The sequence below is a fragment of the Taudactylus pleione genome, unplaced genomic scaffold (assembly GCF_031769625.1).
Source record: "Taudactylus pleione unplaced genomic scaffold, aTauple2 ptg000259l, whole genome shotgun sequence".
NCBI lineage: Eukaryota > Metazoa > Chordata > Amphibia > Anura > Myobatrachidae > Taudactylus > Taudactylus pleione.
The window spans coordinates 4,246,799-4,823,514 of NW_028284661.1; the positions used below are offsets into that span (position 1 = coordinate 4,246,799).

Sequence of the window (576,716 nt, forward strand, 5' to 3'; positions counted from 1 at the left end):
TAGCTATCTGAATAGTTACACACTGCTTACATGTAATGAGGGTCAGATTAAGAACAGTAATAGGGTTATATCAAAGTTTTTTTTACATACTTTCTTGTAGTGACAGGATACTGTATCATGCAATTCACAAGTGCTTCTCTTATCACATTCACTAACACTCCTTACCCTCTCTGAGATCAGATCATAGCCTTATCACCTGCACACTCTCATCCATTACTGTACTGTACAATACTTCAAGCTCAGTGAGACTAAACCTATTTGTACAGTACTGTACATTCACTTTTCCTGAGATTGTTTTATAGCACAGTTTCTCAAACTCGGTCCTCTGGGACCCAAACTGTGCATGTTTTCCAGGTCTCTTCACAGAATCACAAGTGAAATTATTAGCTCCATCTGTGGATCTTTTAAAATGTGTCAGTGAATAATGAATAAACCTGTGACCTGGAAAATGTGAACTGTAAGGGGTCCTGAGGACAGAGTTTGAGAACCACTGTTTTATAGCATTACACCTTTTTCTACAGTATTTTGCAAGGTGTAAGAACAATGGGCCAGATTCACAGGTGGATGCTATGCAAATGTTAGCGCAGTTGAGCAATTATTTTTGTACAGTCCTGCACATTTGGCCTGTAGTATTATGTAATACTGTAGTTACAGTAGCACCTAAATGATGTATGCACTGTACAGTAAAAACTGTAACTGATAAAGTACGTTAGTAAGCATTACTGTACCTCGCTGATAATAACATCCATAGTTTGCCTGTGACCCCTTCCATTGGAGATGCGGACAGAATATAACTGTTTTGGGTAAAAATAAAATAATTACAATAATAATGTAATACAGTACTGATCTGTGTTCTCTAACTCTCTCTCCACTACATTACCTAATTTCCTCACCTCCATCTCATGAGGGGGGGAGAATGTGTTTGTTTTTAAAGTAAAATACTTTATTATAAATTGCTTTAATTTTTTGATTTTACTATAGTGAGTTGAAAATAGTACTAAGCAATACCGCCATTGCCGGCCTCTTCCTCCGTCTTAAGCTCTGGCTGTGAAGTTACTGTGAAAAAACAAAATGGTACTGTAAGATGCGTAAACCACATTTGAAAAATAAAAATGAACCCCTACTTTACTTCCCTTTAGCTAAAACATCAATAACACAAATACTGTATTACACGTCCCAATACTAAACTGTACTGTAGTAGTACTGTAGAAGAATAACACTGGGCAAAAGTAAAAAAATGCTACCTTCACTTTTAATTTCCCAATTTTTTATGATATACAGTACTAGGGGTATTTTGGGGTCTGTAAAATATACAGTAAATAATACTATAAGTTGGTTCGCAAACCTGAATACTCAGTGTGCTTTACAAAAAAGTTACAACTACTGTACAGTATACTGTAGTGCAAAAGGCCAAAAAAAATAGCCTTGTGCACATGTAGAGCCGATACGAACTTTAGAGCATGACTTTTTGTTCTGCCTTGGCGATTCAAATAGGCCACCACAACTATGTTCTCTGAGAATATTCTTAGATGCTTTCCTTCTAATTGATCCTGGAAGCACCTTATTGCCTTCCAGACTGCTTTCATCTCTCTTTGATTTGAAGAAGCCTTCCTTTCTTGAGGAGTCCAATATCCCTGTTGTCCTTGTTGCAACAGATGTGCACGCCAGCCTGTCGAGCTTGTGTCTGTGGTTAGCACCAGAAATATTGGCTCTTACAGTGAAGTTCCCCAGTCATTTAAGTCTATGCTTATCCACCTGGAAAGAGACTCCTTTGTTGCTCATTCCAGTTTTATTCGATAATACAAAGGGAACCCCTTTCTGCTGTGTTTCAGTACACTCCATTGTAATGTCCTCATTCTCCACCTTGCCCATGGGACTATACTGTACCTATTGTTGAGGACATCATCCCAAAAAGTCTGAGCGCCAAACAGAGAAATTTTGTTGCATCCTTTCACCAATATGGCCTATTGTCAAATTTTCCTGCTTCTTCTGAAAGCGTAATCGTATATTGACAAGTAACTATTTGCACTCCCAAGAATTGTATGTTTTGTATAGGTTTTCAGTGACTCTTCTCCCAATTGATTATCCAACCCTGAAACTGAATGAATTATATTGTTTCGTACAGAGCTTGTTTCACATCATCTTCCGGCTTCCCTGAAATTAGTATGTCATCCAATTATGGCCAGATTGCTATTCCTCATCCTCAGATGGGCTCTAAGAGTTACTAGAACCTTTGTAAACATTCTTGGAGATGTTACCAAACCAAATGGCAGACAGGTAAATTGGAAATGTCTTACTTTGACACAGAATCTCAAATACCTTCTGTATTTGTTGTTGACTGGTACGTGAAAATATGTGTCCTTCAGGTCTATCAAGACCAGGAAGTCTCCTCTTCTTATTCCTGCCAAAATAGCTTTCAATGTTTCCATATGAAACTTCTTTACTTTCAAGAGCTTATTTAATTCTCTGAGATCCAGAATTGTTCGGAAGCCCCCTAAGGACTTTCCTACCAGGAATAGGTGAAAGTAATCCCCTTCCATATCTGTGTAGATGGGACAACCTCTACTGTTCCTGAGATAATAATATTTTTAAAACTTTCTTCTAATGCTGTGACTTCCAAAGCCACAACCGGAAACTTTGATTCCACAAATTTGTTAATTCTTGCAATCTGTGCAAATTCCATCTGGTATCCTTGTGATACTACAACCAGTATCCCCTTGTCTTGAACAAAATCTCTCCATCGTCTGGCAAATCTCAGAATTCTACCCCCTACCAATACTGATGTGAGGGGCTTGCAGAAGTCATAGCTTCTGATTGCCTCTCCTATAGGATTGGCGAAAGGACTGAGGTGTCGTCCCTGTGGAATATCTTTCACTGTATTGACATCCTGGCCTATAACTATTAGCCTCTCTAAACTGTTGCTTAGGAGATGGCCCAGGATACCCGCTTCATTTATCTTGAGGTAGTTGTCACGGTTGATGTCACAGAGTTACCTGTCTCAGGTGTTTGGGTAGGTTCAGCAGCAGATGATCGCAGCAGGAACCATGGAGGCAATATATAGCTCTTTCTCATAAAGATTGGATAGCAGTGAGAACTGCATTTTGTGATAAATAACAGCAATGGATAGCTGAGACGCAGCCAGGAGGGACCCAGCTGGTCTGACTGGAGTTACGTGTAGAACCAGACTGGAACCAGCAGGAGAACTTGCAGAGCTGGACTGGGACAGGCAGGAGCCTATAATAGTAACTTGCACACTGGGACAATTCAACAGCATAACCTGTTACACCGCAGGAAGTAACTATTGTTCAGGCACTGAATGCTTTCAGTGCAGGATACTTATACCCTGAGTCTGCCAGGGATCGGATGATGCAGTCAGGTGGTCTGGTAGCAGTGCTCTGAGTGGGGGAGTAAAGTCAGGTGACTATATCCAACATGGCTGCACCCATACTGAGTTTAGGAGGGAATTGTGACTTGCAGCATGCTGTGGACATGTAGGGGGAACAGCATGCACAAAATGCAATTGTATCTACAATCTCTGCAGTCCAAAGCCTGCACTACTGTTTGGCCTACACCTGACATAAGGAGGCACAGGTAAGTAATCAACTTGGAAGTATTAGCAGAGTCTAAATGCACATGCTGGGAGTGTTGCAGCCTGCACGTTTGAGCAGATCTCTTTAAGTGACCCTACAACCACCCCCAGCACTTTACTCCATGGTCGGGCAAGAACACAGATCGCCAGCAGCGCCAGTGCTGTGTCCTGGCAGTAGCTTTACAGACTTACCACAATCTCTGGTAATAAGCTGAAAGCAATAATTCAAACGAGAGAACCCTCATATGGTAATGAAACCAGTCTATTCTTTGAATGCCTATCCGCAGCCCAAGGTCACAACTATAACGCTCTTCTTGCCATAATGCCTGCAGTCATGGTTTTTGCTGAAAATTTCAGTAAATCAAGAGAAGCTTCACACAAATATTCTATAGCCTTCTGCATTATTCCAAGGCTCCTCTGCACATATTGTCTCGAGATTTTCTCCTGCAAATCTGACTGCATAACGGAACCCCATAGCCTCAAGTTCTGGGAAATTGAAGCCACAGCAACACCAGATTTCAAAGACGCAGCCAAAGAAATAAGCAACTTTTTCGAGAGCTTCCTATCTTCTTATCCATAGCATCTCTTAGTACAGCTCCATCTTCTAAAGGGATAGTCATTATCAATGTTATTTTCACTGCAGCATCTATTCTAGGTACATTACACCAGAGAAACTGCTCATCATTAATCGGATACATACGACCAAATTCTTTTCAAATTACCCAGTCGCTTATCAAAATTTTGCCATCCTTACACATGATTTCTTTCATCACTTTATGCACTGGGAAAACTCTACCTCTGTTGGACCTTTCTTCAAATAGTAAATCTTGATCACTAGACTGTTGCAGAGTTTCCTTATAATTCATGGACTCTTAGATAGTTTTTCAACATGTTATCCACAATTTCCATATTAAACATTCTAGTATACTCTTGGATTTCTCTTGACTCTGTACTAGAGACATTTTCTCTGGCGACATAGCCCCATAGTCATAATCCAGACTAGTCTGTGACCTAGTTATTTTAGTTATTTGTAATTCCATACATTTCTCTTTAGACACAAAGGACTTCTTCATCCTCTCCATTAATTTTGCAGTTGATTAGGCCGACTAAGTAACAGGTGTGGTTTCCTTAACACATTCATCTCATAACATTGCATCCTGCATTCCTGAGAAAAGTTTATCACAAGCTACGCAAACATTGAGGTGCTTTTTCTTGCCTGATTTCTTCCTCGCTCCCAAAGCTCACTGCAGAATTGATAATTGTATTCCATCACTAAATACCCTAACTGACCCTAATAGGAAAATATGTGCCCTCTATGAGAACTTACCTTGTCTAAGCACTTGCTGGCTTTTGGGGAGAAGGCTCCTTTTCATTGATGAATCCGGATGAATAATACAGCAAAAAGAACAGCAATCCTTATGCTGAGTGGAAGGCAAAAGCAGCTCCATATGTTCTGGTGTCCCAGTCCATGGCATCATCTTTATTCAGCCCTTTGACCCGAGCAGGCACATGTGCAGACCATCCTGCACTGCTAGCTTGGACGGCCACGTCATCACAGCTTCCTGTTGGCTCCAGCCTCATACAGAAACTGCTTTAGACATGCAATGGGCAGAACTCAAGCGGTGAACTGTAAGGCAACTGACTGCCAGCTGATCCACCCGTCGCTTCCTGGCAAAAATTGTTGCACACCTGCCTCTTTCCGGAGTGCCACCCCAACCACATAACGTGGCTTACACAGAGGCACATATGTTGGGTTCAGAAAATGAGGTATGCCCTAGAAATTAAAAAATACTTCTCTACTCTGCCTGACTAGGAGACAGGAAAAAGACAGGGAGGAGTAAGGATATATACACTAGGTGGGTGGTCCTTTGGGAAAAACTTCCTGTCTAGGCTGGGGGAATGAGATATAATCCCGTAGTAATGGATGCCATGAAGTTGCGAATAAGGAAAATGTGTTACTGTAAGTTTGTCTCAAATGTATTGAAAAAAATGAAACCCCTACTGCACTACAGTACAAGTCTAGCTGAAACCTCAATAACACACACACAGTACACAGAAATACTGTATTACACATGAATACCAATACAGAACTGTAGAAGAATAACACGGGGCAACAGTCAAAATACTGTACTGCAGTTACTTTTAATTGATTCCTCAATTTTTGATGATGTACAGTACTATGGGTATTTTTGGATCTATAAAATATGCAGTACTGAATATAGTACTGTAGGTTGGTTGGCAAACCTGAACACAATATGCTGAGCCCGTTGGTTTACTAAAAAGTACAGTACTGTACACTGTAAGCAGAGTCACATTAGACTTTAGTAAGGCTTTTGAACCATCCCCACATCGAAGACTGGCCAGAGAAGATTAGGTGGGACATAAAAGTAACTTAAATACATTCAGGGCTAGTGCAAGGTTTCTCTGCGCCCTAGGCAAAGCTTAAGCTTACCACCTATTCTCCCCTCAAGACCATCTTCACTACTTTCCTCATATGTTAAAATTCTATATCAACTGTAACCTGTTCAGGATATAATTTTCCATATATTTTTGAATATCTTATTTACCACTTTTCACACTTTATACAGAGTCCATATACACTGCACCTTCTATACAGAGACCTCACTTTCAGCCTGTATACTATACCCTGTCCATATACAGCCCTGCATCTTCTATACAGACACCCATCTTCAGCCTGTACACTACAACCTGTCCATATCCAGCACTGCTAAATGTATACTGACACTTCAGCATCTGCAATGCAATAGGAACACTCCCCCCAAGCCCCGCTACCATCCATCTCCAGCCCACAGTGGATGTGCCACAGTGTTAGAGAGGGGTACAGGCATAACTTATGTGGGTGGATATATGAAGGGTGCTGGGTGGGTTATATTTAGGAATTAGGGAGTGCAGGAGTACTCACCCACCCTAGCATGGTGGTGCTAGTTGTAGCCTGGCTGGTCAGCTCTGTAAAGTCACCATATAGGATGTTTGCAGGATACAGGATGCAGGTATGTGTGATCAGAGGGAGGGGTGGAGTAGAGGTAGGTGGAATGCTCCTGGCAGATAGTGAGGGTTGCTTGTGATAAGCTAGAACATAGCATATTTCACTGTGTTACAGTGGGCTGGAGATGGATGGTACTGTAGTGCGGCTGTGTATGGTGGGTAGTGGGTAGGCTGAGGTTTCAGGCGTGGGCTGTAGTGAATAGTGTCACACTGTCCCCTCGTCGATCACCAGTTAATGGGAAGTGTCAGCAACCACACCGTGAGTGATCATTAGACAGCCTGTCTGTGAGACTCAGAGAGCACAGGGAACTTACTGCAGAGAGTGCCCACGCAGCTCACCATTCTGTATCCTGCCTACACCACGCAACCTACAGGAGGCACATACGTAGCCTACATTCCCCTCTCACAGCGGGGCTCCCCAGCAACTGGTGGAGCATCCAGTCATTGACAGCTCCCTCCCACTGACCTGTCCCATTACTGTGTCGCTGCCACATGGCCTGGATCAGCAGCCCTCTCAGGGGCCACTGGGAAGGGGATTAGCTACCACACTTGGATGCACTTCTAGGTGGTCCTGGATTGAGTGGTAACACAGTGGGCATAGCAATGGCTAATAAGACCTGAGGCAGCAGTTATTGTCCTCTAGTAGAAGAATGTCCAGAGACATCCTTCTTTTTTTCCTGCAGATTTAGGCCCTTATTCAGACCCACTCACAGGTCTGAAGGGCGTTTTTTTTGGGGGGGGGGATCTGGCCTTCTGGCCGCTCGCTAAGGTGTGGGTGACCAGGTGATGGTCATGACCATCGGCCTTGCGATGAGACCCTTGTGGTAGGGTCTCATCTTCCACAAGCCCCAGTGAGCTTCCAGCTCAAATAGAGCTGGTAGCTCACTACTGACATCTCTGGTGATGTCAGTGGTGCCGCCCCCAACATCAACATCGACAGCCGCCCCATTTGTAGCGAGCCCCGGAGCGAGTGAATTTCTCACTCGCTCCGGGGCTCGCGCACGCCACGCATGCGCACTACCCGGCCATCGGCTTGCTTGTGAGCGCAATACGCTTGTGAGCGGGTCTGAATCAGGCCCTTAGTTCCATCCTCCAAGTGCCAGCACCCTTAGGCACTTTGACATCCTGAGTAATGGAGGGCCACCAGACTGAATAGAAAAACTGAAAAGTCATTGAATTACCAGAATGTCAGGACACTTTACTGGCATGGAATTCTGACAAAATTGCACCCCTCAAATATTCAGGTACATACAAACATACTTCTGGAGTTTCTGCTGGAGATTGTGCTTGTATGGTTTGAAGTTGAGAGGAAAGTTCTTGGGTTAAGCCAGCATAAATAGAGGTTGCAGGAATAATCATCATCTTGGACATCACTGTCTCATGTTCACGAATGAAGCTGAGTGACAAGGCGTCTGCTTTGACAGTTTTAGACCCGGGTCTATAGGTGATGACAATATTGAATCAAGTAAAGAATAAAGCCCAACATGCCTCTCTGGAGATCAATCTCTTAGCAGATTCAATGTATAGCAGATTTTTGGGGTCAGCGATCACCATGATGGTATGTTTAGCCCCCTAGCCAGTGTCTCCAATCTACGATGGGGCTTTTGACAACCAAAAGCTCTCAATTGCCTACATCATAATTCATCTCTGCAGAAGAAACTTTTGGGACAGAAATGCACATGGATGTAATTGACTATCCACAGGATCCTTTTAGGACCACACCGACTTCTAAGGCATCTACCTCAACCACGAAAGGTAATTCAGGATTTGGAAGGCAAAAAACCGGGGCTGAGACAAAGGGTTGTTTTAAGGTTTCAAAGGCATGTATAGCTTGCCAGTATCCCTTGCCAGCTCCCTTTTTCATAAAAGCGGTGATTAGAGCAGCCAGCACGGAAAAAGAACTGATGAACCTCCTATAGTAATTCTCAAAGCCTAGAAACATTTGAATGGATTTCAGACTCGTGGGCTGTACCCAGTTTATAATGAATTGAAGTTTACTCGGATCCATAGAAAATCCCTTTGGGATGATGACATAACCCAGGAAAGACTTCTTTCACTTCAAATTCTCATTTTTCAAGTTTGGCATACAGCTGGTGTTCACAAAGCTTCAACAGGACTTGCTTAATATTACTTTTATTTTGCTCCAAACTCCTGAGAGTAAATTAGAATTATCATCCAGATAAACTACTATGAATACTCCCGGAAATTCACATAGAACATCATTGATTAAGTCCTGAAAAAATGCAGGTGCACTAGAAAAGCCGAAGGGCATGACCAAGTAATCATAATGTCCAGATTGAGTATTAAATGCCGTTTTCCACTCACTGCCTTCCTTAATGCGGATGAGATTGTAGCCACCTCGCAGATCAATTTTAGAGAAGATGGTGGCTTCTCTGAGTTGGTCAAATAACACAGAGATCAAAGGTAGTGGATTAGTGTTCTTCACCATGATCTTGTTTAGGCCCCTAGAAACAATGCAGGGTCTTAGACTGCCATCCTTTTTTTCTACAAAGAAAAACCCTGCACCTACTGGGGATTTTGAGGGTCTAATGAACCCCTTGCTCAGATTCTTCTTTATGTAGTCATCCATGGCTTTGGTCTCTGGAATGGACAACGCATACAGTATTCCTTTCGGTAGATGAGTACCTGTCATGAATTTAATAGCACAATCATAATTGCTACGAGGTGGTAAAATATCCGCTTTGTTTTTTGAGAACACATCTGCAAATTCTTGGTATTGAAGAGGCAGGCCTTCAAACATTTGTTGCACAACCCGAACTGGCAAGGACAGACATTTGGCAGAATACTTAGTACACCATTGGACGATCTCTTCTGTCTCCCAGTTAATGACTGGATTGGGATCTTTTAGCCAAGGGTGTCCCAAAATTACAGGGACCATAGGACAATGTACTAATTAGAAGATCAAGTTTTCAGTGTGCAGAGCACCAATGGCTACATGAAGAGGAGGAGTCTCAAACTGGATCTTTCTGTTCAGGAGAGCATTACCATCGAGGACACAATTTGTAATTGCAGGAGCGAGTTCCAGAAATGGTATTTGTAGAGAGTACACAAGCTCAATGTCCAGAAAATGTCCTGCTGCTCTGCTATCCACAAAAGTGGAGATATCCACTGCATGTTGCATGATTGATAACTGAGCAGGTACTAATGCTGGACATACAATATACAATTATATGTCAGATATCTGTCCAATCTGGCTGGTTAAAATGAAAACCTGGTAATGTATGGGAGCAAATGACAATCGACCATTTGCTCACAAACACTGGAAAACAGACAAAAATGGTCATTCAGACACATTGGTTAAAACTAGGGATGTGCAGGCTCGGATAGGTTTGAATTTGCACGGCGAGCCTGCACATCCCTAGTTAAAACATATGAATTGAAACAATTTGAACAATTGTTTTTTGGCCGTTTTCCAGTGTTTAAAACCATATGATCGACTGTCATTTGCTCCATGTTTAGACAACTATCATCGAGCAAACATGCTGGACATTCTGACGATAACATCAGGTTCAGCATGTTTGCAGAAAATTTATGAGTCTGCACTAAATGACTGCTAGTTCAGTGTAGGCACATCACAGACAAACAACTGCACGATTACAGTGTCATAATAAGTCAGTCTTTTTCATGTCTAGTAGTGGATGGGCACCTTAAGGGGAGTAAAACAGATCCATCACTATAAAGGCATCCTGTATCAAGTATCCGGGAACCTCCATTACTATATTTACAAGCCCATAAGTAGATATGATGATAACAGCAATGGGACAGCCATTTATTAGATAAAATTAAATACATACTGCCATTTTTTGAGCAAACCCAGTATGCTTATATGCAGATAGGCCAGCGGTACAGTAGCTGTCCGACTCCTTTGTAAAGAGAGCTGGGCGCCGCGACCGCACTGAGGCGACTGCCCAACGCCGCCAGCAGATAGAATGAGGAGGGCGGCCGGTGTTCTGCCCCCAGCGCTGTTCCGCTCTGTGCGGTGGCATCGACCGCACCACCCTAGCTACGGCCCTGATCTGCTAGCTACGCACCACCCTAGCTACGGCCATGTCGCACGTTTCATATATTGATCATTGATGCTATCCGTTGGGTGCACTACATGTCGCACTACATGTTGCACCTTCAGTGTGGCCTAAAATTATGGGCTTTTCATGCTGGGAGTTATAGTTCCACCTGGTTGTCAATTTAGGAGCAAAAAAAACAAAACACAAAAACTCTCTTACAGTGTCTCCTTGAACCCATATTCATTGTATGATGCAGTAGTAAAGCAAGGCGCATGCACACCCACTGATCATTGACACTATTCCCCAGGTGTACTACATGTTGCACCTTTAGTATATTGATATTGTAATTGACACTATCTACCGAGCATTGATGCTATCCACCAGGTGCTCTAAGTGTCACACATTCAGTGTTGCCTAAAAGGATGGGCTTTTCATGCTGGAACTTATAGTTCCACCTGGTTGTCACTTCTGGAGTAAAAAAAAAATAATAAAGTGTTTAATAACATTAGGTGTTATTTTGCTGAAACTTGAAAATTTAAAAAAATATATCCAGCATCTGTTGAACCCCAGTTGGACAATGTGTTAAGTATTGACCATGCCAGTAGCCCAAGGTAGCCAAATAGTCTGGTACTAAACACCTGCAGTGACATACAGTAGTGATGTCAATGATTGTCACTGAATATAGTGAATATTTTTTCTTTATTTTGAATGACTGTCAGCTGTTAGAGGATATGGCAGGATTTATTTATTGAAGACTGAGGGTCTCATTCAGACCCACTCGCTAGCACCTATGCGCTCGCAAGCGGGTCGATGTTGAGGCCCTGTGCATGCACAGCGGCCGCACTGCGCGTGCGCAATCCCCGGAGCGAGAGAGAAATTCTCTCGCTCCGGGGCTCACTACAAAAGGGGCGGCTATCGATGGTGATCGACAGCTCACACCGTTTTGTAGACGGGGTGGGGGGTGGCTGGCCAAACGGAGGCGTTCCCAATGGAACGCCTGCCATTTGGGGGCGGCCCCACTGACATCACTCGTGCAGTGTGCCGCTGCCCGTCCAAACACCCTCCCGCCCGCATGTGCCGGGAGCTGTCCCATTACAGAAGGACTCTGCAGCATCAAAGCTGCAGAGTCCAGCCTTGTGTCCTGGAACCGCTGCCCGCCCATCCTCTCACGTGTGCCGAATGCCTGGCCGCCACTCGGTGTCAGGTGAGGGAGGGATGCTGGAGGTTTCAGGTGAGGGAGGGGGCTGGAGGTGTCAGGTGAGGGAGGGGGCTAGAGGTGTCAAGTGAGGGAGAGGAGGGGAGGGATCAGTGGAGAGAGTGGGGAGTCAGGAAATCATGGTGAGAGGAGCCAGATAATGGAGGCTGTTTGATCTGTCAGGTTTTGGAGGGAGATGAAAGGAGACAGGTGGTGGAGGGGAATGAGAGGACTCAGATAATGGAAAAGATAGGAGGAATTAGATAATGTGTTGGGGTGTATAGGTCGGGTAAATGAAGATGAGCAGAATCAGATAATGGAACCACCGCCTGGCCTCTCACGTGTGTCAGGTGCCCGCCTGCCCATGCAGGGAGCTTGGTGCCTGTCCCCCGCCAGTAGGTCTCTGCAGCATCCATTACACACTGCAGAGTCCGGAATTGTACCTCTGCCGCCTGCCAGTGTGTGCTTGTCCTGCGCTTTTAGTACAACTAATGGATTTATGCTCTCACCCTCCTGATCGTGCGAGAAAAAAATCCAACTAAAGTGCTGGACGCGATACTGTTTTTCAGTTTATCGCGGCACTTCAGTTGGAAAATGCCAGTTAGCATGTCTAATCACCTGGCTCAATGCGCACTAACCGGCATTTCCCAACTAAGAGCTGTATTCAATTTGAGCTGACCTGCGATACATTTCCGCTTCCCGGACTTTTCGCCTGTTTTGTAGGCAGAAAAGTATCGCGCGCGTGCCCGCGTATCCCCGTATTCAATTTGAAAGTACGCGAAAACGGGACCCGGTGAAACTTGAACAGGTGGAAAGTCCTGTCAGATTTGGGGAAATCAGCCTGATACCCCCCAAAATATGCTCTGACATGGGGTTCGCTATGGTTACCCCCGATTTGGCTCGCTGAAGGTCTTTGGTGTTTTTAAATGGGTTCAATAGCTACTAAATAGCGTTTTTGTACAAGTGGTGCAGGATACTATTCTGGAGTTATGTTTGCAGAAAATAACTTATCCCAGCAAATTTGGGGTACTTGAAAATGTGGAACAGCATATTTAAAAGTTGCTAAAGTTAAGTTTACAAAATTTGAAAAATCCACCTGCCTTAAGCACCTGCAATGAAAAAAAAATACATGGAGCATACTTGGGGACCCCCCCTTTAGTCTAGTTCGCTAGTTTTAAATTTGTCCCCCAACAGTTTTTGCCCCCAAAATGAAAGTGATTTTTTTTGGGTGTTCTTTTTCTTTTTTTTTGACGCAGTTTACCTTTTGGAGAATGTCTGAAGGCTGCACGGGTGTTCCTGCAACGTTGCACCCCAAAACCCCAATTCTGCACTTTTTTCCGCCTGCTACTCATAGGCGAAACTTTTCCGCCTATTACATTGCATTGACTTTCTGCCTAGGCGGAAAGTCTTGCAAATTGAATACGGTGATACTTTTCCGCCTAGCGAAATTACGTCAAAAGTTTCACCAATTCTGGATTTTCGCTCCAAATTGAATACGGGCCTAAGTGCCGGGCGCAGGGGAAACAATTGAATAGCTCGGGGAACTTCTTTTTTGAGTGGCCACACCCCTCATCACACATAGCCATGCTCCTAATGTATTGTGACCACGCACATTTTTGGCGTGCACGCGCATTGTCTCCATACCCCCACTTCAAAATCTCCACTTCGACCACTGCGCCCACTGCTATTGTATTCAGTTCTGTACTGTTTTAATCAGTGGAGCACTAGTCACCAGGCACTGAAGCTTCTGTATTGCATGCCGTGGATACATCACACTGCGCCTCACTGTGATGCCCGTGAGGAGTGACTTGAGCCACAAGAGGACACATCTGTAGCAGTTAGGACCAGCAGCAAAACATCTCACACAAAATTTTTTATTTCTTAGTGGTTTTATTTCTCCTCTACCTATCAACACGGTGATTAAACAGTGTTACACTTTCCTAGCCGTATTCTTCTTGCCAGCAGGGAACCACAACAAAGGGTGTGAGAAATACAACATGACAACGGCAGACCATAACATCTACATTCTTTTATTATAATACATATATTTTTATTTAATTCCATATACATTTTGTCGTTTCTATGTATTTTTCGTTTTATACGTAATATATGTAAGTTGTTCACAGGACCTTCAAGAGCCGATTGGGCCCCTTCTGGAATGTTTTTTAAAAAAAATACTATTCATGGCGCAATGAAGCAGCATTTGTCCCTTTTAGAAGCATAGGAAAGGCCACTCCATCAAGCGCGGGCCTGGGTAATCAGTGCCCGACACCTCCCATGGTTGTTTACTTACATAGAAGGCACCTATCCGGCTTCTGTGGGAGCTGCTATGGGTAACATCTCCACTTCTAAAAACCTGCACTTTAATAAATATACCCCATAGCATCATTCTTCTTTTCTTTGTGTTAATGTGTTATTTACTTCTTTGTCCATAGCTGTGCTGCTCTGCTTCACGGTGGTTAGTGTGTTTTCCATGGATAGTAGATAGGTCAAGGGTGCCCCATGCCGCAGAACTTGCAGCCAGTATAGATTGTACACTATTTGTACAGTGCCCTGTTCCATACTGGGGTGCATTGAGAAAGCCGATGGTCAAAATGCTGACTGCTGGCTTCCCGACTGTCAAATACTGGCAGGGTACAAATGGCGCCTATCATTATACCTACGTCGGACGCCCGGCATACCGAACAAAGGTAAGCCGGGTGGCGGGCGCAGACAGCCGCATGGGAGAGGGTTAGGCTAGAGGCTCCCGGGCGGGGACTTAGGGTTAGGCTAGGGGAAGGGGGGTTAGGCACCCCCGGTGGGAGGCTAGGCATCCCCCGGGAGACTTACAGTAGGTTTAGGCTGCGGGGATGGGGGGGTAGGTTTAGGCACTTAGGGTGGGGTTAGGGTTAGGCACTAGGGGTGCAGGTTAGGGTTCGGCACCCCTAAGGGAGGGTTAGGACTAGGGGGGAGGGGAGGGTTAGTTATACTTACATAAATCCCCAGTCGGGATTTTCACAGCTGTCGGTGTGCTGGTGTCGGGATTTGAACTTCCGGCCGGCAGTCATTCATACTGATTCCTCCATACTTGCTGGCGATAGCGCCATCTTTTGAACAATGTCTTCGGAAACATGGGACAGGAGATAACAAAGACTCTGGCAGTGTATAGGTGAAAACCAGAGGCTCTTTTTATAGGTTTACACAAATACTGGGTGCAGTCATTGCACACAACTTATTAAAAAGTGACATCTACTGTTCCACCACTACGCAACTGAGGCTTTGTAATATTCAACGTTCCCATCTGTGTGACTCTCTGATAGGACCAGTAACTTTAATCAGAGGTTCTTTGATGCTGTCAATCCAGTTTGACTTTGCTTATCCCAGGGTGCAGAATCTAATGCAGTGCAGGTATTCACCAGTGACTCTTGCAAGGGGATATGGGATTTGCTGCTATGCTAAGCAGGTCACGGCCCCCGGGTAAGTATCATGGCTCAGAGCCTGACAGTCACTTACCTGACCTGGCAGAAGGACCTGCCAATTACATCAGCTTGGTGCCAAGTTTAGAAAGCCCTGTCTATTTAAACTCCTTCTGTGCATCATTATGGTGTCAGAGTATCAGGTCTAAAGTTTGTGCTCCAGCATTCCCTCCTGTATTTGTTGTCGGATAGATTTTCTGTGTACCGACCCCATCTACGCCTATCTCATATTGCTTCTCCACCTGTGACCCTAATCTCGACATGTTGTTTGTATTGGTCCTCTGCCTATGACCTCAGCTCTGTCCCATGTATTGCACCCATGCCTGTAACCCTAACCTTGGCTTGCCTAATCTGCTATTGACTGCTCAATCTGTAACATGCCTGCTTTCCCATTCAGTCACCTCTGGGGTTAGTGAAAGGGCCTCAACCTGTGGATCCCAGCAGCAAAGTCCATCCCACCTTGCAGCAGTTCTCTGTGAATACCAGGAGTTTGCTAGACTACCTTTATGCTTTGTCCAGACTGGGTCTGCATCCTATATCTCCATAGAGCAACAGTATACATCGGGCATGACTGGAAGCTGTTGAGCTGGACACTAATAGACAGAGGCGCTAAGGGTGGGTGAGTACCACTTACCTGGGCTAGTTGGAGGGGCTTGGCATGGACCCAAGTCAGTGACCACCTCACTGCTCTGGCCACTACTGCTGGCTGCGACTGTATAGCAGCGCACTGCAGCCAGCACATGGAGCAGTGAGAGAGTGGAGACTACTGCTTCAGCAGTTTCCTTTCATAATCCGATGTGCCACTGCAGCTGCACTGCTATAAAGGCGCGACCAGTGGTAATGGGCAGGGGTGTTACAGGTTGGGGCAGGTTGCACTGATAGCCCCCATCCCCTGGAGCCGCCCCTCCCGGGTTTGGCCTTGCCCCCTCCCAGTACCCAAGTCTATCAGAGCTCTCAACGACCCTGCCAGTAGACTGATGGAATGATGTGCAGAAAGAGTCAGAGACAGGCAAGCTGCGGGCAAGAATGGCCACAGTCTGGTCTGAGGTCAGTGTTGGAGAATGATAGGCAATCTGAGGTTGTGGCAGGCCAATAACATAGAGGAGGTCAATCAAGACCATGGTCAGGGTTGGAATAGTCAGAACAAATATGGAACAATCTGGGTCAGGGGCAGGCGGTATATGATGACAAATCCAGAAACAGGCTGAGGTCAAACGAGTAGTCAAAATAGTTCAGGTCAATAACAGGAATCTTTGAATAAGCAGTAGCAGGTTCAAGCACAATTCCAAGGACTGGCAATATCACCAGCACTGAATGTGTTCACTTCCTGCCTTATATACTCATAACCTGCAGGAGATTGGCTGTGTCCGGGCAGTGGGCAAAGATCAGGGATTGTTCCAAAAGCTCAAACATACTAAGAGCAAGACAAAACTGTGGGCCTGATTCAGAGCCGCTCGTAAGCGGTCACTCGTTCGCTCCGAGCGATGTTCGCACATCTGCGCATGCGTATGGGTCGTAATGCGCATGCGCCAACCAGTCATTGCGGTCGGAAATCGAGCGCTCGCAAAATAGCGAGTGCCTGCTAATTTGAGTCACAGGATGAGGCGTTTGTGGGTGGTAACAGGGGAAGGTGCTTGAAAACGGGGAGTAGAGATCCGAACGCAGGCATGCCAAACGGTCAAAACGGGCCTTTTAAGGGTGTGCATAATTAACAAAGCAGCGTCATCGACCACGTCACTTGGTTGTTTCTTAGCCTGAACTGTTCGCATGATTGCGGTAGGAAAATCCAGTTCAGACGCCTTTCGATGTACTCGATTAATCAAATAAATAGCGGAGATGACGTAGGATGCGAGCGGCCAGGGGGCGTCTTTACAAAATAGCGAGCGCATGTTTTGTTCGCTCGCTCAGACATAGAGGCGTCAACAGACCGCAAAGAGTGAGCGCTCAATTTAAATAGCCGGCCCCTTTTTTTAAACGAGCGAGCGCAAATAGCGTCCGGCTCTGAATCAGGCCCTGTATCTTCTGTGGCTCAATTGGCCGGTGCACTGGTCTCAAGTGGTTTACCATTGTTTTCTCTTGCTTACTACATTCTCTGTTCTTGACTATGTGCTCTAATCCATGAGGTCCGACGTTACGTTGAACTCAATCATTTTTTAGAAAATGTATTTTTGGTCTCTTTAAGGGGCCTATCCATTAGGCAACCTGAAAAACTGATCGTCATTCAGTGCAGGAGACCGACCTCCTATCTGGGAACATGTGGAACCTGACGATCATTGTCAGGTTGATGAGCATGTTCCACAAATAGTCGGGGTCGGCAAGGACCCAGCGTGGAAGCGCATTGCTGATCCTTGCCGGCTATCCATTAGACAACTTTGTGAACGTTCCGATCGTTCAAAAAGTCGTCTAATGGATAGGCCCATTTTTAGTGTTTTGATTTCGCCTCTGTATCTAACTCTAGTGAGGCCATTGCATCATCCATTAGGTCTTCAATGAAAGTTATACAGTGTTGCTAACTTGCCGCCTTCTATGTTCCTTTATCCAGTATTGTGTATTCTTTGGAACTGTGGGCCTGATTCAGAGCCGCTCGTAATCGGTCGCTCGTTCGCTCCGAGCGATGTTCGCACAACTGCGCATGCGTATGGGTTGTAATACGCATGCGCGAACCAGTCATTGCGGTCGGAAATTGTGTGCTCGCAAAATAGTGAATGCCTGCTATTTTGAGTGACAGAATGAGGCATTTGTGGGTAGTAACAGGGGAAGGTGCTTGGAAACGGGGAGTGGAGATCCAAACGCAGGCGTGCCAACCGGTCAAAACGGGCGTTTTAAGGGTGTGCATAATTAACAAAGCAGCGTCATCGACCACGTCACTTGGTTGTCTTTTAGCCTGAACTGCTCGCATGATTGCGGTAGGAAAATGCTACCACAAGCACTGCGAGCAGTTCAGACGCCTTTCGATGTACTCGATTAATCTAATATATAGCGGAGATGACATAGGATGCGAGTGGCCAGGGGGCGTTTTTTTAAAAATAGCGAGCGCATGTTTTGTTCGCTCGTTCAGGCATAGAGGCGTCAACAGACCGCAAAGAGCGAGCGCTCAATTTAAATAGCCGGACCCTTTTTCTGAACGAGCGAGCGCAAATAGCATCCGGCCCTGAATCAGGCCCTGTATCCAACACGAATCCTTTTCGCTGCTCTGTTTTATAGAACTGTTTTGTAGCTTGCTTTATTTTTATTCAGTAACAAGCTGTTAAATATAAAATAAGTCTCCTCGAGGCAAGAAATGGAGCAGCAAATAGGAAAATCATGTTATCTGATCCAGAAAAGACAAAGTCAATATATAGGATAAGAAATTCCACACTCTACTGTAAGGGTCAGTTCTCATATCTATCAACATTCAATAAATCTGCATTACATCAACAGTCTTTGGTATTTTTTGGATCCTCTTTATCCTCCTCATAGGTCTCAAGATATTTCCTCCATATATAATCATAAAAGGAACAAAGGAGGTAACAGTATAAGTGGATATTGACTCACCAATTGTATCACACAAATTCACCTGAAGAGATTGAAATGAACTGGGACTCAAATCGTATAATCAAGTAGTGCATACACATATGCTATTGCTTCATAGATGTATAAAGGTATCTTTCAGGCCTCTTTCCACTCCCATGTATTGGAAAACCGGCTAAAATGTACCACAGTCACCACAAGTGTTAAATGTAGGAAAGATGCTTACACGAATGCTTACATGTGCTTTTCTTTTTGAAGAATATAAAGCTTTCTTTGTTTTTCTTAAACGTCGTCAGACAGGGTGCCATTCACTCTGTATCACTCCACCAATGTGTTACAACATAAACAATGTATTTTTCAAGGTAACCTCATGGACACACACACACACACTACTGTGTATGAGATGAGTGGTCTTGAGGATCTGTCTTACTAATATTAGGATTTGTTGCTCTTGTGCATTTATACAACAATTATGCCTTATAAAGGACCTGATTCCAAGATGCACACAATATTGATGTACTGTAGGAGGCAGTAGAGCGATTTGTTGCCACTGTGAATGCGTCATAGCCACATTGAGCAGGTGCGGCGATGGACTAGTGACGACGGTCACAGAGAGGATTTATTTGCAAAGTGACAGGTAGTCAGCACCTGGGGAATGTAACAGGAGGTGGTTAGAAAAATATAGGCATGTCGTGACCACTTTCTGGGTGTGCTCTAGTAAGCCTCTGTGAATTTGTTTGCAGATTCGATCCCTCGTTCCGTCCTTCATTACCTTGCACGGCACCGCATGCGATATGGTCCGGTTGGTCATGCAGCACGACCGACCGGAAGATATCGCTAACAACCACGGGAGCGCACAGATTGGCCATACACACTGAATGATAGAGCCGATATGTCATTCCGATTTGGCCGGACAGAAAACATATCGGCCCGATATCGCTCCAGTGTGTACCCAGCTTTGGATAGACCATGTCTTTTTTCTGAAGGTAAATTTCTGTGATGACGTTTTAAATAACTTGTCATGTTACTTATTGCTCACAAATCTATACACCAGCAAGCAGGGGTGTAACTAGGTATTTGAAGACCCCCAAAACACATGTAGCTTTAACAAGGAAGATGGGCTTCCCTCAGCTCTGGGCCCCATAGCAGCTGCACCCCTTGCATCTATGGTAGTTACGCCCATGCCAGCAAGAGTACAAAATACCTTCTGTTATTGTAAAAGTTCCATAGCACTTTATTGTGTATGCGTCATTGAGTTTAGTTTTACATTTAATCTAAATGACCTTCCACAAGTAAATAAAAGCACTTACATTTGGACAGTTGATAATTCTCATTGATCAGCTGCCGACCAAATTCTTTCCTTTTCTTATACAGTGTTGCATTACTCATAATTACTCATACTATGCAGATATCACTGGAAGATTGCTTGTATACTTACGTTGTACTTTGTGTTGTAGGCTATGCTTGTGTGTTCAAGCATCAACATGCAGTGAAGACTGTAGGATAAACTTTACCGTGATCAGTACATGTAAACCTTTATAACATAACCAAACAGCTTCTACAGCAGAGTACTGTACTGTACAGGTACACGGTCACAACTTATGAAACAGCACCATGTACTGTGTCTCCAGTATAACTTTCTATGTCATAGGCAGCCGGCAGCTGTTACCATACTAAAACATACATTACTTGGGCAAAGGTATTTGGACACGGGAACATCACACCGCCATGTTGAATATCTCATGGACATTAATATGTATTTGGCTCCCACTTTGTTACCAAAATAGTCTCCACTCTTCAGGAAAAAGATTGGGCATTGATGTTGGGCTTTAGGGGCTTAGCTTGCAATTCTTCCCAAAGTTCAATGGGGTTGAGTTCATGGGTCTGTGCAGGCCAAGCACGTTCTGCCACACCAAATTTGACAGAACATTTTTTGACTTTGAGAAATAAGTACCAGTTTCCACCATTATCCATAACCATTACAGGAAGAAAATATCACCCACATTACATTTCCTGTATTGGGAGCTGTTCCTTTTGATATAAATATAGCAGTCGCATCCGCCTTGGCCAGCGGCATTTCCAGGAAATAAAGCAGGAACTTCCAGTTTCTGGTGGTGACTATACTTTGGCTGAATAAATGTATTTTGGGGAAAAAAAGCACTTTTTTCTGGTATCCTGCTTTCTGTTAAAGGATTAGAAGTATTTATTTGTATTAGATTTAGATGTTGTTTATTGTATTATATTGTTGATTATTAACACCCACCTGGAATAAGATTCACAATAACAGTATTTTCAGTTGATCAGGACACCTCTAGAAGGGCAGAAATTTGTCTTACTTGTTGGAAATGTGGCCTCCTATGACAGTGTAATGTTGGAAATCACTGAGCTCTCCATTATGAACCATTCTACAACTACTGTTTCACTATGGAAATTGCAAAGCTTTATGGTTGATTTTATTGGTGTAACTGAAATGTCCATACTTATTAGACAGGATGTCCATATTCTTTTGGCCATGTGGTGCATGTATAATGTACCAACAGCAGCGTCCCTCCACTGGGTGACACAGTCAGCAGAGTAGTACGCGTGTGGCCCGAACCCGGGAGTCCAGAAGATGTGGACTGACCCTGGGGACCAGTCTATTTACAGTGCAGTGCTACAGTGCAGCACCCGGCTCCTGTCACTGAGGGGGAGTCAGCACTTTGGTGTCACCCCTTGGCAGGTGACACCTTGGTGCGGGCTGCACTCCCCTTGTGATGCCACTGTGTAAAAAAAACTAATTTTTATCAAAAATATCAGACATCAAGATGGTGAGGTATACAGTACATGATAGCTGCATTTTATATCCACTTCTTTACTGCAACTGGAATCATTCTCCATCCTTCACTTTCCTGTGGTGAAATATTGCTGCAAGCTCTATATGCCAATGCAGAAAAGTGTTTGGAACACAACCAAACCACTATTTTGTACAGTACCTTGAGTGCTAATTTTATGACTCAGGAGTCTGGGCCTAACATTGGACTAACAAGGGAGAGATCTCCTCACCAGAACTAACAAGGAAAGCAGAGTGTGCAACTGGCAAACACGAACCTTCAACTGGGAAGTGGCCTCCAGTGGACCTCCATTCCGGATCAAGGTTGGAATGTGAATTTACAGACTCATTAGCGGATCATACCACTGGCAACCCAGTTCTAGTTCCTGGTGGCACATACCACCTCGGGCTTCCTGCTACTGGCTCTCTTACCTCAACCAAAGCAGGATTATATTGGAGGAGCGATCAGCCCTTCAGGATAAGAACAGACACTGACTAGTGCAATGGGTAAGCTTTAGGGATAGATTCACATTGCTATTTCACCTGCTATTTTGGGTGCTTTAGGGCTCTATCCGGGGACTACATTTAATAGCTGTTGTTTCTAGTGCGATGAGTGATCTTTAGAGAGTGTTTTTAGCTGCTGCATGATAACACACCAGATTGTACTGACCACCTTTTATTCTTCAGTGGAGTATAATTTTCTTTTTCAGTTCCTTTTGCTAATGGAAGTTATTCAGTATGCACATTTCTTGATAGAATTTATAGTATAATTGGTTAATAATCTTAGGCTAAAACAATTTCCTCTTTCGATCTTTCTGTAATTTGTGTTTTGTTTTCTATGGGGAAATAAAGTTTGTGTAGGGAATGAACTGTAATTGACAGCCTGCACTGAGTTAACTCTATTAAATAAAAGTATAGATACATACTGTATGCATAGAAATCAATTGTCAGGATTTGTATTTGTTTTCATTCTGAACTTGTAACCGTGTCCAAGAGGAGTATACGGAGAACACTAGGAGGTCTGAACAAGTTCCTCTTCAAAGAAAATAATATTTGTATTAATTACAGGATAAATGGTATAGCACAATCAGCACAACAGGAGAAGTCGAGAATGCATACAAAATTGCAGGCAGATGATGTTAGCAACAACAGGTGCAGAAGTGAGACAAGGGGGTAAATTTACTAAGATTCGAGTCTGATTGAGTTTTTTTGTTTTAAAACTCGATTTGAATCGCCGAAAATGATTTTCCCGTTTTTAAACTCGCAAATTAAGAAGTGAGTTTAGCGGAAAGTTAGTTGGCCGATGGTGAAGCAGATCGAGATTTCTCCCCAGAGTAGCAGGTTTAGATGATATTACTCACCCGAGATTGCAGTGTTTCCCCTCTGCAAAACTCTCCCGAGTGAGCAGCCTGCACATATCAGTGAGATATGTGAAGGCTGCTTGTGTGGTCTACATGTTAAACAAGAGTTACATTTTTTTTTTAAATGACATAGGGTCCCCCCCAAAAGCATAACCAGCCCCTAACTGCTCTGCCAGTCCTGGTTCCAAAAATGATAGGGAAAAAAAATATGTAGGGTTCCACTGTAATTTAGGAGCCAGCACCTGGCTGCAGGGCCAGTGCTGGTTTTAAATATGGGGGGGGGGGGAATGCATAGGGGTTCCCCTATATCTAAAACCAGCACCAGACCCAAACCGAGTGGGGTGTAATGCCACAGCCAGGAGACCCTATAACTGTGTCTCCATGGCAAAAGCTTTAACACCCCAAGTCGGTCAGCCCAAGTCAGGGATCTCAGGGGAGGTGGGGACCCCCAAGAAGGGGTCCCCCCCTCTTCTGAAAACCCCAGGCTTACGCTGAAGCCCAGGGCTCTTCCTCACACCTCTGGAACGGTGGGTACAGAGGTAATAATGTGTTAAATAGTTCTAAACTATTGTAATTTTCAGTGGAACTACAGGTGCCAGCATGCCTACCCTTTAGCACTTGTGGAACTACAAGTGCTAGCAGGTGGCCGGCACCCGTACCTCCACTGTAAAAGAAATAGTTTAAAAAACACAGTACACACACACCGTCTAAAGCAGGGGTTCCCAACCACGTTCCTCAAGGCACACTAACAGTCCAGGTTTCAAGGATAGCCATACTTGAGCACGGGTGTCTTAATTAGTACCTCAGTTATTTTTATTTAACCATCGGTGCTGAGGCATGGATATCACTAAAATCTGGACTGTTGGTGTGCCTTGAGGACCGAGGTTGGGAAACACTAGTCTAAAGTAAAAAACTTTATTACACACCTACCTACCTCACTCACACATACTTACCTGCAGCCAGCTAGTCGGTACCCTTCTCTAGTGGAATCGGTTTGGATATGTGCTATGACAACAGCAGTTCTTGCAACTGTACACAGGAATAGCAGCCATGTTTATGACAATAACATACCTCCCAACTGTCCCGCATTCAGCAGGACAGTCCCGTTTTTCTGGTACTGTCCTGCTGTCCCACCCACGGGCCACAGTGTCCCGCAGTGGGGGGGAGCACAAATCAGAGCAGCGGGCAAGAAGAGGTAGAATAGATGCCATGCGCATGGCATCTATTCACTTGTGCAGGGAGATCCTGGGGGCTGCCCAGCATCTCGGAGAGTGGGTGTCCCATGAGGCTCCACCCCCTTTTCATTGTGGCTCCGCACCCTTTTCAGGCGCGCAAAGTGTCCCGGATCCTTACCATTAAAAGTTGGGAGGTATGCAATAAGAGTATTGGAGCTGTACAAAGGAATAGCAGATGTGCTTATGTCAGCAGGAGTCTTTGTAGCATTTCACATGGAAGCAGCAGGACATGCTGCAGCTAAAGTAGTTACTAACAACAATAACTGGAACAGCTGAAGAGACTGAGGGACTGATTCAGAGCCGCTCGCTCTGAATCAGGGCCGGGGGTTTTTTTTTTGGAGCGGCCTCGTGGCCGCTCACATAGCTGTGGGTGACCACCCACAGCTATATCGAGCAGCCATGATGATGGTCGTGATGGTCAAGACCATCGCGACCATCGGGCTTGCGACGAGACCCTTGTGGGAGGGTCTCGTTCATCGCAAGCCCCAGAGAGCTTTCGGCTCTAACAGAGCCGGAAGCTCTCCACTGACATCACTCGTGATGTCAGTGGGGCCGCCCCCAAACGGCAAGCGTTCCTTCGGGAATGCCTCCGTTTGGGCAGCCACCCCCCTGGCCCGCCCACCAAACGGGGCGAGCTGTCACTCAACATCGACAGCTCGCCCCCTTTGGTGCGAGACCCGGAGCGATGGATTGCCCGTCGCTAGCCGGGTCTCGCGCATGCGCACGACGGAACTCTGAATCAGGCCCAATATGTACTAAGGGGGTCATTCAGACCCACTCGCAAGCGGCAGTATGCTCACAAGTGGGTCGATGTTCCCCACTGCGCATGCGCACGACGGAGGGAGCTCCGTTGTGCGCATGCGCGAGACCCGGACTGCGACAGCCAAGCTGTCGCTCCGGGTCTCGCACCAAAGGGGGCATGCTGTCGATGTTGATTGACAGCATGCCCCCTTTGGTGGGCGTGCCTGCCAGACGGAGGCGTTCCCATGGGAACGCCTACCGTCTGAAGCCAGCCCCACTGACATCACTAGTGATATCAGTGGGAGTGATTTTGGCTCTGATAGAGCCAAAATCACTCCAGGGCTTGTGGCAGGGAGACCCTACCGCAGGATCTCCGTCGCAAGTCTGATGGTGACCATCGCGACCATCTTTTTGGATGCTCGTATATGCTGTGGGTGGTGACCCACAGCTATACGAGCGTCCAGGAGGGCGCTCCATTTTAATGGAGAAGGGCCCTGATTCAGAGCGAGCGCTCTGGTCAGAGCGTCCGGCTCTGAATCAGGCCCTAAGACCGGAGAAATGCTTTAACTCAAAATCTAGAAGCAGCAGGATATGCTGCAACTAGTGGAGTTATTTGCAGCAATCGCTGGAACAGCTGAAGAGGCTGATGCGGACAAGTAAGTTGCAGGACTTCAGACAGGTATCACATTATATGCTGTGACTGGAGGAATGCTTGAACACTATGGGGGAATGCAACTGCTGGTGAAGGGGACAATCTCGCACCCTTCGTCTGGCCGGCCAGATGCCCGATTCGCACAAAAGTGATCGCTACCCTATGGGTATAACAGTGGAGCCAAACTGAGTATGACAGAGGTGACATACTGTACAGGAACATCAGAAGTTGCACTGGCAATGAGTCATAGCCAGGGAGAGAGTTACGTAAAGAGTCCTGGCTATGGATTGGATACAGGAGTCATGTGCTACCAGACTGGCTGACTAGCAATCACCAGCCTTGACACAAGATAGTGGCGTCCCCCCGCTACCGCTAAGTCTCCTCTGACCTCTTCCAGCGGCGTAGAGTGACGTTGTGAAGTCACGCGCGCCGACTCCAAAGGGGGAAAAAAAAATTTTATTGAACAAGGGCAGGGGCAAACACAGGATCTTTTTTTTTTGTGGGGTGTTTCTAATATATATATATATATATATATATATATATATGTGTGTGTTACTGTGTGTATATATGTGCATACCTGTGTGTTATATATAATATATACATGTTTGCGATATACTATATATATTATATACATGTTTGTGTTTAATAAACATATGTATATATACAGTACCAGTCAAAAGTTTGGACACACCTTCTCATTCAATGGTTTTTGTTTATTTAAATTATTTTCAACATAGTAGTTTAATACTGAAGACGTCAAAACTATGAAAGAACACACATGGAATTATGTTGTAAACAAAAAAGTGTTAAACATATCAAAATATGTTTTATATTTTTGATTCCTCAAAGTAGCCCCCTTTTGCTTGGATTACAACTTTGCACACTCTTGACATTCTCTCAATCAGCTTCATGATGTCTTTAGTATTAATCTACTATGTTGAAAATAATTTAAATAAACAAAAACCATTGAAGGTGTGTAGAAAACTTTTGACTGGTACTATATATAAATATATATATATATATATATGCGTGTGTGTTTATTAAACACACACATGTATATAGTATATAGCAAACATGTATATATTATATATAACACACATGTATACACATACACATATATATACACAGTAACACATATACAGTACACACACTAACACATATATACACACTAACATACATACACATATATCCACACTAACATACATACACATATATACACACTAACATACATACACATATATCCACACTAACAAATACATACACAACATATACTGTACACACTAACATACAAACACATATATACACTCTGACATATACAGACATAATAAAACACATACATTCTTACACTTCCGATGAAACAGCAGGTTGCTAATGGGGGCAGACACCTTGTATCATTAGGCCCCGCCCCCTCCAAAATGCAGCAATTCGCCCCCATTGCGATCATAGATTGGAGGGGGAATCGTCCATCAGCGGGGGTTCCCAGGTTGGAGGAGGAGGCCTTCGAGTAGTGCGGGCCCCCTCTCAGTCTGCCAGTGTCCGGGCCCGGGACTCTAGGCCCAGCAGTCCCCCCCTGATGGCGGCTCTGGTGGTAATATCGCAATTAAGGAGACTGTTACACTTCTCCCAAGATCATATGATTTGTAACACCACTTGTTACTATGGGCTGTTACATGGTGATATTTTTCTGGATATAAGGATGAGACTTTCTATCAAAGGCTATTGAACTTTATTTTGTCTAAGGACATAAATTGGCTGTCCCCAAAACTGGGCTTTTATTAGGTTCTTTTTTGATCAGCACATTACTAAAGCTGGGCATACACGTCCAGATAAAATGTCTGTCAGACCGACAGACATTTTATCTGGCAGCCTGTCAGATGCAGATGTCCGCGTCATACACTGAGCTTACTCACAGTGTATCACCCCGATATCTGCGCTCCGCCCCTGAGGGGAGGAGATATTTCCCTTACTTCCATGGGAACACAGGAAATGCCAGTCTATCGGCCACAGCTGGGCATTCACTGCCCGATGCGGCTGACAGTTTACCCCCTAAATATCGCATCGCGCAGGCATGCTGGACAGTCCGGTAAGCCCGACCGAGCAATATTTAACACTCGGTCACCCACACACACGCTACAATTATCAGTGCGATCCGCGGATATTGGGCAGATCGCCCCAATAATTGTAGCATGTATGGCCAGCTTTACTGAAGATTATAATACATTTCAGACTGTGTATCAGTGTATATTGTGCAATATTGTTTTTATTTATGTGTATATGGATGTATTTTTTATATTAAATATGGTTTTATATTTGATATTTCTATGTGCTCCTTGTTATTGAAAGATAGCAGTTAATGTATATGTGTTTGGAGTATATAAGATTTACTCTGTAGGAGTAGCAGAAAATTCAAAATACAAAAGTTGCTTAACCCCAATATATTTTTATAAATTGTAATATATGCACCTGAATTTTATTTGTTTGTAGGTATATAGCCACATCATTCTTATAAATCACAATAGATTCCGTAGACCAACAATCACACGTGCGGATTAATAAAATATAACCTGTTTGTAAACTTCAATAGTATGTGTACTTCCAATGTACACCCACTTCCCCGTACTTTGGCATCAAGTCAGTAAAACAAATTGAAAAAGCCAAATCTGGATAATACTTTGTGGAATTAATTACGTATATCAGGAAATTATGTCTCAATTATTTAATAAAATTAACTACCTGGTGTCTGCATGTTATCCACCCATGTTTGGTGAAACTTTTGAATCAAAAAGCTTAGCTACTTTGTTTTTAGTTTATCCAGACTATTAGGGGTATTCAATATGGGAGCGATAAGTCAGTTTTTGCGTTAATATCGCACCTATGACGTCATTATCGCAGGTTTTAGTTTTACACCGTATTCAATTTCAAAGACTTTTCGCAGGTTCAAAAAGTCTTTGGCAAAAAACGGGGATAACTTTTCACCACTGAATAGGTGTCGAAAAAAGGTGCAGAATTGGAGTTTTTCAGAATGACCCCATGAAACGATCTGTGTCAAAAAAAAAAAATCAGGACATCCCAAAAAAAGCACTTTGAATTTGGGGGCCCAAAAAAAAAATGTTGGGGAACAAAGTTAAAAAATAGCAAACTTGACTCTGGGGGGGGGGGTCCCCAAGTATGTCCCAGGTGTTTTTCCATGGCAGCTCTTTGCGCAAGTGGGTTTTTCACGATTTTTTTCAAATCTCTTTAGAACTTTAAAATATGCTGAGCCCCATTTTCAAGTACCCCAAATTTACTGGGCATAGTTATTTTCCCCCCCAAAAAATCTAAATGCTCTTCTGCACCACTTTCTTCAAAGTCGCATTTATGCACTTGCCGCGGCTATTAGAAACCCCGATTTCCTTCAGGAGTTAAAAATGGGGGTACCCATAGTGATCCCCCATGTCTATACATCATGAGGGGGGTCCCTAGAATATTTCCCGAAAATTCCCGTTTTTGTTAACCTGTAAAAAAAATTTGTAAAAATTTAGAAAAAAAATGACATAAGGTCCCCTCCCCAATAGCCAAACCAGCCAGTGGTGGTTTCTAAAAATACGGGGAACAAAATGTGTAGGGTTCCACCATATTTTAGAAACCAACACCAGGCTGCAGGGACTAGTGCTGGTTTTAAATATAGGGGGCAAAAACGACGTGGGGTACCCCCTATATTTAAGACCAGCACCAGACCCAACCGGAGACCAGCGCTGGATGTAGGTATGAAATCTTTCTTGCAGAGCCATGTTTTTTGGAAATCCTACTGGAGAAGGGGACAGAAACTTCTGGTATAGGTAAGTATGTGTGAATGGGTAGGTGTATGTAATAAACTTATACTGGGCACGGTGTGTGTGTTTTGTCTTTTTTTAACTATTTATTTTACAGTGAAATTACAGGTGCAGCATGTCTGCTGGCACTTGTAGTTCCACAAGTGCAAAATGGCAGGCATGCTGGCACTTGTAGTTTCACTGTAAAGTACAATAGTGTTACATTATTTGGCCCCCCTATTACCCCCATACCCACCGCTCCAGGGGTATGGGGATGAGCCCCAGGCTTCAGCGTAAGCCTGTGGTGCTCGGGAGAGGGAGGACCCTTTTTTGGTGGGTCCCCGACTCCCCCGAGATCACCGGCTTGCGCTGACCGACTTGGGGTGTAATGCTTTGGACCTGGAGCCCCGGTGATTGGGTCTCCGGACTGTGGCATTACACCCCGGTCGGTTGGGTCTGGTGCTGGTCTTAAATATAGCCACGTCATTTTTGCCCCCTATATTTAAAACCAGCACTAGTCCCTGCAGCCTGGTGTTGGTTTCTAAAATACGGTGGAACCCTACACATTTGGTTCCCTGTATTTTTAGAAACCACCACTGGCTGGCAAGCCTGGGGCTGGTTTGGCTTTTGGGGGGGGGGGACCTTATGTCATTTTTTTTGTAATTTTTTACAAATTATTTTTACAGGTTAACTAAAACGGGATTTTTCAGGAAATATTCTAGTGACCCCCCTAAAGATGTCTAGACATGGGGGATCACTATGGGTACCCCCATTTTTAACTCCTGAAGGAAGTCGGGGTTTCTAATAGCCGCGGCAGGAAAAAACACCTTGCAAAGCTATTTAAAAACCTGACTTTCTTTTGCAGCCAAAAACAGGGTTACTCATAGTGATCCTCCATGTCTGGACATCTTTAGGGGGGTCCCAAGTATATTTCCTGAAAATTCCCATTTTTTTCCTTAAATGGGGTCAAGGGTCATTTTTTAAAAAACAGGGATTTTTCTAAGCACTATAGCAAGTGAAAAAAAATGCAGAATAGGGGTTTGGGGGTGTAGGCTTATAAAAAATAGCCTGTAGTTTTGGGAATGTCCCCTTAAAAGGAAATGTTCAAAAAAAATGTCCTAAAAAAAATCGGGACACCCTTAAAAAAAAAATAAAAAAAATTTTGGTTTTAAAAAAAAAAAAAGGTAAAAAATAAAACAAGTTAACGAAATTATTTCTGGTGGGGTCCCCAAGTATGGGGTGGGTGTTTTTTTCATTGCGCAAAGTAGCGGCAGGTGTATTTTTGCAGAATTTTTTAAAATTACCTTTAGGGACTTAAAAATATGCTAGTACCCATTTTCATGTACCCCAAATTTGATGAGACCACTTAAAAAAACGAAAAAAAGAACCTAAGTGCTCTTCTGCATCACTTCTTCAATGTCGGGGAAAAAAAACACCTGCACAGCTATTTAAAAACCCTGACTTTCTTCTGCAGGCAAAAATGGGGGTACCCATAGTGATCCCCGAGGTCTGGACATCTTTAGGGGGCTCCTACAATTAATTCCTGAAAGTTTAAGGTTTTTTTCACCGATCCAAGTATCGCCGGTTCCCGTTTTCGACAATTTCAAATTGAATACGGGGATACGCGGGAGCGCGCGATACTTTTTCGCTGGCAAAACCTCCGATGTGTGGCGAAAACCTCGCTGGCGAGGTTAACGTTTCATATTGAATACCCCTCTTTGTGAGCTGTTATTATTTGGATTCATTGGCAGATGGAAAGAGACATCATCAGCACTCAGAAAACTATCGGTGCGCGCACGTGGGGGGAACTTGCCTACTCTTCCGGGGGGGGGGGGGGGCAGGGAGTGCCACTCGATTTTCGGGAGGCTCCCGACCATCCTGGGAGAGTGGGTAAGTATGAGTTGGATGCAGTGATGATATTTATGTAGCTGAACAATGTTTTGCTACTGCGCTTGCACGAACTCTCAAAAGCCTTTAATGCACACACATGAACCAATGTGAGCAATGCCGTTCGCAATTGTGTATGGGATTGCTAACACTTGAGAAGGGGTCTGCGATCTTTAGTGTGTCATGGTGGAGACTGTTAGGTGACCTAAAATGATCGCAAGGAGCTGTTTCATGACTGTTCTGGGAGTGTCACAGGAGTGTCTGGGAATGCTGCTGCGTAGTGTAGACCCTAGGCTACCACAAATGTCCATGAAACGACCGATATTGCATTGATGTTGGAGTGTTTACAATCTCCATCGCAAATGCATAGACCACTCAGCCTGAAAGTGGGCGTCTCACCACTCGTACACTTCCTTGCACCATCCCGCACAAAAGGAAAGCTGAGATTAGCATTTGCTGTTGTGGCTACATTACCAACCATCTCTGAATCAGGCCAAATATGCATACATTTGTACAAGCAGATAGGAGCAATGCATTGAACTACTATGGTGAATCTAAGGGAGTATGCTGAGTACCTTACAAGTGGCTTGCTATTTAGCTGCGAACTATGACAGAAGGCACTTCTACAATGGTGAGCTGCAATGCCAGCAGTCAGATCAAAAGACAGCCTAATGGTGCATACACACGGTCAGATTTCTTATCAGATATGAATGATAACGATTGTAAAAATCGTTCAATTGTTCATATCTTTGACATGTAGGGCATGCATCGACCAACTATGCGTGTGCCCGCATGTCAGATAGCGATATTTGACATCGACTGTGTTTGCAGACATATTTGAAGGATTTCATTAATTTTAATACTGTCAGAAATTGTTCAATCGTTCATCGTTGATGAAATCGTTCAATCACTCATCGTTATCGATGAACTGACAAATCTGACCATGTGTATGCACCATTATATTTTGGCATCTAATCTGGGTTTCTGCCAAGTTAATATTTGTGTTTTAAAGTAAGAGTGAGAAAATAAATTATAAATAATTGTCTCAATAAGCCATATAACATACATTTAGACATAAAAATAATACACTCCCTAAATTGTGAATTGGTTGATCATTCCTAGTTCACAAGATGGTAGTCTAGTTAAAAGATCTGTACATCAGTCCTCTAATACACCAGATGAACAGACAGATACAAGTTTATCAGATAAGCTGTTTTATATAGATATATTTTAGGTACGCATAATAATAGCACCTTATATTATGAGGGTGATTCAATACCTCTCATTGCATGAATGTATTCAACTACATATACTTATAATTAATAGTATGGTTTTGGTACAGATTATTTTCCACAACATCCCCATACTTGTCTAAGCATTTGTTCCAACGTTACACCAAGGCATCTGTCCCTGCATAGAAGAAATCTATGTTAAGCGCCTGAAGCAAGGATATAACGGCTTGCTGAACTTCACCGCCAGTTGTGCACAGTACATCAGCAATGTTCTCCTGAATCAGACCTTCAGTGCGGTACAATTGTCATGTGTGGTGGATGTGCTTGGCTGGCCGGATTTTTTAAAAGGCAGTGCACCAAACCCAAACCTGTTTCTGTGACATGATGTTATCACACCTGGCCAAGTTGGCAATGAATATCACTTGCTGGTAAGCATTGGAGACTCAGAAATCCGATCACACTCCTTGATGTTTGACCATGTTTTCACCAGCCCTGTCATCTTACAACTGATGTTGGGACAGTATGACTGATATGAGGCACAGTCTAATGGTCGTGAGGGAAGCAGTGGTCTAACTGCTCTGGCCTGGTGGGAAATCAGAATGAAATAGAGAACATTACACACGTGAGAGATCTTGTTACCTTACTTATTGAATCACCCTCATATTATATACTGATGATTATTTTATTGGCCTGTTTTGCAGTAAAAGAAAAACCCAGCGCTAGACAGGCAGGAGGGTCAAGTACTAATCCAGCAGTAAAGAAAAGAGGGGATTGTCAACCTCACTTGAAAAGACAGAACAATAAAATACTACGCTCTAATACTTATGTTGGGACATTAGTAAACACAAATTATAGCAAGAAAATATTTAATAATGAGCAAATAGTAAATCATACATTGATTGAATAATAATAGAAAATATAAAATATAAAAAATAATAAGCAGAATAAAAAGTTATAAATAATGATAAAATACATACATCTACTGTCATAAAAAAAAACCTAGCCAATTGTACAATAAAGATACATGGCCCTTTAAAAAGGGATTGAGTATTAATAACCAACAGTGAAAAAGAAAGTTGACCAGGCTCTCTATAAATTGTAAAAAGTAGAAATATAAGTCCCGTACACAGCAGCTATAACTGAGCTGATGTAGCTAATAACTGTGGATAATTCCATATAGCTACTAATGTTGCAATTGACTCAGTATTATTGCCTTTGAGATTCTCTCTGCACACATATGCACACACCAGCTCTCCTTTGAATTGTCATTCCTGATACTGGAGAGTAGCCCGTCACAAATAAAAATGAAACAGGTTTATTAATTGACCAGGCTAAATAGCCGGACATGTAATTGGGCTTCCTTTCAGCCTATCTGAAGTATAAAGTCCCGTCTATGTGCAGTCTCTGGCAGCCTGTATTATAAGCTGTACCTGTAATAGCGGCCTGGACACTGTAAGGATAACACAAATCACCGTATGAGACAGGCAGCTCCCATACCTTGACGCTTGCAGCAGCGTGGATGATGGATCAGCGGTCAGCGCTCACTGGTATCAGCGCTGGTATCACAATCGGCTCCTGTCTCCACACTGACCTGGCAGCATAAGGACTGCGGTGGGTGAGGGCTTTGTAATAGTCACTTGCCAATTGCCGGGAGAGCTGGAGTGTGCATATGTGTGCACATGTATTCATATTATACAATCGGCTAGGTTTTTTATGACAGTAGATGTATGTATTGTACCATTATTTATTACTTTCTATTCTGCTTATTATTTTTTATATTTTCTATCATTATTCAGTCAATGTATGATTTACTATTTGCTCATTATACAATATTTTCTTGCGATAATTTGTGATTACTAATGTCCCAACATAAGTAATAGAGCGCAGCATTTTATTGTTCTAATTTGCAGTAAAACAACATACTGTACAGTGTATTACCGCAGAAAGAACAGGATCATATATGACTCTGCACTTTATACAGACAACAAACGGCACTGCTGCCAATGCTGTCTTAATCCTTATTAAATTAAGTTCTTTGAACACCATTGATTATGTAATTTGGTCAATGAATTTTGATATGGCAAAATATGTGAGGAAAACAACTTTTGTGATAAAGTGCTCCCCCCCTAGTGCAGGCTTTTATTCACAATGAGTGACCTATAAGCCTCTCAACAATAAGCATATAAACAAAAGTGAAAAAGATAACACTTCAAGTTTGCATTGATGATAAAAGTAAAAAAATATATAATAATGTGTCTTTTTCTTGTATTTTTTTTTGTTTTTTAATGTGTTCTTTTATATAGATGTAGCAAACTAGGAGGTTCTTTCAATGGTGACAGTATCTACAAAAAATATTAACACAAAATCAACAAAAAGTACTTGTTTCCTTAATACAGCAAAAATAAATGTATAGTGTTAATCTTCAACACCCAGTGAAAAATAAAGTTGGCAGCTTTCCCTACACCCAGTGGTACACCAGTACTTACGCCATAGGTTTTATGTTCTTCCTTCAGATATCGGATATGGAACATAAAAAGAGAAAAAGATATATAGTGTAACACATTCCTTAATGTAAAAAGAGGGGATGAATTGAACAGGGATCTCATTCATACTTCATGAGGAATAGATTCTTGCATATAAAGGTATCTTTAGGTTCATCTCAATCAAAGTGACTCTCCACATGGAATATATCTTTCAAATATGTCTCCAAGTTATTATCCTCAAATAGAAACAAACAAGGAATATCCCCATAGTGTCATTATTAATGGTACAGAATGCCCACTAAAATGTATAATATCCTGGATAAAATCATATGGTATGAAGTTAGGAACACCATAAGGTGCACACGTAGAAAATCCAGTTGATTGCAGAACTTAGTTGGTCTTTATTCCAATAAAATTGGTTCCCCGAAGCCTCCTATTTGCTACAGGAACATAAAAGAAGAATTGGATGTAGAGATATATAGATATGACTGAGGAATTGGAATGGATTTTGTATGTCATGTAGAGTTGAATGTATGTGGTTTTGTTTGCCTAAAATATGCATTTTCTTAATGTGCACGTAACTATGTTTATGTCCATAATCAGATTCAATTTCATCTTTCTCTCACAACTCCATACACTAAGAGAAGTGCAATGGAGTAGGGAAGGGATAGACAAGTGTAGGCCGACTATAGTAAGCCTGGGTACATACCTGAACGATTTTACTAACAATGCGACGGTCCTTCCAATTTCACTAAAGCTAGGTACACACAGGAGTGACGGGCATCCACACTGGATGACTTCCAACATCACTCCAGTGTGTACATAGCTTAACAATGATACAATCCCAGCAGGGGCGTAACAATAGCCCCCGCAGACCCCATGGTGGCTTGGGGGCGCGGTGGTTTGGGGGCTGCAGACCCCATACAAACTAGCTGTCCGCATGGAGCCTGTGTGTTGTAGCTTTTGTGTGGATGAAGCCTATTTGTCATGCTGGTAACATCTGCTAGATAGTACTTTGTGGTCTATAATAATAAGCTCCTCTGAAAAGTACTGAAACCTCTCCGAAGTGCCAAGTCTTCCTTTGTTCCTTCAAATACGCTTTTCCAATCTTGTTTCATAATACTTCTCAGGACACAGTTGGAAATATCCCCTTACCAAAATCAGCCTTCACCTACTTTCTGATTTCCTTTCTACTCCCAAACATTTCAAAATTACAATTCTGGTTTTCAGTTCTGTTCTGGACAATTCGTCTTCCAGTATATCTGCCTGTAGAGGCGGAAACAATTCACATTTACCTTTCACGATAGAGGTAATTTGTTGTCATATATCTTACATTGCTCTGTAAATAGGAGACAAGGCATAGGATGTCTGCAATCCTGGGAAATAAGTAAAACTTATTATTTATTCATTTTTTAAAGATTGCACTAAAGGTGCCCACACACATAGCGACATTTTACACGATTTGGCCGATTTCGACGAATCGTGACGACGAATCGGGTAAAAAAAGTACAAATCGTGAGTTTATACTCACGAGCACTATGCCGATGCGCGTCCCCGCTCGTCGTACATCGCATCTTCTGATCTACCGTGCTGTAGGGCAGATTAGCCAATCTGGGATACAATGCATTGGCTGCAAGATAGATCTTTAGTCAGATTGGACATTTTTAACTCCAAATCGTGATCACGACGGCAAGAGAGCTCCCGTGAAAGTTCATGAGGAAATTGGCCATAAAATCGTATTGTGAGGACATCGGTATGTGTGTGGGCACCTTAAGTGTTTCTGGTTTGAAGAGGAACCCCCACATCTGTTACTGTAATGCCCCATAACTGGCTATTAAAAGGCAATTCTGTTGAGCTCGGTCATGAGACCTTTACTGTGTATCCAGTGTATGTTTCTGAACAATGGTCTACATCAGTAACCAAGGCACGCTGAGGGGGATGTGGTTAATATCCCGACGATCAGGATGCCGACTGGCGGAATCCCGATTACCCAGAGAACACCAGTGCCGGAATCCCGACATGACTGGGGAATGTTTTGAATCCCGGCAGCTGGCATCCCGATCGTAAGGAGACCGGGGCAAGGTAAGTATTAGCCACGGAAGGGGGAGGGGATGGGCTTAGGTTTAGGCTCCCCGTGGGGAGGAGTTAGTGTTAGGCTGCCACAGGGGGGGAGGTTAAGGTTAGGCTCCAGACAGGGGGGCACCACCGGGAGGAGGTTAGGGTTAGGCACTAAGGGGAGAGGGTTAGGTACTAAGGGGGGAGGGTTAGACACTAAGGGGGAAGGGTTAGGGTGTGGGGTAGGGAGGGTTAGTATGAGGGTACAAAAAAGGAGGGTTGGGGGGGTAAATAGGACAGGGGAACAGTATTGACTGTTCCCGTGTCAGGATTCCAACCATCGGGATGCCGCTGTCACTGTACTGAAAGCCGGCATCTCCTTCGTTGGTATATCATACCGATTCCCGCTGAGGTACAGTAATCCAAATAAGCTAAATGAAATGAAGACACAACATTTTACAATAACAATAACAAACATTAATTTTATAAGAAAAAATATTTTTTTTATATCATAAAAGTGACTTCCATAGGAAATAACACACTGGGGTTTAGGGATTGATGTTGTTACAATAGGAATACAGTTGCCATACATAGTATATACATACCAATCAGAAGCTGAGAATCTGACTCCAGGCACATATAGTTTGACACCAAAAATAACAATGAAGCATTGTTAACTGAATCTATTATGGTCTTTGCTAGAATTGTTTGCCTTATGGCATTTGAATAACATCAGTGCAGTGTGATGTGGATCGTTCCAGCACTGGATTACTAAAATGGTGAATTATGCTGGCAAAAAACAACAACAAAAAAATAGAAATCTAAAAAAAGAAAGAAAATAATAATGTGGGGTAAGGAGGTAGCACAGTTATTCTACAAAGTTGTTGTTTTTTGTTGGAAAATGTTAATGAGGTTTACACTAACATAAAAAAAAGCAAACACAGAGTGTTATTCAACAGTGCATTTCCAATTGGAGACAAACACTCTCGCTCACAGTGTTTAACAAACAGTATTAACGCAAAGCTTAGTCACATAAGGATTTGTCAAAGTCATGCTCCTATAAACAGTCCACATCAAAGCTGTGCCACAATAGAAATAGATAGACGTTATCAAATACAGTCTCTTAGAAAGTGAAGTACCGGGCAAACCATTCCTGGCGTTGTGGGTCTGGAGATGCCTCCGGTGAAGTATCAGTCTGGGGAGGGCTACATCCCAGAGAGAAAGAGAGACAAATTACAAAGCATACATGTTTCATACATATCATACAAGAGCTAGTAGGCAAACACAAAGCAAATCCATATTGCTTCTTGTCCTTGTCCGTGTGTGACACCTCTGTACATCCACTACATTGTAATACATCAGCAGCCCAGGCTACCTACCATATGTTGGGAAAAGCATGTATACTTTGTGAAGTGGCTTATTTATCCCATATGTCTTTGGTCTGTTTGTAGCCCCTCTTTTAGCCTCCTTTTTAATCAAAACAATAGTTAAACTTTATTACCAGGGTCACGTTCCATGTATACTTCAGATCTGCTAAGCACAACACACAATTTCCAGACCAGGGACATTCAATTCACTAATGTTACTCTGTCATGCATTTATTAGATTTATAACACAATTCAAACAACAAATATACTAATATATGGGTCAAATGAAGTGCTAATTTACACGTCCAAATATACTGTGAGATTATGCTTTATAAACAAGGGAAAGGGTTTTATTTCAGTGCTGAGTTGAAGGTACAATAAACACAAACTATACAATGTGTCATTGTATAAAAGAAGCACACAGGGACAATTCATTAGTGGGATATATTTATACATGCAGAACATTTATTCATGCTCACAACATATGCAATAAAATATAACAATGATACATAGTTTGGTAAATTCAGTGTATAGTCTTTCCTGATTGTTTCAGACATACAGTTCAAGTCAGTAAGATGCCGTAGCTGTCACTAGAGGGCACTCTAGCATTTAGGTTATGTATTATATTCTCGCAGATTCAGCTACTGTTCTTTTGCAGGATATAGTAGAAAAGCTGATATTTTGGGGTTTAAGGAGAATAAAATTCTTGTTTGAACAACTTTGGTTTTGTGCCAATTCTCTGAGAGTCCTAAGTAACACCAAGGGGTATATTTACTAAAGTGCGGGTTTTTAGAAATGGAGATGTTGCCCATAGCAACCAATCAGATTCTAGCTATTATCTTCTAGAAGGTGCTAGATAAATAAGTAGAATCTGATTGGTTGCTATGGGCAGCATCTCCACTTCTAAAACTCTCACTTTAGTAAACATATCCCCTAGTGTGATAGGTATTTAATATAGAAAGACAATCTACATAGATTTGGAAAGAAAACACTAAACACCAAATGTATGTAATGCAGGTATACAATCTTTCAAATAAATACATTCAAAAACATGCATGGACATTGTGGGCCTGCTGCAGAGTTGAATGTATGCTTATGCTCCGGAAACAAGTGTACGCAAGCATGGGCAATGCTGAGCTGTCAGCCTTTCAATCCTATCTCCACTTGTGACTGAAGGGGTGTAATTGCGCAGTAACGGGCGTTCTCATGTAAGCAATGTTTAGTGAGGGCATGTTGGCAGAAATGAGGACCATGCAGAGTTGGACGTAAGGACAAATACACCTGTTTCCAGGGGTATCATTTGCACCATACAGTATATAGGCCGCTGCAGATACTGTATATCCAGAAGATGATGACGAGTTTCAAACCATGTGTACAGATAAGGAAGGGTGCACCTGCTACGTACAACTGTGCATACAGGCGAATGTGCACATTTATTTGCTTGCATGCAATGCAGGAGCACTTTCTGCTAATTCACGTTCAACTCAGCATAAGGCCCTGTAGGTGCATTAAAAGAAGGGAAGCAAAAAACAAAAAATAAACAAAAATATAAGTGCAGAGATTTGCAAAAGCTGAAATGGGATTTTAACAAATACATGTGCAAAAAGGAGCTCTATAAAGAGGTTGTAGATGCCATAAAAGTAATTTGAGGCTTTCTCTGTAATTCAGCACTTTCATTACCAGTGGCAAAGACTGGCGAGGTAGTGCTCACCTCAAAAAGGTCTTGGCCTCTTTGGGTGGTACAGTCTGTGGGAGAGGCTTGCTGCTGTTGAACTCAATATCGTGGATGGGTGAGTTTGGAATGGGATCCAGGCGGGTAGGATGTCCATTTCCCATTCCACTAGTCTCCACAGCACTTAGGTTAGGGGCACTCACAAACCTGTTTGTGGATTTATCATTCTTCTTCTTTTGCTGTTTTGAAAACAACACAAGTGAGGCATACTCAATTTACATTGTCCTTGTAATGCATCACAGTTGTGTATAAGTTGTAGTAAGAATACTGTATATATATATATATATATATACATATACATATACACAGTATATATATATATATATATATATATATATATATATATATATATATATATACACATTTTGAATTCTTAAAGCACTGTGGTCCTCGGTGAAAGCCTGTCACCTCTAATTTAACACTATGTACACTATGTACCACATGGACATCAGTGGCAAAGACCGCTGTCCCTGCGAGCTACTTTCCCGGCATATTGGAGGAGGCTTTCACATTTGTGAAAGACTCCTCCAGGGGAATTTGAACACTGGCCGGAACCAGCCAGAAGCTGCAGAATAGGTATCGGAAAATCTCTCTCTTGCGAGTAAAGCCTCCATAAGTTTAAAGTGATTTACACCATACACTGCCCGATGCGGCCGAAATTTAATTTACAAAATACCGCATCGGACGGGCATGCTGGACAATCTGGCATGCCCGACCGATCGATATTTAACCCTCAATCGCCCACAAAAACACTACAATTATCGGGGTGATCCTCGGATATCGGGCGGATCGCCCCCATAATTGTATAGTGTATGCCTAGCATTATTGACATATTCTACAGATCCATAGGTGGTCTGGAAAACATGAACTTTTAGGAGTCCTTGAGGACCGATTTAGTCACCCCTGATGTAAACTAACAGGGCCAAACTCTGAAAAGCTTTGCTTGAGCTTGGTACAAACAGGTCAGATCGTAGTCCCCATTGATAAAATGGGGACTACGATATGCATTGCTAAATTGCATCTATCTAACATTGGTCCAAAAATTACAATTTACGAACATTGATGCAATTTACGAACATTGGTACAAAAAGTAATGAGTACATATAGAGATGTAACTTGCAATTTTTGGGCTCATAGCAAAATGTTCTAGAGATCTATCAATCCCTTACTTCCCCTTCTCTCATTTACAGTAATACATTCACTCTGAGCAGAATCTTATTTTAGAGCCCTATAATACTGGCTCATGAGCTCAATATTCTGAGGCTTCCAATCCCTTGTGGTGTCATCTGTCACATGGCAGCCTTGCACAGAGAAGATGCCAGAGGGATCAGGGTCAAAAGTAGGCACTGTTGGCAGCTACCAGCCTCTGCTACACTGGTAGTTACCACCCAAAAGAACATGCAAAGTCTGCCAGAAGATGTCACCTATTTGGAATAGTGTAACTTTGTGTATATGGGAGAAAATTCTTCTTTTAATGTAAGAAAATAGTTTGTATTCACTTATCTTGTGTAAATATATATATACAATGTATTATGATACATGTATATTCACTTATCTTGTGTGAATATATATACAATGTATACACACCTAGTTACAATTGTTACAAGATGGCTTGTTATATTGGATCAACTTGCATTTTAGGTTTAGGGACGTGCAGCTATTATAAAGAGCTAAATTACTACAACATGGCTTAAACGGTTAGATGAATATATAGTGGCACATGTTAGAAAGGTACCATGGGTGACATTTTTATGTTTATTTAAATAGAATATCATATTTTGTAGTGTTGATGCTGTCACCAGCTGTGTAACTTACACATAATTGAAACTTAATATTTAACAAAAAAGAAACATTTAGGGTTTATCATCATATTCTTTGGACATACTTTCATAGTACTTACAAAACCTTACACCTGCTTATTAACCATAGCTTATATTTACAGAAAGCTATTTCCTGTTGAGAAGTATCATTGCTTACATAATTTGAGGTTACAGAATCCACCCATGTTGATGTTTAAAGTGAATGTTAAAATTGCAACTTATATGAGCACATTTAGCTGTAATAAACAAACAATGCATGGCCAAAAGGTAAGAGCCAAAATAAATGGCTTTACATGAAAGTGGCCATCTTTTGAAACAGGCTGTAACAAATAACAGGGCTGGCTCTGTAGTAGAAGAGAATGGTAAAACCAATCGTCCTGAGAACGGGAGTGAGTACTCTGGTGCATCGAAGTCTGTTGGTGCATAAGGCTATAGTGTGGCATACAAGTATATGCATATTTATAGTGGGTGCAAACCGGGTATGCGCTGCACACGGGCCCCCTCGGGTGTTGATACACCCCTGCATACAAGGCTATAAGTTGGCATTATAGGGCTTTATTTTGGTGTTATACGGTTAGACATAGTGATGTACTATAACATGCACATTAAATATTTACATTATTGCCATTCTATATACCATAAAAAGGTTTTTAAAATTGTGCATATTCTTAGCATTCACATTTTTTCTGCAACAAGTACAAATATAGGATCTGAATACCAAAAGCTTGCACGTTTTGTAAAATTCTAGAATATAGTAGTATTTACCTTATATATTATCCCTGCACATTGATCACAGTATTTCCTCTCCTTATTAAAGTATATAGCGGTGCTCCTGACAGTGACTGTAGGAGGGGTACACGACTATGATTTTGATTTTAACTCCTGCCATTGGATTTTATGGGTCTGATTCTGTGTTGCACACAAGTTGTAATGTGCAGAGATCTTGTGGACTTCAGCATACTGTGCATGCACCACAGAAATAAATCAGATTCTGCGCATATGCCAATCAAGTCTTCACTGATAGCCATGATGGCTACTTTCACAAGCAGATGGTTGGGAGCTGTGCAGTCATATGTATGCGGTCAATCCTGAATGCAGTTAGAAATGGGCATGTATTTCCGGGCCAGGAATGTGGCAGCAGCCAGAATATGTGCGACTCTAAATCAGGGCCAAAACATGGGATGTAGTTTTGTGAATGGCGGTCTTCCCGACGCCGGAATGCCGGCTAGGGATTTATGACAGGCATCAAGATACCGACGCCTGTCATAATCCCGACGCCGGAATACAGAATACCGCGGGATCGAACAAGGTGAGTACGGCCTGCATGTCCTCTTAGCAGCGGGGGACTAAGGGTTAGGCACCCCCCTGGGAGGGTTAGGGACAGGCTACGGGAAGGGGGGGTTAGGTTTAGGCACTAATGGAGGGAGGTTATGGTTAGGCACTAGGGGGGAGGATAGGGTTAGGCACCCCTAAAGGAGGGTTAGGGTTAGGGGGTGGAAGGGGAAGGTTAGATGTGCTTACCTACGCTGTCGGGATTTTCAGCCTTCGGCCAGCCGCTGTCGGGATTTGAACCGGCAGCTATAGCCGCCGGCATTACAGTCCCATTCCCCATGACATGTATTGTACAAGAACCAATATTATGTGGAAAAAAACAATGTATGTTCAAGTGGCTTTACAAAAAAAGGCATTTTCTTTTATAAATTAATTTTCAAACAATATTTCCTATATAAGCCATCTTAATGTTATTTGACATCCACGACTCCCAAATCTACCAGCATGTGAATAGTTAGGAGCCCCTGGCTTAAAAACACTGTTGGAGCTGTTTTGAAACATTATGATATATATATATATATAGTCTTGAGAAAGGGGATACGGTCCCTGAAACGTCGACCTGTATGTTCCAATAAAGTTACCCCGAAGTGGGTCTTTTTTCACTTTATACTGAATACTATACTCTGAGTGCCGCCTCTCTATATCACTGTAGATTATCTGTGGGGGAGCAATACCCCTTAGGAGGGCACTGGAGCCTGTTGAAGTTTATGGACTGGTGAGTGCCGGGTCTTCTCTGGATGTATAAATATATATATATATATATATATATATATATATTATATAATTTAAACAGTCTGACATTGCACTCACAGCATCCAATGTGATAATTGTTTTGGTGCCTTCACAATGAGACCTTAATCCCTTTGCATACAAACAAATCCGGTGCGGCACTCAGGTACCTTCAAACAGGTATGTTCAATCGACGTTGCAATATCTATTCAAATTTCATCAGGATATAAACACATAGTAAAAACATCTTACATTTTATCCCCCCAACACCACGAGTGAGCGCAAATGCCGGCTTCCAGGCACGATTGGATTATACCATCAACAATAGATAAGTGCTCCCACCACCGTCATAACAATGGGCAAAAGTAAGCTGACCATCAATGTACGACATATAACAACACATCTCAAATAACTACATTGTCACATTACAACAAAAGTATAATCTCTTATCAATTAATGCATTTTTAAAGCACTGCAATCTATTTAGAAACTATCAATACCACAATAATTTGCTTTGTAAAACATTACAATACTGAAATGCATAACTAATACTCTCATACTTATAAAAGAATTCCACGTAAATAACTATATGTATAGATAAATAAAAAAATACCATTACTGACAAGGAGCTCATAATGGATTGAATGAAACATTGTAGCCCCAAAGTGGATAAATTATGGGGGGCTTGAAAGAAGTGGCAATTAAACCATTTGATCACTTTTGCCCTGAAGGAGTTAGCCACCAATCAAAATATAATTATACTCAGAGCAGACAAATGGAGCTCTATAGTCCTTCAAAACTTTATAAACCCCAATAATATCGGTGCAATGATCTTTGGGCCTGATTCAGAGCCGTTCGTAAGCGGCCGCTCGTTCGTTCCGAGCGATGTTTGCACAACTGGCGCATGCGTACGGATCGTAATACGCATGCGCAAACCAGTCAGTGCGGCCGAAAATCGTTTGTTCGCTAAGTAGCGAATGCCTGCTATTTTGAGTGACAGGAGGAGGCGTATGTGGGTGGTAACAGGGGAAGGTGCTTGAAAACGGGGAGTGGAGATCCGAACGCAGGCGTGCTTAAAGGTCAAAACGGGCGTTTTATGGGTGTGCATAATTAATACAGCAGCGTCATTGACCACGTCACTGGGTTATTTTATAGTCAGAACTGCTCGCAAGATTGTGGTAGGAAAAACCAACCACAAGAATAGCGAGCAGTTCATACGCTGGTCGATGTACTCGATTAATCTAATAAATAGCGGACATGACGTAGGATGCGAGCGGCCAGGGGGCGTAGTTTCCAAAAAAACGACCGCAAGTTTTGTTCGCTCGTTCAGACCTAGAGGCGTGAACAGACCGCAAAGAGCGAATGGTTCATTTGAATAGCCACCCCTTTTTTCTGAACGAGCGAGTGCAAATAACGTCCGGCTCTGAATCAGGCCCATTGTTCAAAGCAGTTTCGGTTTACCTGGACTCTATATTACAACCGCATGTCCAAGTACATAAAAATTTCTATTTGATACAATGGATTTGTTAATTAAACTGCAGGAATTGAGTAATATTTCTGAAAAATGTTGGCTCTGTTATGTTGTTGACGTAATTTATATCCAATAATCCCTCACGCTGAAGGACTGGCAGTGACTAGTTTATTTATTGAAGATAATATTAATTACAAAGGACTGGATTGAAATTTATTTATGAGCTTGTTGGAATTAATTTTGAAGAAAAAATTATTTTATTATGATGGCAAATTGTATTTGCAAGTGTGTCGATGTGTGATGAGGTCAAAATGTGGCCCCATGGTACACTAATTATTTTATGTTCTCAATAGAGCACCTAAAATAGTTTTTTACACCTGGTTTATATATGACTTGCTTACTTATTGGGGTGGACATAAAGATGAATTTGAGTCTATCATATCTAGACATAATGATAATGATAGCCCTATGAAATTTACATTTAATATGAGCACGAACACTGTAAGTTTCATTGTAAAAATTACAAAAAAAAGAGTCTAGGATAGTTAGTTCTAAACCCACGGATAGAAGTAGTCATGTCCCCTCCTAGTTGTCATCCCACACCATTGATAAAAGGGTTACCCTTTTCACAATTTTGTTGCATAAAAAGGGTTAACAACACAGAACTGTAAAATTTAAGGTATTGAAAACTTTTTTAATAATACTTTTTATATTCTTAATTATACTCCAGTGTACATCAATAAATAGTATATTTAAAAAAATTCCCATTTACCTATAAGGGGGTTACATACATTTTAAAGAAAAAACAAAAGGTTTAATTGTTTTTGACATATTTATTGTGAAATACGAAGAAGTGTAGATGATATCACTGTGTTTTTGTCTTAATTACATAATAAAATAACAATAAAATCAAACAATAATATAAACAAAACCATAATTAATTTTTTTCGCTTATAAGCTTTTTCTGTGTTATCTCTGTGTATCATCCAGCAGTAGTCAGCCATCATACTGACGTCCAAATTACCCTGATATCTTCTTTCTACATCTTTAACGTCTTGGTGGAACCGTTCACCCTGTTCTTCACTGTAGTGTAGTGTGTGTGTAGTGTGTACTGTGTGTGTGTATGTGGTGGTAGGCAGGGGTTAAAATGAGCCGGCACAGGGTAAAACTGTGTTGCATCTGTTGTATTTGGTTCCACCTTCGCCAGCTCACCTTGTAGTTGTTGTGTGTGTGCAATATTCCTTTAGACAGTATGGGGTTTAGGCCCTTTGTAAATTTCAGCTCCAGGCCCATGTGGACCTTAATCTGGAACTATACGGGGGGAGGTTTTATGACGAGAACTGAATTGCAACGTTCTATACTACCGACTGAATTCATTTAAGACAATGTTTTATAATAAATGTAGGCAGAATACATTTATTACTTCAAAGAAACTGTAAAAAATACACATTTTGCAGAAAAACGTGATGTGATAAGCAAAATCGGGAGTCATTTTCGTGTTCAGAAGCCAAAAATCGATAAATATAACATAAATTTGTTAAAAAAGCTTTTTCATCGCAGACCTGTGTAATCCGTTAGAGGCAGAAAGGCAAATAGAAGATCTATTGGTAAAATTTGCATTTGCATTATTAAAACTTTAAAGATGGTGACACATAAAGTGTCAGAACCTTATTATTTAAGTGTCACTATTTCATTTATCAAAGGAATTCCTACCGCACACGGTGATGAGGAGCCGCAGGTGTAAATGAAACATGCAGAGGCACCGGTTCCCTGCACGTGGCTCCTTGAAGGCTAGCCTTGAAGAAGAGACCAGTTAGTGTCTCAAAACGCGTTGGCCTCACCGTCGTGCTACCCGGACACTGGTCATCACTGGAAAGACACCCTACTACTGGTAAAGCTTAGGAGCCACGTGCAGGGAACCGGTGCCTCTGCATGTTTCATTTACACCTGCGGCTCCTCATCACTGTATGTGGTAGGAATTCCTTTGATAAAGTGTCAGAACCTTATTATTTAAGTGTCACTATTTCATTTATGTGTTACCATCTTTAAAGTTTTAATAACACTACTATTGGTTCTGGAGAACCCAGCCTTCTCCATCAGAGGCCTTTTTTTATTCTGCTTGTCTGGACATTTTTTGCCCCAATACATATGTCCATTATTGTTTGTCAACTTTTACTTCATTGCACATCTTTATGTTTTTGATGTATCTATCTCAGTATTGGATCCGATTGATTGTTTGAATCCTGTTTTACATTGTATTACCTTTGTATCTTTATGTGACATCCACGGATAAAACCTAGTTGTTTTAACTATACACCTGTTTCCAGTTCATTGGGATTAGCGCCTTTAATTTACGACATCATTCTTTGCATATCTATTAATCCTTGGGTGAGTACAAACTAAGGGACTCACAGTCATTCTGTTAGGCCTGCTTTGATCCCAGAAGCGCCCACACCAGCCCACTCCATTCCATTATATATGGGTAAAGGAAGAGCTACACATGTTTTATCTCAAAGGGTGGGATATGTTAAATGCCCTCACGGTACCACAGCATTCTTGCTCACTTGTGGAGATGGGGGGATAAAATGTAAGATGTTTTTACTATGTGCTAATATCCTGATAAAAATTTCAATAAATATTGAAACGGCAATTGAACATACCTGCTGCCCTAACCTGTTTGAAGTTTCCTGAGTGCCGCACTGGATTTATATATATATATATATATATATAATCCATGTCTCCTGCTCAATGAAGCAAGAATAAGCGGCACTCATCCGGACTTGATAACAAAGTAAAAATATTTAATCCAGCGTGAACCGACGTTTCAAGGCCTGAACGGCCTTTTTCTCAAGGTGTATATGAATACAAAAGTCCCGGCACTCCATAAGCCCCAAGCTGGGCAAATACCTTTGTCCAGGTGCCCTCAATGAAGCGGAGATCACTCCCCTCTATGCAGTCCAAAATAGATAAAGCGGCACTCAGGAGACTTTGCGATGGGGTGAAACAACGTGGTTTAATTCGACGTTTCGGGATACGGAGACCCCGTCTTCAGGAACACACAGATGACCTTTGTATCTTTATGTGACATCCACGGATAAAACCTAGTTGTTTTAACTATACACCTGTTTCCTGTTCATTGGGAATGGTCAAGGTGGGCACTCCAAGCTTGTTTGAAAAAGCGCTCAGACGGCAGGTATATAGTCAACGTTTCAATGCCTTTTAATATATTGCCATTTTCATCAGGACATAAATATAAATACCTGAGGTAAGACATTTTCTATTTGTATTTATATCCTGATGAAAATGCCAATATAATAAAAGGCATTGAAACGTTGACTATATACCTGCCGTCTAAGCGCTTTTTCAAACATATTTGGAGTGCTGCACCTTGATCATACTCTGTTTATCCTACTCGTGGGGGCAACCAGCTATGTTACTTTTGAATTATATGGAGCGCCGGACATTGTGTCTATATGTGTGTATATATATATATATATAAATATACACACATACGTATATACTGTGTATATATATATATAAATATATATATATATATATTATATATTTTCTTGATAATAGTCCCAGGGGTAACTAAGACTGCTGATGTAATGGGCTGATGGCTTTTTTGAGAATAGAATCCTTGCTGCTAATAATGCAAGACTGGTGAGTGCACCATTTTTTGGACATATGCTGGAGCCTTTGTGCTCGAATTGGTCACTACCCCAGCACTTTAGCTACATAGATGTGTGTGTGTGAAACTATATATGTACATACATGTACAGCAGATACTGTAGTACATCACTACATATAGAACAGACAGAGAATAAAAGGTAGTACAGCACATATGCATTGATTACTAAATATTAACAACCCTTGGCTAGCCTACTTGGGTTGCAATGCAACATGAATCAGTAAAGTAAAAACCTAACAAAGACCTCTAAGGACTCAATGCTATCTGTAAGAAGGGTGAGAGAGCAAACTGCTGTTTTTTTCTAGATACAAAGAAGAGGACACATTAACAATGGAAGTCTACTCCCATTATGGGATTAGTAATTGAAGTGGCATGGGTTGTGGAGATAGGGAAACAAAAAGGGGAAAAAAAGAGGGGACTTCTGGTCTTCTGGTAACTTCAGGGTTCTACAATAACATTCAGCATATTAAGTAGCAAAAACGAACAGAAGGTAGCTTGGTATGGTAAATAGCTGGGGTTCTGAATAGGTTAACAAGTACCTGGGAAGTGCTGCTATTAGATTAGTACCAAGGATGCAAGTTTTGTGAAACATTCTTACTGTATCATACCAGAGTCTAGTTAAAGACTTTATAGAGACTGCATACCATATTCTATCTATACCCGCATACAAAGAGTGTTGTGCGGGTTTTTCGAATCACAAGCAATCTGGAATTTGGCTGTATTACAAATGTGCTAAATTAGTTGATCTGAGGATAGTTGAGTGATCTGATGATGTAGGACAGAAGTATGTTTAAGGGGTACTTGGGTACCACTATATTGGTGGTACAGTTGGATCTAATCCCGGGCACTCTTGCCATATATGTAGAAAGGAACCTCTATGACCGCAGTTTCTCTAAAACACATTGTAAGTCTGAGTATATAATAAAGTGTGGTAGGGAACATATACCATTTACTGTATATCTTATATGTATTTTCCTTCACCATAGTATTAATTGAAGATTTAGTAATCCCCTGGCATATAAGTGACCATCCTTCCCGATCCAATGAGATCCTCAAATCACACTCCAATGTTTGTTCAGAAAGTTCTGCCTCCATTTGTGAAGGTATGAAAATGGTATTATATAATCAGGGTCGTCAAAAGCAGTGACAGGCCCGGATACTGGGAGGGGATGTGGCCAAATTGAAGAGGCGCTACGTACCTTCCCAATTTTTTGATATGAGGGGTCACCATTGAAAATCAAAGTTTAGCTTTATCTTGAGGAGGAAGGTGAAGGGCAACCTCTTGCAATTTGGAATTAGAAATGTTTAGACCTGCCAGGAGACCAAATTGCTGAAGTTCCGCAAATAAGTTAGGGAGGGAGGTTTGAGGTGATGATAGAGTCAGAAGTACATTGTCAGCAAACAATGAAATTTGTTACTGTGTGTCTATTACATCTGGATACTGTCTAACCTTGGCTGCCAGACTTTCTATGCAAAGAGCATAGATCTATAAGGAAAGCAAACATCCCTGCCTAGCGTCATTATTATCAAGGCAAAATACTGAGGCCTACAAGCCATTCATTGAAACTGTGCATGACTGATTACTCTGAATGTATTTTTAGTAGACTGTTAGTATCTACAATACTGGATGACTCAATAAACTACTTTACAGCACAATTGAAGTAATTGGTGGAAAATAAATACATACATAAATAAATAAATAAATAAATAAAGAAACAAATAAATAAATAATGAGGAGAAGGTATGGCATGGACAGTGTATTTAGTATATCTTAAACAATTGAAAAAACACCTCATAAGGTCCTGTCATATTTGTCATCATTGCATACCTTTACTAGAGGATTGATAACGCCAACATTCGGACTTGCATTAAATACTTTGTTGAAATTGGTTTCTCGATTCACTAGTTCCAGTTGGTAGAACTTTTTGTCTTCCTGTAAAAAAAAACAAACGTGTCACTGACTGTGCTTCTTTCACGCAGCTTTGCATGACCAGATAATTGCTTTCAAACACTTCACCTATTAATATTTCAAGCATAAATTGTTCATTTGTAAATGCCGTTTGATTTAATAATTTATTGAAACAGCTATAATTTATGAAGTTTGGGGTATTTAAAGATCACTGAATCTTTAATGGCAATGGCTCTCAGAGGTAAACACTTTCAATTTGTTTTATTAAAGGAAAAAAAACATCAAACTGTCTCACAATCAATTTCTTGATAAGTTGGTCACGTTCTGCTACCATGTCCTTTAACTCAGAGATGACCTGCAGGTCCTCTGGTCTTGATTCTCTGTTCTGATATTTTTCCTCCATTTCTGATAACCTTGAATATATAATAAGAACATGGTTATACACCATTCAATTTGACATGAACTAAAGAGATAATGTATTCAGTATATACAGATATTATTGCAGAATATGCATATTGCTGCACTTTTCAGAGAAGGAAATATGTGACGAAATTTAATTTCACCAGTTTAATTCTTTCATTTTTGCTACTGTACCTACTACTTAGGCACAACTTGCAAACAAAATTTTGAAAAAAAAATCCACTACTTATTTTTGTTGCATACTCATAAGTCTACATGGATACTACAAAGGATAGGAATTAGTGGTCTTCACTTCTTAACCATCAATTAATAAATGTTTCAGTGTTATGTCATAGAATATGTGGAAGAGAAAAAATAAAAAATAGTGCTCACTGTGGTGTAAATAATAAGGCATCGCAAAGTTGTGTATAAACTCACTCTCTGACGGATGTAGGCAGGTGTTGGACAGTTACTTTATCACACCAATATCCTACGATGCTACATAACCAACAAGAGGTGATGAACCTGGATTTCTTATCCCCAATCATCCGTGGTTCAGTTCTGGATATACTGTCCAGGATATTTGAAGATAGAAAACAATAAGCAGTAGAAAAAGAAGTTAGAGAACTAATGCATAAATACAACAAGATAGTATAAAACCAAAAAACAATGCATTTTGCGGAATATCCATCCGCTTCACCAGCCTGATGGATATTCTGTGAAACGAGTAGCTTTTTATTTTTACTATCTTATTATATTTACCCATTAGTTCTCTAAATTCTTTTACTACTGCTTATTGTGTTTATTTTTATAGTGTACTGTTGAATGTATGATTTTTATAGCAGATACTGGAATAAAACATAATTTTCTAGTGCTAACATCACAGTAGCTTTTTATTTTTAGTTTTATATACAAGGCTGATTGAAAAGTAATGAGACTGATTTTTTTATTCAGAATCAGATGACTCCACAGAATCTGAACATATTTATTTTTCAAAGTAACGTCCTTCACATTCATTAAATTTTTTGCAACGTTTCAACCAAGATTCAAAGACCTGCAGTAGACTGTTTTGTGACATCACTTTTAGTGTTGCAGCTGTGGCATTTTTCACTTCATCATCTGTTTAGAACTTCTTTCCACGCAGTTGTTTTTTCAGGGTTGTGAATGCCCAGAAATCACAGGGTGGTAAGTCCGGGCTATATGGAGGGTGTTCCAGTGCTGTCCCATTAATTTCAGTCAGTGCTGCCAATGCAACAGCAGCATGTGGTCGGGCATTGTCATGGAGCAAAAACCACTGTTTCTTCCACAAATCTGGTCTTTTCTTCCTTATGGCTCCATGCAAATAAGTTTTCAGGACGTTTGCATAATAGTCACCATTAATTGTCTGTCCACGGGGAACCCAGTATAGTAGGATCATACTGTACGCATCAAAGAACAGCAGAAGTATGACTTTACATGCCGAAGGAGTCACACAGAATTATTTGGGGGGAGGCAAATTTGCGTGTTTCCATACACTGGACTGTTGTTTGGATTCCGGATCATAATGACGAATCCATGGTTCGTCACGTCACAATCAATTTCAGTAAATCGGGTATCCTCTCCGACATTCAAACTGTGTTCTTGCACGATTCAACTGCTCGTCGCATCTGCTCTTCTGTGAGATTTCTGGGTACCCACCTGGCACACACACGATGCATTTTCAGTTCCTTTGTCACAATATATTGAATCCGGTCGAATGAGATGTCAAGTAAAGCCGAAGGTTTGCGTAAAGCTAACCTTCTGTCATTTTGCAACATTTCTGTAGCTTTTGCAATGTTGGCATCTGTAATCACGGTGGATGGTCTCCCAGAACGCGCTTCATCAGTCACTCACGTATTACCCTCTTTGTGATGTGCTTCCACCACCGAAATACTGCAGCCTGGTTAAATGTTTCACAACCGTACGCTTGCCGCAACATTCCAGGAGGTTTGTTTCCGCTTTTCGCAAGTTTAACACAAAATTCAATCACACGTCTCACAGACACGTCTTCCTCATCTGCCATGATGAAACGTACGAAGATCTTCCACTCGCTGTGACCAAACAAAGACTACGGCAGTCCAACCGCAGGTTCAGACACATCAATGTATGAGCTTCACAATAACCAGCATAGCGTTGCCACGTCTACCTATGGGACAGAAAAACAAAGGCAGTCTCATTACTTTTCCATTAGCCCTCGTACAGTATATCTTTATGATATCTCATACCGACGGACATTGGGTTATTTAAATGAATGTCCAAAGCAGACTGAAATTTTTCAAGGGTGAGTATGATATATGTGTTATCCAAACACTTTCCAAATAATTGCTCTGCATTGTGTTAGATAATCCTGTCCTCCTATGTGTGATTGAACACCATCAGAAGACAACATATATCTTCAAATATCCTGGCCAGAAAATCCAGAACTGACCCACGGACGATTGGGAATAAGAAATCCAGGTTCATCACCTCTTGTTGCTTATGCATCCACCATAGGACATTGTGTGATAACTGTCCAACGCCTGTCTACATCCTTCAGAGAGCGAGTTTATACACAATTTTTCAACTCCCTATTTTTTATACCACGGTGTGCACTATTTATTATTTTTTCTCTTCCACATATTCCATGATATATCACTAGAGAATTCATTGACGGTTTAGAAGCGCCAGAACCACTCACTGCATTCCATATATGTCTTCTGGGAAACCCCATTGAAAAGCTCCTGCTGTTCTTGTCTGTACAGTTACACTGTCATCCTTAAGCGATCGCTTCACTTCATGCACATCACAGGGACAGGCTCCGATATGTCCATGCATGTGTTTAATGGTACATTCGGGCGATCCATAATTTCTTATTGCCGCGATAAGCCATAAGTCGTTGCTGGATACCTCTGGCTATTTAACAAAGACAGCAGAAAAACATGTACCGCTGGCTGTATTCATCGCAATTGCTTCAAGATAGCAGAGGCAATACACCAGATTAATTGCTTTGTTATTTAAATAAAACATTTTTTACTTTGCTAATTATATTATAGTAATACTTATACATTCCTAACTGATAAGGCAGACAGGAAGAAATTCAAAAGCCACATTTATTCTGGATACTCAACGAGTAAAGAATCTGAATAAGAGTGATCAAAATATGTGAAGACATGTGACCGGATTCACAGTAATTACAAATGGGCCCGATTCAGAGATTTCGCAAATATTTTGGCAGATAGAGCGATTGTTTGCTATTTTGCATGCGCCAAAGCCTCACTATGCACGCACAGCGATTGCATCGCGATTACATAAGAACCACTTGCAAAGTGAGTGACAAGTAGTCAGAAAGTCAGAATTTGGGGGTGGTAATGAGGGGTTAGAAATATGCGGGCAACTCTGATCATTTACAAACCATTTCATGGGCGTGCATAAATTAGCCATTGCAGTCTTCTTCACAGCATGAGAGCTCTCTGCGTGCCAGGAGACAGCTGGTCAGACTCGCCTTACATGCTGCGTGACTGCCCGATATTTACGCTGTTGCATGTCGTCGGACAGATATGAGAAGGCATTAGCATATTTTAGCAACTGCGATCCATGAGATGATGCAGCTGTGATTGCATTAGCGTACACCTCTGAATCAGGCTCAAAGTGTGAACAGAGCAGTGGAAGTCTAATGAGCTGAAAGCAAATGAGATTGTAAACGGTCCAAAAAAGTACTGAAGTTATTTACTGGTGTAAATAAACATGGGGACATGTTAAGAATTACAGAGTGCCATGGCATGATTGCCAATAGAGAAGGGATTCTGAACATATAAATAAAAAGCAGTGAGTGAGAGGTTTCTGGTGACAAGATTCTGAGGACTCAAAGACTAAGCCATGCACGTGTAAGTATACACAGCCCCGGGTACAGTGGAACTGCAAATGGCTCATTAACTCAGTGCAACAGTGAAATTGCAAATGGCTCATTAAATCAGTTACGGTTCCTTGGTAATGTTGACATTGATGAAGGCCAAAAGAGGACATTAGGTCATCAACTTGGACAATACCCTTATGAAAATTTGGTTTACATTATTAACAGGGGCGTTTCTAGAGAGGAGGGGGCCCGTGCGCAGTCTCAGACACGGCCCCCTCCTCTCTGTCCGGCGGCCGGCAGCACACTGATCTGTGCGCGGCCAACGCCGGAGTTATAGACTCTGGGCACTAGAGCGCACCCAGAGTCTGTAGAGCATGCGCAGGTCACTGGGAAAATGGCCGCGGCAGCCATTTTCCCTGTACTGCACATGTGCAAACGACGGGAAAATGGCCGCAGCGGCCATTTTCCAGTTGTTTTTACAGCGCTGGACCCCCACGCCGATGTGGGACTTCGGAGAGGTAAGTAATACTACGGGTGCAGGGTGTGCAGTGCGGGGCCCCACTGGGCCTAGGGGCCAGTGTGCCCCGCACACCCTGCACCCATAATAAATAGTAACGCCCCTGATCATTAACTATATCTCACCAAGCCATGAAACCAATCTTGCAAACTTCTTTGAATTTACTATAAATCTCATGATGTTTACATTAGGAGCCAGGAGGACTTGCAAGAGCTCATCTGCAAAGAATACTTCTGAATAGAAAACAGTCCCAAAAAATTAGGTATATTTATCCTAAATTTATACACAGTCTCTTTATGGATTTTATTCCTTTTTCATTTTCTTGCAAAGCACGGCTAACTGTAACTGAGAGTCCAGTCTTGTCGTTTTCTAAACCCACTTTCACCAAATTGTATACAGAATATTCTCTTCTTTATTTACAGAATGTTCTCTTCTTTATTTGGCTGTGGAATTTTGAAAGTTTCCATGGTGGACTTAGGGCTTGATTCAGAGATGTAGGCAATGCTGATATTGACGCAGTTGAGCGATTATCGGTGACTCATGATCACACTGCGCACGCGTCAAAGTACCTTACCGATGCCTCTCATGGTTAGGATTTCTTTGCAAAGTAATTGACAGTCAGGGACCATTTGGTGATGGTTACGGGGAGTGGCAGCAAGAAAGCAAGTGTGTCCTGACTGTATTGGGGCGTGTCTCAGCCTACAACTGCGATCGCGCATGCAGAAAACATGACGCAAGTGTCTCGGTTACTGCAGCTATTCTGGGCGGCCATAGGGTTACTCAAATGGTTGATATTTGAAGGATCTGTGACCACCACTTCGAATTTGGACGTCTCAATATATTTCCAGGATGTATATCATTAGCATATTTTCGCACAGCAGCGAAATGAATGAATGAATTAGTGTACATCTCTGAATCAGGCCCTTAGATCTTAATTGTTTTGTGTGGAATTTCGCCTATTATCATTTTTTTGCCTAGAATTCACAGTCCCACCTCAACCAGAGCACATTTCAGAATGAACTAGCTCTCATCGTCCCAGCATTGTGAAATGGCCAAAAGTGGAACCCAGAGATTGTATAGCTGGAATTTCACACTTGTGCGGACAAAGGGCTGTTTGGCAGCAGTATTATATTTCTAGCTTTCACATACTGTAATAATGCATTTAGCTGCAGTTGTTGTTGCTTCTGATTGTTGTTACAGTCATGATTCTCAATCTTTTTTCTATTATATACATTAATTATGTAATAATTTGAAAGCACTGCTGAAGCTTTTGGAGCTTTACAAATAAATAACAGAAATCATATTACCAATATGTTATTGTTTTTACAGTAATTGTCCATTTTACATTTATTTAATTATGTGATTGCAAAATTGGTTAGTAATGTTAGTTTGAAGAAGTTAGTCAGAAGGAAAATAGGTGAAGATTATTCTTTAGGCACCTTCTAAATATACATCTTGGTTCACACAAACTTACGAAACTTGTAATGCAGATATTTTTTCCATGAGCAATGCTTGTGTCTTTGCAAACTCTGTCATTATAAGTTGCTTCTCTCTGATGTTTGCTGCTGTTAAGTCATTCATGTCTTCCTCGTGTTTCTCGTTTAATTCTTGCTCATGTACCCTTTTTTTAAAATAAAAATTTAAATATATATGCTTAAAACTGTTTAAAACTGTTATTACCTTACCGGTATGCACATATTTTGAATGCCTTATATAGAATATAATCACAGATGTCAACCTAATCACTCAGAGTCTTGTCTAGAACAGAGAACCACTTTTGTGGTCTGCATGCTTGATGAGATTCACAGTATTTGTTTCTAATCATTGAGCTATACACCCATCAGCCATAACAATAAAAAAAATCAGCCTAATATTGTGTAGGTCCTCCTTGTGCCATCAAACCAGCTCTGAACCATCGAGGCATGAACTCCACATGACCTCTGAAGGTGTCCTGTGGTATCTAGCACCAATATGTTAGCATCACATCCTTTAAGTCCTGTAAGTTGCATGTTGGGGCCTTCATAGCTCAGACTTGTCTTTCCAGCACATCTCACAGATGCTCGATCGGATTGAGATCTGGGGAATTTTCAGGCCAAGTCAACAGCTTGAACTCTTTGTCATGTTTCTCAAACAATTATTGAACAATTTTTGAAAGTGTGGCAGGGTGCATTATCCTGCTGAAAGAGGCCACTTCTATCAGTAGGTGGTACGTGTCAAAGTAACATCCACCTGAGTGCCGGGACCCAAGTTTTCCCAGCAGTAAATTGCCCAGAGCATCTCACTACATCCGTAGGCTTACCTCCTTCCTTTAGTGCATCCTGGCTCCATCTCTTCCCCAGGTAAACTATCCACATGAAGTAAAATACTTTCTTCAATTGCTCCATGGTCCAGTTCTGATGCTCACGTACCCATCATAGGTGCTTTCGATGGTGGACAGTGGTCAGCATTGTATTTTTTACTGGACTATAGTTACGCAGCTCCATATGCAGCAAGCTGCGATGCGCTGTGGGTTCTGACACCTTTCTATTATAGCCAGCTTTAACATTTTCAGTAATTTGTGCAACAGTAGCTCTTTTGTGGGATAGGGCCAGCAGAGCTAGCCTTCGCTCCCCATGTGCATCAGAGAGCCTTGGGCAACCATGTCCCTGTCGCTGCTTCACTGGTTGTCCTTCGTTGGACCACTTTTGGTAGATACTAACAGTATCCACTTCATACCGGGAACACCCCACAAGACCTGAAATTTTGTAGATACTCTGACCCAGTTGTCTAGCCATCACTATTTGGGCCTTGTCAAAGTAACTCAGATCCTTACATTTGCCCACTTGCTGCCTAATATATCCCACCTCTTGACAGGTGCCATTGTAACAAGATGATCAAAGTTATTCACTTCACATGTCAGTTGTTTTAAAGTTATGGCTGATGGGTTTATTACGTACCATTTATTTAAGAGGAGTATCCGAAATACAACAGACTTTCCAATACTAATTTCAAAGTGGGCCACTGAATCATGAGTAAATATACATTTGGTATTATTTATTATGATCTTTTTACTTGGGATAATCTACTATATATTACTTAGCTCCCAACCATACCGATTTATGCTGGACAGTCCCGAATTTGAGGACTCTGTCCAGCCGTCACGAGCAGGACTGCATTGGCCCAGCATTTGGGAGGTATGATCCATTTATTGGTGCTCTGCACAGCAGAACAGTGAGGAGTTAGCATCATCTGCACCTGGCAGTGGTGTGTGTGGCAGTGAAAACTCAATTGTGGGAAACAGGAGATAGAGATGGGGCAGCTTACTGCTTTTCACCTCTTGACATGTCCCGGGGCATGACCACACCTCCCTCCAATACCCAGGCATGCCCCCTTAACCATACTCACAATGTGTTAGGAAAAAGGAAATTGTCATGTTATAATCAGAACCGTGGAATATTACGAATGTGTCTTATTGACTTGTGCCTTAATTAGTGAATGTCTTGCTATGCAACTCATTTGCTTCTATCTTTATATTCTAGCATATTTGATCTACTACCCAGAAAAATAAACATGTAACTTAACACACACAGTACAGACACGGGTTTAGGTTGACCACTGTTGGTTTCACAAGTGAAGTATGTAATACCAGATTACAGGTTACAATTCATAAGCAGGAGATCACTTGTAGGACACTGCACAAGTGGATGAAGACAGGCAAATCCATACCTCCGGCTGAATCTGATGGAATAACCCTGTGTTATATACATGGTTTGGATAACAAAGACTTTTTTAATTTCAAATTTGTAAAGTTAGTATGAATGACAGCTTACAGTGACCAAACTTACTGACAGCTGGGAGCCAGGACCTTACTGTAAGCACAATCCTGTCTTTTGGTTCCCAAGCACTATGTAATATAAATATACAGTAGTTGTACCATCTGTGGAGGAATCCTTCTCTATACAACTTATGTAAGAAAATCAGCCTGTACCTAATTTGCTGATTGGCTTCACTGCGTACTCGGAGAATTTCTTTTCCTTTAAACTCCAGTTCCTTAGTTAAAGTGTTTATGCTCTCATGTAGTATCAGAAGCTCCTTATTAAGATTAGACACGTGTTGTTCTTGATGCCTGAGCTGCTTCTCAAGATCCGCTATCCGCCCTAAATACTCAGACTCCTATATACAAAAAAAGCAGAAAAAGCATAGAGTACATCAGTGATTGAATATCACATGCTCTTGCACATTTGCATGTCACATAACTTCATATAATAAAATGATGCTGAATGTTCTGTAGACATTCAGATTTGCACACATGTAAAGCATACTTGCCTACTTTTGAAAAAGCATTTCAGGGAGATTGTGAAAGTCATGGTGCATACACACGGTCAGATCTGAACAATAACTATTTTATAAATCGTTCAATCGTTCATATCTGAAAGAAAATCTGAAATGTGGGCCTGCAACGATGAACAACGCGCGTTCCAGCTTGTCATCTAACGATATCTGACATCTGATGTGTTTGCAGTCAGATTTGGATGATTCCATTTATTTTAATACTGTCTGATATCGTTCAATCGTTCAAATTGTTGGTTAAATCGTTGAAATTGTTCATAGTTCATCTGACATATCTGACTGTCTGTATGCACCTTAACACCTATAAGCGGGCTTTAAAGTGGACGTGTTCTGCTACATCTGAGAGGCGTGTCATAAAATTGATTTACATCCTCATGTAAACCAACCAAAAAGCAGTTAGTATGATCTATCTGTTGATGAAAGCACACTAATACTTTTCAGAAAATGCATGTAGCCATAGGGATCATTTTGCCTTATTACCAATGAAGGGAAATGATACTAATGACCCCATTTGAATGTATATATCTCTGTTTAGTTTACTATAACAGCTTCATAATGGGGGTAAGGTGCAATCAGAGAGATTGCTAGGCTCTTCAGGGAGACAGGGAGTTTGCTACTATTTCAGGGAGTCTCCCTGACTATGGGGCATATTCAATTAGACACGAAAAGTCCCGTACTTTTCGCATGCCAGACTTTTCGCCGACATCGCTGGTTTTCCATGCAATAAAGTATCGCGCGCCTCCCCGCTGATAACCCGTACTCAATTAGGAATCAGTGAAAACAAGATCCGGCGAAACTGTAACATGCACCTGGGGAATACTTGGGGGAACCCTGGAGCTTATTTTGCTAGTTTTTAAGTTTGTCCCCCAACTTTGGAATGAAAGTTCTTTTTTGGGGTGATCTAAAGTATTTTTAAAACTTATTTTGACGCAGTTTACCTTTGGAGAACTGTCCTAAGGGTGCAGGGTGGTTTTCTGAGGTTTGCACCCGAAAACCCCAATTCTGCACTTTTTTTCGACACCAATTCATAGGCGTAACTTTTCGCAGGTCCCATTGCACTGTGCAATAGGAAATGAAATGCAGAAATATTGATGTGGGGGATGCTATCCCATTTCTTTACCCAAGTAAACTAATCCTATTTGTCTACATTCTTCCACCTCTTTTCTTCCTTACCCTTGCCACATCGGGATGTGATAAGTGTGGATGTGCAGTGTTCAAAGTGATTTTATTTTCTCTTTTTAGCTTGGAGCAGTTCTGTCCAGTGGCGGAACTTGTGAGTGATGGACCCAGGTGCAAATATTTGCTTTGGGCCCCCCTCCTCAGCCCTAGTCCAAGTTCAAAGTGCAGTGGGTGACAGAGAGAGTTAGAGGGTAACAGGGAGAGGCAAGAGGTAGACAAAGAGAGGCAAGAAGGTGACAAGGAGAGGGTGACAGGGAGAAGCATTGGGTGACAGGGAGAGATACAAGTAGTGGGTGACAGGGAGAGGGAAGAGGCAGTGGGTGACAGGGGGAGGGTGATAAGGAGAGGTGACAGGCTGTGGGTTACAGGGAGAAGCAATTGGTGTCAGGGAGAGGTGACAGGCAGTGGGTGACAGGGGATAGGAAAAAGGCAGTGGATGACAGGGGAGAGGGTGAGAGGTGACAGGGAGAAGCAGTGGGTGACAGAGAGGGTGACCGGGATAGTTGACAGGCAATGGGTGAAAGGGAGAGGGGATAGGCAGTGGGTGACAGGGAGAGAGTGATAGGTAGAGGTTACAGGCAGTAGTTACAGGGAAAAGCAGTGGGTGATAGGGAGAGGTGACAGATACAATGAGTCACACCCATGACGCTGCGCTGCTGCTGGGTCAGAGGAGCATGTGATGGGCTCCTCCAATCAGAGCTCAGCACATGCTCCTCTGACCCCACTGCAGAGACTACTGGGATTTATTACCCAGTAGTGCACTGCAGTGCTGAGCCTGACTCTACCATGCTCCGGTCCCCTGCGCATAGCTGTCAGTCACAGCCTTGATGACTGCCCGGCAAACAGCTGCACTGCAGCCTGCCATACAGGCAGTGTGGACCCCTATATTGCGGCGGGCCCCAGTGCAGTGCACTGCCTGTAGTTCCGCCCCTGGTTCTGTCACTCATGGTGTCTTAAATTAGAGCCTATTACTGAAATACTCAAAAAATATACTGGTAGGTTAATTGGCTCCGCAAAAAATTGACCATAGTGTGTATGTTTGTGAGCATGTGGTAGGGAATATAGATTGTAAGCTCCACTGGGGCAGGGACAGATGTGAATGGTAAGATATTCTCTGTACAGCGCTGCGGAATATTTGTGCGCTATATAAATAACTGGTAATAATAATAATAATAATAATAATAATAATAAATTTCAAATGCAGTGTACTGTATAAAGGATTTTGCTTATAGGACATCTTCTGAAGGTTATTTACTATTTACTAAAATCATAGGCACCCAGGGCAAAATCTTTTTTTTATATTAGACACTTATTTTTGTGCAAATGAGCCTAGATTTGCACAGAAGGTCAAAGGTTTGTGCACTTCATTGGAGATGTGCATTTCAAGACGCACTTTGACAATGAGAAAAAAATAAGCTTAAAAACACACAAAAGTGCTACAGGTAATAAAGACAGTTTCCAGGGGCATAGCCACAACATTATGGGCACCATAGCAACATTTTGAAGAGGCCCCAGATACAATGCTTCTAGGAGACACTTCTCACTGCAGCAGGTAAATACTATGCCAGATACAGGAATAGTGTCCTAGTTAATGTTATGCCCCTTGGTAGTGTACTTGTAAATATTATGCCCCACACAGGGGCGTATCTATAATGGGTGCAGGGCATACTTGCCTGCTTTCGAAAATGACTTTGAGGGAGATTGCAGATGGCTGCAGAATGCGTCGCGAACAGCGCGGTGCACCGTTGTGGGGGCATGGTCTGCTCCACCCAAAGGGCGTGTCTAACACCACCTATGTGCGTATATATTCCTATAAGCTGACGCCCTAGCTCCCCCACTGACATTAATACATCTCTACCCTGCCATATTGACATTAATAGATTCCCCCATCCACACACACATTCATTTATGAATAGATTCACACACACACACAGTCTCACACACACATCCCATGAATAGATTCACACAGTCTCACACACACATCCCATGAATAGATTAAAACACAGTCACACACACACACACATCCCATGAATAGATTTACACACACAGTCTCCTACACATCCCATGAATAAATTCATACACAGTCACACACACAGACACACACACACACGCACACACATCCCATGAATAGATTCATACACACAGTCACACACAGTCTCACACACACAGTCGCACACACACATCCCATGAATAGATTCACACACACAGTCACACACACACATCCCATGTATAGATTCACACACAGTCACACACACATCCCATGAATAGAGTCACACACACAGTCTCACACACACATCCCATGAATAAATTCACACACAGTCACACACACACATCCCATGAATAGATTCACACAGTCTCACACACGCATCACGTGAATAGATTCATACACACAGTCACACACACACAGTCACACACACACATCCCATGAATAGATTCACACACACAGTCACACACACACATCCCATGTATAGATTCACACACAGTCACACACACATCCCATGAAGAGTCACACACACAGTCTCACACACACATCCCATGAATAGATTCACACACAGTCACACACACACATCCCATGAATAGATTCACACAGTCTCACACACGCATCACGTGAATAGATTCATACACACAGTCACACACACAGTCACACACACACATCCCATGAATAGATTCACACACACAGTCACACACACACATCCCATGTATAGATTCACACACACACATCCCATGAATAGATTCACACACACACAGTCTCACACACACATCCCATGAATAGATTCACACACAGTCACACACACAGTCTCACACACACATCCCATGAATAGATTCACAGTCACACACACAGTCTCACACACATCCCGTGAATAGATTCATACACACAGTCACACACACACAGTCTCACACACACATCCCATGAATAGATTCACACACAGTCTCACACACACAGTCTCATACACAGTCTCATACACACAGTCTCATACACACAGTCACATACATACAGTCTCACACAGTCTTATACACACAGTCTCACACAGTCACACACACACAATCTCTCACACACAGACACACAGTCAGTCACACACATCACATGGAGATTTCACCCCCCCCACACACACACACACATAGTCACACACACATCACACTACTACACACACACAAACACACAGTAATAGATCTCCCTCCCCCATGGCACTGACATGAGTTATACATTTGGCAGGAGCTACAGTGAGCTCTACACTCACAGTCTCAGGATCAAGCAGCTCCTGTGTCTTCAGTGTCCTCCTGCGTCGGCTCCTCCCCCCTTTGTCCTCTGTCATCACAGGCTGGCCAGGAAATGCTGGGAGCAGCAGTGTGTGAGCAGGGGAAGGCGTGCCCAGGAGACCTCCGGGCCAGCAGCAGCCACACTCCTGCCTCCCTGCACCGGTGAGTACGCCCCTGCGTCTTAAGCTCAGGCCCTGCCCCCTTTACCTCCGGACTCGCGCATGCGCAGTCTGGATTTTTAGACAGGGCAGAGGGAATGCGGGGGATTCAACCTACTTTGCGGGGCAGCGGGAGCTCCCTCCATTATTCGGGAGACTCCCGCGAAATTCGGGAGGGTAGGCAACTCTGGTGCACTGCACACCCTGCACCCATACTTTGTATTACTTACTTCTCTGAAGTCCCGCGTCGGGTTTCCCAGCGCTGTTCAAATGCTGGAAAATGGCCGCCGCGGCCATTTTTCCGGCGTTTTGCGCATGCGCTGTGAGGAGATCACCGGGAAAATCTATTGATTCTGCGGTGGCTGGCCAGCTGCGTCAGTCGGCTGCAGGCCATCGGAGTGAGAGGAGGGGGCCTGTGTCGGGGGATGCACACAGGCCTCCTCCTATCTAAAGATGCCCCTGGCCCCACGGTAGTGTTCTAGTCAATGTTATGCGCCTCAGTAGTTTCCTAGTAAAAGTTATGCCTCATAGTAGTGCCCAAGTTAATGTATGCCCCTCAGTAGTGCTCTAGTTAATGTTATGCCCATCAGTAGTGTCCTAGTTAATGTTATGCCCCATAGTAGTGCCCTAGTTGATGTTATACTCTATATTAATGTCATAGTTAATGTTATGTCCCACAGTAGTGTCCTAGTTAATGTTATGCCTCACAGTAGTGCTGTAGTTAATGTTATGCGCCTCAGTAGTACCCTAGGTAATGTTATGCTCCTCAGTAGTGCTCTAGGTAGTGTTATGCCCATCAGTAGTACCCTAGTTAATGTTATGCTCCTTAGTGCCGTAGTTAATGTTATGCTCCTCAGTAGTGCTCTAGTTAATGTTATGCCATATAAAAGTGTCCTAATTAATGTTATGCCCCATAATAGTGTCCTAGTTAATGTTATGTCCCATAGTAGTGTTCTAGCTAATGTTATTTCCCATAGTAGTGCCCTTGTTAATATTATGCCCCGCAGTAGTGTCCTAGTTAATTTTATGCGCGTAAGTAGTTTCCTAGTAAAAGTTATGCCCCATAGTAGTGCCCTAGTTAATGTTATACCCATCACCCATCAGTAGTGCCCTAATGTTATGCCCCATTGTAGTGTCCTAGTTAATGTTACGAGCCACAGTAGTGCCCTAGTTAATATTATGCCCCTCAGTAGTGCTCTAGTTAATGTTATGCCCCTCAATAGTGCTCTAGTTAATGTTATGCCATAGAAAAGTGCCCCAATTAATGTTATGTTCCATAGCAGTGTCCTAGTTAAAGTTATGCCCCACTGTAGTGCCCTAGTTAATGTTATGACCCACAGTAGTGCTCTAGTTAGTGTTATGCCATATAAAAGTGTCCTAATTAATGTTATGCGTCATAGTAGTGTCCTAGTTAATGTTATGTCCCATAGTAGTGTTCTAGCTAATGTTATTTCTCATAGTAGTGCCCTAGATAATGTTATCCCCAAAGTAGTGTCCTAGTTATTGTTATGCCCATCAGTAGTGCCCTAATTAATGTTATGTCCCATAGTAGTGTCCTAGTTAATGTTATGTCCCATATTAGTGTTCTAGCTAATGTTATTTCTCATAGTAGTGCCCTAGATAATGTTATGCCCCAAAGTAGTGTCCTAGTTATTGTTATGCCCATCAGTAGTGCCTTAGTTAATGTTATGTCCCATAGTAGTGCCCTAGTTAATGTTATGCCCTATAGCAGTGTGGGTGTGGTATGATATGTCAACAGTCATAATGTTGACATTGACCATGTCAATATTCATCATGTAAACACTGATGAAATGTTGACATGTTAAAATGACAACATATCACCCCTAGTGGCCCAGTGGTAACTTACCTGCTCCTGACAGCTGGAGAAGGTAAGTTGCACATCTCACATGTCGATAGTCAGAGAATTTAAACAGTTTGCCTGACAGCATTTTACCAATTTCAACATCATAACCATTGACATTGTGTTTGTAAATGTCAACCTAATGACTACATCCCTAGCAGTGCCCTAGTCAATTTTATGCCCCATTCTAGTGCCCTAATTAATGTTATCTCCCATAGTAGTGTCCTAGTTCATTTTTTGTCTTTTAATTTCCAACTTTAATTTGCGATGACGATGCTTCAAGTGCTCCATCCCTATTGGCAGCTTTTCAATCTTACACGACAGCCTCACATCTGCAGAGCTTCAGGGCTCAGAAAAAATAGCAATTTATAGTGAGTGTAAAGAAAGGGGAGGAGGGTGGGGGGGACCAGTCAGCTCCTACCTTCCTAATGCAGGAAATTCCACTTTGTGTGGATATCTTCTTAATTTCAGCACCATGTCCCTGGGACAGTCCTAATCTTGGAAATCAATTCCCACCCTCAACTCACTTTACAAATGATGTAATCAAGGAGAAGCCTACTGATAATGCCGGCACACTGATTAACACAGCTGTGCCTGTGGGGGTTAAACGGGAGTGCGGGAGATGGATCATATCAGTGTGGGGCATTACCGAGAGCAGAGACAGAGCCCTCCATGTATAAGAGTGATGACAGGTCCCGGAACAGGCTGAACTCAATTGTTTAGTAGCTAATTCCAGGAACTTGGTAGACAACTATATGACCCGGGTCTAGACCCCCCTAAGCCTCTGGTACCCATAGCAAAGGCACCCCCTACACCCTCTATAGCTACGCCCATGCAGTTTCCCTGTCCCCTCACTCTATAAGTTAGATTAAACCAAGTACTATTTTTGGAGAATGTAATGAAAGGTATGGTTCTGAAGTGCTATGAGACTGATGTGATGCTATACTATGCACACTATACAGTAGTGTGATGGGTGGACCATTTCAGTGCACCCTGAGGTTTATGCAGATTTGGGCGTATGCCCATATTTTTAGTGTAAATTAAGTGTACACCTACGTTGTATGCTTCCTTAAGCTTGGAGAGGCAAAACGGAAGAAGGAAGAACAGGTAAACACAATCCGAGTACAATAAGGGTACGTATGTGTAATTGTGTACTAAGGCAGACCCGCATGGAGCTATAAATACACCTGGCTGGTGCAAATGCACATGCTGATGATGACGGTTGCCAGCACTAGCTTATTTCTCCAAATAGGCTGATTGCAGACTGATTGGAGCTGGTAGTGCTTTCTTCTGGTTGTGCCTATATTGTATGATTTTGGGAGTATAAATTAGAGTTTATTTTTTGCTACTATATATGCCTTCTATATTAAAGAGGGCTTTTTATTTAAATCAAACCTACAGTACTATGAATGCATCTTTCACTATCAAAACAATTGTTAAAAAACTTTCCTTGTGCTTATAAATTGGTTATTGTAAAGGTGTCTGATGTACAGTGCATCCGGAAAGTATTCACAACGCTTCACTTTTTCCACATTTTGTTATGTTACAGCCTTACTCCAATATGGAATAAATTCATTTTTGTCCTCAAAATTCTTCACACAATACCACATAATGACAACGTGTAAAAAAGTTTTTTTAGATTTTTGCAATTTTAATTAAAAAAAAACACACATGTACATAAATATTCACAGCCTTTGCCATGAAGCACAAAATTGAGGTCAGGTGCATCCTGTTTCCACTGATCATCCTTAAGATGTTCCTACAGCTTAATTGGAGTTTACCTGTGGTAAATTCAGTTGTTTGGATATGATTTTAAAAGGCATACACCTGTCTGTATAAGGTCCCACACTTGACAGTGCATGTTAGAGCACAAACCAAGCATGAAATCCAAGGAATTGTCTGTACCCCTTCGAGACAGGATTGTCTCGAGGCACAAATCTGGAGAAGGGTACAGAAAAATATCTGCTGCTTTGAAGATTCCATTGAGCACAGTGGCTTCCATCATCCGTAAATGGAAGAAGTTCAGAACCACCTCTTCCTAGAGTTGGCCGGCTGTCTAACCTGAGCGATCGTGGGAGAAGTTCCCTAGTCAGGGAGGTGACCAAGAACCCGATTTCAGAGCTACAGCATTCCGCATTCCTCTGTAGAGAGAGGAGAACCTTCCAGAAGGACAACCATCTCTGCAGCAATCCACCAATCAGGCCTGTATGGTAGAGTGGCCAGACGGAAGCCACTCCTTAGTAGAAAGCACATGGCAGCCCGCCTGGAGTTTGCCAAAATGCACCTGAAGGACTCTCAGACCATGAGAAACAAAATTCTCTGCTCTGATGAGACAAAGATTGAACTCTTTGGCATCAATGCCATGCGTTATGTTTAGAGGAAACCAGGCACCACTCATCACCAGGCCAATACCATCCCTATAGTGAAGCTTGGTGGTGGCAGCATCATGCAGTGGAGATGTTTTTCAGCGGCAGGAACTGGGCGACTAGGCAGGATAGAGGGAAAGATGAATGCAGCAATGTACAGAGACATCCTGGATGAAAACCTGCTCCAGAGTGCTCTTGACCTCAGACTGGTGTGACGGTTCATGACCCTAAGCACACAGCCAAGATATCAAAGGAGTGGCTTCAGGACAACTCTAATGTCCTTGAGTGGCCCAGCCAGAGCCCAGACTTGAATCCGATTGAACATCTCCCAGGAGAGATCTGAAAATGGCTGTGCACAGACGCTTCCCATCCAACCAGATGGAGCTTGAGAGGTGCTGCAAAGAGGAATGGGCGAAACTGCCCATAGATAGGTGTGTCAAGCTTGTGGCATCATATTCAAAAAGACTTGAGGCTGTAATTGCTGCCAAAAGTACATCCACAAAGTATTGAGCAAAGGCTGTGAATACTTATGTACATGTGATTTCTTAGGGTTTTTTTAAATTCAATTTGTGTGTAGAATTTTGAGGCCAAAAATGAATTTATTCCATTTTGGAATAAGGCTGTAACATAACAAAATGTGGAAAAAGTGAAGCACTGTGAATACTTTCCGGATGCGCTGTACGTCTGACAACAGCCTATCACGTATGCTGCTGGTGCAGAGCACCATGGAATGCCGCAGAATCAGCCAATGGATGCATTTTTTATGTGCGTTTGACTTCAGCATTTTTTTTTAAAACGCAAATGATGCATCTGCTGTAACTCAGCATCAACCTCAGTGCGCTTCGTAAATTAGGTCATCTTGTAAATGCCTTTTTCATTCTGCAAATACATTTTAATGGAAGCCTGTTAATAAATGGAATATTAATAAATAATGGTTTTATAAGTAGAAAGTCCCTGTAACCTTGCTTCTCTATATCCTTTATGGCTGTCTAAGCACAAAGAATTAAAATGAAGGTAACATCACAGGCAAGTAGGAGCACACTATCTGTAAGAAACTGATCTGATTTCAACATTTAATTGACAGATCGGTCTCTAATGTTTAATGAATATCTTCATTATTTAAACATTTTTAATTTCTTAAAATGACTTAGGACCTCATTCAGACCCGCTCGCTAGCACTGTGCGCTCGCAAGATGTCCGATGGTTTGTGTACGTGCATGTGCATGTTTCGTTCAGTGTGTGCGTGAACTAGTCTGTGCGATCGCAGGCCGCTCGCTCGCCCAGCAAGACAGCCCAGTGAAATGAGTGACAGCAGAGGCCGTTTGTGGGTGGTAACAGGCACAGGACACTAATAATGGGGGTGTCGAGGTGCGAACGCAGGCGTGCCTGGGTGTTTCAACGCCGTTTTTAATGCGTGCATAATACACGTGTCATAGTACACGTCACATGCCTGTTTTTTACACTGCAGTCCTCACAGTGCTTACGGTAGGGTAAGGCAACCACAAGCGCTGCGCTAGCTTCCGATGGTGATCGATGTACCAATGTTTTAATACACTTCCTGGAGATGATGTGCGCTAGTGGGCATCTCAACATACGCTAATGGGTGTCTGCATGCACAGAGCGATTGCTCGCACAGCCAAAGTGGGTGTGCTTATGCCTTGGCGAGCGATTGCTTTCCATGTTGTTACTTTGAAAAATTTGCATACGCTTGATGTGAGCGATCGCATCCAGCGAGCGGGTCTGAATCAGGCCATTAATCCACAGGTGCAGAATGTAGTCACAATTTAAAAGGGAATTGTGGCTTCAGAGATAGACATAGAGATTTACTGTAGCTTTATCAGAAACACCATACACATACAGATCTGTCCACATACATCTAGCCTCCATGCGTGTTAAACAGCCCTTCTAGTCGAGTCATGCCGTAGCGTGACTCGGTAGCGCAGATAATTTTGTCACTTTTTACCTTTACCTTGTGTCTTATTCGCACAATGGTATTGATAGAACGTACAAACAGCTTCTGCTGATTAAAATGATATGCAGCATGCCTATGTTCTCTGGCACATTGGCTCTATGAATGACACAAGCCTGCCCAATGTCAGGAGGAATGGAGCTATGCCATAATTCTGGATAAGTTAGTGTCTTCCTCACATGTGGCAAAAGCTCACACTATAACAAGTCTGCATCTACCCAGTGGGACCAGCTGAGGGAGAAAAAAAATCAGCAATGAGGTGAAGGCAGCCCAGACAATAATAACTGGTAAAAGATTAGAGCTGAGGTGCCAACTATCACCTTGTCAAACAAGAATAAACATGGAGTGCAACCACCTCTGAGGGGAATAATAAGTTGCAACAACAAAATTCAGCCCTTCAAATGATCCATTAGACCTTAACCATACATTTCACATCAATGTACTCCCAGGATAGAATTTTGGTCTAAATAAAACTACCTCCTCAAAGTCCTAACAAAGTACAACTACAAATCACATATCAGATACATTTGTAGGAGAACAAACTGTTGGTTGAAGTATAGGATCATCCGCATGTTTTCTAGATGAGAAATCCCATCCTGCTGGAGAACAATTAGCAGATTCTGAATCTGTTTGATCATAAATTCTGTGCCTGCTGTAGTTCCTCTTGTTGTATGTGCTGGTTTTAGAACTCTGGAGCAAAATAAACTGTAGAGGTAATAACTGGGGGGGGGTTTGAGCGGGTCACGTGCCCTTGGCGCCGTGGCAGGCCCAGCAGAGGGGGCATGGCCGGCCATCGCATCGTACCCACACCACCTGACTCCCCTGCCACCTTTGCGCCCGGACCCTCTAATATTGTAATGATCAGGCAACTGTGCCAGCTGATGCTGACTGTAGGGGGAGCTGCAGCAGAAGCACGCAGCCCCTCCCAGGCAGTCATTCCTATCCTGAGAGATGCCGGGTGACAGTGACACTTCTTTCCCTGGCGCTCTCTCTGCTGTCTCAGTCAGGTATGTATTCGATTTTTTTTGCCGCAGGGAGGGGGTGGACTTCCGTGGGGGGGGGGGGGGATGGGGGGTGTCGGGGGAATGGACTATAAAAACAATATATGCCAACGTTGTATGTATTTGGCCGGTTGCATTTGGGCTCCGAACACCCTAGTTAAGCCACTGAACTGTAGTGCAAGGGCCTAATTGATGGATATCGTGGTCCTAACAGTAAGGAATTGACTTCATTCCACTTATAACACTCTGGCACACCAATTTGTGGAGGGCAGGGTTTGAGTCAGGCCTCTAGAAACAAGCATACAATTCAACAGCTGCTGTATTAATCAAAGTAATTGTACGAACAGCAAACACAGCAACACAAGAAACATTATTAACACCATTAGAGGATAGCACAGAGTGAGCCAACATACTACATTCTTCCTTAGTAATAATCTATCTGTGTCTGTCTGTCTGTCTATCTATCTAGTGTGGTATGTTAGGTCGACAGATCTCATGTCAGCATGCATAAGGCCGACATGAGAATGTCAACATGTTTAAATTTTCGATATGCTCAGTATGTTGACAGTGACCATGTCAACATTCATCATGTCTACACTGATGTCTAGCGTCTAATTCTACCCCCCCTCCGCCCCAGCCTAAACCTAACCCTTCCACCTCCAGCCTAACCTTAACCCTCTAGCCCACAGCCTAACCCTAATGTCGACATTTAAATGTCAACCTATTGACTACATCCCTTAGGCAATGCTTAAGTAGAAGTACAGAGAGCGCAATACTGTGTAAACATACTGTGTATGACTAAAAATCGTGCTCATAAATGTACCATATATGTGTTATTAAAATGAAGAAAAGGAGATCACTAGTTTAACTTGTGTGAGCTCATATAACTAACAATAATTGGATAATTATTCATCATAAATAATTATGGCAGATATAGCATACCATAAGTATTTCTTCCTGTGGTGACAGCCTAAGTTACCTGGCGTCTGCTGAGCTCCTTCTGTCTCTCCAGTTCTTCTGTAGCAGCATCCATTTCCTGCTGGTGATGATATCTCAACTGGTCAATGGCTGCGGCATGTTGGTGATTGAGTTCAGAGCGCAGGGATGCTGCAATGCAAACAAAACAAACAGCACTGGATTGCTATACTATATCACAATGGAGAAGATAACATTATTTTTATACATCACAGAGCACCCATGTTCCACATTTATTTTTTTAAAATACCTCTCTATTAGTTCAACATTGCCAAATTATTTTTAAGATAGCCAAGTGTGTATTAGTCAATTAGCAGTAAACGCTATTCTTCCCTACAATACTTTTGTTGATAGGCATGTGTACAGGGAATCATATAATCCAACAAACAGGGAAATATTGTCTTAAACAAGTTTAGAGAACACAGCTAAAAAAGAAACAAAATCCAGAAAAGATGTCTGTCAGGTGACAAGAGACAGACTTCCATCCAAACCTTTTATTAAGGGTAGCATGGCATAAACCTGTTTTTTGCAGAAGAAAAGCAGCTAGGAGAAGCTGTTTCCCTGCTGTCAGAAAAAGCACTGCCTGAAAGATCTACACAGTATACAGGAGGCTTTTGATCAGCTAGTTAATTGCTTGTGTGACAGGGCTAAGGAAAAATAACACACTTCTATGAAGCACTTCTCAGTCTGAGCTGTTTCTCAGCTAGCCCCAGGCATTTCTTCCAGCTTTTTATCAGCTATCAGAGCAGGAAATCTGCTCAGCGTGACTTCTTCCAGGTATAATTCATTCATTTCAGTAGGACAGGTTGGACGAAAAAAATGGCAGCACAAACCATACCTGTACGGCATCACCCTAATGGCTTAATTTAGAGGTGCACACAAAATTTACGCCGCACGCTAGTGGCCGATGCTTTCGATCTGCACATGCGTCCGAGTCACACGGCGTATGCTGAAAACGGCAAAGAGAGGGAATTTCAGGGGGCATTTCTGGTGGTAACAGTTGTGTGGCTAGCCATACTCAGGCCTGCCGCGGTCACCGACTGTGGCTTTTGCCGCAGTTGCACTGATTTTGCTGGCCATGTTCAGATGGATAATCTACGCCTCATAGGGCAGGTGCAATTTTCAATAGTGCAACCGATATAGAGCCAATGGTGCGTCTTAATACGCAAAGAGTGACTCAGCACAGCAGCCGGTGGGTGTCTCTGGGGTGCATTAGCATAAGATGCAGAGTTGCACTGCGGAAAAAGACGCAGTTGCGCCTGCATTAGCATGCACATCTAAATCAGGTCCTAGTCATCAAATTTGTGAACTATGGTCCTGATTCAGGACAGTACATGTGCAGTACAGGTCCTGTGTGATCGCACGCAGAGCGGCAGCAGACTGTCGGCGATTGACAGTCTGCTGCCATTTGTGGGTAGGGAGTGGGTGGCGACAGCATGTCGTCGCTGTTGGGGGGAAAGAGTCCAAGATCTCCATTGGCTGACAGCGACTGGTTTGCATGACCCCATGGGTCACTCAGCCGGCCAATGTGATCGCAGCATGTGGACACAGCTTGGATATGTAATGCCTCCTGCTGCATTACTATATTACAGCTATCTCAGCTGCGATAGCTCCTGTGTGCTCTACTGATTCACCCCCTATATTAGGTAACAATTGAAATGTCATGCATAGCTGTTAAATGTACACATTTTAGTGCCTGTGCATGCTGCAATACTGATTGGTGCGTCTTTATACGCCACCATCAGTCACACCATGGATACTTGCCCCAGCCCTGTGGCAGGTGCAGTTTTTATGTTTGGCCAAGGCCTTCTGTGCTTGTGGAACGCAGCCACTTGCATTAATTTGCCCGAAACACTCCCATAATACGCCAGTGCATTTCTAGCCACCTCCCAGTCACCACCCAGGAACGCATATCACTTTCCTGCCACAGTTCTGATACTGTCTGAATGAATCACAACGGCACCTTTGTGTAATGCATGCGTTGTAGGGGATTGCACACATGCGCAGTTGCCAATAATCGCTCGGTACCGTATTGCATGTGAATCAGAATCAGGCCCTCTTAACATTCCAGATTTGGAAACAAGGGTATTTATGTCATGCCCTACAAACACCCATGCCATAGTCCAATTCATCCAACCGGTGTCTCCTTCTCCAAGTCTGTAAATCTGGCCCATTTTGCTGAAGAATCAGGTTTATCCTGCCACAATTAACATGGATAGAGGGTTATGCAATAACAAAACTGTCATGGCATCTTTTGTCTACAGCAGTCTCTTTATCAAAGTTTCATTACAGATCAGATCTTTTCCAAGTCTGTGTGGTACGCTGATTTATCCGGAATATATTCATGATTAGATCTGAGACAAAAATGCTGCAATCATAGACGCTACACTGCCTTCACTACAGTATAAGTAATAAAAGATGAATTACAAGCTGTGGTATTAACAGGAAATTAAAATTATACCTCTTCACAAGCCATAAAAAGACATACACACCTAGCATGGCCTTCCCCTCGTCTTCTAACTCAAAGCGCAGAGTCTGAAGCTCCTGCTCCATTTCCACTCGCAGCATGTCCATGACCTGCTTGTGAGCATCTTTTACAGCCTGTAATTCTTCTGAGTATTTCTGATGCAAGTGATCTTCCAGGTCCTGTGCAGCAGAACAAGCAGATATACAGCAGGAGAAGATTACCAGCATGTAGTACTTATTATGAGCCGAGAGATAAATTGCACATAATAAGAGAAGACAAGAAAATTGGACAAATTACATTAAAGAACTGAGTCTGAGTGCTTTACCACCAGGAGTACAATTGTGGATCATGTCGGCTTTCATGAGTTTTTTTTTCTTTAATGTAATTGCATACTGCTTAGATATAGAGGGTATAATGGCCCTTTATACATGATGTAGTACAAATGTGCACATCCAGGGCAGCGAGTAGACTTTTTAGCTGCTTAATAATTATGCTTTTTACCAAACATATTATTAAATCGTCTTATATAGGTTGACAAGGCGTATAAAATGAATTTTACGTGTAATTGCCTATAATTTTGTTCTTTGTGCAAATTATAATCATAATACTAAACCTGGACTCCCTGTTAGAATACCACACATTTAATAAAAACACATGATTAACCTATTTGAAGTGTACAATGAAAGTAGAAGAACATAACAAGATAACATAAACCTTTAATAAACATAACAAAAGAAATAATGGTAAAGAAAAGCACTTGCTTTCTGTTTTTGATCCTTTGCCTCCTCCATACTTTGAAACGCTATCATGTGGGCTTCTTGCAGTGACTTCTGCCTCTGCTGGTGCTCCTCCTCCAACTCTTGAAGCTCTCGGGTGAGACGCTGTCGCTCTTGACCAAACTGTGCCTGCAGCTGCTGCAAAGCACCCTGGGACTGGCACAGCTGCATCTCTAGATTCTGTTTCAGCAATGAAATCTAACACACAGCCAAATAAATTGAGAAAAAAAAATAGGAATGATAGAATAAATAGAGAAAAATATCCCGATTGCAGCTGCACATTTCAATCTAAATGAACCATACTTTTTGTTTTCTAATCTTGTCGTCTGTCAATAACCACTAGATTAACTACATTAAATTCCATAATAAAAGTTCCATCGCTGCTATTTTGCAGAATTTTGTGCTATATAAGGTGTTATTATTAAACGTAACAATTCAACAATGAACCACTTTTGGTTAGATTTCATCCATCTAGTATAAAATCCTGTTTCATTATGATTCACCTATTGATATACTAAAGAGATCAGCAATCTAATGCAGAAAAATACTTCCCAGAGATTTCAGGAACCCACAACTGTTCCATATAATGAAGGTACATTCTTGGGTACAGAATTAAATAAGAAAATGTTTGTTTTGGAGCTCTCCCTTCCTGACCATAAATAGGCACCAAAACCTCCTATTCCTGCCCTCTCTCTTCCCCATATTACCTCTTGCTCTCCCCCCTACCTCTGGTGACCGTTCAGCGATCTCCGCGGCACCATCAGCAGCCGCCACCCGGTGAGGCCTACTTCCCGCCCTACAGCCGCGGGCTAAATTTCCTGCCGGCGTGCAGCGACAGTCTGGCCGACATCTCCACGCGGGCATATTTGGACCGGACCTCCGTCCCAGCCTTGCATCCTTTTCCTCTCTCCCTGCCTCCGGAGACTGCTCTCCCCCCTACCTCTGGTGACCGTTCAGCGATCTCCGCGGCACCATCAGCAGCCGCCACCCGGTGAGGATTACTTCCCGCCCTACAGCCGCGGGCTAAATTTCCGGCCGGCGTGCCGCGATAATCGGGCCGGCATCTCCACACGGGCATACCTGGACCAGACCTCCGTCCCAGCCTCGCATCCTTTGCCTCTCTCTCTACCTCCGGAGACTGTCCCGCGGACCCCGCGGCTCCTTCACCCGCCGCCGATCACCTGGGACTGCAGCCGTAAACTACGCTTCCGGCCGGCGTGCCGCGATAGCTCGGCCAACACCTTTATGTAGCTGGACCTGCTCTGCACCACACAATCCTGCCCCCCCCTACCTTTCCTCTGCCGCAGGGAGACTGCTGCGCGGCTTCCTCACCTGCCAACGGCCATCAGGAGAGGCCTACCTCCTGCCCTGCAACCACAGGCTAAGTTTACAGTTGCAGGTGTGTGCACCTGGCGCTCCCAGACCGGACCTCTCACCCCCACCTACCCCTGCTGGATTCTGTCCTGTGGCTAATACAGCCTCATTAGCCACCGAGATTTGAACCGAGGTGCGGTGGCCGCAGACTGGACTCTCGGCGCCATTGTTTATTGATTATTGGCAGACACATCTACACCCGCTACCGACCGTGTCTCTCTCTACCCCACATCACCCAAGGTGAGCTATCCCCCAGCATCACCCGACCCCTGCAGCTCCTGCAGAACACTATCACAAGTCACAACTAGACCCTGGCTGAGTCGCCTAAGGTCACCCAGTGAGCTGCATAACCACCGTACTCACTTACCTGCATTCTTCACTTATCTACTACTTTACACTGAAAGTACCTAGATCTGCCATCATTTCTGGATCCTCCTTGTTCTTCCCCTGCACACTTGAGTTCATACATTTGATATTCTTTCTGCTGAGACCATTGTGACTTTGGTGCTCTTGATCCCCCTGAAAGCAGACGCCATGGCTCAGATGTCTCCCTTCTAACTTCAATTTACCTGCCCCTCTTGATCCGGAGATACACCTGCGGAACACTGCCTTCTCCTCTCCCTCATACTTCTCATCCGCCCTCCACATCTTCTCTCTAACATGCCTAGAGCTGGGAAGAAATCCTCTGGAGGTGACCTCCTTCCATACCTCTCTCAGCAGAAAACTTCATCTAAACCCAAACATAATAAACCTGCATCCTCTCACGGATGCTCTGACTCTGACGATGATGACCTTGGCCCCCTTACACGTCGAGACTTTCTTTCCCTCCTAAAGGAAATGAAAGATGTCAAAGCCTCTGTCCAAGCCCTTCACTCACTAAAAACTGATGTCGCGGAGATCGGGGACAGAACCGATCAGCTGGAACATCGCATGGAAGAAGTAGTCTCATTCCAACAAACCATGGATATGAACTTCCGTCATATACGTCAGGACATCACTCAATTACAAGAAGCGCAGGAAGATCAAGATAACAGAGCACAAAGAAATAACCTTATAATCCGGGGAATCCCGGAGGAGGTTGAACCTGCCCATCTTGAACTCTATCTCAAAAAACTTTTCACACAGCTCTCCCCGGAGACCCCTTAAGATCATCTTCTTCTTGACCGAGCTCACCGTGCGTTACGTCCCCGCCCACAAGATCAATCTCAACCTAGGGATGTAATTCTTAGGATGCACTATTTCACCGCCAAAGAAGCGGTCATGAAAGAAGTCCGTAAACTTCCTACAGTAACCTACGACAACTCTACCTTACAAATTTTCCAAGACCTCTCTCCGATTACCTTGGCTAAACGCAAAGACTTCAGGCCCTTCACTACCATGCTTTGTCAAAAAGATATCAAATATCGTTAGGGATTTCCATTTCGTTTAATGGTCTGGCACCAAGGTAAACTACTCACAGCTAAATCGCTTTCTGAAGCTCAGCTCTTGCTCTCTACTTTGGGCATCACCCCAGATGGAACTGTGGGTGCGACCCTGTCTCCGTTACCACAGAGACTGGATTCTCGTCAGCCTCCACGTTCTGAATGGACAACCGTCCCCGCTTCATCCTCACCAGGTTTATTTACTGTTTTTCTATTTTTTGTATTGGACCCATCTTGGTCTTGCTCCCTCTACTGAGGGATTATCCCTGTTTTCTCTTTTTTTTTCTTACGAAAACTAAGAATTTTTATTATTCTGTAATCCTGGTATATCAGTTTGTTTCTATATCAACATATATTTTTCTGTTGCATTACTGTTTTATTGATTATGCTACCGTTAATTAATATTTATTTATTTTAATTTATTTTTATCGTTATCTGATTTGGATGCTATTTTATATGTTTTTTGTTTTTGTTTTAATTTATTTTTCTACTTCCCCTTCTTCATACATCTGTTCCGCATACTTTGCATTAATGTTCAATATGTTTTTTATTATCTCGGGCCTTTCAAGAGGGGCCTTAGCCCATCCCAAATACTTATGTTGACTTTCCATGTTGTTCGGCCCACGCCTCCCTAGGGTTTATAACCCTTTCGCTGACCTATGTGCTTTATTGTCACATAGCATCCCTTTCCACTGTCAGCACTATCGGTCCTGGCCTATTTTGCCAAGTGACCACTCACCCTGCCCTTCCCTTTCAGTTTTTTCCTTGCCCCCATCCCTCTCTTCCACTGACCACATACTACTCTCTCTTATACACTACATTTCCATTTTCTCCTGTGTTTCTAATGCTCTCTTATTATGCTTTCTACTTCTGGTTTGCCACCCATGGGTCTCCGCGTCTTATCTTTTAATGTGAAGGGGCTCAATAGCCCCCAGAAGCGAGGAAAACTTTTTGCTTCTCTTAAACTGCATCAAGGTGATTTAGTTTTTCTGCAGGAAACTCATTTTCTGCATAATTCCCACCCAGAACTCCGTTCCAGGGCATATTCTGATACATACCACGCCTGTGACCATACTAATAAAAAGCGTGGGGTCGCAATCCTTTTTGCTCGTCATCTCACCTTTGAACTTTCTGATTCATTTGCGGACAAAGAAGGCCGCTTTCTTGTTCTGGTGGGTAAGCTTAACCTAAGACTGTGCACTCTAGTAAATGTTTATGCCCCTAATCAGGGTCAACATACGTTTTTTTCCAAATTAGACTCTATTATTTCTAGGCTCCGTCAAGGTGAGCTTATTGTTGCTGGGGATTTCAACACAGTTCTGGATAATACCCTAGACCGTTCTGCTCCTGTGGCCGCATCTTCTCCCCCTTCAGACTCTCAACATTCACGATCTCTCCACAACCTTATGCGATCTCAGCTTCTTTATGATTCCTGGAGAATCAAAGAACCTTCTGCTCGCGAATGTACGTTCTATTCCCACCCACACAAATCATACTCCCGTATTGATATGATCCTGCTCAGCCATGAGTTCACCTTACATCTCCAGTCAGTTCAGGTTCACCCTCTCGTTTGGTCTGACCATACTCCCATTTCCATCGATATCTCTGGTCTATTGCCCCATCCTCGTCCCATGACCTGGCGTTTTAATGATTCTCTACTTCATAACCCAGAAACAGTTTCTTCTAGTAAATCTCATATTAAAGATTACTTTGAATTTAATGATCACCCAGATGTTTCTAGAGCTACTCTCTGGACAGCACATAAAGCAGTGCTACGGGGGCACCTGATCAGTATGGCATCACGAAAAAAAAAAGAATCCCTTACTCGGATCAATGAACTCTCTCTTCAATTGCACACTTTGGAATCTACGCACAAATCCACCCCCACTCCTGCTAACTTAGTTGCCCTCCAGGAGATCAGATCTAAACTTGATCTCCTTCTTTCTGAACAGGTGGCCAAGCGCCTTCGATGGCTTCGTCAGACTTTTTATGAAAAAGGTGACAAAGCAGATAAAATCCTTGCTGCTCGTCTTCGTTCGACTAGAACCCACAAAAATATTATCTCTATGCGTAATTCTCATGGCCAACTGATTCATGACCCAGTAAGCATTCGAACTGCCTTCCAGTCTTAGTACTCTAATCTCTACAACCACACGGCCCCCTCAGATCCACCGCCAATTATTTCTACTTCCCAGTTAATCTCCGACTTTCTTGCCAAATCCCAATTACCACGTCTGTCCACTAGTGCTCTCGAACATCTTAATGCTGAGATCTCGTCCGATGAAATTGAGCAAGCCATACGTTCCCAAAAGTCCGGTAAATCCCCCGGCCCTGATGGGTTCACGGCAACATATTATAAGAAGTTCTTGGACCTACTTGCCCCCCACCTGCACATCCTCTTTAATAATGCATTTCGAGGTACCTATTTCCCCGCTGAAATGTTGGAAGCCAGAATCATTGTGATCCCTAAGGAGGGTGAAGATCCGCTTAATTGCGCCAGCTATAGGCCTATCTCCCTCCTTAATTTAGATCTAAAGATATATGCTAAGATTCTGGCAAACCGACTGAATGCCCTCCTTCCCTCCCTGATCCACTATGACCAGGTTGGGTTTGTCCCAGGCCGTCAAGCTAGGGACAACACTAGACGGGCCATTGACCTTATTCATATAACAAACTCCAGGAGATCCCCTACTATCATGCTCTCTCTTGATGATGAAAAAGCATTTGATAGGATCTCCTGGGGTTTCATGAGGGCTGCCCTTGAGGCATTTGGCTTCACGGGTGACTTTCTCACGGGAATATTAGCATTATACTCAGCCCCCTCTGCTAAAGTTCTTATTAATGGTGTCCCCTCTAATTCGTTCTCCATTACTAATGGTACCCGACAGGGCTGCCTCCTATCCCCTCTCATATTTGCTCTCGTGATAGAACCACTTGCCTCTCAGTTCAGATCTCACCCAGATATATGGGGTGTGTAGGTGGGGCGCACTCACTCCAAGATTTCTCTCTTTGCGGACGATATCTTGCTTTCCTTAACCCAACCACAGATTTCCCTTCCCAACCTTTTCTCCGTTCTGCGATCCTATAGTGCTATCTCTAATTATAAAATTAATTACTCTAAATCAGAGGCCATGCTGCTCCACGTGCCCTCTCCAATTACTGAGACTCTCCAGGCTGCCTTTAAGTTCAAATGGCAACCCAAACGGATTCGATACTTGGGGATTTATCTCACCTCTCGCTATGATCTTCTCTATCATGAGAACTTTCCACCTCTTTTTTCCAAAATGCAAGCCGATCTCAACTCTTGGAGTCGTCTTATTATTTCCTGGCTGGGCAGGATCATATCGGTTAAAATGAACATCATACCCAAAATGGCTTTATTTGTTCCAAACACTCCCTGTTGCTGTACCGGCCACCCTTCTCTGAGATATTCAGAAAGCTCTGGTCCATTTTATCTGGAACCACAGACCCCCCTGAATATCGGCCAACGTTTTGAAGAGACTGGTAGATGCTGGTGGCAGAGGCCTTCCAGATATTAAACTCTATTACCTAGCCTCCCACTTCTCGCAAATTGTTACCTCTTTTTCGCCCCCAGGATCCACTTCCTGGTTAGACCTAGAAGCTGCCTATATTACCCTTCCTGACCTTACCTCCATTTGGGGCCTTTCCCCTTTGCAGCGCCCTGTCACTATTAAACAACTTCCTGCCCTTAAATTTAATATTTCCCTCTGGGACCGACATTCACTCAAATTGAATCTTACCTCCTCCATTTCTCCCCTAACTCCTATTTGGTTCAATCCCTTGTTTTCCCCTGGGTCTTCTGTTAAAAAAGCATACTTATGGTCCAAAGCGGGCTTTAAATTTCCTATAGATTTCTCCACACAGGGCCAATGGTTGTCCCTGCCAGAACAAACACAGTGTCCAGCCCAAACATTAAGCCCCTTTGAATTTTTTCAAATTAGTCATTTTCTGCGTTCTCTACCTTCTGCATCGGTACTCAGAGAACTTACGCCCTTTGAACGCCTTTGTAAATATTGTCCCCTTACCAAAGGCCTGATTTCACAACTTTACTCTATTTTTCTTGACATAACTTTTCCTTCCTCAAGATCTCATGAGGTTGCGTGGGAGACAGATTTAGGCCCTCCTCCAGAGGAGGAAACCTGGGAGGAAATCCGACTTAATATTGCTAAATGCTCCATCTCCACTAAAATTAAGGAAACCTCATACAAAATATACTACCGTTGGTATTATACCCCTGTATGACTCCATCAGATGTTTCCCTCCTCATCACCTGACTGTTGGCGAGGTTGCGGCCATAGAGGCACTATGTTACATATTTGGTGGACATGCCCAAATATTATCCCCTTCTGGGATTTGGTTACTGACCTTTTGAACTCTTTGTTGGAATCCCCAGTTACAAAGGATCCCTGGGTATTTTTGTTATGCTGCTCACCACCAAATCTTCATAGTTTCTCAAAGAAATTTCTTATGCATGTTCTTTCGGCGGCCAAATCTCTGATAGCTCTTAATTGGAAAAATACCTCCCCACCATCTCTTTCTGCGCTTAAATGCCAGATTTGGCATATAGCTGCTATGGAAGAGATAACTTATTACCTCCATGATAGAGGACACATGTTTGCTCAAGTATGGGCTCCCTGGCTTTCTGTTGAGCATAGACATCTACCCCCGTCTTTCTCTGGGAGGTGACGTATATGGAGACCCATGGAGGGAAAACACATTTTCTTCTTTAGTTTAAGCTGAAATTTTTTTTTTATTCCATTTATTTTTGCGGTCATTTTCCCCTTCCCTTTCCTTCCCCAACCCTTTCCTCTCCCCCAATGGTTTCTGACCTATGACTGTTGTCTCATATATAAGTACTTATTTGTATTGATAATTTGGTTATCAATTTATTTCTGTTGTCACCATTAATAGACTGATATCTATTTTGTTTTTCTTTTTTTTTTTGCTTTAACCGATTCAATTTTATTGTTGATTGTGTAAAGCTGTTTGATATTGGCATTGTTTATCGTTTTGCGGCCGGTGACACGGTTTTGATGTTTATTTTTCTGTTTTTCTTGTTATGATTGACCATCCAAAATAAAGAATTTGAAAATACAAAAAAAAAAAAAAAAAAGAAAGAAAATGTTTGTTTCATGTTCAGTACAATTTTGAAGTTAGCTATTTCCTTTTTACTTAACTGCTAATGAAGCATATGATTGAAGTTAAAAATTGCAGCTCATTGACAGCTTGTCATAATAGTAGTACAGGACGCTATAAGTCCCCAGCACAGTGACATGGATATTACAGCAAATGACTAAAAAAAGTAACTAAAATACCCCAAATACAGTTTTACAGGGAAGCTTATTTACCAACATTGCTGGAAGATTCATATCTACACTAAAACCATAGCAACAAATCAGACATTTGCTTTCACTGCCTGACATCCCTTAGAATCGCTAATTGCTGGCTGCTATGGTTTTAGTTCACATTTGCACCTTTGAGCAATGTCTATAAATAATTCTCAGAAACTTGTACATTTTTCTGTATGGTTCATAAAATTGCATTTTCTCAGTAATATAAACCTCTAGATTAAAATTAAATAATGGACTGTAAAAGAACCAACAGATCATTCTAAATACACTGACATATTCTTACCTTACTCATTTGATAACAGTGGCTCATTATTTAGAAAAGTATGTTAAACATATCACAAATTATATTTCAACATGATTATATTCATGCTTTTATTTTCCAACACGAATCTACAGTTTATGTGCCCCTATCTTTTCTTTTTTTGCAAAGCTGCATTTAATGATACAGAACTGCTGTCTGGTGGAAAATATACGGGAACATTTCTAGTAATATAGTGACTGGGATGAATGAGCATTTGGGGTCTGGCTATTTATCAACGCCTACTCTCTACTGGCTGCCAATGCTACAGTACAGATTTGTCACGGAAATGAAATCCCATTAAAAGCAAATATTTTCCCTAGACAACATATTTTGGTTTTCATATGTCCAAATGTTTGATGGCTTGCAACTTTCTCTATAACAAGACTGCACATTTTAAGATATATTAAAACAGCTGCTAAATGTACCCTAATTGGTTGTCTGCTAGTGTCTGTCAAATTCATCAGTTTTATTCATTTTAATATATTATAATATAAAAAGGAAGATATAGTAATTACTGAAAAAACCTCTATACTGTACCAAGCTCAAACAATACTTACTAATGTTATTCTCAGATTAGCTTTAGACTCATCGATTATTTTTTTACATACAAATATTTAATAACATCATAAATACATCCTAAAATAATATATTCTCTCATATTCCCTTGTGTACCTGTCACTCTTCTGCCCATCTTTATTGCTTAGTCCAAACAACACAACATAACTATTCACATGTCACACTGGATTTACACAGCAGAGACATGAATTTGGTAATGCTAGAACATTTATCATGCTTCAAAGGGTATTTGGCTTGTCGACAATACAGTGATGGTTGTATTATGTACGTACTTTATCTCATAGAATACTTATGTCATTATTGATGTATTCAATATATGCTTACATTTTATTGATCATGTTATAACAGAACCCGTTAAAGTGCCATTCAAGTCATGCTTTCCAGCAGGCTGTGAGAACAGCTAGCCAGCCTTCTGGAACATCACAAAGCAAATGCTGAATTTACAACTGCCAAAGCAGGATAATGGGAACCTAATGCCTAATGTATGCTGTGTACAATCAATACATTCCTCTGCTGCTGATCCACTTTCAGTGAGATTGATTTTTAAAAATTCAATGGATACAGATTAAAGACAGTGCTGTACATGTAGCAAGTAAACATGTGTATCTAAATACTGAACAGCGGCAAGCAATCTGTGGATGAGCTGCAGTGCCAATGATAATGCAGGCATGCCTCTATGACAATGCTGTATTATATGCAGCTGACTTACATTACTGATGGATTTATGTAATGCTTCACCCAGAGAGTGTCGCTATGAAAAGAAGATCACAAGAATAAAGGGAAACATTCAGAAATCAACAATGTAAAAAAAAAAGACATAAGACTTGGACAACATAGAATATTAATTACAGCTAGGAAACACACACATGATCTATGTAAATCAGACAGAGAAAAAAATTAGTTAAAGTGCATACACACACAATGATTTTTTGTACGATTATCGTTAACTATATAGTTTATCGTTCAATCGTTGTAAAAATCGTGAGTTAAAACTATGAACGATTATCTTTCATGCGCGTTCACGTTTGTAGTTTGTAGTTCAGTCAGACTGACCAAATGAACGATTTTCATTAAGGGAATATGCAAAAATAGTTTGTAGTTCAAAAAAATCGTTCATTACACTTTAAAAAATCTGACAGATAATCTGACAGAAAATCGTTCATAAAATCGTTGGTAACAAAATCGTTGTGTGTGTATGCAGCTTAAGTGGTGATACTGGTACATATCACTACATTGCTGTGACACCAGTACATGCCAGTAATTCATCCATAACAGCCTGGCTGTTAATAATGGGTTTCTTTGCCATTGTTATTATTGACAACCCTCGTGTTTTCTCCTTGGATATATGAAACACTATACTTTTATGAAGTATTCTCACTCCAGGGGAGGCCTGTGGGGTGCACATGAAAACATGAACTGTCACCATGGACTCAGTGGTGTGCATACGGTGGGTGAATGATATGGGCAGCATAGGAGGCACTGTACAGATGTGTCCTCATGCACTGTGGGTCTAGCCGCGGTAAATAGTCCCTCTCGGTGCACCAGGTCCAGTGTTTTAGCTCAAAATATGCATCTTATTTGCATAAATAAAAGAAATGGCAACGACAAAACTACATTGCTAGCTTACACTGATCAATCTGATGTGCGACATTTGTAAATCTGCGTGTGACGAAGTCTGAATCTGTTTATGAAGTGCTACGTGGCAGGCGCCGCTGCCTTTCTTCACGCCAAAATTCCGTTGAGCTTCATCTGTGATTTTGTACGTGTTTAAAACCACATCCTGTGCGGTCACAGCGGCAGCCCAGCGTCTGCAGTACACTGAGCGGTGTTTTTTTTTAAAGAAAAAGATGATAAGCTACTCCTCTCGTAGCGGCTCAATGGCGCCATATTACATATGGATGCTAGGTGTATGAGGACACATCTGTTATGTTTGTTCCTGAGATATCGCAAGGTAAATTATGAGGGGTTTTACAGGAAGTCTATATATGACAATGTGCCCCCCCCTTCTTCCCTCTGACATAGGAAGATCTAATGAGCTGACAGTAGTTTTCCAGTCGAAAACAAAACATAGAAAGTTTTATTGAGGGTAAAGTCATCATTACTATACACATTCCCCTTCATTACTATCAGTCGGTTCCTGTTGTTTTACTATGGAAGCAGGTAGACTCAATGGCTCCTACACAACAGAGGCTAGGTACTAAACAAGGATAAGATCTCTACAGTTCCCTCACAGCCCTCTTGGGGACTTAGCCACTCACAGTTACAGGGTATATGATAATGGGGTACTGGCCCATGAGTAGGAATAAAGAAATATGTTCCTGCGAGAACTGGGAGTTGCTGTGACTGACATCTGTCAGAACTGGGTGTGGAGTGCTGTCTGCCCCAGAAACACTTCGTGGGTAAGATCTGTCCTAGGGGTTTCAGGGATTAACCTGACGATTACTTGTTACCATTCAGTGTGGTATTGGTGTATTGTATTGTATTGCTACCTTAAAATATAATTGCATTTCCCTCTTGTCTTGTCTGTGCGATGCAGAAACCTATGGGTTTTTTTAGGATACTGAATCAAGAAATGATAACTAGTGCAGAGGATCAACCAAACCTCTAGTAATAGAATCGATCCTGAAACCTAAAACATATCATGAGTTATCTTTAGAGCTCTGGTACCACCTCTAACACTCAGGCACTTGACAGGGAAGCTGGCATTTTATTGTAGGAATGTTCACATACATCTATCCTACGTGCGCTACAAGTAACGCGTGAGTGCCATGTGACTCAGTAGCTCCAAGCGTCTTTTCGTGTAATATTTTCAATGATGTCTTATTTGCACAATTGTATGAACAGAACGCACAAGCAGCTTCTGCTGATTAAATTGACATAAGGCATGCCTATGTTCTGTGTGCAACTGCAGGTGTATCTGCATGCGAAACGCTACGCTACAGTGTTACAGCCGCTGACACTGTAATGTAGTGTTTTGCATGCAGATACACCTGCAGTTGCACACAGAACATAGGCATGCTGCATATCATTTTAATCAGCAGAAGCTGCTTGTGCTAATTATTCGCATCACTGTCCAAATTAGACGCATTTGAAGGTAAAGAGTCGCATGAAAAGACGCTCAGCGCTACCGAGTCATGCCATGGCATGGCGCAACTAGAATGGTTTAACGCGCAAGAAGGCTAGACGTGTGTGGACACATCTGTAGCAAATGTAGTTAAGACACACAACTCCATAGCAGTGGTGACTGATAATGTGTCCATGATACGTTTTTGGCTATTCTAATTAAATACTGTTTTGAAAATGTGTTATTGAAATACACTGCAATTTTCTTTAAAAAAAATAATAATTTAGGGGTGAATTTAATAGCCTGTGCGACTAATGGGGCACATCCACTAGATGATCTACTGCCTGTCCAATCTCTAAACGATTTTCCCTTGATTTTCTCCCTTGAAATTTTATCTTTCAGTCTGAACGATTTGCAAACGATTTGCAAACTATCTTTAATAGATCAAGTGAAATTGACCTGCATGTTCAGTCGACTGAAGAGACGATCAAACGACCAGCGGGAGCGCACATCGTTGATCGTTAACGACCAAACACTGCACGATTTATAAACGATTTATAAACGATTGAACGATAACAACGTCGTTATCATTCAATCGCCTGCTAAAATCGTGTAGTGGATGCCCCCCTTTAGGCATCAGCAAATTTCTGGTGAGTGTCTGCCTGATGTTTTAAAGGAGCAATCATTTAGAAGGCAAAACCAAACCTATTAGCACATGGCAAAGATACACTTACATTTCTTCACTCAGCTATGTTACAGGAAGTTAATTTAAAGACTCCAGCTCAGCAAAAGCATATGGTTGCTGGATAGACTGGTCAGTGTTTGAAGTGTAGACTTCAAGTTGCCTATTTCTATCAAAATCTATTGGAGTGTGGCAAGATGAAAACATTTGGGAACAAATTTATGATGTTTATAAATAACGTATTTTCACTACAGGTAAAGATGGACCCAATTACATTTCTGTGTGCTAATTATGAGGTATGGGACTCAGACCCGCTCGCTATATGCGTTCGCTCGCACACTGTGTATACAAATCTAGCGCACGCCCAGCAAGGCAGGCGATCGCACGGCAAGGCATTAGCACACCCACTATGTCTTGGCGTGCAATCACTTTGTGTATGCAAACGCCCACCAGCCATTCATAAGATGCCCACTTGCTCACGTCATCTCCTGGAGGTGCATGAAACCATTGGTACATCGAGCACCATCGGATGCGATCGCAGCACTTGAGGTTGACTATACCCTGCCGCAAGCACTGCTATCACTTCAGTGTGAAATACAACTAAGTGACGTGTACAATGACGCTGCCTGTTAATTATGCACACCTCTGAAATGGCGTTGAGACACTCAGGCATGCCTGCGTTCGCACCTCCACTCCCCCGTTTCTAGTGGACTGCCCCTGTTACCACCCACAAACAGCATCTCCTGTCATTCATCTGGGCTGTCTATGCTGGGCGAGCAAATGCTTCCCGATATTCGCAGTAGTTCGCACACGCGCATTGCGATGCATGCGCAGATTGCAATTATCGGCGAGCTACGAGCGTTCATATCCTAGCGAGCGGGTCTGAATCAGCTCCTTAGGTCCACAACTCAACAAGATTATCCCCATACCCACCGTTATTGTTACAGTAGCGAAAAAAATAATCTTAATCAATTAGACAAGTTGCTCACCACCATTATCTGCAATTAAAAATATCCTTGTGAGAATCCTTTACTTTGAAAGGCGAGCTACATTACCAGACATTGAGATGGGGGTTCTTCCTTTCTACAAAAAATTGGGCATTTATATTGCACAACTAGAAGAGGATACCCAGTCTCATATCCAACACATTTTTGAATCCACTAACTTGTATCTAAACCGACAGCTACTCGCATCCGCCTAAGGATGTGTCCACTCGTAGCTATATAAATGAGCGATTTGAACGATAACTATATCGTTATCGTTTAAATCGTAAGTTTTTAGGTCCCTACAAACTCACCGACGATCAGCGATGCGCGGCCATGTATGGACGATAGCGATATCGTCCATCGGCCGTGCATGCAGGCAGGGCCGGCCCTAGCCCAAATTTTTTGGTAAGCGAGTATATTTTTTGGCGGCCCCAGGCATATTGTTGCGCGTGCCCAAACAAATTAAGGGGCCGTGGTCTCATGGAAAAAGCCATAACCATGACACACACCCCTTTCTCGTCACTCTGGGAACAGTGCTTTCCATTCCATATGCACCTTAATGCAGCCCCCCACAGTAGTGCCCCTTATACAGTACCCCCAATATGAAATGTCCCCCAGTAATGGTCCTCTTATGCAGGCCCTAAGTAGACCCCCTTATACATTGCCCCCAGTAGTGTTCGTCCTTATGCAGGCACCCAGTAGTGATCCCCCTATGCAGTTCCCCTTATACAGTGCCCCCAGTAGTTGTTCCCCCTGTGCAGTACCCCTTGTGCCCCAGGAGTGGTCCCCCTTATGCAGACCCCCAGTAGTGCCCCTTATATAGTGCCCCCAGAAGTAGTCCTCTCTATGCAGTGCCAGCTGTAGTGGTCCTCCTTGTGCCCCAGGAGAGGTCCCCCTTATGAAGGACTCCAGTAGTGCCCTCAGCAGTGATCCCCTCTATACAGTGCCCCCAGTAGTTGTTTCCCCTGTTCAGTACCCCTTGTGCCCCAGGAGTGGTCCCCCTTATGCAGTCCCCCAGTAGTGCCCCAAGTAGTAGTCCCCCCTATGCAGTGCCCCTTGTGCCCCAGGAGAGGTCCCCTTTATGCTGGACTCCGGTAGTGCCCCCAGTAGTGATCCCCCCTATGCAGTGCTTCCAGTAGTGGTCCCCCCTGTGCAGTGCCCCTTATATAGTGCCCCCAGTACAGTCCCCCCCATGCAGTGCCCCCAATAGTGGTACCCTTTATGCAGTACCCTTTAAATAGTGGCCCCAGTTGTAGTTCCCCCCTATGCAGTACTCCCAGTATTGCCCTTTATATAGTGCCCCCAATAGTGGACCCCTGTAAGTGTGCCCCCAGTAGTAATGCCCCCTGTAAGTGTGCCCCCAGTGGTAATGCCCCCTGTTAGTGTGCCCCCTGTTAGTGTGCCCCCAGTAGTAATGCCCCGTTAGTGTGCCCCCAGTAGTAATGCCCCCTGTTAGTGTGCCCCTTGTTAGTGTGCCCCCAGTAGTAATGCCCCGTTAGTGTGCCCCCAGTAGTAATGCCCCGTCAGTGTGCCCCCAGTAGTAATGCCCCGTTAGTGTGCCCCCAGTAGTAATGCCCTGTTAGTGTGCCACGCCCACACACACAAAAAGAAAAAAACACAATACTTACCTTTAGCCCTTATCCTGCGTCCGCTGCCGTCCGCCGCTCCTCGGAACTATGGGAGAGATGTCATGACGTCTCTCCCATAGTGCCCGCGGGGGGAGCCGGGCGCAGGAGCTCAGGTGTGAGCTCCGGTATCCGCCGCTCATCGGAACTATGGGAGAGATGTCATGACGTCTCTCCCATAGTGCCCATGGGGGGAAGCCAGAGCTCAAGAATGAGCTCCGGCTGTCTCTGCCGAGGGTGTGGGGGTATGTGGCGGTGACAGGGGGGTGGGGAGAAGATGAGGAGTGTGGCGGCGGCCTTAGAGTGCGGGAAGCACTGTGGCACTGGGGACCGCCGCCCACAGCGCCCTCTGCTGGCTGGTGCTCTACGCAGCTGCATAGTTCACGTAACGGGCAGGCCGGCCCTGCATGCAGGTCAACTTACTCAATATCGAGCAAGTTACTATAAGGACCTGTGATCATTGATTGCGGCTCGCTATAGTCGTCGGTGAGTAGGTGGTGTGCTGGATGATCGATATCGATCATCCAGCACACCAGGGAGGGTGCATGATGATCACTCAGTGATATCGTATCGCTGTCTGATCGATACGTGTGTACGCACCATAAGTCTTTGCCCACTCCAGTTTCATAAGTGTCATATTATCAAGGCGTTGCGCCCACTTCGGAATAGTACAATTAGTTATTTAATTGCTATTCTTATGAAGAATTGTGTGATATATATTGCCATGTCTTGTGACTCCCCCTCTTCTCTTATGTGTCTCCCCTTCTATAATAATTTTAATGCATATACACTACTGTGCAAAAGTTTTAGGCAGGTGTATAAGAAATGCTGCAAAGTAAGAATGCTTTCAAAAATGGAAGTATTAATAGTGTATTTTTTATCAATTAACAAAATGCAAAGTGATTGAACAGAAGAGAAATCTAAATCAAATCAATATTTGGTGTGACCACCCTTTGCCTTCAAAACAGCATAAATTCTTCAATTTTTCTAGGTACACTTGCACACAGTTTTTGAAGGAATTCGGCAGGGGGTTTGTTACACACATATTGGAGAACTAATAACAGATATTTTCTGTGGATGTAGGCTTGCTCAAATCCTTCTGTGTCTTCATGTAATCCCATACAGACTCGACGATGTTGTGATCAGGGATCTCTGGGGGCCAAATCATCACTTCCAGGACTCCTTGTTCTTCTTTACACTGAAGATAGTTCCTAATGACATTGACTGTATGCTTGGGGTCATTGTCCTGTTTCAGAATAAATTTGGAGCCAATCATACACCTCCCTGATGGTATTGCATGATGGACAAGTACTTCTCAGCCTTGAGGACACTATTAATCCTGACCAAATCCAGAACTCCATTTGCTTAATTGCAGCCCCAAACTTGCAAGGAACCTCCACCATGCTTAACTGTTGCCTGCAGCCACTCATTATTGTACCACTCTCCAGCTTTTCCAGAATTGGCAGAAACAATGTGAGACCCAGGTACACCCATCTACTGTTCAGAGAAGTCTGGCCAGAAGTGCTCTTCATGGAAGATTGTGGCCAAAAGCCACACCTTTGACGTGGGAACAAGGTCAAGCAACTCAACTATGCACAGAAACATAGGAACTTAGATGCAGAAAAATGGCAGCTGGAGCTTGGCTGTAACAAAAGGCAGTTTGTTTGCGAAGAGCTGGAGAGCGGTACAATAATGAGTGTCTGCAGGGCATTTGGTCAGGATTAATGGTGTCCTCAATGCCGAGAAATACAGGCATGCACTTATCCATCATGCAATACCATCAGGGAGGTGTCTGATTGGCTCCAAATTTAACCTACAGCAGGACAACAACCCCAAACATACAGCAAAATGTCATTAACTATCTTCAGCATAAAGAAGAACAAGGAGTCCTAGCAGAGGCGGGCTGGGCCGGGGGGCAGGGGGCCATGTGCCCCCCGGGCCGATGCACTATTGAATGATTTGGGCCGGCATCAGTGGCCACATTCACTGTCAGGGAAGCTTGAAAGCACGCAGGCAGGCAGAAGCTGTCGATCACCAAACAGTGCAGGAGGTAGGACCCTGCAGCTGCTTAACCCGGAGATCAGAAGCACAGGAGATTGGACCAATGGGAGACTGTTCTCTCCGAATGTGAGGGAAAACAGACTGCAGGAGTGTAAGGTAAGTGTGTGTGTGGTGTGACAGTATTGCAGAAAGAGTGTCAGTAAGGTAAGTGTGTGTGTGGTGTGACAGTATTGCAGAAAGAGTGTCAGTAAGGTAAGTGTGTGTGTGGTGTGACAGTATTGCAGAAAGAGTGTCAGTAAGGTAAGTGTGTGTGTGGGGTGACAGTATTGCAGAAAGAGTGTCAGTAAAGTCAGTGTGTGTGGTGTGACAGGATTGCCAAAACAGTTTCAGTAAGGTCAGTGTGGTGTGTGTGTGGTGTGACAGGATTGCCAAAACAGTTTCAGAAAGGTCAGTGTGGTGTGTGTGTGGTGTGACAGGACTGCAGATAGAGTGTCAGTAAGGTCAGTGTGGTGTGTGTGTGTGGTGTGACAGGACTGCAGATATAGTGTCAGTAAGGTCAGTGTGGTGTGTGTGTGTGGTGTGACAGGACTGCAGATAGAGTGTCAGTAAGGTCAGTGTGGTGTGTGTGTGGTGTGACAGGACTGCAGAAAGAGTGTCAGTAAGGTAAGTCTGTGTGTGGTGTGACAGTATTGCAGAAAGAGTGTCAGTAAAGTCATTGTGTGTGTGGTGTGACAGGATTGCAAAACGTTTCTGTAAGGTCAGTGTGGTGTGTGGTGTGACAGGACTGCCAAAACAGTTTCAGTAAGGTCAGTGTGTATGTGTGGTGTGACAGGACTGCCAAAACAGTTTCAGTAAGGTCAGTGTGGTGTGACAGGACTGCAGAAAGAGTGTCAGTAAGGTCAGTGTGTATGTGTGGTGTGACAGGACTGCAGAAAGAGTGTCAGTGTGGTGTGTGTGTGGTGTGACAGGACTGCAGAAAGAGTGTCAGTGTGGTGTGTGTGTGGTGTGACAGGACTGCAGAAAGAGTGTCAGTAAGGTAAGTGTGTGTGTGGTGTGACAGGACTGCAGAAAGAGTGTCAGTAAGGTAAGTGTGTGTGTGGTGTGACAGGACTGCCAAAACAGTTTCAGTAAGGTCAGTGTGGTGTGACAGGACTGCAGAAAGAGTGTCAGTAAGGTCAGTGTGTATGTGTGGTGTGACAGGACTGCAGAAAGAGTGTCAGTAAGGTCAGTGTGTGTGTGGTGTGACAGGACTGCAGAAAGAGTGTCAGTAAGGTCAGTGTGTGTGTGTATGTGTGGTGTGACAGGACTGCAGAAAGAGTGTCAGTAAGGTCAGTGTGTATGTGTGGTGTGACAGGACTGCAGAAAGAGTGTCAGTAAGGTCAGTGTGTATGTGTGGTGTGACAGGACTGCCAAAACAGTTTCAGTAAGGTCAGTGTGGTGTGACAGGACTGCAGAAAGAGTGTCAGTGTGGTGTGTGTGTGGTGTGACAGGACTGCAGAAAGAGTGTCAGTAAGGTAAGTGTGTGTGTGGTGTGACAGGACTGCAGAAAGAGTGTCAGTAAGGTCAGTGTGTGTGTGTATGTGTGGTGTGACAGGACTGCAGAAAGAGTGCCAGTAAGGTCAGTGTGTATGTGTGGTGTGACAGGACTGCAGAAAGAGTGTCAGTAAGGTCAGTGTGTATGTGTGGTGTGACAGGACTGCCAAAACAGTTTCAGTAAGGTCAGTGTGGTGTGACATGACTGCAGAAAGAGTGTCAGTAAGGTCAGTGTGGTGTGTGTGGTGTGACAGGACTGCAGAAAGAGTGTCAGTAAAGTCAGTGTGTGTGGTGTGACAGGATTGCCAAAACAGTTTCAGTAAGGTCAGTGTGGTGTGTGTGTGGTGTGACAGGATTGCCAAAACAGTTTCAGTAAGGTCAGTGTGGCGTGTGTGTGGTGTGACAGGACTGCAGATAGAGTGTCAGTAAGGTCAGTGTGGTGTGTGTGTGTGTGGTGTGACAGGACTGCAGATAGAGTGTCAGTAAGGTCAGTGTGGTGTGTGTGTGTGGTGTGACAGGACTGCAGAAAGAGTGTCAGTAAGGTAAGTCTGTGTGTGGTGTGACAGTATTGCAGAAAGAGTGTCAGTAAAGTCATTGTGTGTGTGGTGTGACAGGATTGCAAAACGTTTCTGTAAGGTCAGTGTGGTGTGTGGTGTGACAGGACTGCCAAAACAGTTTCAGTAAGGTCAGTGTGTATGTGTGGTGTGACAGGACTGCAGAAAGAGTGTCAGTAAGGTCAGTGTGTATGTGTGGTGTGACAGGACTGCAGAAAGAGTGTCAGTGTGGTGTGTGTGTGGTGTGACAGGACTGCAGAAAGAGTGTCAGTAAGGTAAGTGTGTGTGTGGTGTGACAGGACTGCAGAAAGAGTGTCAGTAAGGTAAGTGTGTGTGTGGTGTGACAGGACTGCCAAAACAGTTTCAGTAAGGTCAGTGTGGTGTGACAGGACTGCAGAAAGAGTGTCAGTAAGGTCAGTGTGTATGTGTGGTGTGACAGGACTGCAGAAAGAGTGTCAGTAAGGTCAGTGTGTGTGTGTATGTGTGGTGTGACAGGACTGCAGAAAGAGTGTCAGTAAGGTCAGTGTGTATGTGTGGTGTGACAGGACTGCAGAAAGAGTGTCAGTAAGGTCAGTGTGTATGTGTGGTGTGACAGGACTGCCAAAACAGTTTCAGTAAGGTCAGTGTGGTGTGACAGGACTGCAGAAAGAGTGTCAGTAAGGTCAGTGTGTATGTGTGGTGTGACAGGACTGCCAAAACAGTTTCAGTAAGGTCAGTGTGGTGTGACAGGACTGCAGAAAGAGTGTCAGTAAGGTCAGTGTGTATGTGTGGTGTGACAGGACTGCAGAAAGAGTGTCAGTAAGGTCAGTGTGGTGTGTGTGGTGTGACAGGACTGCAGAAAGAGTGTCAGTAAGGTAAGTGTGTGTGTGGTGTGACAGGACTGCAGAAAGAGTGTCAGTAAGGTCAGTGTGTGTGTGTATGTGTGGTGTGACAGGACTGCAGAAAGAGTGTCAGTAAGGTCAGTGTGTATGTGTGGTGTGACAGGACTGCAGAAAGAGTGTCAGTAAGGTCAGTGTGTATGTGTGGTGTGACAGGACTGCCAAAACAGTTTCAGTAAGGTCAGTGTGGTGTGACAGGACTGCAGAAAGAGTGTCAGTAAGGTCAGTGTGTATGTGTGGTGTGACAGGACTGCAGAAAGAGTGTCAGTAAGGTCAGTGTGGTGTGTGTGGTGTGACAGGACTGCAGAAAGAGTGTCAGTAAGGTAAGTGTGTGTGTGGTGTGACAGTATTGCAGAAAGAGTGTCAGTAAAGTCATTGTGTGTGTGGTGTGACAGGATTGCAAAACGTTTCTGTAAGGTCAGTGTGGTGTGACAGGACTGTAGAAAGAGTGTCAGTAAGGTCAGTGTGGTGTGTGTGGTGTGACAGGACTGCAGAAAGAGTTTCAGTAAGGTCAGTGTGTATGTGTGGTGTGACAGGACTGCAGAAAGAGTGTCAGTAAGGTCAGTGTGGTGTGACAGGACTGCAGAAAGAGTGTCAGTAAGGTCAGTGTGTATGTGTGGTGTGACAGGACTGCAGAAAGAGTGTCAGTAAGGTCAGTGTGTATGTGTGGTGTGACAGGACTGCAGAAAGAGTGTCAGTAAGGTCAGTGTGTATGTGTGGTGTGACAGGACTGCAGAAAGAGTGTCAGTAAGGTCAGTGTGTATGTGTGGTGTGACAGGACTGCAGAAAGAGTGTCAGTAAGGTCAGTGTGTATGTGTGGTGTGACAGGACTGCAGAAAGAGTGTCAGTAAGGTCAGTGTGTATGTGTGGTGTGACAGGACTGCAGAAAGAGTGTCAGTAAGGTCAGTGTGTATGTGTGGTGTGACAGGACTGCAGAAAGAGTGTCAGTAAGGTCAGTGTGTATGTGTGGTGTGACAGGACTGCAGATAGAGTGTCAGTAAGGTCAGTGTGTTGTGTGTGTGTATGTGTGGTGTGACAGGACTGCAGAAAGAGTGTCAGTAAGGTCAGTGTGTATGTGTGGTGTGACAGGACTGCAGATAGAGTGTCAGTAAGGTCAGTGTGTTGTGTGTGTGTATGTGTGGTGTGACAGGGCTGCAGAAAGTGTGTCAGTAAGGTCAGTGTGTGTGTGTATGTGTGGTGTGACAGGACTGCAGAAAGAGTGTCAGTAAGGTCAGTGTGGTGTGACAGGACTGCAGAAAGAGTGTCTGTAAGGTAAGTGTGTGTGTGGTGTGACAGGACTGCAGAAAGAGTGTTGGTAAGGTCAGTGTGTGTGTGGTGTGACAGGACTGCAGAAAGAGTGTCAGTAAGGTCAGTGTGTGTGTGTATGTGTGGTGTGACAGGACTGCAGATAGAGTGTCCGTAAGGTCAGTGTGTTGTGTGTGTGTGTGTGTGTGGTGTGACAGGGCTGCAGAAAGAGTGTCAGTAAGGTCAGTGTGTGTGTGTGTGTATGTGTGGTGTGACAGGGCTGCAGAAAGTGTCAGTAAGGTCAGTGTGTGTGTGTGTGGTGTGACAGGGCTGCAGAAAGAGTGTCAGTAAGGTCAGTGTGTGTGTGTGGTGTGACAGGACTGCAGAAAGAGTGTCAGTAAGGTCAGTGTGTGTGACTGGACTGCAGAGAGTGTGTGTGTCAGAGTATGTATGCTGCAGCTACTGTACATGTGACTGTAGACTCTGGTCTTTAAAAGCCTCAGTCTCACAATGAAAGCACCACACATAGGGGTAGATGTATGATAGCGGCACTTAACGTGCTGCTATAACGCTTCCCGCTTTGCCTCTTTACCGAGGCGAAGCAGGAAGCACTACCGATGAGATGTAAGAACATCTCATCGGCCGGAGAGGGGGAGCGTTAACTCCCCCCTCCGGCGCTACCCGCAAGAGACCACAGCGCATCAGCCTAGTGCCGATGCGCTCTGTCTCAGTCCCGGCCGGCTCCACTGAGCATGCGTGGGATCTCACAAGTATCGCGAGATCCCAGCGTGCAGCCGGCAGCCGCCGCAGCAGGGACAGCGCTGTCCCTGCTGTGGGGATAGGACAGCGCTAGGCTGTAGCTGTCGATAACGAGAGCTACAGCGGGACAAACGGTCAGGCGATCTGACCGTTCGTACATGGCCCAGGCTATCGGCGCTGCTATCTTGTAGATAGCAGCGCCGATAATGACAGGGGGGCATAGCGCCTCTGTCATTTACCGCCCCGACCCCCGATCATACATCGTGGATAAGCGGTATCAGCGCACCTAACGTGCGCTTATACCGCTTCTGGGCTTCATACATCTCCCCCATAGCTAGCTAGGAGGACAGATCAAATGCCTTGTGTCTTGTGAACTATTTTTTTTATGTATTACAGTGTATAGTATACTGAGGCATCATTAGCGTGTGCATCCATGCTCCAAATGTGGAGGGGAGGAACCAGTGTGGGTGCCCGAGAAAGTAGTCTGGGAGGAAAAAAACATACTCCCCTGAGTCCCCTCCTAGCGCAGTTGATAAGGCAGGCTGGAGGCAACTTGGCATAACATGTAGTACCGCTGCACACTTTACTCGGGAATTGTACCTTTCTTCAAATTTCCCTTGCCTCCACTTCCCTGTGTCCCCACCTCCAGCTTCTGTATGGCTGGAGTGTGGGTGCAGATAGCCAGCTTCTGCAGCCAGCAGCAGTGCAACCTATTCTGAAAGCAGCAGAGCAATTGTTAGATGCCAGCGCCTGGTGGTGCCTGTATTGTGTAAAGGTTTCCTGAGTTCAGCTACGCTGTTCTGGGTATGTCCAACTCTGCACCACACCACTGTGGGGGACCTTCCCCTCCATACAACATGTCCCACCTGTAGTCCCGCATATCCTAATGTGTTGAATAACATAATATTTATGCAGTAGATAGTGTAGGCTATTACTATGTAGGTTCCTGATAGGCCCAAATTGTGGGTGTACAGTATCTGGCACTATCAGCTCTCCAATCACCAGTGCATCGCTTAGTCTGGGGATGAAGTTTGGACTGACAGCATGACAGTGAGTGTAGCAGTGGGTAGGGGGTGGATGAAGTCACTGTGTGGATGGGGGGGGCGACAGATAGCACTGCATCTGGGCACTGAGGGTGGTAGGCTGCTCATGGGCCAGTGTTGTGTGCTTGCCCCCCAGGCTAAAAGTTGCCAGCCAGCCCCTGAGTCCTAGTAGTGATGATATGGCCCCCACAGAGCCCTGATTTCAACATCATCGAGTCTGTTTGGGATTACATGAACAAAAGTATTTGAGCAAGCCTAAATCCACAGAAGACCTGTGGTTAGTTCTCCAGGATGTTTGGAACAACCTCCCTGCCGACCTCAAAAACTGTGTGCAAGTGTACCTAGAAGAATTGATGCTATTTTGAAGACAAAGGGTGGTCACACCAAATATTAATTTGATTTAGATTTCTCTTCTGCTCATTCACTACTATTTTTTAAAGCATTCTTACTTTGCAGCATTTTTTTCTACACCTGCCTAAAACTATTGCACAGTACTGTATGTCTAGATATTAATATGTTTCTTGTACTTTTCTTGTATATTGTATGCACTTTGCCAACAGTTGTTTGTTGCAAAAAATGGTTTCGTCGTTAGTGCACTTGATTACTTTCTTGTAATATGATCATATATAAGGCCATAAGCTTGGTCCAGATCTCTTATTGGATTTTCTACTTTTTGTACAGATAACATTGATCTACTTCATGTGCTATTTTTATTTGTCATTTGTATTGATAGTCTACTATTTGTCTATAAACAACAATAAAAAGTGTTAAAAATAAAAAAAGGCAAAACAAGATTGGTCTTGCTTTTAAATGATTGTCCCTTAAAACGGGATGCAGTGATATTGCCGGCAGGCGGAATGCCGGTCGTCGATATACTGACACCGGAATCCTGCCGCCCGGCATAATGCAGATGCCGATATCCCGAATAAGATCAGGATACCGGTGTCGGCATCCCAAACTGCCGGAATCCCGAATGTCCATGTCCAGGCAAGTATTCTCATGTGCCCAGGAAAGGGGGGGTTAGGTTTAGGCACCCCTGGGGGGGGGAAAATCGGGTTAGGCAACCACTTGGGAGTGTTAGGGTTAGGCTGCGGTGAGGGGGGTTAGTTTTAGGCAACCCCCTGGGGGTTGTTAGGGTTAGGCACCCCCATGGGTTGGTTAGGGTTTGGCACAACTAAGGGAGCGTTAGGGTTAAGTGGGGGGTAGAGGGGAGGGTTAGGGTACTTACCTTATTTCATTGGGATCTCCTCCTGTCGAGCTTCCGCAGTCGAAATTTGATCCATTCCCTTTAAAACATCGGCAGACTTGCCAGTAATTTGCCAACGCGCAGGCTATGACATTTACCCTTTAGAATCTGACTTGTTGCTGTGGAATATAGTGTTCTCCAATGCTCCACAGTGTTCTCCCATGACATAATTCATTTTTCCTACAAATCTTGATTATTTATCATGGAAGAGTAGGTGACATTTTCATAACTCCCAGACTTCCACTTTTCATTGAGGAATAAAAATACAGTGCTGAGTGAAAGGAAGCAAAGTACACACTAAATAAGCAGAACACATAAGAAATACAGTACAAACTGGAGAATATCGCCACTGTTAAATTATATTCAGGAAATGTTTGAAATATTTATAGCATTATGCCCTAGCAACCACTATATATTAATTTTGGAGTCATTGGGTGGAAGAAGCCAGAGGAGGTGGGACGGGTAGAAAGAGGAGAGCAATCTGAAAGAGGAATGCCCATATAACAGCTATTAATCATACGATAAAACAATAATCCCTATAGATTGTAAACTTGCAAGCAGGGCCCTCTTACCTCTATGTCTGTCTGTTATTACCCTGTTTTGTTCTATCAATGTTTCCAATTGTAAAGCGCAATGGAATATGCTGCGCTATATAAGAAACTGTTAATAAATAAAATAAATAAAATACTGGACTTCATGAAAAGTAGAGGAAGTGAATGATAGAAGAGGAGAAGGAAAAGGGGAAAGGCGATATATGAACCCAAGATCAGAAAGCTGGTAGACAAAAAGAAACTAAATTCTTAACCGATCCTACATACTGTAACATGGGAGATAGAAAAAGCTTCCATGTCAATGATAAAAATGTAGTCAGAAAAAAAAGTCAATAAAGCATAATTAGTGTAAGTAACATAAGAAAGAAAACACTATAAATGTATCTGACCAAGCGAAAGAACCATATAGAACAAAGAACCAAAGCCTGGCTTCGGAGTAGGTGGAATGGTGTCATGAGTGTACAGCTCAGGAGTCCAAGCTCCATCTTATGTAGCAGGAAGCATAGCTGGTGGTTATGCAGGAGAACTGCATGCAGCGAGCAGTGTAAGGAAGGAACAGATAGTGTTTAGTGCTGGCGTTGTAGGAACCAGATGAGATCAATTGGTCCAAGACAGATACGTCCAATGAGTTCCTGTTCAAACTCCTTTGCGGGTGTCTCATGCAAAGATGCAGTTTCATGCACATTATTAGGAAAAAGAGTAATCCCAATCTCAGATAGTTGTAGTTGATGTCCGGAGATCAGCCGAGACACGTCTGATAATTCTGATAATATTTGAGATACCTCTGCAAAATTTTGTGTCTCCTAGCGCTAACCATGTCTAATCACGAGTATTTGTCAGCAATTATAACCGGATTGTTTTGGGCCGTGGGATACAGTTAATTATATATGTCTTGAGAACCTGTGGGTGAATACCTGTATTGTAAGAATCCTTGGAGAGATACAATATAACTTAGCATTGTTACAATAATGTAAGACTAGGAGAATTGCAATGTGTCTGAAAGTTATTGCAGTGATGAGAGAGTAGAACATTATAGATTCAAATTAGAATATGCATTTTATTTTGTTTAAAACCTCAATCTATGTTTCGCAAATGCATAAGCCGGCTTAATAAATTAAATGCACTGAAAACATAGAGCACATACAGATAACATTATAGGTACGAAGACATATGTGTAGAGTGAGGGGACGGAATGGGATAGGGGGGAAGGTTTTGGGATCTAAGGGGGGTCAAAAAAAGGACGTAGCAACACTTACACTTATATGCATAGTTTTAACCAATTTTGCTTAAAAATGAACATTCCCTATTAGTTTTCAATAATATACAGAAAACTCCTCTAATGTATGATATACAACTCTCCATATCATGCTAGAAAAAAAACTTGCACCGGTGCCATAACTAGCCGGCACTGAGCCCTGTGCCGGCCATGCCCCCTGACCGGATGATGACATGACATCACAATGAGGGGGTGGTCCGGGTCTTTGCATTTCTGGCATTGCAGCAACGAGCCTGGCAAAATGGTACCACTATAGGCACCCTGCCAGCCAGAAGCAAGGTCCGTGGAGCAGCGACGGTGCCGCCAACAGAGCCCTGTGCCCTTTGTGACTGCACCGCTTGCACACCCCAGTTACGGCCCTGTAATGCATACAAAAACATAAATAATACACAAGCATTGAACAAAGGCACCTATCAGTGTTAGCAAGGCATTCGCAATCACCAAATAACAAATGGTTCCCTAATGCTGGCGACCATCATCTATTTGCACCTACCCTAAAGCAAGCACAAATAATACGGCTTTGACCAGCGCCGTAACAGGGCTAAGATTCACCCTGTGACAGCCCGTTCCTTGAGCGCACAACGTCACGTCATTATGTCGTGCAGAGGGGGTGTGGCCAACAGCAATGAGGAAGTGCAGCGCTGAACAGAACGTCCTGAGGACACTCAATTTGTCTGCACAGACTGCAGGGTGTCCAACTGGAACATCTACATATGTGTCCTCACTTGTCTTTCCTGCAGTCGCGCCAATCAGCCAATCTCGACCCGCCTGGTCCTGTGAGACTCTGTTAGTTCAAGGCATATTTTTTGCGTCTTTGTTTACCGAAAAAGCGTCTAAGTTGCAATGCGATGTGACTAGGATGCACAAGGAGACTGTGCTGATTAATTTGATATATGGGGCCCTCTAACCCTCTTGTGCTTCTCCCTACTTTAGTTTCATCTACTTCTTACTCACCACTAGGGCACCTAACACTTGGTTGCTTATGCTCTGTTGCTTATCTGGGTGTTATGGTCGCTAATGTAGCAATATATATTATCCATGTCCATGTCCCGGTCCTGTATTGTATTGTTCTTTGAGTCGCTTATCTACAACTTGTTTATGTACTGTGTAAGGCTCTGCGGAACACTTGTGGCACCATATAAATAAATGATAATAATAATAATATATGACATTTGTAAATCTGTGTGCGAGTCATTCTATCAGCATGTGAAGTGGTAGAAGCAGTGGCCGCAGCTTTTTTCCACGTCAAGTTCCATTTACAGTCTCAGTCGCTCACAGATATACAAGTGTCGCATATCTAATCAATCAGCATAGGCTCCTGGTGCGTCCTAGTCGCATTGCACCTGAAGCTGGGTATACTTCTGTAAAGGACACTCTGGTGGTACTGCAGTAGCGGTCCTGGTTCCAGGCACCCTGCTAGCCAGAAGGGCCGTGGGGCGGTGACGGAGCTGCCCACAAAGTCCTGCACTCTGTGAGGCGGCACAGGTTGTACACTCCTAGTTACGGCCCTGTCTGTGACAGGCAAATATCTTTACTGCCCTCTGCCTTTGTTGACCGCCCCTTCCCTCTCCAGAAGCATGTTAGATTCAGGCAAACTTGTACAGCTTGTTTTCTGGGCCTGTGCTTCTTACACTATGCAATCTGCCATAGGCTCACTCTGCACAGCTTCTAAATGTGTAAATAATATAACATCTGAAGCTCTATCAAAACATGGGGACTGTTACATATATATTTAGTTTACTTTCCACACTTTGGGATATCAAGCCAAATTTTTATATTTTTAGCCTAAGTGTGATAAGATAACTTTAAATTGGGTTAATCTATTCAAAAGTTGCTATGACTGCAAAATACTTTCTCTAATCTACAAAACAAGTGAGAATGTTTTCAGTTCACTCAGAACATTGGACAGCACAAATCAATTAAGAGCCCATTCTGTATGATTCTGAAGGGTGTAAATGAAACAATATCAGTTAATTCCCTTAATCCCTCAAGCATAGGGTTCAATCCAATTAGCCGCGAAGGGTGCGAGTTGCCGTTGCTACGGTGTTAAACACTGGCAACTGCACCGCATCTCGCAACCCTCGCGGCCGTCTCTGAGCCCGAATTGGCCCAATTTTGCCTGGAGCCTTATGGGGCTGCGAGCACTTTTATGCTGCCATAAAGTGCGGCTGTTGCCGCAATGACTGACTTGCACCCACGAGATCATCGCGGCTAATTGAATTGACCCAATAGATGTAAAGAGGTATATTATTAGTTTCTTTTTTTATTTATGAAGAAAAATAAAAACATGATTATCTCTAGCTGTGCCTTTTCTTGGACAGAGCTGATCTGTCATTTACTATGTATAGCCAGCTACATGAATCAGGAGATTACTAAAGTCACTTACACCACATAAAGGGCTCAATCCTATTAGGTGCGAATTGCAAGTAGTGAGTTTGTTACTTGAAACTCGCACACATCGCAGCGAAGCGCGCTCCAGAGAATTCTCCAAACCAATTAAAAATACCTATCTGCACTACTCGCAGCGGAGGGGTGCGAATTGACTGCCAAATGAGATTTCCAAGAAATGCTTGAAAATGTGGGGAGACCATGCTGAACCCTCCAAAATGGATAATTTCGTTAGCAGGACCGCACAGAAGGCTGTTTGTGGTCATTAGGAAGGTACTGTAGGTTATGAAATGGTGTCAAATGGCTGATTTGTGGGGGGGGGGGTTAAATGCAAGAAAATGATAAACAACAAACTTTTGTTGTTTAATCTCAAACGAATTAAACGAAAAAGCAAAAAAAAGTAGGAAAAAAAGGTGATTTTGGGGTACTTTGAGGGCACCTTGAAAAATACAAAAAAAGTATAAAAACAATTATTTGTGGTGCCTAAACTAACGAAAATGTTGATTTTGGGGTAATTTGAGGAAATATTTTTTTTACCCCAAAAAATGACATGTATGGGACTAATTTAGCTAATTTGAAACTTCCAATTGCCTAATTGGTCATTAGGGGGGTGTAAAATGGGTTTAGCACAGTGTCCCGACATTTCCATCTCTCCACCTCAGGGAGGTGCGAGTGGAAAGTTGCGGTCGGTCTGACTGATTCAGTGTGAGTTGCTAATTGAATTGCAAAATGAATTTGCTATGCAAAGTCGAAGTGAAAATAGCTACTCGCACCTCGCTATTCGCACCTAATAGGATTGACCCCATAGAATCCACATTTATTTATTTATTATTATTATTATTATTATTATTATTATTATGTGAACCCTGTGCACTAAACATATACCCCAATGAGTAAGTAATGTGCCCCAAGGTCTCCACCATTCACCAAAGAGCATGTCTGTAAAACAATGCAGACATTAGGTTAATTACATAAATTGGCTTTCCAGATGAGATTCTAAAACAGCCTAGCGGGAGCACTATATACAAGTCTAATACACCCATACCTCCCAACTGTCATGATCTTGGCGGGACAATCCCTATTTGAATGCTATTTCCCGCTGTCACAATCTGAAATACATAGTCCCATTTGCCCGGCAGTTGGGCGGCATGACCCAATCATGCTGCTCTGCATATCAGACCAGCTGTTAATGGCTGCCGTAGGCATGTGCCAGTGGTGTCTGCAGCAATATAAAGGTGATTGCAAAAAAAGGAGGGGGCGAATAGACAGCCTACCCCTGTTCAGCACTTGGAATGCATCCATGCCCCCACAGTAATGCAGACACGCTCCATTAATGTTATGGCATGCACCCCCTCCCCCCTGTTCCATTTTGGATTGCCAATAGTTTGGGAGGTATAACCACACCCCTTAGAGGTGTCTGATTATGACTTCCACTTAGGGCTAAATATATCATGCCACTCTTTTCACCCACTGGATTTAAAAACAAGTACATTCAATACAAAACCAGGTGTGTTTTATATTTACTATAACTGTCCATTTAAATCCAAAGGCTAAAACCAACAAAGACACATCAGTTTTGAAATATGCTACACAGTAAATGTAGCCCTTATTCTTTTAGGATGTGTATCTTTGCACTTCCCATAGATCAGGTGTCATTTTCTGTATTGATAACTAAGGTGATGGTATCTTCGTGATCGATAAACAAATTCAGTACAATAGATTTTAACGAATGTGCAACTTAAAATACAACTGTAGAACTAAAGTGTGTAGACACATTTTTGCAAGTAAGCAACAGAAACATTTTGAACTCTAAATCAAGCACTTAGGGGTATATTTACTAAAGTTCTATTTTTAATCAATTTTGATCGATTTAAAAATCAATCAAAATCGATCAACATCGATGTTGTGTTACTGGGGCTAAATCACACATTTACTAACAGACAACATTGAAGTATTAGTAAATGTGTGATTTAGCCTCAGAAACACAACATTGTTGTTGAATTGATCAAAATCGATTTAAATCGACCTTTATCAAATATAGCCTATAGTATCTAAATAGTTGCTATGTGCAACACCTCTTTTTTTTGCACTAGTTTTTTTTTCTTTATTTTACCCGAATGAGGAGGTTTCTGAACACAGACATGAATTTATATGTATTTTCATTTTACTTGTCAATTATATTATTGTAAGCCTACGTGATAGTTCAGAATTTTATAGTATTACTTTGACATTTCATGTTAATCATGCCTAATTCTGAACCACATCTTATTTTTGCTACAGAGCTCTCTGATGTGTAATCCAGTTTAATCTATATTCTTGGCATCTAAACTAAGATTATTTTATATGAACAGACACTTTAATGTGATGAACTGCAGTTTTTATGATTAAATTGATGTTCATGCATCATTATGAATCTCAAAAGAAAAGAACAATGAAAAGAACTATTACATACTAATGTAAGAGAAAGACTTAGGGCCTGATTCAGACCCACTCGCGAGCGGCTGTCCGCTCGCAAGTGGGTCGATGTTATGCACTGAGCATGCGCACGACGGAGGGAGCTCCGTCGTGCGCATGCGCTAGACGCGACGAGCGAAGGAAAGTCCTTCGCTCGTTGTGTCCGATCAAAGGGGGCGTGCTGTCAATGTTGATTGACAGCACGCCCCCTTTGGTGGGCGTGCCTCCCTGACGGGGGCGTTCCCACGGGAACGCCTCCCGTCAGAAGCCGGCCCACTGACATCACTAGTGATGTCAGTGGGAGTGATTTTGGCTCTGATAGAGCCAAAATCACTCCGGAGCTTGCGGTTGAAAACCTCAACCGCAGGCTCCGGCTCGCAAATTCGATGGTCGCGATGGTCTCGACCATCGCGGCCATCACAAAGCACGCTCGTATAGCCTGTGGGTGGTGACCCACAGCTATACGAGCGTCCAGGAGGACGCTCCATGAAAATGGAGCCCGGCCCTCATTCAGAGCGTGCGCTCTGCTCAGAGCGTACGGCTCTGAATGAGGGCCTTAATTTATCTAATCTGGTCATTGGGAGAGCTATAGTAATGTTATGGAAATTATTGAAGGTTCATCTGTATTACACTAATATATAAAAAATAACATGAAAATCAAAAGTTTTATGTCAGAAGTAAACATTGCTGATGCTTTACCATATAAGAACTTTTAGACAAAATTTCCAATGTTATGGGGTAAATTTACTAAAGTGAGAGTTTTTAGAAGTGAGTTTTAGAAGAGATGTTGCCCATAGCAGCCAATCAGATTCTAGCTACTATCTTCTAGAAAGTGCTAGTTTAAAGTTAAGAAGAATCTGATTGGTTGCCATGGGCAACATCTCTTCTAAAACTCACTTCTAAAAACTCACACTTTAGTAAATTTACCCCTTACACTTGATACTCATTACCTAAAGGTGAGTAAATCTTAAATATAACACTAGTTCTTAAGGTGCAAAAAGATGTACCTGGAAATGTCTGTTTCTTTTGAGATGTCACCCTGTATGTCTACTTTGCTTCAATAAAATAATGAGCATGTTTTGATTCAAGAATCTATTAGCATGTAACATGTTTTTTTACTGAATGTACGTATTGCATTTGGGTTTGAAGAGGTGCACTGCTCATCCTCAAGGCAGGTTTTGACTGGGAGATTCTACACCCACACTTTCTCTCTTTGGATCAATAAACCAACAGACATATTGACAGTATTGCAATGTAGTATTTTTAAAGACCTAGAACAAATCTGTGTATACAATATCCTTCAGAGATGTAATTGATACAATGCTGTAGCAATAGTAACAATATCTGTACCTGGTCAAGAAGATCCTCTACTTTCTTTTGCCAGCTATCCTTTGCTGTGTTCATTTCCCGTTCCTTGAGCTGAAGGAGCTGAGCCAGGGCAAACTTCTTGTCCTCCTCATATTGTCTCCTCAACTCTTCTCGTAACTTGCTACATTCTTGCCTACATTGTGCAATAAAATAATAAAAACATCTGGTAATAATAAAAACATCTCATTGGTCAATTGATTTTTTTATTCCTGAGAATCTTAGATAAGCTTGAATATATTTACTTTATGTATGGGCAACCTCTGTCCTTCATGTGAAGGAGGGAGGGGGTTGCCCATAAAGGTTGGAGGGGATCTGGTCAAAGAGTAGGAGGAGGATGGGGGGGGTGCAAAAAAATAGGATTTTTACAGGGGAGGGTGGTGTTTTATAAAACAAGGATTTTTTTTTACTATTAAGGGGTTGTGAGGGAGTAGTGTTATTAGGATTTATGACCACCAGGGGGTCAATTGGCAATGCAGAAGTTATTTTATAATGGGGGCCTATGGACACGTGGGGATGAGGGAGGAAAAACACCCCCTAGATATATATCTTTAAATAAAATATTTACATATATTATTAAAAATACTTTTAAAACTTTATTAAATAAAAAAAACCTGACATTCCTGAGCGGTTTTGTAGAAAAAAAATTGTCAGTTAAGTGGTACATTTTTATAAATTCCCATATCATCCCACATGTCCAAAATTGGATTGCACCTTATAGGAGAATACAAAGGAAACATCATTATGGTACACACATAAGAAATATTTACCTTTATTATATTATTCTTCCTTTTACTTTTAATGCACTATGGGACTGATTCAGCAATGCACGCTAGTGCACTGCTACTCGTAGATTCCCAATTACCAGAAAAATCTGTGCATGCACAGAACCCGATCTGCGCATGTGCAGAATGGATCTGTGATCCCGCACGCAGTCTGGCAGAAAACTGTCAGTAAATGATAGTCCGTTGACATTTCTGGGCGGGGAGGGAGCAGCAACTGCCTCATTTTCCCAAAACAGAGGTGTGTTGCCGCCGTTGGGGGGAAGTGAAGAGGTAAGGATCTGCTGATAGAGATTTCTGGGCCTCTTTTGTGCATCTGCGGTGGCTGGCTTGCGTGACCCTATGGGTCACTTAGTTAGCCGATGGGATCGCAAATGATCCGATGCTGCGTATATCAGGAGCAGACTTACAGAACAGAAATTAGTATAGCTTCCCAAATCACTTGAGTTTCAGAAATCACTGCAGAACAAAGGGGGTGATTCCGCTACGGACGGATATGCTATTGCAGCTGCTAACATGTAAGCATCGGCGATAATTGTAATATGGTAATTCACCAGGAGGCGTCAGGCCTCCAGCATGCATTACTGATCCAGCTGCATCCAAGAATGCAGCATCAGATCATATGCGATCCCTTCGGCTGGTTGAGTGACCATGGGGTCACGCAAGCCAGCCGCCGCAGATGAGTAAAAGAGGCCAGGAAATCTCCATCAGCCGACGGAGCTCCTGGCCTCTCCACTCCCCCCCAACAGTGATGACACTCATTCATTTTGGAAATCGGAGGCCGTCGCCTCCCCCTACCCACCCAGAAACAGCAGCAGACTGTCAATCACTGACAATCTGCTGCCGGACTGTGTTCGGGATCGCAGAATCGTACCGCACATGTGCAGTATGAGTCAGGTGCATGTGCAGATTCCCGATAATCGGGAATCTGCATGATCCCTGTCACTGCATCCACAGCTGAATTACCCCCTGAAATCACACTGCAGACCAACATTGTCTAGCAGGGCTGCCATCAGGGGGGAATGCCAGGACTAAAGTGTCATTCCCAGACAGAAGGGGGCTTGCCCACAGTGGCACTGTGTGGCTGCGATCAATCTCCCCTGCTGTTTGTAATCTCCATATGCTAAGCTTTGCCAGGATCAAAGACTGTGGATTGATTATGCTGTCTGCCACAGTCTGAATGTATCGAGTGCTGAGCTGCTCATGAGCCTGCCAGGCACTCTGCTATGACCTTTGGGGCGGTTGTTGTAAGATAAGACAGTGAGTGAAATACTAATAATGCACACTGTGTAATGTCAAACACAGAGGGCTGACTAACTCCGTATTTCATGTATGCTGCTGTTGGAAAAGTAATATAACACAGCACTTTGGAACAGATGACAGTGTGACAGTGTGTGTATTAAGCCAGCCCCAGAACCTGTGTAATTTAAGTGCCCCGGTTGTATGGGATTAGGTGACAGTGTGTGGCCCTGACGAAGTTCAAACCTAGGCAAAAAACTAATCCTGGTCAAAGTACACCACCATGCCAAATTCGGTGGGACCTAGGTACAAAACTCTGGCTGTGCATAAAGGACAAAGATACAGACAGACACAGACCCTTTCTCGCTTATTATATAGATATATACTGTATACTAGATATTTAGATATTCATGTATAGATATAAATGCATAAAGATTAACATTCAGCTTTGCTTATATTTGTAACAATACCTGAGAGTTTCAGTCCATTTCAGTTCCAAATCACGTGCAACTTTGTCAATTTTCAGTCTTTCTTCTTCCCGCATGGCAGAAATCACTGTATCATGATGCTGTTTTTCCTTTTCTAGCTCTCCCTGCAGAAATAAATGTAACATTTTACATGAATAGGGTGTTGCTAGGACATGGGTCAGCGTCTAATTCCTAAGTGCCACCTCCTAGATAACTTTAAAACATACTTTTTTTTAATCTATCTTTGTTATTGACCTACGCTGGGTACACACTGGCCGATATATAGTTAGTACAGCCAACAAATGATATATTGTCCCAGCAATCGACCAGTGTGTAAACCCGATATATCTGTGAACAACGTTGTACACAGAAATATTGTGTCGGCCATGCAGCACAGTAGATGCAATATATCTTTCAGATATATCGTGCACATCTGCTTGTGTGCAACAGCGACCCACCAATATTCTGGCTGCAGGAACCGCCAACAATGATGTCACTATCAGTTCCTGTGGCCAGACATATTGGTCAGTCAGTCAGTAAGTGTGTATACACAACTTTACAGCAACTTATTGGTATGCTTAACTGCTAATGATTGGCACCAGTATAGCTACAGTATATATATATATAAAAAAAAATATTAATATAATTTGTGTCTTAATACTGTAGCTCAGAGAAGTGCTATCAAGGTGGTGAGCTTGGCTGTGGCTAATATTGTGACTTTTATTTATTCCATGTTCATAAAACTCAAGCAGATGACTAGTATAATGCCAACAGAAGGATTCTATCAACTTGTTAGCAAAATGTTTCTCATTCATAGGGACAAATAACAAACAGGATCTAATGAACAAGCCAATACAACACTAATGATGCAGTCAGTTCGGTATTTCTGGTTTTTCTTATTAGTACTCACAGAGATTTTTGCAATGCTGACTATTGGGAACAATAGGTGTTGTTTCGCCTCAAACCCGCAGCTTTTAAGTGTTGGGCAAAATTTACTAAGTGGTGGGTACTAAACCCCGGAGGTTTAGTGGCGGTTTGACGGCAGTTTCTAATTGACACCAGAACCGCTGACTAGTAATTTTAGCCCTGTTCTATTCTATTCTAAAATGTGTTTTGACAGCGGTTTTGCAGCGGTTTTGATCTTAGTAAATCTGCAGATAGCAAAACCGCTGCCAAACCATCGGGGTTTAGAACCTGCCGCTTAGTAAATTTTGCCCTAATTGTTTATATATAGTATTTGCACATTCACCAATTTAAGCGCCAAGTTGTCACAAATTTTTGTTTGAATTTTGCAATGTGTATGCGCTTTCTATAACATGGGGTGGCCAAAAATGCATTGACACGATTTGTTCAATCTATGAACTATAAAAAAAAAATAGTTATATCAAAGACCTAGATAGAAGTAGATCTATCGGGAGTTATGTGGGGTGCACACTCTCCCACTAGCACTCCCCGAGGCCCTCTTGCATTGCTCTGAAAAAAAACAAGTTCTACACAGTAACAGGGACCCGGGAGGTTACAGTAGCATCACCAAAGTTATAAGCAACAGGTAACTTTGGATTGTTACGATTGATTTCTCTCTCCTTGCACCTTGTTTTTACCCTTGTGATCAAATGATTTGTGTGTTTTCTGGGGACTGCCCAAGGCTGCTTTCTCAATGGATCCAGCTACTAGGTACTAGTGTACTACCCGGCGCTGGCAGCTATGTGTTTGTTACTGTGTAGTGCGGTCCGCACTACACTGACTTGAAACCAGTGTCCTGGATCGTGGCCGGCGGCGCCCAGGACACGTGTCCTGCTCAACCCCCCCTAGATACGCCACTGCTGATGTCACATCGCGCATAGCGCACCCATGCTTTCTCTGTGTGTGGTGTGCTGTGACAATGAAGAGGAGTAATGGAGGTGCTGCCTCAGCTGCGCAATGCAACGCCAGTAAGAGGTCAGTGAGTGAGGAAGAGAAAGACAGCTGGCAGTTACCACTCCCAAGTGCTGATTACTTGTTACTCATTTTGTAAGTGGTTCCTGTGTACAAGAGTAATCACAATGCAATCACTGCGCGTACGCAGTATGGTTTTCGCACATGAGCAATAGAAAGCAACTTCTCATTCTGCAAAAATATCGGCATTGCGTAACTCTTTGAATCAGGCCCAGTGTAGAGTGTAGAATTGGGGTCACAAAGCAAAAGGTGCAATCAATGTAGAAATAAAGTCACAAGAAAAGGATCATAATTCTAAAGACTAGCATTTAAATACTATAACAGACAAGGTACTCCTTTAATGCCAATCATAGCCCAGAATGAGACCAGCTCCCAGATGAGCGGTAAACACATAAAAGGTAAGGGGTAAATTTACTAAGCTCCTTGTCTGGTTTGAGATTGCAATCACGGGTGTGTGTAGCCATTTTTTTCAACTCGGAAATTTACTAAAGGCATACTCAGGTGAGAAATCATGAAACTCTCTTTGAAACATTGTTGAAAACACAAATAGAAATAAATACAAAACTCGGCCAAACTCGCAGGTACTTTTCATAGCCAGGAATACAACATGGGAATTTACCAAGAATCGTGATTATACTCACGGGTGTAATTTTAGCAAACTCGGTCCTAAATAGAAGTTTTAAATAGACTACCTCCTGAGCTGCGTGCGTGTTTGGCAGAAACATATACAGATCAGTGTGATCTGTGTATGTTTCTGCCTGTAATTAGGAAAAAAAGGGTTAAATTAAAAAAAAAAACAATGTGGGGTTCCCCCCACAAAGCATAACCAGCCCGGGCTACTGAGCCAGTCCAGGTACTAAAAATACAGGGGACAAAACATGTAGGGTTCCCCCGTATTTTGTGACCCAGCACTAGGCTCTGTGAGCCGGTCCTGGTTTTCAAAATACGGGGAAAAAATGGCATGGGGTGTAATGCCACAGCCAGGGGACCCTTTCACCGGGTCACCCCAGCCAAAGCATTAATACACCAAGCTAGTCAGCCAAGGCTGGGGATCTCAGGGGAGATGGGGACCCCCCAATAAAGGGGTCCACCCTCTCCTAAGCACCCCAATTCCAGGCTGAAGCCCGGGGCTCTTCCCTGCACCGCTGGCTGGTGGGTGCAGGGGTAATAGTAGGAATAATAGATGTATACTATTGTTTTTTAGAGTGGGACTACAGGTGCCAGTGTGCCTGCCTTTTGCACTTGTGGAACTACAAGTGCCAGAAGGCGGACGGCACCTGTACCCCCACTGTAAAAAAAATTGTAAAACAATGACAGTACACACACATAGATAGTAAACTTGTATTACTTACAAAATACACTCACACATACTTACCTTCTCCCCTGTGATCGTCCCCTTGTCCAGTAGAAATCCCAGGATTTTCCTAAACAAAAAAAAACAAAACCTCCTGGCGCAGGTTGGTCCTCTTTTCCAGTAGTTTCCTGGCCTTGGCAAAATAACAAACCAAATAGCGCGGACCCTTCGTTTCCAAATACATCTCTAACCCGGTAAATGACGGAGACCGGTGGTTTCCGTCATTTGCCGGGCCGTCAGCCAATCAAAGGCCACTCTACAGTAAGTGGCCACTGATTGGCTGTAAATCAACAGCCACATGGGTCACAGTCAATCAGCAGCCGCAAACTCTAGAGCAGCCTATTATTGGCTGACAGCCCGGCAAATGCATAACCCACATGGGCTCTATCATTTACTGGAGTAGAGATGTATGTGGAAACACATACATCTCTACAGTGTCCAAGGCGTCCGCGCTATTTGGTTTGTTGTTTTGCTAAGGCTGGGACTCTACTGGAGAAGAGGACTGATCTGCGCAAGGAGGTAGATGACAGGGGCGTATCTATAATAGGTGTGGGGTGTGCAGTGCACACAGGCCCCTGGGTCCAGGGGGGCCCACACTGCACATCGTGCACCCATATACTTGTATATGAATATATTAAGGGCCTGATTCATTACTGATCGCAACTGCGATTACGCACACAGACGGCTGACTGTTGCATTCTGTGCATGCGCATGCTTTGCAGTGTACCTGTCCGTTGTCTCCAGAGTGCTGCCTAAAACATTTGCCCAGTACTGTATATAGGTATATATATATATATATATATAAAACCACATAAATCCGCACTCGCATCTTCATGATACAGTCAAGCAATGGGGTGCTCCCCACTGGAACCAATCCCGGGTCCAGATAGACACAGACAATGGTAGAAAGGGGCACTCACCAGAGCAGGTTTTCGGCAACAAAGTATTTTAATGCTTACATATCCAACATGTCGACGTTTCGGTCACAAATTACATTTATCAAGACAAGCATCCATGCATCAAAGTAACAGCCTTAGCAAAACTGTCTAAAGAACAGCATCAAAAGATTACCTTACCTGAGTCTACCTAAATAGCCACCATTCCCACATGTAGGATCATGGTGCACATCCGGACCAGAAGTCTCTTGCGTTCCACCACTTGGAATGCAAGGTCGGGAACCAGAAGTACCCCTGCGATCTCCTAACCTGATCAATAGTACAATTGGGGAATGTACTTAGGGGTACATTTACTAAGAATCGAGTCTGGGAGAGTTTGCTTTTTTTTCAACTCGATTAGCTTCACCGAAACTCGGGTGATTTGAGGCTCCTGAGACTCTCAAATTTACCAAGAAGGGAGTTTAGCTTAGAGTGAGATGTCCGATGGTGAAGCAGGACGAGATTTCTCTCCCGAATAGCAGGTTTTGCAGGAGATTACTCACTGTAACTGTCCAATGGATCATGTTATCTACCTACTTACATGTCCATGTGGCCTGGCATATGTAGGCTTAACTACCCATGCATTCCGGGAGTGGATGGCAAACCATCGCTGCTCAATCAGACAAGCAATTACCTCAGGCAAATCGGACAAGCCTGTTGCTGTTCATTTTTTACAGGCAGGACACCAAGTGGCGGCTTTAAAATGCCGTATTATTGATTGGGTCCCTAAACCTCTAAGAGGCGAAGACCGTGAGTTGAGCCTCCATAAATTGGAGGCGAAGTGGATCTTTGCTTTGGACACTGTAGCCCCAAGGGGCCTAAATGAATATAACCCCTTAGATGTGTCTTTGAGATAGGGTAGCTGCCTTGGGCACACAGATTTAAGTAGGAACCTTTCTCTTTTTATTAAAAATTTTTCGATATGCATTTTTGATATTAATAAAACCTTACAAAAATTTCTAAAGATTATATAATACAAACATTTTTTTATAATATAAAATTTCTAAAAACAATAATTAATGTTTCTATATGTGATTGAATAATGTATATGTGTTTGAATAGCTCCCTTTCCCTATTACTAGTGCTAGGCTGTACATTACTGTGCAGCCTTAAGCTGGGTACACACGTAAAGATTTTCTGTCTTTCCTATATCAGAATTTTATAAGGCAGAGTGGACACTTAATTTTTATATTCAGCCATTTTTATTGGATTATGTACAATGTATGTGTTATAATCATGTTATATTAAATTAATTCATAACAATTGTAGCGCTCCCTTCTGTGTTTTTATATGTTTGCTAATTAATGAGTTTCTCCAGGACTCATTGGGAGCTGCCATATTGATCGCAATTAATTTTAATTATTTTTTATTTATATATTATTTTCTTCTACTAAATGTTTTATTGCGCCTGATATAGATATAATTTGTTATATCTGTCTTTATATTATAACCAAAGAAGTAACCTGGTCACGAAGGTTGCTTTGGTGCTCGCAAATGCAGCAAGGAGGTGTCTGACACCTCCTTCTGTATTTGCATTAAGATGGACGGAATTGCTAAGCTGCTTGTGTGTGGCACTGCAATTCTGTCCATCTCTGAATCAGGCCCAATGTGTATGTTCTTCAATGTCATTTATATAAGTTTTTGTTTTACTCTAAGTGTATACAATATGCAAAAAAGGGTAGCTGTAACTTGAGCACCATCAGCCTCCACGTAGTGAAATCACCACAGTTTCACAAACTAATACCGCTTTCAGAACGCAAATGGCAGGTCGCACCTGGGATTTGTGCACGAGTCCATCCCGGGTGCGACCCACCTGAGACCCCTTTCAGACTTGCGGCCCGACCCAGCAATAATGCCGGTCGATGACATCACCACCATTGCTACTGAGCCGGCGCTTGGAGATGTTATCATCTTCCAGGTGCCAGCTCTCCCTATGCAGTGAACGGTACCAGGGTCGCCTCGACCAGATTTACCCCTCACACCGCATCACGAGCCGGGTGCTTGTTACCCAGGTTGAAATGCCAGGATATTTCAACTGGGCCCTTTCACACTGCACAGTAATGCTGCGCGTTCATGTGTAATAACCTGGGTTACTTGATGGCAGTGTGAAAGGGGTATTAGATGATCACTGGGAGGGGTGTGTGCATGCTATGTATGGAAGTGGGTTATATAAATATATGCAATACTAATGAAAGAACAAATAAAACAAACAAAAAAAAAGAGGGTATATGAGCATGAGGACCTATCACAAGCCAAGGCAAGGATTTTATAAGGTGGCAGTGAACATTAAAACTAGGGATGTGCAGGCTCGGATAGGTTCGAGTTTGCACGTGGAGTTCGGATTTTTCCCTCCAAAAAAACGGAACTCAGAACGAGGCAAAACGTCATCTTACATGGACGAACATCATCATTCCTGGACAAAAGACCAGGAATGATGATGTTCGTCCATGTAAGATGACGTTTTGCCTCGTTCTGAGTTCCGTTTTTTTGGAGGGAAAAATCCGAACTCCACGTGCAAACTCGAACCTATCCGAGCCTGCACATCCCTAATTAAAACACAGGTTGATACCCTGGCACATTAAATCTAGTTCCTCCCCTCCATGTAATAAATGATCTCATATTTACCTGAACAGCAAACAAAGAATCACTGGTCTCCCTCAGTCGCTCTCTTGTTACATCCAGCTCATTTTGAAGTCTCTCCTGGGCATCTTTGAGACTTGTGATATGGCACTCAGCTGAGCCAAGACCTTGCTCACTTTTTTTCACCAAGTCTTGAAGGCGGCAAACCTGATTCAATGTATAAAGCACATTTTACATGTTATTTTGTTTAACAGTGTTATAAACAATAAAAGCACCGCATTGATTATCTTTTGTACACATATATATTTCCCTATATAAGCAGATGAGTTTAACTCAATTAGGCAAGAGATTTGCTTTCAAAATCTTAAAACAGTCACGTGGTGTAGCATTTTCTTTTACAGTAGTAGCTAAAGTCTCTAATATTCTAAATGTAACAATACTGGATTTTATTTACTGTTGCTATGAAACTTATTTTAGCTCTTATTTTGACAACTTTGTATGTTGTATAATAATCCCAGAAGCCACTTCTTCATGGATTAAATACATGTAAAATAAAATAATGAAACATGAAATAATAAAACTGAATGTAATAAATGAAGTTTATATTGAATAATAGTATAGTTGAATACATACTGAGAATGAAATTTACATTTTCTCTACATAAGCAGTAATAACTGCTGTAACAGTAACCAATCCAAGCGTTGGCAAATGCAGTCCTATTGTGTATTTGCAAGCATCACAATATTGTACAATTGCCAAAATCCAACCAAATATACTTTATATATGTAACACCCCCTAGGGAAAGGTATCTGTAAATACACCCCTCTCAGTGTTAAAGCTTGCTTCCTGTTGTAGATATTACATTCCTGAGACCCTGGGATCAGTTTTCAGGTAAAGGAGGAGCTGGAGAGATAGACACGCATGGGTAGGGAGACTGGGTGTATAACATGCAGATAAGAGAAAGGAGGGGGGAGGAAGAACAAAAGGATTGAGAAGAAGAATTTGGGAGAGAGGAGACATCTTTGGGGAGAGCCAGAGCTGGAAGTAGAAATGTAGAGATTGGCGGGGCCGTGGTGGCTGCCACGATGCCCATCTAACGCCAAAGGAGAGAGAGGTCTGGAGTGAGACCACTGAGATAAAGTATGTGAGAGACCACAGAGAAAGAGCAGGAATGTTGCAGTGTGAGCCGCCCAGTGAAGTGTTCAGCGCCCATGAGAGGGATAAGAGATGTCAGTATATGTGTTGGAGAGATGGGGAAGAGGAATTTCCCAGAAGCTTTATTGTTAGGGGACAAGAGGAGTCCCTTATGCATAAAAGCCCCCCAGCAGCCATTAAAGGGGGGGGGGGTCACTGTGGTAGCAGTGTGGCTATAGGAGCCATCCCTGTAAGAGAGGGATGGGCTACTGCTGAGAGTCTGATAGCTGCAATAGGAAAGTCTGTATATTGCTGTCCCATGTGAAAGAGGAGGGAAGCAGAGAGAGGCAGACTGTGTATTAGGCACTCTGTATATTGTCTAAGAAGAGACGAAGAGGCAGAGTGCAAAAGTTATGTGAGATGTGTGTGAAGCTGTGAGACTACAGGCACCAGCCAGCGAAGGGCCAGGTGGACCTGCATGTATGAAGTGGAGAACTACAGGCACCAGCCAGCGAAGGGCTAGGTGGACCTGCACGTATGAAGTGAGTAACTACAGGCACCAGCCAGCATAGGGCTAGGTGGACCTGCACGTATGAAGTGGAGAACTACAGGCACCAGCCAGCAAAGGGCAAGGTGGACCAGTATGTGCAAAATGCAAAGCATTCATTGTGACTGCGCTTAAAGATTGTGCTGGTGAAGAAGAGTGTGATGTAATGTAACCATATCCATAAGATTGTCCTACACCATCTGACATGCCAAGTATATGAGCTGGAAGGAGAGGAGAAGCTGCTGTAACCATATTCTTGTCCTGTAAAGTCATGTGCAGGAGGAGAGAAATAAAGTGGTATAATTTTATAAGAGAAGGTCTGGCGCCCAAGTTATTCAAAAGAACTGTAGCTGCATAATGTCTATACCTGTATCTATATGTGTGACTGTTATAAAGCCTGCATGGTCAGGGACCCCCTTCTCAGGTATTGCCCACACCCTGGAGAGCTAGCCTGAGGCAATAGGAGGTGTATCACTCCAAATGCACCTATGTACCACACCGCACACTGAAGGGGGGTTACATATACAGTTATAGGAATCATTATTAGTCATGTATTATATTCTTGACAGTGTACCCCTGAATAAAAATACTGCACAAGAACTGAAGAAGACTGTTATTCCAATATAAGGCACTCAGGACCCGCTCGCTAAGATGCATACTCTCGCTGCCGCCGATGGTATGCATTGTGCGCATGCGTATGCATCGCAGTACGCATGCGCATATCTTAGCTAAAGTTCACAATGCATTCACTCGCTGTGCAGAGACAGCCCAGCAGAGTGAGTGACAGGGGAAGCCATTTGTAGGTGATAACTGGGCCTGGCCAGTAAAAAACGGGGGAGTGGAGGTGCAAACGCAGGCATGCCTGAGCATCTCAACGGTGTTTTAGAGGTGTGCATAATTATAGGACAGCATCATAGTACACGTCACCTGGCTTGTTTTTACACTGAAGTGCTCGCAGTTCTTGCGACATGGTATGGTCAACTTCAAGCGCTGCGATAGCATCCGATGTACCGATGGCTGCATACACTTCCTGGACATAACGTGCACAAGTGGGCGTCTTAAAACAGGCTGGTGGGTGTCTGCATACACCATGTGATGCTAATGCATTGCTGTGCGGTAGCACTGCCTAGGCAATTTGCATACACATCGTGTGAGGGATCACATCTAGCGAGCGGCTCTGAATCAGGCACTCAGAGTTTGAGATATTAAAATTTCCATGTATTGGTGTGTAATAAAATTCATCTCCACTATTTCTGAGGTGACATACTAAAACCGTTAGTACTGTAAGTGAAGTTGGTCATGTGTGAATAAAGTGAATACAATTTTAAAACTCATACAGTATGTTTAGTCAACAGTGTTGGATCATTTTATAGATAATTATCTATAAAAAATAATAATAATCCGGAAAACATGCAGGCAATAGCCACTTTTACATAAGAGCATACTTGTGTACACTATACTCCTGGAAGCTGCGGGAAGCCCCCCACACCCCTGTGAGTTTAGTGAAGCGGGCAGGTTGGGGATATTTAATGGGGAAATCGCGGGTCCGCGAGGAGGGTGCGGGGCTAAACACCACGATTAGCGTAATTTAGCCCCGTCCCCTCATTTTGGACCCGCAGACTTTTCCGAGAAAGGGGCGGTGTCTAACTACGTCATCAGTCCGGTCCCGCCCCCCGAACTCCCGAACCGGCCTGCAGGAGGGCTGCTCCCGGAATGCATTTATAGGAAGTCGGTAAGTATGCATAAGAGATAAAATGGATATCTTTTGCATTAATTAAGCATTAACAGCATATAGCTCTTACCATTTTCCTCTATGGGAATGGCGATTCCCATAGAGGAAATTTACCAAGCTCCAAATAAAGGTTTTTTTTGTCATTAGCATGCAGTATTGCAGAGACTGTATGGGGGAAAAGGATCCTTTCAGATCCCTCTGCTGTGGTCTGTAGCTTCTCCTCTACTTCCCTCTCGTTCCTGGGAGTAGAGCAGTGAGACAGCACTGGACTTCTGCACTTCCAAAAGGTACAAATATATATTTTGGGTAAGAAGCCACAAAGACAATTTGTATTCTGCAATGCAAAGTTATTCCAATTAAAATGTATTTGCGCTCAGAAAGTTTTGTAATGTCATTATAACAGCATAAAAACAAATAAGAGAAAAAGGTAGTAATGATGAGCATTTCAATTTACTGAGTGATTCGGCACATATGCAAATTGAGGGGCACTTGGGAAATCTTTGCATCAGTGACAAATGGCAGCAATACACTTTGCATGGAACTCAGAATCAGCCCATGTTCCAGAGACCCGACCCCTGTGTCTGTGTCTTCTGCTGGTTGCAAGTCTGTGACTTTATGCCAATGCCACTACAAGTCCTTCCCTGTACGCCCACTTTGAGTGTATTTAGACGCTGAAATAATGCATTGCACCATCAAAGCTTGCACAAGCCCTTACGTTAGGTGCAGATTGTCCTTTGGAATATGGCCTCCAATGTGAGCGATTATGCGTCTGGGTTTGCAACCACTTCAGTAACACACCTGTGACACTCCCATATGCCTATAAGAAGGACCATCTCCATGCTTCCACATAGCAACCTCCCAGTTACTGACCAGGAACGTGCCACACATTTTGAAGACATTTCTGAGATTGTGCGTCTTAATCGCAACTGTGAATCTGTGCATACGGACTCTGGACACATGAGCAGTGTATATTAGACGCATGCACAGAAGAAAAAAAGTTGCTCAACTGCGTCTGACATCGGCAGTGCATCCAGCTCAGAATCAGCCCTAAGGGATTTCCTTGGTTTTCGGAAGCGCTGTCCCAGCTCAGACTGATTGACAAATAGTTTCAGCAATTATCTTATTCTCGATGCAGATTTGTATGGACTTTATCAGGGGGCATCTCATGGTTGTTGATAAATAGGCCCCTTAATGTTCTGTAAATCAATTTGTTATAGTGCATTATAGGGGAGTCAGACGCAGGGGAAAGCATTAGTCCGAGGTGCACTGTGCATGTGTCCCGATGGCTACCACTGGGGGGCGCTGATTGAAATTACTTGGAGAGCCACGCATTTCGACGGGCATTTCTGGGTGGTAACTGGGGGATTAACAGACGGGGAGTGATGCAGGCATGTAGGTGTCAGCGACTGCATCTAAAGACACAGTTTAACTGACACCATTGTCACTCGGACATACTGCATCTGCCATATACAGGTACACTGTCCAATGATGCGGCTGATGGGCCATACATAGTGCGTCTTTTTAAACACATCGGCGGATTTGCACCGCTGTCAGTGGGCATCTCAATATGATGCCCATTGGCCAAGACACTAACAAAAGTTGCAGCCTATAATGCAACTGCGACAACCTTTGAATAACCCCCTATATGTACTGTATGTCTCTCAGCATGAAGGATAATGATTTATTATTATCCCAATGGGCCTATACACATATATGAATATATCAAACCCTATGAAGGCCTCATATTGGAATTACTCTCATCTTTAGTTCTTCAAGCATCAAAATATTGTACATGTTAAAGGGTTAGCAGATGTATGAGCAAAGGGAAAAAAATAATACTAAAAAATAATACTGTATCACTGCTCAAAAGTCACTCTAAAAATGAATAAATGGGTAAGACGGAAATCTATCACAGACAGACAAATTGGGTAAAAGCTGCATAGTGTACTACAATCCTGTAATCAGGGCTACAGTTATCACAGCTAATGTATGGATGGATATTGGCCTATCATTTCATTTTTCGTTTTCCCAGGAAGGTACTGACATAACATAGTAGCAATATTTTTGAATAGATCTACTTTAGAAAGTGTGAACATAATATAGTATAAAACAAAAATATTATTAATATTTATGTGAAGGCAGTGTCCTTCAACAGACTGTATATTCCTACGATATGGGATAAATGTTCTCTCTTTAGGGAACAATGTTGTGGATTTTCCCACTAAATGTATTCGTTGATCATGGTATAATTAAAATCTTACATAAGATAGGTCTTTACTGATGTCCTAGCTCAGTGGTTCCCAAACTCACTTGAATAACGGTGTCCAAGAGTATCTTTTTCACGGAGCCCCCAGGCCAAATGTTTTTTATAGAGAAATTCAGCAAAATGATAAAGAATTTTACGATTGGCAACCACGAGTACTAGTTTTGTCTATCATTTTGACTATAAATACATTTATTTGGTGCTGGACCACCAGCTTGTGGCACCCCTGCAAAGGCCTCACAGCACCCAGTTTGGACACCACTGTTAAACTGATAACTATTGTTATTCAGACTGTCTGGAAAATATTACTTATGTACCATTCTTAGATATACTGTAATCGTAGCAGCACAGGGAAAGCAGTGAATCATAGCATAGTCACAAAGCTAACAGCCTAGCATTATGGTAGATTTATACATGCTGAGGACAAAAGTGACTTTTTCCAAGGCAATGCATTCTGTAACGAAAATACCTTCTGTCTGCTTACACGAAAATAGGAGGTAATAAAAAAAATAAAAAAGAGCACCAGTAACGAGTACTGACCTAAATAAATGACTTTGGATTGTGAAAGTGCAATAAAAGTCATCACTGGTCTACAGTAAATACTGTATTGCAGATCTAATTTTGTTCTGGATTTTCATTACAAGAAGTGTAAACTTGTGAGACATATTCTGTTTTATTTTCCATACAGTTACAAGTGCATTCCAAAAACACTGTATCAGGTAACAGACAACACAATATATTATTGAATGTAGATGGCAGCCAGGGTAAACTGCACATTAACTCAGCTCTATACTCAACCTCCCACTTTTTCTTATACACACAAATAGAATGCATTGGATATTTGTGTATACTGTTGGTAAACAACACAAAAGTGCTGAGGCGCGACATCATAGCAAAAGCAAAACGGATTTAGGATCTACTGAACTACCATCTCAATTCAACTGCAGGTCCACTAAACTTAGCTGTCATTGCTGTTGCAATCAATGTTTGGCTGCCCAACTGTCAACAGTCTTGGACCACATGTCAAACCTGCAGAGGGCCTACTCTATTAACCCCAGCCCCAGGTGGTAAAGTAGTTTCCACCTCCTTCAGTGTCTTGCACAAATTAGATTATTGATCTTCTCTAGTCTCTCATTACCTACCCTAGCTAATCCACATTTCATTCACATCTCTCACGACACTCCACCATGAACTTACTCAAATTACCTTCTCTCTTCTGACTGTTTCACCAACTTCTCTCCAAACTCCTTTTCGCTCCTATCTTTCTCTCTTTCCCCAGATTCAACCAAAATACTTATTAACTATCATCATCATCTTCAGCCATGCAACCTTCTCCAATCTGGCATTCCCTTCATTAATATGTCCTGCCTTCAATCCATCTTTAATGCTACAGTAATACTTATCTTAGTCTTGCTCTGTCTTTAGAGAGGTTCTACCTCTGTAAAGGGCTGGGACCCCATCATGAGAATCCTGCAGAGTCGGGTTTCCTCTACATCTGATTCACTAAAGCACTTTTTACCTAGGCTGCTTGGAGGTTTCATTAGCAACAGAGCAGCCAGAGACATGACACAATGAAGTACATCTACACCCACCGCCCCTTACAATAAGATTTGTAGTAGTTTACTCATTTTTATTCCTTCCTCTCTGAACATTGCAGGCATGGTAAAAAGGTACAAGAAAAATATCTTTCTTGGTTATACAAGACAGTTTTGCTACGGATCCCATCAAGGTTGGATTCTGAAGGATTTAGTCCTCTTCTGACACTACAGTCCTGCTGGCCCTTTTTTAGAGAGTTACACTCACAGTCATCTATCTTTGAGAGTTCTTACTTTCCTACATGGGATCGGGTTAAAATCCCAACAGTCAGGATGCTGGCGCTTAGAATACCGGTGCTGGAATCCCGACACCTGTCAGAATCCCGGCACCGGCATCCCGACGGTAAGTAGCAGGGTTAGGGGGAGGGTAAAGCTAGGTACACTTGGTACAATGTGTACCCACCGATGCCACCGACGATCCAAGGGTCGACATATCGGGCGGTCCCTACACACGGGGTGATCCGGTGCCTGACCGCCCGATATGTCGCCCTACCCCATAGCGCTGCATGGAATCATCAGTTGATTTACCTGATCTTTTGAACATGCATCAGGAGAAGCGACGGATGGCCCCAACGGAGCACGCAACGATCAATATCATTCATACACACGGAATAATATTGCTGAATTATCGTTCCAATCCATCGGATCATGTGCAATATCGTTCTGTGTGTAGGGCTTTAGAGCTAGGGGTTAGGGATAAGCAGTAGGGGGAGCGTTAGGTACCCCCCTAGATGTATGGTGCAACTGCTCTCCCTGTTTTCTATGTTGTAGTACTTTGTCTCAGCTAGGTAGTACATCAAATTAGAAAGAGCTAGGGTGTGCAGTCCAGGCCCCCTTTCCCTAAAATATGCAATCAGAGAGATTACTAGACTATTTCAGGGAGTCTCCCTGACAATCGGGGAAAGTTTGCAAGTATGATGCAAATGGTATTGCACTCTGGCCTAATAGTGAATCTGGAAGACAAAAGTTAGATACTCAGGGCCTATTCATCATTGGAGGCCGCATGGCCTCCGATGATGAAGTATTGAACTTGCTGCGAGGGATACTTAAGTATCCAACTCGCAGTGGGGGAAACGTGACACCAGAGCAATTCATCATTGCTCCGGTGCTCCGAAAAGCAGCTGTCCCCTCTGTTAGTATCGCAGCTACAGAAGCAGCTGTGTTACTTACCTCCTCCCCGTCATCCCGGCTACGCATGCGTGACCTCGGGTCACGCACGCGCACATCCGCCGGGGAGGTAGTGAGGTGGCGGCGAGGGATCTGCTCGGATCCTTCTTCACATCCGCGGAACTCCTTCCCATAGAACGGAGCGGGGATCTGAGAACAAGCGTCATCTGAAGATGGTGCTTGTTCTCGGCAGCAAATTCTGAAAACTTTCAGTTTTCTGAGTTTTCTGAATATCAGGGGGTCCATTTGGGACCCCTGATGATGAATAGCCCAGTAATCTAAATATGTGTAAACTACGTTTCTGCATGGTTACCGGGCCATTTATCAGTTAATGAATAAGCCCCTCATATCTGTGAGTCCTTGACTAAAAGGTGGTAGATATGAAAACAAAGTAAAAAATTTGTTGTAAACAATAATATAATCTCCGTTTTTTCTTTGTTTTAAACAATTAACTGACATGGACTTATGGGATGCGAATGCAGCCATCAGTGCTTCAGCTGACTAGATGCAACCACACCGCCCCGCTGTGTTTTTGAAGAGGAAATTTGTTCTACACATGTGCAGAACGGATCTCCTCTGACTCACCGGACTCTCCTGTGGACCCAGCAATTTCTGACCGGTTCTGCCGGAAAGATTGTCAGTTAATGATATACTTACTAATATGTACAGCAGAAAATTGTTCTATGTCTGTACTGCTATTTGTGAAATGCATTATGTACAGTAACATGCATATATACTGCATGCACATTTCTTACTATCCTTGAGGAGGCTATAGCCAATAATGATTCAGGAGAACAATTCTGGCACCCGTGCCCATAAGAAATTACTTTGCTATTAAATATAGGGTTGCAGCAAACTAAAACAAACTCTGTGTGTATTTACAATGAGAAAACAAACAAAAAAAAACAATAGTTCGCACCACCTCTATATAAGAACTCAATCTAAACCAAATGAAAAGATATAAATAAATAATGATTGCACATAAATTCTAAAAAAGTATTAGTTTATTAACCAGTATATAAAAAAGAAAAGACCCCAAAAAAGGAAAAAATTACATAAAAATGGAGTGGCATTCCATTTTCAGTGATAGTTGTGTGTACTGGATGTTATATTGCTAAGGTTGTACTGTAATGTGGCATAATCCGAACTGGGCACTGCAATATGGTCTAATATGAACTGGAGGGTACTATAATGTTAAATAAAATGTACTAGGGCACTGTCTTGTGGCACTGTAATGTGGCACAATATGAAGTGGAGGCACTATATTGTGGCATAATATGAATTAGGAGCACTGTAATGTGGTATAATTTGAAATGGAGGACATCGTAATGTGGTACGATCTAAACTGGAGGAACTATAGTGTCGCTTAATGTGATCTGGGGGTACTGAAATGTGGAATAATGTGAACTGGGGACAATATGTCATAATGTGAATTGGGGGTACTGTATGGCATAATGTGTACTGGCAGCCCTACAATGTGACATAATGTAAACTAGGGCACTACTATGGGGTATAACATTAACTAGAGCACTACTATGGTTCATAAAATAATCTAGGGCACCACTATGGGGCATAACGTAAACTAGTGTACTACTATGCGTCAGAAAATTAACTAATGGTGTGTACACACGGTACAATTAAAATGGACGATATGAACGATAATAATTTTGATCATATGGTTAGCATTCATATCGTGCATTTTTCGGTGGCCAACGACCTGTGATGTGCGGGCACGTATGGACGATAACGATATCGTCTATCGCCCGTGTATGCAGGCCAACCTGGTCGATATCGATCAGGTTACTATAGGGACCATTGGCCATCTTTGGTGGGTTTGTGGTGTGCTGGATGATCAATATCGATCATCCAGCACACCTGGGACATTGTTCAATGATATCTATTTGTTATGCAGGCTGCCAGGAGTAGGGCAAGAGAGGATAGGGAGGTGGAGGCGAGGAATCCAGTTGGTGAGGATAGTGATCCAGTTGTTGAGGATACTGTTATGGAGAAGGCAGAGGGCCAGGTCTCCGATTCGGAGATTCTTTGAGCTGTTCAGGTGCGGAAATCCGAGGCAGCCAGCAGGAGAGATCAGTTGGCTGAAGCAGCAACAGGGATCTCACACAGACAGGAAGTGTTTTTAGTTTCACTTTCACTTTCTGCCTGTGAGGCTGACGCGAGCTACTGCAGAGTGCAGAGGAGAAGCCAGGCAACACCCGCGGAGCTGCTGACAGACCCGGCTCCACTACACAGGAAAAAGGTAAGAGCTAGAATAGGGGAGGCAGATACATTTGGGGAGTGGGGGCTGATGGCACTACTATGGGAGGGGGAAACAAAGACATATGGGGAGTAGGGGCTCGGGAGCCGATGACACTGCTATGGGGGAGGGAAGATATATACATATGGGGAGTGGGGGCTGATGGCACTGCTGTGGGAGGGTGAGACAAATACATGTGGAGTAGGGGCCCAGGGAGCTGATGAAACCTCTGTGGGAGAGGGGGAGGCAGATACATATGGGGAGTGGGGACTCAGGGAGCTGTTGATACTGCTATGGGGGAGGGAAGATATATACATATGGGGAGTGGGGCCTGATGGCACTGCTGTGGGAGGGTGAAACAAATAAATGGGGAGTAGGGGCTCAGGGAGCTGATGATACTGCTATAGGGGAGGGGGAGGCATATACATATGGGGAGTGGGGGCTGATGGCACTGCTATTGGCGAGTAAGACATGGGAAGTAGGGACTCAGGGAGCTGATGATACCGCTATGTGGGGGAGGAGGAAGCAGATATATGTGGGGATGTGGGGGCTGATGACCTGTTATGGGGGGGAGGTAAAGACAAGGGTGTGTGGGAGCTCAGGGCTGAGAATACTGCTATTGGGAGGAGGGCAGAAGGCAGAAACACATGGGGAGTGGGGGCTCAGAGTGTTTATGACACTGCTTTGGGGGGAAAGGGGGAGAGATATTGGGAGTGGGGCCCAGGGCAGTAGGACACTGCTCAGGTGGACTCCATCATCCACATTGATAAGCCATAGGGCCAGCGGTCATTCATACTAATTCCCAATACGGGCAGCAGGATTCCGATGTCGGTACATGACTACATCCCCTCTAAAGCCATGGGTGGGGATAATTGGGTGAGATTGTGTTGTGGACACTAATTTTTCCTGCTTTGGTCAGAATGTACAATAGCTGTGTCCATCACTATAGTAGCACAATGCAAAACTATGTGAGTCATGGTACTCTCCATAACTGAACAGTGCTTAAATGAGATTATGCTTTTTAAAACAAGTATTTTCTCAGCATTGTGACTATTTAGATATTTTATCTACAATTTAAAAGATATGAAGAAAGGAGAATAATTTGATATGTCCATAATATTTAACAAATCTACAATGGTCCTTCAAAGACAACATTGAGAGGTTTGACAGACATACTGATTGTCTTGTTGAGTGTCAGACATTCCTAAGCATTGCCAGAGACATCCTTCCTCTCAGATTAAGAATTCCACGTTCAGCTATGAAATAAAACAATGTAGGGCTTGTGCAAAGGTTCTGAGTAAACCTAAGGGAAAGGCAATCATTTGTTTTCTGCCATCACACAATGCAATCTGACCACTGCTTCAGAACCAATCAGTACATTGACCACACACGTGCATGATCAAATAACAATGATGATTTTTGATGACCATGAGAAAGATAAAGCTTTTCATGGGTAACTGCACAACACACATACCGTTTGACCCATTTTTCCTCCATACCTGTTCAAATCCGATTCAGTGATATTGGATATTGATCATATTCAGCGACTACTTTGAAACATAGAAACATAGAATTTGACGGCATATAAGAACCACTTGGCCCATCTAGTCTGCCCCATTTAGTTTGTGGACTTTGGGGTCCACGTATGATACAATGGATGGTAAATTAAGCCAAACTGACCAACCACAATTACACAACGGGCCTGATGCAGAGTGCTAACAAGATGGACATAAACTACGCAAAAAAATAGTGCATGCAAAAAATGCATATTTCCTTGCATATCCATACACATCTGAGAGGCATACAGATCCCATGGGTAGCATATGCACCTATTTTGCTACAAGTCACCATCATCGTGTATTTGCACCTGCTGAAAGGATAAGCCTAACAGCTAGTCTGAATAAGACGCATTTGCATGAACATGCCCTTACTGAACTTTGCCTATATGAATGCCTCTTCGGTCATAAAAATCAATCACATTTATAATGCGTCACTCTGCTATTGGGCATTTGCGTGGATTCACTTTCTGGACGTGTGTTCACTTTCTGGGCAGTGTGAAAATACAGTAAGTCACACCAAATGGTATTGTGCTCACTCATAAACCGCATGGGGTATATTTACTAAAGTTCAATTTTGATTTTTGAGTGATTTGACTGTCAATTTACATTCGATTTTGCATTTGGAGATTTACTAAAGGCAAAATCGAATGTCGAATCGAACCTAAATCCGAATTTCACTCAAATCCCACTCAAAATCGAACATCGGAAAAACATTGTACCTTTTACATAGACCAACACACAAGTCACCTATTTACGAATATTTGATTTGAAATTGAACACCAAATCGAACTTCAAATCTCCAATAAATTGAACTGCTTCATGTTTTTTATTTTAGCATGAGCAGGTCTGACTGACACAGATGCATGCACAGACCAGTGAGATCCATGCATGCATCTGTGAGTAAAATGCTTGTAGAGTGTTAATTTTAAAAAAATTATGTGGGGTCCCCACTAAAAGCACAACCAGCCCCAGCCTTTTCATAGCCAGTCCTGGTTGTGAAAATGCAGGGGACAAAGACATAGGCATCCCCTGTATTTAGCACAATCAGCCCTGGGCTAAGCGAGCCAGTCCTGGTTTTGGAAATACAGGGGACAAAATGAGAAGGTATTTGCCATAACCAGCACTGGACTCATTCTAGCGGGGGGGGTAATGCCACAGCCAGGGGAACCCTTTCACCGGGTCCCCTGGCCAAAGCATTACCCCTGACTGCTACTCAGCCCAGGTCGGGGATCCCTGGGGAGGTTGGACGTCCCAATAAAGGGGTCCCCCTCTCCAGGGCACCCCAGACTAGCGGTCAGGTTTAATGCTTTGGCCGGGGGACCCGGTGAAAGGGTTCCCCTTGCTGTGGCATTATTCCCCCACTAGAAAAAGTCCAGTGCTGGTTATGGAAAATACAGGGGACCGCTACTCATTTTGTCCCCTGTATTTCCACAGCCAGAATCGGCTCTGCAAAGCCTTGTGCTGGTTCTTAAAATACAGGGGACCCCTATGCATTTTATCCCCTGTATTTTCAGAACCAGGACAAGCTGTACAGAACCCAGGGCTGGTTATGCTTCTGGGGGGATGCACATAATTTTATTAAGTTTTTAATGTTATTTTTTAAATATACAGACAGAATCATGCACGCACAGTATCTCATGGATATATGCATGTTTCTGTGTTACTCTGACCTGCTCAGGATAAACTCGCTATCCTGAAGCTGGTCTATTGTTTTTGCGATTTCTCAAGCAATAATATGTGTGGGTGAAGCACTCGCACTCTATTACATTGCCCAAGTTCCATCTTGAGAATGGTAAAACATCTGGATGCGAGATGCTTTTTAGCAAGTTATAGTAAATCCCGAAAAATTTGAGTTTTACTATAGTCGCACCCTATTACATTTGTGAGTGTGTAATAAAAGCGAGTTTAGCGCTAAACTTGCATTTTTTACAAATTCGCACTCTATTACATTTGGAGCATTGTCTTTACCAGTAGAACTACAGGTCCCAGCAAGCCTCCCCCGCATGCTGGTACTTGGAGAACCACAAGTACCAGCATGTGGGGCATTAAAGGCCCGCTGGTACCTCTAGTTCACCTGTAAAGAAATGTTAAAATAAAGACAAGACACAATCACTGTGACAGTATAAGCTTATTACACACATACACACTCACACATACTCACCTACAATACCTGGACGGTACTCTTCTCCAAGTAGGCATCCATGGTTTTCTGAAAACAAGAAAACACGGAGCACAAACCACGAACTGTTCCGTCCTCTAAGGACGGTACTTCCTGAATGACAGAGCAGCCGCAGCATTTCTCTTCGAAATGCTGGGGCTGAGCGTTCATTGGTTGAGAGAGGTGAGCCTCCGCCTCTCTCAGCCAATTAACAGTTCCCATCATTGACTTCAATGGTGAGGACCGCAAGGTTACTAAAGGTTAGCTAGCGGCTCTCACCATTGAAGTCAATGGTGGGAGATGTTCATTGGCTGAGAGAGACGGAGGCATTTTACACAAAGATGCATGCATGGATCTCACTGATCTATGCATGCATCTGTGTCAATTAGACCTGCTCATGCTAAAAATGAAAGCATGAAGCAGGTTTATTACTTTGAGGATTTGAGGTTCGATTTTGAGTGGGATTTGATGTTCGATTTGCACATGAGCATGCAAAATCGAACATCAAATCACTGTTCAAAATGGAACCAAATCGAATTTGATTTAGAAAGGCCTTTTAAAACCGAATTTTAGAAAATGTGGGATTTGATGAGGGATTTGTACATTCGATTTGATTCAATTTGAGGTGAGCTAAATCGAACATTAGATCGAATGTAAAATCAAACTTTGATAAATATACCCCCATGTATGTTGTTTACATTACTGACATTATTGAACACTGTTGTGGATCAGAGTTAAACTCATTATATGATTAGGAACTGAGTGCCTTACCTCTTGATTGGCTGTTGTCAGCTTGTTGGTCAGTTCTTCCTTGAGATTTTCAAATTGTTGCATCAATTGATTCTTCTCTTCTTCCAAACCCAGTTTCTCCTTTTCATATTGGTGCTGAAGTTCCTGTGTAGAGTCACATATGTGAGCAAAATACTATTTACAGATCAGACTCTTCTTTTTGTCATTTTAGCAAATGTCGTGGCACAATGCTGTGGTTAACCAAAGTACAGTATGAATGAAAGGAAAGACTATAGAATAGTGATGTCAGCTTTCTCATGCCTGATATATTGGAAATGTTGTAAAGTAACAATGTATCACCTTAATGCTTTGCTTAGAAATATATGTATAAAAGGTAATTCAATCAGAATTACATATGTGTTTTATGAATTATTTCAATAATACATGCTTAATGAAAAGGCAATGCAGACCTCTTGGTCAGTCAATGTATTTCTCTGCATCTGGTATATCATTGAAAATTGGAGCATACTAAATGGATAAAATCCAATGTGATCACTGTTTACCTGAAACTAGGGATGAGTGGGTTCGGTTCTCAGAGAACCGAAACCACTAGAATTTCGGATCTCCCCGCTTGCCCCGGATCCCTCACCCGAGACAAAATCTCACAATCCCGCTGTCGGGTCGTGAGGTTTTGTATTGAGCAGGCTTAATGCTGATTGGCTGAGAGTCACGGCTCTCAGCCAATCAGCGTTAAGCAAAATGTGCACACAGTCAGGAAGCAAAAGAAGATGGCGCCTGCCATCCCACGCTGCCTGACACCGCCGGCACCCCCCACTGGCAGCATTCCCCACTGCCGACACCACCGCTGCCGACACTGCCGGCACCCCAGCACTAGTGCCCCACGTGCTGAGGACACCGTCAGCGACCCCAACACTGACGACACTGTTAGCACACATGCACTGAGGACACCGCTGGCACCCCTGCTCTGCCGACACTGCTGTCAAAGTAAGTGCACTATTGGTGTATCCAAGCCACACTGTATAACACACTGTATCTGTGTTTGAAATTGGAAGCTGAACTGCCACATGTTAGTGTTGCCCACTGTGTCCCTTAGCTTAGTCAGCCAGCTAGCTGGATGCAACCCTTTAGCCTTAACTAGATGAAAAAAATTATAATGTGAGGTGGTCAAAATTGATTGGAAATGACTGGAAATAAATGTTGTTGAGGTTATTAATACTGTTGGAACAAAAAAAGGCCCATTTTATGTGATTTTAGCTGTTTTTTTTGATTTTTTAAGAACAAGTCCAGATCCAAAACCAAAACCCGAAAGCAAAACACGGAGGTGAGGTTTTGGCAAAACCAATCCAGAGCCAAAACCAGGGGAGATCCAGATCCAAAACCAAAACATGGGGGTCGGCGCACATCCCTAGTTTAAACCCATTTGCTGTAATGGTGACATTTACATCATGATATCACACAGAAATTCAGGCTCTGTGGGTTTATTTATAATAAATTATTTGATTTTCAAAGGGGAAGTAAGATTTTTTTTTATTTGATCAATAGTTGTTGAAATCTCTACTTTGACATGTTATTATTTTGATGCCACTTTATTACCTTGTGCCTAAAACCAGCAATAATTGTCTGCAGACTACACAACAAGAACCAGGGGGGGGGGGGGGGGGGTCAGAATCTATTGAATCTTTTATTATGAGTTTGACTTTTACAGATTACAGCCAATAAGATAACATTTAGGAATTCTGCTGCAACCAATTTGTCCATGAATTATGAATGAAACCATTTAGAGGCTGTAAAATAAACATTTCACTGTTAGCTTAGAAGCAGCGGCATTGAATTAAGTGTTGTGTCTGTCTTCACTATGACTCACCATCTGTAGCCTCTTCTTCTCCTTATTTGCAGAGCAGTGTGTTGCCTCCAGCACTGCTTGATGTTTCCATGACATCTCCTCTAACGTCTTTGCATGAACCTCTTTTAGCTGTACCGTCTCCTCCTCAAATTTGATGCGCAGGTTAATCAGCTCTTTCTCGTAGCATTCGCGTTGGGTCTGCTTTGCTTCATTGATTTTCTGCAAAGAATGAGACAAGACAAAAACATTATAATATTGCTCTTCCATACATCAATCTTTAGACTCATCAATCAGCCTTGAAAAAGTTACATATATTATTTTTCATAGTTATTTACTTGAATTCATAGATCTATCATTTAAACTTCTTTTCTATGACTTGCCATACATGATTTATTACCAGAAATACACAGAAAACAGAGCTGTGGGTATATGAAACCAATTGTTAAACTATTATTAGAAGTGTGCCAATATATATGTAAAATTGAAGGCATTTGTTTATGTCTAAAAATAGAATAGAAGTCTAGACAGCCAACAAAGAAAAGTGTTTGCTGCTGGAATGTACATTGTGTAAATGCACAATGATTAAAGTTCAAAGAAGATAAATCAATACACTGTTAAAAACAATCACTGTAACAGCAAGTGTTCAGATCTTTTTCAGAGAAAAAATGTATATAGGTTTCCATTATAGCGTTCATAAAATATATAAGTGTAAGCAGCCCTGGCTCACGCTTGGAGTCCTGAAGCAGTAAAACAAATAGATTTTTGTACATGCACACTTTGTAGGTCAAGTAGGGGCACATCCAATTAGCTGCATTAACCCTATTTGTTAGTTAGCACAGTCAGGCGCAAGGTTTTCGGTATTCAATTAAAAGTGCAGATTTAGCTGCAGTAATTTTCAACAGGATTTAACACAGCTTTTTACTTGCAGCCCCAGAGCAGGTGCAAAGCCGGGGAAAATCCATATTTTAAGGTAGAAATGCAGGTACTTGGGGCCTGATTCATCACGGATCGCAACTGCAGCAGCGTACGCAGATCGCCTGATGGTGCGTACTGCGCATGCATCGCAGTGTGCGTACACCGGGCAGTATTGCGATTGCAGATTCAAAGCCATCGCAGAGTGAGGGACGGGACTTCAGCATTTGGAGGTGGTGATCAGGGAGTGATTGGAGAAACGCAGGCGTGCCTGTCCGTTTGAACGCAATTTCCTAAGCGTGCAAAAATTAGCCACTGTGACGGCATTCATAACTTGAGTACTCTCTGCGTTCGATGAGTTGCAATTTCTGAGACGGGTCAGACCTGCTGTAATTCTGCGTGAGGGTCCGATGTTACTCAATGTTACCGATGTATACGCAGGACTGTGAGGTCTTACAGATGTGAGAAAGCGGTAGTGGGCGTCTCTATGCTGGGTGAGCAGTTGCAAACATTAGCATATTTTCACAGCAGAATTGCGTGCATAATCGCAGCTGCGATTGCAATAGCGATCCGTAAAGAATCAGGCCCTTGGTTCAGAACCACTGGGACACCGCCTCTAATGATTAATTAGGCAATTAGAAGTTTTTAAGAAGTTTAATGTGGCTAATAATTACAATTATATTTGGGGTGATATTCTGTATAGTGCAGAATAGTGGGTTAAAAGTTGTGGGACAGGTACATGGTGTGTTGTATGGATGGGACATGGATATATGGTGTGTTGTAAGGGTGGGACAGGTATATGGTGTGTTGTATGGATGGGACAGGTATATGGTGTGTTGTATGGATGGGACAGGTATATGGTATGTAGCATGTATGGGACAGGTATATGGTGTGTTGTATGGATGGGAGAGGCATATGGTGTGTTGTATGGATGGGACAGGTATATGGTGTATTGTATGGATGGGACAGGTTTATGGTGTGTTGTATGGATGGGACAGGTTTATGGTGTGTTGTATGGATGGGACAAGTACATGGTGTGTTGTATGGATGGGACAGGTTTATGGTGTGTTGTATGGATAGGACAGGTATATGGTGTGTTGTATGGATGGGACAGGTTTATGGTGTGTTGTATGGATTGGACAGGTACATGGTGTGTTGTATGGATGGGACAGGTACATGGTGTGTGGTATGGATGGGACAGGTACATGGTGTGTAGCATGGATGGGACAGGTATATGGTGTGTTGTATGGATGGGACAGGTATATGGTGTGTTGTATGGATGGGACAGGTATATGGTGTGTTGTGTGGATGGGACAGGTTTATGGTGTGCTGTATGGATGGGACAGGTATATGGTGTATTGTATGGATGGGACAGGTATATGGTGTGTTGTATGGATGGGACAGGTATATGGTGTGTTGTATGGATGGGACAGGTATATGGTGTGTTGTATGGATGGGACAGGTATATGGTGTGTTGTATGGATGGGACAGGTATATGGTGTGTTGTATGGATGGGACAGGTATATGGTGTGTTGTATGGATGGGACAGGTATATGGTGTGTTGTATGGATGGGACAGGTAACTGCAGGAGTGAGTAACAGGTATCTTTTAACCAATTTTTAAAGTGGCTTAAAATGACTCAAAAATCACCTTACATGCATTTCTATGCACTCCAAATTTAACTATAGCATTTACGTGCTAAAAAAAAACACATGCTTTCTATTATTCTTTCACCGTTGTTAACAATGGGAACATCAACCATTTGAAACCTTTTAAGAGCGCCAAATATTTTGATTTTGCCCAGTAATAGATCTATAATGTTATCCAATATTTGTTTGCAGTTTTTTAGGGTACAGGCTGATTTCCTCATTTTTTTTACATAATTAACGCTGCTAGTAACATAAAAAATGACAGCGCAAGTTATTCTTTAAATTGGATGGTGCGCTAATCGGAAATTGGATACGATAGGCACGTTAATTTCAGCCACAAAAATCTTGCAGCTAATTGGACATGCCCCATAGAGTTGGTTGCAAACAGAGTCGTAACTAGACTTTTTGGTGCCCTGTGCCAGAAAGAGCATTGGCGCCCCCCTAATTTTTCAAAGGGATATTTAGCACCCAAAAAAGGGCCATGGCCTCATGGGGAAGGGCCAGGGAAGAGATAGGAGAGACCAGGAGATGCTGGGGATGAAATAAGAGGAAGCTACAAGCAAGAATGATAATAAACAGAAATTTGACAGGCCCAAACAACGCCCCCTGACCTGTGGTGCCCTGTGCGATGGCACCGGCCACACTACCCTAGCTACGGCCCTGGTTGCAAACCCTGTTTTTAAGCTTAAGATCGGCTTTTTCATACTACGTATACGCATGTGCCTTAAGATGCAGAACTGTGGATTGAAGTGGCCTGTAAATGTAGACCAGACACAGTAAACCTGCTTTTTATTCAGAGGTAAAGACAGCCACAAATATGCCTGCACGTGATATTTCTTTTGCAGTTTCTCTATCCCAGAAGCAAACACCTTTGCAACCAACTCCAAAAAACAAAAAGTGATGCCATCCCCAGCACTCATACTTTGGGTTGGATAGGGCAGGATGAACAGCATGGAGTTTTCTTTGGGGATTGGCGTGCAAAAAAAAAAAAGGACCCGCCCCCTTTCCCTAGGGAAAGTGTTATAACAATTAGGCGCTTCCCAACACTCGCGCTGCTTCTCTTTGATTGTTTAAAGTGTGAAAATGCTTCCATGATATTTTTTGTGAGATTTTCATATATAGAATCATACATGGAATTTAACCACAATTAACTATATTGATGAAAAATATGAATGAACTACAGCCTAACCTAGTGCTGGTTGTAGCCTTTGCAGGGGGACACCATGCCTTTTAGCCTATACTGTAAGTGCTTTGGGGTGGAGGCAAATGTTTTTTTTTTTAATTATAAAAACACTATTTATCATCATTAGGCTGATGATTATGATTGCTGTAAACAATGATACTTTTAAATGTATAAAAATTTGGCACTTCTACAGTCATTGGTATCTAGTTGTACTGTTCTATAAGCTTGGATTTTATTTTCCTGAAATACATAAAAATAGAGAAGGAAATCATGGAGAAGTTTAAGCTAAGGCAATCTATATATTGACAATCACTTACAGGGCAAAGCGGAGACATAATCAAGATTTCACAATTTGCTTTTGCATATGTCACCCAGATAACTACTTTGCCAGCAAAAACAAAGGGGCATATGTAATAATTAAAAATACAGGAATTCTCCCCGGAATTACGCCAGTTCCTGCATCTCAAAGGCTATTACATAAGCTCAGTAGCTCTTAATTCAAACCAGCAGCAAATATGAAGTTCATGAGGAAGGGGGATCAAAAGCCACTTTGGAGTAGATTTAATAAAGCTTCCAAAAATGAAATTGGTGAAGTTTCCAATCAGATTCTCTCTTTATTGCATCCTAGAAAATGATAGACATATTCTGATTGGTTGCTATGGGTAACACCTCCACTTTTCATTTTAAGAAGCTTTAAAAAAAATCTACCACAGTGTATTTAAAAAAAAAAGAAGGTATTTTAGTAGGAGAGAGAGTGTCTATTTGAGTGCTGGATGATTGGAGACCTAGGGATCTGCCCACTGAAGGTATGTAAAACTGTGTGGTTTATTACATTTTCAGTAACCATCCAAAACCCAGGTTTGAGGTTCGCAGTGTTATAGGGGATTAACAGCAATAGGACCTACCTTGTTAACTACTGTGGCTGGTGAAATACATTGACATTATACAAGACTTTAAACAAAAGTGTTCTACCGAATAATACAGAAAATGCCATGGAGACTCCTGTGTGTATGGAGAAGGTGATAGTGACAGATGATGGTGGTGAATAAAATCGAAAAAGGGAGCTTGAAAATAGTAGTATAAATATAGGTTGGCACTCCCACTGTGACTACATCTCTGTGGTTATATACCAGAGATTATTTAGTTTGCCGGCAGACGGGATGCCGGCTGTTGAAATCTCGGCGTCAGAAGCTCGACCCGGGACTAAACATAGGCATTGAAATCCAGACGCCAGTTTAGATCCTGACACCGGAATCCCAACAGCTGCCATCACGATCGGAAGTACACCGGGGTGTCTTAGCTGTTAGCCGCGCGGGGGGGGGGGAGCGGGTTACGGTAAGACACCACTGGCGGGGTTATGTACCACTGGCTGGGGGGTTAGGCACTAAGGGGGGAAGGTTAGGTTTAGGCACCAAGGGATGAGTGTTAGGTTTAGGCACTAACGGGGAGGGTTTGGGTGCGGGGTGGGGAGGGTTATTAGTGTGGAAGAAGGGAGGGTTAGGGGGAGAAGGGGGGAGGGTTAGTATATTTAAGCAACCCCTGTCACGATACTGAGCATCGGGATGCCGCTGTCGGCATTTTGACAGCTGGCTCTGGCTCCCGCAGATGTTGCCTCACTCTGACTGGATCTAACTAGATCCAGCAGGTGTGCAGGGCAGGCTCCTCACATCATGACGTCACCCGGGCAATGCATCACTGGGATCGCTGCAGAGACCAGCGATCCCAGTTCCAGGGGGGTAGCTGTATTTTACAAACAAAGGAGCCGCATGCGGCTCGAGAGCCACAGGTTGGCCACCGCTGCCCTAGAAGCCATGTAGGGCTGCTCGAAAGGCAGAGCAGTGGCTTCCACAGTAAGTCGCTCTATGCTAATGGCAGCCCAGACTGGCAGTACCAGGGGGTGAAAGCACCTCCCCCCGGGATTTGCCTGCCCTGTGCGTGACTGGCAGGTTGCGCTTCCGATGGGAAGATACTGCCGGTCACAGTGTAGACAGTACAGTTACGGCTGCAACTGGCTCAATGAAATAGCAAGTTTTACTGGGGAAGGGGGGGCTGGAGACAGATAAAAGACTCATGTTACCATAACAGATTAGATCAATGTACTATTTCCCAAAACAGAAGGGCTTCAGACTGGGACATCGCCAATAGACGTGGGCAAAGATACTATTTGGGTCCATTGATGCCAACATAAATTTGAGCAGATTAGAGAAAAAACATGTATCCTGGATAGGACCATGTACCATCTAAAGTACAGTTTACATGCATTTTCCTGGGTGCAGATGCATATCAAACGCTTCAAAGATGTTGCAGGATTATGTCTTTTCATCAAGGTCAATTGGCTCCCGACAATAATTTCTCAGGGAAGGAGAATGTATTCAAATGCTTGTAAACTGTCAAAATTAGCATTTTGAAAGGGGATGAAATGCTTCCAATGTTGAGATCTAGAGGAACTATGTTGGCTTCTAGAGTGATAGAAATGTTCAAATAAATTGCTAATTTACAATAGATTGTAAATCAAAAAGTCAGGCAAGTTTCCAAGCAATGTGAAGTCTTCCAAGAATCTAATTTTGTCTTTGAGCAAGGCGAAGGTGATAGATCTTGTAGCCATACATGTGCATATTGCAGATTGTTTATTTTTAAGAATGCAGAACCTAAAATCTTAGTGGTACATATCATACGTAATTAGAGGTTAAAAACACATTCAAGTCAGCAAATTGTATTTGGACCCAGAATCAGTCCCCACAGAGAGAATGCATTCGGACACACTGGGGCTAATGCAGAATTTAACAGCTTGTTCATGTAGTCTATCTTGTGTGACTTCAATGCTCACAAAATTAACACATGCAAATGTGGCTATACAGAGTTATATTCAATTGTGGTGCATCGATTCTTATGACAGAAGAGGTGGAACTACTGTAGGTTTGGAAGAACGTTTCTCGTATAGTCAAAGTCCAGAGAGAGCGTTTTCTCACAATTGGGGGTATGCAGGCCTTGAATGTAAGTGAAAATACTCCTTTTTTGGAAGCAAATCTTTTGCATCTAGTAAGGAAGATGTATGTTATAATGATGACTATGGGCTCTATTTACTACAATCCTCATTTAAAATGCGGTTGTAGTGTAATATTACCGACAGAATTCACATTGCGAATTCAGGCAATATCACAGGGATTTATTAAAAATCCCTTGCAGGGACAGAGCTTGCGATTAAGCTCTGTCCCTGCGAATCCCCTCTGCAGCCTTATCACTATTTTTCAGAAAAAATACAGTAACAAGCTGCTGCGCATGCCAACTGGCCACCGCTGACCAAGCCCCCTCTCGTGCCCCACCCCCCAGCGACGCCCCCCGAACTTCTGCCTCCCTCGGTCCAGTCATCGGTGCTCCGGTGATGTCCTCCTGAGCTCCGGTCAGCTGGTCTCCCATCCTGCACTGTGACCCGGTCAGCATACCGGGTCACAGTGCAGGATGAGTGAATCAGCTGACCGGAGCCCAGGAGGACATCGCCGGAGCCACGATCACTCAAGTTTTTCTTTTACTTTTTTTTAATTAGCTCTGCTCTGCTCTGCCTGTTAGAGCAGAGCAGGAGTCCGGTAACTGGGGGAGACCCTGGATAACGCCATCTCCAGGTGGCGTTATTATCACAGGGCTTCCCCCGGGTATTTTTTCACATTTTATTTTTAGTAACTTTGGCCAGATCACATTTCCCATTATAATTATGGGAAATGTAATCGGATTACTAAAAATATGTGATAATTAGGGTTTGGAGTAGAATTTTACGAATTATACTCCAATTGCCCTTTAGTAAATGTAGGTGTGAAAACACCCTTTTTGACTTTATTTTAGTAAAAATAATGTTAATAAATAGAGCCCTATAACTTGTAACAAAGCAGGCACATACACTACAGGTGCAGATGTGGTCCCATCCCGAGATGTCTACAGCCCACTGGTGTATCCACACCACACAACTTGAATACATGTACTTACTTCTCCAGAGTCCTGCATCGTCAGTGCTGCAAAATCACTGGGAAAAATGACATAGCAGTCATTTTCCTGGCAATTTGCTCATGGAAAATGGGCGGCACTATATTCTTGAAGACCTCCGCATGTGCAGTAGACTCTGGCAGAGCGTTAGAGTCTACTTCTTGCAATGGCGGCTAGAAAGGAGGAGGCCAGGACAGAGACTGCACACGGGCCCCCTCCTCTCTTGATACGCCTCTGTTACAACCACGCATATAAGTGAATACATGCCTCTTTTCCTTGCATGGTTATATTGAGAAATGTACGACCTATTTGTTTTCAACTGCACATTGGCCCCTGTCACAAACCGCCGCTGCGTCTTGTCTGACAACAGTGCTCCGGGCAGCTCTCTCAGACCTGTTGCTATGAGACAAGGATGCTGGCCTGCTTCTCGTGAGGTCCTCCTACCTGGCCACTCCGTCATCTCCGCTCTGCTCAGATTGGATCCTTCTCCTTTTTCTTCCTTGCTAGTTCTCGGCTTGGATGTCGGTGATAGCGTTCAGTACGTGCCTTCCGGTTCCTGTGTGTGGAGACCTTCCTCGTGTTGTGTTCCAGTTCCTCCTGTCCAGCGTGTATGTCAGTGTTCTCAGCCGCACTGCAGTGTCTGAGTGGACTATTAGTTATTTACTTCACAACAGTCTCAGCCGCACTGCTGCATCTGAAGTGGACTTTTATTTTTTATATTTCAGCAGTCTCAATCGCACTGCAGCGTTTGAGTGAACTTTTGTTATGAACTTCATTTCATTTCATTTCAGTCTCAACCGTACAACAGAGTCTGAGTGCCACAGTTTGGCAAAAGACTCTCACGACTGTCTCAGTAGCAACTCGGCCGCACCTCTGCCAAGTACACGTCAGCCCTCAAGGCTGCAACTTGGTCTCAAGGCTGCACCTCAGCCAACTACACATCAGTTCCCAAAGCTGCAACTTGGCCACAAGGCCGCACCTCAGCCAAGTACACATCAGCCCTCAAGGTTGCAACTCGGCCCCAAGGCCGCACTTCAGCCAAGTACACATCAGCTCTCAAGGCCACACCTCAACCAAGTATACATCCGCTCTCAAAGCTGCAACTTGGCCACAAGGCCGCATCTCAGCCAAGTGCACATCAACCCTCAAGGCTGCAGATCGATCACAAGGCTGCACCTCAGCCAAGATTACATCAGCTCTCAAAGCTGCAACTTGGCCACAAGGCCACACTTCAGCCAAGTACACATCAGTCCTCAAGGCTGCAGCTCGGCCCCAAGGCCATACCTCAGCCAAATACACATCAGCTCTCAAGGCTGCAACTCTGCCCCAAGTCCGCACCTCAGTCAAGTACACGTCGGCCCTCAAAGCTACTCCAGATTCTGATAAACCACTGTCGCAACTCCTGGTCTCTAACGACTATATCTATCTTGTAGCAGAAAGAGTTACTCTGGGGATCATAACAGCCCCACTGCGTCAAAAGGGCAAACAAGTAGTATCTTTTAAACCAGGAACACTTTCCCCACTGCCTCTTCTATAGTGATGCAAAGTCCTCAATCTCACCTTTGACCTCTTTCCCACACATAAAGGACAAGATCATATAAAAATAGTATTTAAAAATGTGTTCTTGTTCTAGAACCCTTTGCTTTAAATAGTTATGTATTCATATCATAATAAACTTTGCATGTAAAGACTAAAAGAACATTGATGCAGTTCTTTTACAGTAGGCCTAGATTTCTCTCCTTTTGTGTTTTGTTATAAGCCCCTCAGGCCATTTTTTCACACAGTAGTGCCCGCAATTAACATTATGCCACACAGTTGTACCGGTAATCCACATTTTTTCACACAGTACCGCCTGTAATTGACATAATGCCATACAGTAGTGCCTGTAATACCCCTTTCACACTATAGTCAACACCCACAAACGGCACTTCCTGTCAATCACTCTGCGATGGGTCCTAGTAGTCACTGCAGTCCCATCACAGTGGCTAGTTTGTGCACGCGCACTGTAATGCATTCGCATGCGCAGTATGCAACAATCGGCCAATTATGTACATATTAGCAACTGCGATCCTTGCTGAATCAGGCCCATAGTGGAAAAGTATTAGCAAAATTACTATACAATGTGTCTGATACAGCACAATTAGCAAAAATATACCCAGATCAGCCGATTGTTGCGTACCGCACATACAGCACACTGCACGTGAGCGCAATCGCACTGTGATTCCGCACGAAGACAGGAATCCATCACAGAGTGAGTGACAGGCCTTGAGCGTTTGGGCGGTGGTGACGGGGGAGTGGTTGGGGAAACGCAGGCGTGCCTGTCCGTTGCATGGGCGTGCATAAATTAACCACTGCGATTGTATACGCAGCTGCGTGTGACGAGACTTGCAGTTTCTGAGACGGGTCAGATCTACTGTAATTGTGCGTGACGGGCCGATGTTCTCTGATAGTAACAATGCATACCCAGGACTGTAAGGTATTACAGATGTGAGAAAGCAGCAGTGGGCGTCTCTATGCTGGCTGAGTACTGGCAGACATTAGCATATTTTAGCAGGTGCACTGTGTGCGATTACAGAGCTGCGATCGCAATTGCGGTCTATGCTGAATCAGGCCCAGTATCCACTGTAGGTAGCACAAAAAGCCAGCTGCATACTGAGTTATATAGGAAGGGACACCAGCAGTAGACAAAGAGAGGTGATGATTTGAAATTCAGAGTTCTATTTATGCCACACAGACTATACTCATACCCCCCCCCCCCCCCCCGTGGCCGCTGACTCATCCGGCACCCCCCACAGTTACACTTGAAACCCCTGCAGCGTGGGAGGGCCGTGGCGTGATTCGCGCTGGGTCGTGTCATCATGGCCCTGCCCCCTGCTTCATAATGCTGTTAATTTCGGCACTGTGAAGAAGGGGCAGTGCCACGATGACGTGATCGTGTTGTGACGACCCATGCTCCGCCCCCAATGGAGCATCATGGCCGCGTCATGCCCCCTTTCAGATGCGACATGCCCCCCCGCCGTGGAAGCCTGACAGCTCCCTCCCGTAAGGAGGGAGAAAAAGTAGGCAAGTGTGACCATACTGTGTTTAGTTCTGGAGGCAGGAGCATACAAATTAAGCAAAATGTAATAAAGTGCTGTAATGGCTTTTTTTTATTATTATTTATTAATTGATGATTATTGTAGACTTAAGGATCTTACTATTTATAGCTTAAGATGAAAATGAGATAAAATAGACATGTGAGAATCGTTCAGTGGAAGAGAATTGCTAGAGCAAGAAGCAATGCAGCAAAGCTCGGAAAGTAATCTCTACTGTTTTGAGAAAACAGATTGTTTTAGGGGTAAATTTATTAAAGTGAGAGTTTCTAGAAGTGAATATGTTGCCTATAGCAACCAATCAGATTCTAGCTATTATCTTCTGAAAGGTACAAGTTAAATGTTAAGTAGAATTTGATAGGTTGCTAAGAACAACATCTTCACTTCTAAATAACTCTCACTTTAGTAAATTTACCCCTTAGTGTAGTTTCTGGGGAAATTGACATAAAGGGAAATGGAAAACTTTTTTGCTTCTCAAAAACAGACAGTGGGCCTGATTCAGCAAGGAACGCAGTTGCTAATACGCACGCAATCAACTGATTGGTGCGTACTGCTCATGCGAATGCATCGCAGTGCGCATTCCCGAACTAGCCATTGCGATCGGGACTGCGATTGCAGCAGCTACCCAGACCCATCACAGAGTGATTGACAGGAAGTGCCATTTATAGGTGGTAACGGGGGAGGTGGTTGGCCAAACGCCAGCGTGCCAGTGCGTTTGAATGCCGTGGCATGGGCGAGCATAAATTATCCACTGCGATGCCCTGGAAGTTAGCAATTTCTGAGTAAGGTCAGGGCTTGTGTAAGTTTGTGTGAGGCTGCAATGGTACTTGATCGTACCGATGGTTTTGAAGTCTTGCTAAACATTAAGGATGTGTGTAAGGTAAAGTGGGCATCCTTACGTAGTACAGTGGCGGCATTGCGATCGCAAAGGATTAGCATACTATCGCAGTTGAACCGTGTGCATAATTGCTATTGCATTAGCAGATGTGTTCCGTAGTGAATTAGGCCCTATGTCCTTATTTTAAAGAACACAGGACCTTGGGGGTCATTCAGAGTCGGTCATAAGCGCTGAGCGCTCGCAACCGACTCGATGTTGCCCCACTGGGCATGCGCACGACGGAGCCCGCACCAAAGGGGGCGAGCTGTCGATGGTGAGTGACAGCTTGCCCCGTTTGGGAGGCGGGCAGGGGGCGTGCCTGCCCAAATGGAGGCGTTCCCGCCGGAACGCTTGCCGTTTGGGGGCGGCCCCACTGACATCATTGCTGATGTCAGTGGGGAGCTTCCTGCTCGATCAGAGCATGAAGCTCCCTGGGGCTTACAAGTGCCCAGACCCAACCTTAGGGTCTGGTCGTAACCCCATGTCGGTCGCTAGAGCTGTGGGTGTTAACCCACAGCTTAGCGATCGACAAGGAGGCGGTCGTTCAGGATGCAAGCGGCCGTCCTGATTCAGTGCGACCACTTGCACCTAACGACCGCCTCTGAATGAGGTCCCTTATGCTGTATAAGGACTATGCCAGTTTGTATAGTATAAATAGATACATGCCTAAGAGGCCGTATTACTGTATTTGCATATGTTCAAAAATGCAGATTTGTCATCACCATTTTATGGGTTTCTCCTAGTGAGCCACTGCAAATAATTTGTTGGCAGTTGACCCCGGCGTCTTATACTGGCCATACACTAGTACGACCAGCATAAGATGTGATTCATCATACGTTTTACCTTGATCTCCCCGGCAGCTCCCTGCAGTCCTGGTGCTGCACGATCTGGTGCTTTTTTCACACACGATGAACATACAATCTGACGTACGACCACTCGCCCCCTATACGACTGGCCGTGATACGATCGATCGTGTGCCTCACCAAAAACGTGATCATAATAGATTTGAATGTCACCGCTCAGACAGTCGGACACACGATGCATCGCATGCGCAAGAACACGACACGATCTGCTAAGGTCACGACGGATAATATGGGCTGCACGTCTGATCATAAGATACGATAGAACAGCGGGGGGAGCGCGCATCGTATTATGGCCCTCATTCAGAGCCGTACGCTCTGAACAGAGCGCACGCTCTGCATGAGGGCCGGGCTCCTTTTTCATGGAGCGTCCTCCTGGACGCTCGTATAGCTGTGGGTCACCACCCACAGGCTATACGAGCGTGCATTTTGATGGCCGCGATGGTCGTGACCATCGCGACCATCGAAATTGCGAGCCGGAGCCTGCGGTTGAGGTTTTCAACCGCAAGCTCCGGAGTGATTTTGGCTCTATCAGAGCCAAAATCACTCCCACTGACATCACTAGTGATGTCAGTGGGCCGGCTTCTGACGGGAGGCGTTCCCGTGGGAACGCCCCCGTCAGGGAGGCACGCCCCCGGCACGCCCACCAAAGGGGGCGTGCTGTCAATCAACATTGACAGCACGCCCCCTTTGATCGGACACAACGAGCGAAGGAAAGTCCTTCGCTCGTCGTGTCTGGCGCATGCGCACGACGGAGCTCCCTCCGTCGTGTGCATGCTCAGTGCAGACCATCGACCCACTTGCGAGCGTACAGCCGCTCGCGAGTGGGTCTGAATCAGGCCCTATATTCCTACCTAAATAGTACACGATTTTCACACAATTCATCGTATGATGCATCTAAAATCGTGTAATCGCGCTAGTGTATGGCCAGCATTAGTTGAGACCGATATTCTGAGACACCATAGGGTTGCTCAGAAGTTCGATGGTTTAGTTGATGTGTGACTGATGTTCCCGATGCTGCATCTTTTGTATGTAAGTAGTGGATCTGAGATTCCACCAGTGGGTATTTCTGTACACTGGGCCTGATTCAGACTCGCTCGCGAGCGCTGAGCGCTCGCACGCGGGTCGATGTTGGCCCAGTGCGCATGCGCACGACAGACCCAGCTCCGTCGTGCGCATGCGCGAGACCCGGATAGCGACAGGCAAGCCGTCGCTATGGGTCTCGCTACAAAGGGTGGGAACGCCTACCGACATTCAGTACCTGTCAACATTCTGGTGTCAACATTCTGAATGTCGACTTTCATACTACACTAGGTCCACAACCAACAGGTCATCTTTTGTAGATATTTTCAATCATGCACAGCTGAGTTAATCTATTTTGCTGGGTCAGTCATTATCCAACCTGTATCTACAGACAGAAATTCTAAAATCATGACCTGTTGAGAAAACTTGAGGATTGAGGTTGAGAACCACTGCTCTAAAGCTGGGTACACATTAGGGCAGCGGCGGATTGGGTCAACATATAGTCGCCTCCTGTGCTCTCCTGCGGGGTCGTTCATCGCAGCGACAGATCTGCAGTACATGTTGGTCAATCTGTCAATGTGATGAATGACCCCATTCATTTGGATGCGGCTAGTGAACGAAATATCGTGCGGTTGTTCACCAGATTGTGTGGCGTGTATAGACTGCACAATGTGTCGTCCATCGCATTGTGGGTCGGCTGGGTCATCCGTCGCATTGTGGGTTGTCTGATGTTTACCCACCAACATTCGGAAGCTCTCATTAGCAGTGTCGTAACTTTGGGGGGTCGACCAGGCCGTGTGCCCTGGGTGCCATCGGACCAGTGGTGTGAGGGGCGTTGAGAGGGGGACTACTGCTGGGGGCCCTGCATTGGGGGGGACCACTACTGGGGAGGGACTACTACTGGGGGCACTGCATCGGGGGGGGCACTACTGGGGGCACGGCATTGGGGGACCACCACTGGGGGCAATACTGGGGGGGACTACTACTGGGGGAACTGCATCGGGGGACCACTACTGGGGGCAATACTGGGGGGGGACTACTACTGGGGGAACTGCATCTGGGGACCACTACTGGGGGCACTGCATCGGGGGACCACTACTGGGGACAATACTGGGGTGGACTACTACTGGGGCCACTGCATCGGGGGACCACTACTCGGGGCAATACTGGGGTGGACTACTACTTGGGCCACTGCATCGAGGGACCACTACTGGGGGCACTGCATCGGGGGAACACTACTGGGAGCAAGCACTGCATAGGGGGGACTACTACTGGGGGCACTATATAAAGGGCACTACGTAAAGGGGGGCACTGCATAGGGGGGTTACTACTGGGGGCACTATATAAGGGGCACTGCATAGGGGGGGCCACTACTAGGGGCACTGCATAGGGGGGACTACTACTGGGGGCACTATATAAGGGGCTTACTACTGGGGGCACAAGGAGCACTGCATAAGGGGCACTGCATAGGGGGGATCACTACTGGGGACCTGCAGAAGGGCGAAGACTACTGGGGGCACTGTATAAGGGGTACTACTGGGGGCCTGCATAGAGGGGACCACAACTGGGGGCACTGAATAGAGGGGACCACTACTGGGGGCACTGCATCGGGGGAAAACTACTGGGAGCAAGCACTGCATAGGGGGGACTACTACTGGGGGCACTATATAAAGGGCACTACATAGGGGGGGCACTGCATAGGGGGGACTACTACTGGGGGCACTATATAAGGGGCTTACTACTGGGGCACCAGGAGCACAGGGGGGCTACTACTGAGGGCACTGCATAGGGGGGATCACTACTGGGGGCCTGCAGAAGGGCGACGACTACTGGGGGCACTGTATAAGGGGCACTACTGGGGGCCTGCATAGAGGGGACCACAACTGGGGGCACTGCATCGGGGCAAAACTACTGGGAGCAAGCACTGCATAGGGGGGGTTACTACTGGGGGCACTATATAAGGGGCTTACTACTGGGGGCATAAGGAGCACTGCACAGGGGGGCTACTACTGGGGGCACTGCATAAGGGGCACTGCATAGGGGAGATCACTACTGGGGGCCTGCAGAAGGGCAACGACTACTGGGGGCCTGCATAGAAGGGACCACTACTGGGGGCACTGCATCGGGGGAAAACTACTGGGAGCAAGCACTGCATAGGGGGGACCACTACAGGGGGCACTGTATAAGGGGCACTGCATAGGGGGGGTCACTACTGGGGGCCTGCATGAGGGGGACCACTACTGTGGGCACTGTATAAAGGGCACTACTGGGGGCCTGCATAAGGGCGACCACTCCGGGGGGGGCACTGCATAGGGGGTATCACTACTGGAACCTGCATAAGGGGGACCACTACTGGGGGCACTGTTTAACGGGCACTACTGGGGGCCTGCATAAGGGGGACCACTACTGGGGGCACTGCATGGGGGAATCACTACTGGGAGCCTGGATAAGGGGGACCACTACTGGGGGCACTGTATAAAGGGCACTACAGGGGGCCTGCATAAGGGGGACCACTACTGGGGGGCACTGCATAGGGGGGATCACTACAGAGGGCCTGCATAAGGGGACCACTACTGGGGGCATTGCATAAGGGACACTAATGGGGGCCTGCGTAAGGGGGACCATTACTGAGGGGCTGCTTAAGGGGGACCACTACTGGGGATTCTGTATTATTTTGTAAGTGTCTTGGATTTTCTTTTTACTTTTTCATGTTTTGTTTGCACTACTTCTGTTTATGTTCTATGGGTCTGATTCAGCAAGGAACACAAAGGAGAGACCGCACGTACTTGGCCAATGTTTTTGATCTGCGCATGTGTATGCATCGCACTGCGCGTGCGCGAACTAGCCAGTGCGATCGGGTTATGGTACGCAGACTACACACAGTGTGCACGCAGACCCTTCCGATATTGATTGACAGGAAGTGCTGCTTGTGGGTGGTGACGGGGGGTTGGTCAGGTGAACGCAGGCGTTATAACGCTGTTATAGGGGCGTGCATAATTAAGGCAATGCGGCAGCATACGCAGCCCTACCGTAAGCTGTATACAGGAAGCGGCCAAAATCCTACGGCAGGTCATGTCAACCACTATTGTGCGTATGAGTCCGATGGTTCTCGATGTTACCGATGTTTACGCTATCCTGCTTACTGATCAGGCTATGAGTAAAGGGAGATGGGCAGCTTAATATGGGCTGGGCATCTGCATCTTGTGCTGCGGTCTCCGTGTGTATGCACTGATTAGCATATTCTCTCAGCGGACGGGTGCGTGCATCTGCTAGCGTGCGTTCCTTGCTGAATCAGGCCCTATGTAAGACACTGCAGACCCCTCAGCTAAAATCAAATAATTTGGGCCTATATTTGATCCTACAGTATTATTAACCACAATAATATTAATAATATACAGTCATTTCCAATCAATTTTGACCACCTCTTTAGTTCTATAAATGCCCCTTCATATCTCTGTATTTGCCACCCCCATATGTTTTCCTTACAGTGCCCTCTCATCTGCATGTTCTTTTCTGAACTTGCTCTCTCTCTTCACCCGTATGTTCCTTACTGAGTTTCATACACCCCTCCCTCTGTGGTTTTAATTTTATTGGGCACTCACCCCTCTGCCCCCCAACCCCCATCTGTATTTTCTTTAATTTATTCAATGTGCTCTGGATTCCGACAACACACTCCCCATCTGTAATCACAATAAAGTACCAGCCCGTGCAGTACCTGCCCCCCTCATCTGTATGTTCATTACTGAACTCAAATGACCCCCCCCTAATGTTTTTTATTGTGTTCACTCTGGTTTTTTCTGATTATTATTTTCTGACACTCACCCACTCCCGGACTGTATGTTCCCTGTGCTAACCCCCCAGTCCCAGGCTGCATGTCTTCTGTGACACCCCCCAATCCCTGGCTGCATGTTCCCTGTGCCCCTCCCAATCCAAGGCTGCAAGTTCTCCATGCCCCCACCCCCATTCCAAGCTGCATGTTCTCTCTGCCCCCCCCCCCCAATCTATCTTAACAGGCCACTGGTTGGCTGAGAGACAGCCACCCTCAGGCAACCAGCAGCCCGTTACCAATGGTAACGGCAACTAATTGCATCCTACAAACAGAGTAAGAGAAACCAAAACACAGAGAACAGACGCCGTTAAGAGGAGGAAGACCTGTACCGGGACTCGGAGCCACTTGGAACCCCTAAGTACGGGTCCAGGAAACCGAACCCGCTCATCTCTAATAATAACTGCATACAATGGTATAATGTGTGAGCAGAATATGTTTTTGCCAGCTTCCATACTCCAAGTTAAAATCATTTTCAGAGTGACAGCCATATTTGTGGGAACGACAGTTTAATAAAGCAATTTAGTTACTATTGAGGTTCTCAACTGCAGCCCTCCAGTACCCCTTGCAGATCATTGTTTCAGGATTTCTGTCTGTGGTAGCAAATAGGATACCAGCATCATAGATTAACTCACCTGTGCATGATTAAAGAAATTAAAAAACATGACCTGTTGGGGGTACTTGGGGACTGGAGTTCGGAACCACTGCGGTAAAGAAACATACTGTATCAATACTTCTATGATAGAATAAATTATGCAAGTGTCACCAACACATTTTGTTATACAGATGTGTCCTTATACATCTTTGTTGCAGTCGCGCTAAAAAGCCCCTTCTCTGTGCGGCAGGTACCGTGAGAGACTGCTAGCGCCGGGTGTCCATTTTACCTCTTTTTTGACAAAAATGCATCTAAGATGCAATTCGATATGACTAGGAAACACAAGCAGACTGTGCTGATTCATTTAATATGCAACACTTGTTGTATACAAAGTGCTACAGTGTAGCGGTGGCAGCTTTTTTCATTCCAAGTTCCGTTGTGATCATATACAGACTCAGTCGCACACAGATATACAAGTATCGCATATCAAAGTAATCAGCACAATCTGCTGGTGCGTCATAGTCGCATCACAATGCATCTTAGACACATTTTTGGTTTTGGCAAAAAAGATATCCAACGCTAGCAGAGTAGCACGGGGTGGCTCACTCACGCCAGGCAAGTCGCGCTGCGTGACATATTGAGGCTAGATGTTTGAGTACAAAAGAGTAATGATTTAATATATATATAACATGTCAATTAATAACATGCTAGATAGCTGTAACCAACACAAATACTTGTTTATTAATATGTAATGCATGCAATCTTAACCTTCTCCAGCGCGAGGATCTGTTGCCTTTGGCGCTCATCAAGGTTTTGATTTTTGCTTTGCAATATAGCCCGTTCTTCCTCCAGCCTTATGATTTTTTCTTTTATCCTAATTTTCTCCGATTCCAGATCTTGTATGGTGGCTTCCTGTGTCATCTGTGTAGCTTGTAGCATACCAATATGACCTTTAAAAAAACATTGGTTTCCATTATGAAGTTATTATTGTATTATTATGATTTTTATTAACAACAATAACAACAACAACAACAACAACAACGGGTATTTTTTATATAGCATCTTAACATTCTGCAAAAGTATAAAATGTTGAGGGTGGAAGGTAGAATGGGACAAAATTGAAGTAACCAATCTGTTGATCCGTAAGTTTCTAATTATTTGGGTAATAAATAACATTTTGAGAATGCTAACAAGCATTTACTAACTGAGTCCTAATAATAAAATGTGATTTATAGCACACTGTATTGAAAATGTTATAATGTTAATGGTGGGCATTTAAAAGTTATCTTATATATAAAATTCATTGGTCTGTTTGTTTGCCTGTCCGGTTATGCATTCGGACACCCCTGCACCGATTGGGGTGAAATCAACGCAAGGTGGTCCAGTTGGATCCTGGCAAGGTTTTAGGGGAGTTAGGGTCCCGGTCGGACCTCCTATTGGTGCACGCTGGGCAGAACCTTGAACCGGGGAGCCTGTTCTGGGCCTTCCAGTGGATGGATTTGGATGAAAACTTCACAGAGGGTGGCAATTGGTCTGGGATGCCTAACTTAATAACTTGAAGATTTAAACCCGGGCACCGCCGTGTACTTCAGATAGTTTAACAATACATTAGTTGCACAGCGGGCCTGATACCGATCCGGAAGCAATTGCATTTGCTAATTTACTAGCTCCGCAATTGCTAATATATGACATAGGGACGCCTATTGCTGCCTTCTCATATCCATCTGACGAAGTGCAATAACGTAAACATTGACGCAGATTGGGAGCCCATCGACTTGACCTGTCTCTCTCGTGACCCCCATAAGACTCTCCAGCTGCAAGCAAGATCACAGTGGCTAATATTTGCACGCACAGAAAACAGTGTTTAAACGGTCCCGACATGTCTGCATTCCTGTAGCCACCCCCAATTACTTTCCCCAAATTCCGACTACCTGTCAATCACTTTGTGAGCAAAACCTCTCTGACAGAAATCGCAATTCAATCGCTGAGTATGCTCAGTGCAACTTATACGTATGCGTAATGGCAGACAATCGCTCAATCTGTGTAAGACATCAACTTTATTTCCGGATCGGAATCAGACCCAGTGTACTGAAAGGGGATCCAGCATTTCGAAATAATAATATTGTCTTTCATTATTCCCTCTTCTTTATAATATCTTCTTCCATTATTTCCATATGGAAAAATTAGTGGTTTGAAGTTCAAGCAATTATGAATAATTTGTTTCAGTTTTCTTGGAATAATTACACTAATCAACAATTTCTAATTTTTTTCTGTCTACATGAAGGAAATAGGGTGATTATGACTAAATCACAAATTTGGAAGCAAAAAGTTAGTAACACCAGTTGCAGAACTAGCGGCAGTGCAGACGGTGCCTTGCATCAGGGCCCACTGTGGTGCAGGGGCCCATAGCCGCCTGCATCAAACAGCGCCGCTGCACCCGCCGCCAGTGTCCCCTGCAGTGTCGCCAGTGTAGTGCAGACTGCAGTGAGAGCGGCCCTCACTATACGGTAACAAACACACCGACTGTCACTGGCTGCTGCGTCCACGGAGAGAGCCGAGCTGGAGCTCACTCATGAGCTCCGCCTTGCGGCTCCCACAATGGGTGATGGGAGAAACGTCATGACGTCTCTCCCATTGTACAGAGCGGGAGGACAAAGGAGCTGATGGTGGCGGGCGCATGAGCGGAGATTCAGGTAAGTGTATTTTTGTGTGTGTGTGTGTGTGTGTGATTGTCTTATATATGTACTGGGGGGCCACTACTGGGGGCACTGCATAGGGGGACCACTATGGGGGACACTGTATATGGGGCACTACTGGGGGCACTGCATAGGGGGACCACTACTGGGGGCACAGTATAAGGGGCACTATTGGGGGCACAGTATAAGGGGCACTACTGGGGGCACTGTATATGGGGCACTACTGGGGGCACTGCATAGGGGGACCACTACTAGGGGAACTGCATAGGGGGGACTACTACTGGGGGCACTGTATAAGGGGCACTACCGGGGGCACTGCATAGGGGGACCACTACTGGGGGCACTGTATAAGGGGCACTACTGGGAGCACTGCATATGGGGGACCACTACTGGGGGCACTGCATAGAGGGGCTACTACTGGGAGCACTGCATATGGGGATTACTACTGGGGGCACTGTATAAGTGGTACTACTGGGAGCACTGCCTAGGGAGGACAACTACTGGGGGGCACTGCATAGAGGGGACTACTACTGGGGGGCACTGTATAAGGGGCACTACTACTGGGGGCACTGTATAAGGGGCAATACTGGGGGCACTGCATAGGGGGGACTACTACTGGGGGCACTGTATAAGGGGCACGTCTGGGGCACTGCATAGGGGGACCACTACTGGGGGCACTGTATAAGGGACACTACTGGGAGCACTGCATAGGGGGGACCACTACTGGGGGCACTGGATAGAGGGGCTACTACTGGGGGCACTCTATAAAGGGCACTACTGGGGGCACTGCATAGGGGGGACTACTACTGAGGGCACTGTATAAGGGGCACTGCATAGGGAGGACTACTACTGGGGGCAATGCATAAGGGGAGGTACACACACATAATAAAAAATCCCCTCTAAGGTGGCTACATAAATTCTACTTATTTTTTGCGCTTATGAGTTGTATAGTCCTCTCTTAAAAACCAGCAATTAGTCTCTTTTTTATTATTATTATTGTTATTATTGTCTTTTATTTATATGGTGCCACAATGGGTCCGCAGAACCTTACAGAGTACATAAACAGAACAGTTTGAACAAAACAAGAAAAAAGTGACTTACAGTACAGAACAATGCAGGACATGGACATGTTTTATAAACAGTGTTGCATCAGCAGTCATAATACTGTTACGATTCTCACACAAAGATGAGATAGCAGGACTGATGACCTAGGACTAGACAGGGTAATGATGTGGCAGTCCTTCCACTACGGGGACTAGCTGGAGTGATGCTGCAGAAAGATGGCACTACCGTAGATAATACACTGTGCACTAATAGCGGCAGGTCACTATGGTCTGAGGAATGTCTTGGGACTATAATGCAACTGGGTCACCAGACAAGTAGAGGCTGGACAGTGACTATAGCTGCAGGGCAGGCCAGGACTGTGGTATGCAGAATTTCAGATAAGACAGGCAATACTAGATAACGGACAAGACTGGACTGGCAAGAACAAGACAGGCAAGACACTGACAGGTACAAGACGGACAAGACAAGATACACACAGGACTGGACAGACTGGATACTGACAAGGACTAGACAGGATGCACAATATGTGCATCAGGAATACAGGCTGAGGGAGCAGACAAAGTTCAAGATAACAAGGCAATGCAGCCTTGAGTGCCGCGGTGAGACAAGAACCAGACAGGGCAGCCTTGAGGGCTGAGATACGACTAAGAATAAGGTGATGTGGCCTTGAGGGCCGTGGTGAGACAGGAACTAGATGGTGCAGCCTGGAGGGCTGAGGTGCGACTTGGAACAAGATTATGCGGCCTGGAGGGCCATGGTCAGACAGGAACAAGGCGAGATGGCCTTGAGGGCCGTGGCGAAACAAAAACTAGATGGTGCAGCCTTTAGGGCTGAGGTGCGACTTGAAACAGGATGGAGCGGCCTTCAGGGCCTTGGTGAGACAGGAACTAGACGGTGCGGCCTTGAGGGCTGGGGTGCAACTTGAAACAGGACTGAGCAGCCTTGATGGCCATAACATGACTGGTACTAGGTGATGCGGCCTGAGGGCCGAGGTGCGACTGGTACAGGATGGTACCAGATGGTGGCCTTGAGGGCCGTGGCATGACTGGAACTCGGTGATGCGGCCTTGAGGGCCGATGTGCGACTGGAACAGGACGGTGCGGGCTTGAAGGTCGTGGTGTGACTGGAACTAGGTGATGCGGCCTTGCGGCCGAGGTGCATCTGGAACAATACGGTAAACAGGTGAACTTAGACATGGCAGGAACACTGGTTGGAAGCAGCGAGGATGAGAATACCGCAAACTTGAATCCAGTGGACACAAACTGACACGGCCTGACAGGACTGAGGTATGAATCTGCCACAGGCAGCGGCAAGGTAAGATACACAGGTGCCTTCTGAACAAATAAACAGGTACTGGACACTGGAGGAATGACTCCATAACATGAACTGTGGAACAAGGTAGGACCGGGTAAGACTCAGACCTCTGGGCACAGACACACATTCTCTCTGGACTTCAGACAGTATAACCGGCATGGAGTAACTGGCAGTAACTTATAGATGCAGGGTCCAATCAGAGCAATTCCCTGCAGGGAGCCTTCCCTAATGACAGGCTAGTGTGCAGCTGAGTTCAGCACACAGGCAGACAATTAACTAGTGTGCAGCTGAGGTCTGCACACAGACAGGCAATAATACAGCTTAGAGCTGTACACAGACTAGACAGGAATCCAGCTGCCTGCAACAGCCGGAACATGGACAAGACATGATGCAGTGTTCCAGTCGCAACTGTAAATGGGAACTGCCACCAAGATGATCCGCTACCGCGGATCCTAACAAATACTCAAATAAGTAGGAGGGCGGCAGACCCAAGGGTTAGGTGCCGTTGTAAGCAGTGGTGAAGAGATTATGGTATAAGCGAGGAAAGGAAAAGCACATGAGGGAAGAGGGCCCTGCTCGTGAGAGCTTACAGTCTAAAGCAATAATCACCTCTCATCGCTGGATCCCATCTCCCTTGATACCGTTCCTCTGTACAAAATATTGTATATCTTAATGGAATTGTTCCCAAGCTCATAACTCACAACTCACAAATCGTCCATAAAGAAGTCCAGATGCAAATGTAAAAAAAGTATCTTCAATAACATACAGCATCCTAACTTTTTGTAATTATTTAGTAATTTAGCAATCAATTACCAACCACAGATCCGAAAGATTTGCATGCACTTAATTCTGCCGCATTAAGTTTACCTTCAATGGTTTTGTCTTTTAAAAGTAGTCTACAAATATACTTTGCTTCAACTTGGCATGACTCAAGTTTGGAAACTGACCTTTTATTAAACAAACACCTATCTGATGGTCCAGTCCTTCACAATGTAATGCTACTATGTTGCTTGACTGTCCCATAAGCACAGAAAACAACAATACTTATAATAAAACCACTCTGCAATCCAAACAACAAAGCAATAACTTTCAAATCAGTCCAGATTTGCCAGCAAAATATATTATAGTTGATGGCATTTAACAAGATTGACATGGTGTTAAGGTGCCCAGGCACATAGCGACATTTTAAACGACTTGGCCGATTTCGACGAATCGTGACGACGAATCGGGTAAAAAAAGTACAAATCGTGAGTTTATACTCACGAGCATGATGCCGATGCGCGTCCCCGCTCGTTGTACATCGCATCTTCTGATCTGCCGTGCTGTAGGGCAGATTAGCCAATCTGGGATACAATGCATTGGCTGCAAGATAGATCTTTAGTCAGATTGGACATTTTTAACTCCAAATCGTGATCACGACGGCAAGGGAGCTCCCGTGAAAGTTCATGAGGAAATTGACCATAAAATCGTATCGTGAGGACATCGGTATGTGTGTGGGCACCTTTAGGGACATCAGTAAGTATCACTGACTGCACTCTATAGCCAGAGCACAGTAATTTGAATATCTAGACACAACACTTAAGGTGCAGATTTTCTGTCCAACCATCAAACTAGTTGTTTGGTTGGAATGAAAATCTGGTAACGTATGGGAGTAAATGATGATCAGCAATTTGCTCCTAAATGCCAGAAAACAGATGATGGTCGTCAGACAAGTTTGTTAAATGTTTGATCTAAACAATTTGTTCAAACAACAGTTTGTGTCCATTTTCCGGCGTTTGAGAGTAAATTGCTGAATGTCATTTGCTTTCATACCTTACCAGATTTTCATTCCAACCAATCAACTAGTTGGATGGTTGGGCAGAAAATCTTTAGGTGTGTACGCACCATTATTGTTACTGTCACCACCTCTGATAATTAAAGGGACCACAGGTCCCCTTACTCTTCTAAAACAATTGTGTAGGCTCGGCGACACAATTCCCACTCAGTTAATCGGTCGCCCCCTGCTTCTTGCATTTGTTAACAGTTTACAGCATAAATCTCTATCACAATTGAACAGGCTCAGCAACATAATTCCCACTCAGATAACTGGTCACCCTCGGCTTCTAGAATTATTAACAGTTTATGCAGGGGTCTTCAAACTTGGCCCTCCAGATGCTGTGGAACTACACATCCCAGCATGCACTGCACATAGTTTTAGCATGCTGTTATATCAAAAAGGTGGCAGTGCATGCTGGGATGTGTAGTTCCACAGCAGCTGGAGGGCCAAGTTTGAAGACCCCTGGTTTATAGCATAGCCCTAGCAGTCTAATAGTCTCCTCAAAGACTGGGCTTTGGAGCATATATGAATTAAAGAATTCTTATTAACAGAAAGAATACAATGCTTAGGTATAAAAAATGTTACAAGGAAACGGTTACATTTATGTGTTGCAATTTTAAATAAAATAAGGTTTAAACACAGATTAACACGCAGTTAAATCCATGCTGGGGGCACAGCAGAAGTCATGGTACAGTCCCTCAATCAGAATGAATCTCAGAGTCTAAACCCAGAGCAACAGCTGCACATACAGTTTATCAGCAAGGCATCACCCCAAGGATGATGTAATCCAGTTCTCTGCTGACTGGTTGATTATTTAAATTAGATCTGGGACCCTTCCCGAACTGCTCCAGTCACATTTAGCTTAAATCCAAATAATTCTTCAGAAATCCCCCTGCGGAATGATTACCTAAAATATGGGGTGTTCATATTAATCTCTGCTATTTTAGCTGTAATATGACTGTAAATATGAAGCCATGTGATGTGGTATTGGGAAATTATAGGTCTGAGTGATTTCTAAATCACACCTAGCCTGAGTCTATATTTCACATATATTTCTATGATTTTGTACTATCCTAGCTACCATAGACATATCCATTTATGTCATAAACTATATCAAATTTGATGTCTTTGATCTGATGTAGACACATACAGTCAGGTCCATAAATATTGGGACATTGACAAAATTTTCAGATTTTGGCCTCTATTCACCACCACAATGGTTTTGAAATGATACAAACAAGATGTGCTTTAACTGCAGACTTTCAGATTTAATTTGAGGGTAATTACATCCAAATCGGGTGAACGGTGTAGGAATTACAACAGTTTCAATATGTGCCTCCCACTTTTTAAGGGGCCAAAAGTAATTTCATTATCAATTAAGCAGGTAAAAGGTCTGGAGTTGATCCTAGGTGTGACATTTGCATTTGGAATCAGTTGCTGTCAACTCTCAATATGAGATCCAAAGAGCTGTCACTATCAGTGAAGCAAGCCATCATTAGGCTGAAAAATCAAAACAAACCCATCAGAGAGATAGCAAAAACATTAGGTGTGGCCAAATCAACTGTTTGGAACATTCTTAAAAAGAAAGAATGCACCGGAGAGCTCAGCAACACCAAAAGACCCTGAAGACCACGGAAAACAACTGTGGTGGATGACAAAAGAATTATTTCCCTGGTGAAGAAAAACCCCTTCACAACAGTTGGCCAAATCAAGAACACTCTCCAGGAGGTAGATGTATATGTGTCAAAGTCAACAATCAAGAGAAGACTTCACAAGAGTGAATATAGAGGGTTCACCACAAGATGCAAACCATTGGTGAGCCACAAAAACAGGAAGACCAGATTAGAGTTTGCCAAACAACATCTAAAAAAGCCATCACAGTTCTGGAACAACATCCTATTGACAGATGAGACAAAGATCAACTTGTACCAGAGTGATGGGAAGAGAAGAGAAGGAAAGGAACTGCTCATGATCCAAAACATACCACCTCATCAGTGAAGCATCCTGGCGTGGGCATGTATGGCTGCCAATGGAACTGGTTCCCTTTTATTTATTGATGATGTGACTGCTGACAAAAGCAGCAGAATGAATTCTGAAGTGTTTCGGGCAATATTATATGCTCATATTCAGTCAAATGCTTCAGAACTCATTGGACAGCGCTTCACAGTGCAAATGGACAATGACCCGAAGCATACTAGTAAAAGCAACCAAAGAGTTTTTTAAGGCTAAAAAGTGGAATGTTATGCAATGGCCAAGTCAATCCCCTGACCTGAATCCAATTGAGCATGCATTTCACTTGATGAAGACAAAACTGAAGGGAAAATGCCCCAAAAACAAGCAGGAACTGAAGACATTTGCAGTAGAGGCCTGGCAGAGCATCACCAGGGATGAAACCCAGCGTCTGGTGTTGTCTATACGTTCCAGACTTCAGGCTGTAATGGCCTGCAAAGGATTTGCAACAAAGTATTAAAAAGTGAAAGTTAGATTTAGGATTGTTTAGTTTGTCCCATTACTTTTGGCCCCTTAAAAAGTGGGAGGCACATATAGAAACCGTTGTAATTCCTACACCGTTCACCTGATTTGGATGTAATTACCCTCAAAGTAAATCTGAAAGTCTGCAGTTAAACCACATCTTGTTTGTTTCATTTCAAAGCCATTGTGGTGCTGAATAGAGGACAAAATATGAAAATTCTGTCAATGTCCCAATATTTATGGACCTGACTGTATATGTGAGGCTGAATTCACATTGTGGTTTGATTACCCCCATACTATGCTGGCTTCTTCTGGCTGCCAATGGACAAAGGCTGTGTGTGTCCTGATCTCTTGTCAAGTAATCGCACTGTCTGCTGCCAACAGATGTCAACCTGGTTCTAGGATGTCCACAGTGATGCATTTTAATGACCTATACCATTTTCCTCTCCTGAGTGGAATTAACATATTAATGACTAACCTTCCATGGGCTAACAAAGGCTTTCCTGTACTATGATTCTCTGACTGTTAATAAACAAAACTAGTATTCTAGTTGTCATAGGGCTTACTACTCTATTAACAAGTGTGCAGCAGATTTATAACTCATACATCAACAAGAAACCTAAATCACAAGGCCTTACAATATTTCTTACACCTCCCCCTAGAAGAAGAGGCAGAGGGATAATGGCCCATTAGGTCTTTCCACCAGCATCTCTCCAGAACTTCCCTGATGAGATAACCCATCAGCAACTTCAAGTTCACTGCCCTTGGCAAAAGGTTCCTGTTCAGATAAATGAATGACTTTTTCAGAAAGCAGGTTCTGACACTGACAACCAGCCATGCCTGATCCCTTATTCCTGTCGGCAGGAGGACATACCATCGATATCTCCAGCACATGTGGGATCCTGATTCTGTTCTAGAACTTTCCCCTGCTCACGCTGGATCTGTCCTTTACTCGACAATTCTCTGTCCGTATGGCACATGGTATATCCTTAAAAGGGCTTTGCTAATAAAATATTTTCTTTCCCCCTATACTCAGTTATATGAGACTCTACCAGTTCTGGCACATAATTATTCTAGCTCAACACATGCGGACACAGCATCTACAGATCCTAACTCTAGTTGTGAGCTATGCAAAGCTACAGGGTTAGATTCTAGCATTGTGGGTTTAAATGCTGCAGTCCTTTCACCATGTCTAACTATCACACTAAGGGGTCTAGTTACTAAGCAGTGTTAGGAGACAGAGTGAAAAGTGATAAGGTGCCAGACAATCAGCTCCCAACTGTCATCTCACAGGCTGTGTTTCAAAAATGACAGTTGAGAGCTGATTGGCTGGCACCTTATCACTTTTCACTCTGTCTCCTAACACTGCTTAGTAAATAGACCCCTAACTACATTAGTTTCAAGCACAGAGGTAGTTGATTTAACAGTGCAGGACACAGAATGGATGGCCCCCTCATTTGTATACACAATCGCTTCAAAACATTGCTCAGTAATATCAGATCACTCTTCTGCACGGTCATGTAATTTAACTTTATGGCAATTTTCAAATACATCACCAATTATATCAGTTTTATCACTCAATTCTATAAAACTACAGGGGTACAGAATTACCCCATCCTGTCTCAGCCTTACTACAGAATCCTACATTATTAACAGTCCTCTTTATTCTAGGGCTGTCCTGTGGGCAGAAGGATGGTCTAGACCAAGGGTTCTCAAACTCGGTCCTCAGGACCCCACACAGGTCACGTTTTCCAGGTCACCCAGCAGATGCACAGGTGTATTCATTACTCACTGACACATTTTAAAAGATCCACAGGTGGAGCTAATTATTTCACTAGCTGTTCTGTGAGGAGACCTGGAAAACATGCACTGTTTGGGGTCCTGAGGACCAAGTTTGAGAGCCTGTGGTCTAGACTAAGGTCTGAGCCCTCTGACTGCATAGGCTACTTACACATGGTATAAAGTATCTTCCCCACAATTTACAGAAGGTTATAAACACATTTCCTCATTCTTCTTTACATTATCCTCATCACATAGATTATCAGTTTTACAGTTGCAGAGTCTATACACAAAGTCATGTCATGGCACAATTCATCATTAACACATACGACCTGTGATGCGTCTGACAATTTTACCAGATCTGATGACACAGAAGCAACATTAGCAGAAACCTACTGTGACCTCATCTGTCCCAGGTCCATTCCCGATAAACCGTTCATGGTAATATGTTCCGATACATCCACTCCCTCATCCCTTTTCCAGACCCTCAATCCAAAAAAATTCAGGCCATAGGGATAGCTGGGTTCACAGAAACAGACAAATCTCAGGTGCACAACTCCAAATAGCTGATAATATATAAATGCAATAAAATTTTGCAATCAATAGAGGTTTTTAGCATAATCATGGCCAAGGTTATGGGCCTACCCCCATATCCAGGTAACCTCTTTATATGCAGCTGTGGCTGCTCTTAACTATCTCTTTTACACTGCACTTTTCTTACTATGGCGGTGCCCTGGAGCGGTTTAGCTGGGCCAGTTTGGGGGGGTCCTGCACTCTGGATTTGAACCCTAGTATGTTAGGGACCTACCCTAAATAGGTTACCTGGATATGGGGGTAGGCCCATAACCTTGGCCATGATTATGCTAAAAACCTCTATTGATTGCAAAATGTGATTGCATTTATATATTATCAGTCATTTGGAGTTGTGCACCTGAGATTTGTCTGTTTCTGTGCCTGCAATTAGTCTCATCAGATAGCACCTCCCATTATATATATTCAGTGTGTGCAGTCCAGGAATCTTTACTATAGCTGGGTTCACTCCTCTGATTCCAGAAGTCCTGGCAATCTACAAGTTCAGGTCGCACCAGGGTCAGTTCAGGGCCAATGTCTCAAGTCCAATAACAACCTTATTACCCATGGTGACAGATTGTAGATTGTCTGAGGGAAGCTTGTAAGTCTCGGTCACACACAGTTGCAGGGGGAGCAAGTGGCATCGGTGCAGGATCCACTTTCTTTCAGGCAATTGTAACTCTTGTGCCCCACCTTGTAGCACACAAAGCATGTTGCAGGTTACCCAGAAGCATTGGGAGAGGATCCATCAGGGGGACAGCTGGCAGTGCTAAAGTCCTTCCCTGCAGACTTATCTCCTCTCCAACTGGCGGCATCAGGTTTCCTAGCCACAAGCTCATGGTGAGGAGCATATGTACTGTATGTGCAATCTCCACAGCCTTAACCACATTTGCAGACTGATCCAGAACAAACAGCCTCACTTCAGCAAGGCAAACATGCAGAAATTGGTGTTTGATCATAAAGTCTGTTACACCTTCAAATGTACTTGCAGATAGTAACATTAGCCAGGGCCAGCGCAATGCGGTAAGCTGGTCCTGCACAGCAGGGAGGCACCGGGCTGGAGAGGTGCCACCGCCTTCTCAATTTGCTGGGTGTCCATTGAGATTTTGTTACCATCGGGTGCCTGGCAGCTCCTTTCCTGCAGCCGGAGACTGGAGGTGAACTCTCTCCACATATGGGTTCCGTCTGAACTACGTGCATTTACAGCTTAGTACATAGCGTACTACAGGTAGCTACAGGTAGCTACAGATAGCTACAGGTGGCTACAGGTGGAACGACAGTGCATTTTGTTTTCACAAATTGTCGAATGCAGCCAAGGCTGAAGGTAGGCACAGGACATCGCACGAGTGCTAACACTCATTTACCTGCTTCATATAGTGGTATGTATAATGTTGTGTGTTGTCAAGTAGCTTTAGCTTTCTCTGCATTACAAACCTGCATTTGTACAAATATATTAAGGTGTGTTTTATGATATATTAATTTTCTTTGTTTTGAATTTCTAAATATAATATTTAGATTTATATTGATTCGTTGTTAGACAATAATTTGAAAGTACTTGTGCCAATGGTACACACTGTCAGTTCACATAGGTATGGTCTCATAGTAGCCCGCCTACCCCTTCTGCACAATAAAAACCAGAAGGGGACCTCTTCTGCACATCTGACAAATAGGCCTATTGCACAAGCACCGCCCAGAAAAGGACTCTGCTCTACTTTTTGAGAGCACAGCAGGGAGATTTGAAAAGTGACGGGACTGTCTTCGGGGGATTCTCTTCAGCCTCCAGACCTCGAAGCAGCTGAACCCACCATACTGTAATTATGCCCCTGTGCAGAACACCACAGTGAGATTTTCCTCACTATCACATTTATTTTAAAAATGTATTTGGATGTATATTAGAAATCTTTTATTTGTGCCCCAAAATTAAAACTTGAGGAAGAAAATACAAAGTTCTATAAGAATATGAAGCTGCATGCGCCCTAAGAAAATATGTCATAAGATGTTCCCTCTCCATTGTCGGAACAATGTTGGCTGCTGCATTTATCTGTTTAACCTGAGACTCTTCCTTTTCTCTCACATCCTTGGATGAAGACATCAGTGGGGTTGGAGGGAGGATGAGAGGTTTGTGATTGGTTCTCCCACTGACAAAACTCTGCTACCATTTAAATAGTGAGCTTTATTAATTTGCCAGTAGTGTATTACAGATTTGGCAGAGCCCCAGCAGAACGGCTGTGTGAAGCACAGAATACAGGGGCAGGGAAGTAAAGAGGTGTGCTATCACATACAACACAATATGAAGAAATCATTTTACTTGTAACACTTGTCTTCAGACCTGTCTAAAAGGGAAGTGAATTAGAATATAACAGTGCCAGTGATGAATGTCTGTAATTGGTAAATATGAATGGGTAAAACTTGCATAAAATAAGAGGGCATAAAATAAGAGAAGTATGGTTCCAGAAGCCTTTTAAGGAAAATGATATCTTATCTCTTGCATAATTACTGCTCAATGTAGGTAATGTTCTTTAATAATAAATAATTACACTTTACATGTTCAGTAGTCTACTAGGTTTCGGCAACATGGATTAAAACTGTTGTTTTTGTTAACTTTTATGTGTTGATTCAGAATATGATACTAGAAATGTTCTATCGTCACATTTTTCATATACAATATCTTCAAAAATGCTTGAAAATGCATAATAATTTACAATTGCTGTCTGGAATCAAACGACGTCCCTTTCTATGTTGAATTTATCAATAAACATGGACACTATCTTTACAGATAACAAGTGAAGGGATAGCAACTGCAAACAATATGTATTGTTAAAATCCTTATTATGCTTAATATTTCTGACCTACCCCCATCTGTGCTAAGTAGCTGTCAATATTAATCAATAAAATTTGTATACATTTGAACCAAATACAATAGAAATGTTTACTTCATGTTTACTTATTTATAAACTGCAGTGGGAAATTGTCTAGCTAAATGACTTAGGGCCTGATTCAGCAAGCAATGCAAAGGAGAGAACGCACGCACTTGGCCGATGTTTTTGTACTGCGCTTGCGCAAACTAGCCAGTGCGATTGTGTAAGCGTACGCAGACTAAACGCAGCGTGTACACAGACCCCTTCCCATATTGATTGACAGGAAGTGCCGTTTGTTGGTGGTGACGGGGGGTGGTCGGGTGAACGCAGGCGTGCCTGTGTGTTGGGATGCTGTTTTAGGGGCGTCCATTATTAAGCCAGTGCGGTGACGGACAGAGTGATGAGACTCTATGCACACAGGAAGTTGCCAAGATCCTGCACGAGGTCTGGTCAACCACTATTATGCAAATGTGGTCGATGGTTCTCGATGTTACCGATGTTTACGTTATCTTGCGTACTAATCAGGCTTTGAGTAAAGGGAGATGGGCGGCTTAATATAGGGCTCGGCGTCTGCATCTTGTCCTGCTGTCTCCGTGCGTATGCACTGATTAGCATATCCTCGCAGCGGACGGGTGCGTGCGTTCTCTCCTTTGCATTGCTTGCTGAATCAGGCCCTTAGTTAGGGATTTGAAACTTTCAAAGCCACAGGCCGAAATATTAGGATCCAGGTTGCTCCGATGGAATTTGCTTGCTATACTGTAGACACAAGGATTTTTGTGTTTAGAAAATAACATGAAAACCTAGCATGTTAAATACAAGATTTCCTTTGCATCTGCAAAGATATAAATGGATTGATGGATGAACTAGGGTTTCAGCATAACCATGCAAAATGTAGAGAATTCATATATTCTTCTAAACTAAGTTTAAAAGCCATGCTATTACATAATGGAAACACCAAATCGCTGGTACCAGTGGCTCATTCCATGGGCGTAACTACCATAGGTGCAAGGGGTGCAGCTGCTTTGGGGCCCAGAACTGAGGGGGGCCCATCTTTTTTGTCAAAGTTACATGTGTTCTATATATTATTCACCATTGGGTGGTACATAGGGGCCCTTACAAACTTTTGCTATTGGCCTTTAATTACCTAGTTTCGCCCCTGTCTCATTCGGTAGCTATTGAAGAAACTTACAATGTCATGTGTATGAAATATCGATATTAGGGTCTTGCACAATTGTTATAGAAGAGTGAGGGAACCTGTGGTCCCTTTAATTATCACAGGTGGTGGCAGTATCAGGAAGTGTTGTACATCTAGGTATTCCAATTACGCAGCTCTGGCCATAGTGAAATTGCACCTAGTCAGGGATACTTACTGAGATCCCTAACGTAGTTGGTTGGCTGCTTGTGCAATAGGAGATATTTTTATTCTCTGGAGCATCTAAGAGTGAGGCTTAAGAATTGTATCCGCCTCTTAGAATCAGTACAAACTGATTATATGAAAGAGACTTATTGCTTATAACTGGTTACTAAGTCACACATGAGAGCAATACCCTTCCCTTTCTCTTGTTTTTCTTTTTTATCTTTTTTTATTTGGCAAGTAACTGCAGAGAAATGGCAGCTGTTTACAAGCGACAAGATAGAGAGGTGCTGATAGACCTTTGCAAGCAGTGAGGTCTCGTCTAGACTGACCATCCGAAGGAGACACTGGACCAATTTGTTACAGGTTCTATTCTCAATTGTCTGTGCGATGATATCCCCTTTTCCTTGTCTTTATTCATTGAATGTGATACAGAGCATATATACGAGCCTTTCCTCTGTTGCATTGAAATCATCTGATTATTTTTGGATGCGGTCTCCATGGGCCATCTGCTGCCATGAGTAACAGGCACCCTCATGACATCCGATTGATCAACCCATGTGACCAAATTGAAAACAAATCCTTTTACCTGACACTCAGACCAAATTACAGGATCACCCCTCCTTTTTTCAATTTGAAACCTGCCAGGAATCTTGTGGACCTGAAGCTTGAGTTCCACATAGTATAAGATATGTCATAATAAGTGATATTGGTCAAAATACTGCATAACAACATATATAATATTACCATACAATAATAAATGTTGGTAAAATATATACTGTTAAGCAGTAATAGCTGGAAGAAAGAAGAATACATAATATATAGCCATGTTTGATTTGACACTAGTAATGCTCATATAACAAAGCTTTTAGAAAAATACTCACTGGCTTTTAGCACAAGTTCTGTAGCCTGCTGCTGTAGACGTTCCCGAGCCATGGCTAGCTCGCTTTCTATGTCTTTGTGTTTGCTTAGTAAGGACATCTCCTCATGCTTCACATTTTCCAGCTGTTTTTGAAGGACCTAATGAAAAGTACAAAATGTATAAAATATACATCATAATGCCATCATGATGGAGGAACTGTGCAATCCCACAGTTCTGAATGACAAGTATCCTCATACAGTGGCAGTGACAATCAATCTGCAAAACAACCTGTAGTAAGAGACTTTGGGAGATATGTAACAGTTTTTGCAAATCGGAGATTTACTAACGGAAAAATCAACTATAAATTCGACTATATAACTGAATCCAGACCAAAATTGAAAATCTTACAAACATCGGTAGTTTTACATAAACGACTACAGGATTCCTTGATTTACTAACAGTTTGTAAATCAAACAAAAATTGAACACAAAACCAACAGGCAAATCACCAAAATAATAGACTAAGGTTGCAAAATGCATTATATTGGTTGGAACTTAGGGCCTGTTTCAGCACGGATCGCACGGCTGCGTTCGCACGCACCCGCTAGCTGTGAAAATATGCTAATGAATGAAACATGTAGACGCCCAGCACTACATAATGCCGCCCCTTACCCTCTTCTCACATCTGTACTAATGTGCAAGTATGCAAAATCATCGGTAATATCGAGTACCATCGGAGCTGCACGCACACTTGTGGTTGACATGACTCTGCCGCAGAAGTTGCTAATCTCCCTACACGCAGTGAGTACTCAAGCTGCGTATGGGTTCGCAGTGAATAATTTATACGCGCCCCTGCAACGGCGTTTTTTGACACACTGACACACCTGCGTTCGCATGATCTCCCCCCGATCCCCCGTCACCGCCCACAAATGGCACTTCCTGTCACTTAGTGATGGGTCTGCATACTGCCTGCGATCGCATTCCCAATTGCTGCACCTGGTTCGTGCACGTGGACTGCCCCTTATACACATGCGCAGAATCGGCCGGCTGCGTGTGAACGCAGCATTGCGATCCAACCTGAATCAGTTCCTTAATTAATTATGTAGTGGACTGTGGCTGTAGGAATCATGGCTATTCAAGGCTTTGCAATGCTGTTCACTTTCCTTCAGTATGCAAATGACCACCTGACTGAAGATACCCTGGAGGCAGAATAAAAGCAACCAAAGCAGCTTCTTGAGGTACACCAGAGCCTATGTACCCCAGAGCCTACGCATGCCTAGTTTCTTTTGCGGTCAGTTAAACCTCCATGCATTTTTTGCTGGTGAGGTCATACAGATGTTCTGCAGTTCCAACATAATAATGCTGTATGACCTCGTCAAGACAGATACTGCACGGTACCGTGCCGCGTGAGTCCTGCACAAGCTGCTGTGTGCTCTGCATTTTTTTTGCCACTGACTCCTTTCAGTCAGTGTCTGGGAAAGTGATGGGGATCGCGCAGCCTACATTTAGCAGGCACCTGACCCAGGAGCCTGGGCTGGCAGCAATAATTCCTCTCAGTGACACCTACATCTGCTTTACCAGCCAGGAGTAACAGTAGCATGAAGTTAGGGTAGGATTCTATAGTCTCGCATGCATGCCTAATGTCCTGGGAGGTATAGATTGCACGCACATAGGGCTGAGACCACCCAGGAATAGTGCGCAAATATATATCAATCAACATCACACCTCCATGAATGTGCAAGTGGTCTGTGATGCAAAACAAAATATAACATAAAAACTAACACTATAATACGCACAGAAACACTCCTCAGACATACGCACAGAAACACTGACAAAGACAAATATAATAAATGACACCGGACAAAAAAATCAGGCAAACTTCATACAGACAGCTCATTACAGGAAAAGACAAGACTCAACTTGCAGCAATCACTGGGCCTGATTCAGAGATGGATACAAATGCCATCGCAGCTACGATCTCTCACCAACTGCAATTGTGAAAATATGCTACTTACTCACTCACCGTCCAGTGCTTAGAGACACCCAATAGAAGCACAAAACCAGAAATATCGAAAACATTGAATGCAGAACAGACAGCCATCAGCCTTCTAAATAAGTCTCAGCTGTCACAGACATAGCGGATCTCCAGACATGCAGAGTGCTTTCCTGCTGCGAGCAAGGATGCACAGGCTAATTTATGGATGCCCAGAAAACAGTGTTTAAATGGTCCGACATGCCTGCGTTTTTCTAACCACCCCCCGTTACTTCTCCCAAACACTGACACTTGTCACTCACTTTGCCAGATAGAGAGGTGACTCCATATATACATATGTATTACTTGTGCCTCCAGAACTATAGGCTCTGATCATCAGAGCTGCCAAAGAAAGTGTCAGTAAATCTAACAAGATGTAATTTAACACAAATGTCAAACAGAAGGTTATATTTCACTCCTGTATGAAACCGGTTCTTTAATTTACTAAATTTAGAAAATAAATTATGTAGATTGTATGGTGGTAAAAACAGATTTTAATTTAAATATAGTTGAAGGTAATCTAGATTTGAAAAAACCTGGAGAACCCAGAGAATGTAAATATAAGCAAATAATACATTTTCTTACCTGAACATCATTCTCCGCTGCACTTAGAGAACTTTTCAGTTTTTGGCACTTTTCTCTCAGACTTCCTGCTTCCTCCTGTACAACCTGAAATTCAGTTTTAAGGATACCAAGATTCTTCTGTAAAATAGCTTCTTGGGTTTGAAATTCTCTCTTCATTTCTGCTTCTTTCTGCTTGCACGCATGCAAGCTCTCTGTGGTAAAGAGTTGAGATCTTTTCAAGGCTTCCAGTTCTTGTTCGTAGAATGCCTGAGCTTTAGTGAGCTTCCCTTCATAATCTTCCACCATTTTTTTCCTCTCCAGTCGTAAGTCTTCCAGCTTTTTATTGAGTTCCTCCACTTGTAATCGATGCATTTCCTCCAGTGTTTCCTGTCCCTTGTTTAAAGTAGCATTTTGGCTGTGCTGTGCTTTTAGGAGCTCTTGAATTTCTAATCTATGAGTTCCTCTCAGTTCCTCAAGAGCGGCACGTTTGTCCTTTTCAAACTGAACCTGAAGTTGCATAAAACTCCGTATTCTTTCCTCAAATCTCTTTCTTATCTCCTCCACCTCTCGGGACATAGTCACAACTCTCTGCACATGTTGGGCTTCTGCGCAAAGCTGCATATCTTCTACTCGATGCTTGTAAACTTCAAATTCAGTAAGTGCTTGGTGCTTCATTTTTTTATGTTCCTCCAATGACTCTTCCAGTGCTTGGATTTTCCTTTTTAGGTCAGTTTCCTCTGACACTTTATTTTTATACTGTATTATTTTTTCCCTGGTTTCTGCAAGGATTTGTTGAATTTCTTCTTCATGTGCTTCTTTAATGGCTTGTACTCCTGATTCGTGTTCATCATTCCGAGTATTTAAGGCATAAATGACCTGAGAATATAAAAAAATTAATACAGAATTATTAATATCTGAAGCCCAATAAAGATTTTATACAGTACAATAGATAAGTCAAATCGGTTCAAATACACCATAGTAATGTTTTTTTGTAATTAGTATTATGGATCTGACATTCACTGGGTTGCTATCTGTTACTAGGATTTTTTTTCCCTCCCCCATTCTCTATCCCTCTTTCTTCCCATCTTTCTCTCTCTCTCTCTCGCTCTCCTTTTTTCTCTTTACCCCAGGGTCGGCTCAAGGCATGCTTCACCAGTGCGGCCACACAAAGGAGCCACCCTATATGGGTGCACCGACCCTTACTTGCTCAGCGCCCGACCATGCTACCCACCCCGCTTCCTAGACGTAGTGTACACACAGACACACCCTCTACACTGAGTGAAAGACTCATCCAGCCAGATCGGGAAATGCTGTTCGTGCCCACAGCTCTTCTCCTCCCAGCCCGCCTTCTTCCTCCCCCCCACCCCCCACAGCTCTACTCCCACCACCTTCTCCCTCCCGGTCCCCACAGCCCTCCGCTGCCCACTTGCGCTTTCTCCCTCTTGGTGGCCCCCACAGCCATCCGCTGCCCATCTGTGCTGCACCTTCTCCCTCGCAGTCCTGCGCTGCGCCTTTTTCCTCCTGGTCCCCGCAGGGAGGGGGGGCAACACAAAAATATTTAGCGCAGGATGATATTCCACCTGGAGCCGCCCTGCTCTACCCATTTTACCTCTGGCTCTCCTGGGTCGGGCAGAAGGAGATGGCATCCAGCGAGGGAGTAGGAACTGTCAGCTCCTGACTTGAGCACGTCAGGGACAGACATTTTACAGCATTATACAATAGAATTACATTTTAAAGTAGTACATATGTACATACATACTGTATAACACTGTTTCCATCATCAGGAAAATACATATACTGAAACATTGAATTTCACACTTCTTTCCCAAATGTAATAGCTTCAGTTCACTTGAATAAACTTTAGATACACAGCCTGATCATTACCCACTTTAATAAACCAGGGCTAATTTGACTAGGCTTATTTATGTATTTCTTTAAAAACAGTTATTTGTACAGTGAACACATATTACAAAGTGCTTTGCAGAGAACATATAGTTCTTCACATCAGTCCCTTCCCTAGTGGAGCATACACATTAGGGCACATTAGGGCCCTTTTTGGCAGGAGACAATTAGCCTACCTGAATGTTTTTGGATTGTTGGAGGAAATTGGAGTACCCAGAAGCATACATGCCTATCCTCATGGAACTTGCGGGAGGCACCCGATTTTCCGGGCAACCCCCCGCACTCCTGGAAGGGTAGGCACTTCTCCCGCATTCTGACCACTTCCTAGTGAAGTGGGCACAATGGGGAGAATTTCCGCAGCGATCTTGAGTCCCCATGTAGGGGGCGGGGTTAAATGAGTGGTCCCTCAGGCCCCGACCCTGACGCAACCCATCTGCTTCTCCTCCCCGTGTTTCCCCCCGGCGAGGAGAAAAAAAGGTAGGTAAGTATGCCCAGAAGATACCTACGCAAACACAGGGAGAACATGCAAATAGGATAGGGCAGTGGTTCCCAAACTTTTTTGAATCACGGTACCCTAGAGTATCAGCATTTTTTCCACGGCACCCTTGGGCCAAAAGTTTCTTATTTAGAAATTCAGCAAAAATAAAATTAAGTAAATTGTGCTTATATATCACCCTTAGGTTCAGTGATGTGGTGGTTGACATGGCTGCGCTAGCCATTAGCACTGATTTTGTCTATCACACTGAATAAAAGTCTTTTTTTTGGTTCTTTATCACCAACCTGAGGCACCCCTGCATGTGTCCTGAGGCATGTGTGCCACAGCACCCAGTTTGGGAACCACTGGGATAGGGAACAAATACAGATAGGTCATGAATTTGATTCTAACAAGTGTCCTAAGTGCTGTGAGGCAGCAATGCTAAGTAACCACTATGCAAATAATGGATCCAAAATGTGACAAATAAAAGGTGTGATATTTCTATAGGCTGTGCAGGAAAGAGATTTTTTTTTTTAAATTAGTAAAATACTCTCCGTCATATTTCTGCTCTACCTTAGAGCATATAAGCAGCCCTTAATTCTTACATCAAAATCTGCTTGTTGGTAACTGTAATGTTGACATCTGCGCTAAATAACACTGAGGTTATTTATTAATAATAGACTGCAAAAGTACAAATGTGCAGTTTCTCATAACAACCAATGAGACATTAGCATAGACTGATATAGTTTTAGACAGTAAAGCTCTACAAGTGTGTAAAAGACACAGTAAAAAGACATTTTTCAACAAGACATTATTTACTTTTATTGTTATTAATAAAATGTATTTATATAGTATCAGTATATTTCATTGCACTTTACATTTGAGAACAAAGCAGTAATAAAATAAAACAGGGTATTAACAGACAGAGGGGGAGATGTACTAAGCTCTGAAAAGTGATAACCTTCCTCCGCGCCTATCCCATCTGTGTCACTCCTGTTTGTCTTCCACTCCCTTTTAGAATCTACGCCCATTCGAGCAGGGCCCTCTACCCTCTTGTGCTTCTCCCTACTGTATTTTCATTTATCTCTTACTCCCCATTAGGGCAACTAAAACTTGGCTGCTTATTTGGGTGTAAAGGTCGCTAATGTAGCAATGTTTATTATCCATATCCGTGTATTGTATTGATAATCGCTTGTCACTTATTTGTTTATATACTTTGTAAGGCGCTGCGGAACACTTGTGGCGCCATATAAATAATAATAATAACAATAATAATAAACTGCCAGCCATTCAGCTTTAACTGTCATGTTACAGGCTGTGTTTGAAAAATGACAGTTGGGAGCTGATTGGCATTGTGGTTTATCACTCTCCACTTTATCACTTTCCAGAGCTTAGTACATCTGGCCCAGAGAGAGAGGCAAGAGCATACTTGCCAACTCTCCCTCATTGTCAGGGAGACTCCCTGAAATAGCAGCAATCTCCCTGTCTCCCTGAAGAGTTTAGCAATATATATTTAAATGGGATCATTAGTATAATTTCCCTGCATTGGGTATAAGGCTCAATGATCCCTTTGGCTACATGCATTTTCTGAAAAGTATCAGTGTATTTTCATCAACAAATAGATCTTACTAACTGATTTGGGGCTCAGTTAGATGTGGATGTAAGTCAATTTTATGGCACACCTCTCAGATGTAGCAGAACACGTTCACTTTACCGCCGCGCTCATAGGTGTTACTTTCACAATCTCCCTGAAATGCTTTTTCAAAAGTAGGCATGTATGGGCAAGAGGGCTCTGCTTGCAAGCTTATAATAAATAGGATAAGAAGAGTTTGGGGATCTAGACCCGATAATAAATAAGCTGCATATTTAATATTGGGTCTTAGACCTGAGAATTACAATTTCTTATTGCCGCTATTCACGGCAATAAGAAATTATGATTCACAATTAATTGAAAAGCTCTCGCTAGGATGGGCGCTCTGAAAGGAGCCAGTCCCTGTGCTGTGTAAATAGTGAAGGGATCACATTTGTAATCCCTATACTACATCTTCAGGAGCTGTGCCTACTACTACACATGTAGGGTCTGCTAACCACACATGCGTGAGTGGTGAGTGACTAGGAGGGAGCCTACAGATCCCTCTCTCAGTACTTTTCAGAAATGTAGCCACAGGCTACAACAGGTTATCAACCGGGGTCAAGCGATGAATTCTGAAGCTTGGAAAATTTGACTAAAAAGCAACCCCCATAGAAACTTACTGGGGCTTCTTTTGTGAGTGAAAACGGGAGACAGCAGAAGATATCTCCGATATCTGTGTGTAGCTGGGGATCGCAGCAATCAGGGGATATTTATTACCCACCAAAAATGAGTGTTTTTGGGGGGATATCACGCAAATCATAATTGCAGGGGTGTAAGTACATACCAGGAGCCCAGAGTCAAGATAGTTGCTGGTGCCCGCCTCCCTCAGCTCGCATTCTCTACCAACACGCCAGTCCCAGCAGCACTCACACACACTCCCCCTAAACCACATTCACTGGCAACACCCAGTCACACACTTTCCTCTCCCTGCATTTAGTGTCAACACACCAGCAGCACTCAGACAAAATGCCAGCAGCACCCAGGCATTCTCCCCCAGAACCGTAACTAGACTTTTTGGTACCCTGGGCCAGAAAGTGCAATGGCACCCCCACTAACACACACACACATCTTTCAAACAGGGATATCAGTTCCATACAAAAAAAGGGGCATGGCTTCATGGGGAAGGAACATGACTAATCTGCTTTGTCCCATACAATGATGAAGGTATACCGAGCCACTTGTACCACTATTATCCAGGTGTCACTGCCAAATATAATGTGAATCCAATAGCTGCAGTGGTGATACCAAATAACTATGCAGTATAACTCACCAGCTCTAGATGTAAGAGGGCGCTGGTGAAGCTGCACCTGCAGCAGGATTTGTGCCGTGCACAAGCCTGGAGCCAGCAGTGTAGATCACTGACTGAATATATGAAAAGACTGCTGCTTGTAGTGTATAAGCAGCAAATATCAGCGGCAGGGAGATCCATGTGTGTGCATCGTGCACCGGTAGCTGAACTCACCACTGGCACGGGTACTCTAGGTGTAATGGTAACACCTGGGTCGGGAATTGGTGGCTGTGTTCAGGGCTGCCATCAGAAATTGTGAGGCCCACTATACTTCTAACAGACAGGCCCCCCTTATCTTCCTCCCAGGCCTGTTGGACGCAAAGTTCCAATGAGCTCTGGCACACAAAAAAAGCACATGATATGATGCCCCTTTCCACATGACACACATACACATACATACATACACACATACATGTGTGTAACATTTATAGAACACCTATACTTTAAGAAACCTCCAAGAAAATGGATTTGTTTTACCAATCCTCTTATACCACATTCATACACTTAACTTGAGAGCACTTTGTCCTTTAGTTATATTATCCTTTATTTTAAATCACACATTTCTTAGTAGGGATCAAAAAAGAGTAAACTACAAGTGAGAATGATTATAAACAGAAAATTGACAGGTGCAGCCGAACAGCGCCCCCTGGCCTACGGTGCCCTGTGCGGTGGCACATATCGCACCACCCTAGTTACGGCCCTGTTCTCCCCTGACATCACTATTAACAACTTAGAAGCATCCAGACACACTCTCTCTCTCCCTCTGCATCCACTTCAGCTGGAGATTTAGGAGAGGGAGGACCGGAGCACATGCTTCCCTGGCTTATTTCTGCTCTAGGGCTGATAATGCAGAGCCCCGAGCAATGGAGGTGGTCAGTGTGCCCGTTTCAGGACTGATGCCCGGAGGTGACCACCTTTCATTGTCTCCTGTATTTCCACCCCTTGGTCTGGGGGTTGTTTATGTGCACTAAAAGAAGACATGTAAGTTTGTGGTAACTGTGTAGAGGGGTGGCAGTTGGGCAGAACACCTTGTGGAAGCTAAATGAGTGGTTCAGGGATGTTTTTAGATTAATGTATTAATGAGCAGGTAATTAGTGTGGATCATACATTCCGACATCCAGAAGTCCCTCTCCAGGAGGGGGCAGCCAGGTCAGCACAGCGGGGAGCAAGCATGAAAACAGCTGCCGCAACTCTGGATATAACACCCTTCTGTTTAATACAAGCATCTGTCACCCACCGCACAGGAGAGACAGCGGTCTCACCGGAATGAAGCAGTGTGAGTGCGGCGCTACATTTGGAGGCTAAAAGGCTTGGGATTAATCAATGCATGCTGCCATCCGGATAAGCAGTCCTCACAGCTCTAACAGTCGAGTTCGTTTGGAGATTGTGATTGTGCATTCCTGTGCGTGAGAAATCATATACCCCATTGATCAATATTGCGGATATCACTGACTTGCCCCTCATGTTATTACTCCATATTGTACTGGATTGGAACAGTGTCCCCCTGCTCTCTTCATTTTTAGGAGAACTGGACACTAGTAAAATTGACTAAGGAAAGGGATGGTTTACATCTTGTATATTTTATTGTTTATTTCTCTGTATTTTCTATGTGTCATTTTTCACTTGCTGGGACCCATGCAACTGTGGATCTTACAGATATTTTAATAAACTATATTGTTTTATGATTACACCTGGAATCTATTGGATACATTTAGGACACTTATTGACTGATACAGCGCAGTTCTTGTTTCATTCATCCCCACACTACACTCATGTTCCCAGGCAGGGCCGTAACTAGGGTAGTGCGACCAGTGCCATGGCACAGGGCACCGCAGGTCAGGGGGTGATGTTCGTGTCTGTCAATTTTCTATTTATTATCATTCTCACTTGTAGCCTCCTCTTCTTTTATCCCCAGCATCTCCCGGCCTCCCCTATCTCTTCCCTGGCCCTTCCTCATGAGGCCATGGCTTTGTTTCAGGTGCATTTCTTATGTCCCTATTTGAAAAATAATAGGGGGGCGCCAATGCTCTTTCTGGTACAGGGCACCAAAAAGTCTAGTTACGGCTCTGTTCCCAAGATCACTCACCCACTTCTCACCCTCATCGTTACTCCAACCCTGCTTTCATAGCCATGCGACCTGATGGGAATGGACGTCACTATGTTAGAGCGCAACAGTGGAACATGGATGTGTTTCACTTAGCCCCAGAGACCCTGACTATGGGCCTGATTCAGCTTGTATCACAGTTGTTAACTTGTGTGCAATTCTGTAGGCAGGTCTTAGGCGAATATATGCAAATGCTGCATTCGCACAGCTAACATACACACGCCCTCTGCCTTTGTTCACATTCATAACACCGCCCAAACCAGGGCAAACATCGGACACATTGAAGGACATCAAACCCACACCCAGCATTGCGGCAGGTCAGACCTTACTCACAAATTGCTAACTTTCCAGGTCACGTGGAAAGCTCAGGCTAATTTATTTATGCCCATGCAACGGTGTTCAAATGCACAGGCTGTGCTTCCCCCGAACCAACCACCCATCACCACCCCTGAATGCTCTCTACTTGTCAATCAATCTGCTAATGCCCTGCGTGGTGTCCGTGTGTTCGCAATGGCGAGTTTGCGCAGGCACACTGTGATGCATACACATGCGCGGTATGCAACAATCGACCAATAGCATACTCATTAGCAACTGCGATCCAAGCTGAATCAGACCCTATATCCTGCATATACTGTACCTGGACCACTACAATCATACATGACAGGCTCCATCCAGATTTACTTAGGGGTAAATTTACTAAAGTGAGAGTTTTTAGAAGTGGAGATGTTACCCATAGCAACCAATCAGATTCTACTTAACATTTAACTAGCACCTTCTAGAATATAATAGCTAGAAACTGATTGGTTGCTATGGGCAACTTCTAAAAACTCTCACTTTAGTAAATTTACCCTTAGGGGTCTATTTACTGAGCCTTGGAAGGAGATAAAGTGTACAGAGATAAGGTACCAGCCAATCAGCTCCTAACTGCCATGTCACAGCTGTGTTTGAAAAATGACTTTTAGTAGCTGGTTGGCTGGTACCTTATCTCCGTTCACTTTATCTCCTTCCAAGGCTCAATAAATAGACCCCTTAGTGTGTAACTGTGAATACGGCTGTACAAACACCTCTACTACACTTCAATAAACTAAACACTTGGTTAAGTTACTAAGGCTGCCTGCTGTATCTGGATTCCGCTAGGGTCTATTACTATAATCTGCATTCCACCACAAATAGTACACACATATCAACAATATTCATGATAATAATTCCTATTAATTCACTAGGAATTCACAGTGTATATTGTCATTAATATTGTGTCAGACCACAACATGGCTGCCCCCACGGAATACCTCATTGAGGTCACTAGATCATTCCTAGTGAACTGACATGCTACATTAGTTTGGCACACAAAACAGCTGCCCTTATTTTGTGTAGGTGTCAGATCATTCTTGCCAACACTCCCGATTCCCCCGGGAGGCTCCCGTTTTATTGACCAGTCTAGCAGCCCCGCAAAGTTTATTAAATCCCCCGGATTCCCACTGCCCTGTTTTCATTCCGGACTGCGCATGTGCTAGTCCGGATATATAGGCCATATAGGCTGTCCCTATGTCATTGTGTGTAGTGTCAGCTGCCTCTCCCAGCAGAGCATGCGAGTCATTAGTGCAGGCAGAGCCGAGTGATTGTGCTTCTCATTCTCTACTGCATCAGCGGCTGGTACTACCCCCCCTCCCCACCTTCCATCCAGCCCAACACACGTGTAAATATTTAATAGCAGTGCTCAGAGAGTGTGGATGGCTGTGTAACTTGTGGTTGAAGGTGTGCTACGTGCAGCAAGATAATCTGGAGGGGGAGGGATAGGGAGGAGGGCAGGAGAGCAGAGTTGTTGGATCTGGACCCTACAAACAGAGGGCCTGATTCAGACCCGCTCGCGAGCGACCAGTGCTCGCAAGTAGGTTGATGGTCCCCCAATGCGCATGCGCGAGACCCGGCCAGCGACGGGTGCTCCGTCACTACGGGTCTCGCATCAAAGCGGGGCAGCTGTCGATTGTGATTGACAGCTTGGGCCATTTTGGAGGAGGGCAGGGGGGTTGGCTGGCCAAACGGAGGCGTTCCTGAAGGAACGCCTACCGTTTGGGGGCGGCCCCACTGACATCACGAGTGATGTCAGTGGGTGAGCTTCCGGCTCTATTAGAGCTGAAAGCTCACTGGGGCTTGCAGGAATGAGACCCTGCCACAAGACAGGGTCTCATTCCCGCGACCATCACCTGGCCGCTCGCTAAAGCTGTGGGTGGTCACCCACAGCTTAGAGAGCGGCCAGGAGGCCGTCTTTAAGAAAAACAGGGACACCCTAATTCAGAGCCAACGCTCTCAAAGAGCCTCCGGCTCTGAATCAGGCCCAGAGAGTAGAGGGTCAGTGTCCCAATGATTTTTTGGTTACTCCACGTGGGAAGTTATAAAGACTGAGTAGAAGTTACCCTTATATGGAACCTTGTAGCAATAACAGTTTTGTTTGCACAGTTCCCTTCTGGGTGAGGAGGAGGTTACTCTGATAATGTAATCAGCTTTTAGCATCTTCCTGTGCCACCTCCCCCCCATTTTCCCCTAATAATGTCAGGTGTCACCTCACCCTGCAGGAGGCAATGCTGAAAGCGCTAATTATTATACTGCTGGTGCCCATTTTACACACTATTGCATCCTCTTTCTTCTCCATACCCCTATACCCTGCCCATGCCAGGGGTCACTCAGGAGGCTATACTTGCACCTCTATAATTCCCAAGTGCTATTTATCATGTGTCAGACAAATCACACAGATCAGCACATAGGTGGGAATGATTCTGTATCCATGTATCTGATATACTTTATGTGTGTGTGATACTGATACATATAATTCAATTATTAAACAACCAGGGGATCTGTTCCCATTCTGTGCCAATAGTTTGTGCACTAGCAGTTGTTATATTTCACTTTACTCTGTTCTGTTTCTTTTATTTGTGGAGTCCTACGCTCCTGCCAGACATAGACTATACTTATCCTCCCACACACATCTATTGTGTACAAAAGTGGCACATCTCACTCTCGCATACAGATATTACACATAGATATACTATAGGCTGAAGGTATGCCCAATGCAGGTGCATTTCTGGAAGAAGAGCCTGTTCTGACGGCATGTTGCTCTTAGTGCGTACTACAGTTTTCATCTGCCACTGTAGGAAACACCCACGAGTGGCAATAAATACGCCCATAGGCGGAGCTAGAGATGCCCTCTGTGCAGAGCTTGACACGCCCCCTCAGCGGAAGCACATTCTGCTATCACCTATAATCTCCCTGAAACTGTTTTTTAAAAGTTGGCAAGTATATGTCAGATGCATGTTTAATAGGGATTTTTATGGACTGAGAGGACACTTTATACAGTTCGAATGTTTTCGTTTTTTAATGAGAGCCCTAAAAATGTCATACTTGTTCAGTGACGGCTCCAGAGGTGGGGCTGCAGTACAGTCCAAAATTGAAATAGGGGAGCCACAGCAATTGACAGTCAGTCCCGGCATGCAATGTTTGGCAGTGTTTGGAGGAGCAGTTGCTGTGACTCCCCTATTTGAATTTTGAACTATGCTGGAGCCGATAATGCTTGTGATTACAAATATACATATTTACTTTATGTAGCAGCACTAGTTTCCCATGTGGATGGACTTCACTCACCTGCACTGCTTCGGAGATACTACAGAGGTGAAGCATTCCAGCCAGAATACAAGCTGCAAGGTAAGTGCCCCTCATGCTGTGCCCCCAGTAGTGCCCCTTATGCAGTGCCCTTATACAGTGCCCCCAGTAGTGCCCCTTATGCAGTGCCCCCAGTAGTGCCCATTATACAATACCCCACTAGTGCCCATTATGCAGTGCCCCCAGTAATGCCCCTGGTAGTGCCCCTTATGCTGTGCCCCCAGTAGTGCCCTTATACAGTGCCCCTTATGCAGTGCCCCAAGTAATGCCCTTAGTAGTGTCCCTTATGCTGTGTCCCCAGTAGTGCCCTTATACAGTGCCCCCAGTAGTTTCCCTTATGCAATGCCCCCAGTAGTGCCCCTTATGCAGTGCCTCAAGTAGTGCCCCTTATGCTGTGCCCCCTCCCCTGTGCAGTACTTACCTCTCTTCACGCTGTCCTGACCTGGCCTGCACTGGGTGTGCCCGGGTGTGCACTTGTTAAATAAATGGTCCTCCCTCTTGGCTGCGCTCACAATTCCCTTCTTCTCCCTCCAAGAACCACAAGCAGAGCCGGCGTGCCGCGTGCGTGATGACATCACCGCGGCCGGCGTCTAGAGCAACACACAGGCAGAGAATGAACTGACCCCCGGCGGTGGTGTGCAGGCAGGGCCAGCCCGTTTATCCAAACTCCAGCTCATGGAGTTGGCCGGGGTGCGGTGGTGCCAGGGAAAGGGGTGTGTGGACGTGTCTGTGGATGGCGTGCAGCCCGCGGATGTGAATGCTGCTCTTTTTGGTGTCACCCCCTTGAAGGGTGACACCCGGTGTGGACCGCACTTCCCGCATCCCCCTAGTGACGCCACTGGGTATTTGTGTGTTCACTTTGTGGACATGTGCAGTGCAAATGTAAGTAATTTGGGTTATGCCAACAGACTTAGGTCCCACATTGCATCAGCTCCTAAGAGATGGGAAAGATAAACCTATAACTGTTGTTAAATATTATGTAGTGAAAAAGGCAACAGAAAGCTGAAAATGTTAAAGGGCCTATATATCAAGTAATATCCGCGGGATACCTGCAAATATTAAGTATCACCCCAATGTAGCATGGAGGGACTGCAGCAGATGTCTTCACATCTGTTGTGGTGCCTCCATTTCCGGCTGGAGCCACAGCCCTCAAGTTTCTTTAGATTAGGGTGTTAGCCCGTTGTAGGCTATGTGTTACACTCCACAGAATTTTTTGGGAGAGGGATCCGTAGAGTCGCTACCCTCTGCTGCCCACATGCAGATGCGCTGACCAGCGTCAGTGGATGCGCAAATGGCTGGAATAGAAAGTAAAGTGATCGAGATTCGATCACTTTACTTTTACTGATCACTGTGAAGGGCTCCTACATTTAAGCAATTTTGCAGTGAATTGCAGCAATTAGGAATCCTTATTATTGGGGGCTGGTTGCTTCTATTAATAAATATGACCCTTAATCTTTTTTGTTGTGTGCTGTAGGCTGGAATGTGTCTCAGTAGAACTAAAAATAGTGAATACTTTCTCACTCAGGTTTTGAATATACACAAAACTTAGCAACATGATCTTTAAATAGAATCAACTATAGAGTCCAAAATTATGTACATACAGTGAGGGGATCAAGGTAAGGGTGGCCTCTCCCAGGGTAGATGTGCACCTCCAAACACACAGCAACCAGGAAACAGCACACCACTCCAGGATTTCTGTGTAATTAGCCGAAGCTAGTTTATTGTACAGTAATAGAAAAACACAAAACAAAATCCTAATTCGGCTCTAACTTTACTAAACACACAGGTTCCCTCTCTCAAAAGTGGTAGGACCTAAAGCACCTACCACAAACATAGGCATATTCACAGTACTCACGGTCAGTGAATCACAGTGTCTCATAACAAGCCTGCTGTCTGTTTCCCCAGGTAGTGAGATACTGAGAAAAAACCCCTGACACACCTTTATCAGTACTAATTAACCTGTTCTCAGGTTGAAGACCCGAAATGGGCCTATTGGCTGGAGCCCGCCTTCACTCTCCATCCATTACCCCAGGACTCTTAACCGGCTTTTATGAAGGCTGATTGAAAAGTAATGATATTGCCTCTGTTTTTCTGTTTCATAGATAGAGGTGGCAACACTATGCTGGTAATTGTGACGCTCATACAACGATGTGTCTGAACCTGCGATTGGACTGCCGTAGTCCTCTTTGTTTGGTCACAGCGAATGGAAGATCTTCATACGTTTCATCATGGCGGATGAGGAAGACGTGTCTGTGAGATTATGTCAGATGTGTGCTTGAATTTTGTGTTTAACTTGGAAAAAAACGGAAATGTTACGGCAAGCATACGGTAGAGAAAAATTAGCCGTGCTGCAGTATTCGGAGGCGGAAGCACTTCAAACAGGGTAATACACAAGTGACCGACGAAGCGCGTTCTGGGAAACCATCCACCGCAGTTACAGATGTCAACATTGCCAAAGTTGCGGAGATGTTACAAAATAACAGAAAGTTAACTTTATGCAAACTTTTGGCATCTCATTCGAATGAGTTTAGCATATTGTTACAAAGGAACTGAAAATGCATCGCATGTGTGCCAGGTGATTACCCAGAAATCTCACAGAAGAGTGAGCCACAGATCCCATGCAACTCTGCAAGCGTTGGACGTCTTTTTTTGCTAATGCGTCAGTGTGTACAGGACGCACCAGCAGACTGTGCTGATAAATTTGATATGTGACACTTGTATATCTGTGTGCACCTGAGTCTATATATGAATCACAACAGAACTTGGAATGGAAAAAGCTACGGCTGTACACTGTAGCATTTCATATACAGATTCAGGGACTCAGTCAGAAATAGATATCCAAAGTCACATATCAAATTAATCAGCACAGTCTGCTGGTGTGTCCTAGTCACGTCACATAGCGACTTAGATGCATTTTGGCAAATAAAGGTGAAAAAAAGACGCCTAGCTCTAGCAGAGTCTCACAGGGCCTGGCCTGCCGAGAGGGGATTTTTGGCACAACCGCAGCAAAGATGTGTAAGGACACATCTGTAAAAGAATAAGGACATAAAATTTGTGTAATTTGAACAAGGATAACAATAATGTTTCCCTATTTCCAATTTTAATATGGGTTTTGGATTCTATATAAGGGCTGCAGACGGGACTTGGCGCCATTTCCTTGTCAAACACGCTGTTGTATGCTGCACTTTACTCTGCTGTTTAAGCTGTGCTGTGTCCAGACTCGCAAGTGGCTGTGCTGCTTAGTCAATGTGTTCAGGGGGTGCACGCTGCTATATGCTGTGCTGTACTCTGCTGTATATAGGCTGTGCTGTTTCCATCAGTAAAATCATTCTCGTACATATATAAGCCCTGTGGCTCCACGTAGTTTGAATAGAGCTGCAACATCAAAAAAATAAATTAAATAATTGTATTGTTTGAACTGTTTGGTGCGCTTTGTTTGCGTGCATATATAAGCCCTGTGGCTCCAGTCCACGCAGGAAAAGAGCTGCGACATCAAAAAAAGAAATTCAATTATTGTATTGTCTGTACTGTTTGGTGTGCTTTGTTCACGTGCATATATAAGCCCTGTGGCTCCAGTCCACACAGGAATAGAGCTGTGACATTAAACATTTTTGTTTTAATAATTGTATTGTTTGTACTGTTTGGTACACTTTGTTCATGTGCATATATAAGCCCTGTGGCTCCAGTCCTCGCAGGAAAAGAGCTGCAACATAAAAAAAAAATTAAATAACTACTTTTTGGTGCGCTTTGTTCACATGTATATATAAGGCAAGCCCTGTGGCTCCAGTCCACGCAGGAATAGAGCTGCGATATCAAACAAATAAATTAAATAGTTGTATTGTTTGTTATGTTTGGTGCGCTTTGTTCACGTGCATATAAAAGCCACGCAACAATCTGCAAATTGAAAAATAGATAATGTTCAGTTTAGAGAAGAGCAACCAAATACTGTGGTTGCAGCTGCTGCCACCAGTCATGATGATGACGCTAGTCCTTCAACATCATTTACTAAAGCTGATGCCCAAGGGCATAGAGGGTCTAAGGGCCTGATTCAGAGGCGCACGCTATATGCATGCGCTCGCTCTGAATCAGGGCATCCCTATTTTTTTAAATACCGGCCTCCAGGCCACTCGCACAGCTGTGGGTGACCACCCAGAGCTTGTGTGAGCGGCCTGACGATGATCGCGACTATCGTGACCATCGGCATTGCGAGGATCCCTTGTTATAGGGTCTCAGCACTCGCAATGCCAAGTGGACTTCCGGCTCTAATAAGAGCCGAAAGTCCACTACTGATATCACGAGTGATGTCAGCAGGACTGCCCACAAACAGCAGGCGTTCTCACTCGCTCCGGAGCTTGAGCACGCACGGTGCGAACGCTGTGTGTGCGCAATGGCCCAGCATCGACCCGCTTGCGAGTGCTATGTGCTCGCCAGCGGGTTTGAGTCAGGCCCTAAGTCAGGGCATCTAAAACCAAAAAATCAATATGCAGTGCTAAAGAAAAAAACACATCTAATAAAGGGAAAGTGTGATGCAGAAAAACATAAAATTGCCAAGATGCCATTTACCACATGCAGTTGCAAGGAAAGACTGAGGCCTTGGCCTTTATTTATGAGTTATGGTTGTGCAAGTGTCAGTGAGGCATCTTCCTCTACCTCTCATGACGATGCAAGACCTCAGAGTGTAGGTTTAAGTCATACATTGTGTCCTTCTTTCCAACTGACCCAGATCTTAAAAGATGCAAAGAGCTCCTCGTGAGCAAGTTGGTAGCTCAAGTGGTACACAACTCAACGACATCTACTCCTTCAGTTTCTCCGGCAGCTGCCACGAAAAAACTCTGTTTTCCCAAAAGACCCAGTGGTGATGCATATGAGTCAATTTGTGACATCTGGTCGGGTCTAAAAGAATTGCTGAAAACTAGTTACACCGCTACTGCGACTCCATCTGATAGGGTCACCATACAAAGAATGGTGGAGAATTATTTTCCTGACACCATACACATAGGCATGTCACAGAGTTTGTTTGACTACTGAAAAGACATAAAAGCAATTTGGAGTCCCTTGTACAGACTGGCTTTGCAATACCTATCCTGTCCACTCTCTAGCAAAGCTGGGAACATTATCAGAGATAGGGGTAGGAGGCAAGTTCCTCAAAATGTAGAAAAGATGATGTTCATCAAAATGAACTGGAGATTCCACAAGGAAGACCTTTACCGCCAATTATGTCCAAAAAAATACAGAGGTACCTATAATGTTGGATTCCAGCAGGGAATTAATATTGTGTGAGGATGATGTATACAATGATGAGGTTGAGGAATCAGATGAGGAGAATGACCTCTCCCAGTTCCAACTATAGAGAGGATTAGCAATACTATTAGCTGCCTTGTGCCCATTTTTAATATATACAACAGAAGGGTGGGTGGAAGGGCCCAAGGACAACTCAATCTTGCAGCCCTTTTCTTTGCATTATGCGCTGTTTGGGGTATTGCTGACTGACATTTTTAGTTTATTAAACTGCAATCCTGTCGGACACTGCTGTGTGGCAATGTTTCATAGATGCCCTATATATTTTTAAACTGCTGTGCGTTTGTGCCACTGCTCTGACGCTTACTTTTTTTTTTTAGTTGCATACTGTATTTATTTCAACTAAAACCACAACTAGATATACTTGCAAAATACTCTTATGCCTTTTTAAACCTTAATTTGTAGATACCAACCTGGTTGCCTTTTTTCTTAAACTTTCATTCCACTGTGTATAACAGATGGGCTTGGCTTTCCTTGTTCATAACAGCCATGTTTGGTCAGATGCAACTCAAGCACCAAATTGAGAGATTTTGTGATGGTATCTAGAGATGTTCTCCCCTCTCCCCTCCCAGCCTTCCCATACATAATCCCAGAAGCACGATGATTAGAGATTTTCAGTACCAGACTTTAATAATCCCTCTGTGCCCTTCCTTTTCAGAGCTTCCATTTTATCTGCTGCCACATTAATAGTTCTTCCATCCATTCAAGGATCAAATTGGACAACTGCGACACCGGCATTACTCCCGTCGGTGGAAGGGACAATTCCAACTTGCACCTCTTTTCTTTGCATTTTGCGCTGATTGGGACATTGCTGACTGTCTTTTTGTGTAGATGACAAACATTATTGTAGTTTATTAAACTGCTACCCTTCTGCCACTGCAGTGCCATTCTCTTTTATAGTTGTGCCATGTTGGTAATTGAACTGTCACAGCCGTTGAAATCTTCTACACGTGGTTGATGAATGCCAAAAATGTCCACAACTTTTTATGGCCACAGACAGCATCTCTTGCATGCCCTTTTGCTAAAAAAAAAAATTTTGGAACCACCAAAGAGCTCAACTGGGGCAAGGACTGATGTGAATGATTAAAATATTTTTTGTAAATGCCTCCCCTCCTCCCTCATAAATTTGCTTCGGAATCCAAAACATAAATAAAATTTACTACAAATCAACCCTTCCTTTTCTCTTCAACTACATACTTACTCCATCTCCCTCAGGCCTCTTGATTAATGAAAGCATTTGTTTCCTGATGTTGGAAGTTGAACTGCCATGTTGGAAGTTGAACTGCCACATGTTTGTGCTGCCCACTGTTGTCGCTTAGCTTAGTCAGCCAGCTAGCTTGGTGCAACCTTTTGGCCTAAACTGGATGAAAACAATATTGTACGCTGTGACTTGGTCAAAATTGACTGTGTAAATTAATGTTATTGAGGTTAATAATACTCTAGGAATAAAAAATTAAGTTGTTTTTTTTCAATTTTGTCCCGGTGTTTTAGCAAGACGAAAACCAAACTCGGACAATGAATTAGAACCAAAACCAGCAAAAATGGTCCGACGCACATCTGTAGTTTGTCTGAATGATTACAGGATTACTGACTGCAATGCTTATGGTAAATCTACAACAAATAATGTATAATGATTTAATGCTTAGTGGTTTTCATTGCTAGAATGTCAAACAAGCAAAGCAAAGGGACATTTGTGACTTTGGAATGACACAGTTATAAATGTAATTACACATTAGCTATATTATGACTTTACTTATGTTGATTTTATTTTAATTCCCTCTACTGTTTTTTCCTCCATCCTCTTTCTGCTGGTATATTCAAGTCTCTATTCTATTCGATTTTCTTCTCCATCTTTACATGAGTATTACTGTAAAGTATATGTTGATGATGATCAAACCTCTCAACGGACCTCTCATCATTGCAAGCTTGTGTTATAGACTGTGGGCATGATTCAGAGGTTGTCTCTAGTAAAACATTGGGCGCAAACATAGGGGAAACTGGGGGTGGTCAGGGGGGGGTGCACCAGACCACCCATTAGCCTAATTCTGCCATATTTGATGAAGGCAGCGGCCCCTATTTGGCCGGACTGCCTGCTGCAGCCTGACATGATGAAACAGTGCTAACAGCATTTCAACCAAGGCAGCAGCCCCTATTTGGCTAGACTGCCTGCTACAGCCTGGCATGATGAAACAGCGCCAGTGTTATATCAAACAAGGAGCTGGCCGTGAGCCAATCACAACTCGCAGAACAGCAGCCAATCAGGAGATCCATACAATTTCGATAGGCGTTCTTTAGCGGTGACTGGGGGATGGCTAAGGGTGGTGTGCATATGGTCAGAATGTCGGTGTCAGGGACTGCCTCTAAAGTCAGTTCCACTGACACCAGTGGCCTTAGACCCATGGACATTCTGCGCTTGCCACAGGCAATGTCTGATGGTGCAATCGCTGGGCACTATAGGATGCTCATCTGCTGTCTCATTACCATACAGACGCAGTAATAGCTACTACACACTGCATCCACCACTGAATCTCGCCGTGTTGTACCCTCTCTTTTCTCATCCAGCTTAAATTCGAACATAGACACTAGTAAATTCCCCCTTCTACGTCTGTTCTTCTGACATAACAGCTACTGTTGACAACATTGAAATATATCCAGTTCATTAAGATTACTCCTTATTAACTCTATTTTCTAATTTACTCCTCATAATCATACCATACTTGCCTACCTTTGAAACCTAGATTATAAATGGTAGTAGAATGTGGTGCATCTAGTGTTGGCGAGGGGGCGTGGCCAGCTCTGCCCAAAGGGCATGGTTAGCTCCACCTATTAGCATATCCATTGCCACTCTGGTGTTTCCTGCAGTGGAAGGTAAATACTGTAGAACTATTATATTACCAGTTATTTATATAGCATGCAGGTTGAAGCTAAAAACCCCATTTCAAAATCTACTGTACCTTATAATGACTTTTATTCTATCAATTTATGTAATAGGTTGGATATGTTTTAAGGTTAAAATGTGTCCTTGCTGGTCACAATGTGTAGCTACTGCTGGTCACAATTTGTATTTTGTGGGTCCTGCTGGGCATAGTGTGTATGTGAGACTGTCTAGTGACTGAATATTCTGGGAACTATATAGTCACTGCTGACCACATTGCAATGGGCACAATAAGCATGAAGTTGTTGTTGGGCACAGGCCATACATGCCTACTCTCCCGGAAGTCGTGGGAAGCTCCCGATTTTTCAGGTACCCCCCCACACCCCCGAAAGAGTAGGCATATCTCCAATATCCCGCGCATGGACACAGAGTTACCGCAGCTGTAATCAGTACTGCGCACTGATTTTTATATAAACCATTTAGGATAAAATAAGCATACCTTACATTGTGACAGGTCATATCAGCAGACACAGTTGATAACTGACAGTTCTCTACAAAATGGTGACCTTTCTACCAAAGCTGAGTGACATCACAAAGGCTGTTTATGATGAAATAATTCTTTATGATGTAATAATTCAGTTGCTCAGTATACTGAAGTGAAAAATCACCTCCTGCATGCAATTTGCCATTACTATCTAGCTATTTATACAACCATAAGGGTGGGTGGGAGGGCCCAAGGACAATTCCATCTTGCACCTCTTTTTTTTCTTTGCATTATGTACTGTTTGGGGCCTAGTTTTTCAAACTGCCATCCTGTCTGCCACTGCAGTGTCACTCCTAGATGGGCCACGTGTTTGTGCCGCCCACTCGTGTCGCTTAGCATAGTCATCCAGGTACCTCGGTGCAACCTTTTGGCCATAAAAACACTATTGTGAGGTGTGAGGTGTTCAAAATACAGATCCAAAACACAAAACCCAGAACCCAAAACACAGAAGGGTGGTTTTGGCAAAACCAATCCAGATCCAAAACACGAAGAAAGATCCAGATCCAAAACCAAAACACAAAACACGAAAAGTGGCCGGTGTACACCCCTATTAATTACTATAACTTAATATGGTGAATTAATAATATAGTGTATTTCCAATTATGTTAGACCCAAACAAATCATAAAAGATGAAAGTAGAATTATATAATGGATATAATTGATGTGATTAAAACGACTTGTTATCATGTGATATGATACATAAATAGACAAGTGGAAGAGTGAAAAAAACAAAGATGGATAAAGCAAGAATGAAAAAAAAAAAAATAATTAAAAAAAGCAAGGATAAGAATGAAAAAACAGATGAAAGAACATGCAGTGCAGCAGTGACCCATCCAGACAGTGAGGTATGTTTAGACTCAAAGGTCCCAGATGGGTCAGTGGTGCACCACACTGTAAGGTGATCCACTGGACTAGTCCTGGATCTGGTCCTCTTTAGCCGATATATCGATGACATTTTCATTATTTGGCATGGGGATCTATCCACACTCGATCTTTTTGTTCATCACCTTAATCACAATACATTTGGTTTAAAATACACCCACAATTTTGATTTTCATACGATTAATTATTTAGATATTACTGTCAATGTTGTTGATGGGAAGTTAGAATCAACAACATATATTAATGAAGTAGACTGTCAAAATGATCTGCATTATAATAGCAGTCATTATAAAGGACAATTCCTCCGACTCAAGAGGAACTGTTCGACAGATAATTCATTTTTATTGCAGAATCAGGATATGTACCAAGCTTTTCTAAATAAAGGTTACCCCAAAGATCTATTAGATCAAGCACTAAATGAGGTCAAAATGGTTCAAAGAGTCTCTCTGTTATCCAATAAGTCATCAAGAAAACAAAATAAGACTACTAATGTTGAGACTACGACTTTAGATATATGCGATCCATCTGAACGATCTTTTTCGTTTATTACTCAATTTAATTCAGCTGCTAGTGAAATAAAGAAAATTGTTACTAAGAATATGTCAATATTACAACATGATAGATATCTGGGTCCACTTTTTTCTCATCACAGCCGAGTACTATTTAGAAAAGCTAAAACTTTAAAACAAAAACTGGCTCCTAGTTTCTTTCCCATCAACACACACACAGATCCTATCCCTAAAGTTATCGATTGGTTACCACCTAAACCTAAAGGTTTTTTTAGGTGTGGACATTCCAATTGTTTAACATGTAAACATGTGCACAAAAGTAGTACATCTATTACATCCTTTAGTACTAATGAGACATTTGAGATTAATAGTTTTCTTAATTGTAGATCACAATTTGTCATCTATGTTATTCAGTGTCATTGTGGGATCGAATATGTTGGAAGAACTATTCACAGTTTTCATTTAAGATTCTTAGAACACAGACGCAATATCATCAAAGGTTATAAACAACATAGCCTGTCTCAACATATTCATCATTGTCAGAATAGCAAAATTGACAAAATTTTTGCTACAGTTATAGAAAAGATTAACTGTACGCCAAGAGGGGGGGACAGATACAGCCTTTTGTGCAAACGTGAAGCATATTGGATCTTCAAACTTGATACTTTATCCCCTAAAGGTCTCAATGACACAGTTGAACTTAACCATTGTTAATATATATCCCAATGCCCATTCTTCAGGTCCCTGTGGGTGAGATAAATAGGCATGTAGTAACTCTGTGGTTAATTATGGGGGCGTCATGTTACAACAGTGAGATGTAATCCTTGGTTTTTGCAGCACCAGATACAGGACTAGTCCAGTGGATCACTTTACAGTGTGGTGCACCACTGACCCATCTGGGACCTTTGAGTCTAAACATATCTCACTGTCTGGATGGATCACTGCTGCACCACATGTTCTTTCATCTGTTTTTTCATTCTTATCCTTGCTTTTTAAAAAAAAAAAAATTTTTCTTGCTTTATCCATCTTTGTTTTTTTCACTCTTCCACTTGTCTATTTATGTATCATATCACATGACAACAAGTCGTTTTAATCACATCAATTATATCCATTATATAATTCTACTTTCATCTTTTATGAATTTGTTTGGGTCTAACATAATTGGAAATTCACTATATTATTAATTCACCATAGTAAGTTATAGTAATTGATCATTCAATCACTTGAGCTTTATATAGATGTTTAGTAATTATTATTCATTTTTAATTTTTAATATTTATAAACCACTTTATTTGCAGTCCCCATTCAAGTTTTGAATGGGTCACATATATATATGAACGTGATTTTATTCATCATTTTTTTCATATTACTATTGGGTCCATTCATTTAATTTATATTTATTTTTATTAATTTTAAATTTTTATTAATTTTTCATTTTTTTTAGTATCTTTCTGATTGACTGTTGTATATATATATATATATATATATATATATATATATGAATTGATTCTATATGGGTTAGTATTATTTAATTAATTTATATGTGTATTCATTAATTCATTACTTATTATTTTTTATGTGTTCAAAAAACATATATCTATGTGTATTTTTATGTTTAAAGACATATATATTATATATATATATTTTAATGTTCATACAAATTGGACACCTTTTTGAATTTAAATGAGAATATTATTCTAACATTAGATTGATTAATATGATACATTTAAGACAGATTATATATTATATAGAATTATTTATTTATTTTTCTTATTCATTTGTCTATGTATTTTTAATTATTGTAAGTAAAAGCAATATGTACTAAATAGAACATTATGTAATGATTTAAGGGTTTAAATAACAATAAATGCTGACTAATTGATAATCACAGCATTTAAGTTAAACACCTGTTACTATTGAACTCATTAATTAATAATTTAATTAGTAACACTATATCTGACAAGTCTGGCATGGTGAGACACATTGCCTCTGAGGAAACGGCCAGTATTTGGAGCCGAGAAACCCGTTAGGACAGGACTCTCATCATCGGACCGGTCTGATTGCCAGATCCACTTTCCTTGCAGCCCGCACATCACAGTCTCCTTTGCCACCTAGAACCACATTTTTGATTAAGTGTAGGAGACCGGCAGATGCGGCAGGACATTCCAGACACCACGTCTATTCCTGCCACTCAGAACAGCTGCCCGACTGCCGCTACACACAGAGCACCTGCACAGCTGGTGCACGTGCTGTGGGAGACCGCTCCATAGTGCTGGGCATCAGCACACATGGCACACATGTTGCGGGAGACCCTTTATACCAGGCGGCTTGCTGTTCCACACAGGACCATTGCCGTGACTTTTTTCACCTTGGCAGACAGCATACATCTGATGCTTATGGGCTAAGCTGTTCACCATCATCACGGTCATCCCTACATGAGACACAGCTTTCCATTGAATTACTAACATTTGTTCTGAATTGGTATCACATCTCTGAGTACTCATCATCGCCAAAGTTACGCAAGAGGTATACCTTTTTATTCACACTATTTTTTGTTTCCCGGCCGGGATGAACTGTGACTATTAAGCACATGTGTTATTAGATTGATTACCAATAATCAGATTCATTTATAATTATTATTTACTATAATTCATGCATGTATATTATTCTATCAACTGTTGATTAATTGGTCCATTACCAGTGTCAATGTACTATATTATGTCTATATATCTTTAGAAATTTTTTTTAATTCATGTGTTTATTTTAATCTATCAATATATTAAATTATCTAATTTTCAACCTATTCAGGTTCATTATTGCTATACAAAGTAGCGCTCCCAGTTCCTTTGTTTTCTCTGCCTAGCACATGGATTAGCCTATCCATAGGTGAGCTGCTGTTTGTATATACACATTTAGTATTTGGTGCGCCCCTCATTGTGTTGTCTTTATCTATCTATCTATCTATCTATCTATCTATCTATCTATCTATCTATCTATCTATCATTTAGGTTAAATAAAGCTTACATTACTAGGCCAGTAGACATATTAACAGATACAGTTGATAACTGCAGTTCTACAGCAAGTCACACGATTAGCCTTTAAAGGTTGTAAATCATACCCTAGGGATGGCCATCGGTATGGTTACCATCGATGTCAAAATCAACATCGGCCATAAACCATCGATGACCATGAATTATTGATGGTCGATGGCCATCCCTATCATATCCTAATGGGAATACCATAGGTCTGATCCTAAGTTATGAGCAGAGCAAAAAAGCCAGTAACTTTGCACCTTGGCAAAACCATGTTGCACTGCAGGTGGGGCAGATATAAACTGTGCAGATAGATTTATATTTAAGAGTTGTGTGTCCAAACTGAAATTTTAAGTGCAGTGTAAAAATAGGGCTGTCAAACATTTGTGGGCTACATGCAAAAGCAGCCAGTATTTACACTGCATGCAAAAAATGTATTTGCACTCGTTGTGTGTGACTGCGGCTGTATCTGCATGCGAAATGCTATGTAACAGTGTCACAGCCGCTGACAATGTAACAAAGTATTTTGCATGCAGATACAATTGCAATTGCACACAGAATAATATGAATGCCACATACCATTCTAATCAGCATAAGCTGCTTGTACATCCTATTTGCTTTGTGAAAAAGACATACCGTATATACTCGAGTATAAGTCGACCCGAATATAAGCCGAGGTACCTACTTTTACCCCAAAAAACTGGGAAAACTTACTGACTCGAGTATAAGCCTAGTGTGGGAAATGGCAGCAGCTGGTAGTGCCCCCAGTAGTAATTCCCCCTGGTTATGCCCCCAGTAGTAATCCCTCCTGGTAGTGCCCTCAGTGGTAATCCCCCCTTTCAGTGCCTCCAGCAGTAATCCCCCCCTGGTAGTACCCCCAGTAGTAATCCCCCCTTTTAGTGCCCCCTGTAGTAATCCCCCACTGGTAGTGCCCCCTGTAGTAATCCTCCCCTGGTAGTTCCCCCAGTGGTAATCCCCCCTTTTAGTGCCCCCTGTAGTAATCCCCCCTTTTAGTGCCCCCTGTAGTAATCCCCCCCTGGTAGTGCCCCCTGTAGTAATCCCCCCTTTGTAGTTCCCCCAGTGGTAATCCCCCCTTTTAGTGCCCCCTGTAGTAATCGCCCCCTGATAATGCCCCTTGGTAGTGCCCCCTGTAGTAATCGCCCCCTGGTAGTGCCCCCTGATAATGCCCCCTGGTAGTGCCCCCTGTAGTCATCACCCCCTGGTAGTGCCCCCTGTAGTCCTTGTTCTTTACTAGCATTTAAAGTGAAAAGAAAAGAAAGAAAAGTTATTAGAAGCAATTATACCACCCAAACGTCACTGCTAATTTCCCAATGCAATCATGTTAGATTTTACTCATGCTTCTCTGGCTATTATGTTCTATGCTAGAACAATCCAGATGAAGGGTACTCATGCAGGAAGGAGAATGCCTGCAAGTGGCGCATCATGCTGATTACCCTAACTGCAGAGCCCACACGCCACAAGTTCTATTTTTACATAAAATTTTATTACAGTTAAGTTTGTCAGTGCTTCTCTAATCATAATGAAATAAGTATAGAAACATCTAAACTAATAATGAATATGTTAATATCATACATGTACACTAATATTCACAACCCTATGATTTAATATAACTAAAAATGACACACAGGCCCTGCTTCAGAGATGGGAGTAAGTACTGCTGGTAATTACCCTGCATGCAAAAAAAAAGGAATGTATTTGCAGCTCTTGCATTGCGGTATCTGGTCAGAATATCGTCATTCAGAATGTCGACAGGTTCTGAATGTCGACTATCAGAAATTTGACAACCGCTATGTTGACATGGTTAAAATGTTAACATGTTCATAATGATGGCATTTTACATTTCAACACCAGAATATATGTTGACAATATAAGCATATTGACATTTTAACCATATCAACATTTTTAATGTCGTCATTCTGAACCTGTCAACATTCTGACTGTCGACATTCTGACCAGATACCGCAATGCAAGGGTTGCAAATACATTTATTATTTTTGCATATTGGGTAGATACTGGCTGCCTTTGCACGTAGCCCAAAATACTGAGCAGTTTTATTTTTACACTGCAAATTTAGGCCCTCATTCAGAGCCGTATGCTCTGAGCAGAGCGCACGCTCTGAATGAGGGCCGGCCTCCATAACTATGGAGCATCCTCCTGGACGCTCGTATAGCTGTGGGTCACCACCCACAGCCTATACGAGCGTGCAGTTTGATGGCCGCGATGGTCTTGACCATCGCGACCATCGAAACTGCGAGCCGGTGCCTGCGGTTGAGGTTTTCAACCGCAAGGCCCGGAGTGATTTTGGCTCTATCAGAGCCAAAATCACTCCCACTGACATCACTAGTGATGTCAGTGGGCCGGCTTCTGACGGGAGGCGTTCCCTTAGGAACGCCCCCGTCAGGGAGGCACGCCCCCGGCACGCCCACCAAAGGGGGCGTGCTGTCAATCAACATCGACAGCACGCCCCCTTTGATCAGACACAACGAGCGAAGGAAAGTCCTTCGCTCGTCGCGTCTGGCGCATGCTCACGACGCAGCTCCCTCCGTCGTGCGTATGCTCAGTGCAGAACATCGACCCACTTGCGCGCGGACAGCCGCTCGCGAGTGGGTCTGAATCAGGCCCTTAGATTTTACTTTGGACACACAACTCTCAAATCTAAATCTCTCTGTATGTTTTAAATCTGCGCCACCTGCAGTGCACACATGGATTGCCCAGGGGCACACTTAAGGGGCCTATTCATTATACGACTTTGTGAACAATCCGACCAAAACCTCCTGGTTTGTTCACAAAGTCATGTAATGGATAGCTGGCAAGGACCAGTGATGCACGTGCACGCTGGGTCCTTGCCGACCATCTTCTATCTACTGAACATGCCCGTCAACCTGACGACGCTCGTCAGGTTCGGCATGTTCAGAGATAGGAGGTCGGACTCCTGCACTGAATGACGTTCAGTGAACGCCGTAGTGTGGGCACCGCACCTCGGCGACCTGAAGGTCTGAACGCTTACTTGCTCTTATTTGCTTTCCTCCCACCTCAGAATCAGGCCCATGCTGTCATAAAATAACCAAATCTAAAACATCTAGTCTAAAACATACCTCTAAACACATAATTTATTTTAGTTAATCACATATTACTAAGCATGCCATAGCATACATTAACAACACAAGAATTTGATGTTTTCTTATTTATAAAAGTTAAAATGCTAAGTAATCATTTTGGGCCTGATTCAGACCCACTCGCGAGCGGCTGTCCGCTCGCAAGTGGGTCGATGGTCTGCACTGAGCATGCGCACGACGGAGGGAGCTCCGTCGTGCGCATGCGCCAGACGCAACGAGCGAAGGACTTTCCTTCGCTCGTTGTGTCTGATCAAAGGGGGCGTGCTGTCGAGGTTGATTGACAGCACGCCCCCTTTGGTGGGCATGCCTCCCTGACGGGGGCGTTCCCAAGGGAACGCCTACCGTCAGAAGCCGGCCCACTGACATCACTAGTGATGTCAGTGGGAGTGATTTTGGCTCTGATAGAGCCAAAATCACTCCGGGCCTTGCGGTTGAAAACCTCAACCGCAGGCTCCGGCTCGCAGTGGCGATGGTCGCGATGGTCACGACCATCGCGGCCATCAAACTGCACGCTCGTATAGGCTGTGGGTGGTGACCCACAGCTATACGAGCGTCCAGGAGGACGCTCCATAATTATGGAGGGCGGCCCTCATTCAGAGCGTGCGCTCTGCTCAGAGCGTACGGCTCTGAATGAGGGCCTTTGTTCGTACAAAGGTGATTCTTGGCTGGCTTGTCAAAGTGTGAATGGATTTATTGCACCTTCACTTAACTAATCTACTTCTGCAGCTGCCAGTCTGCACATTTTCTAATGGTTTTATTGGAAGAAGAGATACAGTATAGTAGTTGAATCTACATACAGTATACACCGTGAAAGCATTGGTAATACCGACTGCTTTATTACCTAGGAATGGGCAGAAATTATTGTGAAATTTGGAGTCCAGCAACATGTGCATCAGTAACCAGGGACTTCCCTGACATATATTCCAGGTGGTAAGATTAGAAAAGTTAATATTTCCAAATTCACAAGTGTGCTATCAAGCCAAATCCTCAAAATTATATCTGGGTGTGCGTTATGTAGTTTTAGAATGTTTGTGATTAATAAGCTTATAAAGGCTCATACACACTAGACCAGGTGTTGCCAACCCGTGGCTCTCGGTCCGCATGCGGCTCCCCCCACTGGAACTGGTATCACCGGAGCGCATTCAGACCCGCTCGCTGCTGCCGATGGTATAGTATTGTATGATGATACTGCGCGCATGCATCGCAGTGCGCATACCTTAGCGAAAGTTCACAATGCATTTGCTCGCTGCACATAGACAGCCCAGCAGAGTTAGTGAGCGGGGGAGCCATTTGTAGGTTGTTACAGGGGCTGGCCATTAAAAAATGGAGGTGTAGAGGTGCAAATGCAGGCGTGCCTGAGCATCTCATCAGCGTTTTAGAGGTGAGCATAATTAAAAGACAGCTTCATAGTACACGTCACCTGTCACCTGGCTTGTTTTTACACTGAAGTGCTCGCAGTGCTTGCGGCAGGGTATGGTCAACATCAAGCGCCGCTTTAGCATCCGATGTACCGATGGGCTTCTTAAAACAGGCTGGTGGGTGTCTGCATACACTATGTGATCGCTCTCTAAGAAATACAGGGCGTGCTAATGCATTGCTGTATGATAGCACTGCCTACGCAATTTGCATACACATCGTGCGAGCGATCGCATCTAGCGATCGGCTCTGAATCAGGCCCACTGGTCTCTGAAGGGATCAGAGACTAAAGAAGCCTCTGATCACTTCATAGGCCAGCGTTTCCAGTGATGTATTGCGCGAGTTAGATGTCATGATGTCACCCACGATGTGAGGAGCCTGCCCTGCGTGCCTGCTGGATCTAGTTAGATCCAGTCAGAGCGAGGCAGCATCAGCAGGAGCCAGAGCCGGCGTGGTCAAGTAAGTACTGGGCTGGGGCACTACCTTAGGGGGCACAAATACAGGGGACACTGCTTAAGGGGCACTACTTTTGGGGGTACAAAGAGAGGTATCACTGCTTAAGGGGCACTACTTTAGAGGGCACAAAACAGGAGGCACTACTTTAGGGGCACTGCTTAAGGGGTACAAATGCAGGAGGCACTGCTTAAGGGGCACTACTTTAGGTGCCACAACTACAAGGGGCACTGCATAAGGGCACAAATACAGGGGGCACTGCATAAGGGGCACAAGTACAGAGGGCACTGCCTAAGGGGCACAAATACTAGGGACATTGCATAATAGGCACAGCTACCGGAGGCACTGCTTAAGGGGTACTACTTTAGGCAGCACAAATACAGGGGGCACTGCTTAAGGGGCACTACCTTAGGGGCACAAATGCAGAGGAACCGCTTAAGGGGCACTACTTTAGGTGGCACAATATAAGGGACACTGCATAAGGGGCACAAGTCTAGAGGGCACTGCCTAAGGGGCACAAATACTGGGGGCATTGCATAATGGGCACAGCTACAGGGGCATAGCATAATGGTCACAGCTACAGGGGGCATTGCAAAAGGGCCACAACTACTGGGGGCATTGCTTAATGGGTAAAGCTACAAGGGGCATTGCATAATGGGCACAGCTACAGGGGCATTGCATAAGGGCCACAACTACTGGGGGCATTGCTTGATGGGCACGACTACAGGGGGCATTACAGAAGGGGCACAACTGCTGAGGGCATTGCATAATGGGCACAGTTACAGGGGGCATTGCAGAAGGGGCACAGCAACAGGGGGCATTGCATAATGGGCACAGCAACAGGGGGCATTGCATAAAGGCCGCAACTACTGGGGGCATTGCTTAATGGGCATGACTACAGGGGGCATTGCAGAAGGGGCACAACTACAGGGGGCACAGTGTAATGGGCACTGGCTTTCTCAATGTATTTTATGTGGTTCTGGATTTCAATATGTATTTTATGTGGATGTGTATTTTATGTGAATGTGGCTATTTCAATGTTTTCTATATTGCTCAGGCTTTTTAAAATTATATTGGGAAGTTTATGTAAATTGTGTATTTTCAATGTGCTGGGCTCGCTGCCAACGTGACTAAAAACATGGGTGAGACACAAGGTCATACTCCTGTGAATGTCATACCAAAGGCGTGTGCACAAAAATGGAGCTTGGCCTTGTGACAGCTAGGCAACGCCCATTTTAGCGCGCACACCTCCTCCATGCACATGCGATTGGCTCTTCAACTTGACCACAGATATTTTTGGCTCTTTGCTTCTGACTGGTTGGCCACTCCTGCACTAGACGATAGATTGAATGTTATGGACGATAATGATATCGTTATCGTCCAGTGTTCATATCGTCCGATATGTCTTTCATCGCCTGAACTTGCAGGGCAACCTGACGATATCGTCAGGTTGTGCATGTTCAGGGATGAGGGAGGGTGCTGTCACTGAACGATATCGTTAATGATATCGTTCAGTGTGTATGCTCGATGTCGTCCCCAACATTGAGCCCGACAGTTCAGAGAAAACTCTTAACGATATCGCTCATGGAGCATATCGTTAAGTGTGTATGCGGTTTAACACTGCACTTGTTTTGGGATCTGGGAGATTTCCAGTTTAAGTTAATATCACACAGTTTTTACCTATTTTTTCCTTAAATATTTGAGAGACTCACAAATTGTGGCGAGGTCTCCCAGAGTCCTAGAAGAGTAGACACTCCAACTGGCCGAAATAAGGGGGGGCGACAGCGGCACACGCCCCTAGGCCTCCACAAACAGAGGGGCCCCCACACAGTGTAGGTGTGACCCTGCCGAGAACAGGTGTCCAGAGGCACCTGTTTTTGGATTGGGGCTCAGCAGCCGTGGCTCTGTATTTGCTGCATGCAGCAACACAGTCAGCGTTCCCGAGTCCCCTCATCGGCGGCATGTGACACATTACGTCCGTGACACTGATGAGGGGACTAGGGAGCAGATATGCTGGGAGGTCACGTCCCTCAGGTGAGTAATCCGCGGCGTAGCAGTAGGCTCTGTGTTGCTGGGGGTGGAGTGCGGTAGGCTCTGGGTGACTAGGGAGATGTAGGCGCCATGTGGTTGAGGGAGGTGGCTAAGTAGAGAGCAGTTTGTCACAGCTCTCAGGCAATCAGCGCTTCTCCATAGACTTCAATCGGGCAAACAGATGCAAGATGCCACCCGCCACCGCAGTGCTGGGACCGCTGGCACCCACCATAGTGTCGACACCGCTTGCAACCCCTCACTGAGGACACTGCCGACACCGCATGCACTTTTGCACTCAGGGCCAGATTCCTGATCACAACTGCGAATGCAATAGCAAGTATGTATGCAGTTCAACTGCGATGGTATGCTAATTCATTGTGATCGCTATGCCCTCGCAGCACTACATAGGGACACCCACCTCACCTTTCACACATCCATAATGTTTACCAAGATTCCGAAACCATCGGTTACATCAAGTACAATCGCAGCGTCATGCACACTTGCATAAGCTCTGACCTTACCCAGGAATTGCAAACTTCATCGCATGCTATGAGTCCTCAAGCTGCCTACGGCATCGCAATAGATAATTTTTGCACGCCCATGCAACGGTGTTCAAATGCACTGGCACGCCTGCGTTTCTCCGACCACTCCCCTATCGCCACCCACACACAGCACTTCCTGTCAATCACTCTTTGATGGGTCTGCCTAGTCACTGCGATCGCAACCCCGCACTGAGGACACCGCTGACACTTTCGCACTCAAAATACTGCTGGCACTCCTGCACGTCCGACACTGCTGGCACCCCTGCACTGAAAACACTGCCGGTACTCCTGCACTGCTGACACCGCCAGCACTCACACACTAAGGACACCGCCACAACCCTTGCACGGCCAACGCCGCCACACTGTGACACTGCCTCCACCCCAGCATGAAGAACACTGCTGGAACTGCCGACACCGCCAGCACTCCCGCACTGAGGACACCGCCGGCACCCTCAGTCACAGGCCCTCATTCAGAGCCGTACGCTCTGAGCAGAGCGCACGCTCTGAATGAGGGCCGCCCTCCATAATTCTGGAGCGTCCTCCTGGACGCTCGTATAGCTGTGGGTCACCACCCACAGCCTATACGAGCGTGCAGTTTGATGGCCGCGATGGTCGTGATCATCGCGACCATCGAAACTGCGAGCCGGTGCCTGCGGTTGAGGTTTTCAACCGCAAGGCCCGGAGTGATTTTGGCTCTATCAGAGCCAAAATCACTCCCACTGACATCACTAGTGATGTCAGTGGGCCGGCTTCTGACGGTAGGCGTTCCCTTGGGAACGCCCCCGTCAGGGAGGCACGCCCACTTTGATCAGACACAACGAGCAAAGGACTTTCCTTCGCTCGTCGCGTCTGGCGCATGCGCACGACGGAGCTCCCGCTGTCGTGCGCATGCGCAGTGCACAACATCGACCCACTTGCGAGCGGACAGCCGCTTGCGAGTGGGTCTGAATCAGGCCCACAGTAAGTGCACCACTGTATCCAAACCGTGCTGTATCCGACCCACACTGTATCCGACCCGCGCTGTATCCGACCCGCGCTGTATCCGACCCACACTGTATCCGACCCACACTGTATCCAACCCGCGCTGTATCCGACCCACACTGTATCCAACCCGCGCTGTATCCGACCCACACTGTATCCGACCCACACTGTATCCGACCCGCGCTGTATCCGACCCGCACTGTATCCGACCCACACTGTATCCGACCCACGCTGTATCCGACCCGCGCTGTATCCGACCCGCGCTGTATCCGACCCACACTGTATCCAACCCACACTGTAATCGACCCGCGCTGTATCCGACCCACACTGTATCCGACCCACACTGTAATCGACCCACACTGTATCCCGCACTGTATGCAACCTGAACTGTATGGAACCCACACTGTAACCTGCACTGTATCCAACCCACAGGTACGGTACGCTGTTTTTATGGTTGGGGAGATTTTGGGGAACTGCTCAACAAAAAAGCTGATTGATCACATTACTAATTTACATAACATTTTTAAACAGAAATAACTGCTGTGTATTTGTGCCACTGCTCTGTTTCTTAGTTTAGCCAGCCAGCCTTTGACTTATATTGGTGAACAGTATTGTGAGCTTTTAGGTGGTCAAAATTGAGTGGAAATGACTGGAAATTAATGTTATTAGGTTAATTATACTCTAGGAACAAAAAGGCCCAAACTATATGATTTTTAGCTTTTTTTTGTACATTTTTGGAGAAAATCCCAAACCAAAACCAGTCACTACGGCAAAACCAAAACCAGACGACATATTAGAAAAAAAACTAGCAAAAATGGTCCAGCGCACATCTCACCATTTGGGGGAGAAGAAGAAAAGGCTACCGGGTTTGTTTTACAAAACGGGGGCGTGTAGTTTTCCTGGCCCCAGCTAAGCAGATTTCCTGGCCCCAGCTGAGCTGTTCCGGCCGCCTGTCTGAGTAAGCTTAGGCTTAGGCTTACTCAGTTGGCGATGGCTGCGACCATCAATCCGATGCTGCGTCTTCAGACACAGCTTTATGATTTGCGATGCTGGCAGGAGGCGTCTTTTGTCCTCAGAAGCCTTCTGCAGCATTAGCATATTTTAGCAGTGCTGCTGCATAAAAAGACGCAATGCTATTAGCGTCCATCTCTGAAACACCCCCATTGTTCATTTGTTTCTGTGAAATCACAACGCAACTTCGCAATCAGTTCTCAGTAAGTACTATGACGATCAGGAGCGTTTTAAGAGAGGAGGGGGCCCGTGTGCAGCCTCCGTTTGGGCCCCCTCCTCATCAGCGGCTCAGCGCGGCACTGAGCGTTGTAGATTCTGGCTTCATGCCTACTTTCCCGGGGACATCTTCCCAGTGTGTGTTTGCTGCTCTGCAGCACCAGTCCGGCGCTGCGGAGCAGCACTTCGGGAATCGGCGGAGGGGTAAGAATGATTACCTATGGGTGCAGGATGTGACCCAGGGGCCTTGCACTCATTATAAAGACGCCTATGATGATGATGCATCATGTCTAGTGCACATATAAAGATGGTACTGAAAGACATGGCCTCAGTGGAACAATGACATAACAATAACTGTCTAATTGGGATATGCCCACATGAAACTGCATCATACTTAACTACTCACCCGGGAGTCGCGGGAGGCTCCCGATTTTTTTGGGAACCCCTCCGCACCCCCGATAGAGTAGGCAAATCTGCATCCTGCCCACTTCCTAGTGAAGTGGGCAGGATGGGGAGATTTGCTGAGCAATTTCCGGGTCCTTAGGAAGGGGGCAGGGCTAAATGATGCGAATCACAGTATTTAGCCCCGCCCCCTCCTCATGGATCCACTGAAAAAGTAATGAATCACAATAGGGCAACTTTCTTTGATTTAAAATGTAAACATATATTGATAATGATGTCCTAAGTTATACAGTACATTCTCACCATTCTCCAATATCACGGAGGACATATGCCATACATGCCTACCCTCCAGGAATTTGCGGGAGGCTCCCTATTTCTCTGGTAACCCCCGCATTCTCGGAAGGGTACGCACTTCTCCCGCATTCTGCCCACTGCCTAGTGAAATTGGGCAGAATAGGGAGAATTTCCACAGCGAACGCGGGTCCCCATATAGGGGGCGGGGCTTAATGATGCGATTCTTCATGAATCTCTTCATTTAGCCCCGTCCCCTATTGAAATTTGAGCCAATCGTGTTAATTTATTGTGAAGGGGCGGGGCTTAATGGCACGATCCGTCAGGCCCCGCCCCCGTCGCAACCCCCCTGCTTCTCCTCCACGGGAGGAGAAATAAAAATCGCAATGCAAATGCAAACATTTAAATATCCCCTCTGCGTTGCGTGCGTATAAGCAGAATAGTGATCCATAGTGAATCAGGCTCTATGTGCCCTGTTTGTTTTGCTATTTTGACATACTAAGCATCATTTTGGGGACAGTTATTGAGGACTTGCTGACCGCTTGAAAGTTTCTTGACTACATATATGAGAGAGGATTAAGTCCTGAACAAGAAATGGGGAATCTATCTCCTTATCAAGGACTATTTTATGTACGGACTTCCCTATTTTATTTCTATATGTATCAGCGCCATTAGAGGAAATATACTTTGTGTTATATGAAGTAAAAGTATGACACTAGCACAGAATAATAGAACCTGCTTAACAAGTTCAATGTACTGCATGAACTTGGGTATCAAACAGAAATGCGATAGAAACCACATGAATTTGACATGACCCCTACATCGCTACTCTAGTCCTCTGTCTGTTACCTCTGGCTCCCCTTCAAAGATCATGATACTGTCTGTCACATTCATGCTTGTCACCATTTATACACCCACATGAAGGGACAGGTTGCTGGCTCCCAAATGATCAGCATACTAGCCTGAAGTATTTTGTACAACTGTAAACAGACTGATAAAATTAGCTGCAAGTCAATTCAAAAGAGGACATACTTGCAACAAGAGATAAACAATAATATATAACAAGAAGGTGCACAGAATGTAGTCAACAGAGGCAAACACACCTTTTCAAGAAGATGATTTCTTTCCAAATGCTTAATTTCAGAACAAAGTAAAAAAAACACAATAAACCTGAAACAGTCACCTTCTTCGTACCTGTAGTCAAATTATGGTTAAGTCACAAAGTGTTACTTGGTCACAAATGGGGGAATTCAATTCAACGTGATGTTGAAAAGCTGCGGGAGGGAGCTCCCGCAGCTATTCTATACACCGCGCTGTTTGGGCATGCTAAGGATTTCTTTTCACACCCTCCTGGGGATGCGAGGAGTGGTCAGAGAATGCCGGTTAACGTGCCTTAACACCCTTGTTAAGGCGCAATAGGCGCGATAACCGGCATTCTCCGACCACACAGCGTGGTATATTGAATAGCTGCGAGAGCTTCCTCCCGCGGCTATTCAACATTGAATTGAATTCCCCCCATAGAGTTAGACTTTTTTTTTTATCAATTAACAAAATTTAGGCTTACTGTACATTATTATTAAAAATTACTTTATCTTGTTTTATGGCTAATTTGTGCTATACTTTTGCTCGTATATGACATCAGAATATGAAGAATCAGTCAAGGGCGGTTGCTTTGTTTGTGCAAAGAAAATAAAAAAAAACTGAAGAACACTTTCACTGTAAAATTACATTGTTACAATTGTCTAAGATAACATGCATATATCTTAACTTGTTCCTAAACACAGTATGCATGTGCATTTAGATTCAGTTAATTACAATAATACACAATACATATATGATATTTTTGCACACTCATATAGACTTTCCTTTAAGCGTATTAAGCACCTGGCTTTAATTTTTCAAGTGTAATATTTATAAATGAAGTATGGAAATCAAAGGGAATTGACCTGTAATAAATACTGTACTGTGGTTTTCAAACAGAACCCACTGTTGATATATGGCAGAACCCAAATGTTTCCATGCCGGGGACACCCGCTGCTTACTAAATTTTGCCCTAAATGCTTCTGGATCTATTTACCAATATGCAGCAATGACAAAGATTTTGACTATAGAGTATCTTCAATTGCAGCAATTTACTAATAAAGGGACAAATTCAGAGGAGCAGTGAATAGCCTCTCTTGCAGGGTAACCCTTTAGTAGACAGGCTGCAACCCTAAGATAGGACTTATCTACCTTTAATAAATAGACCCATTAGTTCTTTCCAAAAAGCAAAGAAGTCATTGGGAGATAGAGGTACATTTGTGGAGCAATAATCAATTGAAATAATTGATCTTGGTGAGTAGACAAAAATAACTTACTGATTAAAGAAAGGACCGGTCCTGGAATTATATTTTCATGGACTTTGTGGCCAAATGACAAATGAGGTAAATATATATATTTTTCAAAAATTGCTGCAGTATATAGCATTAGGTGCTTAGAATACTGTCCTTATAACCAATGGAATTTAGGTAGGAGTGCTGGTGCTCTGTACAGCATCCAGAATAGTAGTCAATGTCATATGATTTGGCACCAGTTTCCTTTTTTCCCTCTCCTTCCATTACCCGTAATGATGTGGCGTGTTTGCCCTTTTTTCAAATGCCAGATGCAGGATTATAGCTCAGTGGAAAATGTTTTATACACCATGTATGCTGAAACTAGACCACTAATCCTCAAAATTACAATTATTTAGAGAAATTAAGGTACAATACATCATTTGTTTTTTTGTATTGAGTTTGATGATCAGTTATTCTTTTCCTTCTACTTTGGAAAATAGGCAAAATGTATATACAGGCAGAATTTATCAGACAAGTTAACTGAAACAAAGAACAAATATGTGTGTATGATTATGGTACATGGGGCCTGATTCAGACCCACTCGCGAGCGGCTGTCCGCTCGCAAGTGTGTCGATGTTATGGACTGAGCATGCGCACGACGGAGGGAGCTCCGTCGTGCGCATGCGCCAGACGCGACGAGCGAAGGAAAGTCCTTCGCTCGTTGTGTCCGATCAAAGGGGGCGTGCTGTCAATGTTGATTGACAGCACGCCCCCTTTGGTGGGCGTGCCGGGGGCGTGCCTCCCTGACGGGGGCGTTCCCACGGGAACGCCTCCCGTCTGAAGCCGGCCCACTGACATCACTAGTGATGTCAGTGGGAGTGATTTTGGCTCTGATAGAGCCAAAATCACTCCGGAGCTTGTGGTTGAAAACCTCAACCGCAGGCTCCGGCTCGCAATTTCGATGGTCGCGATGGTCTCGACCATCGCGGCCATCACAAAGCACGCTCGTATAGCCTGTGGGTGGTGACCCACAGCTATACGAGCGTCCAGGAGGACGCTCCATGAAAATGGAGCCCGGCCCTCATTCAGAGCGTACGGCTCTGAATGAGGGCCTTGAACCTTTATAACTATAATCAAATTGCAACTTCTATGAACCAAATAAACTGCAAAGTTTAAATAGACTTAATTTTAAACACAATATAAATTATATAAAAATCATATGAATAAATCTATTGAATGTCAAATGGCAAACTTAATGTCAAACAGAACCCATTCAACTCCAATTATTATTATTATAAAAAAGAGTTTCAAATTTGCAAATCGCTTAGAATTTTTTTTTATTTGGTTTGAAAGTCATAAATAATTTATTCACGAGTTCCCAACTTCCATTCGCCCCATTCTCTTTCTGCCAGCTGTCAATACTCTCTGTGGGAGGGTGCTTAAAAGTAATTTGTTTCCTTAGTTTTAGTATATCACGTGGGCACAGCTTTGTTTGAAAAATAATAGCAACTATGTCCTTACCATCTTAGTTATGCATCAGTTTCCTAAATTATGAAAATTCAATAAACTTGAATGGCATATTTTCTAAAACTATAATTTTTGTTAAGTGTCTGTTTAGGGAGAGTGCTTCAAGACTCCCTAAACTTCCCCGTCAAATACTGCCAGCAGAATTTACATGCAAAGCTGTCACTGAATTAGAATTCTCCCATTAAGTAACAATGACTAAGATATAATTTTGAACTTCACAAATGTCATCAGGTACAGCTTTAGTCCTAGTATAATCAACTTTTACATCATCATCACCACACATATCACCATTAGAAAGGACAGCAATGATAGATGTACAATTGACATGTCCATTTGTATTTTTGGAACTGCCATCTGGTTTTCCTATTCTTATGTATTCTTTCCAAAGTAAGCTATGATGCCTTTCAACGTGTTGTATCTGGGCCAACCCTTAATGCACCTACTATGCACTTAACAACAGAGACGTAACTAGACTTTTTGGTGCCCTGTGCCAGAGAGAGCATTGGCGCACCCCCCACCTCCCAATTTTTAACTAGGGACATAAGAGTGCACCTGAAAAAGGGTCATGGCTTCATGGGGAAGGGCCAGGGAAGAGAATGGGGAGGCCGGGAGATGCTGGGAATAAAACAAGAGGAAGCTGCAAGTGAGAATGATAATAAACAGGAAAATTGACAGGCCCAAACAGCGCCCCCTGCCCTGCAGTGCCCTGTGCCAGGGGACAGGTCGCACTACCATAGTTACGGCCCTGCTTATCAAATACCAATTCATCCATGTCACTCTGAAAAAATGGCCAAACCAAAGATTTTCACCTTATGATAATGACTAGCCTTTTATATAAAGTAGGTCTTTTCTTTCTGGAAATGAGAAGGTTTGTGCCTGTCTGTAAGGAAGCATACGATGGAGAAGTAACAGTTTTGGCATATCTAATTCACTTTTTCCTATGATGACTAACACTTTCTTCTATAGTATACATTTTCGTGTGGGGCAAGGTGTGAGGGGAGTTGTGCTTTTCAGATGAGATGGGCATTTTTGTTATTCCTATCAAGTGCCTGCTGAAAGGCTGCAGAATCTGCAGTAGTTAACTAACATTACTGTTTCCTCTTGGTTATCACTAGATACAACTTATCTAAAGTCATTTCACTTTGTGAGATATGATACCCGAATCTGAAATCATAGATTGGTCTGCAAATATTTGCCACTACAGATTAGCAATATTTAAAAATAAATACATAATAATAATAATAATAATAATAATAATAATAATAATAAAAAAAAAAATAATAAAAAAAAATATACATATATATATATATATATATATATATATATATATATATAATTGCCTCATTCATCATTTGGCCACAAACCTTTGCAAGTTTCACCAGCAGAAGTTGTAAGTGTAATCCAACCAAATCACACAGCAAAATAAAGTGACCGTTGTCCCATACACTACATATTCAAAATTCAAATATAAAAATGCAGTGCAAGATGGAATTCAGCACAATTGCAAAGTAAATTCTCTTTTGATAAAATTACCTTTTTCATGACAAACCTATATTTACTGCAACTTTGCTCTTTTGACACCGATCACATTTTATGTTATACTAAATAAGGTGGTTAAAAATGCATCAGCTCTAATTTGCTTCTTTAGCATTGGCACTAGCATTGGTTCTTCTCCTGTACAAAGTACTTAACAATGTGGCGTATTTGGCCTTCTTTCATATGCCAGATGTAGGATAATCTCTCAGTGGAAAATGTATTATACACTATATATGTTGAACAAGGACCACTAAACCCCCAAAATTACAATGTACAGATAAGAAGGTAAAATACATTAACTTGACATTCTGCTGCAACTCTGTTAAAAAATATAATTAATATCCTGACTCATTGACAGACAGCAGAAGCTCCTATCACTTATATGTGTCCTTAGTGAACTTTGCTGAAATTTCTGTGATACTAAAGTCACACATCCTCTAGACGACAGGCAAAAGACTGCACGATTACGACATTGTAATCGTGCAGTCGTTTGTTTTTCTGTGATGTGCCTTCACTGAACGAGCATTTATCCAGTGTAGGCACATCAATCATCTGCAAACATGCGGAACCTGTCGATATCGTCAGGTTGTGCAACATATTTGTACGATGATAGATGTCTACACGACCAACGATTTTAAAACGATTTTCAAATGATTTTCAAACGATTATCGAACTATAACGTTATCGTTCAATTGCTCAATTTAATCGTCTAGTGGATGTGTGCCTTTAGGCCTGTATCCAATTAGCCGCTATCAGGGTTTTTTTTTCACTGATAATTTCAGTTTTTCAGCGAAAAAATAGGACATTTGGTCCGAAAACACATAAGGAACTGTGATAAGTTTGTTTTGCAAAGACGCAGAAGAACAAATAAAGTCTAACTGGTGCACTCTTTGTCAAGATATAGTAAATAGTCATAAGAACACAATAGAATTATGTAAAATTAATACTTAACCTTTAATAATTATATTACTAAAAAGGAGTACACATGAAAATTCATATACAAAAAATTGTATAGTAGAAATATATATTAAAAAGGTTTTTGGCGAAAATATCTCACTCTAAAACTATTTCCCCTATATAAATCATTAATTCATATATAGTTGAATACTTATTAGGGGAATAGAGTAGATACCCACCTAGCTATGATGTGCAATACCTGAGTATTATAATAAATACATAGAAAATCAATTCAGACACATCAAAGTCAGAACAGCTGCACATAACATTTTATGCTCACAATTGGAGGTGATTAGAAGCATAGATTGAAAGAAGACATAATTAATTTTTGGCTTGTTGTGTCCAATCAGCCTCAAACATAACAAAACATTCTCCAGGAGGTTATTAATAGAATGTACACCTCATTAATCTCCATACAGGTATAGAAAAAAGTACAATGAGAAACTAAGTATTAGGATATGCTGATCATATTACAACATCATGTATGGGATTATCTAAGTAAAACAATGGTAGATCATACAAACAACATATATACAACATATTTTAAACACAGTGATTGGTGTTTAATCAATATGCATAGTGAAAATTTGATTTAATTGATGTATAATATTACAATATTTTCATAGGTAAAACACTTATGCACATATTCTTTAAGCAAGTGCACCAGTTAGACTTTATTTGTTCTTCTGCGTCTTTGCAAACCAGCCAAAATTGTGATTTTTACAAATGTTATCTGGTAGCACCACCAACGACAGTGTCTTATGTTTATTTGTGCCAGTTAAGACCAAGATGTTGGTTTAGATCAGGGATGGGGAACCTCCGGGGGCCGTACAAGGCCCTCAGAATCATTTGGTCAGGCCCTCGGAGCTTTATTCTGCTAGCCTCATCTGGCTAGCAGGGTGCCTAGAATGGCACCCTGCAGCCAGAATCTATGCAGCAATGCCGCCTGGAGCGTCCTTATGTCGAAGCCGGATGATTGGCTGAGACCAAATATTTAAAATTAATATCCGGCGACGCCATTTTGCGTCGCCTCTAACGACGCCATTTTGCGTTGTCAGCACGATACCATTGTGTACGACACTATACTTGGTTATTAGCGACGTGAGTCTGCTTTGCTACAGCAGATTGTTGAAAGTCTAAACAAAACCTATATGCACATTAGATAATACATATAAAATATACAAAATGCACAACGCACATTTGCACTGTACATCAAAGTATACAGATAAGCACAAAACACATAGACTCAGAACGCATACTAGCGAAAGTACACAATATTCTCACACTCACACATGCATGCACTTATAAAAAGGTTCCCTCACATTAAGTTTGATATTAGAGGTTTTATTAGCAAATGCTTATGTTGTGAAATGTAATATATTTGATACTTAAGGTGCAGAAACTAGTAGACAAGTCATGTTTGGTACCATTCTAAATCCCTGTTTATTCGCAGATCTCCGGTTCTATCGGCAAAGAGATCGCATCATGTGTCCGCAAGTTATGAATTATAGGAAATTAGTGATTAGAATGTATATCTCTGTTTGTAGTGTCTTTGGCTAGTTTAAACCAGTTCTTCGGCGGGAAAACCACACAAAGAAACTTCTGAGGAACTGGGACATACCCCTAGTGACACTATATGAACTGACCTATGACCTGCATCGTACCAGAATGTCCATGAGCAAGTACCAATGGAAATCTATCAACTAGTTTCTTTGTTAGAGCTGAACTCTGTAAGGTATATAACCTGAGTACTGATTATAGTATACAGCCATTCTCCATGGATGACCGCAGACTCCTGGATTGATGAGTGTATGCTGGGACCAGTGTGCACGCGTATGTATCGGCTTGTACCTTTGTATTTACCTGCTTTTTGCGCTAATTGTTTAGATCACAGCGCGTTATACTTTTCCTTGAATAATATAACTTTTTGTGCTTTGGAACCACAATTGAATTGGAAAGCAATTATTTCAAATTAGTGACTTGTAGCGCTAAATAGCAACATTTAGGTTTAACGATTTAGGGGTATCAATACTTAGGAAGCTTCAGACGGTCACACCGCTGACCTTACAGCTTCCGGAGCATCCTTAGGATGCTCCGGGCATTGCTGTAATCACCGGTGATTGTGGCCCTGCCCCCCATGTGATATCACACAAAAGGGTCATGGCCTGCACCGGTCCCGCAAATAGTATTTTATAAATCAAAATGGCCCTCAGCAGAAAAAAGGTTCCCAACCCCTGGTTTAGATTAATTTTTACAATTATATTTTCTGTTATTCGGTATAAATGAAACTGATTGACTAGTGCAGACTCTACCAAAACTTCCTTTTATAAGTTCACAGACCTATGCATTTTCACCATTGTGGCGGTGAAAAAATTGCACTTTTCGTGGATTTTTTTCGGGACACATCAGGTCCCAAAAAATCCTATATAAGTGCCGGTGTCAGACGGCATTTTAGGGCTAACTGGATAGCCCCATGAAGATCCATTAGTAGCGCTACTTTAGCGCTGCTAATTATATTAGTGGCTAAGAATATCATTAGTAGAATATCTTATTGGAAGTGGTGCAATAAGTGCTCTATTACTTTTGTTTCTGTAAAAGATACAATCTAAAGAAATGTTATGGTTGTTTTTCCAAGAATGATGGAAGCTTTTCTTCTTCTTTTTACACAGGTAACCTGTGGCTTGCATGCAAAAGAGGAGCCAGGATGCCTATGCAGGTAAGTATGTACTAAAAATGGCTATTTAAGAAGGAACTGGTGGAACTTTTATTTATTAAAGATGTTTTAAAAGTAAACTTGTGTTTGTGTGTTTTTAATTTCTATTATCCAGGGGTACTAAAGGTGTCAGCATTCCCAGGTGGTTCTACAATTGTTGGCAGATCCTGGCAGCCAATTTTGTCATCCAGATATGAAAGCACCTGTAATGCATCTAGGGCAAATGTAATTTTTCTGTTATTAACCACTTATTAACCCCGTTCCCGCAACCCTGGGGTGTGGGAAAAAGCCCCAGTGCTATTGGCACTAAAGCTGGGTAAACCCTAGGGTAACCCAGCCCTAGTACCAACTGGTCTAGTGTGATAGTGGGGGATCCCCACACTGCAGGTTTCCTCTGTATGGTTTCACCAGTCCTGGCTGGTAAAAGCTAGTGCTGATTACTGGAGTATTGGACTAGGAGATTCATAGCATGAGTGTGCAGCCTATACATCTGCAGCAACTGTGTAATGCATCCTTGTCATCTAGATACACATAAAAATGACAAAATGGCAAAATAAAACAGTAAATAAATGAATGGATCCCCAGTATTTGGCGCAAAGAGCGGCCTTGCTTAGATTCACCAAATAAAACTTCACCAAGTTTTAACACAATACATCAAACTAGAAATCATGTGACTGATAAGTTGGGCGCTCTATAAGCAATGAGTACATATTAATACAACCCTTCTGTTGAATGTGCACAACATTGGGAAGTGTACAGTAAGTTGTGGTACGCTGATTGTTCTTCAATGGTTTTCAGTGTGGATATAGGAGGATACAACTGACCTGATTTTTGAAAGGGAAGATAAACTGTACTACACATATATCTATTTGTTTCTTTTGCATGACTCTTTCTCATAATTGAGTTGAGAAGATTAGGAGGTAGAACTTTATTCCAACCCACGCATCATCCTCGATCATCAACAGAAGGGATGTATTATTATGTACTCATTGCTTATAGAGTGCCCAACTTATGAGTCCCATGATTTCTAGTTTGCTGCATTGGGCCAGATCTGATTGAGCTGTATTTGTGTAGCTGTGGAAGCCAGATTTACTACCTCATGCTAATGCAGGAACCCATTCAGCTAATGTAAAGGTCTGTGCACCTGCAAGTGAAAAACCATGCTGCCCATTGATTTTACACCAACCAAATCAGCACTGGCACAGCACAATGCTACATGCAAGAGATCCGTCAGAAACAGGCTTCCATTCACAGTACTCAGAATCGCTCAGAACTTTAGATACACGCCCACAACACTCCCATGACACTCCCACAAGTCAGGGAGGTTCCTTGAATTGGCATTGTCACCGCCCAGTTCCCACCCAGAAATACCTAAATTCACGGAAATACAGATCTGGCCAAGCTCTATCCAACTCAGAATAGGATGGACATACACAAAAATGCGTAAATTTACATCTGCTCATGCGCTGTATATATAAAAACTCACAGTTTGTGTCCGTGCACAGAGATCCATCTGGCTCAGAATCAGCCTCATTGAGGGAATAATTATTTACTCTATTTTTCATATTTTTCATTGTGTTTCTAATGAAATGCTGATCTGAGATGTCTCCTCAGTTTAATATCATAGCTGTGACATTATTTCAAGCATTTTGCCAATGGCTATAATATAGAATTATGTGTATTTTAATTCCAAACAAGTCAATTTAAATGAATTTGCATTTTTCATATATAGCACAAGAAAGATCCTGCTTCTGAGATCTCGGTCCCATGATACAACATATTATAAGTTCATTTTCTTGTCACTAAATTGAATGGAATTGTTCACATAAAAATACGATGCTCAGGAAAGTTGTATGAAAATTGTTCCCAGAATTGTCAATCAATAACTAGAACAACCATGTGAAATTAAGTTTGTTTTGTGTATAATATGAACCCCTTTTTTCTTTTTTTGGTTGCACATTCTGTAAGACATGTATAGTATAAAATAAAGTATCCAGTGTGCTACATGATCAGACATAAAGACTTTCTCCAGTCTCCCCAAAACACTGATATTTGTGACAGAACCCTGATTCTGTATGATTTGTGTAACTTTCCTGAAATAACATCATTGCACATAGCTTTGCATACCTAGGACCACGTGTAAGTAGATGACCTAGACATTAGACATTCTTAAGTCACACGTAAAGCGGTTGCAATTCCTGGGCTCCATTTACAAACGAGTTTCAGTTGTTAAAACTCCTTGCACATGAAAAACAACACTTCATCCTATTTAGTAATGCACGTTTAGGGTTTGGGCATAATAGCGCTATTTGTTAGCGTTTTACCATGAGAACAAATGGCAACCTTTATTTGCTAACGAACGTTAATGATAACTTACCATTCGTTTTCCTTAAATGAACTCGCCAGGTGCTGGCTTCTGATAAACAGCGCTCACAAGCGCTGTGGTCCATCCCATCCAATCAGTGTACAGCACCCAGCACCCGCCCCCTCTTTCCTCCCTCCCCCCCCTGGAGTGTAAAGCACCCGGCACCTGAGCCTTCTCTCTCTCCCTGCCGCGTGGAGTTTACAGTATCCGGAACCTGACCCTTCTCTCTCTCTCTTTCCCCCATAGAGTGCACATCACCCGGCGCCCTCCCTCCATCAGTAGTCGGCGGCCCCCCTTCCACCCTCCCGCAGCAGCACTCGGCTGTCTCCATCCCTGCGAGACAGTGGCAGCAGCCTGTCTCTCCAGCCCTGTAGACAACACTGTGTGCTGGGCTTGGAAGGAAGGTTGCTGCCGCTGCCAAGCAGGGGTCATAGTCGTACAGTGCATCCATGCACTTAGCCGATGGGAAGCCCACACTTTGCCCCACCACTGCGCATGCGCTGGACGTAACCCTCACTGCGCATGTGCAAAGAATAGAAGTTGGAGGAAAAAAAATCGACAGCGCTATCTGCATAGGAAAAATAGCACTAACAGGGGCAATCTTCATTAGCGCTCGCACCTAGGATGTGTTTTAATAAATACACATTAAAAAATAAAAAATAACGCAGTGAACCATAATGAAAATTATCACTGCAAGTAGAACTTGTTAGTAAATGGAGCCCCCAGTCTCTTCCAGCGATTGAAAATCCATGCAAATTGTAAATAGTCTGAGTCGGCTACATCTAAGCAACTACACCGACCCCAGCCTCCGCTTGTGAGTGCAGCAGTCATCAATAAAATTGCCCTTGCAGATAAGCAGATGGATCTCTGTATAGGCTCATCTCTAATAAGCCCGCAACTCTGTCTGTAACGGTGCATGTTTGGGTTGGTTAAAATTGCAAAATCCAACCACATTCGGAAATTGCATGTATGTAGGTCTGAATCAGGGGTTTGTGTATGAGTGGCACATTGCATATACTATATTTATTTATTAACATTTTTAAACTACTTAACGGGCTAATATTTTTTCCAAAATTGTGCCCAAAATTGTTGATTTTTTTAAATGATCAAATTCTGTAAATATTAGCTAATTAAACCTGTTTCAGTATATATTTTTGTTAACAAATATGCCCAGTGATGCCCAGTGATCAGTGATAGCGCTCAGCTAAAAAAATTATGGGTCCCAGGGACCCCTCACTATAACAAATTTGGGTCCTACTCCAGAGTTTCCATCGCATATTATGCTTTTGAGTTCACCATATACAGCAGCATCAGACCACCCCACATGCCCTACACATAGATCATGGGAAGTCACTCATATTACAGTACGGATAAAGCTTATAATTACATTGCCTTGATCTTACATGGCCAACAGGTGCAGTGCTGTGGGCAGAGAGGGGGTGAGAGCAGGCAGCAGTTGGAACAGTACTGGGGGCAGGTATCAGTTGGGGTAGAGGAGATTAAGTGTAGGAAGCAGTTGGGATAGAGCTGGTGTAGAGGGGCTAAGGGCAGACAGTGCTGTGGGTAGGGAGGGGCGTGAGGGCAGGCAGCAGTTGGAACAGTGCTGGGCACAAGTAACAACTTGAGTAGAGGGGTGTAAGGGCAGGGAGCAGTTGGTGGAGGAGAGGGGGGTAAGAGCATGTTGCAGTTGGGGTAGGATGGGGGTTAAGTGTAGATAGCAGTTGGATCAGTACTGGGGGGCAAAGAGGGAGTTAGGTTCATGCCATGCTGGGGATAGGGTGGGGATAAGTGTAGATAGCTGGGGCAGTACTAGGGGGCAAAGAGGGGGTAAGGGGCATGCAGCACTGGAAGTAGGGAGGATATAAGGGTAAATAGCAGCTGGGGCAGTACTAGGGGGCAAGAAGGGGTTTATGGGCATGTAGTGGTGGGGATAGGATGAGGATAAGGGTAGATAGCTGGGGCAGCACTAGGGGGTAAGGAAGGGGTTAGGGGCACGCAGTACTGGAAGTAGAGAGGAGATAAGGGTAGATAGCAGATGGGGCAGTACTAGGGGGCAAGGAGGGTATTAGCGGCATGCAGTGCTGGGGATAGGATGGGGATAAGGGTATATAGCAGCTGGGCAGTACTGGGAGTTAAGAAGTGGGTTAGGTGCAGGCAGTGCTGGGGGTAGGGAGGGGATAAGGGTAAATAGCAGCTGGGGCAGTACTGGGGGTAAGGAGGGGTTTAGGGGCAGGCAAGTGCTGGGGGTAGGAAAGAGGTAAGGTGCTAACTGATTAGTAACACTAACAGTCCTAAGGGACTACTCTCCGGACCCCCCTGTGTGCATGCCACATTGATTAATTGCAGAGTGTTAGCCATTAGTATCCGCGACACCCCCACCCTGTTTGTATACTTAGCTGAAATGCACCAAAACACACCCCCTCTCGCCTTCCCTCCTGCCCGCCACTCACTTAATAACACTTACTTTGTTCCAGGTCAGAGAATGCAGGAACGTGTAGAGTGACACCTATTCTTCTACTAAGCTCATGTAGCCGCCTGTATAATGGCAGAGCCGCCTTCATGCAGGGGGCGGTATGTATTAATGATTATCGCCGCGGTCTAGGCTCTAAATTGAAACCCGATCAAGTCACCGCTGCAAATTCAGTGCCTAGACTGCGGTGGTAAGCATTAATACATCCCGCCCCAGATGTGCCAGCCTTCTATGCTTGGGTCGCCTTCATACTCGATACTCTGTCTGAAGTCCCTAAAGCGCCGAGTGCCGGGTCCCGCAGCTGCTGTATCTTGGAATGGTGCCAAAGTGCTGGCTCCTCCTCCATAGTCCTCCCTGCCATAGGCGAAACTAGAGATTTGGTAATGGGTGGTCCCAGTTTTAGCATATTATGCATATATAATCCAGAGTTGCAGGGGGGCTGGGTGACTGTTAGAGAAAAGGGAACTTTTGTGTGTGCCTAGAGCACGCTCCCCCAAAAGGGGTGTGGTCACTCAAATAGGGGGCATGGTTTTAAGACACACTCTTCACATCTATATTCTATATATCTATACATGCACACACATATACATTAGGGTTAATTTTAGCTAGGAGCCAATAAACCTACCAGTATATTTTTGTAATGTGGGAGAAAACCAGAGGAAGCCAGCGCAAGCACAGGGAGACTATACAAACTCCATGCAGTTCGGGCCATAGTTGGAATCAAACCCATAACCTCAGTGCTGTGAGGCAGTATGAGGGGAGATTTAGTGGTTGTAAACGCCTGCATTGCAGAAAATGGGTAATGGTGTAGTGGTGCACAACCTTGCATTACAGGTAAGGGAGTAGGGGTTGAGTGGTGCACTGCCTAGCATCACAGGGGGGTGAGAGAGGAACAGCCTGGCATTGCAGGGCTCGAGTGGGGCACAGCCTGGCATTGCAGGGGATGAGGAAAGCATCGTGGTGAACCTCCTGGTCTTCCTAGGGGGGGGCACAGCTGGTACAGATGTAAGTATATTATGGCAGCACATGGTATCAGTCACCTGGGTATTGGTTCCTCCCGGGCACTGTCCTCCTGCAGTCCCGGACTCCATTATCACATCTCCGCCGGAAGGGTCGCACCGGCCCCTGGGCCAGCAAGCTGGGGTTACTGGCTGCTGCTGCACAGGGTAAGTGGTCACATATACACAAAGCCTGTGATGCTCCCACCTCTGATAGGCTGCTCCGTTTGCGAGTGATTCAATTCAAAGACTGACCAGGGATAGGGGATGACCATGGAGCCCTGGTCCCAGCACTGGCAGCTCCCTCCACTTTCTCACCTCAGTGGCCTGCAACAGGTTATCCTGCTCCGGCATCGCCCAGCTCCCCGGCTTCCACTACGCCACACTACCTGCTCTCTGCCCCGGCACCGCGTTCCCGGTCTGCTGCTGCCTGCCCGGGGACAAAGGCCGCACCTCGGCCGCCCGCTTGGTGGAATCCTCTGAAGAGAAAAGCGCCAACTTGGCTTTGCTCCAGCTCAGCTGCAGGACCTCAGAGGGCTTCTTGCAGCTAGGGGAATAGTCGGGGGCAGCGCGTACGCGGCAACGGCTGCGGACTACGGTCTGCCGCCTGCGTTCTGCTCCTCCCTGGGGTAAACAGCCTCCGCTCGTCAACCCCGCCCATCAGCAATAGGGAGCCCCTGCTGCTGGGCCAGGGAGCTGTCAATCAATTTACAAGTAGCCAATCCCGGCGGAGCGCATCCCCGGGGACCCACCCCTTTTGAAAAAGTGGGTCCCCTGTGCCCACTTCCGTGTAAAATACGCGCTATAGCGTGTATTTGCGAACACTATTACATTTTGTACAGCTATGATTTATTTACAAAAATCAACAAATTTGGAGACATATTTGGGAAAAAATGTTTTTATACAATTAAAAAAAACTTTGTTAACAAATTTAATAAAGATACATAAATACAATACAAGGTACTAAAAACAGCGCTGCAGCAGATAGATTCTGAATGTCCAAATTTTCTTATACAGCTGTGTCCTGCCACATGTAGGCTCATAGCGTGGCAGTCTGGCTTCCCTGCCGTGGCATGTCAGTAAGCGTTAAGGCAGATACTGCGGATTATGTCGTGGCGAGGCATACTGTATGCCATGATAAGACTACTCGCCATGCAGTACACAGTTTAGCCACTGGGTGGTGAACGCCCCACGGATGAAAACTACAGTACTGAATACAATACTGTAGCAGTGCACGGTAATCCGTGAGAGGCTGGCCAATCACATTCAGGCAGTGTAAACAATTACTCCTCGTGCTTGAAATTATCACTTTATGGCAAAACTACAGTAAACCACCATAGATATTACCATTACTTACCATATTACGGGCCATCCGTACTGTATACTGTCACTACATGGTGTAAAGATGCTTGGTCATAAAGACCAGGTTCAATATTTTTAAAGTACTCTGCTCAACTTTATGCATTGCTCCGCACTTTCCTCATCACTTTATCTCCATATTATGACATCCAGTTTCATTAGACTATAAACCGCCAATGACACTGTACACATTCCCTGCTGTAAAGTCGCACACGTAACATCACCTACACGACAGGTGTGGGTCTCGATACGGCTGGCGTGTGTGGGTGAGTGGTTAAGGTGATCGTCTTACAGAATGAGCATCCCAGTTTCGAGACCCGGAAAGGGAAAATGTCATTTTGGCCATGTCTTTTCTGTCCTTATTTTTTTTTTTTTTATAAATCTTCACTTCAGGATTAAAAATAAAGCACTTGGTGTGTGAGTTCTGTAATTTATATAAATAATTATCTATGTTGGCTAGAAAACGCACAAACAGCATTAAATAAAGACAGAACGCAGAACGGCAGGACGCCCTGTGACGTGTACAATACAATGTCTACTGTATAGCGGTTTACCATAAAATGCAGCTGGGTGGCCTACACTAGCATAGAAATGCCAGGTGGTGGGAAGTTGGGAGCAATGTATTGAGTTCAGTAGAGTTCCCTAAGAATATTGAACTTGAATTGCTCAGTTTTTATTTTATTTATGAAATACAAAGGTGAGAAACAAGCGCCTTATAGTGTAATAAGATATGGAAATGGCAGAAAATGAGGTAATTAATATGCGTACCACAAGGTTGAATAAGCAGGCACGTAGAAAATCTGTAGATTGCTGGAACATGGATCACAATACAGGGTTCCTATACATCATACCGATATTTCAAAGCACCCTTTTTCACCCATCACGTCACATACTGTATATCACAAAATAGTAACAATAGTATAAATGTTTATCTCAGTCTGCAAAGCTGGCGAGAGTATCGGCGTCACACCGTCCTCAACGCGTTTCATCTCTTTTGCTGTTAGCAGCACTTCTTCCTGATGAAGTCCTGCAGCAAGCGACAGATATTGCCAGCTAGAACAGCTGATGAGGATAGCGGCTGCACAATATAAATAATGGGAGCTGCGGACATACTGAATATCTCCTGAGGAAACTGCTGAAAGTCTTAAAGACGGAAAAATGCGTTGGGTAGTGCTCCCATAAAAAAGGATGTTTGGAATCTGATTTGTGCCACTACTATTTCCTAAACAAATGACTGGGAAAGCTACACGGTGAGGTAATTAACCTTTTATTGAGTCTTGGCTTATGCTTTTACACTGTGAACAAAGAAAAGCCTTATCTGGAAACAAGATACAGAATGTTGATCCAAAAGGATTGCGTAATGCAGTGAACTACTAACTGTGCACTAAAGCTATATACTGCAATAAGACCTCTCCCTCTCCTCCGAACAACTACTAATTTATTGCTTGCTACACTTTCAGCAAAATTAAAAGCTGAACTGTGCAGGACTAACATCTGAGCTACTGCTTCATTCTTGTATGCAAATTCAATAACGCTCCATCTTTTTCAGCTTTTAATAACTAATTGGACTGCTATCATCATTTCAGCAAAATCAAACAGCTGAAAAGTGTGCGGGACTAACATCTGAGCTACTGCTTAATGCTTGTATGCAAAATCAATATTGTTCAGCTTTTAACAATTGGATGCTATCATTTGATAGGATAACTAATTGTTGCTGTGACTGGATTTACAATATACAACTTTAACAGCTGATATACTGTAAATGTGCCAGATTAACATCTGATACAAGGTTGCAGCTTCAATTGTGTATGCTAAACTAACAAAATATCTTCGCTATAAACTCCTGCATGCAAACTATTGGAAGCTATTGTTTGCTGCATTTAGATAATTATTAGAAAGGCTGGATTTACAACTGCAATTTTTCCTGCTGAAATGTTTATTCTGCTTGTTGTAGCGTTTATACTAATTATTTGCTAAAAAGAAAATGCTTAAAAATTTGTTTATTTTGAAGGAGTTGTATACATTTAAAGGCGCTATTTTGTGAATTTTTATTGTGTCTAGTTTTATTTAATATATTTAAAAAAAATTCATCTTATAACTGATTAGTGCCTCATTTCTAGTAATTATATTCTTTATTACACTGGGGTTATCCAGTATTCCCCTTATTTGTGGTGGCTGCTGTCAGTTATTAATTAATTGAATTAGGGATGTGCAGGCTCGGTTCTACTCGGTTCCGTTCGGTTTTTTTACCGAATCTTATTGGCTATCCAAAACTCGTGACAGCTGAAACCCAATAAGATTCGGGAAAAAAACCTGAACGGAACCGAGTAGAACCGAGCCTGCACATCCCTAAATTGAATAATTTTTAACTCAATATATGAGAAATGTGCCGAAATCTGTAGGTATAAAGAATATAGGAATCCCAGAGGATCGGCGCCAGGGTATTTTTTGTGTTTTTACATTTTATTACTAGTACTGGGCAGCTGTACCAACATACAATTTCCTCACTAAAGTGTGTTGCTGAGAGATTAGAAAGAAGGAATGCTTACCTTAAAGGTGCAGTACCCCTAAAAGAAATTGAAATAGATAATGAAAGTTTGTATATCTAAAGATTGTTTAATAGATTGGAAAATGTATGCATAGCGGAAATGAGACACTGGTGCGACCAGATAACTCTTCAGAAGTATATGGATGGCGATCTGATCCCCAGAGGTCTCAGGATTCTAAAAACTTCCACATTTAAGGACTCTTCAGCCTATTAAATGTCCTACTTTGTCCCCAGACAAAGGGGCATATGTATCAAAGCTTGATGTGAGATAAAATTGTGATTTATATATCACCAACCAATCAGCTCCAAACTATCATTTTGTAAACACAGCCTGCAAAATGTAAGTTAGAAGCTGATTGTTTGGTGATATATATCTCACAATTTTATCTCACATCAAGCTTTGATACATATGCCCCTATGTCTGGGGACAAAGTCATTTAATAGGCTGAAGAGTCAGGGTCTCATAGATCGTAGGTCAGTAGATCCTTTGATAAATCTAGAACAGTGAGATTCCATCAAGGAAACAAACAACAATATTATAGGTCTGAGCAGATTCGCAATCAGAGGTTTAGAAAAAATAGTGATAGACATTACCATCAGAGAAGTAATAGTTGGAGACACCAGGAGGACAGACTGGATAAATTTACACATAGAAATAGATTTGAACCCATAAATGAAGAAAGTGATCATCAAAGTTGATGTGAAACACACGAATTGGGGAGAGAACTCCAGAGGGAAGGAGGACTGCATGGGACCTACCCCTAAGATACAAAAGAGTTTTTTGGGGGGACGGTCACAGATTTCGAGACCACTCCAAAAGAAATCAAAGGCCAGACTGGTCAATGAAAAGAGGAAGAGAAAGAGAAGGCGAGGATCCAGAGGAGGGAGGAAAACACCCAACCAAAAACAAATGTATAGATTAACATATAGATTAGGTCAAGATGGTATCTATAATTTATCCTCCATAAATGTAAGCATGCAGAGTTGAACCTCTTAAGTAAAGGGATGAACTTTGCTCCAGCATCAAAACCAAATATGTCTAATCTCTTTGTAGACTTAAATAAGTATGTGCGTACATTAAGAAGAAAGAGATTTTTCGCATTAAAGGCATTGAAGAAACAAAAGAGAGAGGGTTCTCCAATTATATTAGATAACGATAATGCAGAAGCTATTGATATTTTAGAATCTTTAAATTTATAATCAAATAATTTGGCTACTAATGAGGATTTAATACAGGTATTTAATATTAATGGCAAATATGACAATAGAAAGAGGTTCAAACAAAAATCGGATTTCTATCCTCTGCAATATAGGGGTCCTTATATAGAGAGCTTCTGTAAGTCCACCCTAGAGAGCTTTAGAGCTCTCTGTGAAAAGCTGATCGAGAGCAACTGTGAGACAATCTATCAAGGGAAGAATGTAAAGCTCTGAAGAAGTTGAAGTCTGATCCAATAATTGTTATTAAAGCGGCTAAGGGCGGTAGGATTGTCATACAAGGCACGGATGATTATGTTAAAGAGGCATTGAGGCAATTAGAAAATACTACCTATTATTCTGTGATGTCTAATAATCCCACCACCCTGTTTCAGAAAAAATTGTTTGCGATGTTGCAAAAACAACGAATGTGCTATAAATAAAGACACTTTGAATAGTTTGTTTGTCACTCATCCTGTAATCCCCATATTTTATTATTTACCAAAAATGCACAAGACACTTCACTGTCCACCGGGTAGACCTATTATTTCAGGTGTAGGGTCACTCACTAATAGTTTATCTTATTTTGTTGACACTGTTTTTACAAAATCGTGTGAAGATACTACGGTCATATATAAAAGATACTTCACATTTCTTAAATTAGTTAATGAAATGAAATGGAAACAAAACTATTTATTTGCCACACGCGATGTGGAATCTTTGTATTCTAATATCCCTCATGATGGCAGAATATGAGCTGTTGAATATTATCTAGGACAAGATCTGAATATGACCTCAACATTATGTGAATTTATACTGTTATCTATAAAGTTCATATTAACTAGGGGTGTGCACCGGCCACTTTTCGTGTTTTGTGTTTTGGTTTTGGATCTGGATCTTTCTTCGTGTTTTGGATCTGGATTGGTTTTGCCAAAACCACCCTTCCGTGTTTTGGGTTCTGGGTTTTGTGTTTTGGATCTGTATTTTTTTGAAAAAAAGCATAAAAACAGCTAAAATCACAGAATTTGTAGGTTTTTCTGCTCCTATGCTATTATTAACCTCAATAACCTTAATTTCCACTCATTTCCAGTCTATTCTGAACACCTCACACCTCACAATAGTGTTTTTATGTCCAAAAGGTTGCACCGAGGTAGCTGGATGACTATGCTAAGCGACACGAGTGGGCGGCACAAACACGTGACCCATCTAGGAGTGACACTGCAGTGGCAGACAGGATGGCAGTTAGAAAAACTAGGCCCCAAACTGTACATAATGCAAAGAAAAAAAAGAGGTGCAAGATGGAATTGTCCTTGGGCCCTCCCACCCACCCTTATGTTGTATAAACAGGACATGCACACTTTAACAAATCAATCATTTCAGCGCCAGGGTCTGCCACACAACTGTGGCTGAAATGATTGGTTCGTTTGGGCCCCCACAAAACAAGCTGGCAATTAATGTGTCCCTGCACAAACTGGCTCTACGGAGGCAAGATGTCGTCCTCATCCTTCTCATCCACCGATTCCTCACCCTCTTCAGTGTGTACATCCTCATCCTCACAAAGTATTAACTCGTCCCCACTTGAATCCACCACCACAGGTCCCTCTGTACCTTCTGGAGGCTGGTCTCCCTGGAAGAGCTGATAATTCATTTTGATGAACATCATCTTCTCCACATTCTGTGGAAGCAACCTCCTACGCCTTTCGCTGACAAGGTTCCCGGCTGCACTAAACACTCTTTCGGAGTACACACTGGAGGGGGGGCAACTCAGGTAAAATAGAGCCAGTTTGTACAGGGGCCTCCAAATTGCCTCTTTTTCCTGCCAGTACAGGTATGGACTGTCTGACATGCCTACTTGGATGCTGTCACCGATGTAATCCTCCACCATTCTGTCAATGGTGACAGTATCATATGCAGTGACAGTAGACAGGTCAGAAATTGTTGCCAGGTCCTTCAGTCCGGACCAGATGTCCAAACTTGGTCCTGCCTGCCCTGCATCACCGCCAGCGGGTTGCTTAGGATACCTAAGTTTTTTCCTGGCAGCCCCAGTTGCGGGAGAAAATGAAGAAGGAGCCGTTGACGTGTCACGTTCCACTTCAGCTGACAGTGTGTTCACCAGCAGGTCTTTGCACCTCTGCAGGCTTGTGTCGGCCGGAAAGAGAGACACCACATAGGCTTTAAACCTAGGATCGAGCACGGTGGCCAAAATGTAGTGGTCTGATTTCAACAGATTGACCACCCTGGAATCCTGGCAAAGCGAATGAAGGGCTTCATCCACAAGTCCCACATGCCGAGCGGAATCGCTCCGTCTTAGCTCCTCCTTCACTTTCTCCAGCTGCTTCTGCAAAAGTCTGATGAGGGGAATGACCTGACTCAAGCTGGCAGTGTCTGAACTGACTTCACGTGTGGCAAGTTCGAAGGGCTGGAGAACCTTGCACAACACGGAAATCATTCTCCACTGAGCTTGAGTCAGGTGCATACCCCCTCCTTTGCCTATGTCATAGGTGGATGTATAGGCTTGTATGGCCTTTTGCTGCTCCTCCATCCTCTGAAGCATATAGAGGGTTGAGTTCCACCGCGTCACAACCTCTTGCTTCAGGTGATGGCGGGGCAGGTTCAAGAGTGTTTGCTGGCGCTCCAGTCTTCGGCACGCAGTCGCTGAATGGCGAAAGTGGCCAGAAATTTTTCGGGCCACCCAAAGCGTCTCCTGCACGCCCCTGTCGCTTTTCAGAAAATTCTGCACCACCAAGTTTATTGTGTGAGCAAAACATGGGACGTGCTGGAATTTGCCCAGATGTAATGCCCGCACAATATTGGTGGCGTTGTCAGATATCACAAATCCCCAGGAGAGTCTAAGTGGGGTAAGCCACTGGGCGATGATTTCCCTCAGTTTCTCTAAGAGGTTGTCGGCGGTGTGCCTCTTACTGAAACCGGTGATACACAGCGTAGCCTGCCTTGTAACGAGCTGGCGTTTCTGAGATGCTGCTACTGGTGACGCTGCTGCTGTTGCTGCGTAAGGTGATACATCTACCCAGTGGGCTGTCACAGTCATATAGTCCTTAGTCTGCCCTGTTCCACTTGTCCACATGTCCGTGGTTAAGTGGACATTGTGTACAACGGCATTTTTCAGGACACTGAGGACACTTTTTCTGACGTTTCTGTACAGTCTCGGTATCGCCTGCCTAGTGAAGTGGAATCTAGACGGGATTTGGAACCGGGGCACACTACCTCCATCAATTGTCTAAATCCCACTGCACTAATGGCGGATACCGGACGCACGTCTAACACCAACATAGCGGTCAAGGCCTCAGTTATACGTTTTGCTTCAGGATGACTGCTGTCGTACTTCATCCTCCTCGCTAAGGACTGTTGGAGGGTCAATTGTTTAGTAAAAGTAGTGGTGTTCCTACTTCCTCTCTGGGATGATGAACGACTCCCAGCAGCAGCAACAGCAGCAGCGGCAGCAGTAGGCATAGCAATGCAGGATCCTCCGGAGGAATCCCGGATAGGAGAGTCAGTCATGCCAGTGACATGGCCTGCAGGACTACTTCCGATCCTGACTAAGGAGGAAATTGACGAGGAGGGAGTTGACGGTGTGGTTTGCAGGCGCTTGGATACAACAGGACAACGGGATTTAGGTGTCCCTGGACTGCTTACGGTCTTAGCCAAAGTTTCTGAACTTGACAGTAACTTTTTATGAACGCGCTGCAGGTGCCGTATAAGGGAGGATGTTCCTAGGTGGTTGACGTCCCTACCCCTACTTATTTCACCTTTACATATGGTACATATGGCAAGACAGTTGTTGTCCGGATTTGGATAGAAATATTGCCAGACCAAAGAGGTGGAATGTTTGGTCTTCTGCCCAGGCATGACCGTGATGGGCTTTTTCATCCCACGGACAACAACTGTCTCCCCCGGAGCCTGATTTAAACAAACCACATCACCATCAGAATCCTCCTCGCCAACTTCCTCCTCAGCGCCAGCTACACCAGTATCCTCATCCTGTTGTACTTCAACAGTGACATCTTCAATTTGCATATCAGCAAGTGGACTGTGGGTGCTCCTTTCAGCACTTGCAGAGGGCGTGCAAATGGTGGAAAGAGCCACCTCTTCCCGTCCAGTGCTGGGAAGGTCAGGCATCGCAACCACCACCACACTTGGACTCTCCTTGGGGATTTGTGATATCTTCTTAGAAAGCACAGTTCTTCGCTGTGCTTTTGCCAGCTTAACTCTTTTGATTTTTTTAGTGGGAGGAGGGCTTCCATCGTCATGTGAAGCTGAACCACTAGTCATGAACATACTAGGGATTGACATTAGCCGTTCCTTGCCACTCCGTGTCGTAAATGGCATATTGGCAAGATTACGTTTCTCTTCAGCTGATTTAAAAGTCTTTTTCAAGGTCATTTTCCTGAACTTTGCCATTTGGGATTGTATGTGCCCTCTACTATGACATTGGGCATCGGCCTTGGCAGACGACGTTGATGGCATGTTATTGTCTATGTCATGACTAGTGGCAGCAGCTTCAGCACTAGGAGGAAGTGGTTCTTGATCTTTCTCTATTTTATTTTTATCGGAGAAAGTTTGGTCCTCCATTTATGTTATATCAATTTGATATATACGTGCGGCTAAACACAGAAAATAATTTTTTTGTTGGTTTGGACTGGAGTGTACTTTCGGGGGTTACAGCACCCTTAACGGTCAAGCCAGCCGGCCCTTTACTTATGACACAGGCGCACGCTTGGCACTACTTTGTTGATGCACGTGCAGCAACTGCGCACACAATTCACATACACAGAAAATAATTTTTTTTTTGGTTTGGACTGGAGTGTACTTTCGGGGGTTACAGCACCCTTTAACGGTCAAGCCAGCCGGCCCTTTACTTATGACACAGGCGCACGCTTGGCACTACTTTGTTGATGCACGTGCGGCTACTGCGCACACAATTCACAAACACAGAAAATATTTTTTTTTTTGGTTTGGACTGGAGTGTACTTTGGGGGTTACAGCACCCTTTAACGGTCAAGCCAGCCGGCCCTTTACTTATGACACAGGCGCACGCTTGGCACTACTTTGTTGATGCACGTGCAGCTACTGCGCACACAATTCACAAACACAGAAAATAATTTTTTTTTTGGTTTGGACTGGAGTGTACTTTGGGGGTTACAGCACCCTTTAACGGTCAAGCCAGCCGGCCCTTTACTTATGACACAGGCGCACGCTTGGCACTACTTTGTTGATGCACGTGCGGCTACAGCGCACACAATTCACAAACACAGAAAATAATTTTTTTTTTGGTTTGGACTGGAGTGTACTTTGGGGGTTACAGCACCCTTTAACGGTCAAGCCAGCCGGCCCTTTACTTATGACACAGGCGCACGCTTGGCACTACTTTGTTGATGCACGTGCGGCTACTGCGCACACAATTCACAAACACAGAAAATAATTTTTTTTTTGGTTTGGACTGGAGTGTACTTTCGGGGGTTACAGCACCCTTAACGGTCAAGCCAGCCGGCCCTTTACTTATGACACAGGCGCACGCTTGGCACTACTTTGTTGATGCACATGCGGCTACAGTGCACACAATTCACAAACACAGAAAATAATTTTTTTTTTGGTTTGGACTGGAGTGTACTTTCGGGGGTTACAGCACCCTTTAACGGTCAAGCCAGCCGGCCCTTTATTTATGACACAGGCGCACGCTTGGCACTACTTTGTTGATGCACGTGCGGCTACTGCGCACACAATTCACAAACACAGAAAATAATTTTTTTTTTGGTTTGGACTGGAGTGTACTTTGGGGGTTACAGCACCCTTTAACGGTCAAGCCAGCCGGCCCTTTACTTATGACACAGGCGCACGCTTGGCACTACTTTGTTGATGCACGTGCGGCTACAGCGCACACAATTCACAAACACAGAAAATAATTTTTTTTTTGGTTTGGACTGGAGTGTACTTTGGGGGTTACAGCACCCTTTAACGGTCAAGCCAGCCGGCCCTTTACTTATGACACAGGCGCACGCTTGGCACTACTTTGTTGATGCACGTGCGGCTACAGCGCACACAATTCACAAACACAGAAAATAATTTTTTTTTTGGTTTGGACTGGAGTGTACTTTGGGGGTTACAGCACCCTTTAACGGTCAAGCCAGCCGGCCCTTTACTTATGACACAGGCGCACGCTTGGCACTACTTTGTTGATGCACGTGCGGCTACTGCGCACACAATTCACAAACACAGAAAATAATTTTTTTTTTGGTTTGGACTGGAGTGTACTTTGGGGGTTACAGCACCCTTTAACGGTCAAGCCAGCCGGCCCTTTACTTATGACACAGGCGCACGCTTGGCACTACTTTGTTGATGCACGTGCGGCTACAGCGCACACAATTCACAAACACAGAAAATAATTTTTTTTTTGGTTTGGACTGGAGTGTACTTTCGGGGGTTACAGCACCCTTTAACGGTCAAGCCAGCCGGCCCTTTACTTATGACACAGGCGCATGCTTGGCACTACTTTGTTGATGCACGTGCGGCTACTGCGCACACAATTCACAAACACAGAAAATAATTTTTTTTTTGGTTTGGACTGGAGTGTACTTTCGGGGGTTACAGCACCCTTAACGGTCAAGCCAGCCGGCCCTTTACTTATGACACAGGCGCACGCTTGGCACTACTTTGTTGATGCACGTGCGGCTACAGCGCACACAATTCACAAACACAGAAAATAATTTTTTTTTTGGTTTGGACTGGAGTGTACTTTCGGGGGTTACAGCACCCTTTAACGGTCAAGCCAGCCGGCCCTTTACTTATGACACAGGCGCACGCTTGGCACTACTTTGTTGATGCACGTGCGGCTACTGCGCACACAATTCACAAACACAGAAAATAATTTTTTTTTTGGTTTGGACTGGAGTGTACTTTGGGGGTTACAGCACCATTTAACGGTCAAGCCAGCCGGCCCTTTACTTATGACACAGGCGCACGCTTGGCACTACTTTGTTGATGCACGTGCGGCTACTGCGCACACAATTCACAAACACAGAAAATAATTTTTTTTTTGGTTTGGACTGGAGTGTACTTTCGGGGGTTACAGCACCCTTAACGGTCAAGCCAGCCGGCCCTTTACTTATGACACAGGCGCACGCTTGGCACTACTTTGTTGATGCACGTGCGGCTACTGCGCACACAATTCACAAACACAGAAAATAATTTTTTTTTTGGTTTGGACTGGAGTGTACTTTGGGGGTTACAGCACCCTTTAACGGTCAAGCCAGCCGGCCCTTTACTTATGACACAGGCGCACGCTTGGCACTACTTTGTTGATGCACGTGCGGCTACAGCGCACACAATTCACAAACACAGAAAATAATTTTTTTTTTGGTTTGGACTGGAGTGTACTTTCGGGGGTTACAGCACCCTTAACGGTCAAGCCAGCCGGCCCTTTACTTATGACACAGGCGCACGCTTGGCACTACTTTGTTGATGCACGTGCGGCTACTGCGCACACAATTCACAAACACAGAAAATAATTTTTTTTTTGGTTTGGACTGGAGTGTACTTTGGGGGTTACAGCACCCTTTAACGGTCAAGCCAGCCGGCCCTTTACTTATGACACAGGCGCACGCTTGGCACTACTTTGTTGATGCACGTGCGGCTACAGCGCACACAATTCACAAACACAGAAAATAATTTTTTTTTTGGTTTGGACTGGAGTGTACTTTCGGGGGTTACAGCACCCTTTAACGGTCAAGCCAGCCGGCCCTTTACTTATGACACAGGCGCACGCTTGGCACTACTTTGTTGATGCACGTGCGGCTACTGCGCACACAATTCACAAACACAGAAAATAATTTTTTTTTTGGTTTGGACTGGAGTGTACTTTCGGGGGTTACAGCACCCTTAACGGTCAAGCCAGCCGGCCCTTTACTTATGACACAGGCGCACGCTTGGCACTACTTTGTTGATGCACGTGCGGCTACAGCGCACACAATTCACAAACACAGAAAATAATTTTTTTTTTGGTTTGGACTGGAGTGTACTTTGGGGGTTACAGCACCCTTTAACGGTCAAGCCAGCCGGCCCTTTACTTATGACACAGGCGCACACTTGGCACTACTTTGTTGATGCACGTGCAGCTACTGCGCACACAATTCACAAACACAGAAAATAATTTTTTTTTTGGTTTGGACTGGAGTGTACTTTGGGGGTTACAGCACCCTTTAACGGTCAAGCCAGCCGGCCCTTTACTTATGACACAGGCGCACGCTTGGCACTACTTTGTTGATGCACGTGCGGCTACAGCGCACACAATTCACAAACACAGAAAATAATTTTTTTTTTGGTTTGGACTGGAGTGTACTTTGGGGGTTACAGCACCCTTTAACGGTCAAGCCAGCCGGCCCTTTACTTATGACACAGGCGCACGCTTGGCACTACTTTGTTGATGCACGTGCGGCTACTGCGCACACAATTCACAAACACAGAAAATAATTTTTTTTTTGGTTTGGACTGGAGTGTACTTTCGGGGGTTACAGCACCCTTAACGGTCAAGCCAGCCGGCCCTTTACTTATGACACAGGCGCACGCTTGGCACTACTTTGTTGATGCACATGCGGCTACAGCGCACACAATTCACAAACACAGAAAATAATTTTTTTTTTGGTTTGGACTGGAGTGTACTTTCGGGGGTTACAGCACCCTTTAACGGTCAAGTCAGCCGGCCCTTTATTTATGACACAGGCGCACGCTTGGCACTACTTTGTTGATGCACGTGCGGCTACTGCGCACACAATTCACAAACACAGAAAATAATTTTTTTTTTGGTTTGGACTGGAGTGTACTTTGGGGGTTACAGCACCCTTTAACGGTCAAGCCAGCCGGCCCTTTACTTATGACACAGGCGCACGCTTGGCACTACTTTGTTGATGCACGTGCGGCTACAGCGCACACAATTCACAAACACAGAAAATAATTTTTTTTTTGGTTTGGACTGGAGTGTACTTTGGGGGTTACAGCACCCTTTAACGGTCAAGCCAGCCGGCCCTTTACTTATGACACAGGCGCACGCTTGGCACTACTTTGTTGATGCACGTGCGGCTACAGCGCACACAATTCACAAACACAGAAAATAATTTTTTTTTTGGTTTGGACTGGAGTGTACTTTGGGGGTTACAGCACCCTTTAACGGTCAAGCCAGCCGGCCCTTTACTTATGACACAGGCGCACGCTTGGCACTACTTTGTTGATGCACGTGCGGCTACTGCGCACACAATTCACAAACACAGAAAATAATTTTTTTTTTGGTTTGGACTGGAGTGTACTTTGAGGGTTACAGCACCCTTTAACGGTCAAGCCAGCCGGCCCTTTACTTATGACACAGGCGCACGCTTGGCACTACTTTGTTGATGCACGTGCGGCTACAGCGCACACAATTCACAAACACAGAAAATAATTTTTTTTTTGGTTTGGACTGGAGTGTACTTTCGGGGGTTACAGCACCCTTTAACGGTCAAGCCAGCCGGCCCTTTACTTATGACACAGGCGCACGCTTGGCACTACTTTGTTGATGCACGTGCGGCTACTGCGCACACAATTCACAAACACAGAAAATAATTTTTTTTTTGGTTTGGACTGGAGTGTACTTTCGGGGGTTACAGCACCCTTAACGGTCAAGCCAGCCGGCCCTTTACTTATGACACAGGCGCACGCTTGGCACTACTTTGTTGATGCACGTGCGGCTACAGCGCACACAATTCACAAACACAGAAAATAATTTTTTTTTTGGTTTGGACTGGAGTGTACTTTCGGGGGTTACAGCACCCTTTAACGGTCAAGCCAGCCGGCCCTTTACTTATGACACAGGCGCACGCTTGGCACTACTTTGTTGATGCACGTGCGGCTACTGCGCACACAATTCACAAACACAGAAAATAATTTTTTTTTTGGTTTGGACTGGAGTGTACTTTGGGGGTTACAGCACCATTTAACGGTCAAGCCAGCCGGCCCTTTACTTATGACACAGGCGCACGCTTGGCACTACTTTGTTGATGCACGTGCGGCTACTGCGCACACAATTCACAAACACAGAAAATAAATTTTTTTTTGGTTTGGACTGGAGTGTACTTTCGGGGGTTACAGCACCCTTAACGGTCAAGCCAGCCGGCCCATTACTTATGACACAGGCGCACGCTTGGCACTACTTTGTTGATGCACGTGCGGCTACTGCGCACACAATTCACAAACACAGAAAATAATTTTTTTTTTGGTTTGGACTGGAGTGTACTTTGGGGGTTACAGCACCCTTTAACGGTCAAGCCAGCCGGGCCTTTACTTATGACACAGGCGCACGCTTGGCACTACTTTGTTGATGCACGTGCGGCTACAGCGCACACAATTCACAAACACAGAAAATAATTTTTTTTTTGGTTTGGACTGGAGTGTACTTTCGGGGGTTACAGCACCCTTAACGGTCAAGCCAGCCGGCCCTTTACTTATGACACAGGCGCACGCTTGGCACTACTTTGTTGATGCACGTGCGGCTACTGCGCACACAATTCACAAACACAGAAAATAATTTTTTTTTTGGTTTGGACTGGAGTGTACTTTGGGGGTTACAGCACCCTTTAACGGTCAAGCCAGCCGGCCCTTTACTTATGACACAGGCGCACGCTTGGCACTACTTTGTTGATGCACGTGCGGCTACTGCGCACACAATTCACAAACACAGAAAATAATTTTTTTTTTGGTTTGGACTGGAGTGTACTTTGGGGGTTACAGCACCCTTTAACGGTCAAGCCAGCCGGCCCTTTACTTATGACACAGGCGCACGCTTGGCACTACTTTGTTGATGCACGTGCGGCTACAGCGCACACAATTCACAAACACAGAAAATAATTTTTTTTTTGGTTTGGACTGGAGTGTACTTTGGGGGTTACAGCACCCTTTAACGGTCAAGCCAGCCGGCCCTTTACTTATGACACAGGCGCACGCTTGGCACTACTTTGTTGATGCACGTGCGGCTACTGCGCACACAATTCACAAACACAGAAAATAATTTTTTTTTTGGTTTGGACTGGAGTGTACTTTCGGGGGTTACAGCACCCTTAACGGTCAAGCCAGCCGGCCCTTTACTTATGACACAGGCGCACGCTTGGCACTACTTTGTTGATGCAGATGCGGCTACAGCGCACACAATTCACAAACACAGAAAATAATTTTTTTTTTGGTTTGGACTGGAGTGTACTTTCGGGGGTTACAGCACCCTTTAACGGTCAAGTCAGCCGGCCCTTTATTTATGACACAGGCGCACGCTTGGCACTACTTTGTTGATGCACGTGCGGCTACTGCGCACACAATTCACAAACACAGAAAATAATTTTTTTTTTGGTTTGGACTGGAGTGTACTTTGGGGGTTACAGCACCCTTTAACGGTCAAGCCAGCCGGCCCTTTACTTATGACACAGGCGCACGCTTGGCACTACTTTGTTGATGCACGTGCGGCTACAGCGCACACAATTCACAAGCACAGAAAATAATTTTTTTTTTGGTTTGGACTGGAGTGTACTTTGGGGGTTACAGCACCCTTTAACGGTCAAGCCAGCCGGCCCTTTACTTATGACACAGGCGCACGCTTGGCACTACTTTGTTGATGCACGTGCGGCTACAGCGCACACAATTCACAAACACAGAAAATAATTTTTTTTTTGGTTTGGACTGGAGTGTACTTTGGGGGTTACAGCACCCTTTAACGGTCAAGCCAGCCGGCCCTTTACTTATGACACAGGCGCACGCTTGGCACTACTTTGTTGATGCACGTGCGGCTACTGCGCACACAATTCACAAACACAGAAAATAATTTTTTTTTTGGTTTGGACTGGAGTGTACTTTGGGGGTTACAGCACCCTTTAACGGTCAAGCCAGCCGGCCCTTTACTTATGACACAGGCGCACGCTTGGCACTACTTTGTTGATGCACGTGCGGCTACAGCGCACACAATTCACAAACACAGAAAATAATTTTTTTTTTGGTTTGGACTGGAGTGTACTTTCGGGGGTTACAGCACCCTTTAACGGTCAAGCCAGCCGGCCCTTTACTTATGACACAGGCGCACGCTTGGCACTACTTTGTTGATGCACGTGCGGCTACTGCGCACACAATTCACAAACACAGAAAATAATTTTTTTTTTGGTTTGGACTGGAGTGTACTTTCGGGGGTTACAGCACCCTTAACGGTCAAGCCAGCCGGCCCTTTACTTATGACACAGGGGCACGCTTGGCACTACTTTGTTGATGCACGTGCGGCTACAGCGCACACAATTCACAAACACAGAAAATAATTTTTTTTTTGGTTTGGACTGGAGTGTACTTTCGGGGGTTACAGCACCCTTTAACGGTCAAGCCAGCCGGCCCTTTACTTATGACACAGGCGCACGCTTGGCACTACTTTGTTGATGCACGTGCGGCTACTGCGCACACAATTCACAAACACAGAAAATAATTTTTTTTTTGGTTTGGACTGGAGTGTACTTTGGGGGTTACAGCACCATTTAACGGTCAAGCCAGCCGGCCCTTTACTTATGACACAGGCGCACGCTTGGCACTACTTTGTTGATGCACGTGCGGCTACTGCGCACACAATTCACAAACACAGAAAATAAATTTTTTTTTGGTTTGGACTGGAGTGTACTTTCGGGGGTTACAGCACCCTTAACGGTCAAGCCAGCCGGCCCATTACTTATGACACAGGCGCACGCTTGGCACTACTTTGTTGATGCACGTGCGGCTACTGCGCACACAATTCACAAACACAGAAAATAATTTTTTTTTTGGTTTGGACTGGAGTGTACTTTGGGGGTTACAGCACCCTTTAACGGTCAAGCCAGCCGGCCCTTTACTTATGACACAGGCGCACGCTTGGCACTACTTTGTTGATGCACGTGCGGCTACAGCGCACACAATTCACAAACACAGAAAATAATTTTTTTTTTGGTTTGGACTGGAGTGTACTTTCGGGGGATACAGCACCCTTAACGGTCAAGCCAGCCGGCCCTTTACTTATGACACAGGCGCACGCTTGGCACTACTTTGTTGATGCACGTGCGGCTACTGCGCACACAATTCACAAACACAGAAAATAATTTTTTTTTTGGTTTGGACTGGAGTGTACTTTGGGGGTTACAGCACCCTTTAACGGTCAAGCCAGCCGGCCCTTTACTTATGACACAGGCGCACGCTTGGCACTACTTTGTTGATGCACGTGCGGCTACAGCGCACACAATTCACAAACACAGAAAATAATTTTTTTTTTGGTTTGGACTGGAGTGTACTTTCGGGGGTTACAGCACCATTAACGGTCAAGCCAGCCGGCCCTTTACTTATGACACAGGCGCACGCTTGGCACTACTTTGTTGATGCACGTGCGGCTACTGCGCACACAATTCACAAACACAGAAAATAATTTTTTTTTTGGTTTGGACTGGAGTGTACTTTCGGGGGTTACAGCACCCTTAACGGTCAAGCCAGCCGGCCCTTTACTTATGACACAGGCGCACGCTTGGCACTACTTTGTTGATGCACGTGCGGCTACAGCGCACACAATTCACAAACACAGAAAATAATTTTTTTTTTGGTTTGGACTGGAGTGTACTTTCGGGGGTTACAGCACTCTTTAACGGTCAAGCCAGCCGGCCCTTTACTTATGACATAGGCGCACGCTTGGCACTACTTTGTTGATGCACGTGCGGCTACTGCGCACACAATTCACAAACACAGAAAATAATTTTTTTTTTGGTTTGGACTGGAGTGTACTTTTGGGGGTTACAGCACCCTTAACGGTCAAGCCAGCCGGCCCTTTACTTATGACACAGGCGCACGCTTGGCACTACTTTGTTGATGCACGTGCGGCTACAGCGCACACAATTCACAAACACAGAAAATATTTTTTTTTTTGGTTTGGACTGGAGTGTACTTTCGGGGGTTACAGCACCCTTTAACGGTCAAGCCAGCCGGCCCTTTACTTATGACACAGGTGCACGCTTGGCACTACTTTGTTGATGCACGTGCGGCTACTGCGCACACAATTCACAAACACAGAAAATAATTTTTTTTTTGGTTTGGACTGGAGTGTACTTTCGGGGGTTACAGCACCCTTAACGGTCAAGCCAGCCGGCCCTTTACTTATGACACAGGCGCACGCTTGGCACTACTTTGTTGATGCACGTGCGGCTACTGCGCACACAATTCACAAACACAGAAAATAATTTTTTTTTTGGTTTGGACTGGAGTGTACTTTGGGGGTTACAGCACCCTTTAACGGTAAAGCCAGCCGGCCCTTTACTTATGACACAGGCGCACGCTTGGCACTACTTTGTTGATGTACGTGCGGCTACAGCGCACACAATTCACAAACACAGAAAATAATTTTTTTTTTGGTTTGGACTGGAGTGTACTTTCGGGGGTTACAGCACCCTTAACGGTCAAGCCAGCCGGCCCTTTACTTATGACACAGGCGCACGCTTGGCACTACTTTGTTGATGCACGTGCGGCTACTGCGCACACAATTCACAAACACAGAAAATAATTTTTTTTTTGGTTTGGACTGGAGTGTACTTTCGGGGGTTACAGCACCCTTAACGGTCAAGCCAGCCGGCCCTTTACTTATGACACAGGCGCACGCTTGGCACTACTTTGTTGATGCACGTGCGGCTACAGCGCACACAATTCACAAACACAGAAAATAATTTTTTTTTTGGTTTGGACTGGAGTGTACTTTCGGGGGTTACAGCACCCTTTAACGGTCAAGCCAGCCGGCCCTTTACTTATGACACAGGCGCACGCTTGGCACTACTTTGTTGATGCACGTGCGGCTACTGCGCACACAATTCACAAACACAGAAAATAATTTTTTTTTTGGTTTGGACTGGAGTGTACTTTGGGGGTTACAGCACCCTTTAATGGTCAAGCCAGCCGGCCCTTTACTTATGACACAGGCGCACGCTTGGCACTACTTTGTTGATGCACGTGCGGCTACTGCGCACACAATTCACAAACACAGAAAATAATTTTTTTTTTGGTTTGGACTGGAGTGTACTTTCGGGGGTTACAGCACCCTTAACGGTCAAGCCAGCCGGCCCTTTACTTATGACACAGGCGCACGCTTGGCACTACTTTACTGATGCACGTGCGGCTACTGCGCACACAATTCACAAACACAGAAAATAATTTTTTTTTTGGTTTGGACTGGAGTGTACTTTGGGGGTTACAGCACCCTTTAACGGTCAAGCCAACCGGCCTTTTACTTATGACACAGGCGCACGCTTGGCACTACTTTGTTGATGCACGTGCGGCTACAGCGCACACAATTCACAAACACAGAAAATAATTTTTTTTTTGGTTTGGACTGGAGTGTACTTTCGGGGGTTACAGCACCCTTTAACGGTCAAGCCAGCCGGCCCTTTACTTATGACACAGGCGCACGCTTGGCACTACTTTGTTGATGCACGTGCGGCTACTGCGCACACAATTCACAAACACAGAAAATAATTTTTTTTTTGGTTTGGACTGGAGTGTACTTTGGGGGTTACAGCACCCTTTAACGGTCAAGCCAGCCGGCCCTTTACTTATGACACAGGCGCACGCTTGGCACTACTTTGTTGATGCACGTGCGGCTACAGCGCACACAATTCACAAACACAGAAAATTATTTTTTTTTTGGTTTGGACTGGAGTGTACTTTGGGGGTTACAGCACCCTTTAACGGTCAAGCCAGCCGGCCCTTTACTTATGACACAGGCGCACGCTTGGCACTACTTTGTTGATGCACGTGCGGCTACAGCGCACACAATTCACAAACACAGAAAATAATTTTTTTTTTGGTTTGGACTGGAGTGTACTTTGGGGGTTACAGCACCCTTTAACGGTCAAGCCAGCCGGCCCTTTACTTATGACACAGGCGCACGCTTGGCACTACTTTGTTGATGCACGTGCGGCTACTGCGCACACAATTCACAAACACAGAAAATAATTTTTTTTTTGGTTTGGACTGGAGTGTACTTTGGGGGTTACAGCACCCTTTAACGGTCAAGCCAGCCGGCCCTTTACTTATGACACAGGTGCACGCTTGGCACTACTTTGTTGATGCACGTGCGGCTACAGCGCACACAATTCACAAACACAGAAAATAATTTTTTTTTTGGTTTGGACTGGAGTGTACTTTCGGGGGTTACAGCACCCTTAACGGTCAAGCCAGCCGGCCCTTTACTTATGACACAGGCGCACGCTTGGCACTACTTTGTTGATGCACGTGCGGCTACAGCGCACACAATTCACAAACACAGAAAATAATTTTTTTTTTGGTTTGGACTGGAGTGTACTTTCGGGGGTTACAGCACCCTTAACGGTCAAGCCAGCCGGCCCTTTACTTATGACACAGGCGCACGCTTGGCACTACTTTGTTGATGCACGTGCGGCTACAGCGCACACAATTCACAAACACAGAAAATAATTTTTTTTTTTGTTTGGACTGGAGTGTACTTTCGGGGGTTACAGCACCCTTTAACGGTCAAGCCAGCCGGCCCTTTACTTATGACACAGGCGCACGCTTGGCACTACTTTGTTGATGCACGTGCGGCTACTGCGCACACAATTCACAAACACAGAAAATAATTTTTTTTTTGGTTTGGACTGGAGTGTACTTTGGGGGTTACAGCACCCTTTAACGGTCAAGCCAGCCGGCCCTTTACTTATGACACAGGCGCACGCTTGGCACTACTTTGTTGATGTACGTGCGGCTACAGCGCACACAATTCACAAACACAGAAAATAATTTTTTTTTTGGTTTGGACTGGAGTGTACTTTCGGGGGTTACAGCACCCTTAACGGTCAAGCCAGCCGGCCCTTTACTTATGACACAGGCGCACGCTTGGCACTACTTTGTTGATGCACGTGCGGCTACTGCGCACACAATTCACAAACACAGAAAATAATTTTTTTTTTGGTTTGGACTGGAGTGTACTTTCGGGGGTTACAGCACCCTTAACGGTCAAGCCAGCCGGCCCTTTACTTATGACACAGGCGCACGCTTGGCACTACTTTGTTGATGCACGTGCGGCTACAGCGCACACAATTCACAAACACAGAAAATAATTTTTTTTTTGGTTTGGACTGGAGTGTACTTTCGGGGGTTACAGCACCCTTTAACGGTCAAGCCAGCCGGCCCTTTACTTATGACACAGGCGCACGCTTGGCACTACTTTGTTGATGCACGTGCGGCTACTGCGCACACAATTCACAAACACAGAAAATAATTTTTTTTTTGGTTTGGACTGGAGTGTACTTTGGGGGTTACAGCACCCTTTAACGGTCAAGCCAGCCGGCCCTTTACTTATGACACAGGCGCACGCTTGGCACTACTTTGTTGATGCACGTGCGGCTACTGCGCACACAATTCACAAACACAGAAAATAATTTTTTTTTTGGTTTGGACTGGAGTGTACTTTCGGGGGTTACAGCACCCTTAACGGTCAAGCCAGCCGGCCCTTTACTTATGACACAGGCGCACGCTTGGCACTACTTTACTGATGCACGTGCGGCTACTGCGCACACAATTCACAAACAAGAAAATAATTTTTTTTTTGGTTTGGACTGGAGTGTACTTTGGGGGTTACAGCACCCTTTAACGGTCAAGCCAGCCGGCCTTTTACTTATGACACAGGCGCACGCTTGGCACTACTTTGTTGATGCACGTGCGGCTACAGCGCACACAATTCACAAACACAGAAAATAATTTTTTTTTTGGTTTGGACTGGAGTGTACTTTCGGGGGTTACAGCACCCTTTAACGGTCAAGCCAGCCGGCCCTTTACTTATGACACAGGCGCACGCTTGGCACTACTTTGTTGATGCACGTGCGGCTACTGCGCACACAATTCACAAACACAGAAAATAATTTTTTTTTTGGTTTGGACTGGAGTGTACTTTGGGGGTTACAGCACCCTTTAACGGTCAAGCCAGCCGGCCCTTTACTTATGACACAGGCGCACGCTTGGCACTACTTTGTTGATGCTCGTGCGGCTACAGCGCACACAATTCACAAACACAGAAAATTATTTTTTTTTTGGTTTGGACTGGAGTGTACTTTGGGGGTTACAGCACCCTTTAACGGTCAAGCCAGCCGGCCCTTTACTTATGAAACAGGCGCACGCTTGGCACTACTTTGTTGATGCACGTGCGGCTACAGCGCACACAATTCACAAACACAGAAAATAATTTTTTTTTTGGTTTGGACTGGAGTGTACTTTGGGGGTTACAGCACCCTTTAACGGTCAAGCCAGCCGGCCCTTTACTTATGACACAGGCGCATGCTTGGCACTACTTTGTTGATGCACGTGCGGCTACTGCGCACACAATTCACAAACACAGAAAATCATTTTTTTTTTGGTTTGGACTGGAGTGTACTTTTATGGGTTACAGCACCCTTTAACGGTCAAGCCAGCCGGCCCTTTACTTATGACACAGGCGCACTCTTGGCACTACTTTGTTGATGCACGTGCGGCTACAGCGCACACAATTCACAAACACAGAAAATAATTTTTTTTTTGGTTTGGACTGGAGTGTACTTTCGGGGGTTACAGCACCCTTTAACGGTCAAGCCAGCCGGCCCTTTACTTATGACACAGGCGCACGCTTGGCACTACTTTGTTGATGCACGTGTGGCTACTGCGCACACAATTCACAAACACAGAAAATAATTTTTTTTTTGGTTTGGACTGGAGTGTACTTTCGGGGGTTACAGCACCCTTAACGGTCAAGCCAGCCGGCCCTTTACTTATGACACAGGCGCACGCTTGGCACTACTTTGTTGATGCACGTGCGGCTACAGCGCACACAATTCACAAACACAGAAAATAATTTTTTTTTTGGTTTGGACTGGAGTGTACTTTCGAGGATTACAGCACCCTTTAACGGTCAAGCCAGCCGGCCCTTTACTTATGACACAGGCGCACGCTTGGCACTACTTTGTTGATGCACGTGCGGCTACTGCGCACACAATTCACAAACACAGAAAATAATTTTTTTTTTGGTTTGGACTGGAGTGTACTTTGGGGGTTACAGCACCCTTTAACGGTCAAGCCAGCCGGCCCTTTACTTATGACACAGGCGCACGCTTGGCACTACTTTGTTGATGCACGTGCGGCTACTGCGCACACAATTCACAAACACAGAAAATAATTTTTTTTTTGGTTTGGACTGGAGTGTACTTTCGGGGGTTACAGCACCCTTAACGGTCAAGCCAGCCGGCCCTTTACTTATGACACAGGCGCACGCTTGGCACTACTTTGTTGATGCACATGCGGCTACTGCGCACACAATTCACAAACACAGAAAATAATTTTTTTTTTGGTTTGGACTGGAGTGTACTTTGGGGGTTACAGCACCCTTTAACGGTCAAGCCAGCCGGCCCTTTACTTATGACACAGGCGCACGCTTGGCACTACTTTGTTGATGCACGTGCGGCTACAGCGCACACAATTCACAAACACAGAAAATAATTTTTTTTTGGTTTGGACTGGAGTGTACTTTCGGGGGTTACAGCACCCTTTAACGGTCAAGCCAGCCGGCCCTTTACTTATGATACAGGCGCACGCTTGGCATTACTTTGTTGATGCACGTGCGGCTACTGCGCACACAATTCACAAACACAGAAAATAATTTTTTTTTTGGTTTGGACTGGAGTGTACTTTGGGGGTTACAGCACCCTTTAACGGTCAAGCCAGCCGGCCCTTTACTTATGACACAGGCGCACGCTTGGCACTACTTTGTTGATGCACGTGCGGCTACTGCGCACACAATTCACAAACACAGAAAATAATTTTTTTTTTGGTTTGGACTGGAGTGTACTTTGGGGGTTACAGCACCCTTTAACGGTCAAGCCAACCGGCCCTTTACTTATGACACAGGCGCACGCTTGGCACTACTTTGTTGATGCACGTGCGGCTACAGCGCACACAATTCACAAACACAGAAAATAATTTTTTTTTTGGTTTGGACTGGAGTGTACTTTGGGGGTTACAGCACCCTTTAACGGTCAAGCCAGCCGGCCGTTTACTTATGACACAGGCGCACGCTTGGCACTACTTTGTTGATGCACGTGCGGCTACTGCGCACACAATTCACAAACACAGAAAATCATTTTTTTTTTGGTTTGGACTGGAGTGTACTTTGGGGGTTACAGCACCCTTTAACGGTCAAGCCAGCCGGCCCTTTACTTATGACACAGGCGCACGCTTGGCACTACTTTGTTGATGCACGTGCGGCTACAGCGCACACAATTCACAAACACAGAAAATAATTTTTTTTTTGGTTTGGACTGGAGTGTACTTTCGGGGGTTACAGCACCCTTTAACGGTCAAGCCAGCCGGCCCTTTACTTATGACACAGGCGCACGCTTGGCACTACTTTGTTGATGCACGTGCGGCTACTGCGCACACAATTCACAAACACAGAAAATAATTTTTTTTTTGGTTTGGACTGGAGTGTACTTTCGGGGGTTACAGCACCCTTAACGGTCAAGCCAGCCGGCCCTTTACTTATGACACAGGCGCACGCTTGGCACTACTTTGTTGATGCACGTGCGGCTACTGCGCACACAATTCACAAACACAGAAAATATTTTTTTTTTTGGTTTGGACTGGAGTGTACTTTGGGGGTTACAGCACCCTTTAACGGTCAAGCCAGCCGGCCCTTTACTTATGACACAGGCGCACGCTTGGCACTACTTTGTTGATGCACGTGCGGCTACAGCGCACACAATTCACAAACACAGAAAATAATTTTTTTTTTGGTTTGGACTGGAGTGTACTTTCGGGGGTTACAGCACCCTTAACGGTCAAGCCAGCCGGCCCTTTACTTATGACACAGGCGCACGCTTGGCACTACTTTGTTGATGCACGTGCGGCTACTGCGCACACAATTCACAAACACAGAAAATAATTTTTTTTTTGGTTTGGACTGGAGTGTACTTTCGGGGGTTACAGCACCCTTAACGGTCAAGCCAGCCGGCCCTTTACTTATGACACAGGCGCACGGTTGGCACTACTTTGTTGATGCACGTGCGGCTACAGCGCACACAATTCACAAACACAGAAAATAATTTTTTTTTTGGTTTGGACTGGAGTGTACTTTCGGGGGTTACAGCACCCTTTAACGGTCAAGCCAGCCGGCCCTTTACTTATGACACAGGCGCACGCTTGGCACTACTTTGTTGATGCACGTGCGGCTACTGCGCACACAATTCACAAACACAGAAAATAATTTTTTTTTTGGTTTGGACTGGAGTGTACTTTGGGGGTTACAGCACCCTTTAACGGTCAAGCCAGCCGGCCCTTTACTTATGACACAGGCGCACGCTTGGCACTACTTTGTTGATGCACGTGCGGCTACTGCGCACACAATTCACAAACACAGAAAATAATTTTTTTTTTGGTTTGGACTGGAGTGTACTTTCGGGGGTTACAGCACCCTTAACGGTCAAGCCAGCCGGCCCTTTACTTATGACACAGGCGCACGCTTGGCACTACTTTGTTGATGCACGTGCGGCTACTGCGCACACAATTCACAAACACAGAAAATAATTTTTTATTTGGTTTGGACTGGAGTGTACTTTGGGGGTTACAGCACCCTTTAACGGTCAAGCCAACCGGCCTTTTACTTATGACACAGGCGCACGCTTGGCACTACTTTGTTGATGCACGTGCGGCTACAGCGCACACAATTCACAAACACAGAAAATAATTTTTTTTTTGGTTTGGACTGGAGTGTACTTTCGGGGGTTACAGCACCCTTTAACGGTCAAGCCAGCCGGCCCTTTACTTATGACACAGGCGCACGCTTGGCACTACTTTGTTGATGCACGTGTGGCTACTGCGCACACAATTCACAAACACAGAAAATAATTTTTTTTTTGGTTTGGACTGGAGTGTACTTTGGGGGTTACAGCACCCTTTAACGGTCAAGCCAGCCGGCCCTTTACTTATGACACAGGCGCACGCTTGGCACTACTTTGTTGATGCACGTGCGGCTACAGCGCACACAATTCACAAACACAGAAAATTATTTTTTTTTTGGTTTGGACTGGAGTGTACTTTGGGGGTTACAGCACCCTTTAACGGTCAAGCCAGCCGGCCCTTTACTTATGACACAGGCGCACGCTTGGCACTACTTTGTTGATGCACGTGCGGCTCCAGCGCACACAATTCACAAACACAGAAAATAATTTTTTTTTTGGTTTGGACTGGAGTGTACTTTGGGGGTTACAGCACCCTTTAACGGTCAAGCCAGCCGGCCCTTTACTTATGACACAGGCGCACGCTTGGCACTACTTTGTTGATGCACGTGCGGCTACAGCGCACACAATTCACAAACACAGAAAATCATTTTTTTTTTGGTTTGGACTGGAGTGTACTTTGGGGGTTACAGCACCCTTTAACGGTCAAGCCAGCCGGCCCTTTACTTATGACACAGGCGCAGTCTTGGCACTACTTTGTTGATGCACGTGCGGCTACAGCGCACACAATTCACAAACACAGAAAATAATTTTTTTTTTGGTTTGGACTGGAGTGTACTTTCGGGGGTTACAGCACCCTTTAACGGTCAAGCCAGCCGGCCCTTTACTTATGACACAGGCGCACGCTTGGCACTACTTTGTTGATGCACGTGTGGCTACTGCGCACACAATTCACAAACACAGAAAATAATTTTTTTTTTGGTTTGGACTGCAGTGTACTTTCGGGGGTTACAGCACCCTTAACGGTCAAGCCAGCCGGCCCTTTACTTATGACACAGGCGCACGCTTGGCACTACTTTGTTGATGCACGTGCGGCTACAGCGCACACAATTCACAAACACAGAAAATAATTTTTTTTTTGGTTTGGACTGGAGTGTACTTTCGAGGATTACAGCACCCTTTAACGGTCAAGCCAGCCGGCCCTTTACTTATGACACAGGCGCACGCTTGGCACTACTTTGTTGATGCACGTGCGGCTACTGCGCACACAATTCACAAACACAGAAAATAATTTTTTTTTTGGTTTGGACTAGAGTACTTTGGGGGTTACAGCACCCTTAACGGTCAAGCCAGCCGGCCCTTTACTTATGACACAGGTGCACGCTTGGCACTACTTTGTTGATGCACGTGCGGCTACAGCGCACACAATTCACAAACACAGAAAATAATTTTTTTTTTGGTTTGGACTGGAGTGTACTTTCGAGGATTACAGCACCCTTTAACGGTCAAGCCAGCCGGCCCTTTACTTATGACACAGGCGCACGCTTGGCACTACTTTGTTGATGCACGTGCGGCTACTGCGCACACAATTCACAAACACAGAAAATAATTTTTTTTTTGGTTTGGACTGGAGTGTACTTTGGGGGTTACAGCACCCTTTAACGGTCAAGCCAGCCGGCCCTTTACTTATGACACAGGCGCACGCTTGGCACTACTTGATGCACGTGCGGCTACTGCGCACACAATTCACAAACACAGAAAATAATTTTTTTTTTGGTTTGGACTGGAGTGTACTTTCGGGGGTTACAGCACCCTTAACGGTCAAGCCAGCCGGCCCTTTACTTATGACACAGGCGCACGCTTGGCACTACTTTGTTGATGCACGTGCGGCTACAGCGCACACAATTCACAAACACAGAAAATAATTTTTTTTTTGGTTTGGACTGGAGTGTACTTTCGAGGATTACAGCACCCTTTAACGGTCAAGCCAGCCGGCCCTTTACTTATGACACAGGCGCACGCTTGGCACTACTTTGTTGATGCACGTGCGGCTACTGCGCACACAATTCACAAACACAGAAAATAATTTTTTTTTGTTTTGGACTAGAGTACTTTCGGGGGTTACAGCACCCTTAACGGTCAAGCCAGCCGGACCTTTACTTATGACACAGGCGCACGCTTGGCACTACTTTGTTGATGCACGTGCGGCTACAGCGCACACAATTCACAAACACAGAAAATAATTTTTTTTTGGGTTTGGACTGGAGTGTACTTTGGGGGTTACAGCACCCTTTAACGGTCAAGCCAGCCGGCCCTTTACTTATGACACAGGCGCACGCTTGGCACTACTTTGTTGATGCACGTGCGGCTACAGCGCACACAATTCACAAACACAGAAAATCATTTTTTTTTTGGTTTGGACTGGAGTGTACTTTGGGGGTTACAGCACCCTTTAACGGTCAAGCCAGCCGGCCCTTTACTTATGACACAGGCGCACTCTTGGCACTACTTTGTTGATGCACGTGCGGCTACAGCGCACACAATTCACAAACACAGAAAATAATTTTTTTTTTGGTTTGGACTGGAGTGTACTTTCGGGGGTTACAGCACCCTTTAACGGTCAAGCCAGCCGGCCCTTTACTTATGACACAGGCGCACGCTTGGCACTACTTTGTTGATGCACGTGTGGCTACTGCGCACACAATTCACAAACACAGAAAATAATTTTTTTTTTGGTTTGGACTGGAGTGTACTTTCGGGGGTTACAGCACCCTTAACGGTCAAGCCAGCCGGCCCTTTACTTATGACACAGGCGCACGCTTGGCACTACTTTGTTGATGCATGTGCGGCTACAGCGCACACAATTCACAAACACAGAAAATAATTTTTTTTTTGGTTTGGACTGGAGTGTACTTTCGAGGATTACAGCACCCTTTAACGGTCAAGCCAGCCGGCCCTTTACTTATGACACAGGCGCACGCTTGGCACTACTTTGTTGATGCACGTGCGGCTACTGCGCACACAATTCACAAACACAGAAAATAATTTTTTTTTTGGTTTGGACTGGAGTGTACTTTGGGGGTTACAGCACCCTTTAACGGTCAAGCCAGCCGGCACTTTACTTATGACACAGGCGCACGCTTGGCACTACTTGATGCACGTGCGGCTACTGCGCACACAATTCACAAACACAGAAAATAATTTTTTTTTTGGTTTGGACTGGAGTGTACTTTCGGGGGTTACAGCACCCTTAACGGTCAAGCCAGCCGGCCCTTTACTTATGACACAGGCGCACGCTTGGCACTACTTTGTTGATGCACGTGCGGCTACTGCGCACACAATTCACAAACACAGAAAATAATTTTTTTTTTGGTTTGGACTGGAGTGTACTTTGGGGGTTACAGCACCCTTTAACGGTCAAGCCAGCCGGCCCTTTACTTATGACACAGGCGCACGCTTGGCACTACTTTGTTGAAGCACGTGCGGCTACAGCGCACACAATTCACAAACACAGAAAATAATTTTTTTTTTGGTTTGGACTGGAGTGTACTTTCGGGGGTTACAGCACCCTTTAACGGTCAAGCCAGCCGGCCCTTTACTTATGATACAGGCGCACGCTTGGCACTACTTTGTTGATGCACGTGCGGCTACTGCGCACACAATTCACAAACACAGAAAATAATTTTTTTTTTGGTTTGGACTGGAGTGTACTTTGGGGGTTACAGCACCCTTTAACGGTCAAGCCAGCCGGCCCTTTACTTATGACACAGGCGCACGCTTGGCACTACTTTGTTGATGCACGTGCGGCTACTGCGCACACAATTCACAAACACAGAAAATAATTTTTTTTTTGGTTTGGACTGGAGTGTACTTTGGGGGTTACAGCACCCTTTAACGGTCAAGCCAACCGGCCCTTTACTTATGACACAGGCGCACGCTTGGCACTACTTTGTTGATGCACGTGCGGCTACAGCGCACACAATTCACAAACACAGAAAATAATTTTTTTTTTGGTTTGGACTGGAGTGTACTTTGGGGGTTACAGCACCCTTTAACGGTCAAGCCAGCCGGCCCTTTACTTATGACACAGGCGCACGCTTGGCACTACTTTGTTGATGCACGTGCGGCTACTGCGCACACAATTCACAAACACAGAAAATCAATTTTTTTTTGGTTTGGACTGGAGTGTACTTTCGGGGGTTACAGCACCCTTAACGGTCAAGCCAGCCGGCCCTTTACTTATGACACAGGCGCACGCTTGGCACTACTTTGTTGATGCACGTGCGGCTACTGCGCACACAATTCACAAACACAGAAAATAATTTTTTTTTTGGTTTGGACTGGAGTGTACTTTGGGGGTTACAGCACCCTTTAACGGTCAAGCCAGCCGGCCCTTTACTTATGACACAGGCGCACGCTTGGCACTACTTTGTTGATGCACGTGCGGCTACTGCGCACACAATTCACAAACACAGAAAATAATTTTTTTTTTGGTTTGGACTGGAGTGTACTTTCGGGGGTTACAGCACCCTTAACGGTCAAGCCAGCCGGCCCTTTACTTATGACACAGGCGCACGCTTGGCACTACTTTGTTGATGCACGTGCGGCTACTGCGCACACAATTGACAAACACAGAAAATAATTTTTTTTTTGGTTTGGACTGGAGTGTACTTTGGGGGTTACAGCACCCTTTAACGGTCAAGCCAGCCGGCCCTTTACTTATGACACAGGCGCACGCTTGGCACTACTTTGTTGATGCACGTGCGGCTACAGCGCACACAATTCACAAACACAGAAAATAATTTTTTTTTTGGTTTGGACTGGAGTGTACTTTCGGCGGTTACAGCACCCTTAACGGTCAAGCCAGCCGGCCCTTTACTTATGACACAGGCGCACGCTTGGCACTACTTTGTTGATGCACGTGCGGCTACTGCGCACACAATTCACAAACACAGAAAATAATTTTTTTTTTGGTTTGGACTGGAGTGTACTTTCGGGGGTTACAGCACCCTTAACGGTCAAGCCAGCCGGCCCTTTACTTATGACACAGGCGCACGCTTGGCACTACTTTGTTGATGCACGTGCGGCTACAGCGCACACAATTCACAAACACAGAAAATAATTTTTTTTTTGGTTTGGACTGGAGTGTACTTTCGGGGGTTACAGCACCCTTTAACGGTCAAGCCAGCCGGCCCTTTACTTATGACACAGGCGCACGCTTGGCACTACTTTGTTGATGCACGTGCGGCTACTGCGCACACAATTCACAAACACAGAAAATAATTTTTTTTTTGGTTTGGACTGGAGTGTACTTTGGGGGTTACAGCACCCTTTAACGGTCAAGCCAGCCGGCCCTTTACTTATGACACAGGCGCACGCTTGGCACTACTTTGTTGATGCACGTGCGGCTACTGCGCACACAATTCACAAACACAGAAAATAATTTTTTTTTTGGTTTGGACTGGAGTGTACTTTCGGGGGTTACAGCACCCTTAACGGTCAAGCCAGCTGGCCCTTTACTTATGACACAGGCGCACGCTTGGCACTACTTTGTTGATGCACGTGCGGCTACTGCGCACACAATTCACAAACACAGAAAATCATTTTTTTTTTGGTTTGGACTGGAGTGTATTTTGGGGGTTACAGCACCCTTTAACGGTCAAGCCAACCGGCCTTTTACTTATGACACAGGCGCACGCTTGGCACTACTTTGTTGATGCACGTGCGGCTACAGCGCACACAATTCACAAACACAGAAAATAATTTTTTTTTTGGTTTGGACTGGAGTGTACTTTCGGGGGTTACAGCACCCTTTAACGGTCAAGCCAGCCGGCCCTTTACTTATGACACAGGCGCACGCTTGGCACTACTTTGTTGATGCACGTGCGGCTACTGCGCACACAATTCACAAACACAGAAAATAATTTTTTTTTTGGTTTGGACTGGAGTGTACTTTGGGGGTTACAGCACCCTTTAACGGTCAAGCCAGCCGGCCCTTTACTTATGACACAGGCGCACGCTTGGCACTACTTTGTTGATGCACGTGCGGCTACAGCGCACACAATTCACAAACACAGAAAATTATTTTTTTTTGGTTTGGACTGGAGTGTACTTTGGGGGTTACAGCACCCTTTAACGGTCAAGCCAGCCGACCCTTTACTTATGACACAGGCGCACGCTTGGCACTACTTTGTTGATGCACGTGCGGCTACAGCGCACACAATTCACAAACACAGAAAATAATTTTTTTTTTGGTTTGGACTGGAGTGTACTTTGGGGGTTACAGCACCCTTTAACGGTCAAGCCAGCCGGCCCTTTACTTATGACACAGGCGCACGCTTGGCACTACTTTGTTGATGCACGTGCGGCTACAGCGCACACAATTCACAAACACAGAAAATCATTTTTTTTTTGGTTTGGACTGGAGTGTACTTTGGGGGTTACAGCACCCTTTAACGGTCAAGCCAGCCGGCCCTTTACTTATGACACAGGCGCACTCTTGGCACTACTTTGTTGATGCACGTGCGGCTACAGCGCACACAATTCACAAACACAGAAAATAATTTTTTTTTTGGTTTGGACTGGAGTGTACTTTCGGGGGTTACAGCACCCTTTAACGGTCAAGCCAGCCGGCCCTTTACTTATGACACAGGCGCACGCTTGGCACTACTTTGTTGATGCACGTGTGGCTACTGCGCACACAATTCACAAACACAGAAAATAATTTTTTTTTTGGTTTGGACTGGAGTGTACTTTCGGGGGTTACAGCACCCTTAACGGTCAAGCCAGCCGGCCCTTTACTTATGACACAGGCGCACGCTTGGCACTACTTTGTTGATGCACGTGCGGCTACAGCGCACACAATTCACAAACACAGAAAATAATTTTTTTTTTGGTTTGGACTGGAGTGTACTTTCGAGGATTACAGCACCCTTTAACGGTCAAGCCAGCCGGCCCTTTACTTATGACACAGGCGCACGCTTGGCACTACTTTGTTGATGCACGTGCGGCTACTGCGCACACAATTCACAAACACAGACAATAATTTTTTTTTTGGTTTGGACTAGAGTACTTTCGGGGGTTACAGCACCCTTAACGGTCAAGCCAGCCGGCCCTTTACTTATGACACAGGCGCACGCTTGGCACTACTTTGTTGATGCACGTGCGGCTACAGCGCACACAATTCACAAACACAGAAAATAATTTTTTTTTTGGTTTGGACTGGAGTGTACTTTCGAGGATTACAGCACCCTGTAACGGTCAAGCCAGCCGGCCCTTTACTTATGACACAGGCGCACGCTTGGCACTACTTTGTTGATGCACGTGCGGCTACTGCGCACACAATTCACAAACACAGAAAATAATTTTTTTTTTGGTTTGGACTGGAGTGTACTTTGGGGGTTACAGCACCCTTTAACGGTCAAGCCAGCCGGCCCTTTACTTATGACACAGGCGCACTCTTGGCACTACTTTGTTGATGCACGTGCGGCTACAGCGCACACAATTCACAAACACAGAAAATAATTTTTTTTTTGGTTTGGACTGGAGTGTACTTTCGGGGGTTACAGCACCCTTTAACGGTCAAGCCAGCCGGCCCTTTACTTATGACACAGGCGCACGCTTGGCACTACTTTGTTGATGCACGTGTGGCTACTGCGCACACAATTCACAAACACAGAAAATAATTTTTTTTTTGGTTTGGACTGGAGTGTACTTTCGGGGGTTACAGCACCCTTAACGGTCAAGCCAGCCGGCCCTTTACTTATGACACAGGCGCACGCTTGGCACTACTTTGTTGATGCACGTGCGGCTACAGCGCACACAATTCACAAACACAGAAAATAATTTTTTTTTTGGTTTGGACTGGAGTGTACTTTCGAGGATTACAGCACCCTTTAACGGTCAAGCCAGCCGGCCCTTTACTTATGACACAGGCGCACGCTTGGCACTACTTTGTTGATGCACGTGCGGCTACTGCGCACACAATTCACAAACACAGACAATAATTTTTTTTTTGGTTTGGACTAGAGTACTTTCGGGGGTTACAGCACCCTTAACGGTCAAGCCAGCCGGCCCTTTACTTATGACACAGGCGCACGCTTGGCACTACTTTGTTGATGCACGTGCGGCTACAGCGCACACAATTCACAAACACAGAAAATAATTTTTTTTTTGGTTTGGACTGGAGTGTACTTTCGAGGATTACAGCACCCTGTAACGGTCAAGCCAGCCGGCCCTTTACTTATGACACAGGCGCACGCTTGGCACTACTTTGTTGATGCACGTGCGGCTACTGCGCACACAATTCACAAACACAGAAAATAATTTTTTTTTTGGTTTGGACTGGAGTGTACTTTGGGGGTTACAGCACCCTTTAACGGTCAAGCCAGCCGGCCCTTTACTTATGACACAGGCGCACGCTTGGCACTACTTGATGCACGTGCGGCTACTGCGCACACAATTCACAAACACAGAAAATAATTTTTTTTTTGGTTTGGACTGGAGTGTACTTTCGGGGGTTACAGCACCCTTAACGGTCAAGCCAGCCGGCCCTTTACTTATGACACAGGCGCACGCTTGGCACTACTTTGTTGATGCACGTGCGGCTACAGCGCACACAATTCACAAACACAGAAAATAATTTTTTTTTTGGTTTGGACTGGAGTGTACTTTCGAGGATTACAGCACCCTTTAACGGTCAAGCCAGCCGGCCCTTTACTTATGACACAGGCGCACGCTTGGCACTACTTTGTTGATGCACGTGCGGCTACTGCGCACACAATTCACAAACACAGAAAATAATTTTTTTTTTGTTTTGGACTAGAGTACTTTCGGGGGTTACAGCACCCTTAACGGTCAAGCCAGCCGGCCCTTTACTTATGACACAGGCGCACGCTTGGCACTACTTTGTTGATGCACGTGCGGCTACAGCGCACACAATTCACAAACACAGAAAATAATTTTTTTTTTGGTTTGGACTGGAGTGTACTTTGGGGGTTACAGCACCCTTTAACGGTCAAGCCAGCCGGCCCTTTACTTATGACACAGGCGCACGCTTGGCACTACTTTGTTGATGCACGTGTGGCTACTGCGCACACAATTCACAAACACAGAAAATAATTTTTTTTTTGGTTTGGACTGGAGTGTACTTTCGGGGGTTACAGCACCCTTAACGGTCAAGCCAGCCGGCCCTTTACTTATGACACAGGCGCACGCTTGGCACTACTTTGTTGATGCATGTGCGGCTACAGCGCACACAATTCACAAACACAGAAAATAATTTTTTTTTTGGTTTGGACTGGAGTGTACTTTCGAGGATTACAGCACCCTTTAACGGTCAAGCCAGCCGGCCCTTTACTTATGACACAGGCGCACGCTTGGCACTACTTTGCTGATGCACGTGCGGCTACTGCGCACACAATTCACAAACACAGAAAATAATTTTTTTTTTGGTTTGGACTGGAGTGTACTTTGGGGGTTACAGCACCCTTTAACGGTCAAGCCAGCCGGCCCTTTACTTATGACACAGGCGCACGCTTGGCACTACTTGATGCACGTGCGGCTACTGCGCACACAATTCACAAACACAGAAAATAATTTTTTTTTTGGTTTGGACTGGAGTGTACTTTCGGGGGTTACAGCACCCTTAACGGTCAAGCCAGCCGGCCCTTTACTTATGACACAGGCGCACGCTTGGCACTACTTTGTTGATGCACGTGCGGCTACTGCGCACACAATTCACAAACACAGAAAATAATTTTTTTTTTGGTTTGGACTGGAGTGTACTTTGGGGGTTACAGCACCCTTTAACGGTCAAGCCAGCCGGCCCTTTACTTATGACACAGGTGCACGCTTGGCACTACTTTGTTGATGCACGTGCGGCTACAGCGCACACAATTCACAAACACAGAAAATAATTTTTTTTTTGGTTTGGACTGGAGTGTACTTTCGGGGGTTACAGCACCCTTTAACGGTCAAGCCAGCTGGCCCTTTACTTATGATACAGGCGCACGCTTGGCACTACTTTGTTGATGCACGTGCGGCTACTGCGCACACAATTCACAAACACAGAAAATAATTTTTTTTTTGGTTTGGACTGGAGTGTACTTTGGGGGTTACAGCACCCTTTAACGGTCAAGCCAGCCGGCCCTTTACTTATGACACAGGCGCACGCTTGGCACTACTTTGTTGATGCACGTGCGGCTACTGCGCACACAATTCACAAACACAGAAAATAATTTTTTTTTTGGTTTGGACTGGAGTGTACTTTGGGGGTTACAGCACCCTTTAACGGTCAAGCCAACCGGCCCTTTACTTATGACACAGGCGCACGCTTGGCACTACTTTGTTGATGCACGTGCGGCTACAGCGCACACAATTCACAAACACAGAAAATAATTTTTTTTTTGGTTTGGACTGGAGTGTACTTTGGGGGTTACAGCACCCTTTAACGGTCAAGCCAGCCGGCCCTTTACTTATGACACAGGCGCACGCTTGGCACTACTTTGTTGATGCACGTGCGGCTACTGCGCACACAATTCACAAACACAGAAAATCAATTTTTTTTTGGTTTGGACTGGAGTGTACTTTCGGGGGTTACAGCACCCTTAACGGTCAAGCCAGCCGGCCCTTTACTTATGACACAGGCGCACGCTTGGCACTACTTTGTTGATGCACGTGCGGCTACTGCGCACACAATTGACAAACACAGAAAATAATTTTTTTTTTGGTTTGGACTGGAGTGTACTTTGGGGGTTACAGCACCCTTTAACGGTCAAGCCAGCCGGCCCTTTACTTATGACACAGGCGCACGCTTGGCACTACTTTGTTGATGCACGTGCGGCTACAGCGCACACAATTCACAAACACAGAAAATAATTTTTTTTTTGGTTTGGACTGGAGTGTACTTTCGGCGGTTACAGCACCCTTAACGGTCAAGCCAGCCGGCCCTTTACTTATGACACAGGCGCACGCTTGGCACTACTTTGTTGATGCACGTGCGGCTACTGCGCACACAATTGACAAACACAGAAAATAATTTTTTTTTTGGTTTGGACTGGAGTGTACTTTGGGGGTTACAGCACCCTTTAACGGTCAAGCCAGCCGGCCCTTTACTTATGACACAGGCGCACGCTTGGCACTACTTTGTTGATGCACGTGCGGCTACAGCGCACACAATTCACAAACACAGAAAATAATTTTTTTTTTGGTTTGGACTGGAGTGTACTTTCGGCGGTTACAGCACCCTTAACGGTCAAGCCAGCCGGCCCTTTACTTATGACACAGGCGCACGCTTGGCACTACTTTGTTGATGCACGTGCGGCTACTGCGCACACAATTCACAAACACAGAAAATAATTTTTTTTTTGGTTTGGACTGGAGTGTACTTTCGGGGGTTACAGCACCCTTAACGGTCAAGCCAGCCGGCCCTTTACTTATGACACAGGCGCACGCTTGGCACTACTTTGTTGATGCACGTGCGGCTACAGCGCACACAATTCACAAACACAGAAAATAATTTTTTTTTTGGTTTGGACTGGAGTGTACTTTCGGCGGTTACAGCACCCTTAACGGTCAAGCCAGCCGGCCCTTTACTTATGACACAGGCGCACGCTTGGCACTACTTTGTTGATGCACGTGCGGCGACTGCGCACACAATTGACAAACACAGAAAATAATTTTTTTTTTGGTTTGGACTGGAGTGTACTTTGGGGGTTACAGCACCCTTTAACGGTCAAGCCAGCCGGCCCTTTACTTATGACACAGGCGCACGCTTGGCACTACTTTGTTGATGCACGTGCGGCTACAGCGCACACAATTCACAAACACAGAAAATAATTTTTTTTTTGGTTTGGACTGGAGTGTACTTTCGGCGGTTACAGCACCCTTAACGGTCAAGCCAGCCGGCCCTTTACTTATGACACAGGCGCACGCTTGGCACTACTTTGTTGATGCACGTGCGGCTACTGCGCACACAATTCACAAACACAGAAAATAATTTTTTTTTTGGTTTGGACTGGAGTGTACTTTCGGGGGTTACAGCACCCTTAACGGTCAAGCCAGCCGGCCCTATACTTATGACACAGGCGCACGCTTGGCACTACTTTGTTGATGCACGTGCGGCTACAGCGCACACAATTCACAAACACAGAAAATAATTTTTTTTTTGGTTTGGACTGGAGTGTACTTTCGGGGGTTACAGCACCCTTTAACGGTCAAGCCAGCCGGCCCTTTACTTATGACACAGGCGCACGCTTGGCACTACTTTGTTGATGCACGTGCGGCTACTGCGCACACAATTCACAAACACAGAAAATAATTTTTTTTTTGGTTTGGACTGGAGTGTACTTTGGGGGTTACAGCACCCTTTAACGGTCAAGCCAGCCGGCCCTTTACTTATGACAGAGGCGCACGCTTGGCACTACTTTGTTGATGCACGTGCGGCTACTGCGCACACAATTCACAAACACAGAAAATAATTTTTTTTTTGGTTTGGACTGGAGTGTACTTTCGGGGGTTACAGCACCCTTAACGGTCAAGCCAGCCGGCCCTTTACTTATGACACAGGCGCACGCTTGGCACTACTTTGTTGATGCACGTGCGGCTACTGCGCACACAATTCACAAACACAGAAAATCATTTTTTTTTTGGTTTGGACTGGAGTGTACTTTGGGGGTTACAGCACCCTTTAACGGTCAAGCCAACCGGCCTTTTACTTATGACACAGGCGCACGCTTGGCACTACTTTGTTGATGCACGTGCGGCTACAGCGCACACAATTCACAAACACAGAAAATAATTTTTTTTTTGGTTTGGACTGGAGTGTACTTTCGGGGGTTACAGCACCCTTTAACGGTCAAGCCAGCCGGCCCTTTACTTATGACACAGGCGCACGCTTGGCACTACTTTGTTGATGCACGTGCGGCTACTGCGCACACAATTCACAAACACAGAAAAAAAATTTTTTTTGGGTTTGGACTGGAGTGTACTTTGGGGGTTACAGCACCCTTTAACGGTCAAGCCAGCCGGCCCTTTACTTATGACACAGGCGCACGCTTGGCACTACTTTGTTGATGCACGTGCGGCTACAGCGCACACAATTCACAAACACAGAAAATTATTTTTTTTTGGTTTGGACTGGAGTGTACTTTGGGGGTTACAGCACCCTTTAACGGTCAAGCCAGCCGGCCCTTTACTTATGACACAGGCGCACGCTTGGCACTACTTTGTTGATGCACGTGCGGCTACAGCGCACACAATTCACAAACACAGAAAATAATTTTTTTTTTGGTTTGGACTGGAGTGTACTTTGGGGGTTACAGCACCCTTTAACGGTCAAGCCAGCTGGCCCTTTACTTATGACACAGGCGCACGCTTGGCACTACTTTGTTGATGCACGTGCGGCTACAGCGCACACAATTCACAAACACAGAAAATCATTTTTTTTTTGGTTTGGACTAGAGTGTACTTTGGGGGTTACAGCACCCTTTAACGGTCAAGCCAGCCGGCCCTTTACTTATGACACAGGCGCACTCTTGGCACTACTTTGTTGATGCACGTGCGGCTACAGCGCACACAATTCACAAACACAGAAAATAATTTTTTTTTTGGTTTGGACTGGAGTGTACTTTCGGGGGTTACAGCACCCTTTAACGGTCAAGCCAGCCGGCCCTTTACTTATGACACAGGCGCACGCTTGGCACTACTTTGTTGATGCACGTGTGGCTACTGCGCACACAATTCACAAACACAGAAAATAATTTTTTTTTTGGTTTGGACTGGAGTGTACTTTCGGGGTTACAGCACCCTTAACGGTCAAGCCAGCCGGCCCTTTACTTATGACACAGGCGCACGCTTGGCACTACTTTGTTGATGCACGTGCGGCTACTGCGCACACAATTCACAAACACAGAAAATAATTTTTTTTTTGGTTTGGACTGGAGTGTACTTTGGGGGTTACAGCACCCTTTAACGGTCAAGCCAGCCGGCCCTTTACTTATGACACAGGCGCACGCTTGGCACTACTTTGTTGATGCACGTGCGGCTACTGCGCACACAATTCACAAACACAGAAAATAATTTTTTTTTTGGTTTGGACTGGAGTGTACTTTCGGGGGTTACAGCACCCTTAACGGTCAAGCCAGCCGGCCCTTTACTTATGACACAGGCGCACGCTTGGCACTACTTTGTTGATGCACGTGCGGCTACTGCGCACACAATTGACAAACACAGAAAATAATTTTTTTTTTGGTTTGGACTGGAGTGTACTTTGGGGGTTACAGCACCCTTTAACGGTCAAGCCAGCCGGCCCTTTACTTATGACACAGGCGCACGCTTGGCACTACTTTGTTGATGCACGTGCGGCTACAGCGCACACAATTCACAAACACAGAAAATAATTTTTTTTTTGGTTTGGACTGGAGTGTACTTTCGGCGGTTACAGCACCCTTAACGGTCAAGCCAGCCGGCCCTTTACTTATGACACAGGCGCACGCTTGGCACTACTTTGTTGATGCACGTGCGGCTACTGCGCACACAATTCACAAACACAGAAAATAATTTTTTTTTTGGTTTGGACTGGAGTGTACTTTCGGGGGTTACAGCACCCTTAACGGTCAAGCCAGCCGGCCCTTTACTTATGACACAGGCGCACGCATGGCACTACTTTGTTGATGCACGTGCGGCTACAGCGCACACAATTCACAAACACAGAAAATAATTTTTTTTTTGGTTTGGACTGGAGTGTACTTTCGGGGGTTACAGCACCCTTTAACGGTCAAGCCAGCCGGCCCTTTACTTATGACACAGGCGCACGCTTGGCACTACTTTGTTGATGCACGTGCGGCTACTGCGCACACAATTCACAAACACAGAAAATAATTTTTTTTTTGGTTTGGACTGGAGTGTACTTTGGGGGTTACAGCACCCTTTAACGGTCAAGCCAGCCGGCCCTTTACTTATGACACAGGCGCACGCTTGGCACTACTTTGTTGATGCACGTGCGGCTACTGCGCACACAATTCACAAACACAGAAAATAATTTTTTTTTTGGTTTGGACTGGAGTGTACTTTCGGGGGTTACAGCACCCTTAACGGTCAAGCCAGCCGGCCCTTTACTTATGACACAGGCGCACGCTTGGCACTACTTTGTTGATGCACGTGCGGCTACAGCGCACACAATTCACAAACACAGAAAATTATTTTTTTTTGGTTTGGACTGGAGTGTACTTTGGGGGTTACAGCACCCTTTAACGGTCAAGCCAGCCGGCCCTTTACTTATGACACAGGCGCACGCTTGGCACTACTTTGTTGATGCACGTGCGGCTACAGCGCACACAATTCACAAACACAGAAAATAATTTTTTTTTTGGTTTGGACTGGAGTGTACTTTGGGGGTTACAGCACCCTTTAACGGTCAAGCCAGCTGGCCCTTTACTTATGACACAGGCGCACGCTTGGCACTACTTTGTTGATGCACGTGCGGCTACAGCGCACACAATTCACAAACACAGAAAATCATTTTTTTTTTGGTTTGGACTAGAGTGTACTTTGGGGGTTACAGCACCCTTTAACGGTCAAGCCAGCCGGCCCTTTACTTATGACACAGGCGCACTCTTGGCACTACTTTGTTGATGCACGTGCGGCTACAGCGCACACAATTCACAAACACAGAAAATAATTTTTTTTTTGGTTTGGACTGGAGTGTACTTTCGGGGGTTACAGCACCCTTTAACGGTCAAGCCAGCCGGCCCTTTACTTATGACACAGGCGCACGCTTGGCACTACTTTGTTGATGCACGTGTGGCTACTGCGCACACAATTCACAAACACAGAAAATAATTTTTTTTTTGGTTTGGACTGGAGTGTACTTTCGGGGTTACAGCACCCTTAACGGTCAAGCCAGCCGGCCCTTTACTTATGACACAGGCGCACGCTTGGCACTACTTTGTTGATGCACGTGCGGCTACTGCGCACACAATTCACAAACACAGAAAATAATTTTTTTTTTGGTTTGGACTGGAGTGTACTTTGGGGGTTACAGCACCCTTTAACGGTCAAGCCAGCCGGCCCTTTACTTATGACACAGGCGCACGCTTGGCACTACTTTGTTGATGCACGTGCGGCTACTGCGCACACAATTCACAAACACAGAAAATAATTTTTTTTTTGGTTTGGACTGGAGTGTACTTTCGGGGGTTACAGCACCCTTAACGGTCAAGCCAGCCGGCCCTTTACTTATGACACAGGCGCACGCTTGGCACTACTTTGTTGATGCACGTGCGGCTACTGCGCACACAATTGACAAACACAGAAAATAATTTTTTTTTTGGTTTGGACTGGAGTGTACTTTGGGGGTTACAGCACCCTTTAACGGTCAAGCCAGCCGGCCCTTTACTTATGACACAGGCGCACGCTTGGCACTACTTTGTTGATGCACGTGCGGCTACAGCGCACACAATTCACAAACACAGAAAATAATTTTTTTTTTGGTTTGGACTGGAGTGTACTTTCGGCGGTTACAGCACCCTTAACGGTCAAGCCAGCCGGCCCTTTACTTATGACACAGGCGCACGCTTGGCACTACTTTGTTGATGCACGTGCGGCTACTGCGCACACAATTCACAAACACAGAAAATAATTTTTTTTTTGGTTTGGACTGGAGTGTACTTTCGGGGGTTACAGCACCCTTAACGGTCAAGCCAGCCGGCCCTTTACTTATGACACAGGCGCACGCATGGCACTACTTTGTTGATGCACGTGCGGCTACAGCGCACACAATTCACAAACACAGAAAATAATTTTTTTTTTGGTTTGGACTGGAGTGTACTTTCGGGGGTTACAGCACCCTTTAACGGTCAAGCCAGCCGGCCCTTTACTTATGACACAGGCGCACGCTTGGCACTACTTTGTTGATGCACGTGCGGCTACTGCGCACACAATTCACAAACACAGAAAATAATTTTTTTTTTGGTTTGGACTGGAGTGTACTTTGGGGGTTACAGCACCCTTTAACGGTCAAGCCAGCCGGCCCTTTACTTATGACACAGGCGCACGCTTGGCACTACTTTGTTGATGCACGTGCGGCTACTGCGCACACAATTCACAAACACAGAAAATAATTTTTTTTTTGGTTTGGACTGGAGTGTACTTTCGGGGGTTACAGCACCCTTAACGGTCAAGCCAGCCGGCCCTTTACTTATGACACAGGCGCACGCTTGGCACTACTTTGTTGATGCACGTGCGGCTACTGCGCACACAATTCACAAACACAGAAAATCATTTTTTTTTTGGTTTGGACTGGAGTGTACTTTGGGGGTTACAGCACCCTTTAACGGTCAAGCCAACTGGCCTTTTACTTATGACACAGGCGCACGCTTGGCACTACTTTGTTGATGCACGTGCGGCTACAGCGCACACAATTCACAAACACAGAAAATAATTTTTTTTTTGGTTTGGACTGGAGTGTACTTTCGGGGGTTACAGCACCCTTTAACGGTCAAGCCAGCCGGCCCTTTACTTATGACACAGGCGCACGCTTGGCACTACTTTGTTGATGCACGTGCGGCTACTGCGCACACAATTCACAAACACAGAAAATAATTTTTTTTTTGGTTTGGACTGGAGTGTACTTTGGGGGTTACAGCACCCTTTAACGGTCAAGCCAGCCGGCCCTTTACTTATGACACAGGCGCACGCTTGGCACTACTTTGTTGATGCACGTGCGGCTACAGCGCACACAATTCACAAACACAGAAAATTATTTTTTTTTGGTTTGGACTGGAGTGTACTTTGGGGGTTACAGCACCCTTTAACGGTCAAGCCAGCCGGCCCTTTACTTATGACACAGGCGCACGCTTGGCACTACTTTGTTGATGCACGTGCGGCTACAGCGCACACAATTCACAAACACAGAAAATCATTTTTTTTTTGGTTTGGATTGGAGTGTACTTTGGGGGTTACAGCACCCTTTAACGGTCAAGCCAGCCGGCCCTTTACTTATGACACAGGCGCACTCTTGGCACTACTTTGTTGATGCACGTGCGGCTACAGCGCACACAATTCACAAACACAGAAAATAATTTTTTTTTTGGTTTGGACTGGAGTGTACTTTCGGGGGTTACAGCACCCTTTAACGGTCAAGCCAGCCGGCCCTTTACTTATGACACAGGCGCACGCTTGGCACTACTTTGTTGATGCACGTGTGGCTACTGCGCACACAATTCACAAACACAGAAAATAATTTTTTTTTTGGTTTGGACTGGAGTGTACTTTCGGGGGTTACAGCACCCTTAACGGTCAAGCCAGCCGGCCCTTTACTTATGACACAGGCGCACGCTTGGCACTACTTTGTTGATGCACGTGCGGCTACAGCGCACACAATTCACAAACACAGAAAATAATTTTTTTTTTGGTTTGGACTGGAGTGTACTTTCGAGGATTACAGCACCCTTTAACGGTCAAGCCAGCCGGCCCTTTACTTATGACACAGGCGCACGCTTGGCACTACTGTGTTGATGCACGTGCGGCTACTGCGCACACAATTCACAAACACAGAAAATAATTTTTTTTTTGTTTTGGACTAGAGAACTTTCGGGGGTTACAGCACCCTTAACGGTCAAGCCAGCCGGCCCTTTACTTATGACACAGGCGCACGCTTGGCACTACTTTGTTGATGCACGTGCGGCTACAGCGCACACAATTCACAAACACAGAAAATAATTTTTTTTTTGGTTTGGACTGGAGTGTACTTTGGGGGTTACAGCACCCTTTAACGGTCAAGCCAGCCGGCCCTTTACTTATGACACAGGCGCACGCTTGGCACTACTTTGTTGATGCACGTGCGGCTACAGCGCACACAATTCACAAACACAGAAAATAATTTTTTTTTTGGTTTGGACTGGAGTGTACTTTCGGGGGTTACAGCACCCTTTAACGGTCAAGCCAGCCGGCCCTTTACTTATGATACAGGCGCACGCTTGGCACTACTTTGTTGATGCACGTGCGGCTACTGCGCACACAATTCACAAACACAGAAAATAATTTTTTTTTTGGTTTGGACTGGAGTGTACTTTGGGGGTTACAGCACCCTTTAATGGTCAAGCCAGCCGGCCCTTTACTTATGACACAGGCGCACGCTTGGCACTACTTTGTTGATGCACGTGCGGCTACTGCGTACACAATTCACAAACACAGAAAATAATTTTTTTTTTGGTTTGGACTGGAGTGTACTTTGGGGGTTACAGCACCCTTTAACGGTCAAGCCAACCGGCCCTTTACTTATGACACAGGCGCACGCTTGGCACTACTTTGTTGATGCACGTGCGGCTACTGCGCACACAATTCACAAACACAGAAAATAATTTTTTTTTTGGTTTGGACTGGAGTGTACTTTGGGGGTTACAGCACCCTTTAACGGTCAAGCCAGCCGGCCCTTTACTTATGACACAGGCGCACGCTTGGCACTACTTTGTTGATGCACGTGCGGCTACAGCGCACACAATTCACAAACACAGAAAATTATTTTTTTTTGGTTTGGACTGGAGTGTACTTTGGGGGTTACAGCACCCTTTAACGGTCAAGCCAGCCGGCCCTTTACTTATGACACAGGCGCACGCTTGGCACTACTTTGTTGATGCACGTGCGGCTACAGCGCACACAATTCACAAACACAGAAAATCATTTTTTTTTTGGTTTGGACTGGAGTGTACTTTGGGGGTTACAGCACCCTTTAACGGTCAAGCCAGCCGGCCCTTTACTTATGACACAGGCGCACTCTTGGCACTACTTTGTTGATGCACGTGCAGCTACAGCGCACACAATTCACAAACACAGAAAATAATTTTTTTTTTGGTTTGGACTGGAGTGTACTTTCGGGGGTTACAGCACCCTTTAACGGTCAAGCCAGCCGGCCCTTTACTTATGACACAGGCGCACGCTTGGCACTACTTTGTTGATGCACGTGTGGCTACTGCGCACACAATTCACAAACACAGAAAATAATTTTTTTTTTGGTTTGGACTGGAGTGTACTTTCGGGGGTTACAGCACCCTTAACGGTCAAGCCAGCCGGCCCTTTACTTATGACACAGGCGCACGCTTGGCACTACTTTGTTGATGCATGTGCGGCTACAGCGCACACAATTCACAAACACAGAAAATAATTTTTTTTTTGGTTTGGACTGGAGTGTACTTTCGAGGATTACAGCACCCTTTAACGGTCAAGCCAGCCGGCCCTTTACTTATGACACAGGCGCACGCTTGGCACTACTTTGTTGATGCACGTGCGGCTACTGCGCACACAATTCACAAACACAGAAAATAATTTTTTTTTTGGTTTGGACTGGAGTGTACTTTGGGGGTTACAGCACCCTTTAACGGTCAAGCCAGCCGGCCCTTTACTTATGACACAGGCGCACGCTTGGCACTACTTGATGCACGTGCGGCTACTGCGCACACAATTCACAAACACAGAAAATAATTTTTTTTTTGGTTTGGACTGGAGTGTACTTTCGGGGGTTACAGCACCCTTAACGGTCAAGCCAGCCGGCCCTTTACTTATGACACAGGCGCACGCTTGGCACTACTTTGTTGATGCACGTGCGGCTACTGCGCACACAATTCACAAACACAGAAAATAATTTTTTTTTTGGTTTGGACTGGAGTGTACTTTGGGGGTTACAGCACCCTTTAACGGTCAAGCCAGCCGGCCCTTTACTTATGACACAGGTGCACGCTTGGCACTACTTTGTTGATGCACGTGCGGCTACAGCGCACACAATTCACAAACACAGAAAATAATTTTTTTTTTGGTTTGGACTGGAGTGTACTTTCGGGGGTTACAGCACCCTTTAACGGTCAAGCCAGCTGGCCCTTTACTTATGATACAGGCGCACGCTTGGCACTACTTTGTTGATGCACGTTCGGCTACTGCGCACACAATTCACAAACACAGAAAATAATTTTTTTTTTGGTTTGGACTGGAGTGTACTTTGGGGGTTACAGCACCCTTTAACGGTCAAGCCAGCCGGCCCTTTACTTATGACACAGGCGCACGCTTGGCACTACTTTGTTGATGCACGTGCGGCTACTGCGCACACAATTCACAAACACAGAAAATAATTTTTTTTTTGGTTTGGACTGGAGTGTACTTTGGGGGTTACAGCACCCTTTAACGGTCAAGCCAACCGGCCCTTTACTTATGACACAGGCGCACGCTTGGCACTACTTTGTTTATGCACGTGCGGCTACAGCGCACACAATTCACAAACACAGAAAATAATTTTTTTTTTGGTTTGGACTGGAGTGTACTTTGGGGGTTACAGCACCCTTTAACGGTCAAGCCAGCCGGCCCTTTACTTATGACACAGGCGCACGCTTGGCACTACTTTGTTGATGCACGTGCGGCTACTGCACACACAATTCACAAACACAGAAAATCAATTTTTTTTTGGTTTGGACTGGAGTGTACTTTCGGGGGTTACAGCACCCTTAACGGTCAAGCCAGCCGGCCCTTTACTTATGACACAGGCGCACGCTTGGCACTACTTTGTTGATGCACGTGCGGCTACTGCGCACACAATTGACAAACACAGAAAATAATTTTTTTTTTGGTTTGGACTGGAGTGTACTTTGGGGGTTACAGCACCCTTTAACGGTCAAGCCAGCCGGCCCTTTACTTATGACACAGGCGCACGCTTGGCACTACTTTGTTGATGCACGTGCGGCTACAGCGCACACAATTCACAAACACAGAAAATAATTTTTTTTTTGGTTTGGACTGGAGTGTACTTTGGGGGTTACAGCACCCTTTAACGGTCAAGCCAGCCGGCCCTTTACTTATGACACAGGCGCACGCTTGGCACTACTTTGTTGATGCACGTGCGGCTACTGCGCACACAATTGACAAACACAGAAAATAATTTTTTTTTTGGTTTGGACTGGAGTGTACTTTGGGGGTTACAGCACCCTTTAACGGTCAAGCCAGCCGGCCCTTTACTTATGACACAGGCGCACGCTTGGCACTACTTTGTTGATGCACGTGCGGCTACAGCGCACACAATTCACAAACACAGAAAATAATTTTTTTTTTGGTTTGGACTGGAGTGTACTTTCGGCGGTTACAGCACCCTTAACGGTCAAGCCAGCCGGCCCTTTACTTATGACACAGGCGCACGCTTGGCACTACTTTGTTGATGCACGTGCGGCTACTGCGCACACAATTCACAAACACAGAAAATAATTTTTTTTTTGGTTTGGACTGGAGTGTACTTTCGGGGGTTACAGCACCCTTAACGGTCAAGCCAGCCGGCCCTTTACTTATGACACAGGCGCACGCTTGGCACTACTTTGTTGATGCACGTGCGGCTACAGCGCACACAATTCACAAACACAGAAAATAATTTTTTTTTTGGTTTGGACTGGAGTGTACTTTCGAGGATTACAGCACCCTTTAACGGTCAAGCCAGCCGGCCCTTTACTTATGACACAGGCGCACGCTTGGCACTACTGTGTTGATGCACGTGCGGCTACTGCGCACACAATTCACAAACACAGAAAATAATTTTTTTTTTGTTTTGGACTAGAGAACTTTCGGGGGTTACAGCACCCTTAACGGTCAAGCCAGCCGGCCCTTTACTTATGACACAGGCGCACGCTTGGCACTACTTTGTTGATGCACGTGCGGCTACAGCGCACACAATTCACAAACACAGAAAATAATTTTTTTTTTGGTTTGGACTGGAGTGTACTTTGGGGGTTACAGCACCCTTTAACGGTCAAGCCAGCCGGCCCTTTACTTATGACACAGGCGCACGCTTGGCACTACTTTGTTGATGCACGTGCGGCTACAGCGCACACAATTCACAAACACAGAAAATAATTTTTTTTTTGGTTTGGACTGGAGTGTACTTTCGGGGGTTACAGCACCCTTTAACGGTCAAGCCAGCCGGCCCTTTACTTATGATACAGGCGCACGCTTGGCACTACTTTGTTGATGCACGTGCGGCTACTGCGCACACAATTCACAAACACAGAAAATAATTTTTTTTTTGGTTTGGACTGGAGTGTACTTTGGGGGTTACAGCACCCTTTAATGGTCAAGCCAGCCGGCCCTTTACTTATGACACAGGCGCACGCTTGGCACTACTTTGTTGATGCACGTGCGGCTACTGCGTACACAATTCACAAACACAGAAAATAATTTTTTTTTTGGTTTGGACTGGAGTGTACTTTGGGGGTTACAGCACCCTTTAACGGTCAAGCCAACCGGCCCTTTACTTATGACACAGGCGCACGCTTGGCACTACTTTGTTGATGCACGTGCGGCTACTGCGCACACAATTCACAAACACAGAAAATAATTTTTTTTTTGGTTTGGACTGGAGTGTACTTTGGGGGTTACAGCACCCTTTAACGGTCAAGCCAGCCGGCCCTTTACTTATGACACAGGCGCACGCTTGGCACTACTTTGTTGATGCACGTGCGGCTACAGCGCACACAATTCACAAACACAGAAAATTATTTTTTTTTGGTTTGGACTGGAGTGTACTTTGGGGGTTACAGCACCCTTTAACGGTCAAGCCAGCCGGCCCTTTACTTATGACACAGGCGCACGCTTGGCACTACTTTGTTGATGCACGTGCGGCTACAGCGCACACAATTCACAAACACAGAAAATCATTTTTTTTTTGGTTTGGACTGGAGTGTACTTTGGGGGTTACAGCACCCTTTAACGGTCAAGCCAGCCGGCCCTTTACTTATGACACAGGCGCACTCTTGGCACTACTTTGTTGATGCACGTGCAGCTACAGCGCACACAATTCACAAACACAGAAAATAATTTTTTTTTTGGTTTGGACTGGAGTGTACTTTCGGGGGTTACAGCACCCTTTAACGGTCAAGCCAGCCGGCCCTTTACTTATGACACAGGCGCACGCTTGGCACTACTTTGTTGATGCACGTGTGGCTACTGCGCACACAATTCACAAACACAGAAAATAATTTTTTTTTTGGTTTGGACTGGAGTGTACTTTCGGGGGTTACAGCACCCTTAACGGTCAAGCCAGCCGGCCCTTTACTTATGACACAGGCGCACGCTTGGCACTACTTTGTTGATGCATGTGCGGCTACAGCGCACACAATTCACAAACACAGAAAATAATTTTTTTTTTGGTTTGGACTGGAGTGTACTTTCGAGGATTACAGCACCCTTTAACGGTCAAGCCAGCCGGCCCTTTACTTATGACACAGGCGCACGCTTGGCACTACTTTGTTGATGCACGTGCGGCTACTGCGCACACAATTCACAAACACAGAAAATAATTTTTTTTTTGGTTTGGACTGGAGTGTACTTTGGGGGTTACAGCACCCTTTAACGGTCAAGCCAGCCGGCCCTTTACTTATGACACAGGCGCACGCTTGGCACTACTTGATGCACGTGCGGCTACTGCGCACACAATTCACAAACACAGAAAATAATTTTTTTTTTGGTTTGGACTGGAGTGTACTTTCGGGGGTTACAGCACCCTTAACGGTCAAGCCAGCCGGCCCTTTACTTATGACACAGGCGCACGCTTGGCACTACTTTGTTGATGCACGTGCGGCTACTGCGCACACAATTCACAAACACAGAAAATAATTTTTTTTTTGGTTTGGACTGGAGTGTACTTTGGGGGTTACAGCACCCTTTAACGGTCAAGCCAGCCGGCCCTTTACTTATGACACAGGTGCACGCTTGGCACTACTTTGTTGATGCACGTGCGGCTACAGCGCACACAATTCACAAACACAGAAAATAATTTTTTTTTTGGTTTGGACTGGAGTGTACTTTCGGGGGTTACAGCACCCTTTAACGGTCAAGCCAGCTGGCCCTTTACTTATGATACAGGCGCACGCTTGGCACTACTTTGTTGATGCACGTTCGGCTACTGCGCACACAATTCACAAACACAGAAAATAATTTTTTTTTTGGTTTGGACTGGAGTGTACTTTGGGGGTTACAGCACCCTTTAACGGTCAAGCCAGCCGGCCCTTTACTTATGACACAGGCGCACGCTTGGCACTACTTTGTTGATGCACGTGCGGCTACTGCGCACACAATTCACAAACACAGAAAATAATTTTTTTTTTGGTTTGGACTGGAGTGTACTTTGGGGGTTACAGCACCCTTTAACGGTCAAGCCAACCGGCCCTTTACTTATGACACAGGCGCACGCTTGGCACTACTTTGTTTATGCACGTGCGGCTACAGCGCACACAATTCACAAACACAGAAAATAATTTTTTTTTTGGTTTGGACTGGAGTGTACTTTGGGGGTTACAGCACCCTTTAACGGTCAAGCCAGCCGGCCCTTTACTTATGACACAGGCGCACGCTTGGCACTACTTTGTTGATGCACGTGCGGCTACTGCACACACAATTCACAAACACAGAAAATCAATTTTTTTTTGGTTTGGACTGGAGTGTACTTTCGGGGGTTACAGCACCCTTAACGGTCAAGCCAGCCGGCCCTTTACTTATGACACAGGCGCACGCTTGGCACTACTTTGTTGATGCACGTGCGGCTACTGCGCACACAATTGACAAACACAGAAAATAATTTTTTTTTTGGTTTGGACTGGAGTGTACTTTGGGGGTTACAGCACCCTTTAACGGTCAAGCCAGCCGGCCCTTTACTTATGACACAGGCGCACGCTTGGCACTACTTTGTTGATGCACGTGCGGCTACAGCGCACACAATTCACAAACACAGAAAATAATTTTTTTTTTGGTTTGGACTGGAGTGTACTTTGGGGGTTACAGCACCCTTTAACGGTCAAGCCAGCCGGCCCTTTACTTATGACACAGGCGCACGCTTGGCACTACTTTGTTGATGCACGTGCGGCTACTGCGCACACAATTGACAAACACAGAAAATAATTTTTTTTTTGGTTTGGACTGGAGTGTACTTTGGGGGTTACAGCACCCTTTAACGGTCAAGCCAGCCGGCCCTTTACTTATGACACAGGCGCACGCTTGGCACTACTTTGTTGATGCACGTGCGGCTACAGCGCACACAATTCACAAACACAGAAAATAATTTTTTTTTTGGTTTGGACTGGAGTGTACTTTCGGCGGTTACAGCACCCTTAACGGTCAAGCCAGCCGGCCCTTTACTTATGACACAGGCGCACGCTTGGCACTACTTTGTTGATGCACGTGCGGCTACTGCGCACACAATTCACAAACACAGAAAATAATTTTTTTTTTGGTTTGGACTGGAGTGTACTTTCGGGGGTTACAGCACCCTTAACGGTCAAGCCAGCCGGCCCTTTACTTATGACACAGGCGCACGCTTGGCACTACTTTGTTGATGCACGTGCGGCTACAGCGCACACAATTCACAAACACAGAAAATAATTTTTTTTTTGGTTTGGACTGGAGTGTACTTTCGGCGGTTACAGCACCCTTAACGGTCAAGCCAGCCGGCCCTTTACTTATGACACAGGCGCACGCTTGGCACTACTTTGTTGATGCACGTGCGGCGACTGCGCACACAATTGACAAACACAGAAAATAATTTTTTTTTTGGTTTGGACTGGAGTGTACTTTGGGGGTTACAGCACCCTTTAACGGTCAAGCCAGCCGGCCCTTTACTTATGACACAGGCGCACGCTTGGCACTACTTTGTTGATGCACGTGCGGCTACAGCGCACACAATTCACAAACACAGAAAATAATTTTTTTTTTGGTTTGGACTGGAGTGTACTTTCGGCGGTTACAGCACCCTTAACGGTCAAGCCAGCCGGCCCTTTACTTATGACACAGGCGCACGCTTGGCACTACTTTGTTGATGCACGTGCGGCTACTGCGCACACAATTCACAAACACAGAAAATAATTTTTTTTTTGGTTTGGACTGGAGTGTACTTTCGGGGGTTACAGCACCCTTAACGGTCAAGCCAGCCGGCCCTATACTTATGACACAGGCGCACGCTTGGCACTACTTTGTTGATGCACGTGCGGCTACAGCGCACACAATTCACAAACACAGAAAATAATTTTTTTTTTGGTTTCGACTGGAGTGTACTTTCGGGGGTTACAGCACCCTTTAACGGTCAAGCCAGCCGGCCCTTTACTTATGACACAGGCGCACGCTTGGCACTACTTTGTTGATGCACGTGCGGCTACTGCGCACACAATTCACAAACACAGAAAATAATTTTTTTTTTGGTTTGGACTGGAGTGTACTTTGGGGGTTACAGCACCCTTTAACGGTCAAGCCAGCCGGCCCTTTACTTATGACAGAGGCGCACGCTTGGCACTACTTTGTTGATGCACGTGCGGCTACTGCGCACACAATTCACAAACACAGAAAATTATTTTTTTTTTGGTTTGGACTGGAGTGTACTTTCGGGGGTTACAGCACCCTTAACGGTCAAGCCAGCCGGCCCTTTACTTATGACACAGGCGCACGCTTGGCACTACTTTGTTGATGCACGTGCGGCTACTGCGCACACAATTCACAAACACAGAAAATCATTTTTTTTTTGGTTTGGACTGGAGTGTACTTTGGGGGTTACAGCACCCTTTAACGGTCAAGCCAACCGGCCTTTTACTTATGACACAGGCACACGCTTGGCACTACTTTGTTGATGCACGTGCGGCTACAGCGCACACAATTCACAAACACAGAAAATAATTTTTTTTTTGGTTTGGACTGGAGTGTACTTTCGGGGGTTACAGCACCCTTTAACGGTCAAGCCAGCCGGCCCTTTACTTATGACACAGGCGCACGCTTGGCACTACTTTGTTGATGCACGTGCGGCTACTGCGCACACAATTCACAAACACAGAAAAAAATTTTTTTTTTGGTTTGGACTGGAGTGTACTTTGGGGGTTACAGCACCCTTTAACGGTCAAGCCAGCCGGCCCTTTACTTATGACACAGGCGCACGCTTGGCACTACTTTGTTGATGCACGTGCGGCTACAGCGCACACAATTCACAAACACAGAAAATTATTTTTTTTTGGTTTGGACTGGAGTGTACTTTGGGGGTTACAGCACCCTTTAACGGTCAAGCCAGCCGGCCCTTTACTTATGACACAGGCGCACGCTTGGCACTACTTTGTTGATGCACGTGCGGCTACAGCGCACACAATTCACAAACACAGAAAATAATTTTTTTTTTGGTTTGGACTGGAGTGTACTTTGGGGGTTACAGCACCCTTTAACGGTCAAGCCAGCTGGCCCTTTACTTATGACACAGGCGCACGCTTGGCACTACTTTGTTGATGCACGTGCGGCTACAGCGCACACAATTCACAAACACAGAAAATAATTTTTTTTTTGGTTTGGACTAGAGTGTACTTTGGGGGTTACAGCACCCTTTAACGGTCAAGCCAGCCGGCCCTTTACTTATGACACAGGCGCACTCTTGGCACTACTTTGTTGATGCACGTGCGGCTACAGCGCACACAATTCACAAACACAGAAAATAATTTTTTTTTTGGTTTGGACTGGAGTGTACTTTCGGGGGTTACAGCACCCTTTAACGGTCAAGCCAGCCGGCCCTTTACTTATGACACAGGCGCACGCTTGGCACTACTTTGTTGATGCACGTGTGGCTACTGCGCACACAATTCACAAACACAGAAAATAATTTTTTTTTTGGTTTGGACTGGAGTGTACTTTCGGGGTTACAGCACCCTTAACGGTCAAGCCAGCCGGCCCTTTACTTATGACACAGGCGCACGCTTGGCACTACTTTGTTGATGCACGTGCGGCTACTGCGCACACAATTCACAAACACAGAAAATAATTTTTTTTTTGGTTTGGACTGGAGTGTACTTTCGGGGGTTACAGCACCCTTAACGGTCAAGCCAGCCGGCCCTTTACTTATGACACAGGCGCACGCTTGGCACTACTTTGTTGATGCACGTGTGGCTACTGCGCACACAATTGACAAACACAGAAAATAATTTTTTTTTTGGTTTGGACTGGAGTGTACTTTGGGAGTTACAGCACCCTTTAACGGTCAAGCCAGCCGGCCCTTTACTTATGACACAGGCGCACGCTTGGCACTACTTTGTTGATGCACGTGCGGCTACAGCGCACACAATTCACAAACACAGAAAATAATTTTTTTTTTGGTTTGGACTGGAGTGTACTTTCGGCGGTTACAGCACCCTTAACGGTCAAGCCAGCCGGCCCTTTACTTATGACACAGGCGCACGCTTGGCACTACTTTGTTGATGCACGTGCGGCTACTGCGCACACAATTCACAAACACAGAAAATAATTTTTTTTTTGGTTTGGACTGGAGTGTACTTTCGGGGGTTACAGCACCCTTAACGGTCAAGCCAGCCGGCCCTTTACTTATGACACAGGCGCACGCATGGCACTACTTTGTTGATGCACGTGCGGCTACAGCGCACACAATTCACAAACACAGAAAATAATTTTTTTTTTGGTTTGGACTGGAGTGTACTTTCGGGGGTTACAGCACCCTTTAACGGTCAAGCCAGCCGGCCCTTTACTTATGACACAGGCGCACGCTTGGCACTACTTTGTTGATGCACGTGCGGCTACTGCGCACACAATTCACAAACACAGAAAATAATTTTTTTTTTGGTTTGGACTGGAGTGTACTTTGGGGGTTACAGCACCCTTTAACGGTCAAGCCAGCCGGCCCTTTACTTATGACACAGGCGCACGCTTGGCACTACTTTGTTGATGCACGTGCGGCTACTGCGCACACAATTCACAAACACAGAAAATAATTTTTTTTTTGGTTTGGACTGGAGTGTACTTTCGGGGGTTACAGCACCCTTAACGGTCAAGCCAGCCGGCCCTTTACTTATGACACAGGCGCACGCTTGGCACTACTTTGTTGATGCACGTGCGGCTACTGCGCACACAATTCACAAACACAGAAAATCATTTTTTTTTTGGTTTGGACTGGAGTGTACTTTGGGGGTTACAGCACCCTTTAACGGTCAAGCCAACTGGCCTTTTACTTATGACACAGGCGCACGCTTGGCACTACTTTGTTGATGCACGTGCGGCTACAGCGCACACAATTCACAAACACAGAAAATAATTTTTTTTTTGGTTTGGACTGGAGTGTACTTTCGGGGGTTACAGCACCCTTTAACGGTCAAGCCAGCCGGCCCTTTACTTATGACACAGGCGCACGCTTGGCACTACTTTGTTGATGCACGTGCGGCTACTGCGCACACAATTCACAAACACAGAAAATAATTTTTTTTTTGGTTTGGACTGGAGTGTACTTTGGGGGTTACAGCACCCTTTAACGGTCAAGCCAGCCGGCCCTTTACTTATGACACAGGCGCACGCTTGGCACTACTTTGTTGATGCACGTGCGGCTACAGCGCACACAATTCACAAACACAGAAAATTATTTTTTTTTGGTTTGGACTGGAGTGTACTTTGGGGGTTACAGCACCCTTTAACGGTCAAGCCAGCCGGCCCTTTACTTATGACACAGGCGCAGGCTTGGCACTACTTTGTTGATGCACGTGCGGCTACAGCGCACACAATTCACAAACACAGAAAATCATTTTTTTTTTGGTTTGGATTGGAGTGTACTTTGGGGGTTACAGCACCCTTTAACGGTCAAGCCAGCCGGCCCTTTACTTATGACACAGGCGCACTCTTGGCACTACTTTGTTGATGCACGTGCGGCTACAGCGCACACAATTCACAAACACAGAAAATAATTTTTTTTTTGGTTTGGACTGGAGTGTACTTTCGGGGGTTACAGCACCCTTAACGGTCAAGCCAGCCGGCCCTTTACTTATGACACAGGCGCACGCTTGGCACTACTTTGTTGATGCACGTGCGGCTACAGCGCACACAATTCACAAACACAGAAAATAATTTTTTTTTTGGTTTGGACTGGAGTGTACTTTCGAGGATTACAGCACCCTTTAACGGTCAAGCCAGCCGGCCCTTTACTTATGACACAGGCGCACGCTTGGCACTACTTTGTTGATGCACGTGCGGCTACTGCGCACACAATTCACAAACACAGAAAATAATTTTTTTTTTGTTTTGGACTAGAGTACTTTCGGGGGTTACAGCACCCTTAACGGTCAAGCCAGCCGGCCCTTTACTTATGACACAGGCGCACGCTTGGCACTACTTTGTTGATGCACGTGCGGCTACTGCGCACACAATTCACAAACACAGAAAATCATTTTTTTTTTGGTTTGGACTGGAGTGTACTTTGGGGGTTACAGCACCCTTTAACGGTCAAGCCAGCCGGCCCTTTACTTATGACACAGGCGCACGCTTGGCACTACTTTGTTGATGCACGTGCGGCTACAGCGCACACAATTCACAAACACAGAAAATAATTTTTTTTTTGGTTTGGACTGGAGTGTACTTTCGGGGGTTACAGCACCCTTTAACGGTCAAGCCAGCCGGCCCTTTACTTATGATACAGGCGCACGCTTGGCACTACTTTGTTGATGCACGTGCGGCTACTGCGCACACAATTCACAAACACAGAAAATAATTTTTTTTTTGGTTTGGACTGGAGTGTACTTTGGGGGTTACAGCACCCTTTAATGGTCAAGCCAGCCGGCCCTTTACTTATGACACAGGCGCACGCTTGGCACTACTTTGTTGATGCACGTGCGGCTACTGCGCACACAATTCACAAACACAGAAAATAATTTTTTTTTTGGTTTGGACTGGAGTGTACTTTGGGGGTTACAGCACCCTTTAACGGTCAAGCCAACCGGCCCTTTACTTATGACACAGGCGCACGCTTGGCACTACTTTGTTGATGCACGTGCGGCTACTGCGCACACAATTCACAAACACAGAAAATAATTTTTTTTTTGGTTTGGACTGGAGTGTACTTTGGGGGTTACAGCACCCTTTAACGGTCAAGCCAGCCGGCCCTTTACTTATGACACAGGCGCACGCTTGGCACTACTTTGTTGATGCACGTGCGGCTACAGCGCACACAATTCACAAACACAGAAAATTATTTTTTTTTGGTTTGGACTGGAGTGTACTTTGGGGGTTACAGCACCCTTTAACGGTCAAGCCAGCCGGCCCTTTACTTATGACACAGGCGCACGCTTGGCACTACTTTGTTGATGCACGTGCGGCTACAGCGCACACAATTCACAAACACAGAAAATCATTTTTTTTTTGGTTTGGACTGGAGTGTACTTTGGGGGTTACAGCACCCTTTAACGGTCAAGCCAGCCGGCCCTTTACTTATGACACAGGCGCACTCTTGGCACTACTTTGTTGATGCACGTGCGGCTACAGCGCACACAATTCACAAACACAGAAAATAATTTTTTTTTTGGTTTGGACTGGAGTGTACTTTCGGGGGTTACAGCACCCTTTAACGGTCAAGCCAGCCGGCCCTTTACTTATGACACAGGCGCACGCTTGGCACTACTTTGTTGATGCACGTGTGGCTACTGCGCACACAATTCACAAACACAGAAAATAATTTTTTTTTTGGTTTGGACTGGAGTGTACTTTCGGGGGTTACAGCACCCTTAACGGTCAAGCCAGCCGGCCCTTTACTTATGACACAGGCGCACGCTTGGCACTACTTTGTTGATGCACGTGCGGCTACAGCGCACACAATTCACAAACACAGAAAATAATTTTTTTTTTGGTTTGGACTGGAGTGTACTTTCGAGGATTACAGCACCCTTTAACGGTCAAGCAAGCCGGCCCTTTACTTATGACACAGGCGCACGCTTGGCACTACTTTGTTGATGCACGTGCGGCTACTGCGCACACAATTCACAAACACAGAAAATAATTTTTTTTTTGTTTTGGACTAGAGTACTTTCGGGGGTTACAGCACCCTTAACGGTCAAGCCAGCCGGCCCTTTACTTATGACACAGGCGCACGCTTGGCACTACTTTGTTGATGCACGTGCGGCTACAGCGCACACAATTCACAAACACAGAAAATAAATTTTTTTTGGGTTTGGACTGGAGTGTACTTTGGGGGTTACAGCACCCTTTAACGGTCAAGCCAGCCGGCCCTTTACTTATGACACAGGCGCACGCTTGGCACTACTTTGTTGATGCACGTGCGGCTACAGCGCACACAATTCACAAACACAGAAAATAATTTTTTTTTTGGTTTGGACTGGAGTGTACTTTCGGGGGTTACAGCACCCTTTAACGGTCAAGCCAGCCGGCCCTTTACTTATGATACAGGCGCACGCTTGGCACTACTTTGTTGATGCACGTGCGGCTACTGCGCACACAATTCACAAACACAGAAAATAATTTTTTTTTTGGTTTGGACTGGAGTGTACTTTGGGGGTTACAGCACCCTTTAATGGTCAAGCCAGCCGGCCCTTTACTTATGACACAGGCGCACGCTTGGCACTACTTTGTTGATGCACGTGCGGCTACTGCGCACACAATTCACAAACACAGAAAATAATTTTTTTTTTGGTTTGGACTGGAGTGTACTTTGGGGGTTACAGCACCCTTTAACGGTCAAGCCAACCGGCCCTTTACTTATGACACAGGCGCACGCTTGGCACTACTTTGTTGATGCACGTGCGGCTACAGCGCACACAATTCACAAACACAGAAAATAATTTTTTTTTTGGTTTGGACTGGAGTGTACTTTGGGGGTTACAGCACCCTTTAACGGTCAAGCCAGCCGGCCCTTTACTTATGACACAGGCGCACGCTTGGCACTACTTTGTTGATGCACGTGCGGCTACAGCGCACACAATTCACAAACACAGAAAATAATTTTTTTTTTGGTTTGGACTGGAGTGTACTTTCGGGGGTTACAGCACCCTTTAACGGTCAAGCCAGCCGGCCCTTTACTTATGACACAGGCGCACGCTTGGCACTACTTTGTTGATGCACGTGCGGCTACTGCGCACACAATTCACAAACACAGAAAATAATTTTTTTTTTGGTTTGGACTGGAGTGTACTTTCGGGGGTTACAGCACCCTTAACGGTCAAGCCAGCCGGCCCTTTACTTATGACACAGGCGCACGCTTGGCACTACTTTGTTGATGCACGTGCGGCTACTGCGCACACAATTCACAAACACAGAAAATAATTTTTTTTTTGGTTTGGACTGGAGTGTACTTTCGGGGATTACAGCACCCTTTAACGGTCAAGCCAGCCGGCCCTTTACTTATGACACAGGCGCACGCTTGGCACTACTTTGTTGATGCACGTGCGGCTACTGCGCACACAATTCACAAACACAGAAAATAATTTTTTTTTTGGTTTGGACTGGAGTGTACTTTGGGGGTTACAGCACCCTTTAACGGTCAAGCCAGCCGGCCCTTTACTTATGACACAGGCGCACGCTTGGCACTACTTTGTTGATGCACGTGCGGCTACTGCGCACACAATTCACAAACACAGAAAATAATTTTTTTTTTGGTTTGGACTGGAGTGTACTTTCGGGGGTTACAGCACCCTTAACGGTCAAGCCAGCCGGCCCTTTACTTATGACACAGGCGCACGCTTGGCACTACTTTGTTGATGCACGTGCGGCTACTGCGCACACAATTCACAAACACAGAAAATAATTTTTTTTTTGGTTTGGACTGGAGTGTACTTTGGGGGTTACAGCACCCTTTAACGGTCAAGCCAACCGGCCCATTACTTATGACACAGGCGCACGCTTGGCACTACTTTGTTGATGCACGTGCGGCTACAGCGCACACAATTCACAAACACAGAAAATAATTTTTTTTTTGGTTTGGACTGGAGTGTACTTTGGGGGTTACAGCACCCTTTAACGGTCAAGCCAGCCGGCCCTTTACTTATGACACAGGCGCACGCTTGGCACTACTTTGTTGATGCACGTGCGGCTACTGCGCACACAATTCACAAACACAGAAAATCATTTTTTTTTTGGTTTGGACTGGAGTGTACTTTGGGGGTTACAGCACCCTTTAACGGTCAAGCCAGCCGGCCCTTTACTTATGACACAGGCGCACGCTTGGCACTACTTTGTTGATGCACGTGCGGCTACAGCGCACACAATTCACAAACACAGAAAATAATTTTTTTTTTGGTTTGGACTGGAGTGTACTTTCGGGGGTTACAGCACCCTTTAACGGTCAAGCCAGCCGGCCCTTTACTTATGACACAGGCGGACGCTTGGCACTACTTTGTTGATGCACGTGCGGCTACTGCGCACACAATTCACAAACACAGAAAATAATTTTTTTTTTGGTTTGGACTGGAGTGTACTTTCGGGGGTTACAGCACCCTTAACGGTCAAGCCAGCCGGCCCTTTACTTATGACACAGGCGCATGCTTGGCACTACTTTGTTGATGCACGTGCGGCTACTGCGCACACAATTCACAAACACAGAAAATAATTTTTTTTTTGGTTTGGACTGGAGTGTACTTTGGGGGTTACAGCACCCTTTAACGGTCAAGCCAGCCGGCTCTTTACTTATGACACAGGCGCACGCTTGGCACTACTTTGTTGATGCACGTGCAGCTACAGCGCACACAATTCACAAACACAGAAAATAATTTTTTTTTTGGTTTGGACTGGAGTGTACTTTCGGGGGTTACAGCACCCTTAACGGTTAAGCCAGCCGGCCCTTTACTTATGACACAGGCGCACGCTTGGCACTACTTTGTTGATGCACGTGCGGCTACTGCGCACACAATTCACAAACACAGAAAATAATTTTTTTTTTGGTTTGGACTGGAGTGTACTTTCGGGGGTTACAGCACCCTTAATGGTCAAGCCAGCCGGCCCTTTACTTATGACACAGGCGCACGCTTGGCACTACTTTGTTGATGCACGTGCGGCTACAGCGCACACAATTCACAAACACAGAAAATAATTTTTTTTTTGGTTTGGACTGGAGTGTACTTTCGGGGGTTACAGCACCCTTTAACGGTCAAGCCAGCCGGCCCTTTACTTATGACACAGGCGCACGCTTGGCACTACTTTGTTGATGCACGTGCGGCTACTGCGCACACAATTCACAAACACAGAAAATAATTTTTTTTTTGGTTTGGACTGGAGTGTACTTTCGGGGGTTACAGCACCCTTAACGGTCAAGCCAGCCGGCCCTTTACTTATGACACAGGCGCACGCTTGGCACTACTTTGTTGATGCACGTGCGGCTACTGTGCACACAATTCACAAACACAGAAAATAATTTTTTTTTTGGTTTGGACTGGAGTGTACTTTGGGGGTTACAGCACCCTTTAACGGTCAAGCCAGCCGGCCCTTTACTTATGACACAGGCGCACGCTTGGCACTACTTTGTTGATGCACGTGCGGCTACAGCGCACACAATTCACAAACACAGAAAATAATTTTTTTTTTGGTTTAGACTGGAGTGTACTTTCGGGGGTTACAGCACCCTTAACGGTCAAGCCAGCCGGCCCTTTACTTATGACACAGGCGCACGCTTGGCACTACTTTGTTAATGCACGTGCGGCTACTGCGCACACAATTCACAAGCACAGAAAATAATTTTTTTTTTGGTTTGGACTGGAGTGTACTTTCGGGGGTTACAGCACCCTTAACGGTCAAGCCAGCCGGCCCTTTACTTATGACACAGGCGCACGCTTGGCACTACTTTGTTGATGCACGTGCGACTACTGCGCACACAATTCACAAACACAGAAAATAATTTTTTTGGGGGTTTGGACTGGAGTGTACTTTCGGGGGTTACAGCACCCTTTAACGGTCAAGCCAGCTGGCCCTTTACTTATGACACAGGCGCACGCTTGGCACTACTTGGTTGATGCACGTGCGGCTACTGCGCACACAATTCACAAACACAGAAAATAATTTTTTTTTTGGTTTGGACTGGAGTGTACTTTGGGGGTTACAGCACCCTTTAACGGTCAAGCCAGCCGGCCCTTTACTTATGACACAGGCGCACGCTTGGCACTACTTTGTTGATGCACGTGCGGCTACAGTGCACACAATTCACAAACACAGAAATTTATTTATTTTTTGGTTTGGACTGGAGTGTACTTTGGGGGTTACAGCACCCTTTAACGGTCAAGCCAGCCGGCCCTTTACTTATGACACAGGCGCACGCTTGGCACTACTTTGTTGATGCACGTGCGGCTACTGCGCACACAATTCACAAGCACAGAAAATAATTTTTTTTTTGGTTTGGACTGGAGTGTACTTTCGGGGGTTACAGCACCCTTAACGGTCAAGCCAGCCGGCCCTTTACTTATGACACAGGCGCACGCTTGGCACTACTTTGTTGATGCACGTGCGACTACTGCGCACACAATTCACAAACACAGAAAATAATTTTTTTGGGGGTTTGGACTGGAGTGTACTTTCGGGGGTTACAGCACCCTTTAACGGTCAAGCCAACCGGCCCTTTACTTATGACACAGGCGCACGCTTGGCACTACTTGGTTGATGCACGTGCGGCTACTGCGCACACAATTCACAAACACAGAAAATAATTATTTTTTTGGTTTGGACTGGAGTGTACTTTGGGGGTTACAGCACCCTTTAACGGTCAAGCCAGCCGGCCCTTTACTTATGACACAGGAGCACGCTTGTCACTACTTTGTTGCACGTGCGGCTACTGCGCACACAATTCACAAACACAGAAAATATATTATTTTTTTAGCACTTGGGGGGAGCACCCCTGATGGACAGTGCAACCCCTGGACAACACTACAGCACCCCTTTAGGACTGGGACACTGCACAGGACTTTGGAGTGGACACAGCCCCTATGGAGAACTGACTGCACAACACAGTCCAGCCAGCCCCTATGAACTTTGAAGTAGTGGACACAGCCCCTATTAACAACAGCAGCACAGCACAACACAGCCAGCCCCTATGGACTTTGAAGTAGTGGACAACAGCAGCACTACACTACACTACACAGCCCTAACTCCCACCCTCCCTCTTCACTGTCCACAGCCGAGTGAGAAAATGGCGCCGACGCGGGTACCTTATATAGGATCCAAAACCCGCGAGACTCGGAAGGCGGGATGATGACGTTTTGCCTCGATTTCAGATCCGAGTCAGGCGGGAAAAGTCGAGCCTGACTCGGATCGGACTCGGATCGGGGGGGCTCGGGGGGGTTCGGATTTCAGAAATCCGAACCCGCTCACCCCTAATATTAACACATAATTATTTCATGTTTGAAATTCCCGCTGCTTCCGTAGTTCCCGCTGGTTCATGTGGCTGCAGTTTCTTTGTTTAGCCATGGACTTCATACACTCACCAGTTAAGGTGCCCACACACATACCGATGTACTCACGATCTGACGATGTGTCCAATTTCCCTTGAAACTCTCCCCGGCAGCTCTGAACACGATATGCATACGATATGCATACGAAATGCTGTCCAATCTTCATCCGATCTCCTGCAGCCACAGTTTTTAACAATGCATTTTTGTCTAGATTGTCAGATCTGTCGTACTGCACGGCAGATCTGAAGATGCGATGTGCGACCTGCGGGGGTGCGCATCGCATCGTGATCGTGAGTGGGGACTCACGATTTGGGCATTTTTTACCCGATCTGTCGTTCCAATGTGTCGGAATCGACCAGATCGGAAAAAAAATCGCTATGTGTGTGAGTACCTTTAAGCTGCAGCTTGTCTGTAGGTACTGGATTATTTCAGCTGCAGTAGAGGAAATTGTTAAAGGGCATAATGCACACAAGAGAGCTGCAGTGAAGTGGAAGAATGGTGCATTCTGGTAAGACGTGGTAAGATATATGAACAGCATAAATAGTGTGCCTGCGCTTAGCTTGTGACTGTTAGGGTTAATTGTGTAGCTGTCAAAACTAAGTGATTAATATTGAATTAGCTAATTTGCTTACTCAGCCCACTGATATCAGGTGAAGTGACACACATGCCATATAAGGTGAGGTAAACTTATATTTATTAAGGATTAATTAGAGTATTTGGGAAGTCACAGTGCTCCTAGTCTAATAAATACTAAAATGATCCAATAAAAATAGTATGTTAATGCTGGCAAATGCTACTTGCTGCTTAAATAAAATTCATATTAGGGGTGTGCACCGGCCACTTTTCGTGTTTTGTGTTTTGGTTTTGGATCTGGATCTTTCTTCGTGTTTTGGATCTGGATTGGTTTTGCCAAAACCACCCTTCCGTGTTTTGGGTTCTGGGTTTTGTGTTTTGGATCTGTATTTTTTTTTAAAAAAGCATAAAAACAGCTAAAATCACAGAATTTGTAGGTTTTTCTGCTCCTATGCTATTATTAACCTCAATAACCTTAATTTCCACTCATTTCCAGTCTATTCTGAACACCTCACACCTCACAATAGTGTTTTTATGTCCAAAACGTTGCACCGAGGTAGCTGGATGACTATGCTAAGCGACACGAGTGGGCGGCACAAACACGTGACCCATCTAGGAGTGAAACTGCAGTGGCAGACAGGATGGCAGTTTGAAAAACTAGGCCCCAAACTGTACATAATGCAAAGAAAAAAAAGAGGTGCAAGATGGAATTGTCCTTGGGCCCTCCCACCCACCCTTATGTTGTATAAACAGGACATGCACACTTTAACAAACCAATCATTTCAGCGCCAGGGTCTGCCACACAACTGTGGCTGAAATGATTGGTTCGTTTGGGCCCCCACAAAACAAGCTGGCAATTAATGTGTCCCTGCACAAACTGGCTCTATGGAGGCAAGATGTCATCCTCATCCTCCTCATCCACCGATTCCTCACCCTCTTCAGTGTGTACATCCTCATCCTCACAAAGTATTAACTCGTCCCCACTTGAATCCACCACCACAGGTCCCTCTGTACCTTCTGGAGGCTGGTCTCCCTGGAAGAGCTGATAATTCATTTTGATGAACATCATCTTCTCCACATTCTGTGGAAGCAACCTCCTACGCCTTTCGCTGACAAGGTTCCCGGCTGCACTAAACACTCTTTCGGAGTACACACTGGAGGGGGGGCAACTCAGGTAAAATAGAGCCAGTTTGTACAGGGGACTCCAAATTGCCTCTTTTTCCTGCCAGTACAGGTATGGACTGTCTGCCATGCCTACTTGGATGCTGTCACCGATGTAATCCTCCACCATTCTGTCAATGGTGACAGTATCATATGCAGTGACAGTAGACATGTCAGAAATTGTTGCCAGGTCCTTCAGTCCGGACCAGATGTCCAAACTTGGTCCTGCCTGCCCTGCATCACCGCCAGCGGGTTGCTTAGGATACCTAAGTTTTTTCCTGGCAGCCCCAGTTGCAGGAGAAAATGAAGAAGGAGCCGTTGACGTGTCACGTTCCGCTTCAGCTGACAGTGTGTTCACCAGCAGGTCTTTGCACCTCTGCAGGCTTGTGTCGGCCGGAAAGAGAGACACCACATAGGCTTTAAACCTAGGATCGAGCACGGTGGCCAAAACGTAGTGGTCTGATTTCAACAGATTGACCACCCTGGAATCCTGGCAAAGCGAATGAAGGGCTTCATCCACAAGTCCCACATGCCGAGCGGAATCGCTCCGTCTTAGCTCCTCCTTCACTTTCTCCAGCTGCTTCTGCAAAAGCCTGATGAGGGGAATGACCTGACTCAAGCTGGCAGTGTCTGAACTGACTTCACGTGTGGCAAGTTCGAAGGGCTGGAGAACCTTGCACAACACGGAAATCATTCTCCACTGCGCTTGAGTCAGGTGCATACCCCCTCCTTTGCCTATGTCATAGGTGGATGTATAGGCTTGTATGGCCTTTTGCTGCTCCTCCATCCTCTGAAGCATATAGAGGGTTGAGTTCCACCGCGTCACAACCTCTTGCTTCAGGTGATGGCGGGGCAGGTTCAAGAGTGTTTGCTGGCGCTCCAGTCTTCGGCACGCAGTCGCTGAATGGCGAAAGTGGCCAGAAATTTTTCGGGCCACCCAAAGCGTCTCCTGCACGCCCCTGTCGCTTTTCAGAAAATTCTGCACCACCAAGTTTATTGTGTGAGCAAAACATGGGACGTGCTGGAATTTGCCCAGATGTAATGCCCGCACAATATTGGTGGCGTTGTCAGATATCACAAATCCCCAGGAGAGTCTAAGTGGGGTAAGCCACTGGGCGATGATTTCCCTCAGTTTCTCTAAGAGGTTGTCGGCGGTGTGCCTCTTACTGAAACCGGTGATACACAGCGTAGCCTGCCTTGTAACGAGCTGGCATTTCTGAGATGCTGCTACTGGTGACGCTGCTGCTGTTGCTGCGTAAGGTGATACATCTACCCAGTGGGCTGTCACAGTCATATAGTCCTTAGTCTGCCCTGTTCCACTTGTACACATGTCCGTGGTTAAGTGGACATTGTGTACAACCGCATTTTTCAGGACACTGAGGACACTTTTTCTGATGTTTCTGTACAGTCTCGGTATCGCCTGCCTAGTGAAGTGGAATCTAGACGGGATTTGGAACCGGGGACACACTACCTCCATCAATTGTCTAAATCCCACTGCACTAATGGCGGATACCGGACGCACGTCTAACACCAACATAGCAGTCAAGGCCTCAGTTATACGTTTTGCTTCAGGATGACTGCTGTCGTACTTCATCCTCCTCGCTAACGACTGTTGGAGGGTCAATTGTTTAGTAAAAGTAGTGGTGTTCCTACTTCCTCTCTGGGATGATGAACGACTCCCAGCAGCAGCAACAGCAGCAGCGGCAGCAGTAGGCGTAGCAATGCAGGATCCTCCGGAGGAATCCCGGATAGGAGAGTCAGTCATGCCAGTGACATGGCCTGCAGGACTACTTCCGATCCTAACTAAGGAGGAAATTGACGAGGAGGGAGTTGACGGTGTGGTTTGCAGGCGCTTGGATACAACAGGACAACGGGATTTAGGTGTCCCTGGACTGCTTACGGTCTTAGCCAAAGTTTCTGAACTTGACAGTAACTTTTTATGAACGCGCTGCAGGTGCCGTATAAGGGAGGATGTTCCTAGGTGGTTGACGTCCCTACCCCTACTTATTTCACCTTTACATATGGTACATATGGCAAGACAGTTGTTGTCCGGATTTGGATAGAAATATTGCCAGACCAAAGAGGTGGAATGTTTGGTCTTCTGCCCAGGCATGACCGTGATGGGCTTTTTCATCCCACGGACAACAACTGTCTCCCCCGGAGCCTGATTTAAACAAACCACATCACCATCAGAATCCTCCTCGCCAACTTCCTCCTCAGCGCCAGCTACACCAGTATCCTCATCCTGTTGTACTTCAACAGTGACATCTTCAATTTGCATATCAGCAAGTGGACTGTGGGTGCTCCTTTCAGCACTTGCAGGGGGCGTGCAAATGGTGGAAAGAGCCACCTCTTCCCGTCCAGTGCTGGGAAGGTCAGGCATCGCAACCACCACCACACTTGGACTCTCCTTGGGGATTTGTGATATCTTCTTAGAAAGCACAGTTCTTCGCTGTGCTTTTGCCAGCTTAACTCTTTTGATTTTTTTAGTGGGAGGAGGGCTTCCATCGTCATGTGAAGCTGAACCACTAGTCATGAACATACTAGGGATCGACCTTAGCCGTTCCTTGCCACTCCGTGTCGTAAATGGCATATTGGCAAGTTTACGTTTCTCTTCAGCTGATTTAAATGTCTTTTTCAAGGTCATTTTCCTGAACTTTGCCATTTGGGATTGTATGTGCCCTCTACTATGACATTGGGCATCGGCCTTGGCAGACGACGTTGATGGCATGTTATCGTCTATGTCATGACTAGTGGCAGCAGCTTCAGCACTAGGAGGAAGTGGTTCTTGATCTTTCTCTATTTTATTTTTATCGGAGAAAGTTTGGTCCTCCATTTATGTTATATCGATTTGATATATACGTGCGGCTAAACACAGAAAATAATTTTTTTTTTGGTTTGGACTGGAGTGTACTTTGTGGGTTACAGCACCCTTTAACGGTCAAGCCAGCCGGCCCTTTACTTATGACACAGGCGCACGCTTGGCACTACTTTGTTGATGCACGTGCGGCTACTGCGCACACAATTCACAAACACAGAAAATAATTTTTTTTTTGGTTTGGACTGGAGTGTACTTTCGGGGGTTACAGCACCCTTAACGGTCAAGCCAGCCGGCCCTTTACTTATGACACAGGCGCACGAATGGCACTACTTTGTTGATGCACGTGCGGCTACTGCGCACACAATTCACAAACACAGAAAATAATTTTTTTTTGGTTTGGACTGGAGTGTACTTTCGGGGGTTACAGCACCCTTTAACGGTCAAGCCAGCCGGCCCTTTACTTATGACACAGGCGCACGCTTGGCACTACTTTGTTGATGCACGTGCGGCTACTGCGCACACAATTCACAAACACAGAAAATAATTTTTTTTTTGGTTTGGACTGGAGTGTACTTTGGGGGTTACAGCACCCTTTAACGGTCAAGCCAGCCGGCCCTTTACTTATGACACAGGCGCACGCTTGGCACTACTTTGTTGATGCACGTGCGGCTACTGCGCACACAATTCACAAACACAGAAAATAATTTTTTTTTGGGTTTGGACTGGAGTGTACTTTCGGGGGTTACAGCACCCTTAACGGTCAAGCCAGCCGGCCCTTTACTTATGACACAGGTGCACGCTTGGCACTACTTTGTTGATGCACGTGCGGCTACTGCGCACACAATTCACAAACACAGAAAATAATTTTTTTTTTGGTTTGGACTGGAGTGTACTTTCGGGGGTTACAGCACCCTTAACGGTCAAGCCAGCCGGCCCTTTACTTATGACACAGGCGCACGCTTGGCACTACTTTGTTGATGCACGTGCGGCTACTGCGCACACAATTCACAAACACAGAAAATAATTTTTTTTTGGTTTGGACTGGAGTGTACTTTCGGGGGTTACAGCACCCTTAACGGTCAAGCCAGCCGGCCCTTTACTTATGACACAGGCGCACGCTTGGCACTACTTTGTTGATGCACGTGCGGCTACTGCGCACACAATTCACAAACACAGAAAATAATTTTTTTTTTGGTTTGGACTGGAGTGTACTTTGGGGGTTACAGCACCCTTTAACGGTCAAGCCAGCCGGCCCTTTACTTATGACACAGGCGCACGCTTGGCACTACTTTGTTGATGCACGTGCGGCTACTGCGCACACAATTCACAAACACAGAAAATAATTTTTTTTTTGGTTTGGACTGGAGTGTACTTTCGGGGGTTACAGCACCCTTAACGGTCAAGCCAGCCGGCCCTTTACTTATGACACAGGTGCACGCTTGGCACTACTTTGTTGATGCACGTGCGGCTACTGCGCACACAATTCACAAACACAGAAAATAATTTTTTTTTTGGTTTGGACTGGAGTGTACTTTCGGGGGTTACAGCACCCTTAATGGTCAAGCCAGCCGGCCCTTTACTTATGACACAGGCGCACGCTTGGCACTACTTTGTTGATGCACGTGCGGCTACTGCGCACACAATTCACAAACACAGAAAATAATTTTTTTTTTGGTTTGGACTGGAGTGTACTTTCGGGGGTTACAGCACCCTTAACGGTCAAGCCAGCCGGCCCTTTACTTATGACACAGGCGCACGCTTGGCACTACTTTGTTGATGCACGTGCGGCTACTGCGCACACAATTCACAAACACAGAAAATAATTTTTTTTTGGTTTGGACTGGAGTGTACTTTCGGGGGTTACAGCACCCTTTAACGGTCAAGCCAGCCGGCCCTTTACTTATGACACAGGCGCACGCTTGGCACTACTTTGTTGATGCACGTGCGGCTACTGCGCACACAATTCACAAACACAGAAAATAATTTTTTTTTTGGTTTTTACTGGAGTGTACTTTGGGGGTTACAGCACCCTTTAACGGTCAAGCCAGCCGGCCCTTTACTTATGACACAGGCGCACGCTTGGCACTACTTTGTTGATGCACGTGCGGCTACTGCGCACACAATTCACAAACACAGAAAATAATTTTTTTTTTGGTTTGGACTGGAGTGTACTTTCGGGGGTTACAGCACCCTTAACGGTCAAGCCAGCCGGCCCTTTACTTATGACACAGGTGCACGCTTGGCACTACTTTGTTGATGCACGTGCGGCTACTGCGCACACAATTCACAAACACAGAAAATAATTTTTTTTTTGGTTTGGACTGGAGTGTACTTTCGGGGGTTACAGCACCCTTAACGGTCAAGCCAGCCGGCCCTTTACTTATGACACAGGCGCACGCTTGGCACTACTTTGTTGATGCACGTGCGGCTACTGCGCACACAATTCACAAACACAGAAAATAATTTTTTTTTGGTTTGGACTGGAGTGTACTTTCGGGGGTTACAGCACCCTTAACGGTCAAGCCAGCCGGCCCTTTACTTATGACACAGGCGCACGCTTGGCACTACTTTGTTGATGCACGTGCGGCTACTGCGCACACAATTCACAAACACAGAAAATAATTTTTTTTTTGGTTTGGACTGGAGTGTACTTTGGGGGTTACAGCACCCTTTAACGGTCAAGCCAGCCGGCCCTTTACTTATGACACAGGCGCACGCTTGGCACTACTTTGTTGATGCACGTGCGGCTACTGCGCACACAATTCACAAACACAGAAAATAATTTTTTTTTTGGTTTGGACTGGAGTGTACTTTCGGGGGTTACAGCACCCTTAACGGTCAAGCCAGCCGGCCCTTTACTTATGACACAGGTGCACGCTTGGCACTACTTTGTTGATGCACGTGCGGCTACTGCGCACACAATTCACAAACACAGAAAATAATTTTTTTTTTGGTTTGGACTGGAGTGTACTTTCGGGGGTTACAGCACCCTTAACGGTCAAGCCAGCCGGCCCTTTACTTATGACACAGGCGCACGCTTGGCACTACTTTGTTGATGCACGTGCGGCTACTGCGCACACAATTCACAAACACAGAAAATAATTTTTTTTTGGTTTGGACTGGAGTGTACTTTCGGGGGTTACAGCACCCTTAACGGTCAAGCCAGCCGGCCCTTTACTTATGACACAGGCGCACGCTTGGCACTACTTTGTTGATGCACGTGCGGCTACTGCGCACACAATTCACAAACACAGAAAATAATTATTTTTTTGGTTTGGACTGGAGTGTACTTTGGGGGTTACAGCACCCTTTAACGGTCAAGCCAGCCGGCCCTTTACTTATGACACAGGCGCACGCTTGGCACTACTTTGTTGATGCACGTGCGGCTACTGCGCACACAATTCACAAACACAGAAAATAATTTTTTTTTTGGTTTGGACTGGAGTGTACTTTCGGGGGTTACAGCACCCTTAACGGTCAAGCCAGCCGGCCCTTTACTTATGACACAGGTGCACGCTTGGCACTACTTTGTTGATGCACGTGCGGCTACTGCGCACACAATTCACAAACACAGAAAATAATTTTTTTTTTGGTTTGGACTGGAGTGTACTTTCGGGGGTTACAGCACCCTTAACGGTCAAGCCAGCCGGCCCTTTACTTATGACACAGGCGCACGCTTGGCACTACTTTGTTGATGCACGTGCGGCTACTGCGCACACAATTCACAAACACAGAAAATAATTTTTTTTTTGGTTTGGACTGGAGTGTACTTTCGGGGGTTACAGCACCCTTAACGGTCAAGCCAGCCGGCCCTTTACTTATGACACAGGCGCACGCTTGGCACTACTTTGTTGATGCACGTGCGGCTACTGCGCACACAATTCACAAACACAGAAAATAATTTTTTTTTGGTTTGGACTGGAGTGTACTTTCGGGGGTTACAGCACCCTTTAACGGTCAAGCCAGACGGCCCTTTACTTATGACACAGGCGCACGCTTGGCACTACTTTGTTGATGCACGTGCGGCTACTGCGCACACAATTCACAAACACAGAAAATATATTATTTTTTTAGCACTTGGGGGGAGCACCCCTGATGGACAGAGCACCCCCTGGACAACACTACAGCACTCCTTTAGGACTGGGACACTGCACAGGACTTTGGAGTGGACACAGCCCCTATGGAGAACTGACTGCACAACACAGTCCAGCCAGCCCCTATGGACTTTGAAGTAGTGGACACAGCCCCTATTAACAACAGCAGCACAGCACAACACAGCCAGCCCCTATGGACTTTGAAGTAGTGGACAACAGCCGCACTACACTACACTACACTACACTACACAGCCCTAACTCCCACCCTCCCTCTTCACTGTCCACAGCCGAGTGAGAAAATGGCGCTGACGCGGGTACCTTATATAGGATCCAAAACCCGTGAGACTCGGAAGGCGGGATGATGACGTTTTGCCTCGATTTCAGATCCGAGTCAGGCGGGAAAAGTCGAGCCTGACTCGGATCGGACTCGGATCGGGGGGGCTCGGGGGGGTTCGGATTTCAGAAATCCGAACCCGCTCACCCCTAATTCATATACAAATGTCCTCCTTCTGATGAGATATAACGAGAAATGTCCTACGGGTGTTGCGCTCTGGATGGGCGGCGTCCGGTACGATATATGTTAATACTCACACATTAGCCTTACAATAAATACGTTGGTTGCCAGTTTCTTAATTTATCAGTGCTTAATATTGCCTTAATAATCTATTCCTGTGGGTAATATTTATTGATATCCCCCCCAAAGATTTAGTTTTCATAATTACAGAATTATTTTCTGTTTACTCTCATTATTTTTTGTTCACAGGCTTTGGGAAGGTTCCAAGATTTACACAATGCTGAAATTTATGCAGATTGAGCGATTGTTTGCAATGGCGCATGCTTGAATACCGCACTGCACACGTGCAGCGATTGTATTGCGATCACGGTTGCACAGTGACAGAGGATTCAGTGAGTGACAGGTAGTCAGAGTTTGGGGGAGGTAACGGGAGGTGGCTAGGTAAATGAGGACGTGTCGGGGCTATTTAAACTCCGTTTCATGTGCGTTCAAAAATTAGCCGTTGTGATCTCCTTCGCAGCATGAGAGCTCTCTGCGTGTCAGGAGAGCCGCAATGTTTCAGGCAGGTCAGACTTGACTTACAGGCTATGTGGTTGCCTGATCTGCATTGATGTAACCTATGTTTATGCTGTTGCACGTTGTCAATGGATATGAGAAGGCAGCAATGGGCATCCCCATGCTCGAGTAGGCTTTGGAAGACATTAGCATATTTTAGCAATTGCGATCTGTAAGAAAGTGCATTAGTGTACATCTCGGAATCAGGCCCTTTGTTTCCAATTATTTAATGCAATGCAAGTCAGGCTCATTTCTTTAGTTCATATCACATATTACCTGTAGTTTGCAAGTGGTGTTATCCTAAAAATCAGAAAGAAGAGATTATTTCATATATTATTGAATTGTGAATTAATTTGTATTTTGTTCCCTTCATAATCTGCAGTAATATCTAGATATTTACTAAAATGGTCTCAATTGTGAGCTTGGGCACTGTCCTATGGGCACTTTAATTTTTTTTAACCTTGTGGATAGAAATGAATAGCTGATGGGAGTAAATTAATGCGGGGTTTTCTCTGTTGGAAGGCCTGAGGACGCAGTTGCCATCTGGCTGTCTGTATAACTGGTACATGATTGTCCAGGTTTCAGAATTAGCTTAGAAGAATTAGTCAGATTTCTGTATTCTGAATTATTTTTATTATTGAGGACAGCTTTAATCATTTCTCTGTGTAATCTCTTGCCCCAATTTAATATAAACTGGATAAGGATTTCTTTATATAACACAAGCTTCAAATGCTCTGGCTTTACAGTTTCCAAAGTCAATTTAAAGCTTGGCCTCCCCAGAACTGCTATTTTAGTTGCCAGATGGCAATTCTACCTGAAATACATTGCACAGCATTAATTGAATGCTCCTGTATGTTATCTTACGAAGGGCCAGAACTGTGTATCTGTGCTGATAGTAATGTAATTTTCCCTGCATGCTATAAAGTAAAGATGGAATAGGGAAATGCTATGAAACATGCATGTATTACAAAGGTTAAGCCGCATACACACTATACGATTTCCATGAATGATATGGATGATATCGTTCAATGATATATCGTTCATATCGTTCAGTGTGTATGCAGTGAACAAACAATTATGCGCCCTCCCGTGTGTCGTTAACGATATCTTTTGTCATCCGTACATGCAGGCCAATCTGACAATGTCGTCAAGAATTGCCTGTTCAGAAATGTGACAGGATGACTTCACTGAAAGATGTCTTTAAAGATATCTTTCAGTGTGTACATCCAATATCGTTTGTCCTGCACTACAGAAAGTTCAAGGGAAATCTTTCACCAATATCTTTCATGCAGCACATCGTCTAGTGTGTATGAGCCCTTAGAGATGAGTGGCCAGGTTTTGCAGAAAATCGAACACACCAGAACTTTGGGGTTCTGAGTCTAACCGAAGGCCACTCGGATTACTATGGGGATAAAAGTAGAATAGACTCAGGTATTTTCGCCAAGTTCAGAACTCGGATCTAGAAACCGGATCTTGCATATTTTGGATTGCATTGAAGTCCCTCCCTCGTGATTTTAGGTGCTGGAAGGTGATCAAAAATGCATGGAAATGGCTGGAAATGAATGTCATTGTTGTTTATAATATAATAGGAACAAAAACTGTTCCAAGTTACTGTACATGATTTTAGCTGTTTTTATAAATTTTTTAAGAAATCCAAAACCAAAACTGAAACACAATCAAAACACTTTAGGTTGGTTTTGGCAAAACCAAAAACGGCGATGATTTACAACCAAAACACAGGGTCTGCGCACATCTTTAATTACATTGAGAAAGTAACCTATATCTGTAAATAGTTGCCATACTAAAAACAATACTACTTCAGTGGGACCTCCTTTGTTTATACTACATTCCTTTATGTCCAAAAGTCTACCACTACGTCTCCTTTTTGAATTTCAGGATGGCATCATATTTAGAGCCTTTTATAGTTATTTTAAATCCTGGCATGTATCTGCACGTGATCAATCCAAGCCAAGCTCTTTTATGCAGGAGACACTAACTACGCTTGGGTTCACTGCCAAAAAAACTAAAAACCAAATGAAAAACTAAAACTAGAACTAGCCACGAAAAAAAAACCTGCCCGTTACTGTATGTGGCAAAAAACTAGATATAGAGTATACTACCTAAAACCTCCCAACAACATCAACATTTCCAGCCATCCAAATTCACATCCAAAAAGCCTAAATCAACCTAATTCGAAATCAGTATTACTGTCTAAGGGCAAATTCACTGATATGGCCAACAGCTAAGAGAATGATAGCGTTCTCACAATGAACAATGTTGTTACTTGTTTCAAAGTTACCAGAGATTCACTGGTTAAAAAAAAATTGATGAAAATATTTTGTTGACAATCCAGTGGTCAATTACTTAGACCTAACTCTTCAGTCTACGGAATAGCTTATAAATTAACATCTTTGCGCCCCATATTCAGAAATACATTTATAACCTCCTAAATATTTTCATTCCAAACAGTGATCTGTGTATGGTTATTGAGGATACAGAATGAAACAGCTGTAGGCAATAGATTACATTTCTGTGTTGTGTGTGAAAGATTAACAAGGCAGCGCTATCAACAGGAATTCATTCTGATCCACTCAGCCTTGCAGCAATGCTAAACAGTGCCATTTCCCCATTTCATCTGTTATTAAGTGTATTTCCCAAATCTGCATTTTCTCCAACAAATTGGAGGTCCTTAACCCTATCAATGGCTGAACATACACAAGGACATAAAAAAGCACATTTGCAGCTTAAGATCCTTGTCCTTTGGAAAACATTTCTTAGTTGCTAAACAATGTCGACATCTACGCAACATTTTTACCTAAAATATGATTTCTACATGATGTTAGCAATGATAAATCAATATTAAAAGATTGCTAAAAGGAAAAAAGGACACTAATTACATCATTTTCAATGTTCGAAATAAGATATTTTTAAGTTTACTGTATAATAAATTTGCATTATATAATAGTTGGGTGTATAGTTACAGACAAGGGCCCTCATTCAGAGCCGCACGTTAACAACAGTACGCTCGTTGCGTTCCGATGTTGACTAACCGCGCATGCGTCGGTGTTACACTGCGCATGTGCGTACGGCAGATTGCAAGCTTTTTTTCTCTTGTTCCTAAAATAGCGTACAGGAAGTGACATGTCAAATGTGATTGACAGAACAGGGCATTTTTGGGTGTTCACGGGGGTGGAGATGGAAAAACGCAGGCGTGGCGAGGCGTTTTTGGGGCGTACATACATTAGCAGATGCGAACGTCAAATGTGTTCGGACCGTCTCATACGTCACTGGAACATCCTCTTTCCCTTCAAAATGCTCGCACAGCTTAGGGTCTGGATTACTCGACCACATTGGCGATGGCCTTCTCCTCCGTCCCGGGACTCCACGATGTTGCAGCGATTAATCGCGGGTGGTCACAAAAGCAATTAGTGTTGTATTGAAAACCGGCTTGGTATGTGTTTGGAAAGCAGTTTATTGGGATAGCACAAAAGCGTACGCAGGTGGAAATCATACCTGCTAATGTCAGGATTACACAATCAATTTGCGTACATTTTTGGGGTTTTATTTTGGCCTCAATTTGTTGTTTATGGCCTATTGTGACAATAATGTCATCATGTTTTAATTAGCTCCCCTTTTTTTTTTTACTGTGGAATTTGCATCGTTAGGTGAATTTTTAAACGTTCCTTCAAGAGGCCTTTTTTTTAAAATAAATGAAATTGTTTTTTTGGTCAGTTTTTGCCTTTAGGGCCAGGATTAAATGTAACCCATTTGTACAATAATGTCACAATACAATGTCAGATTTTTATCATAAATTTATTGTTTAAACACAAACCAATTGGCATAATATTTTGTTGCCTTTTTTTCTGGCAAAGATACTTTTTCACAAAAATAATTAATCAATAACTGCTAACATAAACGTACAAAAATAAATTAAAAACATTTCACAAGAAAGGAGAGGGAAGTTTTGACCAGAAAGGAATATGAGCCAAGCACAGAAGGAGTGTGGGAAAAGTCGCCATTGCTGTCACCGTTTTTTCGCCCGTTTGGATGGGGGAGGGTGGGCGCCAGACCGGGTCCGGGATGCCATCGGGCTGGCCTGTCCAGAGGCAGATGTTGTGGCCTCTGGACTAGGCACAGGGCTAGGTACATTTGGAGGATTGGCTGATGTTGTGCCAGAGGTGGAGGATCCTGATGTTCCGGCAGGAAGGGAGGTCGGCTCCACCATGTGCTGGCGAACGAGCTGCTCCAGGGCATCGGCGATGCGGATGTTGGCCCTGGTATTTTCCGCCAGGGCCTGACCAATGGTCACGTTGGCCGCAGAATTTTGCTCCAGGGCCTCAGCCACCCGTATCAGACTGGCGTCCATCCTCTGCAGAATCTCCGTATGGAAATCCGATTTTAAATTGAGTTCTGTGAGGAGGCCCACTGCCTGCGAGGGGGCACGCCCTGGACTGGCTTCTGCAGGGTCCTCAGCCGGATGTACTGGTTCCTCCCCTGCAGAGCCAGCAGAAATTCTGCGGCCAAGGCTCCCCTCTGGAGCAGACTCATCCGCCTGTGTCTCTGTTGGAAAAATGAGAAAAGAGTCACATTAGAATCTACATATTGGCACAATAGCATTTCAGAGTTGGTGACATCACAAGACTTACCTGGGCCAACATGAGGAGCCGCAAAGTCTGGCATGTCCGTATCCATGTTGGACACGCCAAACACCTCCACAGGCTGCACACACCCCTGTGCCAGCTCTTCTAAGTCTGTCAACTCCAATGACACAGGGGTGGGACCCCCACCTGTCCCCCTTGCATGCCTAGCCCTGTCGGCAAGTTTTTGCTTGAGACGATATTTGAAGTCGCCCCATCTGTGGAATGAAATTGGAACCATTATCCTTTTGTTTAAAATGGGGCTTGTTTATAGGGTGGGAAAGTGTTTACTTACCGCCTTTTTACATCCCGGGCTAGACGGACATAATCACCCACCCTATTGACAGCAACGGCGACCTCCTCCCACATTCTCCACTTCTGGCTTTGGCTCATATTCCTGTCTGCCTGGGGCAGGATGTCCACACACTTCTGGATCAAAACCTCCATCTCATTTCTTGTGAATTGTGGCTGCCTTTTTTTTTTGGCAGCTTTGGCGGGTTGACTGGGGCCAGCAGTCTCTTCCATGTCATCGTCCTCACCTATTTGGGTAAATATGCTGATTTAGCCACTTCACAACTTGCACAATATTATGTTTGAAAATAATCATTGAGCCAAAATGCATGAAGGCCTTACCGCCGGAATTTTGCCCATTGTTTCCCTGGTTTGAAGCCATGTCTCTGCTTCCAGCATGAAATCATCCAGAAATTCTATGTGATTTCGTGACGTATTTATACATGCGTCCTTAGTTTGCGGCCGCATCATTGATTGTGCGTCCCTATGATTCATCCTTAATTTGTGCGGGAAAATAAACACTATTTATGGCTTGGTGTGTGTGGATTCGAGGTTGCGTTGTTGGATTATTGGCGGTTAAGTTGGTTGGAGTTTGTGGTTTACGGTTGGAGGATTTTGGCATTTTTTGGGTTTGCTACAGTTTATTTTTTTATCCGTTCGCATTTTTGTTGTTTTTTTTGGGCCTCGTTTCCTGATTTGGTAAGTTTGGTGAAGTCTAACTTGTGGCCAATTGGTGTCTACTTCTTGTTTTTAATTTAATATTTTCAGCTTAACACTAATTTCATCTCTTTTAGATTTTTTTGGCTTGTGGACCCAAAGACCTTTTTGAGGGAAATCTTTTATATTAGCTCTTGGTAAGTCCATTATTTTTCTTGCATTTGCGAACTAATTAGCGCATTTTTCACTGTTGGTCTAGTGACTTGCATTTGCGAACTAATTAGCGCATTTTTCACTGTTGGTCTAGTGACTTGCATTTGCGAACTAATTAGCGCATTTTTCACTGTTGGTCTAGTGACTTGCATTTGCGAACTAATTTGCGCATTTTGGGATGCTTATTCATCATGTAAACCAGTTTTTGTTTTCCCTTTTCCATTTTTGCCTTACATTTGACCCCTATTTGACGTACGGTGTGCAATGTCGTTTTGATCGATGCCCAAATGTGTGTTTCGCCTATTTTATGTTTTGGCTTGCACCAATTTGACAAACATAAATTCACCCTGTAAATTTTTGATGTATAATTTTTGGCTTGTTTACAGGTTTGACGTATCATGACAATACCCCGGCATGTAAGCAGCTATGGATGGTATCATAAAGCTAAGTTGTTTTATGTTACTTTTGGGGTGGCTCAAAAGCCTTACATTGTAAACTTTGAATTTCAGGTAGATCTGGGTTGAATTGTTCTGGCCCTGCTCCCGGAAGCCGACCAACCTCAATCTCGTCCCAGGCGTAGGCATCGTAGGCATGCAAGGCCCCAGATATTTCAAACACGTGTCACCCTTTTTGGAATGCCCGATGATGAGGTTTTAAGACGCTACCGTCTACCTCCCAAAATCATCATAGACACTCTCTCATTAATAGAAAGTGATCTTGAGCGGCAAATTGACAGTCCAACAGCAATACCACCACTGACGCAATTTATGGCGGTGTTACATTTCTGTGCCTCAGGATCGTTTCAAACAACGGTGGGAATAGTGGCGGGCATCTCCCAATCCTCCTTTTCCCGGATCCTGAGGGCAGTGATGGAGGCACTTTTCAAGCACCTCCATCATTTTATTAAAATGCCTTTGGATATGGGTGCCCTTAGTGTGGCCAAGGCCAATTTTTACCAAATAGCTGGCTTCCCACACATCATAGGGGTTGTGGATGGTACTCACATACCACTTCAGCCTCCAGCACGGCTGGAGGCAATATTTAGAAACAGGAAACACTATCACTCCCTGAATGTAATGGTGGTATGTGATGCCTCCCTCCAGATCCTGTCCCTGAATGCTAAATTACCAGGAAGTGCACATGACTCCTTCGTCATCCGGCAATCAGGGATATGGCAGAAATTAACCAACCTACAAGCTGGTGATGCGTGGCTTCTGGGTAAGTGGAGACCTTTAGTACATAACAATGTTAAGCTTGATACACAGTGTTCCTGATGTTGTCTCTTATTTTTCACAGGAGACAGTGGATACCCTTGCATGTCCTGGCTGCTCACTCCTTATTTGGCTCCCACACCAGGCCCACAAAGTGAGTATAATTCCGCACTTACAGCCACCAGGCAAGTGGTGGAGCGCTGTATCTGCCTTTTAAAAGGCCGATTCAGATGCCTCCACCGCTCTGGTGGCGAGCTCATGTATTTGCCGGATATGGTGTCGAAAATTGTGGTCCTGTGTGGGATATTTCACAACATCGCCATAAGGAGTGGTGTCCCAATGCAGCCAGAGGATGCCTTACCTGAGGATGGCCCCCCCGAGGTTGGTCGGAGGTCAGTATGTGGGGGGGCTATACGCGATGATGTGGTGGCCAGATTTTTTAGGTAAGTTTTACCAAAACTACAGTGTTTATACCTAATGTGTTTGTGTTTGTTTGCGAACATCTAATTTATTTTTATTTTTTTCACCATCTTCTGTTTGTTCACATAATCTTTGGCACTCCAACGCTCACTACTTCCTGCTACCCTTACCAAACCTGGATCTGGTGATTTTGGGCATATATTCTGGAACCCATATCGCAACGCCATGTTTGTGGAATCATGTTGGCATGGTCCTTCGTCAACCAGTTCTTGATTGTTTTTTTTATTTAAATATTTTATTTGTATGTGTTGTATTTGAGATTATCACTGTTTTTTTTATTTGGGAGTGACCACTTTGATTTCTCATTTATGTTGTGAATAAATGTTTGGAGAGTGAAATGGTCTTCCTTTTTTTGGACGTTAACAGCAAGTGTAACCAGGTTAACACACCTTACATTTGACTAAGGGGTAATCCAGTACTGACACCAGTTGATGTAAACTGAAATATGTTTTCAGGTTCCCAACCCACACCAAAAGGAAGCCTGTCCAAACCTTTGGATTTGGAAGATTGGCCTAAGCAGCTTGCACACCAACTAGGAACCTGTAAAATGTAGAAATATCTAATTGACACTACACCCAAAAAGGGAAATGACATTGTTACTGTTATGTGTTTCTTGTGGCTGTTTAACATACAAATACAAAACACAATCTTACTTTTAAAAAAGGGAAATCCTTGCAGGAACAGTCTACTTATGTCAGGGAAAACTATTTTTGTTTTGGAAAAAAATAATGAGCCAGAATGTATATTAGAACTAAAAAATTTATTTAGAAAACGAAAATAAACAAAAAAAACTACTGGCGAAGGAGGCCAGACAGCCGGTCAAGGCCCACAAGAACGCCAATGACATGTTGGCGCATCTGGGCAACACATTCGTCCACCTCTTGCCGACGCCTCTGTTCCTCTGTGGGTGCGAAAAGTGTGTGGATTAATAAAACAATAGGGAATCCACATTAAAAAAACAAAAACACAACGAAATCACTCCTAAACCTAAAAAAAAGAAACCAAAACAAAAAGGGGGTGCTGCCAAAAATACAAGGCCTATGTACAAATTCCCACAGGTGTGATATGTGTATGTTGAAATCAGCAGGAAGAGGTAAAGGCAAACTGCTAAATCACCAAAAGTAAACCAAAAAAGCACGAATAAAGGCACGACACATGATTACATACAAACAGTTTGTGCTTAACAAAAATGAGAAAGAAAAACATACCGGGAGCCAAAACGGGAGCTCCGGAAGTCCCTCCATGTTCTTCCTCGGAGGAGCCTTCATTCCCCAAAGAACGGGGAGGGGTAATGACGGACTCCGGGGAGGGGGTAATTGGAAGAGGGGTGGGTGGAGGAGAGGGGGAAGTGGGACGGAGGGGAAGGAGGCCCGACAGTTCCGGGAGAGGGTCTTGGAAGGCTGGGGAGGAGTGGGGTATAGGGGAAATATTTGGGGTGGAGTGTTGGCTGGGGGTTGGGGATAGTGGGCGGGAACGCCGTCTGGCCGGACGGTGACGGCGTAGTCTTGCCTGTCCACCTAAAATATGTCAAACAAATTGAGGTTAGTTTCTGGCCAAATCCGGGGCCCAAAAAAAAACAATAACCCACCAACAAAAAACATGCAAATAGGAGTAGAATAAAAAAAAAAGAAATAGAGGGAAAACATGCACACGCAGATATGAGGACAAATAATAAATAGGACAGACAGGAAAACATGCACACGCAGATATGAGGACAAATAATAAATAGGACAGACAGGAAAACATGCACACGCAGATATGAGGACAAATAATAAATAGGACAGACAGGAAAACATGCACACGCAGATATGAGGACAAATAATAAATAGGACATACAGGAAAACATGCACACGCAGATATGAGGACAAATAATAAATAGGACAAACAGGAAAACATGCACACGCAGATATGAGGACAAATAATAAATAGGACAGACAGGAAAACATGCACACGCAGTTTGCCCCACAAACACAAACATGAAAACCACAATACATAACACTTACTTTCCTGTATCTGCATGCGAAAGCATGCCAGCAAGCGGGGCGTTCGCCGTTGCAGGTCTGACCACCTGCGCTCCAGCTGCCCGATGTTGCGGCGTGAACCGAAGGACCGCAGGCGGGACCGTGCCTCCGCATACGCGGAGCGCTTCTGCCGGTTGGTGATGGGTGGAGGCTGTCTGGTGATACGGCGATCCATCACCTCCGTAAGCACCAGCAGCTCGCGCCTGGTGAATGCGGAGGCTCTCATGATGGCAATGGTGTTTTTCATACAAATCATTTTTGATAAAGTGTGCAAAAAATTTCTGATTGGCTAATGTATTTTGGAAATTAACAGGAGCAATTTTATTGGTTAGTGTATGAGTCATGTGTTCAACAGGGCTAGAAATCTCTGGAGAGTTATGATAGGCTTGATGCAGTGACATGCGTAAGCAAATTTAAATAAAGAAATGAACCCCGGGAAATATGCGGGGATCCACAGCAATAGAACAATTGTTTAATTGTGGTTCACATGTTTTTGGAACAATAAAAGCGAATGTTCCATCCGTACGTATTCTGCGGGTAAACACAAACACGGACAAGAGTAAAGTTTCTTGCATTGTGTTGAAAAAAAAAAACAATTAAGCTAATTGATACATTGATTGGCATGATACGATTGATGGAGGTAGGCAGAATAAAGGAGCAGGTAATCGACATCTGACAAGGCCACTTCCGGTTTATACTTGTGCGTGCGTTCCCTTCAAGCCATTTCGGGGATGTACGCTCGCTATTTCGCACTCTCGTTAGTTAGAGGAGGGGTCGTCTGAGTTTAGGGAGGAATTTTAGATGCGAACGAAAATACGAGCGAGCCATTGAATTTAAATAATTTTGTACGTACGCCTAACGTACGTGCGCCCGCTTGCGAGTGGGTCTGAATGAGGGCCAAGGTTCCTATGTAGAGGTTGACACATTTTCCATATATAGCACAGACACAAAAAAGCAGGGCCGTAGCTAGGGGAGAGCAAAAGGAGCGCACATATATTGCAATACTTTATGAGGGAAAGCACATAGGGGCAGATTCATTATTCGTCACCAAACTGTTTTTGGATGGTTGGGAGAAGTTGCTCATGGAGGATGTTTTGGTACCATTCTTTATTCATGGCTGTGTTCTTAGGCAATTGTGAGTGAGCCCACTTCCTTGGCTAAGAAGCAACTCCACACATGAGTGGTCTCAGGATGCTTTAATTGTGGTTTTCAGATTGCTGATGTATGGGGGCCTTTTCCTTTGGCCAGTGATATATGTGATGTTTGCACAAGTAATTTTCTTAATTAGTCTATTTAAAGCCATGTACACACTTGCCGATATTTTGAACAATTGAATGATAACGATATCGTTATCGACTTATCGTTCACACTATCGGCCAGTGTGTAAACGACCAACGATGACCGCTCCCGCTGGTTGTTTACGATATCCCCAGTCGACTGTACATGCAGCCCAATCTGGGGATACTGTGAGCTCCCCTCCGCACTGTCGTCCGTCGCTGGTCGGCAACGGCAAGTGTGTATACACTTGCCGATGCCGGCACCGCCCCTGTGCCCGCCGATCTATTCTTCTAACTATATATAGATTAATTTTATTCCCTATGGTTGAAGAAACACTTAATATATTACAGTCTTATCCAATTAGCCAATGGTTGCAGGCACCCGTCATAAAGGGTGTGGCCACGCGCCATGTGGTGTGTCTGCTCAACACCCCTTGTTTCTCGTGACTCTGGGGGCGTGCCCAGCACTCCAGGAGCTGCTGGGCTGGTCCCTGTCACTCACAAGTCGGACTGGGCGCCGGGGTCTGTCTCGCCACTGAGCAATGGGCTTCGCATGGCGGCACAGCTACTGATGATGGTAAGTTGGTAAGGGCAATTACGGTGTACCAGTTACCAATTTCTTAATGGTACGCTGCACCATGCAATACCACTACTGTAAATTCCTGTTCTCTCAAATGTGTCTTAATCTGCTACTTAAAAACATTTTTTGCAACAAAAATACTAATCATAAATACTTAAATCAAGGCCAGGACCTGCGTCCATGGATGTAGATTCCTGGCCTCGCAAGCAGGCCAGCCTGTGTAAGCTGAGGCTTACTCAGCAGGCCAGCGCTGCCCAACATTGCGACTGATGCTCGCAATGGTGATCCCAGGCTGCAACCTCGGTCACAGCATTGAGATCACAGATGCAGCAGGGGGTGTCAGACACCTCCTGCTGCATCTGCATTTTAGCAATGACGGAATTGCAAACCTGCTTGTGTGCACCTTTTGCAATTCTGTCCTCAGCTAAATCCGGTCCCTAGTAAACCTTATGTAAGGTAAGACAAAAATCAGAAAAATGTAGCAAAATGTAGGAAAAAAAGTCAGGTCCGATATGAGTGACCTGTGGCATGCATCATTATGCTTTATCTACGGCTTTATACTAATTCCTTTGCGACAAACAAACAAAAAAGGATTTTGGTACTTACCGATAAATCCCTTTCTCCGATTCCACAAGGGACACTGGAGTTTCAGTACAGTGGGTATAGATGTGGGTTAACCGGGAGCTGGCACTTTAATAATTTGAATGGCAGCTAGCTCCTCCCCCTCTATACCCCCTCTAGAGCCCAGTCTAAGGAAACTGTGCCCGAGGAGAGCTGGAATATAAGGAGAAAGGAGAAGAAAAGCTACAACATACATGAACAAAGAAAGAAAAAGGTGTTATGAAAGAAAACACAACATTCCAAGCAGACCATGGATAAAAACAACCGTCTGAACCTGGAAAACAACAACTTATGCAGGTGGAACAGCGCAGGGTGGGCGTCCAGTGTCCCCTGTGGAATCGGAGAAAGGGATTTATCGGTAAGTACCAAAATCCTGTTTTCTCCTGAATCCACTAGGGGACACTGGAGTCTCAGTATAGTGGGGACGTCCCAGAGCTCCTATCCCAGCGCTGAGAACCCTGCAAAACAGCACGGCCATACTGCGAGGCAGACGCCGCAAAGGTGTCAAAATGGTAAAACTTTATAAAAGTATGCCTGCCTGACCAAGTGGCCGCTCGACAAAGATCCTACCGAGCGCGTTGAATGCGCCATAATAGAAACAGGCGGCTGTCTTGAAGCGGCCAGATAAGCCTGTCTGATTGTCAGGGGAATCCAACGAGAAATAGTTTGTTTTGAAGCCGGCCACCCTGGTCGCGCCAGATCAAAACGAACAAAAAGCACATCCGATTTTCGGATAGATGCTGTCCTCTCAACATACGGTAGATCCGAAGAGCTCTAACAACATCTAATGATTTGGAAGCTGGATAATCTTCTTTAAGCACCGGAACCACAATTGGTTGGTTTATGTGGAACGCAGACACCACTTTAGGAAGGAAAGACATCTACGTGCGAAGCGAAGCCCTATCCTCGTGAAAAATGAGGTAGGGCGGGCGACAGGAGAGAGCCCCAAGCTCCGATACACGTCTAGCTGAGGCAAGCACCAAAAGGAGAACCTCCTTCCAAGTTAAAAACTTAGGCCCTGATTCAGAGCCGGACGCTCTGACCAGAGCGCTCGCTCTGAATCAGGGCCCACCTCCATTAATATGGAGTGTCCTCCTGGACGCTCGTATAGCTGTGGGTCACCACCCACAGCATATACGAGCGTGCAGGATGATGGTCGCGATGGTCTTGACCATCGTGACCATCGAAACTGCGAGCAGAAGCCTGCGGTTGAGTTTTTCAACCGCAAGGCCAGGAGTGATTTTGGGTCTATCAGAGCCAAAATCACTCCCACCGACATCACTAGTGATGTTAGTGGGGCCGGCTTCAGACGCCTCCGTCTGGCAGGCACGCCCACCAAAGGGGGCGTGCTGTCAGTCAACATCGACAGCACGCCCCCTTTGATGAGACACTCCGAGCGAAGGAAAGTTCTACGCTCGTAGGGTCTCGCGCATGCGCACGACTGAGCTCCCTCCGTCGTGCACATGCGCATTGCGGACCATCAACCCACTTGCGAGCAGACAGCCGCTCGCGAGTGGGTCTGAATGAGGGCCTTAATCTCCACTGTCTGTAAAGGCTCAAACATAGCAGACTGAAGAAAGGAAAGGACTAAGGGGGTCATTCAGACCCGTTCGCGAGCAAAGGACGCTCGCAAAAGGGTCGATGTTGCCCCACTGCGCATGCGCACGACGGAGGGAGCTCCGTCGTGCGCATGCGCGAGACCCGGATAGCGACGGGCTCTCCGTCGCTCCGGGTCTCGCACCAAAGGGGGCGTGCTGTCGATGTTGATTGACAGCACGCCCCCTTTGGTGGGCGTGCCGGGGGCGTGACTGCCAGACGGAGGCGTTCCCATGGGAACGCCTACCGTCTGAGTCCGGCATCACTGACATCAGTAATGATAGAGCCAAAATCACTCCTGGGCTTGCGGAAGCGAGACCCTACCGCAGGGTCTCGTCGCAAGCCCGATGGTCGTGATGGTCTTTGACCATCGCGACCATCTTTTTGTCCGCTTGCATAAGCTGTGGGTGGTCACCCACAGCTATGCGAGCGGCCAGGAGGCCGCTCCAAATTTAGCTGGGACGGCCCTGATTCAGAGCGAGCGCTCTGGTCAGAGCGTTCAGCTCTGAATCAGGTCCTAAATCCAAGTCCCATGGGACCATTGGAGGCACAAATGGGGGCTGTATCCTGACTACTCCTTGTAGAAAGGATTTGTACTTCCGGCAATAATGCTAAATTTCTCTGAAAGAAAATGGACAGCGCCGACACCTGAACCTTCAAAGATCCTAGATGAAGGCCTGCTGATAAACCGGGCTGCAGAAACAGAAGAAGACGGGATACCTTGAACTCTGATGGAGGTGAACTGTGGCGTTCACACCAAGCTATGTACGTCTTCCAGATACAATAATAATGTTTTGAGGTAACTTTCTTCCTAGCCCGAATCATAGTAGGAATCACACTTGAAGGGATACCCTTTTTTCTTAGGATGGCCCTTTCAACAGCCACGTCGTTAAACAAAGCCGCTTTAAGTCCTGATAAACAAACCCTGTAGAAGGAGGTCGTCTTGTAATTTTTTGAAGCAGACGAGGAAGAAGCAGAATCGTCGGGAACAGGTACACGTACTGAAACTGCCAAGGCGTTGTCAGTGTATCCACTGCCACTGCTTGTGGATCCCTTGATCGTGAGCAGTAAAGTGGCAATTGATGGTTCAACCTCGACGCCATGAGATCCGCCTGAGGTCGACCCCAACGCTGAATCACCTTCGGATTGAGCGACCATTCTCCCGGATGAATGTCCTGTCGACTGAGGTAGTCGGCCTCCCAATTCTCTACCCCTGGGATGAAAATTGCTGAAATCACTATTGCAAATTCCTCTGCCCAAAGCAGAATGCGGCTTACCCCCCTCATGGCGGCCCGACTCTTGGTGCCGCCTTGTCTGTTTATATATGCCACAGCCGTGGCATTGTGCGACTGCACTCTGATTGCTTGACTCTGCAACAGAGGATGTGCTAACTGAAGAGCATAGAACACTGCCCTTAGTTCGAGAATGTTTATAGGTAGTCCAGCGGCCCTGAAAGTGTCTTTCCAGGGTCACTGCCCCCCGCCCTCTCAGACTTGCATCTGTGGTGAGGAGAATACATTCCCATACTGTAAACCTCTTGTCTGCTAACAGGTGAGAGGAATTTAGCCACCAAAGGAGAGATGTTTATGAGTTCTGGGAGACAATAGCACTCGCTGGTGAAGAAAGAGGTGGGACCCGACCACTGGGAAAGAAGGTCCAATTGACGGGCATGAAATCTCCCGTACTGAATGGCTTCGAAGGTCGCCACCATTTTTCCCAAAAGGCGAATACACAGATGTACTGACACTCTGCTATGACGCAGTATCAGTCGCACCATGTGTTGAATGGAGGAGACCTTGTCTTGAGGAAGGAACACCCTCTGTTCCACCGTGTCCAAAATCATCCCCAGGAATGGCAGACGTTGTGTTCGTTGTAGATAGGATTTTTGGAAATTGCGGATCCAACTGTGTTGCCAGAGCAGACTCTGAGTTAACTGTATATCTTGCAACAATTGAGTTACTGACGGGGCTTTGATAAGAAGATCGTCCAAATATGGGACGATAGTGACACCCTGAATCCGAAGCAGGGCCATCATCGTGGCCATGACCTTCGTGAAAACTCTTGGTGCTGAGGAAAGACCAAAAGGTTAGGCCTGAAATTGAAAATGAGAATTTAGTACTGCAAACCAAAAGGAATGCCTGATGAGGAGGCCAGATGGGAATGTGGAGGTAGGCATCCTTTATACCCAAGGACACGAGAAACTCTTCTTTCTCGAGGCCTGCTATTACAGACTGGAGGGACTCCATTTTGAACTTGAAAGCACGTAGATTAGAATTGAGATCCTTCAGGTTCAGGATGGGTCTCACCGAACCGTCCGGCTTGGGAACTTCAAACAAGCTGGAATAAAAACCCTGACCTCGCTGATGGGTTGGGACATTCACTAACACTCGAGACAAGAGAAGCCTGTCTACTGCTGCCTGAATCTCAACCCGTTTTTCCACTGACTGTGACAAACCGGTCGTGAAAAAGTGAGGAGGTGGTTGAATCTTGAAATCCAACTTCAACCCCTGAGTAATGATGTCCCAAACCAGGCGTCCTGCCAAGACCGGATCCTTACATCTTTGTAGTTCTGAAGGCGAGCTCCCACCTTGGGGTCCCCCAAGTGAGAAGGGAGTGCATCATGCAGAGGGTTTAACAGCAGGCTTGTCCTGTTGGGACGAGGATGCAGTAGATCTACCTCGGCGTCTGGATCCACGGGAAATAGCAGAAGCATCTCTGGAATGACCTCTGAATCTCCCTGGAAAACGAAAGGACAGTCCTGCAGCAGGTTTCCTAGGAGGAGGAGCGGCCGATGGGAGATAAGTGGACTTACCACCTGTGGCCTGTGAAATCCACCTATCTAATTTGGATCCGAACAGAACCTCCCCTGTGTAAGGAAGGGCCTCCACTGCTCTCTTAGATTCCGCATCAGCCTGCCATTGTCGCAGCCAAAGAGCCCTACGGACTGAGATAGCCAAAGCCGAAGATCTAGTGGACAGGTTACATATGTCCTTTGAAGCTTCCCCGAGGAAAGTGGCTGATTCTGCAATTTGTTCTGCCAACTGAATCAGCTCCTCTGCTTGGGCCCCAGTCTTAAGGCCCTCTGAAAGCTGTGTAGCCCATGCTTCTACAGCCTTGTTGACCCAGCAGCTGACTAGCGCAGGATGAAGAAACACCCGTGCAACTGTATGCATAGACTTCAAGGTGTTTTCTAACTTCCTGTCTGAAGACTCTCTTAGGGAAACTGCTCCTGGAACAGGGAGTACCGTCTTCTTAGAAAGACGGGACACTGAGGGATCCACTGCAGGAGGAGTCTCACATAAATTTCTGTTTTCTGAGGGAAATGGATAATAAGATAAAAGTTTCCGTGAAATTTGGAACTTTTTATCTGGTTGTTTCCATGCCGAGGTTAGGATCCAGTGGCTGCTAGACCGCCAATCTTTAATAAAAGACAAAAAAGACAGGCTGCCACTTTTCCAGCGTGGCGGCTCTGCAGCAACTTTCCACAGGGACCAGCAAACAGGTTCAGCACCAGCTCGCCGGGCAACTTACCATCGGGGCCAGGGAAAAGCGAGGCACCCTGCATGCCAAATACAGGTGTCACGGGGTAGTGACGGTGCCACCCCCTGGCCATGCACCCTAGGCAGCAGCACTACTCTCGCAACCCTAATCATGGCCCTGCTTTAGCAAGAAATTCCTGAATTTTAGATATTGGAATCCAGAACTATATTGAATAAATTCATGATATTTACAAGTGGTCTGTCGGTAAAACCTTTCCTAGTAGGTACTGAATAATACCATATATTGCCAGAGGCAGAACTACTGGCGTGCAACAGTAACACCGCACTTGGGGACTTAGGGGCCCATCACTGGGTGGAATCATGGGCTCACTCTATGACAGTAGTGGATTCCGGGTGCCCTTCTTCCCTGATGGAGGTGGCTTTCCACCACTTTATCTGACCCCATATATGCCATAGCCATAAGCAGCAGTGTTCTACAAAATATAACTGTATTAATCTATCCCCAGTGACCAGAGACACATGAGATGATTGGTCCAATGAGATGCTGCTAAGAGCCTCATTCCTGTGCGGAGCACTGATCCTCCTGTGAGAGCTGAAAGAAATTGGAATCGCAGGATCAATGATCTGAAAGAGAGAAACAGCTTATTGTCACTATTGGAAGTGACACACAGAGCAGGCAGGTGCCGAGGACAGCAACTCACTCCTGGACCACTGCAAACTGACTTCACTTTCCATCTGCATGTACAGTCCACGTCACTGCATGGTCCATCACAGGCTCAGTGTCGGAACATCCGGCGGTGCAGCCAGTGCATTACATCGGGGCCCGAGGTAATGAGGGTGCCCACAGCAGCATTGACTGTATTACTGATAATGAGTCAGACTGACTCATTACAGTACACTGCTGGGGGCTGTAACAAAGAAGGAGGAGGCAATCCAACCCCCCCTCTTCTCTTTTTCCCTCCCATCTCCTCCCCTTCTCTTACCTTCTCCTCTCTGACACTGCTGTTTCCGGGCGCCTGACGTCACAATCTAGTGACCGGCCCCGGCGCAAAAAGCAGATGAGAAGAGTCTGGCCTGTGTTCCTAGAAATAGATCAGCTACAGTCAGGCATGTGGGTCCTGGTCTCCTCCGTCACTCATTGGGCTCTGCCTTTGCCCTGCTGTGTTGGCCTGGGGATGATACCTGCTGTACAGTAGATCGCATCTTTGCACAAGGACTGGGTGAAAGGTCAGTTCCTTACTAACAGTAAACTCCTGATTTCTCTCTCTCCTTGTTTTTTGTAATTCTTGTTTCCCCCACTGATACTTTCCCTTCATGTCCCAGTAAACTCTTCCAACCCAATTAACCCCCTTTACACCCTCCTACAGAGGCCTCACTTACCCTCTGCCCCATACCTGTATCCACTGCCTCTCCCCATCACGCTCACCCTCTCCCGTCACCCACTGCCTCTCACTCTCTACCATCACCCACTGCCTCTCCCTGTCACCCACTCCTTTCACCCACTCTAAGTCACCCTCTGCTTCTCCCTATCACCCTGTTTCTCCCTCTTACCCTCTATTTGTCACCCTTTCCTTGTCACCGACTGCCTCTCCCTGTCACCCTTTCCGTTACACACTGCTTCTCCCTGTCACCCTCTGCTTGTCACCCTTTTCCCATCATGCTGTGCCTCTCCCTGTCACCCTCTCCCTTTCACCCTTACCCTGTCACCCACTGCTGCTCCATATCACCCTCTGCCTCTCCCTGTTACCCTCTCCCTGTCACCCTTACGCTGTCACCCACTGTTGCTCCATATCACCCTCTTCCTCTCCCTGTCACCCTTTCCCGGTCATCCAATGATTCTCCCCATTACCCTCTGTCTCTTCCCATCACCCTCTCTCTGGTCAAACCCCTGCTATATGATAGTCACATTGGTTATGTTCTTTCACAAACAGGCAACTTCCAAACCATGTGATCTCCCTCATGAAAACTGAATACCGACTTCAGTCCTAGGGAGGAACAATTTCTTCAAAGGTTCCCCATTGAGAAAACACATATAGGTAAGGCAGACTCTCAAGCGACTGGCCTGTACCTGACAGGGATCTGGGGCCCTAAAAAAATGTGTGTGTCGGGCCCCGTGATTTCTGTTGGTGGCCCTGCTTACCTAGAAATAAGTTGGGTGACATGAGGGGAAGGAAGCTGGGAACAGGTGTCATCTGAGAGTAATGACTAGGTGGGAGTGGTCTCAGTAATGTAATGGTGCCATATAAATAATATGTAACAAAAATACAGAAAATACAACAACACAGAAAACGATAGGCATATTTTTATTAACAGAGGTGACTTGCACCAGGGGTTAAATAAAACTAGGTAAGGTAATATCTAGTACCGGTGATGGTGTATCTGGGAGGGAAGGGGAGAGGGTAAAGCATACTTTTGCACCTGCGCTCACCTTTCTCTAATTTCGCCACTGCCATTACAGCCAAATTCGTGTTATACATTTTTTATGCATTTTAAAATGGATGTGAAACTAAAAATCAGTACTGAGTGACATTGTCTATTTGCATTTTGCATGTATCAATGTATATTTTAATACAACTTCAATTTTAAAGTGCTTGCCACAGTCAAAACTACATTATCTCTTAAGTGCATGTTAAAACAAACTCAAGCATGTGGCCACACTAAGCAATAAGTAGATTTTTAGGGTTGGGATATATATATATATATATATATATATACAGTGCCTTGAAAATGTATTCACCCCCCCTTGGCTTTTTACCTATTCTGTTAAATTACAACCTGTAATTTTTATTTTATTTTTATCTGAATTTAATGTGATGGATCTGCACTAAATAGTCTAATTTGGTGACGCGAAATGAGAAAAATATATATATAAAAAATAATTTTTATAAATAAAATTCTGAAAATTTGGCATGTGCACATGTAATCACCCACTTTGCTATGAAGCCCCTCAAAAGTTCTGGTGCAACTAATTACCTTCAGCAGTCACATAATTAATGAAATTAAGTCCACCTGTGTAAAATCTAAGTGTCACATGATCTGTCAGTATAAACACACCTTTTCTGAAAGGCCCCAGAGTCTGCAACACCACTAAGCAAGAGGCATCACACCATGAAGACCAAGGAGCTCTCCAAACAAGTCAGGGACAAAGTTGTTGAGAAGTACAATTCTGGGTTGGGTTATAAAAAAATATCCAAATCTTTGATGATCCCCCAGAGCACCATCAAATCCATCATCATCAAATGGAAAGAACATGGTACCACAACAATCCTGCCAAGAGAGGGCCGTCCACCAAAACTCACAGATCAGGCCAGGAGGGCATTAATCAGAGAGGCAGCACAGAGACCAAAGGTAACCCTGAAGGAGCTGCAGAGTTCCACAGCAGAGACTGGTGTATCTGTGCATGTGACCACAATAAGCCGTACACTCCATAGAGCTGGGCTTTATGGAAGAGTGGCCAGAAAAAGCCATTACTTATGCTGGGCATACACGGCAAGATAAAATGTCTGTCAGACCGACAGACATTTTATCTGCCCGGCTGCCAGAAATCTCACAGTGTATAGCCCGACATCTGCGCTCCGCCCCCCGGGGGAGGCGACATTTCCCTGTTCCTTCCGTAGGAAGGAACACAGGAAATGTCTGTCTGTCGGCCGCGCTGGGCATACACTGCACGATGCGGCCGACAGTTACCGGGTAAATATCGCATCGGACGGGCATGCTGGACAATCCAGCATGCCCGACCGAGCAATATTTAACCCTCGGTCGCCCCCCCCACGCTACAATTATCGCGGCGATCCGCCGATATCGGGCGGATCGTCCCGATAATTGCAGCGTGTATGGCCAGCATTAGTGATAAAAATAAGAAGAAACAATTTGAATTTGCCAAACTGTATGTGGGTGACTCCCCAAATTTATGGAGGAAGGTGCTCTGGTCAGATGAGACTAAAATTTTACTTTTCGTCCACCAAGGAAAATGCTAGGTCTGGCGAAAACCTAACACATCCCATCACCTCAAGAAAACCATCCCCACAGTGAAACATGGTGGTGGCAGCATCATGCTGTGGGGATGTTTTTCAGCAGCAGGGACTGGGAAACTGATTTGAGTCGAGGGAAGGATGGATGGTGCTAAATACAGGAATATTCTTGAGTAAAACCTGTTTCAGTCTGCCTGTGATTTGAGACTGAGACAGAGGTTCACCTTCCAGCAGGACAATGACCCAAAGCATACTGCTAAAGCAACACTCGAGTGGTTTAAGGGGAAACATTTAAATGTGTTGGAATGACCTAGTCAAAGCCTAGATCTCAATCCAATTGAGAATCTGTGGTCAGACTTGAAGATTGCTGTTCACAAGTGTAAACCATCCAACATGAAGAAACTGGAGCAGTTTTGCCTTGAGGAATGGGCAATAATCCCAGGGGCAAGATGTGGCAAGCTCATAGAGACTTATCCAAAGCGACTTGCAGCTGTAATTGCCACAAAAGGTGGCTCGACAAAGTACTGACTTTAGGGGGGTGAATAGTTATGCATGCTGAAGTTTTCTGTTATGTTGTCCTAAATGTTGTTTTATTCACAATATAAAAAATCCACAACTACACAGTTGTAGGCAAGTTCTGTGAATTAAATGATGCACACCTTCAAACAATCCATTTTAATTCCAGGTTGTGAGGCAACAAAACATGAAAAATGCAAAGGGGGGCGAATACTTTTGGAAGGCACTGTATACTGTGATTGTGATTGTGTGTGTGTGTGTGTGTGTGTGTGTGTGTGTGTGTGTGTGTATATATATATATATATAGTTATTTTCAGATGACTTGCTCATACAAAGTGGCACAGTGAATTATCTATTTTGGAACTTATATGGTAGTAAAATGGGGTGGAAAGAGTGCCAATTATTGATCATAGTGAGAACTCTGGGTACAGCTGCAACGAACCAAGGACCTCAGACTTAACAGGCAGCCTAGAAGATCGACACAGAGGATCTGCAACAAAGTCTGCCTTGGTCAGGAGCCCAGAGAGTTATAAGGTTTTGCAAGACTATTATGGTGCATACACACGGTCAGATTTGTTGTCAGATATAAACGATTATGATTTTAAAAATTGTTCAATCTTTCATATCTGAAAGAAAATCTGACATGTGGGCCTGCAACGATGAATGATGCGCGTTCCCGCATGTCAGATAACGATATCCGACATCTGATGTGTTTGCAGTCAGATTTTGACGATTTCATTCATTTTAATACTGTCTGAAATCATTCAAATCGTTGGTAAAATTGTTCATTAGTTCATCTGACAGATCTGACCATGTGTATGCACCATTAATCTGACCAATCAGGAGAAAAGAGGGAAGGAATCTCCAAAAGAGTGTCAATATATGTTCCTGAAGTTCAGAGTTAGAGACTGATTCAGCAATCCCCCTAATTTTAATGTTGTTTCTCCATGAGCAATCTTCCAGGTCAGAGCTGACACATTTGCCAAAGTGGGTTTATGTGCTGTAATAAGGTCATTTTGGGAAGCTTGCATCATTTGATACAGCATATGAGCAGTGAGGGGAGCATCCAAATCCACTGTAGCCTCAGATTGAGAGAGGGAGACATGGGTTATAGAGGAGGACATGGTAGGAGAAAATTCTTGCAATCAGGGAGAAGAGGTGGAAGGTGATTTCCCCGAATACAAGGGACCCCCTGGCTGAAAACTGACTGGAGGAGCCAGTGAAGCAAGCTTGACATGATTCTTCAGAGCCATGAGAATATACCATTGACTGGGAAGACTAATCCTGGGGAGGGGTATGCAGGGTTTCAGTATGAACGTTCACAGGAAACAAAGTACCAAGATGGCGGCGTTGGACCAGCAGAAAGCTGCGTCTCACTGCTCCTTATGGAAGGAGTTGCCCAGAGGCAGCCAGAAAGGTGCAGCTAGCAGCTCAGGTAATCAAATGCCAGGAGCCATAAAGAGTTCAGTGACATACAGCCCAGAAGGAATGCAGGCAGCAAGACTACAAGGGGGACGAGCGGAGAAGTGCAATTACACGTCCGCCATCTTCGGCTCACAAGCCACTCCCACGGCTGGATGAACTTCTGACCAAGTTTCATGGTCTTTTGTTAATGTGGCCTTGGAAACATAAATTCTTATTTATTACTGTCACAGGTAGTACCTTGTTACCTTTTTACTAAAGTAGAGCTATTACAATACTTCTCAAAATATAACAATATTCAGTGAGCAACAATAACATACATCTCTTACTTAATGGAGCTCACCTGTTCTGTAGTTTCTAGGCAGTCAGAGATTCATAGCAATCAGGTCAGTAATTTACACCAAGCTCATCAGCAAAAGAATATAGTGGTGTTGGTACTAAAGGCCCCCATACATCAGAGATTGATTGCAGCAATAGTGCAATTTGCAATCGATTGTGTATAAAAATCTTTCCCTTTTTCAATCGATTGTGGCAATTCTGCAATCTGCAATCGATTGAAAAAGGGAAAGATTTTTATACACAATCTATTGCAAATTGTAGAGATTACGTGAAGATATCATCCCTGAGGCAGGACAGCAATTGATACACATAATTCATTAACAATGAAGACATGAGGAGCCCAGTCAGAATGCAAATCAATTTGAAATATTTGTCGTAATGTCAATAGACCCATTGCCCGGCCAACTGCAAATAGATCTACCAAACATACTTTATGTTGACTCTGAACTATTTGGGGATCACAGTGTCTGGGCATGTTACGAGGTGTATTAAGCTGATTTGGAAACTGTTGATTTCTCAGAGCAGTGCAAGAACTCAGACGTGATATAAGCTACTACAGACTATTGCAATAAGAGTTAATATATTAAAAATTGTACTAATGCCTGTATTGTGATTCTGCATAACACGTTTATCTGCTTTCTGCTTTATCGACTTTTCATGCACTTCTGATCTATATAATGGAAGCATGCTAGAATAAAATTGGCTACCCTTGAAAGACTCAAGCATGAGGGGAGATGGCAGTCCCAAAGCCATATTTCTGGCAGTAAAAATGCAGCACTTGGCCTGTTGGCTTCAAAGACTGAATTCTTGTCTAAAATACTGTCCGGCTAGTTACATACTTTTGTTCTTGTCGGGCAGTTAGTGATGATCGGAAATGCTAACACTCAAAAAAAGATACCTCCAATAAGTATTGACCAACAAGTCAAACTTTCTCATCTGCCCTGTTTATACTTCTATGAAAAAACCCAGATTACAGTCAAATATGGGACGAATAAACTGAAACAATTATACACTGAATATAGATATGATTTAATTTACAAACTGAATTTAGTGTTCCTAATGACTTATTTTGCAGGTTTTTACCAAATCCAGCACACTTTATGGATGAACTTATTATATTTACTGCTTTTGATATGGGCACTATGGTGCAAAATGCCTCCTACAAGAAAAGCATTTCTGCTTTATATAAAGAGTTGTTATAATGTATATATAAAGAAGTGGAGGTACCAGCAAGGAATATATTATGGCAATATTGGAATAGCAGTCAGAGTACATACAGATGTGTCCTAATACATCTACATCTAGTGAGTGAGCCATCTGGACCCATGCTACTCTGCCAGCGTCAGGCACTTTTTTTTTGCTAAAAATGAGTCGTAATACAATGCAACTAGGATGCACCAGCAAACTATGCTGATTAATATGATATGCAACAATGGTATATCTGTGTGCACCTAAGATTGTATATAAAGCACAATGGAACTTGGAATGAAAAAAACTGTGACCGTTGCATTGTAGCACTTCGTATACACATTCAGAGACTCAGTCGCACTCAGAAATACAAGTGTCACATATCATATTAATCAACACAGCCTGCTAGTGCGTCTTAGTCACATCGCATTGTGACTTAGATACATTTTCGGCAAAAAAAGAAGCAAACAAGACGCCTGGTGCTAACTGAGTCTCATGGGACCTGGCGCACCAAGAGGGGCTATTTAGTGTGACTGCAGCAAAGCTGTATAAGGATACATCTGTATTAAACAATGCAGGGAAAGCCTTTCTAAACCAATCAACATAAATATCTGCTCTTAAAAGAACACATTATTCCCCAAAGAGGGTCATCATGGCTGACATACTGTACACTTGAATAAGGAACAAGTTAAATTTTATCTAGACACTGGAGACTCTATTGATATGATTTAGAGATGCCCAAAGCTTCAAAGATACTGATAGGTAGAACTAGCATTAATAAGAAACCATATACAGTAAGTCTGACACGGAAGCAGTCGGGAAGCCGACGGACGGAATCCTGACCGTCTGCTTCCCGACTGTCTAATCCCGGCAAGGGATTAAATGACAGGCATCGACATCCCGACGCCTGTCATTTTACCTACACCGGGAACCCGACACCCAGGTTACCGATCGAAGGTAAGCCGGGTGCCGGGCGCGGACAGCCGCAGGGGGCAGAGGGTTAGGTTTAGGGTTCCCGGGGGGGGGGGGGGAATTAGGGTCAGGTACCCCCCTTGGGAGTTTAGAGTTAGGCTAGGGGAAGGGAGGGTTAGGGTTAGGCACCCCCAGGGGGGAGGTTAGGGTTAGGCACCACCCGGCAGGCAGTCAATCATACTGTCTGACTATTAGGAAAGCTTGACAAAATAGCTCCCAATGGTTCTAATTTGAGTGTCCTGTTACCCTTTCCCAACCAAGCATAGGCACCATAGCAGAGTCAGAATAAAGGGTGGTGCTGGGGGACATGTTTCGGGCTCCCCTCTCTCAGCTCCCCCACAATCACACATTTGCATGCTCCTACTTTTACGCATGGTAGAGCAAAAGGAGAGGAGACAGGCTGGACGAGGAGAGGGGGTGGGCCAGATGTGAGGAGACATTCTGGACTAGCAGATGGGTGGGCCAGTCGAGGAGTAAGGAAGGGACTGCCTGAGTAGTTGGGCCAGGGTTATAGGAGAAAAGAGATGGTTTGTTTGAGGGGGCTTAGGGAGGACAGCAGGGGTCCAGGGAGAGAAGAGAGAGAGATAGCTAAGAGAAGAGAGAGAGAGATAGCTGGAGTGAAAGAGAGAAGAGAGAAATAGCTAGGAAAAGACAGAGCGATAGCTGGGGTGAAAGAGAGACAGCAGCAGGGGCTTAGGAGAAAAAAAGTGAGCTAGCTAGCTAGGGATTCTGACTGGTGTCGGGATACCGTCACATTTTGAGCACCAGCATTCCAACTGTATCCCATAGTAAGATAATAGTTTTTCAAAAAGGCTTATTGGGACTCTTTATAAATGATGGTAACATGTTGAAGTGTTTCTAGCAAGATAAGTACCCCTAATGTATTGACTTGTAAAAATCTTCCTTAACTTATGTTTTTGTACTTTCTGTATTAGTCTGTATATGACCCTAATACATAGTCAGATTTAATTGCAATTGTACATGATATAGTAATATTCTTTGTATAATACTGCATCGATGTAGCACTGGGTTGTGACCAGGGGCAATTAAATGAAACACCTCTGTTGGACTGACGTACAGCGATTACTGAAAAGCACAGAAACAAGCAGGACAGATAAAACAAAGGAGGTTATGTTCAAAATTAATCAATATAATGAGAGGTAAAAACTACAAACTACAGATAAAAAGTACAATATAACTACAGAGAGAAATGCTTAATTGTTTGTTACAGATGTGCGGATCCAGTTCCCAGAGAACCGACAACAACCAATTTTAGGGTTTCTAAGTTGAACCGAGTCCAACTTTGGAATCACTTTGGGGTGCCGAGTTGAACCGAGTCCCAGTTCGGATTTTCACACGGTTCGGAACACGGACTTAAAAAGTAAACTCAGGTTTTGGATTGCATGCTAACAGGTTAAAATTACATTATTTTAGCTGTTTTTTTGATTTATTTTTTAAAATTACAGATCCAAAACAAAAACCAAAACACATGAGGGTGGTTTCATAAAACCAAAACAAGAAGATGAATCCGGATCCAAAACCAAAACACGGGGGGTTGGTGCACATCTCTAGTTTCTGTTCAAAATGACATAGGGGTCTATTCAGCAATGATTTTTTTACATAAAAATGTCTTATGTAAATCCCTTATTCAGCAAAGGGATAATGGAGAAAATAATACAATTATCTTCTCCATTAATTCCCTGCTCGCAGAGTACCGCACTATAGGGATCAGGCTTTATATTATACATGTATATTTATGTGCTGTTATATTTAACATTTATATATAAATGTTAAATATAAAAACAGACAAATATACATGTATACAGGATAATATAAAGCCTGTATACACAAGTCAATCAATTTGGACAGGCTGTATTTGGACTTACCCGTCGGTGGTCACCGCAAAGCAGGGATGGAGACTGTTCCCGAGCGCAAGACTGAGCATTCACAGTAGCAGTAACAGAAGGTATTGTTTTCAGGAAACCAATAACAATACCTTCTGTAACATCGCAGGGACAGTGTGTTCCCGCAACCGCTGTACCTGCTCAAAATAATGCTGAATAGCAGCCATAAATATTTATAATTGATAAAAATTTGTGACAATGTTGGCTGATAATATTCTGGGCAACATTGTCACTATTGCTGAATAAACCCCATGGTAACATACATTTCAGTTTACATTTAAAACTTCACATTAACTTGTTTCAATATGGGTCAGTCAGAGTTATGCATTGTTAGTGTATTGTTGGTTTATCTCTGCATTAGAAATAGCTTGATGGAATTCTAAGTATGTATCATATACCTTTAGTAATCATTGTTTGGGCCTCATTCTTTCAAACTAAAAATTATTTTTGCACTGTTGCATTATGATGGTTATATTATATTAATGTAACATAAACACAAATTACTTGTATTTAATACTTTTTTATAGTTTAACTATATATTGTTAATCATTACAGCTTTTGTGAATAAAAGCAACATAGTGCTTTGTTACTATATACATATGATGAAAATGACTAACTGAAAGGGTATACATTTGTATGTCTCATTTGCTCATCATCAGTTTTTAGTCACATTCATATATCACATGCCTAAAAACATTTTTAAAAATAAATATTTGAGGCAAAATAGTGACACCCATGATTCTCTCATTGTGACTATATAGAAGAGATTTACACAGACCACATTGTTTTGGTTTCGGTTCTAAGGGCCTGATTCTGCAAGGAACGCAGTTGCTAATACGCACACAATCGGCCGATAGTTGTGTACTGCGCATGCGTATGCTATAATCCTTTATATATATGGCGCCACAAGAGTTCTGCAGTGCCTAACCAAGTATTGTATGCCTTAATAACCTCATTCTGTTTATTTTCATTACTCACAATGTAAGGACTTTAATTTATTAAAAAAACACAATAACATACCAACCAATCAGCTCCTAACACAGCCTGTAAAATGAAGTTGATTGGTTGGTACTTTACCTCTCTCCAAGCTTTGCTACATCTCCCCCAATATACCAGCTTAACCCCCACATGAACAGATACCACAAACATTGTACATCCCCCATATAATCAAAATTCCAAAATACAGCAAACCCTGCTTCCACCCACATCAAATCACCAAAACATGTACTCCCCCAAATCATCATAACACTGTTTATATTCCCATCATGAAATCACCAAAGCACAATATATGTTTCCCTACATTATTCGATCCCCAAAATACAGTATATACCCTAAGTATAATAAAATCACCAAAACACAGCAAACACAGAATAGCCTAATGTCCTGACAACACCAAATAACCAAAACACAATACCCAAAACAAACCCACTGGCTGATTACTTCCCTCTACCAAAATTCCACAGCTTGAACCATTAATATTCAGAAAAAAACGTAATACACTGAAGTGCCAAAAGTCATGGGAAAGCAGTATGTAAAGGTAATGGAGATGTGACATCTTGGAAATGCCCAGACCTGCACCAGTTTTCATCTGACATCTTGTGAGTCAGTTTGAACACTGGCTAGGCTCCTGATGGCAAGGTGACGTGAATTATCAAAGTTCGAACGTGGCATGATATTGGATGCTCGATTGATAGGACATTCAATTTCCAAAGTTGTGTGGACATTTAATATTTCTAGATCTACAATGTGTACCACCGTGGACAGCACAGTGGCCGATTACGGGTGCTTAATGATCGTGACCAGCGGCGACTGATCAGAATTGTCCGTGGTAATAGACAAGCGGCACTGGCTCAAATAACATCCACATTCAATGCAGGAGGTACCAAAGGCATATACATCAGGTCAGTGCAGCGTTCTTTAGCTTCCATGCAGTGGCGTCCCTCCCCGTGGTGATACTCTGTGCGGGGAGGGCTGTAGTGCTCTTGTATACATTCAGCTTGCCACTAGGTATTATATTGTGTTTTATATAAATACAGTATGCTCATGTTTTATTATTAATATTTTTTTGTGTATTTGTGACCCCACTCCAGGGAGTTTTATGTGATTGTTGGTTTATTAAAACTACTAAAATATTTAGTGCACCAATAAAGTACTAATTAAATATCCTATTGTTGTGTGTGGTAAGCGCCACCTGCTACTTTTTTCTTTCTAATTATGTTTTATGTGAGAGGATTGGCAAAACCTCTCTGTGGGTGAGCAGCCATTACTATTAACAGTGGATTACTATCCACAAACACACCGGCTGGCGCTTGGATTATTTGTTGGTTATAGTGAAGGTTAGACGTCTGGGTCAGAGCATCTCCAAAATGGCAGGTCTTATGGGGTGTTCCTGGTATGCAGTGCTTAGTACCTACCAAAAGTGGTCCAAGGCAGGACAACAGGAGAACCGGTGATAGGGCAATAGGCGTCCAAAGCTCACTGATGCACATAGGGAGTGAAGGCTAGCCCCAGAGCTGTAGCTAGACTTTTTGGTGCCCTGTGCCAGAAAGAGCATTGGCGCACCCCCTCATTTTTCAAAGGAACATGATGCACCCTAAAAAGGGGAAATGCCTCATGGGGAAGGGCCAGGAAAGAGATAGGAGAGGCCAGGAGATGCTGGGGATGAAATAAGAGGAAGCTATAAGTGAGAATGCTAATAAACAGAAATTTGACAGGCCCAAACAGCGCCCCCTGTCCTGTGGTGCCCTGTGCGATGGTACCGGACGCACTACCGTAGCTACGGCCCTGGCTAGCCCGTCTGGTCCGATCTCACAGAGCTACTGTAGCACAAATTGCTGAAAAAGTTAATGCTGCCTATGATATATTAGTGTTAATAATAACAGTTACTTGGAAGAACTTTGATGCAACAGAGATGATTTGGGGGGTGTATTACAAGGGGGAATGTGCTGCTAAAGAGGTGAGATGGGGTAATGTGTTACTACTAGTATTTTGGACCCGACATTCACTGGGTCGCTAGCTGTTGTGCCTCACTCTCTGTCCTTCTTTCACTCTCTCCTCTTTTTGTTTCTTTTCTGATTACTGCTTTAGTATTTTTTTTATCTTTGTCTTGTCTCTGTGTTTACTTTTCATTTTTCTTTCTTCTGTCTAGAGTTTCTTTTTCCAGCTTCTTTTCTTCACCCCCATGGATACATTATAACAATACTGAGAGGTTTGGCCTAACTGAAAGAGCTTCCTTTTTTCCGCTAGTAAATTCTAGATAATTACAGTAAAACCTACCAACATTTAGATATTATTATTATCAGTTACTTATATAGCGCAGCATATTCCGTCTTACAATTGGGAACAAACAGTAATAAAACAAGACTGGGTAATAATGGGTTAGGTATGGGATACCGGCGCTTGGGACCCGGGTGGTAAGAATCTCGATGCCGGCATCCCGACAGGGTTAGGATACCGAACACTTGTCGGACAGTATCCTAACCCTTCCCCTCACCCTACCGCTTCCTAAACATAATCTCCCCCCTAGTGCCTAAACCTAACCCCCCCGCACCCTAAACCTAACCCTCCCCCCTTTATGCCTACCCTCCCCCTAGTGCCTAACCCTAACCCCTAACCCTAACACTCCGCCTATCCCCAGTACTTACCTTCAGGATGCTGACGCCGGGATTCTGACAGGTGTCAGGATTCCGGCGCCGGCATTTAAACCACCGGTACTCCAACTGTCGGGATTATAAGTACATTCCATAATAACACATAGACAAAGAGGTAAGAGGCCCCTGCTCAAAGCTTACAATCTATAGGAAAATAGGCATTGATACACAGGGATAGGTGCTACTTATTGCATAATGGTCCAGGCAGGACTGTGCTGCCATAATGCAGACAGTTTGGAGGTACAGTATGTAATTTGCAGTGCCAGTTTACCAAATAGGAAGAGAAGGAACTGGCCTATGGGCCCTGCGCCTTTTAGGGGCCCCTCGACACAGATCAAAATAATATTTATTTGATCATGAAAGAAAACCCACACAAGCGCAGGGAGAATATACAAACTCCACACAGTTAGAGCCATAGTTGGAATCGAACCCACGACCTCAGCGCTGTGAGGCAGTAATGCTAACCATTACACCGCCTGTGCTGCCCATACTTGTCAGTGTTCTCAAATTAAAAACATATTAGGAGAAAATTTGCAATGGGGGCCCTGAGATTTCGACTGCCTAGGGACCTCCACAGGGTTTAATCCGGCACTGGTAATTTGCATGGTTAAGCAAGTTATTTGTTTATTTTGCCCCCTTTAAATAATTCTCTTGCTGCTGTTCTCAACCCTAAAAAACGTATGCGCTCTATGTATCCAATATGATACTACTGTATAAAGAAACATTTTGCAAAGACACCACCAGACTTCGCAACTGAGGCAAGATTTAGAGAAAGTAACTAAGGCCTGTTAGAAGTCATGAGAAGGTTATTATTGCAAATCAGAAAAGCTACAGTATGTTTCATCCTTATGAAGCTATATTCTAGCGAGATGTGTTTGGCTCAAGAAACTTGTTGACTAAGATAAAAAATACATTGCATACTAAAAATGCAAATCCCTAGAGACTACCCACCAGTGAGGTTATGCTAATTCTACAGTATTGTTGTTAAATTCCGCTCTTTAGAAAGATGCTGACATACTACAAACAAGGGAGTTTGTGTCAAAGACTAAAAAGCAAATGTACAGAAATAGAGACAGGGATAATAGGCCAGAAAAGTAGGTTATCTCTCATATTAAAGGGACAAGAAAGTAATTTAAATTAAGTTTCAGACTGAATTCAATTTTGCAGACGAACATCTAGAATAGCAGAGTTCACACTGGAGAAAGACCTTGTTCAGAATTAACATGAAGCTAACCTTCTGTGTACTGTTATGGCACTTTCATACTTGTAATAGCTTCTACCATTCTACTTATCTGGAGCTGACAGGTACTGTAGGAAACTTGACCTACCTTAGAAAATGTGCCGTTTGTTAGAGTGGTTATACCCTCAAATATATATATTTTTTCATGGCTATTAAGGGCTCATTAACAGTACAAATAGATGTATTATCAATCTAACACGAGATTTGTTATGTGTGTTTAAACCCCATGATGCATTTCTTTGAAAACAAACTTATTTATATGATATTTACACAAGTTTAATCATTTTACTCGCATTCTTGAGAATATGAATATTTGCTGTAATGTAATTTATCATAGTTGTGTTCTTTTTTTTTATAATTTACAGAAAGTAACATCAACATTTTGTACATCCTATGCTTTCCTAGGCACCATTTCCATAAAATGTCTGGGGCTTTAAAACTCATCCTCCCCACAAATTTGTGGCAATGTGTCTGCATAATGCATCCCTAATGTATATATTTCACCTAAAGCATCCCCTTTTTCCATTAAGCATGCAGCCTGCACTCAGTGATGGCAATCTATCAAGCTGTGACTAGATGCATACTGTACCCAGCAGTTCATATATATATATATATATATATATATATATATATATATATATGTGTGTGTGTATATATATATATATATATATATATATATATATTGTGCCCTACAGTGGCGCAACTTGCGAGCCACAAGCCAAGGTGCAAAAATATGCTTTGGGCTCCCCTCCACTTTTCCACAGGGAGAGGCAGCGGGTGATGAGAAGAGGCAGAGGGTGTCACCGGATGCAATGCCGGTAGTTCCGCCCCTGAGTGGTACCCAGTGCAGGAACAGGATCTAGTGTTCATAGATGCATATGGAAGCAGATAGCTGCTTTCACAGGTTCCTTCAACCTTCAATGATGAATATTTTAATTTTTAACTGGAACCTCTTTGTCTGTGCTATGTATGAGACATATCCCTATTCTAGACTTTTAAGGAACAAAACCGAACTGCATAGGCATTGTAGATAAGAGATTTAGGTACGCAGATAGAGGTTACAGAAGTAGTGGATGAAATATTAAAATAATTAATGGCAATATAGTAAATATTAGGGGTGTGCACCGGCCACTTTTCGTGTTTTGTGTTTTGGTTTTGGATCTGGATCTTTCTTCGTGTTTTGGATCTGGATTGGTTTTGCCAAAACCACCCTTCCGTGTTTTGGGTTCTGGGTTTTGTGTTTTGGATCTGTATTTTTTTGAAAAAAAGCATAAAAACAGCTAAAATCACAGAATTTGTAGGTTTTTCTGCTCCTATGCTATTATTAACCTCAATAACCTTAATTTCCACTCATTTCCAGTCTATTATGAACACCTCACACCTCACAATAGTGTTTTTATGTCCAAAAGGTTGCACAGAGGTAGCTGAATGACTATGCTATGCGACACGAGTGGGCGGCACAAACACGTGACCCATCTAGGCGTGAAACTGCAGTGGCAGACAGGATGGCAGTTTGAAAAACTAGGCCCCAAACTGTACATAATGCAAAGAAAAAAAAGAGGTGCAAGATGGAATTGTCCTTGGGCCCTCCCACCCACCCTTATGTTGTATAAACAGGACATGCACACTTTAACAAACCAATCATTTCAGCGCCAGGGTCTGCCACACAACTGTGGCTGAAATGATTGGTTCGTTTGGGCCCCCACAAAACAAGCTGGCAATTAATCTGTCCCTGCACAAACTGGCTCTACGGAGGCAAGATGTCATCCTCATCCTCCTCATCCACCGATTCCTCACCCTCTTCAGTGTGTACATCCTCATCCTCACAAAGTATTAACTCGTCCCCACTTGAATCCACCACCACAGGTCCCTCTGTACCTTCTGGAGGCTGGTCTCCCTGGAAGAGCTGATAATTCATTTTGATGAACATCATCTTCTCCACATTCTGTGGAAGCAACCTCCTACGCCTTTCGCTGACAAGGTTCCCGGCTGCACTAAACACTCTTTCGGAGTACACACTGGAGGGGGGGCAACTCAGGTAAAATAGAGCCAGTTTGTACAGGGGCCTCCAAATTGCCTCTTTTTCCTGCCAGTACAGGTATGGACTGTCTGACATGCCTACTTGGATGCTGTCACCGATGTAATCCTCCACCATTCTGTCAATGGTGACAGTATCATATGCAGTGACAGTAGACATGTCAGAAATTGTTGCCAGGTCCTTCAGTCCGGACCAGATGTCCAAACTTGGTCCTGCCTGCCCTGCATCACCGCCAGCGGGTTGCTTAGGATACCTAAGTTTTTTCCTGGCAGCCCCAGTTGCGGGAGAAAATGAAGAAGGAGCCGTTGACGTGTCACGTTCCGCTTCAGCTGACAGTGTGTTCACCAGCAGGTCTTTGCACCTCTGCAGGCTTGTGTCGGCCGGAAAGAGAGACACCACATATGCTTTAAACCTAGGATCGAGCACGATGGCCAAAATGTAGTGGTCTGATTTCAACAGATTGACCACCCTGGAATCCTGGCAAAGCGAATGAAGGGCTTCATCCACAAGTCCCACATGCCGAGCGGAATCGCTCCGTCTTAGCTCCTCCTTCACTTTCTCCAGCTGCTTCTGCAAAAGCCTGATGAGGGGAATGACCTGACTCAAGCTGGCAGTGTCTGAACTGACTTCACGTGTGGCAAGTTCGAAGGGCTGGAGAACCTTGCACAACACGGAAATAATTCTCCACTGCGCTTGAGTCAGGTGCATACCCCCTCCTTTGCCTATGTCATAGGTGGATGTATAGGCTTGTATGGCCTTTTGCTGCTCCTCCATCCTCTGAAGCATATAGAGGGTTGAGTTCCACCGCGTCACAACCTCTTGCTTCAGGTGATGGCGGGGCAGGTTCAAGAGTGTTTGCTGGCGCTCCAGTCTTCGGCACGCAGTCGCTGAATGGCGAAAGTGGCCAGAAGTTTTTCGGGCCACCCAAAGCGTCTCCTGCACGCCCCTGTCGCTTTTCAGAAAATTCTGCACCACCAAGTTTACTGTGTGAGCAAAGCATGGGACGTGCTGGAATTTGCCCAGATGTAATGCCCGCACAATATTGGTGGCGTTGTCAGATATCACAAATCCCCAGGAGAGTCTAAGTGGGGTAAGCCACTGGGCGATGATTTCCCTCAGTTTCTCTAAGAGGTTGTCGGCGGTGTGCCTCTTACTGAAACCGGTGATACACAGCGTAGCCTGCCTTGTAACGAGCTGGCGTTTCTGAGATGCTGCTACTGGTGACGCTGCTGCTGTTGCTGCGTAAGGTGATACATCTACCCAGTGGGCTGTCACAGTCATATAGTCCTTAGTCTGCCCTGTTCCACTTGTCCACATGTCCGTGGTTAAGTGGACATTGTGTTCAACGGCATTTTTCAGGACACTGAGGACACTTTTTCTGACGTTTCTGTACAGTCTCGGTATCGCCTGCCTAGTGAAGTGGAATCTAGACGGGATTTGGAACCGGGGACACACTACCTCCATCAATTGTCTAAATCCCACTGCACTAATGGCGGATACCGGACGCACGTCTAACACCAACATAGCAGTCAAGGCCTCAGTTATACGTTTTGCTTCAGGATGACTGCTGTCGTACTTCATCCTCCTCGCTAAGGACTGTTGGAGCGTCAATTGTTTAGTAAAAGTAGTGGTGTTCCTACTTCCTCTCTGGGATGATGAACGACTCCCAGCAGCAGCAACAGCAGCAGCGGCAGCAGTAGGCGTAGCAATGCAGGATCCTCCGGAGGAATCCCGGATAGGAGAGTCAGTCATGCCAGTGACATGGCCTGCAGGACTACTTCCGATCCTGACTAAGGAGGAAATTGACGAGGAGGGAGTTGACGGTGTGGTTTGCAGGCGCTTGGATACAACAGGACAACGGGATTTAGGTGTCCCTGGACTGCTTACGGTCTTAGCCAAAGTTTCTGAACTTGACAGTAACTTTTTATGAACGCGCTGCAGGTGCCGTATAAGGGAGGATGTTCCTAGGTGGTTGACGTCCCTACCCCTACTTATTTCACCTTTACATATGGTACATATGGCAAGACAGTTGTTGTCCAGATTTGGATAGAAATATTGCCAGACCAAAGAGGTGGAATGTTTGGTCTTCTGCCCAGGCATGACCGTGATGGGCTTTTTCATCCCACGGACAACAACTGTCTCCCCCGAAGCCTGATTTAAACAAACCACATCACCATCAGAATCCTCCTCGCCAACTTCCTCCTCAGCGCCAGCTACACCAGTATCCTCATCCTGTTGTACTTCAACAATGACATCTTCAATTTGCATATCAGCAAGTGGACTGTGGGTGCTCCTTTCAGCACTTGCAGGGGTCGTGCAAATGGTGGAAAGAGCCACCTCTTCCCGTCCAGTGCTGGGAAGGTCAGGCATCGCAACCACCACCACACTTGGACTCTCCTTGGGGATTTGTGATATCTTCTTAGAAAGCACAGTTCTTCGCTGTGCTTTTGCCAGCTTAACTCTTTTGATTTTTTTAGTGGGAGGAGGGCTTCCATCGTCATGTGAAGCTGAACCACTAGTCATGAACATACTAGGGATCGACCTTAGCCGTTCCTTGCCACTCCGTGTCGTAAATGGCATATTGGCAAGTTTACGTTTCTCTTCAGATGATTTAAATGTTTTTTTCAAGGTCATTTTCCTGAACTTTGTCATTTGGGATTGTATGTGCCCTCTACTATGACATTGGGCATCGGCCTTGGCAGACGACGTTGATGGCATGTTATCGTCTATGTCATGACTAGTGGCAGCAGCTTCAGCACTAGGAGGAAGTGGTTCTTGATCTTTCTCTATTTTATTTTTATCGGAGAAAGTTTGGTCCTCCATTTATGTTATATCGATTTGATATATACGTGCGGCTAAACACAGAAAATATTTTTTTATTTTTGCTGGAGAGTAGTGCACTTTGTGGGTTACACCAGCCTTTAAGAAATGAGCCAGCTGGCACTACTTTGTTGATGCACGTGCGGCTACTGCGCACACAATTCACAAACACAGAAAATAATTTTTTTTTTGGTTTGGACTGGAGTGTACTTTCGGGGGTTACAGCACCCTTTAACGGTCAAGCCAGCCGGCCCTTTACTTATGACACAGGCGCACGCTTGGCACTACTTTGTTGATGCACGTGCGGCTACTGCGCACACAATTCACAAACACAGAAAATAATTTTTTTGGGGGTTTGGATTGTGTACTTTGGGGGTTACAGCACCCTTTAACGGTCAAGCCAGCCGGCCCTTTACTTATGACACAGGCGCACGCTTGGCACTACTTTGTTGATGCACGTGCGGCTACTGCGCACACAATTCACAAACACAGAAAATATATTATTTTTTTAGCACTTGGGGGGAGCACCCCTGATGGACAGAGCACCCCCTGGACAACACTACAGCACCCCTTTAGGACTGGGACACTGCACAGGACTTTGGAGTGGACACAGCCCCTATGGAGAACTGACTGCACAACACAGTCCAGCCAGCCCCTATGGACTTTGAAGTAGTGGACACAGCCCCTATTAACAACAGCAGCACAGCACAACACAGCCAGCCCCTATGGACTTTGAAGTAGTGGACAACAGCAGCACTACACTACACTACACTACACAGCCCTAACTCCCACCCTCCCTCTTCACTGTCCACAGCCGAGTGAGAAAATGGCGCCGACGCGGGTACCTTATATAGGATCCAAAACCCGCGAGACTCGGAAGGCGGGATGATGACGTTTTGCCTCGATTTCAGATCCGAGTCAGGCGGGAAAAGTCGAGCCTGACTCGGATCGGACTCGGATCGGGGGGGCTCGGGGGGGTTCGGATTTCAGAAATCCGAACCCGCTCACCCCTAGTAAATATACATACAGCAAGATCAGGAGCTGTATTCATCTTCCACACTGTCTACTGGCTACAAATGTAGGATGTATTATCATTTCTGTCAAGTTTTGTTTCAAGTTTCATTGCTTACTGCCTCTGTTCAACACAATAGACTGACTATGATACAATTACATTCCAAAAGTACAACCATAATACCATATGGATAAATCTGACCACAAAATACACCAGTGAGGACTATGGGTTTTTAGCAACAATACCACAATACAGAAGACACAAGACAGTATAAACCAATGTATACTCTATGATGGTATAACACAATGTGTGTCTTAATATGTGTAAGTCCTGTGAATGCACTATATATCCCAGGATAGATATTGTGAGTTTATAACCCAGGATAAGTCTTGTCAGGGTCAGTGCAAGGTTTCTAGGCCACCTTAACAAAGCTTTACAATACCGCCTCTACTCCCCCAATTATGAGGGTGATTTGGTTTAACTTTAAAAGATTAATGGTGGCTATGTTGTAGAAGCACTCAAAGCCCATAAGCTAACAGTATTATCAGGAAAAATATTTTTTAAAGAGCTATACTAAACATCACTACAATTAAATCAGCAGGTGAATTACTCACACATGCCTAATAAACAGAATCGGTATATATGAGCGCCGGACCTAAGCCTGGCAGATGAAATCCTGACGCCAGAAGGCCGGCAGATGAAGAGCCCGACTGAGGTGAGTAACTACCCTAACCCTCCCCCCCCCATAACCCTGACCCTCCCTTAGGAGTGCCTAACTCTAACCTTCCCCCCTAGTGCCTAACCCTAACCTCCCCCCAGGGGTGCCTAAACCTAACTGCCCCTCCCTGCACCCTAAACCTAACCCTCATCCTCCCGGTGGTGCCTGACCCTAACCGCCCCTTCCCCTCACCTAACCCTAATCCTCCCGGGGGGGGATGCCTAACCCTAAGTCCCCCCGGGGGTCCCTAAACCTAACCCTCAACCCCCACCCACCACCATGGCTATGAGCTCCCGACGCCCGGCTTACCAACGTTCGGTATGCCGGGCGTCGGAATTTCGGCGTGGGGCTAATGATAGGCGTCGGTATTTAGACGCCTATCATTAGTCCCATGCCAGGCTTTCACTGTCGGGAAGCATTGCAACCTTCGGCTTCCTGGCTACATCCCCTAGTAAACGCAACTGTCTAATTGCAGGCAAACCTGACACAGGCCTTCAGCAAACTAGTGACACCATATTTGTACATCCTGTAGTACCAGTCACATGAGGAGGATCGAAGGATGAAGGATTTTATCATAGAACCTGTCAATCCTTGATAACTTGGTCTATCCTGTGCACCTCATCCTTATACTGTACTTTATAACACATACTAACTTGGCAGGCCCTTGTTTTGCCTCTCCTGTGCTCCATACACAACTAGACTTCTGTTAGTGCCAATCTCCTACACCACCACATACATTCCTGGTAGTGCCCATCTCCTTCATCCACTTCACACTCCTGGTAGTGCCCATCTCCTGCACCGACGTCACACTCCTGGTAGTGCCCATCTCCTGCATCTACCTCACACTCCTGGTAATGCCCATGTCATGCACCCACTTCACGCTCCTGGTAGTGCCCATCTCCTGCACCCACCTCACTCTCCTAGTAGTGCCCATCTTCTGCATCCACCTTACACTCCTGGTAGTGCCCATCTCCTGCATCCACCTCACACTCCTGGTAGTGGCTATCTCCTGCATCCACCTCACACTTCTGGTAGTGTCCAACTCCTGCACCCACCCCACACTTCTGCATCCACCTCAGCCCATCTCCTGCATCCACCTCACACTCTTGGTAATGTCTAACTCCTGCACCCACCCCACACTCCTGGTGGTGCCCATCTCCTGCACCCACCCCACACTCCTGGTGGAGCCCATCTCTTGCACCCACCCAATACTCCTGGTAGTGCCCATTAGTTGTAACTTAGCAGTATCTAAAGGTGGATATGGGACAGGGATAAAGTGAATCCTGATTGGATGGCGGGACAGTGGTAGTGGTGGTGATTGTGGTGGTGGTGGGGGGATTTAGGCATGTCATGTAATGTTATGCGTGTCATGTTGAGACAGTGCGACTGATTTAAAATGTTGGTGCAGATGGGTGTTTCATGTGATCACTGGTTCCCTGGTGGGCGTCACATAATGAATTAGTCTGACTTATTATAAGGCTGCTGGCTGAGGGCCCCTACATTGTGGCGGGCCCCGATGCAATACACCGGCTGCACCACCACTAGTTCTGCCCCCTGGTGTCCAATAGTTTCCACATACAGATAGTACAGATGCTTCGTGCCCATTATTAAACTCTTTCATGCAGCACATACATATTAAGAAGATTAGTGTAATGCTGGGTGCACACTGGCGCAATGTCATTCCGATTTGGCCAAGTGTGTACCCAGCTTTAGGGGTCTATTTATCAAGCAGTGAAAAGTTTGGAGAAGAGAACCAGTGGAGAAGTTGCCAGCATTTATCAAGTACAGTTTATAAAATAATAGGTAGGAGCTGATTGGTTGTTATGGGCAACTTCTCCGCTGGTTTACTTCTCCACATTTTTTACTGCTTGATAAATAGACCCCTAAAGGTGGGTACACACCTGACAGATATATCTGCAGATCGAGTGATCTGCAGATATCTGCAGATGATGGTCGTTCATACCGGACTGGGGCGGGCAGGGGGTGTGGCCTAATCGTGGCAGGCACTTCCACGCCCCCTTTGGGAAAAAAAACACAACATTTACAACGCGACGCTGCACGCTGGGGAGGGGGGCACTGTATGCTCCTCAGCCCAGCGCACAGCCAAAGGGGGCCGAGATCAGCGTGATGGCTCCCCCCTTTGGCATAGGAGACTGCTCAGGCTGCTGCTTCAGCCTCGAACAGTCTCTCAGTGCAGCCCAGCACACAGCAGCGTGTGCTGGGCTGCTGTGGATGGGGAGCTGTGCCGGACCCAGGTAAGTAGTGCCCGCTCGCGGCTCCCCCCCCCCCCCTCTGCACCCCTGTGTACGGGCGATCTGCTGTTCAGGCGATCGGGTCGGGTGCAAATTGCTGATCGCCCGTACACACTTGCCGATGGACAGATGCCTGCAGACATATCTGTTCATTGGCTATGCAGCACAGCCAATGCGATATGTCTGTGAATTACGTTGTTCACAGACATATCGTCTGTACACACTGGCCGAAGGGGGCACGATATATTGGCCGATCAATTGATCGGCCAATATATCGGCCAGTATGCACCCAGCATTAGAATCATATGTAGTACACACATACATTGTGTCCAGCAGTGCCCATAATACCAAGGGGGAAATATACTAAACTCTGAAAAGTGATAAATTGGAGAGTGATAAAATTCCATACACTCAGCTCCTAACTGTCATGTTACAGGCTGTGTTTGGAAAATTACAGTTAGGAGCAGATTGGCTGGTAGTTTATCACTCTCCAATTTATCACTTTCTAGAGCTTAGTACATTTGCCCCTCAGCTCCTAACAGCTCCTAACTGGGTTTGAAAAATGACAGTTAGGAGCCAATTGGTTGGAGCACCATTCAATATAAGTTATGAGTGTTAACAAGAATATCACTTGTTGATAAATCTGGGCCACTGTTCCCACAAACACATTTGTGAACACATTGTGTGTCTGTTTAGCAGTGCCCGCATGCATTGTGTTCAAGGCATGGTCAAAAACATGTGATCCTGGTTTGTCTAATGTGAATCTGGTTTTAAGCTGTTGTAATAAACTATGAAAATGTACATTTAAAAGTAATAATCAAATACCACACAGCCTCACCTGACAGACATTCAATATAGTACACTATCAAATGACTAATAATAAAGAGGCCATTTTAAGACCATCTATATAATGCAAAGTGCATTACCGTGACCAATACAGAAAGTATTCGAGTGAGCCTCCTACTTTACAAGGAAAATTACAGTGCTCCGTAAACAATACAGATACCCTTGTAATTACTTATATACTATACATAAATTATTCTACTTCTCAAAAAAAAAAAAACAAAGCAAATAGGTTACAGGTGACCACTAAACCTAAAATACAGAAAGCATTACTCATTAGAAAGCATTCTAGTGACGTAAATACAATGTACACAAGTAAAAAGAATAAGGATATGTCACTGCGCACACCAGGAACTGCATGATAAATGTACTGTAGGTCACCTACCATACATAAGTCACATACAAAAAATGAAAGAAACACATTCGCTCATTACAGAACATCAGCATTTTAGTGACTAATGTACATTACAGAGAGCAATTACTGACCATTAAACAATTCAGAAACCAAAGGGCCCGCGGCTGACAGATTCCGGCATCGCCGCTTGTATGACCAGATTGAGGTGGAGGTGTGTGCCCTGGGCCTCCCTCTTTTTTGTCTTCCTTCCCCTACTTATATGCTCCTCTGCTCCTGCCTCCTCCTCATATGTTCATCTGCCTCCTTGCCATCTGCCCCCTTTAACATCTCTGCCTCAATCACCTTTACCCTTCATGCTTCTGCCCATTTGCCATCTATGCCTCTGTCCCCTTTTACCATCAGTTCTGTTGCTCCTCCTCCCCACATATACCTTTTTTTTTATAATATAAATATTTCAAATATTTTCATCTATTCTTTAACTTTTAATTTTTCTGTTTTATGTGAATGTATGTGAAGTTCTCTTGAATTAAATGTGTTGGGTGTCCTCCCGCACATAGTTCACGGAGCTTCCTTTTGGTTTGCTTCAGTTGCCTGGAATCAGACCCAGAACACAGCGCCATGCAGGGCCCGACTGACAATCGGGCACTTCTGGCAAATGAAAGAAGGGCCGATGGCTGCGTGGGCCGGTCTGTCCGTCTACATGGAAACAGTACTATTGAAATTGTCTTTCCCAAAATGGCCGCCGCCTCATAGGAGACATCGTAGCACATTGACATTTGAGAGGTCTTCATTTGCCATGTTCTGCTGCCAGACGCTAGAGGACCAGCTGTACCTCTAGTAACAGGGAGCAGCTAGTTCAGCAAAATCCCGGGCAAGACCTGCATGCTGCCTCCCCTGCCTTTCAGGTGTTTTTTCATTATGTGTGTGTCTACTGGAGGCTGGCACTACTGTGGGGGGATTACTACTACTATAAGGGGGGGACAACTACTAGGGACACTGCAACAGGGGTGGTACTACTGTGGGGGGATTACTACTAGGGGAACTACTATTACAAAGGAGGGGACAACTACTAGGGGTACTATTGTGGGGGGATTACTACTAGGGGGACTACAACTACAAGGGGGGTGGCTGCTAATTGGGGCACTGCATCGGGGTACCACTACTGGGGGTACTGCATATGGGGGGACTACAACTACAAGGGGGGTGGCTACTAATTGGGGCACTGCATCGGGGGACCACTACTGGGGGTACTGCATATGGGGGGACTACAAATAGGGGCACTACAAGGGGGGGACTACTACTAGGGGCACTACAAGGGGAGGGGACTACTACTAGGGGCACTACAAGGGGAGGGGACTACTACTAGGGGCACTGCATAGGGGGGAGACTACCACTGGGATCACTGCACCACTACTGGGAGCTCTATATAAAGGGCCTGTGTCATAAGTAAAGGGCCGGCTGGCTTATCCGTTAAAGGGTGCTGTAACCCTCAAAGTGCACACCAAAAAAAATAAAAAATTATTTTCTGTGTTTGTGAATTGTGTGCACTGTGGCTGCACGTGCATCAACAAAGGAGCAGCGCCAAGCATGCGCCTGTGTCATAAGTAAAGGGCCGGCTGGCTTGTTCGTTAAAGGGTGCTGTAACCCTCAAAGTGCACTCCAAACAAAATAAAAAATAATTTTTTGTGTTTGTGAATTGTGTGCACTGTACGTGCATCCTCAAAGCAGCAGCGCCAAGCGTGCGTCTGTCTGTTAAAGGGTGGTGTAACCCCCAAAGTGCGCTCCACAAAAAATAAAAAATTCTTCTTTTTTTTCTGTCTTTGTGAATTGTGTGCACTGTACGTGCATCAACAAAGGAGCAGCGCCAAGCGTGCGCCTGTGTCCCATAAGTCTGTTAAAGGGTGGTGTAACCCCCAAAGTGCGCTCCACAAAAAATAATTCTTTTTTTTCTGCGTTTGTGTGCGAAATGTATGCGCAGTAGCCGCACGTGAATCAACACAGCAGCAGCGCCAAGCGTGCGCCTGTATCATAAATCAAGGGCCGGTTTGGACATCTGGTCCGGATCGAAGGACGTGCCAACAATTTCTGACATGTCTACTGTCACTGCATATGATACCTTCACCACTGACAGAATGGTGGAGGATTACATCGGTGACAGCATCCAAGTAGGCATGTCAGACAGTCCGTACCTGTACTGGCAGGAAAAAGAGGCAATTTGGAGGCCCCTGTACAAACTGGCTCTATTTTACCTGAGTTGCCCCCCCTCCAGTGTGTACTCCGAAAGAGTGTTTAGTGCAGCCGGGAACCTAATCAGCGAAAGGCGTAGGAGGTTGCTTCCACAAAATGTGGAGATGATGTTCATAAAAATGAATTATCAACTCTTCCAGGGAGACCAGCCTCCAGAACGTACAGAGGGACCTGTGGTGGTGGATTCCAGCGGGGACGAATTAATAATCTGTGAGGATGAGGATGTACACAACACTGAAGAGGGTGAGGAATTGGTGGATGAGGAGGATGAGGACGACATCTTGCCTCCGTAGAGCCAGTTTGTACAGGGACAGATTAATTGCCAGCTTCTTTTGTGGGGGCCCAAACGAACCAATAATTTCTGCCACAGTCATGTGGCAGACCCTGGCGCTGAAATGATTGGTTTGTTAAAGTGCGCATGTCCTGTTTATATAACATAAGGGTGGGTGGGAGGGCCCAAGGACAATTCCATCTTGCACCTCTTTTTTTTTCTTTGCAATATGTACTGTTTGGGGCCTAGTTTTTCAAACTGCCATCCTGTCTGCCACTGCAGTGCCACTCCTAGATGGGCCACGTGTTTGTGCCGCCCACTCGTGTCGCTTAGCATAGTCATCCAGCTACAACGGTGCAACCTTTTGGACATAAAAACACTATTGTGAGGTGTTCAGAATAGACTGGAAATGAGTGGAAATTAAGGTTATTGAGGTTAATAATAGCATAGGAGCAGAAAAACCCACAAATTCTGTGATTTTTAGCTGTTTTTAAAAAAAATACAGATCCAAAACACAAAACACGGTAGGGTGGTTTTGGCAAAACCAATCCAGATCCAAAACACTAAGAAAGATCCAGATCCAAAACACAAAACATGAAAAGTGGCCGGTGCACACCCCTAATATACACATATTGTTTCCCATATTTTTCTCACTTTTCACCAAATTTTTTTGTTTGCTAAAAACTGAGCTTTTCATACTTACCCTCCCCCCTTCTCCCCCTAACCCTCCCCATTAGTGCCTAAACCTAAGCCCCCCCTTCGTGCCTAGACCTAACCCTCCACCCTTCGTACCTAAACCTAACCCTCCCCCTATTTCTGTACTCATTCTGCTCTCCAGCTCCATTATGCCCCCTGTTCCCCTCTCCCCATGTCTGTACATGTTCTGCTCTCCCCTCCCACCTGTTCCCCTCTCCCCATATCTGTACATGTTCTGCTCTCCTGTGTACTCTGCCCTCCCACCTGTGTCCCCTCTTCCCCTCTCCCCATGCCTGTACATGTTCTGCTCTCCTGTGTATTCTGCCCTCCCACCTCTGTGACCCCTGTTCCCTTCTCCCCATGTCTGTACCCCTTCTCTCCCGTGTACTCTGCCCTCCCACCTCTGTGCCCCCTGTTCCCCTCTCCCCATATCTGTACATGTTCTGCTCTCCCGTGTGCTCCCCTCCCACCTATGCCCCCTGTTCCCCTCTCCCCATATCTGTACATGTTCTGCTCTCCCGTGTACTCTGCCCTCCCACCTCTGTGCCCCCTATTCCCCTCTCCCCATGTCTCTACATATCCTGCTCTCCCGTGTACTCTGCCTTCCCACCTTTGTGCCCCCTGTTCCCCTCTCCCCATGTCTGTACCCCTTCTGCTCTCCCGTGTACTCTGCCCTCCCACCTCTGTGCCCGCTGTTCCCCTCTCCCCATGTCTGTAACCCTTCTGCTCTCCCGTATACTCTGCCCTCCCACCTCTGTGACCCATGTTCCCTTCTCCCCATGTCTATACCCCTTCTGCTCTCCTGTGTATTCTGCCCTCCCACCTCTGTGACCCCTGTTCCCTTCTCCCCATGTCTGTACCCCTTCTCTCCCGTGTACTCTGCCCTCCCACCTCTGTGACCCATGTTCCCTTCTCCCCATGTCTATACCCCTTCTGCTCTCCTGTGTATTCTGCCCTCCCACCTCTGTGACCCCTGTTCCCTTCTCCCCATGTCTGTACCCCTTCTCTCCCGTGTACTCTGCCCTCCCACCTCTGTGTCCCCTGTTCCCCTCTCCCCATGTCTGTACCCCTTCTGCTCTCCCGTATACTCTGCCCTCCCACCTTTGTGCCCCCTGTTCCCCTCTCCCCATGTCTGTACCCCTTCTGCTCTCCCGTGTACTCTGCCCTTCCACCTCTATGACCCCTGTTCCCCCCTCCCCATGTCTGTACCCCTTCTGTTCTCCCGTGTACTCTGCCCTCCCACCTCTGTGACCCCTGTTCTCCTCTCCCCATGTCTGTACCCCTTCTGCTCTCCCATGTACTCTGCCCTCCCACCTCTGTGACCCCTGTTCTCCTCTCCCCATGTCTGTACCCCTTCTGCTCTCCCGTGTACTCTGCCCTCCCACCTCTGTGACCCCTGTTCCCCTCTCCCCATGTCTGTACCCCTTCTGCTCTTCTGTGCTTTTTTATGCGTTATGTGTAACTTGAATGAGGGGCACTACTCTGCAGTGTAATGTGACAATGGGGGACTATGGTATGGAATAATTTGAATTGGGGGTACTATTGTGTGCTCAAGCCCCTTCTCAGCGAACACACTGTTTTTTTCGACGCGCGCCTACAGTGCGCATACCACCATATTCTTTTGTATCGGGGGGAAACCAAAGCTCTTTATGTCTACAGGGCATCAAAATGTGTAGTAACAGCTCTGCTTTGGTGGCACAGATGTGTCCTCCTCTGCTCAGCTCCCCTGGCCTAAAAAATTCCTACAGTGAACACCATCTAATCCTCTACAACTGCTAGGCTAGGCCTTGGTCAATTGGAAAATGCCTTTCCTTTACATTGTGTGTGACATATACCAACGTAGCGCCAGCTTTACCTAACAGAACTAACCAAATACCAAATGTTTAAATATGGCACATGTATGAAAACCCTGAAGGATGTGCTCTTTTGTGTGTATTTTAATACAGAGAATGATGTACACTTTTATGTTCTAATTAGGGGTGAGCGGGTTCGGATTTCTGAAATCCGAACCCCCCCGAGCCCCCCCGATCCGAGGCCGATCCGAGTCAGGCTCCACTTTTCCCGCCTGACTCGGATCTGAAATCGAGGCAAAACGTCATCATCCCGCCTTCCGGGTCTCCCAGGTTTTGGATCCTATATAAGTTACCCGCGTCGGCGCCATTTTCTCACTCGGCTGTGGACAGTGAAGAGGGAGGGTGGGAGTTAGGGCTGGCTGGGCTGTGTAGTGTAGTGTAGTGCAGAGTAGTGCTGTGCTGTGCTGCGCTGTGCTGCTGTTGTCCATAGGTGCTGTGTCCACTACTTCAAAGTCCATAGGGGCTGGCTGTGTTGTGCTGTGCTGCTGTTGTTAATAGGGGCTGTGTCCACTACTTCAAAGTCCATAGGGGCTGGATGGACTGTGTTGTGCAGTCAGTTGTCCATAGGGGCTGTGTCCACTCCAAAGTCCTGTGCAGTGTCCCAGTCCTAGAGGGGTGCTGTAGTGTTGTCCAGGGGGTGCTCTGTCCGTCAGGGGTGCTCCCCCCAAGTGCACGTGCATCAACAAAGTAGTGCCAAGCGTGCGCCTGTGTCATAAGTAAAGGGCCGGCTGGCTTGACCGTTAAAGAGTGCTGTAACCACCAAAGTACACGCCAAACCAAATAAATAAATATTTTCTGTGTTTGTGAATTGTGTGCGCAGTAGCCGCACGTGCATCAACAAAGTAGTGCCAAGCGTGCGCCTGTGTCATAAGTAAAGGGCCGGCTGGCTTGACCGTTAAAGGGTGCTGTAACCCCCAAAGTACACTCCAAACCAAATAAAAAATATTTTCTGTGTTTGTGAATTGTGTGCGCAGTAGCCGCACGTGCATCAACATAGTAGTGCCAAGCGTGCGCCTGTGTCATAAGTAAAGGGCCGGCTGGCTTGACCGTTAAAGGGTGCTGTAACCCCCAAAGTACACTCCAGTCCAAACCAAATAAAAAAATATTTTCTGTGTTTGTGAATTGTGTGCGCAGTAGCCGCACGTGCATCAACAAAGTAGTGCCAAGCGTGCGCCTGTGTCATAAGTAAAGGGCCGGCTGGCTTGACCGTTATAGGGTGCTGTAACCCCCAAAGTACACTCCAAACCAAATAAAAAAATATTTTCTGTTTGTGAATTGTGTGCGCAGTAGCCGCACGTGCATCAACAAAGTAGTGCCAAGCGTGCGCCTGTGTCATAAGTAAAGGGCCGGCTGGCTTGACCGTTAAAGGGTGCTGTAACCCCCAAAGTACACTCCAAACCAAATAAAAAAATATTTTCTGTGTTTGTGAATTGTGTGCGCAGTAGCCGCACGTGCATCAACAAAGTAGTGCCAAGCGTGCGCCTGTGTCATAAGTAAAGGGCCGGCTGGCTTGACCGTTAAAGGGTGCTGTAACCCCCAAAGTACACTCCAAACCAAATAAAACATTTTTTTCTGTGTTTGTGAATTGTGTGCGCAGTAGCCACACGTGCATCAACAAAGGAGCAGCGCCAAGCGTGCGCCTGTGTCCCATAAGTAAAGAGCCAGCTGGCTCATTTCTTAAAGGGTGGTGTAACCCACAAAGTGCACTACTCTCCAGCAAAAATAAAAAAATATTTTCTGTGTTTGTGTGCGCCTTAGCCGCACGTATATATCAAATCGATATAACATAAATGGAGGACCAAACTTTCTCCGATAAAAATAAAATAGAGAAAGATCAAGAACCACTTCCTCCTAGTGCTGAAGCTGCTGCCACTAGTCATGACATAGACGATAACATGCCATCAACGTCGTCTGCCAAGGCCGATGCCCAATGTCATAGTAGAGGGCACATACAATCCCAAATGGCAAAGTTCAGGAAAATGACCTTGAAAAAAACATTTAAATCATCTGAAGAGAAACGTAAACTTGCCAATATGCCATTTACGACACGGAGTGGCAAGGAATGGCTAAGGTCTTTCCCTATGTTCATGACTAGTGGTTCAGCTTCACATGACGATGGAAGTCCTCCTCCCACTAAAAAAATCAAAAGAGTTAAGCTGGCAAAAGCACAGCGAAGAACTGTGCGTTCTAAGAAGATATCACAAATCCCCAAGGAGAGTCCAAGTGTGGTGGTGGTTGCGATGCCTGACCTTCCCAGCACTGGATGGGAAGAGGTGGCTCTTTCCACCATTTGCACGCCCCCTGCAAGTGCTGAAAGGAGCACCCACAGTCCACTTGCTGATATGCAAATTGAAGATGTCATTGTTGAAGTACAACAGAATGAGGATACTGGTGTAGCTGGCGCTGAGGAGGAAGTTGGCGAGGAGGATTCTGATGGTGATGTGGTTTGTTTAAATCAGGCTCCGGGGGAGACAGTTGTTGTCCGTGGGATGAAAAAGCCCATCACGGTCATGCCTGGGCAGAAGACCAAACATTCCACCTCTTTGGTCTGGCAATATTTCTATCCAAATCCGGACAACAACTGTCTTGCCATATGTACCATATGTAAAGGTGAAATAAGTAGGGGTAGGGACAAGTTCAGAAACTTTGGCTAAGACCGTAAGCAGTCCAGGGACACCAAAATCCCATTGTCCTGTTGTATCCAAGCGCCTGCAAACCACACCGTCAACTCCCTCCTCGTCAATTTCCTCCTTAGTCAGGATCGGAAGTAGTCCTGCAGGCCATGTCACTGGCATGACTGACTCTCCTATCCCGGATTCCTCCGGAGGATCCTGCATTGCTACGCCTCCTGCTGCCGCTGTTGCTGCTGCTGGGAGTCGTTCATCATCCCAGAGAGGAAGTAGGAACACCACTACTTTTACTAAACAATTGACCCTCCAACAGTCCTTAGCGAGGAGGATGAAGTACGACAGCAGTCATCCTGAAGCAAAACGTATAACTAAATGTATCACCTTACGCAGCAACAGCAGCAGCGTCACCAGTAGCAGCATCTCAGAAACGCCAGCTCGTTCCAAGGCAGGCTACGCTGTGTATCACCGGCTTCAGTAAGAGGCACACCGCCGACAACCTCTTAGAGAAACTGAGGGAAATCATTGCCCAGTGGCTTACCCCACTTAGACTCTCCTGGGGATTTGTGATATCTGACAACGCCACCAATATTGTGCGGGCATTACATCTGGGCAAATTCCAGCACGTCCCATGTTTTGCTCACACAATAAACTTGGTGGTGCAGAATTTTCTGAAAAGCAACAGGGGCGTCCAGGAGACGCTTTGGGTGGGCCGAAAAATTTCTGGCCACTTTCGCCATTCAGCGACTGCATGCCGAAGACTGGAGCGCCAGCAAGCACTCTTGAACCTGCCCCGCCATCACCTGAAGCAAGAGGTTGTGACGTGGTGGAACTCAACCCTCTATATGCTTCAGAGGATGGAGGAGCAGCAAAAGGCCATACAAGCCTATACATCCAACTATGACATAGGCAAAGGAGGGGGTATGCACCTGACTCAAGCGCAGTGGAGAATGATTTCCGTGTTGTGCAAGGTTCTCCAGCCCTTCGAACTTGCCACACGTGAAGTCAGTTCAGACACTGCCAGCTTGAGTCAGGTCATTCCCCTCATCAGGCTTTTGCAGAAGCAGCTGGAGAAAGTGAAGGAGGAGCTAAGACGGAGCGATTCCGCTCGGCATGTGGGACTTGTGGATGAAGCCCTTCATTCGCTTTGCCAGGATTCCAGGGTGGTCAATCTGTTGAAATCAGACCACTACATTTTGGCCACCGTGCTCGATCCTAGGTTTAAAGCATATGTGGTGTCTCTCTTTCCGGCCGACACAAGCCTGCAGAGGTGCAAAGACTTGCTGGTGAACACACTGTCAGCTGAAGCGGAACGTGACACGTCAACAGCTCCTTCTTCATTTTCTCCCGCAACTGGGGCTGCCAGGAAAAAACTTAGCTATCCTAAGCAACCCGCTGGCGGTGATGCAGGGCAGGCAGGACCAAGTTTGGACATCTGGTCCGGCCTGAAGGACCTGGCAACAATTTCTGACATGTCTACTGTCACTACATATGATACTGTCACCATTGACAGAATGGTGGAGGATTACATCGGTGACAGCATCCAAGTAGGCATGTCAGACAGTCCATACCTGTACTGGCAGGAAAAAGAGGCAATTTGGAGGCCCCTGTACAAACTGGCTCTATTTTACCTGAGTTGCCCCCCTTCCAGTGTGTACTCCGAAAGAGTGTTTAGTGCAGCCGGGAACCTTGTCAGCGAAAGGCGTAGGAGGTTGCTTCCACAAAATGTGGAGAAGATGATGTTCATCAAAATGAATTATCAACTCTTCCAGGGAGACCAGCCTCCAGAACGTACAGAGGGACCTGTGGTGGTGGATTCCAGTGGGGACGAGTTAATACTCTGTGAGGATGAGGATGTACACAACACTGAAGAGGGTGAGGAATCGGTGGATGAGGAGGATGAGGACGACATCTTGCCTCCGTAGAGCCAGTTTGTGCAGGGACAGATTAATTGCCAGCTTCTTTTGTGGGGGCCCAAACGAACCAATCATTTCAGCCACAGTCGTGTGGCAGACCCTGGCGCTGAAATGATTGCTTTGTTAAAGTGTGCATGTCCTGTTTATACAACATAAGGGTGGGTGGGAGGGCCCAAGGACAATTCCATCTTGCACCTCTTTTTTTTCTTTGCATTATGTACAGTTTGGGGCCTAGTTTTTCAAACTGCCATCCTGTCTGCCACTGCAGTGTCACTCCTAGATGGGTCACGTGTTTGTGCCGCCCACTCGTGTCGCTTAGCATAGTCATCCAGCTACCTCGGTGCAACCTTTTGGACATGAAAACACTATTGTGAGGTGTGAGGTGTTCAGAATAGACTGGAAATTAGTGGAAATTAAGGTTATTGAGGTTAATAATAGCATAGGAGCAGAAAAACCAACACATTCTGTGATTTTAGCTGTTTTTATGCTTTTTTTAAAAAAAAATACAGATCCAAAACCCAGAACCCAAAACACGGAAGGGTGGTTTTGGCAAAACCAATCCAGATCCAAAACACGAAGAAAGATCCAGATCCAAAACCAAAACACGAAAAGGGGCCGGTGCACACCCCTAGTTCTAATATCAATTATATGTGTAAGCGCATAGATGTAGGAGGAGTCAGGATTAGTAAGGGGAGGAGTCTATGCCAGGAGCCAGGTGCTGACGCGAGGTGGGCCTGTGTGTTTTAAAATGCCAGGGTCTATTTTTAGTCCCAGTCCGGCCCTGGCGCCATGTCACTTCCAGCCAGACTCATGGATGCCGTGACAGACGAGCAACATAGCACTGGTAAGTGTCATTGTTTTCAACTCTTGTGTTAGACTTTATTGAAGCTGTATAATTAGTTAATTTGTGGTAAAGGATTTAATAAACATATGCAGATTATTATCTATTTTATGTTTTTACTTTAAGAAACCTCTACACTGTAGGGTAAATTTACTAAAGTGAGAGATTTTAGAAGTGAGTTTTAAAAGAGATGTTGCCCATAACAACCAGATTGTAGCTATTATCTTCTAGAAGGTGCTAGTTAAATGTTAAGTAGAATCTGATTGGTTGACTATGAGTGCTATTTTTCTCATATTTTATTTTTAGATATTTGTTTTTTAATGGTTTAGGAATATAAAAGTATAAGCTTAACTCTGAACAATTCTGCCATAGGATTCTCAATGGGATTTGTTATGATCGTCCGGTATTGAATTTTTTATATATGAGTTTTGTTTCATATTTATATGTGGGGAGGTGTGAGGCACAGGAGGTAGTTGAAATACCGGCTGTCGGGATGTCAGCACTCAGAATGCAGCTGCTGGAATCCCGACACCAGTCAGAATCCCAATGCCGACATCCCGACGATAAGTAGTGGGGTTAGGGGGATCTGACGATGCGATATGCGACCAGCGGGGACGGGCATCGCATCATGATCGTGAGTGGGGACTTACGATTCCCTCACGATTTTGGCATATTTTACACGTTCTGTCGTTCCAATGCGTCGGAATCGGCCAGATCGGGTAAAATATCGCTATGTGTGTGGGCACCTTTAGGGATAGCAGAAGAAAATATACCAGAATGCTGGAGGATCACAGGCCTGACCTGGAAGTGATGGTCAACTGACGGCCAGTACCTGGAAACCACGCTGGAGCTGCTGCAGCTGTCAGGAGCAGGTAAGCGATAGCTGGGCTACCAGGGATGATATGTTGACATTCTAACATGTCGACATGTTATCTACAGTAGGTCTACACGATGAATGTCGATATGGTTAATGTCAACATTATGGCTATATTGACATTCTCATATCAACATTATGAAAGTCAATATTTCATACCACACCCACTGAATCTGCCCTTAGGGATCAACAGTGTAAAATTACAGGGCAAATGCTCTACAGTGATATAATATTTTCCTTATTTAGGCTGTCAAGTTAAAAATCTGTTTCAGATGATTTTTGAAGAAAATATACAAACATCAGTTTTTTTTAAACTAAACAGCCTACATTTTCCACTAAAGGAAAATAAATAGACATTTTAGGTAAAATCCTCAGTCTAGATATAAGTAGAGATGAGCGGGTCCGGTTCTCTGAGAACCGGACCCACCCGAACTTCCAGATCCGAGGCGAGAACCGAACTACGCTCGGGTTTTCCCGCGTGACTCGGATATAAAAACGAGGCAAAACGTCATCCTCCTGCTGTAGGATTCTCGCGGGTTTTGGATTATATAAAGGTCCCCGCGATCTGCGCCATTTTCACTCCGGCTGTAGAGAGAGAAGCTAGCAGACGTGTAGTCACTGTCAGTCACTCAGTGTGTGTGTCCAGTCGGGGTCTTTGTTTGAAGGCTGCTGCTGTGTTGTCCATAAAGGCACTTAGGCTGCAGTATATAAAGTGGTACTTCCTACAGTGGGTGCTGCAGCTGCTGTGTCACTTGTCCTGTCAATTAACTGTGGCTGCTGCTGTGTTTTTGTCCTGTCCATCAGGCTAGGAATGCAGTCCATAAAGGGGTGCTGTATTGTCTGGGGGGGGGTGCTTTGTCAATTAGGGGTGCTCTTCCCCAGTTAAAAAAAGTGCTTTTTTTTGTGTGTGTGTGTGTTAGCAACTTAGCTGCCCTATGCAGTGGCGTAAGTTCATCCCAGACGCCCGGAGGCAAGTTATAATTTGGTGCCCCTCATTACAGCCGCTGACACTGTAATGTAGCAATGTGCAAGCAGACAGGCTATAGATAGACGAAGGCAGCAGCTGATGGTCTGACACAGAGCTCTCCACTAGTGTATGGTGGCTTCTCAGGTGCCGGGAAGGGGTGCCATGTATTGGGCGTCCATGACGGTATACTCCGGGTACATAGTTACAGCCCTAAGTGGGGTGAATATGTTGTGGACAATGGAGGAGGTGCTCCCTTCAGAGCTGGAGCCCGGCGGCAGACGTCTCCATTGTCTCCCAAAGTTCTGCCCCTGGCCCTATTATTGTACGGTGACACTGCTGCAATTTATCGACAACTTATTAGTGACTCTGCAGGTGGTCTGTCTGCTGTTGGCAGGATGTGCTTTGTTGTCCATCAAAAAGGGTTGCTGTCTGTGTTGTTCATCAAGGGGCTGCCGCCTCATTCATGGGAGCTCTTCCCCAGTGTGAAAAAAATAAAAGTGAAATTAAATTGATAATATATCAATCCACAAAAAAAAAGATATATTTTTTTGTGTGTGCGTTAGCAACTTAGCTGCGCTATTATTGTTTGGTGACACTGCCGGCCAGACCGCAGTATTTTCCATGTATTGTGACACTATAAGTCGTAGCGCAGTGTGTTATTCTTATTCATAAATAATTAATCTTGTGACACTGTAAGTGGTAGCGCAGTGTGTTATTCTTATTCATAAATAATTAATCTTGTGACTGTAAGTAGTAGCGTAGTCTAATATTCAACTTTTCACTTCTTTCCTCAATTGTGAATAAATTATTACTCTACACGCCGACTACAAGACCACAACAAAGTGCTAAATAACATGCGTTATGTATAAAACATAATGACTTCACTGTAAGTGGTAGCACAGTGTGTAATTCTTATTAATAAATAATTAATCTTATGACACTAAGTGGTAGTGCAGTGTGTTATTCTTATTAAATAATAATTCATCTTGTGACACTAAGCGTTAGCGCAGTGTGTTAGTCTTATTCATAAATAATTAATCTTATGATACTAAGTGGTAGCGCAGTGTGTTATTCTTATTCATATATAATCTTGTGACACTAAGGGCCGTATTCAATTTGAGGCGAAAAGTCAGTTTCCGCGATACTTTTTCGCCGATGACGTAATTTTCGCCTGTTTTGAGATTCCTCCGTATTCAATTTGGAAGACTTTTCGCCTGGGCGGAAAGTCAATGCAATGTAATAGGCGAAAAAGTTTTGCCTATGAATAGCAGGTGGAAAAAAGTGCAGAATTGCGGTTTTGGGGTACAACATTGCGGGAACCCTCATGCAGCCTTAAGACAGTCCCCTAAAGGTAAACTGCATCAAAAAAAGTTTAAAAATATTCAGGACACCCCAAAAAAATTATGTTTAATTTTGGGGGTACAAAAAAAATAGGGGAACAAAGTGCCAAACTATCTAAATTAATTCAGGTCGGGTCCCCATGTATGCGGCAGGTGTTTTCTTCATTACGGGGACAAGCGGCAGGTGCAATTTTGCAGATTTTTAAAAATAACTTTAGGGACTTAAAAAAATGCTTACCCCCATTTTCATGTACCCCAAATTTGATAGGAATAGTTATTTTCCCCCCAAAAAAATCTAAGTGATATTCTTTACCACTTCTTCATAGCCGCAAAATTGCACCTTGCACGGCTATTACAGACCCTGACTTCCTTCAGCAGGCAAAAATGGGGGTACCCATAGTGATCCCCCCTTTAGGGGGGTCCCAGGCATATTTCCTGAAAAGTCCCGTTTTTTTTCGTAAATGGGGTGAAGGGTCATTTTAAAAAAACAGGGATAATTTTTCAATTACCTATAGCAGGTGAAAAAAGTGCAGATTTGCGGTTTAGAGGTGCAGGCTTAAAAAAATAGCCTGCACCCTTGGGAATGCCCCCTTAAACCGAAAAAAAAAATGTAAAAAAAAAAATCGGGACACCCCAAATTTTTTTTTACAAATTTTGGGGTGAAAAAAAAAAAATAGGGAAACAAACTGCCAAACTAACAAAATTAATTCTGGTGGGGTCCCCAGCTGTATTTTTGAAGAATTTTTTAAATTACCTTTAGGGACTTAAAAATATGCTTACCTACATTTTCATGTACCCCAAATTTGATGGGACCACTTTTAAAAATGAAAAAAAGTACTCTTCTGCATCACTTCTTCAATGTCGGGAAAAATAAACACCTGCCGCATCTATTTAAAAAGCCGACTTTCTTCTGCAGGCAAAAACGGGGGTACCCATAGTGATCCCTGATGTCTGGACATCTTTAGGGGGGTCCCACAATTATTTCCCGAAAATTCCCGTATTTTTTCGCCGATCCAAGTTTCGCCTGTTCACGATTTCGCCTACTTTGGAATTGAATACGGGGAATAGCGGACACGTGTGCAATACTTTTCCGCCAGGAAAACAGGCGAAGGAGGTGAAAAGTCCAGCAGGCTAAAAGTCTGGACTTTTCGCCTCAAATTGAATACGGGCCTAAGTGTTAGCGCAGTGTGTTATTCTTATTCATAAATAATTAATCTTGTGACACTAAGGGCTCTATTTACTATAATCCGCATGCAGATTGTAGTGTGATATTACCGACTGAGGGCCTGATTCAGAGCCGGACGCTCTATCAGAGCACTCGCTCTGAATCAGTTCCCGCCTATTGTATTTTTAGAGTGGCCTCCTGGCCACTCGCATAGCTGTGGGTGACCAACCACAGCTAGTGCGAGCGGCCAGGATGATGGTCGCGATGGTCAAGACCATCGCGACCATCGGACTTGCGATGAGACCCTTGTGGTAGGGTCTCGTTGCCGCAAGTCCCAGTGGACTTCTTGCTCTTACAGAGCAAGAAGTACACCCACTTGTGATGTCAGTGGGGCCGGCCCTAGACGGTAGGCATTCCCATGGGAGCGCCTCCTCCTGGGCAGCCACGCCCCGGGCCACCCACCAAAAGGGGGCATGCTGTCACTCAACATCGACAGCACCCCCCCTTTTGTAGCGAGACCCGGAGCAACGTATCCGGGCCTCGCACATGCGCACGACGGAGTCGCCTCCGTCGTGCGCATGCGCACTGGGCCAACATCGACCCGCTTGCGAACGTTCAGCGTTCGCGAGCGGGTCTGAATCAGGCCCTGTATTCGCATTGCGATTTCAGCCAATATCGAAGGGATTTACTAAAAATCCCTTGCAGGGACAGAGCTTGCGATAAAGCTCTGTCCCTGCGAATCCCGTCCGCACACTTATTTCGCAAAAAATACTGTGACAAGTGCCCGCGCATGCGCCGACCGGCCGCCGCTAAGCCCCGACCCCTGATGTTAAGCCCCGCCTTCCACGATCGCGACCCCCCCTCCGTTAATTGCACTTACCTCCGGTGATCGGGACTCCGATGATGTCCTCCATGACTCTAGTCAACTGATCTCCCACCCTGTACTGGGACCCAGTCAGCTGACCGGGTCCCAGTGATGGGAGACCAGCTGACCAGAGGGAGGACATCACCGGACCCCCGATCTCTGGACTCTGGTAAGTTTCTTTACAATTTTTTTCTTTTTTTTAAGCAGTGATCAGCGTGTGGTCTGTGTAGTCCACACAGCTGATCACTGGGGTCGGCTCTAGGCTCTGCTCTGCCTGTTAGAGCAGAGCAGGAGTCCGGTAACCGGGGGAGACCCTGGATAACGCCACCTCCAGATGGCGTTATCGCAGGGCTTTCCCCGGTATTTTTTCACAATTTATTTTTAGTAACTTGCACACAGATCGCATTTCCCATTACAATTATGGGAAATGCGATCTGATTACTAAAAATAAGTTATAATTAGGGCTTGGAGTAGAATTTTACGAATTCTGCTCCAATTGCCTTTTACTAACTTTAGGTGATACTAAAATAATATGAAAAGGGTGTGAAAACACCCTTTTTCACTTTATTTTAGTAAAAATAATGTTAATAAATAGAGCCCTAAGTGGTATCAAAGTGTGTTATTCTTATTCATAAATAATTAATCTTGTGACACTAAGTGTGTTATTCTTATTCATAAATAATTAACCTTGTGACACTAAGGGCTCTATTTACTACAATCCGCATATTGAATGCAGATTGTAGTATGATATTACCGACTGAATTCGCATTGCAATTTCAGCCAATATCGAAGGGATTTACTAAAAATCCCTTGCAGGGACAGAGCTTGCGATAAACTTCTGTCCCTGTGAATCCCCTCCGCACACTTATCACGGTGTTTTCGCAAAAAAATACTGTGACAAGTGCCCGCGCATGCGCCGACCGGCCGCCGCTAAGCCCCGACCCCTGCCGTTAAGCCCGGCCCTCCATGATCGCAACCTCCCCCTTCCGTTAATTGCACTTACCTCTGGTGATCGGGACTCCGATGATGTCCTCCGTGACTCCAGTCAGCTGATCTCCCATCCTGCACTGGGACCCAGTCAGCTGACCGGGTGCCAGTGCAGGATGGGAGACCAGCTGACCAGAGGGAGGACATCACCGGACCCCGGAGCCCCGATCTCCGGTCCCTGGACTCTGGTAAGTTTTTTCTTTTGCATTTTTTTTCTTTTTTTTAAGCAGTGATCAGCGTGTGGTCTGTTTAGACCACACAGCTGATCACTGGGGCCGGCTCTGGGCTCTGCCTGTTAGAGCAGAGCAGGAGTCCGGTAACCGGGGGAGACCCTGGATAACGCCACCTCCAGATGGCGTTATCGCAGGGCTTTCCCCGGTATTTTTTCACAATTTATTTTTAGTAACTTGCACACAGATCGCATTTCCCATTACAATTATGGGAAATGTGATCTGATTACTAAAAATAAGTGATAATTAGGGCTTGGAGTAGAATTTTACGAATTCTGCTCCAATTGCCCTTTACTAACTTTAGGTGATACTAAAATAATATGAAAAGGGTGTGAAAACACCCTTTTTCACTTTATTTTAGTAAAAATAATGTTAATAAATAGAGCCCTAAGTGGTATCAAAGTGTGTTATTCTTATTCATAAATAATTAATCTTGTGACACTAAGTGTTAGCGCAGTGTGTTATTCTTATTCATAAATAATTAATATTGTGACACTAAGGAGTAAATTTACTAAGATGGGAGTTCGATTAAGAAGTGATGTTGCCCATAGCAACCAATCAGATTCCAGGTATTATCTTCTAGAAGCTGCTAGATAAATGAGAAGTAGAATCTGATTGGTTGCTATGGGCAACATCACTTCTTAAATAGAACTCCCATCTTAGTAAATTTACCCCTAAGTGTCAGCACCGTGTGCTATTCTTATTCAAAAATAATCTTGTGACACTGTAAGTGGCAGCAGTGTGTTATTCTTTTCTTATTCATAAAAAATCTTACTTGTGTCACTGTAGGTCATTGATACCACAGTGTAATATTTAAAATTGGTACAACTGAAATGCTTGCTGTACCCCACTTCATTCGTGTTTGTTGATATGGACACGATCAGTGGAGACTTGAGAGGAGAGCAGGAACCACATACAAGTGCTGGAGCTGCTACCAGTGCCACCAGTCATGATGATACTAGTCCATCTACATCATCTACTAAAGCCGAAACTCAAGGGCATACAGGGTTAAGTCAGGGCATCTAAAATCAAGAACCAATCTTTTGCAGTGGTAAAGAAGAAAACATCAAAAGGAAAGTTAGCTGCAGAAAGACATAAAATTGGCAATATGCCGGTTTCACCACGTGAAGTGGCAAGGAAAGGCTAAGGCCTTGGCCTTTATTTATGACTGGTGGTTCTGCCTCTTATGATGATGTAAGCACAAGTGAAATCGAGGATGCTTCTGTGGAAGTGCATCAGGATGAGCAGGATATTTGTGTAGCTGACACTAAAGAGTGTAGCTGACGCTAAATGTTGATGAGGATGTTTATGATGAGGATGTTGATGATGAGGATGTTGTTTGTGTAAATTAGGCACCAGTGGATGAAACAATTGTTGCCCATGATAAGGAAAAGCCCATTGTTATGCCTGGGCACAAGACAAAAAAACTTGGTTGTGTTGACTCATCTGCATCACGAGTGTTTTTTGGGGGGGAAAGTTTAGTTTTTTCCTGGCAGATGCACTTGCTGGAGAAACTGAAGGAGTTGCCACCGCTGCATCATGTTCCACTTGAGCTGACAATTTGCTTACCAACAGCTCTTTGCATCTCTTCAGATTTGTGTCAGTTGGAAAGAAAGACACAACGTCTTCATCCCTTCTGGGATGAAAATCCACTCCCAGCAGCAGCAGGCATAGTGCTCAAGGATTCTCAAGAAAGACACAAGGTAAGACTTACACCTTAAATCTTGCATTTGCTCTTTTCGGCTTGTCCACATATCTGTTGTTAAGTGGACAGTGGGTACAACTGGATTTTGGAGGCCACTAATTAAGTTGTTTTTTTTATGTCCCTGTTGTTAGGGTTCAGCCTAGAATCGGCTATCTCTCACCTCTGTGCTGGCTTCCCCTGACTTTCTTGTGGTCAGACGTCTGGTGCAGTGAGGGGTGAGATGCTGAGTATTCTGCCTTAGGTGCTTTTGCGGACTTCCATGGTTGACTGTGTGTTTTGGGGATCGGAGTTCCCATCCTGGGCGCCGCCATGACAGTTCCTCTCATGTGACAGTCCTCCTAACCAATGGTAGCATGATCTCTGTCAGCTGATGCTGTGCTCCAATAATCTGCTACCCCTGGGTATAAATCCGCCCCCTGAACTTCAGGAAGATGCTATTCAACTTCGTTGTTCCAGTGCCTGTGATACTCACCACTGTTGCTCTGTGCTATTTCCTTCAGAGTGTTGCTCAGCCTGTTCACAGTTCTCTAAAGTTTCCAGTATAGCTTCCATGCTAATCTCTGTCTGAGAGATAAGATCTCTCCCAGTATCCTGTCTTTCATGTTTTCTATGTTTGTGTGTTTTGTAATGTGCTGCTAGTTCTGTGGCTATTACCCTGTGTGACTGAGGTGTCAGATTACCTGCTATCACTATTAGCTCCCAGCTGCACCTTAGCATTTCCAGCCTGTCTACATCTCTGTGTTTTTCTGTGCAAATCTGCATCTGCATATGTAACTATTCCCAGTATATGCATGTGTCCAGTCTGCTCTATGTTTGTCTGTGTAAACCAGCACCTGCACATTTAGCAATCTCCAGTACTTGCCAGTGTCCACGTCTCCCTGTGTTGCTGTGCGAATAAGCACCAGCATTTCTAGCTTTCCCAGAATAAGCCTTTGTCCACTCTGCTCTGTGTTTGTCTGTGCAGCCAGCACCTGCATATTTAGTAAACTCCAGTACCTGCCAGCGTCCACATCTCCCTGAGCTACTGTGCTATCAGCACCTTGATTTCTCAGCGATTCTCAGTACATTTCTCAGTAATCTCATGCAAGCCTGTGATCAGGATTTCTAATTGTGTTCCAGTATTCTGTTCCGTTCTAATATTCAAGCATCCAGTTTATCTCCAGTGCTCTTGCATTTGCTTAATTTAATATAATTTCCAGCCTTCTGCCATTTCAGGTACCTGTCCAGAGGGCCGCGACCTGCTCACTTGGTTCAGCGGAAAACCAAATCCCAATTGGAGGGGTCACTGGAGAAAATCACCAAGTGAGTTAGACTCCGCTCCTCTGGGCAGGTCTAGCCAAACCTGGGTTCGGCCGCAACTAGGAGACCTAGCTACAGTCACTTCCCTAGTCACCCGAACCCCCGGCTCACCGTCCTCCACAGAGGAACACTTGCACCGGATCGTGACACCTGTACAGGTTGGGAAATGCTTTTCTAGTGAAGTGGAACCTTTGCTAAGGATTATTTAACAGTCAATTGTTGTTGAGAGCACTACTAGTAGTCTTTCTGGTCCCCTTCTGGGATGAAAATTCACTCCCAGCAGCAGCAGGCATAGTGCTCACGGATTCTCAAGAAAGACACAACTTAAGAATTAAACCATACATCTTAAATCTTGCATTTGCTCTGTTCAGCTTGTTCACATATCTGTGGTCAGTAGGTACAACGGCATTTTGGAGGCCACTAATTAAGTTTTTTTCAATGTCCCTGTACAGGTTTGGAAATGCTTTTCTAGTGATTCTAGTGGAATCTTTGCAAAGGATTGCTTAACAGTCAATTGTTTTTGAAAGCGCTACTAGTAGTCTTCTGGGATGAAAATTCACTCCCAGCAGCAGCAGGCATAGCGCTCAAGGATTTTCCTAGTGCAAGGATTGATGTGAGTGAGTAAAATATTTTTTGTAAATGCCTCCCCTCCTCCCTCATAAATTTGCTTTGGAATAAAAAAATTAAATTAAATTTACTACCAATCAACCCTTCTTGTCCCTGCCTTCAACTACATACATATTTCAACTCCCTCAGGCCTCTTTAATAAAAAAAACATTTGTTTCCTGATGTGCCAAGTTGGAAGTTGAACTGCCACATGTTTGTGCCGCCCACTACTACTGCTTAGCTTAGTCAGCCAGCTAGCTTGGTGCAAATTTTTGGCCTAAACTGGATGAAAACAACACTGTGAGCTGTGAGGTGGTCAAAATTGACTGGAAACGATTGGAAATTAATGATATTGAGGTTAATAATACTCTAGAAACAAAAAAAAAACAAATTATGTGATTTTAGCAGATTTTATAATTTGTAAAAAAAAAAATACAGATCCAAAACCAAAACACGCAAGGGGCGGTTTTGTCAAAACCGAATCCAGATCCAAAACACAAGGAGACACAGATCCAAAACCAAAACATGGGGGTCGGTGCACATCCCTAGATATAATACTTGCTTAGTTTTGAACAACTCCGATCACATCACAGCGTGTCTGCCCATTGGCACTTATGGAACTACAAGTGACATCAGTAGGCCGGCACCCGAACCCCCGCTGTAAAAAAAATAGTTAAAAAAACCACAAGACACACACCGTAGTAAAATTCACGGGTCTTGGCAAAATAACAAACCAACACCTGGACCAATTCGTACTGTAGTGATGTATGTGTGACCGCATTCATCGCTACCCGGCTACTGACTGCATATCCCACGTGGAAAGGAGCCGGTGTCGCCAGCCAATCAGTGGCCGCTAACTGTAGACCGGGCGATGAAGATTAGGAAAAAAAATGTGTCTGCCATTTGTGTCAACTTTTGATCATGTTGACCATTTGTACCTGTCGACCTGTTTCCATGTTGACCTTTAGTGTGTCGACTTTTTGTCCCTGTCAACCTATTGCGTGCCTAACATCTGGTGTCTATCTAGACACTGTTGTCTATCTTTTATACCACACCCCCTGTAGGCACCTTTCCTATCTGCAAACTTGGTCATATCATCAGTCGCGTAACTAGGGGGGGAGGTGAGGCAGGGCACGAGCCATGGACGCCATCAGACCGGCGGCGCAGGAGGGGTCGCTGCTGGCCGTGGTCCAGTTAAGTGGTCCACACTACACAGTAAAACAAACACAACGGCGCCGGGTAGCACACTCACTGACAGGCGGTGTGTTTGTTTTAGTAGCCAAAGGGGGGGACCACTACTGGGGGCACTGTATAAGGGGCTTTACAGGTGGCACTACTGGTGGCACTCCATAAGGGGCACTATTGGGGGCACTGCATAAATGTCACTACTGGGGGTGCTGCATAAGGGGCACTACTGGGGCATTGTATAAGGGGGCACTGCATAAGGGGCTTTACTGGGGGCACTACTGGGGCACTCTATAATGGGCACTACTGGGGGCACTGTATAAGGGGTACTACTGGCTGGGAGCACTGTATAAGGGGCGCTACTGGGGGAACTGAATAGGGGGAACCACTACTGGGGCACTGCATAGGGAGGACCACTCCTGGAGGCACTGTGTAAGGGGCACTACTGGTGGTACCAGGGCACTACATAGGAGGGACCATTACTGAGGCCGCCGTATAAGGGCACTACTGGGACACTGCATAAGGGGAACTACTGGGGGCACTGCATAAGGGGCACTACTGGGGGCACTGCATAAGGGGCACTACTGGGGCACTGCATAAGTGGCACTACTGGGGGCTCTGCATAAGGAACACTACTGGGGGTCTTGTATAATGGGCACTACTGGGGGCACTGTATAAGGGGCTCTGCATAATGTGCATTACAACAGGGGGCATTGCATAATGGGCACTACAACAGGGGGTAGTGTATAAGGCACAGTACTACTGGGAGCACTGCATAAGAAGCACTACTACTAGGGGCATTGCATAAGATGCACTACTACTGGGGGCATTAAGGTGCATATTAAATGGAAAGGAATGTTTCCAGAGTGACGAGAAATGGTGGTGTGTCACGTTGACATGCTCCCATTTTTCAGTGGCCATGCCCACTTTTTCGGCACATACCTTTGGCGCATGCACATACTTGGAGGGAGGGCTCCGTTTTTTAACTTGCCCTGGGCTCCAAATACCCTAGTTACACCACTGCATATCATTATCAATGCACCAATCGCATCCTTGGTGCAAGAATACCGTCTGAAATCAGCAGTTTATTTGTAAATCATGACTATAATGCTATTTTACCATCACTAACAATGTTCTCAAGAGTTTAACATCTATCATCTTAAAATATGCTAATACACTCTCATGTGTACTTCTCTTTATATCTAACATAACAATATTACATAGGCTTACTTCATTTTTAAGAGTTGAAGTCATGTGAACTGAGTAAGAGTTAAGTAGTAAAGAGTTAAGTAGTACTTTATAAAAACCCAGTTCTATGTAGGTAGGAAATCCTTTTCTAAAGTATGTCATTGTAAATCCCACATGAAAATTCACCATGTTATTGAAACATCCCAGTAGCATTGACATAAGACTTCGATGGCAGACACAAGCATGCAGTACTTATGTAAGGTATTAGCTAAACACTAACAACAAGAGCACTTCTATAACCACTTCAGCGGAATTACAGCATAATTCTTCTAAAACACATAGTATGTAATGCAACAACTCATCACTAACGGCAAATGATTTAAATAATAAAAACCACATTAAGTAGGGGAACAAGTAAAGAAAAAGAAATACTATTCATTTTATTTTTTTTTCAGAACAGATAATGTGAATTTTAGGGAGTAAGTTTAGCTATGGGTTTAATTAGCTATTGCATCTCATTGCTCATTGTGGGGCAGTTACCTGAACTGACAACACTGAAGCAGTGAAGATTAGTACGGTAGGTATAGCTGTAGCGCACGCAGGGGGGTTTCCGAGCACACAGAAACCCCCCAGACGAATCAATTTTTTTTAAAGACGGAGACAACCTCGTCTCTGCAGAGTCAGTGGGCCACCCGCGGCCGCGATTGGAACTGCCGCACATGTGCAGCAGCTCCTCAGGCAGAGAGCTCTGATCGGAAGAGCTCTCTGCACTGGATACAGAGGATACGGTTGGCCGAGGGAGCTGAGGCACATGTGCAGCATACTATCTGCTAGGGTAGCCGCGGCGGTGAGCTCCTCCTCCTCAGCCCTGGAGTTATGTAAGTACTATATGCTGTATGTGTGTGTGTGTATTCTGTGTGTGTGTATGCTGTGTGTATGTATGCTATGTGTGAATGAATGTATGTATGCTGCGTGTATGTTTGCTATGTGTGTGTGTGTGTATGTATGCTATGTGTTAATGCATGCAAGCTTGTGTGTACAGTACAGTATGTATGCTGTGTGTATGTTTGCAATGTGTGTGTGTGTGTATGCTATTATTATTATTATTCTTTATTTATTTGGCGCCACAAGTGTTCCGCAGAGCCTTACATAGTACATAGAACTAATAAGTGAACAAGAAACAAGTAACTTACAGTACATTACAGTGCAGGACAAGGACACAATTTATATACATTGCTGCAATAGCAATTAAAGCACTCACAATAAGCTGCCGGGAGTTGGCTGTCAGTGTTAGGTGCCCTTATGAGGAGTAAAGAGTAGAAGAAAATGTAAAGAGAAGCCCATGAGGGAAGAGGTCCCTGCTCTTGAGAGCTTACATTCTATGTGTGTTTGTGTATGTATGCTATGTGTGAATGAATGTACGTATGCTGTGTGCATGTTTGCTATGTGTGTATGTATACTATGTGCGAATGTATGTATGTATGCTGTGTGTATGTTTGCTAAGTGTGTGTGTATGTTTGCTATGTGTGAATGCATGTAAGCTTGTGTGTACAGTACAGTAGGTATGCTGAGTGTATGTATATATATATATATATATATATATATATATAATGAAACCCCCCCCTTAAAAATCCTGCGTTTGCTACTGTATAGGTCCTGATTTAGAATTGGATGATTTTGGTACATGAAAATATGTTTGGCCGCAGTGCATCTGTGCAAATAAATCAGTCTGAATTTAGAGGTGAAAGTAACCTTGTGCCCTACTACACCAGAAGAGCTGGATCAGGACAATTCAGTACAGTAAGAGAAATCACAAGTAAGTGTAGCAAGTACAGTATACTGCCTAGTTAGACACTGCTTAGAGGCATATTACTATTTGTTTGTACCTAAGGGCTGGTATAAAGATATGTGCTGCTCCTGTTGCTGATGATGATTATAGCATCGGCATGTATCTTTTGTTCTTATAAAAAAAGGGATTTAATAAATGGCATATACTGTACCTGCCAAATGAATCACTTGCACCAAGTGCTGGTGACTACTAAAGCAGTTGGACAATATGCATGGGGATCTGTACCCATCACTAGGCCATACTTGCCTACCCTCCCGGGACCTGCGGGAGGTTCCCAATTTTTTTGGTAACCCCCCTGCATGCCCAGAAGAGTGGGCACTTCTCCCATATTCCACCCACTTCCTAGTGAAGTAGGCAGAATGGGGAGAATATACCCGGGGATCGGCGGGTCTGTGAGTATTGGCTGGGACCTAATGATGCGTTTCTATGAGAATCAGCGAGGGCGGGGCTTAATGAAGCGAACTGTCGCCCCCAAAGCTGCCCAACTGCTTCTCCCGGGGAGGAAAACTTAAGCTGGGTACACACTGACAGATACATTGGCCGATCAATTCATCGGCCAATGTATCTGCTGCCCGTCAGGCAGTGTGTACCTGCGATATGTCGGTGAACATCGGCGTTCACCGACATATCGCATTGGCTGTGCTGCACAGCCGATGGACAGATATGAATGCAGATATATCTGTCCATCAGCAGATGTGTAAGAGCGGTCGGCAGACCGCCCGTACACACACAGCGGCAGCCGCGCGGAGGGGGGTGAGACACGCCCCCTGTCCCCGGGACCTGCGGGCAGGCACAGATGATGGTTGTTCAGTGTGTATGAACAACCATCATCTGCAGATATATCTGCAGATCACTCGATCTGCAGATATATCTGTATAGTGTGTACCCCCCTTTAGAAGTTGGCAAGTATGCACTAGGCTCTACCATGATAGGCTGGTTACAATATGACAGAGAGACATGTGATGTGTGGGTCCTCTGTCACATTGTGAATCAGTCCACTCCTATTCATTTTAATATAAATTCACATTAAAGTATTATATTAGTGTTAGTACTACAATGTCAGCAGCAACTGCAATTAAAGGAGTCAAGTATCCAGACCTTTGTTAACGGCAAAAAATCCTTAAGGCAAACAAACCAGTGCAGAGGTTTTTTTCTAAAGACACTAGTTGCAACAACGGAGTTCCTTTTAAACCAGAAAGTCAGAAATTTCCAATATGTGGCAATTTGTAGTGTGTACTGTACATCTAAGATGTAGTAAAAATAAAAAACATAACGCATTTATGAAGATGGGTAGAGCACTATTTCAACAATAGATTTGTTTTCAGATAGATGAAGCAATATAAAACTTATTAATCTGTAGCAATGACTGGTTTTCTACTGCTACGACAAGTAGCAATAGAGAATCAACCTTGTCACTGCAATTTCTTATTAAAATATCACAAAGACATCTGAGTGATAATTTGCTGCCTGGTAAAACTGGACGGGTGCAGCAAGGCCAGTGATTATCCATATGCGGTTCAAACATGCATTAGAGATAAGTGCCAGGCTTGAAATTTCCAGCAGCTGGAGGAAAATAAATGAAAATAAATAAATATTTAAATCATACTTGCCAACTTTCCCTGACTGTCAGGGAGACTCCCTGAAATGGTAGCAATCTCCCAGGGGTGTGATATCTATTACCGCCGGCCGCAATTCCCGACAGCGGCTGCCCGACAAAGGAGGAAATCCCGATCGTAGTAAAGGTAAGTATTTACTAACCTAACCCCCCTAACCCTCCTTAGGGGTGCCTAACCCTAACCTCCCCCCTGTGCCTAACCCTAACCCCCCCTCTAAGTACCTAACCCTAACCCCCCCTCTAAGTGCCTAAACCTAACCCCCCCTTCCCTGCTGCCTAAACCTAAGACCCCCGGGGGGGTGCCTAACCCTAACCCTCCCTCCCCCTAGCCTAACCCTAACCTCCCGGGGTGGTGCCTAACCCTAAGTCCCCCCCGGGAGCCCTAAACCTAACCTTCCCCCCCGGGCTGTCCTCAGCAGCGCCCGTCATCCGCTCGATCGGGATGCCGGGCGCTGGTCTCCCGACGTCGGACAAATGACAGGCGTCTAGTTTTAGACGCCTGTCATTCGTCCCTAGTCGGGATAAAGCAGTCTGGAAGCCGGCGGTCGGCTTTTAGACCGTCAGATTCCAGACTACATCCCTCTCCCAGAAGAGTCTAGCAATCTCCCTGATTGCACCTTACCCCCATTATGAAGCTGTTATATATATATATATATATATAAATAAAAACAGATATATACGTTCAAACGGGATCATTAGTATAATTTCCCTGCATTGGTTATAAGGCACAATGATTCCTATGGCTACAAGCATTTTCTGAAAAGTATCAGTGTGTTTTCATCAACAAAAAGATCTTACTGACTGCTCTGGGGCTCATTTACATTTGAATTTAAATCAATGTTATTACACACTTCTCAGATGTAGCAGTACACGTCCACTTTACTCATAGGTGTCGCTTTCACAATCTCCCCAAAATGCTTTTGCAGAAGTAGGCAACTATGGTTTAAATCTATATAAAAATATTATAACATATAAATAAACAGTAAGAGGCCACAATTTCTAAATACACTACACAGAGAAAGGTGTCATTCCAAATGATTGCGAAGTATGTGAGTTGCCGTTACCACAGTGTTAAAGTGCCGGCAACATCACGGCATCTCGCACCCCTCGCAGTCTGCTCTGAGCCCGAATTCGCATGATTTTGCTTGAAGCCCTATGGGGCGGAAAGCACTTTTATGCAAATTCCATTACCAACAAGTGTGGCCGTTGTAGTGATGACTCACACCGGCGAGTCAATCGCGCTTAATTAGACTGAGCCCAAAGTATCTTTCCCAATCACAATAAAACAAATGTACATTGTTAATGGCCTATTTAAAGAAACATAAATGCTACTTATAACTGGGTTTATTTCGGCAGTGACAATAGAACACATTAAAAAGAATCTTACAATAAAGCATCTCCAAGCAAACATTCTCTCATCGCATTCAGTAGGGAACTGCACAAGCTAGGGCAAAATTTGGCAAATAACCCAAACAGTTAGTGACATTTCTCAGGATCAAAGCAGAACCTTATATCACAATCCTGTAATTGCACTAAATTAATAATTTTGCAAATAATTATCCATGCCAAATCTTTAGGAGCCTATTTATTAATGTATTGTTTGAGGTCAATTGACACATAATTTAGTATCAGGCCATGCAATATCATGGTAGCACCTTTATATTTGATCGCATAAGCAGCCCCCAAACCTGGTAGCTAATGCTATCTTAGATCCCTTTAGATCACTCCCCCTCCGTGTACGGATCCACTCCTGGCTTCCTATAGCTGCACATGTGTAGGCCGATGGCTACATGTAGGGACACCAAGATTTCAGTATGGGCCTAGGTGCTGGGGTGAATGGCAACTGGAGGGTAATGGATGTCAGTGTTTCCACTTTCAAATGTTCAGATTTCCTGGTCTCATTCAGTGTTTGTCCTGGTTTTCCAAGAAAAATTTCCTGTAAATTTCCTGGCACATTTTTTTTAAATGCTGTGGTAATTACATAACAATAGAGCTGGCAAAACTAACTACAGTAAAAAGAGATTAAAAACTGAAAAGCTAATTCTATCTGACTAGGAAACAAATCCAATCGTGGAAACAGTATACCTTAACATTGCCAAAAAACATGAAAAACAGTAGAAACACTGATGGCTATGCTCCCTATATATACAATATATGTAAGGAGGCGTGTTTGTGGCATTGTGTGTGTGTATCGGGAGGGTAGGGCGTAGTTGTACCTCCCCTGTACTCTCGGTTCTCTAGAGGCCTGGGTAAACCATGCCCACTCTTCCAGGGCCAGTGCTACCATTAGGCAGCTGCCTAAGGGTACCAGCCACCGGAGGGCGCTGATGAGTTTACAAAACTAAAACATGATGGATGACGTTTGCTGATCTAATCAGCCGCAGTCACCAATGTCCGGTCGGACCCCACTGTGACTCTTCACCTTTACCTCATACATGACCCGTCCTCATACACAGTCAGTAGCAGGCCAAGTGCAGTGGCTGCTCATTGTGTCAGCCTCAGTGCTGATGTATGTTGTGTAACCCATGAGTGCAAACCCCCAGTTCTCTCCTCTCCTCTCTCCTCCCATTCCTTTTTAGTGAACAAACTGCAGAGCTGACTGGGTGTCGGTACTGAGAATATTGCACTGGTCCTGGTTCCCATCTCCACCCCCGTTGACAGACAGAATGTTACAAATGCACTGCAAGGTACATGTCACAATTGGCCAGTGCGGCTGCTGCTCCCATGAGTTATGTGAGCCCTGTAGCTGTAGGAATGAAAGTAATTGGTGTGACCATGCTTGGCCAGCAGGGAGAGGAGCACCAAGTTTCTCACACACTGTCTCCAGTTTGGCATCAGATATAACCCCTGCAGGTTTCTATACAGTCAGCAGGTCTAAGCCCAAGGACAGAGCACTGCTCCTTGAAATCAACATCTAGGAGGTCAGAAGGCTGGCGATCTGCAAATCTAGGTGTTAACTAACCATGCCTGTCCATCCAGCAGTAGAACTACAAGTCCCAGCACACCTTGTCAGCTGTATGTGCTGGGACCTGTAGTGTCATTGCAGCTTGAGTGCTGCCATGTCCTGGGTTGGTGATATATATACTGTATATATATATATATATATATATATATATATATATATATATATTTAATTATCATTTTATTTATTTTTACATTTTTTTTTAAGCTTCATGTGTGTGCTATACCCGTACCCACAGGGGAGCAAGGGCGGTTTTGTATACTTTTGCCTTGGGCACCTAGATACTTGCACCGGCCCTGCACTCCTCCCTTTCCTCTCGGATGGGTCGAACTGGTCCAGCAGTGGCCTGGGTAAGCCCTGTCCCTTTCTGTGAGGGGGTGGGCCTTAGCTGGCTGTGATCGGCAGAGGGGGGCTGTTTAGCAAGTTCTTCTGGCTGTGTCAGACTGACTGGCTTGGAGGGACAGGACAGGCCATATACCTTTTGGTCCCACAGACAACAAGAGTCCAGAATACACTTAGATAAGCCAATTAGCAGCGCTGTAGCTGTCCGTCAGGGCTTCATCGCTAAAGGAATAGGAGGAAGCCTCAGCTCTCCCTCTGTTTTACAGGGATCCATACAGCTGCCAGCACTGCAGTGACCATTGTAGCCACACAGCAAATGTAAGATATACATGGTCAGATGTTTGGTGTCTGCCTGTCTGTGTCCCATATCCTGTGTCTGCCTGTCCTGTCTGTGTTTCATATACTAAGTGCCTGCCTGTCCAGTCTGTATTTCATATCCTGTACCATAGCCTGTGTCTGCCCATTCTGTCTGTGTTCCACTTCCTAAGTGTCTGCCTGTCCTGTCTGTGTTCCACTTCCTAAGTGTCTGCCTGTCCTGTCTGTGTTCCACTTCCTAAGTGTCTGCCTGTCCTGTCTGTGTTCCACTTCCTAAGTGTCTGCCTGTCCTATCTGTGTTCCACTTCCTAAGTGTCTGCCTGTCCTGTCTGTTTTCCACTTCCTAACTGTCTGCCTGTCCTGTCTGTGTTCCGCTTCCTAAGTGTCTGCCTGTCCTGTCTGTGTTCCACTTCCTAAGTGTCTGCCTGTCCTGTCTGTGTTCCACTTCCTAAGTGTCTGCCTGTCCTGTCTGTGTTCCACTTCCTAAGTGTCTGCCTGTCCTGTCTGTGTTCCACTTCCTAAATGTCTGCCTGTCCTGTCTGTGTTCCACTTCCTAAATGTCTGCCTGTCCTGTCTGTGTTCCACTTCCTAAGTGTCTGTCTGTCCTGTCTGTGTTCCACTTCCTAAGTGTCTGCCTGTCCTGTCTGTGTTCCACTTCCTAAGTGTCTGCCTGTCCTGTCTGTGTTCCACTTCCTAAGTGTCTGCCTGTCCTGTCTGTGTTCCACTTCCTAAGTGTCTGCCTGTCCTGTCTGTGTTCCACTTCCTAAGTGTCTGCCTGTCCTGTCTGTGTTCCACTTCCTAAGTGTCTGCCTGTCCTGTCTGTGTTCCACTTCCTAAGTGTCTGCCTGTCCTGTCTGTGTTCCACTTCCTAAGTGTCTGCCTGTCCTGTCTGTGTCCCACTTCCTAAGTGTCTGCCTGTCCTGTCTGTTTTCCACTTCCTAAGTGTCTGCCTGTCCTGACTGTGTTGCATATTTTAAGTGTCTATTGATTTTGTCTAAGCATTTTCCTGTTATGCCTGTTGTCTTTTCCATGGATCTACAAGTTGGAAGATCTGAGTGGTGTTTAGCAGCAATGGAGAAGCCCCATAGGTAGAGATAGACACTGCCCTTGGGTGGAGCATGTGGCACATTCTCTTCACTAATTATTTTTAAAAGTGGCCAGTTATGCCAAGAAATGTTCTCTATGGTCCTGTGCGCTATAATTTGCCTACATTCCCAGAGATAGATAGATAGATATTATTTTCATATATACTGTAACATTTAGGACAAAATAAGCATACCTTACATTGTGACATGTCATATCAGTAGTTACAGTTGATAACTGACAGTTCTCTACAAAATGGTCACCGTTCTATAAAAGCTGAGTGACATCACAAAGGCTGTTTATGATGTAACAAGTCACACGGTCAGTATACTGAGGTGGAAAATCACCTCCTGCATGTATTTTGCCATTGCTTATCTATTTATAAAGTATTGTTAAACTATCATTTACATTAATATAAGCTTACATTACTAGGTCAGTAGACATATTAACAGATACAGTTGATAACTAACAATTCTATAGCAAGTCACAAGATCAGTCTATTACACATCCTACATGCATTTAACCATATCTATCTATCTATCTATCTATCTATCTATCTATCTATCTATCTATCTGTCTATCTATATATCTATCTATTTATCAATCATTATTTTCATATATAACATTTAGGATAAAATAAGCATACCTTCATTGTGATATGTCATATCAGTAGTTACAGTTGATAACTGACAGTTCTATACAAAATGGTCACCGTTCTATAAAAGCTGAGTGACATCACAAAGGCTGTTTATGATGTAACAAGTCACATGGTCAGTATACTGAGGTGGAAAATCACCTCCTGCATGTATTTTGCCATTGCTTATCTATTTATAAAGTATTGTTAAACTATCATTTAGATTAATATAAGCTTACATTACTAGGTCAGTAGACATATTAACAGATACAGTTGATAACTAACAATTCTATAGCAAGTCACAAGATCAGTCTATTACACATCCTACATGCATTTAACCATATCTATCTATCTATCTATCTATCTATCTATCTATCTATCTATCTATCTATCTATCTATCTATCTATCTATCTATTTATCAATCATTATTTTCATATATACTGTAACATTTAGGATAAAATAAGCATACCTTACATTGTGACATGTCATATCAGTAGACACAGTTGATAACTGACAGTTCTCTACAAAATGGTCACCGTTCTATAAAAGCTGAGTGACATCACAAAGGCTGTTTATGACGAAACAAGTCACATGGTCAGTATACTGAGGTGGAAAATCACCTCCTGCATGTATTTTGCCATTGCTTATCTATTTATAAAGTATTGTTAAACTATCATTTAGATTAATATTAGCTTACATTACTAGGTCAGTAGACGTATTAACAGATACAGTTGATAACTAACAATTCTATAGCAAGTCACAAGATCAGTCTATTACACATCCTACATGTATTTAACCATATCTATCTATCTATCTATCTATCTATCTATCTATCTATCTATCTATCTATCTATCTATCTATCTATTTATCAATCATTATTTTCATATATACTGTAACATTTAGAATAAAATAAGCATACCTTCATTGTGACATGTCATATCAGTAGACACAGTTGATAACTGACAGTTCTCTACAAAATGGTCACCGTTCTATAAAAGCTGAGTGACATCACAAAGGCTGTTTATGACGTAACAAGTCACATGGTCAGTATACTGAGGTGGAAAATCAGCTCCTGCATGTATTTTGCCATTGCTTATCTATTTATAAAGTATTGTTAAACTATCATTTAGATTAATATAAGCTTACATTACTAGGTCAGTTGACATATTAACAGATAGCAAGTCACAAGATCAGTATATTACACATCCTATAGCAAGTCACAAGATCAGTATATTACACATCCTATAGCAAGTCACAAGATCAGTATATTACACATCCTACATGCATTTAACCATATCTATCTATCTATCTATCTATCTATCTATCTATCTATCTATCTATCTATCTATCTATTTATCAATCATTATTTTCATATATACTGTAACATTTAGGACAAAATAAGCATACCTTACATTGTGACATGTCATATCAGTAGACACAGTTGATAACTGACAGTTCTCTACAAAATGGTCACCGTTCTATAAAAGCTGAGTGACATCACAAAGGCTGTTTATGATGTAACAAGTCACATGGTCAGTATACTGAGGTGAAAAATCACCTCCTGCATGTATTTTGCCATTGCTTATCTATTTATAAAGTATTGTTAAACTATCATTTAGATTAATATAAGCTTACATAGTGTTAACTCTAGCTCCGGCGGCAGGCAGGGCGCCGGAGGTAGAGAGGGCAATGCTATGCGTGCGCGTCCGAATCGGGGGCGTGGTCATGAAAAGGGGGCGTGTCTATAAGACGCATCCCCTTTTCGTCATACTTGGGGGCGTGTCCGGCGCTTACGGACATGCCAGGCAGCCCCCAAGCGCTGCAGAAAGGGAGCATAGATGCCGGGCGCATGCGCCCGGCGTCTATTCTCCGGCGGTGACCGGGTCACCGCATGTTTCTCCACCCGCGGGACACTGCGTCCCGCGGGTGAGAACGGCACCCGCAGGCTGTGAGGGCAGGGCGCTTTCTGCCCTCCTCCTGGAGGGCAGGGTGCTTTTTGCCCTCCAGAAGGAGGGCAGGGCGCCGCGCCCCGCTAAAACAGCCTAGCGGGAACGCTAGCTTACATTACTAGGTCAGTAGACATATTAACAGATACAGTTGATAACTAAAATTTCTATTCACGCTTCCTGTGGCGTCACTTTGAAAAATTTGCATACACATCTAGCGAGCGTACGCAGATAGCCCTTTGTACCCTAGTTAATGTTATACTACATAGTAGTGTCCTAGTTTATATTATGTGACATTGTAGGGCTGCCAATACACATTATGCCACACAGTACCTGATCACATTAAAGGCTCATACACACTAGACGATGTGTGTATGAGCAGATATTGCCAGCGACGGACCCGACGGGGGGTGCCAGCATCGGCACGTGCATACAAACTTGCCGATGCTGGCAAAGACAAACAACGGCGAGGGGGGGGGGGTCTTTGGTCCAAACTGCATTCGTCAGCATGGCATTGTTAACAATATCCCCAGGTTGAGCTGCATATACAGCCGACTGGGGATAACGTCAACGACCCGCGGGAGCGCACATCGTTGGTCGTTCGGAACATACAAACTAGACGAGATATAGTTATCGTTCACTTTTATCGCCTAGTGTGTATGCCCCATTAGCCACACTTTAGTTCATAACGTGCCACATTACAGCGTCCTCCATTTCAAATTATACCACATTACAGTGCCCCAATACATATTATACCACGCACTATAGTGCCTCCACTTCATATTGTACCACATTACAGTTCCCCAGTTCTTATTATGTAACATTACAGTGCCCTCTAGTTCATATTATACATTATTACAGAGCGCAGTTCAATGGATTGGACCCAGTTGCTTAGCATGCAAATCAGGTATGTAACAATAGTATATAACCTGGGTCCAGGGCCCCCTAAGCCACTAGGCCTCATAGTAATGACTTCCCCTGTGCACACTATAGCTACGCCTGTGATGAGATCTTAAATGTATCATTACTAAGTTGTAGACACACATCTGTCACTGCTTTAATTAGAGCAGAATTCCTATGCAGAAATCCACTATACTTTTGTTCTTAACAACAAAGTTAAAAACAATCCTTATTGCGTTATGCATAAGTGAGCTTGGTCACACATGCGTTTATCCTCTGAGACTAGCCTTGTGAAAATGGTAATTTAACCATTTCTGCTCCAGGCCAATATTGTGATGATAGACTGCAGCAAAAGGTGATTTTCTGTTGTGGCACTAAGCGGCAACATAAAATCAGCCTTATCAATGAATTTTCATAAACAGACCCACACGGTTTGTAATATGTTTACAGACGTGTTTCTTCTTTTATTTGCAATTTATGTAAACGGACACAATAAGGGGATGAGTCAGAGTTACACGCTGCTGCAACAGCTTTAGCCTCTGCGTCTGCGACTTTATGCTAATGGCAGTATCAGCTGCTCCCATGGTGTACAAGTGTGTGTCTATTGTTCCCGCTAGGCTGTTTTAGCGGGGCGCGGCGCCCTGCCCTCCTTCTGGAGGGCAAAAAGCACCCTGCCCTCCGGGAGGAGGGCAAAAAGCGCCCTGCCCTAACAGCCTGCGGGAGCCGTTCTCACCCGCGGGACGCAGTGTCCCGCGTGTGGACAAACATGCGGTGATCCAGGCACCGCCGGAGAACAGACGCCGGGCGCATGCGCCCGGCATCTATTCTCCATTTCTGCAGCGCTTGGGGGCTGCCCGGCATGTCCGTAAGTATGACGAAAAGGGGACGCGTCTTATAGACAGGCCCCCTTTTCATAACCGCGCCCCCTTTTCGGGCGCGCGAGCACCTTCGGCGCGCGCACAAGATTGCCCTCTCTAGCTCCGGCGCCCTGCCTGCCGCCGGAGCTAGAGGGAACACTATGTGTCTGTATGTTCATGGACTGAGACGCTCACTTTGAGCATCTGTAGACGCAACAAACGGTCGCACCATCGAAAGTTGCAGTATCCCCATGCTAGGTGCAGCTTGTCTGTCAGAGTATGTTGCACCATCCTCATGCTAGGTGCAGCTTGTCCATCAGAGTATGTTGCACCATCCTCATGCTAGGTGCAGATTGTCCATCAGAGTATGCTGCACCATTCCCATGCTAGGTGCAGCTTGTCCGTCAGAGTATGTTGCACCATCCCCATGCTAGGTGCAGCTTGTCCGTCAGAGTATGTTGCACCATCCCTATGCTAGGTGCAGCTTGTCCATCAGAGTATATTGCACCATCCTCATGCTAGGTGCAGATTGTCCATCAGAGTATGCTGCACCATCCCCATGCTAGGTGCAGCTTGTCTGTCAGAGTATGTTGCACCATCCTCATGCTAGGTGCAGCTTGTCCATCAGAGTATGTTGCACCATCCTCATGCTAGGTGCAGATTGTCCATCAGAGTATGCTGCACCATTCCCATGCTAGGTGCAGCTTGTCTGTCAGAGTATGTTGCACCATACCCATGTTAGGTGCAGCTTGTCCGTCAGAGTATGTTGCACCATCCCCATGCTAGGTGCAGCTTGTCCGTCAGAGTATGTTGCACCATCCCTATGCTAGGTGCAGCTTGTCCATCAGAGTATGTTGCACCATCCTCATGCTAGGTGCAGATTGTCCATCAGAGTATGCTGCACCATCCCCATGCTAGGTGCAGCTTGTCTGTCAGAGTATGTTGCACCATCCCCATGTTAGGTGCAGCTTGTTTGTCAGAGTATGTTGCACCATCCTCATGCTAGGTGCAGCTTGTCCGTCAGAGTATGTTGCACCATCCTCATGCTAGGTGCAGATTGTCCATCAGAGTATGCTGCACCATCCCCATGCTAGTTGCAGCTTGTCCATCAGAGTATGTTGCACCATCCTCATGCTAGGTGCAGATTGTCTGTCAGAATATGTTGCACCATCCCCATGCTAGGTGCAGATTGTCTGTCAGAATATGTTGCACCATCCCCATGCTAGGTGCAGATTGTCCATCAGAGTATGTTGCACCATCCCCACGCTAGGTGCAGCTTGTCCATCATAGTATGTTGCACCATCCCCATGGGGTGCAGCTTGTTCATCAGAGTATGTTTTACCATCCCCATGCTAGGTGCAGCTTGTCTGTCAGAGTATGTTGCACCATCCCCATGCTAGGTGCAGATTGTCTGCCAGAGTATGTTGCACCATCCTCATGCTAGGTGCAGCTTGTCCGTCAGAGTATGTTGCACCATCCTCATGCTAGGTGCAGCTTGTCCATCAGTGTATGTTTCACCATCCCCATGCTAGGTGCAGCTTGTCCGTCAGAGTATGTTGCACCATCCCCATGGGGTGCAGCTTGTTCATCAGAGTATGTTGTACCATCCCCATGCTAGGTGCAGCTTGTCTGTCAGAGTATGTTGCACCATCCCCATGCTAGGTGCAGATTGTCCATCAGAGTATGTTGCTCCATCCCTATGTTAGGTGCAGATTGTCCATCAGCGTATGTTGCACCATCCCCATGCTAGGTGCAGCTTGTCCATCAGAGTATGTTGCTCCATCCCCATGCTAGGTGCAGATTGTCCATCAATGTATGTTGCACCATCCCCATGCTAGGTGCAGATTGTCCATCAATGTATGTTGCACCATCCCCATGCTAGGTGCAGATTGTCCATCAGAGTATGTTACACCATCCCCATGCTAGGTGCAGCTTGTCCATCAGTGTATGTTGCACCATCCTCATGCTAGGTGCAGATTGTCCATAAGAGTACAGTATGTTGCACCATCCCCATGCTAGGTGCAGATTGTCCATCAGAGTATGTTGCACCATCCCCATGCTCGTTGCAAATTGTCCATCAGAGTATGCTGCACCAGCCCCATGCTAGTTGCAGCTTGTCCATCAGAGTATGTTACACCATCCTCATGCTAGATGCAGCTTGTCTGTCAGGGTATGCTGCAATATCCCCATGTTAGGTGCAGATTGTCCATTAGAGTATGTTGCACCATCACCATGCTAGGTGCAGCTTGTCCATTAGTGTATGTTGCACCATCCTCATGCTACGCGCAGATTGTCCATAAGAGTACAGTATGTTGCAGCATCCTCATGCTAGGTACAGATTGTCCATCAGTGTATGTTGCACCATCCCCATGCTAGGTACAGCTTGTCCGTCAGAGTATGTTGCACCATCTCTATGCTAGGTGCAGCTTGTCCATCAGAGTATGTTGCACCATCCTCATGCTAGGTGCAGATTGTCCATCAGAGTATGCTGCACCATCCCCATGTTAGGTGCAGCTTGTCTGTCAGAGTATGTTGCACCATCCTCATGCTAGGTGCAGCTTGTCCGTTAGAGTATGTTGTACCATCCTCATGCTAGGTGCAGCTTGTCCATCAGAGTATGTTGCACCATCCTCATGCTAGGTGCAGATTGTCCATCAGAGTATGCTGCACCATCCCCATGCTAGTTGCAGCTTGTCCATCAGAGTATGTTGGACCATCCTCATGCTAGGTGCAGATTGTCTGTCAGAATATGTTGCACCATCCCCATGCTAGGTGCAGATTGTCCATCAGAGTATGTTTCACCATCCCCACGCTAGGTGCAGCTTGTCCATCATAGTATGTTGCACCATCCCCATGGGGTGCAGCTTGTTCATCAGAGTATGTTGCTCCATCCCTATGTTAGGTGCAGATTGTCCATCAGAGTATGTTGCACCATCCCCATGCTAGGTGCAGCTTGTCCATCAGAGTATGTTGCTCCATCCCCATGCTAGGTGCAGATTGTCCATCAATGTATGTTGCACCATCCCCATGCTAGGTGCAGATTGTCCATCAATGTATGTTGCACCATCCCCATGCTAGGTGCAGATTGTCCATCAGAGTATGTTACACCATCCCCATGCTAGGTGCAGCCTGTCCATCAGTGTATGTTGCACCATCCTCATGCTACGTGCAGATTGTCCATAAAAGTACAGTATGTTGCACCATCCCCATGCTAGGTGCAGATTGTCCATCAGAGTATGTTGCACTATCCCCATGCTCGTTGCAAATTGTCCATCAGAGTATGCTGCACCAGCCCCATGCTAGTTGCAGCTTGTCCATCAGAGTATGTTACACCATCCTCATGCTAGATGCATCTTGTCTGTCAGGGTATGCTGCAATATCCCCATGTTAGGTGCAGATTGTCCATTAGAGTATGTTGCACCATCACCATGCTAGGTGCAGCTTGTCCATCAGTGTATGTTGCACCATCCTCATGCTAGGTGCAGATTGTCCATAAGAGTACAGTATGTTGCACCATTCTCATGCTAGGTACAGATTGTCCATCAGAGTATGTTGCACCATCCCCATGTTAGGTGCAGCTTGTCCATCAGAGTATGTTGCTCCATCCCCATGTTAGGTGCAGATTGTCCATCAGAGTATTTTGCACCATTCCCATGCTAGTTGCAGCTTGTCCATCAGAGTATGTTACACCATCCTCATGCTAGAAGCAGCTTGTCTGTCAGGGTATGCTGCAATATCCCCATGCTAGTTGCAGATTGTCCATTAGATTATGTTGCATCATCACCATGCTAGGTGCAGATTGTCCATCAGAGTATGTTATACCATCCCCATGCTAGGTGCAGCTTATCCATCAGTGTATGTTGCACCATCCTCATGCTAGGTGCAGATTGTCCATAAGAGTACAGTATGTTGCACCATCCCCATGCTAGGTGCAGATTGTCCATCAGAGTATGTTGCACTATCCCCATGCTCGTTGCAAATTGTCCATCAGAGTATGCTGCATCAGCCCCATGCTAGTTGCAGCTTGTCCATCAGAGTATGTTGCACCATCCTAATGCTAGGTGCAGATTGTCTATCAGAGTATGTTACATTATACCCATGCTAGGTGCAGCTTGTCCATCAGTGTATGTTGCACCATCCTCATGCTAGGTGGATATTGTCCATCAGAGTACAGTATGTTGCACCATCCCCATGCTAGGTGCAGATTGTCCATCAGAGTATGTTGCACTATCCCCATGCTCGTTGCAAATTGTCCATCAGAGTATGCTGCACAATCCCCATGCTAGTTGCAACTTGTCCATCAGAGTATGTTACACCATCCTCATGCTAGGTGCAGATTGTCCACTGAATATGTTGCACCATCCCCATGCTAGGTCCAGCTTGTCCATCAGAGTATGTTACACCATCCTCATGCTAGGTCCAGCTTGTCCATCAGAGTATGTTGCAGAATCCCCACGCTAGGTGCAGATTGTCCATCATAGTATGATGCACCATCCCCATGGGGTGCAGTTTGTCCATCAGAGTATGTTGCACCATCCCTGTGCTAGGTGCAGCTTGTCCATCAGAGTATGTTGCACCATCCTCATACTAGGTGCAGATTGTCCATCAGAGTATGTTGCGCCATCCTCATGCTAGGTGCAGATTGTCCATCAGAGTGTGTTGCGCCATCCTCATGCTAGGTGCAGATTGTCCATCAGAGTGTGTTGCGCTATCCTCAAGCTAGGTGCAAATTGTCCATCAGAGTATGGCCTCCAATTTGAGTGATTAAATATCTGAGTTTGCAACCAATTCAGCTATACATAACACACTTATAAGACAGACCATCTTTATGCATCTGGATAGCTCCCTCCTAGTCACTGCCCAACAAATGCCTGATACCATGGGGTATATTTACTAAAGTAAGAGTTTTTAGAAGTGGAGATGTTGCCCATAGCAACCAATCAGATTCCAGCTATTATCTTCTAGAAGGTGTAGAAGTAGAATCTTAAGTAGAATCTGATTGGTTGCTATGGGCAACATCTCCACTTCTAAAAACTCTCACTTTAGTAAATCCCCATGAGTCTATATAAAGAGACTGGTACTGGAAATAAACAGAATAATAGAAGGTTTGAAGAATATATTGCTGTATACCACATAAAAATATACATTTAAGGTGCGTACCCATGGTACAATTAAAATGCACGATATAAACGATAGCGATATCGATCATATCATTATCATTCATATTGTGCATTTTTCGGTGCCTCCAACCCACCAACGACCTGCGATGCGCGGGCATGTATGGACGATAACGATATCGTCCATCGCCCGTGCATGCAGGCCAACCTGGTCGATATCGACCAGGTTACTATAGGGACCCGCGATTGTTGATCGCATGTCACTGGCCATCGTTGGTGAGTGGTGGTGTGCCGGATGATCGATATTGATCATCCAGCACACATGGGAGATCGTTCAACGATATTGTTATCGTTGACGAACGTCCCGTGTGTATGCACCATTAGGCTGAATAGTCCTTTCATTTTGTTTTACTGACTACATTCGCCAATGTGTTGTAATTTGCAGCAGCAGCGTGTTTGAGAAAGTGTTACATTTACATGTCAATAAAGTTAGATTGTGCCAAAATGTGAGCCAAATATATGACTGCCAATTCTTGGAACTTTTTTTGGCACTATGTCCAGTGAAATTCAAAATAATTATTTGCACAATAAAACAGCCCATTATAAGTTTCCAACACAAAAATTACAGTTATAATGTATTAAACACCATTGCCCTGCTCTCACAATAAGAATAATAACATGAATCAAGAGGAAAGGGCATGAAACACAACAGTGGCAACGGCAGGAAAAAGTGTGGCTAGTGCTTTCTGTTTTTTCCCCTTTACTATATTCTATCTAAGTTTTAACATTAGCAATATCTGTATTTACTGTGTGAGTACCCACTACATCGGTAGGACTCTAATAAATGGATCTATACTTTCTGTAAAATAATTTTACCTTACACTATATCATCATTTATCTTCTTCTCACTCTCATATTACTATAAGCCCTATGTCTGTTTACCACTGAAGATACAAATAATGCAGAGTATTGGTGCTCTTTTAAAATAGCAGGTTCACATCTAAAATTTTGACAAGAAATGGTCTAAGTAATGGGTTTGAAATGTGCCTGCAATGCTGTACATTATAAAAAATTATATGAGGGGGTTTTAGGGGTTAGTACAGTATCAGATATGAAATCTGATACTTGACCAATTCCTAAAACCTCCTTATATATTTTTTTTATCATGTAAGAGAGGCTTGTTACTGTATGCATATGTTGCGTGATCAGATTTTGGTATGTCATGGAACCAGGGCCACCATTAGTGGGGTATGGGAGGTACAACTCTACATGGCCCTGACTACAAGGAAGCGGTTATAACAGAAGTGCAATAATTATGCACACCATAAGAAAGTTGTTAGATGTATCTTTAAAATTGCTGTGATGGGTCCAAACAGGGGGAGATGAGCTCCCGTGAGTGTTTTAAAAAGAAGGACAATAAAATGTATTACATAAACGCATTTCATTCATCAAATGGACTTATATCAGCAAAAAGAATAAGAGCATGTAAAAACATATCAAACATTGCCTTGTATATGGCCCAAAGACAGGAAACTGGGAATCAATATTTCCTGTTACATGTGTGGGCAAATATTTATTTCAAAATGGAATCTGCAGACCGAATAACCAAATAGCGCATGTATAACATGTGACATCACTTTTGAAAGTGGCGTCATTTGGTACACTTCTAGTTCCCATTTACATAAGCACTACCGGTAATGGCTCTGAAAACAGGAAGTGTACAGAAGACATGCAAATAAATAAATAAAATCGTAAAAAAATAGCCAATATAGAAACACCCACAAGGAATTGATTAGAAGGGTTCGTACCAACATCAAAAATAAGTTTCTTTATTGGAGAGTGTCACATAGCATGTGGTCCCACCATCATTTCAGCCCCAGTAGACTATTGACAAATGAACAAAATAAAAAAATTTGGCATTTCTTCATTCATTTCAGTTCTCTTATTACATGAGATGATGATACCAGAACAAAGGTATATATTTATTCTCCATTAAAAAACAAAAATAGAGCTGTAGGTGTTTTCTCTCCATAAAGATGTATTCAATCAATGACATGATACATTTATCGCTAATAACAACATTTGCTTTATAATACCATTTTTTGGCTGTGTTTTCAACTGGAGCAGTCTACATTCAATGTCCAGAGATTATTGAGTTATCCAGTGTTCACAGTCAGTATGCTCAGCATTTTGTGAGCATGGCTAATGTTTTAACTATTTCCTGATGTGAATATCAGAAAGATACTGAGACATTAAAGACATCTACACTTAATAGGAAAACAGTACTGTTAAATGGATAGATGAGACTATACTTTGTCTTAGTACTAACAATAATACCACTATTACACCAGAGCTAAAACCCGGGTTATTGCAGGGTTAACCCGGGTTGGTCCTTGGTGTAAAAGGGGCCAGGGTTGGATTGCTGGGTCGAGTGACCCGGCAATCCAACCCAGGTAACTTGCAGGGTTTTACACAGGAACAACCCGTGAAACCCTGCAGTGTAACCGGGAACCCTGGGTCATTCGACTCGGGTCCCGTTTACAGCATGGGAATTTCCGTGATTCTCGGCGCTTGGAGATGATGTCATCTTCAAGCGCCGGGAGAAGTGTTCCACTGCACCCGTGTGCAGTGTGAACGGCGCAGATCTGGGAATAGTAGAAAAGGTCGCCACAGTAGAAAAGGTCTGTCCTGTGTCTGACTCGTTTTGGAACTGTGGACCTCATTCAGACCTACTCGCTAGATGCGTTCACTCGCACCCAGCGTATGCAAATTTGGGAAGGCAGGCGATCGCACGGCAAGGCATTCGCACGCCCACTATGTCTTGGCGTGTGATCGCATTGTTTATGCAGGCGCCCACCAGCCTGCCTTAAGATGCCCACTTGCGCACGTCATCTCCAGGAAGCGTATGCAACCATCAGTACATCGGGTACCATCGGATGTGATCGCAGTGCTTGTGGTTGACCATACCCTACCGCAACCACTGCGAGCACTTCAGTGTAAAATCCAGCCAGATGACATGTACTATGACGCTGCCTCTTAATTATGCACGCCTCTGAAACGGCGTTCGGACGCTCAGACACGCCTGCGTCTGCACCTCCACTCCCCCATGTTTAATGGCCAGCCCCTGTCACCACCCACAAACGGCTTCACCACTCACCCACTAAATGGGTTTGAAAACACATGTAAATGCTTTCATACTAAGCCTGTAATTACAGGCCTAAATAAATCAACATGGCTTGATACACATATTCATTGCTTGCATAAAAATAAATAAAAATAAAGATCATGTATATAAGTTAGGAATACAAATGCTGAAAAGCTGTTTTGTTTTTATTATCAGATTGGCAAACCTGCTATGCTTTGCTCTCAAGCTCTCATTTAATTGAAACATTGGCCAATCATACGCCTATCAACAGCATGGAAGCAATGTCCTTGTAATTATACAGGAATAAACTGTGTCAAACTCAATCACATCATCTAGCTTACTTTCCAATAGAGCTCAGCGCAAAGTCCTACATTCAAACACCCATATTATTTCTTGTGTTTACCACAAACAAATGTTTGTTGCAAGTTGGGTTTGATTATACTAAACAAATGCAGAAAAAGATGTTACGTATTGCATTAGATCACACATTTATTATCACCTATGGCTCACACTATGATAACTCTATTAATTTAGTAATCAGCAATAAGAGTACATGTACATAACAAAATGCAATTGTATGTAGGAAACACATTCCTTAGTACACCCAGTTATTAAGGACTCACTGTATAATGTATGTAGCACACCCATTTTCTACTTACAAATATTTTACTTATTTATATGAATACATTTGGTGAGTGGTTTAAAAAAAAAATCTGAATAAAAGTATTTTTTTTAAATATGCTAGTGGAGGCCCATCTAGACTGAAAACCGACTGATAGATCCCTTGGCATGGAGGAATTTGTTTCTGCTCAACAATCGAATGCAGAAATTAAGAAGTGCCCTTGTGTTACAGCTTGACTAATAGAAAATTATACACTGGTGAAATCTCACTATATAAAATAAGAGCAACATTAAAGCCATATAAAACATCCATTGTTAATACAGGGTGAGTCTCCTATATCAAAATATTCCGAAATACGGAATATTCCGAAATACGGAATATTTTTAGCATGACTGAGATAGTGATAACTTTGACTTTTGATGGTTCAATGTACACAAACTTAGTTTAAGGCACAAACTTATTAAAAATAAAGTATAAAATGACCTATAGGCTGTGTGTATAAGGTGTATATGACACATAAATGAATTTCAGGTATGTACACAAACTTTGTTTGAGCCACAAAATTATTGAAAATATTGTATAAAATTACCTGCAGGCTGTGTGTATAAGGTGTATATAATACATAAATGCATTCTGTGTTTAGATTTGGGCCCTATTCCTAAGACTATCAATATGGTATGCAATTATTCCAAAATACGGAATATTCCGATATCCAAAATACCCCTGGTCCCAAGCATTTTGGATATGGGAGACTCAACCTGTACAATGTACAGATGTGTCCTCACACAGTATTGCTGCAGTCGCGCCTTCAATCGTGCAACCAGGATCCGTGCAACTCGCTTGCGGCAAGCGTCTTTTTCGTATATATATATATATATATATCTCACCAGCAAATAATCCGACACTCAAATAGAAAAAAACAAGGTACTTGCTGCCGGTGCCTTCCTCTGGCAGAACGAATCCCCATACATGTAGCGAAAGGAGGCGGTTGTCCTGATGACAAGGATCCGGTCCTCGAAATGTTGAAATAAACACAGCTTTTGTCTTCACCTGTCTTCGCTACACACACACACATTTTAATTTTTACTTAGTCTTATAGTTTGGCCAAATAAGTACACTACTGTAATATCTATTCTGCATTGTGATATTTATATACATTCCTTCCACTCTATGGTTCCATATCTATTGTTTCTAACCATGGCTAACTGACCAAAACGCACAGAAATCTCTATTGTGAACAGAAATGTGTCACTCTACAACAGCAAATGCATGGTCTAAGGGTGCATACACACCTGTACTATATGGGCCCGATTTGGCCGATTTACCCAAATCGGAACGAAAAATCGGGTATATCGTGCAGTGTGTATGCCCAATTTGCGCGTAGCCGCGGTTGCATGTGATATCGTGTGATTGGCTGTGCTGCACAGTCAATCATACTATATCGCATGTGAGCTGGTACAAGTTAATGAAGGACGGAACAGTGATTGTTCTGTCTTTCATTACATCTTTCAAGTGTGTACCGGCAATCATGCGATGTCCAGGGTGAAGACAAATGACCCTGAACATCGGCACGATTGCCAGTCGTTTAGGTGTGTACCCAGTCTAAAAGGAAAGTTATAACACAATACTAACATATAACCATAATTGAGTCAATTATATTACAGGAGAGGTATGAGGACTGCTTTTAGTAGTCTTAAATGAGACCAATTATTAATTTGCTGTATTATGTGGCCCCGCTTCATGAGGTTAGCTAAGCAGAATGACCAGTGCTACACTGGATGACCTACTTGGCTAGTCCCACGGACAGACCATGACTAAAAATGCAGAGTTTTGGAAGGGGCAATACGAATGTAATTGGTATTGTAGACAGTGTCGGACTGGGGCATAAAGGGCCCACTGGGGTAATGCAGTGGTAGAGACCCATGCTTAAGGGGTGTGACCAGTCACTCAGACGCTTGGCTAACCCATGTTGATCAGTGGTACTACTCCACCAGGTAACTGACCATCTAAAAGAGTGACAATGTATGATTTGAGGTCTTTAACCTGACACCTAGAGGAGGGGGTGGGCCCTATGGCAGTGGGGCCCACCGGGGATTTCCCCTGTACCCCTGTAGGCCAGTCCAACCCTGATTGTAGAAGAATAACAATCACATGGTACAGAGTTCTGAATATGGACAGCGGAACAAGCTAAATCATCTATTCAGGCTGAATATAGGAACACTTTAACTTAACAGTGTCTAATTTAATAATCCATCAAGACAATGTTGCCCCAGACAACCAGTTCTTACTAACATCTCAGTCACATAAAGTAGCTATCAAAAGTAGAAATAATGGAATGAATTGACTAATAAATAACATTCTGCAGAAATGTTAGACATGTATTGACTGACACAATAACAAAATGTATATTTTGTATATTTGTGAATAAATTCTATAATCCAGTACATACCCAACCACACGCACGCACACATCTAGAATGCCTGAATGTTTCCAAGATTATTTAAATGCTGCCCTTGGTCATCATGTGATGCGCACAATTATATTTATTGTTTTACAGCATTTGAATACATTAACCTAGAAAGCAATCAACAGAGGTAAAAAGGTCAGCCAATTTCCTCTATCCTATACAATTTATAGCGACACTAACCAGCTGACAAAATGTGCACATCTAAGATTTTTTTTCTGTGTTTGGCATGTATTCTATTAACAATTATTTCACAATATTGGCATAAAATCAAATGTAATCCTTAAGTAGTGTAATTTTCTGTTGTATAAAATCATAAATAAATAACCAATAATACAATACAGAGAAATTTAGTTAATTCTATCTATTTTTCTCAAACTGTATAGCATGTAACATGATACAGGTATACAGTGTTTAGATTTATCAGTGTCTGTTAAGGTTTTTGCACAATCTCTTCCTGCTGTTCTTTCGCACCCTTGGTATATATAGGTCATAGTTTCAGGATTATGTTGGAATGTCAATAGGACACACAGTTTTCTGTATAACATAAACATTTACAGCAAAGCAAATGCATTCATACCACATAGCAGTATTGTATTAAACAAACCTAGTTGTTATTTTAAATAGAAATGTCTTAAATACCAGTGTATTAATACATTCCAAAATGGCAAAAGTGATACCTTTGGTTGCTTCTCTTTAACATTAAGTGAACATTTATAAAACATTATTTCTTTTTCCCTGCCAACAAAAAATGTGTGCATTTGAGTAAGAAACCCTTAAGCCGCGCTTGACGTCCTACTGAACCAAGATTGCAGGGCATCTAAGATTCCCTCCTGGCTAATTTACATTTATATATACAGGCACCCATTGCCCAGCTCTCAAGCTGCCAGTCTCCCAAGTTTTCTATAAATGTGTGTACCCCTGCACCTAAGCACAATGTCACTGGTTGCATTTGCATAGAAACAGTTTGATTGAACCATTCTGCAAAATAAAATGGCAAGAGACAGGAAAAGCTCCTGCATGTTTATATTCTCATTTATCAGCAGACAAAAGAGCCATCTAGATGTCTCCATTCTGAGCACTGAGAGACAGGCAGTGACTGGTCCAGTGTGTTCTCAGCATTCCAGCAAGGAAGCCAGGTGAATAAAACTACATCCAAACAAGTTGTGTCAAAGTAGAGGTACATAAGGCCTTCACGTAACATATAAATTATATTTTTGTTAATCCAAAATGATTCATGTCAGCAGATTCCATCTTGCGCTAGAGAAACTGGATAAACTACCACTTGATCATTAATGCCAGAAACACATAAATATACAGAACAAATTAATGAACAATAGTATGATTCCTTTACTGACGTCCACCAGAACAATTAAAATCAATCATTTAATTGTGCCTAACTCATAAACTATTTTTGTTACTATTAGTTATATAAATGAGTTTTTGCTATATGCCATTGTATACGACACCATTTGCCAGAGGCTCTGCATGCAAATGAGAAGGCTGTGGACTCGGCAGATAGTACTTTAATACAAAAGATGGCTCCTGTTACTGTAGCTTCAAGTAGAGGAATGAAAAGGAAACTAAAGAAAAAGTTTATTTTTCAATCTATTGCTTTAGTCAGATTTTCATTCTTGTTTTGATATGCTGAGGTACCTAGTGTGGATTATGTGGGGATGATATTTCCAATTAAGCAAGGGTGATCTTCTGGGGGTGGTCAGCCAAAGATCAATGTTCTTGAAAATCACAAATAGAAACCATCGCAAAGACATTTCATTGCACAGCATATGATTTGTGGGGGGTTCTGCATGCTACTATACCATAAGGGAAGATAGCTGTAAGGATGCATCTTGCTACATGTGATATCCCATCTATAAATAATCTGCAAAGTTAGCATGGCTAGTTAGCATGATGGACTCATATGTACAGTAGACTACACAGTACAAAGTATGCAGCTTATCAAACTTACAGCATTGGCAAAGCCAAGTTCTCATATGTAAATATTAGTATCATATTTGAAAAGTTAGAAATACCTCAGTGTCTGTTTTGGTTTATTTAAACCTATAATAAATTGATTTAGCAAATACCTAACAAAGTAAGCCATATTAATTAACAAACCTCCTAATTTATGTCATCAGGGGACAATATTTCAAAGGCCATCAAAAGTATCTATTGCAACATATTTAACCCCCTCTGCGAGTGCTGGTTACCTTGGTCAGCTGTGCTATCTTCTTGCTCATTTTAAGGTGCAGTTCTGCAGTATACTCCATGCTCAGACCAGCTTGATGTGCCATCACACCAGGAGATGAGGGTACAAACTTGGCAGCACTGGTAGAAGCCCCTCCACCGTAGTAATGCTGTTGCTGCTGCCAACTCATTCCTGTCGCCATCTTCACGGCTTCAGATCCCTCTCACCTCCCCCTAAAAACAGTGAGGGAGGGTGGTAAAATTAATGATACACCAGAGACAATGAATCCACAATGGGATATGAATTAAGAAAGAGCAATGTGCTGATATGCAGCCTGAGGGATGTCACTGTGCAGAGTGACTGAGGCAAGCACAGCTCATCCCCCCTCCCGCCTCTGTGTGTGTGGATAACACAGGCACAGTGAGCACATAGCTCCAATGAAAGACCAGGAGAAGGAGAAGGGGATGTGCAGGAGGAGAGTGATGTCTGGATGTACTCATTGGAGCAGTTTGGCATATATGCAAACTACATGTCTGTGCACCGTATGAGTACATGTTTGTAACTCAACCTGTATAATACTTCGAACAAGGTCCAGACTCTTAAGAAGTGGAAATACACATAAATACATATTTATACACATATATAAAGCATACACCCAAACTGACACATAAGCTAATATGTGGGACATGTTGTTATTAAGAGCTTATACGTAAGTTTTAAGGACTCCTTATATTCTTCCTTATGGAAGTAGATGGTGACATAATGATCTCATTACATATTTACAGTGTGTTGGAATGATAATAATCTATTCACAGTATAGGTGACAGTATAGAGTTACTATATAACTAGATCTAATAAGGATTCTGTGAATATAATGGGCTAAACAGTTGATATTTTATGCTGCCTTCAAAGCTGATTTGCAAGCATTATTTTATTAGTAATACATGTACATGAGATTTACATACAAACTGTAGCAACATTTACCATTCTGTGGCAGCACAGACGGTGTAAGCATTACTGCCTCACAGCACTGAGGTCGTGGGTTAGATTCCCACTAGGGCCCTAACTGTGTGGAGTTTGTATATTCTCCCTGTGCTTGCGTGGGTTTCTGCCGGGTACTCCGGTTTCCTCCCACAATCCCAAAATATACTGGTAGGTGAATTGGCTCCCAACAAAAAAATTAACCCCTAGTGTGTGTGCGTGTGGTAGTGAACATAGGGGCAGATGTATTAAGCTCTGGAAAGTGATAAAGTGGAGAGTGATAAACGACCAACCAATCAGCTCCTAACTGTCATTTTTCAAACACAGCCTGTAACATGACAGTTAGGAGCTGATTAGTTGGTCGTTTATTACTCTCCACTTTAATACATCTCTCCACAGATTAATACATCAGTCCCATAGACTGTAAGCTCCTGTGCGGCAGGACTGATGTGAATGGCTGAACATTCCCTGTAAAGCGCTGCAGAATATGTGTGCTATATAAATAACTGGTGATAAATAAAATTCTGTGACTGTATAATCTTATACCATGTCACCTCTTTCCAACACTGTCCCGCTTCTCAAACTGGATTTTAAATGGACTTTACCGAATGGCAAGTACAGAAACGGTGTCCCATCTAGTGCAAAAGTGACACCCTTTTGCAGAGTAGAAATGACCAAACCACCCATTTATCTAATTTAAAAGTGCTCCACACAATGCACTATACTGCTCTGCGAGACAAACTTGAGGATTACAGTACAACAAAACAGGATTTTTCACTGCTCCTTGATCATACTTTGCTTAGTAAATTAGATTAATTGTATCTAAAATTAACCGAAGCATTGCGCTTCAGAAGAACAGCAGCAGATAAAACTTTCTAATACTTCAAAGTGTTGTCAACCAAGAATGTAGAACTCACTTTTTAAAACTTGCAGAAAATATGAATCAAAGCACATGGTGACTGCAAGTTCCCTTGAAAGGATCAGATCCTTAACCAACAGTCAAACACAATATAAAATAATATCCCATTACATGCCCAGGGACAGAAGTGTATTGTGGAAGCTGTGATAATGGATTTGCTGCTTTTAGTCTTCAACATTTTCATGGTACATTTTTCATGAGTTGAGTTTTTCTTTTAAATGTTTTGAAAACATTTATATAGCGCAGAATTTTATCACACAATGACAGATTTTGTAATTTAGACTTATTTTCTGTTGAAGTTATACAAGATAACTGTCAATATTTACAGATTTTAAACATGATATAACCTATTGACTCATATTTTAATATTTCAGGTTAACACGAATCTATGATAGAAAATGATAGATTGTTCGTCTTGATAAATAAATAAAAAGATAGGCAAAAATTAATACTGTAAAACATTGATGCTCAGCCACATTTTTACTGAGGCTTCAAGTTCCATTGTATCATTATGCTGTTTATAGAAGTGCTAAGAAGCACCATAACTATGTGCATAACTAAAGATGTGCAGCCACACAGAGCACAGGGCCCTGTGGGTGGCACCGTCGCTGCCCCATGGCACCTACATGTGGCTCGCAGGGTACCTGGAATGGCACCCTGCCCCCAGTAGCACTACAGCAGAGCTGCCAGGAGCACCCTGCAGCCTGTGGAGCTTCCCCGAGCTTCCTTAGGATGCTCTGTGTAGTGCTCTACTTACCGGAATTTGCAGCAGAGCTGGCGGGCCCACCTCCTAGGCATGGCGTCATGACGTCACGAGTTTAGGGAGCGGGGCAGGCACAAGGCAGCATAAAGACTGGTTACAGCACTGGTGCTAAACATGCCATTGTAAGACGAAACAGAAAGTTGCTAATAAAATGTATAGCTTGTATGACGAAGACCCTAAAAAACAGATTTCTCTCCTGCATTCCTAAACGAGAGGTTTCAGACGCCTCAGCTGTGATTCAATGTATGACACTCCAGCTGCTCCAGAACTACAAGTAACAGAATATCCTTATGGCCTGGACAGCTGCACTGATTACAGATTGTCTAATTCCCATTACCCACTGATGAACCCGCTAAAACGGAATCCGGTCAGAATGTCGACAATCAGAATGTCAACATTTAGAATATTGACAGGTTTTGAATGTCAACAGTCAGAATACTGACATGGACTTTAGGTCGACAACCAATATGTTGACATTCAAAAAAGTCAACATGGTTGTGTCAACATGTTCATAATGTTGACATTTAGCATGCCGACGCCAGAATGCCAACATACATATTTTTGCTTATTTTTAGGGTTAGTTTTAGGATTAGGACTAAATTTGGGGTTAGGTTTATGTTTAAATAAGCAAAAAAAACCACTATGTCGACATTCAAAAATGATGACGTATTGATTGTTGACCTATAGTCTAGGTCGACATTCTGACTGCTGACAATCAGAACCTGCTGACATTTTGGTGTCAACATGGCTCAATGCATAGCAGGATCCTATTTGGGGAAGATGGGTCCAAAAAGCAGTTTGATCTCCCAAAGGCTACCAGCACTAAACAAAAAACATCTTGGACTCTTCCTGGCTTCACAGGACTCTGGATACTGGGGTAATGAGGAATGTTAGGATCCCTGGAATGGCAAGTTGCCACCTCAAAAATCCCAGTATATTAATAAGGGGTACATATGACTGCATTCGATTATAATAAAATATAAATAGAACACAGACATTATTGTTAAAAATATTAAACTACCCCAACCTTGTTCACCAATCTATATAATAAGCGAGAATGTGTGTGTGTGTGTGTGTGTGTGTGTGTGTGTGTGTGTGTATGTGTGTGTGTGTGTGTGTGTGTGTGTGTGAATGTGTCTGTTTGTCCTTTATGCACGGTTTTGTACATAGCTCCACCAATTTTGGCATGGTGGTGTAGTTTGACCAGGATTAGTTTCTGGCTATTTTTGAAGTTCGTCAGGGCATTGGAGGTCTCCATGGTGCCCAGCAAGTAGGCCATGGAGTCTCTGATTTGAAATTTTGGTTTAAGCAAGTTCGCTCATGATGTCTTCCAGAGCCTTATACTACACTGATCTGAAGGCAGAGGCTGATATGTACCAGTGGGTGGCAGGTAGAGCTCCAACGGAAGAGTTACTCATTTCCTCCAAGCACATTTCCATATGCCATGCTCTCCTATGTTGGTCTGCAATGTAAAAAATGAAGGCTGCAGATGTACTTCAAGGTCCATTCTTCAACACGGGGAACGCCGGGTATCCCAGCTACAGTAGTTGTCAGTGGCGTCCCTGCACGTGGTGTCATCTGTTGCGGGAAGGGACATCTTGAGCGCGGCTTAGCCGCGCGCGCCCCAAGAGGGGGGCGTGGCCTCGCAGGACAGGGCATGGCCTCGCAGGATGGGGCGTGGCCTCGCGGCCCGATGCCCCATCGTGGTCCCGTTCTTAATATTACTGGGGAAGAAGGGGTGCAGACTGCTTGTGTTGCAGTGCCGGCTCCCTCACAGTGTCAGGAGCCGGGTGCTGCACTTAATACTACAGTGCAGCACCCGGCTCCTGTCACTGTGGGGGGAGTGTCAGTCTGCACCTTGGTGTCACCCCTCGGCGGGTGACACCCGGGTGTGGCCCGCACCCCCTTCACCCCCCTTGTGACGTCACCGGTAGTTGTTAATAAAATACATATTTATCTTGTATTCTAAAGTGATTATCTCCTTGTAATACAATGAGAGTAATGTTTTGTAACCTATGGGAATGTTCGGAATTTATAATCCAATGGGAATTTCTAATTTGTAAACCCTAGGACAAATTTGTAATCCTTGGAAACTGTTCTTGTAATACACAGGAAACGTTTATTTGTAATCAAAGAGTTTTTATTGTGATCCACTGGAAATGATCTTCTTTGTTTATTTAATCCACGGTATATGTTCATTATTTGTGATCCATCTGAGTTGTTCTTCTTACAATACATTGGAATTATTCTTCTATTCTACAATATTTTTCTAGTAATCCATAGGGAATACAGAAAGAAAACCACAAAGGATGACACAAACTACTCTCCTTATCCATTCAGACAACCACAAGTGGTTTCCCACACTAGTCCAAATGTGATTAGATGGAAATGAGGGCAGCTTCGGAGACTCCATGCTTTGATTACACATTAATAGATAATACAAGGAATCTCAATTGATATGGGGAAAAAACTAACTATGCTGGGGAGCTCTGGGCCTGATTCAGAGCCGCTCGCAAAAAGCGAGCGCTCGCTCTGAATCAGGACGTGTGCTTTTTTTTTGTTGCGGCCTCTTGGCCGCTTGCATAGCTGTGGGTTACAACCCACAGCTTATGCGAGCGGCCATGATGATGGTCGCGATGGTCAAGACCATCTCGACCATCGGGCTTGCGACGAGACCCTTGTGGTAGGGTCTCGTTGTGGCAAGCCCCAGTGGACTTCCTGAACTATTAGAGCAGGAAGTCCACCTACTGACATCAGTAGGCTGCAGTTTTTCCTAGGGTGCCGAGAAACCTTGCACCGGTCCTGTGTATGAGAAACTAAGTAGCAGCATTTAACTGTCCTGGAAGCTCTAGCTAAAATGGGACCCTAAACCTAACCCTCCCCCCTTAGTGCCTAACTCTAACCCTCCCCATAGTGCCAAACCCTCCGCCCCACCCCAGCTACTTACCTTCGGCATCCTGGCAGTCGGGATGCTACTGGGGCCAGTATTATGACGCCGGGCTTGTGAGCGTCGGCATGCCGAACGCATCCCATGAATATATACTGGCATTATACAATATACATGAGTGTTAATAGGAAACACTCAAAGTGTGCTTAGTGCACAATAACAAACCCTGCAGCATCAGAGGTTTTCTGAATGTCAGTCTACAAAAAAATAATGTAAGTAAATGGAGCCATGCACACGCACACTTTCTACCAAGGATCATAGTCAGCCTGGCCTGTAGTGATCTTGAGTTTTAATGCTCAGTACATTACAATAGGGTTCTAGAAGGTGTATGTTGTTATTATTAACATTTATATAGCAGTGCCAGACTGCCAGCATACACTTTACGATTGGAAATAAAAATATAACAAAACTCGGGTATTAACAGGCGAATCAGTAAAGGAGCCTTGCTCACCATTTACATAAGTGTGAATAGAAACGATCATATACAGTAGTTGTCTACAATATGAGAAAGTGCATGAAGTTTATAATGACATAAGTGTATAGCACACATACAGAGACGAGTATATCCAATGATTCATTATACAGTAGAACGGCAATAATGACCTAAATCCCCTCACACACCTACATACAGTATTACTTAATGTACCTGTTCATGTGTGTTGATTTTTTCTTGTTGCTAGGGGCTTCGCTTCGGTTGCTATGCTCTGTCCGACCACACCCCCTGGCCGCGTCACGTCGTCTGTTATTGCCTGTGGCTCCTCCCGTTGTTATAGCGCCAGTGCCGGGCCCCTCACTGCAGTGCCGCTACATATACCAGGCTCCGAGCGCTGCACTGCTCCGAGCGCTGTAGTAGTGACGTGTATCACCTGTCACTGTGCTTATCCAATACCATCTGATGCAGAACTACAAGTCCCAGCCCGGGCATACATAGCAGGGCCCGGTAATGCCATATCGTCTGCGCAATAACAGTTTGCTGGCTCTGTCTTATAAACAAAGACAACCTGATTATTTTATGGACTGTATCACTTTCACGTTGAGAGAGAGAGGAGGGAGGGAGAGACAATACAGTATAACATTTGAAATGAATGACTTAAAAGTTTAAGGGGCCTATTGATCACGCTTTTTTTCATAAAATTATATATAAACTGCAGTTACTGCATAATTTCATGTATTGTTTTTATTTGTATTAGCAGCCTAATGCAGACGAGGCTGAAGTTGGCTTCTTATTCATTTCTTATTCACTTCTTATTCAAGCTCCAGCTTCTTATTCATTTTCCAGCTTCTTATTTAGAAAATGTTACATTTAAATATTTAAATAAAGTTAGATCACTAAACTAATGTATGTAAACAAAGAATTATGTCCCTTACACAGTCTACAATTATTATTTTCCTGGCACAATAAGGATTTGGGCATGAAAAGGGCAGTAAAGCGGGCACAGGCACCACATTTTGAGTAAGAAGCTGTAGTTGTGCAGGGGTTAACTAGCTTCGGTCATCAAATGTTACACTTGAAACCCACAGAGGGTGGTCTGGTACATTTGACCCACTTGTCATTTGTCTTGACCAACAAGGATTTTGGCATGAATAGGGCAGTAAACGGGCACAGGCTCCAGAATTTGTAATTTTGAATAAGAAACTGTAGTTGTGCAGGGGTTAACTAGCTTCGGTCATCAAATGTTACACTTGAAACCCACAGAGGGTGGTCTGGTACATATGACCCACTTGTCATTTGCCTTGACCAACAAGGATTTTGGCATGAATAGGGCAGTAAAGTGGGCACAGGCACCAGATTATCTCATTTTGAATAAGAAGCTGTAGTTGTGCAGGGGTTAACTAGCTTCGGTCATCAAATGTTAAACTTGAAACCCACAGAGGGTGGTCTGGTACATATCACCCACTTGTCATTTGTCTTGACCAACAAGGATTTTGGCATGAATAGGGCAGTAAACGGGCACAGGCTCCAGAATTTGTAAACTTGAATAAGAAGCTGTAGTTGTGCAGGGGTTAATTAGCTTCGGTCATCAAATGTTACACTTGAAACCCACAGAGGGTGGTCTGGTACATATGACCCACTTGTCATTTGCCTTGACCAAGAAGGATTTTGGCATGAATAGGGCAGTAAAGTGGGCACAGGCACCAGATTATCTCATTTTGAATAAGAAGCTGTAGTTGTGCAGGGGTTAACTAGCTTCGGTCATCAAATGTTACACTTGAAACCCACAGAGGGTGGTCTGGTACATATGACCCACTTGTCATTTGTCTTGACCAACAAGGATTTTGGCATGAATAGGGCAGTAAACGGGCACAGGCTCCAGAATTTGTAATTTTGAATAAGAAACTGTAGTTGTGCAGGGGTTAACTAGCTTCGGTCATCAAATGTTACACTTGAAACCCACAGAGGGTGGTCTGGTACATATGACCCACTTGTCATTTGCCTTGACCAACAAGGATTTTGGCATGAATAGGGCAGTAAAGTGGGCACAGGCACCAGATTATCTCATTTTGAATAAGAAGCTGTAGTTGTGCAGGGGTTAACTAGCTTCGGTCATCAAATGTTAAACTTGAAACCCACAGAGGGTGGTCTGGTACATATGACCCACTTGTCATTTGTCTTGACCAACAAGGATTTTGGCATGAATAGGGCAGTAAACGGGCACAGGCTCCAGAATTTGTAATCTTGAATAAGAAGCTGTAGTTGTGCAGGGGTTAATTAGCTTCGGTCATCAAATGTTACACTTGAAACCCACAGAGGGTGGTCTGGTACATATGACCCACTTGTCATTTGCCTTGACCAACAAGGATTTTGGCATGAATAGGGCAGTAAAGTGGGCACAGGCACCAGATTATCTCATTTTGAATAAGAAGCTGTAGTTGTGCAGGGGTTAACTAGCTTCGGTCATCAAATGTTACACTTGAAACCCACAGAGGGTGGTCTGGTACATATGACCCACTTGTCATTTGTCTTGACCAACAAGGATTTTGGCATGAATAGGGCAGTAAACGGGCACAGGCTCCAGAATTTGTAATCTTGAATAAGAAGCTGTAGTTGTGCAGGGGTTAATTAGCTTCGGTCATCAAATGTTACACTTGAAACCCACAGAGGGTGGTCTGGTACATATGACCCACTTGTCATTTGCCTTGACCAAGAAGGATTTTGGCATGAATAGGGCAGTAAAGCGGGCACAGGCACCAGATTATCTCATTTTGAATAAGAAGCTGTAGTTGTGCAGGGGTTAACTAGCTTCGGTCATCAAATGTTACACTTGAAACCCACAGAGGGCCGTCAGGTACATATGACCCACTTGTCATTTGTCTTGACCAACAAGGATTTTGGCATGAATAGGGCAGTAAACAGGCACAGGCTCCAGAATTTGTAATCTTGAATAAGAAGCTGTAGTTGTGCAGGGGTTAACTAGCTTCGGTCATCAAATGTTACACTTGAAACCCACAGAGGGTGGTCTGGTACATATGACCCACTTGTCATTTGCCTTGACCAACAAGGATTTTGGCATGAATAGGGCAGTAAAGCGGGCACAGGCACCAGATTATCTCATTTTGAAGAAGAAGCTGTAGTTGTGCAGGGGTTAACTAGCTTCGGTCATCAAATGTTACACTTGAAACCCACAGAGGGTGGTCTGGTACATATGACCCACTTGTCATTTGTCTTGACCAACAAGGATTTTGGCATGAATAGGGCAGTAAACGGGCACAGGCTCCAGAATTTGTAATTTTGAATAAGAAGCTGTAGTTGTGCAGGGGTTAACTAGCTTCGGTCATCAAATGTTACACTTGAAACCCACAGAGGGTGGTCTGATACATATGACCCACTTGTCATTTGTCTTGACCAACAAGGATTTTGGCATGAATAGGGCAGTAAACGGGCACAGGCTCCAGAATTTGTAATCTTGAATAAGAAGCTGTAGTTGTGCAGGGGTTAATTAGCTTCGGTCATCAAATGTTACACTTGAAACCCACAGAGGGTGGTCTGGTACATATGACCCACTTGTCATTTGCCTTGACCAACAAGGATTTTGGCATGAATAGGGCAGTAAAGCGGGCACAGGCACCAGATTATCTCATTTTGAATAAGAAGCTGTAGTTGTGCAGGGGTTAACTAGCTTCGGTCATCAAATGTTACACTTGAAACCCACAGAGGCCCGTCAGGTACATATGACCCACTTGTCATTTGTCTTGACCAACAAGGATTTTGGCATGAATAGGGCAGTAAACAGGCACAGGCTCCAGAATTTGTAATCTTGAATAAGACGCTGTAGTTGTGCAGGGGTTAACTAGCTTCGGTCATCAAATGTTACACTTGAAACCCACAGAGGGTGGTCTGGTACATATGACCCACTTGTCATTTGCCTTGACCAACAAGGATTTTGGCATGAATAGGGCAGTAAAGCGGGCACAGGCACCAGATTATCTCATTTTGAATAAGAAGCTGTAGTTGTGCAGGGGTTAACTAGCTTCGGTCATCAAATGTTACACTTGAAAGCCACAGAGGGTGGTCTGGCACATATGACCCACTTGTCATTTGTCTTGACCAACAAGGATTTTGGCATGAATAGGGCAGTAAACGGGCACAGGCTCCAGAATTTGTAATTTTGAATAAGAAGCTGTAGTTGTGCAGGGGTTAACTAGCTTCGGTCATCAAATGTTACACTTGAAACCCACAGAGGGTGGTCTGGTACATATGACCCACTTGTCATTTGCCTTGACCAACAAGGATTTTGGTATGAATAGGGCAGTAAAGCGGCACAGGGACCAGATTATCTCATTTTGAATAAGAAGCTGTAGTTGTGCAGGGGTTAACTAGCTTCGGTCATCAAATGTTACACTTGAAACCCACAGAGGGTGGTCTGGTACATATGACCCACTTGTCATTTGTCTTGACCAACAAGGATTTTGGCATGAATAGGGCAGTAAACGGGCACAGGCTCCAGAATTTGTAATTTTGAATAAGAAGCTGTAGTTGTGCAGGCGTTAACTAGCTTCGGTCATCAAATGTTACACTTGAAACCCACAGAGGGTGGTCTGGTACATATGACCCACTTGTCATTTGTCTTGACCAACAAGGATTTTGGCATGAATAGGGCAGTAAACGGGCACAGGCTCCAGAATTTGTAATTTTGAATAAGAAGCTGTAGTTGTGCAGGGGTTAACTAGCTTCGGTCATCAAATGTTACACTTGAAACCCACAGAGGGTGGTCTGGTACATATCACCCACTTGTCATTTCACTTGACCAACAAGGATTTTGGCATGAATAGGGCAGTAAAGCCGGCACAGGCACCAGATTATCTAATTTTGAATAAGAAGCTGTAGTTGTGCAGGGGTTAACTAGCTTCGGTCATCAAATGTTAAACTTGAAACCCACAGAGGGTGGTCTGGTACATATCACCCACTTGTCATTTGCCTTGACCAACAAGGATTTTGGCATTAATAGGGCAGTAAAGCGAGCACAGGCTCCAGAATTTGTAATTTTGAATAAGAAGCTGTAGTTGTGCAGGGGTTAACTAGCTTCGGTCATCAAATGTTACACTTGAAACCCACAGAGGGTGGTCTGGTACATATGACCCACTTGTCATTTGTCTTGACCAACAAGTATTTTGGCATGAATAGGGCAGTAAACGGGCACAGGCACCAGATTATCTCATTTTGAATAAGAAGCTGTAGTTGTGCAGGGGTTAACTAGCTTCGGTCATCAAATGTTACACTTGAAACCCACAGAGGGTGGTCTGGTACATATGACCCTCTTGTCATTTGTCTTGACCAACAAGGATTTTGGCATGAATAGGGCAGTAAACGGGCACAGGCTCCAGAATTTGTAATTTTGAATAAGAAGCTGTAGTTGTGCAGGGGTTAACTAGCTTCGGTCATCAAATGTTAAACTTGAAACCCACAGAGGGTGGTCTGGTACATATGACCCACTTGTCATTTGCCTTCACCAACAAGGATTTTGGCATTAATAGGGCAGTAAAGCGGGCACAGGCTCCAGAATTTGTAATTTTGAATAAGAAGCTGTAGTTGTGCAGGGGTTAACTAGCTTCGGTCATCAAATGTTACACTTGAAACCCACAGAGGGTGGTCTGGTACATATGACCCACTTGTCATTTGCCTTGACTAACAAGGATTTTGGCATTAATAGGGCAGTAAACGGGCACAGGCACCAGATTATCTCATTTTGAATAAGAAGCTGTAGTTGTGCAGGGGTTAACTAGCTTCGGTCATCAAATGTTACACTTGAAACCCACAGAGGGTGGTCTGGTACATATGACCCTCTTGTCATTTGTCTTGACCAACAAGGATTTTGGCATGAATAGGGCAGTAAATGGGCACAGGCTCCAGAATTTGTAATTTTGAATAAGAAGCTGTAGTTGTGCAGGGGTTAACTAGCTTCGGTCATCAAATGTTACACTTGAAACCCACAGAGGGTGGTCTGGTACATATGACCCACTTGTCATTTGCCTTGACTAACAAGGATTTTGGCATTAATAGGGCAGTAAACGGGCACAGGCACCAGATTATCTCATTTTGAATAAGAAGCTGTAGTTGTGCAGGGGTTAACTAGCTTCGGTCATCAAATGTTACACTTGAAACCCACAGAGGGTGGTCTGGTACATATGATCCACTTGTCATTTGTCTTGACCAACAAGGATTTTGGCATGAATAGGGCAGTAAACGGGCACAGGCTCCAGAATTTGTAATTTTGAATAAGAAGCTGTAGTTGTGCAGGCGTTAACTAGCTTCGGTCATCAAATGTTACACTTGAAACCCACAGAGGCTGGTCTGGTACATATGACCCACTTGTCATTTGTCTTGACCAACAAGGATTTTGGCATGAATAGGGCAGTAAACGGGCACAGGCTCCAGAATTTGTAATTTTGAATAAGAAGCTGTAGTTGTGCAGGGGTTAACTAGCTTCGGTCATCAGATGTTACACTTGAAACCCACAGAGGGTGGTCTGGTACATATCACCCACTTGTCATTTCACTTGACCAACAAGGATTTTGGCATGAATAGGGCAGTAAAGCGGGCACAGGCACCAGATTATCTAATTTTGAATAAGAAGCTGTAGTTGTGCAGGGGTTAACTAGCTTCGGTCATCAAATGTTAAACTTGAAACCCACAGAGGGTGGTCTGGTACATATCACCCACTTGTCATTTGCCTTGACCAACAAGGATTTTGGCATGAATAGGGCAGTAAACGGGCACAGGCACCAGATTATCTCATTTTGAATAAGAAGCTGTAGTTGTGCAGGGGTTAACTAGCTTCGGTCATCAAATGTTACACTTGAAACCCACAGAGGGTGGTCTGGTACATATGACCCTCTTGTCATTTGTCTTGACCAACAAGGATTTTGGCATGAATAGGGCAGTAAACGGGCACAGGCTCCAGAATTTGTAATTTTGAATAAGAAGCTGTAGTTGTGCAGGGGTTAACTAGCTTCGGTCATCAAATGTTAAACTTGAAACCCACAGAGGGTGGTCTGGTACATATGACCCACTTGTCATTTGCCTTCACCAACAAGGATTTTGGCATTAATAGGGCAGTAAAGCGGGCACAGGCTCCAGAATTTGTAATTTTGAATAAGAAGCTGTAGTTGTGCAGGGGTTAACTAGCTTCGGTCATCAAATGTTACACTTGAAACCCACAGAGGGTGGTCTGGTACATATGACCCACTTGTCATTTGCCTTGACTAACAAGGATTTTGGCATTAATAGGGCAGTGAACGGGCACAGGCACCAGATTATCTCATTTTGAATAAGAAGCTGTAGTTGTGCAGGGGTTAACTAGCTTCGGTCATCAAATGTTACACTTGAAACCCACAGAGGGTGGTCTGGTACATATGACCCTCTTGTCATTTGTCTTGACCAACAAGGATTTTGGCATGAATAGGGCAGTAAATGGGCACAAGCTCCAGAATTTGTAATTTTGAATAAGAAGCTGTAGTTGTGCAGGGGTTAACTAGCTTCGGTCATCAAATGTTACACTTGAAACCCACAGAGGGTGGTCTGGTACATATGACCCACTTGTCATTTGCCTTGACTAACAAGGATTTTGGCATTAATAGGGCAGTAAACGGGCACAGGCACCAGATTATCTCATTTTGAATAAGAAGCTGTAGTTGTGCAGGGGTTAACTAGCTTCGGTCATCAAATGTTACACTTGAAACCCACAGAGGGTGGTCTGGTACATATGACCCACTTGTCATTTGTCTTGATCAACAAGGATTTTGGCATGAATAGGGCAGTAAAGTGGGCACATGCACCAGGTTTCTTAATTTTGAATTATTACTTGTAGTTTTTCAAGGGTTAAATAGCATTGGTCAACAAATTTGACAATTGGGGTCTTTTCCTAAACCTCTGAGCATGGTCTGGTATTGGAATACAGGAAAAAAAATCTGTGTGGGGTTCACCTTTTCTTCCGATAACCAGCACTAGGTTGGTTATAGGGAGGAAGGGAGTAACACTATAGCAGGGAGACACACTTAGCGTGGTGTCCTCCTGCCATCACATTATCCAGCACAAGGCTGGTTATAGGGAGGAGGGGGTAACATTATAGCAGGGAGATACACTTGGCGTGGTGTCCTCCTGCCATCACATTAACCAGCCCCAGACTATTCAGCATGCCCCCCCTTCTGTGTCCCCTGCCAGCCTGCCTCCCCTTCTGTGACTTCTGCCGGATTTCCCCCCATTCTGTGTCCCCAGACAGCATGCCCCCGTTCTGTGTCCCCAGGCAGCATGCCCCCCCTTCTGTGTCCCCTGCCAGCCTGCCTCCCCTTCTGTGTCTTCTGCCGGCTTTCCCCCCATTCTGTGTCCCCAGACAGCATGCCTCCTTTTCTGTGTGCCCATGCAGCATGCCTCCCCTACTGTATCCCCTGCCAGCCTGCCTCTCCTTCTGTGTCTTCTGCCAGCTTGCCCCCCATTCTGTGTCCCCAGACAGCCTGCCCCCCATTCTGTGTCCCCAGACAGCCTGCCCCCCATTCTGTGTCCCCAGACAGCATGCCTCCCCTTCTGTGTGCCCATGCAGCATGCCTCCCCTTCTGTGTGCCCATGCAGCATGCCTCCCCTTCTGTGTCCCCTGCCAGCCTGCCTCCCCTTCTGTGTCTTCTGCCAGCTTGCCCCCATTCTGTATCCCCAGACAGCCTGCCCCCCATCCTGTGTCCCCAGACAGCATGCCTCCCCTTCTGTGTGCCCATGCAGCATACCTCCCCTTCTGTGTGCCCATACAGCATGCCTCCCCTTCAGTGTTCCCATGCAGCATGCCTCCCCTTCTGTGTCCCCTGCCAGCCTGCCTCCCGTACTGTGTCCCCTGCCAGCCTGCCCCCCTTCTGTCTCCAGCCCAGCCCTCTCACTTCACTTACCTTCTTGACGACTTCAGCCTTCCAGTGGCGGCGGACTGTGGCAGCGGGCTGCTCTCTTCCAGCAGCGGTGGACGGGCAGTGGGCCCCTCTTCTTCACCAGCGGTGGCGCAGTGTGACGCCTCGGCGTCATGCGCCGCGCGCTTTCTTTAAGAGCAAAGATAACTTTAAAGCAGGGCGGCAGGGGCGGGCGGCAGCCGGGGAAGTGGGCGGGCAGTGGGCGGATCCCCTGCCCGGAACTGTGGCTGCAGAGGGGATCAGTAATTAAGGGCTTTGATTAAAGCAGCTGTGTGGCAGCGGCGGGGGGTGCGGGCATGAGCGTGCGGCTTTTGGTGTCACCCCCTTGGAGGGTGACACCCGGTGCGGCCCGCACCCCCCTTGTGACGCCACTGGGTAGACCCTCTTTGAGGCCTTACCATCATTAACCCCTCCCTAGACCATCAGATTGTTAGGCAGTAGGCACGTAAGGGTATTGAGGCCTTAAGCCTGTGGCACAAATAGGCGGGCATTAGGCCCGTGCTCCTAAGGCTATAATTGACCCTGGGCAATAGGCCCAGGTCACATAAATAAGTGAGGTGCCAACTTCTCATCTTGCTCTGGGTGCCAAACACCATAGTTATTCCCCTGGACCTTGGTCACTGCTACCTGGGTGAAGACTGCTGTGGCAGTGGGAGTTTGCCAGCTCAAGGTGAAGACTACAGGAAGCACTGAGATCGTGGGAGTCGACCCACCTCGGGTGAAGAACACATAGTAATTGTGGATGAACTAGGCTTAGTTCAGCCAAAGACTACTGGACTGCATTGTATTTTCATTCAATTGCATGCTATTTTAATTGTCAGGCATTAGGCCCATGGCCACAGTGGGCGTTAAGCCCTAACCAGCAGGGACGGCCTTTGTTAGGTGGACAATAAGCCTGAGCCAGAGAGGGCACTAGTCCCACAAGGTATAAGGGGCATTAGGCCCTATAGGGTTAATTTGGGATCCACATCATTAACCCATTGTTAGGTGTCATTGATCCCCTAGAAGGCAGGCACTAGGCCTGAGGCAGCAGAAGATGATTAAGCCCTGTAGTACTGTTGTTCTGATTTGATAAGAATGTATTGAGGTTTGTAACCTTGTTACCTCGTCATCTCAGCTACTACAATCAGGCCTCCTTTAAAAGGTAGGCTGTAGTAAGGTACCTGTTTGTGATTATTGTAATGTTTTGTAACTGCATTATTCCCTTGTCCTGTAACAATTATTGCATTATTGGTGTAGATGCATTGTTGGGGAGCATAGGGGTAGCATGGTGATATGGAGTGCACTACATCCACCCTGTATTGCTGTTGGCAGGGTGCTGATGTATGTATGAGTAGTCAAGTTGGTATGTGTGGTCAGAGGCGTCACCTACCTTGGTGTCACCTGGTGCGGATGCTCTGAGTCCTCCTGCGCGCCATAGGAGTGTGCTCCCGGAAAGGGGCGTGGCTTCGCAGGAAGGGGCGTGACCTCGCGACACCCCTTATGTGAGCCGATCTTGGGTGCGTTACCGCCTCCCGTTCTCATCACACAGTGGGCTTCCCCAGTGCTCCTGCAGCTGTTGGGGCAGCCCACATTCTCTCCCTGCCTCTCTCCGCGTCCTGGCATCACGGTGACACCATCCGACGGGGTGACACCAAAATAGCAGAGCAGCTCTGCTATTTTGGTGTCAAACCCTTCGGATGGTGTCACCCAGTGCGGCCCGCCCCCAGTGGCGGTTCTAGGGGCGGGCTAACAGGGCAGTCGCCCAGAGCGCCGGCCCCTAGGGGGCACCACTGATTCCCCAGGAGGGCAAAAATAAAAATCCCATAAGAAAAATTAAAAAAAAAACAGCGCCAGCCACCCCCGCGTTGATATTTGTTATCAGCGGGCACCCGGCTCCCTCTCTGCAGCGCCAGTCGAAGCTCACTCCAGAGCTCCGGCTCCCGCATAGAGCACTATGGGAGGGACGTCCTAACGTCATGAAGTCTCTCCCATAGAACCGTGGTACCGGAGCTCACTCCTGAGCTCCGGCTCCAGCAGAGAGCACTATGGGAGGGACGTCATGACATCTCTCCCATAGATCTGTGGTGGAGCCGTGGTCGGACCAGACGGCAGCGGACGCAGGAGCAGGGCCTAAGGTAAGTATTATGTTTGTATGTTTTATTTTTCAGAAGGGAGACATGGGGCATTACTACTGGGGGCATGTCTATAAGGGGGCATTACTACTGGGGGCATGTCTATAAGGGGGCATTACTACTGGGGGCATGTCTATAAAGGGGCATTACTACTGGGGACATTACTACTGGGGGCATGTCTATAAGGGGCATTACTACTGGGGTCACTACTATAGGGGGCACTAATGGGGGCATTACAACTGTGGGCACTACTATAGGGGGCATTCCTACTGTGGGCACTACTACAGGGGGCATTATTACTGGGGGCACTACTAATGTGGGCACTACTATAGGGGGCACCACTATTGGGGGCATTACCAATGGAGGCGATACTATAGGGTACTTTACCAATGGGGCATTAACACTGTGGGTACTACTGAGGGCACTGCATGGGGAGCACCAATACTGGGGCCATTGTGTAAGAGACACCACTGCTGTTAGCATTCTATAAGGGGCACCACTACTGTGGGCATTGTATTAGGGGCACTACTACTCAGTACTGTGGACCTTGTGTATAAGGGGCACTAATTTGAGCATTGTGTAAAAGGGGCACCACTGTGTGTCATAACATGAATAAGGGACTAATGTGTGGCGTAATTTGAATTGGGGATACTGTATTATAGAGGGCATAACTGTGTGGCACAAAGTATTATACAGGGCATTACTGCGTGTGACATAATGTATTATACAGGGCATTACTGCGTATGGCATAATGTGTTATACAAATTCTTACTGCGTGTGGCATAATGTGTTAAACAGGGCATTACTGCATGTGGCATAATGTGTTATAAAAGCCATTACTGCATGTGGCATAATGTGTTATACAGGGCATTATGACAAGTGGGTGATGTGATATGTACCAGACCACCCTCTGTGGGTTTCAAGTTTAACATTTGATGACCGAAGCTAGTTAACCCCTGCACAACTACAGCTTCTTATTCAATATTACAAATTCTGGAGCCTGTGCCCGTTTACTGCCCTATTCATGCCAAAATCCTTGTTGGTCAAGACAAATGACAAGTGGGTCATATGTACCAGACCACCCTCTGTGGGTTTCAAGTGTAACATTTGATGACCGAAGCTAGTTAACCCCTGCACAACTACAGCTTCTTATTCAAAATGAGATAATCTGGTGCCTGTGCCCGCTTTACTGCCCTATTCATGCCAAAATCCTTGTTGGTCAAGGCAAATGACAAGTGGTTCATATGTACCAGACCACCCTCTGTGGGTTTCAAGTGTAACATTTGATGACCGAAGCTAGTTAACCCCTGCACAACTACAGCTTTTTATTCAAAATGAGATAATCTGGTGCCTGTGCCCACTTTACTGCCCTATTCATGCCAAAATCCTTGTTGGTCAAGGCAAATGACAAGTGGGTCATATGTACCAGACCACCCTCTGTGGGTTTCAAGTGTAACATTTGATGACCGAAGCTAGTTAACCCCTGCACAACTACAGCTTCTTATTCAAAATTACAAATTCTGGAGCCTCTGCCCGTTTACTGCCCTATTAATGCCAAAATCCTTGTTGGTCAAGGCAAATGACAAGTGGGTGATATGTACCAGACCACCCTCTGTGGGTTTCAAGTGTAACATTTGATGACCGAAGCTAGTTAACCCCTGCACAACTACAGCTTCTTATTCAAAATTACAAATTCTGGAGCCTGTGCCCGTTTACTGCCCTATTCATGCCAAAATCCTTGTTGGTCAAGGCAAATGACAAGTGGGTCATATGTACCAGACAACCCTCTGTGGATTTCAAGTGTAACATTTGATGACCAAAGCTAGTTAACCCCTGCACAACTACAGCTTCTTATTCAAAATTACAAATTCTGGAGCCTGTGCCCGTTTACTGCCCTATTAATGCCAAAATCCTTGTTGGTCAAGGCAAATGACAAGTGGGTCATATGTACCAGACCACCCTCTGTGGGTTTCAAGTTTAACATTTGATGACCGAAGCTAGTTAACCCCTGCACAACTACAGCTTCTTATTCAAAATTACAAATTCTGGAGCCTGTGCCCGTTTACTGCCCTATTCATGCCAAAATCCTTGTTGGTCAAGGCAAATGACAAGTGGGTCATATGTACCAGACCACCCTCTGTGGATTTCAAGTGTAACATTTGATGACCAAAGCTAGTTAACCCCTGTACAACTACAGCTTCTTATTCAAAATGACAAAATGTGGTGCCTGTGCCCGCTTTACTGCCCTTTTCATGCCCAAATCCTGATTGAGCCAGGAAAATAATAATTGTAGACTGTGTAAGGGACATAATTCTTTGTTTACATAGTGTTAGTTTAGTGATCTAACTTTATTTAAATATTTTAATTAAACATTTTCTGAATAAGAAGCTGGAGCTTGAATAAGAAGTGAATAAGAAATTAATAAGAAGTGAATAAGAAATGAATAAGAAGCTGGCCGAATAAGAAGCCAACTTCAGCCTCGTCTAATGCAGGAGATTTTACAGAAATACGGTGAGGAAGGTTAATTAGTGCGGCAACTGCAGTCCCCAGTATTATCAATAGGGACTTCGGTCTGACCCCTATGTACCAAACTCTGGCAAGCAAAGCTTTTCAGAGTTTGACCTTGTCGGTTTACATCATTTTCATATGGCGTAACTGCTTTATCCTAGGGATGGATGTCGGTAGCCCGGTGTTAAAATGTATTAATAATGAAAATATCCTGTTAAGATTATGAATACATAGGCCGCTAAATGCTGTAGTTCAAAAACAGCATCAAATCTAAAGTTCGGAGCATAGTTTATATTATATAATATTGTACTTGTTATATTAACAGGTACATTACATTTCCAAGGTTTAAATGGATTACTTTAAAAGCTATTTTAGGGAAAGACTGTGCCCAAAGCCAAGTGCTACTGATTTATAGCCACAAAGCACAGAATATTACATTGAATAAACAGCATCATTGCACCATCTGCTGATCAAATTAGGAAAACACACTAAAAGAGCTCCATATTTCTGCAAGCTGAGCAGTTATTAATAAAAAAAAAATTACAAAGAGGAAAAACACTAATTACAGTTTAAAAAAGAATATTTGTGCCATTTATAAAATAAAATCTAAATCATTGGGGCAGCTGAGCAAGAGTAGTCTAAAGCTAGCTACACACTATACAATTATTGGTCCGATTTGCGAATAATCAGGTGATCGACCTGATTTATTGTATAGTCTGTATAAACGATCATTTCAGCATTTCACAGATAAAATGATTAGAAAACATCCACAGACGCATTCTTTCAATTATCTGATCTGTTGGTCAAGAACGAAAATCTCAACCTCCAATTCCCGATATGGAGCAGTGTGCGCGCATTCCCAATAAACTGCCCATATCTCCTATGTTCTCCTGTCACTATCAGCTCTATTTATTACAATCCGCATATTAAATGCGGATTGTAGTGTGATATTACCGAGTGAATTCGCATTGCGAATTCAGGCAATATCACAGGGATTTACTATAAATCCCTTGCAGGGACAGAGCTTGCAATAAAGCTCTGTCCCTGCGGATCCCATCCGCACTCTAGTCGCGGTATTTTCGGGAAAAATACTGCGACTAAGAGCCTGCGCATGCGCCGACCCACCGTCGCTGCTGCCCCCCACCGGCGCTAAGCCCCGCCCACCAGCACTAAGCCCCGCCCACCGTGATCGCGGCCCCCCGCGACCCCCCCCTCCTTCATTACACTTACCTGCATCCTCCTGGCCTTTGGTGATCTTCTCCGGGCTTCCCGATCAGGTGATCTCCCATACTGCACTGGGGCCCGATCACCTGATGACCGGGCAGCAGTGCACTGTGGGAGACCAGCTGACCGGAGAGGAGCCATCACCGGAGGCCCGATCACCGGTCCCTGGATTCAGGTAAGTAAAAAGAAAATGTTTAATTTTTTATTTTCTTTTTTTACAGCAATCAGCTTGCGGTCTGCTTAGACCACATAGCTGATTACTGGTACTGGCTCCCAGCTCTGCTCTCCCCGTTAGAGCAGAGTGGGAGCCCGGTAACCGGGGGAGACCCTGGATAACGCCACCTCCAGGTGGCGTTATTATCACAGGGCTTCCCCTGGTATTTTTTAACAATTTATTTTTAGTAACTATGGTCGGCTCACATTTCCCATTACAATTATGGGAAATGCGATCTGCTTTACTAAAAATAAGTGATACCTGGGGTTGGAGTAGAATTTTACTAATTCTACTCCAATTGCCCTATAGTAACTACAGGTGAAACTAAAATAATGTGAAAAGGGTGTGAAAACACCCCTTTTCACTTTATTTTAGTAAAAATAATGTTAATAAATAGAGCCCTATGTCATAATCCTTGTGGGTGGACATATGCAAAAATCAGTGTGGTGTGGTGGAAAATTGCTAACGTCTATGGAAAAATGGCATAATGTGTAGCACAGATATTGGGGCTTTCAATTTTCCGAAAAATCGTCCCGTTCCTCGTCCCGATTAAAAAAAATCTGACAGTGTGTAGCTAGCTTTACAGTCAGCAGTGCATTATTATTACCAGTTATTTATATAGCGCACACATATTGCGCAGCACTTTACAGAGAATATTTGTCCATTCACATCAGTCCCTACAACATGCCCACACACACACACACAAGGGTTAATTTTTGTTGGGACCCAATTAACCTACCAGTATATTTTTGGCTTGTGGGAGGAAACCGGAGCACCTAGAGGAAACCCGCAGAAGAAGAATATACAAACTCCACACAGGGCCGTAGTGGGAAACGAACCCACAACCTTAGTGCTGTGTGGCAGTAATGCTAACCATTACACTGTCTGTGCTGCATGAGCTGGCTCCTGCATATGCACTGGAACTTAAAACTTGCATGTGGTTCTCCAAGTACCAGCATGCGGTGGAGGCTTGCTGGGACATATAGTCCCCTTGTAAAAGACAATTACTTTACATATTATCAACTCCGCACCCACCACCCAGGGGTGCGGCGAACAGCCCTGGGCTTCACCCCCGGCCTGGGGTTACCTGGAGAGGGGTCCCCGGCCTGGGTTGACTAGTTTGGGATGATTAATGCTGTGACATTACACTCCTGCTAATAAAAGCCCAGTGCTGGTTGTGCAAATTATGGGGGACCCCCACTCATTTTATCCACCTTTTTTGCACAACCAGAACTAGCTGAAGTGGTTGTGCAACATAACCAGGGAGCACCTAAGCATTTTGTCCCCCGTATTTCCACAACCAGGACCATCTCAGGAGCCCGGTTCTGGTTGTGCAAAATTCGGGGGACCCCCTACTCATTTCGTCCCTATATTTTCACAACCAGGACCGGCTCACAGAGCCCGGTGCTGGTGGTGGTTTTGGGAGAGGGACCCCTGTCATTTATTTTCTTTATTTTATCACATACACAAAACACTGAACAAGAACCATGCTAAAATCGCCAGCAGCAGGTCTGTCTGGGGATGTTGTGTTTGATTTGGTATCTGATTTAACTTTGAATATTTGTAAATTAGGGGATCCTATGTTGTTCTATGTAAAAGTACTGATGTATAGACACCAGAGGCGTCACTAGGGTTGGTGTCACCCGGTGCTGTGCTGCACGGTGACCCCCCCCCCAACCAAAATAAAAATTTGGGGCCAAGGTGCACAGCTCTGCAAGCTCTTCCCCCTTACCAGTCCAGCAGTCACACTGTGCTCCTCCCAGAATGCCAGGCGCACCCGGCGGGCGTGATGATGCCACGCCCGATATTCTGGGTAGCAGTGCTTAAAGTGGTCCTAGAGACGTGGTGGAACAACTCCCCCCTTCCTCGGCGATTTATCAATAAAAGGACAGCATGCGCCTAAGGCGTGTGGCGCAAAAAAGGGGCGTGATTTCGACAGAAAGGAGCATGGTCATACAATACTATCCTAAATTCAAATGACGCCACACAGTAGCACAATCTTATCCACATTACACCACACATAGTGCCCCTGAATCAAATTATGCCATAAAGTAGTGACCCTTATTTATGTTCTGACACACAGTAGTGCCCATTTTACACAATGCCCACATTATTGACCCTTATACACAATGCCCACAGTAGTGCCCCTTATACAATGCCCACAGTAGTAGTGCCCCTTATTCAATGCCACCTGTAGTAGTGCCCCTTATGTAATGCCCCTATGCAATGCCCCCAGTAGTAGTGCCCCTTATGCAATGCCCCCTGTAGCTGGCCCATTATGCAGTTCCCCTTTAGTAGTGCCCCTTTATGCACTGCCCCCTGTATTATAGCCCTTTATGCAATGGCCCCTGTATTATAGCCCTTTATGCAATGCCTCCTGTATTAAAACCCCTTACGCTGTGCTCCTTATGCAGTGCCCTCAGTAGTGCTCCTTATACAATACCCCCAGGAGCTCCTCATGCAGTGCCCCCAGTAGTGCCTCCAGACAGTAGTACCCTTATACTGTACCCCCAGTAGAGCTCTTATGCAGTGCTCCTTTTACAATACCCCCGGGAGCTCCCCTAATGCAATGTCCCCTGTAGTGCCCTTATACAGTACCCCCAGTAGTGCTCTTACGCAGTGCCCCCAGTAGTGACCCTTATACACTGCCCCCAGTAGTGACCCTTATACACTGCCCGTCCCCAGGAGCTCCCCTTATGCAGTGCCCCCAGACAGTAGTGCCCTTATACTGTGCCCCCAGATAGTAGTGCCCTTATACTGTGCCCCCATACAGTACCCCCAGTAACGCCCCTTATGCTGTGCCCCCTCCCCTGTGCTGTACTACTTACCTCTCTTCACGATGTCCGGGCGCGCATGTCCTTTTCCCTCCGGCGTGCCGCATGCGTGATGACGTCACCGTGGTCGGCGTCCAGAGCCACACACAGGCACAGAGAGATTCTCTGTGCTCTGTGTCTGTGTGTGGCGCTGGACGCCGGCCGCGGTGAGAGTGACTCCAGGCAGGGTGCGGTGGTGCCGGGGAAGGGACTGCGAATGGGGTGCGGCCCACGGGTGTGTGTGCGCTGCTCTTTGGTGTCACCCCCTGTGTGGGCCTCACCCCCCTTGTGACGCCACTGTTAGACGCTATTTGATTTTGAAGGAGATTCGGATTTATATTCTATTTCACATTCGATTTTGATTTTAGTAAATCTCTGATGATCAAAATCAAATGCAAATCGAATGCAAAATCACCAGAAATGTAAAATCGAACTTTGATAAATATACCCCCTAATCACTGTTCATAAAGTTAAATCTTTCCTGAGTTTATTGAACATGTTGCAAGAATTTAATAACCCATACAGTGCCATTGTAATCTTGAAGCTCATAAGTGTCAGATGAAACAGTGCTGTTTTCTGGGGCTTGATTACCACCACGGCCCTATCTGTGTGGAGTTTGTTTGTCCTCTTCATGTTTGTATGGGTTTCCTCCAGAAGCACCGGTTATCTACCAGATCCAAAAACATACTGATAGGTTTCTTGGCGCCTGACAAAATGGGCTATAGTATGTATATAGGTGAGTGCTTGATAAGGAATGTAGACTAAAGCTGGGTACACATTTAATAGATATACGAGTATTTGCAAATCGAGTGATCTGCAGATGATGGTTGTTCATACACACTGAACAACCATCATCTGTCTTCTGGCTACGAGTCCCAGCTGCAAACTATTTAGTCATTAGGGATGCTCTTTGCAGGGATTGCTCTCGTTGGTTCCTGCTTCTGATAAGTTACAGACCAGCCCTACACTTCCTGGCGGTGATATTGTCTGACTTCCAGAGTATGTGTTTTTCCCTGGGCTCAGAAGCCTGAGTTTTAGCTAGTCTCACCTCGTTCTGCAGTTCCTGCATTCAGTACTCATTGTCACCAGTGTCCTGAACCTGTTGCCCTGGTTTATTCTGCTGTTGTTTTACCTGCTCACGTCATTGCTGTTGGTACCATCCGGAACAGAGACTTCCGCAGCCTATCTCTCCGCAGCCCGCAGCATTTCCACACCACAGTCTTAGTCTAAGCTATCAGTCAGTGATCAGTTACTCAATCCAGCAGTGCTCTCCATCTAGCTGCCTCCAACCTGGTTACTCCAGACCATGAACCAGCCGCTCCATTGCCCGCGGCTCGGCCGCACCGAATTTCTTTGTCTGCCCTATCATAGCCTGATACCCTGCAGTACCACAGTCTTGGTCAGGGCCGGCTCCAGGGGTCGGAGCACCCTGTGCCGGCCCTTGAGAAGGAGACCTTCTGCGCACGACCAAATTTGGGGGCGTGGCCTAATTACCATAGGCCATGCCTCCTACGTGACATTATTTGGAGGCGTGCCCGCATGGCACACCTCCAAATAACGTCAGGCTGGGGGTAAAGCCCAGCACTCCGTCTATGGCTGGGCTTCCCCCAGCCCTCTCCCGTCATTGAATGGTTGCCGCGCGCATGCGCACGGCATCCATTCACACTCCGGGGGTCCGGCACCCCCGCACAGCTGTGGAGGTCCCCATCCTCCCAATTTGACCACCAGCGGGACAGTAGTGTCCTGCTGAAATCAGGATGCTGGGGAGGGGTGCGCCCTCTACTTGTGGCGCCCCTGTGCGACCGCACTGGTCGAACACCCCTAGAGCCGGCCCTGGTCTTGGTCACTCCACAGCTAGCGACAATTTACCCAGTGTCTAGCCGGTTCATGCCTGGCAACCCAGCTGCACCATAGTCCCTAGACACACCTGAGACCATCACCATTCGCCGCTGCTAGGTAACCTTGTCCATTTCTCCTGTGCAAGTTACTATCGGCTTGCAGCCTCACTGCAGCTAGTTCTTGTAGTGGAAGGACTGCCACTTCTCAGCTCTATCTTGTATCCAGTCAGCAGTTCTGCGGTCTCTTGTCGGTTGTGTAAGTCTCTACTGCTGGAGGCTTAAATCCAGACGGCCACCTAAGTACTGGTGTGAATATCTATCACTAAGGGAACAACGGTTGGCTGTATTGGTGATAGATCCTCTCCTTGGCTCTAGAGGTCTTACACAACCGTGTGGGAACCATAACAATTACCCATGAACACTGTGCTTTAAAAAAAAAAAAATGAATAGCAGAAAGATCCTCCCCCCAAATGCTCAACCAGACCCATGGTAAGGTCCATATTTGCTGAGAACTTTTTTTCTTTGTCAAAATTAAAACATGTACTGTACTTCCTGTTAACCACCTTATTTTCTCATACGTTTTACACACTGCTGTCTACTATATGGCCTTATAGTGTTATTATGTATTTTCACTTGGTACTTGGAACTATATATTCCTCTTTCAAGCGTTAACTGAAGTGATACTTGAATTCAGAATCTTACCAGGAAGCTAGCTCTGTAAAGGTAGCTTTATCATACAGATACAATAGTTAACAAGATTAAGATAGTCTTTTAAAGAAACAGTAAAAATATATTATTCAATGTCCAGTCATGAATTAGATAATAATACAAAATGTACTTATATGTAACAATTCTTGAACAGAAAATAAGCAACGTGATAATACAAAGATATTTATAGTTATGTGCAGCAGCATGTTCTAATTAAATATTAATAATTATAGCGGAAAGTCCAGAACTTATTTGGATGCATCCTCCATCTTGGTGGACTTGGCATTGGTCAATAATTAAATGGGATGCTACTGTACTTATCCAATGTCATTTGGATATTTGGATGCTATCCATAAATCATTGTCATCTCCGCACATGTATTTCTTATCTGAAGCATTGGTCAGAATAAACTAGCGAGTGCATGGCGGCCATTTTAGAATTCACTATTTTATTTTATTTTGTTAGGTATTACAAACAGAAGTTTTCTAAATCGATATTAGTTATTACAAATAGAACTTTCTGAATCGATATTCTGCATTCAATTTATAAACATTTTATAACTAAAAATTTTATTTGTTTAGAACAGACTTATCTCCATCATAATATTTATTCTAATCCAAGGCTAGTGAAAGTTTCTAAAAATAATAAAGGGTTAATCCAATTAGATGTTAATTGCGAGGTGCAAGTTGCTATTTTCTCTTTGAATTCACATAGTGAATTCATTTTGCAATCCAATTAGCAGCTCGCACTGAACCAGCCAGACTGAATTCTCAACTTTCCATTCGCACCTCCCTGAGGGTGAGAAATGGAAAGGAAAATCTTTATTTTAAGGTTATTAAAATGTTGGGACACTGTGCTGAACCCCATTGGACACCCCCCCCTAATGACTAATTAGGTAATTGGAAGTTTCCAATTAGATTAATTAGTCCAATAATTACATGTCATTTTTGGGGGTAAAAAAAATTTCCTCAAATTACCACAAAATCAACTTTTTGTTAGTTTAGGCACCCCAAATTTTATTACAGTATTTTTTAAATTGAAAAATAATTGTTTTTATAATTTTTTTTCAAGGTGCCCTCAAAGTACCCCAAAATCACCTTTTTCCCTACTTTGTTTTGCATTTTTCGTTTAATTCGTTTGAGATTAAATGAAAATAGTTTGTTTTTTTATAATTTTCTTGCATTCAAAAAACAAAAAAGCAAAAATTATCCATTTTACACCATTTAAAAACCTACAGTACCTTCCTAATGTCCACAAACAGCCTTCTATGTGGTCCTGCTAACAAAATGATCCATTTTGGGGGGTCCAGGATGGCCTCCCCACTTTTTCATGAACTTCATACAAATCCCTTTTGGCAGTCAATTCGCACCCCTCCGCTGCGAGTAGTGAAAATAGGCATTTTCGATTGGATTGGAAAATTTTCAGGAGGGCGTTTCGATGCGAAGTCTGCGAGTTTCTAGAAACAAACTTACAATTCGCACCTAATTTGATTGACCCATAAATATATAACATGTTTCTTGTTCTAATGAAAGGTGATCTATTCTTATTACTTTACTGTCACTTTACTGTCACATTCTAAATCATGAAACATAATTATGTGCTATTCTTTGAAGATTATTATTTATTCTTGTATGTTTAATAAAAACTAGCTACAGCTGCATTTGTAAAATGTCTGTAGCATCAATTTTAAAGCACAACTTTCTAAAATCTCTTAATTCTTTTATTTCTAGATTTTTCCTGTCAGGAATCTTCTTTACTCTCGATGCGGCTCTGTCCTGGCCTGGGTCATGGCATGGAAGGTCTCAGGAGTCTGCTCTGATGGCAGGGTCCCGGTGTGGTGGTGATCTCAGGGGCTAATGACCACCTGACCACATTGGACAATCACTGCATGAACAAAGATATAGATATCCTTTACGGACAAGCATTCAGCGCCTGAATTTCGTCGCTATTAGACGTTCTTGGCTCCAGCGCCTTGACTAGCCATCTATGGTTGTCATTGGTTCCTGCTGCGGTTCCAATCCTGCTCCAGTTTGTGCTATACACCGGTCCCAGTCCGGATCCAGCCTTTGCTATACTCCGTTCCCACTCCAACTCCATCTTGTGCTATACTCCGGTTCCACTCCGGCTTGTGCTATACTCCGATTCCAATCCGGCTCCAGTTTGTGCTATACTCCAGGTCCAGTCCGCCTCCAGTTTGTGCTATACTCCGGTTCCAATCCGGCTTCATCTTGTGCTATACTCCGGTTTCAGTCCGGCTCCAGCTTGTGCTATACTCCGGTCCCAGTCCAGGCTCCAGTTTGTGCTATACTCCATTCCCAGTATAGCTCCAGCTTATGCTATACTCTTGTCCCAGTCCGCCTCCAGTCTGTGCTATAGTCCGGTCCCGAATCGGCTCCAGTTTTGTGCTATAGTCCAATCCCAACCCGACGCCAGCTTGTGTTATATCCTGTCTCAGTCTGGCTCCAGTTTGTGCTAGAGTCCAGTCCCAATCCAGTCTGCACTGTCTTGACAGGTCCTGATTATCTGTTGATTCTTGCACTCACCATTACGATTCCATCTGAACACTTATCAGCTACACCACCTATGAGAAAGTGTTACATATGTCCTTTCCTGCTTCAGACCTCTCGAGTTACTAGAGAGCGAGTATCTGGGTCTCTCCTGGAAAATACTGAATCCCCAGTCCTGACATTTTCAATGCTTATTATTTTATTAACACTATCTTAGCCGTAGTTACTTCATTAATCACATGAAACATATCTTATGTTTTATATATATTAAAACATATTTTAGTTTAAACATCATTCTTTTAAAGCACAGTATTTTAGATACCTTATGTATTAAATAAACTAATCAAAGGACTATAAAGATACTATTATCATGCAGTAACATTTTTTATTAGAAATGAAATGCTACTGGTAAATAGATATATTTTATATATCTAAGAGGTCAATTAATCCTTAAAATTCATTTAATATTTATTTCATTTGTATAACTAAGCAAGGTATATTTCTGCTTTATCACCCTGTAATATACAGCCCAGACTAATTTCTATATTATCAGAGAGACCAGATGCATAGCGTCCCCCTTTTATAGTGAACAGCAGACTGTCCTTGATAAAGGTCTTTTATAGAAACTGAGACGTCGGCATGTAGGATCTGTTTTCATTATCAGTTGGTGAGTGCAGGTGTTTTAGGAGATTCATTTTGGAATTATCCGCATATGGTATATACACTTTGTAGACAAAAGTGATTGGTCAACCCAAGCAAAGTGGTGTGCTCCTGCAGCAGACACGTGTTTGTGAAGGTATAAACCGAGACGTATAGAGATGTTCTTGATAACTCTGTGCTCCCAACATTGGGGCAGTTCTACGGAAACAATTAATGTTTTTAACAGGATAACAATGCCACCTGTCATGATTCCACAGAAAATTCAGTAACCCGGATTGAGAATCTCTGGGACGATTTGAGATGAATTGGAGCGAACGGTGCATTCTAGGCCAACTCGACCTTCTTCAGTGTCACAGTTGGTCACTGTACTTAAGGCGGAATGGCCAAACATACCGCCTGCTGTTGTCCTGAAACTTGTGGACAGTTTGCCAAGAAGGGTGTCTGCAGTAATCACTGCACGTGGTGGACCTTCAAAGTACTGATGACAATAAAATCTTGTTGATCTAATAGCTGTTAGTGTCCAATCACTTTTGTCTACATAGTATATGTGTACTGGATACATAACCAAAATCATCAAGTGAGCTATGCTAGATAATCGGATGGCATCAGATTATCAAGTATATCTCTGTTGAGGGCATTTTGGATATGAATCTGGTACACATATATGCATGAGAAACGGCATGTTTTGCACTTTTTTCACAATAATACTTGTGTGTATAACATTATTTACAAAGCTGCATATAAGTAGGCAATCTATTTTCAGACCAATTCTTCAAAAATTGTTTGTGTTTATATTAAGTTAAATGTGTAAAGATGGCATCAACAGAAAGGGTGTGAAAATGTTTTCCCTCTGAAGAAGGAAATGCATGCCTTGAGGTGATCTCAGCTGACTTTGAGCTGGCTGTATTCTTGTGCATTGTATTGTGCCCAAATGGAAAAATGATATTTTGTAAGATATTTAAATGAGCTTCAAGGGATGCAAATCATACTGCGATGATATAGTGGAGGCAGTGCTGGAGAGCAGCACACTTTTACCCCATGAGTACTGTTAGTTAATAACATTATTGGGTCCAGTCTATGATGAGGAAGTAATGTTTAGATAGTATTTAGACTTTACTATAGATCTGGAAAATAACGATGAACATATGTACCAGAAACACAGGTCAGGCTGCAGAAAAGGCTACTGGATTAAAGTAAAGGACCCAAAACATTTGTAGGTATATACATGTATAAACAGCAGGTTTTTTAGAGCTTTGATCACTGAATTTAAAATGGCAATAGCAATAACTGAAAAACAGGTCTGATATAGCATTTATTAGTATTGTTATTTTAAATTCAGTGTTTGAAGTCGCTGAGAAACCTGCTGTTTAGTATGCAGTCAGTATGCAATTTTATGTGTGTTATATGGTGTGACTTTTCTGTGTCATTATATTTGCCATTATATTTGCCATTATATTTGCATGCGAAATTCTACGTTGTGTCAGTGGCTGTGACACTGTAACGTTGCATTTCACATACAGATACACCCGCAGTGGCACTTAGAATATAGGCATACCACATATCATTTTAATCAGCATAAGCTGCTTGTATGTCCCATTCACATCACTTTGTGAATAAGACGCGTTTTAGAGGAAAAAGTTGCACGAAAAGATGCTCGGCGCTACAGAGTCACAGCATGGCATGGTGCAACTAGAAGGGCTGTTTAACACGCAATGAAGCTAGATGTATGTGGACACATCTGTATGTATATATGATGATCCTGGTAGGTTTGAATTAGTAATAGTGTCTCTCCTACTGTAGAGTAACTTGAAACTAGGACATAATGTCAGCGCAGCTCATCAGCTGTGTCTGTGTTTTGTGTTTCTGCATTACAGGTCCATTAGTGTAAAACATATGGGCCTTTGACTGTAGGAAGGATGATGTGAGGCGGATAGGTTAAGTTCCCTGGTGTCAGGATTATGAACAGAGGTTAGGAACAGTGGCAGATTCAACCCGTTTACACTGCTTGCCATGACATCACTTAGCTTCCCTGGCAATCAGATGCTTAGCATTACTGAGCTCTGCAAGATCTGGGTTGATTGATTTTTTTTAGATTGTTTCCAGGTTTCTATAACAGGCTGTCAGCAGCACACCCACATTTTCTGGTATAGCGTTAGCTTGTATAGGCACTGCGGTCTATGTGTCTTTAGTAATTTTTTGGATTTTTAGCCATGCTCTTTTTTTTTTTTATTATCCTTGTCTGCCACCTGGCCTTTCCACGGTTTCTGACCCCCTACTATTCTTGTCCTCTACCTGCAGTGACCTCAGCCTTTTTATTGATGATCCTTATGTTATACACCCTGACCATGGGTTGTGACCCCTACTTTTGTTTGCCGCATGCTACTTGACTGCTCCACCTTTTATGTTCTCTTACCATTTGTAATTTTCTTTGGGTTCATAATCTCTTTTGTATCTACAAGCTTAGCAGTATAACCCTATACTATTGCACAAGACCTAGGACCTAGAGTGCAGTTGGCATAGCCGATTAGGGATACTACATCCACACTCTTGAGCTATGGGATTGAAGGGATTACCTTGTGGTGGATGATTCAGAAGGATGTATAACCATTAGAACAACTTTACAATTTGCTCCTGCTAGTTTCTCTGCAATGTTCTTACATACTATACTTTGACAAAGGAGAGGAACAGACTTTCAGCTCTGTTAAATAACTGATGGCATACTTTGACACCTGTAGATTATATAGTGGGTGATTTAGGTGGAGTTGCTAAATTGCTTAAGGGATGGCCCTGACTGGGTCTTCATTTTTAATTACAAAGTTAGCCAGCAGTTAGATGTGTATTAGTGTTGCTCTGGTAACAAACAGGGTGTAAATAAAGTCCTTGTAGAGGTAGGTCAGGAATAGGGTGTTCAGATATACGCTGGCTGACTGGTCCGGTGTCTTGACTCCCTTTTCCACTATCTTCTTTTCCCCCCCTCTCTTTGTGCATTCCATCTGTTGCTGTGCTTCTTTTACCTAGTGTAGGAATGGCAGCTTTGTAATTTGCAAATATGCCAGTCAGACTGCTTAGCATAGGTTTTCAGATTTCTCTGTTTCCTCATTCATAAGTTGATATTTAACCCTGATCAGGTGATAGTCGATAATGAGAAACATTAAAAGCCTGGTAACTGTCAATTGAGAGATAGTTGCAAGACACAAAGTGGTTGAACTCAGTGGGTGCCATCAGGTTCCAATGGTGCATGCAGGTGACAAGTTTGGGGAACCGATTAAGAAAAGACATTTTTTTTCTGTGTAGCGGGCCAGTTTCTTTTGAATAACCTTGGACCTTTGATTATAGGGGAGGCACTGACAAGGCGGAAATTGACATTGTTAAGGCCCCAGGACATTGCATAGTGGGGGGCTTAGTTAGTAGAACTATATAGATTTCTTAAGGTAAGACTATAAAAATACATATTTTATGGAAATTGGAGTTTGGCTACCTTTGTGCTTTGTGCTTTTTTAATTATTCATTTATTATTCATTTTTAATAACTTATGGTGTTCAAAAAAAGGAAAGAGAAAAAGCGGGGTATGAAAATAAATGGACTCATTTATCAATTAATATTGGCAATAACACTAAAGGCCCCTGCACATTACGCGATATCATTAATGATTTGGCCGATTCCGACATATCGGAAGGAAAAACGTTAAAATAGTGTAGTGTGTATGCACTACATCATGACATCATGTGGTGCGCACTCCCATGGGGTCTTTAGCCTCATCGCCTGATCTTATGTACTGCATATAAGATCAGGCGATGCGGCCGACAATTCCATGCAGCGATATGCGGTGGGGGTGGCATATCGGGCGGTCAGGCACCAGATCGCTCAGCATGTACGGACCTCCCGATATGTCGGACCGTTGGCGACATCGCTGGGAACACACATCATTTAGTGTGTACCCAGCTTAACAAACAGTAACTTCATTCAAAAAATATAAAAAAGTATATACAGGTTGAGTCTCCCATATCCAAAATGCTTGGGACCAGGGGTATTTTGGATAACAGAATATTCCGTATTTTGGAATAAGTGCATACCATAATGAAATATCTTGGGAATAGTACCCGAATATGCACATAGAATGCATTTATGTGTTATATACACCTTATACACACAGCCTGCAGGTCATTTTATACAATATATTCAATAATTTTGTGGTTCAAACAAAGTCTGTGCACAGAAATGAAATTCATTTATGTTCATGTACACCTTATACACACAACCTGAAGGTAATTTTATACACTATTTTTAATAATTTGTGCCTTAGACAAAGTTTGTATACATTGAACCACCAAAAATCAAAGGTTTCGTTATCTCAATCATGCAAAAATTATTCCTTTTTTCGGAATATTCCGTATTTCGGAGTATTTGGATATGGGAGACTCAACCTGTAGTTCCATTTCCTGCCAATTCACACAATGTTTAATAAAACAACTTGCAAACCTCTTGCCTTTACTTTGAGTATCAACCTTTGTAGTATTACCTCTTTATCTATAAAGCTAAGGCCGGCCTGCATTTATTGACCCCTCTGTGTCATTGTGCTCTCTGTTGGGTTAATATTATGAGGTGGGAAGATTGGGTTGTCATTCAGGAGACTCATATTCATTTTCCTACCAGTCCAAGCTAATATCTTGTGTGCCAAAGTTCATAACCTAAGTTTTGATTTACTCTTTATCAGTCACTGGGGGGAATTCATCTCACTGAGTCTGTTTTTTACCGTGACCTGCTGTCTCCTGCACATGTGCTTCTCTGTCCTATTTCTATGCACAGTGCAGTGTTTTTTAGTGGGAGCAGTGGATGACAGTCATCTCTCTGCTGAAGCTGCCTTACGCTCAGCTGCTCTTCCTCTACACATCTAAATATAGACTTTATTTTCCTGAATTCCCTGAGGTCTGAAGGAACACCATGTGAAGCTTATAGTAAAAATGACTTTGGCAGTGGCATGCTGCAATGAGCATAACATGAACCTTTTTATTGTTAGTAAAAGCATTCTCACACACAAATATGTTACACATGTTTTCTTTAAAAAAAAAAAATTGTGTTTGTTCTGCCCATATGTGACATATGTTACTGTGATTAGGATTCATGTTTTCTAAAAGTGATTAGAATGCCTTACCAGCTGTTTGGTACAAAAATAAATCAGTACTAACAAATATATAAAAAACAAGCATGTACAATAAATGTGTCCCAGTGTTTTAGTTTTCTGACATTGAATATTTCCATACCTGTATTAGAAAAAGAAAGTAACTGGAACATTGAAAACTCAATTATAATAATAATAATTATATTTATATAGCACTTTTCTCTCGTAGGACTCAAAGTCGCTTTACAGACAACAGAAAACATGGTACATTGTGCAAGGATTTGGTATTGCAAAAAATAGAAAACCACACAGAGATAATTAAAATCAACCGAAACCTAGAGAGTACAATAAGCTTATTGCAGAGTTCGTGCGCAGGCTTGCTGACTTTCTGGCTGCCCCTTCCGGGAGGGAGCAGCCAGAGCGGCATGACAGGGGGGCGTGGCCATCGTGAGGAGGTGGGGTCGGCCAGACGTTGTGTATTTGTGGACGGAGTGGGAGGCAGGGCCACGCGATCGCATCATTTTGGCCCCGCCCCGATAAACAATGCCGAAATTACAGGCATTGTGAAGCAGGGGGCGGAGTCAAAATGACGCAAATCGCATCACCGGCCCCCCCTGCTGAAGGGGTTTCTAAGGTAAGTGCGGGGGGGGATAGCAGGGGTGGGCGGCAGCCGAGAGGATTGCCTGCCTTCCCGGGAGGTCGGGAGCAGCACCCGATTTTTGGGAGGCTCCCGATCAAAACGGGAGGGTAGGCAAGTATGTGGTGCAGACATTTTGGGAAATAACTTTCATGGGTTGTATATTCCACCCACGAAAGGTACCAGATGAGGCAGCCATCTTGGGCGCACTATGTAGGATTACCCTGGATGGAATAGGTTACGCCTAGAAGAAATTACACAAAATGGATGGTTGCAGCGTCCTAACACTAGGAGTAGGGTAGTCAGGTTCATGTATTTTTCATCTCATCCACGAGTGTACCAGGTGAGGAAGCCATGTTGGGCGCACTACGGTTGCATTGTGGGAGATAAGCCATACAAGGACCCAAGGCATATATGGGAAAACTGACACATGTGTGGTACTGTGATATAACCTGTGTGAATAGATCCACGTGAAGTACATTCTGCCCATGGAGGAGGCACTTCAGTGGAGGTCACACCAGTATAACATACAGTGGGGTGGAAGTACATGGTACAAAACAGGGAATAGCAAATACAGCAAACAGTGACGCAGTTCGGGCATGACATATACGGGTGACTGAAACATTTGTAATATGAAATGCACTGAATGAATAGATCCACGTGTTTGTTCATCCTGCCCAAGAAATAACCATACAAGGCAGCCATCTTGGGCGCACTGCGTAGGTTACATCTGCGTAGGTGTGCAAGTAGCGGAAGTATAACGTCCAGGTGGAGAGAAAAATAAAATGAATAAGCTGAATACAAAGGTATAAAGGGCCATATTAATGAAGAAAAAAATGGTGACAGCATTATAAGTTAAAAAGCGCTCTTGCGATCACCAGACACTTAAATCTTACTTAATTGTCCACAAATATTATACAGATGTAGCATGGGCCTCTCCAGGCACGTGCACAAAGGATTGCTGATACATTTTTAGGATTTATTCTGAAAATATCTCCAGTGTTCACTTATTCTGGCCATACACGCTGCAATTATCGGGATGATCCTCCCGATATCGGCGGATCGCTGCGATAATTGTAGCGTGGGGGGGGCGACCGAGGGTTAAATATTGCTCAGTCGGGCATGCTGGATTGTCCAGCATGCCCGTCCAATGCGATATTTCCCGGGAAACTGTCGTCCGCATCGGGCAGTGTATGCCCAGCGCAGCCGACAGATATTTCCTGTGTTCCTTCCTACGGAAGGAACAGGGAAATGTCTCCTCCCCCGGGGGCGGAGCGCGGATGTCGGGCTATACACTGTGAGATTTCTCTCACAGTGTATGCCGCGGACATCTGCGGCTGGCAGCCGGCCAGATAAAATGTCTGTCGGTCTGACAGACATTTTATCTGGCAGTGTATGCCCAGCATTACAAGGAAAAACAGATAAATAAACAAGACATGCAGATATAAATGCACAGATTGATTTCCAATAAAAGAAAAGGATAAAAAGTCAGAACTCTAAATTATCTTACTTTGAGGTTTTGGGTTATCTGTGTGGAGGGAGACCACAGGAGACAGAAGATGGGGAGCACTTCTAGCTCGAAGCTACTCCCTTGTACAGTGAACACAGAGTAGTGTGGGTTGCTGATCCTTATAGTTCCACAACTACCCTCTCCTCCAGCAGCCCCCACCCTCTCCGGGCTCAAAAGGACTGGCCCTTTGTCCTCCCAAGGTCTGTGTATATGTAAATTAGAACGGCCACAGGAACCTACGCCTCATATAACTCTCTGGGCTTAAAATTTATTTTATTGTAGGAAAGCTGATAAGCTAAGGTGAAAAAATGACTTTCTAGCAGCCTGTTTTCTGTGTGTTGGGCTTGCACAAGGACCCAATAGGGTGAAGAGTAAACACTATTTCCATGAAGCTTTTGTCTTCAAAGACTAGGTAGCACCTGGCCACTTGGTTATGAGTAGCTGATGCAATGCAGACACAGGGCCTGATTCAGCAAGGAACGCAGTTGATTATACGCACGTACTGTAATCAGACGATGAATTTGCACTGTGCATGTGCAAGCCAGGCACTGCATTCGGAACTACGATCGCAGAGGCTACATAAACCCATGGCAGAGTGATTGACAGGAAGTTCCGTTTGTGGATGGTGACGGGGGGGTGGTCGGGTGAACGCAGGCGTGCCAGTGCATTTCAATGCCGTTGCAGGGGCATGCATAAATTATTGACTGCGATACTAGATGCCGCCTGAGGCGTCATAGCGTGCACATAAGTAAGAAATTCCTGAGTAAGGTCTGGGCTTCCCTAACTGTCCGATGTTATCGATTGTTTCACTATGTTGCTCAAGTATACGGATGATAGTAAGGGGAAGTGGGCATCTTTAAGTCAGGCTGCGATCGCAATGCAGATGCAAACATTTAATTAACACTGCTGATATTAGCAATGCAGTTGCGTGCGTATAAACAAAATAGCGATCCGTAGTGAATCAGGCCCACAGTTTTGAACTATCAATTCATAGCAAACAGACATTCCTGAAACATATATTTTAGGAGAACTATAATAATACACAACATGCTCACGGCCAGGTTGTTACTCATAGTACCGTGAGTACACTTTACCCAGGGTACACAGAATGCACACAGTCATGACGGTATGCAGTCAGGAAGCCGGCAGACCTAATCCCGACAGCCGGCTTCCCGACTGTCATATCCCGGCAAGGGCCTAAAGACAGGCGTCGATATGCCGACGCCTGTCATTAGACATACGCCGGGAGCCCGACGCCCGGCATCCCGTTCGAAGGGACGCCGAGCGCGGATAGCCACTTAGGTCTAGGGTTGCCGTGGGGGACTCAGGGTTAGGCACCCCCCGGGAGGTTATGTTTAAGCCAGGGGAAGGGGGGTTAGCGTTAAACACCCTGGGGGAGTTATGTTTAGGCGGCAGGGAAGGGGGGGTTAGGCTTAGGCACTTAGAGGGGGAATTAGGGTTAGGCACTGGTAGGGAAGGTTAGGGGGTAGAAATAGGTTAGTATATACTTACCTTTGACGATCGGGATTTCCTCCTCTGCCGGGATGCCGCTGTCGGGATTCCAACCGCCAAGCATGGGTCTGGCGGTAAATCATACTGATTCCGTCATGATATATGGCTTTGAGGAATTGTTGTAACCAATGGTGGTGGTCACACCTCCCTCCTAAAAATGGAGCAGGGAGTTGGCGATAATCCATCACATACTTCCTTGTGCCACGGCGACTACCTTGTCGCCTTGCCGGGAGAGTCCATCTGCATTCCTGTGCTCCGCCCCATTTTGTGTTGAATGGTGAAGTGTGCTTCTGAAGAATGAGACTCCATCTCAGCAATTATGATTCATTTGCATACAAAAATGATAGTAGGACCCACTTACTTGGAATAATAACAGCCAAAGGTTCCACTGATGTACAGTAGATAGTAAAAGGAGCATTCAGAAATTAAAAAAATATATATTTATGAATTAAGCTGTTATAAATTAGTATGTTTATTCTAATAACATTAATGCAACCTTATTGGTAACAGCATACTAAGCGGCATTTTTTTTATAACTGTAACAATATTTGAATAGATTTACAAGATTTTTAATAGTACTCTGCCTAATTCATGGACTACCCACTAACATTTTAGGATATCCATTTGCTTCAGGATATCTCCTTCCGTTTGAGTGCTTTGGTTTCCAGCTTTGGAACCTTTTGACCAGACTGTGATTTTTTTTCCAAGTGCTTTCTGCTACTGTTTTTAGATACAAGCTAACCTGAGTTTAGCCATTGTTACATATAGTTCAACTATATATATATATATATATATATATATATATATACTCTTGAGAAAAGTATTTTGCATTGGGGTTTTAAAAACTTTGTGCATAGATCACAGGTTCTCAAACTCGGTCCAAACAGTGCATGTTTTCCAGGTCTCCTTACAGAATCACAAGTGAAATAATTTGCTCCAGTAGAACTTTGAAACGTGTCAGTGAGTAATGAATACACCTGTGCACCTGCTGGGTGACCTAGAAAACATGACCTGTGTGGGGTCCTGAGGACCGAGTTTGAGAACCACTGTACTAGATAAACAGATGTGACCCTTTTTCTTGCAATAAAACATGTTTGTGGATACGTTCACACTTATATCTCACCAAGAGGTTGTGAATCTTATGATTTGCGAGATGACTGTATAGGTACTGTATGTACCCAGCTTAACTAACAGAAAGGGATTTCTTCAGGCAAAATATTTCTTTGGGTCTGTTAAATCTAATTTAGGAGAAGAGAAGAAAAGAGAGAAAACTGGTTATTCCATTGAAAAATGTTGGAAATTCTCTATTATAAACTAAAAAAACAAATCCTAAATGTGCTGTTAAAATAGCAAAAAAAAATATAACCAACACGTTAAGTGTGTATGTGTACATTCTTGTCTTGAAAGTGCATTCAAGTTGCAGTTCCACTTCCCAGCTCTGGATATCTAGTACAACTTAAGGACAACCCCATTCATTTCAACTTTAAACATTTTCTAATAAAGTGATCCTCAAGTTTCATTTATGTGTTAATTTAATATTGAAAGCATGGGAACATAGTCCATTTAATGTATTTAATACAGATGTTATTTTTGTGCATTTTAATTATATTAATACAAGTGTGGCTATAAATGCATTTTATCACAAACGTGCAAGAATGAGTACTATAGGGGTTATAGGCATACTTGCCTACCCTCCCGAGTTGGTCGGGAGCCTCCCGAAAATCGGGTGCTGCTCCCGACCTCCCGGGAAGGCAGGCAATCCTCCCAGCTGCTGCCCACCCCTCCTATCCCCCCTGCAATTACCTTTGAAACCCACTGATAACGCTAGAATATGTGACCGTACATATTCCTTCAGCAATTCACGAATATATATGCATGCTTATGTCTTTCATTATTTTCATTGCAATTAAAAGTATATAGAAATGATTCAGTATATATATTAGTTGTAAGTTGCAGAGGACCGTCATGTGTCGAATGGCCGCAGGCCTAGAGATGAGGTTTACCCTCTCTCTAAAGTAGGCAGGTGTGTGTCTGAAGCAACAAAGCAACAGTTATTATTGGTTAATATTGTTTGATCTGAAAGGTATAAATGTTATTACGGAAATAGGTATAAATCAGAACTGTGGAAAACTATTTCTTTACTAGCCAAGACAGAATCATGGGTTTGTACTAACAGACTAGAAGACAGGATGTCTCAGATCTGTCTAAGCAAGAAGGGAGCTAATCAGAACAGCCTTGGCCTATAAGCGGTCACCAATATTTTGAGAACATAGAAAGGAGATTATTGGTTTTGTTATGATTAAAACATATTATCAGTGAAATGTTTAGTGCGCATGAATATTGAATGAATTAATTAATATTCGCCATTTTAGAATATGTTAGTAGCAGAGAGAAAAAAAGGAGAGATCGTAGGTCGGGAGAGTCGCGGGGCGCTGGGCTGTAAGTATAAACAGGGCTGACTGTCACCTTGGGAGTCTATGCTAGGCATTGCAAATAATCATTTTGTCACTGTTGCTGAACTTGTTGGTTTTTTATGTTGTAAGTCTGCTTTGACATTAATACCATAATACATGTATAATTAATTTGTTTTTCAAGTAAAACATTGTCATTTATTTTAAAGTTGGTATTGGTGTGAATTATTCCATTTCTTCTAATAATAAGTAAGGTTTAAAAACAATATCACACCTCGCGGTTATCAGTTTGGAGGCCCCAGCGAGATTACACAGGTTAACGCCCGCTGTATCGGTGATTGAGAGAGAGTGCACGGCAGTGAGTTATTTTGCTCATTAGATAATTTTTATTTTTAAAAAGTGCAGTTTTGTTTTTCTCTTTCCTTCAGTCATTGATATGATGGTTAAGTTAATTGCGCTGTATTGATTGTTTTGGACTTGTTTTGTATTGGTAGGATTTGTTTCTCAAAATAAGGTTTTTCTCCATTGTGTAGTTTGTATAAGAAAGTTTTGTATTTCTCCCCTCCTTTTCTGGTCTGGGCAGTGTGCCCAATAGATAGGGAAAGTAAATGGGTTTTGCTGAGGTTTTTTTTTTCTTCCTTCCCCGTGCACTGAAATAGGTTGAGTGTAGAATAGAGAGGATTTTTTTTTTAATTTGCAAGTTAAGTGATCATCTTGGCATTTTTGTTAGTTGGGATATCTATTTCTGAAATTATTGGTAGATTGATGTTTTTTTTAGGGAAGTTTTATTGATACCTTCTATTTTCTTTTTCTGCTCACTCTGAGAATTTCCTTTTTTTTTTGCGCAAACCAGTTTTTTCCTTCTTCATTTTTCTTCTGTCCCTGTTCTGTATGAAAGAGTGACGTATGATTGGTTGAATGACGTGTGTTTGGGTAATTGGCTGACCTTTACGGCGGCAGAGTCTGGAAAAGGACCCCACCCGAGTATCGCTTACGGCTTCCGCTTGGAGTTGGGGTTAGATTAGGGTCTTGTGTCAAAAAAAAAAAAAAGACACTGAAAAAAAAAACTGTAGACAGCAGTGTATGCAACTTGTGTGAGTGATCTATAACTTTTTTCCTCCTTAAAAAAAAAATAAAAGAGGTTGCGCATACTGTCTTTTACCTTTCCCCAGTCAACCCTACCTTTCCTCATTCTTCTATCTTTTTCTTTCATTGACAGCCCCATTGACAGGGACCCCTGATGTGTCTTAATTGTGCATATGTTGCTGTGCTAGAGTTAGTAAAGGATTTGATTACCATAGATGAGTTTTTTTAATATTTTATAATATATGCACTGTTGATTTGCCTTTCTTGGAGATTGAGGAATTGAGGTTTGAGGATTTCAATGCAATAGCGTCGGTAGAGAGTGATTTGTCATTTGATTCGGTTTTACCAGAAATTGAGGAAGGGGGTTTTGACGGAAGCAGTTCATTAGAACTGTTGTTTGATTTCTGGTTTCCAGAAATTGGAAATTGTAGTTGAGTCATTTTTTCCTCTCTCCCCAGAAATTAGTGCTACTGAGTTTTTATTGGTGGTTGCTTTTGTGGTTATAAAAGAGAGATTTTAGATTTAGTGTCAGCAGGGGGTTAGGACGGAGGGCGTTTTGGTCGCCTGGCTTTTTCCCATTTTCCCCTGTAGTATCCTTGTATGAGAAGTGGAGTAGAGAGGCATGAATCTGGTTATGTGAATTGCGGGGTAATATTATAAACAAAGAAGAGAAATCCACGTGGTTAGTTATAAATTTACAGATACCTGATATTGAGGGCAGGTATAGACTTGTGTAGTTACAAGTGATGCAAAAGGTGTCCTGAACCCTAATAAAGGGGGACACAAGGTAATTGAAGTACTGAATCTGTTAACGAGGTCAGATCGTACCTGAGAGGTGTTTAGCCTGATAACAAAGGACAGGAAACACAGTTAGGGTAGTATTTTTGAGGATTTTATTTTGACAGAGGTGTCAAGAAGAAGAAAACAGTTAATCTCATTTGGTTTTGAAAGGGCAGTATTGGTTAAAGTACTTGCATGGGTTTGCAGTTTGTTTTTGTAAGTGATGGAAGGTATGAGCAAGTGATTTGAGAGTGAAGAGGTTGTGTGTAGCCTGTAAAAGGGTTGCAGAGTATAGGGAGGAGGGCGTGTGACGCACCTGGATGGCACTGGTCATTTGAATGAAGGTGAAGGAATTGGTTTGGTAAAAAACGGAAGATTGATGCTAGGGTAGTTTACCAAGTTGTATCGAATGCCACTAACCCGCCTGTGCTTAGGGAAGCTTCTTATTGCAGGTGTAACACTTGTGTGAGATAGAAAGACAGTATACCCCTTTCAGAATCAGGAGATTGGGTGTTTGGAGAATAGAAAATTTTATTTTTATTTCTAGCAAAAAGAAAAAAAGGTCTCTTATAATGACATCAAGTGAGTTACCGAGAGCTAAGGGGTTAACGAAGTCATTTAAAAAGAAATTGTTTAGAGCTTGGCAAGAGAGGGTAGGAGAAGAGGTTAATCCAATGAGAGACCTAGGAGAGAAAAGTGCTTATATGATTATGAAAGACAAGTACGGAGATGAGAGTGTGAGGTTTGTTGAAAAGTGGAGCGAAATGACCAGATGGACCTCTGATCATTTCCCGATGGCAGGCACATTTAGTCAGTCTGTTTTGGAGGCTTTAAAGGCAACGATCATTTTATCTAAGTTAGTGAGGAATAGGGTTAAGCATTTGCAATGTCTTGCAGTATGGCAACAGGAGGCTAAGAGGTGGACACTGGTGGATCGGGGTGACAGTCAGCCAAGAGCATCGGCGGCGCCCCCGGCTCTCACGGCTAGCCCGGCTGACCCGCTTTTTAACATTTCCCCTTGCAAAACCCCCCTAACCGTACCTGCTTTTTCTCTTTACCCTGTGATACGTAAGGCTTGTGCCTCAAAGACTGTGGTCTTTGATGAAGACAATGTTGATGTACTGCCTGAATTTGCTGCTATAGCTATGCTTGCGTATCCTAATCGACAATCTGGTCATGACCATTCCCAAGTAGTGCAGGGTGCATCAGGTGATGCTATTAAATCTGATTCGGATGATTCAGACCCTGATGTGGTGGTGGTTTCAGACAACGAAGTCTTTGTGTTGGCTGATGCTCCTGAGTCTGAGGGGAAAAAGAAATATGTTAAAAAAGTTTTAGTTACTGAGCCACAGAAAGTGCCTCATAAAAAGTACGAAATTGTCCCAGGTCCTTCAGCAGAATCTTTGATGATGCCCCTACGAACTATGTCCCTCCCAGGAGAAGGGCAAAATCCAGACCGAACGGTAATAATTGACGTTCCCTGGACGCGCACTGAGTTGCGCTCAATGCTTAATGAATTCCCTGATCCACGTAAGGATCTGACTGCATGTTGTCAATTTATTAAAAACATTGGGCATGCACATGAACCCACAAATAAAGATTGGAGATCATTGTTAGGTGCAGCATTACCAGATACGGTCGATATGAATACTGCTTGGGGCACTATGGGTATTGCTAATGATAACCGCTTACCTCCTGCAACTAATCTTACTGTCATAACCGGTATTTGTAATGCTTTGATGACTATGTTTCCCCCCAGAGTGGATTGGCAAAAATTGTTCACTATTAAGCAGATGCCACAGGAGTCGGTAAGAGATTACTGCCACAGGGCAATCACAGAGATGAAATCTTACACAGGTGTTGAGGACATACACACCAGTGTGGCTCATAGAGCATTGGTTGTAAGTGTGTTGGTGGAGGGACTGATTGAGCCTATTAAGACTAGATTACAGACTGAGAGCCCTGCATGGAGGGCTGAGACCCTGACAGTTATTACTGAACGGGCTATTTTACATGATGCTAATACAACCAGGCAAAAAGACACGCAGAAAGCTAAGTTATTAAATCTGCAGATACAAAATATACAGAAAAAGCATGATGTGGATGTATATAACGCGAGTCCACATACCTCTATTGAGGTTATACGCCAACTCCAGAAGTATCAAGGATGGGATTCAGTACCATCAAGAGTAAAACCCTGGGGAACCCGTCAGCGCATGCCTTTACCTGGTGCATGCTATAATTGTGGCCAACAGGGACACATTAGTCGATATTGTAAAGTCCCTGTGCGAGGGCGAGGCCCTGTATTTCAGGATGATCCCCCTTCACAAGAGACAGAGTGGGATCCTCGCATAGAGTTACCCTCACAGCCCAAAAGGAGAGGTTTTTTAACCCACATGCTGCCCCTTTCCAGCAAAGGCCTTTTCCCCCTTATTGAAGGGAGGGCCATGCCTGTGTTCAAAATGTTTTTTCTGTAGATCCAGTAACAGAATCATTTGTAGATCTTACCATACAGGGGGAGGATTACAAATTCTTGATTGACACAGGTTGTGCCAAATCGCTTATTAATTTACATGCTTTACCATTGTCAGCTAACACCATCTCCACAGTGGGGGTGACTGGACAGTCACATAATTACCCTGTTACTTCTCCTGTAACAACAACGATAGGGCCTCTAACATGTGACCATGCTTTTATTCTAGCTGAACAAGCACCAGTTAATTTATTGAGACGTGATTTGCTCATGAAAATGAACTGTGTGATTTATTGTGCCCCGGATGGTATTTTCCTTGACATGCCTTATGAGGATCATCAGGCTCAATGTGCCCTGGATACCTTGCACTTGCCTAACCATTTAATGTTTGTAAGTACTTTGCAGTTTCCTGAAGTGGTTACCCGAATGTTGTCGCAGGTTCCTAAGCACCTTTGGACCACTGATCTACAGGAGGTTGGGCTCATGCATCAGGTAAATCCAGTACATATTGAACTGAAACCAAATGTGAGACTTCCACGGATTCCACAGTATCCCCTTAAACCAGAAGCAGAGATTGGTATCTTTCCAATCATACAAAGGTTTTTACAACAAGGTATAATTATTCGCACACATAGTCCGTGCAATACTCCGTTGCTTCCTGTATCTAAACAAAATGGCCGCAGTTACCGAATATGTCAGGATTTGCGAGCCATTAATAAAATAGTGCAATCACAATTCCCGGTGGTGCCAAACCCTGCCACTATTTTAGTGCAAATTCCACCGCAGGCCACCCATTTCACTGTTGTAGATTTATGCTCAGCATTCTTCTCTATCCCGGTACATTCAGATAGTCAATACCTGTTTGCATTTACTTACCGAGGAGTCCAATATACATGGACTCGATTAAGTCAGGGGTTCATTCATAGCCCTAGTATCTTCTCTCAGGCATTACACGATTGTTTGGCAGGGTTTTTGCCACAAGGTAATTCAGTGCCGATTCAGTATGTTGATGACCTGTTGCTGTGTTCAAACTCTTTGCAGGAGTCTCTTACTGATACTTTTTTGTTGCTGCTATGTCTTTCTGAGACAGGACATAGGGTTTCAAAGGATAAACTACAGCCCAGCCAGTCCAAGGTAATTTATTTGGGTCATTGCCTTACAAAGGGGAAGCGTCATCTTACACCAGAAAGGGTTGCGTTTATTCTCAAGCACCCACTTCCTTGTAACCAAAAGCAGGTGCGTGCATTTTTAGGTCTTTGTAGATATTGTAGACTGTGGATCGCAGGATTTACGGCACTGGCCCTTCCACTTCAGTCCCTGGTTTCACAAAATCCCCCTGACAGAGTATAACATACTGACGAATCCATTGCAGCATTTGAGGCTCTTAAACAAGCATTATCAGAGGCACCAGCATTAGGTATTCCAGATTATACTAAGCCTTTCTGTCTCTTTTGTAATGAACAACAATCCGCTGCTTTGGGAGTTTTGACACAAAAACATGGGGGATCATATAGACCCATTGGGTATTATAGTTGTACACTTGACAGGGTGGCTTCTGCTTTACCCACATGTTTGAGAGCTGTAGCGGCTGCTGCAGCCTTAGTGGAGAAAGTGCAGGATATTGTATTGCAGCATCCCCTTACACTGTTTGTTCCTCATGCTGTTGCTTCTCTCATGAACTCCTCGCAGACACGACATGTCTCGAGTGCACGATTCACTCACTGGGAGCTCATGCTCCTAGCTCCACTGAACCTGACCATTGTCAGGTGCGGAATGTTGAATCCTGCTACTCTGCTGCCTTATGTGACTCAAGAGTCCCAGAGGATGGAGTCCGGAGAGTATCAGGATTTGGATCATGATTGTGAGAAATATTTGCAGCAAAATTTCTCCATCAGACCAGACATCTCTGACACACCACTGAGTGGAGCGGACCTTACACTCTACACGGATGGTAGTTGTCACAGGCAAAATGAAACAGGATTACTCTGTACGGGATATGCGGTAGTATCTGATACAGAAATCCTGGAGGCTGGTCCATTGGGCCCACCACACTCAGCTCAGGTTGCGGAACTGGTGGCTCTTACCAGAGCCTGTCACCTGGCTGAGGGCCGGACGGGTAACATTTTTACAGACTCCAGATATGCTTATGGCGTCGTGCATGATTTTGGTATGATATGGGCTATGCGGGGATACTTGACTGCTTCTGGTGCCCGAATATCTCATGCCGGACAAGTAAAAGAGCTTATTGAGGCTATACAACTCCCTGCCCAGGTAGCAGTTGTTAAGTGTCAAGCTCACACCTCACGAAATGACCCTGTGTCATTGGGTAACAAGAGGGCGGATGAAACCACCAGAATGGCAGCTGTCGTGAATCACACCACTGTAAAAATTAATATTTTTCAGACTATAGATCAGCAAAAGCTAATAGAAGCACAGAAGGTATGCACTGCACAGGAACGTGCCATGTGGAGGATGAAGGGATGTGTGCAAGAGGGTGATGGTCTGTGGAGAGATGGTAAGGGTAGACCGGTGGCTCCTAGATCCCTCCTTCCAGCGGTGGCGGAAGCTGCCCATGGGATGACCCATGTAGGAAGAGAGGGAATGTGTAAAATTATTGGGAGCTACTGGTGTGCACCTGGGTTTTCATCTTACGCAGAGGGTAAGTCTCGCTCATGTCTCATCTGCCTGAGGGCGAATCCTGGGAAATCGATTCCCACAGAACCATCCCACATTCCTCCCTCCACTGGTCCGTTTCAAAGATTGCAGATTGATTTTATTCAAATGCCTAAAGTAAGAAATTTTCAGTATGCCTTAACAATAACCGATATGTTTTCAGGTTGGGTAGAAGCATTTCCCGCTGTCTCATGTACTGCGTCATTCACAGCAAAGAAATTGGTACAGGAATTTGTGTCTAGATATGGTATACCATTTGTTATTGAAAGTGATAGAGGTACACATTTTACAGGGAAGGTATTTCAAGCAATGTGTCAATACATGGGTATAAAAAGTAGCTTGCATACGCCATATCGACCTCAGGCGTCAGGGCGAATTGAACGAGTTAACATGACTATTAGAAATAAATTAGCTAAGATGGGTATGGAGACTGCCATGAATTGGCTGGAGGCTTTGCCCCTGGTTTTGTATAGCATCCGCACCACTCCGAAATGGCCACTTAACTTGTCACCTTATGAGATACTTTTTGGAAAACTGCCTAACATGATTGTAAGTCCAGCAGTAGACTTGTCATTGTCACATGATTTAACTACGGACTATGTTATACAATTCTCACAGCATCTGAAGACGTTGCAAGGAAAGCTTATGAAAGGACTCCCAGAGGGACCTTGTCATGATGTCCAGCCTGGAGACTATGTAATGGTGAGAAATTTCTTGCGTTCTGGTTGTCTCGTAGATCGGTGGCAAGGCCCGTTCCAGGTTCTGCTAACCACCTCGACGTCCCTAAAAGTGGCTGAAAAAGACAATTGGATTCATTCGGCACACTGCAAGAAGGTTTCCGACCCAGCGGTGAGGCCAGTTACAGCAAAAGGGGACGCAGATAAAGACATTGACTGTGGTTTGAATTTAATAAAGCTATTTGGCGATGGGCCTGAATAAAGTCATAGTTCAAACAACCAAGATAAGGTTCACGGAATCGGGAAATATCCTTTGTGATGTTTCTGCGGGTTGTGAACAAAGAAAAAGAAAGATGGCTATCGGTGATCAAGTCTCTGTGTATTCATTGATTGGGACAATTATTTTTGTTGCATTTTTGAATTTTTTATTTTTGCATAAGGGCTGGCAAGCATTGGTGACCGATGAGGACAGTGTGAAGAGTTATCCTAAGGGTACTGCTGGGGTTATGATGGTAGACTCCACTCCTGTTTTAAAATCCATGATTGTAGGGGACATCATAAAAGACACAGACACTTCTTTTACTACTGATACTCCCAGGTATAGGTATGGATCAGAGGATGGTCCAAAGACAGAGGTAAAAAGTCTTAAAATGGTTGAAAAGAAAATACAGGTAATTAAAAATCTAAATACTGCAACCTGGTATCTGGCAAAAGATCGGAGAAGAAGAGCCGTAATGGAAGGGAAAAAAATGTGTGTTGTCTCCAATTCCAAGGTGTATATGTGAATATTGTGGTCTAAATCCAGAAACAAGGTGTGTACAATGGTGTAAAGATAGTACCTCTATACAAACTGACACTTCTTCACTGGACACCTATCATGAGTTGATTGGGAAAGCAATAAGGTTAACTGATTGTTGGGTATGCAGTCATCTACCATACCATTCAGGGAATGTTGGGTTAATGGCTTTTCCATTACACTCAAATCAAACAACATTTCACTCGGTATGTGGAACCCACACACTTGAACCTTATAATGTGAATGGCTCCATGGGTTTAAAATTAACAAAGTATCAGAGGTATAACCAAGGTAATATTACATGCATTAACAAAACGGTATGGGAAGAGGGAGCCGAAGGGACCTATTTGGGAACCAGCGTGTGTAACACAGTCTTGCAGGAAGGTCCTTTTAAAACCAAACGTGACTGGGGAAAGGCTCTTTTAGAAATGATTAAATACACGAAACCTAACAATAAAGAATGTGTAAATTAATTGGTGAAATGTGTGATGGCAGAAGGAGTGTTGGGGTACAATAAAACATGCAATCATCGTATGGTGGAGTGTGCACAGGTAAAAAAAAGGTACAGATGAAAAGAGTGCCTGTTGCAATGTTCCTTATGATACTTTTTCAAACATATTGTCTAATAGACCATGGACATTGCCACAGGGGTTATATTACGTGTGTGGACAGAGGGCTTATAAATGGTTACCGGTAAACTCTTTTGGATATGTTTTATAGGGACATTGCTACCTGACGCAGTGGTAATTAAACATAAGGATCTAAAAGAAACATATATGCAACATTCACTCCGGGAAAAGGGTAAAAAGGGAAATAAAAATAGTACATGAGAGGTACAGACATCTTTTTTCATTGTCACAAGGGTACAAGGTTGGTTTGGGATTTGGTAATATAATAACATTTGGTACATGGGGAATAACTGCAAATCAAAGAATGATACAGGAACTAGGAGATCTAATAAATAATATCACAGACATATATGATGGTACTTTTAGATTTGTGGGAAGGGAACTTCAGGCCATAAAGACAGAATTAATGCAACATAGAATGGTGTTGGATTATCTTACAGCGGCAACTTCAGGATATTGTGTGACATTACAGACGGTGTATGGGTTACAGTGTTGTACCTAAATTACAAATTCTTCCAATGCAGAAGAAGTAATAAAAGAAAGGTTAAATGAAATTACTCAGGTAAAAAATGAATTTGCGGAACAAAATAAACGTGAAGGTGTGATTCCCGACAGTTGGTTCACCTGGTTGAACCCCAGCACGTGGTTTGCATGGGTTGGAAATTGGTTTGGCGTCATTATGCACGCAATGGGAAGATTAATATTTTTTGTCATGATAATGTTGTTGATTTTCTATATATTAGTGAAATGCTTCAAGAAGATGTTCCAGTGCATTAAGAAGAAATCAGACGATGCGACCTATGAGAGATATGAACTTTCTTCAGAGATATGAATTTTTTTCGGAGTTATGACCCCTCAAATTTCATGAGGATGGAACTGATAACGCTAGAATATGTGACCGTACATATTCCTTCAGCAATTCACGAATATATGCATGCTTATGTCTTTCATTATTTTCATTGCAATTAAAAGTATATAGAAATGATTCAGTATATATATTAGTTGTAAGTTGCAGAGGACCGTCATGTGTCGAATGGCCGCAGGCCTAGAGATGAGGTTTACCCTCTCTCTAAAGTAGGCAGGTGTGTGTCTGAAGCAACAAAGCAACAGTTATTATTGGTTAATATTGTTTGATCTGAAAGGTATAAGTGTTATTACGGAAATAGGTATAAATCAGAACTGTGGAAAACTATTTCTTTACTAGCCAAGACAGAATCATGGGTTTGTACTAACAGACTAGAAGACAGGATGTCTCAGATCTGTCTAAGCAAGAAGGGAGCTAATCAGAACAGCCTTGGCCTATAAGCGGTCACCAATATTTTGAGAACATAGAAAGGAGATTATAGGTTTTGTTAAGATTAAAACATATTATCAGTGAAATGTTTAGTGCGCATGAATATTGAATTAATGAATTAATATTCGCCATTTTAGAATATGTTAGTAGCAGAGAGAAAAAAAGTATAAAAGATTGATCAAAAAGGGGAGGGGTCGGTCAGTCGGGCTGAGCAGGAGAGATCGTAGGTCGAGAGAGTTGCGGGGCGCTGGGCTGTAAGTATAAACAGGGCTGACTGTCACCTTGTGCATCTCTGCTAGGCATTGCAAATAATCATTTTGTCACTGTTGCCGAACTTGTTTGTTTTTTATGTTGTAAGTCTGCTTTGACAATAATACCATAATACATGTATAATTAATTTGTTTTTCAAGTAAAACATTGTCATTTATTTTAAAGTTGGTATTGGTGTGAATTATTCCATTTCTTCTAATAATAAGTAAGGTTTAAAAACAATATCCAAAACACCTCGCGGTTATCACCCCGCAGCGGGGGGGGTGTGTGAAGCGATTCATCGCGTAATTTTGGCCCCGCCCCCTGCTTCTCAGTGCCTGTAATATCGGCATTGTGTAGCGGGACTGGGCCACAATGATGTGATCGTGTGACCCGCCCACAAATACACGTAGTCTGGCCGGCCCCATCCCCTTGTGCTGGCCATGCCCCCCTGTCATGCCGATCTGGCTGCTCCCTCCCTGAAGGGGCAGCCAGAAAGTCATCAAGCCTGGGTATAGGACAAGACCCAACTTCTGTCTCCTAAAGAGGATGCTATATGCCCTTCTCAGAAAACAAACAGAGAATACAACCCACCTAAATGCCCCTTCTCCACTGCTTTTTTCATTTGAACAATCTTGAAAAAGGATATCTTGATGTCAGAATTATCAAAGAATATCCTGCAGGTGCAGCACCCAAGTTCATGGAAACTGATGCATTTGTGCTGATATAGGCCAAACATCATACAGTATGCATTGTGCACTTTGCATTTTACAAATGGTCTTAAATTTATTGTTAATAACATTTGCCATTACTATAATCCAGTGGGAGAAGGTTGTCACACATGCTGCGATATCACCAGAGCTATTGCTAATTGACTCAATATCACAGTGTGAGGTCCTAAAAATAGGTTCAATGCTTGATAATATATGAAGTCTTGGGTTTTTGCTTCTACGGGGGAAAACACTGAAAGAGGTATTTATCACAGTAGACACAAATGACGAAGGTACAGCTGAGTACACAAAGTGTGGGATTTTGATAGCGTGTCACAAGGTACATGGATGTGTCAGTACTGTTTGTATAGCACATAGTGTGCAATAAGGTACACAGAGGTGTTGGTTCTGGTTGAATAGTGGGTAGCGTGCAACAAGGTACACAGATGTGTTGGCATTATTTGTACAGCGCACAGTGAGCAATAAGGTACACAAAAATTGGGGCACTGTTTAAACAGCGTGTAGCATGCAATAGGGTATATGGAGATGTTGCCACTGTTTGGACAGTGTGTGCGTGTAACAGGATACTTGTATGTACTGGCACTGTGGGAACACTGCATAGCATGCAATGAAGCACTTATGTGTTGGCACAGCGCATAGTGGGCCTGATTCAGACCCAGTCGCAAGCACTGAGCGCTCGCAACTGGGTCGATGGTGGCCCAGAGCACATGCGCACGACGGAGCCGGCTCCATCATGCGCATGTGCGAGACCCGGATAGCGACGGACAATTCGTCGCTCTGGGTCTCGCACAAAAGGGGGCGTGCTGTCGATGTTGAGTGACAGCACGCCCCCTTTGGTGGGCGGGCCGGGGCGGGTGGCTGCCCAGACGGAGGCGTTCCCATGAGAAGGCGTTCCCTCTGTTTGAGCCGAAAGCTCTCTGGGGCTTGCGGCCACGAGACCCTACCACAAGGGTCTCGTCGCAAGCCCAATGGTCGTAATGGTCTTGACCATCGCGACCATCATCCTGGCCGCTCGCATTAGCTGTGGGTGGCAACCCACAGCAATGCGAGTGGCTAGGAGGCCGCTCCATAAAAAAAAAAAAAAAAAGACGCCCTGATTCAGAGCGAGCGCTCTGTCAGAGCGTCCGGCTCTGAATCAGGGCCTGTGTACAATGAGATACACATAGTATATTGCAATAACCCTAGAGCTCAAAACAGAGAGCAAGTGTATCTAGTACACACACACATATGATGAATGCAAATCGGTGGAATTGGCTCAACCAAAACCCTGACCATGAATATAAGACCCACACCGGACTTCACCAGGAATCCCCACAAGAAAATATGGACTCTATTCAGTGAGGGACCTGGTCATGGCCCAGTGTAGCTGATTCCCACTTTCAAAGCAACAAAGTACTTAACTGGTATGGGTACTGTAGATGGAAATGTGAGTATGGATATGCTGCTGTCTAGGAAACCGAACACCGGAGTTTAAACAACACTGGAAGGAAATTATACTGGAGAGTATAGTTTTGGAGTGGGAGAACCTATGTAGAACACAACTGATACACAGGCACTGGAGGAGTACACTGAGCAGGTTCTTATAGTGGCTGGCTGAGGGGTGATTCCTGCATGAATTATCGGTGCTGGAGGTTAGTGGTAACACCTGAGAGATTGGTGGTTTGTCATCTCTAGCTAGGTTCTGTTAAGGAATCTAATTGGGAAGCCCATCAATCAGTGGCCTGCTGTGTGTTGGAGGCAACCCAGTGGTATCCATTACTTCTGGTACTGTCATAATAAAACTGTCCTCCCTTAAATTCTCTCCTTAATTTTTATCCCATGTGTCTACCACTCTGCCATCTCCACCTAGATGCTCCATTTCTGCCTAAAGCTCAGTATGTCCTGAATTGGGGTCATCCTCTTACCCCTCATCCTTAAAACCTACTCCAGTCTCCCTCTTCGTTGATAATATAACTATATCCTCTCTTCCCCAATCCTGTTGTCTTGATGTCATCTTTCAATTCACCTTCACTCCACACAGTTAGTGGATGCCAATTTTCATATTATTGCCAAAATATGCCCCTTCTTGTTCAGGAAGTCACCAAAATATTTTGCCATTCTCTCATTCTCTGCCGACTTTACTACATCATTATCTAGTGTCTAACTTAATGAGTCCTAAATGCAATTTAAGGGAAGTACCTGTTAGGCCCAGCATAGGGTAATCACCTTAGGTGTCCGATTGAGAGGTTCCCTTGGATGTACTCATATGTAACATGAAGCCTCTGATCCTTGTCAGGTGTATTTAAAGGAGAACAGTTCTCTATTTGGAACCTACAAGTGCACCCCCCATCTAGGTAACTATACAACACAGACTCTGTGAAACAACACTAATGTACAGCTAACTCTTAGGTGTAGTGCCCTATATAAAAGTTTAAAATAACTAAAAACATCAACACCAACAATTCTCAATTGCCTGTCTAGCTAAGGAGTCCTTTAGTGAGCTACAGATTCCCAGTACCAATCCTACCCGCTGACCAACTCCCTACTGTAAACAGGGCCTTGTACCATCCTTCCTATACAGAAACATTGAGGCCTTTGCCTATTCTAGGGTATATTATCTATACAAGGCCCTGTGCCCTTTATGAAGGTGGTAATGGTTTTAGTGGGAACACAAGCTATATTTTGATGGGAAAACAGGTGATATTTTCGTGCCTTTCTGCCAAAGATATATTTGGGAGCATGGGCCTTTTGTCTGAAATTATCTGTGGTGCAGTCTAATACCGAACACAAAAGCGCCCATGGGCCTAGTGCACAAAGTTAACTGCGGCATAACCTAATGCCAAACTTATCTGCATCCATAGTCCTAACATGCAAACTCCCTGGTAATCTAGATGGTTAAGGTAACTAGTGAGGTCCCAAGGATGCCTACTAGTCTGGAGGGAGAAGCAGCGGGCAGCTTCATATAGCTATTTTACATCCCACCATTACCGGCCTATTCAGTCCTTAGCTTTGTTCTTGATTCTTGCTGGCTGCTTCCATACTCAATGCTCAGCTGACACCTTAGAGTCTTCTCCAGTTGCTCATGCCATGTTCTGGTTTGAGCGTGTCATTTTCTGGCTTCTTTTGCTGTCACTTTGTTCTCGTCTTCCCAGAAGCTATTGCAACGCTGCCATTGAATTGCAGTCTTTCCGCTCATGGTGGTTAATATAAGCAGACATAAGGGGTTGGAGCTGTGATGGCTCTGGATTGGCTATCTCAAACTTTCCATAGCATACATTTGCTGGATCACCGCAACCTGGTACTGGGGACCACTCCAAGCAGTGTCAAAACTGATCTTTGACTCTTGCTGCTCCACATTTGTCACTCTGCGAATTGCTCCATATTTCAATTTATACTTCTCACACTTTCCTTCAAAGACCTCACTCGCTCTATGTGATTTGCCTGGGATCTACGCCTCTACTCCTCCCTGATAACCACCTTTCACTCCTACCTCCAAGATTTCTCTTGTGTTGTTTCCCACTTATGGAATGCCCTACCCTGCCTAACTTGATTCTTCCCTTACCATTAAACTTTTCCAGCACTCACTCAAATTTTTTTTTTCATTATAGCTTGTCTAAACCCCACCTAGGAGATACAGGTAGCTTCTCCCTTGGACTTTCTCTTAGGTGCTGCAGATCATTTACTAGGACAGTGGTTCCCAAACTTTTTTGAATCACGGCATCCTAGAGTATCAGCATTGTCTTCACAGCACCCCTAAGCTTAAGGGATCTAATTTACTAAGCAGTGTTAGGAGAAGTGAAAAGTGAAGAGTGAAAAATGATAAGGTGCCAGCCAATCAGCTCCTAACTGCCATCTCACAGGCTGTGTTTTAAAAATGACAGTTGGGAGCTGATTGGTGGCACTTTATCACGTTTTCACTGTTCACTTTTCACTTCTCCTAACACTGCTTAGTAAATAGACCCCTAAGTCTGTTATTGAGAAATTCAGGAAAAACTGAAGTAAATCAGTAAAGTGAAGTAAATTGTGCTTACCTATCATCCTTAGGTTCAGTTACAGTATGTGGTGGTGGACAGGTTTGAACTTCTGTTTGTCCACATATTTACATTACATTGACCATAAATAATTAAATTTGGTGCTGAACCTGAGGCACCCCTGCAAGTGTCCCGAGGCACCCCAAGGTGCCACGGCGCACAGTTTGGGAACCACTGCACTAGGAGAATGGAATCAGTTTTAAATACCGCCGGATGTGGGCCCGGCAGACCTAATACCGACGCCGTAAGTTAGAAGATGAAGATCCCGACAAGGTAAGTTTTTTTTGCTATCGCTACCCCTTTCCCCCTAACCCTCCCTTAGGGGTGCCTAACCCTAACCTCCCCCCCTAGTGCCTAACCCTAACCCCCCCTAAGTGCCTAAACCTAACCCTCCCATCCCCGCAGCCTAAACCTTAGTCTCCCGGGGGGTTGCCTAACCCTAACCCCCCCTTTCCTTAGCTTAATCCTAACCCTCCCAGTGGGGAGCCTAACCCTAAGTCCCTCCCCCAGGAGCCCCTAACCTAACCCCCCCCGCAGCTGTCACATCCGGCGCTTGTCATTAGTCCCCTGCCGGGATTTGAGAGTCGGGAAGCCGACGGTCGGCATTTCGATAGCGGGCTTATTGACTGCACCCCAGAAGAATGATCTGCAGCCTTTAAATACTGCCTTGCCATTTCACATTTGTGGTTATAGTTGTGGCTCAATTGTTACTATCTGTGCTCCTGATTAGTGTGGTCTTTTGATTCTTGTTTTTTTATTTTGGCTTAAACTCAGGTGTTGATACTATGCTACCTGGCCTGACCGTTTGGAGTGTTACTGGCAATTCTTCCTCTTCAACCCTTAATATTAGATAAGTTTGCATTGTTTGTTAACTATTATTTCCATTATTTTAAACTTGATATTATCTTTTTTACTGTGTTTGCCACCTCTTGCCAGAGGTTGGTTACCTTACCCTGCTCCTAAAGTTTTTATTATCATTATTATTATTATCTATTATTAGTGTGTTGTACAAAAAACTCTTTGTTTCTCTGTTTGCAGCATAAAACTTGAACCTTGCCTGTGGTTCTATTTCTATTGTTTATTTGTTAGACCAGATTTCTGTTCTGTTTATCCTTTAAAATAATGTTAACCATTAATAAGCTATTACTACACAAGCTGGTTATGGCTCTATATTCTTATCCCTCCAGTTAAAATTACTATGCACCTTTGCTGTCAATAGCAACATGTGCACATATCCCCTTAACAGAGCCGTCCCTAGGGATAGGCAAACTAAGCAAATGCCTAGTGGCATCGAAGCCCGTCTGGGGCAAATGGAGGTTTCGGGCAGGAACGGGGCACCTGGTGCCAGATGGGACAGCTGCTACTGCAGCTGCGCAGTGTCCACTGTTTGCTTCTGCTGGGCCCAATCAGAGCTATCAGCTGAGCTCTGATCGGGTCCAGCAGCAGAAAACAGTAAATGGGCAGGCAGCGGTAGAACATCTGACGGCGGTTGCTTGGTGTGGCACCTGGACGGCAGGGCTCTGCTAGTGGTTAGGGAGTCGTGATCAGAGCTCTCAGCTCCAATCGGCCAGCAACTGCGGCAGGCAGCTCACAGCCAGCAACAGCGGCTGCCACTGTGGGAGCAAGCAGGTTCAGGGAGGCTGGAGCAGAGTAGCAAACTCTGCACAGTGGGGGCAGGAGGCACTGGGCATCAACAAAAATGGCTGCTGGTCTCTTGAGTAGAGCTGCTGCACATGCCCAGCCACAGCAGCTCCTCCTCCTATGGGTCTTGCGGAGTGCAGAGGCAAAATTTTAGATGTGATGTATTGCTACTACTGTACTTATAGCAATACATTGCATCTAACATTTTGTCCTTCAAAATTAAAATATGCTCTCCCCACTGATCAACACTATGTACCTACAGTGAAAACTATTAAACTACTACATATTTCTGTTGAGGGATCCTATATACACGTATTACAGTATAAAACAAATAAATATAGGGAATCCAGCACTAAAATCCTATTTGCTTCCAGTCACTTTAACCTGAAAATGGAGTATCAGCTGGTAAAGAAGCCTGTAGTCTTTTGGTTTTCTGTATAATGAATAGGACTTGCACTTACATAAATATAAAGGTTTCTTTCAAAGAATCTATACCCAGGTCTCTACTACTAGATTTTCACTTACATTTATGTGTATGCATGGCAGAACATGAATGTATCTTTAAAATTACTCCTGTGAAGATCTGTTTCTTATATACAATATGCAAACACACACTTACATTATAATTCTTGCAGGTGTTCCCATAAAGGTTTCTTTTAATTTGTTGGTTAACCTCCTTCAGCTTCTTTTCTCATGTGCCCATATAATCAGCATCCGACTGAAATTCAGGTATTCTGAAATATAATAGCGCTGGTTTCCTTATATTTCTTTGTATTATCTTGTGTCAAGTATGTGAGGGAGGAGTGTACCCTTTATTTGGTGACCAGCAGCTGTAATAATCCTAGATTGGAGAATAAAATATTATTGTAATATATGTACCAGTGACTATTTTTTCTTCTGTGAAATATCTGGAAATAGATATCACTGTTTCCTCTATCGTATAAAACTAGGTGCATAAGTGATAATGTACTATCTGAATTCTCTCGCATTAATGAAATCTACATATTAAGGAACAATTGTGATGAGCTCTCCATATTAAGGTACTATCTATACAATTGTATCATATCCAACTCACTGGAATTTAATGGTTCTTGGATATGTAAGAATCTTTAACTTTCTATCTCTCTTTTTTCTTCAAGACTAGGAGTGTTTTATTGTAAGAATACCTATTACAATTATTACGATTGTGGATTAACTTATCATATTAATAGGTCATATTACATTACTTTGAGTAATATTTTTGCCTTTTTTACTATTCCAGTTAAGCTCCTATGACGTATCAGAGATATATAGTAAATTGCAAATGGCTACAACACCCATACAAAGGAGCGTGACTATACTTATTTTTATTAACTTTGTTTTGAAACAGTTTATTTTAATTTAATTACAATAAATGTAAAATTTTACTATACACAACACTATCTGTCAAGAGTGCCCTAGAAAAAGAGTCCATCTTTACTTTCTTTCCTGAATATTTGTGTATAATCCTAGAATAGCGCAAGGTTAATCAATCTTTATTTTGCATATTTTGTTACGTGTTACAGTATGTTTGCACCCTTAGTAATGAGACCTTTATATCTATAATTATAGTACAGTCTGTTACATAGGTTAAGTAACCCACTGTGACGTGCAATATACCTATGTGGAAAGTGTAACAAATTCTATTACAATGTTATTACATTGAGTCAGAAGACTTATATCAGTCTGTGTAGCCAGTCATATATTGACTGTTGAAACATGCATAATTTTATTTAAGAAATGATCATGCCATTCAGAGCTGGATTAACACTTAAGGGAACCCAGTGTCGCTTAAGATAGTAGACACCTATGGTCTAATAACCCTTTTCCACCAAAATCCCGAGTCTTGGAACACGGTTCCAAGCCAGGTCAGAAACGGGATTTACCCCTTTTACACTGCGGCGTCGACCCGGGAATATACCGCCAGACCGGAGTGGACTGGAGACCAGGGGAGGGGGTCCATGCTGGGGAGGGGGTCCTTCCCGGGGAGTGAGTTGTCCTTTTGGGATGCTATGATGTCACTGCTGTCACCAGAGAGATGGGCAAGGAGAGATTAAAGACTCCCCGCATGAAGCGGGGATGGGGTAAAAACCGGAACGGTCCGGACCATATGGGAAGGCTGTAATCTCTCCCTCCCCAGTGACAGCTTTCACAAACAGCTTCCGAATAACAGCCAATCACCATGTGATAAACGGGTCCCAGGTCGGAAGACCCGGGTTACCCGTTTCCACTAAGCCTGAGCAGGATTTTACCCTCGTAAAACCCTGCTTGAGACCCAGGTAGAAATGCCAGGTCAATCGGGCTATAAAATTAAGTGCATAGTATTAACATGCATAGCTTTAAACTAAGGTGGTAAATATTAAAGAGTGGTTACACAAATTCCATCATAAAATATATTTAACATGAACAGATGTTTCAACATACATCTTACCTCCATGCTCTACGAGTCGCGTTAAATATAACATGTGAGCAGGCCCGGTGACAGGGGCGGGCTAAGGGTACCGGGCTCAGAGGTCCAGATGGGAACCGTAGTGACTGCCACCAAGCCCCAGCTCATTTTTAGCCTGATCCAGGCAGCGCTGGGCCCTTCCAGGTGGCTCAGCTGTGGGGTGGGCCAGGCATGACCTTTACATCTGACTGCAAGATGGCGGCGTGAAGTCATTAGGCACGTCGCCGCACGTCTTCCCTGACTAGGCAGAAGTGGATGGATCCCTGGCCAGCCATCAGGTGGTAACTAGTTGAGGCTGCTGTTAGGGCTGGGGATGGAAGAAGTTGCAGGGGGCAGAGGAAGGTGATGGGCTGGGGGCGGAAGGTGACGGTGCTTGGTGACAGATGAATGTGAAGTAGGCTGGACGCAGAGAAAGGTGATGGGGCTGGGGCAGAAAAGGTGAAGGGGGCTGAGGAAGATGAAGGAGGCTGGGGACTGAGGGCAGAAGGTGACGGGCTGGAAGCAGAGGAAGGTGAAGGGGCAGAGGAAGATGAAGGAGGCTGGGGCAGAGGAAGGTGATGGGGACTGAGGGCAGAAGGTGATGGGCTGGAAGCAGAGGAAGGTGAGGGGGCAGGGGAAGATGAAGGAGGCTGTGGGCAAAGGAAGGTGTTGGGGGATGGGGGCAGAAGTGATGGGTTGGAAGCAGAGGAACATGATGGTGCCTGGGGATGGAAGAAGGTGCAGGAGACAGAGGAAGATGAAGAGGGCTATGGGCAGAGGAAGGTGATGCGAGCTGGGGGCAGATGGTGATGGGCTGGATGAAGGTGATGGTGCCTGGGTAAGGAGGAAGGTGAATGGGGCAGAGGAAGATGAAGGCGGCTAGGGGCAGAAGGTGACGGGTTGGAAACAGAGGAAGGTGATGGTGCCTGGGGACAGAGGAAGATGAAGGGGGCTGGGGGCAGAGGAAGGTGATAGCGGGCTGGGAGCATAATTTGATAGGGGATGGGGACTGAGGATGGGGTCTGGGGGTGGAGAAAGGTGATGGGGGGCTTCTGGGCTGAGGATGGTGATGAGAGGCTGAATTTGAGGAAGGTGATGAGGGACTGACGACTGTGGATGGCTGGCTACAGACACCATCCCTCCTACCACTGAGGCATCCACAGCACTGTCATCAAGAACACCTTGCAAAAGACGGCAGACAAGAACTACAGCCTGCATAGTTAGCAACAGTGTGGTAAGTCATAGTGTATTTTTACTTTATTTAAAGGCTGGCATATCTTTCAGTTAACATTATCATGCTTCACATATCACACATGCAGGGGAGGGATGTGCGGGATCGGGGGTGGTGGCGAGAAGGTGGGGCCCCCAGACACATCACTGTACCGGGCCTCGAGATTTCTGTTGCCAGCCCTGCATGTGAGCGCCATGCGACTTGGTAGTGCCAGGCAACTTTTCATGTGAGTTTTTGCCGTGAATGGCATGGCAATACAGAGAGAATCATGTGACCATCATACCATACAAAGAGCATCAAATTGACCAACTTACAATAAAGAGAGCATTCTAGTGATCACTAAACATCACAGAGAGCATCCTAGTGACCTCTGTACCCTACAGAAAACATTCCTGTGAACACCATACAGTACAGAAAGCATTCGAGCGGCCACTATAAGGTATAGAGAATATCCTACTGACTGCCATACAATACAGAAATCATTGCAGTGGCCACCATAATATATATATTTTTCTGCCAAATTATCATGCTCACAGGTGGCCACCTTTGAGCCAGTTTTTTTTTAAGTGTAGGGGGTACTGTTTTCGACTGATGTAGTGAGCAGCCAATGAGGATCATCAACCAGGCAATACTCTCATAGGTTGCCAAAGTGCCAGTGATCCATCTCTGGTTTTAGTAGTGAATGTAGTTGAGAGTATTCCTAAATCTTCTCTTATAAATAACATTAAACCGCTCCTTATGGGACACAGTGACTTATAGGAGCCTTCCATCTCTGTCGCATGGACATTTATCATCTCAACACTAACCAACTGTGCCTGTTTGCAACTAACATATGGGGTCAAATGAGTTTAGAAAATGTGAGAGATTCGCACACTTTTTAAACACGGACAATGTAATAGAGTCCGAGAACATTCAAACTCTCATGTTTTGCAGACTCAAAAAACTCGATTATGGCCCGTATTCAATATGGGGCGAAAAGTCAGAGGTCGGACTTTTCGCCCTCATCGTCGTTTTTACCTGGGATAAAGTATTGGGCGCGTGCCCGCTTATCCCCGCATTCAATTAGGATCCATCTAAAACGGGACCCGGCGGAAAGGTAAGTATCGAAAAGTCCATTAAATTTTCAGGAAATCTTCCTGTCACCTCCCTAAAGATATCCTGACATGGGGGATCACTATGGGTACCCCCGATTCGGGCTGCTGAAGGTAGTCGGGGTTTTTAATAGCCGCTGCAGGTGCATAAATGCGGCTTTAGAAGAAGGGGTGAAGAATAGCATTTAGGTGGTTTTTTTATTTAAATAACTTGTCCCATCATATTTGGGGTACATGAAAATATGTGCAAGCATTTTTTAAGTCCCTAAAGTCATTTTTTAAAATTCTTCAAAAATGCACCTGCCGCTACCAGCCGCATTCTAGAAAACACCTGCTGCATACTTGGGAACCATCCCTGAATCAATTTCACTAGTTTAAAACTTTCTTCCCCAATATTATTTTTTTGCCCCCAAATTTGAAGTACATTTTTTGGGGTGTCCTGAGGATTTTTTCAATTTTTTTTTGACACAGATTACTTTTAGGGGACCCTCCAAGGGTCGCAGGCTACTTTTTTTTAAGCCTGCACCCCTAAACCCCAATTCTGCACTTATTTTCGCCACGTATTACATGATGAAAACTTATCCCCGTTTTTTAACAAAGACTTTTCGCACTGGCAAAAAGTCTTTGAAATTTAATACAGGGATAATTGAAATAGGCAAAAATTATCACCGATAACGGGTTTTCGCAGCATAATTGAATATGGCCCTGAAACTCTCATCCAGATGTTTTCCCAATGTGAAGACCAATACAGTTTTTCTGCTAAACTCTCCCATTTTCTAAACTCTCACCCTATTACATTTGGCCTCATGGTCTTGCATGTTCCAAGCAGTCATTAGCTATTTTATATATTGTATTTTTATTTCTCATGATATTGAATCATTTATATGTATGTTCTATTTTATTATTCATTGCTGATGTCAATATTAAGATTACAATTACTGTATATATTTTATATAAGCTGGTTTTCTGATATTTAGTTTCTCCTGACAGATTATCTATTAAGTTATTTCAGCTGCACTGTTCATATTTTTGTGTACTTTTCAGAAATGAATGCTTAAAAAAAGCATTACAATAAGATATATCGTTTTTATGGGGACATTCTCACCATTGTCTTCTAAAGTTTGACATTAATTTTTAAATTTTAGATTGCTGCATGACCTATTTCTCTGCTTTTAATGCTCACTCCCTGTACAATAGATTGTATTGTAAAAAGCGCAATGAATCAAAAGTGCCTGCAAAATGCAGTTAGGAAAGTGTTAATTTTCATGCACTTTCATCCACTTTCCCAGCACAATTACTCTTCTAGACAATTGTCTCACCATATGTAAAGCTAACATCATATGTTGCAACTTACTACCGTGTTACAACCAGTATAATACAAAAATTGCATCAAAGTAATGTGCTGCCAACAATATGAATCTATAGAAACAAATATTCTTTAGCAGACAACAGATGCTTTTAAGTATAAGAAAACATTAGGAAAAGTAAATACAATGCATAAGTTGGTGCAACAACTGTTTAACAATATTGTAATGAGTTGATAATTTGTTAATAATGGTTGATTCTGGTGGTGTTGTATTACAAAGCAATTAAACATAGAACATTACCATTAAATGGTATTATATATATATACTCTTAGAGATGCCAATACGCGGTGCTCTTAAATTCACCCTCTTTACGTCTCCCCTCCTTCAGTTTCAGGAGTCTGCCTTAGGGCTCCTGTTTTTCCTCCTGAGATGTCATGTAGATTATCCTAGTTCCAATGAGATAACAGCCTGATTTGAACTATGTGGGCAGACTGATTTACATGTCTCTGCTGCTGCTAGATACTTGCGATGTACAGTATATCTTTCAGGTTTTTCTTCTCCAAAGCTGCTTTTGTGTAGAATAGGAGAAAAATACATTACTCTGGGCTTCTAGCAATTAGCAACCTTACTCACTGACAAAACACATTTCTATAATAAAAAAGTATGACAAAATGCACACTACTTTACCTCTTAAAATCATACTAAATATTTAAACCTAATTTGAATGCCACACCATTAGTTATGTGGTATACCCCTATGTTTATATGGGATAGCTGATGCATCTGTTCCATGCAAGATAGTCGGCCTAAATATTGCTGTTGATTCAGCGTCATATCCAAGTATGGCCACATAGCTTACACTTTAATAAATTGGAGATCTTTACCCTTATTCCAAGTTGGCTATATATCTGTGTCCGCACTTCCCCATCCATTGGCTTGTGAAAGTAGCCGTCATTATTATCAATGCACTCTTGCACCAGCACTATTGATAGCAAGAAATCTGTCTGAAATCAATCGCATCTTTGTGTACGCACAACTCTGAATAGGATGTAGTTCTGCCTACATGCCCACAACACTCATTCACTCTACTTAGACTATGTGCAAAGGTCATGTTGCCAAACAGTTGCACCCAGTCAGCCACAAGAGGAAATGCGGGTGAGGTGCGGATGACTTGGAATCATCAAAGTTGCCTATACTTGCCTCAGATGCATGCTCATCCTCAGATCCCTTCATAAAATGAACTTGCATTAAAGTCTGAATCATGTCCACTATGAGGCAATGCCTTTTATCTCAGCTTGCTAGTGTATATATAATAATCCTAAAGACAAATAGATCTACAGTATGTTTTAGCTACAACCATTTTAAGTCACTTTGTGGCTATCCTGGAGTGGGTGAGGTCTCAAGCAATATGGCAAGCTTCAAAATGGAGATCCTTAGGCATTAGTTACGTAAGTGTTACAGAACTCAACTCAATAAAAAGAAATAAAAAGTGTATATCGCAGAAAACTTCTTAGTAGTTGGAATAAACATCTTACATATAAAATTTATTGGTCTGTTTGTTTGTTTCATTCATTTGGACACCGCTGCACCGATTGGGATGAAACCGATGCAAGTTTTAAGGGGGTTAGGGTCCCGGTCGGACCACCCATTTGTGTATGCTGGGCAAAACTTTGACCTAAGGAGCCTGTTCTGGACCTTCTACTGGATGGATTTGCGTGAAAACTTCACAGAATGGTAACATTGGATCCCAAGTTGTCTTGAGAAAGACTGTTAAGGTTGAAACGCGTTGGTATTTGAGAACGGTAGGGCTGGTACAAAGCACCTAAGGAGGAAAGGTGATATTGCTTTGTTGGAGAGCAATTATTTAACTACTCCTATAGGCTGGATATTGTGCCTTTCAAAACGGTCATTTATGGTCCGGAGCCATTTTTACATGTACATTTATTGTATTTATTGTTTGTTGTTCTGAAATAAATCCTAAAACATTTTACACAATTGTATTCCTTTTATAATTCATCCTGAGGTACACAGACATTCTGGGGGTCCATTGTGTTGAAAAAAATCACAGACTGAGGAACCAGGATTTTTCGTATACTTTTTTGATTGTTTTACTTGTATTATTTTCATTATGATGTATTACCCTAATTGAAAGAGCGTTTGAACTTTTATCTATTTATGTTTATTGATTGGTGATTATCACTTTAATTTGAGCTGCACTTTTTTTTGTGGATTGAAGTAAGGATCTAGATTTTTACTTTAAATAGAGATTTTCGTATAATTTTTTGAATGAGAAGGACTGAAGTAGAACTATTCCTACAGACAAGATCCATATATGAAGAAAAAGTAACTGTGACTATATACAAAATGTCCTTTTTTTTATGGGAGTTTTTACAATTTTATGTTGATTGTTTTACTTGTATTATTTTCATTGTGATGTATTACCCTAATTGAAAGAGCGTTTGAACTTTTATCTATTTACATTTATCGATTGGTGATTATCACTTTAATTTGAGCTACACTTTTTTTTGTGGATCGCAGAAAAAAATCTAGATTTTAACTTTTTTATGCAGCAAAGGTAATAGGGTTATGGAACTAAGGGTGGAAAGCAGGACATGCTGGTGGGAGAACAGGTGGATAAGTTCAAACACTCTGGGTGTAATGTTTTCAATCGTATATCCATTTGGCCTCTTCTCTGGAAATCTGCATGTGAGTTAGTGATATTGCTGACGACTGAACATCTCAGTGTGTACTGTGCACAACATCGTTCATGAGCAACTTGGGTACAGGAAAAAATGTGCGCACGTTGGGTACTGAAACAACTCACAGAAGTTCACAAAACCAATAGGTTGGGATTGTCTCTCATGCAGTTTACACAGTACCATGAGGAGGGAGTGCAGCGTATTATTCTTAGCAATTTTCCTGTAGCGTACTGTTACAGGCGATGAAACGTGGGTGCATCATGTGACACTGGAGATGAAGCGGGCATCCATGACATGGAAATATGCATCGTCCACACCTTCAAAGAACTTCTAAGCAACTCCATCATCAAAGAAGGTCATGGTGTGTTTTGGGACCAAAAGGGCGTGCTTCTTGTTGATTTCCTCACCAAGGGAGATACTGTGAATACTGGGCCTGATTCGCATTCGCATGTTGCGGCCGCTCGCATCCTGCGTATGCTAAGTTTTAAAATTGACGTCATGGGATGCGATTATTTGCCAAAACAAAAGCACACCCATTTTGGCTGTGCGGGCAATCGCTCTGTGTATGCAGCCGCCCATCATAGCATACAGAGTAGCCCACTAGCGCACGTCATCTCCTGGAAGTGTCTTAAAACATTGGTACATCGAGCACCCTCGGAAGCTAACGTAGCACTTACGGTTGCCTTACCCTACCGCAATCACTGCGAGGACTTCAGTGTAAAAAACAGCCAAGTGACGAGAACTATGAGGCTGCCTGTTAATTATGCATGCCTTAAAAATGGTGTGGAAACACTCAGGCATCGCACATCCACTCCCCCGTCTTTACTGGACTGCCCCTGTTACCACCCACAAACGGCCTCTCCTGTCACTCATTATACTGGGCTGGCTTTGCCGGGTGAGCGAGCGCTTCCTGATCGCAATGAGTAGTTCACGCATGTGCACTGTGATGCGTACGCATGTGCAGATTAACAAACATTGGCAATAGCGAGAGGACGACTGCTAGCGACCGGGTCTGAATCAAGCCCACTGTCCACTATTTTGACATGTTGAGCCGATTGTGGAGGGCAATTCGTCAAAAATGACCTGGGTTGTTGTGAACAGGCGTCATATTGCTGAACGATAACTCCAGGTCACACTCAGCCAACCACACATGCGAATTGTTATGGTACTACTATTGGTAGATACAGGAATATCCTCCCTACAGCCCTGACCTGACACCAAGTGATTTTAATCTCATTAGATCATTGAAAAAGCACCTGGGTTCATGTCCTGGCTTCAGATGCTTGACACGCTATCGTGCATTGCGTGCTCCCATGGTATCGTCCGCCGCTTTGTCTGATCTTTCTGCATGTTCAAAAGATAAGGCAAATCGACTGACAATCCCATGCAGCGCTGTGGGGGTGGTCAGGAACCAAATCGCCCCGTGTGTGACCGTATGATATGTTGGCCCTCAGATTGTCGGTCGCATCGATGGGTACACATCGTACCCTTTAAACTGGGTACACACTTGTCCAATACTCCAGGGATATAACTCCAGATCAGACTGTTTATACAATCCTACTGCAGGTCTGGCAGCAGATTCTACATCCAATCTATACGTACACACTTGTCTAAGTTTGCAGTAGATCTCCAATCTGTATCTACTGCAATCTGATGAAAGAATTGTATCACCGTACACACTCTTCCAATCTTTGGCAGACCGGCTGCCACTCAGTGGGATGAATTGGGATAAGAGTTTGACAAACCAGTCACTTCTAAATTGGTCTGGTGATTGGCGATCTGGTCTCCTGATTTTTCATCAGGTTTAAAAATCGTTGACAAGACCAGACAACAAAGATTGGATGAAACCAGAGGTCTTGTGACGGTACACACTCTACCAATGTCTGACCAATTGGTCGGTCTGAGGTTGGATTGGATGAGAATTGGACAAGTGTGTACCCAGTTTTACCTCTTTCATTTAGTATTGAGAGAATACATCAGGATATACAATAAGTCAGATGTACCAATATGAGGTTTAGATATTTGAACAGTATTGAGAGGTGGATGAGTTTAATTTCTGGCATTATAGACCCCCTTTAATATAGAATATATGATTTTTATACCGAATGTGGATATTTTGATTGTCTATGTACCTGCAATATGGAAAACTCTTAAATATTATTACTACCCTATCTCTTAAAAGTTTATGTATAAATAACTCTGCCATACAGGGCCGTAATTAGGGTGGTGCGGCCGGTGCGCCCGCACAGAGTGCCCATACCCTGTGGGCGGAACTGGCCGCCTCCACTCGCGATCATGGCCACTCTTCTAAAGCCCGCTACAATGTATAATAGTAGCGGTGTGCCCGGCTCTTTATCTGCCAGGCGCACTGCAACAGCTGCCTGCCCCTGTGATCCGCCCCCTCCCTGTTTTAAATTAAGTAATGACACCTCTCCCAGTCCCACAGGCCCCTGCGCTGAGGAGCCGCGGAGGCTCTGCTATTCCCTCCTCCGGCGTTGGGCTGCAAACCTGCAACTGCCGGATACAGATACTACGGCTTCCTCCCACCTTCTGAGAAACTTTGTTATGAAGTGCTGCTTTGTGGAACGAGATGAGGGTGGAGGGGGGATCTGTACTGTGTGGCATAATGTGTAAGTAGGGGGAGAGGATTTGCACTATGTGGCATAATGTGTATGGAACATTACAATTGTGGACATAATGTGTAAGGAGCATCCCTACTGTGTAGTCATAATGTGTAATTGGCATTACTGTGTGGCGTAATCTGTATGGGGCATTACTACTGTGTAGTGTAATCTGTAAGGGGCATTACTAATGTGCAGTGGCGTAACTAGGGTATTTGGAGCCCAGGGAAAATTTTAAAATTGAGCCGCCCCCCCCCCCTATGTGCGCGCGGCGGAAAACAGGCGCGGCCACTGAAAAATGGGGCGCGTCAAGGCTGGGAACATTTCTTTTCTTAATGCAGTGCCCCTTATACAGTCCCCCCTATGCAGTGCCCCTAGTAGTGGTCCCCCCTTATGCAGGCCCCGATTAGTTCCCCTTATACAGGCCCCCAGCAGTGGTCCCCCATTTGCAGTGCCCCTTACACAGTGCCCCCTGTAGTGGTCCCCCTTATGCAGCCCCCCATTAGTTCCCTTATACAGTGCCCCCAGCATTGATCCCTCATATGAAGGCCCCCAGTTGTGATCCCCCATACACAGTGCCCCTTATACAGTGCCTCCAGTAGTTGTCCCCCTTATGCAGTGCCCCCTGTAGTGGACCCCCCTGTGCAGTGCCCCCAGTAGTGAGCCCCTTATATAGTGCCCCCAGTAGTGCCCCCAGTAGTAGTCCCTCCTATACAGTGCCCTTTATATAGTTCCCCCAGTAGGAGTCCCCCTTGATGCAGTGCCCCCTGTAGTAGTCCCCAGTAGTGGTCCCCCACAATGCAGTGCCCACAGTAGTATCCCCCCCAGTGGTAGTCCCCAGTAGTGGTCCCCCACGATGCAGTGTCCACAGTAGTATCCCCCCCAGTAGTGGTCCCCCCCTGAAGCAGTGCCCTCAGTAGTATCCCCCCAGTAGTATCCCCCCAGTAGTGCTCCCCCCCGAAGCAGTGCCCCAGTATCCCCCCCAGTAGTTGTCCCCAGTAGTGGTCCCCCCCGAAGCAGTGCCCCCAGTAGTATCCCCCACCCAGTAGTAGTCCCCAGTACTGGTCCCCCCCACCTGAAGCAGTGCCCACAGTAGTATCCCCCCAATAGTGCCCCCAGTAGTAGTCCCCTTCTTTGTAATAGAGCGCTCCCCCCCGAAATACACACTGAAATGAAACAAAAGAAAATTACTTACCTGTATCCACGCTCCTGTTCCCGCCGCCATCCGCGCGTCCATCCTGGCCGGGCCGCTCCCCATTATGGGACATCATGACGATTCTCCCATTACCACTGCAGGAGCCGGACGGAAGCCCGGCTCTTGCAGTGGGCACGCAGCAGTCAATGAGAGTCTATCTGACTCTCATTGGTTACAGATTCACACACACATTGCTGCCGCTCGGCAGTGATGTGTGTGCAGCAGCCAATGAGAGTCTGTCTGACTCTCATTGGCTGCTGGTTAACACACACATCGCCGCCAGCGCTGGCGGCGATGTGTGTGTTAGCACAGCCTGAGTCCGCCCTCCTGCCACCCTCCTCCTGGCGCTATTGGGCAAGTGCTCAGGGGGAGGGAAGGGACTCAGCTGTGCAGCACAGGACCAATGCTGGAAGCCTAGTGCCGGTCCTGTGTAAATGTGTAGCACTGACCGCACTCACTGCGGTCAGCGCTACACTGGCTAGCTAGGGCGGGCCGGTACCGTGGCCGGCGGCGCCCCCCACACTGCCGGTCCCACGGCGCCCAGGGCACGCACCCCGCTCGCCCTGCCCTAGTTACGCCACTGCTAATGTGTAGTCATAATGTAAGGGGCATTACTACTGTGTGGCGTAATCTGTAAGAGGCATTACTAATGTGTGGTCATAATGTGTAAGGGACATTCCTACTGTGGGCATAATGTGTAATGGGCATTACTACTTGGGCATAATGTGTAATTGGCATTACTACTGTGGGGCGTAATCTGTAAGGGGCACTACTACTGTGTGGTCATAATGTAAGGGGCATTACTACTGTGTAGTGTAACATGTATAAAGGACACTTCTATAAAGTGTAATGTGAATAAGCAGCACTACTGTGTCTCGTAATGTGAATTGGTCGTACTATAATTCCCTACGAGATGACACCCTTTTTTTCATCCGTGCGCCTGTAACGCGCACCGTCACTGTTTACAATATGTGGGGGGACACCAATGTACTTCCACAGAGCATCAAAATGTCTAGTTACGGCTCTGCTGCCATAGATGGTAAATGTATCTATTTATATTATTAATATACTTTATATATTGTATATTATATTTTAGATCTTATACAGTCTTTTTAATGATAATAATTAGGGATGTGCCCCGGACCATTTTTGCTGGATTTGGCTCTGATTCATCGTCCGGCTTTGGATTTGAATTTGGCAAACCGCCCTGACTTATTTTGGATTTGGATTTTTTACAAAAATTTACAAAAAAGCTAAAATCACATAATTTGGTCTCTTTTTTTATTCCTAGAGTATTATTAACATCAATAATATTAATTTCCAGTCAATTACAGTCAATTTAGACCACCTCATAATATTGTTTTCACCATTATTGGCCAAAGGCTACAGTGAGCTGGCTGGTTACTAAGGGGTTTATTCACCAAGCAGTGAAAAACTTAGTGAAGTGAACCAGTGGAGAAGTTGCCCATGGCAACCAATCAGCTTTGAAGTAACATTTATTAAGTACAGTCTATAAAATAATAGGCAGGACCTGATTGGTTGCCATAGGCAACCTATCTACTGGTCCGCTTCACTAAATTTTTCACTGCTTGATAAATAAACCTCTAAGCAACAGAGCAGCGACACAGGCACCGCAGTTTAAAGCACATCGACGAAACATTGCCACACAGCAGTGGCAGAAATGAAATGTAGTGCAAGATGGGATTGTCCTTGGAAACTGGGGTATGGCCAGCAGAGTAACAATACTTGCATACACAGTGGGTTAGCTGGAGGATGGAGTTATCTTCTGAACTCCAGCTTCGCCTTTCTCCATGCGCACTATGGGGCATATCCAATTACCCGCGGGACCTCTCCCACGAGTAATTGGGTCTTGAAAGTCCCGCGGTGCGGGGTTAAGCTATTCAATAAAATAGCTTTCTCCCCACGCCGTTACCTCTGTTGTCGCGCGCGGGAACACACTGTTTCCGCGTGCAACGCAAGAGGTGCGAGGTAAAATCAAACAGCGGGGACTCGCGCGCGGGGTCTCAGGGACACCCGCACGTGGAATCCCCGCTAAATGAATCTCGCCCAGTGTGCCAATTAGCCGCGGGGTAAACCCCGCGGCTAATTGGATATGCCCCTATGGGAGAGACGTCATGACATCTCTCCCATAGTTCCAAGGAGCAGCTGGGCTGCTTAAGGTAAGGGTTTTTTTTTTGTACAAGTGGCACTACAGGGGCATTATATGGGGGCACTACTACAGGGGCATTATATGGGGGCACTACTACAGGGGCACTATATGGAGGCACTACTACAGGTGCATTATATGGGTACACTACTACAGGGGCATTATATGGGGGCACTACTACAGGGGCACTATATGGGTGCACTACTATAGGGGCATTATATGAGGACACTACCACAGGGGCATTATATGGGGGCACTACTACAGGGGCACTATATGGGGAACTAATACAAGGGCATTATACAGGGGCACTACTACAGGGGCATAACTATGGGGCACTACTACAGGGGCATTAGGTGGCTGTTAGTGGTGGAAGACCTTGCTAGCATGGGTTCTAGGTGGTTCACATGGAATGAGCTTTGGGATTCATTATTGTTGGCCCAAAAAATAAATTGACTGGAGAGCAGCCATGGAACAGCCACCGAATCCTGCCCACGTGCTTGCTGCACAAATCCAAGTCCTCACTCAGAAGGTCCAAGAACTCTCCCTGCACGTTGAAAAAGGCCGGTCTCCTTCTGTTTCAGTTCCTCCCAGGGAGCCAAAGATGAACTTGCCGGAACGATTTTCTGGGGATCGCTGACAGTTCCTTAACTTCTGCGAAAGTTGCAAGCTATACTTCAGGCTACGGCCCATCTCCTCAGGGACAATGAGTGGGACTGGTAATTTCCCTTCTTCAGGGGGATCCACAAACTTGAAACTTTGGGTTGCACGTGACCCATGCCGCGCTGCAGTCCATTTATGCCTTTTTTACGGCCATGGGTTTTCTGCACGATGACCCTGATACATCTGCCTTGGCCGAGTCCAAACTGAGCTCCCTCAAGCAGGGTCAGAAGGCAGCAGAAGACTACTCCTCTGAAATCCACAGATGGGCTATTGACTCAGGTTGGAATGATCCAGCACTATGCAGCCAATATCGGCTTAGAATCTCTGAGGCCATCAAGGACATTCTCATTCAACATCCCCCTGCTGCGTCCTTGGACGACCTCATGAAGAAGGCCATCAGGATTGATCGACATCTCCGAGAATGTAAATGGGAACAAAATCTTCCCACAAGCTTGCCCCGCTCACCCACTTGGGCTCCATCCTCTGATCTGGAGGAGCCAATGCAAATTTGGATGTCTTGGTTATCACCCAAAGAGAGATGCAGGAGACATACCCTAGGCCTTTGTATGTATTGTGGGGACAAGGGGAATAGAGTGAGCAACTGTCCACTCAGGCCAGTAAAAGGCAAGGTCTAAATGTCCAGGAGGAATTGCATTTAGGCCTGGCTCCTATTTCCTCCAAGAACTCGGTACTAGTCCAAGCAGCCATCCAACTTGTCAACTCCTTTCTGACCACTTTGGAATCTTTTGATAGCGGAGCAGCTGGCAATTTCATGGATTTCCTGTTGTTCAAGTCATTGGGTGTTCACGCCATTCCATTAGATCAGGAAATTCCTATCTGCAGACTGGATGGAGAATTGGTTTCCAGTGGTCGCATCAAATTTAAAACACCTCTCCATATATCAGTGGGAATCTTGCATTCAGAGACTATTTCCTTCTATCTCCTCCAGTGTCCTTTAGCACCAAACGTTTGCTCAGGGTTCATAATCCTGTCATTGATTGGTCCTCTGGGGAAATAGTTAGGTGGAGCTGTGCCTGTCAAACTTGCTGTCTTGCAGTTACTATTCGGGCAGTTCCACCTGCCATGGCTGAAACTCCTCTCTCCATCCCAGTCCAATACCGAGATTTTGCAGATGTTTTCTCCAAGCAGCTGGCAGAACTTCTTCCTCCACATCGGTCATATGACTGTGTATTAATTTGGTGCCTGGAGCCAAACTACCTAAAGGCCGATTGTATTCTCTTTCTGTTCCAGAGGACAAGGCTATGTGAGATTACATCAAAGATGCATTGGTGAAGGGGTTTATTCATCCCTCTAAGTCATTGGTGGGGGCTGGCTTCTTCTTCGTGGAGAAGAAAGACAGATCTCTCCATCCATGTATTAATTACAGAGGTCTGAACAACATCACCATAAAGAACTCCTACCTACTACCTCTCATCTCAGTACTCTTTGACCAGCTGCTCCAGGCCAACATCTTTTCTAAGATCAACCAACGAGGAGCATACAACCTCATCCATATTAGGAGTGGGGAAAAGTGGAATACAGCCTTCAGTACTCACTCCGGACATTACGAGTACCTGGTCATGCCATTCAGCCTTTCCAATGCTCCGGCGGTCTTCCAGGATCTCATCAACAACGTCCTTCGAGAAATCCTAGGGAAATTTGTTGTCGTATATATCTGGACAACATACTCATCTTTTCCCAGTCACTGGACCAACATCATCAGCTAGTACACCTAGTTTTACAGACGCTATGGGAGAAGCACCTCTACGCTAAGCTAGAGAAATGTATTTTTGATGTCACCCAGATTTCTTTCCTGTCATCTCTTCCCCAGGATTCTCTTTGGATCTGAGTAAAGTGGAGGCTATACTGAAATGGGTCCAGCCGACTTCCCTCAAAGCGGTCCAGCACTTCCTCAGTTCTATTACCGCAGGTTTATTAGGTATTTTTCCACTATCATTGTGCCCATTGTTGAATTGAACAAAAAAGGAGCGGACACCTGTAATTGGTCATCCAAAGCAGTCCAGGCCTTCGCAGCACTAAAGGTCACATTTACTCAGGCTCCAGTGCTTAGGCACCCCGATCCAGATCTCCCATTTATTCTTGAAGTGGATGCCTCTGAAGTACTAGCCTGAACCATTCTGTCTCAGAAGGATCTTACTGATAATAAATTATACCCCTGTGCCTTTCACAAGTTCACCTCGGCAGAACACAACTATGATGTGGGGAATCGGGAGTTGCTTGTGATTAAATTGACTTTTGAGGACTGGAGACAGTGGTTAGTAGGGACTAAACACTGGATCTCGGTTCTTACCGACCACAAGAACCTTCAGTCTGCAAAGAAGTTGAACTCTCGGCAAGCATGATGGGCATTGTTTTCCACCCGATTTAACTTCCTCATCTCTTTCCGGCCTGGTTTCCAAACATAAAGGCTAACACTCTCTCCAGGAGTTTTTGAAGATGTGCAGCAGATCTCCAGTTCAGAAGAACCAATTATTCCGGACTCCTTCTTTCACTGTGCCATCGCACGAAATTTGGCTGAACTCATTCAAGCCTGTCAGTCAGAGTCACCTCCAGATAAGCCTTCTGGTCTTCTATTCATTCCAGAAAAATTCAGGAGATCAGTCTTACTGGATTTTCATGCTCTTCGAGCTTTTGATCACCCCGGCATCAGTAGGAGTTGCTCTCCCACTCAGTCTGGTGGCCTTTCCTGACAAAAGATGTGCGTGAGTTTGTCCTGACATGTGAGATCTGTGAATGAATAAGACACCTCGGACAGCTCATTCAGGTCTATTACTTCCTCTCTCCATACCTAGGCTACCCTGGACTCACATCACCATGGATTTCATCATTGATCTTCCAGTATCTGCTCGATGTTCTATGATCTGGACTGTGGTGGACCGTTTTTGGAAAATTGGTGCACTTCATACCTTTGCTGAAGCTACTGATAGATATTGTGTTGGATTGAGGAACACAATTTGTGGCACAGTTCTGGAGAGCCTTCTGTGCTTCTCTGGGCATTGAGCTCAGCCTTTATTTCAGGGTACAACCTGTGTCTAGAGCAATGTTTACACTGTTATGTCTTAATGACTGGGTGTCCCATCTACCACTTGCTGAGTTCACTTTCAACAACTCATGCCTTTCAGCATCTTCAGTGTCTGAGATTCATTGGCCCGTTCCGCATAATTTCTGAGGTGAATCCAGTAGCTTTCAAGCTTCAATTACCTAAGTCTCTCCATAACAACAGCACCTTCCACTGTTCCTTGTTCAAACTGGTCTTCAGTCCAGTCAAGTTCAAGCCCAAGTTTCCATCCAGGCCTGCCTCAGTGTGATGCCATGGGGCGGTTCTGCTGGGTTGGCCTGGGGGTCCCGTGCCCTATATTTGTTCCATGGGAGTGTTAGGAACCTGCCTGATAGAGGTCACCTGGACGCGGTGGGCAGGCCCATAATTATGGCCATTATTATGCAAAGAACCTCTTCGATGCTATTTAGCAGTTATATTATTAGGTTCAGCATGGTTAGAGTGTGCACTTGTATTTGTCTTGCATTTATGCTTGCAGCACTATAAGTCTCAGCAGGTAGCACCTCACATTGTGCTTAGGGTGTGCAATCTAGGGCCCCTCCCCTATGTATTCTGCCTTAGTTGTGGTCTACAGTTAACATGAATTTGTGTTGGAAAAGATCTTGGACTCTAAGATTTACAGGGGTCATCGGCATTTCTTGGTCCACTGGAAGGGCTATGGCCTGGAGGAGCTCTCTTGGGTTCCTGAAATCACGCTACATGCTCCCAGATTGAAGATTTTCCAGACAAATCGGGTTCTGGGGGTTTTTCAACCCCGCATCAAGGGGGAGGGGGTACTGTTGCAAGTCGTGGTCATGACTTGTCTCCCTCTAGCAGTTTACCTTCTCATAACGCTATTGCTCCAGTTCCCTCAGTTACTAAGTGATCTGCATGCCTCAGGAGGTCATGTGTTATCCACAGCATCGTGTGATAGGTTCCTCCTGCTATTTGTGCATGCTGGCTTTTTGCCGCCTCATCAACTATAGCATTCCTGTAGGTTCTCTCGGCTCAGCTGCATGGTCAGCATCCTGTGTCTCCTTGTAGTAGTGTATTCTGGTTCTCCAGCTTCCATGCTGCCACTGGCTCACCAGCCTCTCCATTGGCTCCCTAGCCATACCAGCAGCTTCCGTTATGCCACCGGCTCACCAACCTCTCCATCGGCTCCCTAGCTGCACCAGCAGGTTCCATGCTGTCACCAGCTCACCAGCCTCTCCATCGGCTCCCTAGCTGCACCAACAGCTTCTATGCTGCCACTGGCTCATCAATCTCTTCATCGGCTCCCTATATGCACCCTATTCTCTGGATTCTGACACTGGTTTGGAACTGTCTGCACTACATCACTTGTGTTTTATATCTTTACATGTTTCTGACCACTGGATTACGTACCTCTTATCTATTGCAAAAACATCTTTTGTGAAGAAGTTTGGTCCATACAGATCAGGACACTTCATTATTAAGAAAAGTTTGTATTATCGATTTCTTTGAAAGTGCAGAGGGGTATTCTCTACTTTTTCTATTACTGTACAGAACAAACCTAGATGAAGTTTGGGGACAGGTGAGTAAAGCATTTACAATTCAATTTGAATACCAGCCTAACTGGGGAAATATAATGATGGTTAAGTAATGGACTGCAGAATCTCTAAGGGATTACAGGGTTAGGTTTAAAACTGAGGTACAAAACTATGGAGGTATTTTGTTGAAGGTTTGAGACCTAATGTAAAAACGTTTTGACTACTAATGATCCCCATCTGGTGAACTAAGGATCCAATGGATCTAGCAGAAGTGGAAAAGGGTGTGTTTCCGGTAATACAGGAATTATTACACAAAAGGGTATTGGTCAGCAATTACAGCCATTTTTCATGTATGCAAGGGTTGGGTATGAAATACTGGCAGTCTGGATGCCAGCTGTCAAAATACCAACAGCAGCATCCCGATACTCGGTATCCCGATAAGAGTTAGGTAAGTATCCAAACCATGTCTACTGCTATATAAACACATAAGACAAATATGGTGATCCAATATAAAAGACTATTGTAATGGGAGTGCAGAAAATGGTTGCTGAAAGCCATATTGTGCATATTGATTTTATAAATGTATCAGGCATTAAATAATGGTCAGACATTAAGAGGTGGTTAGACATTGCATAAGGTGTGACAGAAAGAAACTAAGAAAAGGACATAGTTCTCTGTGACCAGATATACTTAATCCTTAGTCAACATAGTCTTACCTTCATCTTATATTAGTACATACACCATAAACACAGTTGTTGGTGAGATTTCAAACATTCATAATTGAGGCAACAGTGCCCCCTACTGTCTATTAATATTTATGTATATTTCTAAACATGACCTTTATACTTGTTAAACTGCTTATGTAGGAGATTTTCTCCTATATAAGCTGTCATTTGTCAGTATACAATCAGCCTATTGCTCGATGTATGAGATTCCAACTCCAAAGTGTTGGAGGGGCTCCTGGGAAGGAAACCATTTATGTTCTGAGTAGATGATCTGACAAGCAAGTTAAGTGTTAATAATTCACTTTTTCTTTTACTTTGTAATAAATGTCTTTTTAGCTGATATTTGTTTGTATGGCTTGATTAACGTCTTTGTATCCAAGAATCTCATCTCGTTCCACCGAGAACAACTATTTATTTAAGGGAAATACCCTCTATGAAGGAATAAAACAATAATAATAATCACAATAATAACAATGAAATTCAATAAAGCATACTGAAATGCAGATAAATATACCATTCCCAAATCACATGCTCTAGCTATGTATTAAGCTCAGCATTACGCTAGCTCGATTGTGAGACACCTCTCTGCAAATGATTGGTTCAACCTCTTGATGTTACACTAACTAGACAATCATCTGACAGGAAGGCCATATCACATTCTACCAAATATTACATGACCCTCTGGATCTCACAAAATCAAAGGCAGGAATCTTTACTTGGACACAGATTTTTCCTACCCTAACAATAGACATTCTTTTGAAAACCTTTAATTATTCTATACAAACATTACCTTCCTCAATGTACGAGGAAATGTTTTACAATATATTTCTCAATGGATATCTTCCCCACATCGTAGATTTTTGATTGGGATCTCTGATTCTGGGGCTTGCCCAAATTGCAGGGCCCAGATGCCACATTCATGCATAGTTGTGGGATTACCCACTTATAAATTACTTTTGGAAGCAGGTTAGACGATTCGCAATAACCTACCTCCTTAGTGATCTGCCTCTTCCAGCGAAATGGGCAGTTCTGGTATATATATTCCCCCTACAACCAAAATGGTACAAGGAAGCAAGAGGTTGATGCTTATAATATCTGCAGTGGACCGTAAAAGTATATTGCATCAGTGGATTCACGGGGAACCCCCTTCCATACAATTGTTCAAGGCAAAGATGTTCCACGTATTCCACATTGACTGGTTAGAGGCTTCACTACACAATGAAGAGCATACTGAATTTTTTTTTCACATTTGGGAGGGGTTCATTGATTCTTTATCAGGGGACCTTAAAAATCAGTTACATAAATGTTTTCACTCCACAAGCTGGTATGAAACCAGATTGTTATTGGGAGATGCACCAATTACAATGTGAACAACGGTTCCTTAGATTTTGGGTGATGTGCCGGCCGCGCCTATTGACTTTGATTTCGCTCTCTGATTTTATTATGTCTCTCTCACTTTTTTTTCTGTTTTGAGAAATACTGTTGGTCTTGTTTATATATATTATCTATTTTATTGCTCGATTATACAATGTTAATTGTGACACTTTTAAAGAAAGTATACAATTTTTGTGTCATTCTCCAAAGTTTCTTTCTGAAATAAAAAGAAATAATAAAAACAACCATACAAAAATACAGAGAATACATATAATAATATTGTAGCAGCAAAAGGTCAAAATTACCCTATTTAAAGGGAATAAAATGAATCAACAAGCACTGAATGAAAACTTGAATAATCAGTGCAAATAAGAGGAAATAGTTCATGCAGTCAGAAAACACTTGTTGCCCCTTGACCATCTTAGGACTGCAAGGGTAGCAATTTGCCATTTTGGTTGAGGGATCAAATGCTGGCAAAAAGCTTTAGAAATTTTGTTACTTGCTCTCAAGTGTGCATGTAGAGAAAAATAGAACAATGTACATCATTGATCTTATATCAAAACATATCACATCTATAATCACTAATTATAAACAGGGACATAGACAAGAAACACTGGAGGGTGAATTTCTTATATCAAGAAAAAATATATATATGGATAATAAAACTAGAAATACATTAAGATGGATAAAATTTAATTATAATGTTCAGGGACAGAGTGTGGAACGGTCCCTTTCTTAATGTTCCTAAGGTATTCACTAAGACTGGTCTTAAGGGCTCTTGTAGTTCTCCCCACATACCTCAGACCACACTTACACTCTATCATGTAGATTACATTATTACTGTTGCAAGTTATAAACTGGTTAATTGTGTACTTTTTGTTGTTCACTTCAAATTCTTCAAACTTTGATACTTCACTTTTTATGGTATGACACGCTATGCATCTATGGAAACCTTTAGTCCTTATAAGGGTTCTGTCTTTATAATCTAGAGAACTTTTGACCAGTTTATTCTTTAAATTGAGGGCCTTTTGGTAGAAGAATGAAGGTGCTGGTGGGATGATATCTTTCAACAGTGGGTCACATTGTAAAATCTTCCAATACTTTTTCATAGTCCTTTCTACCTCCTTATGTTCATTACTGTATTGCTTAAAAAAAGGCCCATTCCACTTTTTTTTTGTTTTTACATTTAACCTTTGGTTTTGGTATTAGTAGACTTTCCCTTTGTGTCTGATATGTAGTTTCTTTTTCAACAGATTTGGTTTGTATCCACTTTGTAGAAATTGTCTCTCCATGCATTTTATCTGTTGTGAAAATTCCTTGTCTTCTGTACAGTTACATCTTAGCCTCATGTATTGACTCCTAGGCATACCCTCGAGCCATTTTTTATGGTGTTCGCTCTGGGTTTGTATGTGTGTGTTGGAGTCTGTGGGTTTCTGATAGCTCTTAGTGTAGATGTGGTCATTTATAATGTATATCTCAAGGTTTAAAAAATAAATAGATGCTTTACTGAAGTGGAAAGTTAGGCATATATTATTTTCATTCCAGTTCAAGGATTCCGAAAATAGTTTGAGGTTATCTTCTGTGCCTTTCCAAATAAAAATAACGTGAAGTTTATATCTGTAGCATTTGATCGAGTTTGCCCCTTTGCTCAACCTTTCATGTACTGTTTCCTTTTCACAGAAGGCCATAAACAGGCTGGTGTAACTTGGGGCAAACTTGGTTCCCATGGCAGTACCTTGAAGGTAAAAGTCCCCTTTAATAAATAAATAATTGTTCTTCAAAATAAAGTCTATTTCTTCTAGAATAAAACTTAAAATCTTCACTTATATCTGTTTCCAATAAAAATGTGCTACGGCGCTCTTCCCTATCTCATGGTCAGTGATGGTGTACAGTGAAGTCACGTCAGCAGTTGCTAGAAACATATCATTTTCCCACTTCACATCTTCAAGTATCTTTTAAAACATTCATAGTATCCCTTAAATATGCCGGACTTCTTTTTACCAGGGTTTGTAGATGGTGATCTATAAATTAGGAAAGATTGGTGGTAAGGCTATTCTTTCTGGCTATGATGGGTGTTCCTGGTGGATTCTGTGTGTTCTTGTGGACTTTGTGTAACATGTGAATTACTGGCATAGAGGTGTTTTCTTTCCTTAGGAATGATATTCTTCCTCAGTTAGAGTACCCCTTTTCAGATGTCTCTCCAACATTTTTTCCATCTCTGATTTTATTTTATTTGTTGGGTCACCTCTCAATTTTTGGTAGGAGTTTTTTTTCCTGTAATTGCCTAGTAATTTCCTTATCTTATTTTTCTTATCCAATAGCACTACTCCCCCTCCTTTGTCCACCAGTTTAACTACTAGGTTTTTATCTTCCCTAAGTGTCTTAATAGCTTTCCTCTCTTTCCTTTTAAAATTATTAATGGTTTGGTTATTTTGCTTGCTAGTTAGTTTCTCCAAATCTTCTTAAACCAATTGGAAAAAGTTTCCATAAAGTTTCATGTAGGTGGGATTAAAATTAGATTTATTTTTAAATTTAGGTACTGTTTCTTATTTCACTGTTTCATTGCTGGTGTTTTCACTTTTGTTTTTGTGAAAAAACGTTTTAATGGGCAGTTTCCTAAAAAACTTTTGCAAGTCTATAAATGTTTCAAAAGAGCTTACTTTGTATGTTGGAGCAAATTTTAATCCTTTCTGTAAAATTTTCTTTCATCGTCATTCAGGACCTTGGTGCTTAGATTAAATATCTTGGTCCCTTCTTTTATGTCGTCATTAACCTCTACATTTATAGAAGATGTGGGATTTGTTTCATTTCTCAATATGGTTTTGGTTTTCTTTTTCTCCTTGATGTTTCTCCCCCCCCCTCTTTAACCCTTTTTTATGGTTTTTCCATATTGTCAGAACTTTCTAAAAAAGTGATTGGATTATCTTCTAGGGTATGGTGAAAATGGTTCATTTTGTAATGCATCATATCTATTAGGGGAATTGGTTTCTCCCATCTATAATTGTTTCTTCTCACATTCGTAAAGGTCCTCTTTGGTTGTTGCCATTCCTCCTGTCTAAAGTTCTCTTTTTCCATATATGAGTTTCTTCTTTCTTGTTGATATTTTGCCAGATGATTTCTGAATTTATGTTTTCCTGACTGGTGTGTCTCCTCCCTATACTTGTATTCCTTATGGTTCCTCATAGAGGATTTCGGGGTATCTTCCAATTCTATTTCTATTCCCTTTGTCTCCTTTTTCTTTTTGTTTTCCTTAAATGGGTTAAAGAGGTTATGGTCCCGAAGTAATTTTTTCTGCTTCTTTTGGATTAATTTCTCAGTGTTCTTTTGGATTTTTTCTTCTAGTATTATGAAATCTTCATCCCCTTGAAGTTTGTAAAACTCCTATCTCTTCATTAATGCTACTTAACTTTTCCCATCTTTCTCTTAAAATAAGGTCCATCAGGGAGAAGGAGCAGGTGCGCAAAATATTATTCCATTTCCCAAAGAACCAGGTGTTAAGAGTCACTAAAAGACAGCATTTTGTTTATCTTTAATCCTTTGGGTATAAGTTTCTCTGCCTGGTACTTTTCCAGAGTTGCTACCTGCCACCAGATGTTATTCTCCTTTAACAACCAATTTTACAATATTTTCATTGCTGTTTCAAGGTTCTCATCCCTCAATTCCATGGTAGTTATGCACTCATCAAATGCATCAGTTGGTTCAAGAAAATTTGGAGAATATAACTAGCAAATCAAAGAACCAAACCATTAATAATTTAACAAGGAAAGAGAGGAAAGCTATTAAGACTCTTAGGGAAGATAAAAACCTAGTGGTTAAACCAGTGAACAAAGGAGGGGGAGTAGTGCTATTGGATAAAGAAAAATATGAAGGAAATTACTAGGCAATTACAAGAAAAAAACTCTTACCAAATGTTGAGAGGTGAGCCAACAATAAAATAAAATCAGAGATGGAAAAAATGTTGGAGAGAGGAAGAATATCATTTCTAAGGAAAGAAAACCCCTCTATGCCAGTAATTTATGTGCTACCCAAAGTCCACAAGAGCACACAGAATCCACCAGGAACACCCATCATAGCTGGAACGAATAGCCTTACCACCAATCTTTCCTCATTTATAGATCACCATCTACAAACCCTAGTAAAAAGAAGTCCAGCATACTGTATTTAAGGGATACTATGGATGTTTTAAAAAAAACTTGAAGTTTTGAAGTGAGAAAAGGATATGTTTCTAGCAAGGGCTGAGAAAGGGAAGAGCACCGTAGCACATTTTTTATTGGAAACAGATATGAGTGAAGATTTTAAAAGTTTTTTTCTAGAAGGTTATTTTGATGATCATAGCCACACTAAGGGCTATCAGAAACCCACAGACTCCAACACATACCCACATACCCAGAGCAAAAACCATAAAAAATTGCTTGAGGGTATCCTTAGGAGTCAATACATGAGGCTAAGACATAACTGTACAGAAGACAAGGAATACTCACAACAGATAAAATGCATGAAGAGACCATTTCTACAAAGTGGATACAATCCAAATCTGTTGAAAAAGGCGGAAGAAACTGCATATCAGACACAAAGGGAAAGTCTACTAATACTGAAACCAAAGGATATATGTAAAAACAAAAAAAAAGTGGAATGGGCCTTTTTTTACGCAATACAGTAATGCACATAAGGAGATAGAGATGATTATGAAAAAGCATTGGAACATTTTACAATGTGACCCATTGTTGAAAGAAATCAACTCTCCAGCACCTTCATTCATCTACCTTAAAGCCCTCAATTTAAAGAATAAACTGGTCAAAAGATCTCTAGATGATAAAGACAGAACCCCTATAAGAGAAATCAGATATGGTAGGCTGCACTTAACCTATTTAGTCTAATACTAGCTGCTAGGAAATTTGAACCAGGATCCACCTGCCCTGTTCATATAGAATGATTTTTTTTAGAAAGCAAAGGGGTATATTCCAGTGCTCACCTTTAGACTATATAATTCTCAATGTAGAAGAATAATAATAAAATAAAATGCCAATGACACGTTTAAAAATAGTAGTATTTATTCTAAAGCAATATAATGCACTACAGTTCTATTATAAAAATATAAATATATATATAGTTCCTAATACCAGTATACTAACAATGACATTACAAACAAACAACATATATAAATTGTATTCCAAATGAAATCTGTTTCTGTCAGGATGCGCTAAATAGCAATTTTTTGATCATGCAAAAAGGTTCCAAGTAAATACAAACAATCTTGAATCCAAACAATAACTTTGTATTCCAGTCAATATATGCTGAACAGCAATTGAATCGTACAGGGGATCAATAGATCAATCCAAAATAGAAGTATATACTGAATAGATGATAGTGTACATGCAGTAGATCCAATGGTTATTGGATACTTATACAAGTATGGTGCACGTTTAGCAATCCATTGCTCCACAGTGCATTCTGTTTTCCCTTAATAGGGGTACAGACAAACGGAGATGCTTACCTCCTTGAAGGCACTGTTAATATAGGGAGAATGATCCTCCTCTCTGCCGCTATCTGGCAGTCCAGCCCGGAGTCACAGATGTCTGCCGGCAGACTTCGGGACGCAGTTCTGAAGTAAATAGCTCCGATTCACATCCCTTGATGAGCTCGGTAGTCGACGCATTTCGCCTGTTCACAGGCTTTGTCAGGATACCGAGTTACTGAATCCTCACCTCTTTTATCCTCATGGAGACAGCTGGATTTAATGATTTGTAATTGCGGGTGTCACTTCCACCCTTACAGTTCTCAGGACCATGCAGCATAATTTGCCCTTACTTCCCTACTATAGTGTTCCGAAGAGGTATTTATTAACATGTAAATAAGATAGATGATATTGGCACACAGCATATAACAAACATGTAACAAACATACAACATATATATATATATATATATATATATATATATATATAAAAATAGTAATAATTTGTATATATTTTGTAAAAAATACAATATTCAAAAAATAATTATGTAATTCAACCAACTATAAATAATGAACTAAAAACAATAGGTTCCTAATTGCATTTATATAGAAGAGAGATTAAATCCATTTAAAGGAGAAAATTATTATCCAGTAGAAACATATAAGGCAAACTCTAAAATTATTTGAATGTAATTAGTAAAAGCCTGCATATAGGTAAAAGAGTTTACAGTCGGATAGTATAGTTAAAGGTCATTTTAAAAAAGGACTAAAATCAAAATATACGTTTAGGCCTTTAAGTGTTAGAGTACCTAATTCAAAGATGCCTCTAGTTTCATCTTTCAAAAGTTTATAATCAAAATTGCCTCCTCTCCATTGGATTTTTACTTGTTTTAGACCAATAAAGCTTAGTCTTGATGGATCGCTCCCATGTGCTTCTTTAAAAAGTGTTGATACACTGTGATTCTCCTTTTCATTCTTTATATTGTTCAAGTGTTCATTGATTCTTACATGTAGTTTACTGATAGTTTTCCCCACATATTGGAGGCCACAGAGACAGTATAGTAAATAGACTACGCCTTTTGAATGACAGTTTATTCTACCTCTTATTTTATATTCTTTGCCTGTGGTTTTAGATATAACACTTCTAATAGGTTTTGTTGATTTGTTGTACGTCTTCTTACATGCTCCGCATGTATTACAACTGAAGGAACCAGGCATAGAGTTGTCTAACCACGTAGTTTTTTTCTCCTCCTTTAGGTAACTCTTCACCAGTTTGTTCCTTATCGTCGGTGCTCTTTTATACACTACTCTGGATTTGGAAGATAGCAGGCTCTTTAGTTCTTCATCAGCCATTAAGATATGCCAGTGTTTTCTAAGGCTTGCCTAAAAAAGTTTACTCTGTCCTGAGTAATCAGTAATAAAATCATTTCTTGATGATTGTTATCCTCATTCTCTTTTGTTTTATATTGTAACAAAGGATCTCTTTCTAGTTTTTGTAGTTCTATTTTGCTTCTTCCCACATATTCCATCTTATTATTTTTTTCTTTAAATTGCAACACCAAATTGGTAGACTGTTCCTCATAGTCCTCTGATTTAGTCAGGTTTATTCTTATCCTTTTCAGCTGTCCTCTTGGAATATTAGAAATCCATCTTTTATGATGATTGCTATAGGCATCTAAGTAGCTATCGCAATCTATGGATTTCGTATATGTTTTTGTTGGAAATGTCCCCTCAAACACAAAAATAGTGAGGTCCAACAAATTGACACTAATGTTGCTCACCTCACTTGTGAATTCTAAATTTTGTTAATTATGATTGATATATTGGATAAAATTACCTAGTTCTTCTTTTGTACCATCCCACACTATAAGGACATCATCAATATATCTGTCACAAACAATGAGTTTCTCCTTGTATATACCATTACTCCAGATGTATTCATTTTCCCACTGTGATAGATATAGGTTGGCATATGATGGTGCAAACTTAGTACCCATTGCCGTGCCCCAATGTTGGATGTAGAAGTTCCCTCCAAACCAAAAATAATTGTGGGTTAGGATAAAGGAAATTCTTTCCATAATTAAATCTATTTATTGTCCTACAAGTTTGGATTCCATCTCTAAAATCTTCTTCACATTTCTACATCCCTTCTCATGGTTAATACATGTATAAAGCGATTTTATGTCACATGCAGCTAGAATGAATGTCTCTTTCCAAGTGATGTTACTTAGTAGACTCAAAACCTGTGTGGTGTCTTTCAGGTAGCTCAGTTGTTTGGCTACCACTGGCTGCAGAAAAAAGTCTATATCCTGATAAGTTTGATGTCAATGAGGCTATTCCGGCTATTATGGGTCTCCCTGTTGGGTGTTACTGATTCTTGTGCACCTTGGGGATATGATAAAAAAACAGGGATTATCGGATCTTTAATGTGGAGGTATTCACATTCTTTTACTCTGAGGAGCTTTTCTTCTTTCCCTTTTTTCAAAATCACTTCGTTCTTTCTCAAATGAATCAGTGGGATCTGTTTCTAAAGGTCTATATATTTGATCATCCTTCAATAAGTTCTTTGCTTCATTGTTATATGCTTCCAGATCCATAATTACAACTCCTCCTCCCTTATCTGCGGGTTTAATCACTATTTCTTCATTTATACTTAGATTCTTCAGGGCTACTTTCTCTGCTTTAGAGAGTTTCCATTTCTGTTTCAATTTCCCCAGAATATTATTTATATCTTCCTCCACTAGTTTTTGAAAACTGTTGATCAGATTCCCCTTTAGGTACTGGGGATAGAACGTTGATTTTTCTCTGAGGTCTGTATGCTGGAAGTTCTCTTCTCTTACTGTCAGTTGTGCGGGATTGTCTTGTTGTTATGGAACTTTTTCAGGGTTAATTTTCTGATAAACTTATGTAAATCGATGAAAGTATAAAATTTTTTCAGAGTGTTGCTTGGGGCAAATTTCAATCCTTTCTTGAGGACACTAATTTCCGTGGTGCTCAATACATGCTTATTTAAATTGAATATCCCTTTCGTGCCTGTTGCTTGTTTTTCTTCTTTTTTTGACTTGGTTTTGACTCCTCCATGCCTTCCCGGCTTGTTACGGAACTTCCTTTTCTTCCTCTCATCCTTTTCATTTCCTCCTGGTTTGATGTTCTCTTGGGGATTGATTCCGTACTTTGGAAGGAGTGTTTTTGAACAAAGTCTAAAAAAGCTTCAAGGTACTCTTCAGCTTCATCCTCATTATTCTCATCTAATTGGATAAGGCTCATATTTTTTCTGGATATTTTTTCAGTCTGATTTTTTATCTTTTCCATCAGGGTTCATGCTGATATATTGAGTTCATCCTGGTGGTCCTCTCTACCACTATTTAAACTTTTAAGAAGAATACTTGAGATGGTGTAATTATTTCTTCTTTCCTGATTCCCTGTTACTCCTCCTTCCCTATTTTTTGTTGTCTCATAGTTACGTCCAGAGGTATGATTACTATTCATTCTTGAATTGCCACACATGTGTCCTTTTTCTGTAGGTGCTAGATCTCTTTCCATAAACCCTTCATATTGTCTCTCTCGACGATATGCTTGTTGTGCTGGTTGATGGGTTACTTCCATCTTTCTTGTTTTATAGGTGTCTTTATTTGAAGGATTCAGGTTATGATGGTATCTTGGATGAATCCAATCCTCATTTGATTCCATATGCTGTACTTTTTTCTTAACATTTTTCTTATTAGTCCAATTTCTGTAATCTCCTCTATAATCTTCCAGGTCTCTTCCAAACTTCTTTTTCTTTTGTTCAATAATTGTTTCTTCCATATCACATAGTTTGTTATTTGTGAGGGCTTCTAGATTCTTGAAGTCTTCAGATTGCTCTAGAGGTATAAGTTTCTTCCTAATATTTTCAATATTCCCTTCTATCTTTTTATCCATCTATCCATCTATCTCTATCCTCTATGATGATCTGCATCAATTCATATGAACAAGTGTCCAAAATTTTTTTCCATTTTGTAAAAAAAACTGTTATCTTCAGACATAAAAGTTGTTTATTTTTATCAAGTTGAGGCCTCCTGGAATCATTCCATGTTTGATATATTTATTTAGAGTGGTACTCTCCCACCAATATTTAATCTCTTTTATTTCTAGTTTTTCTAGATTCATATACAGACTACGAAAGTTTTAATCCGATACTCGTATCGTTTTCTCTTTGTGATACTTGTTCTCCTCAATGAGTAAAATCATTTAATATCCTCAGATGTTCTTCATAATTAAAAGCCATCACTTGTTGGTATAGCAGCTGCCTTACTTGTAGGATGAATAGTTACAAAAGAAATCAGATATTAAAGGCTGCGCTTAACCTATTTAGTCTAATAGTAGCTGCTAGGAAATTGGAACCGGGATCCACCTACCCTGTTCATATAGAATTATATTTTTAGAAAGCAAAGGGGTATATTCCAGCGCTCACCATTAGACTATATAATTCTCAATGTAGAAGAATAATAATAAAATAAAATGCCAATGACATGTTTAAAAATAGTAGTATTTATTCTAAAGCAATATAATGCAATACAGATCTATTATAAAAATATAAATATATATATAGTTCCTAATACCGGTATACTATCAATGACATTACAAACAAACAGCATATATAAATTGTATTCCAAATGAAATTTGTTTCTCTTAGGATGCGCTAAATAACAATTTTTTGATCATGCATAAAGGTTCCAAGTTAATGCAAACAATCTTGAATCCAAACAATAACTTTGTATTCCAAATGAGATTCTACTATTTTTAAATGTGTCATTGACATTTTATTTTATTATTATTCTTCTACATTGAGAATTATATAGTCTAAAGGTGAGTGCTGGAATATACCCCTTTGCTTTCTAAGAACCCTTAAAAGGACTAAAGGGTTCGATAGATGCAGGCTATGTATAGCGTAAAAAGTAAAGTATCAAAGTTTGAAAAAGTTGAAGTGTACAATAAAAACGTACAAAATTAACCAGTTTATAACTTGCAACAGTAATAATGTCATCTACATGATAGAATGTAAGTGTGGTCTGAGGTACGTGGGGAGAACTACAAGACCCCTTAAGACCCGTCTTAGTGAACACCTTAGGAAGATTAAGAAAGGGACCGTTCCACACTCTGTCCCACTCTGTCCCTGAACATTTTTAAATAATGCATATTTTTTAGCTATTGAAAATATCAGAGGAAATTGGTGACAAAAGAATGTTGGAACCATGTTGGCCAAAGCAGAGATGCGGCGGATCTTCAATTTAAAAACATTGACACCAAAAGGACTCAATGCTGATTTTGAGCTCAAATGGTTCCTTTAGTTATTTTCATATCGTTTTATTATTCATTACCCCTTTTATAATTTTTATAATGAAATTTTATCCATCCTAATGTATTTCTAGTTTTATTATCTATCTATATATTTCTAGTTTTATTATCTATCTATATATTTTCTTAATATAAGAAATTCACCCTCCAGTTTTTCTTGTCTATGTGCCTGTTTATAATCTAAAATGGGAAGTTCCACAATCACAAGGGAATGACGCTGCCACATGTGACTCACCCCTTTCACTATATTGCGGTGACCACTGGTAGGATTGGGTACCGCGATACTAACAGAAACTTTCTACAAGTAGAAGGGGAAGTCTTTTACTGGAGGACTCCACCCATGAACCGGAAGAGATGTCACTTCTGGATCAGCGGGTTTTGGTTTATTTCATTTATTTATGCTAGAATTACTTTTTGACATTATATGTATTTAATTAGGATGTTGTTTCACACTTAGGGTTCCCCCAGAGGGATACACTAGTATTTTTAAGGAGGATCTCAAGATTTATTACCCACTTCCTGCCATAATGCCCTGCACAGGAAATGAGTCATCACCACAGTATTGAACCCTGCCCTGTCACACCATACACATGTCTTGATAAAAACCAAGGTGGGGTGGAAACAGCTGTGTATCTTGTGAATCCTGGAACTGATCCACTTCATAAAAGCTTTGGGTACCACTTCTCTATCCCCCTTTTCATTTGGAGTTCTTAGGTTCGGATGGTCAAGGGGCAACAAGTGTTTTCTGATGGTCTGAACTATTTCCTCTTATTTGCACTGATCATTCATCTTTTTATTCAGTGCTTGTTGATTCATTTTATTCCCTTTAAATAAGGTAATTTTTAAATTTTGCTGCTGCAATATTAATATATACATCCTACTCCCTTATGTAAGGGTAATCTCTGTATTTCTGTATATTTATTGAATTTTATTGTTATTATTGTGATTACTATTATTGTTTTAGGGCCTGATTCAGAGCCGTTCGCTATTTGCGGTCGTTTGTTCAAAAACAAGGGGTGGCTATTCAAATGATCCGTTCGCAAATTGCAGTCTGTTCACACCTCTAAGTCTGAACGAGCGAGCAAAACATAAGCTCGTTTATTTGATAAAAACGCCCCCTGGCCACACGCACCATATGTCATGTCCGCTATTTATTAGATTAATCGAGTACATCGTACAGCGTATGAACTGCTCGCTATTCTTGTGGCTGGTTTTTGCTACCACAATTTTGTGAGCAGTTCTGGCTATAAAATAACCCAGTGACGTGGTCAATGATGCTGCTGTTTTAATTATGCACACCCATAAAACGCCCATTTTGACCTTTAGGCATGCCTGCGTTCGAATCTCCACTCCCCGTTTTCAAGCACCTTCCCCTGTTACCACCCACATACGCCTCATTCTGTCACTCAAAAAAGCAGGCACTCGCTATATAGCGTACAAACGATTTTCGGCCACACTGACTGGTTCGCGCATGCGTACTAAAAACCGTACGCATGCGCAGATGTGCGAACATCGCTCGGAACGAGTGTACTGCCGCTAGCGAGCAGCTCTGAATGAGGGCCTTAGTCCCTCATAGAGGGCATTTTTCTTAAATAAATAGTCTTTTATATTGGATCACAGTATTTGTCTTATGTGTACCTATACCTATGCCAAATATCCCAGTAGACACTTGATTATTGCTACTCTTATAGGGGTTAGTGCCATATAACCAGTCACCTACACATTTCTTTCAACATTTTTTGGTCCTTGAAGGTGACAGGACCCAAATAGTTTTAGGCTGCTAGATATATTTATAGCCAACCCCCAAGGAGCTCCATATCCCGAACCCATATATATTTTTACTTCAGTAAGTATCCTAACCTTGTCCCTTTAACCATAATCCTCCTATTCTGCACCCTTAACCTTCCTTACCCTGCCCCTAACCCTCCCCGTTAGGTCCTAAATCTAACCCTCCCCCCTTGGTGCCTGAAACTAACCCTCCCTCCCAGTATTGCCTAAACCTAACCCTCCCTATCCGTAGCCTAACCGCCCCTTCCCCCCATGGCACCTAGCCCTCCCTTCTTGGCTAACACCTAACCGGCTCCTTTATACTTACGATTGGGATGCCGGTTGTTGGGATTCTGGCACCAGTCTTCTGGCCGGAAGTGGGCATTCTGGAAACAGGATTTTGAGAGCCGGCATCCCAGCTGTAGGTATCCTAACTACATCCCGTATGCAAAAGTGGTTTGAACCGTTATAGATTAGTTCAAGATCATCAAGCAATTTATATAATTGTTGAGGCATTGCATCCTGCAGTACCAAATCTTACCACTATTTTGATGCAGATATCATCAGAAAGTACACATTTTATCAGTGATAGAGTTATGTACTGCTTTCTTCTAAATCCCATTACTATACATTCAGATAACCAATACTTGTTTGCACTCACATACCTACCACACAATACACCTGCACTAGGATTCTGCTGGTATTGGTAAATTCTCCCACAATTTTCAGGCAAACCCTAGCTGATAACTTACAATCTCTAATTTTCCCCAGGTGGTTCTACATTAATTCAGTATGTAGATGATTTGCTACTATGTTCTCCATATTTTAAGATGTCAGTTATGGATACAGGAGAACTACTGAAGTTCCTTACACAAAATGGACCTTAAAAGGCCTGATTCAGAGGTAGAGGCAGCCTCCCCTTTGCCACCTTATGCAAATGCAGCTATAAAATCATTCCCTGGTGTAGATCTGTGTATATGAATTTGCAAGGACTGAGACAACCACTGTTGATGTTGTATAACTGCTTGGTGCATCTTAAGATGCCACCATCAGTTGCCCCATTGAAACTTGCACCAGCCCTATGGCAGGTACAGCATTTTCCATCTGAGTATGGCCTCCAAAGTGAATGATTGAGTGTCTGTGTATGCTAACACTTCAGTAACTCTCCCATAACACCCATGCGAATGGGCCATCACTGTGCATCTTCTTAGCCATTCCTACTCACTGCCCAGGAATACTGAGTAACCCTATGATTGCACAGAATGACCATGGGAACTGAGATGCTGGAGCCATTTTGACTGTGTAAGAAATTGCAGTCGCCTGTCAATCGCTGTGCGAATAACTTCTCACTGCGAATGACAATGAAAATGAAACTTGATACATGCACAGTGCGACTCACATATGCAGATTATGATAATTATTCAAACTGTGTAACCATCAGCATTGCGTTCATCTCTGAATCAGGCCCTTAATGGATCAGTTGGTAAGAGAATTGATTGTGTCTATACAACAATGGAAGAAAGTGGCCCTAAATAATTGGATGACACTGAACCAATTGTTAGCAGCCGAAGGTGATACATGTGCTGTAATGGAATCGGTATGTAATGCCAGCTGTCGGGAGGCCTCCTGTCAAAATACAGACAGCAGAATCCTGATGGTTGGTATCACATCTGGGGTTGGGTAAGAATACTTACCTTCCCCCCTTCTCCTGCTAACCCTCCCTTCTTGTAGCCTTACCCTAAACCCCCACACCCTAACCCTCCCCGTCTGTTAGTGCCTAAACCTAACCCTCTCTCCTTAGTATCTACCCCCCTCCAATGGTGCCTAACCCTATCCCTCCCCACTAGGGGTGCCTAACCCTAAGCTCCCCCCATAACCTAACTCTGACCCCGCTATGCTATCTAAACTTAACCCTCCACCCCCTTTGCTAACACTAAGAGTGCCCCAGACTTACCTCATTCTGACAGTCGTCCTTCTGTGTTCCGGCATCAGGATTAATATAGGCATTGGAATTTCGACGCCTATCTTAAATCCCGTATCGGACTTTCAGCGTTGGGATTGAGGCCGGTGGCATTGTGGACGCCAGTATCATAACTATATTCCGCTGTAATAGGTCAGGAATTTTGTACATACAGTATATAGATGATGATGAGTCAGAAATTATTGGACAGTTGAATAAGGTTTAGGAATTACAAATATTTGAGGAAAATAGGTGGTGCAGAAGATCAAGGGTTGGATTAATTTCGATGGTTAGGATCAAGCATAGCTAAACTTTTTTCCAGAATTATACAATACACTAATGTTGGCATAATTATTTTAGGCATAGTATTCATGGACTTCAATGGGTTTATTTTAGGGGTGAGCGGGTTCGGTTTTACTCGGATTTACTCGGATCTTTAAACGGCATTTTATTGGCTATCGCCTATCATGTGTTTTGGATAGCCAATATAATAAATCCGAATTTGCGGTAAAGTGGCGATAAGAACCGAGTAAATCCGAGTAAAAGCATGCCTGCACATCCCTAGTTTATTTACGTCGGGTTCTAAAAGGGCAATGATTTTACTAGCAGAACAAGACTAGTGAAAGCATTGCCCTTTTAAATTTCAGCCATAAACACGATTGGAAACACCAAGTTTTAGAACCCAATGCTTAGTAAACAAACCCTCCAGTGTCGTCCAATAATTTGTGCGCAGTGTATTAAGGGTTTGAAAAAGATTAATGTAAAAAAAGAGAACATTGTCTTAATTGTGACAGATCATGGTTTCTAAGTTGTGTACTCTGACATGCAGCAGAGGTATGGAAATCAATTGAAACAGATGTATATGAGACCTTAGGGAGTAAATTTACTAAGCGTCAGTTTAAAAACCGACAGACACCGATGGGTATCGATGGCGTGTTAGTGTTTAAGAAATGTATATTTACTAACCATTGGTTTTCAGTGTCAACTGAAGAATATTTTCTTACATAATAAATAAGAGGTGTGGTGTGTTCAGGACAAACTTAGGTTTTATCTATTAAAATGATTGAAGGTAGAATAAGAGGTTGCTGTGTTACACATTATAGAAGATGATTGGGTAATATTGCATTGAGCCACTAGGTGGCAGTGTAGGATAAGAGAATGAGAGCAACTGAAATTGAAATAGCATTCAGAGAACAATGAGCACCAACAAATGTACGATTGCTGCATGTATACACAGTTCTAGGCAAACTCCTGATATTGATAAATTATATAAAATATAGATGGTGAGTATTGGTTTAAAGTTTATCACAGCAGCATCTTAAAAATGCACGATATGTGTTGCACAGAGCAAAGGTGTCTCTCTCCAGTGTCAAAATCAGAGTATCAGGATAGAAGTTGTGGTGGGCTTCAAGTAGGCCAAGTCTCCTCTTAAAAGGAGTGCAAGTGCTGGCTGATGCATACAGAGTGCAGGTGATCTGCTGTCTGAAACATTGGAATGATGTGAGCCCAATCAGCCACAGCTGTAGCGCTGGATGGGAAGATTGTCAGAGAAAGTCCTTTGTTATTCTTTTATATTATGGAACTCATTGTGTGAGTTAGGGCAGTGGGTGGGGGCAGTCTTCAGATCAGGTGGATAGACTGGGTGGGGGTTACTGGCTGCTGAGTCAGATCTGCAGTGTGGTGTAGACTGCATACCTCTGGATGGTCTCTGGTAAATGCAGCTTGGTGGGATCAGGCTCATGGCATGCTTCACAGTGTCTGGGACATGGCAGCTGCAGAGACTGTAGGAGGTGGAAAGACTGAGGTGCTGCAGACTGTTCTGAGATGGAGCCTATTGGTGTCCACTGATCAGTGGACACAGAAGACTGAGCAGGTCTGGCCATAAGAAAACATAACCCCCTCAATTGTATAGGGGAAGCCCTTTTCAGTGGAATTCAGGCAACAGAGAAATAAAAAAAGAATCCCAAAAGTGAAATTTAAAGGAGTATATTTGCACAGTGTCTATATTTTGTTTGTTTAACATCAAAATGTGAAGTGACACTAATGCACTAACTAACGCTGGGGTTTGTACTTTATATTAGTGATGCCTTACATTTTTACATCAAACTAAGAGAAGCTACAACTTTCCATATATATATCCCAAAGTTTCAGGTAGTGAGGAGCTCATGGACAGCATGGCTACCTGGTCATGTCCTCAAGTGGTAAACACTTTAAGCTTACTTCTAGTGTTCACATGGCACTACGGTACATCAGAAACCACAAGTAGGTGTATTGTGCTAATTAAATGGAAAACATTGTGTCTTGTTTGTGAGCTTTCTCCGAAAGAATGGTTAATTGCTATTAGTCACTGCCTATTGTAAGAAGCTGTTAGGATTGGTTTATAAGCTTGCCTGCATTGTTAAGTATTGCCTTTAAAGGGGATGTAGTTAAAACCTACAACCCCTCAGTATGGAGACCGGCCACAATGCCACCAGTCTCAATACTGAAAGGAAATCCCTACAAGAGATTTAAGGTAGGCGTTGAAATACTGACACCTATCTTAATCCCAACTCTGGAAAACTGAAGGACGCCAGCCCGCATGAGGTAAGTTCCAGGTGCCCTTAGCCTTAGCCGTGGGGGGGAGGGTTAAGTTTATGGAGCGTAGCTTGGTTAGGGTTAGATTTTGGGGGAAAGTTAGGGTTAGGCACCCCTAAGGGGGAGGGTTAGGCACCAATGGGGGTTAAGGGTTAGGCACTAAGGTGGGAGAGTTAGGGTTAGGCACTAAAGGGGGAGGGTTAGGTTTAGGCATGAAGGGGGTAGGGTTAGGTATAGGCACTCACAGGGAGGGTTAGGGTGCAGGGTGGGGAGGGTTAGGGTTAGGCTACAAGAAGTTAGGGTCAGGGGGAAGGGGGGAGGGTAAGTATAATTGCATGAACCCTGTTGAGATACCAACCATCGGGATGCCGCTGTCGGTATTCTGACAGGAGGAACCCCGACAGCTGGCATTACAGACCCATTCCCTTTAAAGTATGTAGCTGGATTTGAAAGCAAGGTGAAGCTGGGCCAGAAACCATACATGATTGTTACCCAGTGAAACAATCAAACAAAAAAAAATAAACCATACCTTTTTCCTATTACCAGCATATCACTAATATACATACTTGCCTATTCTCCCAGGCTCTGCAGGAGGCTCACGATTTTTCGGATAACCCCCCCGCACCCTCGGGGAAAAGTAAGCACTTCTAGTGAACTGGGCAGAATGGAGAGAATTTTCCCGGGGATCAGCAGTACACGAGTAAGGTGGCTGAGCTTAATGACGCAGGGCTGACTCAGCCCCTGCACACCCCGCGCAGTCTTGTAGTGCACTGTAAGGTACACTTGCTAACAGCTAGCCACAGGTACTTTGGGCCTCATTCAGAGGCGGTCGTAGGATGCAAGCGGTCATTCTTAAACAGGGCGGCCACTTGCATCCTGAATGGCCGCCTCCATTTTGGTTGTTAGGCTGTGGGTTAACACCCACAGCTCTAATGACCGCTAAGGGTGGTGGTCGCGACGTTCAAGACCATCGCTACCATCGGGGCTTATGACGAGATAGGGTCTTGTCAACCTTAAGCCCAAGGGAGCTTCCTGCTCTGTTTGAGGAGGAAGCTCCCCACTGACATCACTGATGATGTCAGTGGGGCCGCCCCCAAATGGCAAGCGTTCCGATAGGAACGCCTCCATTTGGCCAGGCATGCCCCCGGCCCGCCCAGTAAACAGAGCGAGCTGTCACTCAACATCGACAGCTCGCCCCATCTGCTACGAGACCCCTAACGACGGATTACCAGTCATTAGCCGGGTCTTGCGCATTCGCACGACGGAGCCGGCTCCATCGTGTGCATGCGCACTGGAGCAACATCGACCCAGTTGCGAGCTCGTAGAGCTAACAACCGGGTCTGAATAAGCTCCTTTGTGCTTATCTCATTGTGACAAGTCAGCTTGTCAGTTTTAGAGGATTCCCTTGGATATTATTGTGGAACTTTAAAATTTTAATAATTACCATGTTATTGGAGTTTTTTATATTCAATTCAACATTGCAACAAAGTAATGTGTGTACACACAAGAGACTTTTAATTAGTATTTTTACTATTTCTTACTATTTTATTATTTTTAATTTCTTTTATTGATTGTGTATTTACATTGTGAGAGATAAATATGTTTTAAGATATTATTTGTGATTAAATACAATATGTTTTACATTTAACGGAGCCTTGGCGGCTATATATTCTTTCTGCCATTTCACAATTTAGAGATTTTCATTAGCGCAATCTTAAGAATTTTTATTTAGCTTGTTTTGGTGTGTATACACAGATCCCAGGATTTATGACATGCAGCTGTGATTTAATTTGTCATTATTTAATGGTATTGTAGAGAATTGGTTGGTGGGTTATTGATGAGGGCCGAGATCAATAGATTTGTTTATATAATAGCCTGATCACTAAGATTTAATTTGCGATAGGAGGCTACAATGGGCCATAGTTTTTTAGTTGTGGATCTAATGTTGTTACTGGAAACATTAAAGTGATTGACCCACGGCATCTTTTTAATCCTCTCATTATTTCTTTTACTAGGTTGTAATACTTGCTCACATGGGATTTCTAGTGCTCTATCCTTGGCCTGATATAATATATTTCTATCATATGCTCTGGTCAGAAATGTAGTAATCATGATATCAATCTGAGCACAAGCAGCATCACAATCACTCTGCAAATATGACATGCACGTACAATTGGGAAAACGCAAGGTCAGAACTATGGGAGACAATGGAGGTGCCTGCCGCTGGGCTCCAGCACTGAAGGGGCACCTCCTCCATTGCCACAATATATTCACTCCACTTAGGGCTGTAGCTATGTACCCAGAGTGTACCGTCATTGCTGCTCAATACATGGTACCTCTTCCTGGCACCTGATAAGCCCCCATACACTAGTGGAAAGCTCTGTTTCAGACCATCAGCTGCTGCCTTCATCTATCTCTAGCCTGTCCCTGCTCATTAGTGTCACTGCTCCTCATCAGCTTCTTTTGTCAGTGTGACACGCCCGGTGCCCTCCTCATCCACAACTATCTGTCTCACTCCTCCCTGGTCTGTGTATCTGCATGCTAAATGCTACATTACAGTGTCAGCAGCTGTGAAGAGGGGCACCAAAGTATAACTTGCCTCTGGGCGTCTGGGATGAATTTACGCCACTGTGAAAACACCAAACCAGTTTTAGGTGGTTTGGGATGGAAACTCATATAGTGTAACAGGGTGTTTCTGCTGGTCAGTTTGCTGTTTAAAGTAGTGCAAATTTTGCCATCACATAAATTCACTTGTACAGCAAGGAAGCTGACACTTCTCTCATCAATACAATATGTTAATTTAACCGGATTTGGGAAGGTATTGTGTCTCAATAAATGTCTCAAATTGCTATTTAGTACCTGTCCTAATAAGGAAAATAATGTATCTGGCGTAGAACAAAATCTTACCAGAAACATAGACATTGTTGAAAAAGATATCCTCCTCTGCCTTAAACATAAACACGTTGGCGTACGATGGGGCCACATTGGACCCATCGCACAGCCAATGAGTTGCAGATACAATTTACCATCGTTAAAGAAAAAATTGCGGGTAAGGGTCATCTCCAACAAATCATGTACCAATGCACCATCAGGATCAGAATATACTGCACTCTCTGCAATCAATTTTTGCACAGCCAATAATCCCTCACCATTAGGGATTGCAGTATACAAGGAATTGATATCTATACTACAGTACATAGCAAACTAGAATCAGATATGTCATATAAATCATATATCTTATTCAGAAATGCAGTAGTATTAAGACTGATTAGTATTGACTCTCCCGTAGTTTCAACTTTAAACATATAAACTGTGCACACTAGAAACATTGGGTCTCATTGAGACCCAGTTGCAAGCGCTGAGTGCTCGCAACCAGGTCAATGGTTAGGCCCTAAGCACGCGCAGCAACCGAACTGCGCATGCACAAGCCCCGGAGCGAGAGAATTTCTCACTACAAAAGGTCTGGCTATCAATGTTGATTGACAGCTCGGCCCATTTTGTAGGTGGGGCAGGGGGGTGGTTCACAAACAGAGGCGTTCCTTAAGGAATGCCTACCATTTTGTGGTTGGCCTCACTGACATCAGCAGTGATGTCTGTGGGGAGCTTCCTGCTCGATCAGAGCAGGAAGCTCCCTGGGGCTTGTGGTTGCTGAGACCCAACCTTAGGGTCTCGTCGCAAGCCCCGATGGTCGCGATGGTCTTGACTAACATTATTCTATAATGTTAGTGGCAGATGCCATAGGCAGACAGAAAGTGTCACAACACAACTCAGGGAGTGTGTGGTAGCTGGCACAAAAACCTGTTTTTTTAGCCCAACTTTCACTACTTCATTCAGTGCAATTAACAGAACTAAAAGCACTAACCCAGTCATGTTTATTAGCAGGAGGGAAGAAATATAAATGCAGAGTAAATATATATTCAGATAGTTAATATGCTTTTGGGATGGTACATGACTTTGGGGGGCTTGGGAAACAAGGAGACTTTATGACAACAAGAGGCTACTAAATTGCACACACATAAGCATTACATGATTTGCTAGAAGCCATCACAAATTTCTGTTATCAAATGCCAAACCCATATGACAGCACATGATTAAATCTAATGGAAATTATAGAACCAAAATCACGCTTGCTGGCATTGGCACAGATGTCTCATGGAGTGGCCCATGCAGGTAATATAGCCATTATTAGTCTGATTTAGACTTACTGGTATGCTTCAGTTACATCCAAATGCTATACTTCATGTATTGTCTGTTGGCAGAATAATGTAGTTAGGGCAGTTAAAACACTATGTTCACATTTCTCCCAAACAACAGATCCTTTCCAAATAATACACATATATTTAATTCAGCTTCCAAAGGTTTAAATGCTCCAGTATCTTTTTATACTTGTAGATTTAGTTCTCAGGATAGACTAAGGGGTATGCCAATGCTAAATCAACAGAATCAATTACTGCTAAGAAAATCATGCAGGAATTTGCTTGCAGGTATGATCTACCTCATAATATTATCTGATCAAGGTACACTTTTTACTGTAATAGTTTTAAAAAAAGATGCGTCAACTTTTTGGAATAAAACAACAGCTGCAGATGTCATAACACCCACAATCAAGTTGGAAAGTTGAAAAATATAATGGGACAATTAAAAACAAATGATCCAAAGTATAGGTTTTATCATTAGCACTACATTCTATCAGAAAACCCCAAGAGGAGAATTAAATATTTTACCTTACCAAATATTGTATGAAGAAAAATGTCTAATGTTGTTATTGCACTTGCAGATGAACTCAGTAAAATATATGAGTTAACTGTGAATTATCTCATCTTACTAAGCAACCAACTGCAGAAGATACATGCTAGTGTGTTGGTTACACAACCTTGCCACAATCTACAACCTGGTAATGAGGTGATTGTCTGTAACTTCCTGAGATCAGACTTATTGACAGACCAGTGGGAGGAATTCTATTAAGTATTGCTGACAATTCCAAGTGCTGCTAAAGTCAAGGAGAAGATCACATGGATTCACACCACTTATTGCAAAAAAAAATTTAATCTTCTGAGACAGTTTACTCAGAGCACATCATTTTAGGATACAGCTGCTTCACTTCACCAGTATAAACATGAAGTGAAGTGAAGGGATCTTACAGGCACCTCCTGGGCTAGTTACCATCCAGTCGGTGCCTCCAGTCATAATAATATTGGGCCACCTGCTAGCATAGTAAGTCGAAAGAGAAATATAACTCTAAGCAGTACTGTAATGATAATCATGAAAAGAAATATGTTATTAGGCCCAAGGCCAGATTTGAGACTTTGGGGCTGCATTATGATGATATATTTTGTGACTGAGGATTTGCAAATTTCAATGAATAATGGTGATATAACTAATGAAACACCTGACACACATGAGACAAATAGTATACCAGGAAGAATATGTATACAAAAAGATTTGCAAAGGGGAGAACATAAGGATGATTTAACAGGAAATTCAATGCTAGAAATACACAAACCCCTTAATAAAAGTAAATGATAAATGTTGGATTTGTACTCACCTACCTATGAATGTAGAGCCAGGCATACCCATACTAACATACTTCATGATAAATAGAGATGGGAATTATACCAGCATGATTAACATAATTTTAGTGGAAGTCACCTATCTTAATGTATCTGCAGCTAGTTTAATCCTTTCCCTGGCCCTAGAATGATCGTTGATACAGAGAGCCCTGAGATTTGCAAGAATATAGATGATAAACAATGTACTGTATACAGATGTGTCCTCATACATTCTTTCTGCAGGTGTGCCAAACAGCCCCTCTTGGCGCACCATGTCCCATGCAAATCTGCTAGTGCTGGGCATATTTTTTACCACTTCCACCCGCAAACGCATCTTAGTCGCAAAGTCATGAAACTAGGATGCACCAGGAGACTGTGCTGATTAATTTGATATGTGACTCTTGTATATCTGTGTATAAAGGTCACACAGATGGTTAGGATCAAGCATGGCTAAATTCTGGAATCATACAATACATTACAGTTGGCATAGTACTCACGTACTTCAAGTGTGTTTCAGTATTTTGTGTACAGAGTATTAAGGGATTGACAAAGATGAAAGTTAAAAAAAAAAACCAGAAGACTGCCTCGATTGTGACAAATCAAAGTTTGCAAGTTGTGTACTCTGACATGCAGCAGAGGTATGGAAATCTTATCAAAACAGATGTACATAAGACCCTAGGGAGTAAATGTACAAAAACTTGAGGCCGGGAGTTGAATGATGATCATCATTCAACTCCCGGCCTCAAGTTTTTGCTCACCTATTTGCACTTTGGTTTACTTTATTTATATTTGTCATACATTAATATTAATTCTCTGGTATATATACATACAATAATTCTGCCCAATTATATATTAATTTATCCTTTACCCCCCCTTTTTGTATCAATGTCTGTTTCCCATTAAAACATGAGGCTCAGATGTAATAAAGATACTTAGATGACTGATACAATATTACAATAAAATAAATAACACTATCAATTAACAATATAACATATGTACAAGTCAATTAGTACTACTGTTCATAGTGGAAGCACTATGTATTATGGAGCAGTTTAGAAATCCATCTGCACATAACTGCTATTGTCTCAGTACATCGGGACTTACCAGCCATAGATAGATATACACTGAGGTTATATGATTCTCCTCTGATATAGCTGGCATACCATTAACTGCCCAGTACCTACTGCACTGCACTGGGAGATTTCTGATTGCATGCCATTTCAGCTGGGATACCAGCAATGGTCATCACACCACCTTTAAGGTAATGCTCATAACTGCAACTATGTGTTTCATTACTGACAGTGTACAGTCAGCCCAGTAAAACATATATTTTAATCACTCTGGACTTAAACTTTTACACTACTTGGGATACATACTACTTCCACTATGAACAGTATTACTAATTGACGTGTATATTTTATATATATATATTATTGTACATAGAGAATGACTGTAGAGCGACTGATTTAGTTGTTAATAAATATATATATATTAAAACCATATGTAAAATTATGATGTGTTAGCTGAATAATAAAGTGCAAATGCTGATACATATATATAAAAAACCATATGTATGAATAATAAAGTGCAAATACTAATTGTGCAAATAAATGCAAAATTGTGCAATAATGTGTAATTATTAGTGCAAAACAAGCTGACATATATATATATATATATATATATATATATATATATAAAATGAATTATTTTTCATTATATTTAAAGCCCATATAAAACTTAATGGAAGATACCAAGTGCAATAAGTGATCAAATAAAACCAAGAAATGTATTATCACAATAAGATTAAAAACAAACCAATTAATACACACATACGGATTAAATAGGTAGAACAGCTTATCTGTGGTAGAGGTTTTAAAAGTTCATGTAGCAGGCATGGAAAATGGCAATCTGAAATGCGTTTCGTCAATACAAGACTTCTTCAAGGGAGTGATGTTAAGCTGTGGAGTCTGTGTTTATATACCCCCAGCAAGGGACTCAAATGAGGAGCAATTAGCATGAATATCCGGTAAACGCCCCTTTTTTAAAACTATAGGTAACATTCAGAATGAATAAAATAAAATGAGTATGGGCTGATCAAAATGGTCCATGTAAGGCAATTACAGCACTAGTTTTCCAGATAAATATATTCCAGAGTGGCCATAGAAAAATGGATTTGTTTAAAACACTTCCGCCCACACAGGGCTCCTCCGTGCGTCCTTCCGCCCGGGTTTGTGACGTCACATCCGCCTATGTGCCTTGCCGATTCCCAGAAGTTGCTTTCCACGGAGGTAATCTCTGCGCTGCGATTTAAGTTTGTTCATTCTGTGAAATAAAGATTATTTGGTAACTAAGGTTTTATACAGGATAAGTAAGCCGTGATTGGTATTGTACTGATACATACTCTTTCAGCAGTATTCCGGTACCATCGGTGTGGAGATCGCATCATGCATTCTCAACTTATGGACTGCAGAGCCTTCAAGCAACAAAATGTACATTATATGAACAACTGTTAGGATGCTGCATGAAGCAGGAAACCAGAGACCCCAGTTGTTAGAGGCTGGGTTGTGTCTATTTGAATCAACCTGTTAAATGCCTTGTAACATATGCCCTCTCCTTTAGGACCAATGGTATTAGCAACAAACTTCTCTATTGTGTTGTTTATTTATGGGGGGTATAAATATGTGTGCTCTGACCCTGGGTTCCTAGTCTTTGTGCTGAATGCTGATTGACGAAGGGTTTCTTGCTGATGCCTAATATCTGGACCAGAGAGCGCTGCGTATGTATAATTGTAATTGGGTCTGTATAATCTCTTTGCGCTAAGATTATATGAGGATCATAGCGTGTAACTGCTGTACTTTTACTTGAATAATACTTTGTGATTTGGAACCACAGATTCTTGGTCTGGAGTCTTTATTTACTGGATGACTGCATACGAAAATTAGCATCATCCTTAGAGGTTTATAGGAAGGATATTAGAAGGTATAGGCAGGGGTATATGGAGGTTCATAGGCAGTATCCTTAGAGAACATGTAAACATTCATGGGATCATATTTATGAGAAATTATATATTTGAATAAATAGTTAAAATGTATAAATATTTGGATGATATAAATTTAGGTTCACAACTACCATTTACTAGCCCAAATATCTGGACAATAGCTGTATATTTTAAAGTAATATAATAATCATACAAGTCTTCTTCTTAAATGAACATTGTCCATGTGTAAGATCTTTTCCAAAAACAGTCTCTAGGACCAAAATTAGCACAAGTCCAGGATGAGAAACCAAAGTTTATTTTATACTTTTCATTTTTTAGTGGTTATTTATTTTCTTCATTACATTCCTATTAATTCTTGAGATCATGTTGCACGGCTTTGTGGAGATGGGTAGTATATACTGTACCTGGTGTTCCCTGGAGGTCTCCCATCCAGGTACTGGCCAGGCCCATCTCTGTTTTGCTTCCAAGGTTGGTCGAGATTGGGTGTAACCAGAGTGGAATGACAGTATATAGCGTATATCTCCAGATCTCCACTAACTTCTTCGTCCATCTTTATCTTGAGTGCAATGTAATGTCTTATAATTGAATGTAATCAACTCCAGGAAAAAGTCACAATAGTTCTCTTTAGTTTTGTATAACGATTGATGGTTCCTTGATAATATTCCAGGAAATAGTTCATTAAAAGATGTACTTAATTCTACTGTACCCGATGTTCCCGGGAAGACCTTCATCCCAGTAGTAGTCAGGCCCAACTATGTGAAATAGATCCAATTGGACTTCTACATGGTGGTAAAACAGTAGACATTCGTACATATACTGGTTTTTCTTCATCCTAAAAAGTTGTTCCAGATGACTCTTCAACCTTTAGTGTACCTGTGTCTACTGTACCCGATATATTCCCAGGAGGTCCCCCATCCATATACTAGTCGAGCCCAATTATGAAGAATTTCCACAATCACTGTGGGTTTCTACATACTGGTATAACAGTATGGATTGGTACTTATATTCAATTCTCATCTTCTTGTCCAGAATACTTAAAGGAATGGGGCTATTTCATAGCTTTCATTAAAGCCCGCCGGGGATAGAATGTTTAATTCAAAAATCCAGTACATTTCTCTTCTGGACAACAAGTTACTTAAGTCTCCACCTCTTTGACCCAGCGTGACATGTTCGATAGCTTTAAATGTAAGATCTTCTGGATTAGAATTATGTTTGGTAGAGAAATGCCTTGCAACTATATGTCCTACTTTGTTTTTGATATTTCTGATGTGCTCTTGTATCCTTATTTTTAAGGTTCTTTTGGTTTTACCCACATATTTGCACCCACATGTACATTCTAAAAGGTAAATCACTGAAGTGGAATTGCAATCCTTGAACTCCTTGATTTTATATACTTTAATCCGTTTGGAGTCTTGGAAAGTTTTCCTTTGAGGATGATGAAATTTGCAGATATTACAGTGTCCACATTTGAAGCTACGTACACATTTCGGAATCATTTTTAGTCTTGCGTCAGTTGTTTTCAGCATACGAGGAGCAAGTAAATCTTTCAAATTCCTTGATTTCCTGTATACAATTTGAAGTTTTGGCTGTAATATCTCTTTCAGCACAGGATCCATCTGGAGAATATACCAATGTTTTTCCAGGGACTTTTTGATTATTTTTTCTTGTCCATTAAAAGTCATTATAAATGGAACTATTTCTGTTGCTTGTTGGGTTTTTGATTTGTATTCCAACAGATGTTTACGGTCCAGGTCTTTAGTGTTAAAAATTGCTTCATTCAATAATTCTTCTGGATAATCTTTCTCTTTGAACCTCTCAGCATATAGTTCCATCTGTTTATAACATGTCTCGGTATTGCTACAATTCCTTCTGATCCTGTGAAACTGAGAGTAAGGGATGTTCTGTTTCTACTTATTGTGATGACAACTTTTAAAATGTAAATAGCTGTTAGTGTCTACGCCTTTTATGAAGTTTTTAGTGGAGATTGTATCTTTTATATAGAAATTCAATGGTAACTGAATTAAAATTAGAAGTAAATTTAAGATTCATGTTATTGTTACCCACATGTGTTAAAATTATTAAAAACATCTTCAGGTCCTTCCCATATTATTAAAATATCATCAATGTATATTTTATAAAATATGATATTTTGACTAAAAGGGTTATTATTATATATGTAGTTTTCTCCCAACACCCCATAAAAAGGTTTGCAAAACTGGGAGCAAATGTGGTACCCATTGCTGTTCCACATATATAATTCTGCATAAGACCGGCACTCGAATAAATGTGTAAGGTACCTGGGTGCCCTCCCTGGGATAGCGGCAGCTTCCAATGACAGTGACAACAGAACGGGCAGCACTCCTCAGCTTTTAACAGATCACCAGCACAAGTGGTATAATGATTCCAATGTTTCAATTGTTTTAATTGAAAAAATTGTAATTAAAAAAAATTGAAATGTTGGAATCGTTATACCACTTGTGCTGGTGATCTGTTAAAAGCCGAGGAGTGCCGCCCGTTCTGTTGTCACTATATATATATATATATATATATTAAAGTCTGTTTATTGAAAGTTTTTCAAATATACAGTATACACAGTAGGGTATAGAATACAACATAAGGGGAATAAGGGCCAGTAAGGCACAATACACGTTAAAAGAGATACAAGCATACAGTTCAATAGAAATAGATAATCAAGCTAATAGGGAACTGAGTAGTAGGAGTGGTAGTCTGAAATTGCATGGATGTAATAGCCTGATGGTGATATAAGAGCAAATTGTGGGTAGAGACAGATGATGATTAACAGAGTACAGGGAAAGGAGGTAGGGAGAAGGTATGAATGAAGATGGGGGAGAAAAAGGGGGAGAGGAACCTATCTGTGTGTGTCACAGAGGTCAAAATATATGAGAAATATGGTGACAGAGCAATATCATGGTTAACAGATTCAGCCTCAAAATCAACAGTCAATGGAAAAAACCTTAATGAAGTTGCCTGGGGTGTCATGTAATACTGAGGTGATTCTTTCCATTCTGTAGATAGAACAGATCACATTAATCATGGCAGATAAAGAGGGGGGAGTAGTTGATTTTCATTTGGATGCAATTGTCACGGTCTTATTCTGTAAATTCGGTTCGGGACCCTTGGACTGAGCGGAGGTGCAGATGAAATGAGGAGGCTTAATGTAACTCTTGCACATGAATATAACAGGAGTATAGGTACACTGGTGACAGTGCAGGAACCACAGGCTTGTGATATGAATGGATACTGAAATGGAACTGGAGTGAATGGACCAGGTCCACTGGGTGACCCCTCTCCTAGTGACCTGTGAAGGTTAGCAAGACCAGGGATACACTCCAGAAACAAGGGTGATCTCCAGGACTCAGAACAATATAGTACTGGTAGATAGGAACTCAGAACTCAGGTCAGGAATCGGAGTCTTATGTAGTCAGAGTACAAGTTGAGGAAGATGTAACTTTGGTAGTGCTCTGATGCAAGACCTGGAACCAGTGAGGAACTCAGAAACTAAGTCAGGATAAGTAATACAGCTTACTGGACACCTCAGTGTTCAGACCGTATACAGCACACTGAACCCTAACCCTGGAACCAGCATCCTTCTCTGAACCAGCCCAAGACAATACCACACAGTACAGGGAAACCAATACAAGGTCAGCACAATAGTGTAACTCAATAACCTGGACAACCATCAAGCACAGAGTAAAACAGAATATGTAACTTGCATTACTGTCCCAGTGGTATGATGGAATGAAGACCATGGCTGTACTTGCCAGCTCTGCACTGAGGAGTAGTAACTTGATATGCAGCATGGAAACTGCCGTGCTGATAGGTGATGATACACAGTGGCAGATGGAAGGCAGTATACTTGCTGGCTGAGATGAAATGGTTGGAGCAGGTCTGTATTCAGCGTGGGAGCTGCAGCGCTGATAGGTAACAGAACACAACAGCAGATGGTAAATAGTGAGAAACCATGAAGTAGCATGATAGAGTCACAGAGAACACAATCACAGGATACAAGGAGTAAACCTGGAGCCTAGAAGAAGGAACACGTTGTTCTGCCCATGGATTGCTCATAGAAACTGGTTTAAATAGGAGGTGGTAAATAGCCATTGGCCTGACCAGGTTAGCACACAGCTGAGCTGCTCAGGTGCATCATGTAATTGAAATGGAACTTTCCTGCATAGGCCTAGATACAGCTATGAAGGAGTGTCTGAGCTTGTCAGATATGCTAAGACCCAGATTTGTGACAGCAATGTGATATTTAGTCGCATTCAGAATATGCTTAATTAGATTCTGAAGTGGTCGTGGATTGTGTGGAAATGGCCGGGATAGTAAGGAGTTTAGAGGAGAATTTGGCATTTGTATACCAGTGATAGATATAATTAGGTTATGGATTTTTTTGGTTATTAGGTTATAGATTTTTTCCACAATAAAAAAGATACATGGATACAGTTCAATATAAATAGATGTAGTTTATTTCCTGGGTGTCAGGATGTCAGCGCTCAGAATGCTGGTGCTCAGAATGCTGGTGCCGGAATCCTGACCGCTGGCATCCTGACAGAATATATTGGGGTTAGGGTTAGGCACTAGGTGGAGCATTTAGGTTAGGCTGTGGGGGGGTTAGTGTTAGGCTGCAGGGAGGGAGGGTTAGGTTTAGGGGTAGGGTTAGGATGCTTACTGACATGTTTTGTTATTCTAACCCTGTCGGGATTCTGAGTACTGGAATCCCGTACCCAACCCAATAGGAGACATAGGGTACAGGGGAAGGAGCAGGGGAGAAGGTATGAATGAAGATTGGGGAGAGGAATCTGGATAAGAACCAGTTGGTGTGCGTCGCCAGGGACAAAATATCTGAGAAATATGGTGACAGAGCAATATCAAGGTCAACAGAGTTACGGCCTCAAAGTGAACAGTCCATGGAATTCAGATCTTAATGATTTAATTAGATTATGGATGTTATTCCCAGAAGGGTTAAATGCAGGGACAGGACCACCAAATGTTCAAAAGGGTTCCCTGCTGACCACATAAATGCTAGCATAGGTCAGTAGCAGTAGGGTAAATTGAGTGGAGAGGGTGGTCTTTATTTTAAAGTTGATTATAGGAGAGTAGCAGCTGAAAAATAGCAGAGATGAAACCCTTTGAAGTCTGTTAGTGCCTGCATAGAGATTCTTTAGGTAAACAAGTGGTGGGAGGAGAGTCTTTCAAGAGAGTATAATTGATTTGTTGAATTTGAAGGAACTGGTAAAATGCCTTGTGTGAAGGGAGTACAGAGTCTATAAGCTAGCAAAGTCAGCTTATAGTGGCGCTATGTCTAGAAGGAATAGTATATTCTGACTGGTTCAAGAGTGGAATAATGGGTGGTCTAGCCTAGGGATAAATGCAGGATTATCCCAAAGAGGGATTAACAAAGGATAGCAGGAGCGAAGATGATAAAATTTAGTCCAAAAATCTCATGTGCATATAGTAAAGTGGACGGTCATCAGCAAAAGAGTGGTAGTAGGGCGATTTTAGGGTGGGCACCAAAGTATACTGGATAGGGAGTATAGAGATAGAGGGCCTCATTCAGAGGCGGTCGGAGGATGCAAGCGGTCGCTCAGAAAGTGGGCAGCCGCTTGCATCCTGACTGCCCACCTCTGTTTCAGTCGTTAGGCTGTGGGTTTACACCCACAGCTCTAACGACCGCTCGGGTGATGGTCGCGATGGTCAGAGACCATCGCGACCATCGGGGCGTACGACGAGACCCTAGGGTAGGGTCTCACTTGTCGTAAGCCCCGGAGAGCTTCTGGCTCTGTCAGAGCCGGAAGCTCTCCACTGACATCACTAGTGATGTCAGTGGGGTTTCCCCCAAATGGTAGGCATTCCCATGGGAACGCCTCCGTTTGGGCTGCCACCCCCCCGGCCCGCCTTCCAAATGGGGTGAGCTGTCAATCAACATCGACAGCTCACCCCCTTTGGAAAGAGACCCGCTACGACCGGCGCTGTCGGTCATAGCGGGTCTCACACATGCACACGAGGGAGCCGGCTCCCTCGTGCGCATGCGCACTGGCCAAACATCTAGGCGGCCGTGTGGTCGTAGACCGTACGGCCGCCTCTGAATTAAGCCCAGAGTATCAGCCTCAATAGTCATCTACACTACCTGCATGAAAATATTTAATGAGATCAGGCAGTCCAACCCCGCCAAAGTTGTGGTGCTTCTGGAGGAGGCACATTCTGGTTCCATATTTTTACCTGCCCAGATAAAGTCAGACAGATCACCTTGGCAGAGTTTCAATGTTTCCATAGGAATATGTATCAACAATGCCTGCCAGAGATAGAGCAGATGGGGTAGAATGGTTATTTTAACCACTGTCATATGGCCAAACCATTATATGAATTGTTTATTCCAAGTAGATTTGATCTAATAGAGGTGAATAACTGAGAGTAGTTGGCAGCATACAATTCTGAATATGATCTTGTGAGGTAGACCACTAGGTATTTAAGTTTGTGAGGCAGCCAAAGGAACAGGTAGGAAGTTTGGAGAATGGTGATATCTGCTAGAGCACAGGTTGTCAACCTCGGTCCTCAGGACCCCAAACAGTGCATGTTTTCCAGGTCTCCTCAAAGAATCACCAATGAAGTAATTGGCTCCACCTGTGGATCTTTTAAAATGTGTCAGTGAGTAATGAACACACCTGTGCACCTGCTGGGTGATCTGAAAAACATGACCTGTGTGGGGTCCTGAGGACCGAGTTTGAAAACCACTGTGCTAGAGGGATATTGAAATTCAATATTTAAAATTTGTTGGCATTGACTTTGTAGCTAGAGTATTGATCATAGTGGTCTATTTTTTGATTTCTTTAAATAGACTCAGAAGCGGACTTCGGGGACTAGTCAAGGTCAGTATCAAGTCATCGGCATACATTGCTATCTTGTGATCCATACTACTGACAATGATATCTGAGATGTTGCTGTTTAGCCTGATTCTGGCAGCCAATGGTTCCATCACCAAAGCAAATAGGGGAGAGAATGGACAGCTTTGACATGTGCCATTTACTATGATGAAAGTGTCACATGGTAGACCATTAACTAGTACAGAAGCAGAGGGGTTACGATATAGCAAAGGGATACCATTGAAAAAGGAGCCCTTGAAACCCATACCATGGAGAGTTTAGTGTATAAAAAAACCAAGCCACTCTGTCAAAGGCTTTTTCTGCGTCGAGAGCCACCGCCAGGGCTGACAAAGAGTGTTCTTGTGTAAGATGTATGTTTGATTAGATGCCTAGTATTGTCAGCAGCCTATTTGGGATAAACCCTACATTATCTGGGTGAATCAAAGAGGGCAATAGATGAAGCAAATAAACTAATATCAATATATATTTTATATTGTTGTTTGTGTTATTTATTTTTATTGTAATATTGTATCAGTAAAATAAATATCTTTATTACACCTAAGCTTCATGTTTTTATCGGAAACAGACATTGATAAAAAAAAAAAGATATTAGTTGTTACTGATGAGTCCAGCCAGCCTGTAGTGAACTTTTCTACTCTCATAAGGGATTGCTGTGCTACGTCTTATAGAAGATGATTGTATAATACTTAATTGATCCACTAGGTGGCAGTGCAGGTTAAGAGAATAAGAGCAACTTAAATTTAAATAACATTCAGAGCACAATGAGCAGCAAGAAATGTATACTGTACACAGTTCTAGGCAAACTTCTAATATTTATAAATTAGATAAAAATATAGATATTGTCTCACATTGTATCACAGCAGCACCCGTAAAATGCAATCTGTTCGGTGCACAGAGCAGAGGTGTCTCTCTCCAACACCAAACTCAAGAGTATCAGGGCATAGAAGTTAAGGTGGGCTTTAAGTAAGCTAAGGAGTGGAAATAGTGGCTGATGGCTTAGGGAGTGTTGGTGATCTGCTAAGACGTTAGAAAGAAGTGAGCCCAAACATCCATCTGTGGCGCTGGATGGGAAGATCGTTAGAGAAAGTCCTGGGTTATTTATTTATATTTATGGCATTCTGTGTTTGTTAGGGCAGTGGGTGGGGGAAGTCTTCAGATCGTGAGGTTAGGCTGGGAGGGGGTTGCTTGTTGCTGTGCCAGATCTGCAGTGTGGCGTAGACTGCATTCCTCTGTCTGGGCTCCAGTGGATATAGCTTGTGGAATCAGGCTCATGCATGCTTTACAGTGTCTGTAGGAGGCGGAAAGACTGAGGAGCTACAGACAGTTCTGAGATGGATCCTACTGGTAGATAAAGCAGGCAAAGAGTTAATCTCTAAGGGGCACACTAAGGGTTGAGGGTATATTTTAAGAAAAAAATAATAATTATAATTAGTTTATGGTTGGACTCACTTATACATATACTTATACAAGTATGCATGTAACAGAAATGCATACTTTTGAAAAATGGCCAGGGAGTCATTGAGATTGTCAGGAAGACTCCCTGAAATAGTAGCAATCAGGGAGAGTTGGCAAGTATGCAGAAATGGTTGAATCAAAAGGGATATCTGGACTAAATAAATGTATAATGCCAATAGGACAAAAGTACAATGTCCTAATACACTAATTTATTTTATTTTTAAATGGGACCAGCTCTCCCCTTTCTGTATGGATCCTATTGGTGTATCATGGCGAAGGAGGTCTGATCAGTGGATACAGTTGTGGCCCTAAGAAAATATAACCCCCTCAATTTTATAGGGAAATCCCTATTCAGTGGTATTCAGGCTGTATAGATGAAGTCAAACAAAAAATCCCCAATATTGAAATATAAAGGGATATATTTACAAAGTGACACTAATAATAAATTAAAAACATGCTGGGCAGTTCTGTCTCCATCTCTACGGTGACTGCTACAGCCGCATTCGACCATGGCAGCTCAGAGAGAGACCTCTGCTTATATCAGAGCTCTCTGTGCTTTGCAATGTGTTTGGGAAGCTGCGGGCACTCAGCAGAAGCGGGAGCAGTGGGCACTCGGCTGCACTGTGCTTCAGAGCGGCTGGCACTTGGCTGCACTGTTAGAAGTGTGTCAGTCAGAAGAGGGCTTTCAGGTGCAAATGCTTAAGTGTGTGAGTGTATGTATTTTTATGTATGTGTGTGTATTTGTAGGATATTTGTGTATGTATTTGCATGTACAGTGTGTGTGTTTATATATTTGTATGTTTGTATGTGTGTTTGTGTAATATATGTATTTATATGTATGTGTGTATATGTATTTGTATGAATGTACAGTATGTATGTGCGTGTGTGTATATTTATATGTGTGCATGTTTCTATAGTGACAAAAACACTGGTAAGGTCATGCACAGGAGATATCTTTGTCCCAGGTTTCTGACCTACATGTATTAAAAACCCCAGGAATATGTCTGTGATTGCAAAACAGATTAGCGAGTGTTTGGGCTTAAGCAAAAGCCAGAAAAACGGTTTCTGGGGTTATGGATGGAGAGTGAGGGCGTGTTCCATTCATTAGGCCCATTTCAGGTCTTCAGCCTGAGAACAGGCTAATTAGCACTCGTACCTATAACAGGCTGATAAAGTGTGTCAGGGGTTTTACTCAGTGTCTCACTACCTGGGGAAAGAGGCAGCTGGCCTGTTAAAAGACACTGTGATTTATGACCATGAGTACTGTGCATATCTCCCCTATGTTTGTGGTAGACGCATTAGGCTTATGAGAGAGGCTCTGTGTAAAGTTAGTGCCCAAACAGGTTAGGTTTAATTTTATTTAATGTTTTTCTTTTTCTGCACAATAAACTAGATTTGGCTAATTTCACAGAAACCCTGGACTGGTGTGCTGTTTCCTGACTGTTGGGGGGTTGAAAGTGCCCATCTATCCCAGGAGAGGGCACCCCTAACTTGATCATATCACAATATATATAAACGTGTGGTTTTCAGGAAGTTTTTAATTGTATTTAATTTATATGGGTAGTTGGTTTTGTGCTGATTATTGAGCTATGGGCTCTAATGTACCAGGAATAGTAGGATGCTTTAGTGTTGTTTTTTAGAAATATTTTAAGGATATTACAATGGGAGTTCCCCTTGTGGGCAGCTCTATTTTTAATAATCTATGGTTAGGTGAATAGATGGACCTTGGTTCCTTAATTAGAATGGCTGACAATATTAAAATAACATTATTGTATCGCTTTGGGTTGCTATGCAGAATTATGTGCAGTTTTGCTTGACCCTGTGATAGGATAATCATGATCAGGTGCCTTAGTGCTTGTTTGCATTGGTTGTTGGGTGGGCGATTACATGCTTCCAGTTTTGCTTTCCAACTGTGGAATGCAGACTGGAGGATGCAAGTGCGGACACGGCCATGAATAGGTAGTGATGGCCCTGGACTATGTAAGTGAAGCACTGAGTGTTGCTTCACTGACTATGAGGAGAGGTAGTTGCAGACATGTTTTGAGTCATAGGTAGGACAAATGTACATTTACAAGGGGATTCCACGCTAGTGACATCACTTCTGGTGGTGTTAGCACTTAGCATGTGGATGGTAAGTGGGGTTAAACTGGTATTTATAGGGCCTATAGCTCGAATAGTGGGTATTTGCACTTTTTCACTTTAACACTTATTTGTCTTGACAAAGGTTCCTGTGAGGACCGAAACATCGCCTATGTTTCAATTGTTATGATCATAAATAAATCAATTTGATACTATAATCAAGATTGGAAGTCTGGTGAGTGCTCTCGCTTGTACCAACATTCTATATAAAGGCATTTCTGGTGAAGCCCCCCCCATGACAATATTAGCAATTGTAAGTGCCACTATATGCTTGGATTATATATGTGTGCATATAGAAAAAAATATATAAAATATACATTTTGTGTAGAGGGGTTGGGGGTTTCTATATAAATATACCATATGTGTGTGTATGTATATATACAGTGTATATATATATATATATATATATATATGAACAGAAGAGTCCCGGCACTCACTTAATGTAGGATAATTTTGGCGTGGGTGTCTTTCATGGACCACCAGGCCGCGTATAGCAATAGACAAATGGTGGTACTCTACGACTTTGTTAGTAATTAAAAAGGTTTAATCCGACATTTTGGGCACATGCCCTTCCTCTGGGATACAAAAAATACAATACATCAACACACAAATATATATATATATATATATATATACAGTCAGGTGCATAAATATTGGGACATTGACAGAATTTTCATATTTTGGCCTCTATTCACCACCACAATGGCTTTGAAATGAAACAAACAAGATGTGCTTTACCTGCAGACTTTCAGATTTAATTTGAGGGTAATTACATCCAAATCAGGTGAACGGTGTAGGAATTACAACGGTTTCTATATGTGCCATATAGGGGCCAAAAGTAATGGTACTATCAACTCAAAAGCTATTTCATGGACAGGTGTGGGCTATTCCCTCATTATTTCATTATCAATTAAACAGGTAAAAGGTCTGGAGTTGATTCTAGGTGTGACATTTGCATTTGGAATCAGTTGCTGTCGACTCTCAATATGAGATACAAAGAGCTGTCACTATCAGTGAAGCAAGCCATCATTAGGCTGAAAAATCAAAACAAACCCATAAGAGAGATAGCAAAAACATTAGGTGTGGCCAAATCAACTGTTTGGAACATTCTTAAAAAGAAAGAATGCATCGGAGAGCTCAGCAACACCAAAAGATCCGGAAGACCACGGAAAACAACTGTGGTGGATGACAGAAGAATTATTTCCCAGGTGAAGAAAAACCCCTTCACAACAGTTGGCCAAATCAAGAACACTCTCCAGGAGGTAGATGTATATGTGTCAAAGTCAACAATCAAGAGAAGACTTCACAAGAGTGAATATAGAGGGTTTATCACAAGATGTAAACCATTGGTAAGCCACAAAAACAGGAAGACCAGATTAGAGTTTGCCAAACAACATCTACAAAGCCATTACAGTTCTGGAACAACATCCTATGGACAGATGAGACAAAGATCAACTTGTACCAGAGTGATGGGAAGAAAAGAGTATGGAGAAGCAAAGGAACTGCTCATGATCCAAAACATACCACCTCATCAGTGAAGCATGGTGGTGGTAGTGTCATGGCGTGGGCATCTATGGCTGCCAATGGAACTGGTTCCCTTGTATTTATTGATGATGTGATTGCTGACAAAAGCAGCAGAATGAATTCTGAAGGGTTTCGGGCAATATTATATGCTCATATTCAGTCAAATGCTTCAGAACTCATTGGACGGCGCTTCACAGTGCAGATGGACAATGACCCGAAGCATCCTGCAAAAGCAACCAAAGAGTTTTTTAAGGCTAAAAAGTGGAATGTTGTGCAATGGCCAAGTCAATCCCCTAACCTGAATCCGATTGAGCATGCATTTCACTTGATGAAGACAAAACTGAAGGGAAAATGCCCCAAGAACAAGCAGGAACTGAAGACATTTGCAGTAGAGGCCTGGCAGAGCATCACCAGGGATGAAACCCAGCGTCTGATGATGTCTATGCTTTCCAGACTTCAGCCTGTAATTGCCTGCAAAGGATTTGCAACAAAGTATTAAAAAGTGAAAGTTAGATTTAGGATTGTTTAGTTTGTCCCATTACTTTTGGCCCCTTAAAAAGTGGGAGGCACAAATAGAAACCATTGTAATTCCTACACCGTTCACCTGATTTGGATGTAATGACCCTCAAATAAATCTGATATCCTGCAGTTAAAGCACATCTTGTTTGTTTTATTTCAAAGCCATTGTGGTGGTGAATAGAGGCCAAAATCTGAAAATTCTGTCAATGTCCCAATATTTATGCACCTGACTGTATATATATATATATATATATATATATATATATATACACACACAAGATTAAAATTACCTTGTTCAGCTGATCCGGTGCACCTGGCGTCCGCCGCCGCTCGTTCCATACACTACTCGCCCACTGAAGGGAGTCGCGGTATGCGGGACGTCACACAGCAGCGTCACTGGAGCGACCTGATCAGCCAGGCTGTTACCATTGTCATGGCAACAAAACAAAACATAGCCATAAACATACAATATAGCAATGTTAACAAACTGCTCATATATATAACTCTATCCACAATATATATTCAGTAACCAAAGACAGAAGAAAAAAACAATAAGCAATAATACAAGACTCTGATAAATAACCCATGATTTATAGAAAACACTGTAATCCCAGGGATTTATTTAACCCCTTGGGAGCCAGTGTATCTAAATTAAAGATACAGCAGCATTCTGCCTGTAAGAGCCTTTAGCCTTATTCCCACCCCTAATATTCTGTGGGATATGGTCTATAATTTTAAATCTCAAATCCGCTACACCGTGTTTATATATATATATATATATATATATATATATATATAACTCGGCAGTCACTTACTTTTCAAACTGTAATTCCTTTGAATACAGGGAATGTTAGTTCCAAAATATTGCAATTGTTTGTCAAGCTGACCAACCGCGTCACGGTCTTCCCATCTGGCCAGTCCCTACACCAGAATATAATCTCCAGTATATGAAAGAAGAAAGTTTTCATAGTGTAGTATAGTGCTGTCAGCGTCTGGTTGTCGATTCCAGAACCAGTCCTGGTTATATTCTGGTGGAATTTGTCCAGGAAATGAAAAGATACCTTTATGTACCTGCAAGTAAACTGTAACGTGAGCATCCAGTTTATGTACATCCTGCATCTTATATCTTCACTGGTGCTATATGTAAAGATACCTTGATATGAATCTACCAAATTGTCAAGTGTAAGCATTTGTGTGAGCATATCATTATATTGACTATCACTGAGGTGGTTCTTACACGAACAGACTGTCATTCTGGCTTTCATGGTTTCTATTGGGAAGACACTGGCGGTGCATACTGTACATCTTTAATTCCTTGGAAGTATGACTTTTGTTGTTTCATATCACATGTTGTGGATATTTATTGATTTATACCAGCATTGACAGTTATTTTGTTTTCATTTTGCATATTCCATACTGAGGATTATATTGCAACGTGAAGTGGAACAACATTTACCTACAAGGACGTTTTAATACAGACTTTTCATTTCTGGAATAAGTTTGGCGCAAGGACTATATGCTTTATACAGTATATATTGCTCTGTTGTATGATTTGACAAGGTTGGTGACTTGTTTATAAGCATAGCTTGCATTCGTTCTTTTGGCGCCCAGGTACAATTTCCTTTTTTTAGTATATTCCAAAGCAATCCAGGATAGCTCAGACTAGTTGGTCTATGAAATAGGTTGGAAGCACCTCTGTTAGTCCATCAAATCCAAACAGCCAGTAGGTTAGTAAGCAATAATAAAAGTACAGTTAAGCAGCTAGTATTACTAGTAGTCAAGTCAGCTTAGAAGCACCTCATACATTCCAGAGTCCACAGTCAGACGGATATACAGTACAAGCAGACATAAAGCTGTATATCAGCAGTAGCAAAAGCAAGATTAAAAGCACCATGCACACTTTCCAAAAGTCCAGCCTGTTTAAGCAGCAATATTATGTCTTGGAATAGGTTTTGTACACAATATAATTGCAGGGAATTGAACAGGTAAACACAAGTTTGTGAGAATTGAGTGGTGATCCTATATAGGAGCCACTTGTCACCTGTGTGTTGTGTGACACTGTCTGCCGACGTCCCGGTCAGGAACAATGGTGATCCATCTATCCAGCTTCTTGCAGTGCTAGGCAGTGCAATGACTCTCCGCCCTGGGCTGAAGGGAGAGAAGGAGCCGTGCTAAGCCATGGAGTCCCGGTGGCTGGAGAAACAAGGCCGCGCTCCTGTGTAGGGTTTACAGCCAGGAGTATGCGAGGTGCATGGCTACAGCTGGTGGTATGTGTATCTGGTCCGGTGCTTCCCAGTGGCAAACAACTGACACTTTGCTTGGCCAATAGGGAGGGCCGTTTCCTCAGAAATAATTTGCACCGGGTATTTAAGGTGGTAAGAAATTAATGATCCATAACACATGTATGCATTGCAAATAATAATGATAATAAAATAATATAATTAAAAGAATAAATAAACATAAAAAGAATTGAAAACAACTCATATATATATCTTCAAAGCTAATAATGTACATAAAATTAATATAATAAAGTATATGAATATAATATTAAAGGCGTTGGATACTTGTACAGGCAGGATATAGTAGAAAATGGTATTTTGGTACTTACTGGTAAATCCTTTTCTCTTATTCCACAAGTGACACTGGAGGCTAATACACTGGGTATAGAAACATTTATAGTTGGAGCTGGCGCTTTAAATAATTTAGAAGTGTGATGCTTCTCCCCCTCTGAAGACTGAGAGGAGATGGAGAATAACAGTAAATTAAAGAGAAGTGAAGATCACTCAACAAACAGAACTACACAAACACATAGATCAACAAAACAGGCAGGCAAAGAGCACTGAGGTGGGTATCCAGTGTCCCCTGTGGAATCAGAGAAATGGATTTACCGGTAAGTACCAAAATCCCATTTTCTCGTTCATCCACTAGGGGACACTGAAGGCTAATACACTGGGGACATCCCAAAGTTTTCACCATGGGCGGGAGCGCTCTGAGGAGCCTGCAGTACAAGGCTGCCAAATCATGAAGCTGAAGCCGAAAACGGGTCAAACCTATAAAACTTCACAAAGGTTTGCACTGAGGACCAAGTAGCCGCACGGCACAGTTGCATGGTGGAGGCACCCTGACGTGCCGCACACAATGTACCCACAAAGCATGTGGAATGTGTTGAAATAGAGGAGGATTTTTTGACACTCACCAACCCCTCCAAACAGCATCATACAGAACAAAAAGCGAGTCAGATTTACGGAAAGATGCTGTCCGATCTACATAGACACAGACAGCTGCAGATGAGGATACTCCGGAGTCCTCAACCAAGGAAGATACCACAATAGGTTGATTTATGTAGAAAGCCGACACAACCTTAGGAAGGAAAGCAGCATGCATCATCAAGCAGCTCAAACATGGAAGACTGAAGAAATGTAAGTAACAAATTTAAGTCCCAGGGAGCTGCAGGTGGAACAAAAGGTGGCTGTACCCATAACACTCCCTGAAGAAAAGTCTGCACCTCAGGTATGAGGACCAATTTGTGTTAAAAGAAAATAGAGAGGGCAGAGATCTGCACTTTTAAGGACCCTAAACGGAGCCAGCATCGGGCCTCATTTGAAGAAAAAGCAGTAGTCTCGATAGCCGAAAAAGTCTAGATGGAAGTCCCGATCTTCACGCCATGCTACGTAAGACCATGAAATACGGTGGTAATGCATTACTGACTGACTCTCGGCCCCCAGAGAATCTGAGTAACATCTCGCATAGCCATGTGACTTCGAATTCCACCCTGTCAGTTGATATAAGCGACAGCCGTTGCGTTGTCCTACTGTACCCTCACTGGTTGAGACCTTAGTAAATGTGCGGCTTCGAGCAGGGCATTATAAATTGCTCTGAGTTCCAACACATTTATGGGCCACCATCTGTCCTGTAAAGACCAATGGCCCTAAAACTGACAGTCTAGGACTACCGCTCCCCCTCCTCGGAGTTTGGTGTCTGTCGTCACGATTATCCAGTCCCACACTCTGAATTTTTAACCAACCAAGAGGTTGATGGGTTGCATCCACCAGAGAAGAGATACCCTGATTAGCGGGGCCAACCGAATCGTCCAACGTAGGTGTAGGTGAGACCCTGTCCCGTGTTAGGAGGTCCTGCTGAAAAACATGGGAGTGGAATCGTCTGAATTGTATTGCCTCAAAGGAAGCTACCATCTTCCCTAAGAGATGAACACAAGTAAGTAAAAACACCTTCTTCTGTCTGAGAACTAGTTGAACTAGTAGCTGAATGTCCTGGGCCTTGTCTTCCAGTAGAAACACCCTCTGTAACCTCATATCCAGGATCATTCCCAGAAACTGGAGTCTTTCGGGCATATTCAATTGGGTTGCGAGGTTTAGTGATGAAAAAACTTTGCGCCCCTCACGCCCAATTTTGGAATACTGCGGGTTTGCGTGCTCCCGATACCCACAGCATCCATTTAAAAAAATTGTGGTCGCAGGGTTTTCATCTCTGAAGATCCTGCGCCACGTAAAAAAAAAAAAGCACTTACCTGTCCTGTGGTCTCCACGGCTCCCGGTGGCCTCCCCTCTATCTTCTTACTGGAGGGGGGCTGCTGGGAGGTGCCAGGGGCTGGTGGGAGGGGCAAGGGCTGCTGGGAGATGTAGTTCTCCCAGCGCCCATTCCGGGGGGGAGCACACAGACACTGTGGGGGGGACACACAGGGGGCCACACACACAACATCCATACACACACACTTACAAACACTCACACACACACACTGACATACTCACCCTGCAGCAGAGGACCCGGCTTCCGACGCTGGATACAGAAGAAGATGCAGAAGACAGCGCTGCAGAAGGTAAGTAATTATGGACTAATTAAGCTAATTTGAAACTTCCAATGGCTTAACTAGTCCTAAGGGGGGTGCCACTGGGGTCCCAGAGCAAGTCCCACTGATTATTCCTAAGAATAATGATTTTAGGAAAAATCACACTTGCTCTGGGGTTCCTTGAAAAAAACCTCCCGACAAAAACCCTGCACCTAATTGAATTGCAAAATCCCGCACCTACAGGAAAAACCTCACAGGTGCGGGATATTTGCAATTCTAGCACCCAATTGAATATGCCACTTTGAGACGGAATTAGGTTGGACTTTTTTTAATTTATCATCCAGCCATTCTGCTCCAGAGTTTTGTATGTGAGCAAGGCGTGGTCCAAGAGGAGGTTCCGATGGGGCCTTGATTAACAGGTCATCTAAATATAGAAGTATGGTCACACCTGATGTTCGAAGGTGTGCAATCTTGACTGACATGACCTTGGTGAAGGCACAGGGAGCTGGGGATAAACCGAACGTCAACGCCCAAAACTGATAGTGATCATGCAATATCGCAAAAGGCAGGAAAGCTTCATGTGGTTCCCATATTGGGACATGTAGGTACGCATCCTTTATATCCAGAGAAATTAAAAACTCCGCCGGTTCCAAGCTGACAATGACAGACTGAATCAACTCCATCTTGAAGCGGAAAACCGTAAGATACTGATTTAAAGACTTGAGGTTTAGGATGTGCCTATCAGACCCGTTTGGCTTGGGTACTACAAAAAGGTTTGAGTAGAACCCCAGACCCCATTGATGTACCAGAACCGGAACCAGCACTGCAGATTTCAGGAAAGATTGAATCGCCTCTTGCAGAACCGTGGCCTTGTCTTCTGACATCGGCAGACCTGGAGTGAAAGAGCTTTTTTGGAGGTGAAGCTTCGAAATCTATCCTATACCCTATGGAGAGTAATATGCGAATCCATGGATCCGAAGAGGTTTGGCTCCAAACCTGTTGAAAAATCTTTAAGTGAGCTCCTACTGTAGGAGATCCCAGGTGGGATGGGAGACCGTCATGTCACCTGATTTTAACTGGCTTTTGTTCCTGTTGACATGCGATGATCTGTGGGTGACCTATAACTCTGCCACCTCTAGCACTTCTGGCTCTACCATGAAAGGGCTGCGAGGCATGAAAGAAATGAAATGTGGGACCAGTGTAAGCCCTTCTGGGTGTCAGGGCAGTTGAAGGGAGGAAAGTAGACTTACCCCCTGTGGCCTGGGATATCCACTTGTCCAGTTCTGGACCACAAAAGCATATTACCAGAGAACTGCAGACCCTCAACCGCCCACTTAGATTCTGCATCCGCCTGCCAAGAGTGCAGCCAAAGAGCTCTGTGGGCTGCAATAGCGGAAGTGAATATACGTGCACTGATCTGGCTGTTATCCTTGGAGGCCTCACCAAGGTAGACCACCGATTCATGGATGTGTTCCACTAGTACTCATAGCTCTGCTCTGGAAGTACCGGAATCCAGACCCATTATCAACTGCTTTGCCCAGCAGACTACAGCCTTGTTAACCCAGGCTCTAGCAAATGTTGGTTTGAGTTGTGCTCGCAATGCAGTGTAAACAGATCGTAGTGTCGTTCCCAGCTTATATTCCAAAGGGTCCTTGAGTGACGTAGCACCAGGGATTGGGAGCATCCACTGGAGGAGAAGTTTCCCATTTTTCCATCATAGATGATGGAAATGGATAGTTGGAGGTGAAACGTCATGTTATCTGGAAACGCTTATCCGGTTGCTTCCAGGCCACTGAAAGTTGGTTCTGCAGTTGCTGTGAGAAGGGAAAAACAACAGACCTCTTTTGTTGTTTAGCAAATAGATCAAACTCCTGAGCTTCTGGTACTATGTCCTCAGGTAATTTAAGGACCTGTCTGACCACCAAGCTTAATGGCTCCACCCCCTGAGAACCAGATTCTAATGCTTGTGGAACGGAGACATCATCTTCCAAAACCTCCTCCAAATCACCCTCTTCATTTTCCTCCTGTGAGAGGTGTTCTTTGTCCGAATCATCCGATTGGAGTACTGTCGGCAGTGGGCTTCTCTGAGAGGGCTTTTGATAGGAACTAGAGGGCATTCTACTAGTGGAACCCATAATATGTACAAGGCTTTCCACTGATTTGGCCAATCCTGTCACCCAGGGTGGTTGTGACCGATGAGACTCGGCAAACTCTGACATTAAATCTGCCATAACTCCCTCTAGGTCAGAGGCCCACGTAGGAGTAAGCAAGGTAGTTATAGTAACAGGCAGATCTACTACTGTACAAGCATCACATAGTGTGATACAAGTAGCATTTGGCTGTGTAATTTTGTTATTGCATTTTAAGCAAACAAACAGCTTCTGAGAAGCTTTGGTGATTGCCTTGCCTGTCATGGTAGAGACACACAACCCACTCACACAGAACCAGAAAACTATAGTCAGTCAGAAATCAGAAAGTCTAATGGGAAACAGAGGGGGAGAATCAAACCACTACCTTCCCTAATTAATGGATTCCTTGCATGCACCAGTGAACACCCAGTGTGCTCACAGCCTTTGAAAGGATTCCTGTGTCGACGGGATGTCAGGTGCCAGGAGAATCACTGTAGCCTTCTGTAAAATGGTGCCTGCACTCAGCCTGGAGGAAAGAGAGATGCAGGGAGAATGTTGAGTAGATGCAACAGCAATGCTATTTTACAACTCGCTTGTGCTGCGCCGGGAGAGCCCGCACTTGTCAAGCTCTGCTCCCTTCTATTGGCCCTGGTGCCAAGATGGCCCTTGCAGCCTTATCTATTAAACTTAAAAACAGCCGCTAGCACTGCCGATCTCCCCTGCCTTCCTCCCTGAAACAATGGGGAGGGGGAGGGGGCAGGGAGACTAGTGAGAGCCGCGCTTTAGCCAGCACCGGGTAGAGTGCAGGAGACAGGGTTACACGTAGCTGGGTTTTTATACTCACTGCGGCTCCCTGTACTGCTCCCTTCGGCTCTCTGTTGCAGTGGAGAGGAGCTGTCAGGAGCTTTTAGAGGTGGCAAAGGGTCCCTAAATTAGACAATTGTATATAAAATAAATAAAATTTTAAAAATAATAAAAAATAATAAAAATACAGTATACTTCTGGAGCTTTGCTCTATAGTGTTCAGCTCCTAGGCACATTTTTGCAAACTGAGGGCTGGTGGGGCATAGAGGGGGTGGTGTTTCACACTTCTAAATGATTTAAAGTGCCAGCTCCAACTATCCACACCTCGATACCCCAGTGTATTAGTCTCCAGTGTCCCCTAGTGAATGAAAGAGAAACTGTTTAATGATTTCATTTTGATAGTAAAGGACCAATCAGATCAATTAAGAAGTTATTCTATTCCATATAGTCTATGAAGAAATATACCACTCTCAATCTGATGTTTACCAAAATTGGTGTTTCGGCAACATCTTTGACTCATCATAATAATATATAGGATGTAGAGACACTTAAATTAATATGGTATAGTGTTAGTTGTAGATCTCTCCATATTTATATATGTGAATAACTAAGAAGGCAAATCTTCTACATCTTAATTCTTTATCAATAGTTCGAGAATGAATGTGTAAAGACCCATAGGGATCCATGATCTAAAGTAAACACTATATGAATATATAAATTAAAAATACACAAAGCAGTATCAAATAATAATAGAATAATCAAATCAGACCAATAAATTATAATACATGAATATACATTAAAAGGAAAATAAATATGCAGAAAAAATATATAGAAGAATAAATGTATATATAAATAAGACCTAAAAGACCGAAACATATATATATATATATATATAATGAAATAAAAAACAAAATGGTGGATAGAGACAAAATAAACCAATAAATAAGGGCTATAGCAAAATACTATGTGAGAATGAAAGAGGGGATGGGGCTGATCCTCTTCTTGTAGTACCTATTCAATGGAAACTGGTTGGGACTCAAAGTGTTGCCACTGAATCTAATAAGGGGCTGGGTCCAGCAATCCAAACTTAGGATACCTGAAGTAAATTAAAATTGGTTCAACTCTACCGTGTCATTTAGACCATGGGGAATGAGAGTGTCTAACTGGAAAATCCAGAAAGCTTCCCTCTTACATAACCTATGAAAACAGTCACCCCCTCTTGGTGTGTTAGGATTATGTTCTAAGGCAATAACTGAAAGTCCATATAAAGTCCCTTTCTGGCAATCAACCACATGTCTAAATAGGCATTCAATATGTTCCATCTATGTTCGGCAAACCTAACATGTAGGGGTCAAGTCATCCTCCCTACATATTGTAGGCCACACTTACATTGAATCAAATAAATAAAGTACATAGATTTGCACTTAAGAAAGCTGTTTATATTGAACTGTTTCTTATTTTGAAAGGAGACTAAATATATTGTTCTGTTTTTTTGAGAATTTGCATGTTAGACATTTAAAACCTCCACATTTAAAATATCCGTGTGGTTTAGGGGGTAACCGAGAGGTAACACTTGCATTTAGTTTCTCAGTCTGTCTCTCAAACAGACTGGAAGCCAAATGTTACTTTAGGTTCGAAGCCTTCCTAAATACTACTTTATGTTGATTGTCTAAGGACTATATCTGCTTGTAAGAGTGAAGAGTTTTTGGAAATGATTTTCTTAATAGCATATGCCGATGAATTTTATTGAGTGATGAAGGAAATCTTTTTATCCCTATCATCCTGATTTTTTATTTGTTTAGGGCACTTGGATCCAGCCTTAAGTAATAAAGTTCTATCTATATCAGTTACCTATTTTAGTACTCTATCCAGTAAATGTTGGGGGGGAATCCTTGTTCTCTAAATGTATATATAGTTTCTGGGCTTGCAATTGGAATGCTAATGAGGAACAATTCCTCCTAAGTCAGAGGAACTGACCTTTCGTGATGTTATTTTTCCAGGGTTTGTAATGTCCACTGGCATAATTCAGATAATTTCCACAGACTACTTTTGTAGTTTAAATTGTAGTAGAAATTTGGTTATTCTCTAATTTCAGCATGATATCCAGGAAATCAAATGATTGACAGAATAGGACAGACCACAAAGATGCAATTTGTTTAGGACATTGAAAACTGGCAAAAAATATTAATTATAAATTTCAAGTACAGATTTTATTTTATTTTGAAAGTCTATGCGTAGACTCCTGCTGTTTGTAATTGTCATAGGAGAGAGAAAAACAATAATGGCAAATGTATAAAGATGATTATAAATAAAGTACTACAGTATATATGTTGTAACTCATTTTTATAACTCCTTTTCCATCTACATTTGGGACTTCCATCTGTTAAAGAATTACTTTAAAGTCAAATATATACATATAACCGGCACTCTTATGGCATTAAGCTGCAAGCTTGCTCTAGAGATGAATGATAATTCGGCACTCAGGGGCTGGCAACAAAGTAAAAAAGCTTGGTTATATCCAGAAGAAGCAATCATAACAATTTCCTAGATTACTCCAAAATGAGGGATTAAAGAAAAAAGTATAGGTTACATAAAATATGTTATATAAATCCAACAAGAGCAATTACATCAAGTATATCAGTTGTTTGACTTACTACTGAAATTCAGGACTGATTAGTACTGACTCTTACTGTACACACTAGAAACATTTACTTTTTGCTTGACTCACTTCACCACACATTTAACTACCAATTTCAAGTCAAACAGATGCATGTTACTGTTTTATATCAGCCTTATGCATTCTTGACACCGGATGGCAGCAGAGAACTTTCAAATAATTGCTTTATAGTATAACCAGTAGTTTAAATAACATTAATATATACAGATTTGATCATTGTAAAATGTAATCTATAATAACAGTCATAGTCTGCTCACTTAATTTAGTAAAAGTAATAAACAAATTATTAATTGCCAAACAATTGGTTAATAGTATCTCTTTTCACTGCTGTGACACAGCCAATGACACATGTAACACCTTCATTTAGTAGAAACATGTTTTCTAGTTGTTTACAGAAATACTGCTATTATTTCAACCACAGTTGGAAAGGCACAGATTGCCAAATCAAGTTGTATGGTTTGCCCTCTGTAGTGAAGAAGTGTGAAGGGGTTCTCTGTGTAGGCTGCTGTAATCATCATATGTTGCTATGTTATTTTAAGACACTTATGAAACATGATACTTACTGTATTTGTAAACAAGATATTTTGCATGGCACTGTTAATGGAAAAAGATCCAGCAGCAAAATGTCTAAATCCTATAAATCTTACAATATAATCTAAAGCATATAGTATAGAATTAGAAAAGGCTTTAAAGAAATGTATTTAGAATAATTAGAAATGCTATTAATTAAAACAAAAAAAACTGTGGCATAAAATATGCATATAAATAATACACTAATATAAAGAATAATATTTAAAAATAGAAAATTATAATGTGAAAGTCACATTAAAACATCTCCACAAGCAATATATCAATAAACTCTTTATTATTTGTTATTAACCTACCATATAAAGTCTCTGATATTTCGTGTGCAGACTGGTGAGACTGAATGATGGTGAGTTGTAATAATAAAGATATAATAAATAAACTCTATAATATAATATGTTTTACACATGTAATAATAAACATAAACAGCTGGTAAATAAGTATTTTATTCATACATTTGATAAATGCGATATATGTTAAAACAACCAGTAATAGATCATATTATCAGAAAATATTTTAATTTATATTTCTTAATTTTTTATTATTCTTATTTTTTTATTCTAAACTAATCAAGCATTTGTAACCATTCTTCCTGAATTTTTCACTGAATATGAATCCTTCATTCATGGAACAATTTGCTTATTTCTTACTAGCATATACAGTGCTAATGTTAATGTTTACAAAAGCTATTCTCACAGCAAGGTCTGTAGTTCTGTAGTAACCTTTTCAGTTAATATGAGTGACATAAACACAACAAACAAGAAAAAAAATAAAAATGGACACATGTGGTCAAATGTAATAGGGTGAGAGTTTAGAAACTGTGAGTTTTCTCACACTTTTTAAACTCAGCCAATGTAATAGAGTCCGAGAACAAAGCAACAGAGTATTTTTTTCAGACTCAAAAATCTCTCACAATTTAAACTCTCATGCAGGTGTTTTCCTATTTTGAAGATAAAACTTGACCAATGTGAGTTTACTGCTAAACTCACATTTTCTAAACTCTCACCCTAATACATTTGGCCCATGGACATTAGTCCACCGTTCTTAATAGCATACCCTGATGAATTTTCAGGAAAGTAGGAATAAGCTATATTACCACATTCAAAGAATATACATTTTGCTAGCTACATATAGAACCATATGTCACTAACTTGAAGTTGTGCTATCCAATTATCAGTATTTCCCAGAATTGGAGTAGTGGACTCTCAGTAATATTCCACCACACAGTTCACGTTTTCCAGGTCATCCTGCAGGTGCACAGGTGTAGTCATTACTCACTGACACATTTTACAAGATACTCAGGTGGAGCTAATTATTTCACTTGTGATTCTGTGAGGAGGCCTGCAAAACATGCACTGTTGGGGGTCCTGGGGACTGAGTTTGAGAACCTGTTATTTAGAGAAATCTTGTATATAAGACTGTATGGTCTGCATGGTAATAGCTTAAAAATCTGATTTTGCTTGCTCTGTGCGGACGTGCATAATCTTACAGAGACTTAATTGTGTATTGTTATTCTTCCATGACATTTATATGGAGGTGCCACCAAGATCAACCCACCATTGACATATGAAGAAGGAAGGAAGACTTAGAGCCTGGGTACTTAGATCACCTGTGGCCACAAGGTAAGAACTAGTTTTCTTACTCTGCTCCATGTACTCTTTCTCTGGTCATCTGCCTTTGTGTTATTGTTGGTTTATTCTTGTTGAAGTCATCTTAAAGAGTGTATGTATGGAACCAATTTATCTTAAGTTCTATTATTATTGATATATTTAAAATGTTCAAGAGTTAAATTTTTTTATATTTTGCTAAATTGAGAGTGTTTGTTTTCTGTGAGAGCTTGTGTGTGTGATTGGCTGTGCCTTGATGGCAGCTGAGTCTGGACAGGGGCTGGTGTAAGGGAGAGGCTATGGTTAAACTCCCATTTACTTGATTGTATCAGGGAAAAAGCACCTTATACGCTATAAAGCTGGTCACACACTAGACCAACTTTCCTCCAACCATCCAACTAGTTGGCTGGTTGGAATGAAAATCTGGTAACGTATAGGAGTAACTGATGATCAGCAATTTGCTCCTAAATGACAGAAAACAGATGGAAATGGTCGTTCAGACAAGTTTGTTAAATGTTTGATCCAAACAATTTGTTCAAACAACAGTTTTTGTCCATTTTCCAGCGTTTGGGAGCAAATTGCTGATTGTCATTTGCTTTCATACCTTACCAGGTTTTCATTCCAACCAATCAACTAGTTGGCTGGTTGGATGTAAGTTGGTCTAGTGTGTGACCAGTTTTAGGCTGATCTTAGTAGAGTGTAGAACACGTGTGTTTAAATGGCCGTTTAACCTGACAAGGTTATAAGATTATCCACAAGGGGAGAAATTTGACTTTTAAAGGGGAGAGACCCTGTTATCCCTGTATTGGATAGTGAAGAATGAAATTTAAATATATATATAAGCCTTTACAATGGGACAAGGAAAGTCCTTAGTGGGTAAGGAATATCTAATGTTAGAGATCCCACAAAGCAGTCCAGTGAGTGTGATATGTCAGAAATATGGAATTGTGACTAAATTTTCTCAGGAGTTGGAACTTAAATACCCTGAAATAGTATTGATATGAACTTTTGATATAGATTAATGGAAAGGATTAAGAGATAATTTAGGGATAAAGCCTGAGGAGTGGAAGGCATATACATTACATGAAGCATGAAGCATGTAGTTACGTTCCCTCTCCAGCCTATGTAGCCCAAACAATGCCTGTTAAAACAATAAACCCAGAGAATCCGGACTCATTGGAAGCTATTCTTCCAGCAATAATGGCAATAGCTAATAAAAGAAACCAAGTGCACCTAGGGAAAACAGAGTAGATAAAAGACAATTACTATTTAATCCTAAAATGCAAATGTATGACACATATTAGACAGATGAAAATGGGATTTTATGATTACATGACAAATGTCATAACTCTTTGTTGTATGGCAAGTAGAGAGATGATAATAAAGGGACATATACTTATGATACTCTTACCAACATTTATGGCACAACCTATACTGATGATACGAATGGTAGGTTACTGTAGAAACTGGACACCTAATTATTCACAATTAGCTGCATCTTTGTATGACTTGACTAAAACTTCTGTACCAGAATATTTGGTACATACTGAACAAACTAAAGTGTCATTTGAACTACTGAAAAATTAACTCATATGAGCCCCAGCTTTAGGGTTACCCACTTATAATAAGGATTTTTCTTTATGCTATCATGAATTCCTAGCACATACAGCAGGAATGCTTACAAAATGACATGGTGGATTACAGAGACCAGTAGCTTATTTTGGTGCCAAGTTAGAGTCAGTAGCAAAGGGATTACTGGTTTGTATTAGAGCTATAGCAACAGCTGCATTACTTTTAGACAAATCTGCAAACATTGTTTTGGGTTGCAGTCTTAAAGTGTATTTCCCACATACAGAAGCAGCTCTACTACTTAGTTTACTATGTTGATGGCAGTTGTCATAGACAGACAGAAACAATCAATCAGGGTATGCTGTAGTAGATGACACAATTTTTCTGCTGCTTTTATCACCACACTCAGCAAAACTCAAAGCACTTACAAATGCATGGCAATTAGCAAAAGGAAAAAGTGTAAATATATATATACAGATAGTAGATATGACTTTGGTGTCATGCACAATTTGGGTGAATTATGGAAACAAAGAGACGTTATGACAGCAACAGGAGTTGCTAGAAGCTATACAACTACCTTCCTAGATTGGAGTCTTTAAATGCCAAGCCCATATGACAGGACATGATGAGATTACTAATGTAAATTATAGAGCAGATATGACTGCAAAGGCAACAGCACTTAGATAAAAGGAGAATAAAGAAAATGGTTTTCATGTTTACATATGATATATGTATACCAAGTGAACAAACATTAATCTAAAGCAAAAGTATTGTGATTTACAGGAAAAGACTAAATGGGAATATGTAAATATACACAGGACAATAAAGGCTTATGGCAAAGCTCTGTAGGTAAGCATGTTGCCCCAAAATCACTCTTGCCTGCATTGGCACAGATGTCCCATGGACTGACCCATGCAGGTAACATGGCTATTACCAAAACAACAAGTCCTTTCCAACTTACACAGATTGATTTAACTCCAAAGGTTTGAATGCTTCAGTATGTTTTGGTATGTGTAGATTGATTTTGGGTGGGTGAAAGGGTATGCTGTGGCTACTGCAACATCATCAATTACTGCTAAGAAACTCACACAGGAATTTATCTGTAGGTATGGTATACCTTATGTAATATCATCTGACCAAGGCACACAATTTACTGGGACTAGATTTTAAAAAGATGTGTCAACTTCCTGGAATAAAACAACAGCTACATACTGCATATTATCCACAAACTAGTGGCAAAGTCAAACATTACAATGGGACAATTAAGAACAATTTTTCTAAAATTTCCAGATAAACTTCACCAGTAAAAGCATCAAGTGAGTGATTTTTATAAGCTGCTCCTGTGTTATTTGCCAATAAGTGAGTGGTTCAGCCATAATAAAACATGGGCCATTTACCAATGCTATACCTCTTAAGAGATACATAACTCTAAAGAGTACTCTGAAGACCTTCATGAACAAAAATATACTGTTGGGTCCAAAGCCAGAATTTGGAATTTGGGGTTGCATTTTTGGATGGGGTATTCTGATTGTCCTGACATATATTCTGATTGAGAGTTTGAATATTTCAATGACTATGGATGATATGACTAATGATACATATGATAAATATCAGTTCTATGGTAATTGTGTACTAGGAAGAATATGTGTATGTATAGACTTACAAAGAGGATATATCCTTTAGATTCTCAGATGGTGAGTGTACTGCTGGAGTACTTTTACCATTATTCACTATTTTCATGGTATAAAATGTGATTTCAGAAATAACTTTAATGGATCAGACGGTAGTAGAATTGGTTGTTTCTCTTAATCAAACAGGACATTGCCCAAATTCGGAAAGTGGCTTTACTAAATAGAATGGCATTGGACCAATTGTCGGCAGCTGAAGGTGGTACATGTGCAGTTTGAAAAAGTGGTGAATGAAACGCATTGCTGTCACTGCCCACATTTCTGTTTATTGCATCCAGAGTCTGCTACACTGTGTTAGCTCGAATGCCTTAAGTATCCAAGAATCTAACACTAAATCTGCACTACAGAGAGACTGGTGGAACAGTGTGATCATTATTATTTATTTATTACCAGTTATTTATATAGTGCACACATATTCCGCAGCACTTCACAGAGACTATTTGGCCATTCACATCAGTTCCTGCCCCAGTGGAGCTTACAATCTATATTCCCTACCACATGCTCACACACATACACACTTGGGTTCATTTTTGGTTGGGAGCCAATAAACCTACTAGTATACTTTTGGAGTGTGGGAGGAAACTGGAGCACCCAGAGGAAACCAACGTAAGCACAGAGAGAATGTACAAACTCCACACAGTTAGAGCCGTAGTGGGAATCACACCCATGAATTCAGTGCTGTGAGGCAGTAATGCTAACCATTACACCATCTGTGCTGCCCATGAGACTGAAATCAGTGCAGCTGGGATCTACAGCTTCCACTGCACTGCAGAGAGACCGGTGGACTGTGCGGTCTCATTGCAGCTCCCACAGTTTTGCTAAATATATCCAAAGCAAAAAAAATACTGCATACAGGGATTGCTCCCGGTACAGCTTGCTCCCCTTCCTGAGAAAATCATTACATCATAGTGTCTGTAGGAGCTGCTAGTAAGCAATTGACAGAGTATTGCTTTTTTACATTTATATCTGACCTGCACTCAGTATTTATAGTGCCAATAAAAACCCTGGATACAGATAAATAAAAGACAGACCAATACAGTCTAGAACTAATGACCAAACAGTACCATATGATATGCTGAACCTTATACAAGAGCTCTACTATAAATACTCAAAGAGAGAATATATCCATAAAGGATTCATTGTAAAATACTGTATTATACTGCCAGCTAGCTGACTAATGAATTGTACATATGAATTGATATAATGTATTATAAACTAGTTTTTAATAAATATATATGTCTACAGATGTGCACACATACATCTATCCTCTGTATGCTACAAGTCGCATTACACATAACGTGTGTGCACCGTGTGACTCAGTAGCGCCAAGCATCTTTTTGTGCATCTTATTTGCATATGAAATGCTACGCTACAGTTTAATGATTTAATGAGCCATTCGCAGTTTCACTGTACCGGCCGTGTGTACTTACACGTGCATGGCTTAATCTTTGAGACAAGCATATGCTACTGGCAGGATCAACCAGGTAGCTCTGTGACACTGTAAAATAGCATTTTGCATTTAGATACAGCTGCAGTCACACACAGAATATAGGCATGCCGCATATCAACATGTTAAGGAAAAGAATTGCATGAAATTACGTTTGGTGCTACTGAGTCACGCCATGACATGGTGCAACTAGAAGGCTATTTAACATGCAAGGAGGCTAGATGTATGTGGACACATCTGTATATAACACTGGCTGATTGTTTCAGAGGTGCACCAGCGCAGTTTATTTATACAATTTTGTATGTGCTGTAGTAGGTAAAAAATGTTGTACATACAGGATATTGATGATAATAAGTCAGAAGTTATTGGACATTTGGGTGGGAGGGACCCTTTTGGGTGGCTAGGTACAAGGTATGCTAAACTTTTCTCTGGAATAATACAATATATTATGTTTGGTAAAAACATTTTCGTATTCATAGGCTTCAAGTGTTGACCAATAATTGTGTACAAGATATTAAGGGACTTAAAGTCAAAGAAAGAAATCACTATCTTAATTAGAGAGCAGGAATCACAAGTTTTGTGAGATTCTACATGAGACTCTTGAAGCAGGAATGAGGGAGGAAGGAATGTTGAACATGTTAGACAATAATCAATTAGGTATATTGTCACTCTCTTAGTCACACCAAAACTTCATAAAGAATTAGGGACACCCCATCTGATGTTGCAAGTATGAACTTTAATCCAGTCCCTATGCATCTACCCTTTACTTTGTTGTATGTTATCCTTAGTAATTCAGATAAAAACCTTTTGATTTGTGTAATAGGATGCTGATGCGAATCAGCAGAGAGAGGAATAATGTGGATTAGTGAATACAAAATGGAAGCTGAATGATCAAAAATATAATATGATGTTAAATGTAGCTTTAACAGTGATTTCTAAAAGCCTGCAGAAATATTTTGTTTATTTGATTGCTTTGTTTATATATTGATATTTGGAAACAAATGCAAGCTGTTGGTGATTCACCAGTGTATGATAGTTTGGGGGGTAGTTACCATCCTGGCGGTCTGGATTCCAGCGCTCAGAATACTGGTGCCGGAATCCAGATAGCAGTTGAAATTCCGGCTCCAATATCCCGACCTCAGGCATCCTTATGGTGAGTATTAGCATTAGGGGAGGGTTAGGTTTAGGGTTAGGCACTAGGAGAAGGGTTAGGGTTAGGCTACAGGAGGGAGAGTTAGGGTTAGGCTGCAGGGGGAAATGTGGGGGGGAGATTAGGGTTAGGCTGCAGGGGGGGAAAGTTAGGCTGCGGTAAAGGTGGGTTAGAGTTAAGCGGGGGGTTAGGGGTTTGAACACTTACCTAATTGGGTCGGGATTCTGACTGTCAGTATGACACTGTCAGTATTCTGACCGCCGCAATCTCTTACCGAACATGATAGTCTGCGTTTGGGAAGTTTAATAAAAAATTGAGAAATTACTACTTCTGGATTATTTGAGATATAATAGTCATAATCATGAGTTTGAAAACTTCTAATAGAGGCGTATATTTTGAATCTTTGATTGGCATATGTTTTAGACAACTCTGGTGTATAAGATTGTATGACCTGTAAGACAAGCTTGCAAATCTGATTTTGCTTGCTCTTTATGGATGTGCATACTAAATATTAATGAGACTTCAGTGTGTATGGGGCGGTACAGCTGTCAAACCGTAACGCAGGTGTCCTAAGGCGAGCTCAGGGAGGACAGAAACCTCCCGTGGAGCAGAAGGGCAAAAGCTAGGGTAGCTAGGGTAGTGCGGCTGGTGCCATGGTACAGGGCACCACAGGTCAGGGGGCGCTGTTTGGGCCTGTCAAATTTCTGTTTATTATGATTCTTGCTTGTAGCTTCCTCTTATTTCATCTCCAGCATCTCCTGGCCTCTCCTATCTTTTCCCTGGCCCTTACCCATGAAGCCATGGTCCTTTATTGGGTGCATTATGTCCCTTTGAAGAATGAGGGGGGCGCCAATGCTCTTTCTGGCATGGGGCACTAAAAAGTCTAGTTACGGCTCTGATTGTTATTCTTCAATACGATATTTGATTACATTAAACTTTCCAGATTTATCATCTGGGTGCGTTGTTCCCAATAGGTCATGGGGTATTTCACTGAATGTTATATTGTAGACCTGCAGCAACTCTATTTGTTATCATTTTAGATACAGTGAGTGGCATGCAGAAGAAACAAGTTTTGTATGCCTCTCCTATGTGCATTGGTTGTACTACACAAAATGCATCACTACCCGTGGCTCAGGTAGCTAGTTCAACAAATGTATTTCTACCATATGCACCAGCTCTAGCTATTGGGTTGTAGAGAATATAATCAACTACTGTAGTGATTGAAATGTGAGCCACCTCTCTTTTTCCTTAAGTCTCTGTACTTGTTATAAAGTCTCATTCCTCATCTATTTCAGAACACCATGCATCTAGGGTCTGCAATTCTACCACTGTTCCTACATATGCAACTAAAAACACTTGCCATTTTATCCCAATCTTTCTGCTCCATGGGTGTTCTTCTTCACCTTCCCAATATGGGGTTTGATCCCTCATCCCAGCGCCACTGAATGCATCTTAAATCTGGAACTCCATGACAGTTAATCTTAGGTGTATATTTACTGAAGTGAGAGTTTTTATTAGTGGAGATGTTGCTCATAGCAACCATTCAGATCTACTTAATATTTAACTAGCACCTTCTAGAAGATAATAGCTAGAATCTGATTGGTTGCTATGGGCAACATCTCCACTTCTTACTTTAGTAAATATACCCCTCAGTGTTAATTGTAGCCTGTGAGTAGACTATGCTCTGATGTATCATTCTAAATTTCTTATTCATGTTAAACACATATTTCATATTTCAATCATGCAATGTAACATGGGAGCTCATTCAGAGCCGATCGCAAGCGGCCCGATGTTTGTGCCCTGCACATGCACTGCATCTGGTGTGCTCATGCGCGAGCCCCGATTAGCGACTGAAGTTCAGTCGCTACGGGGCTCGCAACAAGATAGGGCGGCTGACGATGGTGGGTTCGTAGGGGGGTTCGTAGGGGAGGTGGCTGGACAAATGCAGGCGTTCCCTTAGGAAGGCCTGGCATTTGATGGGAGGCCTTACCGACATCACTACTGATGACAGTAGTGGACTCCCTGCTCTATTAGAGCAGGGAGTCCACTCGGCCTTGCAGCAGCCTAGACCCTACTGCAGGATCTCGTCGCAAGGCCGATGGTCGCGATTATCACAATAGTCTCCTGGCCGCTCGCACAAGCTGTGGGTGGTCTCCCACAGCTTTGCGAGTGGTTGGAGAACAACAACAACAAAAACGCCCGCAGACCCAGCGAGCGGGCCAGCGGCTGTGAGCGGGTCTGAATCATGGTTCTCTACGGGACCTATCATTAAATTTCCCAAACAGTATCTCATATGGATGGAGGGTCAGGAAGGTCTAAGAGTGATCGGGATTCTGTACAGGACTATGTTAATGCATCCAACCAATTCAGTCTTGTGTCCTCTGTGACTTTTAACAATTTATATTAACTGGTGGCATTAGTTCTCTTCACCTTTCTTGAAGCTTGGGGCCTGCAGGGACAGTATAATTTGGACTCTATACCCATCATTTGGCACATTTCCTGAAATATTTGTTTTGTAAAATGTGTCCCTTGATCAGACTCTATTAGGCAGAGTATACCATATTCTGTGAAACTAACAGTACATGCTACAGCTGGAAAACTTTCAGGCCAACCAGAAATCAAGTCAAATACATATTTAAAATTTCTACACCGTGAAAGGTGTATAAAGTCAATCTGCATTACCTAAAAAGGACATTGTGTAGGCAAGATATGTGCAATGGACAGTTTTCTCCGGGGGTTCTTTGTTAAACACTGGTATTTGCAATATAGGATTTCCTCTTTTTTGTGTTCAATAGAAGAAGAGATTGAATACAAAACCCCAATTACCTATTTGAGGATCCATATCTTTATCGATTGTACTTTATAAGTAGCACCTGTGGACCTCCTGATTTACTGTGTTGGTGGAGTGTTTGGTAATACCACTATATCATTGGGTCTATTTAGGCAGCTGTTCAGGGCATACCCATCTGTAACAACTGGCATTGTTTATAAACAACATCATGGTTTCATCATTTTCAAAATGCATGTGAAAAAAAAATTTCCTACATAAAATTAGAAAAACTGAACATGATCACTAAATTTTATAAAAATAAATACTTCAGTTCAGTGGCGACTCCTACCCTCTTGGACGAGGGGGGCTGCCGCTGCTGCAAGGGAGAGGAGGACTGGGGAGATACTCACCTCCCAGTCCAGCCCCGGCATCTGTGTAATAGATCAGACATGCGCCGACCCGTCGCATGCGCACTAGCGTCAGGGAGCCATGCCTGCACATATGTGTTGGCTGCAGCCCCTAGTAGCCGGGTGGGGCTGGCTGAAATGCAGAGGAGTGGCTTCCCCCTGAGGCTACCTGTTGTGTATGTGACTAACAGGCAGAGCTACCAATGGGAAGCCACTGCCAGTCACAGTGTAACCAGTGCAGTCACGGACTGCACTGACTACACTGAGGTGGTGGAATTTACTGGAGGGGCTGCAGCTCATAGGTAAAATCCGCCACTGCTTGTGTTTATAATACTCAATTGAATCTTTTAAACTGTTCCTAACTATAGGTACCATTAAAACATACAAGTTCTCTAAGTAATTATTTGCCTTGCTAGTGGAATAGGATAGGATTTGAAATAAGGCAACCACTGCTGTTATGTCACATTATTAGTCAGCACAATTAATCGAATATGAACCTTTGTTTCTCTCTGGAGTTTTCATGTGTTACACAGTCATCAGAATTCTAGTCATTCACTATAAACCTTTTAGACTTGAAAAATAACAGTCAGTCACTCTATAGACTATACTGTATATAAATTCCTGATTCAGACAACATTGCACACTAGCATACAAATGCATCAGCTCACATTCTACTAGTCTTAAAACCCTTCAGCAGGCATTCTGCGTCGTGACTTACATGAACTTTATCTATCATTCTACTATGTGTGTATCACTACAGATTAAGCACAATTGTACGAAATATGTTTGTAAATGCTGTAGAAAATTAATATTATTAAATATTATAGTACACCTTTGTACTGTCTCATAGGCAAACACAGGGGGGGTTTCCATCTGCCTGGAAACCCCCCTCCCCAGCACACACCATGACCACAATAGAAATAGTAATATAACAGAATGTTACTAGTGTTGCATGTTCTTCTCAGTATCACAAATGAAATGATTAGCACCACCTGTGGATCTTTTAAAATGTGTCAGCCAGTAATATATACACCTGTGCACCAACTAGGAGATGAGGAAAACATTCACTGTTAGGGGTGGACTGCTATAGACCATCAATAGGCATAATTATTAATACTGTATAATAATACACTATCCAGTACATAAGGTGGAGACCGATATGTACATATATGTCCAGGGCAGTGCTAGGTTCTTCTGCTGCTCCCCCAGACTCCGGGACTTGCTCCAGTGCTCTGGAATGGAGCCCCACATCTGAAAAAAAAACTTTCTGCTCAGACAGGATGGCCCTACTCCCGCATCTAATGGCTTACTGTGATCGCTGGTCCTGTATATGTTGGAATTATGCAACACCATACACTTTGTATGTAACATATTAAAGCTGTATAAGTGCTAATTATGCCCTCTTTATGGACCAACCACACTCACTCTAAAATCAAGCATTTGGAAACCCCCCTCTAGAAATCCTGCATTTGCCACTGTGTCTACCAGTAATACAGTGAAGTAGCAATGTAATGATTGTGAGAACTTTAAAGTGAAAAGGAGGCAGGCATACCCATTCACTCATCATACAAAATAATTTTCCATATGAACATTGAACACCACAATACACTAAACCCATTTGGTAACAAGAATAGTATATGGACGCTATATTTAAATATATATACTGTATACTCCGGTCTTGTAAATAAATATTCTTAACACATGATGTTCCTTAAACAAGATTTCAGCGATTTATTGCGTTTTTTTCAAGCAACATATACTTTATATAGTGCTTTATTGCGCCTTTTTCAAGCAGCGCATATGTTGCTTGAAAAAATGCAATAAAGCGCTGAAATGTTGCTTAAGGAACATCATGTGTTAAGAGTATTTCTAAAAAAGACCAGAGTGTCGCAACCACTGACCTTTATGCTTTGATAATGGGTACCATACTGATATCTGTGGACGGCACCTGGTAAAGAATACAATATTGTTCCAGTAAGTGCTGGACTTTCATTTGTTTTATATATATATATATATATATATTTATATATACACATACATACCTCCAATGATTGGCACTCCAACAATAAAATAGGTACTTGCCTGGGTGTCCTCCCCCGGTAATGAGAATACACCCCGTATCATAACTGTGGCATGGTGTGTGGCACTCACAGCACTTCTGAACACACTAACGTGTAAATCACCAACAGGTCATCTTTAGTAATTCCAACATTTCAATCTCTCCTCTGGAGATTTTCCTCAGGGACCATAACAAATAACAACTGACAACAGACATATAAGTACTCACCCGTGCACCACACACCGGAACACAGACGCCGGGGAAGAGATGACGTCACACACCTGCGACGCCCCGTATCAATAGTGAAATCCTGCACCAAATATACATAGTATCCAATTAGAACATATAAAACACATCAAAACAATTAAAAACAAGCTGGATGTATTGAAGAACACTAAGTGATCTCCTGCAAATGTATTTACCAACACCTGTAGAATATAAACATACCATGTATGTAACTGATAAGCACAACTACATAATAATATATCCAAAAAGGCACCTGACTCAAAATGGAATAATATTAAAATCCACACTATAACTATCAAAGTGTATAATCATCTGGAAAATATTACTGGAACTACAAAAAGCATGATAGACCTAAGCTTTCATTGAGCCCAAAAGGGGCTAAACTATTAATTAGATGTATCCATTTTACTTCTAGCTGTAGGAGGGCTTTTTCTCTATTTCCTCCTCTGATCAATAAAGGTATATGATCCATAATTTAATAACTTAAAGTAGCTAATGAATGTTTTTTGTCCCTGAAATGGCGAGCAACTGGTTGGTCGCAATCTTTTCAGATGTTTATAGATTTAAATATAAAGAGGCATTTTCTCAAAAAGGATACAGAATATCCATTTTCTCAAAAAGTATACAGGAATATTGAAAAATTATGAAGATTGATCAAAATCAGGGCTCAAACCCCCATCCAAATACTACCCACTTGAATCCAGAAGCACTCAAATAGAAACATTTGATGATCTTGTTAAGAGAGATCTTTGTGCATTAGATAGTAAGGCCCTTAGAAAATCTAATCTAACAAATTTTGAAAAGGAAGCTCTAAAGAAACTTAAGAACAATGAACAACTTGTGTTTAAACAGGCTGACAAGGGGGGGGGGAGGCTGGTTATACTTAATAGAGAAGATTATATCCAAGAAGCTTATAGACTTCTAGGGGACCAGATATTGTATAGAAAGCTGCAACGAGATCCTTGCCCGATCTTTGTAGAAGTACTTCGTACTATTTATCAGACCTCAGTTGCATAGACTGCATGTGTGTTTTCCAATGAGCACACAATTCTGTGAATTAGCAGCTCCACCATTTTTTGAGTGACAGCAATTTCACTCTGTGAGAGTGCTGAATCTGCAGTTAACCACAGGATGTGATGGCATACCATATCTGTATTGCACAAGGAACATGTCCATTAAGGTGTCAGCCTTAATTATCGTAATTTCATTGCTTTTTTAAGCTTGATTGGCAGAAATTCAATAGGTTTTGTGAAATTTCAGATCATGTCTAAGAAGCTTTAAAGGGACATGTGAAATCGTAAGTTTTTTTGGCTATGGAATTTCTTTGCTTTTTTAAAATTAACTATCAGGGTTTGGAGAAGCAAACCAGGCCACTTGCAGGGGAGAAGGGCAACAAAATGGTACATTAGCGCATGTGAAGGAAGGCCGTCACACAGTTGTTTTGGGGGTGCACAGGGAGAGACGACTGCAGGAGCGGGCTGCAGATGTGCAGGACAGTGGCAGCAGCAGGGGTGCAGAGCAGTGGGTCAGTGCACAAGGGCATCAGCGGGCAACAGAGGGGCTCACTGGTGCTGGGCATGCCTATGAGAAAATATTTTTTTAAAAATCAATAAGACAGATGCATGGATGTATAAGTGAGATCCATCTATGTTAAATATTGAATATGTGTAAAATAAAAAAAGGACATGGCCCCCCAAAGCACAACCAGCTCTGGGCTTTTCACTGCAAGACCTGGTTGTGAAAATACAGGGGACAAAAAGCATAGGGGTCCCATGTGTTTTCCAGAAAAAGTACTGAGCTCTATCTACAGGGGGGCTAATGCCACAGCCAGGGGAGACCTTTCACCAAGTCCCCCAGCTGAAGCATCAACAGGGATCCCTGTAGAGCAGAGGAACCCCCCAAAAATGGGTCCCCCTCTCCAGGGCACCCCTGGGCGGTAGGTGCCATGGTGATTGTGTAAAGTGGCCCCCTCCCCCTAAAGCACAACCAGCCCTGGGCTCTTCACTGCTGGTCCTGGTTGTGATAATACAGGGGACAAATAATATAGGGGTCCCCTGTATTTAACACAACCAGCATGGGCTAATCAGAACCTAGTTGTCAAAAACAGGGGACAAATAACATAGGGATCCCCCCTATTCAGCGCAACCAGAGCTGGGCTCTGAGACCTGGTTCTGGAAATACAGGGGGAAAAAATGAGTAAGGTCCCCCTGTATTGTCAAGAACCAGCACCAGACTTTTTCTAGTGGGGGCTAATGTCACAGCCAGGGGAGCTCTTTCACCAGTCCCCCCGACCAAAGCATCATCCCCGACTGCTAGTAAGTCCAGGCTGGGGATCCCTGGGGAGCAGAGGACCCCCCCAAAAAAGGAGTCCCCCTCTCCAGGTCACCCCAGGCCTAGGCTGATAGTCTGGGGCTATGCCCGGGTGCCAAGTTGATTGTGTAATGTGGTGCATTTGTAAGAATATTGTTTTTTGTGAGTAAACTATAGGTCCCAGCAAGCCTTCCCCACATGCTGGTACTTTAGGAACCACAAGTACCAGCAAGCAGGGCATTTAGGACCCACTGGTACCTGTAGCACACCTGTAAAAGAAATATTAAAATAAACAGACTACAGAAAATTTTAAAAAAATAATTTATCTAGTCTGCACCTTCACCCGGGGGGAGGCTGCCTTTTGCATGGTCACCGCCACCCCAGGACTTTGCGTCTTTGCCTGGCAGGTGCCAATCCCACCAGGGCTTCGGCGTCTTTGCCTGGCGGGCACCAACCTGCCAGGGCTTCGGCATCTTCACCTGGATCTGGCCTTTGAGCTCTTTTGCATAGCCCCTGCCATCCCAGGACTTCTGCATCTTCACCTGGCAGGCGCAAACCTGCCAGGGCTTCGGGATCCTCACCTAAGGGATGGCAGCCAATTAGCTCTTTCGAGCCGCTGCCACCTCCCTACGGCTTCTGGTGTCCTCTTGACCTAGTGGACGGCAGCCTGTGTAAACTGTAATAAATCATTTTTTATTTATTACAGATATCTTACCTAAAATTAATTAATTAATTTCAGTCTTCTGATGACACAGATCAAGTGTCAACAATTGACAGAGAATGTAAAAGTGGCTACACACCTGACTGATATATCTGCAGATCGACTGATCTGCAGATATACCTGCATACTGTGCAGAACATACAGTATGTTACAGACTGCCCGATTCATCGTGACTGATATCACAACTGGGCGGGCATTCACATGTGCCCGTCCAGTTGAGCTGTGAATCACTGCCGGCCCCTGCATCAAGTGTTTGGGCAGTCGGCTGACCATTCGTGCACACAGCACGATGCACCAATATATCTGCAGTATAGCCGACACGATATGTCTGTGAACGACATCGTTCACAGACATATTGCTGGTACACACTGATCCACAGACACGCGACATATTGGCCGTTCATTTGAATGGCCGATACATTGGCCAGTGTGTACCCAGCATAAGACAAAAAATGTAAGATATCATACCTTTGTCTTCGTTAGGACCTTTTGTCCACCCCTTGTCAATAGTTGAGGATCAGGCTGGGATCCCTATCAGCTGACTCGGTGGAAGAAGGACGAGTTCCCCAATTGTTAAATTCTCTTTTCAGGCAGTCATAAAGCAAAGCTTGTTTTTTTTTTAGAAAGACCTCACAACATTTCTATGCAGAGTGACGTGAAGTCTACTGCAATGAGAAGTCAGAGTGAAATCTCCTTTCAGGGCTGAATGCAAGACATTTTCTACACTTAATTAACAGATCATTTCCAGGAAGATGTTGTATTCCCATTATAATACAGACTTTTCCTTTGATGATTTATAGGACATGGAGTAAAAATGCAACATCTAAGGAGGGGGGGCACATAGATGTTAGCAGGTGATGTTTGTGACATTTGGTGACTTAATCGCAGTGACATTTAGCAGATAAGGATGATGTTGCAGTAGCTCTTCAGCAATGCTGATATCCGTGTGTTTCAGATTGTCAGGTGCCACCATAGTCCATCAAATTCTTATCAAATAACATATTTTCCTTTCTCTACTCTTTTATGGTAAAATCTTTATCCAATCATCCCTTTGGTCACTGCAAGATTAGTTAAAGACGATTATTTTGAACAGAAATTCAGTAATTAATTAAGGAAATACAGAACCATTTTGAGTTAACTTTAATAGGCAGTTTAATTATTGTACTATTCTTACAGTATATAAAAGGAAGCTTCATGAAAAATGCTGCAGTTAACTGTGCATAGAAAATGCAGTAACCATAGCAAACAGAGATGTTTACTTTCATTGTCGAAACTGTAAAATACAAATGGTAAAATTGAATTGGGCTATAGCATCTGTACTTAGTCTATCATATTTAAATATCCCCCTTATTTGGTTTCACTTTGGTCATGTAGTCTTGGTGTTGCAAACACAGTTGGACAACAGCTTTTCACACATTTAAAAGTACTATCATCAATTAACTAATTTACTAAAATAAATCATATTTAATGTAACATTCCAATAAAATACACCATAGTGTAACACCAACTACAAGAGATATAGCAAGTGGCCTACATTCTGAGGAGCTTGTCACAGCAATAATTAGACAAGTCCCCCTAAAGAGGTTCTAATGATGTCAGTGTGCTACTTCTAAACTCACACATAAGATTAAAAAATGCCTGAATAATAAGATCCTGAACTAAACAGCATTCATCAGTGTGCAAATAGTAGAACAGGTTAATGGCATAATATACTACTGCCCATAGCTAAATTTTCAGTATCACACATGTAATGTTCAATAAGGAATACTAGATATATGTAAAGCTTGCATTCAAAAATTCATAAATGTGTCCTAATAAACGTTGATCTATGAATTAACATTCTAAATTTTTCAATGGCTCGGCAGATCAGAAAGGGGTTTAAGGAATCTCTTCTGGATTATTTTGTTTCAATGAAACACTTTTAATGTTTTGATGTGTAGGACAATATTTTAATAATTTATTTACAATGTCTGTTCTAAAGACTGTTTTTCTTCTAAGAGAAGAACAGCAGGGAGGTATTGGCAGACACTTAGGGGTAAATTTACTAAGAATCATGTCTGATTCGAGATTGCCCAAGTTAAAACTCAGTTAACATTGCTGAAACGCAGGTGATTTTTGCCAGCCAAAACTCAAATTTACCAAGAATCGTGATTTGCTGAATCGAGTTTTCAATGGTGTATGTGAGTGAGATTCTCTGCCGAGCTCCCTGAGTCTGCCGCAGCCAAACTCACCCGAACAAGCAGCTTGCACATACCGATATGCCTAGCTACATCCTTGCCTGTAGTGCAGCGGATCATACCATGCGTGGCGTGAGACTGACTCCAGCGATCCATACAAATGAATGGGAGATGCATTTCTGCAATCAAAGATGCGCTTTAGATGCACTCCCCCGATTAGAGCCGTGCCATAGTGTATCATGGCGCATAGCGTGATGTGCATGCACGTTTGTAGCGCGATCACCCACAATGAACTTGGGCGCATCTGTATCAGTGAAGTACTGCAGGCTGTTTGTGTGTTTAAAAAAGAATGAAAGTGAGCTTGCCTATCTGTATTTTAGCAGTGAACGTTCCATCCTGCTGAAAAAAAAATACTTGTTCTACTTATATTGTGTGCAGAATACTAATACAATAGTATCACAGTTTAGCTAGGAAGATGAAAAAATTGGGGCACTATCGTGGAATTTGGCAGTAAATGTACCCCTCCCACAAAAAATTAAATGGTTTCCATCCTGCTTAAACATAATCTTGTTTGCAGACAATTAGTATTTCAGATCACATAGAAAGCTGCAAACATTTGAGGTTTTACCCGGGTAATTGGCAATTATCTTACCCCACCTCCCAAACATTAAAGGGTTTCCAAAAAGATAAATGTGAACAGTGCTGGAAGACTTAATGATATTACATGCATAAATATCGTATATACTAATGCAAAAAAATAAAATACGGAAGATCTATATTATCAATGTAAGGAGATAATAAATTAAAATCAATGGAGCCTCAGTGTATTATAATTAATAATTAGTATCTATATGGCTTGATTGAGAATCTTAATTTATTATAATATAAATCAATTAAAATAACATATATCATGAAAAGTAAGAAACAATCAAAGTTGCATGATAATAAACATACAAATAAATATCCAATAATAATTAAATAAATAAAAGAGAAAAAAAAGAAATAAAAATGATAAACAAATAACCAAAAAGATAAGAAAATACTAAAAAAATATTAATGACCCAAAAAAAGTCCCCAAAAAATGTCCATATGAATATCAGTAGATATATGTAGATAAAAAGTTAATGGTAGAAATAGATCCCAATAAGTAGTTTTGCTTGAAATGATATTGAGTATGCACAATAGCAGCAATGGAATAGCAGTCACTGGTCTATGCGTGTGAATCTGGAATATTATCCAGCTTGTATAATTACCAGACTTCATTAAGTGTCCACAGCCTAGGAATAATGCAGATATTCTTGCACTGGCATGTTGACGTTGGAAGAGGAAAATCTGGAAAATAGTAGATGGTGCTGGTCCGGAGACAAGTCCACATAAAGATCCAAGTGCTGTCCGTAAAGTAAGTCTTCCAGCACTGTTCACATTTATCTTTTTCCACTTATGTATGCTTAGGAGTTGACATCTCCATTGAACCAGCAGCTTGTTGATAGCGCCGAACTGATATTCCCTTTCTTTTTATTTATTAAAGGGTTTCCATACTGCTTAAATATAATTTTATAATAATTTTATTCTACTGATATTGCGTGCACACAATTAGTATCACAGTTTACCTAAGAACATGAAAAAAATTGGGGTACTATTCTGGTATTTAGCAGTCCAAAAAAATTAAAGGGTTTCCATCCTGCTTAAAAATAATCTTGTTCTACTTATATTGTTCACAGTTTACCAAGGAAGCTGCAAACATTTACAACATTTCAAAAATAAAAATATTTCCAGTGTAATAATAATATAGTTTATTTTTATTTATTTTTGTAGAAAAAATATTTCTATTGTTAAATGGTATTGTGACTATTGTCATGTGTGAGATATTTTATTGCAACAGCATTAAACCAGGTTTTTCCTGGTTTTAGACCACACAGATAAATACTGGTTTAAGACCACACAGATAAATAATAACTTAGAGTAGATATAAAAAATACATCAAAGAAAATAACTTTTTTTAAAATGACCCAAATATATAAATTGTATTTATTTAATTTTTGAATTCAGCCTCTAATTTATTGTTATTTGTTGTAGTTAATAAATCAGACTGTATTCAGTGATGGATCAGCATATGGGCCAGGATGATCATCCTAGTACTAGCACCACTGGCACTATTAGTAATTAATAAGAAGAAGACAGATTAAAAAGAGGCTACTCCAAATCAAATAAATCTTGCACAATGTCAAATAAAACATGTGACTGGAAATATCAGTGATAATGAGTGTAGTGATTTGGCCAAAAGAAGAAAAATAGCTAACATTCCATACTCCACCCGTAGTGGCGAAGAAAGGCTCAGACCATGATAATTATTTGCTATTAGTAGTCTTATTAGACATGGTATTAGAATGCCCAGGGCAAAAATGATGAGCCAACACAGTCATGCATCTCCTGTAACTTCCCAAGCACAACCTTCTTTCTCTAAGTGTAATACTAAAAGCATGATGTCACGTCCGAATGTATACAGGCTTTACCTGCAGGAACTTGGGCCGGTGGGCTGGTAGCAGGTGAGTAGAAATGGGAAAGCAATATATATATATGTCCTCTTCATATGTCTCTCCCAGGTGTTGGCGAGAACTACCCCAGGGCGCGGAGTCTAGTCTACTCGATGGTGTTCACCATTGACCCCTACAAGCGGGATGTGGGTTTCGATGCACCAAGTGAACAGGTCACGGCCCCTGAGGTAGGTGCCTGGAGAAAACACAGAGGTAGATATGGGAGGACTATATAAACACTGATGAGCAAGGATGATCCAAAGACTGATATGTGAGTTGCACTGGTAATCAGCACCTGGTATGGGATGCTGAATAGCAATTGTTATCAGGACTTGGTTTAAGACACTGAGAATCGATGGTAGTCAGCACTTGGAATGAGTCACTGAGAATCAATGGTAATCGATAGTTGGTATGAGATGCTGAATGGCGATGGTAATCGATAGTTGGTATGAGGTGCTGAATGGCGATGGTAGCCAGAACTGAGAATCAGCACTTGGAATGAGACACTGAGAATCGATGGTAATCAGCACTTGGCATGAGACACTGAGAATTGATGGTAATCAGCACTTGGAATGAGACACTGAGATTCAAAGATAATTGGCACTTGGAATGAGACACTGAGAATCGATGGTAATCAGCACTTGGAATGAGAACCAAAGGTAGTCAGCACTAGGTATGAATAGCTGAACAGCAGTGGTAGTCACGAGCAGGGTTCACTGGGAAGGAACACTGTGGAGCCTGAGACGCAGTCACAGTAGAAACCACTATTGGAGTAAAGTAAACACAGGGATGCAGCTAGACAGCTAAATAAGTAATCAGCTTGAAGGCTGACACATGTAACACAGAGAGGCAGCTTGGGAGCTGAGCAGCACACTGAAAGACAACACAGGACCTGTTACATGAAACACTGGAGTTCTGTGAGAGAGCTAAAGTAACATGCTGAGAATTAGCATGAGAGCTAATACAAGAAACCCTGGACGTTAGCATGAGGGCTGAAACAACACACTGGAGATACTTTGTGGAAAACACCAGAGAGCATAACAATCACTAGAACAGTGAAGTTGAACAGCAGTTTCCTGTTCCTGGAGTCAGACTAAAATACTCTTAGGTAGCTGGTCATTGGATCAGAGGATCAGCTGATTGACCACAGGACTACCATTGGGGAATACTAGTCAGGTGTTATGGACCAACATGGCTGCGCCCATGCCCGGCACCCCGGGAACCAGGACGCATGCACGGAAGCCCTAGCAGACTCCGGGGAGAATATTCAACCACCACTCACCTTCACTCCCAGCAACTGAACACTTAAGCCCAAGGACGCTGGCGCGGAGGTGAGTAGCAGCCGATCCCAGGCCGCATCCTGACACATAACTAGTGTCATCTCCAAAACAGACATTTCCATTTTTGAGAAAAACACTGAGACTTAAGAAAGTGTTCAAAGAAAACTCCAGAGGAGAGTCCAAAAGGTGTCCAGGAATGGAATGCGGTTGTCACACAGATCACATTTTAAAACATGTTGTGAGCAGCATCCTCCCACAGTTCTTAAATAATCTGAAAATGTTAGGATGAGTAATATTGAGGGAAATTTAGACATAGAGGAAATTTAAATGTTGTCAATCTGCAACAGGATGATGGTGATAATTGTGTATCTGCCAATGAGGACAATGACAGTGAAGGAAGAGAAATCTAAATCAAATCAATATTTGGTGTGGCTACCCTTTGCCTTCAATACAGCATCAATTCTTGTAGGTACACTTGCACACAGTTTTCGAAGGAACGCAATGAGGGGCATTGTGGAGGCAACAAGAGTCTGACTGGGACAAGGCGGTAGCTTGACTAATAGCTGATCACTAATTTAATTAATACGACAAATGTATTATGATTCATAATAATAATAATAATAATAATAATAATAATAATAATAATAATAATTATTATTATTATTATTATTATTATCACAAATAAGTAAATCCTATTTTTTTTAATGGCTTAAGAGTAACACCATTAGTCTGTCCTAGCACACACATGCATTAAACAGACATACATCAAATAAAGGAAGATATTAAGTATGAGATAAACAGATGGCACAATTTTCATTGTGGACATAGAAATACAAAATTGAATAAATAATAACTAGACTAGGAAAATTCTTCATGGTCCACATCTGATTCGATGTCGAGTATATTTCAATGATTAGATCCTTATTATCTGTTGCTTAACTTGTTGGGGAGTCATATTGTTTATAAAGTTAAAACAACATACAATTGATACTAGCAAAATGCAGTTGAGCCTATGAGGTTGAGTATAATGTAATTATAATAATTAATGAAAAAAATAATCAATAATTAAATCAATCAATCAATAATACAATAATGAATAAAACATCAATTAATCATAAAAATAATCATAAATAAATTCTATATTTCTTTTTGTATTTCAAGTATGAATAAAGTCATACAGAAGACAGCATGGTTCGAGATCATGCAGAGAAGTACAGAAACTAGTAATTGCAAACACTATAATTAATCCTAGCCAAAATAAACAAAGAAGTAGCTACAGTGTCTACCATTTACAAAATAAATCAGTTAGTCATCAGTCAATTTAAAAAAAGAACATTTAATAGCAATAAATGAAATCAATCAGAAGTTATTTTTTTAAATTACATATTAAACTAAATTCAATAAACAAGTTAAATGTATACATTAAGAAGCTTTCCTTCACTATCCTTGCTCATAAAATTAATTTAATAAATTCCCTCCACATAGAGGGCAAAGTTATTTTGTTGACTGTTTCATTTATATAAATCACCTTCCCCTCCCAACAGTAATTCATTTTAATTCCAATAATGTTTCAATAATTTGATTAAAATGATTTTAGTCTTTTTGTCAGTCATGGCTCAGTCTATCAATCAGTAACATCACAGTTTTAATGGTAGTCATAGAACTTTTTAAAACTTTTCTAGAAAATAGAGTCACAAGGGATACAGAAGGATAGTTTGAGAGTTGACACTGGGCCTAATTCAGACCCGCTCGCGAGCGCTCGCAAGCAGGTCAATGGTACCCTAATGTGCATGCGCACGACGGAGGGAGCTCCATCGTGCGAATGCGCGAGACCCACATAGCGACAGCCAAGCTGTCGCTATGGGTCTCGCACCAAAGGTGGCGTGATGTCGATGGTGAGTGACAGCACGCCCCCTTTGGTGGGCGTGCCGGGGGCGTTGCTGCCCAGACGGAGGCGTTCCCATGGGAACACCCACCATCTGGGGCCGGCCCCACTGACATCACTAGTGATGTCAGTGGGAGTGCTTTTGGCTCTGATAGAGCCAAAAGCACTCCTGGGCTTGCCGCAGCAAGACCCTACCGCAGGGTCTCGTCGCAAGCCCGATGGTCGCGATGGTCTTGACCATCGCGACCATCTTTTTGGCCACTCGCATAAGCTGTGGGTGGTCACCCACAGCTATGCGAGCGGCCAGGAGGCCGCTCCATTTTTAGGTAGGACGGCCCTGATTCAGAGCGAGCGCTCTGGTCACAGCTTCCGGCTCTGAATCAGGCCCACTGTGTGGAAGCTGGAATACTCAGTGGGAAATACATGGAAACACTGGGGTAGGTTGTAGCTTGTCCTAGTGTTTGCTTACCTCCATTCCCATAAACAAGTTGTCAACTGCAGACACTAATTAATCACTAATAATAATATACCTACAATGTGCACTATTAAAAGTGGACTAATTACTGGCAATTGCAGGCCAGGACACTCAGTAAAGAGCAGCAGAGAATCTTTGACTGGCACAAGGCAGTAGCTTGCATTGCAGCTGACCACCAGCTCAATCCTCAGATACAACTTGTTAACTGCAAATATTTAGTAAATGCTTAGACTGTGCATGAACCTCCAAACAAACAAAACCTGTCACAAACTAAAAGAAAATGATAAAATTCACATCCAGAAAGTGACTCTTTTGCTGAGAAGTGGTGTCAGTCTTGTTTTGACACTAGAATTTGCACAATTTACATGTTTTGCCCTTCTTGAGCCTCACCGTCTAACTTTAATTTAGAATATTTTTAATTACTGATTTTTTACATTTTAAATTTATCAATTTGGATTAAATAACCACTATTTTGATTTAACAACCTCTAATTAAATTTAAAGATGAGCATGACTTTAGCAACCCTAATTAGCATCTCAGAATGTCCGTTTATATTCTGACAGGAAATAAAGGAAGTTTGGAGCACCTTGTTTAAATTAGCTATGGAGTAATTAAGCTGCCCACCCTCCTGTGTATCACTAAGATTTTTTGTGTGTTGCACAAAATAACCAGGCTTCTATTTATTTCTATTGTAATCTATAGGTGTCATATCTGGTATTAAATTGCTGTGCGTTTTATTTCTGCTGTATCACTAAGTATAGACAGTCAGACAGTCAGCTCCCTCCAGCCTTTGGACAATATTGCTGAAAAATGTAAATATTGACGGTTCTCAGGTGTTCATTATAAAATTGACTATAAATGGCTATAAACACTGATGATATTAATAGTAATGTAGGAACCAAAAAAACAATGTTTGACCATTTTTAATTAAACCAAAGCCAAAACAAGATCAAAACACACAAAGTAAAGCAAAGCAAAGCAAAACCCAAAGCCAAAACAAGTCAATGGTTTCAGAGCCAAAATCAGTAACAATAGCAATACCAATACATGGGGTCCGCGCACAGCTCTAATAATAGCACAAATGCTAGCTCCTAACTTCTTGTATCTTGTTCATCTGTAGCAGAGATAAATGTATGACATTAAGTACAGTGTTTAATAGATTAAAGTTTAAACACAGATTAAAGTTAAAGTTATGTTAATTCATGTTGATAATATGGTCTCCCATTCATCAGTAAATGAGGTAATGTTGGAGTATACCTTATTGAACTATATTTAAGTGTACAAGGTTATGATAAGCACTATGTATTTGAGTGGTATTTGACCTGTGGTTTGAAGAACTAATAGAATAAACAAAATGAGATATGCTCATGGGCATATGGTTTTCATGTGAGGGAGTATAGCTCTTCTCAAGGTATAGCAGTGTTAGGAGGTGATAATGAGAGACAACTTTGCATGCAATGTTTTGGTACATTGGGCTACTGTGTCTGATACAGAAAACTTTACCTAGACAGATACTTCTTTAGAAAGATAACTGAGTTATGTGTACAGTATATCAATGGTCTCCCTGTTCGACATGTTATACAGAGTTCCTTTCCTAGTCCTGAGCTTTACTAAAAGCACTAAGGGGCATATTTATGACAATCCACATTATAAATGTGGATGTGACAACTATTTTTTGCCTAAATTCACAATTTAAAAATTTATATTTTCACTTGAATTTATTATTATGCCCTAGATAGGAGACAGGCTCCGATAAGAGCCCGTCCCGGTGAAGAGCTGGAAGCAGAGAGATAGCTTACACCATCACTGGGCATCTTTGTTCTTGTCCTTGGTGCGCACTGAGCATATACGACCATTGACCGTCGCATGTGTCAGTGAGGGAATACATTCAGGGATCCCTCTATGAGGGTATTATTATTAATGCCCTCACATCAAGTATACATTGATATGCTGGGCTGTTTCATTGCTAAGTAACATTTGTCACCTTTGAATGTTGAGCTCTAGGAGCAAGACAAATATCAGATCAATGAGAGAGAAGGCAGCCTTTGGCATCTATTCATTATTACTTAAAATTATTTGGAGATAATTAGATTTAGAACTCGCATGGAGTTCTTCCTAATTACCGGAGGAATTCATGATTCCTCCTCTGCATAAGTATCTTTTCTGAAAAACAGTCATTTCTGCAATGACAGCTTTTTGGAAAGCAGAAACTTATCTTAGTCTGCTCTAACTTAAACTGCTGTTATCAGGGCTGGACTGGCCATCTAGCACTTCTGGCAAATGCCAGAAAAGCCGATGGCCAGATGGGCCAGTCTAGATGCCTGCAGGCCCACCCGGCAGCACTGCCTCCAGAGTGGCACTGCACTATGCAGCTCACTCAGATTGTTTCATAAGTGGGCGGCCACGTCATTGCAGAAAGACGTCTTGACGCGGCCGCACAGTGACATCATTCCACAGCAGACGCACATGAAAAGTGCTGTGTCGGGGGGATTGGGAATCTCAGGGGAAGGCCAGAGTCCAGGCACCTCATGTGGCTTTGTGTCCAGGGCTGCCTGGCAACACTGTACTCAGCGGGTGGAGGTTCACATTGGTGCGAGGAGCTGAGATTGACTCTAGTCAGATCTTCTAGCTCTCCCGGCATGAGTGGCATTTATGGTTATGAGGAGACTGGTGGCGGCTGTAAGAGGCGGACAGTCAGCAGCACCCAGATCTGAAGCAGTCTCCCTGGGGGGAGGTGAGTTGCTGGGGTGGGGGTGCATTACTGTTTTAGCATAATGTAATGGGGGCATTACTGTTTTAGCATAATGTTATGGGGCATTACTGTTTTGGCATAACCTGCTCTAGGGGGCATTACTGTTTTGGCATAATATAGAAGGGGCACTACTACAGTGTGGCATAACGTGAATATGGGGCACTACTGTGTGCCGTAACATGAATATGGTGCTCCATTGTGCAAAGTAACATGAATAAGGGGCTACACTGTATGGTATAATGTGACAAAGGGGCTCCAATGTGTGGCATAATTTCCATTTGGGGGATGATTTGTGTGGTCATTCTCCCTTCCCAACGACATCTATTTTTTGTTATGGGGGCATAACTGTTTTGGCATTTTGTTATGGGGGCATTACTGTTTTGGCATAATGTTATAGGGCATTACTGTTTTGGCATAATGTTCTGGGGGCATTACTGTATTTGCATTTTGTTATGGGGCATTACTGTTTTGGAATAATGTTATTGGGGCATTACTGTTTTGGCATAATGTTCTGGGGCATTACTGTTTTTGCATAATGTGCTCTAGGGGGCATTACTGTTTTGGCATAATGTAGAAGGGGCACTACTACTGCATGGCATAACGTGAATAAGGGGCACTACTGTGTGCCGTAACATGAATATGGGGCTCCTCTGTGTGAAGCAACATGAATAAGGGGCTCCACTGTGTGGTGTAATGTGATGAAGGGGCACCAATATGTGGTGTAATTTGCATTTGGGGTATGATTGTGTAGCCTTTACCCTTCCTATGGAGACCACATCTGATGTTTTTTTTTGCTCCAATCGTGGCTGAGGGCACCAATACATAAGTACACAGGGAACCAACATGTATAATTACAGCTTTGCTTTGGTGTGCACAGATGTGTCATCCTCTGAGTTCAGCACCCCTGCCCTAAAAAACTTGTACAGCGAACAATGGGGCAGATGTATGAAGCTGTGGAAAGTGATAAAGTGCAGAGTGATAAATGACCAACCAATCCGCTCCCACCTGTCATTTTTCAAACACAGCCTATAACATGACAGTTGTGAGCTGATTGGTTGGTCGTTTATCACTCTGCACTTTATCACTTTCCAGAGCTTCATACATCTGCCCCAATATCTATTCTTCTACAACTGCTAAGCTAGAGCTTGGTCAATTGGAAAAAAGCCTTCCCTTTTCTTTTTGTGTGACCTCCACCAATGAAATTCAAGCTTTACCTAACAGAACCATCCAAATACCAAATGTCTGACATGGGGCATATTTAGAGAGGAGGGCGCCGTGTTCACTCACCATCCGGGGTAGTGACAGTTTCAGTAGACTAGTGCCCGGAGTCTACTGCGCATGTGCAGAACGCCGGGAAAGTGGCCGCTGCGGCCATTTTCCAGGTGTTCTGTGTAGCACCTCTCCAGCCGACGTGGGACTTCGGAGAGGTAAGTATTAGGAAGTATGGGTGCAGGGTGCGCGGTGTGGGCCCTCCTGGACCCAGGGGCCCATGTTCCCCGCACACCCTGCACCCATTATAGATACGCCCCTGTGTTTGACTATGGCACATGTTTGAATCCCCTGCAGGATGAGTTCGTTTGTGTGCATTTACAGAGAATGATGTGTACTTGTATGGTGCTTTAATATTTATAATATTTGTAAGAGTATAGACTAATAAGTGGGAAGAGTCAGGAATAGTAAGGGGAGGAGTTTATGCCAGAAGCCAGGTGTGAAGCCTGTGTGCTCTAAATACCAGGGCCTATTTTTAGTCCCAGACCTGCCCTGGCTGTTATGCATGCTGCACATGTGCCGCTTCCATTCACAGAAGCAGCGCATGCACAGCATACATAATAGCAGCGGTAATGGTTAAATAATATTTTATAATTTTTGTATGTTATCCTGCCGCTGCATGCTCTTGCTGCTGCAGCGTGAAGCGTCTCTGCTCTGTCTGTTCCCTGGTGGTACTTGTAAGTGCTTCTTCTATTTTATTAACTGTTTAAAGTAAATAAACAGTTACATAAGCACTTACAAGTGCCACAGGGGACTGGACCTAGGGGAGACATGCTTCACGCTGCAGCAGCATGCATTAGAGGGGAAGGGGGAGCTGGCCAGGTCAGTGCACCAAAGGGGGAGGGAGGTGGGTGGGAGACCCATGGTGGTCTCACTGCTTCACAAGCTGCAATGTAAACATCAGCTTGTGAAGCCATTGGGGCCTGTATGCCATCTGAGGAAGACGTACAGTAACACTTTCAAATTCCGAAACTACATAATTTTCAGAATTTGATGACTGGTAACGCAACAGGAATGTAATCATATCATTGATATCTCCTGTGTTACCAGTTTAATGAATGGCTCCCTTACTTAATAATTAGAATCGTTTGTAAAAAAACTTAATTAAGTTATGATGAATAGGTCCCTTTGTCTTCTACTCTTTTAATAACTAGAGCTTCTGAAAGGTTAATAACCTTATCATGGTTAAAATGTATTAAAAAAAATGGCAATATTCTAATTATTAGATTTCAACTGTCCAAACTACTCAAGGAAAGGTTAACGGTTCCAGTTTATTCTATCAATAACCTTTTGGCATCAGTGGATAGTAGCAGGTTTCACTTTTTTTGCAGTAAAGGATAAAAACATGAAATGTTTTGGTGGGTTTGCCCGCACGTCTGCATGTGGGGTACACTCACTTAATCTTGCCATATAGTGGATTGGGTATAGGGGAGAATAACAAATTGCAAGATAAAAAAAGTAATTCCTCTGTCATTTTACTGAGTTTGTGTATTCTGCAGCAATTTCACATTTAGCAGCAATATATGCCTGCTAGAATTTGGTAAATGTGAAAGATGGAGTTGGAGCCAACTGTAAAAATGTAAACTGTCAGGTGAAACAGTAGATTTCTGTCAAAAAATAATTAGGCATTTATTCATATAAGAAATAGTAAAACAAGTGTTTGTTAATATAGAAGGATTAAACAATAATAAGCGAATCTCTTGAAAAAACATGACCTATACCTTCAGCTTCAGAGAGGGATTTGTTTAGAAGACCCTCTGAAATATAGATGAGGAGAGATTAAGAAGAAGTGAAGAGGTTTAAAAAGCAAAGCTAACCAGGGGGTTTAGTGATTGTTACTGCAGTGGAACGGGCAAATGAAAAAAAGTTCAAATAGAAAACAGCAGCTCCATGTAGAACATTGAGGCAATGGTATAATGTATAGTCAATATAGCGTACTATAAAACAGGCACAAGGTCACGTCACAATGAGATCATGTAGCCTATGGAAAGGATTGCTGCTCAGTGAAGATTTTGTCTTTCTCTATGGATTTCCTAAGGCTTGCTGATAATTGTGTATTCAGCAGAGGCGGTTAATCAGAAGCAAATATAATTCCAATGTGTCATACTCATACATACGTACGGAATCAGTATGTATTACCGCTGGCCATATGGTTCAAATCCCGACGCCAGAAGCCGGTAGGGGTGAAGATCCCGACAGGGGATTTAGGTAAGTAATACTAACCTTACCCCCCCTAACCCTTCCCTAGGGGTGCGTAACCCTAACCTCCCCCCTAGTGCCTAACCCTAACTCCCCCTAAGTGCCTAAACCTAACCTTCCTTCCCCGCAGCCTAAACCTAAGTCTCCCAGGGAGGGTGCCTAACCCTAACCTCCCCCTGAGGGTGCCTAACCCTAACTTCCCCTTCTCCAAGCCTAACCCTCCCGGGGGTGCCTAACCCTAAGTCCCCCCCAGGAGCCCCTAACCTAACCCTCCCCCCGCGGCTGTCCACACCTGCCGACTGGCTTACCTTTGTTCGGTATGCCGGGCGTCGGGCTCCCGGCATAGGGATAATGATAGGTGTCGGGATTTCGACGCCTATCATTAGACCCCTGCCGGGATTAGACAGTCGGGAAGCCGGCGGTCAGCATTTCGACCGTCGGCTTCCTGACTGCATCCCTACTCAACTGTAGAGTTTAGTTTAGCATGAAGTTAAATTGGTTAGCATTGCTGCCTCACCAATCTGGGTTATTGGGTTTGATTCCAACCCAGGACCAGTCTTTGTGGAGCTTGTGTGTTCTACCTGTGTATGAGCTCAACAAACATGTGTAGCCTGGAGGCAGAAGCTCAGCACTTGGGGCCTGATGCTGAGTCACATGCTATGCAGATGTTCACATAGTTGAGCAATTATTTACAACTACAGATGCATGGAAAGTTCTAAAAAATCCCTACGACACATGGGTTATTCTGAGGGTCCGAATAAAGGTGCTGTTGCAATCTGGACAGACAGTATCAGAAAGGCGGTGGGAGAAGAGTGATGGGCGCTCCTGGATGGTGACTGGGAGGTGGCTTGAAGTGAATGCAAAAAAAGGTCTGTCTCATGCACGTCAATCCAATCAGCTGCGTTCACAGACACACAGCCGCTGGCATAGGAGGCCGTGGTCAGACAGAGAAACTGCCACTGTCATAGGACTGGTGCAATTTTTGATGGTGCGACCGATGGTGGCGTATAATGATGTACCAATAGGCATTGCAACATGTACAGATGCTGAAAGTGTCAATCTTAGTCCTTGCCCATTCAGCCATACGGATGTACACAAGGGAAGGAGTTGTAGCGTCATTTGCATAAAGTCGCACATGGAAGACTGCCAATAGATGCTGATGTGGTCGCTTTTGCATGCAATGCAGAATCAGGTCCTTAGTGACAATATTGTGAACTTGGCATCACCTCCACTGGTTCTGTACTGTATTGGGGTCCTCCATTAATGGCTGATGTGTCCTGCTCTCTACTTTCTCTTGCAGGATATTGGATGGACATCAGCAAAAAAACTGAAGTGCTGTTTCTTCCTGTGGATTACTAAAACGTGTTATCTGGATAACATATGCTTTTTGCCAATGGTTTGAAGCCGAGTAAAACAGAAAGTTTATATATAATTGATTTTTCTACAAAATGGTTATTGTCAATTCACTTTTTACTATGGTCTCTGAATCTTTTCTTACAGCTGCACAATACTGTATTCCCATTTAATGTATAATAAAGTGCATATATCTCTTATGCTTGTCTCTTATGGGGTAAATGATAGACATGTCTCAATTGGGTCGACAGAAATAAAATGTCAAGTTAATATAATATATTGTGATCAATTTGCTGCCTGGTTTTGCAGCAGAATCAGGGAGTCTATATAATGTGTGCAGTGCACACGGGCCCCTGTCCAGGGGGGTCCCACAGCGCACACCCTGCACCAATATTTTCTAATACTTACCTCTCCAAAGTCCCACGTCGTGTGTCTCAGCCATGCACAAAACACCTGGAAAATGGCCGCCAAAACCATTTTTGTTGCGTTTTGCGCATGTGCATACGCAGTGAGGGGAGTTGCTGTGCCATTTTCCCCGTGAGCTGCACATGCACAGTAACCTCTGGATGCAGACTAGTGCCCAGTGTCTACTGCTGCGATCAGGCTGCTGCCAGCTGCCGGGGAGAGAGGAAGGGCCCCGGATGGGGAATCCACACGGACCCCCTCCTCTCTTAATATGCCCCTGAGCGGAACACTGGCATATTTAGTTAAACTGAAGATCTTTAGTTACTCCCAATAATATGTATTATTTTGTGTACTGTTATACAATGTGAAATCATTGTAGTGTCTGAATTATTTAAATAAAACCATTCTGTATGTATTCTACTAAAACTTATTGCGGGCAGAAAATGACAGATTACTTTTTAGGGATTACATTTTAGTGGCTTCCTCTCTCTCTTTAACATTAAGAAGCAGGTTGCCAAAGATCACAGCAAGAAGTTCTTTAATAAAGGTTGGGTTCTATTTAGTGCCTCAGTTTGTAAGCTGATTCATCATCTAATCCTTCCGCAAAGTCTGATGCAACTTAAGACGCCTTGTGCCATTAAAGCTGTGTTTGGCGTATTGAGAGGCTTATGTAATACTGTTATTGCAATAATTGCTTGTGTATAAATCATGCTTACAAAAGCCAGACTGAGGGTGCACGGGGTTAAGCAACAAATAGATTTAAATGAATGTGAAATGGCCTCTGTAACAGACAGAGCTGTGTGTCAGAATAGAGAGCTGCAAATTCTCACAGGCCAGCAAAGAACTAGTGAAAAAAGTCTGAGAGCATTCAGTGATCTTTCATACATGACCTTGGCTGTGTTTTAGAAACTATAATTTGTTTCCAAAGTTCTCTTTGAGTTACCAAGATGATAATGTTATTGAGAACCTGGATAATTGTATATGCCATTTTTGTGCATAATAATTCTTCAGGTTTCTTGGTTTGTTTATATCCAGGGAACACAATGCATGAGCACATAGTTTTTCAAATGATTAGTTTGTATTACTTATATGTTTGTGATAGAACTTCAAAAGACGGAGAGACAAATTGATGCAAATATTGTTTCCACAGTTTTTCTAGGGGATGTAGTCACAATCCTGGCTGTTGGGATGCCGGTGGTCAGAATGTCGGTGCCGGAATCCCAGCACCAGTCAGAATCTTGGTGCCAGCAACCTGATGGTAAGTAGTGGAGTTAGGGGGAGGGGTTTGGGTTAAGGGTTAGGCACTAGGGGGAGAGTTAGGGTTAGGTTTAGTCTGCAGGAGGGAGGTTAGGTTTAGGCACTAAGAGGGAGGGTTAGGTTTAGGCAGCGGGGAGAGAGGGTTAGGGGTAGGTAGAGGGAGAGGATTAGGATACTTACCAACAGGTGTCGGTATCCTAACCCTGTTGGGATGCCGGCATCAGAATTCTGACCACCGGGATCCTGAGCGCCGGCATACCAAGCGGCAGCATTCTGTACCTGTGGCAAAAAGTCTATTTTTTCAAGGGTTGGGGGGCTAATCTATACACTAACCTTAAACATGTTTTCCAGAAATCTTAAGCTCATGTGTCCAGAAAGCTCAAGAAACTAATTAAACAACACACAGGCCCTATAGTTCTCAATAACAGATAGGTATGGTGCATGAATATATATAATTCTAGCTAAAATAAAACCTTTCCACAGATGAGCAATATCACAAAGCAAACAAACAGCATGAATCTGTAAGCCCAGTGGTAACACTCATAATAATTTGCAGTGGGCAGTGGGGATCATTCTCCATCATCCCAGTTGGGTGGAGGCGATCGTGAATCTGACAGGATTCAAGCTTGGCCAATCCAAATGTCCAATTTCATAAGAGATGTCGCTAGTGAGTCGATCATGGCCTGCCATGGGCTTGGGAACAGGCGCCCATGGCCTGCCACTCAGAGCCAACCACATCATGTCTCTTCCCCGTGAGGTGGCTGCAGTCATCTGAGGGTGGAGAATAAGGAAGAGGAGCTGGAATTGGTCCTGAATAAAGAAGATGCATCAGTGGGAAGCAACATGGAAGAAGATGCCAGGGGTCCTGGGGAAGAAGCGGCAATTGCAAAAGAGCTCACGTACAATAAAGATGAAGGTCAGGAACAAAGATTCCAGAAACCCTGGAGCCACAGAGTGCTGCTATCCTGATGAAGACCTCCAGATGCCCTGAGGCTGAACCAGGACTGGTTTGTCTGTAGACTTCAGGTCAGGAAGGAGCGCAATTGAAATTGAACGTTTATCCCTCTAGCTCACCAGGCACTGTTAGCCAGTCACTAAACCTGTGGTCATTTATAGTAGTGCACTGGGCCTGTGGCCATTGATAGTCAGGAGCTAGGCCCATGTTCACTGATAGTCTGGTGCTAGCCCATGCCACTGATAGTCAGGTACTAGAACTGTACCACTGTTATATGGGCTTTAAGCCCACGGCTCTGAAATTAAAAATTATGCCTGTAATGTAATATCCCCACATAACACTGAGAATAAAACCAAGAAAAGGGGTGACAGGGACAGTTCAGTTGCTCTTAGCTTGGAGAGTTTTCTGGTTTCCATGCCACATTGGGCACTGAATGTACTAGTCATGTAGAAGCTGTTTGGCTCCCACTGGACAACAACTGAGCTACTTTACTGTAGTATGCAGACAGTTCATACTCCCCAATCTGGGCTTAAAATAGAAATACCATTGTTTATTCTTACCCTGTGTATTATTGTTTATTACTGTTTGTCACTGTTATTGTTGTTATAAATGTGACATAGTTAAGTTATTAACAGAGGTTATTACACTACACACCCATACATACTACAATTATATTGTTATACTAGGCCAGAGTTAGCTATAAAATGGGTGACACACAACTGTAGATAGAGTAGGTGTGAGGGTGGTGTAGTTGCAGGTGCAGTCTAGAACAATAAACAAGGAGAAAAGAGTTGCCATGTTCAGTGCTGTCCTATTTGTGAGTGTCTGTCTTTCCTCCTATCTGTTTCTCTTGACCAGACGGTTTCATTGCACAGACGTGCATACTCTACACCTTCTCTGTACTTACACATAAATGTCGGAATGGGGTGACTGAGACCTTCAGATCGACGATGATCATTCACCCACTAGGGTGAAGATCCCTGTCATTCATTTCTTATGGTTATTGGGCTCATTTGGTAGCATCACTGAGGCTAAGTATATCTCCTTGCCTGCAACATAGCACCTAGCACCTACCAACATACAAAATGCTGTCTACTTAAACTTCTCACTTAACTTACTAGTACCTGTCTTGAAATAATTATTTGGTGTTAAGTAAAACACATTTCTCATCAATCATTTATTCCAATGCAGGTGTTTCAGTGCAGTCTTGTCACAAAGTGAGAAAATCCTAATGGAGTCTGATAGCTCACATAACTCCGTATAGGTTAAAGTCAGAGGTTCCCAAATGTGGTCCTCAATGCTCCCCAACAGTTCAGGTTTTAGATATATCCATGATTAAGCACAGGTGGTTAATTCAAATTGACTGAGGAACTAATTAAGTCACCTGTGGTCAAGCATGGATATCCTTAAAACCTGGACTGTTAGGGTGCCATGAGGACCGACTTTGGGAACCCCTCATTTATGTTCCTAATTAGGTATTACAGCTTACTCTAGTTAGTCTACTAGGAGAAAAAAGTGTTCCTGTACAAAACCTCTTCAGGCCAAGTGTTATTAACATCTAACAATTTTATTTCAGTTGGGGAAACAGAGTAGTGTGCTTTGGGCATGTTATGTTCTCCCTAAGGATATGTTTATTGTTTGTGAAATGCTTCACCACTACCAGCTCCTTCCATCTCCCTAAAATACTCTTTCCATGTCTTGTACAGCTTTGGCTTGTACACTAAGCATTAAAGGGATATTTATCAGTAGGACATATCTCCAATTATTTTGGAATTGGGAAAAACTCCTGATCCACTGGACCCTCAAATATGCACTGTCTTACCTGAGTCAGGGCCAGTTTTAAGGTTTGTAGTCACTAGGGCTAGACATTCAAGCTCCTATTGTCATTTAAGGTATATACTTAATGTGTTCTTGCTTATTTTGCCTGCTTCTGTGAGATTTCTGTACCTCAAGGGAAATGTTCTTGTCTCATCACTCACTCCACAGTGCTTACTACAACAGGTAAATGAAGTAAAAAGCTTGGGCACAGAACATTTCACAGTACTAGGGGAAGAGGGTCATGTTAGACAGCAAATGAGCCTTGAAGAAATGCAGCTTGTACTTAAGCAGCCTTTATGTTTAAAGTCTTACTTCTTTCCAACAGCAGAACCTTTATTCATGATTCTTATACCCAAGTCCTAATGCCTTGACTGGCATTATTCAGAGGCAGAACTAGACATTTTAGTGTCCTGGTTGAGGGAGAACACTGATGCCACCCCTATCTTTGTGGGAGTAAATACTGCTGCCAAATTCCAGATTCAGGTCCTCCAGGCACCAGCAGGGTCGGATTGGTCCCAGCCAGCTATTTCTAATCTGATTTATTCCTTATTCTCTGCTTTGGTATAAATTAGGGGTGAGCGGGTTCGGATTTCTGAAATCCGAACCCTCCGAGCCCCCCGATCCGAGGCCGATCCGAGTCAGGCTCGAGTTGTCACGCCTGACTCGGATCTGAAATCGAGGCAAAACGTCATCATCCCGCCTTCCGGGTCTCGCGGGTTTTGGATCCTATATAAGGTACCCGCGTCGGCGCCATGTTCTCACTCGGCTGTGGACAGTGAAGAGGGAGGGTGGGAGTTAGGGCTGGCTGGGCTCTGTAGTGTAGTGTAGTATAGTGCAGTGTAGGGTTGTGCTGTGCTGCGCTGTGCTGCTGTTGTCCATAGGGGCTGTGTCCACTACTTCAAAGTCCATAGGGGCTGGCTGGACTGTGTTGTGCAGTCAGTTGTCCATAGGGGCTGTGTCCACTCCAAAGTCCTGTGCAGTGTCCCAGTCCTAAAGGGGTGCTGTAGTGTTGTCCAGGGGGTGCTCTGTCCGTCAGGGGTGCTCCCCCCAAGTGCAAAAAAAATAAATATTTTTTCTGTGCTTGTGAATTGTGTGCACTGTGGCTGCACGTGCATCAACAAAGGAGCAGCGCCAAGCGTGCGCCTGTATCCCATAAGTAAAAGGCCGGCTGGCTTGTCCGTTAAAGGGTGCTGTAACCCCCAAAGGGCACTCCAAACAAAATAAAAAAAAATATTTTTTTGTGTTTGTGAATTGTGTGCGCAGTAGCCGTACGTGCATCAACAAAGTAGTGCCAAGCGTGCGCCTGTGTCCCATAAATAAAGGGCCGGCTGGATTGACCGCTAAAGGGTGCTGTAACCCCCAAAGGGCACTCCAAACAAAATAAAAAAAAATATTTTTTTGTGTTTGTGAATTGTGTGCGCAGTAGCCGCACGTGCATCAACAAAGTAGTGCCAAGCGTGCGCCTGTGTCCCATAAATAAAGGGCCAGCTGGATTGACCGCTAAAGGGTGCTGTAACCCCCAAAGGGCACTCCAAACAAAATAAAACATTTTTTTCTGTGTTTCTGAATTGTGTGCACTGTGGCTGCACGTGCATCAACAAAGGAGCAGTGCCAAGCATGCGCCTGTGTCCCATAAGTAAAGGGCTGGCTGGCTCATTTCTTAAAGGGTGGTGTAACCCACAAAGTGCACTACTCTCCTGCAAAAATAATAAAATATTTTCTGTGTTTGTGCCTTAGCCGCACGTATATATCAATATAACAAAAATGGAGGACCAAACTTTCTCCGATAAAAATAAAATAGGGAAAGATCAAGAACCACTTCCTCCTAGTGCTGTTGCTGCTGCTGGGAGTTGTTCATCAACCCAGAGAGGAAGTAGGAACACCACTACTTTTTACTAAACAATTGACCCTCCAACAGTCCCTAGCGAGGAGGATGAAGTACGACAGCAGTCATCCTGAAGCAAAACGTATAACTGAGGCCTTGACTGCTATGTTGGTGTTAGATTTCATCCGGTATCCGCCATTAGTGCAGTGGGATTTAGACAATTGATGGAGGTAGTGTGTCCCCGGTTCCAAATCCCGTCTAGATTCCACCTGCATCCTCAAAGCAGCAGCAACAAGCGTGCATCTATCTGTTAAAGGGTGGTGTAACCCCCAAAGTGCACCAAACAAAATAAAAATTTCTTCTTTTTTTCTGTCTTTGTGAAATGTGTGGGCTGTAGCCGCACCTGCATCCTTAAAGCAGCAGCGACAAGCATGCGTCTGTCTGTTAAAGGGTGGTGTAACCCTCAAAGTGCGCTCCACAAACAATAAAAAAATTCTTATTTTTTTTCTATCTTTGTGAAATGTGTGGGCTGTAACCGCACCTGCATCCTTAAAGCAGCAGCGACAAGTGTGCGTCTGTCTATTAAAGGGTGGTGTAACCCTCAAAGTGCGCTCCACAAACAATAAAAAAATTCTTCTTTTTTTTTCTGTCTTTGTGAAATGTGTGGGCTGTAGCCACACCTGCATCCTCAAAGCAGCAGCGACAAGCGTGCTTCTGTCTGTTAAAGGGTGGTGTAACCCTCAAAGTGCGCTCCACAAACAATAAAAAAATTCTTCTTTTTTTTCTGTCTTTGTGAAATGTGTGGGCTGTAGCCGCACCTGCATCCTTAAAGCAGCAGCGACAAGCGTGCGTCTGTCTATTAAAGGGTGGTGTTACCCTCAAAGTGCGCTCCACAAATAATAAAAAAATTCTTCTTTTTTTTTCTGTCTTTGTGAAATGTGTGGGCTGTAGCCGCACCTGCATCCTTAAAGCAGCAGCGACAAGCGTGCATCTGTCTATTAAAGGGTGGTGTAACCCTCAAAGTGCGCTCCACAAATAATAAAAAAATTCTTTTTTTTTCTGTCTTTGTGAAATGTGTGGGCTGTAGCCGCACCTGCATCCTTAAAGCAGCAGCGACAAGCGTGCATCTGTCTGTTAAAGGGTGGTGTAACCCTCAAAGTGCGCTCCACAAACAATAAAAAAATTCTTCTTTTTTTTTCTGTCTTTGTGAAATGTGTGGGCTGTAGCCGCACCTGCATCCTTAAAGCAGCAGCAACAAGCATGCGTCTGTCTGTTAAAGGATTACATCGGTGACAGCATCCAAGTAGGCATGTCAGACAGTCCGTACTGGCAGGAAAAAGAGGCAATTTGGAGGCCCCTGTACAAACTGGCTTTATTTTACCTGAGTTGCCCCCCCTCCAGTGTGCACTCCGAAAGAGTGTTTAGTGCAGCCGGGAACCTTGTCAGCAAAAGGCGTAGGATGTTGCTTCCACAAAATGTGGAGAAGATGATGTTCATAAAAATGAACTATCAACTCTACCAGGGAGACCAGCCTCCAGAACGTACAGAGGGACCTGTGGTGGTGGATTCCAGGGGGGACGAGTTAATACTCTGTGAGGATGAGGATGTACACAACACTGAAGAGGGTGAGGAATCGGTGGATGAGGAGGATGAGGACGACATCTTGCCTCCGTAGAGCCAGTTTGTGCAGGGACAGATTAATTGCCAGCTTGTTTTGTGGGGGCCCAAACGAAACAATCATTTCAGCCACAGTCGTGTGGCAGACCCTGGCGCTGAAATGATTGGTTTGTTAAAGTGTGCATGTCCTGTTTATACAACATAAGGGTGGGTGGGAGGGCCCAAGGACAATTCCATCTTGCACCTCTTTTTTTTCTTTGCATTATGTTCTGTTTGGGGCCTAGTTTTTCAAACTGCCATCCTGTCTGCCACTGCAGTGTCACTCCTAGATGGGCCACGTGTTTGTGCCGCCCACTCGTATCTCTTAGCATAGTCATCCAGCTACCTTGGTGCAACCTTTTGGACATAAAAACACTATTGTGAGGTGTCAGGTGTTCAGAATAGACTGGAAATGAGTGGAAATTAAGGTTATTGAGGTTAATAATAGCGTAGGAGGAGAAAAACCCACAAATTCTGTGATTTTAGCTGTTTTTATGCTTTTTAAAAAAAAAATACAGATCCAAAACACAAAACCCAGAACCCAAAACACGGAAGGGTGGTTTTGGCAAAACCAATCCAGATCCAAAACACGAAGAAAGATCCAAAACCAAAACACAAAACATGAAAAGTGGCCGGTGCACACCCCTAGTATAAATCAGAGAATAAGACTGATTAGGAGCAACTTATTTCTGTCATGTGACCATCTTGCACAATACATGCAGCAGTCCCAGTGGAAGAAAAGGTAGTGCAGTGTTCTCTCACTTTTGTGTGGGATCACCTGTATTAACAGAGTATAGTGGAGTGCACCTGGGCACATGATCTATTGGCAGAGTAACTGGGAAAGAATACCGGGGTACGTGACTTGATTGATGGTATGATGTAAATGGGATGTAGTTGAAATACCGATGGACGGGAAGCTGTCTGTCTAAATCCCGGTGTCTAAATCCCAACTCGGGACTAAAGATAGGCGTCAGCCACCTGGGTTTCATGCCCAACCTGATGTAAATATATGTATATAACCACAGACAGTGCACTGGAATACAATGGGCCCTGGGTGTACAGGATGTTAAGTGAGTTGTGCAGCAGAGGTACTGGTGGCAGTTAGTCCACATGTGGTACAGCTTAGGTTTATTTAACCTGGTAGAACATGAAGGTGGTACAATAACAATGCTGGAGCAGCCTGGAGTGTAAGGGTATTGCTGTGCATTGTAGTGCACCTGTGTGGCAGGATGGTGTTTGCGCCAATGGTAAGTAGTATTATGCCTCTTAGTAAGAGCAGTGGTCGTATAGGGTAATTGCAAACTCTGTAGGGCTCTGTATGGCTTTTATGGCTATGAGTCTCAGAGGGGACATCCAGTCTCCTGGAATGCTGTGAAGGAAAGATGTGCCAACAGGGCACATATGCGCAGTAGCACATATCAGAGGTCAATGCTCCTACTGAGCTGTGGTGGGTCCTAGAGACCACTGGCTCTACTGCTCTGTGGATCTGAGGCAGTACAGAGTGCTCTCTTCCAATGAGCTATAAAGATAAGTTGGACAGATGTGAGAGTGCATATGGGGGAGGTGTGTTGGGCATGTGGGGGAGGTCTGATAGACCCGTGGGGAGGACTGCTGCACATTTGAGGAGATCTGTTGTGCATATGAAGGGTATTTGAGTAGTCTAAAGAGCATATAAAGGGCATGTGGGGATGTCATAGAGCATGTGAAGAGTTCTGATGGCATGTAAAGGGTATGGAAAGAAGTCTAATGCAGAGGTGTAGCTTGGAGCTCTGAAGCAAATGCATGCTACGGTGCCCACCACCTACTTCTACTAAACTGTACATGGGGAGGGGGCATAGCCACAGCATTTGGGAGTAAGTTCAAGTGATAAAAAGCCAACAAGTGCAGTGCCAGACTGGGGCTTGAAGGGCCCACTGGAGAAATGCAATAATAGTGGCCCATGAAACAGTGCAACAATTTTCAGCATGCCACTCTCTTCCTGCTACCACAGTTTGATCTGAGCATGGGTATGTGTAGAGATCTGAGCAATGAAAATATTAATCTGCATCCAATGTCGATATAAAATTAGATAGACATGGCTACTATGCAGGTGTATAGCAGTCACCCATTACAGCATCTGAGATCTGAGATCTGAGCAATGAAAATATTAATCTGCATCCAATGTCGATATAAAATTAGATAGACATGGCTACTATGCAGGTGTATAGCAGTCACCCATGTATAGCAGTCATTGCCTCACATGCATGCGCACACACAAACACACACACATATATAGCAGTCACCTACCCTCCAACATGACCCATTCCACCAGGTACAAATTGCTCTGCTCCTGGACTTCCCGTGCTCGTTCAGTGTAGGCACATCACAGACTTACAAACTACTGCACGATTACAATGTCATAATCGTGCAGTCGTTTTGATGTCTATTAGTGGATGTGTGCCTTACTTATATTTTTATATGAATATTAAAGTTTAGCATAATTGAAAGGTTTATACTATAACTATACTGACTGTGAAGTATTTGGGTACTCAAGTAAGGGTCACTATAGTACAGCTTGTCCTGATGATGCTTTAATATCATCAGCATATCATAGCATATAGCAACTTGAGATGTGCGCCGAACCATTTTTGCTGGTTTTGGTTTTAGTTCTAATTCATCATTTGGGTTTGGTTTTGCCAAAATGCCGTGACTCGTTTTGGTTTAGAATTTTTAAAAATTGTCAAAAAAGCTAAAATCACATAATTTTAGCCTTTTTTATCCCTAGAGTATTATTAACCTCAATAACATTACTTTCCAGTAATTTCCAGTCAATTTTGACCACCTCACAGCTCACAATATTATTTTTATTCAGTTTAGGCGAAAAGGCTGTCCCATGTTTTGCCCACAAAATTAACTTGGTGGTTCAGAATATTTTTTTAAATTAAAGGTGCATGCAGGAGATGCTGTCTGTGGCCATAAACATTTCTGGACATTTTCGGCATTCAGCAACCGCATAGATTTCAGCGGCTGCAGCAGTTCCAACATGGCATATCAGGAAACAAATGTTTTTATTAATCAAGAGGCTTGAGCGAGATGGACTATGTATGTACAGTAGTTGAAGGCAGGGAAAGGAAGAGTTGATTAGTAGTAAATTTCATTCAAGTTTTGGATTCCAAAGCAAATTTATGAGGGAGGAGGGGAGGTATTTACAAAGAATATTGACTCATCAGTCCTTGCCTCAGTTGAGCTCTTCAGTGGTTCCAAATTTAAAAAAATTAAAATCAAATGGGCATGCAGGAGACATGTGGCATAAAAATCTCTGGACATTTTTGGCATTCATCAACCGAATATAGATTTCAGCGGCTGTGGCAGTTCATTACCAACATGGCACATCTAGGAAAGAGAATGGAACTGCTGTGGCAGACAGGGATTTTAATAAACTATAACAATAATGTTTGTCGTCTACACAATAAAACAGTCAGCACTCCCCCAATCAGTGCATAATGCAAAGAAAAGGGGTGCAAGGTGGAATTGTCCCCGGGCCCTACCACCGACGGGAGTAATGCCGGTGTTGCACCTGCCCATGGGTGGAAGTACCATTAATGTGGCAGCGCACAAAATGGAAGCTCTGAACAGGAAGGGGACAGAGGAATTATTCAAGTCTGGTACTAAACATCTCTCATCATCGTGCTTCTATGATTATGTATGGGAAGGCTTGGAGGGTTGAGGGGACAACATCTCCAGATACCATCACAAAATATCCTCTCCATTTGGTGCTTGAGTTGCATCTGACCAAATATGGCTGTTGTGATCAAAGAAAGCCAAGCCCATCTGTTGTTACACACATTGGAATGAAAGTTTAAGAGAAAAGGCAACCAAGCTGGTGTCTACAATGGTTGAAAAAGGCATAAGAGTATTTTGCAAGTATATCTATTTATGATTTTAGTTGAAATAAATACAGTATGAAACAAAAAAAATAAGCGTCAGAGCAGCAGCTCAAACGCACGGCAGTTTAGGCACAAAGGGGAGAGGGTTAGGTTTAGGCATTAACGGGGAGGGTTAGAGTGTGGGGTGGGGAGGGTTAGGCTACAAGAAGGGAGGGTTAGGGGAGAAGGGGGAGGGTAAGTATACTTACCCGACCCCTGTCGGGATACCAACCAACAGGATGCCGCTGTCGGTATTCTGACAGGAGGCATTACATACCCATTTCGTGATCACTGTTAAGTTTCCCGGCTGTGGGTAGCTTAGGTAATGCAAAGCTAGTCTGTACAAGAACCTCCAAGTTGCCTTTTTGTCTTTCCAGTAGTCAAAGGGACTCTGTGACATTGAGGAGTATTGGTTGGCCTTGTGCTCATTATATAACAAGGTGTCTGTTACAGCTGCATGACCTAATAGGGAATAACCGGTCCCTATAGGGATTAGATCAAGATATAGGAGATGGTCCGCGCTAAAAATAAGTGTATCTATTGCTACAATAAGTCAGATTGCAGCGTGTGATGTTACAAAAAAAGTGTATTTTATTATAAAAGATCAAGTGGATGGAGTCACATTGCTCCTGTATACTTGGTATCTGTTGCAAAAATTCAGGCTGTATTGCGTTAGTAAGATGGCGGGGGGTTGCTATAGGTAGGTATAAGATGGCAGGGGGGAGGGGGGAACTGGTGCTGGGTATGGGGTATTCAGAGGTATGGCAATTGTTCGATGGGTAGTATGGAATGGGGGGTAGTCCCTGTTACAACAGGGGACAAGTCTCTGATGTCTCTACATAAAGTTAAGGTTTTGTCGCTGTGTCTGGTGGGGCGGTATCCCGTACCCCCCAGGTGCACAACTTACCCTTGCTGACTTTCTTCACTCTCCCCCAGGAGAGTGGGCCACTCTTCTCCTCTCTGTCTTCTGTCTGCTGCGTCTCTAGGTTGCAGCGTGTGTCTGGAGGCAAATGCTGTGGGATGCAGCTGTACGCTGGCTTGCCGTGAGACTTCCGGTATGCCCACGATCTTGCAAGTTCACGCGGTCCCCGGGTCTCAGGGGTAGCCTGGTCACTCACTCGACTCCAGTCGAGGAGACTAGATGAAATTGAGGTGCTCTTGTAATTTAGCACTGTGCGTGGGGTGTACTGATGTGCAGGTTCCAACACGTATCAACCTCCGGGCCTTCCTCAGGGAATAAAGTGGACTCTGTGACATGCCTATGTGTATGGTGTCATGAAAATAATCCTCCTCCATTCTATGGATGGTGACCTTATCAGATGGAGTCACGGTAGCGTTGTAACTCATGTTTGGCAAGTTTTTTAGATCCAAACAGATGTCACAAATGGATTCCTCTGCATCACCACTGGGTCTTTTGGGAAAGCTGAGTTTTTTTCCTGGTAGCTGCTGGAGATACTGAAGGAGATGTCATCGTGTTGTGTACCACTTGAGCTGCCAACTTGCTCACCAGGAGCTCTTTGCATCTCAGAAAGATTCCTGGACTGCACAACCTGAATATATATAATGGGAGGTGCTACCTGATGAGACTAATTGCAGGCACAGAAACCGACAAATCTCAGGTGCACAACTCCAAATTATTGATAATATTTAAATGCAATAAAATTTTACAATCAATAGAGGTTTTTAGCATAATCGTGGCCAAGGTTATGGGCCTACCCTCCATATCCAGGTAACCTCTTTAGGGTAGGTCCCTAACATACTAGGGTTCAAATCCAGAGCGCAGGACCCCCCCAAACTGGCCCAGCTAAGTTGCCCAAGGGCACCACCAGAGTAAGAAAAGTGCAGTGTAAAAGAGATAGTTAAGAGCAGCCACAGCTGCATATAAATAATGAAAATAAAAAAGTGAAGTACATGTATAATAAACAAACAGTGAAGGGTTAAAATGTGTTATAAAAGAAAAATGTGTTATAATGCGGTGCCCTGAAATAGATCAACCAAAGCAATCCAGGGGGACCCATGCCCCAAAAATGTACCAAAGTTGCACTACAGTATATAACTTGTAGGACTTACCTAGAATTGTGCCTATTACCAGTGTGCATATACTATACCAGACTCCATGTTTTTGAACCAATAAGGAAGGGTGCTAATCCAGACTGGGGGTGTCTCCTTTCCCTCAAGTGTGCAATAAAGCACATTAAATGGAGTATATGGGAAAGATTCCTGGACTACACAACCTGAATATATATAATGGGAGGTGCTACCTGTTGAGACTAATTGCAGGCACAGAAACAGACAAATCTCAGGTGCACAACTCCAAACTATTGATAATATATGAATTCAATAAAATTTTGCAATCAATATCATACCATATCCAGGTAACCTCTTTAGGGTAAGTCCCTAACATACTAGGGTTCAAATCCAGAGTGCAGGACCCCCCCAAACTGGCCCAGCTAAGTTGCCTCAGGGTACAGCCATAATAAGAAAAATGCGGTGTAGAAGAGATAGTTAAGAGCAGCCGCAGCTGCATATAATTAATTCTTTAATATTTTAATTTCCTGGTACAGCTGAGGAATGGCTTTTTGGGTAAAATGGAACTGAGATGGAATTTGGTACCGAGACACAGGACCTCAATTAACTGTGTGAAACCCACTGCATTAATGGCGATTATTGGACACAGATCTAATACTAGTATAGCCGTGATGGCACCAGTGATGCGATGTGTGACTGGGCGAGAGCTGTCATACTTGCTTCCCCTTCCAAAGGATTGTTTCACAGTCCATTGTTTTTTTAAATACTAGTCTTCTTGGTTCCTTTCTGGGATGAAGATCCATCCCCAGCAGCAGTAGCAGTTGCAGCAGGCTACACTGAAGGATTCTTCTGAGGAATCCTGGATAGGGGAGGAGTCACTAGCCTTAACAAATTGGATGCAGGAATACCTCCGATAAACACTATGGATATTGAGGATGATGGTATTGACGGTAAATATTGCAGGTGCTGGGATCTAGTTGAACTTGAGAAAAGGGAGCTGGCTGATCCACGACTGCTTGATATTATATTTTTTAAGCACCAGTTTCTGATGTTGTAAAAAATTTTCATGAGTTCACTGTAAATTATGTAACAAGGAGGAGATTCCTAGATGGTTAATGTTCCTACCTCTACTTACCATGGTTTTACAAATCCTACAGATGGCTTGACTTGTCAGGATTTGGGTAAAAATAATTCCACACATAAGAAGTGCATTTGTTGGTCCTTCAGATGGGCCCAGCTAATTTGTTGCTCCATACACCATGTAGCGTGCCCTACATCTTGCGCCACACAGTATGCCTCGAGTCACGCCTTTCAGTATTAACAAAACATACAGTGGCGCTGCAAAAAGTCATAGCGCGTAATACAACTTTTTGTCCACCGGGTTTTGCTTTTCCTAAACTACACTGCGCATGCGACCGATATCCAATGCATTTTCCGTATCACCGCCCCATGATTGGGTATACTACAGTAAATCATTTTCATCACGGAATCAGGGCTGTAGAAGAATGTGTAATAAAGTTTTAAATCATTACAGTACAGTATGTGTGTGAGTCCTGTACTTTAAAAAAAATTGTTTTAATATTTTTGTCTCAGGGGTCACACGCACGCACAGCTTTCAATGAGACGGGATAAATTAATATTCGGGTAACTGCTGGGGTACTGTGTTTACATGTACTAGTATAATATTTTGAAAGGAAGCCACAGTTTTATTATTATTATTATTATTATCATTATTTTCCTCATGGCGCCCTCCCTAACGACAGCGGGTAGGTGGAGTGCACAAGGATTAAGTAGGAGGATGTGAAAGTCTTTTTGGCCTAGTGGTAGAGCAGTGGTTTTACATTGTCATAGACCAGTGTTCAAATCTCACGACAGCCCAATATTATTTCGTAATCATGATTACTTTAGATTCATTCCTCTATATTTTTTTTTTATAAAGTACAGTGGTGGATCCATCCACATGTAACCCCCCTTTTACCCGCTCTAGGGTCACCAGGTTACCAACGCCCTTGTTATCTTATGTACCCACTCTTAACATCCCTCTAAGAGGTGTACATCCTTTTATCAGTGCCTCCACCCAAGTATTTGTTGTCGGTATGGGCCTACTTGGGAAAACCCAAATGCTAATAAGGATTAAGTAATATGGTATAGACAACCCAGTATATAAAGTATATTAGTAGTCCTATGCGAATCCTGTCCCCCTTAGGTTAAGTGTTCACCAATAACTCTCATCACTCCTCTAGGTAAGTAACACACTTAGATTATAATATACTGTAGTTTTGTTCTTTATATTTGTATACATCCTTGACTAATAACAGTAAGAATTTTACTACCTACAAAACATTGCAGTATACAGTGGTGTACATACAATTGCATAGATTAACTGAACATATGAATGTTATAAAAACTGTGAAAGCAAATTTGATGGTTCCTGACTAATGCTACAAACAATTACTTAATATATAGTCCATTAAGAAGCATCACTGAATTCTATATACATATGTTTCCACTTCTGCGACTATTCAGTATCAGTTCTCAGTAGTAGCTGTATAGTTACATTTGAGTAAGACAAAAGAGTCACGTAAGCAATCGTCTTGTGCTTGTAAGTTGTTGTTTTTAGTCTCTGGTATAAGTATAATCTCCCCCAGCTGTGTTCTCTAATAGAGATATACATGTATATATAAATATACACAGATAAGTTACTGAAAGCCATCTTTGGACCTATACTCTTTCAAACAATAAGTCCTCCAAAGTTACTATATCTCTTGCAGTTCACCCCTGTGCCTGATGAGGGCGTCCCTTGAACTCCAGGGGTCACCTGCTGCTAGTTTCCTGACATAAGGTGCGTACACACTACACGATATGCTCCCTGAGCGATATCGTGTAGTGTGTCCCCGGCAGGCTGTGCTCAATGTCGTTTATGACATTGAGCACAGCCGCTGAACGATATCATTAACGATATCGTTCAGCGCCGGGCTCTCTCCCCCATTCCCCAACATGCAGCAACCTGACGAGATCGTCAGGTTGGCCTGCATGTCAGCCCGATGAACGATGATGACGAACGACCCGCGGGAAGCGCATCGTCGTAATCGTTCATCGTTTTGGGGTTAAAAATGGACGATAAAGTGGACGACTGAACAATAACGATATAGTTATCGTTCAGTCGTCCACTTTATCGCCCAGTGTGTACGCACCTATAGAATTCCTGTACTCCAATTATTGGTTGTCTATTGTCTAACTATCAATGCAGACTGCAGGTCAAATACTACCCCATTGCTGGCCAATACAGAGAAAAAGAAACCTGCTATGCAATGGGCATACTGTATACTGTATCCTGACTATTTCATAGTCTCTATAGGTTTGCCGCCTGTATTTTCAGCTTCTTCAGTGCCTCTGTGTGTGAGGGCTCAATTATAGAGCTCACTGCCGATCACCAAACTCCTGCTCCAACTGCAGTTTTTCAGATAGGTGTGCTTCCCAGTCTCTCCTGTGATTACTGCCAATCACCACCTCTGACAGCCTGTCTGACAGCACTCTAGGCCTTCTAGATCCCAGAAGAAAAGGAAGGGGGGACTGCTGCCAACTGGCGGCGCTACCGCTGATTGCACCCACTACTTAAGATGTCAAGCCCACCTCACTTGTACAACACCTCTTTAGCGGTAACATCCAGCCTCAGCCTCCTTAGCCAGAGGGATGTCTCCTGTCTGCTTAGCCGGGACCTCCACTGACAGCCCACTCCACACTGACAGACTGCCCCTTCCGGGCACTTCCACCATTACCACCACTGAACACTGCTGCTGCTTATGCCGCAGGTACTCTCTGGCAGAGTGAGTGCTGCTGTTCAGGATCCTGCTGTGACAGCTTCCCTGTTCCCTCTCCAACTCCACCCCCCTGTGCCTGACCGCCTAGCTGCTGGTCAGGACACAGGGGGGGAAGGGGGGTTGAAGGAAGGAAGGTAATCTCCACACTAAATGTCAGTCTGCTGGCAGCACCTTTTTATACCTGTCTCTGTGTATGCCCTTCTTTCCCTGACAGGAACCCAACCACTCCCAGTCATATCACTCCGCCCCTACCACAGAGAAAAAAGTACCATATAAACTGTCATATGAATACATGAAACATATAGTATATGCTTTTTTCTCTCTCATAAATTGTACATACATATCGTTTACTAAAACCTGTATCTTAAAGAAATAACAAATTAAGCATGTTTTACCTCAGAATACTGTATGTATGTCTATTAATACTATATTTAATTTAACCCTTAACCAGGGTTACACACACTAATCGAGTTTCAGATGCACCCACAGGTGTTGGAGTTCAGGAAATCAAACGCAACCTCAGTTTTAAATTAAACCACATGATTCCTGTTCAATAATGTTGCAGTAGTATATTGAAGGCACTACATTGCTCCACAACTCCCCCACACCCTGCAATGACACACCCATACAGTTATGGGGTGAAGGGGCTTGAATGTCGGGTTTCAGATGCACTCTCAGCGTCAGGGGCTTAGATGGGTCAGACGCACCCACAGATGTTGGGGTTCAGGGGCTCAAATGCAACTCCAGTTTTCAATAAGACCACATGATTTCCTGTTCAATAACATTGCAGTAGTGTATTGAAGGCACTACATTGCTCCACAACTGCCCCGCACCCTGCAATGACACACCCATACAGTTGTGGGGTACAGGGGTACAAGTGTTGGGTTTCAGGGGCTCAATTAGGTCTCAGACGCACCTAAAGCGTATTGGGATTCAGGGGCTCAGACATGGATCAGATGCATGCACAGTTTTCAATTAGATGAATTATCCCTAAACCTAACCCAAATCCTAAAGAAAGATAATCATCCAGTGTCGACTATTTTTGTGTTGACCTTTTGACTAAACCTTAACCATAAAAAATAATATCAATCTAAAAAATAACGTGCCGACCAATTTTGTGTCGACATTTTGACCAATCCATAACCGAATAAAATCTTTTTAAAAATGTATCATGGGGCGACCATTTTAGTGTCGACCATTTTAGTATCGACCATTTGACCAAACCCTAAAAAAATAAAATAATAATAATACAAAAATAAAAATCATGAGTTTGCCATTTTTGTGTCGGCCATGTTTCTGTTGACCTTTTGACCATGCCGGCCATTTGTACTGATCGATCCATAATGTAGAAGTGGATGGATATCCCTGACAAGCGGCCCAATCGCGTTCGGGACACTGTTGCAGTGTATTTGCATGTCACGTGTTCGTACAACCAATCTTTAATAATATTGCAGAAGCTCATTGAATGAGACGCAAATCAGCACACATACAGTACTGTACATTAGTGCAATTGCTATGTTGTTATAATGATATAACCGATACATTAGCAGCTGCTGAGTTTACATTAGTGCGTCACAACTGCAAAATGTGAACGTACAGTATTCTGTAGTACTGTAATTTGCTGTAAAAGGTATGCAAATAGTTTTTTCTTTAAATAAAAGTAGGTACATTTTTTTACCTTCCCCCACCCTCCCCCAGGTGCTTCCCAGATCCATTTACAATAGGCTATGTAAATTGTAACTTCAGGGCTGGCTATGCACTCTCCCCACCACACAAATAAAATTTATGATTACAGTGTACGTCACTGTGTTTACCTTCCACCATCCTCAGTAGGTATCTCGGCACCCAGCGCTGTCCCCTGCTCCCCCTCCGGCACTTCCCTCACTGCACCCTCCACCTAAACTTAAAAGAATAACGGCAGCAAGTGGGTGTAAATTTAGGCTGCTTAATGAGACTTGATACAAATATGCATCTAGGGGCATGGACATTGTAGCAGCATGAAAAACTGAGATACTGGGCTAGCAATGGACATAGCAGTATAGGCTGAAACATGACAGAGACAAAATGGCCACCGACCATTGAATCAGGTTGCGAGGCGGGCAGACCTTATGGAGCGATTGGCGGTGAGCATGGCATAAAAAATGAATGTGCTGCTTTATGAGACTAGATACACAAATATGCATCTAGGGGCATGGACGTATCAGCACGGAAAACCGAGATACTAGGCACAACCAGCACTGGGCCCAGCGAGCGGTCCTGGTTTTGGATATACAGGGGACAAAAAGCGTAGGGGTCCCCTGTATTATCCATAACCAGCACCAAGCTCTTTCTAACAGAGGAGTAATTCCACAACCACGGAAACCATTTCACTGGGTTCTGGGCACCCTAGGGCTGGACTGATAGCCTGGGCTATCCCCGGCAACTCCTAGAGTGGTGGGTGCCGGGTTGATTGTGTAAAATGTGGTGCAAATGAAAGAAGTAAAAATGTTGTCTTTTGCAGAAGAACTACGGGTACCAGCAAGCCTCCCCCGCATGCTAGTCACTCATCATGCAATCACTCATACTCACCTACAGTACTTTAGGTGCATTTGAGTCCCAACACCTGTGGGTGCGTCTGACCCGTCTAAGCTCCTGGCACTGAGAGTGCACCTGAAAACCAACACTCAAGCCCCTGCGCCCCATAACTGTATTGTTATTGCAGGGTGCGGGGGAGTTGTGGAGCATTGTAGTGCCTTCAATACACTACTGCAACTTTACTGAACAGGAAATCATGTAGTCTTATTGAAAACTGAGGTTGCGTTTGAGTCCCTAAACCCCAACATCTGTGGGTGTGTCTGACCCTTCTAAGCCCCTGATGCTGAGAGTGTGCCTGACACCTGACACTTGAGCCCCTGCAGCCCATAACTGTATGGGTGTATCATTGCAGGGTGTGGGGGAGTTGTGGAGCAATGTAGTGTCTTCAATATACTACTGCAACATTATTGAACAGGAAATAATGTGGTTTTATTTAAAACTGAGGTTGCGTTTGAGATCCTGAACCCCAACACCTGTGGGTGCATCTGGAACTTGATTAGTGCGGATGGATCCACCACTGTACTTTATAAAAAAAAAATATATAGTGGAAATGTAAACACATAACCCCACCACTAGTGAATAATAATTCATCCCATTTCATTGAAATCTGTGCGTGCACCTCGTTAATGTATCAGTTATACCATCATAACAACACGGCAATTACACTACCGTACAGTACTGTATGTGTACTGATTTGCATCCCGTTGAACAAGCTTCTGCGATATTATTAAATAGATTGGTTGTGAGAACATACAACGTGATTGGCCCGCTTGTCAGGGATGTCCTTCCACTTCTACAGTATGGTATTCAGGAGTACAAATTTCATCGGTGGTGCACTCGCCACCCAGCGTTTAAGCGGTGTATTAAATGCCATGAATTCTCTTATGTTGTAGAATGCCACAGTGCGCCACAGTACAGCCATCAGGCAATGTTCCAAGGTGCGACTCAGAAGCCTGAATGTCACGCTATGAGCAATAAACTAGCTGGGCCAATCTGTATGCCCAGGCATGACAATGACCTTCCTCTCATCATGGCCAAGAGCTACTTCCACTGGTGCTTGGCTTACACAAACAACATCCTCATCCTCAACTTCCTCGTTAGCACTGGCACCAGCTACACAAATATCCCCCTCATCCTCTAGCACTTCTTCGGTGGGATCCTCAATCTCTATGTCATCAGCTATATTTGTGCCGCTCATCCTCACATTTGCAGAGGCAGCAGAAATGGTGGAAGGTGGCTTCTCTGCAAGTACAATAGTATCAGAAAAGCCAGGCTCACACATCGCACTCGTGGACAAACTCAGACTTTTCTCAGGGATTTGTGACATTTCTGTTTCTGAATGCACAGTTTGTTCTACTGCCTTAGTGGTTGTCATTTTTTTACACCTCTTCTACACTCTGAGTGAAAAGGTCTTGGATCGTGATCAGAGGCAGAGGAAGATGCCTCACTGACACTTGCAGAACCACCACTCATAAATAAAGGCCAAGGCCTCGGTCTTTCCTTGCCACTGCGTGTGGTGAATGGCATGTTGGCAATTTGATGTTTTTCTACACCACATTTTCCCTTTATTAGATTTTTTTTCTTTAGCACTGTATACTGTTTTTTTATTTTAGATGCCCTGACTTAGCTCCTCTGCCCTTGAGCATCGGCTTTAGTAGATTACGTTTAAGGATCTAGCATCATCAACACGACTGGTGGCAGCAGCTGCAGTGACAATATCTAAACTGAACGTTATCCATATTTAATTACACGGGTCACTGCGTGGCTTATTTATGCATGTGAACAAAGTGCACTAGAGTAAAGTGCACCAAACAGTACAAACAATACAATTATTTAATTTATTTTTTTGATGTCGCAGCTCTATTCCTGTGTGGACTGAAGCCTCAGGGCTTATACAGTATATGCACATGAACAAAGCGCACCAAACAGTACAAACAAAACAATGACTGGTGGTAGCAGCTGCAGCGACAGTATTTAAACTGAACGTTATCCATTTTTTATTTTACAGATCACTGCGTGGCTTATATATGCATGTAAACAAAGAAGACTAGGTTAAAGCGCACCAAACAGTACAAACAATACAATTATATAATTTATTTTTTTGACTTTTTGATGTTGCAGCTCTTTTCAAACTGTGTGGAGTCACAGGGCTTATATATGCACGTGAATGTCTTTACTGATGGTGTCACGACACCGTGCCAAGCCTACACTCAGATATTCCAACCTGCTGTAGCTGGGTGGTTGTCACGTGGATTTTACCTAAGCTGCCACCACAAAGTGTATTAAAATGGTGCTCTTTTGTTTGCCAGACTCTTAAATCTCACTTAAACTCACAGTTATTACACAAATATAGCATGGGCCTCTCCAGGCACGTGAATTCATTAGTGCACAGAGATAAAGTTGATAAAGTTTTAGGATTTATTGAGAAATATCTCCAGGGTTAAATTACAAGGAAAATAGGTGAATAAATAAGACATACAGTAAGAAATGCACAGATTGATTCAGATAAAAGAAAATGATAAAGTATCAGAATCTTAAGGTATCTTACGCTGAGATCTTAGGGGCTCTACTTAGCTCTCAGCTATTCCCTGGAAGAGTGGACCACTAGCAGTGTGGGCTGCTGAGCCTCATAGTTCCATGACCTTCTCTCCCCCAGCAGCCCCCACCCTTTTCAAGCTCAAAAATACTGTCCTTTGGTCTCCCAGATTCTGTGTAGATGCAAATTAGCACAACTACAAGACCTGACACTAATATACCTCCCTGGACCTTTAAGGTATTTTATGATAGGAAGAATGCTAGCATAAGGTGTTACAAATGACCCTTCTAGCAGCCAGTGTGACTGTGTACTGGACTTGTATTAAGGCACCCTAGTGTGGGAGCAAATGTTACATTCAGGAAGCTTTGTCTTCAAAGGCCAGGTGTCACTTGACCCTTTTGTCCTGATTAGCTTATGCAATCCAGCTTTGACATACTGTACCCAAAACAGCCATTCCTGAAACATAGAATTATAATAACACACACACTTTATCCAGAGCATACAAAAATATGATGAATCGCCGTAACCCATGGCGATGGTCACACTTCCCTCCTTAAAATGGCGCAGGGAGATGGCGATCATCCATCACCTACCTCCCTGTGCCACGGCTTCTACCTTGTCACCTTGTCAGGAGAGTCCATCTGCATTCCCGTGCTCTGCCCCTTTTTTGTGTTGGATGGTAAATGTGTACTGCTGTAGCGTGAGACTCCATCTCAGCAATTTGCCGTTACTCCCAGAAATCTTATTCAACCAGCTGAGTGGGTTATGGTCAATGATTACCGTGAAGTCTCTCCCATAGAATTACAGCTGCAGCTTTTGCAATGCCCACATAATAGCTAAGCATTCTTTTTCAATCGTGGCATATGCCACCTCACGGTGGAGCAGTTTCCTACTCAGGTAGAGGACTGGGTGCTCATTTCCCTGCCCATCTACTTGACTGAGGACAGCTCCCAGACCATAGTTAGAGGCATCAGTCTGCACAATAAACCTACATTTAAAATCCAAAGCCTGCAGCACAGAAGACTGAGCCAGGCAGACTTCAGGGCATGGAAGGCATGCTCACAGTCTGCCGTCCTTTCAACCAGATTCGGATGCTTCTTTTGGGTCAGGTCGGTTAGGGGCTTGGCAAGGGCACCGTAATTAGGTCCAAATTTACGGTAGTAACCCGCAGTCCCCAAGAATGACCTGACCTGCTTCTTGTCCTGAGGGCTAGGCCATGCTGTGATAGCCTCCACTTTGCTCAGTTCTGGGCGCAGATTACCTCCCCCTACATAGTGTCCCAGGTACTGCACCTCACTCATGCCAATCTGGCTTGATAGTCAGACCTGCTCCAGTGATTTTGTGCAACACACTATCAATGTGTCCCAGGTGTTCTACTCATGTCCGGCTGAACACAGCAATGTCGTCTAGGTACGCTACTGCATGTCCCTCCTGACCTGCCAGCAAGTCATTGACCAGACGCTGGAAAGATGCAGGGGCAATTTTCATCCCAAAGGGCATTACAAGGAACTCGAACAGCCCAATGGGGTGATAAATGCAGACATCTCATGGGCTTTGGGAGACAATGGAATTTGCCAGTACCCTCGGCTGAGATCCATGATAGTGATACAGCGTGCCTGGGCCAGCTGATCCAGCAAGTCATCTATCCTAGGTATGGGGTATGCATCGAACACTGTGGCCTCATTCAGCCTCCTGTAATCAATATAGAATTGGGTAGCTCCACATTTCTTGGGAACCAGTACTACAGGGGCCGTCCATGAACTATGAGACCTCTGAATCACCCCTAGCTGCAGCATCTCATCAATCTCCCTTTGCATGGATGCTAACACTTCTGGGGAGGTGCGGTAGGCTGCCTGTCGCAATGGTGTTTGGGTGCCAGTGTTAACATGATGTGTCACTAGGTGTGTCTTGCCAGGCCTCCCTGTAAAATGTGCCTGATATGGGTGTAGTGTGTCAACTAGCTGACCTAGCTGTATTGCAGACAGTGTCTCACCTTGGCGAGTGTCTGTCAGAGACCCTCCTTCCTGTGCAGCAACTGCCAGGTCTAACAAGGGGTCAGGTTCCTGCTCATTCTCAGGCAAGCTACACACAGCTGCAACACACGCTTCCCTGTCATGATACGCCTTAAGCATGTTGATGTGGTAGATTTTCTGTCTTTTACGGCCTGCCTCCTGCACTACTACATAATCTACATAATTGATGCGCTGTATTATGGAGTAGGGGCCTTGCCAGGCAGCCTGCAACTTGCTCTGCTGCAGCCAGTTTAGAACCAAAAACTTCTGCCCTACCTCAAGTATGCGCTGTCTCGCATGGCGATCGTACCACCTCTTCTGTTTTGCCTGCGCAGCTTTCAGGTTATCTTGCGCCATCCACATCAGGTATTGCAGCTTGTCCCTGAACTGTACCACATAGTGTACCACTGACTGCTCAGAAGTGACCATCTTACCCTCCCATTCTTCCCTGATCAGATCTAAAGGGCCACGCACACGGCGCCCATATAGTAGTTCAAAGGGTAAGAATTCGGTTGATTCCTGTGGCACCTCGCGGTATGCAAAGAGGAAGTACGCCAGGAACCTCTCCCAGTCTCTTCCCTGGGACTCCACAAAGGTCTGCAACATCTGTTTTAGGGTACTTTTAAGTCTCTCCACAAGTCCATTCGTTTCGGGGTGGTATGGGGTCATAATGAGATGATCCACATGCATCTTTTTATAGAGGCTCTGCATCTAGTTTGACATGAACTGGGTACCTTGGTCCGTTAACATCTCTTTTGGGAACCTCACCCTGGAAAATATGGCAATAAGGGCATCGGCAACCTTATCTGCCCGGATGGATGACAGAGCCTCTGCTTCCCGATACCGTGTGGCATAATCTACCACCGTCAAAATATAATCCTTCCCAGAGCTACTGGGAATAGCTATAGGCCCCACAATGTCTACAGCAACCCACTCAAAGGTTTCTGAGACAACTGGCATGGGTATTAAGGGCGCCCATTTGACATCACTCAACTTTCCTACCACCTGACATGCATGACATGAATGACAGTAGTTAACTATGTATGTCATCATGCCAGGCCAATAAAATTGTGTCTTAGCCGGGCCTTGGTTCTGGACACACCCAAATGTCCTGCCAGGGGAATCTCCTGAGCTACCTTCAATAAACTTCCCCTGTACGACTCTGGCACAATCAATTGCTTTTCAATAATTACATTACTCAGTGCTGACATTGTGCTCCCTATATAAAAACCCATTTTCCCAAAATATCCTATTTGAGTCACCTTCTGTATACATCTGATCAGCCTGAGCACTTACAGACTCCAGAGTTGGGTCTGTGTTGAGACATATTTTAAACACATTCTTGTCAGTGGAGGGCAGTGGACTGGGAGGCTACCCCCCTCCTCTGCTCTCACAGAAGAGAAGGGGAGGGGGAAAGGGGGATTGCCATCCAGTGAAATGTCCTCCACACTTGCAGGAATTAAAAAAACACTCTTTCAGTGCTGTTACCGCTACAGTTGCAGGGGTTAAAACACACTTTTCCCTTCATGCAGCACTGCGTGTAGTCACCGCGGCAACAGTTGTAAAATCATTAGCTACCTGTACATTACTCGGTCTATGCTAGAACATGCATAATCACACATTTCAGTCTCTGTCCTGCAAAGTTGAAACATGTTTTTCTCTGCAGTATCAACATTATCCTCAGTATATATTGACTCTTTAGTACATATAGGTATTGGTGTTAGCTGGGGAGAAAAATTATTGACAGGCAAATATACATCAGGGGCCACATTTTGGTCAGTCACATATGTAGCAGACATCTTCCCCAGATCTGTCCCCAATAAGACTGTGGAAGGCAGGTCTGCAAGTACCCCAACATCATGGATTCCATGACCTGAACCCAGCCTAAATAAACCTTGGATAGGGGTACCACAGAGTGTACTCCGCCTACCCCCTGCACAGCCATTGTTCTCCCTGGTAAAATGTTCTCAGGGTGCACCAAATCAGGGTATATCAAAGTCACATCAGTCCCAGAGTCACGCATGCCAATGGTTACCTTGTCGCATACTTGTACTTCTTGCAGGTTGTCCCGTGGCCACTCCTGGTCCCCTAGCATACAGAACAGTTGGCACAGACTTCCCTGCTGGGCCTCCCACAGGAAGGGACATTGATTTCCTCTTGGAGGGACAATTGGCACTGATGTTCCCTACCCAGTTCCAATTAAAACACCAGCGGGCATCGCCCAAAACAGGTTTACCCCCCCCAAATTACCCACCACCACCCCCAAACGGGGCAGCCACAGCTGGTTTTGTTGAAGGAGCAAATGTGGAGAGCCCTCCAGGACTCCTCTCCTTCCAGGCTGACTGCCTGGACATCCCAAACGATTTCTTGGCTGCTGGAGCCCTGGTCACAATGTATTTGTAAGCCAGGCTGGCAGCTTCTTGCGATGACTTAGGGTCACAGTCCATGACCCATTCTTTCACCTCCGCAGGCCACAGTGTGAGGAACTGTTCCTGCAGGATGAGATCTTTCAGATGATCAAAGCCTGTCACTTTCAATCCATCAATCCACTGATGCATCGTGGTTGACAAGTGTGCTAACAGTCCCATATATGTGTCAGAGGGACTGTGCTTTGAGTCTCTGAATTTCTGCTGATAAGCTTCTGGGGTGAGGTTGAATTGCTTTAGCAGTGCCTCCTTAATGGTGCGGTAATCTCCATCCAGCTCTGGAGGAAGGTCAGCAAATGCCTCCAGCGCTTTCCCTCTCAGTCTCGGTGTTAAATAGCTGGCCCATTTGCTGGGTTCCAGTGCATATTGTTGGCAAGTCCTTTCAAATCCCTTCAGGAATGTATCGAGTTCACCGTCTTTCTCCAAC

At 43.6% G+C, this 576,716-nt stretch overlaps 1 protein-coding gene and 1 pseudogene across 6 annotated transcripts; both read right to left on the reverse strand.

Annotated features, from left to right (window-relative positions):
* Positions 1–37,558: 37,558 nt before the first annotated feature.
* FAM184A (family with sequence similarity 184 member A) lies at positions 37,559–388,416 on the reverse strand. Of its 6 annotated transcripts, none has more exons than XM_088480985.1 (19): positions 388,125–388,415; positions 172,565–173,419; positions 169,971–170,106; positions 153,931–154,112; positions 135,192–135,389; positions 133,349–133,471; positions 118,214–118,375; positions 111,368–111,489; positions 108,862–109,012; positions 85,936–85,977; positions 76,168–76,380; positions 75,432–75,585; positions 72,944–73,071; positions 59,811–59,995; positions 57,318–57,464; positions 51,373–51,490; positions 50,997–51,101; positions 40,273–40,304; positions 37,559–38,231 (listed from the first exon to the last, which is right to left on the reverse strand). In XM_088480985.1, exons 1-19 carry the CDS (start codon positions 388,302–388,304, stop codon positions 38,150–38,152), a joined length of 3,315 nt encoding a protein of 1,104 aa, XP_088337111.1. In that variant the 5' UTR covers positions 388,305–388,415; the 3' UTR covers positions 37,559–38,149. The 6 variants fall into 6 exon arrangements, with proteins under 6 accessions (XP_088337111.1, XP_088337108.1, XP_088337113.1 ...); XM_088480982.1 differs by having other exon boundaries at positions 40,105–40,304; positions 388,125–388,414; XM_088480987.1 differs by lacking the exon at positions 40,273–40,304 and having other exon boundaries at positions 388,125–388,416.
* A 105,609-nt stretch (positions 388,417–494,025) lies between these two features.
* On the reverse strand, positions 494,026–494,144 carry LOC148514768 (5S ribosomal RNA; annotated as a pseudogene).
* Positions 494,145–576,716: the final 82,572 nt, after the last annotated feature.

Coding starts and splice junctions, on each gene's coding strand:
- FAM184A (XM_088480982.1), bottom strand. CDS start 388,304: ATGGCGACAGGAATGAGTTGGCAGCAGCAACAGCATTACTACGGTGGA. Junction 57,465..59,810: donor GAAGCCAATCAGCAAATTAG/GTACAGGCTGAT, acceptor TTTTAAAAAAAG/GGTACATGAGCAAGAATTAA. Junction 51,102..51,372: donor AACTTATCAAGAAATTGATT/GTGAGACAGTTT, acceptor TTTTTTTTACAG/GAAGACAAAAAGTTCTACCA.